Source organism: Myotis daubentonii, chromosome 2 (assembly GCF_963259705.1).
Source record: "Myotis daubentonii chromosome 2, mMyoDau2.1, whole genome shotgun sequence".
Classification (NCBI taxonomy): Eukaryota; Metazoa; Chordata; class Mammalia; order Chiroptera; family Vespertilionidae; genus Myotis; species Myotis daubentonii.
Window position 1 is genome coordinate 10,320,317 of NC_081841.1, and position 576,716 is coordinate 10,897,032.

Genomic DNA, 576,716 nt, shown 5'->3' on the forward strand with positions numbered 1-576,716 from the left:
TGTCCTCTTCCACCAGCCTATACCACTACCCATGGGTGCCACCCACAGGGACAGTCCTGGCTGATGCACACAGTGCAGACCCACCGTGGGCCAAACAAATTGTTTCCTCCTCCGTTATTGGAAAATTCTATGATGTCATAGATGTGGAATGAGAGCAGAGCAGCAAAGTAAAAGGAGGAAGTACATTTGGATTTTGGGCAAGTGTTAATGTAATTTATCTGTGCCTTTAAGACCATCTGGGGGTCTATCCATCTATCTATCTATCTCTCCCCCTCTCTCTCCATTTCAGTCGACCAACCAAGCCATCGTTAGAACTAATCCCAGTTGTCTGAGTTAATTCCGAGTTTCCAGCACAAAAACCCATATAAAATAATTATTTTGTGACCAATCCTTTTCCACCAAGCCTTCGGTTTTTAATTGGACTCGCAGCTCAAGGAATACTGGGGGACGAGTCTATTTATAGGAATGGAATCCGTGCATAGAACTAGCTTCTCCTTCAAAGACAATGCTTTTAGACAAGAACATTACCTTCAGGCGTCAACCATGGGGCGGGAGGGTTGCTTTCCTGGGGATCCGTAGGAGAATTACTGAGCCTTGGGAGTCCCCAGTGCTCCAAATCTTCCCACATATCCTCGTCGCAACTCCTGAAGGCCCACTGTTTCCTTAACAGTAACCTAGCTTATACAAAAGATATTTGGTGACGCTGTAAATTCAACAAACATTGCGTTGGCCATCCACAGGATCAAGATTTGCTTTGGGTTTTCAGCTGCAATAGAAAACAGCAGACGCTGAAAGTCCCTGGTTTCTTAGCTTTGAGCCAAAATCTTAGAGAGCCGAGGATGTCATTCTATTTCTTTACAACACCACCCATAGTCCATGAATTCCTCATATGACATGTTGATACAGTAATTGTGTAAAAAATTTTTCTGGCCCTTTTCTTTTCCATATTGTAAGCTTTAAGCTTCTCGGTCTATTTTTCCTCCCTTGCTACTAACTGATGTGATTTCGCTGCTTCGCTCAAATGCAGACCCTTCTAACCTCTGATGAAAGACGTCGCAAGAAAGAAAAGATATGGTTTTGTGTAACGATGCTGTACATGCAAATATATTGTCTTAACAAGAGCCAAAAATACTGACTGGAGATGGTTTCAGCCACCTGGGTAACTCACTTTTCACTTCTAAAGGAGCTGTAATTGTCTTTGTTATTTTAATTAGTTGCGGCCTTTGTACAATATATACAGTAACGTCCTCACTTTTGTAAAGGCTACCAACACTTGCAGGTTCTTTGACAAACCAGGTTTTTATGGGCACTTCCCTCTTTATCCTACATGCATGGAAGTTAAAACAAACAAACAAATGAAACTTCTGACTCTGTTGCTTTCATTTAAACAAAGTCTCTCCGCGGACTTCAATAGCAGCCTGTTACTCACTGTTCTGTGGCAGCGAACCCCCACTCTGCCTTCAATGGGCACTGCATTTGACGTGACCTAGTACATTAACTGTATGACTACCTGTGTCATTGTGACTTATAATAAGAGATTCTTATTTGCTCTTTGTCCTTGTTTCTGGCACAGAGATTAAAAAACCCTTGGAATTAGGATGTCAGACAGTAAGCTCTCTCCTGCTATGTTAATGAAGTGACCTTTGGACCTCACCTGAGGATGGGGGCTGGTTGCCAAAAGACTGAACCCTCTGATTAGGCTGGAATTTTCAATTCCTCTTTGACCTCACAGGAGGGGAGAGAGGCTGGAGATTTGAGTTTAATCACTTATGGTCAGTGATTTAATCAGACATGCCCGTTTAATTGTTAGGGGCAAAAATAGAATATTGGGGACTCGCTATAGTTATCCTATATAATAAAAGCCTAATATGCTAAGTGTCCGACCATTCGTTCCACCATTCGACCAGTCGCTATGATGCGCACTGACCACCAGGGGGCAGACGTTCCAACTGGTAGGTTAGCTTGCTGCTGGGGTCCGGCCAATCAGGACTGGGCGAGACAAACCTGAAAGCCTGATTGGCCCGATCAAGACTGGGATTGAGACTGGGTGAGATGGCTAGACATGCCCTGGACGAATCTGTGTACTGGGCTGGTTTTGGCCCAATCCCCGCAGGCCAGGCCAAGGTACTGGTATCTAGTAAGAAATATTAGTCATGCTCTATTAACCATGATTGCCTTGATCTGATTTTAAAAAAGGACATTCTAACCAAGCTGGGAGTTGTATGACCCCAGGACCTGGGAGTCAACCTTAGGAATTCGGTTCCATTCTCATTCAAGAACTGCCTATTATCATGGAAAGATTAATATCCTTGTTGCCCAAACAATGGTGTCCCACCCCAGCCCACATAGCCTACTTCCCCCATACCTGTAATTCCTACTTCCCCAAGTAATCCTTGTCCTACCCAATATAAGCAACTGGTTTACGGTGGGGTGCAGAGCAGATTTTTGTGGATGACCTGCTGCTCTCTCATACTGCTGGCATCAATGGAAATAAATTCTCATATATGATTCAACCCTGTCTCTGCTTAATTGGGTCAAGTAGTGACAAGCAGCCCTGGCCCATTGGGTGTTCGGTTTCATATTGAATCCTCCATGAAAACCTGAAAGGGCAGGGTTCAGAGGGCTTCCGGGTTGGTGAGCTCGTGGAGGTGCTGGGAGGGTGGTGCCCTGGAGAGGACTGGGAGCTCTGGACCCTTCCCCACACCTTGCCCTGTGCATCTCCTCCATCTGGGTGTTCCTGAGTCACATCCTTTAGAACAAACTGGTCTTCTAGTGAGTACAGTGCGAGAGAGAGAGAGAGAGAGAGAGAGAGAGAGAGAGAGAGAAATAAGAAGAAGAAGAAGAAGAAGAAGAAGAAGAAGAAGAAGAAGAAGAAGAAGAAGAAAAAGAAGAAGAAGAAGAACAAGAACAAGAAGAACAAGAAGAAAAAGAGCAATAACAACAAGAAGAAGAAATAGTATGGCAGTACTCACAATGATCTCCAAGTTTGCTATTACTACCCCCATTTTAGAAATGCAATTAACAAAGGCTCAAAGAGGTAAAGCAACTTGTGTGAAGTCACACAAGCAAGTCCCTGGCAGAGCTGCAACTAAACCTGACGAGTCTGACTCCCAGCCGGCATTCTAAACCAGAACTTTCTAATCCTTAACTCTGTTATTTTCCACCATGACACACCTTTGCATTAACAGAAAGTGAAAACGCACCACCACCCCAAGTACAAAAGCCAAAGACACAAACCCTCCCCTCCAGAGAAGCACATTTTTCCTAGCAGTACATTTTGAGAGAATTTTCTGAAAGGGCCATTCTATAGAACGATTCTGTAGGGTGACAGACAGTATCCTCACCAAGAGTTCAGCAGGAAACCCAGAGGTGGAATTCATTCGGCTTATGCTTGTGGCAGAACACTGTCATATATCATATTTTTCCGTTTATAAGATGCCCCCTTGTATAAGATGCCCCTATTTTTCCAACCCAAAATTAAGAAATCAATATTTTAAACATCAAACAGAACACATTTTTATTTAGTAATTACCGCAGGTAATGTTTACATACCAGGACTATGAGACTATGCAGCATATCACTTTATTCAGCCTCTTTTGCATCACTGCTCTCTTCTTCATCACTATTACTTCCAGACATATCAATTTCTTCAACTTCTGTTGTATCACTGCTGTCTTCTGAGTCACTGTCTATATATGTGAGATCTTCCTCATAAATGGGTGGCATTTTCTGAGCTAACTTTGTGTTCTCATGGCCAATCCTTCTCTCCTCATGAAAGTGAAGCACCATCTTGCCTTTCCTGTAAAATCAACAATGTTCATTTTGCTTGCAAACATTCTTGCCTGACATTGAGTAAACTTTGTTGACACACATAAGCCACTCTGGCGCTGCTCCATAATCCAAGTCTTATGCCTCTGCTCCAAGTTTGCCCATTTTGCTGGTTTTCCTCTTAAGGACTTCTTCTTTTTGGCATCTTAAGGAGTTGTTCTTCCTGTTTTCTCCACTGTCTGATCACACACTCAGTGGGAGGAGGTCCAAATTGTCTCTCTGCAGCTCTATTTCCATGCTCTTTTTGCATAGCTGATTCAGTTTGAATTTTGCAGAGTAAGACAATCGCTTACGGGTATTTATTTTTTGACATTTTTCTGGGCTCAGCATGCTCTGGTCCCTGTGGCACCTGCACACTCTCCACCTCCACCTCCACCTCCAATTACATCATCAGCTGACGTCAGTAACAATAAGGCCCATGATTGGAGGAAGCCTGTTTGACAAGGTATGGGCAGCTGCTGACTTCTGTGTATAAGATGCCCCTCAATTTTAGAAAAAAATAGCGTCTTGTATACAGAAAAATATGGTATATTTAAACACACAGGGTCGAAAGCCATACACACCTGGCTTTGAACTCTGCCTCTGACACTCGAGCTGTGGCCTCCTGGGTGCGCCCCTTAACCTTCCTGAGCTCCATGGTAGTTGTTGGAGTCAGCAGGATAAGACTAGGACATCCTCGCTGTCATGAGTGTTGGAGGATAAAGTGCAGCTAAAGCCCTTAGGAAGCACAGTGTCTGACACATTAAACGCTCAACAAAGATTGGCCGTTGTTATCCTTGGGGGACCTTTGATAAAAGGCCCGGGTATTCCATGGAGAAGCAGGTCAGCTAAGGATTCAGAGAGCAATTTCAGTGACGTGGCGAAGCCTCCTGTTGGTCCAACTTGCTCCTGAACTTCCACCAGAGTGAATCGAGGCAGAGTTTTGTTTACTTTTTCCCCCAGGGAGATAATACATCCACCCTCCCTAATTCAAAGTCATTAAGCAGACAAAATAAGATAGTGTGTGTGCAGAAAAAGCACTGGGAAGAAAGTTAAGTGCTATATAGTTGCAAGCTATCGTCCTGGTGGCTGTTATTGTTTCTGGAAAGCTTTTACCCAGGTAAATAATAAGACTTGCCCTGGAAAGACCTTTTAGTAAGTGAAGTCTAAACATGTGGCCACACACAAAAAAAGTTTAAGGGATTTAAATTAGTTTGGCAAAAGAAAGGCTGAACAGGGCGATTTAATTATTTGCTGTAACTTGAATATTGCCTCCGCAGGCAGGGTTGTGACCAAATCGTCTAGCTTCTACCAAGTTCTAAACAATAGGAAATGAGTTTCGAGTGCAACTGGGAGAGATCAGGTTCGCCCTAAGAAACACATCCAGAGGTCCTATTGGAAGGACCATATGTACGTTCTGTTTGTGTAACAGCTGGGGCTTTCCAGAACGAGGAGTTCAAGAGGATGTTTTGGACCCAAAAGGGCCAGTTTTTCATAAAATAAGATTGATTCTAAAGGGAAGCTGGGATGGGGCATGAGTTCCTTAAAAGGGAAGCCCATGATGAACAAGAATAGATCCAGATTGGGGGGGGGGGGTGCGGGGGAGGTTGTTAGAGAGCAACCAAAGGACTTGTATGCATGCGTATTAGCATAACCAATGGACACAGACACTGGGGCAGTGGGGGCTTGCCCAGGGTGGGAATGGCTGGGTGGGGAGGGGTCAATTGGGGGAAAAAGAAGAATATGTAAAACTTTAGACAATGATAAAAAATTTTTTTAGAAAAGGGAAGCTCAGAGTCAAGGGTCTTATTAGAAGCACAACTACTGCAAGTCCATCCCATTTGGAAGGGAGGTGGGAGGAGATGGGATTAGAGAGAATATCACAAACCAACTCAATTCAGAGTCAAAGGCGCATTGATGGTTTTCAAATAATTTCTCTGCTAGGCAAGATAGTCTCTTCAATAAATGGTGTTGGGAAAATTGGACAGATATATGCAAGAAAATGAAACTAGACCACCAACTTACACCATACACAAAAATAAACTCAAAATGGATAAAGGACTTAAATGTACGACAGGAAACCATAAAAATTCTAGAAGAATCCAAAGGCAAGAAAATCTCAGACATATGCCGAAGCAATTTCTTCACTGATACAGCTCCTAGGGCACTTGAAACTAAAGAAAAAATGAACAAATGGGACTACATCAAAATAAAAAGCTTCTGCACAGCAAAAGAAACCATCAACAAAACAACGAGAAAACCCACTGTGTGGGAAAACATATTTGCCAATGACATATCTGATAAGGGCCTAATCTCCAAAATTTATAGGGAACTCATACAACTTAACAAAAGAAAGATAAACAATCCAATCAAAAAATGGGCAAAGGACCTAAATAGACACCTTTCAAAAGAGGACATTCAGAAAGCCAAGAGACATATGAAAACATGCTCAAAGTCACTAATCATCCGAGAGATGCAAATCAAAACAGCAATGAGGTACCATCTCACACCTGTCAGACTGGCTATCATCAACAAATCAACAAACGACAAGTGCTGGAGAGGATGTGGAGAAAAAGGAACACTTGTGCACTGCTGGTGGGAATGCAGACTGGTGCAGCCACTATGGAAGACAGTATGGAGTTTCCTTAAAAAACTGAAAATGGAACTCCCATTTGACCCTGTGATCCCACTTCTAGGAATATATCCCAAGAAACCAGAAACACCAATCAGAAAGGATATATGCACCCCTATGTTCATAGCAGCACAATTCACCATAGCTAAGATCTGGAAACAGCCTAAGTGCCCATCAGTAGATGAATGGATTAGAAAACTGTGGTACATCTACACGATGGAATACTATGCTGCTGTAAAAAGGAAGGAACTCTTACCATTTGCAACGTCATGGATGGAACTGGAGAGCATTATGCTAAGTGAAATAAGCCAGTCAATAAAGGAAAAATACCACATGATCTCACTCATTCATGGACAATAGAGACCATTATAAACTTTTGAACAATAATAGATACAGAGGCAGAGCTGCCTCAAACAGATTGTCAAACTGCAGTGGGAAGGCCGGGGAGGGTTGGGGGGCAGGAGGTAGGGGGGTAAGAGATCAACTAAAGGACTTGTATGCATGCATATAAGCATAACCAATGGACATAAGACACTGGGTGATAGGGGAGGCTAGGGGACTGTCTAGGGCGGGGGGATAAAATGGATACATATGTAATACCCTTTGTAATACTTTAAGCAATAAAAAAAAAAAAAAATTCTCTGCTAGGATAGGGCCTTCCCAGAATATGGTTTAAGAATAGGCTACCTAAGGGAGCTACGTAGGTCTTCCCCATGCAGTGGTTCTCAACCTTCCTAATGCCGCGACCCTTTAATACAGTTCCTCATGTTGTGGTGACCCCCAACCATAAAATTATTTTTGTTGCTACTTCATAACTGTAATTTTGCTACTGTTATGAATCGTAATGTAAATATCTGATATGCAGGATGTATTTTCATTGTTCGCGACCCACAGGTTGAGAACCGCTGGTAGAGAGATGCAGGGATAAGGGTTTCAGGCAGACCATCATGAAGGGGAAAGCGGGGTTTCTCTAAATCTCATTAACAGATACCCAACTTAAAGACAGAGTGATGGAATTTTGTTGGAGAAAGTCCCAGAACTGTGCTGACTTGGATCAGCATTAATTCATGCTGAGTTCAAGCGACCACACTGCCATTTGGCAGCCCATTGATTCATCTCTTGTTGATTCCCCTAAATGCCTTCAACAGCTGTTCCTGTCCTATTCTTCTCTTTAAGACTTTCTCTTCTACTTACTAAGCTCCAGCTACACGGGCCTTCTTTGCATCCCTCACACATGCTACATCCTCCTGCCTCATCAATTATTCCCCCTTCAGATCTCAGCCTAAACATCCCTTGGAAAGATCGTCCTAAACTCTAACTATGGTCCTTTTTCCATGTAGCTCCTTCTTTTCCTCAGTAGCATTTCCCCAATTAAAAATTTTGCATATACTAGAGGCCTGGTGCACAAAATTTGTACACTGGAAGTGGAGTCCCTCAGCCCGGCCTGCACCCTGTCACGGTCTGGGACCCCTCAGGGGATGTCCACCTGCTGGCTTAGGCCCAATCTCCTGGGCCAGCAGTCAGACATCCCTCTCACAGTCTGGGGCTCTCACAGTCTGGGACCCCTCGCTCCTTACCACCCACCTGCAGCTAAGGCGGGAGAGGCTCCCGCCACCACCACTGTGCTCGCCAGCCATGAGCTCTGCTTCTGGCTGAGCAGCACTCCCCCTATGAGAGTGCACTGACCACCAGGGGGCAGCTCCTGTGTTTAGCGTCTGCCTCCTGGTGGTCAGTGGGTGTCATAGCAACCAGTTGTAACACCCGTTTTGCCGTGCTGTTGATTTGCATCTGAAATTGTTATTATATAGGATTTGTGTTTGTTTGTTTCATGTTTATCTCTCCAATTAGATTATACCCTCCATGGGAGAAAGAACAGGTCTGTTCTATTCACTTTTGGCATCAGGCTAGAAGAGGAAGCCTTCAAAAAATCCCCATTGAGCTACGTCAGTGTGGTTCAGTGGTTGAGCTTTGACCCGTGAACCAGGAGGTCATCTATTCTATTCCCAGTCAGGGCATATGCCTGGGTTGTGGACTTGATCCCCAGTAGGGGGTGTGCATGAGGCAGCTGATTGATGTTTCTCTCTCATCGATGTTTCTAACTCTCTATCCCTCTCCCTTCGTCTCTCTAAAATCAATAAAGATATATTTTTAATAAATCCTGGTTGAAAGCATGAATGTTAAAACAAACCCCAATGTCTCCATTAGAGACATTTCCCACCACTTTCGGCATGTACTCTATCCATGATGGGCAGCAAAGGGTTAACCCAATACCACATTAGTCTCAATGGGAGGGTGAATCCAGTGCAACAACTTGGTCCTGCTAATCTGACCACCGACTGTGTCTTCTTAATGCGCGGTTGGAGTGGACGATTGTTCCCAAGGGAAGGAGCAGTGCCTGGATGGCCCCCTCTCATGGAGCCACAGCCTGCCTCCCTTGGGAAGCGGGAGTATACCCTTTTCATTGAAATTATAGCACTGAGTGAGTCCTTCAGCGGCGGTATCACACACAAAGGCCTCATAACCAGGCACAAGAACGTCATAAGCTGTGACCCTCTCCCTCATGGGCATGAAATAGCTGGTTGATCGCACACTGCGTTTCGCTACTTCTTACAACATTAACACACGGAAAAGTGGGCCTGTTGATTGAGTTGTTATTTCTACCAACTACACGGCTGCTGGTGGGGATGGAGACGCTCACAATCACGGGCCATGTTTATTAAGCCAAAGGAAGCAGCAAAAGCTTGAAATCCATAGACAGACTTTTTTGGGGGAGGGGCGGGGGGTGCGTGTGTAAGAATGAGTCTTTATTACAGGCGAAGTGGCCATGGCTAACAAGGAGCCATCAGACAAAACAGCTCTTCACAACAGTCCCATACAGGCAGCCGCACCCTGGCTGGTTAACAAATACATCTTTCCCACAAAGCCGCAGCCGCCTCTGTACCTACCGTTGTTATCTGAGCAGCCGCCTGCTGCTTCTGGACCCATTGCCTCACACAGCAGCAGCACCTGTGCTCTCTAACCTCAGCGACAGACTTTCCAATGGAACTCCCACCACCTTCCTCCTGGAGAAACTCTAGGCCTCCACTAGCCGGAGTCTGAAAGGTGTAGTCCTCGCAGGTAAAGTGACATATGGAAGCACAGGGAGAGGAAGACCTGGAATTGTAGCTTTTACACACTCCTCTGGTTCAGAGTATCAGAGAGCCACGTGGCAGGAAAAGAAAAGATTCATTCTCAACCCAGCGAGCCACACACGATGCAAGTTGGCCACGAAGGGGACACTGGGCCGGAGCTATTTGTGCGGATCAATCTCTGTCCAATTCTATGGATCCGGAAAATGGTGCGAAGCGACCGCTGTGAGGACTGAGCTAAGGGAAACCCATCACAATATATTGGTAAATGCTGAGTGCAGATGGATTTGCTCCTATTTGAGGATGAGTGAGCCAGAAACAACCACCAGATGAAGCCAGTGAAAAACACTGCCCAACAAGGGAAAGGGAAGGACATCCTAAAGACGTAAGGAGGGAGGAGTTCTCTCCAAATGACTTACTATGGGAAATCAAGTCATACTTTAGACTCCGCTTGACATCAATAAAACTGGAGCAGAAAGGCTAAGATGTCAAGACAAAGAAAATGAAATTAAAAGGGAGACAGGTGCCGAAACCGGTTTGGCTCAGTGGATAGAGCATCGGCTTGTGGACTGAAGGGTCCCAGGTTCGATTCCGGTCAAGGGCATGCACCTGGGTTGCGGGCACATCCCCAGTAGGGGGTGTGCAGGAGGCAGCTGATCGATGTTCCTCTCTCATCGATGTTTCTAACTCTCTATCTCTCTCCCTTCCTCTCTGTAAAAAATCAATAAAATATATTTTTTTAAAAAAAGGGGGAGACAGGTGGCATAAGTAAGAATTGTAAGGAGAACAAAAAGTGAAATATAAATAGAAATTTAAACCCAATGAAGCAGTGAAGAGCAGAACTGAAGATATGGGAATGATGTGGATAAGGGTTAGGTAGTAATCAGGGTAGTCCTCTCAGACGGTACATGTAAATGTTAGGGGTTAAGGCAATGGGGTGGTGAATGACATCTACAGTAGATGGTACACATGGACAGTGGAGGGCACGGACCTGCATCTCTATCCACTCCCTCCCCGGCCATCAGCCAGGGTTGTGAACAGCCTTTAAAAAGCTCCTGCAGCTTTGTCCTGGCAGCTCAGAGAGGTACCTCCAAATTCATCTCCAAGTCTTTGTTATGAGCCCCATAACGTGGTCTCGTGCTCACATTTTACGGAGGCAATATCACGTAGCGGCTAAGGGCGCAGACCCTTGAAATACACTTCCTGTTTGGGATCCAGTCCTGTTACTAGCAGTGTGGTTTTGGGTAAGTTATCTGATGTCTTTATTTTTATTTTATTGCATTTTTTATCCTTACCCAAGGATGTTTGATTGGTTTTAGAGAGACAAAGAAGAGAGAGAGAGAGAGAGAGAGAGAGAGAGAGAGAGACATGGATGAATTTCCACCCATACATGCCCAGACCAGGAATTGAACCTGCAACCTTTTGGTACATGGGATGATGCTCCAACCAACCGAGCCACCTGTGCAGGGCAACTTGTTTTATTTTAAAATTACTGAGCTATACTTGACATCTAACATTAGATGAGTTTCAGGTATACACATCATGATTGGATATTGTGAAATTGATCAGCACAATAAGCCTAATAAATCCATCACCTCAGAGAATCGCAACATATGACTTCTTTATGTCCTAGTTATCACATCTGTAAACTGGCCGTGATGTAATAGTAACTGCCTCATAGGGTTTCATCTGGCTAAATGAGCTCATGCGTGAAAGTGTTCTTACAGTGCCTAGCAGATTGCAAAGCCATGGAAAATCATTATTCAAATTTTTTTTTGTGTTGTTGTCACTTTTATTTTTCCTTTCTACTCAAACCCAATCAATACTTCAGGATTTCTACTTCCTGTGAGGCTTTCAACAGAAGCCCTGTACTCATTTTGAGAGCCCCTGCAGAAAACCTGTCCTTACCTCTTGGATACTCCCAACCCCAGCCCGGGGCTGGTATCCTAGATCTGCACAAAGGGGAGTCAAGCTAGCATTATAGATATTTTTGGAAAGGAACTGGAATAAATAAGACAGAAGTAAAACATAAATTAGAAAAGCATATGCTGAGATTTACTTTGTGGAGGCTATTTGATTGGCATGTAGGAATGAAAACAGGCTTAAAGATAGTCACGTGGGTTTTTGCTGATGAGAAATAAAGTTCTGAGCTAAGGCAGTAACCACTGGAATGAAGCAGAGAGAATTGCTCTGGAGGATATTTTGAGGGTCAGATAAACAGGGATTGGTGACTGAGGAAAACCAATGGATGAAGTCAGTGGCAAGTTAAGAATTCAATCTATCACCTTATAATGCTCCCCCCTGTCTCCTTCATCCACTGGCTGTCAGTCAACAAAAGAACAAGAACTGTCTTTATTTATTTTTTTAAATTGAATTTAGAAAGAGAAGAAGGGAGATGGAGAGAGAGAAACATCCATTGGCTGCCTCTGACATGCTCCATACTGGTGATTAAGCCTGCAACCCAGGCATGTGCCCTGACCAGGAATGGAACAGGTAACCTCTTGTTGCTTGGGACAACACCCAACCAATAAGTCACACCAGCCAGGGCAGAACTGTCTTTATTTTTAGTAAAACTCTCAAGGGTAAACTGACACATAGTAGGGATTCAGATACTCTTTATCAAGTAACTCTAGACCCAAATTAGCTTTCTAGTCCTTAAATGAATGTGTCACCTTAACCAATCACACCTTCTGTTTATATCTTTGTTGTTTCTCAAAGCTTGAATCCCCTTCTCTTTACATATGGCCAGATCTTGCCAAATCGTCAAAGCCCAACACGAACCTCCTGCTTTTAGAAGTCTTTCAAAGACTAGATGGACCATGGGAAACACTCTCCGCCAGATTCATGCTTGTTCTTACTGCATCTTTCAAGAATACTCAAGGACAACTCTTCATAGTTATCTAATTTTTGCAGTCATTTAACTCCTCCAAGTAAATGCTTTGTGTCCTAATTTGGGTTCTATTCTCAAGTATAGAAACCACAGATACATTTCTTTCACTCCACCCTCCCCAAAACTTCCATCCCACAGGCTATACTAGTATAGCACAGTAGTTATGTATGAATGGTAGCTATCCAATGAACCATGGGCCACATGATTCTAAACACTCAGGTTACATTTTTTATCTTCTCAAGCATAAATTTAAAAAATACATATTGTTTAAGATGATCAATTTCTGGCTTTCTAGCAGGACTGGGTAAAACACAGAAACAGCCCGTCAGTGGCTTGTAGGCATGCCATAATCTCCCATTGGAGAGGATGCCAGTTTGAAGCTTGGGTTTGGGAATTTAACTGGGACACAGTGATTTGCCCCCTCCACACAGAGGTCATCAACCCAAATCCCCACATTCTGAGACCACAGCACACTTAAGTTCAGACACACAGAAATACAAGCCTAAGGTCCAATTGCCCTGGAGGAGAAAGGAGCTGTTACAGGAATGCTGAGTTACCAACAGTTCTCCTTTTGGAATGTAGATCAGCAAAGGTCAAAACAAAGGTTCTGGAGGTAGGCTCCAGCTCCTATGGTAGAAATACTGGCAGAAACTATAGGGTTAAAGAACCAACCAAGCATATGGGGTGTCTCAGGACTTGATTTCAGGACTCTGATGATTTTAACAGTGCTGAATATCACCCCTGTCCCCCGCCCCCCTCAATTTTGTCTTGAGGTGCTTGTGGTCCACTAATCTTGAGGTCCCCTGTTCTTCATGGGGTCCAGGACCCCATGCTCTGTTGTTTAAATTGACCTCTTTGGCACTGATTTTTCCTTCTGTCTTCAGAAGGCCTTGGGTCCCCAGTTAAGCATTTTATCACAGCTGATCAGAGAGCTAGCTACCTGACAAGGTTGTACTCTGATGGACTTGCACAGTGAGTGAGTGAGTGAATAAACCCTCTCTCCTAAGGACAAAGGGATTCTCCATCTACAGCCAAATTTGCTCTAATTAGCTGGCGCTGAGGTTTGCAGTGGCAAGTCTTCTGAAGGCTAATGATGCTATTTTGAGGAACACCTGTATCTTGCCTGCTTACTGAATATGACAATGGAAACATAAACCACTTTTCATTCCACTAAGAAAGACTTTATCCCCATCCCTTCTCTCATGTCTGAATCTAGACTTGCTTTGTTTTTAGTTAAATTACGCTCAAAGCGCACTTCTATTAGCGTTAATTTGGTAGCATTTGCAATGTTCTCTAATTCTCCAGCTAGCAAGCAGCTTCTTCCCGCTAAGCCCTGATGGCGGCTTTTTGTTTTGCTCAGGAATGTCTTGATTATTGGCCTGAATGACAGAGGACTGTTTCAGGCTTGAATTTCCACTCGAAATGTGTCTGCACGGCCCATGTTTTGCAGATATTCCTCCAGCATTGGTTGAAGGATAATTAGGCTTCTATCTGTGTAACCTGAGAGCTTTTTGATTCTTGACCCTCATATAAAGGACATCTTAACCTTATTTATGGGTAAAATGTGGGAGAGATAAGTGACTGCAAAGGATTTGGAAGCCCTGGAACTTTGATTGCTAGATATTAAAGTCTACAAAATGTGTTGGGCAGCTTGATATGTGCTCAGGCCTGATATTCAGATTTTTGACAAATATAACATTATTTATTAAAATACTAGAGGCCCAGTGCACAAAATGTGTGCATGGGGGGGGGTGTCCCTCAGCTGGGCCTGCACCCTCTCGGAGGCTGGGACCCCTTGCTCCTTACCACCCACCTGCTCACTGCTCCTTACAGCTGCCATAGAGGTGGGAGAGGCTCCCACCACAGCAGCTGTGCTCGCCAGCCGTGAGCCCAGCTTGTGGCTGAGCCTCACTCCCTCTGTGGGAGCGCACTGACCACCAGGGGGCAGCTCCTGCATTGAGCATCTGCTCCTTGGTGGTCAGTGTGCATCACAGCGACCAGTGGTTCTGGTTGTTCTGCTCTAATAGTCGCTTAGGCTTTTATTATATAGATTGAAGTCCTTCATACTGGCTGGCTAAGTATCCCCTGCACTAAGCTCCCCTGCCCCCACCACTACTCCAGCTACACCTGCCACCCCCCCAGGAACCACCCTGTCCTCACACCGCCATTTCACCAGAGCGCAGCACTAAAGAATTTAATACCTGGCCTACCAGCTGTGCTAGTGTCCCATGGCTGGCTTGAATTCCCATAACGTAGTTGGTGGGTGCCCTGCTGTATAGGTTGCTATATATTTTCATATCATCCCGAAAGGTTCATCTTGCTACCCAGGACTTGAAGAATGTTCAAAACATCCAGGAAAAAAAAAGCCCTAGAATCTTAGAAAGAGCCTGGCCAACATGGCTCAGTGGTTGAGCGTCGACCTATGAACCAGGAGTTCAGGGTTCGATTCCTGGTCAGGGCACATGCCTGGGTTGTGGGCTCAATCCCCAGTGGGGGGTGTGCAGGGGGCAGCCGATCAAGTAGTCTTCCTCTCCCTTCCTCTCTCTGAAGTCAATAAAAACATATTTTAAAAAAATCTTAGAAAGAGGCTCTATCTGCAATAGTGAAAATACTTGGATTGACTTTAAGATGGTAAAAGTATCAGGCCACCTTCATCTCAATGAGTGCAGTATTCCTTTTTTGTTGTGGGTGTTTTTTTTTTTTTTTTTGTATTTTTTCAGAGACAAGAAAAGAAATGGGAAACCACATTCTTGACTCATGAGTCATGAGTCAAAATGGGGCTCTGGTCTTTTTCAAACCGCAAAGCCCCACTTGCCTCCAAACTTTGCACCACACTCTTAACTGTCTTTAGATTCCAGTTCCATGAGGTGCGCGGAAAATGAGACCGAAAAGCGAGGTGAGCACGTTTTTTCGGGCTCCCTCTTTGAGATGCCTTTAGGGCCCCCTAGTGGCTACTTTAAGACAGGTTTCTTAGACTAGTCTCCTTGACCCGGATTAAAGAGACCTTTCTGAATGTGTCCTGTGACAGGTACAGTAACTGTGTAGAGATAAATGGAGAACAGTTCGCTGAGGGGGCTCAGTATTTTTTCACTTCTCGGTTCTTAGCAAAAGCAATTCAGGTTCTTTAGAAGTAACAGATATATCACCTCACATATTTTATTCTGCATCCCTCATACTATATTATGTCGCAGCTTAAATCCTTTCTAAGACATTTATACCCTGGCTTGCGTCAAAGGGCTCTAATTCATAGGCAAGTACATCCTACATGAGGTTTGGTGGGACAAATGAATTCTTTAAGTGCGGGGCATGGGTGGGGCTTGACATATTAACATTGCAACATTCCTCTCACTTAGAACATTAGATTTTTCCAATGACTATAATACTGCAACACTGAATTGATAGAAAAAAGCTTTTACAAATTTAAGGTGCTTATTAACTGGTACAAGTAATTATTTGAAATGCTCAAATAATGAAATAAATGTTTTGACGTACTTTACTGACCAGAATGAACATTGCTCCCTCCTCCACGATGCCTCTATTTTTCTTCCTAAAATCCGGTCCAGAGATGCACTACACTTAGTTAAAACGGGGATATCTCTTTTTCCATATGCTTATCTTTTAGTTTGTGATGTTATTGCATTCTCTCTCTTTGCTTGTAAATTTCAGGTCTCCCTCTTCTTCCTCAGTCACCTTACCCTTATTCATATGCTAATATATTGTAATAATGCCATTTTGCACCATTAATGAAGCGTCTAGCAAAGCAATGAATAAAAAGAAAGCCCCAATTCCTGCTTTAACTTTACCCTGTTCTGAGGCCGGGGGCTGGAATAGGGGAGGAGGAAGTGAGTAGGCAGGCAGGGGCAGTCCGTCTGCAAAAAAAAAATAAAAATAAAAATGACCCCCTTGTTTTCAGCGCGTTCCAGAGCCCGGCTGCACGTCAGAGGAGGAACGGAGCAGCGTTCCGGCTAAAGGGCTCGGCATTAAACTTTGACACTCTAATGGTCTCTCGGATATTAGATAATATTTTATCGTATAATGTTCTTCTTCGACACGGTAATGGCATCAGAACCAGATACCATCTCCTATCCCTGCAAACGTGCAGGGTAAGACTTACTCCCGCAGAGATAAGAGAGCAGGACCCCAGCTTCGCAGTTAACTTATCCCAAAGCTTCAAAGCAAACGTGTGTGTCTGTGTGTTTTTTTATACTTCTTCGCCGGAGACGCTGCTGTGCAACCGCAACCTTCTTTTCGCAGTCTCCTCGGTTCGTCGGCCGCTGAGATTAGGTAAACTGCGCCCCAGAGCTGGGGGGCAGCGGGGGCTGCTGGTGGTGGAAGGGGCGGGGGTCGTGGATTGAAGAGCTGGAGGGAGGGCAGGGGACCGGGGAAGGGTCCCGGCTGGGTCCAGCTAAGGGCTGGGTCCAGCTAGCTAGGAACAAGGTCCGGAGCGAACCAAGCGGCCGAAGCCCGAGGTCTCTCCGCCTGACCTCTGGGGCCTGGGGTCCGCGCGGCAGCCCCAGCGGGGCGCCCTTTTCTTACGCACCCCTCCCCCTCCCCACCCTGGCACTTTATCTCAGCTTTTGCTTCCTTCCCCTGCCTCTTCCTAAAACTGGGGTGGGTTCCTCTGAGTCCCAGGGCTAAGAGAGGGGTGCATGGAGGGAGGCGAGGCTGAGACCCGGCGGGCCCCGCCCGGCTGGGGAGAGGTGGGGACCCCGGGGGTAGGGGACCCCCAGAAGCCTTGGGACCGAGCAGAGGAAAAACACGGGAGCTGGATCGCACGCCGGAGCTCCGGTCTCCCGGGCGGAGTTGTCCATCCCTCCGCGTCCTTTCTTTCGTTCCCTGCCTCTCTGCTTTCTCTTCCGCGGGGTTTTCTCTCCAGGCCTCCCCCACTCTCATGCCCCCGCCCCTTCGCCCAGCCAATGGCACCCACTCCTTCCATGGCCCGAAAGGACTCTCGGCGCCCCACTCTCGGCTTTCGGAATGGGAGACTGGCAGTTCATTCAGCGGGACAATACGCGCGGGGCTCTCATGCCCGGAGGGAAAGAGCTGGAATGAAATCTAAATGGGGAGGGGGTGCGCCGCGCGCGCATGGGGGTATGTGAATGGGGGGGGGGGAGAGCGGAGGGCGGCAAAAAAGTGCAGTTTCCCCGAAAGAATAGGGAACCTTGGGCCGGATTCTTGGATACCGAGTCCAAAATGACGCTGTCAAAGCCCTTCAACGTGGCTCCCCGCAGTCTCAGGCTGCCCCATACAAGAGGAGGGGAGACCCGAGTGGAAGGTGGAGGCGGGGAAACTTCCTACTTCCCAGGACCGCCGTTTTGTACCAGGGAGCGCGGACAGACAGCACGGCCCTTCGAGCCCGCTAGCGTCTCTACGGCGGCAGCTGCGGACCCGCCCCGCTCCCCTTCCCCCTCGATCCGCGAGCCTCGCCAAGCCCGGAGCGGCCCCGAGTGGCCCGGAGCAGTCGGGCTGGGGGAAGAAGGAAGGGGAGCTCCTGGCTGGCACCCTTTTCTCTTAACCCGGGCCGGGATCCCGGATCCGGGTGTTGCTTCCGTCTGCTGGTGAGCAGGCTGAAGAACTAGGGGGCGGAGCCTCGGCGGGGGGCGGAGCTTCGGCGGGGGCGGCCTCTCCGTTCGCGGGGCTGCGGCACCTGCCATTGGCCAGCCGCGCCGTCACGGGGTGGGGGCGGGACCGAGGCGGGCGCAGGCCCCGCCCCCGCTCGGAGCGCGGCCCAGGTTCGCGGTACCCCCCCAGCCGCACAGACATGACACAGACACACAGTCACTGCAGCTGCTGAGCGAGCCCAGCGCTCTGGGCACGCGGCGGCGGAGCCAGCCCGGAGCCCGGACCCCAGCGCCCGCCCGCCCGCCCCGCCAGCACCCGCGCGGCGGCCCCGCCTGGCCCGAGCGCGGAAGGCGGGGATCGCGCGCCGGCTCCGGCTAGTGGCGCCCGGCTGCCGGAGGCGGCTGCAGCGGCCGCCCAGCTTCGAGCGCCGGGCGCTCGGAGAAGCCGGCGCGTCTCGGAAACGGCGGCGGCCGAGGCCGGCGAGCGCTCCCGGCGGCAGCGCGGGGCCGCCTTCTTCGGTTCCCTGCACCCACCGCGCTGCGCCCCGCCTCCGCTCCGGTGACCTTCCCGGGGCGCCTCCCCCGGCCCCGCGCCCCCAGCCCCGCGCCCCAGGCCAGGGCGAGGCCCTCTCCAGCGCCTCCTTCCCGCGGAGCCGCGGGCGGGCGGCGCAGGCCCGGGGGGAGGGGGCGCCGCGGCCGTCTGCAGCACCCCCCTACTCGCCGCCGCGCCCGGCCGACTGGACTGTCGCTGCCCCGCCGCCGCCGCGCGGGACCCCGGGCGCCTGAAGCTGGGGGCGCGGCTGCACTCGCCTCGCCCGGCCGGGAGTGAACAGGCCCTGCCCTGAAGGGGCGAAGCGGCTGGGAGCGCGGGAGGTGGAGCCAGCCCTGGCGGCCACCCCGCGTTTCAACCCAGCGCCCCCTCCCCGGACCCAGCCCGAGGCGCACCCAGGCCTCTGCCCGTGCGGGGCGCCCCCGGCTCGGAAGAGTCCCCGCGGCCGGGAGCAACTCCAGACAGCGGCGCCGGAGGCAGAGGAAGAAGGGAGAGTGCTTGGCTCGGGCGGCCCGGACCCTGCCCGCAGCGTTCGGAGCTCGGGACCTCCCCGAAGGGTGCGCTCGGCACCGCCGTTCGGACCCGGGCAGCGCCTGCTGGAACCCCGACCCGGACCCCCTGCGCCTCCTAGGCGGCGCCGCCGCGCCACACAGCTCTTTCGCGGTCTCTCTCTGCCTGGCAGCGGGCACGGCCAAGGTAAGTGCCCGGGGTGCCAGAGAGCCGCCACGGGGCGCCCGGTGAGCGGCGCTGGACAAGTTCTCCGAACCTGTAGCTGGTATCCCTTGTACTGGCGCAGAGAGAGGGCGTGTGGTCACACCCTCCGCTGCCTGGGCCCAGAGCCCAGCGGAGGTTGCAAGTGCAAGTCCCAGACTCTTAGACTCTTGTCCCCAGGACCCGTCCCAGGGCCTGCCAGTCTTCTAGGCACACGGTCTGTTAACAGGGAGCCAGCAAGAAAATTCCCGTTAGCAACAGGAGGGGATGTGTCTGCACCCCTCACTCGTAACCCCCTGTGCTTTTGGGGGGGGGGGGCCTTCTGTGTTTGGAGCGATCCCTCCTGGACGATCCCCACCTGCATTTTCCTGAGGCTGGGAAGAACTTTTCGTTGTTCCTTGTTGCAGAGTGGAGGCGGATTTGGGGTGAGCAGCCACAGCTAGCGAGTCCCTCTATAGGACAGAGTGGTTGGGTGGCAGCGATGTCTGTGGAGAGGAAACCCAACCAGAGTGTCACCAGGCTGCTTGTGATGAGGATCAGTCTGTATTGACCCAGGCAGTCTGGGGAATGTCACTGCTTCTGAAGGTGGAGTGCCTGGCTCCAAAGTTTGCACCCTTAAGATATTTTCTTCATCGCCTTCTTACCTTCTTTTCACGCTCTCTTTAGGAGCCTCAGTTCTGCAAAGCCTGTCTTGCCTGTTTGAAATTTGTTACACCGACGAGCTTCCCCTTGGAACAGTCTGATTGTAAATGGGTCACCTCGGAGGAACAGATTGTTTCTCTGACATTGAGTCTACCCCCCCCCCCCCATTCCCCCAGTGACCCTGTTTAGTGGGGATGGATTTTTTTCTGTCCCTGAGCTGATGATGTACCTCAGTGGTCTGCTGAATTCCAAATCTGTGAATTTTGTCACTCGGCCCATTAAAATGATCTCCGGGGGGAGCAAAATAGCCGCTCACATTTTCTGTGAATGTCACAGGAAGTTTCACAGGTCTTATGTAAGTGCCCCAAGAGAGAGGCAGGCTCTGGCTTCCTTTATGGGGACTGGGGGGGGGGGGGGGGGGGGCGGGGCGGCAGGGGGGCGGCGCAGGCAGGTGGGGCTTCCACCTCACCTACTGCTGATGCTGCTCTGTGACACGGTGGGAACCCAAAGTGCTCATTCACTGGTAGAGGCTGTCACCTCGGGCTAATGTTCCTCAGCTCTCCTGTCTTCCCACCTCAGGAGCCAGCTTTCATAGGCTTAAGGGTAAGGGCAGGTTCTAAATTAGGAAAGGGACAAGGGGTGGTTTTCTTTTCTGGTCTCGCACAGGTGGGTGACATGAATGAATGACTCACAGGCATGCGGAGCCCTCCACCTGGCTGTGAGGTTTCACACGTCTCTTAGTGTACCTTTATGCTTCGAGAGCACTTCACTTCAGTGAAAACTGCTTTGAGGAGAACACACCTTTCTCCAGCCTGGCGCTCTTCATTCCTTACCAGGAAGAAAGCGAACTGGGTTAGCGAGGCAAAAGCCGCCAAGATTGAGATCTTAGTGGGTGTTCAAGAGTGGCGGGGAAAGGACCCCCCCCCCCCCCCAAGTAGGATAGAGAGGTTTTTGAAGATCGATCTCTCTCCAGCGGCGGAAATCATCACTAACAAAGTGTGGGCTGCCTTCACTTAGTGGAGCAGGCCGGGCTGTGGGTTAACTTTTTGATATGAGAGGATGCAGATTCCTTTGCCTTTTCAACCATAACTAGAAGGGCCTCCACAATGAAATAAAAGGTTTTCGACTCACCATAGGTCCTGGGGTCGGTGGAGGCGGAGGTTTGGTTCCGGGTTCCTGAGCTTGTGCTGTCAACTGGATGCAGCGTGAGGAGTGTCTCCCATCGGAAGCCACCTCCAGTGGCAGGACACTAGGGGGACCAGCTTTCTATTCCGCCACCAGGGAAGGAAACCCAAGGGCCCCCGTAGCAAAGAGCTGTGCTTTACCTGTAGGGCTCGTGCAGCCAGTGTTTTGGTACCCAGTGCATGCTCACACTGATGAGTGGCTTCCCAGTGCTTGGCCATGGGCCTGCTCACATCGAAAGTGTCCTCTGGACAACTCAGAACAGGGGATCTGCCAAGGGTTACTGTGCTGGGTGAGACTGAAAAACTTAAGATATCATCTGCAAGTATATGAGCACTATACAATTAAAAATGTGTATTTTTATTGATTTCAGAGAGGAAGGGAGAGGAAGAGAGAGAGATAGAAACATCAGTGATGAGAATCATTGATCGGCTGCCTCCTGCACACCCATCAAACCACCACTTCCTGGTTCATAGGTTGACACTCAACCACTGAGTCACACCGGCCAGGCAGTGAGCACTATGCATTTTTGGGAGACAGACCCTCCGGCCAACTCTATTCTTTGGGCCTTAGACCGTGCTGACTTGAAGTTCCCTAAGAGTTGGTAATCAAAAGTCTCCTTTTTGGATTTTGTACTGCACATCTCAGCAGGTTTCATAAAACCAGATTTTCTCCGTTCTAGATGGTGTCCAGATGCGACCCCACTAGACATGCAGTTTCTCACTAGCATCCTCTTAGAAGGACGTTCCTTATATTTACAGCTGACCCTTGGACAACGGGGTTTGGACTGTGTGGGTGCCCCTATGCGCACGTTTTTTTCTTCTTCAGGAAATACAATCGGCATTTCCTATCCCGATGAATTCCGGGGGTTCATCAAACCCTGATGGGAAACAGTATCTTCACATTCCCAAACACAGATTCCCCAACAGCGGATCAGAAATAACTGTTTCCCATCTGCCATTGGTTGAATCTGCGGATGTGAACCGCCCACTGTCCAGTCAAAAGTCATGTGTCGATTTTCCACTGTGTGTGGGTGGGTTTCGCTAAACCCGGCGTGGTTTCCAAGTGTCAGCTGTCTACAGATGTACCATGACATTTGATAATGCAGTTACACTGCTAACAGTATGAAGTGGTTAGTGTCCAGGTTTGCATGGTCAACAGTATTGCATCATTCATGTCTAGCGTTCCTCCTGCAGAACTGGAAGATAATTCTATTTTGCTGAAGAACAAAGCCCCATTGCCCAGGCTCACCTTATCCACAGTGGCCAGGGCTCATCAAAGCTGACTCCAGAGGTGGGCAGACAGGACAGGTAAGAGGTAGAGTCCAAGAAGAGACGACCCAGTTTAGAATACTGGCACGAAAAAGGGCAGATGTTGCCAAGATTTAGGTCTTCGTGGAGTTTGAAGACCCATCCCAGCTGGTGGACATGTGGAATTAGACTCTGCGTTTGGAACCTGTGAACCTGCATGAGTTAGTCTGTCCCCCTGAACTCTGGGGCCTGCTCGACGGTGGTTTTGATCATTTACCCCTGTGTTTAGTGCTTATTTAGGTGGTTTGAGGGGAGCGATGGTCGTGGTCTAGGGAAAATGGTCAGCATAAAGCTTTATTTCGGCTATTAAGGCTTTATAGATTGATTCTCACAGGTGCAGTCTAGCCGAGGGGTAAGAGATTGGAACAGGAAAACACTATTAAATTTGCCATTGAGCATCGACTAGTGAAAACTGGTCTTGGAGAGGAGATATACTGTGGTCCTAAGGCATGATGAAGTCTTGTGAATTTCAGAGCCAGATGGCAGAGGTACAGATAGAGGGAGACATTGAGGCAGGAGGCTGGCCTTGAGGACCCACCTCTGAATTACAGCCACCACACAGGACCCACTAGTGTTGACCAGGCTTGGCTGGCTGCTCCGCCCGGAGCATTCCACATTGGGAGGCCTCGGTTTCCCTCTGACCATTCTGATATTCGGAGAGCCGAAGGCCGCAGCCAGTAAAGTTAAGGTGTACTGAACTGTATTTTAAAAGCCTTTTTCTCTTTGAACTCAACAAATAATCACAGATCCCACGCTCTGTGTGGACGCTTCAGAGGTTGCACGTTTAGTTTACAGTCTTTCCGGGGAGGCAGGCATTGAACCGTTACTATGAGCCGAGTCCTATTGTGCAGGTTTGTTCAAAGGGTGGGTTTGATATCGCCAGGATGGCAGAGAGGAAAAGGCATCCCGGGCAGGAGGGACCGCATGGAAACCTTCAGGTGTGTCGTGCGAATGCAGGATAGGAGTAGTTCGTGTGGCTGGAAGACGGGATGTTTGGGAGGGAAGCAAGCTTGATGTTCAAGGGAAATCGTTTCAAAGGATTCCATGCTGAGTGCTGTACCTCAGCCGCATGCTCTGTGTATGCAAATGGTGGCGAGAACAGTGGATGGATAAGATCGAAGAGTACTTGTTGACCATCCCACATTGTTATTAAAAACAGAGAAAGAAAATTTCTTTTTCTTGTCATTTATTTGTCTACGTGTAACATTTTGCCCGTTCTTTAACAAACTGTTAGCAATGCAATAAAGAAAAGGTCCCTCAAGCACCATCAGTCTGCCCTCTTGTGTACATGGGTTTCATTTGGGGCATTCATTATGAGATTATGCAGCAGTGGGAGAAATGACAATGTTACTGGCGAGTGATATATCGTCGGGGAAGAATCCTCTGTGAGAACAAATTCCAGCTTGTCAGATGTTCTTCTGGGTAGAGTTATGGTCATATTTAACGCTCGAACAAGGTTCCTGTATTTGAATCACTTCAGTTCTGGCCTCACCTTTTTTTTTTTTTTTTTGCTTTTGAAAAAGGAGGAGTTTTATGATTTTGAGGATGGGTATGTGCGTGCATGTGTCTTGTGGAATGAGGAAACTGTGTAGCCAGGAAGAAAATCAACAGCGTAACCGCCAGAGGGTATTAGAGAGAATGGAAAATCACCGTTGCAGTAGCAATCTCCTGGGCCAAGTATATTTAGGTTTTCAGAAACAGGAGCCAGGACTGGGGGGTAAAAGAAGCCCATGTGTGTGTGTGTGTGTGTGTGTGTGTGTGTGTGTGTGGTCTTTACCATCCTTCCTTGTGTTGAGTGGGAGGCAAAGGAGTGCTGCCTCATTCTTTGCTAACTTACTGTGTGGCCTTAGAATACTTCTTGACCTTTCTGGGCTTAAGCCTGTCTGTATGCATAAGTGAGTTTTTTTGTTTTTCTTTTTTTGTCTGGTAACTAGGACTTTAGAGGCCCCGAGAGGGAAAGGTCTTGCTTAAGCTATTGAGTGGCAAAGCTTGGACTAGTCCTAGCTTTCTAGCTGTGTAATGGGAAGCTGTCTGGCCAGTTCAAAGGCGTTGTGTACCTTGAAACATAAAGCATTGTAAGGATGCGATGCTGAAGAAAAGAATCTCCAAGTCAGCCGTGTCTGGGGGAAGAGTCTGTGTAATGCAGACAGCGTTAGAGCCTCTCTGATGTATAAGGTCATTCACATATAAAAGCAGCTAGACTTTGTGTATTGTGCAAACCTGTTGGTTCTGGAATGTTACATTGTTCTTTGAGAACCACTTGAGAGTTAAATGCTTTGTGATAAAAAGCATGCTAACAATTGTAATTTTTCCCCCCCAAATTAAGTTGATGAAAGCTGACTTGACCTTTTGTGATTTTGCAAAGCCTGGACTCTACCAGGGGTAGGGGGAACCCTTCCATGTGTCCTGGGAGCTTAGCTTAGTAGGGGAGCTATTGGGCGAGGATGTCGGGAAGGATGTTTGGAAGAAGCATAGACACAGAAAAGCAATCGTGTAGAAGCACAGGCAGGAAGAATGCAAATGGATGTAATTTTATGCCTCCCAATATACCTGAGTTGCTAAAAGAAACTCACCACTCTGGCACGGGCCTCCTGGAAAGAGGAGATTCGAAGTAAGCACAATGTAAATTTAAGGTTTGTTACATTATTATTTCACGATTGAAGCTAAGTACAAGGAGTGCCCTATTTTAGGAGAACTTGGCATATAAAATCTGATCTTAAAAGCAAAGCAAATCATTTAAAGTTAAGTAGTTGTTGGGGGTACAAGAGGTTTTTATTTAACAAAAGGGATTTAGAGCCAGCCTTTTCAAAAGGGCTAGTTGCATTTCAAGTTATTCGATGAACACAATCATGATGGATGCTTTTGGGAGCCTCGCTTATTGCATTAAAATCAAGTAGAAACTTTTTCAAATGTTTTAGCAAATCACTCACCAGGTCCACGTGCCAAGGAGCCTACTATCTAAAACACAGGAACAAGTACAGTAGTTCCAGATCCTTGGTGACCACTGACCTACCACATCATGTCACTTACTTGGGTTCACATTGCTCACTTAACTACCATTCTTCCCGGAGACAGCACTCATAACCACCCTCCTAGGCGAGTTCCCTAACCACCCTCACATTCTTCTAAGAATATATCAAGGCCAAGGGTGGTTTATACAGTAAGTTAGGTACGTTCCCAAGATTCTGAGTCTTCGCAATTGCAGAGACATGGAATTAATTTTGCTCTTCCTAAAGATACAGTAGAGGCGATACGCATGAGACATTAAAAACCCCCCACAAAAACCCTCAAAATCAAGCTTGCCTACTGGCTCTTCCCTGCAGCTGAAATATCTAGGGCTTTTTGGTGTTTTGTTCCTTTATCTCTTAGGAAAGTTTCCAAAAAAGAATTTGTTCTAGGAATGAAATAAAATGTAAGGCATTTAAGGCTGCAGAGGTAATTTTGGGCAACCTGGAGTTGTAGATAATCACAGGCCGCGGCCAGAATGGAAAGTGCAGTCTCACCCATAATTTTAGCCTCTCTTGTCACATTAAGGGGCCGCGATTTGGACCGGCAGATGGAGATGGAGCCCTGACTGCGGGGGGAGGTTTTGCTCTTAGCATAGCTTTTTCTTCCTGAAGGACCAAGGCCAATTGGGAAGAAAGAGCGTGCTGATCTTTCTAGCTCTCCATGGTCGCATTCAGATTTAGGAGGACTGACAGCAGAACATGGGTGTGTGGGGATTTCATCCTTCCTTTTTTCCTTTTTTTAATTTAAATTCGGCAGGGAATCGGGGGCTCTTCAGAGTTATTCTGTGGTTGGGATTGCCTTGGCTGCATTGAACACGTTTGCTACGATTGAGTCAGGTTCACATTTCTGTGGCTAACTGGGAGCCTTCCCTCCCCATGATGTAGGTCCTTCATAGGCCAACACTATTTGTGGACCAGCCTCCTTGACTGATGTCAGCTCTCATCTGGGAATGGCATCTCGTGGTCGCTCCAGAAGCCAGCGGAGGAGGCACAGGCAGAGTGAGAAGCAGGTGGCCCTTGTCCCGCCTCCAGGCTCGGTGCCTGTGCTTAGTGGGTCCACTCTTCCTCAGTACTTGTGTCCACGCGGGATGTCTTGTTTCATGAATGAATACTGAGTGGTCGTGTTTTCAGGGCGATGGGGGAGGGAGAGGTGAGTGAATTCCTGTGGGTGTACAGCCTTGGATGCCTTGAGGCCTCTGCAGGAAGCTGTCACTTTACAAATGTGAAGGACATTTCAGATCAGCAAATGAGTTCTCTTAGGGACCATTGTTGTGTTTCAGACACCGAAGGCTTTGTAAAAAGGCGAGGGAAGTACAATACCAGAATGTCTTGTGTGCTTCTTTCCTCTCCATTTGTAGGGACTTGGACCTCTCTGGCTTGAGGGGAGGGCTCATGGTCCAAACCATGTTCAAATGCATGTGCCAGATTGTTTTGAAAGTGACTTGAGCCAGGCCCCTGTGGCTCAGCAGCTGAGTGGCGACCCAGGAACCAAGAGATCTTGGTTTGATTTCAGGTTAGGGGGCACATTGCTGAGTTGTGGGCTTGATCCCCAGAAGGGGGCGTGCAGAAGGCAGCCAATTGATGGTTCTCTCTCATCATTGATGTTTCTCTCTCTCTAATCCTCTCTCTTCTTCACTCTCTAAAATTCAATAAAAAGAAATAAAAAAAAGAAGAAAGTGACTTGAAAAGCATTTGAAATGCAACAAGGCTTAGGATGGATGGTTAATGATGGTGTTTCAGAGCTGGTGATGACAGTTCCCAGACGATGTGGATGTAGATGTAGGCGAGAGGCGTGGCTCGTGTGTCAGGAGGATGAAGTGCACTTGAGTCGAGGGAGGGAAGGTCGTGGTGCCCTGACCCCAGTAGGATGAGCTGCCCTCTGCCATCTGGGTATCTTCTCCCCTTTTGCTCTTGGTGTGAATCCTTCCCATCCGGGCTTTCCAGTATTGTAAATGCTCACGGATGCCTTCCCTGGGTAACGCAGAGCTGAGATGCCACCAGGGCAGGGAGGGAGCGTGGAGCCCCACTAGACCAATAGCTTCGGTTCACAGCTGTGGAGACTAAGGCCGGGGAGGTCAAGAGAATGACCCAGGTGGGAGGAGGGCCGGAACCCAGGCTTCCTGGGCACCTGGGGCAGCCTGACTGTGCCTTCTCACACCCCATCACTTTCAGGGGTCCATCCTCTGCCCCCTTCCCTTGCCTCCCACACACCCTGCTTCCCTCTGTTCCACCCCGAAGTCACAATTCTCAACCGGGTCCATGGTGCCAGGCGCTCTTCCATCTGAGCATTTTGTGCGTTTCGTGTTCACAGCGGCCCCTGGAGGTGGCTGGTCTCACATGCCCACTCTGCAGACGTGGCAGCCGAGGCTTGCCCGGGTCACACAGCCGTGAAGCATGGAGCTGGGACTCACCACGTAGCCTGCTGTCTGGGCGCTGACCTCACCCCTGCTTCCCCACGTCTCTGCTTCACTGTATGTACGTCCTGCGACCCTCTGAAGGTCTTCTCTGCCTCTAGCCTCCTGGCTGTTTCCCCAGTGGGGCTTGTTACTGCTGTTCCTTTGCTGGATCAGACTCCCCATCCTCTCACCTGTCCTGCCGGTCGAAACCTCTCCTTCCTGCCAAGGGCTCTGTCCACTCTGTCCCTTTGATGGAGCCACTTTTCACTAAATTGCTCTATGCAGGTTCCTGCTTGACATCAGGAACACACAGGTGAGGAGAGCACCTGGCACCCATCTGGCAGCCCTGTCTGGGCGAGCGAATGAAACGCTAACAGAGAGCAGTGGGCACCCGGTGGGGGGTAGCATCACGTTTGAGGGGGTCAGAGGAGCGAGATCTGCGCCTTGGTGACTAGGTGGTGGAAGAACAGGGTGAGAGGAGGAATTACCCCAAGTACCCCAAGGGCTGTGCCTGTCACCTTGTGCGTGGGATTGCCAATATCTGCATCCTTATTCCCTCACTCACGTGCCAGCTGCTTAAGAACCGTGACTGGGTGACGCCCATCCTTGTATCTATGGGAGCATCCTGCCACGTTCGCTTCTAACACAGAGGAATCCTTTAATAAACATTTATTAAATTGCACTGAAAGCCTTCTGTCCTTGCCCACATAGTTGCAGAGATTGTAGAAAATTGTGTGATAAGTTAAGCAACAATAGAAGACTCAAATGAACAGCTCAGAGCAACAATGGAAACGATGAGGCAGTGCAATTAATGGTTGTGGACTGTCGGAGCCGAAATTTGATGGGGAATCAGGGGTGGGAGCTTATTTTAGCTGTTTAAACTCCAGGGAGGTAGGCTTTGCGTTGAGGCTTTGGACATGGGATAATTAAAATTTGAATGGGGAAATTACAGAGAGGTAGCGCGGCCAGGTTTGATCGACAGTGCACAAGTGTGTATTTTGGGGTTGCAGAATAAGCCGGCTTGGGTTTCTGTTAGCGAGGAATTGGAAGTGCAGTTGGCTCGCTAGGTTGGGGCTGTGGGCTTTGAAGGCAGGGTGACTTGATCAGGAGGATGGTGTGTGAACTGGAAGCTGTTTCAAGAAGATGGGCCTCGTAACGGTATCGGGGGCACATTGGGGTGAGGAGAGATGGAAGCTGGGAGGTCACTGAACAGGCTTTTGTGTGAGTCCATATGTGAAGTTTCGAAGGCCCCTGGGCTAGAGCTGTCGCATAAGTGGAAGCTGAGGGAGGCTCCCGAATTTTCCTCCCATCAGTCTCTGGTATGGAAGGCCCACTGAACATCCACCTCCTTAGAATAAAGTCCGTGTGACACTAGCAGCCATTCTTAAAATAGCACTTTCTCCCTTGGCTTGGCAGGGCCCGGGGATGGTGCTTGGGTGGAAATAGACTCTCTGGAGCCTCTCTTATTGGGAGTGTATTCAAATACACCCAGGGTTATAGAACAACTGTTTGCCTGGCCTTGGATGACACCAATGAGGGACGTAGTAGAGAAAATTCTTCTTTTCTTCCCGAGTGGTTCCCAAAGCAGTAGTGGGGGCCCCAGAGCAAACTGGCTGGGGCTCTGACGCCTGGGCTCCGAGTCACCTTCAAAGCGCAGCCTGTGCGGGCATCCGTGGCAGGTGTATTTCTCTGCCCTCAGACGGCCTTGCCGAGAGATTACAGGGCACACTTTTTAGAATCGGAGAGTAAGCCATTCTGGGTAACAAAATTTTTCAAATTGGATGGCCCAATCCCTTACAGATAGAGAGGCTTTATGTTTTTTAATCTTTCAAGAACGAGGGCTTTTCTAGAATGTTCTGTGTGTTTCCCCTCACCGGCTTACTATCTATCGGCCACTGGAAAATATCCAGCCTCCTTATCAGGACACTCGAAGCATGTGATGAGCTGGGCCCTGCCTTTGTCTGCAGCTTCTTCTTCTCTCACCCCCCTCTCCCCTGTTTCATGCGTCACCAATCGCTAACTCATTATTTTTCTTCCTTCCTGGTTATTTCTCCCCAAGCCTGCCAAGCTGTGCACCTGGTCTCTCCTGCCTGATAAGCTCTTTTCCTCTTTATCTGCCTGGGACACTTCTGTTTTTCCTTCAGAACCCAGCTCAGGTGGCCCTTCGTCCAAGCTTTTCCTGATGCTGGCTGCCGGATCGCATCGGTACCTCGTCCTGGCTCTGCTGCTGCCCGCTCTGCACCGGATTCCCGGTTCTCCCAGGCGGCTGTCGTGCCAGAGTGTGGGAGCCTTTCCGCAAAGACCGCATCTGGTGACTCTGGGGAATCTTCAGTGTTTCACCATGTGCTTGGAACATGCTCTCTACCCAGTGCATGGTGGAGGTGATCTGGAGGTGGAGGTGGTGATGGGGATGGAGATGGTGGTGATGGTGATGGTGATGGTGCTGATGGTGGAGGTGATTTTAGATTTCATTGAATTTGTTGTCTAGGCATAATATAACCCTTTCCTGCTGAACCTAAGTACTACACTGTGCTGCAGGGGTACATGGTGGGATGTGAGTGAGCTTCTGAAGGTATTCCGGAACCTAAGAATGTATGCCCCTTTGCCAAAGACCAGAATGGTGGTGGGCCTTCCCTGGGGCACAGTGATGCCTTCAAGGAATGTGGTGGTGGTGATGGTGGAGATGGAGATGGTCTGGTGGTGGAGGTGGTGGTGGAGGTGGTGGTGGAGATGGAGGTGGAGGTGGTGGTGGAGATGGAGGTGGAGGTGGTGGTGGAGATGGAGGTGGAGGTGGTGGTGGAGATGGAGGTGATCTGGAGGTGGAGGTGGTGGTGGAGATGGTCTGGAGGGAGAGGTGGTGATGATGGTGGAGATGGAGGTGACCTGGAGGTGGAGGTGGTGGTGGAGATGGAGGTGACCTGGAGGTGGAGGTGGTGGAAATGGAGGAGGAGGTGGGGGAGGTGCGCTCGCCTTCTTTCAAGACCAAGAGATACGTCTTTATGCAAATCCTTAAGGCTGAATATTGAAGGGGGAGGAGAAACTTGAAGACCCTTTGTACCCCTGTCACTACCCCTTCTCTTGGTCAGTGCAATCTCAACTTCTCTGTTGCCACCACCCTCCCATCTCCCTCTTCTTCCTTCTCCTCTTAGACTTTTAAAAGCCCGATGAAGAAAATCAGTCCTTGGCAGTCATCATCTGACAACCCAAAGCATACCTCTCTCTCAGGCCTTATCCTCAAGTGTTTGATTCATTCTGGCTGCACTGCGGAGCCCTAGGTGCTGCTGGAAACTTTGGGCATGGTTTCTGTTCACTAGGCTTAATACCATTCCCCATTCTTTAGGGAACCTGGTGTAGAATGGCAGTTCTAATTGATTGAGAAATTATCAGACAGGATGAGGAGTGGCTAGGGAGAACTGGATAAATTTGTGCAGAAGCTCAGCAGCAGTGCCCAGAGACTCGGCTCTGGATAGCCGTGTGTTTATGTTGGAATATTTCGTCCTGTCTCTAGTGTTTGTGAGGTCCATTTGGGTTTTTATTACACTGCCCTTGCACGCCAGGCATTGATGCTGCATGACTAGGTTTGCTTAATGAATCACGGAGGAGTGACAGATGAACCCTGGGCAGAGTTTGTGTGATTCAGGCACTGGCAAAACTTTATGAACTTGCACTTGGCGTGGGCCTTGGTTACATGGTTCAGGAAGCCCTGCTGCTTTTCCAGTGGTGGTCCAGCTTCATACGTACGGAGGAATCTGCTTTCTGGGTCTTAGTTTTTGACATTTTCCTTTTTTCTTCTGCTTGGGTTTGTCCATAACTCTTACTGAAACAGCATTTTTGAGCTCATTAAATCTGTTAATGTGTGTGTAATGCTTAGAACAGTGCTGGCACTCAGAAAACACTCAGTATGTGTTAGCTATTGTAATTGTTGTTATTATTTAGAGTTTCTCCATTTTTTTTTCCTCCGCTCTCCCCCCCCACCTGCTCTTCATCCCTGAGGATAGTGGTGGTGTTTGCTAAAGTAAGAACACAGATGACCTCCTGGGACAAGAGGGGGCCACCGTCTTTCACTTTTCAGCACTGTCTAGAGATCGCAGGAAGTTTGCAGAAGCTCTGAAGTAAAGGCAAATGCTTGCTCACTCATCCCCTGAGGCCATGAGCTTTCTGTCTCCTTTGCTCCTTTTTCTCATTGGAAATTTGGGCTCTGATAGGTAAGGGAGATGAGAGCCAGTGAATGACATAGGAAAGGACTCTTTCTTGGCCAGTTCTGATTAGCAGTATTTAAAATAACAGGTCACAGTAATGATGGTGGTAACAGTGACGGCTCCCATGGATTGGATGTCTCTGTGGGATTCTGAGTTGTGCTCTACATGAACGATGCTTTCAGTCACAGCAGCCCTGAGCTGAGCAGTTTCGTTTTATAGGCGAGGAAACCAGTTCAGAGACATGGCTATTTGCCCAAGCGACAAAGCCAGTGAGTGGAACCCAGTTCTGTGTCCAGACTATTTTCTCTTAATCTCTGTCCCATAATCTGCTCACCCCAGGTCACTGGACACTGGAATAGACAAACCCCTGGGAAGACATGAAGACTTTCCATGGAGTATGCTGGTACAGAAAGTTTTAAGGGAATCGATTTCCAGATTTCCAGCCTCACATAGGGACCTGTCCCTGAAATTGATTGGCCTGAGACCACCCCCACCAGGTCCACGGTTCTTCCTTCCACCTCCCTTTTCACAGTCATCCCTTCCCCATCTTATAAAGTCACATGTCTTCCCCGACACTGAAGTTACTCTCTGGTACATTGCTCTGGGTATAAAAACCTCAAGGAACACCAGTCAAAGGAACTGTTTGAAATTGGGGTGTGGGAACCTTCTGAAGAAGGCACCGCAGGGCTGCCCCGTCCACACTCTCTTTTCCCTGGTTAAACTTGGTGCTAGAATCTGGGCATTTGGGCCCCTTTCTCTGGGTAAGGGACAATCCAACATTTCCAGAGTTTAAAAAAATAACTTGCTCTTGGATTTTTAAAATTAATGATGGGTATCAGAGTGCTAGATCCCATTTAAAAATGTGATGTGAAATTTTATTTTAAAATGTTAATGTTTACGATATGCTGAAAATTACATCTGTAGGAATGATTTCGTTTATGATGAAAACGTTAGATGTCAGCCTAAAAATAGGCAAGGTAAAAAAAAAATTGTACAAGTTCTTCAAATTTCAGAATTCAAAGAAAGCTTCAGGATCGTTGTACTGTACTTCCCCCTGAGATCCTGAAGTTTGGAGCGAGTAATTCCTAAGTGGTTTTCTGCCCAGACCCTTGTGCACCTAAATATGTATAACTTTTTTTTCATAGAATTCAGGAGCATCAATGTCTCCTCAAGCTCCTACATTACACTTTAGATTAAGCACTCTTCTTCTTTTAAGGACACAGTCAGATTGGATTGGAGCACACCATAATAACCTCATTTTACCTTGATCACCTCTTTAAAAACCCTGTCTCTAAATACAGTCACACTCTGGGGTACTGGGTGTTATGGCTTCAACAGCTTAGCCCACAGTAACACTATGTTGTTTTAATGCTGTGAATGGGTTATATTTTGAAAAGTGATATTAAAGTACAAACCTCATTTGTAATACAGATTACTAATGGATTCACTCTGACCACTTCAGGGATGGTAAGTTTACTATCTGGGTACTCTTTCCCCTTTAATAGGAGCAGAGAGGAGACAATGTGTAGAGATATAAACAGGCTGTGAATTTACCGAAAATGCTTGGGAATTGATAGTGGAAACCTGGGCCTTTTGCCTCCCTAAGCTCTGTGCTGCTCCCATGGTGGCAGTAACAACTTCCCTGAAATACCCTGACTTAGGTTGTGAAATGGGTTTCATGACTTTCTGGGGGTGAGGTAGGGGGCTGTTGGTCAGACCAGCAGCTTGTCTTAGAGATCTGGTCTCTCTCCTTGTCCCAGGGCTGGTGTGTGGGAGAGACATTTCTTGCCATTCTATGTTTTGTGTCTTGGGACCAGGTTTGCCAGTGTTGGTTTTTGTGAGTCAGTTTGACCCAAGTCCCTCAAAGACCGCTGTGATGTCAGAAATCCCTTTCCGTTCACACCCAGCCCTCATCTTCTTTAAGCAGATGACAAGCCCGCCTGTTATTCTGCTCTGCTAAGCAGTTGTCATTGTTCTCCTGGTTTGTCATTGTTTTAATCTGGCTGTGTGCTCATTGTCTGGCCTGCTGATGCTTGTAGTGGAGTCACATCACAGCTGAAAAGAGCTGGGGAGGAGTTGATCAAATTGTAGTCTTTTCATGTCAAAAATGACCAACGACCCCCCCCCCCCCCCCAATTGTGCTTACCTGCAATTCAGAAATGTTAATCACCTAATGTTTTGGAGAGTTTTTTGCTGTAGGACCTGTGGGTACACATATGTTACCTGGGACGAGAATGAGGTTTTAAATATCCACCCACCACCTCTTCATGTGCCAGTGTGGATTGTGTTACATGACTAAGAGCTTGTCCTTACTGAAATCAGGCCACACAGTCTCTGAGCAAACAGGGCCCTGGAGGTAGCAGTTTTGACAGAGCATGGTTAATTGCTATTTGCATGTTCCTGCCAGCCCACCTTGGGTAAGACTCTTACCTTCTCTTACTAGTTTCCTGTGGCCGCTGTAACCAAACACCACAGAGCCAGCGGCTTAAACAACAGAAGTGTATGGTTTCCCAGTTCTGAGGCTAGAAGTCCTCATCAGGCATCTGGAGGTGTCAGCAGGGCTGCGCTCTCTGATGGAGCTTGGGGAGCATCCTTCCTTGCCCCTTCTAGCTTCTGGTGTCGGCTGGCAATCCTCGGCCACCCTTGGTTTAGGGGGGCCTCACTCCAGCCACCTGGCCACCTTCTCACTGTGTACCCTCCCATTGTCTCCCCTGTACACCAGTCTCCTTGCCCAAATTTCCCCTTTTTTATAAGTGTACCATCATATTGGATTGGGGCCCAGACGACTGACCTCACTTTACCTTGAATCCTCTGAAAAGACCTTATTTCCATAGATAGCACATTCTGAGGTCCTGGGGGATAGGATTTCAACATGTCTTTCTTGGGGGGACACAATTCAATCCATCACTCACTCCCTGAGCTGTACTTTTCCACCTCCAAGGCCCATCACCTGTTCCCACCCTCAACCTAGGGGTCAAACCCACTCACACTGAGAAAGCACTTCAGGGACATACTCCCGGGTGATGTCCGAATGCCCCGGGGTGACAGATGTCTCTTATTCCCAGTACATGGTTTGGAATGAGCATGTGGCCCTGACACATGACATGTCCTGTGTGATTTTTCAATTAGAAGCCCTTGGGGAAGTGTGCGTGTTTGACCTGAGCTCCGGGTTCGCTGGAAACAAGGACCAAGCTGCCCGCAGAGGTGCACGGGGGAGCGCCACCCCGAGGGTGTCTGACACGGCCGGCCGGTCACCTGCCTCGCCCTGACTTGCTGACCACTCACTCTGCCCTGCGGATACCGCGTGGATGCAAATCCTGAGAAATCTTTCCCAGCTCTTGAATCTTTCATGGAGACCGTGGGGCTTTGCGGTCGTTTTATTGGTTTGTTTTCATGAATTGTATTTTGATATTCAAAAGAGGTTCCCCGGGGCAGAGGTTAAGGATGTTTTCAGAATGCCTTCTCCCAACAACTTGCAGTAGAAAGAAAGCTACAAAACAAACCGAAACAACCCTCTTTGAAAGGATGTGGGGGGGTCTCCAGCTTCCTTTTGCACAAAGCATAGCATATGTCGCTGTCAGAATGTGCGCGTAGCTGCATGTTTTCTTTGAGAAGCTCCGAGCTCTGCAGAAGTCTCACTTTGTTATATAGATCTTAGCATTATCCCCATCAGCCATGTCACTCTGCTCTGTTCCATTCCTACTTTTACCTGTTTAACAATCACCCAGCTGTTGCTTGTTTGGTACCGGGTACCGAGCTGGGCACTGGAGCTCCCAGCAGGATGGCCTGGCTTATTGCAACCTGGTTGGGTTGTCTCCCAGCTCTCTCTCTATCCTGTTTGCAGGCAAAACTACCTTCTTTGCCACTACCTCTTGCAACAACAACAATAATATTGTTATTATTGCAACAACAGTTGTTTCAGCCACCGGCTCTGTGGTGTTTGGTTACAGCAGCCACGGGTAACTGGTAAGAGAAGGTAAGCATCTTCCCCCAAGGTGAGCTGGCAGAAACATGCAAGTAGCAAGAAACCGTGGTACAACCCCGGCTGTCTCCCTGACGTCTCGACGCCTCTTGCTGTCTCCCTGAGAGCAACCCTGTTCTAACTCCGCTGGTGTTTATTGGGTTGTTACACCAAGTTTCGCACAGCCAGCGGAACCGCGTGGCGAGAAGGAATCCTCTTTATGCCGCTCCCTGGGGCTGCGCCACGCGAGGGCTTTGATGATCTGTAAAACCCAGCTTCATTTTTAACACGGGAGATCTTGCCACTTTTTTTGCCTTTTGGAATTTGAGTCCTTTAATAGAGTGTTTTGAGAGTTGGGCGGTTTTATGTCAGTGCCTCTCCGATGGGTGATGAAGTTCTGGGATCAGCGCTGCTCTGTGGCTGCCGCACGCAGTGCCGCACTGGAAACGCGGCATCGCCGGGAGTGAGGTTTAGATGTGGTAATTGGACGGGCTGCGCTGCGGAAAGGAAGGTTGATGTCCCCGTGCTGCAGGCATCAGTCTGCATCTGAGACTTGCATCCCAGCGAAGGGGATTCGTGGCTTGTTCGCTTCCGATGGGGACGCTGTGGCGTGGTGGCCCGGCACTTTCTGTCCTTCCGTCCCCATCTTTCCTCCACTTCCTGACGGATGGAATCGGAGCGGACTTGTTCACAACATTTTCAATGAGCTGCCCTGGAGAACAACTTCTCAGGGAATGAGGGGCCCGAGGGAAGGGTCTCTGTGATCAGGAGAAGACGCCTGCTGGTGGGAGATATCTTGGACAGTTGCCTGGTGGGTTGGTGTTACTTTATGATGAATTTTGTAACGATCTTATTGAGAAAGAGGAGGAAATATAAGTATCATCTGGGTGTAAGGTTCTTCACTGTCCCTCTGCATCTCATAGAAGTGCAGAATCATGAGGCCTTCGAAAAGGGAAGTGGAGATACTTCTGCCCTGGAGGTCAGAGGACCTGACCAAGGTCAGACCAACGTCATGGTGAAACCCAGGTCCCTGCCTTCCAGCCTCTTGCTGTCTCCCTCCAGCCCAGTCTGCCTTCTACATGATTCAGTGGCTCTTCAACCAGGACTAAAGCTGTTACTGGGCATCTGCCGCCCTCCCCCCTCTGCACCCCAAGAAGCAGTCTGGCTCTCCTGGTAAATGGGTGGGTACTTTCTGGGTAGCTACGGCCGTGGCCACATGGATGCTGCCTGCGATGACAGGGCCGGGTCCTGTTTTTGAAGCAGGGCCTCCTGGCTACGATTACTGAATGTATCTCTTAAAGATGAATATAAAACAGCTACCCTCCCAAGCAAATCATAAAACAAATTATGCCCTTGCCACCCAGAACTACAGAGAAACAGCAGGCTCTTGGAGGCACCGAGAGTAATGGCTGCAATATTAAAACAATGGTGGGGAGACCAGGCTGCAATCGCTGAAAGGCAGGGAGGCAGGCAGTAGTCCCGTAATCCCCCGGGGATAATGGGTCTCTGAGACAGGGCCCCGTGATTTATTGTGCTTAATGTACTTATTTTTATTTGTTCCTTTCAACACGGCGCTTTGTCACTGAAGAGATTTGATAATGGCCCGTTTGCAGTCACTTAGACTCCGTAATAAAGCGCCACATCCTCGGCTGTCTGGGGAGCCACGGCTTCATTGGCATTCCCCCTCCGATGGCACCTTCGCTGGTAGATGGCATGGATCGCGATAAGGGCTTCTTTGCCGCCCTTGAGAATTCCCATCGTGCCACCCGTCCTGACTCCTGCCACGGAGCCAGGCTCACGGGGTGGGTGGGTGGCTGGCTGTCCAGACCGGGCCAGCCCCCCTCTCTCAGCTCCTGCTACTTGGGGACAGCAGGAAGGAACCCCCTATTCTGCCGGGGAGTATTCTCTCTGTAATAATAGCTCCCCGGGACTTTGTTTTCACAAACCACCCAGGAGCGTGTACCGCTCGCAGCTTTCCGGGTCAGCAAAAATTACAGCCGAGGATGCGGGTGTGGGAGGGTTTCTGAAGAATGGGCTTGATTTACAGGCTGCGGCGGGGTGGGGGTGTGTGTGTGGGGGGGTGTGCTGATGCCGGAGACCAGCTGCGTCGAGAAGCAGGGTGTGTCTCATTCAACAGTTGCGAGTGAGTCAACCTGAGTTCTTCAGTTCAGCTTCTTGGTGGGTTTTTGGGGGGGCAGGGAGCTCTTCCACAGACGGGCCTCCTTCCTGCAACACGGTCCCGGACCTGCTCAGTGAGGCGGGGGGCCATGGCTGGGAGAGAGGATCTGAGTCTCTTCTGACGCCCGGTTTCCCGTCTCTGAGGACCTGGTCCGCCGTCGGGTGTGGTCGGAGGGGATGGTGCTCAGCTCTGTGGCATCCACAGCGGCCCCCAAGGCAGTGCTGGGGACACTGTCGCTTTCTCTAGGGCTCGTCTGATCACCAAGAGAGAACAGGTGAGGGTCTACTTGCGGGAAACTCCCACAGCCACCAGGAAAAGACTCCTGGAAGGTGCAGAAGGAGCAGGAAAGTGAGGGGCAAACTCAGGGTGGGGATGGGGCGCGGTCGGCATCCCTGGACCTGGAACGAGGGGCTGCAAACACTGTCATCTATGTATTCTAGCGAGGTGACCGTATCCTTGAGGGCGGGGCGTGATGCCAATGTCACTGTGGCCGGCTACTCGGCACCCTTGGCTCCTCCTCCGCCCCTTAAAAGTCTTAACAGGCTCCCGAGCCACTCTGCCCCAGGACAGGTGCCCGTCGGCCTCACAGTGTCCGTGGTGCCTTGCCATCCAGCAGTGCCGCTTCTGGGTGTGTACCCAAGGGAACACAAGCAGGGCCTGGAAGGGTATTTGTCTGCCTGTGCTCACAGCAGCACTGTCCACAGTAGCCAAGGTGAAAGCAGCCCCATGCCCATCACTGGAGGAACGGGATCACAGACTCCCCAGGAGATGGGCCTTCGCAGCCAAGAGTCGGAACACTGGAGGGAGGATGTCGGTAGGGCAGGAGGTTGTGCCGGAAGGAGAGAAGACAGAGGCCAAGGATGGGGGCGTGGTCCCTAGCAGCACCATAACGCCCACCCCATTTAGAGGCGCACGCTGTTTGCTTCTTAGACAGGTAGCGACCAGGCCCGTGGCACTGGCCGCCAGCAGCCCAGTTTGGCGTGTCCATGCTTTCCTCTGGGTTCGGTGGACCTCTGCATCTGCAGGGTGCCCACGACCCACTTCCTCCTCAACACACAGCCGAGGGGTGGAGGGTTGGGGTCCACACCCAAAGGACTAGAGTGAATGACATGATAATTTTCCTGTTGTAGGTGCTTCGAATAAACTCCTCACGGCGATATGTTTTCAAAGCTTGTGGAAGTTGAAGCATAGAGAACCTAAGGTGGTCACATAGGGATGTGAAAACCCTGGCGATGTTCGCTCTGTCTAAATCTGTGATTTAACGTCCCCCCCCCCCCCCGCCGCCTTCTTTACCCCCCTGCTCTATATTTTCCTGCAGCATCACCGTGTGCTCATACATTGTGTGATTTACTGGAAGGTATGCTGATGACAGAAGGGATTTCTGCCTTGTACGTTGGAGGCTCTCGATCGATACTTGTGGAGCGAATGGACTGCGGCCTGTGGCCGGTGTCAGTGGGGTCTGGAGGGGAAAATGGAAGAATCTAAGACCTTTGTCTTTGATGAGCTCTGGGAGGAGCCGCAGGTTTTCCTGAGCGGGAGGAACGAGAGCTAGGAGTTAATTTTATTTTATCTACCCTCTTGGAGCGGTGTCTTCTTTGGCAATTAAAATGTATTTTTTTTTTTTTTTGAGCAGTTGCCTTGTAATGGAAAAGACACTTCTGCAGGCTTTTAGTCTTTTATGTCTTCCAAACCGAGCCCTTTCCCCTGCTGTGGCTTCAATAATGCATCATTTCATAAGTTCACGGTCTTTAATGTGTTTCTGCCGAACCTCTGGTCTCAGCTAGGTAGTTAAATGAAAATTAACCACCGGGATGAATTCAGAGTTACCTCTTCACCTTCTCCCCTTCCACCCCCGCCCTCACCCCCTGTGTGCAAAATAGGGTCTCATTTGTCTTCTTCTAGTGAGAGGTTGTGGTGCGCGTGTGCACGTGGGCGCCAGGTGTGGATGGGGGTACTGATTTATTTCACCATCAGAGATCCTTGGAAAAATAACGGTGTGTACATACAAGTTTAGGGACCTGAAGCAAACTGATGTTTCATGTTACTGTTGTGTCAGATTCGGGATTTGCAATGGCTGCTGGTCAGTGGTCATGTGTTCTGACAAAGCTCTGGAATTTACCCAACATTCATTCATTCATTCATTCATTCATTCAGTGCCTGAGGATTACTTTATGTGCATGAGGCACCCGGAAGGTGGGTGTGAAAGGCTTTTTGCATTAACGGCCCCAGTTCTCCGCACCTCTCTGACTTCCTACACAATAATCAAAGTGTGTTTCTGCACCTTGTGAGTTTGAGCTCCACCGCATGACTGACTTTGATGTGACGGATGAGTCAGAGGGGTTGGCGTGCCAGTTTGAGGCCTTAGGAGCGGCACGTGTTGCTGCTGCTTTTCCCTGCCTGTTGGCCTTTGCTGCCAGAACAGCGTGGCCTTTAGCCTGTTAGACGGTTGTGGGAGGGGGAGTAGGATGAGAGACGCTTGGAGCAGAGCCGCCCAGCCCACCCAGAAGAAGTGAGAGGCCAGGCCCACCCTCGATCAGCCCCGCCTACCTGAGGATACCTGAGTGAAAACGGATAACCCTGCCCCGCGGCCCGCGTTTGATGGCTTGTTATGCAGCACTGTTGTGCAACAGCTGGCGGGGCCAGTGGGATGCTGGTATCAGATGTGGATCCTGTTTGACCGAAGTCTTGGAGTTTGGTGATGCTGGTGGGAGGGCCAGGCCAAGATCATTAGCTCATACAGCGCAGAGAGAATGCGGGTGCCCTGAGAAAGGACTCAGAGGGGGAGCTGAGGGAGGATGTCATCAGGGCAAACCTCCTGGAGGGGGTGGCCTTGGGAACAGGTGTTTTGAGACTCTGCTGTCAAAGTTCAGGATAGAGGAGCATTGACTAGGTTTCTGAGCTTAAAATATGTGATGTTTCAAAATGGATTTCTCACCAAAGCCAACTGTATAGATGCCCATTTCCCATTGAATTGCTGGTGACTTTGCTTCCACTGGACCAGAGGAAGGGTCTCGAGACATAAAGCTGTGTTGGTGTCGGTGAGCAGCACCGCTGTTTGCTAAGCAGCCAGTATGGACAATGCTTATCACAAAGAATTACCCCAATACATGAGGGGCCCACCTACTAGAGCCAGGGGTGTGGCTGCCCAGCATGTCATAGGCATGACCTCGGGTGACCTCATCACCTTAGGAAATAGTCATAGCTACTAGTGGTGACCTGTGTTTGCCTGCAGTTCATCCCCTGAGGCTGCTCGCTTCACCAGGAGTGGGTCGTGTCTCTTCTCCTGGACACACTGTATTTCCGGCCCAGAGCTTGGTACCTTTCCCACACGGAGCGCCCAGTGAATATGGAATGAATGAATAGGTGCCTGCTCACTTCTCTCCTCCCGTCTTCCCGCCACTGGAGTCTGGTCTTCACGGGAGACCCCGTTCCAGAGCCACTGACTCAGCCAGCAGCTTGTCCCGTCTGTCCCGCTGGCGTTTTACGCAGGTGCCTCTGTGAGGTCTCCTTCCTGCGGCCCGGCCCTGGGGGACCCCAGCAAACACCACGACCCAGAGCCCACCTCCCTCCCTGGATCGAACGGAGACCCCGTTTGAGAAGAGTCTGGCTTCCCCTAGAACTTCAGAGGGCGCCGAGGAAAAAAGGTTGAAGGAAGCCATTTTGCAGAGTTTCCAAATAGGGGTTATTCGAGCTCCCAAAATCTCCAGCTTGTGGAGCGGATGGGCTCCAGAGGACATGCTTTCTTTTCTCTCGTTGAACAAGATGTCACGCGTGGTCTGGAGGCCTGCTAGTCGCTTGCAAAAGTCGGCCGGGCCCAGGAGGAAGCGAGATGCCTGGGCCTTCGCCACGCCATTGTCAGACAGCTACCCTGGCAAACTTGACAATTAGAATGGGAAGACGATACAATTGAATAAGAGTCTTTTTCATTTCTATTGAATGAGGAGGCTTGAGGGGAAAGCTCGTTTAATTAAAAGGGAACCGAGGCGCTTCAGAAGGGAGCCGTGTAGGAATTTCAGAGGCAGATGGCCCCTGCGGTTCACCGTGCCAAGTTCTACTCCGCGTCCAGGGTTTCCTTTGGGGGGATGAGGCGGGTGCTGGACGAAGCTCAGGGACAGGGTCAGGCAGACCTCCATTTAAATTGGGCACCTGACTCAGTGTGCGACTGACGCCTAAGTCAGCGGCCGAAAACACCGCCGGTGTTCTCATCCCTCCCGTGCGCGAAATGACTGTTGTGCGCCATGTGTGAGGTTGTATTTGATGGAGCCTTGTAGGTAGGAGGGGCTCAGCGAGTGTCAGTCCCTTCATCCCATCTGTGACCCGGGTACTCTGTCGAACAGTGACTTCCTGACTCATAGGTCAAATGCTCAACCACTGAGCTGAGCCGGTCGGGCTCATTAAAATTTCTTTAACGTCATTTTGATGTCATCTCAGATTAACATGACTCTCTTCTGGGTCATTGCATGACCCCTCATAACCAGGTCTGGCTGGCCCTGCATTAGCACCAGGGAGTCACGGCTTTGGCACCAAATGGCACCTCTTCAATTGAGGAGAGCTCAGGAAGGAGGGGGCAGGTGGCCTCCTGTGTGTAGAAGGCCTGGGTGGGGGCACCACCCTCAGAGCAGCCTGGCTGACCAAGCAGAGTGAGCCTCTCTCCCCGGACAGTGGGGGTTTAGGTTCCACGTCGACTGTCCTGTGACGTTTATCTCAACTTGTACTGATGTTGAATTTTTTAAAAAAGGAAACTTGTGGGTTTGTTTTGCTCTCAAGGCTGTTGTTGGGCCAGGAGTCTGGGTCATGTGCCCTCAGGTGATGCTCATGGGCTCTTTGCCAGGAATTCGGTCCCCCCCCCCCCCCCCCCAAACCCTGCTCTCCCTTCACTCAATGTATTTACCCCTTCCTCAGCCTTCTCTCAACACCTTGCCCAGGTGAAAGTTGACCTGTGTTTTTAAAGATTTTTTAAGGCACTTTTCCCAGCTGACTTGGACAGCTTTTGTGGGATGTTTTGGTTAATTTCTTTGGTTAATCGCTGGACCTGAAGCTTCTCTCTCCCTTCATCTGAGGTGATTAGCCCTGTGCCTGGCACTTACAACACAATCAATATTTGTTATTTATTTATTTTTTAGAAAGCATTTTTTCTTTTTATTATATTTTTGTCCTCACCCGAGGACATTTTTCCATTGATTTTTAGAGAGAGTGGAAGGGAGAAGGAGAGACAGAGAAACATCGATGTGAAAGAATTGGTTGCCTCACAACCAAGGCAACATGCCCTTGACCGGAATCAAACCCGGGACCCTTCAGTCCGAGGGCCCGACGCTTAATCCACTGAGCCAAACCGGCTGGGGCTAAATATTTGTTATTTAAATATTTTTTTATTTTAATGTTTACATAACATTGGAATAAATACTAAGCTAAAACTCAGGTTCTTGCCAACTTCTTTTCTACAGTGGGGCCTTGACTTACGAGTGTCCCGACTAACGAGTTTTTTGAGATACCAGCTGTCTCTCCGCGGATTTTTTGCATTGAGTTGACAGAGTAATTTGAGTTAACGAGCTCCTTAATGAGCTCGGTCTCCGAACGAATTAAACTGGTAAGTCAAGGCCCCACTGTATACCTGTGGCCCTGGTTACTCAAGTTCAAGTTGTGTAAGAGGAATTGACAAAGGGGGAGGGGAAGCAGGAAGTAGGAATGTATTGGTTTGGGGTATCCTCGCCGAGCACCTGGGGGCAGGGCCGCCCTGGGTCAGGATCCCAGCCTACAACTCACCTTGGCCATTTACTTACCTGAGATGCCCATGGGAGGACCATGTGAGGTAGGGCCACCGTTTCTGGGTTTGGTATCTCCTGAGAGATCCTTGTGTAGGCGGCATTCCTGTCTTTGTAAGATTTGGAGAGACTGTGGCTGGAGGGGAAGGTGAGCAGGAGGTTGTAGCTCAGGTGCCACCACACCCAGCCCTGGGGGAAGCTGAGCTGCTTACAGCTAAAGCTCAGGCTCCTAATGGGCATTGCTCACTAGATTTTATCATACTTTGTCTTCAGAGGCATTCACAGGCCACAGAGCACGGATAACAGGCCCTTTATTGCTCTGTCAATATCACAAGGCCCTTCCTGCAGCCCTGTGATGTCAATGTGAGTAAAACAATCCCATTTCTCAGATGAATAACAGACCAAGGCTTAGAGGCCATTGATTTGGACTTGGGGCTTAGGACTTCTGTCCTGACCTTGACCATCTACAGAAAGGGTGTCTGCCTTCCGCTGGGCTCCTGGGCGCAAGTCTCAGAGGGGTCGCTGAGGGTACCAGCTTGCAATCCAGTGGCTCAGTAGCAACTTAATTGTATTTCCAGCAACTTAAAAAGAGGGAGATTCTGGCCTGACTGGTGAGGCTCAGTAGTTGAGCATCGACCTTACAAACCAAGAGGTCGAGGTTCGATTCCCGGTCAGGCTCGATCCCTGGGGGAGGGTGTGCAGGAGGCAGCTGATCAATGATTAATGATTCTCTCTCATCTCTTAGGTTTCTATCTTTCCCCTTCCTCTCTGAAATCAATAAAAATATATTTTTAAAAAAGGGGAGGAGGGATGGTTCTGCCGGGTCTGTGGAAGGCACCGTTGCCTGTGGAATACTACCCTGGTGCCAAACAGAACTGGGTTTGAGAGCAAATTCTGTCCCTTTCCAGCTGGAGTGAATTACTTCTTACCGTCCGAGCCTCGGTTTCCACCTGGGTAAAGGGCTTACTAGGCATTAGGATAAAAGGAGGTATCACGTGAACCTCGCTCGGCCTCACACCCGTTCCGGTGAATATTCTTCGTCCCCAGGTCCTCACTGCCCTTCTATTAACCGGATTCTTTTCGGTGGGAAGCTTCACGAAGGCGCGAGCTGTAGGTACCGCCACGGGCTCGTGTTTGGGGGGTGAGGAGGGCTGCCTTCCTGCTTGGCAGGCGCTGGAGAAGCCGCAGGGAGCTCAGGCTTCGGAGGAGAGCAGGGGGTGGGCCTGAGCAGCCGGGAAGCCTAGAGGTGCTCCTGTCATTGTCCCCTGGAGATGAGCGGCCGGTTTTCGAGTCACTGTGTGTGCTTCGCTAAGACGGTGATTGGCGGGAGGCGGGAGGCCTCCCTTCCCCCGGCGGGCGGATGAAAGGCTGGGTTGCCAGCCCTCGGCCGGCCGTGTGAGTGGTGACCTCCAGAATCTGGCGGCTCTGCGGGGTGGTGGCATCTAGCCTTTCAGGGCCTCCCCCATATGGCCCGGCCTGGTCTCCCACGGATTTATTCCTTGCTTAATCGTGACACTCCAGCCAAACTCAACAGTTGCTCGGATGTGGCAGGTGCTTTCCCACGTCGGGCCCTTCGCTTGGGCTGGCACCGTGTTGGTGCTGCCAAAGAAATGCGGGGTGTGATAAGTTGGCAGCTTCCCCCGGCTGACTCACCCTGAACCGAGGCTGTGTCGGGGGACCACTCTCATCAGTGCCATCCGAGGAAGGTGGTCCCACGTACATGACCCGGGATGATCTTTGCAAATAGACAAGTGCTTTACCCTAAGGCAACGGTTCTCAACCTGTGGGTCGCGACCCCTTTGGGGGTCGAATGACCTTTTCACAGGGGTCGCCTAAGACCATTGGAAAACACATAATATAATTACATATTGTTTTTGTGATTAATCACTATGCTTTAATTATGTTCAATTTGTAACAGTGAAATTGGGGGGTCACCACAACATGAGGAACTGTATGTAGTAAAGGGTCGCGGCATTAGGGAGGTTGAGAACCACTGCCCTAAGGTGTTCCCAGCAGCCTGGAGGGCCGGCTCAGAAGGACCAGCAAACGGAGGGAAGCAGGGCTGTGAGGCCCGCTGTGCGGCTCCGCTCTGCCCTCATGGAGCTCACGCTATAGTTGAGGTTGAGCTGGTGTTTGGTGTGGTGAGCAGAGACCGCCCTATGTTGAACCTGCATTCAGATCTTCATTGTTTTGATCATCATGCAAATATTTATTGAGCGTGACTACATATGAGGCTCTGCTCTGAGGGCAGGGGGTCTGTTAATAATCCCAGAGATAAAAGTCTCTGGCCTCAGGGACCTTGTATTCTAGTTGAGGGGGACAGACTAAGAAATAAAGAAACTAACACATACGGAGTCTCTTGTGGAATCATAAGCACCGTGGAGTGCAAGAAAGCACAGGTGGGAGGGAGGAAGGGGTGTTGGGGGTGAGTGGGGAGGTAGAGTTTGCAGGTTTAGCTTGGTCAGGGAGGGTTTCTCAGAAGAGGTAGTTTGTGCAAACACTTGAAAACATGAGTCATGGGTATATCTGGGGAAAGAGCAGGCTGAGGTCAGTGCAAAGGCCCTGGGGTCATTTCTCAGTTGCTAATTGAGAGACCTCAAGGTGGGTCAGTGGCTAGAAGGGAGGTGGGTATGGAGGAAAATAGAATGGGGATGGGGTCAGAGAAAAATGGAGGTCCCGTTGTTCAGGGTCTGGTGGGCGGGCTGGGGGCCATTGGAGGAGGGGCATGAGCCTACTCATTTATCAGGGTCACAGGGCCATTGCCAGGTAGTTGCCAAGTACCTGGCTCGGAGTGGCATCTTCCTCCCTCAGCCTGGCCCTGGAGGCTTATGCATGCCCCTTCAATCATCTCACAGGAAAGGGTCTTAAGCTGCTAAGACTGAAACATTAAGATAACAGCCACCTCCCGGCACCCGCCCCTCCCTCGGCACCCGCCTCTCCCGTGCTGGCTGCCAAGGAGATCTTTAGAGATGCTCTGACCCAACCTTCTTGTGTTAATGATTCAGAAACGGGGGCCCAAAGTAACGAGTTTTCCCATTTGCAACATAACTCATCCAGCCTTCGTGTCATGCCTCATGGCCCCTGTGGATTTGTGAAGAGGCCGGGGTGATTTGTGGTCCAACGTGAGGAAAATTGGATTATGGAGCGATAAATTAAAAGAGTGCTCCATCAGCCTGCTGAAATCTCCATAATTTTGGACCCTTGGAGTTCAAGGTAATATTAACAAAGAAAGTAGAAGACCAAGGGGAGAAAATTAACATTTCTGCTCAGTTACACGCACCTGTTGTTGCAAGATGGGATCCTGGGACTCACTAGACAGGCTTAGCGAGGTAATTAAGTGCATTTTATTGCTCTGTGGGATGTATGGAACTTTTACTTGCAAAGCGCATTAGTTACCATCTTTAGTTATTTTCTGTGACAAAGGTCAGCCTTGCTGTTCTGGCATCTCTTGCTTGTCTGGGTGAATGTCATCTCTGGTGTTTTTCCTAAGCTTTAACAGCACCCCCTGCTGGAGGGCCTCGGTGGGCTGTGCTTCCCTCACCAGCCCCCTTTATGACTGCTGGGCGCGGAGTTGGTAGCCACTTGGCAAGTCATGGATGGAAGTTAGATGGGCTTTAGCCACAGGCGTTTCGTTTGCACTAGGTCACTGTCCTCCCTCATGAAGCAGAAGGACAGGCAGACCTGCTGGTGCGGGAGGGTGTGAGCAGCCACGCCGCACGTGCTGTGGGGGGTGTTTCTTCCATGTCAGCCCTCAGTCTTTGCCGCTGCTGCTGCCCCCTGTGGGGGAGAGGGGAGCGGGGGTGGGGTGGGGAGGGGGCTTGTCCTGCCCCAGCCTGGTGTCCTGGAAAAGGAGCCTGGATGTCCGTGTTGACACGGTCACACACGGGAAGGGAAGGGGCCACCCGCTTCAGGGTTGCTACTTCCTGAACTGCTCCCTGTAAGCTCATTCCCCCGACCCTCACGCTTACCCTCGGCAAATTAGATGGGTCTTTCCCAAATTGGGATCTGCGGGTCGGTATGCTGATTCGACAGCACTTTAAAAATTGGGGATTTATACCTTGATGATACACTAAAAACAAACCAACAAAAAGAACTTCGCCATGTTTCTTTGCTGTGATCTTTTGCAGTTCAAACGTGTGTTCATACGCTAAGACCCGTGCTTTGTAACCAGCGTCCCGTGTCCCCCTTCCCTGTGGAGGGGCTCAGTTTATTACCCACTTGCTTATAGTCCTAATTGTTTTGCCTTTCATGTCTCAAACTCCTGTCTGGGTGGTGAGGCTTGGATCAGCCTTCCCACACAGATGCTCGCCTTCCCTTTGCATTTCCCACCTGCTCATTCTGGGAGCTGCAGGTGACCTCGCCTGGCAGCTCAGCATGGGGACCTGGGCGGGGGATGGCGGGATGGCTCCTGGGCCCCAGGCCGGCTGCGAGCAGTTCTGCTCATTCAGCAGGACAGTAAGCCGTGCAACGTGTCTGGTGCCCGGAACTCCTTTCCCAGCCCCAGGGGGCTCGTCACTGTGCCTTTGGAGGCCTGGTACTTGCACGGGGAGGCATCTGGAAAGCTACAGGCTCTCCATATGGGAGCCTGTCCGGGAATGTCATTGAGAACCGGCCTGGCAGCCTCCATGGCATCTTTATTGAACCTGTAAACAAACAAACAAACCTGCTTATAAAGTAGAAGGGGACAATTTGGAAGGATAATACTTATTCTTTGCAATCAGGAGCCTGAAAAATATATCAACATATAAAATAAAACCTTTCTCTTTTCTCCTGTCCCTTTGCTTCTGTGCTTACTGCCTGTGTTGTAAGTAGAATGGGTAGTGGGGAAAAAGTTTTTCTAGAATTTGAAAGCAAGATCTACCCGAGGGTTCAGAGGAAAACATCTTCACCGGCTCTGACTGGAAGGTTTGCGAAAGCTTTTGCAGAGGAAAGGAAACCTCAATCGCCCAGGGCAGCTCCATCTTGCTGGAGAGGCCAGACTGAGGCCGGCAGGTGTGGGAGGGTGAGCCAGGCTACCAGGAAGAGGCGGGAGTGTGATCTTCAGGTCCTGGGTAGCGGGGACCAGGCGTGATGTGGGCAGTGAGAAGAGGCAGGCCTGCATCTGAGCTCTGTTGTCTGGCTCGCTGACCCTGGGCAAGGCTGTAGGCTGTTTCTCACCTGAGCCTCCGTTTCCTTATCTGAAAGCTGGCCTAGTACAGTCATCGCAGGAGGGGCTCCAAGGAGAAATACAGCAAAGTTCACTCGCACACCCATCTGCTGCGCAGACGCCGTGCGTGGCTCAGATTTCGGTCAAGACTCCTCTTCCATCTGCTCTGACTTAGGCTCAGATATTCCGAGGAACATGGCAGTCGTTCAGGGTCCAAAAAGGCTGTGAGGTTCTGTCTTTCGCTTCCGCTTGAACCTGCTTTTCTGGCCCTCGAGAAATGCTCTCCTGTTAGCGGGTTTGGCACAATTTGGAGTGCTTGATTAACCCAGCAATTAATAAAAGTGGAGAGGTGACAATTGGTGTTACCAAGCTGCAGTCGAAAGAATGCACTTGGCTTCTCTCCATGCAAACAGATTGGCGGAGAAGCCACCGTGGGGAGGACACATCGGGACACAGAGAAGGGAAGCTGGTTGGGAAAAGGTACTCAGAACAAAAGCCAGGCTGTCAAGAAGGGTTGGTTGGTTGGTTGATTATTTCATTCAACCAACAGATATTTTTTTGAGTGCTTCCTATGTGCCGGATACTGGGCCAGGAACTGAAGATACATATATGGACAAGTCATAGTACTCCTGTGAAGAGGCCAGACTGGGGGTGGAGGTAACAGATGCATAAGCAGTGCATTGAATGTTTTGTGGTGGGTGCAGGAGAGATGGTGTTTAAAGTTCATGGGTGATGAGAAGAGAGCGAGCAGTAATGACTTTACAGAAAGGGTGGTGCGAGCCAGACCTTGCAGGTGGGCAAGGGTATTTCAGCACAGGGGATACCGTAACAAAGGCAGGGGCCACTTACTCCTGAGTGATGGGGCAAATCACAGAGCCTTCCTGGGAGTTGGTTTTCTCATCTGTGAAATGGGTATTAAAACAATCCATGTTCCAATGGGTAGCGGGAAGATTCCTTCTTAGATTATGTGAGGCACAGTGTGCTTGGCTTATGGTGACCCCTCCTGTAGCAATTAGATGTCATACATCATGATTTCATCTGTGCAAAAGGTCACCCACACCCTGTGTATGCCGTGTCTCCCCTCAAGGTATCAAACAGCCTTACCCTTTAACACGCAGCCACCCATTGGTGATCCTGGTGGCAAGTAATTGAATGTCTGTTCTTCATTCTTTGCTGGGGTGATGGCATGGAGAGGCCACTGCTTTAAGGAATAGATTCAGCAATATGGGTGAGTTAGTGTTTCCAGTACTGGAGAGAACTCAGCCTCTCTTTAGAGCTGGAGTCAGATTCTGGCTCTACCTTTTGTTGGTCACATAACTTTAGGCAAGTCACTTCCATCACTCCCAGATCCTGGATCCGTGGAATTTTGTCCAAAGTGTATTATGTGTCAAGGTGAAACATTTATCTTAAGAACTGGGATGACGATGCCTTGGAAGGGGAGGGAGCTACCTTTGTAGGAAAAGACCTCGATAAGCTGCTCTCCTGACTTCCGACCTGTAGACTGACCGCCTTCGTGTGCCTTCATTTTCCAGCAAGTCCCAATGATTGGGGCTTTGGGGGCCCAGTTGTTTCAGTCCTGCATCCCTGATGGTCTCCGGGGTTGGGGTTCTGTCTACCCTGGTTCTTGTGTCCATGGCACCGATGAGAAACAGGCTCATGGGAGTCGTGCAACTTGCCCAGGTCTCATGGCTTGAGAATGGATGAGTGGTTCACACCAGAGCTGTGGTGCTCCTTGGCAGCCCACATATTTTCTTCTGTGACCTTTTGTTTAAAATCCCAAGGTTGAGTTTGACTGCTGGACTGAGCAGTATCTGGGGGTGCTGCTATGATGCTGTGGAGGAGGGACCAGCCATCCACCTCAGAGCCCAGGTGCGGGATGTATCCTGAGGCACCTCCCAAGCCCAGGGGGACGGACGGCCACACCCGAGCTGTTGGTGATGTGGCTGGCAGAGCCCATCCAGATGGAGCTGCAGGAGGCTCAGCACTCGCGGCAGGCAGGGTCCTCATTGCCCTCTGACCCCACCTCTGCTTGCTGTTGACAAGTAGGCTCGGGCTCTGGCGAAGGACGCTCTCAATTAAATAGAGTCACCAGCTCACTTCCAGCAGAGTGAGAACCCGGATGCTGCCAGGTGTGAGCTGCCAGGTGTGACCTACCTTCACCGTCTCCTGCTCTGGGGCCTGGCTGGGCCACTGCCTGGGAGCACCTCAGATGTTGGCACAGTCATCGCTCAGTGGATGAAGCTGGAGTGGCAGGCGGGCGTCCCTGCCCAGCCTGGGGCCGCTTGGTGTGAACCACTCATCCATTCTCAACCATGAGACCTGGGCAAGTTGCACGACTTCTATGAGCCTGTTTTTCATCGGTGCCATGGACACAAGAACCAGTGTAGACAGAACCCCAACCCTGGAGACTGTCAGGGATGCAGGACTGAAACAACTGGGCCCCCCAAACCCCAATCGTTGGGACTTGCTGGAAAGCAAAGGCACATGAAGGCGGTCAGTCTACAGGTCGGAAGTGTCCCTGCCCAGCCTGGGGCCACTTGGAAGTGGGTGGAGGTGGGCATGTGGATCTCAGACTTTGCTCTCTGGCATGGCCCTCTGCCCCCACCATTTCTCAGTCAAGTGGGGCAGGTGGTGGCTGTCATTCTGCAGCTGGCCCTGGCCACAGAGAGATTAGCCAACTGTGCTGGAAGGGAGATACCCCCAGCCTCCTTGGCTCAGAGAATGCCGCTTGACCCATAAAGCCCCACGCAGGCCGGGCCTCAGCCTGGCTCTCTCCAGGATGAGGGGAGTAGACAGCAGGCAGAGAGAGAAGCTATTACACTGGGTTCAGGGCCCCTACCCTGGACTGAAATTTAATTCGAAAAGGCAAAAGAAAATTGCCCTTCTGGGCAGTGGTTCTTACAAAAGTAAAGCCAACATTATGATGATAGTGCTGGCAAATGCATTGCTGAACAGTTTACTCTTTGCTGGCCACCGGGCCTGGCATCAGAGACCAGAAGGTGTAACTCCGGAGCGAGGGTGCTGAGGGGTGAATCCAGCAGTCTCTGCTCAGCTGTGTGACCTTGGACCAGTTACTCAACGTCTCTGTGCATCTGTAAAACAAACAGCTCACAACAGCCACTACCTCTTAGGGTTGCGTTAATGTAAAGCACTCAGATGGCTGACTGGCGTGTTGACGTCCTGGTAAACATTCATATGATGATGATGATGATGATGATGATGATGATGATGATGATGGACATGGAGCTCTGAGCAATCTGGTGTGTGCGAGATAGGTTAGTATTCCTAGTTTACAAACAAAGAAACAGAGGCACGCCCAGGGTCAGTTCCTGGCCCCCCGTTTCACAGCCAATAAGTAGCTGAGGTGGCATTTGAACCCAGAGCTGCCCTACTGTTGGATTACCCAGGATGTCTCCCCTAAGGATTAGACTTATTTCAGAAAAAGCACCCCCTCACACACACACAGTCATTCCAGTGCAAACAGGACAGACTTATTTGATTTTCTGTTTAAAGCAGGGGTCCTCAAACTACGGCCCGCGGGCCACATGCAAATACAAATATTGTATTTGTTCCCGTTTTGTTTTTTTACTTCAAAATAAGATATGTGCAGTGTGCATAGGAATTTGTTCATAGTTTTTTTTTAAACTATAGTCGGCCCTCCAACGGTCTGAGGGACAGTGAACTGGCCCCCTGTTTAAAAAGTTTGAGGACCCCTGGTTTAAAGTAATGAACATAGCTAGTGTTTGCTGAGTGAACTGCCCCGCATCTGTTGCTGTGTTTCCTTTGTCTGGGCCGTGTCCCGAGACCTTCGTGGAAGAATGTTGAGGTGGGATCACAGGGGAGGGGTGTCCCCTCGAGTCACGGCTGACATGCTCCTGAAGGACCCATGGGTGAGGGAGGACGGTGGCAGCGGAGACCCGCTCTGACCTCTGCTCCTGCGTCCTTAACGGGACGTGTGCCCGCAGCTCCCGCTGCTGCGCCCTTCTGACCTTTAGCCCCTTTTCTGGCTCATCCTCAGGATCCTTACAAAGGTTTCTGCTTTGACAAAGGTAGCACAGTCTGAGGGACCAATGTACCACTTTTTCATTTAAGCTCCCTGAGTGGAGGCAGGAAGATGCAGGACCAGTGAGGCCTAAAGGAGGAGGGAGAGATAAGAAAGGAGGGTGGGGAGGACAAATGACAGGGTGGGGGTGAGAGGGCAGGAGATGGGGCAGCGGCGGAGGAGGGAGAGGTGAAACTGGGGACTTGCACTTGGATATTTGTGCCTTGAGAAGGGCAGGCAGGCCTGAAGTGGGAGGCAGATCCCAGCCTGGTGGGAGGGTTGGAGGAAGAATGCGAGATGCAGACAGCGGGAGGGTAAAGAATGGCACGCGGGTCTGAACGGGTCCTGCAGGCCTTAGCGCCAGGATTGGTTACGGGCACCTGAGTGCCCCAGCCTGGCCAGCTGAGGCCTGGCAGAGCTTGCAGCTTCCTGGTCCAATGCTTCTGGGCTGAACTGTCACCTCTCAAGATGTTGGTGGCGGCTGGGGGACTGAGGGAGACCGCTCGCTGACCCGATCGGCTCAGTGGTTTGCCTGGGGCGACTGTGGTCAGGCCCCAGAGCTTCCCGGGGATACCCGGCTTCCAGTGCTGAGCAGGGAGGGCGAGGTCCCCACTGGACACCATTCAGAAGAGTCCATACCAACTCCTTGGTGTGGCTCATCAGCCCGGGTGCAGCTCAAGCTAATCAAGGCGTCCTCTGTCGGGCACTGCTCATGCCAAGGGGGTTAAAAAAAGAACTACGTACTCACACCCGATCCAAGGGCTGTTTGTGGGCAGTGCAGAAGTAATAAACCCAAACACAGGCTGGCCTTTTCAGCAGTGAGGTGGGGCGCCCAGCGGGGCCAGATCCCGCCAGCTCCAAGTCAGCCTGACGGTGGGGGGTGGTGGCCGCTTCCACCCCGCCCTCCAGGGCCATCCTCTTACCAGGCAGAGGTGAGTGGGCATGTTTTGTAGTCAACAGATCCGGTTTTCATGTAAAAGGCTTGCATGTCTGTGTTCTCAGCTGGGTCAGTCCTGTGAGTCTTTACCAGGGCCCCACGCTCTCCCCAGGAGGACCAGTGCCCACTGAGAGCCCGGCTGGCCTCATGCTGCCCGGCACTCAGCGTCTGTCCCATCGTCGCACGAGAACTTGTTTCACAGGCGTGGCAATCAGGTCCAGGGGCTGAATGACTCGCTCAGAGGGTGTACGACAGCTTTGGTGACGGTGATGGTGACGGAGAAGGCCAGCTGCTCTCTGCCCAGGCCCCGTGATACATCCTGGGATGGTGAAGATGGTGTTAGTAGCACACGGCTAACATTTATCGGGTGTCTTCTCTGTGACACACAGGGTTGCACTTGATCTGGGAGGACTCTGTAGGCAGGCCTGTCGTCCCTTTTGCAGGGTGAGTGACAGAGGAAGGGTCACGTCAGAGCCTGCATTCTTTCCACTGGGCCACACGCCGCCCAATGACCGTGCCATTGGAATGACCCTGTGGGGGGTGAATGGCTGGTGGGAAGGTGGGTGCCAGGACACCTCTGTTCTAGATCCTTCTTCCTTGGCGCCCAGCCCTCCTTGCCCTGTCTATCCCTGCCCCCATCCCTTTCCCAGTGTTGTTTTCTCCTCATTCGTTGACATTAGAAATAGTCTATTTCTGTATCAACAAATGAGGGAGACTTTAGCTGAGTTAACACTCATACCCAATGACTAGTTACCTATTAATTTTAGCATTGCAAGGCCCTGGCCCTGAAAACATTTTTGCTTCAGGTGAATATTGAGCTCCATTCCCTTCATGCTGAGTGATTAATTATGCAAACTGAATATGGTTGACGATCCTATACGTCACCAGTGTGGTTCATTTTATGAAAAACCTAGTATTTCAGGGAAAAGTTGCAGAGAGAAAAACAAGGGAGGAAAGACGGAGCTGTGTGAGTGTGTGTGTGTGTGTGTGTGTGTGTGTGCAGGGGTGGGGTTTGGCTTAGCCTTAAAGTAAGAATGGACTTGAACTTGAAGATGCAGTTCAGATGTCCCCTGCTCTGGGTAGACCTGGGTACCTGTCCTCTCCTCCAACGGCCCCTCCTCTTTGACCTCAGTGGTAGAACGTAATGGCCAGGATATATGGCAGCTTGGCCATGTCCATGCTCTTCCTGGTCTGGGGCTTTCTCTTTTGTACTCCTGTTCCCTGACAGAGTGCTGGCACATAGTAGGTGCTCATTCAGTGTTTACTGAGATGACTTAATACACGAAAGCTTTGGGAGAGAGGGAGCTTGATGTCACTCTGCCTGCTGATCGCTCTAAGTAGCCCAGTCACTCCTGTCCTGATTTCTGTTGCCCATATGGACCTGGGTCCGTTTTAACTGCTAAAATGAACTAATTTGAATTTAGTTTGAACTAATGGGATGTATGCAAGTCACTGCCCATTTAGTTAATTGGTTTGTGTCATCAAATAAGCGTTTTAAGGGCCACTAAGCATTCTATTTGGCAGTTGGAGTACAAAGTTGAGAGAGAAGCGAAGGATGTGGGCTTTGAAACCAGACCACTGGAGTGCAAGTCGCTTCTGGCTTTAGCTGGTTGTAGCCGGTGAAAGCACAGAGTCCTGACCTGGGTTTGGATCCTGGCTCCATCACAAGCTTTGTGACTTGAGGTAAATTACTTAACCATTCTGTGCCTCCCTTTCTTCTTCTTTAAAATGGGATGGCTTCATGGGGTTGTTGTGGGGTTAGAGCAGGGGTGGGCAAACTTTTTGACTCGAGGGCCACAATGGGTTCTTAAACTGGACCGGAGGGCCGGAACAAAAGCATGGATGGAGTGTTTGTGTGAACTAATATAAATTCAAAGTAAACATCATTACATAAAAGGGTACGGTCTTTTTTTTCAATAGTTTTATTCATTTCAAAGGGGCCGGATCCGGCCCGCGGGCCATAGTTTGCCCACGGCTGGGTTAGAGTCTTCGTAGGATTAAACAGGTTAATATACGGAAAGCACTGAGTAGCATGTTGATATTTGTTATTGTTTTTGTTTGCTGTTAATTAAACTTGATGCCCTCCTGTGTCAAACCCGATGGATTTAGTACCTAAGTCTTCATAGAATTGTGGTTCAGATTATATTAGTTTCTGGTGACTGCCATAAGGAAATACCATAGATTGGATGGCTCAAAAGAATAGGAATTTGTTGTCTCACAGTTCTGAAGTCCAGAAGTCTGAAATCAAGGTGTATCAGCAGGGCTATGTTCCCTTGTGACCTGTGGGGGAATCCTTCTTGCCTCTTCTTAGCCTCGTGTTTGCCGGCAGTCTTTGGTGTCCCTTGGCTTATAGACACATCACGCCAATCCTCTGTCACCATATGGTATTGTCTCTGCGTATCTGTCTTCACATGGCCATCTTCTTTTTTTAAATCCTCATCTGAGCTTATTTTTTCCATTGATTTTACGTTTTTTTAAGAGAGAGTAGAAGGGAGGGAGGTGGAGAGAGAATGGGAGAGAGAGAGAGGGAGAGAGAGAGAGAGATAAACATCAATGTGCGAGAGACACGTTGATCTGTTGCCTCCTGCATGTGCCCCAACTGGGGTCCGGAATCAAACCTGCAACCCAGGTATATGCCCTTGACAGGGAATCAAACCTGTGACCCTTCTGTGTGCAGACTGACACTCTAACCACTGAAATACACAGGCCAGAGGGACATGGCCATCTTCTTGTAAGGACACCAGTCATACTGGATCAAGGGCCCAACCTCCTCCAGTATGACCTCATCTTAATTATATTTGCAGTGACTCTTTCCAAATATGGTCACATTCTGAGTAATTAGGGGTTGGGACTTCATCATGTCTTTTTTTAGGAGGATGGAATGAGAGATTCCATGAGAAGCAAGGAGTGTGGAACCAAGGACAAACAGTAAACATTAGCTGTGCCTGTTGGTATTGTTACCTGTCATCTCAATCACCGTGATCGCGATCGCCCTTTGCTGGGTGGCCCAGGTGGTTCTCTGGACATCTTTGAACCTCATGTTTTTGTTTGTTTGTTTTTGTAATTTTTTTATTGTCTAAAGTTTTACATATGTCTCCTTTTTCCCCAACTGACACCCCCCCCCCCCGCCCCCTCTCCCCCAGCCATCCCTACCCCGGGCAAGCCCCCACTGCCCCAGTGTCTTTGTCCATTAGTTATGCTAATATGCATGCATACAAGTCCTTTGATTGCTCTCTAACCCCCTCTCCCCCCTTGCCATTTGTCTCTGGATCCATTCTTGTTCATCAAATTATGTTGATCATTATAGCCCACATATGAGTGAGATCATGTGATATTTATCTTTCTCCGACTGGCTTATTTTGCTTAGCATTATGCTCTCCAGCTTCATCCATGCTGTTGCAAATGGTAAAAGTTCCTTCTTTTTTATAGGGGCTCATGTTTTAATTGTGTATTAAAATGGGAGGTTCCCCCGTATCAGCTGTGAATGGTGTGGCCCATCTCACAGCTTCTTAACCTCCCTGATCTGCAGTCTCTGAAATGGGAGGAAGCAGGACCCCCTCCCAGAGGGACCCCCTCCCAGGACAAAGTGAGGATGAGTGTGGACTGCAGGCTCAGTGCTTCTCCTGCTGGTGCTTCATAGCTCAGCGGGACACGCCCCCACACTGCCCCTGCACCGACCCGACATGGGGTCAGCAGGCTCAGAGGCGCATCCAGACCTGAGCCAGCTTGGATTTTCCAGGCTCCCGTTGCTTTACAGTCAGAATGGAAAAAAAATAACAACAACCCCCCCCCCCTTTTTTTTTTATTCCACTTGGGAGCTGAGCAGATTTGCCTCGGAGACGTGTAGATATCTATGGAAACAGTCCTAATTTTAGCCTTGCCACACTTAATGCCAACTTGGAGAGTGCAATACTGGGTCAAGGCCCAGGGAGTGGGGAAGGTGAGCCGGCCCTCGGGGTCAGAACAAGCATGGGTAGCCAGTGGGAGAGAGTCATCCAAATCTAAGCAGTTGACGTAACTCTGAAGGGGCTGGAGAGAGGAGCACGTGTCAGCAGCCAGCTAGTGTTTTGAACGAGGGGATCTCCCTCACCTCCCCCTTCTCACTCTCTCTGTCTGAATTATGTTCATTTGCCAGCCCGGTTCTAGACCTTCATTTCCACTTCCTCACCTGTGGTATCAGCCACTCCCGCCCTGACTTTCCATCATCTTTACAATTCTGTTGAAGCATTTAAGCAGCTCATTTAGTTTTGAGGTTAATCCATGTCCCCCATTTGTTTCTGAGTCCCTCAAGGTCAGCCACAGCCACTGTTGAGTCTGTAAGCTGAGCTGCCATGGAGCAGCCATGCAGAAAATGAGCAACCAGTGGCATTGGACATGATTGGTAATGTTCGGTGGACCAGACCAGGGCCTGGGCAGCTACTAGAAAGGGATATTAAACGACTATCAGAAAGTCTACGGAAACACTTTTGATGGGAAGAATCTACTTGGATGGGTATGGAAATTGCCTTAATTTGAATAAGGACGTGCTGGGGAGGCCACAGGCAAGAGGTGGCCGTGGCTAGTACAGTGGGTGTTGGGAAGAAACGGATGGAGGTCATTTCACGTAACGTGGGAGCATCATTTCCATCATGACAACCCCGCCCTGCTGGCTAGGTCAGCTCCTAGCAGAAATCCTTGTAGAATATCAAACACAGGACGAACCTTAGATGTTATCCAGTCCTCTGTGTTTTTAAGCCCAATATTTAAGACAAGCATTTTTGCATGTATACTTGCTGATTTATTTTAATGTGCATATGTAAACCATATGGCACTAGCCTCCCAGACCTGCCATTTCTCAGGTATTACCACTTAGGGTGTGGCAGGTCATGGTAGGCCCTTCTTGTGATTGCAGGGTGGTGTTCCCATTGACTGACTGCCTCCTGCACGCTCCCTACTGGGGATCGAGCCCGCAACCCAGGCAAGTGCCCTGACTGAGAATGGAACGGTCACCTCTTGGTTCCTGGGTCATGCTCAGCTACTGAGCCACACTGGCCAGGCTCTGGTATGAATTTTTATACTGAATTTCCCCTATGCCTTGTATTCTTTCAGCAGGGTGCAAAGCAACACGGTTTGGTAAAATCGGGAAGGTTGTGTGCAAGGGATTGCAAAGTGATAGGTAGGGACCCATTTCAGCCCCCTTCTGTGAATGATGCAAAGGTCGACCAGATGGCTGTTTTAATGAGAGCATTTGGGGCTGAACCCCATCTCTTCCTCCTGTCGGCCCATCTTGACATTCTAGATGGAATGCAAACTTGTTCCTACCGAACAGTTGGGCACGTGAAGTTATCGCGTTTGATTCCACTACCATCATTGTGCAGCCAACACGCTCTTCTTTACTACACAGCAAGGGGAGCCCGACACTGAAGGACTGAAATAACCCGCTGAGGCCTTTCCTGCTGGTGAGAGGAGGTCCGGGGATTCCACATTGCTCCTCCCACGACACTGAACTCTGCCAGGAGCTGCAAACCCACCACCATGAGATTTAGATTTTGGAAACAACCACACTTAGAAACGTGGTGTCATTTGCCTCCTCCTGGGAAGGTTGTGCCCTGTGACCAGTAGAACCAGGGCCAGAGTGCAGGTTGCTCAGGCCAGCGAGCGGGTCTGAGGGCTGGGGCAGGGGTGCCCTGGACCGGCTGGCTCTCTTCGTCCAGGACCAGCGAAAGGCTGTTTGCCAGGTGGGAGAGGTGAGTGCTGGCCTCCCCGTGGGCTCGGTTCTCTCTGGGTGCCGCAGAGGGAGTGAGCGGCCCCAGCTGACAGGGTGAGTCAGAGCGGAGCCCAGAATAGAAGCCGGAGGGCATGTATGTGAATGCCGTCTCTATCCCAGTCCTTCTGGTTGGAGATGATGAAGCGTTTATGCATAACACTGTGTGCAGACTGCTTTAGGATCATTTATTAATGTCGCCAGGCAACTGCTTTCTGAGTTAGCCACACCCACCATAGAGTAATTAACTGGATCATCCTGGGTCCAGTTCACTGTGCATTATCAAGTGTCCTCTCAACTTTCATTTGATCATTTGTTTATTCGAGCACTTTTATTAGGCACCTGTTTGGACATAGCTTCATCTTTAGCAGCATTTCCTTTTCATTGCTGGGCGTGCTAAATATGTGGCAAAAATGGAAATGGCGGTGTTGCTGTTTGCATCAGAATAGCCCCCATTTATCGAGACTGTGAGCTTGTGAGCTCCATGAGGGCAGGGTCTCTGTGCATTTCTACCTCTCTCATGTCTAGGATCATGCCTAGCACACAGTAGGTGCTCAGTGAACATTTGCTGAACAAAAAGAGTGAATGAACTGAATGTGAGCTATGTGTTTGGCCCTCTGGGAGGTGCTTTGCATAAAAATCTTCGATTCTCCTGACGGTACATCCTGCAACTTACCTGTCTGTCCCCCAGGCTAGGTAAGCATTTGCCAGTTGCCATTATTGTAGGCCTTGCATAGCAGAAAATCCTCATCTGGACTGAATAATGTGGCTACTGTTTCCCCACTTTATAGAAGAGGAAGTGAGGCACAGAGAGGCTAGGTAACTTGTCTAAGGTTGCACAGACCCTCTAGCTTCAAGCCATTTCTGTGGGCCTCTGCACCAGCACTGCCTGGTAGAACTCTGTGCATGCCAGAAGTGCCCTGTGTTACACTGTCCAGCACAGTAACCGCTAGCCACAGCTAGCTACTGCTGAGCACTTGCAGGGTGGCTAGTGCAACTGAGGAACTGAATTTTTAATTCATTTAATTTTAATTAATTTAAAGTTGAATAGCCACCTGTGGCTTGCGGCTACCATTGGATAGCACAGCTCCCTACTATGCTCTCTCTAAATAATAACATCTCACATTAATTGAGTGCTTACTGTATGCTGAGATTTTTCAAATGCTTTATATACAGTAAGCGATTTACGTTAATCCTGATAATCATTAATGGGGGTCAGAGGTTAAGTACCTCTTCCCATCCCCAAGATTTTACTTCAAGAAAGCGATCCAACCAGTGTGACTTAGTGGTTGATCATTTATCCATGAACCAGGAGGTCACGGTTCAATTCCCGGTCAGGGCACATGCCCTGGTTGCAGGATCCGTCCTCAGTGTGGGGCGCACAGGAGGCAGCAGATCAATGACTTTCTCTCTTTTTTTAAAAAATATGTTATTGATTTTTTATAGAGAGGAAGGGAGAAAGATAGAGAGTTATAAACATCGATGAGAGAGAAACATCGATCAGCTGCCTCCTGCACACCTCCTACTGGGGATGTGCCCGCAACCAGGGTACATGCCCTTGACTGGAATCGAACCTGGGACCTTTCAGTCCGCAGGCTGACGCTCTATCCACTGAGCCAAACCGGTTAGGGCGATGACTTTCTCTTAATATTGATGTTTCTATCCCCCTATCCCTCTCCCTTCTTCTCTCTGAAATCAATAAGAATATATTTTAAAAAAGTGGTGTAGGGTGATGAGCACACAATAGAGTGTGCAGATGATGTGTTGTGGAATCGTGCTCCTGAGTCCTGTATAGTTTTGCTAACCAGTGTCACCCACAACTTACTGCCCTGAAAAGTCCAGAAGCCCCTTTTGTTTGTCTTGTCAGTTCTCTACAAGTGTATCCTTTGTCAGAATGCTAGAATAGCCTTTCCCTTAGCTGCTTCTGTGGGGATCTTCTCCTTTCTATGAAGCCCCTGCACCGTGCCCTCAGGTCACGTAAAACTTAACATCTAATTAAATGTGTGCACTTTCCGCCTGTTAATCTGTCTTCTGTCCCTTCATTTCACAGGCCCGGCCTCTGAATCTAAGAGAGTAGAGGAAGCTGTCCCTCCCGTTACAGTGCCACCTACTAAGTGCTTTCCCTGTGCAGTCAGTCCATCTCCGAAGCACTTCCCTTGTTCAGTGACCCTGAGGGGCAGGTCCAGCCATTAGTCTCACTCAGCAAAGGCATGAGGCTCTAAGCACTGAAGTCCCTTGTTCAATGTCACAGGGTTGGCAGGAGGCAGTTTATTTTCAAACCTGGATGCATGTTTCTTTAGCTGTAACTGTTTTTCCAAAACACCACACACCAGTGTAATGTTTACAGGTGTGTGTGTGTGTGTGTGTGTGTGTGTGTGTGTGTGTATACAATCCCTAATAAGATCTGTGAGGCCTAGGTCAGTATGTATAAGGTAGCAAGGATGCCTCCCACCCCACATAAAAGGAGCTGAAACAAGCTTAGTGTCAGAAGCATGTCCACAGGGGCGGGACTTTGTTTTGTCTTCTGCATCCTCAGAGCCCGCCTTGGGGTAGGAAGTAAGTAATCACTGGATGGACGGACGGATGGATGGAAGCGAACTTCCTTCTGCTCTTTGCTCTTAACACTTGGCAAATAACTCTTGGCTCAGCTGAGAACGTAAGTGTGAAAATGAACCTGCTCTCAGCAGGTCCCCAGCTGAGTCCCCATCCACCAGGCAGGAAGGGGCCAGCTGGGTGCCGGGGCCAGCTGGGTGCCCGACCCAGCCTCTACCGAACACGCATTTAGTTACTGAGTTTGCCTCTTGGGGATTAGTCTGCCAAGATGCTCTAAAATTGACTATGAAATCCATTTGTATCAAATAAACAAAATAAACATCGCATTAAGATAAATAGGTAACAACATACAGTCACAGTTACCATTATTAATGTCATTAAAAAGTTAAAAGAAACTTGCCCTGGGCGTAGATGACAAGCCACAAGGAATTAGTCAGGAAGCTTTGTCAAATATAAAACAAATTCAAAAACAGAAGTGATTATTAATTACTTTAGCAGTTGCTGGCAACAGCAGCAGCAAAACTCTTGTCACGGGAGCATCGGTTTCGGTTTCTCAGCGTGAAGGCCCCTGTTTGTCGCTCAAGGGCTGACCTTTCACCCATCTGCTCACATCAGCCCTCTCCCCCATCCTCCTTAGTTTTGAAAAAAAACCACAGTAAACTCCCCAGTGCTCTAATCAAGCAGCCTTCCTCATGTGAAGGGTGACCTTCACCGAAAAGAGGCCACTTGGTAAATTCCAGGAAAGTAAAAATAAAACGTAATGGAAAAGATAGTCTAATCATCAAGGCTAATTATAAAGAAAGTAAACTGCTTTTTCCTCCCTAAGTGTCTCTGGTTGATTAAAAAAAAAAAAAAAAGATCAATCTAACAAAGTTGGCCTTTGTTACTGGTCTGAAAAAAAACAGCAGGAATCTCAGGGGAGACAGTTGTGACTTGTACTACATATAAAACCAAAGACGTTAGCTTTTTTTTTTAGTGTTATAATGCACATATTTATTAGCTTTTTAAAAAAATAAATCTTTACTGTTGAAAGTATTACATATGTCCCCCCTTTTCCCCATTGACCCCCTCCAGCCTGCTCCCACCCCCACCCCAGGTCTTCAGCACCTTATCGTCTGTGTCCATGGGTTATGCATACAAGGCCCTTGGTTGATTAGCTCCCACCAACCACCCACCCTCCCCTGCTTTCCCTCCAAGATTCCGCACTCTGCTTGATGCTCCCATGTCTCCAGATCCACTCTGTTCATCAGTTTATTTTGTTACTTAGATTCAACATGTGAGTGAGATTATGTGATAGTTGTCTTTCTCTGACTGACTTATTTCACTTAGCATGATACTCTCCAGGTCCCTCTATGCTGTCTCATAGGAATGTTACAGCTGCATAGTATTCCATGGTATAAATGTACCACAGCTTTTTTATCCACTCATCTACTGATGGGCACTTGGGCTGTTTCCAGATCTTAGCTATTGTAAATTGTGCTGCTATGAATGTAGGGGTGCATACATTCTTTCTGATTGGTGCTTCGGGTTTCTTAGGATATATTCCTAGAAGTAGGATCACTGGGTCAAATGTCAGTTCCATATTTAATTTTTTGAGGAAACTCCAGACTCTTTTCCACAGTGGCTGCACCAGTCTGCATTCCCACCAGCAGTGCATGAGGGCTTCCTTTTCTCTACATCCTCACCAGCACTTGTCCTTTGTTGATTTGTTGATGGTAGCCATCTTACAGGTTGAGGTGATACCTCATTGTCGTTTTAATTTGCATCTCTGTGATGATCTGTAACTTTGAGCATTTTTTCAAGAGACCATGCAGATGGTCTCTTGGCCATCTGTATGTCCTTTTTGGAGAAGTGTCTATTTAGGTCCTTTCCCCATTTTTTAATTGGATTGTTTGTCTTCCTTTAGTTAAGTTGTATGATTTCCTTATATATTTTGAATATTAACCCTTTATCAGATGTATCATTGCCAAATATATTCTTTCATACAGTTGGCTCCCTTTTCAGTTTGTTGATGGTTTCTTCTGCTGTGCAGAAGTTTTTTATCCTGATGTAATTCCATTTATTTTCTCCTTAGTTTCCTTTGCCCTAGGAGATGTATCTGTAAACATATTGCTATGAGATGTCTGAGATTTTGCTGCCTATGGCTTCTAGGATTTTTATGGTTTCATGACTTACATTTAAGTTTTTTTTTCTTCCCATTTTGAGTTTATTCTTGTGTATGGTGTAAGGTGGTGGTCTAGTTTCATTTTTTTTTTTTTTTTGGCATATATCTGTCTAATGTTCCCAACATCATTTATTATAGAGACTGTCTTGATCCCATTGTATGCTCTTGCCTCCTTTGTCAAATATTAATTGAGCATAATGGCTTGGGTCTATATCTGGGTCTCTCTTCTGTTCCATTGGTCTATATGCCTGTTCTTGTGCCAGTACCAGGATGTTTTGATTATAGTGGCTTTGTACTATAACTTGAAATCTGGTATTGTGTTTCCTCCAACTTTGTTTTTCTTTCTGAAGATTGCTGCAGCTATTCGGGGTCTTTGTTGATTCCATATAAATTTGTGGAGTATTTGTTCTAGCTCTGTGAAGTATGCTGTTGGTATTTTAATAGGGATTGCATTGAATCTGTAGATTGCTTTGGGTAGTATGGACATTTTAATGATGTTGATTCTACCAATTCATGAACACAGTATATTCTTCCACTTGTTTATATCTTCTTCTATCTCAGGACTGCTTTAGCTGTGTCCCAGAGATTTTGGATTGTTGTGTGTTTGTTTTCATTTGTTTCCAGGAAGTTTTTTATTTCTCTCTTGATCTCGCTGGTAACCCATTCATTGTTTAATAACATGCTATTTAGCCTCCATATGTTTGAATGTTTTGGGGTGTTTTTTTCTTCTTTCTGTAGTTGATGTCTAATTTCATTCCACTGTGATCTGAGAAGACGCTTGATATGATTTCAATCTTCTTGAATTTGTTTTGTGTCCTAACATGTAGTCTTTGTGAATGACCTGTGTGCACTTGAGAAGAATGTATATTCTGCAGCTTTGGGGTGAAATGTTCTATAAATATCAATTAAATCAATTTGATCCAGTGTGTCCTTTAGAGTCACTGTTTCCTTGTTAATTTTTTGTCTGGAAGATCTATCCAGTGAAGTCAGTGGAGTGTTAAGATCCCTTACTATGATTGTATTGTTGTCGATCTCTCCTTTAAAGTCCTCTAGGATTTTTAAAAAATATATTTAGGTGCTCCTATATTGGGTGCATTTATGTTTACCAGGGTTATATCCTCTTGTTGGATTGATCCCTTTAGTATTATGTGACCTTTGTTGTCTTTTGTGATGGCCTTCATTTTGAAGTCTATTTTGTTGGATATGAGTATTGCTACTCCAGCTTTTTTTTTTTCTTTTCATTTGCATGGAAATTTTTTTCCCATCCCTTCACTCATTCTGTGTGTGTCTTTTGTTCTGAGATGGGTCTCTTGCAGATAGCATGTAGTTGCGTCATGTTTTTGTATCCATTAAGCTACCCTGTGCCTTTTGATTGGATCAGTTAGTCCATTTACATTTAAGGTTATTATTGGTAGGTATTTGTTTATTGCCATTTTAATTCTCTATGGCTAGGTTTCTCTCTCTGTTTCTTCTTCTCTTTATAGCAGTCCCTTTAGCATCTCTTATAATGCTTCGTTGGTGGTGATGTCCTTCTTAACCTTTTTTTTTTTTTTTTTTTTTTGTCTGGGAAGCTTTTTATTTGACCATCTAGTTTGAATGATAGCCTTACTGGATATAGTAGTCTTGGTTTCAGATCCTTGAGTACTTCATGCCATTCCCTTCTGGCCTGTAGAGTTTCTGATGAGATATCAGGTGTTAGCCTTATGAGAACACCTTTGTAGTTAACAGTGTGCTTTTCTCTTGCTGCCTTAAAGATTCTCTCTTTGTCTTTAATTTTTGGCATTTTAATTATGATGTATCTGTTCGTGGGCCTATTTGGGCTTGTCTTGCTTGGGGTTCTCTGTGCCTCCTGGACTTGTGTGACTTTTTCCTTTACCAGGTTAGGGAAGTTTTCTGCCATTATTTCTTCAAACACCTTCTCTATCCCTTTCTTCCTTTCTGGCTATTTTGGCACACCTGATATTCGAATATTGTTTCATTTCATGTTGTCCTACAGTTCCCTTAAGCTGTCCTCCTGTTTTTTAATTGTTTTTTCTTTTTGGTTCTGTGATTGAGTGATTTTTTTCAACCTTGTCTTCTACTTCACTGATTTGGTCCTCAACTTCCCCCAATCTGCTGTGTATTCCTTTCAATGTGTTTTTTATTTGTGCTATATCATTATTTATTTCCAACTGTTCTTTTTTCATAGTTACTATATCTTTTCTCCTGCTGTTGAGCATCTTTTTTTTTAAATATATTTTTTGATTTTTTTACAGAGAGAAAGGAAGAGGGATAGAGAGTTAGAAACATCAATGAGAGAGAAACATCGATCAGCTGCCTCCTGCACACCTACTACTTGGGATGTGCCTGCAACCAAGGTACATGCCCTTGACCGGAATCGAACCTGGGACCTTTCAGTCTGCAGGCCGACGCTCTATCCACTGAGCATCTTTACCATCATTATTCTGAAGTTTGTTTCAGATAAGTTTCTTATCTCCGTTTCATTTATATCTTCTTCTGGAGAATTCTCTTGTTCTTTCATTTGTGGGTTGTTTCTTTGTTTCCTCATTTTTAGTTGCTTGTTTGGATTTGGTATATCTGCTATGCCTCTCAATCTCTAGTGTAGAACAGTGTCAAAGGCTGTTTCTGACTAATTAGATCAGGTAAAGACTCAAAGCCTCCAGAGACTACCTCTGGCTGCAGACTGATAGGATTCCTCTTGATCTGCCCTCAGGCCATCATCGACAGGTATGGCAAATGCTTTTTTCCACAGGGTTGGGTCATTGTTTCTGCCTGGAGGCTGATTGTTATTCTCAGTCTCCTAAGGATCAAGGTGTTTTCCAATAGGGTGGGTCAACTTTCTTCCCCCAGGCAATGGCACCTGTATAGCAATTGTCTGCATAAGAAAGATTACCTCCACAGCATGAGGGAATGGCTCAGCACTGGAAACTGGGGTGTCTGCCTTCTGAGCTCTAACCCCAGAGCCCTCGATCCTGGCTTCTGCTCACCCAGCTCCAGTCCACTCTGCTGTTCCTCTGTCAGAGCACAAGATGTGTAGCTCCACAGGGAATTTTGTGCGTTGGCCCTTTAGGAGGGGGCCTGATTTTCCAGGTGTCTCTCCCTGGCAGACAGCAACCCTGCTGCTTTTCACAGCCAGATGTTATGTGGGTTCCCTTCTCAGTTCTGGTGCTCTCTGCTGCGGGGTCCAGCTTGGGGATTAGACCCCAGAGTTCTCAGTGGCAACCCCCACAGCTGAGCGATCTCTGTGGAACTTCAGCTGCTGTCTGTGGGGGCCCGGCCAGCCCTTTCACGCCTCCGCCTCACCTACCAGTCTCCACTGTGCTGTCTCCACTTTCGGTCCTCAGTTATCAGGGTTCTCTCCAGCGAGTCTTCTGTTGATAACTAAGCGAGTTTTTTTTGTTTTTGTTTTTTTTTTGTATTTTAGTTGTAATTCCAGTTTGGACCTGGGAGCATGTCCCTGCAGCATTCACTTATTCTGCTGCCATTTTTAATCTCCATGACTCACTTATTAAGAATTGTGAAATCCAGCTTCCAATGGCTTTACTGTGAAAGTACTATTTTCTTTTTCTTTACAAAAATGTGAGTGGCCTCCCACTGCTATTTCTGCAGCCTGCTAAAGGGAACTTCTGTAGATCTGGTCCTCCCCAGAGGAGTCTCTTGCTTATATCCCTTCCTGGTCGCCAGAATATATAACTGGACAATCAATGGGTCCCTGCGCCTGTCACTTCCGAGCCAATTAAGCAGAGACAGGGTTGAATCATATATGAGCATTTATTCCAGTACTGTCGGCAGCATGGGAGAGCAGCAGGTCATCCACCAAAATCTGCTCTGTTAGCTTTTGAAGAAGTCATTCATATATTTACTGGTGACATATTTAAATATATATGATGTACCAGCTAAATACAAAAAACTGGGGAAGGTGCTGGGAGGTGGTGCGCACCATGCTGAATCACACGAGACTCTGCCCTCGGCCAGCCCTCGGCCTGATAAAGAAGACACACCTGCCCTGCTGGCATGGCTCAGTGGTTGAGTGTTGACCTATGAACTAGGAGGTCACGGTTCAATTCCTGGTCAGGGCACATGCCCGGGTTGTGGGCTTGATCCCCAGTAGCGGCTTGCAGCAGGCACCAATTGATGTTTCTATCTCTCTTTCCCTCTCCCTTCCTCTCTAATATATATATATATATATATATGACACCTTATACCGGCTGATGATGCCATTACGGAAACCGAGGAGCAGGACCATGGGGCAGTCAACAGAGAGGGGGTGCTTTCCACCCGAGCAGGAGAGGGGCATCTCTCTAGAGGTGACATGTAAGCTGGTTCTTGGAGGATGAAAGGGAGGTGGAAGGGTGGAGTGAGCACTGACACCCTGGATGATTTGCTGTCACTCCATCTGTCCCCGACCTGTCCAACACATAATCAGGCAACAGGTGGCCTGCGTTCCCCTCATTACTAACCAGGGCTACAGGGGAGAATCACCTGGAACCCTTGTTTCCAGAATGCATTCACCATGCCCAGGTAAGACTTAAGGAGTCAGTTTAAGGAGCAGTGTTTGGTCTTGTGCTTATGGGAAAGGCCCCAAGGAATTTCTGATCAGCAGCCCCCTTAAGAACCAGTGATCAGCACCACTAACTCCTTCCCTAAAGTGGAACAGACCAGGCTTAGAGAAGGGATTCCTTCTTCATTCAGTCATTCAATGAATAGTTATCTAGTTGGCACATCCACCTGGCAGTACTATAGTGAATAAAACAAAAATTCCTGCCCTTACTCAACATTTGGGCTCACTCTTTGCAGCAATACCATGTGGTATTACTTTCACCGTCCCCCCTTTGTTTAAAGCCAAGGCAACTGAGGCATAAAAGGTTAAGGGGACACAAACAGTAAATGCTGGAGCCAGGATTCAGCCGTGGACTCTGAGAGGCACCTTCTATCTCGGGGCTGCTTACTGAGAATCTCTTGGGGACCCAGCCCCAGGTGATACGTATGCATAAGGGATGGCCTCTGGTTTTATAAGTAGAGACAGAGTCACAGTACTGGAGCAGTGGAAGGGATTCCAGAATGTTCCTCGTGCAGTACCACTACAGTGTATGCTGCATCGTGGCTGTAGCCACTCTCGGTGGCAGAGCCCCTCTGCCCAGAGCTCCCCAGCTTGCAAACACCTGGCTTAGAGCCTGCCTTTACTTGCTTCACAAACACATGCACACATACATGTCTCTGGACAAAACTGTGAGCTCCCTGAGGTTAGGGATGGTGCTTCGCTTATCACTTTATCCCCAGTACCACAAAGAGAGAGAAGACACAAATGATGGATGGATGGGCGGATGGATGGGTGGATGGATGGGCGGATGGATGGATAGGTGGGTGAGTGGGTAGATGAATGGATGGATTGGTAGATGGGTGAATGGGTGGATGGGTGGATGGATGGATAGGTGGGCGTGTGGATGGGTGGGTGGATGGATGGATGGATGGATGGGTGGACTAACAGAGAGATGGGGCTGGTTTGGGAAGATGATGACTGCCTTGAGATAGTAACAGGAAGGTGAATGTGGAATTAACAGGCTAATCAAAACCCTCAGAATAATGCTTTCCCCAGAGGCTAATGGCCACATTTTTTTTCTGTTCCCATTCTCAGAACCCAAAGCAACCCTGGCTTGGCCTGCGGTCCCCGGATTTCACAATCACTCCCTGTAGCTGGACTTTGCTCCTGATATAGTCCCTTCCATCAGGCCCGTCTCTCTCACTCTTCCCATGTGTGTCTCCCGATCACCTTTACCCCCGCTGCTCTGCTCATCACCTCGATTCCCAGCCCTGCCTCCAGGTTGGTTCATAGTTTTTAGATGAGACATAGATGACAGCCCCAGCCTCAAATGCAGAACACATTCTGACAAATTTTAATCACAAACTACAGCTGACCTCCACTGTGGAACAACATTTAGTGCCCTCTGCTTTCTTTACTATCACCCACCCTGACACAGAGCCCATTTTCCTGCACGGATCTTTGAGGAGGGTGGGGACAGCTGGGAGCAGTCGCATCTGGTCACTGTGTCCATCTGCGGTCGCCACATGCCCCGCCCAGCGCAAGAAGGCTGCCTGTCATTGCAACTTGTTTTCTTTCCCAGCCAGACCTTGAGATATGATCACAAGCCACTAAGAAGGGGGTTTGTTGGGGTTGTGTGTCTTCATTAAAGAATACCCTGGTTCTTTAGGAAGCAGGAATGTTTTCATCCTTTTCAGAGTGACACTGACACACTCCACTTCAAACAAATAAATGTTTCCAACCTAAACAAGTAATTTGGTGGGAACGGTGAGTGCACACGCCGGCATATGGGGTGAGAAGAAGTGAGTGGGCAGGACTGCATTTGAGGCTAAGAAACGTAAAATAATGAGATCTTGTTATCATGGCTATAATAGCCGCTGCTGTACACATGGAAAACAGAGAGGAAAGCAGAGAAATTGTTTAAATTGCTGGGGTCAGGCAGAGTCCTCTCTCGGGTAGAATCCAGTTACAGCACTTTCTTTTTCCCCTCTTTATTGTATTTATTAGAGAAGGTAAATATATGGTGGTTTTTTTTGTTGTTGTTCTTTGTTTTTTATCAAGGTGTGTTTATGCAGATTCTTCTCTGTGCGATCTCCATCTCTGATGATTAGGTTGCTCCCCCTCATCGCCACCCCCATCCCCAGTGTGGCAGGAGGGTGCCTTCACAGGGGAATCTCCCTGCCCTGCTTTTAGGGGGGTAGGGGGTGCGCATGGTGCAGAGTCCGCCTGTGTCTGCTTTTTCTCAATGCTTCTACTCCAGATAGACCCTCTGCTGAGTGGGTCATTTTGGGGTGGCATATTCTGCTCCCCTAGTAGGGGACACAGCGGGCTGCAAACCTGGGTGGGTGGGAGAGAGCAGAAGTTCTCTGGAGCTTCAGAGCTCACAAGTCGCATGTAAGTCTGGGGTCCAACCTGCACCAGGGTGCCCTTTGGTCCAGGTTGTGTTGGAAAGGCAGCTGGTGGAGGAGAATCTGAAGACCCCCGGGCTCCCTGCTGCCACCATGTGATCGCTAGGCAGTCACGTGACCTCTCCAAGTTGCACTTTTCTCATTTCCAAACTGGGACAAGGATGCTGATTTCTCTTCGGATGCATGGTCCTGTGAGGGCCACCTCCTTCGCTTCCTGTAGGTCTGTGCTCACATTTGCAATGTCACTGCTGTTCCCAATCCCCTTTGCTCTGCATTTTCTCTATTTTCACAGCCCTTACCACTTTCTAACATAGGATAGGATGGATATTTGCAGTGTATTATGTTTATTTTTAATGAACTCTTTTCCCACATTGGAATGCAACCTCATTAAGGGTTGGGATCTTTATTTACTTTGCTTCTAGTCCTCCCTGAAATTCCCCGACACAGGCAGGTGTTGTGAAGAGTTGACCACGTCCCCGAGCAAAGAAAGCAAAACCCACCCCCTTCCGGCTGCTGTGGGCTTGGCGCCGGCCGGGCTCTGAGAGCTGGACGTGAAGAATTTCACAGCACACTGACCTGTGGCAGGGTCACGGTGTGATGGTGATAAAACAAGACAAAAACAAGGCGGCTCCGTAATCAAGAGTGAGCCCAGAGGAAAGCCAGAACACTGCCGTCCACAGACATTGCAATCATGCCCTCTCAGCCCCACAGACGCCGGCTGTTTCTTTACCGATTACAGCTCAGGTCTGCCCTGTGCCTCCTGCCCGCTGGATAAACATCGTAAGGAACCTGGCCACAGAATTCCTGCTTTATGGCAGCACCCACCTCCTGGAACCCTCCCCCAAATCACTGAAAAGCCCAGACTATATAATGAGCATCCCCTGACATCCTCTTACCGAGAACCCTGTGAGTCTCTGTGGCGTGATAACCTCAACTTTGTTTGACTTCGATTGTGTTGCTGGGGTCTTCACCGGGAGGCTTCAGCGTCACATGTCATGGTGAATAAAATGGCGTAATTAGGCATCATTACACAAATGTGTAGGTTATTATTACTAGCTGAACGGTATTGAACAGATGTGTTATCTGCTGGGCCTGAATTTTCTAATCTGCCAAATGAGAGGGTTGACCAGATGACTCACTGAGTTTCCATACAGTTGACACGTTCAGTAATTTCTGCGTATTACTAAGCACTTGCTGTGGGATAGACATTGCGGAGACTGTAACGGAAGTAGAAGTGGGAGGTGGCATCTTGGAATTCCCTCCTGGGCTGTAGCGCTGGCTTGCTGTGTGATGCTGGGCAAGATATTGGGCCCCACACTTGATTTTATTAACTATAAAAATGCAATGATGTTGATGAACAATAAGGGATCCCAATATTAACGACAGCAATAGGATTGAGTTTTCTAGAGTTTACAGTGTTACCTGAATCAAGCTCTCATTCATTTTCATAGTAACCTGATGAGATACCTGCCGTTACTCCATGAAACACGAGGAAGTGCAGTCATCACAGAGAAGTTAAGTAACTTTCCTAAGACCACACAGCTAAGCAGCATGGGAACTGGGATTCAAACTTAGTTCTTTGTCATATTAAGTCACCCGGGATTATATTGTGACTTCCAAGCTCAGACTTGTAATCATGACACTTCTGTGAACTAATTGTGCACTGAGGCGATTGCTACTTCAGAGATGTCCCGTCGTGTTCAGCATGAGTCCTGCTTTAAAGCATGCAGTTTCATCGGGGGCTTAGTCACACACACACACACACACACACACACACACACACACACACACACTCACACACTCCATGGTTGAAACAAACCCAGATGTGGTAGAATAAAAATGCAGGGGTTGAGTGCACATGCTTGAAGGCATGGATGTTGAGAGAAGGGAGAGCCTGGTGGGCTGGGTGGATAGAGATCAGGTCCGACTCCAAGACGCAGGTCAGGGGTCCCAAGGTGTTATCCTGGCTTTTTTACAGAGGAGCACTTAACTCTGATTGTTAGAGTCTTCATTTGTTAAAAAAAAAAAAAAAAAAATGGAGTCTGATCTCTCCTCCTTATTTACACAGTAGGTCCCACCTGGGGAAGCCCTTGGTGGATGGTCATGGTCAGGTGCTGTGGAAGTGTGAGGCCTCCCTGTAACTAGGAGAAAGTCACGGGCAGTCTTAAGGCATCTCACCACACATAAGCCAGGTGCTCAGGGACCCCTCAGCCTTCCCTACCCAAACTTTAGAAAGGAGGGCTGCCATAGGAACCTTGACGTGATCATCCAGCAGATGTAGACTTGTTGGGGGGAATGTTTTTTTAAAGACCTTTTAGGTTCCATGCAGGGTCTTGGGAGCAGCAGTGTGGTGAGAGGGGCTCGCTGGGCTGGGGCTTTCACAGCAGATACTATCAGAGGACTTAAAAAATGTGCGGAGGACTTAAAAAAAAATCTGTGTTGCCTGATTTCGTTTTGATTGCTCACGTTTCTGGCTTCTCTCATGGGACGACTAACTGACCGTAGGGAGTGGTTGCTTTTCAGCACAGGAAGTTCCTAGTATGAGGCAGAACACCGGCATTGGTCATTCTGGGGCATGAAGACTCTGCCACATAGAAGCAGGCTGTTAATTTTGTGACCACCAGTGAGCATTAGCAGGGGCAGCAGGAATTGCTGGTTTGATTATTGATCAGGGGCAGTGGCTTATACTTAGACGATTTAGGGGAGGAGAAGACTGATGAATTGGGAATTTTTAGATGACTGTCGCACAGTATATCAGACGGAACCCGTGTGCAGGTCAGTTGATGGTATACACACAGGTATTTCTTAGACAACAACAGGACTTAGCAGTATTGCTGATTTATTCAGCAACTAGTTATCATCGCCTACATGTGGTAAAAGCCCTATTCTGGACAAATCCCAGAATTTAAACTGTGAATTGTTGGAATTTAAACTATACTCAATATTGTTCACGTGTTAAATGTATCTTATTGGATTCTAATTTAAAAAGTACTAATAATTTCATGTTGAATGAAAAGTTGTAGAATAGTAGGGTTGGATGTAATTTGGGTAAAATGAAAAAGATATAACTAAGTATATGTGTATGTGTGATGCATTTTTGAATATATGTAAGAAACTGAACAATAATCAGTCCAATATGGAAAGTTGTCATCCATGGCTGCGGCAGTTTTCACAGAGAAACAACCAGGCGTTATGTGCCCCCTGATGTAACCTTGATCTAGTGATGGGATCACTGGGAACGTGGAGGGCAGAGGTACATGTTAAGTGACAGTGATACCCATGAAAATCCAGGCAGTGGGAAACTATAGAAAAGCGACTCAGTTTTTCATCAAATTAATTATAAGGAGGAGCCTTAACCGGTTTGGCTCAGTGGATAGAGCGATGGCCTGCGGACTGAAGGGTCCCAGGTTCCAATCCGGTCAAGGGCATGTACCTTGGTTGCAGGCACATCCTCAGTAGGGAGTGTGCAGGAGGCAGCCGATCGATGTTTCTCTCTCATCGATGTTTCTAACTCTCTATCCCTCTCCCTTCCTCTCTGTAAAAAATCAATAAAATATATATTTTTAATTATAAGGAGGTAAAAAAGGATGGAGCAGGCACTTTAGATGTCAGATGATGTTCAGGAATTAATATGTGTGGTTTTTTTTAACCTTTACTCTTTTTAATTATAGTATAGTTGACATACAATATTAGTTTCAGGTGTACAACATAGTGGTTTGACATTTACATACCTTATGAAGTGATCCCCATAGAAGTGCATGTGGAATCTAAAAAATTAAACAAATGAGCAAACACAACACAACAAAACAGACTCAGAGATACAACGAACAGATAGTGGCCGGAGGATTGGGCAGTGGGGGATGGGCAAAACGTGGACAAACTTACAGTGATAACATAAATCAGTCAGAGGGGTATAAAGCACAGCCAATAATGTCGGGATTAATGTTGCTTTTCTTAGTGTAGTAATGACACTGACTGGATAGTATTATATTGGGGATTTGCTTCAAAATAATCCCAGGGATATGGGGATGGGCAGGGTAGAGATGAACCATGGCTGGCCACGACTTGATAATTGTTGAGGCTGGAACATAGGTGTGATGAATATGTTTGACATTTTTCATGTTACAAATTTCAAATAATCAATCTGGTCTGTGCCTATCCATTCCATAGAGGTAGGCATCAGAAGGTCTGTTATAGGCAACGCCCTGAAATACTGCCGCCTGCTGTGATCTTAGAGAGTTGATCTGGTTTGTAACCCTGCTCCCTGAGTTCCCAGGGTTCTGGGTTTCCTAGCATCTGGGATAGGGGGAGGCAGGCTCACGTAGGTGGGGCTTCACGCACCCCACAAATGTACTCCCGTCACGGCTGTTCCGCTCTCCTGTTTTATATTTTGGAGTCTCCTCATAGACTTCTTTTGGGGCAGACAGGTGCTTTTGCCTCTGGGGGAAAGAAGTTAGGAAACCACCCCTTAATTTTATAAACAAGGAAACTGAAGCCCCCAGAGGGAAGGTGATACGCCCAAGTTCACACAGTAGGCAAATTTCAGGGACCCAGCCCTTTATTAGACGGGCCTTGGACCTCTCAGTCATGCTACTACTTAACTGTTTGACCCTCCTGCACAGGCCCCCAGAAGATAGGCCCCTGGAGTTCCCGTTTCCAGAGCTTCTTTCCCGGAAGCGGAAGCTGGGCTGAGCTCATTCTCTTGCATGCAAAGCGCCTGCTGTGTGCTCCAGGCTCCAAGGCATGCAAAGCGCCTGCTGTGTGCTCCAGGCTCCAAGGCATGCAAAGCGCCTGCTGTGTGCTCCAGGCTCCAAGGCATGCAAAGCACCTGCTGTGTGCTCCAGGCTCCAAGGCATGCAAAGTGCCTGCTGTGTGCTCCAGGCTCCCCGCTTGCTCTCTGTCACCTCCTGGCTGAGTGCCTGGGCCAGGGAGCCTTGTAGCAGGAGGATAACATTGAATTTGGGAAACGAACAGTCTCATTGGGACTCTGCACGGACTGGGAAGCCTGTGTACTGAACACTTAATCATTTTTAATGCTGTTTTCACCTGCTGCTCATCTTTATTTGCCTTCAGTGAAACCCAGGGGCCTCTGAGGGCCTCCAGAGGTGCCCTCCCCCCTCCCCTGTTTCAGAGAAGGTGCACAGGTGCAGCACACCTAGGATGCAGGCTCGTAGCACTAGTTCTGTCTATTGAAGGGTGCCCTCCCCCCCCCCCCCACTTATCCAGGTACCCACCTATGACAAGAGGGCAGCGGGTAAACTAGAAGGATGCGGGAGAGAGGCAGGAACAGATGGTTGGGGCTTAGTGTTGCTCAAATGTATCTCTCACGCTGATGTTAGACCAGTGGCCCTTAAACGTTTGTTACTGTCCCCCAAACTGGCAGGATGGGGCTTATTTCCATCAGGAACATTTTGGTAGAGTTTTGGCTAGCTTGGGGTTGTCTGGGGTAGTAATGGGACGTACAGGGTGCGTGGTAGTGACAGTGAGTTTGGGTGGAGTTTGAATAAGCCCCATACAAATCTCGCATCCTGTTTCTGTTGGGACACTGTTTTTTTAGTGTCTTGGTTGAACATTTAGAACAAGGCTGGTTAGCCTCATGGCGTATACTCAGAACTGAGCTCAGGACCGGCATCCGTCCCCGGGAGGCATCAGTAATCATTTCATCTTTAACGAGTGCCTACTGTGTGCTCTGACTCTGAGTTACAGGGATGGCTAAGACCTAGAGCACACTCAGAGGTGTGCAGTCTAATAATTTAATGAAAAATAAAGCACAGGAGCTCAATGTTATTGTCTTTGCCCCTTGCCAGGCACTAGGCTAATATTTTACCTGCATTGGGTCACCGAGTCCTTGCAACAACCGTAACACATTAGTGCCCAGTCAGTCACTGGTGACTGACACTATACTTTCTTTCCGGAAGACAAAACAGGCTGGGCGCTTAACGTGTTAAAGGAGAGTTACCGTCAATCATCCCATTTTACAGATGGGTCATCCGGCCCAGAGCCGTCCTGGAGTTTGCCTGTGGTGATGGAGCTGGGAGTAAGTGCTAGAGGCGGGATTTGACACTAGGTGGCTAGCTATCTCCAGAACACCCACTCTCCCCAGAGTTGACCCCAAGCTCATGTGCTGTCTGCTGTGCAGGACACAGGCTCCCCACCCTTTGCAGGGTGGTGAGCACATCCACAGAAGTAGCCCTACGCACAGAGGTGCTGGAGGAGCAGGGTTGCCCCACTCTCATGAGTGGGGAGGAGCGAAGGGAAAGTCCAGGAAGGCTTCCCAGAGGAGGTGAAACCAGGGCTGGGCTTTGTGCATGAAAAGGAGTCTCCCAGGCAGGCTGGGAGCCCAGGGGCACAAACAGGTGCCCTGTCTGGAGAACGGCAGGTGGCTGGTTTGTGCTGGGGTGGAAAACACACGACCTGCTAGAGAAATTCTCTGAGGGTGACCTCTGCGCTGCCCTCCAATTCAGTAACCACTGGCCACCTGTGGCTACTTTAATTAAAATAAAATAAAAAATCCCGTTTCTCATCTCAGGAGCCCCATGCAGCGAGGCTGCCACATCGGATAGCACAAACGTAGGACATTCACGTCATCCCAGAAAATGCTGTTGGACACAGTGCTGGGCTCCATCATTTTTCTCCCTTGGCACACACCTGTCGAGTTGCACCTGATGTTCCATGTCACCTGCATGTGTCGGTTTCAGAGGGTTTGTGTTGCGTTGGTGGGAGGGCTGTGTGGGCAGCCCAGGTGCGCAGTGGAGGAGTGGGCGGGGGTTGGGGGGGTGGGGGCGGTAGGAAGGCTAGGGGAGAAGCAGTGTACAATTTCCCAGGAGGTGAATATTATTGGTAACTTTTTTGTTGGCACCGCTCAAATCAATATATTAAAAACCCCAAGAAATATGTCATTTCCCCTCTAAGCCGGCAGAGCTACTCGTTTCATTAAAAAGGCAATGGCGAATCTATTTTTAATTTTATTTTTTATTAAAAAACACCCTACTGCTTGAGATTCTAATCTCCAGTTGAATAATAGGTGTCATTTCGGAGTTGCAAATAGGCAGAGCAATAGCATTCATCGTGGGGACTTAATAAATAGCATTCGACGCTTTACATTAGAGCCGGGACAGAACTGGGTCAAAAGCTTTTCCCTTTCACGCTGGAGTACAGCGTCCTGGCTTTCCAGATGGTGAGGAGCCATTTAGAGCCGTAAAGGGATTTTGATTTAGATAATGGTAAACCTTGTTTAATTTTATACAGTTTCTATGTTGTGAGAGGAACTTGGCTTCCTTTGAAGTTCTGGAGGCAGTGGATCAATGTTTCAGAATGTCGGGACCAAGAGATTCGATGTGGAGGGCTTTCTGTGACTTTTCAAAAGGTTTGTCACTGTTGTTGGAGTTCTTGGTTTCGGAAGCTTGGACATGGGTCCTAATTTTGTCCTTTAGTCTCTGTGGGACTCTAGGTGAGTCCCAGAGCCTGTGGCGGGCGCCTCTTGGTTTTCCAACGCAGCCTTCATTCATCCCACGCGGTTTTTCTCTGGAAGTCCACCCTTCCGCCCGTGAACTTCGGGGGACATCATGTGGTTGACTTCAGGGGGAGACTTTTGGCTCAGGTTACCCCTGGCCATCGTGATTTGGGTGGGCACATGACCTAGGCAGGGCCAGTAAGGTGCGATGAGACTTCTGCAGGGATGGCTGAGAAAGGTGTGTGTGTTCTCTTCCACTGGCCTTGAACTTGAAGGATGGAGCCGTGCACAGTCTAGCTCCACCCTGCCGAACAGCTGTCTCTCCACAGCTTGGCACCTGGGAATATGGATCAGAGCAGAGAGCTGAGAAATGGAGAGAGTCCGGGCATCCCTTGCACCTAGATCCAACCTTGCCTGTCTACCCGCGGACTTTGTAGAGTAGAAGCCATTAAACTCCCTGCTTCATTTAGAATAGTTTTCCATCACTTGCAACTGGAAAAGGCCCTTTACAATGTCTGTGAGTCTTACCTATTTATTTTTTTACATATTTGTAAAAGGGGACAAAAATGAAGGAAAGTGACATATCCAAAGCATTCATTTAACATTTTTTAAAAGTTGATTTGAGAGAGAGGAAGAGTGAAAGAGAGAGAGAGAAATATTGATGTGAGCGAATCATCGATTGGTTGCCTCCACCATGTGCCCTGACAGCGATCGAACCCACAACCTGGGTATGTGCCCTTGGTGTACTATGGGTCGATGCTCCCACCAACTAAGCCACATTGGCCAGGGCTGCAAAAGCATTTTGAAAGTGCTGAAAACCGTGCCAGATATTAGATATTTGCAAAGGAAAATATGCTAGAACCTTTCGAACCACATTTTGACTTTGTTCCTATCAGACAAGGAGCAGTAACTTCATTTCAGCGGTCAAAGCTGGAGTAAGAGATTAGACCACATTCTAACATGCTCAGCACTGCCCCAAAGTGAGCTGGCTTCCAGAAATTGTTTTAACGGAATATATATAAAAGCAGTTCTTAGGGACTGTGGGTAAAACTTCAAAAGCTGTCTTTATTTTTAGGACCATGCTTGCTTTTCTGAACTACATCCATTTTCAGTGTATGCAGCCTCTATTACTTTTCCCAGATTTTTAAGTAAGGACTGTCCATTTTGGGGGGGCACCTATTAAGTTGAATATTTTTATATTTAGGTGTGAAGTAGGGTAGAATCCTAAACCTCATGTGATGTGTGTTCCTCACATTATAGTTTCCTCTATTGGTTTGTATTGTTTCTTACCTTCTGCAATTCAGAGGCAGTGTACAGGCGTATTCTCTAGTGATCTGGCCCGTGGGTCATTTTATAATGATTTTGTAATCCTTCAGTGACTGGAATGACATTTTTATGTCAGAGGCAGCAGAGAAGGAATGGGATTTAAGGTTGGAAGGATCTGAGTTTAAAGCCCATAGCCCCACTCCCTCGGTCTGGGTGACCTCATCTGAAGAAATGAAGGATCTTGGTTCTCTATAGTGTGTTTGTGTGAGGATTAAACGAGGTGATGTGGCCCAGCCAGTGTGGCTCAGTGGTTCAGTGTCAACCCATGATCCAAGAGGCCACTGGTTTGATTCCTGGTCAGGGCACGTGCCGGGCTACGGGCCCGATCCCCAGTAGGGGGTGGGTCGGAAGCAGCCAAACAATGTCTCTCTCATCTGTGTTTCTAGCTCTGTATTCCTCTCCCTTCCTCTTTTTCTAAAACCAGTAAAATAATAATAATAATAATAATAATAATAACACATTTTAAAAAATTGTGTGTGTGTGTGTGTGTGTGTGTGTGTGTGTGTGTGTGAAGGTGCCTCCCACCTGGTGGGTAGTCAGTAATAACTTCTTTATTCATGTAAATGAGACATTTTAAAGATGACGGACTAGACCTGGGGAATTAAGGATTTCATTAAGAATCAATGGGTCCCTGTAGCATTCATCTTTTAATTCTGTAGGCGACCAAATCTTATTCTCACCGCATGGTCTGTTTTTGTGATCGGGACAAGTTTTGGTAGAATGATGAGAATGTTTCCGTTCCTGCACGCTAAAAAGATGTTTATTGGTTCATCATTTATTTGTTCGTTCAACAAATGCACAGTGGGGACTGTCTCTCCCAGGTTTTCAGGAAACATCTTTCTCTCCTAGAGGAGCGCGCTGGACGCCACATTGGTCTTTGGCAACCTTGCCTGGGTGTGGGTCCCTTCAGGGGGCTGTTACAGTGCAGCCTCTTCCCCAGAAGTGCTCCTTTATGCGCGCGCACACACACACACTCACACACACCACAAACACTGAAGGGCTTTACGGAATCCCTCCTAGGGGTCTGGAACCCTGCTCCTGACCTGCCAGGTCCGCTGGATCAGCGCTCACATAGGTGGGAGGATGAGAGTGATGGAGTGATCCCTGACTGCTGGCCTTGCCTGCATCTTCCTTCCCGATCAGCAGTGACCTTGTTCATCTAAACAGCATCACTTGAGTGCCTAGCAGGTGTCAGGTCTAGGCAGTAAGAGCTCACATGCTTGATCCCACTTCCCTGTCCTCTAATCCTCTGTTGTGGACATTGTCATTTCCTGTATGTTCAGGTGGTAGCACAAAGCTTAGAGCGGGAGGGATTCATCCATGCTGATGAGCTGCTGGGCCTGGATTCTAACTTATTAGAATCTCAGAATTATAGTCTTAGTTGCACTGACTCTCCTGTAGTCCAGCCGCAGTGAGAGCCAGCGTGTCTTCGCGTGAATAAATGAGTCCCTGTAGCTTTGCCGGGCCCTCAAATGTCATTCCTCACCTGCCTCTGGTAGCAGCTCAGACCCGTGAGCCTGGGGAGCACTATTGGATTTCTGGTTCTGCCTCGAATGCCATCTGATGCATTAATTAATGTGACTGTGAATGCACCCCTCTCCCTCCCGTGGAGGGTCACAGGTGTGAAGTCCTTGCAGCCTCGCAGGCAGCAGAGCAGGTCAGTCCATGCCGAATCAGACCCAGGTGCCCCGGGGGTTGACAGTCAGAGGGGTTTGCACAGTCGTGCCTGCCGTTCTTGACTCCAAAATGCAGAACTGAAAATGAAGAAAATGCTTAAAAGATGACACATATAGTGTAAATACTTCTCTAGCAATTCAGTGTTATATCAACATGAAACCTTTGTAAACATGTTATAATTTAAGCTTAGCAGTGAGAGAGTGAGATGGAGCTCATCCAGCTTTGCTAGAATTCTCTCTGGTGGTGAGTGGACCAGTGTAACTGAGGTGGACCTGGTGTGAATTCTCATCTGGGTGAAGAGCAAAACACACCTCCCTGAGCTTGGTTATTTTTTGAAAGAGCTTTGGCCTCAGCCTTTAGAGGGAAATTTTGATGCTGACCTGCCGCAACCTTTTGCAGCGAGGATTCAGGATCTGGAGAAGGGGCCGCGCACAAATGAATGCACTAGACAAGAAATATGAATTTAGAAGGCATGGGGGGCCAGGAAACCTTTCTCTAGTGGAGAGACTCCCTGACTTCTGGGTCCCGTTAGCTTTCATTCACTTGAATATACATTTGCCCTTTAGGAATGCATACAGGCATATCAAAGGTAAAGTTTGGTGAACAGTGAAAGGATTATCAGGTTAGGGCAGTGGTCGGCAAACTGCGGCTCGCGAGCCACGTGCGGCTCTTTGGCCCCTTGAGTGTGGCTTTTCCACAAAATACCACGTGCGGGTGCACATGTACAGTGCGAAGTTGACTTAAAACTTTCAAGTTTATTAAGTTAATTTTAGGGAACGTTGTGGAGTGGAAGAAGATGTAGTGTCGAGGATTGAGAAAGGTATGTTGAGATGGTTTGGACATATAGAGAGGATGAATGAAAGGAGATCGACGAAACAAGTATACAAGACGAGTGTGGATGGGAGAGTTGGAAGGGGTCGACCTCAGCGAACGTACCTCAATCAGATTGAGGACCCTTTTAGCAAAGGCCAGTTTAGGAGTACCCTAATTAAGTTAATAACAATGTACCTACCTATATAGTTGAAGTTGAAAAAATTTGGCTCTCAAAAGAAATTTCAATCATTGTACTGTTGATATTTGGCTCTGTTGACTAATGACTTTGCCGACCACTGGGTTAGGGGATTGCCTTGAGCCATTTGGCCAACAGCAGGGCAATATTATGCTGATTTTCAGCCCTGCTGAATATCGAATTAATATGCTAACTACGGTTGGTCTTTGCCTCCTGCACTGACCCTTATTAACATGGTAGGAACTTATACTCAGGGCTTGTGACTCTCTCCTGCCTGATTTTTATCATTTTCTTAATGAAGAGTGAAATGAATGAATAATACTCTCCCCTCTTCCCTGGAACTTTCCTTTTGAATATTCACTTTTAGGGTTTAGTATTTTTTTTAAAGAAATCTTTCATTGTTTGGCTGAAATGTTTGTACTAAAAATTATAGGCTAGAATGAGAAAAAAATGTGCTTATATTCCTGACACTCTCCAGTTGTTTCTAAAGGTAGATACTTTATATTTATTTGATGATGGTTATTGTTTATCTTCACGACAAAAGAGACTTCTTGATCACTGTAGTATCCTTAGTGCCTTAAAAAGATCTGAGTGCATAATAGATGCTCAATAAATATTGCTGAGTAAGTGTCACATCCTTGGGCAGTGGTGGGAGGAGCCAAGCTTCATGCTCTGGAATCCCAGCTTGACCACTTGCTGGCTGAATGGCTCAGGCAGGTCTGAGACTCCTGCTGTTCTCATGTTAAAATGACATTAATCATGCATCTGGACTGCCCTCACGGGGTGTCCTGGTTAGTTAGGGCTGCCGTTACCAGGTACCACAGCCTGGGTGGCTTCACAAGCAGAAATTCATTTTCTCAAAGAGCCTGGGAGTAGATCAGGGTGTCTGCAGGCCTCTCCCGGCTTGTAGACGGCCACTTTCTCCCCGTGTCTTCACATGGTCCCCTCTGCATGTGTCTCTGTCCTAGTCTCCTCTTTGCATAACGACACAGTCATATTGGAGCAGCCTGGTGACGTCATTTTACCGTAATTACTTCTTTAAAGACCCTGTCTCCAAATACAGCAGCATTCTGAGCTACTGGCAGTTAGGGCTTCAACATATGAATTTTTTAAGGGGTGGGGAGGGAAGGGGGGAAGGGGAGACACAAATGAGCCTATTACATGGGGTTCCTGATTTGATTATACTTTGTAATTGGTGAAGTGCTGTTCAGATGTTTAGCTGTTACTGAGGAACTTGGAATTAATTGAGGAGATAACGTAATTAACAACATAGAAGTCAGCTCTGTGGGCTGATACTGTCTAAGCTCCTTGGGGAGCAGGTGCTTTGGGGTTCTGGAGGAGACCTCATCCCACCCCTGCAGCAGGACCCAGTGGGGAGTTCTCCGGGTTGTGTTTCCAGTTGAGGGGTCATGTGCCCTGGGGCTTGTTGAATCACTGTGGCCCGAGTTATCTAACTGTGGACAGGGCCACACCTTGGACACTGGTGCCTGCCTGGGCCTGGGCTGCTCCAACAACTGTGGTCTAATGCAGCACTTTCTGAGCACTTACTGTCTGCTGGGCAGTTCCTAGCGGACCCCCATCCAGGGTTTCTGTCAACTCCCCCAGGAATCACGCGGCATGTACTAGACTCTGGATTGGAGCCCAGGAGTCTATTATAGGCTCTGTGCTCATTATCACCATCACCACCCCACCCCATCACCATCACCATCACCATCACCATCACCACCATCACTCTAATTCACCATATCATCATGATCACTATCACCATCAATCATAATTCACCATCATTATTATCATCACCACCATCATTATAATTCACAACCATCACTGTCACCATCACCACCATTCTAATTCATCATCATTATCACTATCACCACTGTCATTATAATTCACCATCACTATCATTACCACCATCACCACCAACATCATCACCAGCATCATCACTATCACCATCATTATCACCATCACCACCATCATTATCACTGTCACCATCATCATTATAATTCACCATCATATCACCATCACCTCACCATCATCATCTCATCATCTCTGGCCTCTAGAATGCTTGTTTTTCTGCTTGACATAAGTGAACACATGTAATTCTCTGGTAGTTCCTTGTTGCAGACTTCATTTTATCTTAACTGAGGCGTGGAGGTGTTAAATAAGTCGTTCAAGAGGCAGGGATGGAATTCAAAACTAGACCATGTGGCACTAGTTCAGACCGTCCTTGCCTCTCACCCAGGAAATGTGTCCTTGACAGTTTCTTCACTCGAAGGCTGGAAAGAAGGAGGTCATGCCCAGCACCCAGCTCCCTTGCCTGGCAACTGCATGGCGGTGGTTTCCTCTTCTCCCTGGAACTCCCCTAAGTTTTATTTTCTAATCAAGGGTGGCCAGCACTCGCTCATGGAAACTGCTTACGCTGGACACTTCTTTCTGTAAACTTCAGCGATGGAATGTCCCTAGAAGACCAAGTGGCCGTTGTTCTCAGGCCTTGAGTCTCAGGCCTTGAGGGCAGAAGCACACACCAGCGCGTTAACAAATGAGCTGAAAGCATCGTTGGCTCCCAGCCCGAAGGACCTTGTTGACTGATGGGCAGATGGTGTGCTCCGTCCGTCATCGCCATAGCCGCCCTCCCCTCCCCGCCGCCAGCTTCTTGCCAAGGCTCTTTTGCTCAGAGTTTCTCCATCTCAGCCCTTCCCAGGACAGGTCCTCTGCTCTCTCTCAAGCAGGGACCTTGTCCGCTGCCTGCCTCCAGCCTCGGGAAGGGCGGCTCCTTCTCAGGGCTGGAAAGAGTTAAGTCCAGCCAGGCTGCCTCCTGGGAACCTGTCCCCCTGGATCACTGTTGGTTTTCATCTTCATTATCTTGAATGACAATGCTGTCAGCACCCGGGAGGGGTCCTTGAACAGCCAGATGGTGGCTGGATTTTTCTGCCAGTCATCAGTTTTCATCTGATTGCAGCGCCGGTGCAAGCTTCCACTGTTCCCGCAGATTTCTCCAGGAGCCCTCACAGGGACCATTAAGGCTGGGAGAATTCCATGGAGGTACGGTAGTGGATTTATTCACCTAATAAACATTTACTGAGCACCTACTATGGACCAGGAACTTCAGTAGGTCCTGGGAATACAGAAACGGGCAAGGAACGCTTCTGCTCCTGTGGATCTCATATTCCAGTAAACAAACAAATAAGCTTGAAATAAGTCAAGTGCAGGAGGTGCTGAGATGCGAACGTAAGGCAGGTTAGCAGTGCGAGGGGCAGATGGCAGCTGGGCTATGTGTGAGGGGTGGATGTTGCTTTAGAAAGATGATTAACAGCTTCTTGGAGGAGGTAGCAAGTGATCACAGCGCTGAATGAAGTGAGGAAGCACGCTGCCTAGATAAGCAGGAAGAGCATTGCAGAAAGAGGGAACGTCAAGTGCAAGGGCCCCGCGTGAAAAGTGTGATTAGCAAGGAGGCTCTGGTGTTGGAGTGAAGGGTGGGGAGGGTCACACCGATTTTATGTGCAAAGAATTCTTCTCTTCCTCCCCCCCTCCATGAATTCTCATACTTTTAAGTGGGGGCAAATGAGTATTTTGAGCTTTATCACTCTGGTTAGCAATTCCTCTGTCATTGGGGAGAAGAAGAAAGTGTTGGCATAAGGTGGGTAGAGTGGCATATGTGTTTTCTATGTTTGGATTAAGTTTTAAAAGAGTTGTTTTTCAAGTAGAAATGCTAGAATTTGCTTAGTGTAAGCAACAGAAGTCTGCAGATAGGGGATGTTTTGAACCTACCTTGGTGTTTGATCCTCTTCCTTTTGCCTTTCTGTATTGATTTCATAAAATTTTTATATTCGTTATATAATTCATTATATAATGGATGGGAATTCTTTCTCTCATTCTAGCATTATTCCATTCCATGCATGCATGCATTCATTCATCCATTCACTCATTCACCCCGTGATCCTGCACTAAGGATGCTGTTGGTGTCAGGCGTTACTTGAGGGGCTGGGAATTTAGAAGCAAGTTTGCTCCTCTTGGGGGAGCCCCTGGGATACTGGGTGCTGGCGTTGAAGGCACCTCGGAGTTCTTACCAATTTGATTTACTGATTTCTGGCATCGTGGGCCATACCACGTCACTTCTCTTTCCTAGCTCATCCATCTCTGTCTTTAGTCGGCTCTTTTACCTCCAGAGAGACTGATCCCTCACTGCAGAGATATAAAACCCATTCTTTCTCAGCCTGGCTTCCTTTCACATCCTCCATCCTCAGGCCTCAAACAGCCTGTGGGCAGGGCTTCCACTTTTCCAGCTTGACCATCAGAATCTGGCCTTTGTCCCACAGGCTGCCGTATGTCTTGTTGGTGACCTGGTGGTCAGGTCTGAACACCTCTGTTCCATCCTCACCCTTCCTGAACTCGGCAGCGGATTCCAGCCATGGCCCACCTTCTGCAGAACCCCCCCCCCCCCCCCCCCCCCCCCGCATACTTTCTGGAAGACAACCCTCAGGACCTGGCGCTTGAGCACACCCATCCAGTCCCCTGCACGGACACCTCCTGTCCTTCAGAGGCAGGTCCCCTTCGGGTTCTGTGGCTTCTCAGGTGTGCACTCCCCTGCTTTGTGTGTATCTCTTCCCACCTGTCCTGTGGCAACTTGAAACTTAGTATGTCCCATGCAGAATTCTTCATCTTTCCTCCTCCTGAAGGTTCCCCCGTCACACCCTTTTTTTCGGTGGGTACCACCTTGTCCCTTTCTGCCACCCCCTTTCCTTTCATCTACCAAAATGTTAGGAATTTTCTTGAGTACTCTCTGCTACCCATCCCTTTTGTTTCACTTCTACGGCTTCTCCTCCCCCCTCCTCACCCTACTGCGTCCAGGTCCTCCAGAGAACAGTGGCTTTCCAAGTGTCGCTCCCAGACCAGCAGCTCCCCAGCACCTGGGAACTTGTTAGAAATGCGCTTTCTTGGGCCCACCCCTCCCTGCAGAATCTGAACCTCCCGGGCTGGGCCCAGAGTCTATGCTTTTACAGTAGCTTCCCGGTGATTCCGAGGCTCCCTGTGGTAGGAGAGCCATGGAGGTGGGCCCCTGAATTCGCTTCCCTCCGGTTTCTATGACTCATCCATCTCTGCTCCTCTTCACTGTGCACCGGGATGCCAGCTTTATCTTCCTCGAGAGCAGCCCGGATCCCATCCCTCCGCCTCCCACACCTCCCGTGGCTCCTGGGAGGGCCACCTGGGGACACGTCTGGGTTCCCACTGACCGGGCGTGAACCCAGGCCAGAATTCTTGCACTTTTTATTTTTAGTCTGCTGGGCTGACTCAGATGTTGCTTTTTATGTCAGTTCTATCTCTTTGGAGAGATACGGCTCACTGTATGCAGGAGATGTGGCAAATTTTTATTTTGGGGGGTGTGGGAGGGTCACGGAATATTCTTCTCAGTGACCTCATTGAAAAAGTCCCGGAAAAAGTCAAGGGTTGAAGGAGCGTTTGTTTGCTAGGCTGGGCCTTCCGGGTCATCCCTGGCACACCACGCTCAGCCCTGGTCTCCGCTATTTTAGAAGAGGCTGGAATGAGCTTGTTTCCAAGGCTGCCCCCAGCCTGGGTAGTCTAGATCTGTGACGCTTCGTCATGCTTTGAAAGGTTAAATATTTCTCAATTTTCTTTAAAAATGTGGTAAAAAAAGAAAAAGTGGAAAAACATTTTCCAAAGATACCAGGTCTTCACGAACCCTGGAACCTGTGCCGCTGGATTTGAAAGATCCACTGCAGGTGGGATCAAGTGGATGATTTTGGGACGAGGAGAGAAATCTGGTGCAGCAGGGTGTACCCCAAACGAAATCAGGGGTGTCCTTAGAAGAGGGAGGCACAGGGGGAGTCTCCACTCACAGAAGAGAAGGTGCTGGCCCTGTGGAGGCAGAGATGGGAGTCAGGAGGCCACCCGTCCAGGACTGTGGGCAGCCCCAGGAACTGGAGGAGACAAGGGAAGGATTCTGCCCTGGAGCCCCGCGAGGGAGCACAGCCCCGCGGCGCCTGGGTTTTGGGCCGTCTGGCCTCCTAAGCTCTGAGAGAATAAGTTTAAGTTGCTTTAATCCAAGAAGTTTGTGTTACAGCTCTCAGGGAATTTTACCACAATCTAAAGCAAACCACTGTGGCTCATGGACACAGACATCAGGGTGATGAAGGCCTGGGGTGGGGGACGGGGTGGTTTGGGAGAGGTCAATGCGGGAAAAGGGGGACATATATAGTACTTTCAACAATAAAGAGTAAAAAAAAAAAGTAAAAGAAAATCACTGCCATAAAACACACACAAAAAAACAGAGATTTAAAAGTCTGGGTCTGAGATGTATCCTGGATGGCGGGTGTGCCTGGCCTGGGCACCAGGCTCGTGGGTGCGGGCTGGTGGGGTTCTCGCCCTCAGCATTGTGCCTCCCCAGCTCTGTTCCGATGGGTTCCGAGCCTCCCCGCTCCGCAGTTTCTGTCCTGCGTTCCCACATTCCCAGCCGCTTCCTCCCATCGTGACGCCCGCCCACATCTGCACCTGCTGTTTTGTTCTCGCTAATTGTGCAGTATTCAGTCACGGGTGGCGTCCGGATTGAGGGGTGGTGGGAAAAACCAGGTGGGCTCGGTTGCCCTGTGTCTGTCACCGTCCCCTATTGGAGGACTGATAAAGATCTGTATTCTGAGATGAAGACACTCCTCTGGAACAGTCCTTTATGAAACTTTTCCTTTGAGGAGGCCAGGTTGTGTGGGATCCTGCACATTTTCTGTAGTGGAGTCCCGTGTGCTCTGTAGAATGGACCTGGGGAATCGCCAGGATGCTTAGTCATGAAAGCTGCTCTTTATTGGTCAGCCACTGGAATCACACATCAGAACATATTAAGGCTGGTTCCTGGAGGTGACCTCATCCATTTGTTCTCCTCTTGTGTTCAAGAAAACACAGGCCCACCGTGTTGTATCTGTGGTGAGTGGTAGTAGAATGTGATGTTAAACTTAGTCCTTCTGGCCACCTGCCTTCATTCTCCCCACCCCAAAAACTGCGCTAAATGTATTAGTGGACAATAGCTCTCATTTCATTTAATTTTATAAACCGAACATTTATTGAGGTCATACTATGTGTCAGGAACTGCCATTAGCTCTTGCTATATTAACGCATTCAACTCCCATTACAACCTACAAGATAAGTTCTATTATCTATAGGAAGTGTTTAGACTTGGTAACTGGTCACATGATTCACTTCTGAAAATATCATTTGCTACTTAAATCTAAACCTTGTATAAGATGGGCAAAGTAGTGCCTCAGACCCCAATACCTGTTTGTAGGTAAAGGGAATAAGTGGATGAACAGGTAAATCATGGACTCAGAGAAATACATGTAATTAAGAAATACCCATCAGTAAAGGATGAACAAAATCCAGGGGCCTATGTATTGAACTTGGGCACGTGACCTGAACCTTGTGGTTCTGTCATTCTCTCATCTGTAAGATGAAGGTAATGATATCTACCGTATAGGATTGGTCACAGGGTTGGAGGGGGTAACTTAAGTGAAATGCCTAACCCCGTGCATAGCATAATGGGTGAAGTTAGTGAGCCCTCACTGCATGGCTGCAGTGTTTGTTAGCTGTTGTGTATGTTACAGGGCAAATGAGGAACGCATTGTCCTTGGGTGATGGGGTGTTTTGGGGTAACATGAGGTTCTGTACCAAGATCTGCCCTTTAAACATGATAGGCAGCATGAAGTACAGCTGACTCAGTTGGATCAGGGATATCTTGTCCCTGAAGGTTTAGCACAGGGGTCCTCAAACTTTTTAAACAGGGGGTCAGTTCACTGTCCCTCAGACCGTTGGAGGGCCGGACTATAGTTAAAAAAAAAAACTATGAACAAATTCCTATGTGCACTGCACATATCTTATTTTGAAGTAAAAAACCAAAATGGGAACAAATACAATATTTGTATTTGCATGTGGCCCACAGGCCGTAGTTTGAGGACCCTTGGTTCAGCAGAACAGGCTTTATTCACCAATAGACCTGGTTGGAAAATTCCTCACATTCCAAGGGGGAGACACAGTGTGCAGAAGGAGCTGTTGGCTGTGTGCTCATGCATCTGTCCACAGTAATTCTGTCCATGGCCTGAGGCTTGGCACCGTCCTCAGGTGTGGGGGCAAGGGCAGGGAACCCACCTAGTCATTGGACCTGATAGGTTGGGTGGAGCTATCTGACAGGGTGGGTGGAGCTCTGCTTTACAAGGATGGCTGGGCCTGATTCCTTTGCCAGTTACAAGTTCCGTGTGAATTGTAGGTATTTTTTCCTTACTGATATCTAGCAAGCTGGTTAGCATAGATGAATATGCATTGACCTCTACTCTGTACCAGGCACTCTGTATTAGGTTCTGGAAAAACGGGAGGAAAAGACTTGGTGTCTATCCTTGGGCAGCTTACAGATCCTGTGGACTCCACTGCCCCATGTTACTCCGACTCGGACCCAGTCATGTCCCACTGCCTGGAATGCCATAGAGCACCGTGGCCAGAGGAAGCTGGAACCTCGGGAATTGTGTTCTGGCTTTTAAGGGCTTTTGCTCACAGTTCATTGGCCAGAGGTCATCACAGGGTCACGTTCACTTCCAGGATCTGGGCAAGAGAGATCTACCTGTGATGGGGAGAAGAGGAGCCAGAGGATTCCCAACTGTCTTAAGAACCCCCACGTTATCGTGACCAGCTACACGTGTGAATTCCTAAGCTAGAGGATATCACACAACAGAGCATTTAAAAGAGGAGTGTGTAAAACTGCCCAGAACTGTGAGTTGGAAGAGACAGTTCGACCTCTAGGAGAAACTAGGAGAGCCGTGTCTACCCCACAGGCTGCCATAGATCACTGTGTGCGGCTGGTTGCCTGGACACCTGGGAAGCTCCCCAGGGCACACATAATGCTGTTGCAGCCCAGGATAATTTAGTGCTACATGGTGCCTTTGCCAGGCGCCGTGCCAAGATTGGGGACACATAATTAACCAGGACCATTAAGAAAAATTTAGAATGTATTTATGATAAGGATTAAAAGACCAGGGACGACGTGTCTTTTCACTTAGTTAAAACTAAACGCTTTAGCAATAAAAACAGTAGGATTTCCATTACTTAAAAAAGTCACTTAAATGAAACCTGGGCAGTTGAGGCCTTGCTGTGTATAGCTTTTCATCTGCTGCCTGTGTGGTGTGTAAGCGCTTGGTCATTTCAGCAGACTCCAGTCTAGTCCCCTTGTGCTTGTTTTTTTTTCTTCTTCTCATTCCTCATGCTCATGATTGTTCAGCATTTCCAGTGATGTGTTGAAAATTGAGCTACTTTGATGTTTGCATATATGTGTATGTACACACACATGTGCGTATGCACACATCTGTCTGTCTGCTACAAGAGATACGGGCTTCAACAAGCTGGGCATTGGCTGGGGTCAGGAGGGGGCATGTCAGATTTGGGAATGGCTTTGCCTGTTACCCGTGCTCTGTGCGCCTCAGCATGGCCTTAGACATCTATGATGCAGGTGGCTGGAAAGAAAGGTTCTTTCACTTTCCTGGAGATCTTTACCACCTAATCAATCAAATAAGCATGTATCAGACCTGGTTCATGTCCCCCAGGCGGGGCGGGGAGAGAAAGAAGGGTAAGATAGGACCTCCCACACTCTTGGTGTTTGCAACTTTGAGATGGGGGAATAAACTGGTATTTGCCTACTGTGTGCCAGGCACCACTCCAAGCCTTTTTTGGTTATATCATCTCAGTTAACCCTGTGATAGCCCTTCATAGTTGCCCGTTTTACCTACTCTACCATGAAGAGTTGAGACTCGGAGAAGATAGCTAACTTTGTCAGGCTTTAATAAGTAAGTGGCAGATTTTGTATACGAAGCTGGGATTCTCTTTTTTTAAAAATATATTTTATTGATTTTTTACAGAGAGGAAAGGAGGGAGAGAGTTAGAAACATCGATGAGAGAGAAACATCGATCAGCTGCCTCCTGCACATCCCCCACTGGGGAAGTGCCCGCAACCCAGGTACATGCCCTTGACCGGAATAGAACCCGGGACCTTTCAGTCCGCAGGCCAACGCTCTATCCACTGAGCCAAACCGGTTTCGGCTGGGATTCTCTTTTAACTCCAGTCTGTGCTCTCGCTACAACAAACACGAAGCAACCAGAGACCCTAACCCAGAGGAGCATCTCAGGAGGGCAGCGGGTTTTGTTCCCTTCACCGCTGTGTTCTTGGTGACTGAAGGAGAGCCTGGCACACATGCAGCCATCATTGAGAAAGACTGCTGCCTCAGGTGGTGTACGCTTCAGAGCAGGGGAATTGTCCATAATGTTTTCATGTCCCTGCTGGGCGTCAGGTACCATGGACAGCAACACAGAGGCGGGGCATCCCATGCCATTCAGGAAGAGCCAGGGCAGGTTTTCATCAAGGGTGGACTTTGTCGGGTTTCAGACAGAATGCATATCTCTCTCTCTCTCTCTCTCTCTCTCTCTCTCTCTCTCTCTCTCTCTCTCTTTTTAAATATTTGTATTTCAGAGAGGAAGGGAGAGAGAGATAGAAACATCAATGATGAAAGAGAATCATTGATCGGCTGCCTCCTGCACACCCCACACTGGGGATCGAGCCTGCAACCCAGGCATGTACCCTGACCGGGAATTGAACCGTGACTTCCTGGTTCATAGGTCGACACTCAGCCACTGAGCCACGATGGCCGGGCCAGAATGCATCTCTTCCGCAGCGGCGTGGGGAAGAGCTGGCAGGGACAGGTGTGGAGGTCGCAAGTCCGTCAAGATGCCGTAGGAACGAGAAGTGGTTGAGTTCAGACAGTAGCAGCGGGATGGAGAGACGTGCTTGGCGTTAGGGGTGTTAGGCATGGGGAGTAAAGGAGAGGGAGGGGTCTGGTAGGAACTGCAGACCCCTGCAACTTGTGGCTTGGCAACCAGTGGTGGCCCAGGAGGAGGGCCAGGTTTGGGCAGGAGCATCCTGTTTTGGAAGGGGCGAGAACATTACCTTTGGAGTCAAGTCCTGGTTCTGTGCCAGCTTTTCCACCTTGGGCAGCATACTTAACCCACCCCGAGTCTTAGATTCCTGTGATAGGGGAATCCTAATTGTACCTCCCTGATAGGGTGATTGTAAGGATGAAATGATATCGTGCACAGGGAGCACTTAATATTTGACATGTAAATACTGTCTGATGATAACTATTATATCTAATGATGAATATGGATAAAGTGCAGCTTAGTGCAGTGGGGGAGTTAATGGCTGGTAACCCTCTATTTTCTTGTTAATGAATTGGGGCAAAATGCTATCGGAGAAAATAACGGGAGGAGGAAAAGTTAATTAAATGACTTATATTGCCAGGTCCTATGCCTGGTCCTATACTAGGTATTTTGCAAATTTTCATTATTTAATTATGGTAACCCCCCAAGTGGGCTGAAAAAATGGTATATTAGTTAGAGCAGGCTGAATAGACCAAGAATGTATCTGTGGTTCTCAACCTGTGGGTTGCGACCCCTGAACATACATCCTGCATATCAGATATTTACATGACGATTTATAACAGTAGCAAAATTACAGTTATGAAATAGCAACAAAAATAATTTTATGGTTGGGGGTCACCACAACATGAGGAGCTGTATTAAAGGGTCGCGGCATTAGGAAGGTTGAGAACCACTGGGATACTTATTTCTCAAATAACCTCAAGAATGAACAGGTATGTTTGTGAGAATAAGGGGGTGGTAAGGTGTCTGCTCCACACAGTGACTCAGGCTGAGGGGAGCTGTGTCCGTGACTACATGTGGTTTCTAAGCTCCCCACACTGATGTCCAGCCAGCAGAGGGCAGGAGGGTGGGACCATATCACTGCTGCTTGTGTCCCACTGGTTAGAGCTCAGTCACATGGTCACACCTCACTGCCCGGAGGCTGGGCAGTCTCTCACCTTGTGGCCAGGGTTGGTTGAACAGCTGCCACTCTCTATAAATGGCCCGATTTATAGGTGAAAAAACAGAGGTTCTGAGAAACTAATAAAGTTTCTTAAGGGCATGTAACTTTTTCATAGGGAAGGCAAGATTCACATTCAGACCAGACTTTCCCCTGTATGGGAAATGTGCTTCGGCTAGTGCTGCTCAGTGGTTGAGTGTTGACCCATGAACCAAGAGTTCACTGGTTTGGTTCCTGGTCGGGGCACATGTCTGGGTTGTGGGCTCAGGAGCCAGCTAATTGATGTTTCTATCTCTCTATCCCTCTCCTTTCCCACTCTCTAAAATCAATAAAAGACATTTAAAAAAAAATGACAGTATTGATTAAAATAAAGAAATGTGGAAGGGTGATTGGGGGAGTTTGTGGGTCAAACAAAGTAGATTTAGTAGGGTTAAGTAATAAAGTTAATTGAGTAAGTCATTAATAAAGGAGGACTATTTGAGGTTGGGATCGGTGAGTCAGCTCTTAGATGATGCCCAGGCTGGCAGTTGGCTCTGAGGACATGTGGTGGTGGAGGTCGTTGGCATCAGGAAAATTAAGGACTTGGTGAACCAGTGTTGGGGACGAATAGCTAGCGGCTCCTGCTAGTGCTTCCTGTGTAATCGGAAAGGAGGAAACCTGAGGTTTGTGTGAGGACAGCAGAGGGATGATCCCGAGTGTGTGGCCAGGGGGCCTGAACTTTGGAAAATGTCACCCAGAGCATTTATACAGGGGGCATAACTCATTTATTAGCCCCGCCCTTCCCGTTGTAGGATATTAGACTGATGGGGAGCTTTGAGCTCACATACCCCTGGGGGAAGATAAAATGAGATGTGATGATGAAACGGACAGGAATTGGCTGTTGGGATCGATCCTTTCGGATTACAAAGGCCACGGAAGGCCGTGTGAACTCTGAAGTTGTTTGACATCTAGGATCAGGCGGTGAAATCAATGAGTCCAGTTCTCTTCACACTGGTGGTGTCTGGAGTTGCTTTTTAGCATGCGGGTTAATCAGTCAATCAACATGTGTTTATTGAACACATACCATGTGCCCAAATATTTATGGCACCGGTTCCCAGGATGGCAGTGGGAAATGGGGAGGCGGTGTAACCTGCAGCCTCAGCCGGAATCTGGACATGCAGAAGGGACACGCCTGGGGGTGGTTCAACCACCCCAGGGAGATGGTGGTCACAGTGCACCAAGCCCTGGAAGCTGGGGACAACCTGGATTCTCACCTGCTGATTTGCACAAGCTTTAAACGAGTCCCTGGGCTCAATGGTCCTTGCATGTCTCATGTGTTTAGAAACAAACCAAAAAGCATGGGCAAGCCTTCTTTGTCATCATTATTCAATAAATATTTGCTACATACCATCTGGTCAGGTCCATGGGCAGGGTAGGACACAGAGCTGCTGCCCTCAGGATGCGGAAGGAACAAGATGAATATATGCTGAGGGAAGCCAGGCTCCTACAGGCTGTGGACAGATACTTACCAGAACCTCCCTGTTCCAGGTTCCCCTCTTGGCCATGGCAGCGGGCACCTGCCCACCTCCTGCCTGCTCTCAAGTCAGTTACGGTCTAGTGCAGCCATCCCGAGCTCCCGCCCCCATCTTACCTCTCCCTCTCTTCTCCCCTTCCCCGCTTTACTCATTCAGAAACATTGAACACCTGCTGTTCTGGAGAGACAGCCATGGGTGAGTTGATGGGGTCCCTATCCCCTGGAATGAACATTCCCTTTGGAGCGACAGACAGTTATCAACAAGCAGACAAATAGGAAGATTTGAGACCTTCATATTCACGCCCTAAATAAATTGAAGACAGCGCTGTGGTGGAGAGTGGCTTGCAGGGTCCAGCTGGATGAGAAGGTGTGTGCAGGAACTCTGAGGGATGGTGGTGAGCCGAGTCCCCAGGAGGCCACCCTGGGACTCTGGGGACCAGCGTCTGACACGAGGGTGGAGGCTGAGCCAGCCTGTGGTGGATGTCTCCACACCCAGGGAGATGCCGTGGGCAGAGTGCTGGGACACTGAGAAGCGTGTGAGAAGGTCAGACCCTTCTTTACTGGCACCTGGCACATCATAGGTGCTCAGCAAATATCTGGGAGCCAGTGAGTGTGTCCAAATACACCACCCGTTTCAACCTCCTAATTCCGCTGACTCCTCCAACCTTTTTTCTGGATCCCTCAACGGCAAAACATTTTACTGGAAGTCCTTCATTCACTTTTTGCATTAAAATGCCCTGGTTCTATAGGGAATGTTGGTCCATACACAAGAAGAAATCCTATAACTGGCCCTCTGACCCTGCACGCTGCATTGGCTGAGCCTCAGGGTCTCCAGGTTAGAACCCTGAACGCCCCCGCCCCCCCCCCCCCCCACCTCCTGCCCCATCTCCTGGTCCACCTCCAGCAGGGAGGAAATGCCATCTATTCACCTGTTAGGAACTGGCCCCTGGGTCGGGTGATTTTCATGTTTGTGCTACTGTGAGGAAGTGCAGTATTGTCAGCCCCATTTTCATTGGTGAGACACACAGGCTTGTCCACGCTGGGTCCTCTGCCGGAGGAGGCTTCTCTTGCACCCACCACGCCGCGCTGTCCTGTCCTGCCCGCCCCCCACCCCCCCATCTGTCTCAGGAGGGGAATGCCTTTGTCCGACCTTCCCGCCAACCCCTGGATAATGCTGACCTGGCGGGAGGTTGGAAGGCATAACTGATAGAAATGACCACGGAGCACTTTGCCAGTGGAAGGTGTGCTCCTGGATGCTACTCCTCCCAGGGGCCTGCTGGTGGTGGGAAGTCTGATTTATTCGGCAGCTGATTAGCAGCCGGTTCTTTCTGCCCCCAACTCGACTAGGAAGCCGTGTCTGGCTTCAGCGGCTCCGTCCTCTGGACTTGCGCTCTGTTACCTTCTCGTGGTCTCTCCGCATGTGGACGTGGTGACCCAACGTAAAAGCTCCTTTGTGCTGCGAATTGGGTTTGACAGTCCACAGAATGGTGTATGCTGTGCTAGGTGTCTGGGGTCCGCCTCAAGGATGCTTTTTTTTTAATCCTCGTTCCATGAAATTTTTTCCAATGACTTTTAAAGAGAGTAGGAGGTAGGGAGAAGGGGGCGGGGGCGGGGGAGAGAGAGGGGAGAAACATTGACATGAGAGAGACCTATATATTGGTTGCTTCCTGCACACACTCTGATGGGGTGGGGTGGGGAGCGGGTGGGATGAACCTGCAGCCGAGGTGCCTGCCCTTGACTGGGAATTGAACCCTCAACTCTTTGGTCCGTTGGCTGGTGCTCTAACCATTGAGCGACCGGCCAGGGCCAAGGATGTTTTCGTCGGGAGAGAAGGGAGAGAGGAGTAACAGAGCAAGTGTGGCAAGCAGCGGGGCAGCCTGGGAAGGGCACCCGGACACGCAGGGCTGGGGGGCTCCTTGCCTCTGAACTGAAGCAGGCACAGGCATCCAGGTGGCGGCCTCGGCGATTTCCACTCCTCACTTCTTTCCTACACAAGCCACGGGGTGTGCTCGCTGAGTCGGGTCTCGAGTTTCCTTTCTACTTGTGAAAGCAGTGCAGGCCTCCATACGCCAGGCCACGTCTTTGTGGACTCATTTAATGAGAAAATTGAATGCAAACGAGGACAAGTTTGGCGATAATTGGACTCAAGAGGGTTGCCTGTTTTTTGTGGGTATTTTTGGAGGTGATGAGCAATTGATAGTCTCATAAGAAGTGATTATGAGGATCTACCAATGGTTCAGAAGCCGAGTTCCTGGCTTCTAAAGAGCCTTTCCCCGAGGCTTTCCTCCCAGGGAGAACCGCTGCGCCCTGCCCGTGTGTGAGGCTGAGCCTCGCAGGGCATCCTGCGGATGTGCCGAGAAGGTGTTCGGATCCTCGCTGCAGATCCATCTCCCTCCTGAGCTGCAGGCCCACCTGTGTGAGTCCCTGGGCTCTGTCGACAGACAGGTCCCTGCACTTTGCGCTCTGCTGAGTTCCCAAGGATGGGTCTCGGATGCAAAGAGCTCTCTTTTTTGGTTGCAGAAGCCACTGTCGAAAGTGATCGATCACTCATCCACTTGTCGTAGAACAGAGGAAGGCAGCTCAGTGCTTTTTCTCCAGTGGCCGATTCTCCCGGCATGAGGACAGCAACATAATTGGGAAATGGGCAATATTCACAGAGCAATTACTGTGTCCGTTAATGAGGTTTGCACGAAGGCTTCCAGTGAATTAATGAAGAACAACGATGTTGGCATTCGTGTCGAACAGCTGGACAGCTTGATAAGGGAGCAGACGAGGCTGGCCGGGGGCCCAGCCAAGGTGATAGGGACCCAGGCAAATTCTGGCCTCGGCCCGCCCCCTCCTCAGTGCCGTCCTGGCCTCATTATGTCCTGCGAGGAACTGAACATATGAGACTCAGGGCTGCCGGACTGTGCCTCCCCCGCGGAGAGGGAGCGGAACCCATTTGGCTAGGCCGTGGGCGTCCACCTTCCTAGGGCTGTGCTCAGAATGTAGCCAGAGGCAAATCGTTAAGTCTCCTTTCCTCGCGTATTCTCATTAGGGATGGCCGTGACTTTGGGGAACAGTGTGTCCTGGGAAGGCAGCATACCATTTGAATTAGGCCCGAGTCTAAGTCGTGGCCCTATCGCTTAGTGTCTGCGTGTTCCTTATGTAGCTGCGGGGACCGGCAGTTTCCTCATCTGTTGAAAACAAGTCCTACCTCAGTGAACTGATGTGAGGATCCAGTGAAATAGTTCACACAAAATAGGTTATGCATGTGCGTCGCCCTATCAGTCAGCATTCTCCAGGGAAAGGGAACCAATAGGACATGTAGATACACAGCAGGTCCTCAAATAACGTCATTTTATTTCTTTTTTTTAAAAAAAATATATGTTTCCTTGATTATAGAGAGCAAGGGAGAGGGAGAGAGAAACATCAATGATGAGAGAGGATCATTGCTAGGCTGCCTCCTGCACAACCCCCACTGAGGATCGAGCCCGCAACCCAGGCGTGAGCCCTGACCCGGAATCAAACTGTGACCTCCTGGTTTGATGCTCAACTACTGAGCCACGCCGCTGGCTGGGCCATCGTATTTTAATGTCATTTTGTGATAATGTTGATGAGATACCAGAGGAACTTAACTCTTGTTTATATCAGTGAGCCTATGATACAATTGATTTCATTATGTCATTTCTCTTAAAATTAAGTCACAGAACCTATGGACGATGTTAAGTGAGGACTTCCTACACAGATGTGGATGGCCCTATGCCTGGAAGCTCTGTTTTAAGGGATTGGCTCACGTGATTATTGGGGCTGCAAGTTTGAAATCTGTAGGGTAAGCCGGCAGGCTGCAACCTCAGGCAGGAGCTGATGACGCTGCAGTCTAGAGGCAGGACTTGCTCAACTGACTGGACGAGGCCCACTCACATGACTGAGGGTCATCTTGACTGAGTCAGCTTGTCATAGATGGTAACCACATCTACCGATTACTTCACAGCACGGAAACCGGCATTTGATTAAATAAGTGGGAACAGTTGGCGAGCCAAGTTGACACATAAAACTCACCATCACAGTCATTATCGTGGCAATTGATTTGCCAAGAACCGAATACCCTGACCCTCGAACAATGCAGATTTGAACTGCGTGGGCCCACGCCTACTCGGGTTTTTTTCATCTTATAAACAGACCACGTAAACTTACAGTATCAATGAACACAGCACTGTAAATGTGTTTTTACTTCCTTATGATTCTTTTAATAATATCTTCTTTTCTATAGTTTAGTTTATTGTAAGCATATACAGTATATAATACACATAACATTCAAAACGTGTTAACTGTTATCGATGAGGCTTCTGGGCAACAGGAGACTATTAACAGTTTAGTTTGGGGGGAGTCAAAGTTATATGCTGATTTTTGACAGCATGGCGGTTGGCATTCTAACCTCCACATAGTTCAAGGGTCAGCTCTACTGCATTTGACACCCTTGGGGGCGATTGGAAAAGCATCATTTGCTGGCCCGACCCCCCCCTACCCCCCCCCCCCCCCCCCCCCGCCCATCCTCACAGTCCTAGCTGTAGGACAGATTGTGGTGGGAGGTCAAGTTGAGGAGCGTGACATGAGTGATAGAGGTGCTTCCAGGAAGGTGACAGTCCATCAGAATGGCCTGTCCATGGGAGCATTCCGGAATCAGATGATTGAGTGACAGCGAGCACCATGTCCTGGAGAGGGTATTAATTTTGGAGGTCAGGTAGACCTGGCTGAGAATCGTGGCCTCCACGTAGCTGCCTCCCTACCCCACACTGTAATAAATCACTTCACTTCAGCGATCTTTCTTTTTCATTTTTTCTTTTCAAATGGGGAAAATAATACATATCTTTTAGGCTTATTGCAAGAGTGTGGAGTATATCTCCTGAGATTTAAACACTCAGGAAGGAATTGTTTCTCTCCCTGTCTATCTGTCCAGTGTCCATGGCGTTGTTTTAATGCCACGTTTGTTTTAATCTAAATATTTTCCTGTAAGGAGTGTAACACTGGTAGCACTGAAGAATGCAAGCCAGTTAGCTATGCTGAAACTCTCCGGCAAGATGGGAAAGAGTATGGTGTCCGAGGTGCCTGGGTTGACAGTAACAATGCATTTCGCCGGGAGATTGTTGATGAGAAATGGCGGAGCGCCGGATTCAGTGCTGTGTCATCCGAGCTGAGAGCTGAGGTCGGGCCGGGCACAGGCAGAGGGTCGATTCCCAGTGGTCATGTCCCAATGGGACTGTCACACATCATTCTTTCTCATGACGAGCGGTCACCATTCTCAGCTCTGTCTCCTGTGTCTCCTGGTCTGTTGGGCAGAAGGCATCCTACATGCTGGACACACCTGTCTTGCCCCGAGATATTTGTGTGGGACAGTGTCAGACCCTGTTTTCTTTCTGGTCTTGGGTTGCCTGACTCTCAGAAGATGAACAAAAGGACCTGTGTGATTCTGGTGTATTTCCACAAGTGTGGCATCCTTGTCTGGGAGGGCTTGTTGCTTTTGCTTCTCGAATGAAACAGCTCATGCTGTGTCCCCTTCACTTCATGTTCAAATCCTAACCCCAATGTTATGGTATCAGGAGAGGGGGCCTCTGGGAGGTCATTGTAGTTACATGTGGTTATGAGGGTGGAGCCCACATGAATGGGATTAGTGCCCTCACAAGAGTTACCTCTACTGCTCCCCCATGTGAGGGTACCAGGAGGTCACAGTCCAAAACCCAGAAGAAGGGCGTCACCAGACCCTGACCATGCTGGCACCCTGACCTCAGATTCCAGCCTCCAGAACTGTGGGAAATAAATTTCTGTTGCTTATCACCTCATCTACGGTACTTAGTTTTAGCAGCTGGAAGTGACTAAGATAACCCTTAAACCAATGCTAAAATACCACTTTGTATTTATGTTCTAATTACATGCCACCTAATGGGAAAAAACCAGAAGCAGGTAGAACCAGTCGCATTAACTATACCTGCATTTTGTTTGCCTCCTTTTTTCTTTGCCTGCCTGAGGAGTCAGTGAACTCCTTGAAGGACAGATAGTTTTCTTTTTGTCTGAGCTTCATTGGCGGGCGCAGGGCCAGATGTGTAGTCGGGGTGCCGTACCTATCTGGATGAGTGAAGGGACGGTGTTGTGCTGTTGGCCTGGGCAGCTGTTGAGGCTTGACTGTGCTTATGCAGTGGTTCTCAACCTTCTGGCCCTTTCAATACAGTTCCTCATGTTGTGACCCAACCGTAAAATTATTTTCGTTGCTACTTCATAACTGTCATGTTACTACTGTTATGAATCGTAATGTAAATATCTGATATGCAGGATGGTCTTAGGCAACCCCTGTGAAAGGGTTGTTCGACCGCCAAAGGCGTCGTGACCCACAGGTTGAGAACCACTGGCTTATGGCATGAAGCACTCTACAGAGAGGGAAGCTCAGTGTGGACCACCGTCCTGAGGGGAACATCCCAGAGGGCCCAATAGATGGAAGGGACAGCCCGAGAGGCCTGCGCCATCTGTGTCTCCGACCCGATGGATCAGAGATGAGCGTGGGAGTGAGGGAGGCCTCACCAAGGCCCACTCACCCTGGCTGGACAGTGCACCCTGGGAGTCTCTGGTTGGAACCCAAGTTTACCGGGGAGATTGGAGCGGATAGAAATGGTAGAGCTGTCGCTGTGTGCACATCTGGGGCAAGTCCCGACGAGGAGTAGATGACACATGCCAAAAAGGGCCTTGTCCCAAAGCAGAACTGCCTGTCCCTTGTTATGGGCAGGCGAGTTTCTCTGCTGGAATCCTAGGAAGGCAGAGTGGGGCAGGCACAATTCTCAGCCCATTTCAGAACATGGTGGAGCCTAGCTTAGCCTTGACCGCATGGCCCAGCCTCTGCTTCTGGAGCTGCAGACATTGAGTGCCCTGGAGTGGGAAACGAAAGGAGCGTTCAGCGTCTCTGTTCCAGGTGTTCCTTGTTTCCTGCATTTTCCTGCCCCGATTAAATCCATCACGTCATTTCTAAATGTCTCCTAATGACATTATGCTCCCCAGGTCGACATCTCAGTCTTCCTTAGGCGCTCTCTCTGTCTGATTTCCCCTCCGCTGGTTCCTCTTTCTTCCGCCATCCAGTGAGCACTGAGCTCAGTCCATTTCCTCCTGATGTCTTCAGGGGGTGTTTTCATCTCCATCTGTCACGTCCTGGGCGGGGTTCCCATCATCCCTGGCCTGGCGCGTGGCACCAGCTGCGGCCTGGTCTCCTCCCTCCAGCGTCTCCGAGGCCATCATTCTCACCCTGTCAGAGTGTTTTTTTAAATCTCAGAGCAGCTCATGGCGGTCTCTGCTTAGGCCTCTTTGATGACTCCTCATTGCCTCTGGAAAACGTCTGAACAATTTAATACGATGTATAAAGCTGTTCCTAGTCGGACCCCAGCCTTCCTGGCCGTGGGCTCTACCTCTATATACCAAGTCTCCACTTGACCACGCTCTGAATCTAGCACAGCCTTCCATGTTTCCAAGATTTGGGAGGCTTTTTTTGGTGTGTGTGTGTGTGTGTGTGTGTGTGTGTGTGTGTGTGTGTGTTTTCCTTAGGAAGCCTATTAACTTTTTCTGCCTGTCATACTCCTACTTATCCTTCAAGACTCAGGTTTTGATGGCTGAACGGAATCGCATGCCAGCGATGACTAAGGAGGTGCCGCGGCTGGCAGCCTAGATTTCTCCGGAACGCGGGGCTTCAGTTTCGTGGAAATTCTCCTCCGCGCCAGCCGCCAGAGCCCCACAAGGGAGCCTCATTTGTTCATGTCTCTACTCGCTCGGCTAAATAGTGTTTTATTAATGCGTGTGATTGTCCTGATGCTCGGGCTACTGTGCTAATGACTGATAATTGCCTTAATGAGCTATTTGTAAGAAATACAGTAATACCAGGAGGAATGAAACCAGACCCCACCACAGCGGGGTGGGCGGTGTAATAGTCCTTACACTGACTTCAAGGAGGAGCGAGCAGCCTGCAGGATTCAGGCAGTCAGAGTAAGGAGGAGCTCTGAGTTACCTGCTGTTTCTTAAACACCAGATTTACACAGCTCCCTCCGACAGGGTGACCATGCACATGTCAGTCAGGAGGCCCGGGTATGCTGGGTAACAAATTTCATATGATAATAGTAGCTCCCCCCCCGCCCCCAACTGTACGCTCACCAGAGGCCAGTCACCTGGGCTCTCCTCAACTCCATGCTGTCTTTTTTTTTTTTTTAAGCATATTTTTATTGATTTCAGAGAGGAAGGAAGAAGGAGAGAGAGATAGAAACTTCAGTGATGAGAGAGAATCATTGATCAGCTGCCTCCTGCACACCCCCCACTGGGGATTGAACCTACAACTCAGGAATTGAACTGTGATCTCCTGGTTCATAGGTCGATGCTCAACCACTGAGCCACACTGGCTGGGCTTGCTGCTGTCTTCACTCTGGGGCCCCGGGAGGTGAGGCAGCCTCTAGCACAGTGGTTCTCAACCTTGGCTGCACATTAGAATCACCCGGGAATCTTTTTAAAATCCTGATGTCTGGGCCTCATCCTCCAGAAATTCTGTTTCTTTGTTACTCATGTTGTGGCCCCACCCCATAACAAAGAAACAGAATTTCCGGAGGATGAGGCCCAGAAATCAGGATTTTAAATAGATTCCAAGGTCGGGAACCGCTGCCCGAGCAGGACCATTGCTGGTCTTCTTGGCAGAGAGCCCAAGACACACAACTGCTTCGTAAAGCCCCCTGTCAATCGCTCCTGTTCTTACTTCATTGGCCCGGGTAAGACGCGTGGCCGTGCCTAGTAGAGAAATCCTGTCCTGATGTGCTCAGAGCTGGAGGACTGACACTTGTGGGCAGCCCGGGGTCCACCACGCCATTCAGTGCCACATGCATCTGCCATCGACATGCTTAAACTGTCTCACCCTGTTTCTTCATCTGTGACATGAACACGGCAAAGCCTATTGCATAGGATTGTTTGCGAGTCACTGAGATCATGGGCTGGACAGCAGCTATAATTTTGTCACCGTGAATGTGAGCTCTTGCTCCCCCTTCCCTCCTGCTGGCTCTCACTCAGAGTGCAGGGTCCGTGTCTGCTGTGTGCAGACCGTTGTGTGCAGACGACTGAGGTTATGTCTGTGCCCCCGCCCCCCCAGCCCCGCCCCCCCCCCCCCCCCCACGGAAGCCACTGCCCCCTGTGACAGAGGCGCTCTGCAAATGTGGCCAGCATGACGGAGGACTGGGTCTTCAGATTTTAGTTAATGTTAATAGTTTGAATTTTAAAACGGAAGCCATGTGGAATATTTTACCTTTAAATATAAGTTTAGTGTTTTGGAAGGACTCCATTTCACTTGAATCATTGAAAATTAAACATCTGAATTGAGATGCACTTTAAGTGGAAAATACGCATCTGATTTTGCATTTGGTATGAAAAAGTAACGTATCTCATTTTCATATATATACATACACACACACACACACACACACACACTATATGTATATGTGTATATTTTAATCCTCACCTGAGGATATTTTTCCATTGGTTTTTAGAGAGAGTGGAAGGGAGAGGGAGAGACAGAGAGACACATCGATTGGTTGCCTGCAACTGAGGTACGTGCCCTTGACCGGAATCCAACCCGGAACCCTTCAATCCACAGGCTGATGCTCTATCTACTGAGCCAAACCATATAGGGCTCTTTTCATATTGATGACACGTTGAAATGATAATATTTTGGATCTATTGGGCTTAATAAGCTAGATTATTAATATTAACTTTACCTGTTAGTTTTTAGTTTTTTTTTCATGTGGCTGCTAGAAAGTTCAAAATTGCCTGTGTGGCTAGCATTTTTTTCTATTGGGCAGCGCTAGTTTAGAGACACAGAGAAGACAGGGAGGTCCCTGCTTCACTAGGATTTCAGTTGGACCATCCATCTGCCCATCCGTCTGTCCATTCAGTCAATATCTACTTCCTGACAGCCTCCTGTGGGTCAGGTGCTGTGTCCTGCTCTTCTGGATCAGCGCTGATCAAAGCAGACATGTTCTCTGCGCTCACTGCTTAGTGAGGGGCGGGGACTATCATATGCTTGAACATGGCCATGAGGATAGGCTGTTGTGTGCTAGGTTGGGCCAGGCAAGGGCTAGGGAAGCATATGACACACCGATTTTTAACCCTCTTAGTGCCTGGGCGTGCGATTGCGCTCCTCCTGTCTTTCGCCAAAAGTGCCAGGAGCGCTATCGGCAATTTTTTTTCTACTGGTATTTTATAATACCATCAGCAAACAATATATGTCAAAGATGAAAACAAATGTAGTAAAGGTTTCCTTAAGTTTTTGAATATGTAACTTCATTTACTTGCGATTCATAATTTTTTTCCTAAACTGCTGTAAAATCAGCAAAAATGCCTGGCAATTTTAGCATAGTTCCTAGGATATTGGTTGGCATTCAAATGGTTAAATACCTTGGGTGGCTGGGTGAGGCTGAGGGAGGAGTAGCTGAGAGGCTGGGAGTGGATGACAGCAGGTCTGGGGGTTTGGAGGGGAGTCTCCTGGACAGAATGAAGAGTGTGCACCCTGGTCCTGGGGCCAGGGGTCAGCCCCGCAGTCACCGTTGAACCTCTCTCCATCTCATTCTCATTTTCATGGGAAAATACAGAAAGGCTGGTCTCCTGCAAATGTGAACCGCCGACTGATTTGCTGCCTCCAGGGCACGCCTCGCTTTGCGGACCTGGTCCACCGCCCACAGCAGGTCCTCACTTTGGGGACCTGGTCCACCCCGCAGCAGGGCCTCACTTTGGGGACCTGGTCCACCCCGCAGCAGGGCCTCACTTTGCGGACCTGGTCCACCCCGCAGCAGGTCCTCACTTTGGGGACCTGGTCCACCCCGCAGCAGGTCCTCACTTTGCGGACCTGGTCCACCGCCCACAGCAGGTCCCGAGCATCTCAGGATGGGGGATTCTGCGTCTTCTTTATGTTTGTGATCCCAGAGCTGTGCAAGTGCCTCACCATTCGTAAAGCTCAGCCAGTGTTGGTTGATTAAATTTATGCATCACCGAGGAAGGCTCGTTACCTGGGTTACCCCACTTATTTGTGTAAGTACCCCTGTGATGGGGGTGGGTGGGGCGGGAGTTGCTGACTCCGCCCAGCACTCTGAGGAGGCTTCATCCTTCTCTTTCCAGATTAGGCGGTGGAGGAACTTAAAAGGTAAAGACCTGGTTATGCTGGCCCTTGCTTATTAAGCACTAATTAGGTGCTGGTCCCTATTCTAAGCACTTCATATGAACTAACTCATTTCATCTCCAACAGTCCTACGGATCAGGTACCATGGCTGGCATCCTGAGTTTGCAGATGTTGACACTTAGCACAGAGGGGTTGAGAAATTTGCCCAGGGTCACACAGCTTGCAAGTGGCCGAGCTGGGATTTTTGTCCAGGCCGCCTCCAAGGCTTGACTCTTAAGGACTCACTATAGTCTTAAACCCTACCCCAAACTGCCTCCCAAGCTATGTTTCTGGAGGTCACATGGTTTGAACGTGCAAGGAAGAGGATTTGAAATCAGGGCTCAGACGCGTTGTCTCCCTCCAAGCTGGGGAGCTCACTGAGGACCCTCAGAGGCCTGAACCCGGTGGTGGGGCTGGAACTCAGAGGTGAAGAAGCTATGTTCCCTTTGCAAGGAGCTAATGGTTAGGGAGGGATGTCGCATTACAGATGATTTCAATATAATAACCTAGCCAGTTCCTGGAAAGTGTTCAGTACCTATTTGTCCTCCCCAAGTACATGATTATGTAAAGAGGTGTTTCTGCCGAAGGTCCCGCAAGCCCTGCGTCTTGGAAATGCGCCAGTTCATTTATAAGGCTCTGGGCTGTGCTGGGACCAGACTCGCGGACTGCGCCGTCCTATCGCGTGTCTAGCTGGTTTCACAGTCCTGTCTCATCCAAGAGACCTTACAGGAATATGCATTAGCTTCCTCTTTCCTTCTTCTCCTGATGGATAGGGTCCATTTACTCATCCCGTTACTTGTCTGCTGGTCCACTCATTCCTTCACTTAACAAATGCTTATTTTCAAGCAAATGTTTTTTTAAAAAATTTTCTTGTTAGTTAGGCAATGTTCCCAGGCACAGGAAACACAGTGGTGAATAAAACAAAGACAGTGGCTATGAACTTACATTCTAGTGAGGGGCAGGCAAAGAAGTCAGACACTCTAAAGGCCACGTATTGTATGATTCTGTTTCCATGAGCCATCCATAGAGGCAGAAAACGGATCGCTCATTCCCAGGGCCTGGGGGGAGCGAGGATGGGGAGAAACCACCCAGGGGGCAGGGTCTTTTATTGTGGAGGGGTGGAGGTGATTTGGAACTAGATAGAACGGGGTGGTTGCACATCGTTGCAGACACAGTAAAGGACATGGATGGGTTGTTCACACTCAAAATAGTCAAGTTGATGGTGCGTTGCATTTCACTTTAAAAATTTTTTAAAAAGGGTAAAAAACATTCTGGTGAGGGGAGATAGGCATTAAATATAGTTCATAGTGAAAATTTCAGAAAGGGAAGAAAAGGAAGGGAAGTGGGCATGCCCGGTGGAATGACGGTTGTTATTTCAGACAGAGGTGGGTAAGGAGATGACGGAGGGGCTGAGGCAGAGAGGGAGGGCCAGCAGGGCCCAGGCAATGGGCACGGTAAGGCAGAGGGTGGAGGAGAGCCTGCCCGTTGTGCTCCAGGAACAGTCGAGCGAGGGCAAGGCTGAGACAGGGCTGCTGGCCCTACGTGCCGTCGTGCAGGGCTCATGCAAGGGACGGACTGGATGTCAGCCCTCTCTGTCCGGCCACCTGGGTCAGACACGACATACAGGTGTCACGTGGGGCCCTGCTAGGAGCTGAGGTCCAGCAGGGAGAATCACATTTGGGGTGTTCACTCCAAATGACATACGGAGCCCTCGGAGGGGTCCCAGCTCCGGAGGGAGACAGCCTGACTTGCTTTTCAAAGGGAACCCTCGGGCTCAGCCGAGGTGGTTCTGTGGTTGAGCATCGACCCATGAACCAGGAGGTCACGGTTCAATTCCCAGTCAGGGCACATGCCCGGGTTGGGAGCACGCTCCCCAATAAGGGGGTGTGCAGGAGGCAGCCGGTCAATGATTCTCTTTCATCATTGATGTTTCTGTCTTTTGCTCTCCCTCTCCCTTCTTCTCTGAAATCAATAGTAATATATTTTTTAAAAAGGAGCCCTCCTGCGACTGTGTCCAGGAGAGACGGAGGAGAAGAATAAAAGTGGGGAGACCCAGGCAGTCAGGAGACCAGGGCAGTAATTCAGGCAAGAGATGTGGCCTGGACCAGAGTTGAAGAAGTGACAGAGGTGGGCAGTCATAGAATCTGGTTGTGTTTCCAACGTAAGCTCGATGGGCATTTCTGATGTGGAGATTAACAGAAAGAGAGGAGTCCTCGGTCAGTCTTGTTTCTTATGTGAGCAGCTGAGGGAAGGGGCACCTCCCTTTGCTCTGATGGAGGAGCTCCTGGCAGTCACCAGTGGGGGAGAGGGTAGTGTCCTTTCGTTTCAGTCTCACCGAGTAAGTGGTGCTCTGTAGATATCCAAGCAAAGATACCGGCCGGGCCGTTGGATATGAGCCCGGGGTTCTAGAGCAGGTGGGCATCAGATGTCGGTTGGGAGTTGCCAGCGTTTAGGTGGCATCTACGGCCGAGGGTCGGGCTGAGGTCAGCTGGGTAATGAGTGCAGTTGGAGGAGAAGGTGGAACTTGGCTGCACTCTCTAAGCTCTGGGCTGCACTGCACGGGGGACATTCCGGATCGTTTAGCCATTTTAAAAAACAGATGGTTTTCTTTCTTTCCTTTTTTTTTTTTAAGCCAAGAGGTGCAGTCTCACTCCCAGAGGGATATAGAAGTAGGTTGCTCAAGGTAGCAAACCACACAGATAAACAGCTGGCGCTCTGCAGCGTGTTCCGTGGGAAGCGGTACCAGGTGTGTGCATGTAAATGTTTACTGTGCCGAGCAGCAGTGAGCTCGGCCGCGGGCCCCTTGCAGCCTTCTTGTTCATATGTGTGTCCCCAGCAGCTATGAAGCCACCCAGCATTCAGAAGGTGCCAAATACATGTCTGTGTGATGAGTGGTTGGGTGGTCCTTGTCCTCTGTGCTTGAAGACCCAGGGAGAAAGATCCAGTTTCATATTCTATTGTTAACTCATGGTTTGAAGCTAAGAGGCTTGTATGTACATTGATGATGGGAGATAAAGTCCACTTTTGTGGGTTGAAGATTCACCATAATTTGCAGGTAGGGCTCCAAGGTAATTTCCGGGAAGAAATTCCAAACTGCTGTGAACACAGGCCGCGTTCCTGGAATCAGCGAATGAGTTCCCACCAACACTACTCTGGCCAAAATCCCTTTCGGTGTATCCCCCTGTGCACGAGAGAGTTAATGTAGCAGACCCACGTCTGTCCACAGAACGGCTGTGTGCAAGGTTGGCACTTGGCTCATGTCTGAGAACTTGAATTTAAGGAGGGTTCCCGCCATTCCCAGCGCTGATATGGGTGGCTCATTGGGCCTTAACGTTGTGCAAACAGTATAGTTCATGCCAAACCCTGCTCTCCTTCTGGGCGTGTAGAATTTTGGTACATGTTAGGCTAAGGATTCCTAGCTGACCAGTCCCTAGGAAAAACCCAGGTCGAGTCTTTAAGAAGCTTCCCTGGTAGACTGCATGTTACTGTGTTGTCACAGTTCATCGCTGGGAGCATTAGATGCATCCTGGGAGCTCCACTGGGAGAGGACTCTCGAAACTGGTGCTGGATTTACCCCAGACTTCGTCCCTAGGTGCCTTTACCCATTGCAGAGTTTGCTTGGCGTCCTTCTGCTGTAAGAGTCATAGCCATGAGTACGTGTGAATGTATGCCATGGAACCTGGGCCTGGTCGTAGGGACCTTTGACACCCCCGCCCTTTTTTGTTGTTTGCCTTATTGAAAAATCAGTCCTGCCCTAACCGGTTTGGCTCAGTGGATAGAGTGTCAGCTTGCGGACTGAAGGGTACCAGGTTCAATTCCGGTCAAGGGCATGTACCTTGGTTGCGGGCACATCCCCAGTAGGGAGTGTGCAGGAGGCAGCTGATCGATGTTTCTCTCTCATCGATGTTTCTAACTCTCTATCCCTCTCCCTTTCACTCTGTAAAAAAAATCAATAAAATATATTAAAAAAAAAATCAGTCTTATCACCTTGCTGACCCTTGAATCCCATTCGCTTTTGCTGGGTCCCAGATATGTACCTGTCACATCCATAAACTGCCCTGCTCTCCAGGCTACTTTGTCTACAGAAACCAACTCACCCCAGCAAAAGCCCCCTCGAGGGACTTGGTCCCCAGACATTTCCACACACAGGGCGCTGTGTAAGGTACAGAGGTGACTGAGGCGTGGACAGAAGTCTCCATTTCAGAGAGAAAATGTAACTGCTATAAAAGCAGGACCCCTAGAACTTTGGGGAAATAAATGCTCTGACACTTCCAGGGTGTAAGGGTGACTTTTAATAAGGAGAGGGTTGCCTGGCTAGTGTTGTTCAGTGGTTTGAGCCAGAGGTTGAGGTTTGATTCCTGGTCGGGGCACATGCCTGGGTTGTGAGCTTGATCCCCAGTGGGGAGTGTGCAGGAGGCAGCCGATCAATGATTCGTTCTCATCGTTGATGTTTCTATCTCTCCCTTCCTCTCAGAAATCAATACAGATATACTTTACAGAATAAGGGGAGGGTTATGACTGCTGTCTTGGGGAATTAAGGATGTGGCTGTAAGGCATTGGTAGAGTTTAGTGGTTTGGAGAAAGAATAGTTTGCTCTTCACTGATATCCCTTACTCTTTTAGTTTTCATCAGTTCGTCCATCCATCCATCCATCCATCCGCCCTCTTGTCCATCCAATTATTTGCCTGTCTACCACTCACCCACCCATGCATCCAGTGTTGCCAGGCAACATGCTACCTTATTGAGTGTACGTGTCAGGGGTACAGGAAGGAACTGAGGGGGGGTCTGGTCTAGGGAGAGAGCCAGGGAAACAAACACTTTCAGGTGGAAAGTGATACACCTCCGTCTGAGGCAGTGGTTCTCGACCTTGGCTGCACATTAGAATCACCTGGAAATCTTTTTAAAATCCTGGTTTCTGGGCCTCATCCTCCGGAAATTCTGTTTCTTTGTTATGGGGTGGGGCCACAACATTAGTAACAAAGAAACAGAATTCCTGGAGGATGAGGCCCAGAAATCAGGATTTTAAAAAGATTCCCAGGTGATTCTAATGTGCAGCCAAGGTTGAGAACCACTGCTCTAAGGCCACACAGGAGCGTGTGCCTGACTCATCGTGGTGGGTGATGAGTGAGGTCCAAGGAGATTATCCAAAGGGAAGGACCAGTGCCCCCTGTCCCTGCCTTCACGGCCGTTTAAGGAAAAGAGGGAAGAAAACCACCTCTCGCCGAGTCCCCAGGGGTAGCTGGTAACTGAAAACATTCCTTTTCATTTGGTGGTGAGATGAGTCAGAGCCACTTTCAGTGCAAACTGGGGACCTGGCCATTCCCCACGGCCCGAGGCAGGAACCCTCCGTCCCCTGCCAGTGGGAATCGAAGGGAGACACCCAGACGGGCGGGCTGGGCCGGGCACCCTGGGTCGTGCAGCAGGGTCTCGGAACTCTTCTCTAAGTGATGATGGGTCCGAACCCGCTCCCTGGGGCCTTCTCTGCTATTCGAGCCATTTGCAGTGGGACCAAGTGGCAACAGAGTCGGCAGTTGTGCCTTGAAAAAGCCAAATTATTGCTTTTATTTTTGGCTTTGCCTGGTGTCAGAATTCCTTTTGTTTCTGATTTACCTTTTGTTGGAGAAACGTGGCCTGATTTCTGTGCTCAGAGCGTTCTCCAGGCATCTCATCTCACAGATCTTCCCTGACACAGACACGTTCAGCCTGCATTTTCAGAGCTAATTATCAGGCGTTTCTGCTCAGGACTTCATAAGGTGGTCCCAGGGAAGGAAGGAATTCTTTTCATGAGTGAGCAAAAATGATAGTCACAGCAAACATTGTGTTCTTAAGTGCTGTGTATAGTTTAACTCTTAATTCTCAAAATAACTCAGGAAGTAGGTGCTATAACTACCCTCCCCATTTTACATATGAGGAAACTGAGTCACAGGGGGGTTAAGGAATTTGCTCAAGTGCCCCCACTAATCCTGGGTTTTTAAATAATTGGGCCATGAGACGTACAATCCATCAAACCAACGTTCCCTCTACCTGAGTCTCTCTGGCTTCGCTGGTGAGCAGGGCGGGAAGCCCTCCCGGAGAACTGCCTCTGGTGAAGGGTTCAGGGCGGGCGTCACAGTGCCTGCGCTTGTCACCGTGTCCTGGACCCGATGAAGCTGGCCTGATGCCAGCGTCCCTTTGTGCACATCTCTCCCGGGTACAGGAGCTTGGAGGGGCAGGGACCTGCGTGGCTATGTCATCCCTTTCAGGTCAGACCTTTGAAAAGTGCGTCAGGATCCTGCATCCAGCGTTTGGAGCAACAGTTATCCATGTGGAAATGTTCCTGAAGCAAAAGAGCCGTGGTTGTGTGTGTGTGTGTGTGTGAGAGAGAGAGAGGGGGGGGGGGGGGGGATGGAGAAAGGAAGGGGATTGCCATGTGTTGGCACTTTCAGTGATTAATCCTTCCTCCCGCCCCCTTTTCGTTGGTGTGTGTTTATCACAAGAGGCTATTTTTTCCATTGCTTTTCAGAGAGATGGAAAGGGGGGGGGGCGTGGAGAGGGAGAGAGAAACAGTGATGTGAGAGAGATGCACCGACTGGTTGGTTGCCTCCCTTATATGCCTCAACCGTAGCTGGGGATCCAATCTTCAACCCAGGTACATGTGCTTGACCAGAATCGAACCTGCGGCTCTTGGGTGCTCATGCTGATGCTCTAACCACTGGAACACACTGGCCAGGGTCATACCCCCACCCCCTCCACTTTTTTTACTTCTCCCTTTTTAAACCTGAGGAATACCATGGGCTTCACTTATGCCTTTCCTAAGCCTTCACTGCATTCCTTTCCTCTGATATATTTTTTTAAATATATTTTATTGATTTTTTACAGAGAGGAAGGGAGAGAGATAGAGAAACATCGATCAGCTGCCTCCTGCACATCTCCTACTGGGGATGTGCCCGCAACCCAGGTACATGCCCTTGACCGGAATCGAACCTGGGACCTTTCAGTCCGCAGGCCGACGCTCTATCCACTGAGCCAAACCGGTTTCGGTACCTCTGATATTTTTTATTATACATGTTCATTTGGAAAGATAAATGTGTGTGTGTGTATATGTATGTGTGTGTGTACATGTAGGTAAAACATTTATAGTCACCATATGTCCGACCACTGGGTATGTACTTTACATTTGTTACTTTTTATAATTCATACAACTCCTCCCCCCTCCCCCCCCCCCCCACACTAACATGTTAGGATTACTATTCCCATTTTTCGGATGGGCAACATACATTGGGGACGGGGGGGGGGGGGGTGTTCAGGGACCGTTCCCATGGTTACAGCTGTAAATGACCTCAGGCCAGTTGCTGTTCAGAACTGGTGTTTTCAGGGCACAGTTCCTCCTCAGAACTGTTTCAGACACGAAGGAGGAGCCCGGAACTGCAAGTCCACGTATCAGTTAGGGTGGCTTTGGTTGTGAGACCAGATCTGCAAACTGGCTCGGGCAGTTCAGGGAGTACACTGGAAGTTCCCATAAGTGACCGTCCTGGACGGAAGGCTGACTCCCGGTGTGTCCTCTCCTCTTGGCTCCCCTCTCCCCCAGCCACTGCGGGCTCTAGACGTGTGCCCGCCCTGAGGGAATCCCTCCGACCTGGGGGCTTTGATGAGACTGACTGTAAAGGCTCCTTGGAACCAACCCTGAGACTAGAAGTGGTGGGACCCTTCCCCAGACTCGACCAGCTGGCTCATCCGGGTCCTTTTGGGGAAAGAAGAGGAGAAGATGCCTGTGAGCAAGCAGACGAGGAGGTCCAAAGGCCTCCGACGTCACTTAGAGCCCGCAAAGGTGGAGCTGGGGGACTAGATCAGGACGAGGGGAGGAGCCGAGAAGGCCAGAGACCCCGGCTGGGGAAGGTGAAGGCCTGGCCGGAGGGGCCTCCTTCCCCCCCTTTGTCATCCTCCTGCTTCTGGGTTTACGTGAAACCCACCCACCCCGGGAACCACCCACTGTTTCTGACACTCTTCCTGGGGTCCCGCTTTAGTTATCAGCTTTCCGGACACGGTTAGAAGCGCCCAGTCTAAGGACACATCACCTTTAAGGTAGAAATTTCCCCTCCTCTTCCACCGTCTCTGTTCCTTTGCATTTTCCCAGGATCTTCGACAGGAACTGTTTTGCTATATTCATTTTTCTAGTTTCTTTGGTCGTCTTTGTGTGCCTGATAATTTTATAAGGAAAATGATGTTCCTGACACCTCCCCCCCGCCTTGATTTATGATTTATGTTGTGTTTCTTATTCAAGTTTTGAGTTATTTTGGATGTTTCTCCCCCTCATCCCTAGAGATGGCGCCAAAGATGGTGGTCTCTTCAACCCCTCTGCCTGGTGTCCCCACCATCCAACGGCATCAGAATGTGTTGGAGGTCTCGCTTCCTCCTGGCTTCTCCCTTTCTGATGTTTCAGAGTCTTAGCTGTTTGTTCTTTATTCCGCAATGAAATGGGCTCTTAGAAAGGTTCCAATCGCAGGTTAAATTGAATTAGATATTGTGTGCATTTATTTATGTATTACCTGCATAATAGTTGAGTACTTACTGTGTTTTAAGCATCATATACATACTGACTTATTTACACATCACAGAACCTCCATGAAGTAGGTGCAGTTTTTTAAATCACATTTTATATCTAAAGAAACTGGCCCAGAGACATGAGTTGACATCCAGTGCCTGTCCTAGCACATAGTAGGCACTTAATAAGCCACACAAAGATTTCCTTTTTCCCTTAGCCACAAATAAGACTTCTAGTATTTTTCCTAGGAAGAAGGTGGACGTCGGTAATAATGGCAGTAGTGCTTAGTACTCGCAGTACTAGTACTGTGGTAATAGTAGCAGTAAGCCAAAGGCTTCCATATGAGAGCCATAAACCTGTCATATTACTACATAGAAAAATAATATGCTACTAATACAAACAATATATTAATAACATTAATATTATTTTTTAAGTTTTTATTGCTTTTGGAGAGAAGAAGGGAGAGGGAAAGAGGGCTAGAAACATCAGTGATGAGAGAGATTCATTGGTGGGCTGCCTCCTGCACACCCCCTACCCCCACCCCACTGGGAATCGAGCCTGCAACCCGGGCATGTGCCCTAACCAGTAATTGAACCTCAATCTCTTAGTTCATAGGTTGACGATCAACCACTGAGCCACATCGACCGGGCTTTTATTATTTATTGATTATATTGTCAATATATTCATATTAGTAGCATATTTTGCTCATAAGAAGATGCTAGTAACTGCTCCTTTAGCAGAATTATTCCTACAGAAATGTATCCACACAGTGCCCTGTAGCCTAATTATAAGGCGCTGTGAGCAATCCATGTGCCTTCCAGGTGAATTTCCAGGTGAAAGAACGCTTTCCCCTTTAAGCAGCAAAATTTCCACAACCAAAATAAAATCAAAAATGCAGGATGATGTTATGGCAAATGGTCCAAACTTGTGTGTCTCTTTTTCTCAGACAGAAAGACTTACTTACTTAAACGTATTTTCTTAATGTGACTCCACCCACCAGCCTGTCACCCGCGGGCTGCAGAGGCGGGAAGAACGCTTGCCCTGCTGCCACCGGCCGGCCCCACCGCCGTGCTTGTCCCTCTGCCGGCTTGGTGCTCCTCCTCTTTCTCCACCTCGCAGCGAGCTGTCAGCCCGTCCTCGCCACACCTCAGCTGCTCGGTCAAGTTTGAAGGTGGCTGCAGCTGTTCAGTACAGAGCAGGTCAACTTTTTTTGTTTATTTTAAATATAATTTTATTGATTTTAGAGAGGAAGGAAGAGGGAGAGAGAGATACAAACATCATTGATGAGAGAGACTCATTGATCATCTGCCTTCTGCATGAGCCCGCAATCTGGGCATGTGGCCTGACTGGGAATCTAACTGTGACCTCCTGGTTCATAGGTTGACGCTCAACTACTGAGCCAGGCTGGTTAAGTGACCTTATTTTTTTCAATCGTCACCCAAGATCATTTTTTCCATTCTTTTTGTTTGTTTTTGAGAGAATGGAATGGGTTGGGGGGAGAGGAGAGAGAGAAACATTGATGTGAGAGACACATTGATTGGTTGCCTCCTGCACAGACCATGCCTGTGCCGGGGATTGAGCCTGCACCTGAGCTATATGCCCTTGGCTGGAATCGAACCGGAGACCCTTCGGTCTGAGGACCGACACTCTAACCCCTGAGCAAACCGGCCCGGGTAGAGTGCGCCAACTTCTTAATTTGACCTCTATCCCATCACTCAGTAGCTTCTCTCATTTACTTCTAAAAAAGTGGTTTATTTCTTCCTTTTAAAATCTTGTCTTTCTAGCTAATATAAGTAAGCTACAGAGTCCTTTCCTTCAGGGTCTCCTGAGGACAGTTTGTGGTGTTTGGAAAGAAAAGTCCCTGCTGTTGTTTTTGGTAGAGTTTGCATCTGATATTCACCTTGAAGGCGATGTGCCCGTGGAAGTTTGAAAGCAAAACAAGAAAAAAAGAAGATGGAAACTTCTGAAGTGATCCAAATAAATATTCTGCTTAGGTATTGCTGCACAAAAAAGCTCAGAACAGCTTTTGGAAATACCTGTCAATTATATCTCACATCTCACTGAACTCTGGGAGCTGGCGTGTCAGAATGGTGGATTGCCTCTCAGGATGTGGAGTTTTTCGGCCTTTGTGATGGGCAGGCGGGGTGAATTTAAACCTCCAGCTTCCAGCGTGGCATCACTTGGTCTTTCATCATAACGTTGAAGCTGTAAAGATAGCTGGAAATCTCCGGGTGGTGATCATTTTAAGTATTTCTGTTGAGTGGCAAAAACCTCAAGAGAAATAACCATCTTTTTTTTATTGTTTTGTTTTTATTCCCTTAACAAATATTAATTGGCATGGGGGCAGTTTGGTATACGGCAGTGATGGCGAACCTATGACACGCGTGTCAGAGGTGACATGCGAACTCATTTTTTTGGTTGATTTTTCTTAAATGGCATTTAAATATATAAAATAAATATCAAAAATATAAGTCTTTGTTTTACTATGGTTGCAAATATCAAAAAATTTCTATATGTGACACGTCACCAGAGTTAAGTTAGGGTTTTTCAAAATGCTGGCACGCCGAGCTCAAAAGGTTCGCCATCACTGGTGTAGAGCAAGCCTGTCAAACTCTCAGCTGAAATAAGCAAGGCATGTGGCCCTCTGGCTGCGAGTTTGACATGCTTGGTGTAGAGTGTCCAGGCTGAAAATATTTTGGACTTAGAGTAGGGAGATGTGGAATTTAAACCACTCCCTGCTGTGCCATTTCAGGGTTCAGTTTAAGTCCCTGCCTCTCGGTTCTCCTCCACAAGTAGTTATGGAGGCCGAGTTCCAGGTGCCACGCTAAGTGCAGGGGCTGGGCACTGGGTCACTGCCCTCGTGGAGTTTCCAACTGGGCTGGGCTTCTTAGACTCTGTCATTCCCATCTTCCTGTCCCGTGTCTGTCTCCTCTTCCTAAGTCCTAGTTACCTACGTGAACACATTTATGGAATTGAGAAACCGATACCACTCCCAAGTGGCCAGGGGCCAGAGGAACCAAACTATGCTGACCTCCGGCTCCTGCAAGAATCAGGGTTCCCCGTTCCCTCTGCCAGGTGTCCGAGGGCTGAAAGCACGTGTTAGTGCCCTAGTGAGGGTGAAAGGGAGGATGTAACCTTCTCACCGAGTCCTTCTGGACTCAGATGTGAAGATTTTCAAACACTGATTTTCTTTTCTTTTTTAAATATATTTTTATTGATTTTTAGAGAGACAGGAAGGAGAGGGAGAGAGAGCTAGAAACATCGATGAGAGAGAAAGATTTATCAGCTGCCTCTTGCACGCCCCTTACTGGGGATCGAGCCCACAACTTGGGCATGTGCCCCGACCTAGAATAGAACCAGTCACCTCTGGGTTCATGGGGTGACACTCAGCCACTGAGCCACAACACTGAATTTCTCAGTGTGATGGAGCTGAGCTCTGCCTGCTGGGGAAGGCTTCCTGGAGGAGGTGACCAATGAGTGTGGTCTGGAAGGACAATGAGGCGTTAATGGGAGGAAGGGCATTCCAAAAGGCCAGTCATAAAATGGCTTTTGTTTGGTTTTGAAATGTGCATCGTTTTATATCTGGTCTCGAATTCTAGAAATGAAAAGACATTTCAGAAGAATATTGAGACTTCACCATGAAGACCTGCCTTTCAGAAGAGCATTAAACGCGCGCGCGCACACACACACACACACACACACACACACACATATTCTGCACCCTCCCTTCTTGCTGACGGTGAACAATGTCACCTCTTGGATTAAGGTCACCAGCCTCCCTCTTGCCCCTTATCCAGAACCTAGCCTCTCCGGTGCCTCCCCAGAGGTTTGGATTAACCCGTGAGTCAGGTGTCAGAAGTCTTTTCTAGTCCTTGTTTAAAATGGGGTAAAAAATACTCTCATCCACTAGTTGACAGCCAATGTGCCATTCACTTCACTTAGGAAGAAGCAGGCCCCTGCCTGCAGGGGGTGCACCCTCCCCGGGGAAGAAAGACGCTAATAAAATCACCTTGCACCTTAGCTTAGCGGGAGGAAGGGAGGGTCTTCCTGAGGACCTGAGAAGTGAGGCCTGAAGGGAATGTTCGGGCACAAAGGAGAGAAGGATCTAGAAAGAGGAGAATGCTCAGAGGCCCTCTGGAGGGCGTGGAGAGAGTTATTCTCCCAACGCCCCTCCCTGGTGCCTCTTTGTAAGGTCAGAATATTTCATACCGTCTTCTGGAAGGAACCCACCTCTCCCCCCCGCAGGCGACCTCTCCCAGCTCTAGCGTCTGAAATGGAATTCCAGAGGCTGCGACTGTGACCGAACGTGACCAATTCCTCAACAGAGAATGCCCTTTGGCTGCAGAGTAGCAATATTGAACCTCGCCTTGATAGCTCATGGTGGAGCAATTTGGAGAGAAATGCATTGGGGATGCTTCATTATTCCAGTTAACACACTTGAATGGGGAGCGCGGTGTTCCTTTGCATTATGTAATAAATGTGATGGTAAAAAACTAGAGTCTCCCTCCTAATGAGGGCCTTATTAGAAGACACCTTCCTCATTTCCCCCTGGCATCTGAACAGTGCGCCCTGCTTATGCCCAGGAATTCCTCATTTCCTAATGACTCCGAGTTTTAATTTAAAAGTGTGTCTGTGCTACCTACTGGATTAAAAGCAATAAACACAAAAAGAGGCTGTGAGAGTTGTTCTCCAGGCGATTTAAAGCCGCCGTGGCGTCCAGCCCTGTGCACGTTCCTGTTCCCTGCCACCCTGCCCTGGCTGTGGCGACTTAATCCAGCGTGTCCGAGGTACCTGCTCCGTGCAGGCACGGACATAGTGCACAGATGAGATCGGATAGCACCTTCTTTCTCTCCTGGCAGCTTGTTTTTCAAGGGGCTTTGACGAGCGTCAGGGCCAGATTATTAAATCACCAGGGCGACCCTTTCTGTTCGCCAGCCGCTAATGAACTTAAGAAATTGGGATCTCATCTGGCAGATAAGCTCGTTTTGTTTGACAAACAGCTTAAAACTAGTTGTAAAGAAGAACAAATTGCGGTGATTTATTTTTCCTCCAACTGGTCCTGTGGTTGGCATGTATGGGTTTTAGAGGGTTGTGTGTTCTTTGTTTTTTTATCCTTAAACATCTCATGTTTGTGGCCACGAGGCCATGGATTTCTTCATGTTTTGTTACTTCCATTTGTGTTGTTGTCAGCCTGGGGGTGACCTTGCACACAGCAGCCGTTCTGGAAATAAGTGGTGCTGTGCATTAGAAAGGACGCTGCAAGGTGTGTCTGTGAGATACATGTTGACCAGTGACTCATCAGGTGACTTTATTAACATCTTTGTTCCCCACTTTCCAAATGGACAGGAAACTTCAAGTAATGAATGTATATAGTATATATACTGTATATAGCATATATATAATTTTTATAACTAGAAACTGTATATAAAAGCCTAAGCAACAGTTATGACTGGACAACCGGATGGATGACCAGCCCATCGCTATGATGCACACTGACCACCAGGGGGCAGATTCTCAACACAGGAGCTGCCCCCTGGTGGTCGGTGTGCTTCCACAGCCAACCTCCCATGGCTGGCCAACCTCCCCCCAGCCGGCCAACCTCCCGTGGTTCCTCCCCCTGGCCGGCAGGCCCCATCGTCCCCGATCACCGGCCAGGCCAAGAACCCCACCCGTGCATGTATTTGTGCACCGGGCCTCTAGTATATTTATATATATACTGGTGTCGCTCGGTTGGAGCATTGTCCCATGCATGGAAAGGTGGTGGGTTCAATTCCCAGTCAGGGCACATACCCAGGTTGTGGGTTCAATCCCTAGTCTAGGTGCATACAGAAGGCAACTGATCGATGTTTCTCTCACACATCAGTGCTGCTCTCTCTCCCTTCCTCTCTCTCTTAAAATAAATGATTTTGATAGCAGCTAATCTGCATTATTAAGCCCTGACTGTTCTGATGTCACCAATTATTTTTTTAATTGAGGTATAATTCACATACTATAAATTTCACCCTTTTTAAGTATACAATTCAATGGTTTTTATAATCACTGGCTTTATGTATTTAGCATATTCATAAGGCTGTATTAATTTACTGTCACTACTGTTTAATTCTAGCACATATGTTTTCATTACCCCCAAAGAAATTAGCAGTCACTTCCCATCCTCCTCATCCTTGAGTCCCAGGTAAACACCTCTCTTTTCCTAGATTTGGATTGGGAGGTTCTTCAAGGGTTTCTCTCCTCCCATCTTTTATGCTTCCAAACCATGAATCGTTCCATGTTTAGATCCGTTAAACATCTTATAAAATATGTGTTGATTTGATGATGATAAAGAAGAAAATAAAACTGAAGCAGCAGAGCAAGAAGACAGGAACTCAGAGTATAGATTTAACTTTGTTCTTTGCTTTCTGGATGACTTTGGACATGTCATTCCTTTGTCTCAGCCTCAGTTTCCTCAATCGGATCCTTTGTGTTGGATTAGAGACCTGTTCCCTCCCAAACCTTTCTTTTGAGTCTGTATGTGTATATTTGCTTCCAGTGGGCTTGTTCTGTAAGTTCCTTGCTTCCTCTTCTCCACAAAACCAGAATGGCTTTCTTTGATCAGTGTCCGTGGTCGACATGAAATAAATGAAATGTGTCTATTTATTTGTGTGTGCGTATAAAGCAGTGGCATTTTTTTTTCAGGCAGCTGTCTGTGAGGACGAATGAGATAGTTCCTGTAAATTACCCAGCACAGGCTTTGGCACTTAGTGTTGGATAAAAATTCTTTGGTAGGTGAATGATGGATCATCCCAGGTAGACCAGTTGACATGTGCCATGTGAAACCCATTACATTGGCCGTCCCCAGAGACCCCAGCTGGAGACTTTCTCAGTGTTGGGAATAGGGCCTCTGCTCTCTGCTTTCTTTCCCGCGTCGCCTTCACTGGGTGTGGAACCTGTCAGTGTGAAATTACAGATTTGGAAAAACAAATGCTTTGAGAGGAGCAATTCACCTTACCCGGCTCTCGACAAGTGGCATGGGAAATGAAAAACGTCCGGACGAAGACAAATTTATTGGATACCAAAACCACCAGGCTATTGATTCTCAAAGCCAGACAGCCAGGTTATGAATTGGGTGATAAAAATGGAAAGCATTTAGCTTGACTTCTAAGACGGGGACGGCTTTGTGTGTGATCACAGCTATTGGGCTCCTGACAGCCCCGCAACTAATGAACTCGCACTTATTAACTAGGCTGTTTACTTGATGCGCTGCCGCTGTCTAATGTGTTGTGCGGGGGGGATAGCGCTGAACTATTTGATGTTTCTTATACAGGCCTGGATGCTGGAAATTTAATCTCCAGCGTTGCAGGTGGCAGGCCCGTGAGCGGACAGTTCCGACCTGGAGATTGTTAGAAGCGGGGAAGAGTCCGCATCCCTGCAGGGGCTGGGCTTGTATCTCCTGGTGAGTTTGGAACTGATAAGCTGGCGCCCTGTTCTGGGTGTTAGAGATCCATCAGGGAGCCCACAGTTACTTTGATTGGACGCTGAGGCCCAGAGAAGGTGAGCGTCCGCTCAGGTCGCACAGTGAGCTGCTGGCTGAGCGGGACCTGAACTAGACTTCCCGCAGCCCAGTTTCATGCTCCTTCTCTCACTCCGGTGGGATGTGGAGACCGGTGCCAGCTCCCAGGCCATCCTGTCCATCCTCCAGGGACCCCGTCAGTCCTGCTGACCTTTGACAGGTGGCCTCTTGGGACTGGGCATCCCTGACCCCATAGAACTGAAATGCCCCCTCCTCACTCTGCCTCATGCTGCTTTCCTGTCTCAACTTTTGCAGGATGATGAAGGTCACTGTGACGAGATGAGTCGTGTCCGCCCCCAAATTCATAAGCTGAACTTTTATTTTTTTTTAAATCCTCACAGGGAAAGACAGAGAGAAACATTGATGTGAAAGAAACACATCGATTGGGTGCCTCCTGCACAAGTCCCGACTAGGGCCCAGGCCGGGGAGGAGCCTGCAACCGAGGTACATGCCCTTGATGGGAATCAAACCCGGAACCCTTCGGTCTGCAGGCCGACGCTCTCCCCACTGAGCCAAATGAGCTAGGGCCATAAGCTGAAGTTCTAGCCCCCAGCACCTTAGAACATGTTCATATTGGAAATCAAGTTGTAACAGATGCAATTAGCTAACATGAGATCATCCTAGATTAGGTTGGGCCCTAACCCAGTATGACCAGTGCCCTTATAGAAGGGGAGATCTGGACTCCCATGCGAACATAAGGAGAGTGCCCAGTGGGGACTGGAGTTGTACCACCACCGCTGAGGGGCCATCCAAAGCTCAGAGATGGGCTTGGAGCAGGTCCTCCCCTGGCACCTGCGGACAGAGCGAGCCTTGCTCACACCCTGATCTCACACTATGGGGCAACCTGTGTTTTGTTGAAGCTGCCCTGTGTGTGGCCTTTGTTGCAGCAGCCCCAGGAAGCCAGTGAAACATCCCACTAGGCATTCTGTGCCAGGAAGTACAGTCGGCATTAGACAGGTGAAGTAAAGGGCCGACTACCTTCTTACCCCCTACCAGGATTTCGGTGTTTTAATTCTCAAACGGTCATTGCATACTTGATTAATTAATTAATATTCATTGTATAGCTGCTCTGTGCCAGATAACATGCCGGGCACCTTTCCACTGTGTTTAATTTTTTTTTTAAGTCCTCATCCGAGGATATGTTCATTGATTTGAGAGAGGAAAAGATGGAGAGAAGGAGGAACATCGATGTGAGAAAGAAACATCAATTGGTTGCCTCCCATATGCACCTCAACAGGGGATTGAACCCACAACTTTTTTGGTATACGGGACGACGCTCCAACCAGCTGAGCTTATTGACAACAGGTTTATTCCCCACAGCTCTGAGCCTGCAGGTCGGAGACCAGGGCTGGGTTCTGGTGAGGACCCTATTCTGGCTTGTGAAGTGCCAGCTTCTCCTTTGTCCCCACACGGCAGAAAGAGTCCCTTTCATAAGGGCACTAATCCCATTCCTGGGGGCTCCACCCTCATGCCCCACCCTACATCTCAAAGACCCCACCTCCTAACACCATCAAATTGGGGATTAGGATTTCAACATATGAATTTGGGGGACACGCAAACATTCAGCCCATTGCACCCACCTATGGACCAAAACCAGCATTGTGGCAACAAGAAATATACCCCCCAAAACAAGGACCAATATTGCGCCTAGGATGGCTCCCAGCTGTGTCTGCCACCAGAATCATTCAGGTTGGCTCTGGGCTGTGCTCTCCCTCCAGCTTCACTCCCTTGCAGAGTTGTTAGTTTTCTTAAGCACAGGTGCTGTGATTCCTGCTCAGAAATCTTCAGGAGTTGCCCAGGTCCTGTGGAATGAAGTTCAAGTTCTCCTTCACTTGGCATTCAAGGTCATCCTAGTCTTGTGCCCCTCTCTATCCGTCAATCTCCTACTCTGACTCTGGAAGGAGTGGCCTGTGGCTGCTCCCTGGGGCCAGGCCTGCCCTTGCATTTTTCCTAGTGGTTCCCTCCGCCAGGGACGACCTCGCTTGCCTTCCCAGCTCTGGACATTGTGCCACCCTCGTTGGCTCAGCTCAGATGTTTTCTCCTGAGAACCATCTCTTCCCCAGTCCCACCTTGTGTGCATGGTCACAGCGCCGGGTCTGGCTGTCCGTGCCTGCATTCTCACAAGGTTCTGCAAGGGCAGGTGGCACCTATCCCTGTGTCCCCCGCCCCAAGCTCCACGCCTGGAATAGCGTATGCGCCTGGGGAGCACGTGCCGTGTGGGAAGGGATGAACGGCAAGGAGGAGAGAAAAGGGAAAGACGTAGCTGCCTTCTCTTTACTGTGTGCTACCACAGGCCTTGGACTGTGGAGGAAGAACAGACTCAGCGAGTTCGACACGTGGGGAGGATAGGAGTGTGGGGAGGACAGGAGTGTGGGGAGGACGGGGGTGTGGGGAAGACTGGAGTGCCTCTTGCTGCAGCCGCCCTGGTTAAGTGCTTACTGAGTGTTTGCTTAAGCAGAATGGAAATGTGCGGCACGCCTGCTTAAGTCATCCTTTTCCAGAATGAAAATCCAAAGATCGGGGACCAAAACACTCCCCACGGGCGGCTGCCCGGGCAGCCGCGTGGCTGTGATTAGGAGCTGATTTAGCATTCGGAAGGAAACTGACAATCAGCCTTCCGGAGCCGTCGTCCGACCAGGGAAAAGGGCACATCCTCAGGAAAGATCCATTTGCATTAAAGATCTGTGTGGCGAGTAGTCAGAGGTTAATGCTGTAAGTGGGAATTTTTGATTGCTCGGCGATCTCTTCTCCCTTTTTGCTCCTGCACCTGTGTTAGCCCCCAAAGAGAGCTCCGCGCTGCAAGTGACATTCACGCTGCCCGCATGTTGACATCTCTATTAAACTGATGCTCCTGCCCTTCAAAAGCAGGACCTGGGCCCGGCTGGCTTGGCTCAGTGGTTGAGCATCGACCTGTGAATCCAGGAGGTGACAGTTCGATTCCCGGTCAGGGCACATGCTGGGGTTGTGGGCTCAGTTCCTAGTGTGGGGTGTGCAGGAGGTAGCCCATCAATGATTCTGTCATCATTGATGTTTCTATCTCTCTCTCCTTCTCCTTTTCTCTCTGAAATCAATATCCTATCTAATAAAAGAGAAAAATGGTAATTGGCGTACGACGATACCCTTTTCATTGGCTAATCAGGGCTATATGCAAATTAACTGCCAACTATGATTGACAGTTAACTGCCAACAAGATGGCGGTTAATTTGCATATGTAGGCACAATGCAGGAAGGTGAAAGGGAAAGCAGGAAGAAGCCCCCTGCCACTGACAGTGATCGGAAACCCAGGGGGGAGCTAAGAGCTGGGGGGCAGGGCAAAGGCGGCCCCGGGGCCGCCTTTCCCCTGCCCCCCAGCCATGATCGGAGAATCAGGCGCCTTTGCCGCCCTGGCCAGTGATAGCAGGAAGTAGGGGTGGAGCCAGCGATGGGAGCTGGACACGGTCGAAGCTGGCAGTCCCGGGAGCTAGGGGTCCCTTGCCTGGGCCTAAAGCGAAGCCCACGATTGCGGGGCCGCTGCAGCTGCGGGTCCCCGCTGCCCGGGCCGGACGCCTAGGCCAGAGGCCTCAGGCCTGGTCAAGGGGCCGATCCGGTGATTGGTGATCGGAGGGTGATGAGGGTCAACCCTCTGGCCGAGGCATCAGGCCTGGGTGGGGGGCGGAGCCGGGGATTGGGGGGATATGATGGTCCCCTTGCCCAGGCCTGAAGCCTGGGTCAGAGGCGTCAGGCTTGGGCGGGGGGTGGAGCAAGCGATCAGAGGGAGATGGGGGTCCCCTGCCCAGGCATGATTCCTGGGCCAGAGGCCTCAGGCCTGAGCGGGGGCCAGAGCCAGTGATCGGGGGGAGATAGGGGTCCCCTGTCCAAGCTTGACACCTCTGGCGGAGGCGTCAGGCCTGGGCAAGGGGCCGATCAGGCGATCGGAGGGTGATGGGGGTCTACGCCTCTGGCCGAGGCATCAGGCCTGGGCAAGGGGCTGATCCTGCGATTGGAGGGTGATGGGGGTCAATGCCTGAGGGCTCCCAGTATGTGAGAGGGGGCAGGCTGGGCTGAGGGACACTCCCCCCCCCACACACACACCCAGTGCACGAATTTCGTGCACCGGGCCCCTAGTATATATATATTTAAAAAAGCAGGACCTGGGTTGTATGGTGGAATATAAGGGATGGGAACTAAGGGAAGTACCTGGGATGTAGGTCCGTGCCTTCCACTTCTCCAGGCCAAGGGCAGCGGCTTTGGAGGAGAGGCCTCCCAGCGAAGCTGCAGTTCTTTTGGGCATGTGTCCCCGTGGAAACATGCTGGCGCCTTTCATGAGGGCTGGTGGTGCCTTAACCTGGTTTCGCAGCCTGAGCTCTATTAGCATTCTGAACTAGATAATTATTTGTGGTGGGGGGCTGTCCTGGGCTGTCCTTGGAAGATGTTTATCAGCATCCCTGACCTTTACCTACTGATGTTCATAGCACCCCATTCTCCCCACTCTTGATCATCAAAATTTGCTAGACTTCGCCACATGGCCCTGGGGCAGGAGGCAACATTCCCCCCACCTGAGGACCACTCTCTAGAGCAGTGGTTCTCAACCTTGGCTGCACATTAGAATCACCTGGGAATCTTTTTAAAATCCTGATTTCTGGGCCTCATCCTTCGGAAATTCTGTTTCTTTGTTATGGGGTGGGGCCACAACATTAGTAACAAGGAAACAGAATTTCCGGAGCATGAGGCCCAGAAATCAGGATTTTAAAAAGATTCCCAGGTGATTCTAATGTGCAGCCAAGGTTGAGAACCACTGCTCTAGAAGCTCACTGCTTTAGATAAGTAGAAGCGAGTCCAGTAGGAAGTGGAGGCAGGGGGTGGGAAGTCAGGGAGGTGTGGGCATGGCGTCCTTTATTTAGGGAGCGGTCCAGCTTTGGAACGGGTAGGGATGAGGTCCTCGGGAGGCAGTTGTCAGAGGTCTGTGATGCCACACCGAGGAGAGCACATTGGATTTGAGGTCAGAAGTCTGGGGTTGACCCCGGGGTCCTGCTTCCCAGCTGTGTGACCCGAGTCATTTGGCCCTTGGCGCCTAGGTGCCCCTGTCTGTCAAGTGGAGTCGCACAGACTGGTTGTAGAGCCCGAGGGAATGAAGATCTCCTGGGAGTGCCAGTGTGGTACCTGGTACCCTATTGCCCGATGAATGTGGTCTGCCTTCCTGAGTGCTCTCGCATCCACCTACATCCACGTCTCTGGGCCCCACCAGCTCAGGTGCTGTTCATCCAGCCACCCAGGTTCTCCGCTCCAATTCCATGCTCATGCCCAAGGCCAAACTGAGGCTCAGAAGATACTGGAACGTGCACTCTTCATCGCTGTGGCCCTTGAGCACTTGAAAGCCGTCAAGTTCACATTGAGATGGACGGGGCTCTCTCCCTATATTCCCCCCGCCCCGCACCCCACTCGAATCTTCTTTCCGAGTGTACTTTCCTAAGCTCTAAGGGCCCTTCTTTTGCCTCTAGCGTGTTTCCTGAGCCCATTTCCTTTACTGCTCACATGTACTGTCTCTAGCTTTCTAAATAAACTTTCCCTTATAATTTGAAAAAATAAAAGGCGCTCTCCTTCTCAGGAGCATGTCCGTGCCTTTCCAGTCCCCCTCTTCTTCCCCGGGCACTTTACCTTCGCCTTTCCCTCTCCTAAGTTCCAAGGGCCCTTCCCCTGCCTTTGTAACTTGTACACAGACAGCCCAGCCCACTCACTTCTAACTACCTCTGTAAATAAATAAACTTTCTCTTATAATTAAAAAGCACACACTGAGATCGGTTGTTAATATAAGGTGCAGTCTGGATTTCAAAGACAGTGTGAGAAAAAGACCATTAAAATATCTCATTAATAATTTATATGGATTACATGTTACAGTGCCAATATTTTAGCTCTGCTCGGTTAGACAGAATATATTGTTAAAATTAATTTTGCTTATTTCTTCTTAACTTGTTTAAAGGTGGCAGTGGAAAACAGGGTGAGTTCTGCAAGAGTAGGCTTTGTCTTGTTCAAGGAAGCACATTGGATCTTCATGAGAGAATTATCTCCTGGTTGTATTAACTTGTGAAATACAATTTGTTTCCAGGGGCAGTCCCTTTTTAAAGAATGAAATGGTGCTTTCATAAAGAGTAGTAACATATTGAAAATGCACCATTTACTATAATAATAAACGATAAAGCACAGTTTATGTTTTCCCTGGTCGATGTTAGCATGTTCTTTCCTTTTTAATAGTTCTGTCTTTACAAATATATACCACCTTGTGTCAGGACCAGGGTAAGCCCACATGTTAGTTCTTTTCCCCACGTTGTTATGGATTGAATGTTTGTGTCCCCCTAAAAATCCATATATTGAATCCTACCCCCCAGTGAGATGGTATTGGGAGTGGGGCCTTTGGCAGGTGATTATGTCATAAGGATGGGGCCCTCATGAGTGGGATTAGTGCCCTTACAGAAAAGAGGCCTAAAAGAGTTCCCTCACCTTTTTTGCCATGTGAGGAGACAACAAAAAGATTGAACCAGGAAGCAGAGTCCTTGCCAGCCATGGAATGTGCTGGTATCTTTTTTTTCCTTTTTCCTCAGGGCTTTCCCCCAGTGTCCTGGAAACCTTGGGTTCCAAGATGGGCAGCTGTAGGTCAGTGCCAGGCCCCTGGGGCTCACTTCTGCTGGGTCCCTGGGGAACCACAGTCTCAAGCAGTCTGTCTGAAGTGCCTGCAGGCCTGGACACTTTCTTTCCTTCAGTAACTGTGGCATGAGGTTTTGTTCTGGATTCTTTCAGAAGTTAGGTCTCCCCTCACCCGTTGGTATTTCGTTGCCGAACAGCTCCCATCGGCTTGTCACCGCGGGTAACAGAATTGGGATTCTAAATGTCTTCTAAACCCTGCCCTGCCATTCCCTCTGCTCTGCCATGTCAGCCCCTGTCTTCTCTTCTGATTGGTCTCCTTGCCTCCACCCCTTTGCACCCCACCTTCCACAGTGCCAGCAGAGTCACCTGCACAAAATGCACACCTGACCTCAGGGTTCCCAGATAAACTCTCCAGCACTCCTGATAGAAGTCCCAACATTCTAAACAAAGAGACCTGGGGCATCCAGGGGGGAACTGACTTGCCTGGCATCAGGGTGAGAATTGGAGGGGCAGCTTTCTCCTAGACCAGTGGTTCTCAGCCTTCCTAATGCCACAGCCCTTTAATACAGTTCCTCATGTTGTGGTGACCCCCAACCATAAAATTATTTTCGTTGCTACTTTATAGCTGTAATTTTGCTACTGTTATGAATCGTAATGTAAATATCTGATATGCAAGATGTATTTTCATTGTTACACATTGAACATAATTAAAGCATAGTGATTAATCACAAAAATAATATGCAATTATATATGTGTTTTCCGATGGTCTTAGGCAACCCCTGTGAATGGGTCGTTCGACCCCCAAAGGTTCTAGACAGAAGTGCTGTCAAAGTATGCCAGTATCTTTATATTTGGGTTCCCCAGCCTCCAGAATTGTGAGGCATAAATATTTGTTGTGTAAACCACCCAGTGTATGGTGTTTTTGCTAGAGAAGCCCAAATGGAGTGAGGTGCCCTTCTAGCCGCCTTGTGGATGTCGCAGCAAGGGGGCAGTCGTGTCTGTGCTACCCATACAGTTTGATTGGTCAAGCAGCTAAAATTCACCTGATTTATTTTAATGTTATTTTGGCTAGTACAGCATCTTATGTTGCTGTGCCATCAGATACTGGATTTCATTGGATCTCCCTCAACTCTTACAATAGCCCTTAGTGCTTGATATTGCCATGAGCTTTCACGAAAAAGATGACTTGCGTAGATGCTCCCACCGATGTGCAGAGCCCAGATCCTGACGCCCAGTCCTCTGTATGCTGAGAGGCCCATGTGCAATGCAGCCGTGCCTGGGAGTTTGTTTTTAGCATAACAGAAACCAGGTGGGCAAAACCTCAGGCTTCAGGTAGCATGTCCTAATTGTGGAGTTGTATGACATGGGTGGTTGAAGGCTAGACTGGAGACCCTAGTGAGGCCTCTGCCCCTTGATCTGGGACATCCCAGCGGTTCCAAGGACAGAAGGACACGTTTCCCTGCAGCCAGAGGATCTGATGTCGTGGTGGGATGAAGACAAACTAAGGTGGCAGGAATGGACCCTTAGAGTCCTTAAAATACAATGAATTCCATGTTTGCAATGTTTGTTCCAAAGCATGTGGCTTTTACTCTTGTAGTTCATGTGATGATTTTTTTAAAAAATTTAAAATATATCTTTATTGATTTCAGAGAGGTGTGTGTGTGTGTGTGTATGTGTGTGTGTGAGAGAGAGAGAGAGAGAGAGAGAGAGAGAGAATCATTGATCAGCTGCCTCCTGCACACCCCCTATTGGGGATCGAGCCAGCAATCTGGGCATGTGCCCTGTCTGGGAATCGAACTATGACCCTCCTGGTTCATAGGTCAATGTTCAACTACTGAGAGACTGCTGCCAGGCATGTGATGAATTTGTAAACGGTGCCTCCAAAGCCAGGTGCCATCCACCCAAAGGGTCACTTGCAGGAGGCAGGTGCTGTGGGGCCTGCTGTACAGAGAAAAGAGGTAGGAGGGATGTGACTGGGCTCGGCCTCAGGACGGACGCTCCAGGCCCAGAGAGAGAGGCCCAGTGCCTCTTGCGTGTTTCTCCTTGTGGAGCAGAGAAAGGAGGGGAAGGTAACACAGTGACGTGGCACGTGACCTCACATGTAACAGAGTGTGTCTCGGGGCACATCCTTGCCGCAGGGACCTACTTAAGGTGATGTGAGGAATGTGTTTCTATATTACACATGTCATACAGTCAGACGGCTGGCTGGCAGGTTTCTGTTTAAAAGGGGCTTATTGAAGCCATACAGTGAAGAAGTTGTATAGTGGCAGCCGGGGAGGCTCACAGATGGGACTGGGCAGGGGTTGGGATGATGTTTGAAATTGTAAGGCTGTGTTGTTTTCGATGACACCAGGTGCTAAAATGTGAACCTGGTCCCCGGTCCACGTGAAGGGGCAAACGCTTTGAATTGGCCATTTTTGGTCATGGAATTTCGGTGGAGAGACAGAGGAGTGTGCGGTGGGAGCTCAAGTCTTCAGGGAATGAGAGGAGTTGCCAAACGACATTGGCAAGGACAGAGAGAGGAAGGGAGCCACGGGAGCACGAGGGTCTTCCTGTGCGAGGGGCAGCCAGATTCCCTAGAGACAGCTGGAAGCCGGGCACAGAGGCCGCATCCTGGGCCTCAGGGGCAGGCCGTGAGGAGTGGGAGGTAGGAAAAGCAGGATCCTGGCAGCAGCTAGCCTTCCACACAAGCGCAGGAGGTAGGATGAAGTGCGAGGAAGTTGAGGATCAAGGGGGATTTGCTGATCACACAGGGGAAGTTCCACAGTTGGGCTGGGGAGGAAGGAGTGGGCTGGAGCTGGTGTGACAAGGTAGTGTGTACAGTAATGAATATCCAAGGAGCCTCAGATAGTCATAGAGCCACTCAATACACACTTAATGGTCATCTCTTATGTACCAGGTCCTGTGCCAGCCACACACACAACTGCGATGGCCACAGCAGGCAGGGCGCCTGCCCTGGAGTCATCGGGCTCTGATTGGGCAGATACAGGCTGTGTGTGTGTGTGTGTGTGTGTGTGTTTGTCTGTGTGTGTGTGTTTTCAGGAAACATTAGCATTTGAGTCCCAGCGTTTCCAACAACTAAATCGATGTTGTTAGCCTCTCTTGGTCTCAGTTTTCCTTTTTACAAGAGGGACAGAGTGATGCCTCCGTGGGTGGTAGTGTTGGTGCGGTTCAGTCATTCTTCAAACCTGGGAGGGGGTGCTTTGATGGGAAGGGGGCGGTCATCAGAGCCACCTCTAGTCCAGAAGGTGCTTTTGTGTAATTAGAAAAAGGCACTTTTCCTTCTAGAAACTCTGCTTCCATCTGTTAAGAGAACTGTTATAGTAAACAAGCCATCCCCGAAGTCCTGGAGGCGAATGGCTCTCCAGGGGCACTGGCCAGTGCCTGCAGGGGGAGGGGAGGAGGGCGGGGAGGGGTGCTTTCGTACAATCATGTGCCACTTAGTGACGGCGACAGTGAGAAGTGTGTTCTTAGGCAATCAGCACAACAACCATGGAATAGCCTGTTACACACGCAGGCTATGTGGAATGCCACGGGCGTGTGTTCCCTGGTTGACGGGAATGCCCTTATGCAGCACATGACTGGACAGCCCTCTCACACGGTCATGTGCACTGAATCACCTGGGAGTTTGTTCAGATGCAGAGTGTGATGGAGTGGGGCCAGGGCGGGGCCTAGGAGTTTGCTTTTCGGCTGCCGATGCCACTGGGTCCCGGACCACACACTGGACAGAGATGGTTGAGCATAAACCTTTGTCTTAGATGCTGGGCTCATGGGGAATTTAAAATCCTGATCCTCTGCCCTTCGAGGGTTTTAGTCTCATGAAGAGAGATTAATGCTCAGAACACGGTGAGACCACAGCTAAGTGTCAGGAATGTGTGACCGTGGGAGTTTAGACAGGAGGGGAAGGAGGCTTTGCGTCTGGACTTGAAGCTGTGAGACTTGAAATTCCTCCCTAGTCCCAGCGGAGGATATAGGGCGTTGTAGGCATGTGTGTGAGCAGACGGCTTGGTAAAGGTGCGAGCTGGCCATCTATACTAGCCATGGCACCTGTAACAATGACAGCAAAGTGAGCATGAGGGTCTGTCTGCTATAGGACCTGATTTGTGAGCTCAATCCAGTGCTCTGCGCTTTCAGGAACCGGGAGAGCTCCTTGCAAGAATGGGTCAAGGAAGACTGGGGTGACAATGGGTGACTGACAGGAGTCAGCTGATCTAGTTAAAATCCATGGCCCAGATCTGTTCAGTGCCCATAGGATCTGTTTGGGATCCTAAGTGATTCTGAAGGATTTCTTAAACTTTTTTTTTTTTTTAGAAGGTTACATAGATTTTTAGCCCTTTTTCATGTGCAGTGTTTCTAGACAACCCACACATCTTGAACACTCTTGAAAAATCCTTCCGAACATCCATGATGCTAATTAAAAGGCAGCCTCGGGTGTCGGTCGGGGAGGTGCGGAGCTTAGTATTTGGAGTGTAGGCTTCTGACTAGAGTCTTTCAAGTGGTAACCAGCTGTGCCTGCAGGGTATGTATTCCCAATTAGGGTCCCGCTGATGCTAACTCACTGCACCTAGCAAGGCGAGTAAAACTAACACGTGTGTACTACACGTCTGCACTGGGGAATTTCGAATCACACACAGTATAACAGGAAGGCGTGATGATTTCAAGCTTTTACATGTTCTTAAATTATACAAGCAATGCACACTCCTTGTATAAAATATAGGAAAAAATATAATCACAGGATTGAAATGACTCATATTCTACCCAGAGAGAGAACTCTCAGTTCTTATACCTTTTCCATATCTGTGGTTATGGAGATACTTATACATGTACTAGAGGCCCGGTGCATGAAATTCGTGCACTGAAGGGCCCCCTCAGCCTGGCCTGCATCCTCTCGCAGTCTGGGACCCCTTGGGGGATGTCCAACTGACGGCTTAGGCCTGCTGGCTGCGGGGAGTGGGCCTAAGTTGGCAGTCGGACATCCTTAGTGCTGCCGCGGAGGCAGGAGAGGCTCCCGCCACTGCTGCTGCGCTTGCCAACCGTGAGCCCAGCTCAGGGCTTCTGGCTGAGCGGTGTGAGTGCGCTGACCACCAGGGGGCAGCTACTGCGTTGAGTGTCTTCCCCCTGGTGGTTAGTGTGCATCATAGTGACCTGTCATTCTGCCATTCAGTTGATTTGCATATTAGCCTTTTATGATATAGGACAGGGGTCCTCAAACTTTTTAAACTGGGGGCCAGTTCACTCTCCCTCAGACCGTTGGAAGGCCGGACTATAGTTTTAAAAAATAAAACTATGAACAAATTCCTATGCACACTGCACATATCTTATTTTGAAGTAAAAAAACAAAATGGGAACAAATACAGTATTTGTATTTGCATGTGGCCCGTGGGCCGTAGTTTAAGGACCCCTGATATAGGATGTACAGTTTTTCACCCTGGGCTGAACGATACTTGCAGCCATAGTTTGTGTTCAGCTCTGAATCTTCCTTTTGTGGCTTAAGAGAGGTCATGATCATTTTTCTGGCTCATGCAGTGTTCTCTATAAATGTGGCATTTGTTGGTTCAGACATGGGAGGAGACAGGTGGAGTAGATGTTTAGGAGGAGAAATCGACCAGCTTGGTCAAGAAGTTGTATGTTGGATTTGAGGGGGGCTTGGTTAGCGATGACTTTGAAACCCCTGGGTTAATGGCCAGGTGGGCAGTCTCCCTTCCACCGGGTAAGGCAGGTTAGAGACGGGTGCTCCTAGGCCATTTGCACACGTGTGGGATGCAGTTTCTTTCCTCTCTTCTTCTTGTGTTGATGCCTGTATTGACTTCCTGGAGAAACTTCTGATAAATATGGAGGTTTTTCTTTAAAATGTGTCTTTAGAGCACAGAGGTGCCATTTAAAAGTCAAATCCATGAAGGACTATTTTTTCACCTGCTGAGTTTAATTTCAGGTGCCAGTGTTATCATAAAATGCAAGCCAACCTTGACTCTGTTTTAAAACTTTACATAAATTGTGCGAGTTGAAACGAACGTGTGCAGATGGAGAGAGGAAAGGGAGGAAAATAAGTGTTTTAAGGAGTCTTTAAAAATATTATTTAAATATCAGTGCCACTTGAGTTCCGTTTTAAGTATATCCCTACTTTCCCCTGAGGTGTAAATTCATCTATAGCTTTCTGATTGGATTTCTAGCTAATCTACTTTACTGTCCCTTGGAACAGGAGCAGACATCGGTGATATATCTGACTCTGGGGAAGGAAATACTCATAAGATGCATATAAAGGATTGAGGTTAGATCAAAAGCAAGATGCCCCTGGAAGGAGTCTATTTCTTAGGGAGAACAGAGCCGCCCCCCTGCCCCCCATCCCTGCCTTAGGTGTGTATAACCTTTGGCCCATTAATTAATCTTTTTGGCCTTAGTTTTCCTATCCATAAAATGGGGATAAAAATAAGTTATTTTGAGAATTAAACAAATAAAAAAAAACTAGAAAAATGCTTTATACATAATAAGTGCTACTACTGCTCGTTGTCTTTATTCTTATAAGTGAACTGTTTAAAAAAAAACCCCACACAAACCATGTGATTTTAATGGGTGGTAACTCCTGAAGGAGAATTGCGTAGATAGGTTTTTCAGGTTAAGTCAGCCGCTTGGCTGGTCAGTCAGTACCTACTTGCTGCGATCTGTTTTCTACCAAACCCGGTGTGGGGAGCATGGCGGGTGGGGGAGAGAGAGAAAAGCATAAGGAAGACTGCTCTTGGGTTCTTAGGAAGATGGGGTTACCCTGCCAAGTGCTTGGTGGGGCTTTGCCAGTCGCTCAAGGGATTTCTTATTTCAGCCTCGTAACCACCCGCCCAGACTGAGGGTGTCCCTTCGCTGTATATGAATGAATGAAACCAAGCTTACCCGGGGGCCAGGTCATAGTGTGGTGCTGGGTTTGAGTCCAGATGCCTCACTCACAGCCTTCTGCCCCCAACACGCCCTCTCCTGAGCTCACCAGCCTTTCCCGATGAGGCTCCTTCTTAGCAGAGATGCTCATTCTTAGTGACCAGCGAGGTTTGTTTGTGGGGTTTGTTTCTCCTTCTCCCCTGGGGGCACTTTTCTGCAGTCAGCATCTTGGTTTAAAGGGATTTTCTTCTATTGGCTTTCCTTTCTTGTGCTCCCCCTCCAGCCCTGTGGCCTTTCATCTGTTGCAAACATTTAGAAAAGGGTCAGGGAGGTTGCAGAAGACAGCCTGGCCTCTGACGGGGAGATGGGCCCCATGAGGTGTTTATGGCCGGCGACTTGCTGAACACAAAGTCCTGAAGCTCGGGAGGGTCGCCTTTGGTGAGAATCGGATTCCATTTATTCGTTCAGCAGACAGTTATCAGGCACCTGAAAGTGACGGACAGGACGCTACGTCTTAGAGATGCTGGTGAATCCGATGGGCTGCCTGTCTTCTGGAAACACCACGGCTGGTGGGGAAGGGAGACGGTTCACCCAGACCCTTGTCACATGGGGTTTGAGGGTCCTGGCAGAGGGAAGGACCGTGTGGGAGAACCTAAGGGACACCGTTCCTTGGGAATCTGAAGCCTTATATGGGAGCTGCCTGCAGCCATGGGCTCTGCTCTGTCAGGGAGTTTCCCCGTGGACCTCGCTCTCCACCTACAGCCCATGTGACATCTATCTGTGTTAGGAGGTGATGGAGATGGGATCTCATAGTCTGTTGGGTTTTTAATTCCTCTTTAAGGTCACATGAGTTTCTGGTTGTATACTCAGGTGAGAGGTCGTGTCCTCTACTCCATCAGTGCCGGCCTTTTCCCTTCTCTGTTCCTTGCATTTCACCAGTCTTCGGCGTGGTCTGGGGATTGTCCCTCTGCAGACGGCTGTAGGTCATCTCCATGCTCCTCCCCATTCTCTGCACATCTGCATTGTCGTCCCTGCTTTTCTGGGTTCTTCTTCCATTTAAAGATGAGTGCGTGTGGGCTTTCCACGCTGATGGAGATCTCGTGGCCTTGCCAGCCTCCTTTCCTGTGTGTGTGTGTGTGCATGTGTGGTCAGCCTTGTGTGCCTTCCACTGGGCTCTCTGCTGGGAACACGGGACCTGTTTCACCCTCCTGGCCACACATGGAAGCGGTCAGCAGCTGCCTCATCCTCCCTGGAGGTGCCTGCCCCCCCAGCCGTCACATTCTCGGGGTGTCTGGGTGTTTTATGCTGGCCTCTCCTGTTAGACGGTGCTCTTTGACGCCAACCCTCATTCTACTTTTTCAAAACACAGCACCTGGCTAGTGCGTGGTATCTTCAAGGTGCTCACTGAATGCTCGTGTAATGAGTGTGTTAGTTCAGGCTTCCGAAGTAACCCATAGTTGAAATGCATGTGTGTGTAAGGGTGCACGAGAGAGAGAGAGAGAGAGAGAGAGAGGAGAGAGAGAGAGAGAGAGAGAGCGCCCTTATCCTTTATTCGTTTATTTTCTAAAGAACTGTCTCCGCTTTGATAGATGGCAGGGGTGCAGCAGCGTCCCTCGGGAATACGGGTTAGCAGGAAGCCGTAGCCCAGTCAGCCTCCTCCCGGGATCTACAGCATGTTCTCTCTGCAATCTGCATCCATTTACAGCCCTTCCCCTCTGCTCTTCCTTCACAGGGAGTATTATGAGGGAGGCCGAGGACTCCACGCTCCGGGCAGAGAAACGGCTCTGGGATTAGGGATTGCCACTTCCGAGAGGATGCTGGGAATCTGCAGGGGGAGACGGAAATTCCTGGCTGCCTCGTTGACTCTTCTCTGCATCCCAGCCATCACCTGGCTTTACCTGTTTGCCGGGAGCTTCGAAGGTAAGAAGGAAGCTGTCGCAGAGGGAGGGGCTGGGCGGGGGCAGAAGAACGCTGGCTGTCCCAGCGTCCCAGGGAGAGCCGCCAAGCCGTCTGATCCCAGCAGGTCATTTTATAGAAGCAAATACCCGTACCCCGTCACGGGAAGGCTTGTCTAGGTCGATGGAGGGAGTCAGGAATGTGAGGAGAAACAGACACAACAGCAAGATCAGGTGCACCTGGGCGCAGTGGCATGGAGGAGGTGACACAAATGTCAAAGACCGGCTTTGCGAGTGGATCGCTGTGCTGGTGACAGGCAAGGCTGGGCCCTGGAGCGATGACTTAGCTGTTCATGGTGCCAGATGTTTTGTCCTTTCTTCCGTCTCTTCATTCACGTATTCACATGTTCAACATTTGTTATTCCTGTCGCTGCTGCTGTGGTTTACATCTTGCTAGACCAGGTGCTGGACGTGTGGTGCTAACACATCTGGACCTTCACAGCTCAGTGGGGGAGACAGGCAGGTGGACACACACATGATTGCTGCACAGGCTGTGCGTGGTGGGAGGAGGCAAGCCCAGCTCAGGGGGCTGCGGGAGGCGGGTGTCGGAGCTGTAGGCCGGGCTTGGGGGAGGGATGATCAGTCATCTGATGGCCCAGTACAGGAACGCAGCAGGGGCTGGACCCTCCCCAAACAAACAGAAACGAACGCAAATCCCTGCCACTTTTCGGAAATCATTAGCGAAGGCAAGACTTGCCATTCTCCCAGCCAGCAGTTTCAAAGGCTGTGCGTTGTGTATCAGAGGTGGTTTTCTAAGCTTGGGGAGGAAAGGCGTGGCAGTGTTGGCGAGCTCAGCTTTTTTCTGTTTACCCCCACACTTGAGTTAAAAGGGAAAAATTAACTCAAAGGAAAATCTGACTCGAGGAAGTCAAGTACTGTGTTTTTAAACATGTTCTTTATGCATAATTTTATTGACAGCTCAAGGCTACCTTTTAATTAGGAATTGCACTTCACTTTCCAAGATGTGCCCCGAGTGAGCCAGACTGAATATAAAGGAGGTGGGCGGGACTGAGTGCCGGCATGGCAGGGAGGGGCCCCGAGCCACACCCTGCCCCTTGCCTGCCCCTCCCTGCCCCTGCGTCCCTGCAGGTGGTGGAGCTTTCATCTAAGGGGCTGGAGAGAAGGAATTACGCCAGGGCCTGTGGATAGATAATTTTCCTTGAAGGGATCGGAGGGAGGAAGGTGAGCTGGTGATAAGCCTAGGAGAGATATAAGGAAGCCTTTTTTCTAGGAGTGATGGAGGAGCCCTGATAAAACAGGGCTATGAAGGGCTGGCACATGACTCTGTTTAATACATTAAAACATTGACTTTCATAACTAGATTGCTAATAATTCTATATAATAAAAGGCTAATATGCAAGTTGTCCCCTCGACCAGAGTTCAACCAGGGAGTGAGGCCAACCACCCTCTGCCCCTCCTCCCTGCCAGCCCGGCCCGAGCGGTCCCAGTTGGGGCTGGCTGGCTGGATCCCACCCATGCACGAATTCATGCACCGGGCCTCTAGTAATACTGTAACAATAACGAGGATCATGGCAACAATATAAGCTATTAGTTTTCTGAGCATTTCTACCTGCCAGGCATTGTTGTTAGGACTTGATGTGTTAGGATTTTTTCACAAGAATCCTGTGTAATAGGTAGGGATGAGGAGGCGGGGCAGGTAAACTTCAGGGATCTGCCCGAGGCCCCAAAGCCAGTCAAGATGGGGCCTGGATTATTGGACTCGAGAGCTGGAGTTTTTAACTCTAAAACCATGTTATTGTTGGGGCCTCAGTGAGGTAGCAGACTTTGGCAAGGGGTTTGACAGGGTGTCACATGACGTTTCTGGGTGCTGTGAGGGAAATTGCAGAATTTTTATTTGCATTCATTGATAGAAACTCAACCCTAAAAGGTTTGGGCAAACAGGGAATTTGGGGGCTAACAAAAGTTGTAAGTTCAGAGGTAGAGCAGGCTTCAGGTAGGGTTGGATCCAGGGGCTCAAGTGATATCTGTGTAGCTCAGTCTCTCTTCATCCCTTTGCTCTGCTTTTCTCTTCTGTGGTTTATTTCAGGGTAGTTTTTCCTACGTGAAGAAAGCTTTATTTATGACTTACCCTCTGCAGACCCTATAGAAGGATGAGTTCTCCCTCCCCCAACTATCCAGGCTTGCCCCTGATTGGATTGCCTCTAGTTGCTTGTCCAGAGACCAGTCACTGACTGGCGAGGCTGGGGATGGCAGCCCCGAGCCCTGTGCCTGTTTCTGGTCATGGGGTAGCGAGGAGTTCCCCTGAGGGAGGGGTGGCCCCAAAGGCGAACGGTACGTTTTCTCGGAGGAGAGAATAGAAGCTGATCTGCGTTAGGAGCTTTCAGGACTGGCTGTGCTTCTCAGTGTGTTGATGTCCACCTGAAGACTCTTCCCAGCATCACACTGTCTTTCCCACGCCGGCTGGTGGGGGACTGTGATCCTTGACGCTGAGTGATTTTATTAGCCTGGCAGATAGGTTACAGGGAGGATTGGGGAGATACTCTGCAACCACACGCACTGACTGGGGTAGGCACTGTACCTATAACCGTGAAGCTTAAGAAGTCCTACCTTGGGACCAAATCAGAAGCTGCTGTAAGTCGGGGGTGGGTGATTGAGTACATTAACAGACATATTCCAGCTAGAATAGTACAGGTGACAGATTTCTTTACAGGTAGCAGTCCACAGCGCGGCCACGGCATTTGTTCCCTGATGCTGTACTGTCAGAACGGTCTAGGTATGGCCGCACACTTAGGCGAATCGAGGTGAATGATTGTGCCGATTCAAGCCTGGCTCCACTAGGCACAGTGGGAAGAATTGAGGCTGTTTACCTTGGAGAAGCGGAGGCTCCGGGCGTGTGTGTCAGCTTCAGCAAACAGTCAAAGAGCTGTCACCTGCCAGAGGTCAGGATGACTCTGATGGCCCTGAACCCGTGGAGGGGTGTGGCAGGGAGCCCGGAGTCCAGCTTATCATAATGAGGATCATTCTGTCCCCTGCTGGCCTCAGCTGCCCTGGGAGGAGTGAAATGCATGCCATGAGGCCTGTGCAAACACGAGGCAGTACAGGGGAGGGAGTGAGCATGGGGGACAGCTGGGCAGGATGACCTGGGGGAGGGAGTGAGCATGGGGGACAGTCGGACAGGATGACCTGGGGGTAGGAGTGAGCATGGGGGTCAGTAGGACAGGGTGACCTGGGGGGAGGGAGTGAGCATGGGGGACAGTAGGACAGGAGGACCTGGGGGGAGGGAGTGAGCATGAGGGACAGTAGGACAGGGTGACCTGCTGACCTCCTGACCCGGACATCCTGAGACTAGTAAAGGCTGAGTGTGGGGTCATGGAGGCTACGTGGAGCCCCAGCCGTTGCTCCAGACATAGGTGCACTCCCAGCTGGTCCTGCAGAGACATTCTTGTCTAGGAAAACACAACTTTGCAATCTATTTATTGACACCCTTGAGTTTTCTGTATCAAGGCTGGTGGGGCCATAAATAAGGTACAGAGTTGCTGTCTGCGTTCATGGCAGTGCTATTCATTCTTAATGGGGGTTTATTTATTTTCCAACCCTGTTTAATTTCAGTGGGTCTCCTGAGAGCAGAGCCTAGAACGCTCCCTGAGCTGGGGACTCTGAGCATAAGATGGATAAGATGGGGACAAGCAGCTGTGGGATGAATTGAGGGAGCGCGGGGTGGGGTCGTGCGCCGCAGGCCCTGGAATCAGCCAGATCTGCTGGGGGTAGGGACCCAACCACTCCCCTTTCTAGAGCTGCATCTCCCCTGATGTGAAATGATGTAAAAATGAGGCACTCCTCGTGGGGCATTAACATTCTATGAGGTTATGCTTCTAAGTATTTAACGTGAGTTAGAAAGGGCCAGTCTTGCCCAGGCTGGTGTGGCTCAATGGTCGGGTGTCGACATGTGAATGAGGAGGTCAGGGTTCAGTTCCTGGTCAGGGCACATGCCCGGGTTGTGGGCTCGGTCCTCAGTAGTGGGGGTGCAGGAGGCAGCCCATCAATGGTTCTCTCTCGTTATTGATGCTTCTGTCTCCCTCTCCTTCTCCCTTTCTCTCTGAAATAAGTAAAAATACCTTTTAAAATATTATTTAAAAGTTAAATAACTAGTGGTATATTTATCTAGTGACATACTATGGAGCCATGAACATGAATATACTCACAGAAAGTGTTGAGCAAAAGAAGACAGACACAGCCCCAGCGGGTTTGGCTCGGTGGATAGAGCATTGGACTGCGGACTGAAGGGTCCCAGGTTCGATTCCAGTCAAGGGCACATGCCGGGGTTGCGGGCTCTGTCCCCAGGGGGGGCATGCAGGAGGCAGCCGATCAATGATTCTCTCTCATCATTGATGTTTCTATCCCTCCCTCACCCTTCCCCTCTGAAATCAATAAAACATAAAAAATAAAAAAGACAAATACAAAAGAGAACATACGGTAGGACTCCAATTATATAAATACAAAAATAGGCAAAAATTAATCTGGGTGTAGAGGCCAGGGCAGGGCATAAGGAAGACTTTGGGGTGCTGGTAATAATTTATTTTTTAACCTGTGTGATAATTATATGGGTGTGTTCATTTTGTGACAGTTTACAACATTCTTCATTTATGATTTGTTCACTTTTCTGCATGTTATGCTATTTTTTAAAAAATCTATGCCAGTCTTGATAGTTCAATAAGTATCTGAATTTGAAGAGATTTTTGTGGGTTTTGCATTCTGTTCGGATGAGAGGAATTTTCTGAGCCTTTGGGTATTTTGAATCTATGCTACTGCTGAACTTTGAAATTCAAATGCTTTCTAAACATGAAACTTTCCTTTTGGGATAGATGTTGACCATTTTTATTTAACCACACTTCCTTTCTGCCTTCCCGATGGGCCTCACCATTTGGACACAGGTTCCCCCCAGGAGGGTCTGATCACAGCACTGACTTCAAGGTCTGACATTCGCTCAGAGAACCCTAATTCTGAAAGGGTGTTTCCATCAGTTTGAAACAAGACCAGGACAGGCACGCCTTGGGATAGTGCGGGTTCTGTTGCAGACCACCCCAGTGAAGTGAGTGTTAAATACAGGGAGTCATGATCTTCTTGTTGGTGGAGGATCTTGCCTTTGTTTGTTTAAAAGAACAAAAAAATGCAACCTTCATGAGACACAATAAAATGAGGTATATGGGGTATGCCTGTATTCCTACCAGAACTCTAGCAATGATGTAGCTCTGATTAATATTAAAGCAATATGCCCTAGATCAGCGGTTCTCAACCTGGGGGTCGCAACCCCTTTGGGGGTCGAACGACCCTTTCACAGGGGTCGCCTAAGACCATCCGAAAACACATATATAATTACATATTGTTTTTGTGATTAATCACTATGCTTTAATTATGTTCAATTTGTAACAATGAAATTGGGGGTCACCACAACATGAGGAACTGTATTAAAGGGTCGCTGCATTAGGAAGGTTGAGGACCACTGCCCTAGATGGTTTGGCTCAGTAGATAGAGCGTTGGCCTGCAGACTGAAGGGTCCCAGGTTCGATTTCGGTCCAGGGCACATGCCCAGGTTGCGAGCTCGGTCCCCAGTAGGGGGCGTGTAAGAGGCAGCCAATCAGTGATTCTCTCATCATCGATGTTTCTTCTATCTCTCTCTCTCTCTCTCCCTTTCCCTTCCTCTCTGAAATCAATAAAAATATGTTTTAAAAAAATTAAAGCGATATTATTTCTTGACCTGGACGTCAAGCCACATTAGACAAATGTTCCTGTCTGCATTCATCAACAAATTTGCATCTTCGTAAACTCCAGGAGCCTGGAACAGACAGCGTTTGGTAATGTCACTGTAGGCGATGTGGGAGCACAGAGAGGAAATGCAGGTGGGGCAGAAGTAGGTTTATAGTTGTTCATATGGAAAATAATACAACAATTAATAAACAAAATACAAGAATAAACTCTGTGCTTCGAATACTCGCAACTGTTAACCTAGGTTCACCTCTCCTGTATATTATTCAGCAATAGCTTCCATTTATAGCTTGTTAAACAGAAATGGGCTGCAACTAGCATGCATTTGTATTGGGTTAGGCCTGCCCACTGCTTTTACCATTTTTAAATTTATATGAATAGTTAAAAAATGAGAGATGGCACATAAAAATCAAGATTTCTGGCTTTCCACACAAAAATGGAAAGGTCTAGCAAACCCCGCCCTCCCTCCATCCCAGCAGCAATTGGCTGAGCCTCTGAGCAGTCACTGTCCCTTTGCAGGGGCGTGGCCATTCTCTCTGGCTTGTCACAGTCCCAGCTTTCCTGGTTGGTCCCCATGTCATCTATACAGGGCTGAATTGAGAAGAAAGAACTGGCATTTGCTTATATTGCTTATTGATCCTGTCTCACTCAGTTAGACTTTGGTTTTGGACCTTTTAACTTACTCCCTGCCATGGGCCAGGCCAGGGATTTTATTTTATTTTATTAAAAATACTAGGGGCCCGGTGCACGAAATTCGTGCACTGGGTGGGGGGGGGGGAAGTGTCCCTCAGCCAAGCCTGCCCCCTCTCACATACTGGGAGCCCTCAGGCATTGACCCCCATCACCCTCCAATCGCAGGATCGGCCCCTTGCCCAGGCCTGACGCCTCTGACAGAGGCGTAGACCCCCATCACCCTCTGATCGCCTGATCGGCCCCTTACCCAGGCCTGACGCCTCCGCCAGAGGTGTCAGGCTTGGACAGGGGACCCCCATCTCTCCCCGATCACTGGCTCTAATCCCCGCCCAGGCCTGAGGCATCGGCCAGAGGAGTTGACCCTCATCACCCTCTGATCACCAATCACCGGATCGGCCCTTTGACCAGGCCTGAGGCCTCCGGCAGTGGTGTCAGGCCTGGGCAGGGTACCTCCAGCTCCCCGCGGTTGCAGGCTCCGCCCCTGCCCAGGCCTAACGCCTCTGGCCTAGGCATCCGGCCTGGGCAGCGGGGACCTGCAGCTGCAGCAGCCCCGTGATCGTGGGCTTCGCTTTAGGCCCAGGCAAGGGACCCCTAGCTCCCGGGACTGCCAGCTTCGACCGTGCCCAGCTCCCATCGCTGGCTCCACCCCTACTTCCTGCTATCACTGGCCAGGGCAGAAAAGGCACCTGATTCTCCGATCATGGCTGGGGGACAGCTCTTAGCTCCCCCATGGGTTTCTGATCACTGTCAGTGGCAGGGGGCTTCTTCCTGCTTTCCCTTTCGCCTCCCTGCATTGTGCCTACGTATGCAAATTAACCGCCATCTTGTTGGCAGTTAACTGCCAATCATAGTTGGCAGTTAATTTGCATATAGCCCTGATTAGCCAATGAAAAGGGTATCGTCGTACGCCAATTACCATTTTTCTCTTTTATTAGTGTAGACTAGAGGCCCGGTGCATGAAATTTGTGCATGGGGGGAGGGGAGTCCCTCAGCCTGGCCTGAACCCTCTCCAATCCGGGACCCCTCGGGGGATGTGCGGATGCCAGCAGTTGGACATCCCTCTTGCAATCTGGGACCGCTGGCTCCTAACCACTCGCCTGCCTGCCTGATCACCCTTACCCACTCTGCCTGCCTGCCTGATTGCCCCTAACCACCTCTGCCTGCCTGACTGATTGCTCCTAACTGCCTCTGCCTGATTGCCCTAAATGCTCCCCTGCCAGCCTGATCACCCCTAACTACTCCCCTGCCTGCCTGATGGCCCCTAACCACCTCTGCCTTGGCCCCCACCACTGCAGCTTTGTCCGGAAGGACATCCAGAATGACGTCCGGAAGGTTTTTTGGCTGTCCAGTCTAATTAGCATATTACGCTTTTATTAGTATAGATGTTTTTATTGATTTCAGAGAGGAAGAGAGAGGGCGAGGGAGAGGGAGAGGAAGAGAGAGACATCAATGATGAGAATCATTGATCAGCTGTCTCCTGCACGTCCCCTACTAGGGATCAAATCCGAAACCCGGGCATGTGTCATTGACTGGGATCGAACCTGGGACCCTTCAGTCCGCAGTCCGATGCTCTATCCACTGAGCCAAACCAGCTAGGGCTGGGCTGGGGATTTTACACACATTATCTCATTTATTCCTCCAGGTAGCTTCACGCTCGGCCTGTTTTGGAGATAAGGACACCGAGGCTCAGGCCTGTTGAGGTCTTTGCCAAGGTCACCCAGCCTGTACATAAGGGAGCCGGTGTGCAAACCAGGCCCTGCCTGCCTGGGCCCGGCGCACAACTTGTTTATATAGAAACAACTGGTGGATGACATTTCAAAGTCAACATGCTCAGGCTTCAGATAAGGACCCGACACATCCCCAGACAAGGGAACGAGGCCATCTTGGACGAGAAGGCACACCATGTTTCGTGGCTTGGGGATTATTATAAGCCAATAGAAGCAGAAAATTCGATTAGGCCTTTAATGCAATTTGCATTTTGTTTCTGCCAGAGACTCATGCAATTAAGAGCAGGCATGGACCTTCGGAATCATCTAGGCAGGCTGAAGCCTAAGCAGATGAAACCTTTGAAAACGACACAAGGACTTTATCTGGGCCAGGGGCTGATGGTGGGCGGACGTGTCCCTCAGTGATGGGTGGCACTATTTAAATCCCAGAGTGACAGGAGACAAGTTACCTAGCAGCCCTGCAGGTCTGTGTCTTTTCCTGAAAAGGGGACAATAATACGCAGCTCAGGCACTTGTTAGAAGGGCTATGAAGTCCCGATTAGAGTAGCCGTCATTCAGCTAAATGTTCGCTTTCTTTTCCTGATTCTGAGAGTGTTGGAAGGTCTTCCTGGGAGGGATGCAAAAGGTCACCCACCTGGTCCACGTAAGGAAACCAAGGCCTGGAGAACTGGCCAAACTAGGCGCAGAGCCCCAGACAGTGATGTCATTGGAACCGCCACCCAGATAGTCTGTGTCACCAACCTGGTTCGCTGCTTGTCACCGACTTCTTCATCACTACTTTTTGTAAAGACAAAAGAGGTCACATTTGTTCATTTCTGCCATCTCTTTTCCAGACACCGCAGTCTCCCTTTAGGTGTGCAGGAGACAGGGTGGGAGGAGGGGGCTCTGAGATATACTGTAGCCCCAGTCACAGTGCACCTGCAGCTCACTGTGGGCCCAGTGGCCGTGTTTGGAAAAAGTTAAATTCCACCTGGAGGACCTGTTGTGAGGACTTTAAAGAGGAACGAAGAGGAGAGGACCACCCTCTGACGCAGAGTTCAGTCGCTTCTCTAACAGAAGCTTTGTCTGATGGGGCTGTAGCTGAGTCAGCACACATGGCTCTTATTCCCCAACCTCCCCTTAAACGCTGTGTGTCCTTAGCTGATAACTTAACCTCTCTGAGCCCACATTGCTCCTCGAGAGTGGGGATGCTGTTCCCTATTGGACAGGGTCTTTGTGCAGATGAGGAGGAGTCCATTGTGCCTAGCATAGAGTAGGTCCACGAACTTTTTTTAAAAAAAATGTTTTATTGATTTTAGAGAGAGGAAGGGAGAGGGAGAAAGGGATAGAAACATCGATGAGATTCATTGATCGACTGCCTCCTGCACGCCCCCTACAGGGCATCAAGCCTGAAACCAGGGCACGTGCCCAGACCACAAATCCAACCGTGACCTCCTGGTTCATGGGTCGACGCTCAGCCACTGAGCTACACTGGCCGGGCAGGCTTCAGCTGTGTTTGACATGCTGCCTGAGCTCTGAAGCACCAAGTCGCTCACACAGGGACTCCCTGGGGGAGACCTGAGGATGCAGGGTCCTGGGTGGGTATTTGTCATCCGCGCTCCAGCAGAGGGCACTCCATGCCCCTTGTCCTGCATCCCGAGTTCTCCTGATGGAGCAGAGCCCAGGCGGGTGCCTGCAGGGACACCCCGGGCAGGGAGCCTCTCCGTGGCACCCCTGGGTAGCAGCTCTGATTAGGTAGCCGGCGCTATTGAGCACAAGCTTTCTCATGCGCATGGAATCCTCCCACAGCCCCTGGAGGGACGGAGGGTATGCCATTTGCATGTCCCCCTTCTCATGCAGCTCACTTCCCGGTGGACAGAGAAGATTAACCAGTTAAAGTGAGCGTGGTGATACGTGCCACAGAGAAATAAAGCCGCCTGAGATGACTGTGCAAGTGGCAGGGGTGAGGCTTGGTGAGGGGTGGGGAGGACACTGGCTGGACCGGCCTCTCTGAGCTGGGCGGGGGTCAGGAGGAAGGGCGTTTCAGGCAGGAAGTGGAGAGCGCTTGGTGCCTTTGCAGAACAGCAAGGGGAAGTTGGGCTGGAGAGAAGCAGGAGAGGGGGTGGCAGATGGAGGCCGGGAAGGTGGGCAGGGCTCCTCTCTCAGGACCCGGGCATGGTCTGGACCCTGCTCTCAGACTTCATCTCTGCGGCTGGACTTGCCTCTGGCTGCTAAGCTAAGAGGCACCTGAGGGAGGATTTTCTCCTCCAGCCTGTAAAGACGTCACCTAGATCTCTGGCTTAAGAATCACCTGGGGTTGCCCTGGCCAGTTTGGCTCAGTGGATGGAGTGTCAGCCTGAGGACTGAAGGGTCCCAGGTTCGATTCCGGTCAATGGCACAGGCCTGGGTTGCAGGCTTGATCCCATTGTGGGATGTGCAGGAGGCAGCTGATCGATGATTCTCTCTCATCGTTGATGCCTCTCTCTCTCTTTCCCTTCCTGTCTGAAATCAATAAAAATACATTTTTTTAAAATAAAGAATCACCTGAGGCAGTTAACAGACTCCCAGCCCACCCTGGGGCCCTTAGGAAAAATACAGTTCCAGGGCCTGGCCCAGGTGTGCAGAGGAGATTGTGCAGGCGAGGTGTGCAGGGAGGGGTCTGTATTTTAACACGCATCTCAGGTGACCCTTTATCTTCTGGCAAATGTGGGAAGTTTGATGGGATCAAGTGAAGCTTCTGGGGGGCGGGACTTAGACTCGGTAATAACCAGGTTGGTGAGGACTGCACTTATTGAGCGCCTACAGTTTGTCTCACAGGGCAGCCTGCCTTCGGACTTCATCTCCTTTGACCCTTAAATGTTCTGGAGATACCACCCTCCCTCCTGTGAATCACTTCTCGTGTTAACTGCACCTCATTACGTAACTTCCCTCTTTTTCAGAGTTGCCGCATAGACTGAAATAATGATGTGCTCTGCTTAGAGAAGTGCTAGATAAATTATTAATATTTACTGTTTTCCACACCCTTCCCATGGTACGGTCTCACCTTTTTGTAGTCACCTCTGAATCTTTATTCTTTAAAAATTGTTTATTATAGTGGACTACAGTATTCTCTTAGTATTGGGTATATAGCACAGCGATTCAACATTTACATACTTTACGACGTGATCATCAGGGTCAGTTCGTACCTATATGTCACCGTGCAAGTCATTGCAGTATTCTTGATTATATTCCCTAAGCTGTACATTACATCCCCATGGCTTATATATCTTATAACTGGAAGTTTGTACCTTTTATTCTCCTTTACTTTTTCTGCCTATGTGAGATATATATCACACCTTTATTCATCTATTGATGGACACTTAGGTTGTTTCCAGATTTGGGTGATTGTAAATAATGCTGCAGTGAGCATAGGCATGTGCGGATCTGTTCAAATTAGTGTCTTCGTCAGCTTCATTAGCTACTGTTCATGGAGCATTAAATCCCTGACTTGTATTAGCTCCTTTGTTCCTCACGACTGCCTTGTAAGGTGCTTCCTGATAGTCCCATTCTGCAGATGAGGAAACTGAGGCACAGGCAAGTTCCAGACTGTGCTCAAGGTGTCAGAGCCAGCAAGTGGTGGAGCTGAGATGTAGCTCAGGCAGTCGAGTTCTCCTGACCTCTCCAGGGTTTGGTCCACCTGTTCAGCTGACTTGATTCTAGGTCTTTCTCTTTTCTATGGAAGGCCCTGTCAACATAAGAAACATTCCACACCTGGGGCAAATGTTTGTGAGTTTATTTGAGCCAACTAATGCCAGTTGCTGACCTCAGATGCTCGGAGAGTAACAGTTTTGCAGTTTCTTTTATGCGTGTGAACTTAAGGAGGGAAAGGAAGGAAGATTACATGGAGGTGGGAGAAAGCGAGGTGGGGATTGGATTACAGATGGTTTACAAAATGATGTGTTCTCTGGAGGGTGCTTACGCCTTCCTGGGGCACCTCCTCTGGCCTTTCAAAGGTGTGTTAACCCGATGCACAAGAACAATGGACAGGGCTGGCTTAAAAGCCGCCAGGAAAGAGGTTACAGGCCTGGGGTGTGGCTACACACCATGACCTGCCAGTTCGGCGTCTATGATTTCTCACAGCACCCTTTTTTGTCCACAGTGCCTTCACTGTCCCTGGCGATTGGGGAAAAGCTGGGCATTATCATGTATGAACAACCCTTCCCTATCCCTGGAAAATGTACTAGATCAACCCTTCTCCAGACCCACATGTGCTCATCTTTCTTTCTTTTCACACCCGGGGTCTCCCTTGCTTGCCCCTGGGCTTACCTGCGGTTGCCCCTGCTGCAGGTTGGGTCCAGCCTTCAGGAGTGGACAGGGTCAACCTGTTCCGAGAAGTAGAGGTGCCTGCCCCTCCCTGCCTGTCCTTTCCCAGAAGCCGTCCCTGTGATGGATGTTTCCCAGCAGGCCCTGCCTGCCTCGCTCCAGCGAGACGCGGGGCACTTTGGGTCCTGAACTCCCTAAAGCAGCGCTCCAGAAACGAACCCAGTGCCCCATGGCAGGCCCTCCTCCGTGCCCAGACAGCGGGGCCACGAGGGAGTCCGTCCCGGGAGTGAGAAGGCTCAGGGGGAGGAAAGCACCTCCCCCGCCTGCCGCTTAATTTCACGTTGTGAGTGAACACTCCGAGGTGAGTGGCATGAAGGGCCGGACCGGTAAGGATCTCCGGGAGTATTTTTACAAAGTTTATCTTTTGCTCTCAGCAGCCTCTGTTAGTGGCGTCCTGTTCAGATGTCTTTTTTGCCCGTGGTCTCCACCTTGGCCCCAGGTGAGCTCTGCAGTGCTTCCCAGAGGCTCCCGGGGCAGGTAGGAGCAGCGAGGCCCTGGCAGGGCGGGGTGTGTCTGCTCCGGCACTGTGCGGTGCCAGGTGAGAGAAGCAGGCTCCTGCGTCCAGTCTTTCCGCAGGGTGAGGAGGGTGATCGCGGGGAGCATTCGCCTCCTGCCCTGTTCTAAGTGTTCGCATTTGCCTCTCAGGACAGGTAGGTCCCGTCATCATCCCCCCTTTCATCATTCAGGGGCACGAGGCTGAGAACTCGTCCTAGGTCCCAGCCCCGAGTGCAGACCTGGCCTGTCTGGCTTAGAGCCTAACCACAGCTCCTCCCCCCCCCCCCCCCCCCGTCATTATAATCAGTAGCATGTATGTAGTGAACAGAGATGAGTAGGGCATTTCCCTGCATGTAGGGATGACACAGGACTACAGACGTCCCAGCGTGTTGCGGGCACCGTGATGACATAGCGCATGAGGCCATGGGGCCCTGCACGGGCCAGAGGTCGGAGACGGGCTTCATGGGGAAGGAGGGCCTGAGGTTTGGCAGGGCGGTGAGAGTGTTCTGAGCCCATGAGGGGGCATTTCGTCATTTGGGAAGGCACAGAGGAGTGTGAGAAAGCCTGGGCTGGAGGGAGCTAGGAAGGCTTCCCGCGTGTGCTGAGCATTGCCACGCTTATCTGAGAGGGGCGTCCCTCGCCTGAGAGGGAGGACAGCGAGCCAGGGCTCTGCAGGAAGCTCTGGCTGGACACCTGTCTGTGCCCCTCGGCCTGTGTGACCACGGGCACACCTCTTACTTTTTCTGAGCCTCAGTCTTCTCGTGTAGAAATGGGATCCACTGTACCTTCCGTATCGGTTTATCCCGAGGCCCAAGTGTGATTTATGCAGGCAGCTGACGCATATCGGGCTCTCAGCAAGTCGCAGCTAGCTGTTTATTGGTTTTATTTTTGATGAGTCATTTATCGATACGCTTCAGGTCTGTAACTGTGGATGAAATGTGGGATAAAGAATCCCTTCTGGCACATAGTTGTTGCCCAATAAATATAAAGCAGAGGCCTCACTTGGCCTGTGGCTGGACGGGACTGGACTGGCTGCCAGCAGGGCGCCATGGAAAGAGGCACAAAATGAGATGGAGAGTGCTCTTCCCCCCTCCCAGCTGCATGTCCAGGTGCCCTGGCTGTGCCACCTCAGCACACCTGGCCCTCCGCACCCCCTCCTGCAGGGTCTGCCTGGCCCCTGGCTTAATGAGGAAGCTCAGTCCTGGGTGTGTGTGTGTGTGGGGGGGGGTACTGGTGCATCAGCGAGAATCTTAAAGCTTGAAGACAGCCCAGTGGGGTTGGTGTGATGCTGGCTCAGCACTTCTGCACTTGGCTCAAGCACACCTGTGCCATCAGGAAAGCCTCCATTCCACTGGAGACGTTTGCCCCTAACCCCAGGCGACTCACACGGGATCTTTCATCTGATAGTTTAGATGTTTCCATTCCTGTGAGCATGAAAGCACCTCGATGGTTCAGAGTGACTCTGGGGCCTCTTTAAATCCCCTACTGTGCATCACACACAGTGGGGATGATAGCGTCACTTTGTAAATGTGTCTTCTTTAACCCACCTGGGAGGCATGTTATTACATGATGTGTCGCCTTTTTTTCTCTAAGTGTTGGTGAGCTCTAGTGTTGTCAAGACTGCAATCTAGTGAAGAGCCAGGCACAGAGGCCTCCGTAGGGCCGCAGCATTTATGACACACGTGTGTGCTCTGTGTCGCAGTGTGCTGGTGGTCATACACACAGCAGGTGTATTGGTTCATCAGACACAATTTCATGATGATTTGTCTTCTTGAATGAATGCCAAGTGAGTCCCCTTCACATTGGGAAGTTTTCTTCCACCTAATGAGATGGTTCTGGTTCTTGCTATGAAACATGGGGGTAACTGACCACCATCCCTGTGCAATCCCATGATTCCAAGCATGACAGCTGTCCAGGGCTGCCCTCCTGGGATTCTCCAGGCCAGTTCCCCATTTCCCCAACCCTCCAGCCCAGAGGTCAGATGGTGTGGGATCAGGGGAGTCATGAACCTGAGCTTATCTCAGATGAAAAGTCACCCAGAGTTGGGGTGAGTGAGGATTCGTAGGGAGTGGGGTGCAGGGGTTCCCCTTTTGCTGCCTTTTCTTATATGACCTCCCCCTTGAGAAAGGTCCCGATACTTGGAGCAGGTAGGACCTGTGTCACCCGTGATGTGTTTGCATATTTCCCCATGGGTGCTGAGGCCCCCTCTGGGCAACGATCTTGAGCCTCCATTTCCTGTTCCCGGTTTTCCTGTGAGATGTGGAAGCAGCTATCGAGTAAGTGCCCAGTATGTGCTTGGTACTGGACTAGAGTCCGAGAAAGACTCCCATAGGGTTAAGCCATGGTCCCTGCCCTCAAGACCAATCGTTCTCTTCTTGGTCTTGGGTGATACTGACCTTCCCCCATGTGGTCATTCGCTGGGAATGATGGGTCTTCGGAGGAAACATATTAAGTGACGGAGACATTGCCTAATGGGTAAGGGAGGCTGCAGGATGATGATAAGCAAGAATTTAAGTCTAAGAGTAGCAGGCTCTTCTTGGGGCGATGACTCCAATTGCAATCCAAGATAACGACTGTACTAGAAGTGGGCGTGCCTGTCTTTGGAGTCGAAAAGGAAGGATGGGTAACTACCTGGGGATGTCAGGAAAGCTTCCTGAAGAAGGGCCTCCTGGGCTGGGTCTTGAAGGTCATGGGGAGCAGGGTTGGAAGCCCACACCTGAGCTGTCGTGCTTGGAATCATGGGATTGCACGGTGGGGGGTGGGGGGGGGTCAGTCTGTCCAGCCGTGGTCTCTGAGTGCCGGGAGCCGGTCCATCCTTGCTGTTTCAAGGGACCTGGCATATATGGCATACGGTTCTTAATATGTTTGCTCACCTTCTTGGCGCTGTGTTTTAACCAAAGTCACCTCTCCGAGAAAGGTTGAATCCCCAGGTATGGATTTTCCCCTGAAGTTAGGGAGGGAATAAAACCCCTCAACTAAGTGCCAGGCGGGTAATTAATCCCTTTAACTACGAACAATCATGCTTAAACTACATAATCTTTTCTCCCTGGAATGGAGATAAGAAACGCCCTAACCTTTGTAATAGAGATTGATAGGATTGAATCAACTGGTATAAATACAGTTGTAACAAGACAGAAAGACACAGAACTCAGAACACAGAACTCAGAACACAGGGCTTGGAAGACAGGACCAAGAGAGACAGAGCCTAGGCACAGAACCTACACAGAACATTCTCTAGAGACAGAAGAACTTCGCTGGAGAGAGCATGCCGGAGGATCCTGGACAGGGACTTGCCTCGGAGCCAGGAGACAGAGCCTAGCAGGAGAGCATGGCAAGGGAACCTGGACTGAACCTGACTACAGAGATTGGCAGGAGAACCTGACTGGAACCTGGACACTGAACCTGACTGGAGAGCCTGGACAGAACCTGGCTGGAGAACCTAGTGAGGGAACATGGCTACAGAACCTCGCTGGAAATCCGGAGCAGAACCTCTCTGGAGATCCGGGCTAGAGATCCTGGCTAGGCTGCTGATCAACTGAACGCTGTCTCCGTGTCATTCCTTCTTCGCCGACTCCGTCCACACCTTTGGGGACCCCTGGACCTGCTGGGGTTGGACCCCGGCATATGGCGCCCGAACAGGGTTCCCCTAGGTAAGCGCCCCGCACTTGGGACGGATAGGACTCCACCGTAGGAAGAAGGTGGATAGTCTTCGCCGACTCCGTCCACACCTTTGGGAACTCCTGGAACAGGATTCCCCTAGGTAAGCTCCCCTCCCCCATTGAGAACCCCCACACTCGGGACGGATCAGACTCCACCGTAGGAAGAGGGTGGATAGTCTTCGCCGAATCCGTCCACACCTTTGGGAACCCCTGGAACAGGATTCCCTTAGGTAAGCCCCCCCCCATTGAGAACCCCCACATTCGGGACGGATAGGACTCCACCAGGGTGCTACAGACCCCCCTATAGAGGATAAGTAGGGTAAGAAGGTGGATAGTACAGAACTTAGATTGAGAAGATGTGCCATACTGAGTCCAAAGAAAGAAGACTCTGTATTGATTCTTAGATTGAGAAGATGTGCCATACTGAGTCCAAAGAAAGAAGACTCTGTATTGATCTTTAGATTAAGAAGATGTGCCATACTGAGTCTAAAGAAAAAAGACTCCGTATTGATCTTTTAACATATATGCTTGTTAGCAGAGGAATTAAGGTTACTCCCAGTCAGACAGAACATTTTATACAAGAAATACGTCCATGCTTTTCTGAGGAAGGAAAGGTGCCGGAAAGGTAAATGTAGAGGCATGGGAGAAGGTAGGCCCAAGGAGCCTTATCCTTAACCCCACTGCAGCCTTTCCACCCCGGGAAAGTGCAGGATTGGCAAGCTCTCCCTGGGGTGATAGATCAGGACTCAGGTAATAGCAGAAAGCGCCAATCCTACTCTTAAAATGGATACAAGAGAGCGTTTCAGGTTTTTCTTTTTAATGCCTGCTTTTAAAAAATAAAAAAGGGGGAATTTGCCGGGAGCCGGTCCATCCTTGCTGTTTCAAGGGACCTGGCATATATGGCATACGGTTCTTAATATGTTTGCTCACCTTCTTGGCGCTGTGTTTTAACCAAAGTCACCTCTCCGAGAAAGGTTGAATCCCCAGGTAGGGATTTTCCCCTGAAGTTAGGGAGGGAATAAAACCCCTCAACTAAGTGCCAGGCGGGTAATTAATCCCTTTAACTACGAACAATCATGCTTAAACTACATAATCTTTTCTCCCTGGAATGGAGATAAGAAACGCCCTAACCTTTGTAATAGAGATTGATAGGATTGAATCAACTGGTATAAATACAGTTGTAACAAGACAGAAAGACACAGAACTCAGAACTCAGAACACAGAACTCAGAACACAGGGCTTGGAAGACAGGACCAAGAGAGACAGAGCCTAGGCACAGAACCTACACAGAACATTCTCTAGAGACAGAAGAACTTCGCTGGAGAGAGCATGCCGGAGGATCCTGGACAGGGACTTGCCTCGGAGCCAGGAGACAGAGCCTAGCAGGAGAGCATGGCAAGGGAACCTGGACTGAACCTGACTACAGAGATTGGCAGGAGAACCTGACTGGAACCTGGACACTGAACCTGACTGGAGAGCCTGGACAGAACCTGGCTGGAGAACCTAGTGAGGGAACATGGCTACAGAACCTCGCTGGAAATCCGGAGCAGAACCTCTCTGGAGATCCGGGCTAGAGATCCTGGCTAGGCTGCTGATCAACTGAACGCTGTCTCCGTGTCATTCCTTCTTCGCCGACTCCGTCCACACCTTTGGGGACCCCTGGACCTGCTGGGGTTGGACCCCGGCATCTGAGATCAGCCTGCTCAACCAAGTAGGTCAAAGGGTCCTAGTGGGAAAAGCAGGAAGGACTTCTGAACGAGGCCAGCAGGTGCCCGTGCTAACTCTCCAGTCTTCAGAACTCCCGTCTTTGTGCGTCCGATGTTTGCGCATCCTTGTAGCTTCGGCCCGGTATTCTCATCCCGTCCCCCACCTCCCTCCACGCCCCCATCTTTGGCCCTCGGTGATTTTGTATTAATAGCAGCGATTAAGCCGCCTCATCTAGTCAGGGAGGAGATATTAATCTTCATCAGGCCCAGGGAGGGGCTGGATGTTTCTCTGCTCTTCTCCCCCACCCCCACCTCCACTCCCCTCCCCCCTGTGAGCCAGGAGCTGCTCCAGCGTCTGTGGGAAGCTCCTTCATCTGCTTCTACGGGCGCATTTTTGAGGGTCACTTCTCTGCTCGCCTCCCTTAGCTTCTCTGCGTCCGCGCACCACAGGCTGTCATTGAAGACCACTGCCAGGAGACGGAGAAGGGGGAATGAATGGCTCCGTCAGATGAAAGCTCCCAGCTTCATTGTCCTGCTGCTGCTGAGAACACCAGAGCAGGGCGGCTGTGGGCTCTTGGGTTTATGAAATCCTGTTCAGACCTTGAAGAGGTGCACCCATTCCCAGGTGCCTTCTTCATGCTATGTCTCCGATGCCAGGGGCAGGAGGCGGAGACGCCGAGGATCAGGCCGAGAATTAGGATGGGAAGGAGGCTTACCTCAGAGCTCGGCACCCCAGGCTGTTCTGCCGTGTGAACTGACTGCCAATAATAGCTTATCATGCATGCGCCTCGAGACTCTACTATGCACTGGACTGGAGTGCTGTAGAGAATGGAGGAGGATGCTGTTGGAGATTGTGCTGGGGCAGCGGGCGTCAGTGGGGATGGTCCATGGTACCCGAGAAGCCTGACTCCAGCCGGAGGAGAGGAATGCTCCTTTTGGAAGCAGAGATGCCAGGACGGACATGGTCCCCTCTTCCCATTTCCGCCCCTCTCCTCCCCCCAGGGGTCAGCTGAGGCCCTGGGAGCCCTGCTGGCTGCCATATGCCAGCTGTGGGAGGGCATGATTACTTTCTCTCCAAATGAAGAATCTCAGATAACCCTACCCCTCTTGACTATCACACAGCCCTCACACCCACACCACCGCTCAGGTCCTCTTACCGCCCTGTGCTCGGTGGGAGTGGCCTTTTCTCAGCCTTCCAGCACACCTGGGTTGGGGAAATGGTTGGCATCTCACCAACAGCCTTCTCACTCTGAGGGACTCCCAGGACATTAAGTTAGCAGAAGCCTTGTCTGGTTTGGCTCAGTGGATAGTGCACTGGCCCTCGGACAGGTTCACTTCCAGTCAAGGGCATGTACCTTGGCTGTAGGCTCCATCCCCAGCCCTGGTCAGGGCGCGTGTGTGGGGCAGCTGATCGATGTATCTCTCCCACATCATCTCTCTGTCTCTCCCCCGCCTTCCACTCTCTAAAAATCAATGGAAAAATATCCACATGTAAGGATGAACAACAGAAAAACAATAATAAAGGAAATTAGCAGAAAACGACAGCACTAAGAACCAAACTGGATTACCTGACATACAAGTATGTACTGTAAGGAATCAAGTAACATCGTCTCTGCCTCCCCACCCGGAATTGAGTCCGTCATGCCTGGAACCCGCCGTGTGGCCGTGGGCAAACTGCCCCTCCTTTCTCGAATCTGTAAAATAAGGTGGGTTGGTGTTGGGAGAGTTCAGCAGATTTTATGTGGATTGCCATCACCTCAAAAGGTTAAAACTGAAAATCAACTCAAATGGATCGGAAAGGTTAAAGTCGGCGGTGCACGGGCCGGCTAAACAGCCATCTCAGATGGTGATTAAAGAAAATTGAATTTATTGAAGGAAAAGGGGAAAGGAGACGGGGCTATCCAAAGGGAAGGGCTACACAGAGAAAAGGGGCCATGGAGACAGGTTCAGGGGGTGCGCTGCTGCCCGTGGCTCCCCTGGTTGCAAGTCTCGTGGGGTCCCTTAGAGGTGGGGGGGATACGTGCCTGTGGGAGTATGGCCTGGGCGTGCTCCTTGGAGGGAGAGCGCTCACTGGGTCCTTGGTTCTGGGCTTGTTTATCTCTTTTCCGCAGGTGGAAGTCTTAGGGGAGGTCTGGGGAGGGTCTCAATAGACTACCCATCAGCTTTCCAGGTGTGCTCATTCAGGGTCGTGGTCTCCACGGATTGGTGCATGGGTCATTAGTCAATGTAGCTGGTCACGGTAGCTGTTGTATGTCTGGTTTTGCTATTTTTGGGGGCCTGGAGCTGAAATACCACTGAGGCCTAGATGTTGTCTTTAGGAGGAAAAGGTCAGGGAATCTAAACTGCATGGCCAGCTATATGGAAGATCTGGGGTCCAAACCCCGTGACCAGTGATATGCCAGGGGAGGGAGGTTACCCCGGGGGTGACAGTCTTGTTTGCCCAGTTCTGCCCCTTGCCAGGCATCGGGGCTTCCTGCTCTGGTGAGTTTCTGTACTTGGCCCATCGTCCTTGCTCTGGGGTCTAACAGGATCCCAGACCTCAAATAAACAAAAGAGCCAACACTATAAGACTCTTCGTTGGAAAAAAATAAGAGTACATTTTTGTAACTTTGGATTAGGTGACGATTTCTTAGATATGATGCCAAAAGTGATAGGGGGCAGAAATAGAATATTGGGGATCAGCTATAATGACAAGAAATATTAATCATGCTCTATTAACCGTGATTGTTTTGTTCTGATTAAAGAAGGCACATTCTAACCTGGCTGGGAGTTGCACGTGGGACCTGGGAACTCACCTGGAAATACAGTCCATCCTCCTCATCAGGGAGCCTGTTATGGAAAGATTAACAACCTTGTTGCAGAAACCAGAGCCACCAGCCCTTTGAAGAGCCCCAGTCCTTTGCATATCACTGGCCCTTTGAAGACCTACCCACTGCCTGTTTGCCTTACCCTTTTGCCTACTTTCCCATGTAATTTTTGCCCCCCTACCCAGCTGGCTTATGGTGGGGGGCAGAGCAGACTTTTGTGGATGACCTGCTGCTCTCCCATCCTGCCCGCAGTATTGGAATAAACACTCATATGATTCAACCCTGTCTCTGCTTAATTGGCTCACGTAGTGACAGGCAGCCCGGACCCATGGATTGTCTGGTTACAAAAGCACAATCGAAAACTGAAAAAAGTCAGGATACCAGCAAGCAGGTGAAAGGACAGCCTAAAACATAGGAGAAAATATTTGCAATCATACCTCTGATAAGGGACTTGTATCCCGAGTAGATAAAGCATTGTTACAGCTCCTTGATGACAAGCCAACTTCTCTGTATGAAAGCTCAAAGTTTGAAATGCAAATTAACATTTAAAAGATAGATGTGCCATCCCCAGTTGAGTCTAGGCACGGAGTCCTTAGCTATGCATTTCTCAGTGTAAATAACTCTGAATGTGCTAAAAAGTTCACCAGTGTTTCAGTTCATTACATTAATGTTGTTTTGAGTGTGTTGCAGGCTATAAACTGTCGCATTTCTGAAATTCTGTAGTCTTGTCATCTTCAGGAACTCGGGCTATGTGAGAAATCGAAGACTTGCTTTATACCGACGAGTCCTCGATGGGAATGCAGTGGCTGTGGCCTGCAGTGGGTACCGTGTGGAGTTTACTTTTTCCTCCGTTCAGGCACTCCACCTCAACTTGAGTGCAGACTCTCTGGGTGGTGCTGTGCTACTCAATGGCAGCCCTTCCCTTCTCGACCTGCAGATAATTCAGGCCTGGTTATGAGCCCACCTGGGCCTACAGATGAGGCCATGAAGGGCGAGCTTGTGGGGTCCTGGCCCACAACCCTGGGTCACATTTGACCCCACAGCATCGCCGGCCTCATCGGGAAAGGCCTGTTATGTTCGGGTTCAATGCCCTTCGTCCTGGGACTCTGCCTCTGTCTCTGCTTTGCTCGGTGCTCTTTCTTCTCACCCTTCCCACCTCTGTGTGCAGACTTCTTAGGGGAGAAAGCATGCATCCTGTCATTGTCGCTCCTCTGATTGCTTCGTTTCCACCTGGCATCGTCACTGCGGCATGCTCCGCTGCCCACGCACCTCTTGCTCCCCAGGCTGTGTCCCCGCCTTCGTCACTGTCCCAGTATTTCTCCTGTTTTCCTGTCCCCCTCACCCCGTCCCACCACGCTGTCCCTGGGGGCTCCTCCCTGGTTCACACTCTCTCCATTGAGCCTCCTTTGCCCTGCCTCGCGGATCGCACAGCTGACGGGTTGGCTTCATTCCATTTTGAAGCAGAGAACCGGATTGCTCAGCCCTCGCCCCCTAGGTTTCCTGCTGGTATGTCCAGACTCCCTCATTCTCTTCCCACCAGGGGGCAGGCTCCGTGATGAATCCCAGTTGCATTGTTGTCCAGGGCCAGGCCCTCCTCAGGCTGAAGGTGGTGTTGGGAGCTGTGGGTATGAGTGGGGTGCCCCAAAGACACCCTAATGCATGGGCATGGGAGAAGACGAGGGGCTCCGAATGGCTGTAGGGATGGCAAGGTATTTCCTTCTAAGCCCAGCACACGTACCTTCTTCCAGCACTGCCTTTGTCCTTCTCCAAATTCCACACCCCCTTTCCCCTTTATCAGGGTTCCTTGGTTACACCTTGCACACTACTCTTTACCCAAATCTGCCTGGCATCATAGCTGTGTCTGCGTATAAGATTCTTGGAATCAACACTGCCTATTTCATTCTTATTTTAACCTCCACACCTTACAGAACATTGCACATAGTAGGACTTCCAAAAATGCCTGTAGAAATGAACCGGTTGGTAGAAGAAAGGTAGAATGGGGGTGGTAGTCTCTAGAATTCCATTGGACGTAACCCAGGTCCTGAAGTGATTACATGAGAGATTCAGGGATGGCAGGCCTCCCTCTCTCCCTGGGCCCTGGGGGCTGTTCTTTCTCCAGGGTGTGCACTGCTCTAGCAACTCCTAGAAAAGAATAAAAAAGGCCCTGGTAGGCAGTATCTGCCCATTTCTGTGGTGTAAATTCCCCCACCAGGAGGAGCCACCAGCACTCCAATGGAGCCCGGCTGCCTGGAATGCCCTGCTCTCCTCGCTTCCCCCAGCTGATTCTTGGTTGTTGCTGGGATTTCGTTTAGACGTTGCTTCTCCCAGGATGGCGTTCTTGACCAGCGCCCACCTGTCCCCTGCTGGCAGAAGCTCCGTTTCACGTGCCTCCTTGTTAACGTTGGTTATAAATAGCACTTCCCAGACCGCATCATAATTGTGTGGCCTTGGACGGCTCCCTTCTGCCCTGCACCCTGTGGGTGGGCACCAGCTGGGCTTCGATTCGTCCCTTGAACCCGGCGCTAAGTACAAGGTCAGAGACGTAGAAGATGTTCAGCATGTGTGTGTTGGATGCAGGCCTGTTTTTGACTTGAAAGGGCAGTGACCTCTGTGCTTAGCTCAGGAGGAGTGATGCATGGTGGTGCCTGTTCTATTCCTGCCCATTTTAGTTGCCACCCATACAGCTCTGCTCAGGTTTGAAAAGGGGGATGGTTCGGTTAGTGATGAGACATGCACATGCCCCAAACCCAGGAGCAGGAAGTCATGCTCAGTGTTTCCCTGGAATGTTGGAAATCAGGGCTTTTTCCTCAGGGATGTAGGAAGCCATGAGGGTCTATCTAGCTCTCTGTTCTTGTCTCTGTCTCTCCATCTTTTCCCTCTGACTTTCTCCCAGTCTTTCTCTCTTGTTTCCCAATACCATATGCTGTCCTTCTCCGCCTTTCTTTATTCATCAGCTGAGTTCTCCTTCCCCTCCTCCTCTTGTGCAGCTCCCTGTGTTCTTTCTTCCTTTGCACAACCCAGTATGGTCCACCAGCCCAGCTCTGTATGTCGCCAGCTTAGACACCTCCTGTCACTAATAGCATCTCTTTGTGTGTGTCTTATTTAAAACTATAGGCCGGTGCACGAAATTCATGTACTTGGGTTGGGGGTCCCTCAGCCCAGATTTCCAGAGGGCACAGGCCAGGCTGAGGGACCCCACTGGTGCATGATCAGGGCCGGGGAGGGACGCGGGAGATTGGCCAGCTGGGGAGGGATGCGGGAGATTGGCCAGCTGGGGAGGGACCGTGGGAGGGCTCCAGGATGTGTCCGGCCCATCTCACTCAGTCCTGATAGGCTGGATCCCAGCAGCAAGCTAACCTGGTTGGTGCATCTGCCCCCTGGTGGTCAGTGCATGTCACAGTGAGCGGTTGAGCACCCTTAGCATATCATTAGCATATTATGCTTTGGTTGGTTGAAGGGCCTACTGGACGACCAGACATTTAGCATATTAGGCTTTTATTATATAGGGCTAGAGGCCCGGTGCACAAAATTTGCACTCGGGAGAAGGGGGGCGTCCCTCAGACTGGCCTGTGCCCTCTCACAGTCTGGGACCCCTCGGGAGATAACGACCTGCTGGCTTAGGCCTGCTCCCGGGTGGCAGAGGGCAGGCCCAATCCCTAGGTGCAGCCCCTGGTCGGGCTCAGAGCAGGGCCGATTGGGGGGTTGGGGCACCGCCCCCTGTCACACTCAAGGCAGGGTCGATGGGGAGGTTGCGGTGCGACCCCCTGTCACACACAGAGCAGGGCCAATCCGGGCGTTGGGGCACTGCCCCCTGTCACACACAGAGCAGGGCCCATCAGCGGGGTTGGGGCTCCGTACCCTGTCACGCACAGAGCAGGGCCCATCAGGGGGTTGGGGAGCTCCCTCCTGTCACTCACAGAGCAGGGCGGATCAGTGGGTTGGGGCGCCGCCCTCTATCACCCACAGAGCAGGGCCAATCAGGGGATTGGGGCGCCGCCACTGTCACACTCAGGGCAGGGCTGATGGGGAGGTTATGGCTCTACCCCATCACACACAGAGCAGGGCCCGTGGGGGGGCGGGGGGGGGGGTGTTGGGGCACTGCCCTCTATCACCCACAGAGCAGGGCCCATGGCGGGGGGGGTTTGGGGTGTCGCACCCTGTCACACACAGAGCAGGGCCGATCAGGGTATTTGGGCACTGCCCCCTGTCATGCTGATCCCGGTGCCGGGAGGCCTCTCAGCTCCGCTGATCCCAGTGCTGGGAGGCATATTACCCTTTTACTATATGGGGTAGAGGCCTGGTGCATGGGTGGGTGCCAGCTCGTTTGCCCTGAAGGGTGTCCTGGATCAGGATGGGGGTCCCCACTGGGGTGCCTGACCAGCCTGGGTGAGGGGATGATGGCTGTTTGCAGCTGGTCACACACCCTTCAGGGTGGGGGTCCCCACTGGGGTGCCTGGCCAGTCTGGGTGAGGGGCTGAGGGCTGTTTTCAGGCTGGGAGTGACTGAAGTTCCCAACCGCTCCTTTTTTTCTTTTTTCTTTTTTATTCTGGGCCAGCTTTACCTTGAGGCTTGGCTCCAGCTCTTAGGCCTCCACGGCTGAAAGTAGGTTTCTGGCCTTTACAATGTTGCGAATCTGCTGGCTGAATACCGGCGGTATTTGTTACAATGTTTCTTAAACTGCCCGCTCAGAGGCCTGCAGCCGCAGGCGGGGAACGTTGGTTTCCTCCAATGATCCTCCGTCACTGAGGCAAGCAAGCCTCATGTTAGTTTCAAGCTCCCTGGCTGCCGGCCACCATCTTGGCTGACAGTTAATTTGCATATCTCGCTGATTAGCCAATAGAAAGGGTAGTGGTCGTACGCCAATTACCATGTTTCTCTTTTATTAGTGTAGATTCCCCTGAGAATACATATGATGGGCTCAGTACTGCTGGGTGAAGCTCCCAGGTGCCATTGTGGATCAGGGACCCCTGGCTGATAGAACCTGTGGAGGGGAGGACAGTGTCAGGGTGGGACACAGCTATGGACTTGGGGTTGGGGTGGGATAGCCACTTCGTCCTCTGGAAAATAATGGCAGGTCAGGATGGAAGAAGTCCAGGCGGTTGGCCATGCGTCCAGCCGGCTCTTTGTGGCGTATGTTGGTTCCACCCAATAGGAACCACAGTCTATTAAAAGTACTGAGGCTTCAGCTTCTGGGACCGCCTCTGGGAGTCCAGTCAACACATTAATTAATTATCCTCCATGTGAGCAGTTTTCCTCTAAGAAGCCTCCTGTCTGTTTATTTTTTTAGCCTCATCCCGAGCCTTCCAGTGTGTCCAACCCCCATGCCCGCATCAATTGGTCACTGTCTTGGCTTTCTCCCCAGCATCTGGTTAGTCTCTGCTAAGTGTGGTGGTGTGCTGGGCAGGCTGTGGTTCGGATGGACCACACTTAGCAGGGGTCCTCAGAGGGGGGGGTGGGTCTCGGCTGTGGTCTGTCTCTTTGATTGATACCTGAAGGTACTGACATGTTTGGGCATTTGCTCTCTGGACATAGTTAGTCAATATCTTAATAGGGGCTGTGAGCTGACAGTAAATCATAGCACATTTGGCTTGATGCAGGGAAAGTATAGCGAGTACCTAGGATTGTCCGCAGTGAGTCGGAAAAGGTTGCCCACACTGCAGTATTGTGACTGAGCCTCTATATTTTTTATTTTTGAGCCTCTTCTTAAATGGTGTATATCACGAGGTAGTGCAGGAACCCAGCAGTGACAAAGAGCAAGGCTTGAGAGCTGAGGCGGCAGGAATAAAAGCAGAGTGATGACAAAGAAGAGGCTCTCTCGGGTGTAAATGAATGGCGAATGCTGTGGGTGGGGTGGGGATGGGGTCGGGCAGCCTGGCTCTTGAGGACATGCCTTTGGAGGAGCATGTTGGGGAAAATGTTAGGACGTGATCGGTTCCGTGGTGCCAGGTGAGGTTTTGGTAATCTTCGCCCTTCAGGCGTTGTTTCCTTTTCTATTTGTTGCATCAGAGAGAGAATTAAATGCCAGTGAAGTGTGTGTTGGGTAAACAGCTCTCAGAGAACCTGTTCCTAAGAGCACTCCTGTCCCATTGTGGGAACTTGCGTGTCCGGGAGTGGATTTATGGGCCCTCAAGGGCTCCTGTGGCTTTTTGGGGATTTCTACAGTGTTGTCACCTGACCTTCAGCTAGTACGGAGGAGGTGAGGAGAACTGGGCCAGCAGAGGGTCTGGGGCCTTCTCGGACTGGGAAGGAACGAAGCCCGTACTCTGGTGGCAGCTGAGAGACTTACAAAGCGCCTTCCAGAAGAGGCCCTGGTGGGAAGCAGTGGTGACTGGCTCCCCGAGAGCCAGAGGCACTAATTGGGACGCCTCCCTGCAGGTCCAGAGTATTGCACCATCGAATAGGGGGCATACGTAAATGGTGCACCGTGGTGGTGGGTGAGCGGTTAGATCAGGGGTGGGCAAACTTTTTGACTCGAGGGCCACAATGGGTGCTTAAACTGGACCGGAGGGCCGGAACAAAAGCATGGATGGAGTGTTTGTGTGAACTAATATAAATTCAAAGTAAACATCATTACATAAAAGGGTACGGTCTTTTTTTTTAATAGTTTTATTCATTGCAAACGGGCCGTATCTGGCCCACGGCTGGGTTAGATGGACGGTTGGATGAATGAGAGGGAAGGTGGGACTTAGGGATGGAGGGAGGGAGAGAGGGAGGGAGGGAGGGAGGAAAGGAGGGAGGGAGGGGCATAATGTAAGACCAATGGCTAAGAGCAGTTTGTGCTGTGTATCAGTTGGGATTCACTTGGGTACTAGTAACAGAGAGACCAGCTAACAGTGGCTTCAATAGGCATATGTTTGTCTCATGTACGAGACCTTGGAGGTAGGTGGTGCAGCCATCGGTTCTGTGGCTCAGTAACGCTGCTCTGGATGGGCATCTCGGCCAGTCTTCTGGCCCCTCATATTTGCAAGACGGTTGCAGGAACTCCACGCATAAGCAAACATTAAAAGGCATCTTCTCCCCAGCGGCCAGTTTTTACACATTTCCCGCCTACCCCTGCTTATCTGGCTTGCATTCCTAGCAAGGAATACCTAGTAGAGACTCTATATTTTTGAATGAGTACACAGGTGCAGCAGTGTTACCAGATAAAATACAAGGTTCTGCTCATTACAATTTCAGATACGCATCTAACAATTTTCACTATAAGTGTATCTCAGGTATTGCATGGGGCATCCTTGTACTAACATAAAGCTATTAGTTTCATCTGAGATTCCAATCTGACTGCTGTAATGTATTTTATTTCCTAAATGTGGAAGCCCTCGGACATAGGAGTGACCCTACGGGCATTGACGTGAAGGGTTGGCCCTGTTTCCCAAAGCGAAGGCTGCCTGTATCCACGCTCTGGAAGCCTGCGTGGTGAGGTGGAAATTTGAGTGTTGATTGTGCAAAGAGTTGAAACGGCGTATCTAGAGGGAAACATGAACTTGGAATTAGGAGTTAGTGATGGAGAATTAACTCAAAATTAAATAAATTGTGGATGCTTTGTAGCTCCTTGGAGAGGTTTCCTAGGAGAGCCCGCTGTCAGCTGGGATTCACAGCCTGTGAGCACAGTCCTTGGCTCGGCGCCATCTGTCTGTGGTCACAGGGGAGATCTGAGCTGTGTGTCCAAGAGTAGCAACCTCAGCCCGGCGCAGGCGCAGGCGTGATGCCGCCCGAGTGGTCCATAGGCTCTGATTCACCATCCTTCCACCTGTCACTGGATTGGAACATTTGGGAGAGAGAATTTCTGACCCGGAACTTGTTTGAAATGCGCATTCCCGGGCTCTGCTCCAGGTTCACGCCGCAGGTGCCTCGGGGATGTGCAGCCCAGGGTGCTTACGCTTCAGCCAGCCCTCAAGGTGGCTCTGAGGCCCGCGTAAGTCTGGGAGCCACCGCTCTAGGCAGTGGAGGAGCCGGGGAGAATGTCTGCCGTGCAGGTCAGAAGAAGGGCTGCCTGCAGGGTGGGCAGCGTGAGCACAAGAGGCTGGCTACTGGCCCAGGTGTTACCCCAATACCCAGTTAGCATCCTGCCCCGAGGGACAGTCACTCAGAGAAGCAGGGTGGCAGGGACCTGCTGTGCCTCCATGGCGGGCCCAGTGGGCCTGGAGGAAGGGGACCTGTTGGTGGTGAGCTGTCGCGTGTTGATGTGAAGACCTGGGAAAAGTCCTGAGTTCTGTCCTGAGCTGGCCAGGAAGGGGCTGAGTGACCCCATCCAACTGCTTATTCTGTTCTCTGGGCCTCAGCTTCTGGCTGTGTGAGATGGGGGTCTGGGGGGAACAGCCCTCATTGTGTGACGTAAAAGATGAACAGGGTGGAAGTGCAGGGATCCCCCCAGGTGAGCGAGCTCAGGTCTGCCTGCTTCCCGACCACTTCTTGCTCCTGTTTTGTTACTTTCCTCGTTTCTCTCCACGGCTTGCATCAAGGCCTCCGGGCAGCTGCCTGCTGAGGAGTGAGAGAGGCTCCTGTGACTTGAATTTCGGAGGACAGCCTGGAGGGAGCCAGGGGGGCCTCGGAGGCCCTCAGAGCTGAGTTCACATTTCTCAAGTGGGGTGCAGACAAGGCGAAGCTGCATGAGCTAATGAGTCTGTGGGAGCCGCAGTCTCTCAGTCTGAGTAAAGGGCTGATGAGCCCAAACTCCGCTGGGGGCAGTGGTGATGAGATAACGGTGCTCAGAAAGAATTCCCGCCCGTTCTTCCCTCCTCCCGCTCCTCAGTCACATGGAATAGCCACCCCGCATCCTGCCAGAACCTGAGTTCAGGGGTTGCAAGTCGGGGTGCCGAGGAGGCCAGAGTGCGGTTTGGATGGGTTAGAGGTCCATGTGTGGTTGGTTGTTCTTGGAGAAGTAGCGGGGTGAGCGAAGCCACAGGACAGCAGTCCCATGTGAGGACGGGTTGGGTAGCCACAGGAGATGCTATCACAGTCCCTTTTACCTGGACGTTGCAGATTATCCTGCCATTTTGTTTTTACCTCTTTGATTGGTTTGTGACTCGGGTCAATGTATATGACCGTTCTTAGTTTAGTTTTTATAGGATCAAACCAGTCATTGCTGGTCTTTGTCTCCAGTGTACTGTGTGGTGTCTTTTGTCTCAATGTTGACTGTGGCCATTCAGTCCTAGGAAGTGGCTAACATTCTTTCCCACAGTTGACAGACGAGGGAAGGGAAGGGACGTGCCCAGTGGTGCCCATACAAACCAGTCAGGATTCGAACCAGTTTTGTCGGACTCCAGAGCTGGCCGTTCCATGTTTCCAGAGGAAGACGGGCTTTTCCATTTATTTGCAGTTATGTGATCATGTGACGGAGGAGGGAGACGGTTTCTGGCCTCGGGTGTCCGAGGTAGGACAGAGCCGACTTCCTCTGCGGTAGCCACCTCCGTGGGGCGGCAGGAGCTGGTCCCCCATTGCTTGGACCACCAGTGCTGACTGGTGGGGGCTCCTTGCTAAATGCTGATTGTCAAAGGAGAAGAGGAAGCAGATAGATGGACTGGCTGTTTATGACTCAAGAAAAAAAAAAAGCCTGTAACGCAACCACCAACTAGACAATGAAGGAATTGTGAGGGTAATTAGACTGTCAGCCTGGGTCCAGCAGGGTGTGCTGGCCGGTGCATTTAAACATAAGCCGCCGGTAACTGCAATGATGAGCGGCCCCAAAATGTTCATTCATTGCTTCTGGCAGCCAGAGATGAGCTCTGCATTGATATCCTAGAGGCAGCAGAGGTGGGAGGGGCTGAGTGAGGGGCTGTTTGGGATACACTAGAACGTGGGTCCAGAAGTGGAAATAGCCCTTCTCGTTTCGTTGTGTCTGATTTGGTGGATGCAGGGGGAGCTGGAACCTTTTTAAAAACCAACCCCATTCATTTCTTTAATGATCATCCGAACAGCTAAACCTTCTGGGGCTATTATGTATAATCGTTCTCTAAGCTGTATCCATTTCCCCTGGTCTGCAGCTATATCTCCCCCCTCCTCCTTTTTAAATAAAACTGATTGATTATAAGAAAATAGATATGAAATGAAGCTCTGAGCATCTTGGCCATTCTCATCCCTCAAGCAATGGGATTGCGCTCTCACGATGGAGGGGTCCCTCATGGGGAGCCTTTGTGGACTAGCACAAAACCGATCAGCCACCAGGGCAGGCGGTTTAGGGGGCTGTGAGTGAGCAGCTGTCATTGTCGCCGTGGACCCATATCTGACACACCTGTGAGTACAGCTCCACGCCAGGCGGATTTCTGCAGGCCGTGGGCTCTAGGCAGCAGGACCACAATTTAAACCTGACTCCCCGTGCAGCTGCTGAGTGCGGGGGCCAAGGCCACTGGCTCTCATTCCCCCTGTGCTGCCTCTACTTTCTCTTTTGAAAGACTGCTATGTTAGTAACTTTTCACGTTGGCCAAGTAGAATGCATGGTACCAACATGTACCTGTCCTCATTGACTCCCTCCCCCCGTCCCGCTTCCCTCCCTCTCTCTATCCCTTCACCCTCCTCACCCTTCATCCCTCTCTCCATCCCTCCATCCCTTTCTCAATTGCTGTGACTCTAACCTCTTGCATTCCTCCATTGTTCTGCCTGTTCTTTTCTATGTCTTGACCCCACTTGGAGCCAAGACGAGACTTCCTGATGGTTTTCCACGGATGATGGAGTAGCGTGTGTGGCTCCCTCGCCGCCCAGTTCCTGGGCTGTCCTTCTGTCCCACCTCGCAGCCAGTCCCTGGCCTCAGCCAACATTCTCCTCTTGAGCGTTTATCCTCCTGAAGGCCTCTGTCCCATGACCCGTGGCCCTGCCTGCCTCAAGGCTGCCTGTGCTCAGGGAAGGCCTGTCCTCCGAGGAGCCTGTCATCTTCCTGGCCCAAGGCCATTCGGGTCAGTGTTGGGCCTGGCATCCAGGTTTCCTGGCTTCCCTACCAGGTGTCTCCACCGTCTTGTTCTCCGCCTCACGGGGTTGTTGAATAGGGTCATGGCCCAGCGTAAAGCTCTCTATTGTCAAACCCCTGGGGTCGAGTCTTGGCATTAGCTTCCACCAGTTGTGTAATTTGGGACAAATTAACTCCACTTTCCTGGCCCTCAATGTCCTCATCCATCAAATGGTGCACCTCGAAATGGACAGCAACCATGAGCTCTCATGTTTTTTTTTGTTGTTGTTTTCGGAAAGCTGGAAGAAGCAACTTCTATTTAAAACGGACATTTCTACGTTCTCATCCCTGCTCCCTGCTCTTTTCTCTCTGTCCAGTCTCGGGTGTTTCTGCTCATGTCACTGGCTGCGTAGCCAGTACTTGCTTTTCCTGAACAGCTGTGTGTGAATTCCTTTGCTGTGGGCAACTCACCTCACTTTTCTTTTTTTAAAAAAAATATATTTTTATTGATTTCAGAGAGGAAGAGAGATAGAAACATCAGTGATGAGAGAGAATCACTGATCGGCTGCCTCCTGCACGCCCCACACTGGGAATTGAGTCCGTACCCTGGGCATGTGGCCTGACCTCCTGGTTCATAGGTCAATGCTCAACCACTGAGCCATGCCAGCTGGGCCCACCTCACTTTTTTACAGGAAAATGATCAACCCCTATTTCTGGTTTCCAGAGCATACTTTCATTCCATTCAGTATTTTTGGACACATTTCAATGAGAGTAGGAAGAGTTCTGGATTGGGGCTGGGTGTAGCAGAGGATTGTAGTCCATAGGTTAGAGCCCTTGAAAGAGGATGAATCCAGTCTGTTCTCAGAGTCCTGGGTTCTGCCCTGCCACCTCTCTTCTTAAAGCCCTGTCTGGAACTGGTCCATCCCTCCATCCCTCATCCTTCCATCTCCCCATCCCTCCATCCCTCCACCTCCATCCCCCCATCCTTCCAGCCCCCAATCTCCCCATCCCTCCATCTCTTGGCTCCCACAGTTTACAAAACACAAGAGCCGCAGGGTCACGCCTTGTCCTGGCACAGCCCCTGCTTTAGCACAGACTCCTCTCCCTCTTCTGCCTCGGTTCCCCTTGGTCACCGGGTGAAACTGCTGCACCTGTGAGGAATCCAGTTGGAGCCCAGCGGTTCTCACCCCTTTGCCTCTCTGACAATCCCTGCCACGGCACCTCATACGCAGGGGGGCCGAATACATGAAGAATGAGTGATTTTCTAACACGAGGGTTTGGCACAGTTTGTTGTCGAAAGTCTTTTCCAGTTCTGTGATTTGTTGCTTTGGAAATGTTTGAAAATTTTAACTGGCCTCCTGAGAAAAATGTTACACAACATTTATATTCCGCACTGATAGCCCTTTGCTGAGACAGCGACCTCCTGTCCAAACGCACTCCGCTTTTCAAGGACATTGCTGTCCCCTCTGGAGTACAGGATCCCGGGGCCTGGTACTGGGGCCCCTCCTTTGGTTCATTCGACTCCAATGAAAGCCGTGCTATTAATTCCCCAGAAACCTCTCGCATCGTCGTATTCCTCGGCTCAGGATGTTGAGTGGGTTTCTGGTGCACGTTGTATCCAGGCTGAACGCCTCGGTGTGAAGGGCCACTGTGTTCCTCCAGGACCCCCTGCGCCTGCCGGGCTCAGCCCCGCTTCCTCCCCAGCCAGCCAGCTCCTCACTATCCCTTTCCCATCACATGTGGCACAGCTTCCAGCCTTTCCTCGACGCCATCGCTCTTCCTAACCTGCTCAGCACCCTGGCTGATCCCCGTCCACGGTCATGTCCGAGCCCCGCAGACCTCGCTGTTTTCCAGGGCCAAGGCCAAGGTTTTCGCTTTCGTCTCTCCTTTGGTTCACCACATCTCTTCTGAGAAGCCTTTATTCTGTAACATCCTAGCCCTACCCTGGTGATGGGTATTCTGCAAAGGCTTACACATGTTGATATACTCTGTATTAATGACATTATTCTGCAATCTTGAATTTTCTCTATCTCCTTGAATTTCTGGCAAATGCCATGCTGTCATGAGCTGTGATCGTCTGCTTCTTTAGAACCTGCTTGTGGTAGTTTTGCTCATGGAGGAGCCACTCACAGACATTTGTTGAATGACAATGGTATTTTCCCAATAGGAGTCCACATAGCAGGGTCAGTGGAGTTCAATAATGACGGCGAACTTTTCCTTTATTTTTTTTTTCTTTCCAGCTAGCAAGGATCTGTGAGAGAGGAAAGTACATCACAGATTAATTCTACGGGAAAAGTGTAATGGGTCCCAGGACTTTCCATCTTTCTGTACCTGGGCAAAGGCCGTTACTCTCGATGGCCATTTCTTAGCACTACATTGTGTCACTGGGTGATGCTGCTTGACACACTGCCTGCCTGGGAGGAAGGTGCTCAATAGAGAAAAAAGTTCTGCTTTGGGTCTGATACAGCCATCAGTCTTTCTGGAGCAGAATCATGGAGCTTAAAACTGGGAAGGTCTTTCGAGGTTACCTTGACCACTTCATTCATCCATCCGTTCATGCATTCAGCAAATACTTATCAGGAAACTGCTGTGCGCGAGGTTTTTCACAAGGCATCAACATGAGGGTCCTAGGAAGCATGGAATCCAATTTGGAGAGCGGGCATCCATCAAACGGGAGCTCATTGGGGGGGGTGGGGGTGGTTGTTGTGACCCCACAGTGGAGTGGCCTGTGTGGAAGTCTTATTAAAATTGGTGCATTGCGATGAGAGCAGGTAGCTCGGCACAGCCAGGTGCCTGGACAACCTTGAATAGACAAGAATGAGTTATGCTGATAGGAAGTTACTGGCGCAACAAAAAGCAGTTTGAATCCTAGAGCGGTCTTGGCATTCTCAATGCCAGTGACTCCATGGGATAAAGTTAGATGGGCCCTGGGTCCCAGTCCCTGTGTCACTCTTTTAAGATCTCCTTCCTCTAGCAAACCACTGAGACTTCCTGTGTTCCCCATGCTCATCGGTGGTATGAAGATGGCAATGACTGTTACATGTGTCCCCCTCAAAATGCGTAGGTTGAAATCCTAGCACTCAGCATCTCAGAAGGCGTCTGTATGTGGAGATAGAGCCTTGAAAGAGACAGTTGAGTAAAATTAGATCATGTGAGTGGGTCCTAATCCAGTGTGACTGGTGTCCCTATAAGAAGAGGACATTAGGACACGCGTGCACACACACACACACACACGATGGCCATCTTTACACCAAGGACAAAGGGTTCAGAAGAAACAAACCCACCCAGCCGGTGTGGCCCAGTGGTTGAGCACCTACCTATGAACCAGGAGGTCACAGTTTGATTCCGTTCAGGGCACATGCCTGGGTTGTGGGCTCAATCCCCAGTGTGGGATGTGCAGGAGGCAGCTGATCAATGATTCTCTCATCATTGATGTTTCTCTCTCTCTCTCTCCCTCTCCCTTCTTCTCTGAAATCAATAAAAATCTATATATATAAAAGCCCAGTGACCGGAACAGTGGGATGACCAGTTCGACCCATGGCTATGACACGCACTGTGGCAGCCAACCAGCCTGATCCGGGCCGGATTGGGGTTAGGGCCAGCCAACTGCCCGAGGCCCCTCCCCCTGCCCACCCAGCCCCATAGGCCCCTATTGGGGCGGGCAGGCCAGACCCCACCCATGCATGAATTCGTGCACCGGCCTCTAGTATATTTAAAAAAAGAAGAGACAATCCCTACTAATACCTTGGTCTTGAACTTTCAGCCTGTAGCACCATGAGAACATACATTTCCATTGCTCAAGCCATGCAAACTGTGGAACTTTATGGCAGCCCTAGCAGCCTCATACCATGACTTTCACCTGAAGAAAGCAGTTCACCGGAAGGCAGGTGATGTCATGTTGAGGTGACAGTGTGTGGCACATGGTGGGGAGTCCTGGCGAGGCCAGGTAAGGCAGGTTCAGGCTGGAGCCTCTGTCCGGTCTCTGCACACACATTAACCAGCACCACCACCATCCGTGGCGCTACTTCTGGTAGACAGACTCACTGCCAGGAGATGGACTCACTGCCGGGCGCACAGTAATAACAATTAGATTCCCTTGCCAATGGCAGGTCCACTGGGGTCAGCATCTTCTCTTCGACCTGTGCAAGATGTTCACGAGACGGCGCCAGGCTCAGCTGAAAGCATTTTTCCTCCTGCAGACCATGTGCTTGGTTCATCCTAGCAAATGACCACAGTTTGTGCTGAGGGTCCTAGTAGGGCCCCATGTGGGGCTCCGTCCTTCTGAGCACCTCAGGTTTCATGAGCCTGGTCCAGCGTCTGTGCCCCTCTCAGACCCGCTCAGTCCCTCTAGAGCAGCGGTTCTCAACCTGTGGGTCGCAACCCCTTTGGCGGTCGAACGACCCTTTCACAGGGGTCACCTAAGACCATCCTGCATATCAGATATTTACATTACGATTCATAACAGTAGCAACATTACAGTGATGAAGTAGCAACGAAAATAATTTTATGGTTGGGTCACAACATGAGGAACTGTATTTAAAGGGCCAGAAGGTTGAGAACCACTGCTCTAGGACCTGCTCTGCCCTGCTAAGACCTGCTTCAGCCTCTCTGAGGCCCACTCAGGCCCGCTGGCAGGTGTGCACACCTGTGCATTTGATTGGTCTCTGCTTGGTGGTTCTGCAGACCGTCCCGAGCCAAGTACATGCTGGTTTCCTGATTTCCATCTGTCTTTCTCCGATGCCCTCTGTGCTGTGGGGGCGCTGGTCCCCAGGTCTGCAGGTACTACTCAAGTCACGGTAGTGACATCAGCCCCTTGGGTGTGTGGGTGGCCAGTGGGCAGCAGCCCCATCTGGAAACTAAAAAGAGAAACAGAATCCTCTTCTTTCACTTCCCCAGACTCTTCTGTGTGTTTGCAGGTAGACAAGGCCAAGTGGGGAATTTATGAATCGACACTTTTATTCCCAAAACAGCTTGATTTTTTTAAGAGACGTTCTTTTGATTCCAAAGAACTGGGGGCAGGGAGTGAGTTTGGCTGGGAAGCCAGAGCAGTTGGAGAAAGGAAGGGGGGTGATGCACGGGTGCCTGGCCTCCCGTGCGCCTGGAAAACCTCCGCTGTGCACTGTGAACGTGGCCCTGGACCCCAGTAGGAGGAACCCTGGAACCGTTTCCAGCGGGAACACTGGGAGATGTGCTTTCTGAGTGACAGTGAAACAAGTCTCCGGCAGCCCCACTCGGCTGCCTGAATTCCGGATAAGGTGATGGGTGCTCTTCCTCCTCACCTGGGCACGCCTGTATTTCCCTGGTGGTCATGCAGCAAAGCGGTTGGGCGCTTGTGCAGAGGGCAGGGGTGCTCCCAGGAGGACCCTCTTTAGCACTTGGCAGAAGGATGGCCCGGAGCAGGCACAGCAGCCGGTGTCAGGACATTGAGGAAGGGAAGTGGCACATGGGGTGGCCTCTCCCCCTTTTCCCTCCCGTTGCTTTTTTTTGTTAACCCTCGCCCAAGGGTATCTTTCCATTGATTTTTAGAGAGTGGAAGGGATGGAAGAGACAGACAGAGGAGGGAAACCTCGATGTGAGAGAGACACATCGATCAGTTGCCTCCCGCATGCGCCCAGACTGGGGCCAGGGATCATTCTTGCAACCGAGGTACGTGCCCTTGACCGGAATCGAACCCGCAGCCCTTCAGTTCACAGGCCGATGCTCTATCTACTGAGCCAAGCTAGCCAGGGCCCCATTTCTCTGTTTGGCATGACATCATTCAGCTGTACGGGCTGGTGAGCCTGTTCGGGATTCTGGGAGATGACAGCGTTCTTATGGGTGGTGGAGGTCCTGCTTGCTCTCTCAGGCCTCTGTGAGTCTGCAGGAGTCCCGGCAGGCGGGCTGGTGTGGGGGCCGGAGGCATCTGAGGTGGTAGCTGCCTTGGGCCAGGGAAGGCAGTCCAGTCCCAGGAGCATGGCCAGGAAGAGGACAAGGTGGTAGGTTAGTTGTGCAAAAACCTGGGACCTGGCTATCTCGACTTGTTTGGCTGAATCATTTCCTCCCTTTAAAGCTACGCAGTCTTTACTAGGCTCTCCCTTGCCTCCTCCAGGCGGGGGTCTGAAGTCACATCAAGTTATTTGTTTAGTAATGTATCCGCCATGGCGAGGCCGGGACTGGCTTTCCCAGGTCACACACTGAGCTGTTGGCAGGGCTGGGACTTGAACCTGAGGCTCCTTTCTCCTTATCTGGACCGACTTCTGCTTTCTAGTTGGCTCGCCTCTTTGCACTGCGCAGGGTGCCCCTGAGAGGGAGCCGTCCCTTCCTTCCCAGGCTGCGATGAGAGGGCCCCTCTGAGCCATCCACCAGGAGGGATCGCGCTGGGGTGCGGCTGATCCTGTGATCCACATTTGCTGTGATGGGAAGCAGCCCTCAGAAGAGAAAGGCGTGCATTTGTATGCAGCCCGTCCAACGGCGCGGAGATAAACGCAGCACCGTTCCAGCTGCACCCCGCCAGCACAGCGCCGGGAAGGCGGACCCACGGCGAATGCTGATTTCCTCACTGTCTTCTTTAGAAAGCCCCTCCCCTCCGCCCACTGGGCTTTGTTAGAATCAGGGGCAGCCTAGTGCTGCAGTGAGATGCTTAGGTTCTGGAGGCAGCCCTGTGTTCAAATCCATTTATTGATGGGTGCATTTTCCATTTGTGATCCTTGGAGCTCTTGGAGGAAGTCACTTTTATGAGCTTCATTCCTTTCATCTATGAACTGGGCGTCTTGATGCCCTCTGCATAGACTTCTAGAGTTAATACGGCAATGTAAAGCACTTTGCTCAGTGGCTGGCGCGTGTGAGGATTCAGGGGCAGGTGGCACTGGCTTTGTCAGCGGCAGCATCCTCGCTGTGGGTGTCTCGCTGACTTGGATGGATGTGGGATAAAATGCCCGGTCCAGAACCTGGCCTATAATCATCTTTATTTATTTTTTGTTAATCCTCACCCAAGGATATTTCTCCATTGATTTTTAGAGAGAGTGGAAGGGAGGAGGAGAGACAGAGAGAAAGAAACATTGATGTGAGAGAGACACATCGGGGGTAGGGATTGAGCCTGCAATGAGGTACACACCCTTGACCAGAATTGAACCCGGGACCCTTCAGCCCGCAGGCCTATGCTCTATCCACTGGGCAAAAACCAGCTAGGGCATTTTCATTTACCTATGTATATAAAAGCCTAAGCAACCATCAGACTGTCCGACTGGTAGCTATGACGTGCAATGACCACCAGGGGTCAGACACTCAACGTAGGAGCTGCCGAGCTGTGGTGACTTGGCAGCTTCAGCTCTCGGGTGACACACCGGAAACCAGAGAGGAGGGAGTCTGATTCCGGGGGGGGGGGGGCGGGGGGGGGTGTCACCCGAGAACCGCCCTCCCACAATCCGTGACTCCTTGGGGGATGTTGGAGAGCCGGTTTCGGCCTGATCCCTGCAGGGCAGGCTGAGGGACCCCACTGGTGTATGAATCTGGGCACCGGACCTCTAGTATTTAATAAAAAAAGCTGTTTCTGTGGATGGGGTGACTCAAAGATCAGAGCAATCCAGCAGATACACCAGAACTGGGAGAGACGGGGTCTTAGATTCTTTTTCCTGCCCTGTCTCAAAGTCACCGTCTTGCCTTGGCCGAGTCGCTGTGGTTGACATGACATCACTCTTCTCATCTGTGCAGTGGGGCTGACTGAACATTGTGTGATGCTGAAGAGAAACTACAGAAAGCCTCTGTTCAGTTAAAGGCGGTTGGCTCTGTGTTGCGGGAGTAAGCTGCCTGTTGTACATCTTACCCTTTAACTCCGTGATTCTAGTTTTAGGAATGTGCTGTCCCCGAATACAGACTCCCAAAGAAAAGGGGAGAGTGAGACCTGTGGGAGTGGTTCATTAGCAGTGCCGTTTAAAATAGCCCTAAATTTAATGGAAAAATATCCTTGGGTGAGGATTAACCAAAAAAAATAAAAATATAGCCCCAAATTGACAACTCCACATGCATCCCAGGTCTTCAGGCAGTTTGGTGTTTCAGTACCACAGCGCCCCCTGTGGCCGTGGGGAGTGTCAGGTGCATGATGCCAACCTGTGGGAGGTCCCATTTGGGAGGGAGCGGAGTGATGATGGGAAGGCAGCAATCTGCTGTTTTCCTTGAGGCCCAGAGAGGCCTAGTGGTTTCTGAAACCAGTTCTTCAGGCCACTGAGCACCCCTTCCTGCAGGTCCCCTGCTTTGGCACAGCCAAGGCACTGCCCTGGAACCTCTGCAGTGCCTGGCTAGTGGCCTCAGGGGCCTGGTGGCTGTGCCAGAGCGAACCGGACTTGCTCAGATCCAGGACTGCTTAAATGCCACTAAGCGGTTCCTTTGGCAGCAAGTGACAGTGGGCAAAGGGCAGAGCTGGCGGGAGAGGAGGCATGGGGTGGGGGGGCGGGGGGCACGGGATGTGATGTGTGTGGCGGGTAGGAAGGGCAGGGACCTGGAGGCTGGGGCAATTCGATATTTAAAGGCCTTTCTGTGTGGACAGAGACTGGGCAGCCGTCTGGGCACATAGGTGGTAGCTTATCTCCTCTGCCGGGTTTCCCTGATGGGCCCCTGTGCCTTAAGGCAGCTGTGATCAGGGAATGGGGTTGGGTCCCTCCAGACTCGGAGTCCCCCTAGGACCTAGAGTTCTGTCTGGAAGGGTTCTTCCTTTGAGGACCGTTAGGGGTCTCAACAAGGGACTGTTCAGAGCTTTTGGCTCGGAGTGAGCGCTCAGTGAGTGTAGGTTGCCTGACCCTTCTTGGAGGTGAGGTGGGGTGGGGATGAGCGTTCATTTGAGTGTGACCTTTTAGGAATACAGCAATCATCTGGCCAGGATTTGGGGGGGTGGGCGTAAACTCCCAATTTCTAGCACAGTACAGCTTTCCACACAGGCATACTTGTGCCTGCTAACAGCTCTGCAAATACAGGTGATGCATCTTGGAAAACATTAGCCTGGAGTGTGGAGGGCTGGAAACAGAGTTAACCTACCCCAGTAGGTTTATCCTTCTTTTCATAAAGTCATTATAGCCTGTGATAAAAGAAATGAGAGTCCATAAAATGGGAAATTAGACATGTGGTAAGTCCTTGGATTTAAGATCTAAGGATCTGATCATTCAGGGCTTTATAGAGACAGTCTTATTCCACCATCCCTCTGCCTAATGTCCCACAGCAGCTGCCCATGTTGAGGATAAAATGGGAACTCGGCCTGGTGCACACACTCTTTCACGATTCCACTGCCCCCTCAGTCAGTTTCATTTTTCTGGCATTCGTATCCAACATTCTTGAAGGTGCACCTCAAACAACCAATGTGTATTAGTTTCTTGTTGCTGTTATAACCAATTACCACGAACTTAGCTGCTTAAACAAAGGCAGAAGTATTTGTTTGCACTTGTCGAGGTCAGAAGTCCACTGTCAGTCTCTCTGAGCTGGGATCAGGGTGTCCGCAGGGCTGGCTCCTTCCTGAGGCTCTGCGAGCAGAATTCATTTCCTTGCTTTTTTTCCAGCTTCATCTGGTTGCCTATATTCCTTGGCTTCTGGCCTCTTCCTTTATGTGCAAAGGGCATCGCTTCAATCTCTGCTTCCTTCATCACACTGACTCTTCCTCTGATGTTAACTCGTCCTGCGTCTCTCTTAGAAGGGTCTTGTGATTACATTGGGCTCAGCCAGATCATCGTCCAAGATAATCTCCCTGTCTCAGCGCCTTTAGTCATACCTACCACGTCTCGTTTGCCATTAATAAAACATTCACAAATTGGAGGAATTAGCATATGGGCATCTTTGGGGGACCATTACTCAGCCTACCCCAGTGTAGTTCTCTGCTCTTCGTACCTAACATTCTTATGGCCTGCACCTCGGAGAACTGGCTGATGGGTGCCCAGGAAAGCGGGGGCCAGGGCAGTAACCATGGAGACATCCCAGGGGGAAACCCTGTGTGCTGATTTCCATGCAGCCTTGTGGGCGTGGAATTGCATTTCCTCCTGGGAACAGAGGCGCCCCTGGGCTTCAGCCTGTCAGGTCCCATGTTTTCCCGTCCCTTCAGCTGTCTTCATTACCTCTTTGCTGTGCTGTACCAGATTGGCCTAAGTGAAAGCCAATAGGCAATTTCCCATTAACATTTATATTGCTTTTCCTTTGTTTCTTGGCGAGGCTCTGAAGACCAGAACGGCTGCGGAAAATCTTCTTCCATCTAAATAATGTCCCTGTTGGGGACTGGATCCCGGCTTTTTGCTGGGCTGTGGAGAAGAGTGGGTGTGGCAGACTCATGAGCTCAGAAAAAGTTAAGGCACAGAATTCAATCCCAAAACTGCAGTTTGGATTCGGTAAACGCAGACTGAATTCCGTGTCTGCTATGCTGGGTCTTCTCTATGACCTAGTGTTTACTAAGTGGTTATTACGTGCCAAGCATTCCTCCAAATGCTTTGATTTTATCACCTCTTTGACTTCTTGGAACTGCCCTGTGAAATGTAGTTCCCATTATTATTATTTTTTAAAATATATTTTACTAATTTTTTTTTTTAACAGAGAGGAAGGAAGAGGGATAGAGAGTTAGAAACATAGATGAGAGTGAAACATTGATCAGCTGCCTCCTGCACACCCCCCACTGGGGATGTGCCCACAACCGAGGTACATGCCCTTGACCAGAATCGAACCTGGGACCCTTCAGTCCGCAGGCCGACGCTCTATCCACTGAGCCAAACCGGTTAGGGCTGCAGTTCCCATTATTTTTTTTTTAATATATTTTATTGACTTTTTACAAGTAGGGAGGGAGAGAGATAGAGAGTCAGAAACATCCATCAGCTGCCTCCTGCACATCCCCCACTGGGGATGTGCCCGCAACCCAGGTATATGCCCTTGACCGGAATCGAACCCGGGACCCTTCAGTCCGCAGGCCAATGCTCTATCCACTGAGCCAAACCGGTTTTGGCTGCAGCTCCCATTATTACTCAAGTTTTACAGAAAGAGAAACTGAGGCAGGGAGGGGTTGCTTAGCACATCCAAGGTAGTGAGTGGCATGGGCCCCAGAGCGGGCTGCTGTACCACCTTGCTGATGGGGAAGACCCAGTGTCGGCCCCCAGATGTGCATGGTCCAGCGGTGGCGCCTGAACTGGCCTGCACTGCAGGGTGAGTGGAAGAGCCACAGGGAGTCAGAGGGTGTGGAGGGCATCCCAGGCAGAGGGAATGACAAAGAAATGCAAACATTTTGTTCTCACGCATGTTCTTAAAGTAGAACATGGACTTGCAGCTCCTCCTTTGAAGAACTTGGTGCAGAGGGAGGCTTGGTGTGGAAGAAAGAGTGGATCTGGGTTTTGATCCCAGCTCTGTGATAATTAGCCGTGGGACTCTACTGGAGTTCTTGTACACCTGCGAGAACGCGTGAATATAACCAGGAAAGGACGTGGCCCGTATTAGGTGCCTTACCAAATCCTAGGAGCAGCTGGAGGTGCGGGCTGTAGGCTGAGCTGCAAGGAGCAGTTCTCCGGGCCACATTGAACCTGCCCACCCAGGAACTGGGTGGGAAGCCACCGGGTCACCTCCTCCGGGGAGGAACACATGTGTCCGCGGGAGCCAAGGCAGCGGAATGGGCACCTTATTTGATGCTCATGAAGTTCAGGACTAGACTTGGGGATCGGACGACAGATGCCTTGGGAGGAAACACACCCCTCGCCATGTTTGCCAGGCCATGTTTGCCAGAAAAGCGTAGAAACAGCAGAGAGGTGTTTCACCCCCTGCTGTTCATTTCTGCCTCTCTTCTCACACAGGAGTGTGGGCCCGGAGGGAATCGCTTTCCCAGCAGGTGTCCTGCATGTGGAGGCATTTCGGAAATGTCTCCGTGGCTCTCCACGTACGCAGAGGAAAGATAAAACAATCCTGTTGTAAATGGGAAGGGATCGGGGGATGCAACGATTTCTGCATTTCACCCAAATTGTTCAGACATCGCCCCGGTAGATTTTGATAAGTTGTGCGTGTATATTGCCATATTCAGAGCAGCCACGCAAAAAGCCGCAGACAGAGCTACACTAAAAAGCACTCTCCGGGAATCAAAGTGGAATTCTGAAAATGGTCAAGGACCCTGCAGGAAGGCAGGGACCCCCAGTGAGAGGCCCCCCCGCAAGCCCGCCTGCAGGGCTGAAGTGAAAAGGACTGACAGCGACAGATGTTGGTGAGGTTGGGCGCAGCTGGAACGCTCACGCGACGTTTGTATGAAAGGGATTGTCCACCTCGCAAAGAAGCCCGACAGTTTCTTATAGAACTAAACAGACACCTATTCCCTGACCCTTCAGTTCCAATTGTAGTCATTGTCCGGTGTTCCTCAGTGAGAGAGTGGGTATGCACATTGTGATATATTCATATCAAAGACTGTCACTCCCTGAGCAATAAAGAGAAAGAGACAGCTGATACCAGCTACAACACGGACGGGGCCCAGAAGTGATATGCTGTGTGAAAGTCTTCTCCAAAGATTATATTCTTGTGATTCCTAATAGATGAAGTTTGGGCACAGGAAGAACCAGTTTATAATGGGGATAAATCAGAAGAATGGGAGCCTGTGGAGCGGGCAGGTGGAGAGTGACTGGGAAGGTGTTGGAGTGAATTACATCTTCACCCCAGAACGTTCCTTATCTTGAAAGGGGTTATACAGAAGGTCCTCAAATAATGTCGTTTTGTTAAAATGTTGATGAGATTAAAAAAAACAAAAAAGATCGCGTCCTGGTCAGGGCTACTGTCTGGATAGAGTTTGCATGTTTTTCACATGGCTGCATGGTCTGGGGACTCTGTTTCCTCCCGTATCCCAAAGAGGCACATGCCGGGTGAGTCGATGTGTCTAAGTTTCCCTGTCTGGGTGAGTGTGTGTGTGTGTGACCCTGACATGGAAGGGCACCCTGTCCAAGGATGGGTTCCACCTGGTGTCCTGAGCCTCCAGGAGAGGCCCTGGCCACCGGTGACCCTGAACTGGGGTGAGCAGGTTGGGAAATAATTGTCTTATGTGTTTTCATGACCTTTTCTTAAATGTATGTGTCGCTCACATTTATTTCAGTGCTTAATATTGAAAATTATTTTTATCTTTATTTAGAAATTTGGGGATATTTTTGTGACCAGAAATAGGTTGTAGGAACTTAACTCTCGTTTATTATATTAATGAGCCGAGGGTCAAACTGGTATCATTATACAACGTTTCCTTTAAAGTCCCAGTTTCCAAGGCCGTGGGGACCATGGTAAGTGAGGACTTGCTGCCAGGCGTATGTACATGTCAGAACTCCTGCAACGGTCTGTGTATTTTATCGCATGTACCTTTTACCTCAAGATAAAGAAAAAGGTAAACTTCATTGAACCCCAGTTCACGTTAAACATACTGAAGTGCCCGGAGACTAATGTGCCAATGACAGATGACAAACTTACTGTTTTGAAATGCATTAAAAAAAAAAAAAGGGTCATTGGATGGATAGAAGGAGAGGTAGCTATGAGAAAGCAAGTAAGGTAAGATATTAATGTAGGAAGTAGGTATGGGAATATGTGTTCCCTGTACAATTCTCTCATCTTTGTGGTATGTTTGAAAATTTTCTTAAGAAAATATAAGGGCAAAAAATTTTTCATTTTATATTATGGGATGTATGGTCCTTTCCCCTTAGCCGCTGGTTGCTAAGAAAGTTGCTCTAGTTATCCCGGGTCACTGCTATATTGGGACAAGGTGATTTCTGCTGAACCCGAGGGAGAGCACAGAGAAGTCGGGTAACTGGACTAGCTGGGTTTGGGGTACAGCCTGGAGAGAGCACCCATCCCCAGTCCATGGCAGGTGCTCAATCCATCTATTTCTCTTACTCTCTCAGGATAACCCCACCCTCTGATTTCTTGAATGTCCCCATCCTGTCCCTTCGCCCAGAGCCAGTGCCAGCCATGCAAAGGCGAGGACACAAAGCGTGGTTGATTTTGTAGGTAACAGCAGCGGCCGCACGGTTTGACGGGGAAGAGGTAGCTCCCCACTAGCACCTCACCACATCCCTGGGTCAGTAGGTACCAGGTGAGTAAACATCCTTCCCAGTATGTCAGCGATGGCTCTGTCTCCTGCCCTTTCTGGTGCTCTGGCCACCGTCTCGCAGGCTCACGAGAGGTGCACATGGCCTGTCACAGGGACCCTCGCTGGCACCGAGGTGCTCGTGCCGGGCAAACAGAGGTCTTTTCAGCGTTTGGAAGGTGGACTGCTTTGGGGTCACCCCTCACTCGGACATCACTGCCTAAGACGGAGGTTCCAGTCTCCCCAGGTTTTCAGTCTGTTTATAAAACGGTGGACAGTATCTAAAATATGTCAGCCCGTCCACATGGCTTGAAAATATGACCTCATCAGTGAGAGCTCTTTTCGAACATTCCCCGTGCCATTGAACAAGCCGCCATGTCCTTGAGAAAACCCCATTCCTAAATCCTCTGGATTGCCGGGGTCCAACCCCAGCAGGTCCAGGGGTCCCCAAAGGTGTGGACGGAGTCGGCGAAGAAGGAATGACACGGAGACAGCGTTCAGTTGATCAGCAGCCTAGCCAGGATCTCCAGCCCGGATCTCCAGAGAGGTTCTGCTTCGGATCTCCAGCGAGGTTCTGCAGCCATGTTCCCTAGCTAGGTTCTCCAGCCAGGTTCTGTCCAGGCTCTCCAGTCAGGTTCAGTGTCCAGGTTTCAGTCAGGTTCTCCTGCCAATCTCTGTAGTCAGGCTCAGTCCAGGATCCCTTGCCATGTTCTCCCGCTAGGCTCTGTCTCTAGGCTCCGAGGCCAGTCCCTCTCCAGGATCCTCCGGCATGCTCTCGCCAGCGAAGTTCTTCTGTCTCTAGAGAACGCTCTGTGTAGGTTGTGTGCCTAGGCTCTGTCTCTCTTGGTCCTGTCTTCCAAGCCCTGTGTTCTCAGTTCTGTGTTCTGAGTTCTGTCTGTTTCTGTCTTGTTACAACTGTATTTATACCAGTTGATTCAATCCTATCAATCTCTATTACAAAGGTTAGGGCGTTTCTTATCTCCATTCCAGGGAGAAAAGATTATGTAGTTTAAGCATGATTGTTCATAGTTAAAGGGATTAATTACCCGCCTGGCACTTAGTTGAGGGGTTTTATTCCCTCCCCAACTTCAGGGGAAAATCCCTACCTGGGGATTCAACCTTTCTAGGAGAGGTGACCTTGGTTAAAACACAGCCCCAAGAAGGTGAGCAAACATATTAAGAACCGTATGCCATATATGCCAGGTCCCTTGAAACAGCAAGGATGGACCGGCTCCCGGCACTGGATGAAGACATTGAGCACACACCCCCAACGGCAGGCTTCTGCTTTGACCTTTTCCTAGTAGAACACCCATTTGTTTAATTGTCACAAAATATGCATAACATAAAATTCACCCCCTTAATCATGTATAACCGCACGCTTCTGTGGCCATAAGTACATTCACGGTGTGTGTCATCCTCACACCCATTTCCGGGACTGTTTCATCGCCTTCAACAGAAGCTCTTTTCTGTGAACCAGGAACTCCCTGCCCCCTCCCAGCTTCTGGTAACCTCTCTTCTCTTTCTGTTTCTAGGAACTTGCCCTTTCTCGGCACCTCACAGATGTGGGATCATATGATATTTGTTCTTTGGTATCCTGTTTATTTACCTGGCATAATATCTTTACAGTTCATCCATGTTGCAGCCTGTGTCCAAAATTTCCTTCTTAAGCCTGAATAATACTCCGTTGTATGTACCACATTTTGTTCATCTATTCATCTGTGGATGAACATTTGGGTTTTTCCACCTTTTAGTGATTGTGGATAAATGTCGCTGCCTCTTGTGTGTGTGTGTGTGTGTGTGTGTGTTTTGGTTTTGTTTTGTTTTTAATGCCAAACTTCATAGATTGTACATATCTCAACAGCACATTTAGGAGGTGATATTTATATAGGGAGAATTTATACTTACATTGCAAAAATCAGTATAATACTTTTAACAAAGTAATGTATTGTGATAAGTATTAAGTTACCGACCATATACAATAGGTAGAAAATCAGAATTAGGCCATAGCTGGTTTGGCTCAGTGGATAGAGAGCGTTAGCCTGACGACTGAAAGGTCCCAGGTTCAATTCTGGTTAAGGGCACGTACCTCGGTTGCAGGATCGATCACCGGTCCTGGTCAGGACACATGCGGGAGGCAACCAATCTCACTCTCTCTCATATAGATGTTTTTTTCTTTCTCTCTCTTTCTGTCTCTCCCCCTCCCTTCCACTCTTTCTAAAAAAGCAATGGGAAAAATACCCTCAGGTGAGGATTAACAACAACAACAACAAGTTGGAATTAGGACTAGAGATGTTGAGAATCCCGCAGGCCGCAACAAGACGGGGCGTGGTCCTGGGGTGCTGCGGGCACTGGGAAAGGCAGGCTGTTGCGTGCACAACTGTTTGCCAGCAGCCATTTGTCTAGTTTTCTGATCAAGAAGCGGCGCTTTAAGCATTTTACATCCTAACAAGAGCCCTTGTCACTCCTGTGCAGGTGTTTTATGTTTATGATGTCTTTGTTTCCTTTTCGGAAATTGATTGGGAGGAGGGAGTTGGCTTAACATGCAGTGCATTATAAGTTTTAATTATAATGTAATTATAAATTTTCCTGTTTAAAAATAATGAGAAATGGGTTCTGGGCTAGCTTTTTGGCATCAAGCATTTTATTTTTATGAGTGAATTGTTGAAATAACACAGGTGTGTTGAGAAGATGAAATGTGGGTATCGAGGGAAGAAGCGACTTTCTTGCCCCCCCTGCCCTGCCCCCATCTTCTCCCTTGGCCCTCCCTCCCACCCCCTGTTCTTGGAGCTGCCTACAGAAGAGTAAGCATCACTCCCCACCCCCACCTCAGGCCATGGCTCCTCCTGGTCCTTAGGGGTCTCCCCATGTCTCCGTGTCAGAACCATGGAAGGGATGGGCCCTGAGAGTAAGATGTGGCTAATTGTTGACGAAGGTCTTGCCTTTGCAAATGCTTGATAGACATCAGCGGGGATGGGCCAGGCATGCTGGGAAATCAGGAGAGAGGAATGGGCTTAGCCCATGTTCTTGTCCATGTCTGTATGGAGACATATGGAAGTGAGCTGAGAGGCATGTCTGTTGCTCACTGCTGACTGGCCTCCTCTGGGCCCGTGAAGAGCCATATTCCAGTCTTGGGCTCATAAGCCTTCTTACTGCGCCCTCAGCTATCGCTGGTGAGAAATGAGTCTCCCGGCACCACCTCGTCCCAGACTCAGCCATGGGATTCCCTCTGCGATCATGTCATGTGCATGGCTTGTAGTTTTTGGGTGACAACATATCTATTTTCAATCCCCTACTTCCTCCCACCTTTTATTTTAAAATACATTTTTTATTGATTTCAGAGAGGAAGGGAGAAGGAGAGAGATAGAAACATCAGTGATGAGAAAGAATCATTGATCGGCTGCCTCTTGCATGCCCATCCTCACTGGGGATCGAGCCCGCAATCCGGACATGTGCCTTGACCGGGAATTGAACCGTGACCTCCTGGTTCATAGGTTGACATTCCAGCACTGAGCCACACTGGTTGGCCCTCCTCCCATCTTTTAGAAAAGGGTGAAACCAGTCCTCCTGGCCAGCACCCTCTCCTCCGCCTCCTCCCTCGTATGTCCATTGGATTCACACTGTGCAGGGCAGCTGCCTCCACATCGGTTCAGCCTGGACTCTGGAAAGCCATAGCTCAGGACCTCCATGTTGGTGATGGGGGGTGAGGGCAAGGCGGGGGGGAGGGGTTGAACCATCTCCATAGCGAATTTCCTCTGCTTTCAAGCCAAAGGAGGAATGTTCATGCAACTGCCGGGGCTGCACTCTCAACCTGGGCGTTCCGGAGCCTGGGGCAGGGGGCCTAGGCCTCACCCACGCCCCTGCAGCTTCTGGAACTTAGAAGGAACCCTCATGCTTCTTGAGGAGCCTTCCAGGCAGGGTCCACGGGAGCTCTTGTTTCTGCAGCAGCCGTGGCTCTGTGGTCAGGACAAGCCCAGGAGAGGGAGGGAGGGAGGGAGGGAGGACGGATGGATGGGTGGGTGGGCACCATGTGGGAGGACCAGCCAGATGGACTGGGGGGAGGTGGGCGTGTGGGACCCCGCCTAGTCCTGGCCTCACTGGCCAGATGGAGGTGTTCCAGAGGCTGACCTCCAACTCCACTGCCTTTGTCAAGAAGGTCTCAGGCCGGGCTGGGGTGGCTCAGTGGTTGAGCATCAACCTATGAACCAGGAGGTTACGATTCTGTTCCCAGTCCAGGCACCTGTCCAGGTTGCAAGCTTGATCCCCAGTGTGGGGCGTGCAGGAGGCAGCTGATCAGTGATTCTCTCTCATCATTGATGTTTCTATCTCTCTTTTCCTCTCCCTTGCTCTCTGATATAATAATAATAATTATTATATATATACTTAATTTTTTTTTTTTTTTTTTAGAGAAGGGCTCAGGATTTCTCTTTCCAGTCCTCCTGTGTCTTCTCTGTTTCTCTTCTCTGGCCTCTGCCTTTTCACGGCCTCCCCCTGCCCTCCTGCCCACCTGTCTCTCCCAGTGGTCTCCAGTAAAAGGGACATGGAGTGTGTGAATCGCCCCCTGTGGGTTGCTGGGTGTGTGCACTTGGGTGCCAGTGTCTTCCAGGTGCACTGGGGATGTGACACCTAAATCTAGGATTGGCGGGAGGGTGGATACTAACAGCCATCACTGCACTGTTTATAGCTCTCACATTTCTATGGCACTTCCTGGTTCTGTGAGGGTGCCCTCAGTCCCCAGGGCCACCCACGAGGCAAGACTATTATCCTCAGTTTACAGATGAGGAAACCGAGGCCTAGAGAGACCAACCAACTTGCCGAAGGGCACGGCTATTTGTTATGCTGTGACCCCGGGGTTCGCACCCAGCCTGCCGGCTCCCCGTGTCAAGGTTCCCCGTGGAAGCATCCGGTGCATGTGGACGTGGGGGACTAACATTCATTGAACATCTGTGGTCAGGTTCTTTAACACGCACTGTGAAATATTTGCATTATACGTATTTAAAAGATCATTAATCACATGATTTCCTCCATTTTAATTGTCCTATTTTTTTTTTTCTCTTTACACTAATACTTACTCCCTCTCTCTGGGATTCGGCCCAGCTTCCTTTCTCTTTTTTTGGTCTTTTCTTCTTTTTGGACCACCCATGATGTACCCCCTTCTTCACACCTATTTCCTTTTTGTCTCCCTACATCTCCCCAGCCCTCTGCTCCTGCCTGTTTTTTTTCTCTCCTCCCCTGTCTTTCTCTCATCTCTCTTTGCTTTTATCTGTCTTGATACTCACCAAACCAAAACCCAAACTCTGACAGGGATTCGAGTCTCTTCCCCTCCTCCCCCCATACACACCCCGTGGCCTGAGCACCAAGCACCCTGCTAGGCTGGGCCCCTGCCATAGGCTGTGCCCTCCCCCCGCCCCAAGGATGGAGTGTGGTTCCTGAGGGCTCTTCATTTCTGCCCAGGAAACTCACCGTGGCGGGGCCACGCTGCCTCAGGACCAGGGCTGAGATTTAATCTCCCTGACATCTGGAAAGTTCAGAGATGGGGTTTTTGCATTCCTCATAACTTAGACACACACACACACACACACACACTCACACACACACACACACACTCACACACACACTCACACACACTCACACACACACTCTCTCACACACACACACTCACACACACACACACACACACACACACACACACACCGAGGCAGTACATTTGTCAGCCTGTACAGTAACACACGGCTCTAACTACGGATGTGGTAGGAAGAGAGATGGTTACTGTGGGAACCATAACTTTTAATTTACTGGCTTAGAGCTCTCAACCAGGGCTTGGTGCTTAATGTAGTGTTTTTACATTTGGATATGTGATCAGGAAAGACATAAAACATTGCAAAGCCGGGGCCCGTATGGGGGGAAATCACTGGAGGAGGAGGCTGGAGGGAGCGTTGAAAAATGAGGGAGGTGGAATGAGGCCATTAATATGCCCTTAACAATGAGCAGGGACGGAGACAAGGCCTGGGCGCCCAGCTGCTCAGCACGGGAGGCGCACTGACCAGCAAGGCCGCTTCCATCAGCTTGCAGAGGAGAACAAGGTCCAGAGGGGAAGGAGGGAAGGAGGCTGAGGGAGCAGCGCTGTGGGGGCTAGAGGTCTGGGTTCAAAGCCATGCAGCACGCCAGGGATTTGGACTCCAGAAGTCTGAGCTGAAAGCAGTGGGTGCCTCTTCCTAGTGCCAGGTCCTGCTCTCGGCACTCCGGGCCCGGCTCACTCACTGAAGCCGCAGCACATCGCCTTGAGGCAGGCACACGTGTCGCTGCTTTGCAGAGGGACCTCGGGGCAGAGAGGGGCCAGGCTAGGACTTCATCCCTACACTTAATTTGCTGTATTTTGCTACAAGTCATCCTGACTTTGTTACTTACTAGCCGTGTTACCTTGGGTGAGTTGCCTGACCTTTCTGAGCATGGATTTCCTGCCCAGTTAAATGAAGACGGAAATACCTGGCCTGTCACAGTGTTGTCCCAGTGCACCAAAGCTGTGGGTTCCGTCCCACTGGTATATGCAGGGCAGATACAAGAATCAACCCGTGAATGATTGAACAACAAATAAATGAGTGGGACAACAAACCGATGTTTCTCTCCCTCTCCCAAGTCAACAAATTTAAAAAATTACAAAAAAAGATAATAATTCCTTCCCTGTGTGGTTGTGGTGAATCTTGGGGGAGAAGAAGCATATGGCCACTCTGTGTAGGCGTGTTTTACTGTTTACCATCGAGAGAGAAGCTGCGTGAGGGCCCTTGATCAAGGAGGAATAGGACAAGAATTCATATTGGGATATTTTTACTATTTAGGTGGGCAGCCCCCATGCTAGCTTCGGGCCTGCCTGAATGGAGCCAGGGCATGGAGCCAGGCCGAGGTCGGCGGGAAGAGTATTCCAGGTGGACCAGTGCCGCTCTCCTAAGGCCAGACGCCATTGATGTTCTCCAGGGACAGCAAGGAGGAAGCGACTAGAACAGAGCTAGCTCCCAGATGTTAGTAAAAAGATTGGGTTTTATCCTAAGTACAGTAGAAGGTTGCTGGATAAAAGCGCAGGATGGCCAGTTACATTTGAATGGCAGATAAACCACAGGTAATGTTTTAGTTTGGACGTAAGTGGCATTCTCTATTTTAATTTGTTAAGCCTGGCGGCTCTGCCTCGCTGGGCTCAGAGCAGATACTGCTGTGTGGAGAGTGTTGGCTGGGAAGAATGTTGCAGTCGGGGGACCAGGAAGGAGGCCATGGGGGTGCAGGTGGAGGTGCTGAGAAGTGTGCGGACTCAGGCTACAGGGTGGCGCCTGCGGGACTTGGTAAGGGACCGGATATGCCGGGGGAAGCGGGGAGTCCGGCAGGGCTGGCCCTGAGCTCTAGTTCATGAGAGGAGCCTCGGTTCGGGGCCAGCTGCACTGTATTCCTGAGCTCCGACGGGTGAGGATTCGGGTGCCGGCAGGAGAGCCATGCGCACATTTTGCCGCATTTGTTCTTACTCTCGGATTTTGTATGCGCTCTGGATCACAGAGGGGTCGCTGGATGCTGTCACAGAGGAGCGCGTCATCCTTCGAGCACTTACCTGTGCTGGACCCTCTGTTAACCGCTCCCCGCATCTGTCTCCTCTCACCACGTGGGGTCGTGCTGGGCTCACCCACTTCTCAGCTGAGGCTTGCGATGCGGAGTGCATCCTGTCTGCGTGCATGGCGTCAGGGTTTCCTCTGTCCCCTACAGCGCTGGGCACTGCGGCCCAGACCCACATCCCGCCCCCAGCAGGGACACGTCTAGACGAGGGACATCTCCCAAAGCTGTCCTGTTCCTAAGGGACAGAATGAGAACACAGTTCCGGTTCCCCAACTTTATGTGGAAATGAACCCCGCCTTGGGGTTTGTTACACACACGCATTCCTGAGACCACGCCCGGGATTCCGGTTCACTCGGACCCGCGTGCGGCCCAGGAACGTGCCTTTGGACCGTCCTCACAGCCATGATTCCGGTATTTGCCTTGAGAAGAGAAAAGCCATGTGACTTTGCCTTAATTGTGCCAAACAGGAAACCCCCATCACCGAAGTCCCCTCACGGGCGGGCTTGCATCCCACACTCGGGGTAATAGGGTGCGATTTGAATGCCCTTTGGTGGCCTGTGGTCCTCCTGTTTCCATGAATGTTCACGTGTTTTCCTGGATGCCTCCGGGGAGACCTGCTCCCAGGGTTTCAGGCACAATCCCTTTGGGTTTCTTTTGCACAGTAGCCCCTCCTATTGGCTCAGCGCCTCCCCTGGGACCCGGGGTTTCCGGGGCCCCATCACTCTGCCTCCGCCCTTCTCATCTCTAGGACAGGCCCCCCCCCCACTTCCCTGACCCAGGGCTCAGCCCTCTCCCTGTGTGCACCCCTGAAGGAAGGACTTGGCTGGGCTATGTTTGGTCACATGCTCAAGCCCAGGGGAGTGTGAGCCATTCGTCAGGAGCGTGGAGAAGCGGCGGTTCCCTCACAGGCACCTGGTGTCCACAAATGCAGGTGACCTGGAGCCTCGACAGGGTCTTCTGGCAGCTCGAGGCTGGGAAGGGACAAGTTCAGGGACTCGCTGGGAAATGGAGAGGTGGGGAAAAAGGGAAGAACAGGGATATGGGAAGGCTGATGGGTTGAGTGGCATCTCAGGAGTTGAGGGGGTGCAGGGAGGAGAGAGCCGCTTTATGTAAGGCCTCCTTGCCTCCGAGCTACACTTCAGCTGGCTTGGCCCCACTTTTCACCATCCCTGGTGTACCGATGAGGAACTCACTATACACACAGCACCCCTGTCCCCGCCCCACCCCCACCCCCACGAGCCAGGTCCTGAGGGTCCACAGTTGCTCATGGGGTTCCGTGTAGCCCTGACCTGTCCCTGAATGGACCCCACGCCTTTGCTTATGGGCAGCACGACTCAGGGAGTCAATTAAAACCCAGATTGATCTGCAAAGAAAAACGTTACTGAGGGTCCCTCCGTGGGTGTTTCTCCTATAATCAGTCTTGTTTATTTGTTTTAGGGTTTTTGGGTTTTTTTTTAGGTTTTTACAATATATTTTTATTGATTTCAGAGAGGAAGGGAGGGAGCGGGGGAGAGAGAGAAACATCAATGATGAGAGAGAATCATTGATCAGCTGGCTCCTACACACCCCACACAGGCTATTGAGCCTGCAACCCAGGCATATGCCCTGACTGGGAATCAAACCGTGACCTCCTGGTTCAGAGGTCGACCACTGAGCCATGCCAGCCGGGCTCAGTCTTGTTTCTTGAGGGTCGGTTGCCCCCTGTGGGCGCCAGGGACCTGAGGGATGTAAAACATGTGGACAGCCTGGGGCCCGTCTCTAGATCTCTGTGTTCGTGTTAGCTCAATAACTGTGTCATGGTCCTCGTATGTTCCCTGCACATTTGCTGTCCAGGGGTCGGTGGGGAGCTTGGGCAGAGAAGGGGACAGGCCGGAGGGAAGGAATCTGGAGACAGCACATTCCACACTCACCGGGTGTGCTTACCCGCCCACGGCGATGTCTGATGCTGCCGACTTCAGGGCAAGGGCATATGGTACTAAATCTTGAGTCGTGTTTATTAAAGAGCTTCTCACTGTAAAACTTATGCTAGTATCTGGGAATGGCCTGCCCGCCTGCTGGCGTCCAGGAACGCAGCCTTGGGCTGCAGGGTCTCACTGCTGTTGGGACTGTGACTATGGCTCCACCACCAGTGATGCCAGACGGCTGCCCCTTCCGAGGTGCTGTCGGGCTTTCCCTGCAGCAAACCCTCAGTTCTGTCTGGTACTTCGGACTCATGCTTGCCTCTCAGCAAGGGCTGAGGGAGGGTGTCCACTACTTGTGCCGTCAGCCTGCAGGGGACAGAGGCAGCATGGAAGGCGGTTCAGGCGTCTTCTCCACCAAAGAACATGTCTTACGGTGTTAGAGGGGCAAAGTGAATTAAAAGTGCGAAGAGTGCCCGCTGGGTGTGGCGGTTGATCATCAACCCAGGAACCGAGAGGTCATAGTTTGATTCGGGTCAAGGGCACATGCCTGGGTTGCAGACTGGATCTCCAGTGTGGGGTGTGCAGGAGACAGCCAATCACTGATTCTCTCTCTTCATTGATGTTTCTGTCTCTCTCTCCCTCTCCTTTTTTCTCTGAAATCAATAAAAATATATTTATTTTTAAAAAGTGCAAAGTGCCTAGCACTTGTTCGACAGGAGGTTATACTCTGCTATCTTTTTATTTCTGTCATCATCAAAAGTCATGTCACTTACATAGTGGCTGGGAGCTGCGAAGCCTGGCTTTGAACTTCTGGCTCCACTTCCTGCCATTGGCATCCTTGGGGGCTCAGGGCTGGCCTCCTGAGTCCCAGTGAACTCAGACCCCTGGCGTTCCGTTCCGCTGTGCTTGCTTGTTCTGTAGCGAGCCCAGTGGTGCCTGGCACACAGCAGGGGGTACCCTCGCTGGCATGATGTCACCGAGCTTCAGCTGTATGCCACCCGGTGCCGCAGAGGCTGGGATCCAGCCCTTCCCACGTGCAAGGGCTCTGGTCTGAAACAGCCTCCTGTCTCCTGCCCACACAGATGTGGCCAGGGAGGATTTCATTCAGAGATAGTTAGTTGCGAAATGGAAGCCTGCGTGAGGGGTGGCCGAACCAGCCAGAGAAGAGCGCGCTCTGCATGGGTGCTGAGGGGAGGCCTGGGTGTCAGGGAGCACGTGGGGTGCTCTGATGAAGGATGGGGTGGAAATGGGGAGCGGAGAGAGGCCAGGGCCAGATCACAGCCCATTTGTTCTATGGATTTTTAGAAGGAGTGGAAGGGAGTAGGTAGAGACAGAGAGACATCAATGTGAGAGAGACACAGCGATTGGTTGCCTCCCACATGCCCCCCCCCCCACCCTTCTGGGCTGGGGAACCTGCAACCCAGGTATGTGCCCTTGACCGGAAATCGACCCCAGGACACTCTAGGAAAACCCGGCCAGGGCAGATATTGTTATTATTCCTATTTAACAGAGGAGGAGGAGGAGGAGGCACAGAAAGGCTAAGTCCTGGGCCTGGGACAGAAGGATGTGACCCTGGGCAGTCTGGCCCTGCACCCCTGGCTCCTAATAACCACAGGTATGAATTGACTTTTCAACTCCTCTTTTCATAGCTCCCTACTCACGTAACTAATGACCCACTCCCGGTGTTCTCCGCCCGTGTTCAGGGGTGGACAGCTTGTTAAAATGGAATATTCAGAGCCGCACTGGCCCAGCTCCGTGACACTTCCAGATATAAATCTACCTTAAAGATGTACAAGGACAGATTATGCAATCTGATTTTTAAGTGCTTTTCCAGCAAAATAAATAATGAAGTGTGTTGGAACTGGCAGGTATAGTACATTAAATCGGGTGCAATTAAAACACGGTGATATTTTTAAATTAACAAGCAAAGAACACGTGGCGAGATGAAGAAATCTGAGTCTGTCTTTGCAGTCTCCTCCAGCTGACGACTGGGTGGGGGTTGGGGGGGGCTGGGGGTCTTGGTAACATTTATGCTCTGGTTTCCAGCGCGGCGAGCGTCACATTTAACACAAAGAGCACTTTGATTTTGCTGCTGCCTAACAGGCAGATGACATTTCTAACAACATCATCTCTTCAGCTCTTTGGAAAGCAGATGACAAGGGGGTATTCTGAGGAGCCATCAGAGTTGAAATAATGCTGTGCCTTCTGGGTAGTGTGTCAGCGAGACATTCGAGAGGCAGGATTCTCTCTGCGAGGCACGAGACGAAGCCGTGGCTTTCACACTCAGGCGTGGGCTCTGCCCTTTCCGGAAGCCATGAGTCTGTGCAGTGGGAACCGGGCAGCTGGCACGGCTGTTCAGATTTTTCTCGTCCCTCCCAGAGCCTCGATGTGGACGGGCTAGAGCCACTCTCCGCGGTAAATTCCCGGAAAGCCGGATCAATACGTGTTGGTTTATCAGAGATCACCTTTGGCCTCCCTCCCGGTTCCGGAGTTGGCAAGGTCCAGGCAGGTCACCACGAGCTGATTTTGTTGCAAACACACCTGTAGCTCTGGATTCACCCGGACGTGTTTCCCTGGAAGTGGCCATTGCACTTACCTGTCTGCTTCCAGAGCTTAGCACTCTGTCAGTGTGCAGAGACCCCGTGGAGATCCCAGTTTTTGAAACTGGCTGCATGGGGCACCTAATGCGAAGTGAGCCTCCTCCTCCCACATCTCCAGCGGGCTCTGCATTCAGCCCTCTGCTGAGCCTCCTCCTGGGCGTGTGGCTTCGTGGCTGTGGGACTTCGTGGCTGTGTGGCTCCATGGCTGTGGGACTCCGTGGCTGTGGGACTCTGTGGCTGTGGGACTCCGTGGCTGTGGGACTCTGTGGCTGTGGGACTCCGTGGCTGTGTGGCTCCGTGGCTGTGTGGCTCCGTGGCTGTGTGGCTCCATGGCTGTGTAAGACATCCTTCTCCATGGCTGGAGAAGTAACTACAAACCCAGCTCACTGGGCAGGGAGGCCCTTCACTCCTCTGCTTTGTCCCCTTCCCCCGAGTGCCTCTGGGTCCTTGTTTGACTTTTGATGCCCTAAACCAGTGGCTCTCAAGCCTGACTATGTGGCAGAGCTGTCTGGAGGGTCCTGCAGGAGGCCGAGTTCCAGATCCGGACCTACACGTGGAGTTTGTGGGTGAAGGCCTAGCAGATACTTTCTTCACGAAGCTCTCAGGTACTTCTGCTGTTCACAGCCATTGCCCTACAACACTGGCACTGTTCCCCCAGGAGTCAGCTCTGTCATGCGGAGAACAGGCAGGACAGGGATTTGATGGGATGTCACCTCTATTCCCATCACGGTGTCTCGGCCATCACCAGGCAGAGTTGTCTTCAGGCGCCGCCTCCTCGGGGTGATTAGGAGGGTTCTGTTGCGTGGCGCGCTCTGCTCGGGTTTGTGGGGGTGGCACCTAATAACCGCGCTCCCCTCGGATCTGAGCGTGTCATTAAGCAGCGCTGAGCGATCTGGGTCAGCTCGGGGAAGCAGGCGAGAGAACGAGTAGGCCTGGTGCTGCTGCTAAAAACGGAACTTGAGCAGAGATTTATCTTCTCGTTCCTTAAGGACCCTTTGGACAGACAAATCAGGGGAAGTAATGAGCTTTCCCAGCCTCGCCTCCTGGCACCGAAATCTTATATAAAGTGAAGAATTCTTTGCAATGTCAGGGATTTCTCCTCCCCTAAATGTCCCCTGTCCACATGCAGGTGATTAGTTATACGGAGTTTTTTCTGAGTTGGCTCAGAGGGTTTGTTGTATCTGTTGGCATCCCTGGTGAGAATTCGCTGGCAGCTTAAGCCAACCAGGAAGCCCAGCCTCAGTGCCCTGCCCTCCCACTCCGCCCTGGATGGGGATGCAGAGCAGCTGCCACACCCTGTCCACAGCATCCCTTACACAGAAGGAGGACAGCCTTCTCACGATGGTATTTTTATAGGTTCACATATTGGATTCTTCACCTATAAAATTATTTTTATCGCTCTCATTTGGTCTCTCCCCAAGTCCTCCAGCTTCTCCCTGGCCTGAGTAAACACCTCCCCTCCTTTGAAGCACTCGGTGGCTCTGTGCTCCTCCAGTCCATCTGCTGTTTCCCTTGGGTTGCGGAGCCCAATCCTTTCTCTTTGTTCAGATGTTAGACATGTTGGCTTGTGTGTCTGAAAGAACTGGCTTTTCCTGGGGCTCAGGCATTCCTAACCCTGTGGCACCACAGACCTGCCTGTCCTTGACCGAGGCTCAGGGGATGGAGGCTGCACCCTGGCCACACCCAGCTCATCCCTGTGCTTGCTGTGAAGGGCTCCCTGCTCCATCCCCACAATTTGCAGAGACTATGAGGCTAAGCTGGAGGGAGAGGGAGATGGAGGGGAGGGAGGGAGAGGGTGGGAAGGATAGGAGAGGGATATGGAGGGAAGGGGAGAAGGAGAGGGAGGGGAGGGAGGAAGAGGGAAATGGAGATGGAGGGAAGAGAGGAAGAGGGAGAGGAAGATAGAGGGGAGGGAGGAAGAGGGAGAGGGAGATGGAGGGGAGAGAGGAAGAGGGAGAGGGAGATGGAGGGGAGAGAGGGAGAGGGAGAGGGAGATGGAGGGGAGGGAGGGAGAGGGAGAGGGAGATAGCTATGGAGAGATTGCTGCCTTGATTTCGATGGGTTTCCAGTTCCTACCAGCCTCAGAGTACTGTGTTCCTTTGCACTTTCCCTGTGTTAAGGGTACACTGTCTTTCTCCTGTTGGGCCAAATTGAGTGTTTCTCTTGCCCCCTGCCTCCCCCGTGGAGATTGCAGACTGAATGCCATTTGGAGCTGTGGCGTCTTGAGGACCATTTCCTGATCTTCTCCTGTCCTTTTCCCAAAGGGATCCTTTGTCCATCCCTAAGCAGTTAGCCCCATGGCAGGGCGAGGAGCCCCTGAGCGCTGAAAGCCAGCACACCTGGGTTCTCCTGGCTCTGCCGCATACAAGCTGGGTAGTCACCTTGCAGATGTTCAAGGTCTCAGCCTCAGCTCCTCCTTTTATAAAATGGGGATAAATGATGTTTGCTTCACTGAGTTAGATTATGAAAATGAAAAGGAAAAAAAAAGCAACAAAACCCAACTTTAGGAAACAATTTAATGCCCTTCTTGTGTGATATCCAAGGTTATTTACCATAACCTTGAGGGACTTGAGAAGACTTGTTCTTGACCTTCAGGGATACGGGTTGGCAAGTTATAGCCTGCAGGTCAACTCTGGCTCCCCGTATGTTTCTGTGAATAAAGCAGATTGGAAATCAGCTTCATTTATGTGCTGTCTGTGGCTTCTTCTGAGCTACAATGGCACACATGAGTAGTGTCAACCGTAGCCCAGGAAGCCTAAAATACTTGGGATATGGACCTCTATAGGATGTATTTTCAAGCCCTCTTTAAAGATATTAGAGTCTTCATGGGAATAAAATATTCTTCTAACCCTGGCCGGTGTGGCTCTGTTGGTTGGGTGTCATCCCGTGCACCAAAAGGTTGCTGGTTTGATTCCTGGTCAGGGCACATGCCCTGAGTTCAGCTTGAACCCCAGGAGGGGGGCATGCAGGAGGCAGCCGATTGATGTTTCTCTCTCTCCCTCTCCCTTTCTCTCTAAAAATCAATAAGCTATTCTTTAAAAAATTAAAACATTAAAAAACATCCTTCTGCTATGCAGAAGCTTTTTATTTTGATGTAGTCCCATTTGTTTATTTTCTCTTTATTTTCCAATGCCCTAGGAGCTATATCAGTGAAGACATTGCTTCGGCATATGTCTGAGATTTTGTTGCCTTTGGATTCCTCTAGTATTTTTATGGTTTCCTGTCTTACATTTAAGTCCTTTATCCATTTTGAGTTTATTTTTGTATATTGTGTAAGTTGGTGGGCAAGTTTCATTTTTTTGCATGTATCTGTCCAATTTTCCCAACACCATTTAACAATAAGAAAGCCCACTGCATGGGAGAATATATTTGCCAATGTTATCACTGATAAGGATTTAATCTCCAACATTTAAAGGGAACTCATACAATTTAACAAAAGGAAGATAAACAATCCAATCAAAAAATGGGTAAAGGACCTAAATAGACACTTTTCAAAAGAGGACATTCAGAAAGGCAAAGAGACATATGAAAACATGCTCAAAGTCACTAATTATCCGAGAGATGCAAATCAAAAAAACAATGAGATACCATCTCACACCTGTCAGAATGGCTATCATCAACAAATCAACAAACGACAAGTGCTGGAGAGGATGTGGAGAAAAAGGAACCCTCGTGCACTGCTGGTGGAAATGCAGACTGGTGCAGCCACTATGGAAGACAGTATGGAGTTTCCTCAAAAAACTAAAAATGGAACTTCCATTTGACCCATTGATCCCACTGCTAGGAATATATCCCAAGAAACCAGAAACACCAATCAGAAGGGATATATGCATCCCTATGTTCATAGCAGCACAATTTACCATAGCTGGGATTTGGAGACAGCCTAAGTTCCCATCAACAGAAGAATGGATTAGAATATTGTGGTACACAATGGAATACTATGCTGCTGTAAAAAAAGAAGGAATTCTTACCATTTGCAACAGCATGGATGCAACTGGAGAGCATCATGCTAAGTGAAATAAGCCAGTCAGTGAAAGAAAAATACCACAGGATCTCACTCATTTATGGGTAATAAAGACCATGATAAACTAATAAACAAAAATAGATACAGAGGCAGAGCAGCATTGAACAGACTGTCAAACTACAGCAGGAAGACCGGGGAGGGTTGGGTGTATGGGGGGGTAAGAGATCAACCAAAGGACTTGTATGCATGCATATAAGCATAACCAATGGACACAAGACACTGGGGGGTAGGGGAGGCCGGGGGAAGGTCAAGGGGGGAAAAAAAGGAGACATATGTACTACTCTTTGTAATATTTTAAGCAATAAAACAAAATTTAAAAAAAATCCTTCTTTTATTCATGGTTTCTTTTTATTGATTTTAACATGTCTTTTGGCTTTTCACTTACGGGCCTAGTATCTTTTGTGTGCCCTCAGCTCTCCCTCACTGTCTTATAAACGGTTTTTAGCTGGCTGTCTGTTTTCTTGGGCCTTTGCCTCTGCAGCCATCCGCCGGGTAGGTGGAGCCCACTCTCTCCCATGCCAGGAACTGCGTGTGGGCAGTGACATTTCCCCGAGGACTCTCCACCTGTGCCCGACTGGCTCCTCTCCCTGGTTCCATCCCCACAATCTGGCCTCTTCGGGGGAAGCTGCGAGCGATGGCCCGATTCTCTCAAGCAAGCAGAGTGAGCAGCGAATCTGCAGGAGCCACTTTTTGATGTTTTATGCAAAAACTATTTTTTGTTACCAAAATATCACCCTACAACTTATACTGCTGGTGTCTGTAATGCATGCAAACCACAGAACTGTCTTTTGGAACAAGAACTGAAATAAGCATTCAGAAAAACAAAGCCGAATACCCCCAGGCTTCGCAGGAGCCATGGTTTGGTGATCACGGCCTGGTTATTGACCACAGATCTTTGTCCAAGCCTCGGTCCTTATCAGGTACCTGCCCGGTGACCTTGGGCCAATTGCTTGCCTTGCCTTAGCTTCGATTTCCTGTCCTCGCCATTGGAGAGAATGCCTACTTCAGAGAGCTGTGGGGGACGATTTGAGATAATGCATATGAGAATTAGTCATCGTCCTGCGTAGAGTTCTTGTTGGTTGCGGGGAGTGGTCTTGGATGGTTAGGGACACTCTGGCAAGTCCCTCAAAAGTAATGTCCTGTTTACACTACAGTTTCCAGGGATTGGAGAGCATCCGTGTGCCAAGGCCTTTTGGTCCTGCACATCCAGCAGCCCTTCCCCTGGGCCCCACGTGTCCGCCTCTCCTCCCGCTCTGGCCTTTGTGCTGGGTTGTTCGCTTCTTTTCTAGTTTCCTGAGTACACCGACCTCTTTGTCACCTCGGGCTTCCTTCCTCTCCTGTCTCGGATCTTCTACCTCTTCCCTTTTCCCCTGGAGCCATCTTTCTCGTTCGTCAGTTATTGGGTGAAATCTCACTTTTTTGGACATGCCCTTTCTGAACTCGCCTAAATCAGGTCCTACTCTTGTGTTAACTTGTGAAACGATACAAAGGAACAAAAATCCTTTGCTGCCCTACCAGATGCTAGCAGACATGCTGAGAATGGGAATTAAAACCGTCCAAGTCGAGGACGGTATGCCAAGGGAAATAAGCCAGTCGGAAAAAGTCAATGTGTATGACTCCACTTATAAGCGGTTCCTAGAATAGTTAAAGTCACAGGGACAGAAAGTGGAAGGTGGTGTCCAGGGGCTAAAGGGTAGGTGGGGACGGGAGTCAGTGGTGAATGGTAGAGAGTTTCAGTTTTGCAAGATGAAAAGAATTCTGGAGATGGATGTGTTGATCATTGGCATCAGTGTGTGTGAATGTACTTCATGTCCCCAAACTGTACATTTAAACATGGCTAAGGTGTAATTTTTTTATGTTATGTGTATTTTAATGCAAAAATAATTTTTATGCTAGAGTGGGTCCACGTGGATCAACTGGAAGGCTACTGCAGCAGCCAGGGGAGTTTGGGATGTGGACTTGCGGGTGGGGATGGAGAGAATCTGATTGACAGGAGGTGATGGGGCAGTGAAGTGGCTGGGGCGTGAGCCTGATGAGGGGGTGGCGGTGGCGCATCTGGGAATGAGGGAGAGCGCCTGGGGTTGAAAATGGTGCCTGGGTCTCAGGCCGGCCTACTGGTGGGGCCGTTTACCAGGTCTGAGGATCTTATTGCAACTCTCACAGCACTTCATCCTTATCACACTTAGAACTAAGTCATTGATTGGAGGGGTCGAATGTCCTCCCGATGAGCTAGAAATAGCACCGAGGAGACTCTATCTGCCTTTCTCACCAGGTGTCCCCAGCACAGCACAGGGGCTCCATAGGCGTTTGTGAAATGCAGAGGATTCGTGGTCTGTCAGGTCCACCTTCTACTAACCGACTTGATTCTCTGGGTGTCTTGCTAGTGCTGAGGTTTTAGGGATTGATAACTAATACCGCTCTCTTCCGTGTCTGAGATGAGAACAGAGACGCAGGACCAGGCAGAGAGAGGTAAAGCTGTTTCTTTTTCGTTAAAACCATTTAGAGAATGTGTCTCAACCAGGTAGACAGAGGTATCTCCCCCCCCCAAATTAGACCATCTTAGCAGCAGAGCTGACTCATTAGCTCCCTCCCTGGGGAGTGTGGCAGGCCTCTCCCCAGGCCAACAGCCCCTGGAAGGACAGGGGCGGGGCCAGGCTGAGCATGCCCAGGTTCTGACCAATCAGATATATCCACCCCTCTTCCCTGGGCAGGAGTGAGTGACAGCTGGGGTGAGAGGCCAGGCGGGTTGCTGTGGAACATAGAGTTCCCTCCTCCTGGACCCCTGAGTAGTGAGGTGGGAAGGCTAATACACATAAGATCACTTTTCTGGCTGCAATTTTCAGAGCTGGAAGGCTTTCCTGTGGAGATCTGGGGACTGGCCCAAGCCCCTGGTCCCCTGACAATTTCAGTCCTATCTGTGAAAGGTAGGCTCCTGGCGCCTGTGCTGTGTGCTCTGTCCAGGCCCGCCTTCCCAACAGCTCTCTTCATTCTCCTCCGAAGCCTGGAGGGGGCATGCCTGTTTCCGAGTACCCAGCCCCCCCAGCTTTCTAACTTTGGGAACTGCCAGAGACATGGGGATGCAGCCAGTTTAGATGGATAAAAAGCTTTCATAAGCCCGATAAGAAATTTTTCTTCAACATCACATTTTAAAGAACAATCCTTCCTCATATATAAAATGCGCCAGGAGCTATGTCTTCAGTATTCTTTATTTGATTGTTAAATATATCACACATGCAGACAAGCATTCGTAAAAAGTCAGCATTCTTGAAAACCTCAGATGGCTCTTCAGAGAAATGATAAGAAAGGTTGCGTCGGCGTGCCGAACCCATCAGATGTTCTTGAAGTGAAACAGTCAGATTTCCCAGGAAGCTCTTTCTCTTTGTGTCCGGACGCGGTTTGGGGATTAGAGGAATAAAGGAGCATTAGCTCAGGCAATAACATAGGAAGAGGAAGGGCCGTGTTAACAGCCTGCCCGGTGAGGGGTTGAGGCAGGACTTAAAGTCCCTGTAGGTGGACTAAGTTTATTTAGAATATGAAATGCATGTCTAAATGCCAGATGATGATGACTTTTGTTTGTAAAGCCTTTCACATTTTGCAGCGAGCTTTCACTTCGGTTCAGCGGATGAAGGGAAACAGCGAGCCATTCTGCAGAGACCTCAGAAGGGCTTTCATGAGCACGGGCCTGGCTCGGCCCTCACTTCTCAGCGTGGACTCGGGGTGCAGCAGCCACACAAGGTTGTGCCAGGCAGGCATTCTGAGAGTCCAGTGAAGCTCCCGGGGTGGTGCATTTGGTGCAGCAGGGCAGTTTACAACTCTTGTGTGGCTGCCACTGGCCTCGCACGGAGGCCAAGTTCTTCCATGTGCTTACGAGACCCTAGGGGATCCACCCATCTGTCTTCCCAGCAGCTTCTCTGGCTGGGTCTCCCCTGGCCCTCGGCAAAGTGACTTCGTCGTGTGAGTGTATTGTATGTCCGCTGTGAGCGCTAGGCCCTCTGGCCTCTACACCACACATGCCCCCATTTTCTCATTTCTTGGGGCCCTTGGTGTCTTAGAAATTGTTTTCACCTGGCCCACAGGCCAATGAAATACCTAATTAGTCCATTGATTAATGTCCTAACAGTGTTTATGTCGTAAGAATTTAGTAGCTGTTTGGAAAAAGGTAAAGGACATTTTCATTTCACTCTTAAATAACCACAGTGATTTGTTTATGGGATATGTTTACCTGTTGGGCACTGCACAACTTCTCAAATCTTGGAATCAGACTGGACACGGAGGCACATTGATTTCCATATGGGGATTGCTTTTTATTTTAGCAAGTTCTGAAAACCCAGTTTTGCACACACACAAAGATGATGAAACTGTGGGCTGCCTTGAGCAGGCAGTTTGGGCAGGGTCTAGCAGATGCTGAGAATCACTGTACTTCTCTGAGAATTGGAAAATATCTGGTGGTACCCAGTGGGTTTACTGGTACCTGGGGGCACCTTGGCACACAGTTTGGGAACCGTGGTGCTAAGCCTTTGCCTCTGCTATTTCTTCTGCTTGAACGTTCCTCCTCTCAATCCTGCTTCTTGCTGCTCATGCTCCAGCTCTCGGCGGGGATGTGATGACTCCTGGGAGTTTTCCCTGAACCTTCCAGGCTGGGCTTAGGAGGTGCTGTCCTAACCCTTTTACTTCAGCTCTTTGCACAGTAATTTCATCTTTCCTTACCTGTCTCCGGACAGGGCTTTAGGCTGCTCCATGGAAAGGGACTCTCGTATCGCAGATGCTTTGTAAATGTGGGAATGGAGGGGATGAATGAACACCTGACTTATTGGCGCTTGGCCAGCATGAGCTTGTAGACGGGAGGAAATCAAAATCCCAATTCCAAACAGGCAGGTTGACAGGGCAGGGCTCTTGTCATTTGTAGGAGGATGTCTTTTGTGAAAGCCTGACCTGGGGGACCGGCCTTGTCTCTTGTTCCCCGTGACCTCCTCTGCTCCCGGGCGGCAGGCTGCCGACCTCCTGCATCTGAGCACATGGCCTCGTGAATTATAATACAAATCACAACGGAGGTCATTTTGGTCCTTTTGCATTTATTCATGTTGTGAGACATTGACCCATATACACGTTCCTTTGGTTCAGAAATTGTAGGTATGACTTGTTTCCGATGTGTTTGTTCTTCCCTTCAGAGAGGGATATATTACGTTGCCCGATGGCTCCGACTCCCGGCGCACAGAATATACAGTTGTGCTGCAGTCATTCAATCTCGGGGTGATAGGGGCTTGGGGACCTGGCAGGCGTTCATCAGAGGGCGCAGGACGTGGGTTTCATGCAAGAGCAGGTGGGGAAGGGCTCTCCAGGCCTCGGCCAGCAGATGGTGGGTGTCCAGGTGCCTGCACAGGGGACCTGTCTGTCCACAGTGTCTGCTCCCAGAACTAATGCCATATCCAAGTGCCTTCTGATGTGATGCTCTCCGGGAGGAAGGCTGGGCCCCTCCTCCACCGGGTGGAAATACCCCCAGTGACTTCTTAGAGCTCCGTGGACGCTGTTGTTGTTTAGTTTTGCCTGAGCTGCATAATATGAAGATGATAAGGCTATACTCTGCCATAGACGTCTGTTTTTTTAAAAAATATATTTTTATTGATTTCAGGAAGAGAGAGGGTGAGAGAGAGAGAAATACCAATGACGAGAAAGAATAACTGATCGGTTGCCTCCTGCACACTCCATACTGGGGTTCGAGCCTGCAAACCAGGCATGTGTCCTGACTGGGAATCGAACTGTGACTCATAGATCGATGCTCAACCACTGAGCCACACTGGCCGGACCAGATGTCTGTTTTTACTACTAAATTAAAGAGTGTGGTGCATGAACGTTTGCTAGTAACAGTAATACTCACCCCAAGGAAGCCCCGAGTACCTTCCCTTACGAAGAACATCATGTTTCATGCCTAGAAGGTTCCCTGCCTTACCTCGGCCTTTCCCATAGACTTTTAAAAGATGCTAATTTCACAACAGCCCTGTGAGATACGCAGAACAGTGTTCCCTGTTGACTGAGGCTCAGCTGTGTGAAATGACTTGTGTGTGCCCCTCCCGCTGCCTCCTCTGTGATGGCTCAGTGGCTGCAAAAAGAGACTCGCCCGCCTCACGCCTGGAAGGCCTCAGAAGCACGGCCTGAGGCTTCGGGACTGGAGGTTTGCTGCAGTGTTTCCTGTGGAAGGACACGGTCAGCGGAGAGGTCTGCGTGGATCCATCAAGGCGCCTCTCTCGTGACCGTGCTTTATTTCAGCGGAAGCTCTGTGTCCGTGCCCTCACACCTCACTGAGTACTTGCACTGCTTCCAGAGTCATACATGTGATGAGCAGCAAGATAGGCACTAGCACCAATGCCAGGGGCTGTGAACTCGTGAGAGGGAATTCTGTCCTCCTGGCCCTGCTCCCTCTATTCCTGGAGACCGGGGGGGAGGGGGGGGGCCTGGAATTCACCTGCCTCGTGTGGAGTGGGCACCATGACAGTCCCTTCTCTGCTTTTGTCAACTCACAGGAAAGATTAATGGTAGCGCAGCCCAGCTGGTTGAGTGTTGACCTATGAAATAGGAGGTCAAGGGTCAATTTAGGTCAGGGCACATGCCCGCGTTTCTGGCTTGATCTCCAGTAGGGGACATGCAGAAAGCAGCTGATCAAGATTCTCTGTCGTCATTTATGTTTCTCTCCCTCTCTGAAATCAACAAAAACTTAAAAAAGCAAAAACGATCAATGGTAGCCCATCCACAGATGCTCCACATGGATCTCTAGTGGTCTAGCGATGTAAAGGAATATTCTTTCTGTCATGAGAGGTGCCCGGCGGAACCTTTCTCCCATTTTACAGATGTGGACACTGAGGCCCCAAAAGGACCACAGATGTCAGCAAGAATGAAGAGACCCTGAGTTGATACTCTATATTGTTTTTTATCCTGTTGTCTGGTTCTGTCTGTAGAATGTCACGGGTATGGTTTTATTTATTTTTATTTTTTTAAATATATTTTTTATTAATTTCATTGAGGAAGGGAGAAGGAGAGAGAGAGAAACATCAATGATGAGAGGGAATCATTGATTGGCTGCCTCCTGCACGCCCCCTACTGGGGATCGAGCCTGCAACCCAGGCATGTGCCCTTGACCAGAATCGAACCCGTGACCCTTCGGTCTGCAGGCCAACGCTCTATCCACTGAGCCAAACTAGCTGGGGCCTGGGTATGATTTTAGATAGCCTATGCATGTAGACAGCCCTGGCAGCTTCCTCATTACAGTCGGGTTGCAGTGTCTACAGGCGACATTGGTATTTGGAAGGCCCCGGTTCTCAGCCATGCTGAGGACAGCACCCTCGCTATACTCCTGCGAGGGGTGACTTTCCCGTTTGCCATTCCTACCTGTGAAAGGAGAGACACGCTAAGTAACTCCTTCCTTCCTCCCAGGCCAAGAGAAATGTTAAGACAGAGAAGCCTTGGGACACTTGGGATTGGATGCTGTTTGCATCTCCCTCTAGCTCAGCGGTTCTCAACCTGTGGGTCGCGACCCCTTTGGCGGTCGAATGACCCTTTCCCAGGGGTCGCCTAAGACCATCCTGCATATCAGATATTTACATTATGATTTATAACAGTAGCAACATGACAGTTATGAAGAAGCAACGAAAATAACTTTATGGTTGGGTCACAACATGAGGAACTGTATTTAAAGGGCCAGAAGGTTGAGAACCACTGTTAGCTTCTTCAGGGCTTAGATCATCTTCATGGACAGGGGCAAAGATCGAAACATGTCAGGAACATGTGAGGAGCATAGAAGCCTTTTATTCAGAGAAACCAATAACAGTTCCATCATCCAATAAAACCACCCAGGTGTGTGCGCCTGCCTGGGAATCACATTCCTTGGCCACAGGTAGCTGGGTGGAACATGTCCCTCTCAGATCTGGGGAGAGCAGTCTCCTGTTTGAGCTCTGGATTTTGACAACCACCCTATTTTGGGTTGTGGGTTTATTTCGACTGAATGCCTGGCTTGATTGGTGTGGAAATGTGCACAGGCTGAGCAGGCTGGAGCCCAAGCCTCCCTGAGCTGCTCCATCAGGAAGTGCTCCCTCCCTCCCATTGTGGCTGAAGCGGGAAGTGCGCTTTACATATGCAAATGAAGCCTGAGTTTCACTTAATAATTATCAGCTGGAGATTCTATTGATGAGCAGCTGAAGGGACTCATCCCTCATCCCTAGAGAAACTGAGTTAACCATTTCTAGCCGCACCCCTCCCTCCCTGCCCCCCCCCCCCCCATACACTGCGGCTTCTGAACCACCTCTGAATGCTTGGCAATTGCAGACAGAGGTCTCTGATTCCCCCACTTCCCCTTCTCCACTTCTCAGGGGCCGCCCCCCAGCAGCTGAGTCCTCCTGCCCCTGACAGTATCATGGGTGCCTCTTTCTCCTGCCCTCCCCTCCTTCCTGTGCTGCAGGCTACAGAAGGCAGGACAGATCCGCCTGTATGTAATGGAGGCAGCAATACCAGCTTCAGGCAACAAAATGGGTGTCTAGAAGCGCATCTTAAGATCATACAGTCAGCCGAGCCAGTATGGCTCAGTGGTTGAGTGTCGACCTATGAACCAGTTTGTTTCCTGGTCAGGGCACATGCATGGGTTGCGGGCTCGATCCCCAGTCGGGGGCGTGTAGGAGGCAGCTGATCAGTGATGTTTCTATCTCTTCTTTTCATTGCCTCTCTGAAGTCAATAAAATAAAACGTAAAAATATATTCAATAAAAAAAGAACGAGCCTTATGTTTTTGTGCAATGGGGACACTAGGGACCCCATTTGCCGAAAGAGGGAGCAGAGGTTTTGGAGGTAGGAGTCCAGGGCTCTTCTTCGGATGTGGGGACAGCACGTGACCCCTGAGTCGTCCTCTCTTTCCACAGTGTGGTGGGCACCGTCCCGTGTTCTTGACACTGTGTGAGACGCTTGGGAAGCAAAGGGAATGCCCCATGGCCCCTGCCTTCACTGGTAGAGTGTCGGCCATGAACAGGTGTGGAGGGAATGGTAGGCACAGCGTGAAGCTGGATGCACAGTCAGCTGCTACCACCCCCAAGCCCATGTGGTAGGAGGTTGCAGGGGACCAGGGGACAGCCAGAGGAATGGAGGGGCACTCACCCCCTGCCCAGTAGAGGAGGGTTCCTAGAAGGAATGTTCAGGGAGATAGTCATGAGTCCATGGGAATTCAGCAGGTGACAACGCCTGCAAAGGAAACAATACAGACACCGCTTATTCCAACTGCCAGTCATGCACCCAGGAATTGAGTACAGGGCTTGCCCCCTGTGAGGAAATGCTGATGGGTGAGGCTCATTGGTTCTGTGGGCTACTCTCCAGGGCCAGAAGGCGGACTTGGGAAGGCCCGCGAGATTTCCACAGCAATTCCAGAAAGTCCAGCAAGGCTCCGACCCGCCTTCCTCTGGACTGAGCAGCTTCATCACCCCCTCCCGACCCAGCCTCTGAGGCCAGTCCCATGAGAAAGGTCTCCCATGGGCCTTCGTCCTGTGAGGGGCTCTTCTCTTCGGGGCCAGGAGTTGGGATCTGGTCCTGGGCCGCTTCCCCTCCCCCCGCTATCAAGGCATCTCTGGCATCCTCTGTGTGGGTCTGTGCTCCCTACACCCTCTCATGTCGCCCAGAAAAACCCTGGCTTTGCCTCAGTGTAGTCCAGCTGTGAAAGGTCCTTCATTTTATTCTTCTTGCTTTGCTGATACTGTTGGAAGCACCTTATAAAAAATTGCCATCCTCCCACGAGTAGGACTTGGAAGAAAATAACCATCTGTCAAAAGTAGAGATGGTAGGTTTTGCGTAATAGGTATCAGCACAATATTTTACCCAAACATCTATCTTGCTCGTGGTAAGGTCTTATCTTTGCCAAGTGCCCATCCCGATAACGCGTGATTGCTGTCAAGCTGCGCTCCCGATAAAATCTCTCCCCTCCCTATTCCCTCCCAAATCGCTTCCGCTAAAACTTCATTCTTCATTTCTGATTGTCCCCTAAGGAATAGTTTGGATTTGTCAGGAAAGGGTGAAAAGAGGATTGATAAGGGTTTTTACTTTGTGTGTGTGTGTGTGTATGTGTGTGTGTGTGTGTATTCTTTGTTTCAATATAGATAGTGATGGGAATTGGAATATAATTTAAGTCAGTCACACTGACAAAGAGGGGTTGGAGGCTGTGAAGAAGGGACAAGAAGGGAGAGAAAAGGGGGGCAAGTCATTTCTGGGCAGGGAGGATGCTCAGGCAGGCTTCTGCCCGTTCCCTCTTGTCTTTAATTCACAGTTGAGCTGAGGTTGATAACGCTGATTTAGGTGACTCGGCAGTTTGCAAGAAAGGGATGCTATTGAAGGCATCACCCACATTGACAAAAATACTTCCTCTTCTTTGTGAAATGTGCTAGAATATTCTTTCTCGCAGCGGCTCATGCTTCTGGTTGGCTCCTTAGCCATTGCTCACTTCAACGGATGCAAATCACCAGCCCTCCTTGCCTTGGGTAACTGTGTCTTTCTACTGATCTCTCTTCCAGCTCCTTCCGTTCAGCAGCTCACCAGGTTCTACCTGCGGCGTGAGCCCTGCAGGCCAGGGTCCGGTGCTCCTGCTGAAGTGATATCCCTGAGGGTCAGAGGAGGAGTGGGAGGTTGGGTGAAGGTCCGTGGCTGGTCTCAAAGCCTGGACTGGAGTGGAGAAAGGAATATCAGGGGGCCCAGGAAATGCCATGCACCTTAAGCCAGTTCTCCTTGGCACCAGACCCCCTGAAACAGCAGAGGTGGGAGGAAGGGGTTTCCTCTGTATTGATCCTCACTCCCATGCAGCCTGGAGACCTCTGCTCAGATTTGGCACATGTGGGGTTTCAGGTGCAGGGGCGGATAAGCAGAACGATCGCTGTCGCAGACAGACATGCCCTGTGAAGACCACTCTCTAGGCTTCTAGTCATGTTCTGCGTCCAGCTTTGCTCTGCAGTCCCAGGGCTTCCTCTAGCAGAGAAGGGCATCACCGTCAGAGTGTGCTATATGGTAGCCCCTCCCTCTTGGGAGAGCAAAGCACCATGGGTCGTTGCCGGGGTCCAACCCCAGCAGGTCCAGGGGTTCCCAAAGGCGTAGACGGAGTCGGCGAAGAAGGAAGGGCACGGAGACAGCGTTCAGTTGATCAGCAGCCTAGCCAGGATCTCTAGCCCGGATCTCCAGAGAGGTTCTGCTTCGGATCTCCAGCGAGGTTCTGTAGCCATGTTCCCTCGCTAGGTTCTCCAGCCAGGTTCTGTCCAGACTCTCCAGTCAGGTTCAGTGTCCAGGTTCCAGTCAGGTTCTCCTGCCAATCTCTGTAGTCAGGTTCAGTCCAGGATCCCTTGCCATGTTCTCCCGCTAGGCTCTGTCTCTAGGCTCTGAGGCCAGTCCCTCTCCAGGATCCTCCGGCATGCTCTCTCCAGCGAAGTTCTTCTGTCTCTAGGCTCCGTGTAGGTTCTGTCTTCTTGATTCTGTTCTAAGTTCTGAGTCTTTCTGTCTTGTTACAACTGTATTTATACAAGTTGATTTAATCCTATCAATCTCTATTACAAAGGTTAGGGCGTTTCTTATCTCCATTCCAGGGAGAAAAGATTATGTAGTTTAAGCATGATTGTTCGTAGTTAAAGGGATTAATTACCCGCCTGGCACTTAGTTGAGGGGTTTTATTCCCTCCCTAACTTCAGGGGAAAATCCCTACCTGGGGATTCAACCTTTCTCGGAGAGGTGACCTTGGTTAAAACACAGCGCCAAGAAGGTGAGCAAACATATTAAGAACAGTATGCCATATATGCCAGGTCCCTTGAAACAGCAAGGATGGACCGGCTCCCGGCAGGTCGTGTCCTTTGCGGTCCAGGGAAAGGCCCACGTATAGTGTGAGGCATTCATTGTTTCAGGTCTTCTTCTTTTTAAAATATATTTCTATTGATTTCAGAGAGGAAGGGAGAGGTAGAGAGAGATAGAAACATCAGTGATGACAGAGAATCATGGATCAGCTGCCTCTTGCATGCCCCACCCTGGAGATCAAGCCCACAACAGAGGCATGTGCCCTTGACCGGAATCAAACCTGGGACCCTTCAGTCCAGTGATGGCGAACCTATGACACGCGTGTCAGAGGTGATACACGAACTCATTTTTTTGGTTGATTTTTCTTTGTTAAATGGCATTTAAATATATAAAATAAATATCAAAAATATAAGTCTTTGTTTTACTATGGTTGCAAATATCAAAAAATTTCTATATGTGACACGGCACCAGAGTTAAGTTAGGGTTTTTCAAAATGCTGACACGCCGAGCTCAAAAGGTTCACCATCACTGCTTTAGTCCATGGGCCGATGCTCTATCCTCTGAGCCAAACCGGCCAGGGCTTGGGTCCTTTTTATGAGTCCCTTCCTCTCTTCCTTGGGCCAGCATTTCATTCTGATATTCCACCTCTGAAATAAGACAGTCTAGCCCAGGGGTAGGCAAACTTTTTGACTCGAGGGCCACAATGGGTTCTTAAACTGGACCGGAGGGCCGGAACAAAAGCATGGATGGAGTGTTTGTGTGAACTAATATAAATTCAAAGTAAACATCATTACATAAAAGGGTACGGTCTTTTTTTTTTTTTTTTTTTAGTTTTATTCATTTTAAACGCAGACTGCGGGCCGTAGTTTGCCCACGGCTGGTCTAGCCAGTAGTTCTCAACCCTTTGGCCCTTTAAATACAGTTCCTCATGTTGTGACCCAACCATAAAATTATTTTCGTTGCTACTTCATAACTGTCATGTTGCTACTGTTATGAATCGTAATATCTGATATGCAGGATGGTCTTAGGCGACCCCTGGGAAAGGGTCATTGGACCGCCAAAGGGGTCATGACCCACAGGTTGAGAACCGCTGGTAGACCAAGCATGTCAAACTTGTGGCCGGTGGGCCGCACGAGTTTGACATGCTTGGTCTAGACCAGTGGTTGGCAAACTCATTAGTCAACAGAGCCAAATATCAACAGCACAATGATTGAAATTTCTTTTGAGAGCCAAATTTTTTTTTAATATATTTTATTGACTTTTTTTTACAGAGAGGAAGGGAGAGGGATAGAGAGTTAGAAACATCGATGAGAGAAAAACATTGATCAGCTGCCTCCTGTACACCACCCCCTTCCGGGTATGTGCATGCAACCAAGGTACATGCCCTTGACCAGAATCGAACCCGGGACCCTTTAGTCCGCAGGCCAACACTCTATCCACTGGGCCAAACTGGTCAGGGCAAGAGCCAAATTGTTTAAACTTAAACTGTATAGGTAGGTACATTGTTATTAACTTAGTTAGGGTACTCCTAAGGCTTAGGAAGAGCCACACTCAAGGGGCCAAAGAGCCGCATGTAGCTCGCGAGCCGCAGTTTGTCGACCACGGGTCTCGACCAGTGGTTCTCAACCTTCCTAATGACGTGACCCTTTAATACAGTTCCTCATGTTGTGGTGACTCCCAATTTCATTGTTACAAATTGAACATAACTAAAGCATAGTGATTAATCACAAAAACAATATGTAATTATATATGTGTTTTCCGATGGTCTTAGGCGACCCCTGTGAAAGGGTCGTTTGACCCCCCCCCCAAAGGGGTCGCGACCCACAGGTGACAATTTATGGTTTATTGATTCACATATTTAGAATAGGATAGTTTTCAATACCCTCTGTGTGACAAATGTAAAATAAAACCTTAAAACCTTGCTAAAGAATCGTCTCTTTTGACTCTCTTGATTTGAATAAGATTTTTAGTTTTAAAAAATCAGACCTTATTAAAATTTTTTACTGCAAAATATGATTCTTCCTAGCACATATGATTTGCCACTTTGGGTCATATTAGTGGGATTTTATAAGGGGTATAAATATTTTATACAAAATTACACAGTTATTGCTAACATTAAAAAAAAATGGTCAGTGGAAACATACTTACAAAATCTTCCATCTTGAGTGCTACCAGAGAGACAATTAAGGAGAAATTCTGGAATATTTCTGTCGGATTCTGCTAACAAGGGCCATGTTGAGGGCCCGGGTGAGCATGCCCAGTTCATGCTTTGCAAAGGATAAAATCTTCGTTTTTGTTTCGCTTTTCGTTTTGATGACTCTATCAGTGAAGGGTGTTGGGTCCAACCGTTGCGTGTGTATAGAATACGGTGCAAGATGGTGTGCCAGGAAAATGCTGCCTTCTCAAGCTCAGCCAGCGGAGACCAACCTGAGAGCTGGTGGCCATGGAAAAAGTGATGGTAGTTAAGGGGCTAAAGGGGCAGAGGGTGGTCAGACACGATTGGAATGTGAATTGAGTGTGCCCTCACACACTGGTTGATTCTCCAGATTTGGAGGGAATATCTACTCACATTTTCTGGGATGCATTGTGTTGTTATGCACCCATTATGTTTACTAAACGGCCTAGTGATCTAAGATAAGAATTTGGCTTCACTGTCCAGTTGTTCAATTTATATTATAAAAAAAAAAAAAAATAGAGCACTGCCTGGCCAGTGTGGCTCAGTGATTGAGCTTCGACCCATGAACCAGGAGGTTGTGGTTCAATTCCTGGTCAGGGCACATGCCCAGGATGTAGGCTCGATCCCCAGTGTGGGTCATGCAGGAGGCAGCCGATCAGTGATTTTCTCTCATCATTGATGTTTCTATCTCGCTCTCCCTCTCCCTTCCTCTCTCTGAAATCAATAAAAACATCTTAAAAATATAAAGCACTAAATACATTATCTTCTGCTGAGTTTGGTGATGATTTGAATGCTGCTAACCAAAGTCCTTCTGCCCATGCTTAGACTTCTTGGATATCCAACAGGAATAGGATTGGTGGCTTTAGAAGCAGAAAGACTCAGTTACTGTATTGTGAGAACAGTAGTTCAAAGACTGACTGTTTCCAACTTTCAGAACTTAGGATATTTGGCAAAAAAAGAAAAATAGTAATTTGAAGCTTTGAAATCACTGAGTCTCAAATTTCAAGGAGCAAAACACTGACATCAGTGCTCATCAGGGTACATTTCAGCACTTACAGCCAAAACCCAGCTAGCACACCACACACTGGCACTACGAGTGTCTTCATCTACTTGACTTACTGAAGCTCTTTAAGACAAGGCTCCGGAAAACAATTTCATGGAGGAAAAAATCAAATCGCAGTTCGCATGTTAGGAGGAAACAAACCTCGGAGTCCTCCCCGGCCTTACGATTGCAGATCCTCTCTCGGAGCTGGTGAGGAACCAACCCTCTTCTCACTGTTGTTCTGTCTTTGCCAGAAGATCTCCGAGGCCTTTGCTGGAACGCTGGGTTGCTTCGGATGCCAGAGACAACTTCCAGAAAATCCCGTTGGAGGCTTTTGGGAGAAAGCATTCCCTGTTTTCCCCCACAGTGAGCAGCTCTTCTGTGGCATCCCTGTCGCTTCCTCCCAGCAAGGCTGGCTCCAACCTCTGGGACGTAGGACAATGGCTCTGCCTGGACCCTGGGCACAGCACGGGGACTGCCTTTCCAACACGACTTCCCCTCTTCGAGGCCTGGCGTTGATTATTCCGTGTGTCTTCATTGGTGATGAATGTACAGACTTGGAGAGCAAAGTTTGGTTCAAGCCATTTGGGGTCGAAGAAGGGTCCATAGAAATGGGCACAGGATGTTGAGAGCATTTCCCCTCCAGTATCCCTGGAATTGTAGTTGCCAGGGACTTGCATAATTAGCCTTTATTTGTGGCTAATTATCAAAGAACTAGAGGACCAGTGCACCATGGGGTCCCTCAGCTTGGCCTGTGGGGATTGGGCCAAAACCAGCTCTCCAACAGCCCCCAAAGGGTCCCAGATTGGGAGAGGGCGGTTCTTGGGTGAAGCACCCTGGAATCAGGCTCCCTCCTCTCTGGTTTTGGGTGCATCACCTGAGAACCACAGCTGCTAAGTCACTGCAGCTCCGCAGCTCCTGCGTTGAGCGTCTGCCTCCTGGTGGTCATTGCGTGTCAGAGCTACCAGCCAGCTAGCTGCTTAGGCTTTTATATATATACTAGAGGCCCGTTGCAGGAAGATTCCTGCAAGAATAGGACTTCCTCGGGCCCTTTCCTGCAAGAATAGGGCTTCCTGAGGCTGGAGCAAAGCAGAGAAGGGATGTTGATATTCGCTCCCTTCTCTGCTGCCTCACTCCCTCCTGTCTCTGCTGCCTCAACCCCGCTCCCGTGTCCTCTGCCTCGCTCCCTTCTGTAGCGCTTGGCTTCCTTCTACCCTGTCTTCAGTCTTCCCTCCACGCCTGCATATGCAAATTTTACCACCATCTTTGTTGGATTAATTTGCATACTCATCCTGATTGGCTGGTGGGTGTAGTGGAGTGACAGCAATTTGCATGTTTCTCTTTTATTAGTGTAGATACTAGGAGCCCAGTGCACAAATTTGTGCACCTTGAACTGTTGGCCGCGAGGCTGTGGTAGGCACGGGGCAGGTCTCGGCCCATCCTCTGCACCCCCACCCAGCCCTCCCGCCGCAGCCCCCAGTCCTCGTGTCTGCCGGCAGCCCGGCTCCCACTGCCACCACTCTCACGTGCTGATGGCACTGACCCCACTCACACCCGCTGATGGCACGCAGTGATTTGGGCTGGCGCCAGCAGCGGGTGTGAGTGGCAGCTGCTGTCCCAATCACCCCTCAGGAGCAGGGGGAGGTGGAGAAGCCCTCAGGGGCAATCAGGGCCTACAGCCCCCGCTCACACCTGCTGATGGCGCCGAGTGATTGGGACCAGTGCCGGGCACCGGTACGAGCAGGGTCTGGCACTGGCAGCAGGTGCAAGTGCTGGGCAGGACCGTGGCACGCAGAAGCAAAGAATTTTCAGTAACCACTAGAGGCTTGCCCTGATGACAGTGACTAGCACCCTGCCTTGGTCTGGTGCCCCTGCTCACCTGCTCCACCATCCCATTGCAGCCAACACCTGCCATGTTCCGCACACGCCTCCTCATGGGTAACACACATAGCGACCGGTCGTTCGTTTGTTCCGTACAGTCTATTTGCATATTAGCCTTTTATTATATAGGATAACCCAAGAATTGAAATGTACTTCCCATAAACATGTCAAATGGGCTTTCTGGAGAGGAGCAGGGGAGGCAATGAGGCCCCATGGGAAACCTGCCTGAGCTTCCTTGTCGCCCTGGGTGAACTCGGACTCACCTCAGGCTGAAGGCAGGACAGTGTCAGAGGCAGCCCTGGTTTGCTGGCTGCTCCTCCCATAGACCACTCAGAACAGCGCGGTATTCAGAAAATTTACTACCTTTATCATTATCAGCTCATCTTACCTGTGATACCACAACCAGCACCGGGAAGGAGTTGGAGGAATTACTTTATACCGAGCGACTCCCTGGGACAGGGCTTGGTGCTTGCATATTGGGATCTTACTTAAGCCTTCCGTCCCCCTTGTAAGGTTAGCATTTCTGCTCCCATTTCACAGAAGGTAACACTGACACTGGGAGCATTTAAGTAACCCCTGCAAAGAACCCACTCACAGTTCCCATTTGTCGTGCATTTTGTGGGCTCCCAGAGATTCTTGGGCTCCTGCCCAAAATGTTCCCCAAGACCTTGTGCCCGAGGGCTCCTGTACCTCTCACTCACCTCTAATCACGCTGCACCACTGTGGGAACACGGCTTACGCTTTTAGGGTCTCAGTGTCCTCATCCGTAATGAGGTCACCAATTGCCACCTGCCTGGGCCGTGATGACCTCAGACATCCTCAGCGTGAACTGCCCGGCTGGGTGCAGACACCCAGCCGGCGCCACACAACGCGCCACACTGCCCCTGCCCGGCTCGATGCCCCTCTCCCACCCCTGCCCCAAGGGTGGATGTCGGCTGCTTATTCTTTTTCATTCTCGGCGGAACTGATTTGATTTGACCAAACGGGGACTGGTTTCAAAAGCCTGGGCCACAGCTCATAATTGGCCAGCTCAGCGACAGTGTAACCCTCATTGACCCCTGGCTTCACGTCCCCACACACTCGCCCTGGCCTTCGATTGTGGTCCCGGGCAGTGTCACTCCGCGAGTCCTATTTGCTGCCGGGATGGGAGAAGAGCGGGTGCCCAGGAGTTGAACCCCGAGGTGGTTAAGAGGGAAAAGGGAGCCCTGTTTGTGAAGGCCCACGGCACATCAAAAGGCCCTGGGCACAGGCGATGCCGAAGGCAGCACGGGCAACTGCAGGGTGTGCTTTGCCTCTGCCTTTGATCCTCAAGTTTCCTGAGTCACACTGACTTCCCGGGACAGTTTGGAAGCTCAGTGGGGCGTGGACAGGGAGAGGAAGCACTCGAAGGATGAAAAAGGAGGAGTGTTTTTCTGGCAGGCGGCCGAGGGAGGGTGATTGCTGGACACGTGGTGGTTGCTGGGGAGTCTCTGAGGCAGCCGTGGTGGAGCTGTGTCCAGGATTCCAGGGGCGTGGGCACAGCGGAGCGACGCCGTTCCCTGTGCCTTGTGTTGCTGGGGCTCCTGGGTGGTAGGCATGCACTGAGCCTACTGTGCGCAGGGTGTTTGCTAAGTATCCTTGGGAGATGGGGTTTTACATTAATAATGTGTTTTTTTAATGTTTTTTATTGGTTTTGTTTGTTTTTAGAGATAGAGATAGGGAGAGGGAGATAGAAACATCAACATCCTTGAGAGAGAAAAACAGTGATTGGCTGCCTCCTGCAAGCCCCCTATTGGGGATCAAGCCCCCACAACCTGAGCATGGGCCCTGACTGGGAATCGAACTGGTGACCTCTTGGTTCATGGGTCAATGCTCAACCACGGAGCCATACCAGCCAGGCGTAATGTTACTTTTAATTCGTGGCTCTCTAGCCTATTATGAAACTTCACTTAAGTGGAGAGTGTACAGGCTCGGGCATCAGGAAGACCTGGTTACGCATTCTGACATCACTGCGCCCCGGTTGTGTGGCTTTGAAAGCCTTACTTATCGTCTCTGGGTATGATTGTTAAATGGAGTGTTGCTGGCACTCCGTGGAATGGTAACTGCTTTTCTGGGAAAATTTGAGATTGATTACAGTCCTACTTTCTGCTTCCTTGCTGACCTTAATTATTTTACTCATGGCACGGACTCATGCACCCACCCTTCCAGCATTTATTGGATATTATGGTAATGTTACCACAAAGATAAATAGTATAGTAAGGCCCAGTCTTTGTCCTTACTGAATTCCTAATCTTCACAGAAAATATTTGATGAAATAATTGACCAAATACAATATGACAGGTATATTTTTATAGTGCTTATGTACAAAATACTTTTGGGACATGTTGAAGGATATTTTGCCTGCAGTTTGAAAGTTTCCCCTGGGAAGTGATGCTTCTGAAATAGGGTTTTGAAGGATGAATAGGAGTTTACCCAGGAAGAACGAAATAAACTTAATCATTATTAATATTTCTTCTCTCCCCCCCTTCCTTTTTTTGCCTACTTCCACGTCCTTCTACTCCTCACCTCCCTTTTTCTTCCCATTCTCCTCCTTCTCCAGTCTTCCTCCTCCTTCATAGTCATAATGCTTTATTGATGACAACAGTGTCGAGCTAGTAACGTGTCAAGTCAGGAAAAGAAGACAGTGCATTTAATTAGGAAAAATTATATTATGATTGTCTTCTTGAAACAGCATGTTAGTTTTTATCACCGTAATAAGTCATTCTGTTCTCAACTTTGTTCCCAGCTCCGTCTGGATGCATTTATTTGTAACCCACTTTCCATCTGTTTTCTCTTGTAAATGGGGTTGTGAGCAGAACTTCGCGATGTAGTAATGCATGTCTGGGGTACGTGGGGGGGCTGGGGTGTGATTCACTCTGGGTTAACTCTTCCCTGGTCTTTCTGCACCCACAGATGGGAAGCCCGTGTCGCTGTCTCCGCTGGAGTCCCAGCCCCACAGTCCCCGGTACTCGGCCCCTGGCCAGCGGGAGCGCGAGAGCCTGGAGGTGCGGGTGCGTGAGGTGGAGGAGGAGAACCGAGCCCTCCGCAGGCAGCTCAGCCTGGCCCAGGGCAGGGCCCCGGCCCATCGCCGTGGCAACCACTCCAAGACCTACTCCATGGAAGAGGGTACTGGGGACAGCGAGAACCTTCGAGCTGGCATCGTGGCGGGCAACAGCTCCGAGTGTGGGCAGCAGCCAGTCGTGGAGAAGTGTGAGGTAAAGAGCACCTAGAACCATCCAAGGCCCAACTGCCCCCAGCCCTTGCAAATGCTGGCCTAGAAGCACCGCCAGATGCCTGGACAGGGCTGGCGCTCTTGACTCAGGCCTGGGTATGAATTTGACATGGCCACTAACTCTGCTGTTGGCCTGGCAAACCGTTAGCCTCTGAGCCTCAGTTTTGCCACCTGAAAAATGGGGATAAGAAAGCCTACACTACAAAGATATCAAAAGGCAAACTGATGGAAGCTAGCTCCCCTTTCTTCGCAGTTCATTTGGACCTGCTCAAGGTTTATACACCTGGTTGTCACCCGGGGGACCCCTGTTACTTAGACCAGGGGTCGCCAACCTTTCAGACCTCACGGACCACCAGTGGTCCGCAAACCACCGGTTGTTAACCACTGACTTAGACTACGGTGTGAGTGGTGTACCTGGGGTGGTGGCCCTGTTGGGCAGCTCCCTCAGGTCTCATTCTCACTTCAGGAACAGCTTCTACAATTCAGAACCAGAGACTTACTGCTCATCGAAGGCAGTGGTTTGAACTTTCATAGCTTCATATCACTTTGCCCCTTTTAGGGTATGCTTTATTTCTTAGTAACTCTCTAGACATTTGGAAAACTTACCCTCTTCCTATCACCATCACCCCCCTCATTCATACAGCCATGCTTACTGTGTACTGAATACACACACACACTTTCACTCTCGTTCACTCATTTCCGGCTGCTTCTGGTTCCCAATGGACAAGAATTAGAGCTTCCCTGTTAAGAGCAAGAGCTTTGGAGACACACAGAAGCCCGAGTTCATATCCCGGCTCTGCTGGTTTCTGCTGAGAGTACTTGAGCAAGTGACCTAACCTCTCTGACCTTCAGGTGTCTCCCCACTAAATCTGAAAAGTAATACCTGCCTGTACTACATATAAGTAGAGAAATTTCTATGAAAGAGCAAAATGACAAAAGTAGTGGCAAACCAAATTTAAGTCATATTTTTAATTTAAATTCTTTAATGTTTAAAGTTCTGCATACGTCTCCAGACGCAGAATCATTGTTCCTTGGGGGTAGGTCCCAAAAATCTGAGTATTAAAAGAATCTATTCAGGTGATTCTGAGATAGTGGACACTGTTCGGGAGCCACTGCTTGAAGGCACACATGCCTGATGTGATTCTCTGTATCCCTGGGCTCTCTGAAAGGTGATATAGGAATCTAGGAATTGAACCTTGAGGTTGCTGATTGTTACTATAACTTATGTTTTAGTTTTTTGACTTGCACCTGAGAATTAGATTATATTTGTTTTCCTCTTTCTTTGTGTTAATCAGTAATATTACTTCTTACACACTTAAAAAGTGATTTTTGGTAGGATTTGTCTGTGATGAGCCCCCCTGGTCCTGTTCAGATCTTCCATAGATGAGTTTGAAAGTCTTGATCTCCTGGCATCTTATTCCAAAGCAATCTCCTCTGGGTACACATTTACCTTGAGATGCTGGCTTCATACCCATCAGCAGTGTACGTCCTCTGTCTCCATGGCTTGGTGTCTATAAATTTTAGTGAAAAAGCCATAGAGGCAAACAAGAATGTCAGTCAATGGAGTCAAAATAGAAGCCTCCCTTCATCTACCCTGTGGTGGTGACAAGTGCTGAAGCTAGTCTTTTTTCTTTTTCTTTTTTTAATATATTTTTATTGATTTCAGAGAGGAAAGGAGAGGGAGAGAGGGATAGAAACATCAATGATGAGAGAGAACCATTGATTGGTTGCCTCCTGCACTCCCTCTACTGGGAATTGAGCCCGCCACCCAGGCATGTGCCCTTGGCCAGAATCGAACCTGGGACCCTTCACTCCACAGGCCAACGCTCTATCCACTGAGCCAGACTGGCTAGGGCTGAAGCTAGTCTTGACACCCTGTCAGATGCAGGCCCCTGTATCCAGGCACGCCACCCTCATCTCCTGTTGGTCTGAAACTTCTTTAGAGAATGACAAGTGTTTCTGAAAACTCCTCTGTAATGATGCCCAGGCTGTCAGCTGAGATTATCTGATGATAGAAACAGGGGCCCTCACCGGCCCTGGGACTCTCATCGTTTCCTAATCATGTGGTTCGCAGCTAGCTGCCTGGGTGATCCCTGCATTTCTGCTGTCAGGGCAGGGCTGCCCCCGCGAGGGGCTAGTTCCTTGTGCCTTGAGACTTGGAGCAGAATGATTCTCTTTGATCTTCCCTTGTGCCTATGTGTGTACAGATATGTATATTTTTCTTGCATTTCTGGTCTCCTTCGGGCATCAGCTATGGAGCAGCAGAACAGTCACTGGACCTGGAGTCAGAGTTCCTGACCAGGAATCTTTGCTTTGCCACTCACTAGTCATGTGACTTCGAACAATCCGGGTGCTCTGTAGAGTCTGCGTCATCACTACAAAATGAGAATATGTTTTCCAAGTGCAGTTGTGAGGACAAAATGAGGTAGCGGGTGGGAAACTGACTCTTTAGGAGTATCATATATACCTATGGCAGATATTGATATTCCAGTTTCCTAGCAAATCCCCTAAAATGTAGTGGCTTCAGACACCTGTGGTTTTATTACCTCTTGTATTTTGTGTGGGTCTAGGGCTTGGGACTTTTGCTTAGCTGAGAGGCTCTGGTTGGGCGCCCTTATATCAATGTCCTTATTTTGTGGCTGGAGCTGGAACAGTGCAGGCCTGGAGCAGTGGGGGCTGGCTGGCTGGCCTGGCATCGCTGCTTTTTCCTGGTGGAGTCTCTGGCCTCGCCCTGTGGTCTTTCTGCAGGGGCTAGTTGGGCTTCCTCACAACATGGCAGCTACAGGGCAGCCGGCTGCTTTCCTGGCAGCTGAAGTACAAGTGCTCCAGTGAGCAAACCAGGGTGACGCATTTTGTGACCTGGCTCAGAAGTTGCATAGTGTCTGCTCTGCTGGTCGTGTTGAAACATGCGCAAAAGCCCACCCATTTTCCAGGGGGTAGAAACACACACCCCATCTCTCAATGGGAGGGATGTCTAGACATATGTGGATATACTTTCAGCAGCAACAATTGACGTGGTCGTTATGGAAGGTCAGGCAAACGGTACTGTCTGATGTCAGACCACCTTTAAGGAGGGATCTCTCTTTCCTGTTCTCTGTGCTTTGAACTTTATTTCTTGGTAGCAGTGTACTAGTAGTACACACTAACGTCTATCAGACACTGCTAAATGTTACCAGACACTACACTTGCATAACACCTCTCATTTCGTCCCCACAACATACTTCCTAACTTTTAAAGATTAGAAAGCTAAAGGTGAAATAATTATTTCAAGTCACACTGCCAGGAAGAGGTGGAGCTGGCATTATATCTAAGCTGTGTGCTTCCAGAATCCGTGCTGTGAACCACAGTATTGAATGCTCTGTGCCTGATCGCTCCTGGGGCCCACCCTTACCTCAGCCTCAGAGCCCGGTTCTTGTTCTGGCAGGTGCCTCGTCTCAGAAGGCTTCCTTCTGGGTGACCAGTTAACGATATGGGGGTCCGCTTTCACATTGGGGGTCATAGCCACCTCACGAGGGTTCTCATTTCTCAGTGGGTCTAAGCAAGGATGTGTCTGTTCCTTTGAAAGAAGTTGGGTGGTTTTAAATTGCCTTCCAGATTGTGGCTGCATTTGTTAGCTACCATTTGGCTTTAGGCATTACACTTATAACACTTGTCACCTCTCACCTGCATTTACTGGGCCCCTAACAAACCCACAGTATTTTGAGCTGTTTGATCTATTGCCTATTTTTACCCTGTCTTCCAGGATTTTTATATAATACTAGAGGCCCGGTGCATGAAATTCGTGCACGGGGGATGGGGGGTGGGGATCCCCTCAACCAAGCCTGCACCCTCTCCAATCTGGGACCCCTCGGGGGATGTCCAACTGCCGGTTTATGCCCAATCCCGGGGAGTAGGATGGTTTCAGACCTAAACTGGAAGTTGGACATCCATCTCACAATCCGAGACCACTGGCTCCTAATTATTCACCTGCCTGCCTGCCTGATCACCCCTAACTGCTCCCCCTGCCAGCCTGGTTGCCCCTTACTGCCCCCCCACCCCCCCGCCCCCCGCCGGCCTTGTCACCCCATGCAGCCTGCTGTTCAGGTGTTTGGTCATCCCTCACTAACCCCCCTGCCGGCCTGGTTGCCCCATGCAGCCTGCAGTTAAGGCATTTGGTCATCCCTCACTAACCCTCCTGCCGGCCTTGTCACCCCACACAGTCTGCTGTTTGGTCGTTACTGTGAGGGCGTCCTGACCAATTTGCATATTACCTTTTATTAGTATAGATCCCAGCAGTGGAGGGGTGTGTGCCTCCAATCTTCTCGTGTACCACGTGACTGTTGGAAGACACTGGCATAGCCCGTGGACTCGCATTTTATTCGCTTCATGCGTTGCCTCTGGGGCTCCTTCGAGGATGTAGATCCACTAAAATATCTTCCCTAAATGTCAGCCCTGGCATTAGGGACTGTTGTAGATGGAGGAGCCCTCGTAAGATTTCTTAGGCAGCAATTTTCAGGGAGTCCTGGCTCCCGTCACCTCTGAGGTGCCTTCCCAGAGTCTAATAGTTATTTATTGCTTCATAGCGTGTTATCTCCAACACCTAACGGCTTAAACAATAAGCGTTTATTATCATGTGCAGCTTCTGAAAATGAGCAATCTGGGAGCAGTGTACAGGGTTGGGACTTGAAATCTCACAGGAGGTGGCAGTGAAGACACCCGCTGGGGCTGCGGTCACCTGTGGGCTTGCTTGGGCCTGGAGGCTGCACCTCCAGGATGGCACACGGGCCTGGCTGGGGCTGCAGGTCCGTGGGACTCCTCGAGGGTCCTCCACTGAACTGCCTGAGTGTTCTCTCAACACGGCAGCTAGTTTTCCCGGTAAGCGATTCCGCGGAGCAAGGCAGGAGCCACAGTCTCTTTGCTGACCTAGCCTTGGGCGGTATGTACCTCTGCTCCTGCCCAGTTCTGCTGGCCCCACCCATCAGCCCTGAGAGTGCAGGAGAGTTCCCACAGGCCGTGGGTACCAGCTGGCCAGGAGCCGTGAGGACAGCCTGGGAGGCTGGCTGGCACATCATGGCCGTAGCAAGGGCCCGTCTCCAGCAGCCTCCTGTCTGAGCCTTCTGAACAGGCCTGCCTTGATCTGCTCCAGATAGTGCGTTCTCTTAGAAAATTAATTTTTGAGGATGTGCCGACAACAAGAACAAAGAAGCCAAAGCTGAAGTGAAGAACAAGAAGAGTTCTCTCCTCGTTTTCCCTAGTTGTCATCGTGGCCCTGATGATGAGAGATTTGGTGGCTCATCTCTTCCTTCCGTGCTTCCTGCTCCCTCATATGTGAAGCCGGTAAAGGCAGCACGCGCATTGGACAGAGCAGAGGGAACTCGGCAAATTTTAATGCCTTCCTTTCAACAGTGTGGGAGAGACTGTCCCAGTTCTCCCTTGAAGGGGGTGGGAGTGAGGCCAAAAGAGAGAAACTGAGGCCTGACTTTTGAGAACATTTAAGGCTCCATGCCTTGAATGTAGAGCCTTCTCATACTATAAACTCGTTTATAATAATAATCCTATATAATAAAAGCCTAATATGTCTGGTTGTCCATTCAACCGATCAAAGCATAATATGCTAATGATATGCTAAGGCTGCTCAGTTGCTTGCTATGATGTGCACTGACCACCAGGGGACAGACACTCTGACAGGTAGATTAGCTTGCTGCTCGGGTCTGGCCAATCAGGACTGAGTGAAACGGGCTGGACATGCCCCGAGCTCTCCCGAGTCACTCCCAGCCCTGATCATGCACTGGTGGGGTCCCTTGGTCTGGCCTACCCCCTCTCGCAATCAGGATGAGAGACTCCGCCCACCCCCAGGGCACGAATTTTGTGCACCGAGCCTCTAGTTCAGTGGTTCTCAACCTTCCTAATGCCGCGACCCTTTAATACAGTTCCTCATGTTGTGGTGACCCCCAATTTCATTGTTACAAATTGAACATAATTAAAGCATAATGATTAATCACAAAAACAATACGTAATTATATATGTGTTTTCCGATGGTCTTAGGCAACCCCTGTGAAAGGGTCGTTCGACCTCCAAAGGGGTCGCGACCCACAGATTGAGAACTGCTACTCTAGAGGCTCACCGTGTAGATAAGTAGGGGCGAGTCCTTTATTTAGGGGGTGGTCCAGCGTTGGAACAGGGAGGGATGAGGTCCATGGGAGGCAGGTGTTGGAGGTCTGTGATGCTACACCGAGGAGAACACATTGGATTTGAGGTCAGAAGTCTGGGGTTGACCCAAAGGGGTCGCTACCCACAGGGTGAGAACTGCTGCTCTAGTTAATAACAATAATGGCAGCTGATACATATCTACTACTTACAGGGTGCCCGGCTCTAAGCCCTCTACATGAATCATCTCTCTCTGCCCAACAGCCCTGGACGTTGGCATATTATTACCCCTTGTTTATAGGTGAGGAAGCTGAGGTTCCACCAGGTGGTATTACATCTTCCAAGACAGGGAGGAGTTTGACAGGTGAGGCGACGCACCAGGGCATCCTCACCTGAGGGCACATTCCAGAAATAAGGAGGCTCAGCTAGTCCTCCAGCTGGCTCAGAGCAGGAGTGCCATGGGAGGTGGGGCGGGCTGTGGGTGGTAATGATCCCAACCACGTCTGCTTTCATGCGCTGTGGGTTAGGTGTTAGACATTGCACTTTACATATGTTAGCTCATGGAAGCATTTTCACCTCCCTAATTTCATCAATGGGAAGGTTTAGGCTTGCCGAGGCCACATAGCTAAAAAGCACAGGTCCACATTGGGAATCGTTTTTGGTTTTTGATTGTGGAACAATGAAACAGTGAAACCACGTAACATGAAGTGTACCCTCTTAATCATTTTTAAGTGCACGGCTCAAGCCGTGCTGATTGTGTGCATGTTGTTGTAGGACAGACCTTCAGAACTTTTTCTTCTTGCAAAACAGAAAGTCTGCACCCACTAAACAACGCTTTCCCTCTCCCCAGTCCCTGGAAACCACCATCTGCTGTCTGTGAATTTGTGAACTTTAGGTACCTCGTATAAGTGGGATGGATCACTCAGCATTTGTCCTTTTGTGGCTGGCTTATTTTACTTCGTGTAATGTCCTCAATGTTCATACATGCTTTAGGCTGCTATGAACCTGGGTGTGCAAATATCTATTTGAGATCCTGCTTTCAGTTCTTTTGTATGTATTTTTATTGATTCCAGAGAGGAAGGGAGAGGGAGAGAGAGAAACATCAATGATGAGAGAGAATCATTGATCAGCTGCCTTCTGTTTGCCCCACACTGGGGATCAAGCCCACAACCTGGGCACATGCCCTGACCGGGAATTGAACTATGACCTCTTGATTCATAGGTTGATGCTCAACCACTGAGCTACACTGGCTGGGCTGCTTTCAGTTCTTTTGGAGACATATCTCTCTCTCTCCAGATGTGGGATTTCTCGATTATATGGTAATTCTATCTTTAATTTTTCTGGGAACCACCATACCCTTTTCCATCGCGGCTGCACCATTTTATACTCTTAGCTGCAGTGCACGGGGATCCAATTTCTCCACATCCTCGCCACCGGCTGTAAATCTTAATCTATGAGAGCTTCTTTCACTGCAGAAGCGGACTACATACCGATCACAGAGGATTTTGAAAGAATATGTTACCTGGCCCTGTCTCCCCTCCTCCACTGCCTCCCTGACCCGCCCACCTCCTGCTTGCTGTGCTGTGAGGCACCCAAGGTGGAGTTTCCCGTGTGGACTGTCCATGGAGGCGTGTCCATGGGGCCTGCACCAAGGATGCTGTGAGATTTATAGGATGTGGTCACCCCAGGAAGGGGCTGACCTCCTGGCAATTCCTGGAGGTGTGACAGCTCGCAGCTGCGTGGGGACAGCACTCGGAGCAACCCGCGCAGCACGTACCTATTGAAGGGGCATTTGGGCAGCGCCCACCACACCTGGCTCATTGCAGTAGCTTCTGGACTGTTCGCTCTGCTTCCTCGCTTGCTCCCCTGCCCCCACCCATGCACACACACACACAGAAAACCTGCTCTCCACTGGCACCTTGAGAGAGCCTTTGGAAAGAAAAGTCAGGTCAGGCCATTTCTCAGCTCTGAGCCCTCCTGTGGCTTCTCTCCTCACACACTGGGAAAGGCAAGTTCTTACAAATGACAGTGAGCACAAAGGGTCAGCCCCATGTGCCCCCTCTGGTCTCAGCTCACCATCCTCCTCACTGCCTCTCTCCCAGGCAGCTCGGCTCCCCCGTGGTCCTGACGCACGCCGGCTCCCTTGCTCTGTCCGCTGCCTGGAGCGTGCAGCCTGGATACCTACAGGCTCATTTCCTCATTTACTTTACATGTTTGTTCCAGTGTCCCCTTAAAGTGATAGCTGCCCAGGCAACCCCACTTTAACATCAGGCCCTCCTCGCCACCCACACACGTCCTTTATCCCTTGCTTCATTTTCATCCAGCATTCTATATATTTTAATTATTTATACAGGGCATCCCAAAAATGTATACATACTCTGAATAATTATTAATACCAGCAGGTTAACTCTGGAAAGAAAGGAACATTGTTGGAGCTATCAGCTTTAAAGTGTGTATACATTTTGGGGGACACCCTGCCTATTGTCTGTTTTCTGTGTCCCCCAGTGAGAATGCCAGCTCCTGTGGTGGTGGCAGGATGGAGTTGTTTGCTCACTACTGTGCCCTCAGCTCCCACCATTGAGCCTGGCGCACAGTAGGTGCTCAGTCCTCATTTGCAGACCTAGCGAATGTTTGGCGAATGGGTATCAAATTTTGGGGCCAGGCCAGCCATAGATTCTAGAGGCCCTGTAGGTAGGAGCGTAGCATGCGGCTACCGCGGTGGATCAGTATCCGGGGGTATTTGGACAACACATTTGCCTGAACATGGGTCTGCCCTACCCATTAAACTTCTGTTGACCCCAGATCGTCTCACCCATTCACGTGCTTTCTCAGAAACGCTTGGGTTTCCACTTCCCCAGGTCATGCTATTCTTCCCGACACAGCAGATCCATCCTAAAGCAGGCAGGAATGTGCAGGATGGAGGAGGCCGGATGGGCATTCACTTCTGGCTCATTTATTGGACCTTGACTCCGGAAGAGGCACTCAGGGTCACCCCTGGAGGTTTGGCCCATCTTGTCCCCACACTGGGCCCTGTTGCCCCTGCCATTCGCCTGTCCCTTGCCAAGTCCTGGCATGGCTTCCCCTGCAGTTAACAGGTGTCTCCTGATTTCTACGAGGTTGAAATAATTGTGTCTTTTGGGTCCATAATCCAGTATTTTGAGCAAATAAAATTCTGTCGGTAGTTTCCCAAGGGAGGAAAGGTGCCCTGGAAGTTTGTAAGGTGATATTAAGTGCCTCATTAGTGATACTTTTTATTTTAATCGTTACATGTGTGCTTTACTGAAGCAGGGTAGTGTGGGATTCTGAACTCTACCCATTTGTCACCAACCGGCTGAGCCATGGGACCTCGGACAAGGTACTTAACTGCTCTGGGTCCCTCTTTCTTCACCTTGAATTTTGGAAAACCTTAGGTATTAGGAAAACTCTGCCAGAAGTTCTAAAGCCTCCTTTTATAGAGAAGGCACTGAGGATCAGAGAGGTTAAGTAACTTGCCCAGGGTAACCCAGCTGGCCAGAGGCAGAGCTGGGGTGCCTTCCGGCTCTCCTGACTTCCGGGGCTTTGTTCTTTGCACTGTGGAAGCTGCATCGCTTTGCCTGTCCCTCACCCTGGAAGGCCTGGGAGTGCCACCCTTACTGGTTTTATACAAGTGAAGGAGGAAAGGTATTCGGAATGGGTTCTGTGAACGCCCCTCATACCCTCTCAACATAACCACAGCTAACGTCTCTTGAGTTTTTACCAGACATTTCTCGGTGCTTTATTTATTTATTTATTTATTTTTATTGATTTTTTAGAGAGAAGGGTAGGAAAAGGGGGAGGGAGGGAGGGAGGGGGAGAGAGAGAGAGAGAGAGAGAGAGAGAGAGAGAGAGAGAGAGAGAGAGAGAGAAGAGATAAACATCGATCACCTGCCTCCTGCACACCCCCTGCTGGGGATCTGGCCCACAACTCAGGCATGTGCACTGACCAGGAATTGAATAGGCCACCTTGTGGTGCACTGGACGATGCCCAACCAACTGATCCACACTGGCCAGGGCACCTCAAAATGCTTTAGACAGAGCAGTGGTTTCCAGAGTGTGGTCCCTGGGCCATCAGCATCACCTGGATGCAGCTAACCCTCAGGCCCCCTGGCCAAGCCCTGAATCGGGAGCTCCGGGGGAGGGCCCAGCTCTCTGTGCTAAGAAGCCTCACAGGGGTCTGGTGCAGGCTCAGGTTAGAGGACCACGGGCTCCAGGTCCTCAACAGCCCCTTGAGGGTCAGCAGTGGGATGTCCCTGAAATACAGGACAAGTGGCAGCAGGGAGATGGAGACCAAGGTCCCCTTCTGCTGCGTGTGCACCCAGTAAGCATGAGTAAGCAGCTCACCACCCGCACCTTCTTACACCCAAGCGTCTGGTCCTCGCAGCAACCCAACAGGGCGCCCATTTTTACATGCATTTTACAGATGAGCCCGTGAGGCTCAGAGACCTTAAGTGCCTGCTTCAAGGTCACACGGCGACGCAGCGTTGAAGATGCAGCTCAAACCCAGGCCTCCTGACTCTCGTTGGTTTCATCACTCCCTCCTCTGGGCCTCTGTCCCCAGCTGTGTGCTTCTCCGGCTGCCATGTGACAGCAGCTGCCTCCCCACCTGGCCCCCGCCCAGGCGGCTGCAGCTGTGGCCCGGCATCACACTGAGCCTAACTTTTCGCCATTTTTAAATCGGTTTCCCCTCTCACTCCCACTCCTGCTGTTCCCCTGATAGGAGACGGTTCTCCCTAAATTGTGCCCCCAGGCAGAATGCCCTGCAGGGTGTACCAGGCCTTCTGGGTCACTGCGGATGGTGTTGCTAGGGCAACAGGGCTGGGCAGAGTGTTGATGACTTTTGCCAGGGCCACCGTTCCTTTGCCTCCATCCTGTAGTTTGGTCTGAATTTCTTTTGGGACAATGCTTATCTTCCCCAGCTGGTGTATATGTGAAAACAGCCCTAGGGGATTTTTTCTGTCACATTGGAAACGCCAAGAAATGCTCTTGTCCTACCTGAGTTCTCCCCGCGGGTCCTAACAGTGACAGCGGCTGAGCCCAGCAGCATCGGAGCGAGCCTGGTTCACAGCGACGGCTCTCCTACCTACACATCCAGGTGCACATTCACAGCGTACACGGTGGGCAGGGAACCCTGTGCAGGATGAAGGGGGTGAGCGGGAGCCTCCATGGGCCTCCTTAGAGAGAGCCTTGTGGTCCATGTGTCTGCGGAGTTTGCTAAGCTCCGTAAACTTTCTCCGTGCAATTACACATCCCCATGTGTGTCACCGGGGTGCGCTCCTGCTTCGTTTCACTTTAGGGGTAAGCACTGTGTCTGTGAAGGTTTCAGTCTTCCCCTCCAGCCTCCAGGACAGAGGGGATGTGAGGAAAGGGCATCACAATTTGTCAGGAAACTTGGCTCATTCAAAAGGTGTGGAAGCCAGTTGGTCTGGCTCAGTGGTTGAGCGTCGACCTATGAACCAGGAGGTCACAGTTCGATTCCCGGTCAGGGCACATAACCGGGTTGTAGGCTTTATATCCCCAGTGTGGGGAGTGCAGGAGGCAGCTGATTAATGATTCTCTCTTCATTGATGTGTCTAGGGCCAAAGGCCTGGGCAGGGCGGAGGGAAACCGGGGAGGGGTGCCAAGCTCCCTGGAGGGAGTCACTGCAACCCCTGGGGAGGGGTGGGAGGTGGGGGCCTTGTGAAACCAGCAGGAACTGGAGGTGTAGGAGGGCCCCTGGCAGGAGCGGGAAATCTGACCTGTCCTTGCCGCCCTCTTTGACCAAACTCCTCCAGAACCCAGCAGTTACAGGAGCCTGTAATTCTGTCTATAAAGGCCGGGCTCCCCGGCACAGAGGAAGCTGGGAAGGGTAGAGAGAGGGGCTCTGGAGGGGCAGATAAGAACAACACCCCCCACCTATCCAGGCCTTGTCACCAGTAAAGGCCGGTGTGACATCTCTCAGGTGCAGGGAGGAGGGCTCCTGACTTCCTTCCTCTACTTACAGAGGGTTTCTCACGGCAGCTCTTTTGACCGCTTGGGCAGGATCGTTCATTCACATCTGGGGCCCACGCTCTTGACTACTTAGATCAGGGGTCCTCAAACTTTTTAAACAGGGGGCCAGTTCACTGTCCCTCAGACCGTTGGAGGGCCGGACTATAGTTTAAAAAAAACACTATGAACAAATTCCTATGCACACTGCACATATCTTATTTTGAAGTAAAAAAACAAAACGGGAACAAATACAATATTTGTATTTGCATGTGGCCCGCAGGCAGTAGATTGAGGACCCCTGACTGAGATGATAAGATCCATCAGGCTCCCTTCAATCTGCCAGTCTTGGATTCTTTGAATGATACCGGGCTGTGGCCCATATTGACCCCTCTGCCGCTCTGCCATGTTATCAAGTTGACCCGAACCTGAGACAGTTCATGGGAATATTTCACAAGCTCTCGGAGCCACCTCTTCTTGGTCTGAGATCCCCGATGGCCAGCTCATCCTTTGGGGGCATATTTTCTTTCCTCTCTCTGGTTGCCATCTGTCATCGTCTCCAGCTTGGGGGCAGGGAGCTCACTGTTTGTCTGTTTGAGCCAATTGCCATGTCTCTCATCCCCAAAATGTAATTGAAAAGAGCCTTAATGGTTTCCAAATGATGATAGCTCCATAAACCGATTAAAAAGGCTTAATAAAACTGTCTCGAGTTATTTTCCAGAGCTGCAGCCTGTGTTCTTTGTTTTCTGATGATCCCAACAAGAAGTAAAGGCCATTTTTCTTTGTCATGCGGTCAGAAGCCCTGGGAAGGCCCTTCTCCATGGGTCTAACTGCTCGCCCTGTTTTTGTTTGCTTCCCAGACGATCCACGTTGCTATCGTCTGCGCAGGATACAACGCCAGCCGGGATGTCGTCACCTTGGTCAAGTCTGTCCTGTTTCACAGGTGAGCGTGAGGGCTACTTTCTGCAGGTGTGGCGATCTGCCTATGTGTGTTTCCAGGGGGAAGGGTTAAATCCAAGCACCCTTTCATCAGACATTCAAGCTGACATGAAGATTTAACTTTTGCCTGAGACCTTGGGGAGACTATCTGTGTATGTAAAAGGCTAATATGCGAAGTGTCCATCTGACCAGTAGCTATGATATGCACTGACCACCAGGGGGCAGACACTTAACACAGGAGCTGCCGAGCTGCAGTGACTTGGCAGCAGCAGTTCTTGGATGACACACCCCGCCGGAAACCAGAGAGGAGGGAGCCCAATTCCTTGCAGGGCTGCGCAATTCCACCTTTTGCCATGGGTTTTGTTGTTGCTGGGGCACTGCCGGCCCTGAATCTGGCTTACTGCACACTTGCGTTTATATTCCACACCCTGTATGACAGCAACTTTGAAGTGTGCCCTCTCGCACTCTGGGACTCCTTGGGGCATGTCGAAGAACCGGTTTTGGCCTGATCCTCACAGGCCAGGCCGAGGGACCTCACCTGCCAGAAGGTCCCTGCTCACTCTGCAGATGCGCTTCGAGCCACAGCACCACTATAGGTGCAGCTGGCCTGGGAGTGTCTGCGGGAGATTGGCCCCAGGATGTGTCCAGCCTGTCTCGCTCAGTCCCACCCCACCGGCCACCTTCTAATTAATTTCCTTTCAGTGTGCACGAATCCATGCACGGGGTCACTAGTTGTGTTAATAATGTTTAATAGTAGTGATTAGCTGCTGTCTCAGTGTTTAGAATTGCAGCTTTTAGACCTGAAGGGACCTTCAAGGACACCCCAAATTTAATCCTCCAGTTCTTCATCAGCTTCCCTTGCCTGACAGTCACCAGACCTCTCTGTGTACACGTCCCTGTTGCCAGGTTGTGGCTGAATTCTGTGTGTCGCCCCAAAATACTTTATCTGTTGGAGCTCTAATCCCCAGCAGCTCAGAATGTGACTGAATCTGGAGATAGGATCTTTAAGGAGGTGATTCAATTAAAATGAGGTCAGTAGAGTTGGCCCTAATCTGGTATGACTGGTGCCCTTATGGGAAGAGATTAGGACACAGACTCACACAGTATGAAGACCATGTGAGGACATGGAGAAGACAGCATCTACGAGCATCTACAGCTAAGACAGGAGGCCTGGGAAGAAACCAACCCTGCCTACACCTCAGTCTTGAACTTCCAGCCTCTAGACCAGCCGTGGGCAAACTACGGCCCGTGGGCCGGATCGGCCCCTTTGAAATGAATAAAACTAAAAAAAAAAAAAAAAGACCGTACCCTTTTATGTAATGATGTTTACTTTGAATTTATATTAGTTCACACAAACACTCCATCCATGCTTTTGTTCCGGCCCTCCGGTCCAGTTTAAGAACCCATTGTGGCCCTCGAGTCAAAAAGTTTGCCCACCCCTGCTCTAGACTGTGGGAAATTCTTTCTATTGGTTAAGCCACTCAGTCTGTGGCATTTTGTATCATTCTGTGGAAATTTGCTAGGCAGCCCTAGCAAACTAAAATAGGTTGCATTGTCTTTTCCATTGTAGCCTGGCCCACCTCTGGCCATTTCTGATCGTTAGAGACTCCCTGCCTTACGTGAAAGTGCAAATTCCAACCTACAGATGATATCCATGGCCCCAGGGGGTCCACATGGAACCAGCCCCACGAAGGACAGATGCCTCTTCCTCCTGGAGATGCCTGCCTTCCTGAGTCATCGCTTCTTCCCCTCAAATTCCAGGCGTTGGCCTCTAATTTCCCCCGGGACTTTCCTTCTCTGTGTTGAGTGATACCTCGGCATCCTTAGGGTCTATCCAGATTGAACCCCCAGTTTCCAGCCAGTGTCCTTGGCTCGGTTCAAAGAAACTTTCCAAGGTTTGGATGAAGCTTACCCAGAGCTTTAGCCAACAGCATACAAATGTATCAGGTGACGGGGTCAGGATCTGGAAGGTTCTCAGCAGTAGGAATAGTCATAAAAATCTCCGCGTTCAGTTGAACAGAGATGAATGGAAAGTTTGATGCTAGAATCCAATTGTCAGAGGCATCAGCAGAGACAGGAGAAATGGGCACCCAAGCGCTGCCAACCGGCACGAAACAGGGTTCATCTTGAGTTCAGTCCCCCATCCAGCCCATCTATTAGAAGTGCCTCAGGGTTCTCCCTTGAACATCTTTTTCCACTCTACCCTTTCCTCTCCTCCACTGTGCCTGGCAGAGTTCGGGTATGCTTAGTTTCTCTGGCACTAGACCTTCCCGTCTCCCCACAGCCAGGCTCCTAAAAGGCCAGGATGGTATTTCAGACACGCAAATCTGGCTTCTCAAAGCCCTTCATTGGCTTTTCCTTGGCCAGGGGAGAGAACTGAATCTCTTTACAGTGTCACACAGACCATCCGGGTGGGATGTCATTCCCCACGGTGTTCTCCCTCTCCTCCCCTTGCTGATACTTCACGCTCAGGCAACACTGACCTGGTCGCACCCCCACCTGCTGCAGGCGTGCCCGGGTGTGCCCTGCCTGCTGTTTGTCCTCATTCAGCACTGTCTGCCCATTTCTGCCCTCTTCCGTCCTCTCTTCCCACCCTAACTTGCAGAGTTGCCGTGCTCTTTAATACTCAGCGTCGGCATCATTTCTATTAGACAGCCCCCCTGGAGGTGTAGGTCTAGGTTGGGGCTTGCCTCCTATAGCCCATAATGCCCTGTGCATCTTTCTGTTATTGTTTTTATTACATTGTATTTATTTACCTATTTCTGTTGTGTCTTTTATAGTAGAACATGGGACGTGTGCCTTATTTTTTCTGTCTTTCTAGTATCTTAGCCAAGTACTTAACACACATTATATGCTCCCTCAGTGTTTACTTGGTTGACAACTGAACCTAGGGGACTTCATTCATAAATAATCTGAAGATATATTTATTCAACCAGTTAACACCTAATTCAACCTGGCTCACACCTAGTTCAGTTTCACATTTATGCCACTATCTTGCTGACTGATTTTTAGCAGGTCATTTGAACTCTTTAGACCAAGCATGTCAAACTCAAAGGCTAACACGGGCCAAATAAATGAGGCATGCGGTCCATGGGCCGTGAGTTTGACATGCTTGCTTTAGACATTAGCTCTTGTATCAGTTTGCTTTTGCTGCCGACCAACTCACCCTAAAACTTATTTGGTTGAAAAGAACATTTCTTTATTAGCTTGGCTCTTTGTACTGACCTCACCTGGATGCTTCTTTAGCTGCGTGCCGCCGCCCGCCCCCCCCCCCCCACTTGCCCCCTTATGTGCTTGCAGTCAGTGGGGTAGCAAAACATCCATCACTGCCTCCTGGAGGGGCAGGGGGTTGGGAGAAGCTAGCAACATGATCCTTACACCCTCAGGGGTGGGGCTCTCAGCTCCTCCTCATCGCCCTGTCCAGTTGGCATGGTGACTTCGGAGGAAGGAAATGGGAAGGGCCAAGTGGGGCTCTACCCCACATCTTCCGAGGTGTGGCAGAACCCCCCTCCCACACCGCCCCTGCTCCTGGGTGCTTTCTAAGACTCCGCGTGGTTCTTCACCTTCATCACCTTCATCGGCCACTTGAAAGCAGGCGTTTGGGGACTGAGCATTGAATTCAATGAGTGGTAATCAGCCTTTGATGTAATTATTCCTTCTCTCCGCTAAAGAACTCAAATCCCTCCCTGATCGGGAAAAAAAAACGAAAAACCACTCTTTAGAGAAGCCTATTTCTATGACCACAGACCGTCAATTATGTTATTTCTCAAATTTATGGCCAGTTTTCAGGTCACAGAACCTTCTGGTGGTCGTGTTTGGTGTAAATACTATTGCTGTTGCTTTAGCTACAGATCCGATAATCCCGATAGTTGCCGAAATGGTGAGAATTCTATTGCGCGCAAACTCTTACTCCTATGGTAACGACACAGCAGCCTGTAAAAATGTAATGTAACAATAGCAGTTGTTGCTCCATCACGGGGCATGGAGATCTGAGAAGAAAGCACCTACTTCTGAGGTGTTATGAAAATTCTGCACCCCATGTCAGTGACCAAATAACCACTTCCGCCCTCCCACCCAAGAAATTCGACCAATGAGAATGGTCCTGTGAATTGATAGGCAGGGGCTTTTGAGTTTAGATATCGAGATAGCAGAACTTTTGAGAGGGTTTTCAGCTCAGAAAGTCCAGCTATAAATAGTTTCCTTGCTTCTAGCACATGTTATGGGGATTAACACACACATGATGATAAAGCACTTTGACAAATGAGGTTCCTCCTAATGGAAAGAATAATATAATAATAGTAGGGCAGGATGGCTCTTTCGGCTTTCACTGTGAATTACAGTAATTAGATTTGTTTTCCAGACAAGGTTTGCGGCAGATTTTCATTGAAGGCTTGCTTTGTTACTCGAAATCAATGTTACTTCTGCAGTCTGCCCGCTGACGGTAGGCACACTGTATTATGAAAGGTAGGAAAAGAGTGATACGGACACTCATACACACAGACGCCGGCACTGAAAATGGCTAGGGCAACTTTTTGGAAAGAAATGTCATAGTAGTATGCCCAAGACCATGATCCGACATGACTGCGTTAGGGGCTCTGTCTTAAAAGGCTAATCCTAACGCACAAAGGCTTTTGTGAAATATTACTTATAGTTAGAAAAATTTGAGTAGCACTTATAAACAGTAAGGTTAAATAAATGGAACATCCTCTGACACTAAACCACGTTCTTGGTTTTAAGAAGGACGTCATAACATAGACATAAATGATATTTTATGATATAAAATAAGTGACAGCAGAATTCAAAAACGTATGCATGCCCTAGTCAGTTTTGCTCAGTGGTTAGAGCGTCAGCCTGTGGACCAAAGGGTCCGGAGTTCGATTCCAGTCAATGGCACATACCTCAGTTGCAGGCTCCTCCCTGGCCCAGGCCCTGGTCGGAGGCAACCAATGGATGTGTTTTCTCTCACGTTGATATTTCTCTCTGTCTCTCCCTCTCTTTTCCACTCTCTCTAAAAGTCAATGGAAAAATATCCTCAGTGAGGATTTTAAAACAACGACAAAAAACAACATATGCATAGTATCATTCCACTATATAAACATGTCACATGCACACAGATTCACATCTACCTAGTGTGAATACAGGGGACAGAAGACTAGCAGAAAATAAATTTAAAATGGAATTTTTTGCATGTTGTGGTTGGGGGTGATCTTGCTTTTGTTTTCTCTTTACATATATTTTGGTGATCTCAGTATGCAGCCTCTATGGTGAAGAAAAAGCTGGTGAGAATATAATAAATTCAAAATATAGGTGAACAAAGGCTTATCTAATAGAAAGTAGCACAATGTAAATAAAGTCTTTGTCACTTGGCTGGAAAGATGAGAAAAATGTGGGGAAGCCTGTAACTCCAATTCCAATTGCAAATAAACTGGGAAATATAGCTGCTCTTCAAGGAAACGGAGCTTTTAGTGAGCCGAGAAAGAAAATATTTATTTAGTAACTTACATGTTTACCTCCTGGGCAGGAAAGTTGGCCAGCTTGTAAAAATTTAATATTTGCTTGCTGGGATGATCTACTTACTCTCACACTCAGTAGTCCTGTTCGCAGGAGGGAGCGTGGTGATTCCCTCACTGTGCATATCAAGCAGCTGGGTTGTTGTTTTGGGTGTTTTGTTTGTTTGTTTATATTATTTTCATATGTGCCCCTGAAGACCATGGAGGATAAAATAGCATATTCGTGACCAGTATCTGCCTCTAACTGTCTTACTGCTTATTCAGGCTTAAACTTATTATAGAAGCAGTTTCCAGACTGTGAAGGGAGGAACTAGGATTTGAATAAAACCAAGAACCAGAGCTAGATGGGGATTCTGGTCTTGCCATCCATGAGCTGGGAGCCACTAGGCAAGTCACTGTACTTGGAGCTCTGGCTTGTCCCCAAGCTGTCACTGAGCCTGACTACCAGAGGAGATGATCTGTGTGAAGCATCTCTGCATTTTATTTATTTAACAAATATGAATGCATCAGGCTCTATTCCTCGTGTTTTTCAGAAATGAGTGCATAGGTTTCTTTGAGGTGGATACTGCTATTGTCCCCATTTTACAGATGATGAAACTGAGGATCAAGATGTTAAGTCAATGCAGAGAGGATGGGCAGGGCCAGGTTTGATCCCTGTCAACCTAGCTTCAAAGTCTGAGCTTTCATTCAGAAAAAAAAAAAATGTTACCATTTTGAGTTATTTATTATTTTATTATTATTATTATTATTATTATTATTATTTTATTTTTAATTATCATTTTGGAGGACCATGTAGACATTGCTATCACTATTGTGACTCTTCATAGTTCTCTTCATCCTCTCAGGTGGGTATTTTTAGGATACTGAGTATGAAATAAATGGAAGTTTTAAAGGCCTGGATGACTTAAGACAATACCATGGAATAAAGAAAAGAAAAAAATGATAACTATAGGAGAGGAAGACTATGTTAATTGACTTGATTGTCATGATTATTTCATAATGTATAAATGTGAAACCATCACCTTAAATGTTTATGGTACTTCATGTTTACCTTAAAATATATACAACTTTTATTTGTCAATTATCTATCTATATAAAACCCTAATATGCAAATCAACCGAATGGCAGAACAACCAGCAGAACGACTGGTCACTATGACATGCACTGACCACCAGGGGGCAGACGCTCAACACGAGCTGCCCCAAGCCCGCAGGCCCCTGCCAGTGGCAGGTGGCGGGGCCAGCAAGTGGGTGGTGCCAGGCCAGCCAAGGTGGGTGTGAGCAGGGATCCCCGAATCACCCTGCCAGTTGCCCCGCAGATCAGCCCTGATCACCGGCCAGGCCTAGGGACCCTGCCCATGCACGAATTTCTGGACCAGGCCTCTACTATCTCAATAAAGTTAAGAATAAAAAATATAGACAGGGTAATATCTTTAAACGGGCGAGAGAGCTTATGCTCTTTGGTTATGCACATACACATGAAATCAGAGAACGAACTTATATAGGTCAGATGCCAAGCATCACATATTTTTACTCCACCTTCATCCCAGCCCAGTCAATCAATGCCATTATCCCTACACGTGAATGAGGAAACTGAGACATGGAGAGGTTAAAGAGCTCATCCAAGGTCACGGGTAAGGGCTGCTCCTGGGATTCCAACCTCCCCTCTGCAAACCCCAGAGTCCATGCTGCTCTTACTACACCAGGAGGCCTTTTGATTTTCTGGAAAGTGGCTCTGTTCTTCTCCCATGGAGAGCTTTTCTGACCTGGAACTGACTTGTCCTTGAATCATCCCGCATTATCAAGGCCACCTGTCCTCCCGCACCCCAAGACCTCTCACTGGAAACCTCATTCTGGCCGCCGCGTTTTCCCGCAGTGAGTTCTGTTACATCTCTAAGTGCAACAGAATCACTGAGCGTTCAGGTTGCCATCACCGGCTCCTTCTTTTTCTCAAAATTGCAGTTCCATTCCCAACTTAATAATTAAGGATTATTCAGCTCGGATGTCCCTGTGTAGTTTAATAAAAACAGACCCTGGGTTGCCTTGCAGGGGCCGTGGCACATTCCCGACAGGCTAAGGAAGGAAACGCGAGGAGAAAGCTGAGGTTTAATCATCTCTGCCTCTTTGTGTGACCATATTTATTGCATCGCACCCTGGGACAGGGGAGCAGTGGAGGCGGCCAGAGCATCGCTCATTACCAGCCGAGTTGCAGGCCCTGCTGAAGATGAGGCACGCGCTCGCTCTCTTTTTTGTTGTAAAAGCTGGGTCTTGTTTGAAGTCTGCGGCAACGTCTGTGTGTTTGAACCCAGGGAGGCTGTCTGGGACCCACACTGGTCCGTCTGTACAGGCACGCACCTCTTCACATGGGTTTAAAGCAATGCTCCCCACAATGTACATATAACCAGCGACAGGTATAAAAGGCTAGGTCAGATGTTGTGTAGATATAAAATTAGGTAGCATTGAATAAAAAATGGAGAGAATTAATCCCTTTGGGATTCTTCTGAATGAGTTCTGATTATCATTAGTAGATGAAATTCACTTCAGTGTAACTGTGTCCTTAGCATCTGTTGTCGGATCTCCCTCGGAACAAAAGAGAACAGGATGGAGACGTGGCCTTGGACTGATCTTGGAATTTGCAGGGCCCTGTTGTGAAAACCGGTGCTTACCTTGTGAGGTAGGAACCGAATGTGAGACTCAGAAGTGACACCGGGAAAATGAAATAGCACCTTTGTTGTCTTGAATTCTGGGATATCCTTTCCAATGTGTGAATTGGGTTGACCTGGTCTGAGGCCACCTGGTCAGTTACAGGCCTTCCTCACCTGGGCAAGCCACTTAGCACACAACAGCACAGCCCCCCGAGGAAGAAGTCCAGGAAGAGCCCAGCCCACCAGGCCTGACTCCCTCATCCAAACTTACCATTCAGACCATCACTCCCCCTCATAGGCAAAGGAGTAAGTATTGGGGTGTAATTCACGTTCTCTAAAATTCACTTTTTAGACGTGGACACTTGGTGGGTCTTCAGTGTATTCACAGTTGTGCAACCATCACTACACTACTATCTAACAGTAGGCCATTTTCATCATCTCAAAAGCAAACCCTAATACCCAATAGCAGTCACTTCCACCTCCACCCCCTGATGCCACAGATCGACGTTATCATGGATTTGTTTATTCTGGACATTTCATAGCAATGGAATCCTATGATATCATTTAGACTTTTGTGCCTGGCTTTTTCCACCTAGCATAGTATTTTTAAGGTCCATCCATGTCATAGCACCTGTCAGTACTTCATTCCTTTTTCATTGCTCAATAATGTTCCATTGTATGGAATAGACCAAGTTTTGTTTATCTGTTCACCAGTTGGTGGCCATTTGGGTTGTTTCCACTTCTTGCCTTTTGAATGATGCCACCATGAAGATTTGTATACAAGCTTTTGACTTATGTTTTTGTTTGTTTTAGGGCAAAGAGAGTTTATTTTCTTTATTAAATTTACTAGAGGCCCGGTGCACGGATTCATGCACATTGAAAGAAAATTAATTAGAAGGTGGTGGCGGGGCAGGACTGGGTGAGATAGGATGGACAGGTCCTGGAGCCAACCTCTTGCGGTCCCGCCCCAGCCACTGCACCTGGGGTGGTGCCGTGGCTCTAAGGGTGTCTGTGGAGCGAGTGAGGTCCCTCCGGCAGGTGGGGTCCTTCAGCCTGGCCTGCGGGGATCGGGCCGAAACCAGCAGTCCAACATCCCCCGAGGGGTCCCGGAGTTCCAGATGGCACTGTACAAAGTTGCTGTTGCTCAGCAGCTCCTGCATTGAGCGTCTGCCCCCTGGTGGTCAGTGTGTGTCATAGCTTCTGGTCGGCCGATCACTTAGGCTTTTATATATATAGATTGGCGTGACATTGGTTAATAAGAATATATAGGTTTCAAGTGTACATTACTATGATATATGATCTCTATATTGCATTGTGTGCCTACCACCCAAAGTCAGATCATCTTCTGTCACCATATATTTGGCCCCCTTTACCTTTAACATGTTTTCATATACTTTTTGTATATAACTAGGAATGGATTTGCTTAGTAACTCAGCAATAGCACCCCTATGCTTGTGAGAGGGGACAAGAGAGGACAAAATGAGCCCCCACGTAACATGCTGGACATTTTTCTGGGGGCTGGGCTATACCCATGAGTGACAGACCCCAGTCTGTCCCCACGGACAGAGATGGAACCTAACAAGCACCCCACAGTTAGTAACCTGGCGGGGCAGGGGGGTTGTGATTGGGCTGTCTTGATTCCAAGGGGCCTGTGGAATATGAAGGGGAGACCATCTGGTTGGCAGTGGATTCGCAAGGTAAAGCTCAAGGGGAACTTGGTTTCCATGGAGACTCCAGGAAAAGTGGTCTGGGCAATGTTCTCAGGTGCTTTCTCCGTGGCCACCGAGAGGTGTGGCGGACAGGACCAAGTTCCCACGATGAGTCAGTGTCAGCACACGTCACCTGCGCTGGGAGCCCCCCATGTCCCCTGGTTGAGCATTTTCACAGTCTTCTGAGGGAAGTGCATGAGGCACACTGGTCCCTGGGGCCGTGCAAACACTAGTTTTGCCCTAACGATGAGCTAAGTGTCTGTGGATTTACTCTCCCTTCTGGGAAGGCACTTGGGACCAGAGGAAGGTCATGGAGGGGACACCTCATAGGAATGCTTTCAGCAGCCTCCTCTACCAGCGCTGGTGTGTCTCCTCTATAGCCAGGTTAACGTCCCGAATTCCAGGGGTGATCGCTGCCCGTGGAGTCCCCCAAGCCTGCCTGGCTCTCTTTCTCTTAGAGACTGCAAGTCACACATCCTAGGAGGCCCCGTACTCTGTCCCAGCCTGCCAGGAAGTCTGTCACTCTCTTTTTATCCTGCCCACGCCTGGCATGCAATAGGTGTTCATCACATGTCCTTGTATGAGCCACCCAAACAAGACTCGCTGTTCCACAGACATGCCGTGTCCATCCCTCCCGACCGCCCTTTCCTTACTCTCTTCTATCCTGCAGGATGCCTACCTCCATCCTCCACCTCTTCCCACCCAGAGGCCCATGCCAATGCATGTCTCTGGGAACTTCCTGTCTTCTCTACCAGCGAGGAGGGGTCCCATCGCTCCGTGCTCCTCCCCGCAGAGCCCCCTGATTGCATGCATAAGGGGTTCCCACCCAACCCCAGGGGTGCCCTTCACTGTTTGTGTCAGCCTCTTCATGTGTGCCATTCCCCAACTTGGCAGTCGCATGGGGCAGCCCAGCCCCATGCAACTGCAAAGTGTGTGTTGAGCACTGTGGATGCCAGCCCCTCTGCGGGGCCCTGGGGATGGAGATGAAAAGATGGCTCCTGTCCTCGGTGTCACAGTCTGGACCGGAGCCTGGGGTCTGAATGTGCATCACAGCGCCGTGCTATAGATGGTTCACTTGCCTTTCCTCTGCGGTGCTGAGTTAGCAGGAAAGGGACATGGATGTGCTCTGAGACAGTTGCTAGGAGGAGACGACTTTCAGACGGAATTTTGAAGGATGAGCAGAAACCCCTGTTCAAGGAGGGGAGGGAATAGCACGAACCAGGATACAGACATTTGGTACCATCGCCCCATGTCTGAAATGACGCCATCCCTCCATTCTGGATAAAAATGCAAGCTGGCAATTATGCAGGCTTAACTTGCTCCAGCTTCCTCCATCCATCCATAAGGCTCTACCGGGGCTCTGGGGGAGAGGGGAGTGGCTGTGCCAACGGTGAGGGCTAAGTGGACCATCTGTCTTCCCAGGGGCTTTGACCGGCTGCCCCTGACGTAGCCATCAGCTAAGCCTCTGGCCAGTGAGCAGACATGACTCCTCAGGCCACCGGTCCTCATCAGGCTCCTGGCAGCCCTGCTGCAGGGAAACTGAGGGCCGGCCCCCTCCCCCCCCCAACCCCCCTTGAATGGATGGTTCCACGGAGGAATCTGCCACTTTCAGACAGTGGTCCCACGGAGGAACTCTGTCGTGCTAATGGTTTCTGCCATTCATTTCCTTCAGGTTATTGCCCTCGTGCACCTGTCATGTGTATGGCAGGTTGACCTTGGGTAAGAGCTTTCTTCAGGCCCAGGCTCGCTCGTCCAGCCCCACCCGGCTTGGCTGCCGGGAGCCGGTCCATCCTTGCTGTTTCAAGGGACCTGGCATATATGGCATACGGTTCTTAATATGTTTGCTCACCTTCTTGGTGCTGTGTTTTAACCAAAGTCAACTCTCCGAGAAAGGTTGAATCCCCAGGTAGGGATTTTCCCCTGAAGTTAGGGAGGGAATAAAACCCCTCAACTAAGTGCCAGGCGGGTAATTAATCCCTTTAACTACGAACAATCATGCTTAAACTACATAATCTTTTCTCCCTGGAATGGAGATAAGAAACGCCCTAACCTTTGTAATAGAGATTGATAGGATTGAATCAACTGGTATAAATACAGTTGTAACAAGACAGAAACACTCAGAACTTAGAACAGAATCAAGAAGACAGAACCTACACGGAGCCTAGAGACAGAAGAACTTTGCTGGAGAGAGCATGCCGGAGGATCCTGGAGAAGGACTGGCCTCAGAGCCTAGAGACAGAGCCTAGCGGGAGAACATGGCAAGGGATCCTGGACTGAACCTGACTGCAGAGATTGGCAGGAGAACCTGACTGGAACCTGGACACTGAACCTGACTGGAGAACCTGGACAGAACCTGGCTGGAGAACCTATCAAGGGAACATGGCTACAGAACTTCCCTGGAGATCCAAAGCAGAACCTCTCTGGAGATCGAGACCAGAACTTGGCTGGAGATCCTGGCTAGGCTGCTGATCAACTGAACGCTGCTTCTGTGTCCTTCCTTCTTCGCCTACTCCGTCCACGCCTTTGGGGACCCCTGGACCCGCTGGGGTTGGACCCCGGCATCTGGCGCCCGAACAGGGACCCCTAGGTAAGCGCCCCGCACTCGGGACGGATCGGACTTCACCGTAGGAAGAAGGTGGATAGTCTTCGCCGACTCCGTCCACACCTTTGGGAACCCCTGGAACAGGATTCCCCTAGGTAAGCCCCCCTCCCCCATTGAGAACCCCCACACTCGGGACGGATCAGACTCCACCATAGGAAGAGGGTGGATAGTCTTCGCCGAATCCGTCCACACCTTTGGGAACCCCTGGAACAGGATTCCCTTAGGTAAGCCCCCCCCATTGAGAACCCCACACTCGGGACGGATAGGACTCCACCAGGGTGCTACAGACCCCCCTATAGAGGATAAGTAGGGTAAGAAGGTGGATAGTACAGAACTTAGATTGAGAAGATGTGCCATACTGAGTCCAAAGAAAGAAGACTCTGTATTGATTCTTAGATTGAGAAGATGTGCCATACTGAGTCCAAAGAAAGAAGACTCTGTATTGATCTTTAGATTAAGAAGATGTGCCATACTGAGTCTAAAGAAAAAAGACTCCGTATTGATCTTTTAACATATATGCTTGTTAGCAGAGGAATTAAGGTTACTCCCAGTCAGACAGAACATTTTATACAAGAAATACGTCCATGCTTTTCTGAGGAAGGAAAGGTGCCGGAAAGGTAAATGTAGAGGCATGGGAGAAGGTAGGCCCAAGGAGCCTTATCCTTAACCCCACTGCAGCCTTTCCACCCCGGGAAAGTGCAGGATTGGCAAGCTCTCCCTGGGGTGATAGATCAGGACTCAGGTAATAGCAGAAAGCACCAATCCTACTCTTAAAATGGATACAAGAGAGCGTTTCAGGTTTTTCTTTTTAATGCTTGCTTTTAAAAAATAAAAAAGGGGGAATTTGCCGGGAGCCGGTCCATCCTTGCTGTTTCAAGGGACCTGGCATATATGGCATACGGTTCTTAATATGTTTGCTCACCTTCTTGGTGCTGTGTTTTAACCAAAGTCAACTCTCCGAGAAAGGTTGAATCCCCAGGTAGGGATTTTCCCCTGAAGTTAGGGTGGGAATAAAACCCCTCAACTAAGTGCCAGGCGGGTAATTAATCCCTTTAACTACGAACAATCATGCTTAAACTACATAATCTTTTCTCCCTGGAATGGAGATAAGAAAAGCCCTAACCTTTGTAATAGAGATTGATAGGATTGAATCAACTGGTATAAATACAGTTGTAACAAGACAGAAACACTCAGAACTTAGAACAGAATCAAGAAGACAGAACCTACACGGAGCCTAGAGACAGAAGAACTTTGCTGGAGAGAGCATGCCGGAGGGTCCTGGAGAAGGACTGGCCTCAGAGCCTAGAGACAGAGCCTAGCGGGAGAACATGGCAAGGGATCCTGGACTGAACCTGACTGCGGAGATTGGCAGGAGAACCTGACTGGAACCTGGTGACTGAGCCTGGCTGGAGAACCTGGAGAACCTGGCTGGAGAACCTAGCAAGAGGACATGGACACAGAACTTGGCTGGAGATCCTGGCTAGAGATCCTGGCTAGGCTGCTGATCAACTGAACGCTGTCTCCATGTCCTTCCTTCTTCGCCGACTCCGTCCACACCTTTGGGGACCCCTGGACCCGCTGGGGTTGGACCCCGGCACTTGGCCACCTCACCTCACAGTTGGTGCACCCAACCCCCAAATCACCACCTTCCTCCAGCGTCTTTCCTCGTCCAGCCCTGTCCTGGAGACATCAGCGCCCACCAGGAATCTCAGCGTCACCTTCGGCTGCTTCCTCTCCATTTTCCCTCCAGATTCAGCCTCCTGGCCGGCCGCTGTCCTCTCACCATCTTCATCAGATCCTCAGTCCACATCCGTCTTGTCTAATCTCTTCTATGATGTGTCCACCTGTTACCCCTTATCTGTCTACCGTCCACCACCCATCCACCCAGTCAGATCCTTTGTGAATCCTACCACATCCCAGGCACCGGACGCTACCATGGGGCAATCCACTCAAACACACCTGGCACGATCCTTGACCTCCCTGAGCTCAGTCAGGTGGGATGTAGACCAGCAAACAGGTGATCCCTACCTGCGGAGAGGCACGTGGTGCTGAGCTGCCTGCCTGTGAGGAAGGGCCTGACTTAGTCAGGGTAGGATTCAAAGAGCAAAAGGCCGCCCTCAGAGCTGAAGACTGGGTGATGGGCCATCCAGTGCTGAATGGGGAGGGGGGGGAGGAGGAGCAGAGGCCAGACCGGGACCATGGTGAGGGCAGGGATGGCGTGTCTTTACTCACCCCATGTCCCCCGCATCCTGCTCGTTGCCTGGCAGATCGTGTGTGCTCAGTAAGTATTGACGGAATGAGCCAGGGCGAGAGGGTTTCCTGCAGAGCAAACCGCATCTGAGAAGGCCTGGGTAGAAAGAGAGCATGGGGACGGGAGGCTGGGAGCCGGGCCCTGTGTCTGGCACTTAGCACAGGGCTGCCCGGAGGCCGGGAGCTCAGGGGCAGGCCACGCTGCTCCCCACGCCTCGCTGATGGAGTCCAGGCTGCTTAACGATGGTCATTGCTTCCCGTGGCCTTTCATCTCTCCCCTTCTCTGCTCTAACCGTAGAGTCCTGCTCACCACCCCCTGTCCCAGCACCCCTGTGCGCGGCCACACTCCCTTTATTCTCCTCTCTCCCTTCACCTCCTGTCAGCCGTCTGTCTGTTAAGGCGCTGCGTCTCCCACTCACACACGTCCTTCCGACCCGGTCAGAACTGGCCCTTCCGGTTCTTTGCTCCCATAGCACGTGTGCTGTGCGGTCATTGCCCCATGATCACACTCCACGCCACGGTTACAGCGTTTCACTGTGGGCTGCCCGTCTCTGCAGACAGGATGAGCTCCTTGAGGTCAGAGGGACCAGGTGGTTCTCATCCGTAGGTGCTCCGGCATCATATTAAAACTGCTGTTGTTGTTTTCACCAGCACAATAGTATTTATGATAGTTTCTGCTGCATCGAACTATTGCGTTGTGCCCAGTAGTCCCTCAAGAAGGCATATCTGCTGTTTATGAATATTCTATGTTTGCTTGATATGCATTATAGATGGCACTTATTTCATTTAATCGGCACAGTGGCCTGATGAAGAGGTGTTTCCAACATTTAACAGAGGAAGCATCAGGTGTGTGGAGATATACATGACTCAGCTGTGGGGAGGTATACCTGACTCAGGTGTGGGGAGGTATACCTGACTTAGGTGTGAGGAGGTTTACCTGACACAGGTGTGCGGAGGTATACGTGACACTGGGAAGTCCGCACTCCTGAACGCCAGCTCTGGGAGTGAACCCAGCTTTGCCCTGTGTAATGTTGGGTTGTACTCGAGTGTCGCCTCTGTAAGGGCTGGTTGACGGAGGTGGGATGAGGAAAAGCTGTAGAAGCATGAACAGTGAGGTACACTGATATCCAGTGACAGCCCCAGGGACTCCTTCTGGGTGCCTGGTTTTCTTTGGAAGAGAAACAAGCAGGAAACAGACCTCAGGACAGTGCTGGCTGCACCCAGCGGGCGAAGGAAGCCAGAACTGAGTGTTACACATGCTCGCTTACGGCACCCGGGAACACAGGTGTCTAACTCACAGGTGCGGTGATTGGCTTGGATGGCGTGTCACCAGCCATTTCACCCTCCTGGTCCTTGTTGTCACCTGAAAGCTGAGGTTGGTGGCATGTCCTCGCTCCTTGCCGGCCCCGCCAGCCTCGCCAGTGGGCACTGATTTGGTCACATGCCTGATTTGCTTTTCTGGTTGCTTTTGAAAACCGGCCGTCGGTGAGGGTCGGTGAGGGGTGAGGGTGTGTTTTGGGGCTCAGTGCTCCATGCTGACCCACTTCCTGCCATTCCCACAGGCGGAACCCTCTGCACTTCCACCTCATTGCTGACTCCATCGCCGAGCAGATCCTGGCCACGCTCTTCCAGACCTGGATGGTGCCCGCGGTGCGCGTGGACTTCTACAACGCGGACGAGCTCAAGGTACGGTGTGGGGGAGGGGTGGTGGCTGCCTCCCGGTCTCCTCGACTGGGAGCTTTTCTTGTTTATGGTTTAGGGGACCTCAGCCATGGCAGAAGTCTCAGCTCCCCACTGGAAATGCCCAGGGATCACTGAGGGTGCTGCCACCCGAGTCTGCTTTTATCCTCCAAAGCCTTAAAGCAGCGGTTCTCAACCTGTGGGTCGCGACCCCTTTGGCGGTCGAACGACCCTTTCACAGGGGTCGCCTAAGACCATCTTGCATATCAGATATTTACATTATGATTCATAACAGTAGCAACATTACAGTGATGAAGTAGCAATGAAAGTAATTTTATGGTTGGGTCACAACATGAGGAACTATATTTAAAGGGCCAGAAGGTTGAGAACCACTGCCTTAAAGCAACCACTTCCTTAGCTCACAGTGTCTGTGGGTCTGAGCAGTTCTGGCCAGCCAGGCTTTCTGTGGAGGCTGCAGGCCATGGGCCTGGTACGTAACTGAAAGAGATCTATATTATGATCTGTTCCCCTATGAGGTAAATAAATGCTGAACCTGGGCTTGGATTCATGGATTGTATTCGCTGGTCATAGGACCCAAAGTGGATGGCCTGTACCTTTGGTGGGTATGTTTTCTCACCTGAAGAAAGGTGCTGCGATGCCAACCCCATGAGGGATTAAGAGGCTCAAACGAGAGGATGTATGTGAGTGTGTTTTAAAAGACAGCTGAAGAAATGTTAAGGGTCATGTTGGGCCGGAGGGTTTCAGCCAAATGAGACCCATTCGATCCCATCACTCCCTCCTCGCTTAAAATCCTCCTGTTGTGCCACTGTGCTGATGTCAACATCTGGTTAAGAAGCCCTGCATAGTCTGGCTCTGGACGCTCTTGTCATTCCTGCAAATTCACTCTGTTACTGGTTCTCTCTGCCTTCTCTGCTGTGTTGGAGGCTTTGCTTGTGCTATTCCTTCTGACTGACATGCCCTTCCACTCGCCTTGTCCCCCCTCCCTTCGGAACGCAGACGCATTGCCACTTCGCCTGAGAACCTTTCCCGGTTTCCCCAGAGAAAAGGACACGTTTTCTCCTCGCTGGTCCGTCCGCCGCTTCAATCTTGAACCTTCTTCGTGGGGGAGGGGAAGGGGCCCATCTGGTCCTTTTCCGTCTTGTGGTGCAGAGTTGGAACCCCGTCGTGCTTGTGGGTTTAACAAATTGCCGTTGTTAGAGGAAGGTGTAACTTTGCAGAAATACATGATGCTCTGTCTCCAGTCACCTTGGGGAGGACTAAACACCTAGGCATGAGGCTGATTCCAGCAAATTGCTTGTTCCAAACCTCATAAAGCCATTATATTTTCATCTCCGAGCCATAACATTTTAAATAGATCGCAGAGATGCCGGCCAGAGCTGCTGATTTTCCCGCATTTCGGGCTCTGAGGTTGATGGAGACGCTCAGAAGTCAGCGTTTGGGGATTGTCGTGGTAATGTGTGTGCCGTTCCAATCTATTCTGAGCTAAAATTGATTAACACTCTCAAAAAGGGAAAAACAGAATTTAGCAAATTGCTGCACTAATTAAGGTAAAAGCAAGCCACTCTGTCTCCTGGGTGTGCGGGCCAACACCGAGGGGAAAGCAGCGGGAGGGGCGGCGGCCTCTGGCGAGGAAGTCTGCGCCCGCCTCCTCCTCCTGCGTTCTCCTGTCTCCGGGCATCCTGGGCCGGGCCGTGTCCCTTGCAAGCCTGTACCCTCTACTGTTTAAACAAATATCTATTTTTATTGATTTCAGAGAGGAAGGGGGAGGAAGAGAGAAATAGAAACATCAATGATGAGAGAGAATTATGGATCATCTGCCTCCCACATGGCCCACACTGTGGGGATGGAGCCAGCCACCTGGGCATGTGCCCTGACCGGGAATCGAACCGTGACCTCCTGGTTCATAGATCGACGCCCAGCCACTGAGCCATGCTAGCTGGGCCTGTACCCTCTACTTTTTAAGAAAAGACAAAGTAGCAGAAAACAAAAAGCCCACGTTCATCTCCTGGCCTGCCACGGAATAACTCTGATTTGGGTTCTGATCCCGGCTCCATCACCTGTTGGATGGGCTGCGAAGGGAGGGATCAAATAAGATGGCTCCTGTGAAGGCCGGGCAGTGCCCGAAGTGCAGCAGGTCCTTAAAAATGCCCCGCTCTCCTTTGCAGCCGAGGCAGCATGGGATGAAAAGGCTCTGATGGTGTGGCCTGTTGTGGAATCGGGGGAGAGCTGGGAGGCCGAGGAGTAAGGTGCCGAGTGCTGTCATCTGTGGGAACTTCCAGGAGCTCTTGGAGGCGAGGGGCGTGGGAGGGAGCAGATGGGTCTTCTCACTCTCTCCTGCCCCCTGGAGGGCAGGTAGACCTGCTGTTCATTATTTTACTTACTGGACTGTTAGCCACGTGAATTGAGGGCTTAAAAAAAAAAAAAAAGAATTGAAAAGTATAAACTTGGTGAGTTCTAAAGGACATCGTCTCCCGTGGCCTGTCCTCCGGCATGTACAGGCAGACCTTGTGTTGTTGCACTTCACAGACATTACGCCTTTTACAAATGCAAGACCCTCCCTCGGCAATAAGATTGCAGCTGGCTTCCCTTCAACACTCGCTGTACTGTGCTGGCCTGGAACGTGACCCAGCTCTCTCCTAGGTCTGCCTGCCCTCGGGGAGCCCCCCCTGCCTCTGTCATCACATGGGTTCCTTTGTCACGTGTTGTCATAGGGTCACCAGCATTTCTCAGTAAACTCATGGCGCAGTGTAACCTTTCACGCCTTTGTGTGATGAGCAGGTAAAAGTCTCTCTCTCCCCAGGACAGAAAGCGCCAGCAGTGTCCTGTTCGCTCCTCATCACCTACGTATCCTTGTGCTGGTGTGAGGCTTGGCTCATAAAAAGAGATTTGCTGCCCCCCAACACGCTTCCTGAAGGCACTGAAGGTCCCAGCACCACCCACCTCTCCCCTGCTCTTCCTCCCCTAGCGTCAGCTCAGGGATGGGGTTCGCTGTGCTCCTGAAATCCCCTGGGACAGCTGTTGGGAATGGCGTTTCTCAGAAATACCCCTGTGGGCCCCTGATTGTGTCTGTGGTGCAGGAGAAGGGAGTGGCAGGGAAAGGAGATTTCTGAAGGATCGGTGCATGATTAAAGATGAGCCGCGGGAAATCCGCAGTGGACCGGTACGTCTGCTAGTCTCTGTGGCCTGTGAGTGCTGGCCCGTCTTCCTCCTGTTTACATGGCCTGGTCATTCCCAGCCTCCAAGGCTCCGTACCCACAGGCTGGCAGGACTGCGGGCGTCTTTGTGCTGGGAACCACAGCAGAAGGGGCTGCTGTCCCAGGGGGCGGGCCAGGACGAGAAGGGGGCTGGCTTTCCTGCCTAGCTTTGTGGATGGCGGCATCCAGGACAACCCTGTGGGGCGGAGCGAGAATTTTATGACCTCCCTCCCGGGTGATTTATAACTTGAAACACAGAGTTGAAGAGCATTCGCCTAAGATCAGGCAGGCGGGTAATAAATGCCAAGGCTGATGGTTGATACTTCGCTTTCCAAGCGAAGCGATGTGGGACTGGGATTGTATACTTCAGGTCTTGCAGCCATTCGGCCCAGAAAGTCCCCCCACGCCACCCTGGGGCGAGGACGATCCCCAGCTGGTGAAGGGAAGCGGGGGGGGGGGGGGGGGAGGTGGGGGGGGGCTGTTTCGTGATTCACTGTCTAGCGGGGGGCCCTCCTTTTCCCCCCTTCCTCTTAGACCCGATGCCTGCTCGTTCCCAGCAGCAGAGAGCTTGTGAAGTGGAAGGCAGGACTATTTACAGAAAATATTGGTGTTTGACTCTGAAAATTGGCTTCCTGCTCACACTGGTGCCTTTGTGCTGGTCCCCAGGGGGGACTGCAGAGGCCTCCGCGGGTAACTGCGACCTCTCAGCACCCTGCAGGCTGGGGGGACCAGCTCCTGTTGTTCGTCTCACCAGGGAAGGTGGGCAGACCACCCCCCATCCTGTCTCCTAGGAAGGTGTGCTTTCTGAATGATGGGCATGTCCAGCCAGCAGGGACTCGTGATACCACGGAATCACAGGGTCTCGGGTGGGAAGCAGGCACAATGCCCACAGCTCCTTTTGGACAAATGAAACCCAGAGGGTTAAGCAAGCCCCCTGAGATCTCACAGTGACTCTCCAACACCGTCGTCTTCCAACAATTGGGTTTGGGTTTTAGGATTGCCAGGTCCAGGCCACCGTTCAAACGGACAGCACATACCCTGGGGGTGGGGGTGGGGTGGCGGTGGGGGAAGGCTGGATCCGTGGGAGGTAGACTTGGCTTGCAGAGAAGCACAGAGGACATGGGACTGGCTCATGGAGGACACGATCAGCTCCGCCCTGCAGAGAAGTGAAGTAAGATATGTGTGACCTTTGGGGATTGCCTTGCGCATTTTAATAATATTGTAAGACAGATAGTAACGCATGGAGTTTGTCTTTTAAGAGCTGGTCTCTCCTTTGTTGCAGATGAATGCAGTAAGTGAGGTCTTGTGATGAAAAGCACAGTGCTTGGCACATGGCAGGCACTCAGCGAATTCTATTTCCTCCCCTTCCCCGCTCATGTGTTTGAAGATGGCTGTGATTAACCTCTTAGGTCTCTTCCTAAACCCATCATGTCCATGCACCTTGCCTTCCCCTTCTACAAAGGAGCAAGTGACTCCTGAACTCTCGCCAGAGACTATACATTCGGGGTTGTTTTTCTAGAATAGCTTATAGACTTGGGCTCTTGCTCCTTCTCTCCTGTTGGGTCTCATGTTATGCCGGAGGGCTGGCTGAGGTGAAATGCCAGGTTCAAATCTGGAAAAAGTTAGCATCCTCCCGTTTTCTGAGTTGCTGTACTGGTTCCTGGATTATCCTGGTGGTGTGTGACTATGCGGGCTGGTTCTTTCAGGGCAGCAACCTTAGCTTCGTATTAGGCTTCTCTCTCTGGGACAGCAAAGGGGAGGTCAGGGCACAGACATGGAGAGTGAAAGGCATTCAGAAGCATACCTTTCTGTATGTAGAAGAGTGGTCTTGGGCTTTTAAATAGTAGACATGGAAAATTGTAGGCAACCATCAGAAATGGTCATCTGCATTAGAAAAGACTGTGTCGTTGGTACAGTTCTCTCTATCCACTGGCAAATGTTTCTTTATGTAACGGGGTGTCCTAGTGAATGGGCCCTATCTCCTTCTGAGTCATGGACTCTTAATTAGGAAGGAACTTGGCATTCACCAGGTAAAACCTTTCCCTTTCTTCTGTGATGTTCTACATGAATGGTCATCACTCTTCTGCTTTTGAATACTTCCAGAGATAAGAGATCATTGCCTCCCAGAGGACCCTGTTGCACATTGAGAGACTCAACCAGAAATACCCACCTGGCGCTGTACTGAAGTCTTAGCGCTCTGAGTCTCTCCATTGGTCCTGAGCGTTAATAAAGACCAAACGTCAGTGTATGGATCGTTGTGTGTTAACTCACCTCCTGTCCCGACTGGATGAGAGAACCAGGAGGTCAGCAACCAGGATACATTTTATCTCTATGCCCAGCTTTTAGGATGAAACCTGGCCAGTTGTGGCCCCCAACAAATGCCTGGGTTCTATGTTTGGGGCTGCAGAGTGAGTGAACGGGTGTCTGAAAACTTGGCATATTCCCTGTGTCATCTCCTCATACCCCAGAATTCTCTACCTGAATCCTGAGTGGCAGTGCTCAGTACTTACTTTGACACTTACATGTGTCTTCTGGCATGTTTGTGTGACACATGGTTTCCAAGGTGTTGCCTGCCTGGAATGTGCTCACCCTTGTCTCCGTTTCATACATCCGCCGTTCTCTGTGGTTTCCTACAATACAGCAGTTTTCCCAGATCTACACAGTGACATGTCCCACCAGGAGCTATAATTGGTCTGAGCTCAGAGACTTCAACTCTGTTACAGCAGTGTAAGCGGCCCCCGACCCTTCTCTCCCGTCATGAGCATTGATCCCTTCTCAGTTGCATGGCTGTGATCTCATTGGTGGTCATTCACCTGGATAAGAAGGAAATGCCTTCAGGTACCTCATTGCATTGTGCCCTCTCAGGAGTCCCATGCTATCGAAACAGTGCACATGCCCTTTTGTTACTAAAGAGTTTACCAGAGAAATTAGCAGAATGCTGCTGATCGGGGCGGAGGTGATGTTGGAGCCTGGCTCTTCTGGCCTTCAGTGCAGTGCTGTTCTCTTGTGCCACAAGTCTCCCCCTTCCAGAACTTTAGTTAAAAAACAACTTCAGTGCCTACTTGGTGTGGCTCAGTGGTTGAGCGCTGACCCACAAGGTCAGGGCACATGTCCGGGTTGACTCCATCCCCAGTAGGGCGCGTGCAGGAGGCAGCCGATCAGTGATTCTCTATCATCATTGATGTTTCTATCCCTCTCTTCCTCTCCCTTCTTCTCTCTGAAATAAATAAAAAATTTTTTTTAAAGAACTTCAGTGGCTCATGTACTAGTATTTGGTTATGATGATGGATTTTGGAACATAAGCTGGACCAGAAAATGAAAAAAAGAAATGAAAGACCAGAGGTATTTGATGGGTAATGAGAAAGTAATGGGTGGAGTGAACTGGGAATTATGGTGTGATAAGGAACTTTTTTCAGTGAGAACGGGAGTCATTATCTAAATGTTTTGAAAGGGATAAAAGGCTGGATTTGGGGAGCAGAGTTTTAGATGAGGCACACTTTTTGGCACGTCACCCTGGGATGGAGTAGCTGAGGTGGTGTGGTGAAAAGTTAATAAATAAATACGAGGGGCCCCAGGCACTTGAAGGCCAAGGTGTTAGAGGGTCCATCCAAAGGATGATATAATCTAAGAAAAGTTGTCAGGAGCTGAACAGAATTCTATTCATGGAGCTCAAAAGGGGGCAGGCACCTCCAATCCAAATAAGTCAGCTATAAGTTCACATCAGGGTACACGCTAAAAAATATTTGAATTATAAGGATTAAAAAAATCCTTCCATTAAGAATAATAATAACTCTCATTAATAAGAATTGATTATGTGCCAGCATTATAGCCTTACATGCATAATCTTATTTTATCCCCACCATAAGCCTTGAGGTGAGTATAATGATTTTCACTCATTTCCACATGAGGAAATGGAAGGTCATAAAAGAGACTGGAAATTACTCAGCCTTGTGGAACCAAAATAGCAATGAATCCGAGCAGTCCAGCTCTTGAGCAGGGCTGTCCAACAGGAATATCGAGATGTAATCCTGAAGCCCTGGCTGGTGTGGCTTAGTTAACGAGCGTTAGGTCCCATGCACCTGGAGGTCCCAGGTCCATTCCTGGTCAGGGCACATGCCCAGGTTGCGGGCTCCATCCCCAGTAGGGGGTGTGCAGGAGGCAGTCAATCAATGTTCCTCTCTCGTTTATCTCTCTCTCTCTCTCTCTCTCTCTCTCTCTCTCTCTCTCTCTCTCTCTCCCCCCTTCCTTTCTTTCTGAAAATCAATAAAAATATATTTTTTAAAAGATGTAATTTTAAATTTTTAATAGCCACATTTACAGAAGCAAAATGAAACAAGTGAATTGCATTTTAATAATATTTGCTTAATCCTGTATGTCAAAATTATTATCATTTCAGCATGGGACCAGTATTCTAAAAATTCCTTATATATTTTATGTACTTTTTAAATTTATTTCTGGAATCAAGTGCATATTTTAAGCATCTCAGTTTGGACTTGCTGCCTGTCAGGTGCTCATAGCCATGTGTGGCTGGCAGCGCCGGGGTAGAATTTGATGTTTAAGGCTACACTGTATGCAAGGGCAACCAGTGGACAGAATCATATCATCTTTGAAGAGTAGAAATTCTACCTCAGTTTTTCTACTACAATAATACATGTCCTAATAAAATGTCTGCTTAGTTTTGAGGGGGGGGGGGGGGGGGAAAGGACAGAGACCCAAGAATACCAGCCAAGTTCTCTCATGTATAAACACAATAGGAAAAGGACACGCTATGCATGAGCCCACACCGTGTACACCCATGTATACTTCCTGAAGAAAGCATCCAAAGGCAGCCAGCCAGCCACAAAAGTAATCAAAATGAATATTCACCAGCAAAGAGGTCTTGTTATAAAGGGGCAGGAGGTTTGCACTGAAAGGAGTTGCACATGGAATGATCTGTAAATAATTGCTCTTAGTCATTTGCAAAGTCGAATGCAGATGCCAAAAGTCGCTCTTGAAAACATACAGAAAGCCAGCTGCTCGAATTGTAAAACAGCCTAGAGCGGTGTGCATTGCGATCCCAAGTGAAGTTTTTGTGTGTTTTGTTGTGTAACTCAGGTGCGATTGTTAACCCTTCACTCTGATCATTAGTGAAAAAAAAGGTCAGATGTTTCTTCAGAGCTCCAGTGTGACCACTGGTCACGCTATAAGTAGAATGAAAACTAAGTTAGAGGAGAGGATTGTTGCAAATGAAACACAGTCTGTGGCAATTAGGAAGGAAGCAAATCAAAGGAGAAAGAGATAAATGGTTTTAGAACGTTAGGTATCCATACGGGGTATCCACTTTATACCATTTCCAAAAATTAGCTTGAAATGAATCTTACACCTAAATGTGAGAGGTAAAACTATAGAACAGACAGGAAGAAAGCAGAGGAAAAAAATCTTAGTGACTTTAACTTCGACAAAGATTTCTCAAATAATATGCAAAAAGCACAAACTAGAAAAGAAAGAAGTTGATAAGTTGAACTTCATCTAAACTGATAGTTTTGTTCTTCCAAAGATATTAGTAAGAAAATAAAACGACAAGCCACAAACTGGGAGAATATATTTGCAAAGCACAGGTCTGATGAAAGATTTGTATCTGGAATATATGAAGAACTCTTACAACAGTAACAAGAAGACAGATGACCCATACTTTAAGAGAGACATCACCAAAGAGGATGTAGGGATAGCTAGCAAATCCGTGAAAAATGCTCACCATCGTTAGTCATCAGAGGAAGTCAAATTAAGATGATCATGAGGTCAGTAGATGAATGGATTAGAAAACTGTGGTACATCTACACGATGGAATACTATGCTGCTGTAAAAAGGAAGGAACTCTTACCATTTGCAATGTCATGGATGGAACTGGAGAGCATTATGCTAAGTGAAATAAGCCAGTCAATAAAGGAAAAATACCACATGATCTCACTCATTCATGGACAATAGAGACCATTCTAAACTTTTGAACAATAATAGATACAGAGGCAGAGCTGCCTCAAACAGATTGTCAAACTGCAGCAGGAAGGCCGGGGAGGGTTGGGGGGCAGGAGGTAGGGGGGTAAGAGATCAACTAAAGGACTTGTATGCATGCATATAAGCATAACCAATGGACATAAGACACTGGGGGATAGGGGAGGCTAGGGGACTGTCTAGGGCGGGGGGATAAAATGGATACATATGTAATACCCTTTGTAATACTTTAAGCAATAAAAAAAAAATAAATAAATAAAAAAAAAGATGATCATGAGGTACAACTACACACCCAGTATAATGACAATGAACAGCCAGAACTCTCCGACATTGCTGATGGAAGTGTAAAATGAAACTATCATGTAGGAAACTAGTTTGTTAATTTCTTGAAAACTTAAACATACATACAAAGTATGGCCCACAATTCTAGTAAGAATTGCAATTGCACAGCTGCAGTTCTGCAGTTCTACTAGGTATTCATCCAACAGAAATGAAGTAGGTTTACAGTTGTTCTTATGGAAAATAATACAACAATTAATAAGTAGTAATATAAGAATAAACTGTGTTTTGCGTACTCACAGCTGTAAACCTACTTTTGCCCTGCCCAGTATGTGCACATAAACATTTATTCTTGAATATTCATAGAACTCAAATGTCCATCAAGTGGAGATTTGGTGAACAGTGTTAGTATATCCATTCAATGGACTGTTTAGTAGTGAAAAAGAATGAACTGATGATACATGCAAAGTATGAATAAAAGTCATTTTTTTGACATGTATCTGTCCAATTTTCCCAGCACTATTTATTAAAGACTAGAGGCCCGGTGCATGAAATTCATCCACGGGTAGGGTCCCTAGGCCTGGCCGGCAATCAGGGCCAATCTGCGGGGCGACCGGCAGGGTGATGGGGCGGGGGGAGCTGCTGGCACCCACCTTGGCCGGCCTGGCACCACCCACTTGCTGGCCCCGCCCCCCGCCACTGCTGCAGGTCGCCTCCCTCTGCGGGGAGATTGGGGATCCCCCTGCTGGCACCTGCCTTGGCTGGCCTGGGGCGTCCAGGCTGGGGGCAGCTCCTGCACTGAGCGTCTACCCCCTGGTGGTAAGTGGATGTCATAGCAACCAGTTGTTCTGCTGGTCATTCAACTGTTTTGTCAATTTGCATATTAGCCTTTTATTATATAGGATGCTGTCTTTACCCCATTGTGTGTTCTTGACTCCTTTGTCATGTATTAACTGACCATCTGGGTGTGGGTTTATTTCTGTGCTTTCTGTTCTGTTCCATTGATCTATGTGTCTGGGTTTATGCCAGTACCATGCTGTTTTGATTACTATGGTCTTGTAGCATAGTTTGAGATCAGGTAGCATGATTCCTGTAACTTTGTTCTTCTTTATCAAGATTGCTGTGGCTATTCAGGGTCTTTTGTGGTTCCATATACATTTTTGGATTATTTGTTCTAGTTCTGTGAAAAACACTATTGGTATTTTGATAGCAATTGCATTGAATCTATAGATTGCTTTGGGTATTATGGACATTTTAATGATGTTAAATCTTCTATCCATGAGTATGGCATATGCTTCCACTTATGTGTATCTTCTATAATTTCTTTCTTCAGTATCTTATAATTTTCCAAGTACAGGTCTTTTACCTCCCTGCTTAAATTTATTCCTAAGGTGTGTGTGTTTTTTTAATGCAATTGTAAAATAGCAGTATCTTAACTGTGCTTATTATCTTTAAGAAACACAACTATAATAAATTATAAATTTTAAAAATAAAATTTATATTAGGATGTCTCGACATATGAAGACATATGCCGTGGATATATTAATTTCAAATGTTATAAATACAACAAAATATATTAATATACTTATACAATGTTATATGTTATACACTATAAATATTGTATAATATAAAAAACTTTATTTTAATATGTAACAAATATATTAAATATAAAATATATTTAATTAGATTTATAATTTTGAATTGGTGCCACACATGTGATATACAAAGCAAAAACTGATAAAAATATAGAATATATTAGGAGAGTTTCAATCAATGAAAAGGCAAAACACATTGTTAATGTAATGGCAAAGGCAGTTTTTAAAATATAATTGATATCAATAGATATCAAGTTTCATGTCCAGAAAATGGAATAAAAGTGGATTTCCAAGTAGATCATGAAAAAAATTTCATAAACTGAGGGTACAATAAAACCTCATTAAATTTCAAACCGTAAAAATTATGTAGGCCCCACTCCTGACCACAATGCAATAAAACTACACATCAGAAGCAAACTTTTTAATGGCGGTTCTAAATACCTGGGTGTTAGGGGGTTATGAAGAATGCTCCTAAATGTTTACTTAAGCCAAAAGGAAATAAAAGCTAAAATCATTACCCATTTTGCAAACAGCAGAGGTGGAACGTTTCACACTACGGTTGATGGAACGTCCCAAAGCTGTCACTGGAGATGTCTTAATAGCCTTCAGTGCCTTCATTATTCAGAAATGAGACCATGATAAATGAGTCTCACACTCCGCTTGGAAACGCAAATAGGAACAACGGTGTGGACCTGGGGAAAGCTCGAGGAAAATCAAGTGAAGGGCACGAATTCATGAGGCAAGGAAAGGACAAAACAGAAAACCAAAATTAACCCTTCGTACGCCATAAGCGTCTAGAGATGCTTTTAAAAAATCATTTTTCGTGAGAATTTTCCACTGAAAATATTCAAGAACACCCGAATTGTGAGTCATATATTTATTTGTATAATATTAATTGCAAACTGATTTTTTTTAATTCAAAATATCGTGGCGTGTGGGGATGGTTTCCGTTTTGGACGCGTGGCAGTTAACTGGTTAAAATTTTCAAAGCTGATTCTACCTATAAGAAACTGCAGGCCTTTGGAAAATTGAGTAACGAACAATGGAGAAAATATTAATAAGCTAACCAATGAATAAGATGGCTGACACTAATATGCCTAAAATGGTAACAAAAGAGCAACCACCACCACCATTTATTGCTACTTATATACCGGGTACAGTCCTAAGCATTTCATGTGGGTTATCTCATTTCACTCTCACAACAGCCCTTTAAAATCAGTGCTATGATGACCCCAATTTGCAGACGAGGCACCTGAGACCAAAGACAATTTGGCCATGACATCTCTGATAGATAGAAGCGGAAACAGGAATGAAGACCTTCAGCTGGCCCTGGGTTTCATCCCTATAACAGAATACTATGTACCATCCATGCTGATTTAGGGAAGCATTGAAGTGTTTGCCTGAAATCATGTTGGCATACAGGCACAACTGGGTGATTTTGCGGGTTTGGTGCCAGACCACCCCAACAAAGCAAGTCATAATCTCTTTGCTGGTGGATGGCCTTGCCTACAGTTTATTAAATAATAATAATAAAAAAGCTCCATGACTGCGAAGCGAGATAAAGTGAGGTATGCCTGTGTATTACTGCCAATCGCCTGAGGCACTGCCAGCCCTCATTATTTTGAATTAACTCTCCTTTTGAGGTTTGTCAGCTCTCACAGGTAGCTTGCATTCAGACCACACACCCTTGCATGGTTCAGCTTCCAGGAGCAGCTTCTCAAGCTCCCCTCCCCCAAACGAGCCACCTTTCCCCATCAAGCTAAGTGTGTCTCCTGGCATTTTTCTGCTGTGTGGTGGAGTTTATTTCCAGGTCACCTTATGCAGAGCGTCCAGAGTTTGAGGTCCTAACTTTATGCAGTGTCTTCTCTCTAACTCCTAATTAGCCAGGCCCTGGGCCTCCCCTTCTCTCTCCTGCACCCCCAGCCTCAGCAATGGAAGCTGCTTCCCTTAGGGCAGGGAAGGTTCTGAAATTACTTGTAGTCTCATTTTTGAACTCTGACTTTTATTTGTAATTTTGCTTTTATGACAGCTTAAATTTTATATATGTAATATATATAAAGTATACAATATATAATTATCCTATAGAATAAAAACCTAATATGCTAAGTGTCCGGTCGTTCGGTCAGCCGTTCAACCAATCAAAGTGTAATATGCTAATGACTAGAGGCCCAGTGCATGAAATCCTAAGTGCTGCTGCAGAGGTGGAGAGGCTTCTGGCTGAGCGGTGCTCCCCCTGTGGGCGTGCACTGACCACCAGGAGGCAGCTCCTGCATTGAGCGTCTACCCCCTGGGGTCAGTGCACATCATAGCAACCAGTCGTTCCGCCATTCAGTAGATTTGCATATTAGCCTTTTATATATAGGATATGCTAAAGCCGCTCAACCGCTTGTTATGACATGCACTGACCACCAGGGGGCAGACAGTAGACTGGTTGACCAGTTGCTCTGATGTGCACTGACCACCAGGGGGAAGACGCTCCAACCAGTAAGTGAGGTTGCTGCTGGAGTCCAGCCAATCGGGACTGAGTAAGACGGGCCGGACACGACCTGAAGCCCTCCCACAGTCCCTTCCCGGCTGGCCAACATCCCACGTCCCTCCCTGGCCCTGGTGATGCACTGGTGGGGTCCCTCAGCCTGGTCTGTGCCCTCTTATAATCTGGGACCACTTGGGGGATGTTGGAGAGCCAGTTTCTGCCTGATCCCACAGGCCAGGCCAAGGGAACCCCACTGGTGCACAAATTTGTGCACTGGGCCTCTAGTATTTACATAAGTATATGTATTATATGTACATATAAATGTATGATACACATTTTAATGTATCTCAATATATGATATATAATATACATATCTAATACTTATCTATTATATACTTATGTAAACATATCTATACTAATAAAAGAGAAACATGCAAATTGGTGTCACTCTGCTACACCCACCAGCCAATCAGGATGAGCATGCAAATTAACCCAACAAAGATGGTGGTTAATTTGCATATGCAGACGCAGAGTGAAGACTGAATACGACTGAAGGCAACTGAAGACTGAAGAGGCTTGGCTTCTCCGCTGCAGCTGGAGTGAAGGCCTGGGTCCCGGGTGCCGGAGGAAAACCGGTGCTGGCAACCAGGGGATGGAAGGCTTATTGCACGAATCTCTTCATGCAATGGGCCTCTAGTATATCTATACTAATAAAAGGGTAATAATCTAATTAGGGTAGACGCCTTCTGGACAACCGTCCGGACATACTTCCGAACAAAGCTGCAGCGACTGCCTGAGGCTCAGGCAAGCTGCAGATGGCAGCAGCTGCTGCCCAGGGCTGGCCCGAGGTTCTGGCAGCAGCAGTGGGGGGTCGGGGGCAGTGCCTTCCCCTGATCAGCCAGATCGCCCCCAAAAGGAGGGAGGCCAGGCTGCGGCTTAGACTGGGGGCCGAGGCAGAGGTGGTTAGGGGCGATTGGGCCAGCAGGGGGGCAAGGTAGAGGCAATCAGGCAGGCAGGCAGGCAGAGGGGTTAGGGGCAATCAGGCAGGCAGGCAGGTGAGTGGTTAGGAGCCAGCAGTCCCAGATTGCAAGAGGGATGTCTGTCTACCGGCAGTCAGACATCCCCCGAGGGGTCCCAGATTGGAGAGGGTGCAGGCCAGGCTGAGGGACCCCCCACACACACACACACACCATGCACGAATTTCGTGCACTGGGTCTCTAGTGTATAATAAATTATATAATGTGTATTCTATAATATAAATTACATACTGTATAATAGATTACATATGAATATATTACATAGGTGTACATATGTTGTATATAATATATAATGTATATACATGTTGTTATGTAGAACTATTATATGCATAATACATCTATGTTTTTATTTATTTTGCTGGGAGGGCTTTTGGGCTATCTAGTTCATCATGTTACCTAAAATAGAAGCCTTCTCTCCCCCTTCCCTCCCTGTCTGCTGTTTAGAGCTTAGTATAACTCTTAAGGAAACTGCTCTTAGCCCCCCCCTCCCCCCCGCCCCGTTCTATTAATATTTGGATTCCCTGCTATAAGTTGTCATGCTGCTCTGTGCTTCCTTCTTTATGGTAATTGTCATTCTATAGTTATTTGTTAAACACTTTCCTTGTATAGTTATTTTTTAAATTCTTTTGACACCTAAATATTGGTGATGCTAGTAAGTCTAACTCATCCACTACAATGTGACGTTCATGCGGGTGGACACCCTCTGCTCTTGACCATCTCATCCCTATTGTTGACATAGAGCTTACACGTAATTGACTCTGAGGGTAGGGAAAATTTGTATGTGCCCAAGAGAAGTGGAAAAAATTGTCAAAGAAAAACTTCAGTAGGTTTGAATAATTGAAATGTGAAAACAAAAACAACCCAAGGGGAACATTCTGAATGTCAGGAAGCAACTGACACAAAACTAAATGGCAAATGAAAACTGGGAAATTTATACTTGAATCAGACACAGCGTGTCACATATAATGAACTCTTACAAATCAATAGGAAAAATAGGCCAATGGAAAAATGGGTATAAGAAAAGAATGAAGGATTTACAAAAGAAGAAAAGCAACTGGTTAAAAAAAAAAAAGAAAAGGAAAATAGTATCCACTTGGGAACAACTCCTGAAAGTGTCTGTTGTAAATGAACGCCATGATAGCCTTCCTTTTTTAATAGCTTTGCAATGTGTATCAAGATTGTTGATAAACATATACAAGCTACTGGAGGCAGACATCCTTTGCCTATGGAAATTGAGTCAATGGATTTAATCATGGTATAGTTTGTTTGCAGTACTAAAAATCAGACACAACCTGCCCAGCCAGCATGGCTCAGTGGTTGAGCATCAACCTGTGAACCTGGAGGTCATGGTTCGATTACTGGTTGGGACACATGCCCGGATTGTGGGCTCAATCCCTAGTAGGAGGCGTGCAGGAGGCAGCCCATCAATGATTCTCTCTCATCATTGATGTTTCTATCTCTCTCTCCCTCTCTCTTCCTCTCTGAACTCAATAAAAAAATAAATATATATAAAATATCAGACACAACCTAAATCCTAACAGTGGGGAAAAGGTAGTGAGAATATGTTACAGCCTCACAAATGGATAAACCTTTTCAAAATCACTTTTTAAAATAAGATTTTTATTGATCTAATAATGAAAGTTGAATGTTGCTTGAATAAATGAATAGGGAAACTACTTTTGATTTAAGATTAGGTTAAAAAAGATACAAAGCTACTTCCTCCAAATTTCAAGGTATCTATGTTAGTTATATAACTAGAGGCCTGATGCACAAAATTCATGCAAGGGGCTCAGCCCTCGCAGCCGTGGCAGCTTGCCTCGACCCTCACAACAGTCATCTGGAAGGTCGTTCGGCTGTCCGGTCTAATTAGCATATTACACTGCCGGGAGCCGGTCCATCCTTGCTGTTTCAAGAGACCTGGCATATATGGCATACGGTTCTTAATATGTTTGCTCACCTTCTTGGCGCTGTGTTTTAACCAAGGTCACCTCTCCGAGAAAGGTTGTTTCCCCACGTAGGAATTTTTCCCTGAAGTCAGGGAGGGGATGAAACTCCTTAACTAAGTGCCAGGCGGGTAGTTAATCACTACAAACAATCATGCTTAAGCTACATAATCTTTACTCCCTGGAATGGAGATAAGAAACGCCCTAACCTTTGTAATAGAGATTGATAGGATTGAATCAACTGGTATAAATACAGATGTAACCAGACAGAGAGACAGAACTTCAGACACAGAAAGATGCCGGGGTCCAGCCCCAGCAGGTCCAGGGGTTCCCGAAGGTGTGGACGGAGTCGGCGAAGAAGGAATGACACGGAGACAGCGTTCAGTTGATCAGCAGCCTAGCCAGGATCTCCAGCCAAGTTCTGGTCTCGATCTCCAGAGAGGTTCTGCTTTGGATCTCCAGCCAGGTTCTGTAGCCATGTTCCCTCGCTAGGTTCTCCAGCCAGGCTCAGTCACCAGGTTCCAGTCAGGCTCTCCTGCCAATCTCCGCAGTCAGGTTCAGTCCAGGATCCCCTGCCATGCTCTCTCACCAGGCTCCGCCTCCAGGCTCCCAGGCCAGTCCCTCTCCAGGATCCTCCGGCATGCTCTCTCCAGCAAAGTTCTTCTGTCTCTAGAGAACGTTCTGTGTAGGTTCTGCGCCTAGGCTCTGTCTCTCTTGGTCCTGTCTTCCAAGCCCTGTCTCCTAAGTTCTGTGTCTGAAGTTCTGTCTCTCTGTCTGGTTACATCTGTATTTATACCAGTTGATTCAATCCTATCAATCTCTATTACAAAGGTTAGGGCGTTTCTTGTCTCCATTCCAGGGAGTAAAGATTATGTAGCTTAAGCATGATTGTTTGTAGTGATTAACTACCCGCCTGGCACTTAGTTAAGGAGTTTCATCCCCTCCCTGACTTCAGGGAAAAATTCCTACGTGGGGAAACAACCTTTCTCGGAGAGGTGACCTTGGTTAAAACACAGCGCCAAGAAGGTGAGCAAACATATTAAGAACCGTATGCCATATATGCCAGGTCTCTTGAAACAGCAAGGATGGACCGGCTCCCGGCATTACACTTTTATTATTATAGATTATTATAAAAGGAAGAATGTGTGGCAGTGGTTCTCTCTGGATATAGGGATTCTACTGGAATTTTGTTTTTACTACATTTTACAAAATATCCACAGTAGTGCAGTTTTTAAAAAAATATGTTTTTTTCTTCCGAAGGAAGGGGGGAAGGAGGAGAAGAAAGAAAACAGGAAGAGAAACCTTGCTCTTCCAGTGGTGGGCAGCATTGTTCATGGGCGTGAGAGCAGATGCCCACCGTGGGGTCCAGCCCGCCTGCCTGCGAGTCCTGTTTGTCCACACCCATGGTGATGCCCTTTCTGTGATGGCGCTTGTGGGGGAGAATCTGAGTGAAAACCCATGCACTCCTTGGGGGCTTCGTGTGCATTAGCGAGCCCACTCTTTTTACCTAGATCTTACCTGGGGTGTCTTTGTAGGGCAGGTGCAGGAGCAGAGCCTGATGGGGACCTCAGTCACTAAGGACTCGCTCCGCGCCCTTTCACACTCACTGCCTCTGACTGCATTCCTCGTGCTCAGAACAGGGTCGCTCATCTGTTTCAGACTTGCCATCTTGGTGTCTGACAGTTCGCAAGGAGAAGCTGAGAAATGTTTGCTTCGCTGCAAGTAAAATTAACAAACAAAGAACCAGTAGAGGTGGCTCATACCAGCTGTTCATCTTCTCACATAGCAAGCAGCCCCGGAGGTTGGCAGTTCCCCTCCTTGGGGATTCCCTGGGGTTCCTCATGGTCACAGTGGTCAAAGCAAGTTCGGTCATCTCCTCACAAGACAGTGGAGAGGAAAGTCAAAGTCTCCTCTCTCTCTCTCTCTCCCTCTCTCTCTCTCTCTCGCTCGCTCTCTCGCTCAATCTCTCTCTCTCTCTCTCTCTCTCTCTCTCGCTCGCTCTCTCGCTCAATCTCTCTCTCTCTCTCTCTCTCTCGCTCTCGCTCTCTCGCTCAATCTCTCTCTCTCTCTCTCTCCTCTCTCTCTCTCTCTCTCTCTCTCTCTCTCTCTCTCTCTCTCTCCCTCTCTCTCTCTCTCTTTCTCTCTCTCTCTCTCGCTCAATCTCTCTCTCTCTCTCTCTCGCTCAATCTCTATCTCTCTCTCTCTCGCAATCTCTATCTCTCTCAATCTCTCTCTCTCGCTCAATCTCTCTCAATCTCTCTCTCTCGCTCAATCTATCTCTCTCTCTCTCTCTCTCTCTCTCTCTCTCTCTCTCTCTCTCTCTCTCTCTCTCTCTCTCTCTCTCTCTCTCTCTCTCTCTGAGTCTTTTCTCCCCAATCCCCCAGCTGACTTTGCTTCATTGTCACCGGCCAGGAGTGACTGTCAGGTCTTGTCTGCAGGGGAGACGGGGAAGCGAGGGTTCTGTGCCTGCATGTGTCTTTCCGCTTGCAGTCTGCACAGCTGAGAAGTGGAAGAGCAGCTCTGGGTAGACAAGCGGACTCTCTCTCCCTCTGAGGGTCTGTGATGAGAAGAGATTGCATACTGAGGAAGCAGGGTCCTCAGGATGCCTGTAAGGGTGTCTCTCCCTGGTCTTCTCTTTGGAATCTGACGTCTGAGTTAACTAGCTTGGGGTTGGACTTGGATAATGTTGTTGGGATTTTCCAAAGCACTTCATCCAGACAGGGGGAAGTTCCCAGACCCTCCCGGATCCGTTTTCTCAGTAGCCCAGGGAAACTGGCTGGCTTGGCAAACCTCACTCTAATGCATAGATAGCGGAATTCTCCCCTAATTAAGAGGCAGCAGCTCAGGTCTGTGCCTTGGTGACATCAATCAATAGATAAGTGTTTGCGGCATGCCTGCTATTCTGGGAGAATTCAGAGGCGGGGAAGCTCGTGTCTTCTCCAAGGATTCAGTGAGAACGAATGAACTGGACCAGTGCAGCCTCAGTCCGTTACCAGCTGGACCGTCACGGCGGCTTCCCCTGGAAATGGTGCTGAGTCTCGGGCGTCCTTGTGATTTCCAGAAGTGCCGGGGGCCAGGGGCCCACTCCCCGGGGCAGGTGCATCGTTGTGAGGAGCAGAGGGTTTGAGGCGGGGTGCGGAGAGAGGGCGGGAGCCTTCCTCTCTGCCTGTGAATTAATGGCAGGCTGTTGTTGCCTGAAGAAGAGAACGCCTCTTCCCCACCACAGCTCCTGCGCCGACTCACTCTCTGCTGAGCTGAGCTGGGAAACTTAATGCCCTTATCATTGCGCTTTTTCTGTCAGAAAAGAAAGAAATGCATTTCTTCTATCCGCCTGGCACTTCCTTTCGTTTTTCACTTATAAGGCTACACCTTTTGATAGCAGAAGGAGCTAATAAACCGGATCGCTAACACTATCACCCAGGACCGCTCCGGAGGCCCCGGGGAAAGAACAAATGGGATTATTTTTACCTCCTGGCCTTCGGTATCTATGTAGTCAGTATGTTCGCATTTGGCTGAAAAACAAGCAAATTGAATGTCTGCTCTATGCATAGTATCTTGAAAAGCTCTAGATGCTATGAAATTGTAGCCAAGAAATGTCTGCTTCGCTGCAAGTAAAACAAACAGAACCAGTAGAGGTGGCTTAAACCTTTCTCATCTTCTCACATAGCAAGCAGCCCGAAGGTTGGCAGTTCCCATCCTTGGGGATTCCCTGGGGTTCCTCATGGTCACAGCGGCCAGAGCAAGTTCGGTCATCTCATCACAAGACAGTGGAGATGTTATCTGAATTGGGAGACACTGAGGAAGGAGCAGGCTTTAGTGAGTGTTATCTGTCATCTAGACATCCACTGAGAGATGGTGGCCAGGGAGTCAAACGTAGGTGGCTGGAAGCTGTCCAAAGTGGATCTCCCCCAAATGAGGCTCCGACAGGGAGACCCACATGTGCCGGAGCGAGTTGCCCTCTGGGTAGGCAAGGCGGGGAAAGACATGCTTCCTGGCACGTGAGTGTGGATCTAACTGTCCTGATGTTTGGAAAATTGGACTCTGGTTGGACAGTGCGCAGAATCCATTTTAAAGTCCATGTCCCTGGCCTATTCGATGGGTTCCAGGGTGGAAGAGGGAGCTGCGTGGCATAGGCATTATTCAGTTCCTCTCTGAGGTCCTGCTTCTCTTATTTATTGGATAATTTGCAGCTGGAGCTAACGCTGGGCCCTCTGGGGCATCGCAGAAATGAACAGATCCGTCCAAGACCCTGCTCTCAGGGTTCTCAGTGCCAGAGACCCAGTGCCGTATGGACCCTGGGGGCAGGATGTCTTGGTGGATGAGCAGAACATCAAGAAAGAATGGAATCAGTTCACCTCCCCTCAGTTGACCTTTTACACTCTGACCGTTTCCCAAAGAGAAGTGCAGTGTTCGGGGTGAATGGCTTCCCTGTAGACTGCCTTCATCCTGCCCAGGGGACTACCTGGGAAGGCAGATTGACCTCAGCAGCCAGTGTGGCAGGGTTTGCACCTGGTGGACGTGGCAGGCGAGGGAGAGAGGAATCGAGTCCTACACTAGAATGCTGGTCCAAGCTGGTGGGTGCGTGGTGCTGTCATCTGAATTGGGGGAAACTGAGGAAGGAGCAGGCTTTAGTGAGTTTCATCTGTCATCTAGACATCCACTGAGAGATGGTGGCCAGGGAGTCAAACAGGTGGCTGGAAGCTGTCCAAATGGAGAAGTGCTCATACTTAGGGTGATTGTTTTCCCTTCAATAATGACGGCGTGCGGGATCAGCAGGGGCCCAGGTGTGCCATTCTCCAGGCATCCGGAGAAGAGGTGAGCCCAGGTTGGGGCACAGCTAGGCCTATCCTGGGCTGGGACCCAGCGGAAAGGACCGACTTGTCTCTCCTGGTGGAGGACAAGCATGAGAGTGCTCTTGACCTGGTGACATTCATATGTGGGGCGGAGACACCGGGGAGCTGAGGTGGACCTGTTTGGAGAATGAACGCTAAGCAACAACAGCATCTGTCACTGGAGCTTGAAGCCCCTGGGTCAGTGTGAGGTGGAGCATAGATGAGGTTTACCTGCTGGGCAGAGGGCGCTCAGTCTGCTGGGAAGGCGGGTCCCTCCTTCGGGGAGAGGGGCAGCCATGGGCCTGGCTAGCTCATTACTGCTAACCAACAGAGACCCCTGGACAGCCAGCCCCTGGACAACTTTGCTTGTTTAAACTTTATATTATTTCATGTATGAGCCCCATTTAATTCTCTCTCTTGTTTGTGGGGGTGTGGAGTTGTCTCTTTAAGTCAGGACGCAGAGGATTGTAACCCCGCCTCCTCCCTGCTCCAAGGGGCTTCCCTAACTCTGGCTAATGCAGAATTTCCCAGTAGGTCCGCACGGAGGCAAATTGTCCTCTAGTACCAGGAGCAAGTAAAAGTTCTGCGTGTTCATCCACACACCCTTTTCTGAGTTGCCACTGGCACTTTCAGACAAGGTGCCTCCACTGGCGATGTTCTGGGCTAATCCTTTGCTGTGGGGCTGTCCTGTCTGAGGACGTGAGGCCTCTCCCACTGGACGCCAGCAGTACCCCTCAGCCTGTGAGGACCAAACACTATGTATCGCCACGTGCCCCTTAGGGGGCAGAATCACCCCTGGATGAGAACGTGCATTAGGATCTAACAAAATTAGGGCAGCTCCCCTGTTCAAGCCCTGGCTGTGATGAGGGAGAGAGGATGGGATGGGAAATTCAGGCCACTCAGACAGAGACCGGCCATATGGACTTGGGTCTTTTATTCCCAGCCACGCAGAAGGTGAGCCTGTCCAGATGCTGCCAGCACTGGCCGCGTTCCCTGTGGACCCCACGGTGGTAGCCATTCACAGCTCTCCAACCTCCTTTGAGGCACCGAGGAGCCAGATTCTCTTTGTTCTCTAATTGAAACATGGAAAGCAAATCAGAATTATTTCGACGCACAGATAACTTTGAATAGGGAACCTGGAAACGTGTCAAGTCCTGGTCCCTCGTTGCGCCACGTCACCAAATTGATTTGGGGAAGAGGGTGTCCCAGTGTGAGTTTTCTTGCTAAAGCACAATACGCAGTTCCTCACAGTCCGTTAGTTCCATCTGCTTCCCATGATAAAGTCAGAGCATTACATGGGCCTCGTGAGTGGTTTTCCTGACGGTCAGAAGAAGCGAGTTGCACCCTGCCATTCACTGGCTGTGTAACTCCGGACAGTGATATTTCAAAAGTCTTACTTGTCCAGATGTAAAGTGGAGATGTGCGTTCCTTCCTTCCTTCCTTCACAGAATTATTTGACAAATCAAATGAGATCATGGATTTGAAACTATTGTAAACTAGAACATGCTATATACACAGGACTGTTGGTATCATCACTCCTGTTACCTTTTTAAAAGATGGATGCTTCACATACTGACCTGTTAAATATCCATTTGTTGCCGAGCAGGCGTGGCTTAGTGGTTGAGCGTCAACCTATGAACCAGGAAGTCGCAGTTTGATTCCCAGTCAGGGCACATGCCCGGGTTACAGGCTCGACCCCCAATAGGGGCGTGCAGGAGGCAGCCGATCAATGATTCCCTCTTATTTGATGTTTCTATCTCTCCCTCTCCCTTCCTTTCTGAAATCAAAACGAATATATTAAAAAAGAAACAAAAATCTTGAAAAAAGAAAAAAAATCTCCGTTTGTTTACTCAAATTTGTCAGCTAAAAAACTGCTCTAACTAGGATATTTTCATTGGCTTTAACCACTTACCCAGGCGGAATTCAAGAACCCCCAGTGGGTTTTAAATCTCACTCCCAGCTAAGTAATAGGTTTGAAGAGAAAATGGGAAGTGACGATCAGCATCTTATTCACAGGCATAATAGCGATGCTGAAACTCCCCTTTCCCATCCCCTGTTGTCATTAATGTGGGGTTATTACTTAACGTGCATCCTTCCCGGGTGGGCTGGCTGCCTGTGCAGTGTGCGCTAAGGCGCCCGTGTGTGGCTCGCGCACTGTGTTCAGGCCTTTCTTCCACTTGGCATGTAAGGAAACAGTCCTGACTTCTGGGCTCGGAGCTAGCAGCACATGGGCACGGCTTCATCAGGATTCTCAGGTACTCCCACATCCATCACTCATCTCAGTCCTCAGAACAAGGGTCTTTGTCTCTGGTTTCCACTGACTAGACTCCAACTTGTGATTTTTTCAAACACTGAGTCCAGTGCTCATTCCATTATCTTTTGTTGCTTCCAGGTCAAGGATGCTTACATATCCCCACACCAGGGAATTTTCTTAAAATATATATATGTATATGTATATGTATATGTATATGTATATGTATATGTATATGTATATGTATATTAGAGGCCCAGTGCAAGAATCTGTGCACGAGTGGGGTTCCTCGGCCTGGCTGGCGATTGGGGGCCATCGGGGCCTTGGGAGGTTGGGCGGGGGTGGGGGGGGTGTCACGGGAGGTTGGCCGGCCGGGGGAAGGGACTCTCCTGCATGGAGCATCTGCCCCCTGGTGGTCAGTGCGCATCATAGCGACCAGTTGACGGGTCATTCGGTCGCTTAGGCTTTTATATATAGAGATATGAACTTGAAGATGTCTGTGCAAACAACCAAAAAGAACTAAAGTTGCAGAGTGGTGCCATTGATTTGTGTCTTGATTTTCCCGCTAGAAGTTAGGATTGACTGGTTGGCTCATTTCCCCAACTGTTGTGTACCTCAGGCTTGATCCTGCAGAGAGTGTTTGATGGGCTTTAGTAACACAACACAACACAACACAACACAACACAGCACAACACAACACGGAAAACGATGCCAGGCCCACTCCTGATTGCACATTAGCTTCACATGTGATATTTTCTCTTTATTTGTTAAATGTATTTCATATTACGGTAACAGTGGTTTATAACATAAATCAACATCTCTATGTACTACAGTGTGCTCACTATCAAAGTCTAGTTTTCACAGCCATACCTTGAGGCCCTTTACCCTTTTCGACCCCTCCTCGCCCCTTCCCCCTGATAACCACCAATCTGTTGTTTGCCTCTGCAAGTTTGCTTTTCTTTTGTTTGTTCATTTGTTTTGCATTCATTGTTCTGTTTATTTTTATATTCCACCTATGAGGAAAATCATACGGTGTTTGTCTTTTTCTGTCTGATTTAATTTACTTACCTGATATCCTCAAGCTCCCTCTGTGTTGTTGCAAATGGCAGGATTTCACCTTTTTTCTTTTTTATGGCTGTGCTGCATTCCATTCTGTATGCACATGTGCACATCAAGCCTTCTCTGTCCATTCACCAGTCAGTGGACACTTTGGTTGTTTCCAACTCTTGGCTATTGCAATAAACATAGGGGTGCAGGTATCTTTTTGAATTAGTGTTTTCTTCTTCTTCCAATAAATACCCAGAAGAGGGATTGCTGGATCATATATTTGCTCTAGTCTTAATTTTCTGAGGCCTCTCCATACTGTTTTCCACAGTGGCTGTAACTTCTGACCATTATCAAGCCAGAGCCAGCACCAATGCCAGGCCCAGATTAGACATTCCGGGCTGGTCCCGGGGGTGGCCCAGGTGATTCTCTTGTGCAGCCTGTGCTGGACTGTGGCTCCAGGTGCTCTCCTCAGTGTCTCGGGGGAGGGCACCCAGACTCCAGGTGGCCTTCGGCCTGGCCCCGCGACGGCATTGTTCATACAAAGGCTGGGCATCGGAGGCTAAGCTTTCTCTGGCATCTTAAGATGGTCAGGAACAGAAATTACGAATCCATTCTAACAGTCCTTTGGGATCTAGACGTATTTTTTTAAGCTTTCCTGTCTGCTTTTTATCTTGGTGGCTCTTCACTGGTTGCATTGACTCTCTCTAGCTCCATGGAATAGCCACCTTCACCTCTTCTGACTTTACTCCTAATTCCAGGTGTCATTAGTGGCTCCATCCCAAGAATTCTAGTAAGGCTTTGTGTGTAGCTCTCACTGCCTCGTGATCATTTGAATATCTTATTTTGAGTCCATTTGCAAAATGATTAAGATTTTTGGAATGTGCCAAATCCGATTTTCAGCCCCAGCTCCTATAATCCTTTAAGATTGTGTGATTTCCTTGATGTGTACTTTATGGGGTCATTGTCTGACTGAAATGATAATTTTTGTAAATGGCTTATAGTGTCTGTTACATAGTGAGCACTCAACAGATGCAATACCAGTATTGTTATTTTCATAAATATAATAATACCCTTTCCCTTTTAACTACTGTCTCCTAAGACATAGGAACATCAACATTTGCTAATACAGATTTTGGCACACAGAGTGAGTATTTAGATAAATGAGTCACTTTCAGAATTAGGTGATTTTTTTTTTTTTGAAGGGGGATTTAGAGCATTAGGAATTCCTTTGATCAGTAACCAAATCCCCAAATGGAAGTAAGGCTTAATGGGATTATCTTGTACCACTCCCCATCTTCTACAGCTCTTTCCAGGGGTGACTTTCCTCTCCCGTCTGCATCTCCTCTCCATGCCCGATAAATTCTAAATCTAGACAAGTCAGACAGCTCTCCTCACACCTGGTCTCCTTGGCAACCCTTCATATAAATAGTAAGGGCCTGTTTGGGGGCGGGGGGTGGGGGGGGAGGGAGGTGAATGTCCATAAATCCACAGTCTAAGTCAGGGGTCCTCAAACTACGGCCCGCGGGCCACATGCAAATACAAATATTGTATTTGTTCCCGTTTTGTTTTTTTACTTCAAAATAAGATATGTGCAGTGTGCATAGGAATTTGTTCATAGTTTTTTTTTAAACTATAGTCCGGCCCTCCAGCGGTCTGAGGGACAGTGAACTGGCCCCCTATTTAAAAAGTTTGAGGACCCCTGGTCTAAGTCATCTGAAACAGGGCAAGGTTCGAATATTTGAAATCACAATTAAGACCTTCGGCGAATGTTGGTTAGAGCTGAGTCAAGGCATCATCTTTCCAAGGGTGACCTGCGAAGAGGGTCCTTTTGGCTGGTAGCCAGGGGAGATTCGGTCATTGACAAGGCTTTCCTTTGGATCTCTTTATGACCCCACAAGAGTTTTATGAAAGAAAACAGTTTTCACACCAACCAGAAATTAACTAAGTGGCACCTCTGGCTCATCCACCTTCACTCTCCTTATCGGCTTGGTGTTGCCACCCATGCATTTATAGCAACATTGGCCTGAAGCTGGGAACAGGAGCATCACAGGCAGGCACTTGTCTCCAAGAGGTGGCCACGCCCTCTGGGAAGGAAAGCACCTCCGTCATGCAGAGCAGCGGGGGGCCTCTAATTGCAGCCTCTGTGGGTGCCCTTCAGAGGGTTCCCTGCAAAGGAGGTGGGGAGGATGGAAAAGGAGGAATGGGGGTGAGAGGAGGAGATGGGCACTGTGCTCCCCAAATCTCCAGATGAACCTGAGAACGGATAGCCGTAATGTTTCCTGGTTAAACTGCCTTCTGATTAAATTCAGGAAGAAGGGAAGAGCGGCTGGATTCTGCAGGTGCTAGGTTTTGATTTACTCGCCTGTTTTGTGGCTAGTGGGGTGTCCTACAATCCTGCAGAGCGCAGTTTCTCAACCTTTTGAAGAATGTTCTATCACCTTACCCCCAGGAGCCTTTTTAGATAGATCTTTTTCTAATAGCGCTCTCTAATTGCATCTCGCATGAGATTTTCATAACAAATCATAGTAATATCCAGGGCGCTTTTTTTTTTTTGCCCTTCAGGAAGCAGTTTTTGCCCAAGAAAGAATGAATGCATGCTGAGGAGCACATGTATGGCGACAGGGGAATAGGAGTGCGCTTCTTTCCTTCCATTTACTAACAAAATTATTATCTCCATTTTTTTCCCCCCGGCATTTTGACAGAGTTGAGAGAGAGAGTGAGTGTGTTACTTTTAGCTGGTTAAGCTGGGTCCCCCAATTCTCCACGTACTGTGTTGTGTGTAGGTCACATTCTTGCTCCTGGGCCACCCGTGATGTCTTTCTGCAAACACATATGAAGACTGCAGATAAATACATTATAGGACACACATTGATAAAAACCATTCCAGCTAACTTAGAACTAGAACAATGTCACCAGTGCCACCTAGATGTCTTTTCCATTTCATCATCCGCCTCCTCCAGTCGCCACCAAGATAAACCACTATCCTGATTGCTGTAATAATGCTTTTTGAAATTATTTGTCTTTTTGTCTCCCTAAACTGTGCTACAGTATAATGCCCTCAGAGCAGTCATCTGGTGTTTGGATGAATGAATGATGAATGAAGCAGGTTCATCAGTATATCCCCATCACAAGGAATGGTTCTCAGTGCGCATTGTCTGTATACCTACAGTATTTTACTTTTTCAAAATGATTGATTGAGCCCTGGCCAGTGTTGCTCAGTGGTCAGAACATCATCCCAGGCACTGACGGGTCACAGGATCAATTCCTGGTCAGAGCACATGCCCAGGTTGCGGGTTTGATCCCTGGTCACGGTGTGTGTGTCAGGCAACCGATTGATGTTTCTCTCTCCCTCTCCCTCCCTCCATCTCTAGAATCAATGAAAAACATATCCTCCGGTGAGGATTATAAAAGAAAAACACGATTCATTGGACGCCTTCTGTATGTCAAACACTGTGCTAAGTGTACACACAAATACATACTGTGCTCTATAATATGAGGAATTGCAGCTTCTAAAAATATTAAGTTCAGGCTACACAGGAGCTAATGCAATTTTCTCCTCGGCGCATTGAAAAATCTATTAGTTACGAAGGCCGCTACATTTCAGGAAATTAAACCACTGTAACAGCCCAGTTCACAAATCAGGACTCCCAGTGCTTTGAGACGCTCCATTTCATAACATAAAGTCCTGAGGGGTGTTCCGGCAATTTGTAAATGCTCCAGCGACCAGTCCCCCCAAGCGGCACCAAGCTAAACAGAGGATGCTCCATGCCAGGCAAGAGAGAGGAAGGGGTTCCATTGTCACTCATCTGAGGAGGGATGTGTGTCTAGAATCCCGGTCACGTTCCTCTTGATTCACTGCCTTTGTCATCATTCCAGGATGAATTTTGTGTGTGGAAGATGGTTTCTCGGTAGATTTCAGGTAGAAGCCAGCAGCCTTATTTTAGACATGGCTTATACGTTCTAAATAAATGCTCATTGCTACTCTGTGTAGTTTGCTGTCACCTGTAAACACTGGCGTGGGGCCTCTTATGGGGTTTCCTTCCAAGTTTGCATTGTGGGAAGATGTGAAATACGGGGTGGGGCAAAAGTAGATTTACAGTCATTTATTTGGAGAATAACACAACAATGCAAGAATAGGCTCTGTGTTTTGCGATAACCCACTTTTGTGCCACCCCGTATGTAACTCAGCTCTCCTGTTGGTACTGGTTCTGTAGAAGTTCACAGTTGCTGGCCTGGAGCAGCTTTTACTGAAATGAGATATCTGAGTTTAAAAAGAGGGATCGCCTGACCAGCATGGCTCAGTGGTTGAGTGTCAACCTATTGACCAGGAAGTCATGGTTGAATTTCTGGTTCAGGCACACTCCCGGGTTGCGGGCTTGATCCCCAGTGTGGGGCATGCAGGAGGCAGCTGATCAATGATTGTCTCTCATCATTGATTTTTCTCTCTCTCCTTCTCCCTTTCTCACCAAAATCAATATATCCTATATAATAAAAGGCTAATAGGCAAATTGACCAAACGCTGGAACGACCGGTCACTATGACACATAATGACCACCAGGGGGCAGACACTCAACACAGGAGCTGCCTCCTGGTGTTCGTGTGCTCCTGGAGCTCCACTCAGCCAGAAGCCAGGCTCACGTGGCAGCACTAAGAATGTCCCACTGCTGGCTTAGGCCCGCTCCCTGCCATCAGTCCTAAGCCATCAGTTGGACATCCCCCGAGGGCTCCCAGAGTGCAAGAAGGCGCAGGCCTGGCTGAGGGACCTCCCTCCCCCCTTGAGTGCATGATTTTTGTGCACTGGGCCTCTAGTATATATATAAAGAGAAACAGCCAGGAAAACCTTAATGGCTCCAGTCACCCACCCACCCCAGGGCATAGGGTTACCTGCAGAATTCCTGGTCTTCCATGGGCACCTTCTTTTACTAATCTCTGAGAAAAGTCTCTCCCCATGCACCAACCATTTCAAGTTCAGAGGGGCCACTTCAGTTTAGGGCTGTCTTCTATCTTGTTTCTGAACAGGAAGCTGGTTGGTGACCCAGTGTAAATGGTTCAGTCACCAAGACCTTGAGAAATACAGCACTTCCCATGTCTCCTACTTTGGTGTATCTTAATGTGTAGTCTGGGGGCATCTACCTTGGGATCACATGGCATGCTGATTAACAGTACAGATTTCTGGGTCCTGCCCAGACCAGGTGAGTCATCCCCTCTGGGTGCATGACCCTGTAATCTGCATTTTTGCCCACATTCTCCAAGGTCTTGATGCCTCTCAGCTGCCTTCTGTTAATCCTTTTCCTTCACGGGTCACTAGGACTCATTCCAGAAGTGAGATCACGGCTCTTTGCTAATGGAAACCTCTTTGTTTCTTCCCATGATCTCTCCAGGATATTGTTCTCCGCTCTTTAGAATGGCATACAGGCTCCAGCATCTGACCCTTCCCCAACTTTCCGTAGCCTCGCCATCACTTCCACCTCTAAGCTGTACCTGAGTCTATCAGATTGTTGCTATTTTACACACACACACAAGCTCAGTTCTCTATATCCCTGTGTCTTAAATGGTGTTACGTATATCTCTCCTTTCCTCCTAATATTCGAGAAACTCAGTTTTTGATAACCAAATGTCCAGTGGGCATCTCTAAGTGAGCACTCCCCCCGCCTTCCTCACATTCACGGTCAGTTGTCCTCCTAGTGACTGCTGCTCTGCACATACTTGGAACTGATCGCAATCCAGCTCGGATCATGTAATTGCAGATGCGGTCACTGGTTTCCATGACGGCTCAGTATTCCTCATCCCCTCGTGTTCACACTCGGGCCAGTCCCTTCCCACGTTGCCTAGGGCTGACCTCTCTCGCCAATAAGATGCTGATGAAATAGCACTGTGTGCCTTCTGAGGCCACGTCATAAAAGACACCCCAGCTTCTGTCTTGCGCTATCTCCGTCGCTCACTCTGGGAGAAGTGAGCTTCCGTGTTGTGAAGACATTGAAGTAGCCCTGTGGGGTGGTCTGTGTGGCAAGGAACTGGGCTTCCTAGTAGCCGGCCTCACTGCCAGGCACGCAGAGGAGCCATCTTAGCTGCAGATCCCACACATTACGGGGTCTTCAGGCCGCACAGATGTCTTGACTGCAGCCTCATGGGAAATCCCAAGCCACACCCCCAGCCAAGAGGCTCCCAAATTCCCAGCACAGAAGCTGTGCGATAAGAAGTCATTTTCGCTGTTTGAAGCTGCTGTGTTTTGAGGTCCCTTGTTATGCAGCCATGAATAATGAATATTGCAAGACTATAGACTCCTAGCGCCTCCATTCATCACGGACGCTGGTCCCCACCTCAGCACCTGGCCCGTATTGCATGTTCCATAAATGCTTAGTTAAATGATTCCAACTGAGCTACACCGGAGCTTTTCTTTGCTGGTGAGGGTAAGTGCAAACACAGATGGTTTTAGCTAGTAGATATGACCCTTAGATTTTCTGTCGTTCTAAAGACCATTAGTAATAACATTAAAAATTAACAATAGCCAATACTAACATACAGGGGTGGGCAAACTTAAGTTTACAGTTGTGAGTACTCAGAAACACAGAGTTAATTCTTGTATGTTATTTATTAAGTATTGTATTATTTATTTGTATTATTTTTCATTTTCTTATTGTCACTAGAGGCCCGGTGCATGAAATTCGTGCATGGGGGGCAGGGGGTTTCCTCAGCCCAGCCTGCACCCTCTTCAATTCAGGACCCCTCAGAGGATGTCCAACTGCCCGATCCTGGTGACCGGGCATAAACCAGCAGTCAGACATCCCTCTCACAATCCGGGACTGCTGGCTCCTAAATGCTCACCTGCCTGCCTGCCTGATCGCCCCCAACAGCCCCCACCCCCCCCGCCCCCGCCGGCCTCATTGCACCACGTGGTGCTGTTCAGTCGTTTGGTCGTCCCTCACTAACCCCCCTGCCAGCCTAGTCGCCTCACACAGCCTGCTGTTTGATCATCCCTCTGGTCGTTTAGGTCGTGACGGCCCCTGGTTTTTTATATATTAGGATCATTATATATCCTTATGATTTATCTTTCAGGTTATGACAACTAGTAACTTAACCTACTTTTGCCCACCCATATATAGCCCCGGAATTCTCACAGTCCTGTGGAATATGTGCTCTATGTGTGCCCATTGTACAGATGAAAATGACTAAGATCCATAGAGGTTTGATCACTTGCCCAAAGCGTGCCAGCCTAGTGAGCAGTGGATCCAGGATTCAAATGCAGGCAGACTCCAGAGTGCATGCTCTTAACCAATTTAAAAGCTAATATTGAGCCCTTACCATATGTCAAGCACCGTGCTGGGTGCCTTAGTTCTCCTGCCTCACTTAGTGCTTTTCCAAACCTCATGGACTACGTATTGTTCTATTTTCTCTCTTTTATGGGTGAGGACATTGAGGCTTAGGGAGATGAGCTTGACCGGGCAGAGGTGGTGAAGTCGGGGTTTGGAATCCAGCCAGTCGGACTCCCCAAGCCCTGCTCCTTCCATGATCCTCTCTCTATGGCATCTCCCAGAGTTCTCCCACCCCAGCCCCTCACCCTCCATTTCTCAACAGTGCTGTTCTGAACACACAGGTCGGTTGTCAAGACGACCACTCAGAAACAACATGAAAGGCCAATGACGTTTCAAACATTTCTGCAGCTAGGATGAGTTCTTTTTTTAATTTTTAAAAATGTGTCAAGGTGATTTGTAATCCACAGGAAAATGTTGATATGGCTCAGAAGCCTATTTTGAGCAATAAATATTTCCAGATGACGGAGGAGAGCTTCCAGGCTCCAGATAAAAGGACTCCCTGGGAAGGGAGCAGCACCTGCTGCTATTACCCCTATTTTACAGAGGAGAAATCGAAGGCCCAGAGAGACTCAGGAGCCAGGAATGGCCAGCTCCAGGGCCTTTGTACCTACCTGCATTCAGTACAGATTCTTGCCGAAGGAAGATTTGGTGGGATGGAGGAGGAGGTTCGGTTACAACTGTAGGTAACCCGGAGCAGTGGAAGGCAGAAGAAGAGAGAAACGCCATTTCTGGGGAGAAAGTCTAGGGCTGGGAAGTTGGGGTGAGTTGAAGGACCTGGCACTCATCTCCCAAACTTCGGGTACTGGGATAGTAACACCGGACCCTTAGACTAGTTGGGAAGGTTTAAGAGACCCCAGAAAGCTCCTACCATAATACCTGACACCCAGTTAGCACTCCGTCAATGCAAGATGGTATTGTCTAGTGTTACCATTACTGGGCAACCCAGTGCCTCTGGAAAATAACATCTTCAAGTAGAAACGGGCACCATTCCCCAATAAAACCAGCCTTTTCCCCAGTTTTCCCTTGTCTGTCAACTGTCAAAAACCTGCTTCACCATCGGGAAATCAGCTTCCCTCCTGCCCGAGGTTCTAAACAGTCACCTGTGGGTTCGTGTCCTCTGTCCAACCCTGAGCCATGCTCATGTCACTACCCTGGTCAGATCTCCTGAGGAACTGTTCTCTGGACCCCCCAGCATCAGATGAACGCTGGAATCTCTTGCAGAACTTTATAGAACCTACCCTCAGGGTTCACCCACCAGAAACCTGCAGCCGTGGCAAGGCGAATTTCCCTCAACCCCCCACTTTAAGCAGAAACCCTCAAAACCTGGCATGCATACTCTCCTTTATATAAGTGCATTAGGCGGTATTCTTGAGCCCGGTTGCACTTTGGCTAATTAAATCTGAGAACTTGCTGCTTAGGATTATTAACAGCCATTGCCAGGGTAAGAATATGTCCATTAAAATAAGCCTAACTTTCAGTTTTGTAGCGTTTTAATTACACGGACCCTTTGGTGTGTTTATAACAATAAAGAACATAACGAGGATCTTGCCCTGCCAGGGCTGGCATCTCTGTAGGATCCTGGGTCGGTCTGCATGGTGCCCTCCAGGTTGTCTCAACCCTCCCTAAGGGGATGCTCTTCTGTCCACTGACCCCAAACTTATGTCCCTGGTTGGATTGAAGTTTACTGCAGGGTGGGAGTAAGAGACTGCCCCATAGGTTGCCTGGGTGACCAGTCCCACCCACATGTCCTCCTAATTCACATGGGTTATCTCCCATTTGGAGATCGTACCAGAGGATGTTTCCAGTTTCCTGGTAGATCTCAGCTTGTGATCTTGTTCATCTTTATGTAGAAATACCAGAACGGGTGATAGGTGACTTACTTCCCCCACCAAAACCACCTCCATTCCCAGCCTCCCCTGTACTGTCAGAGGTACCCCTAATTCATTGCTTTTACCAAACTCACAATCCAGAATCGTCTGAGCCTTGGTAGTGTGGACAGAAGTTCACTGGAGAAGAGAAATGGGCTTTACAGAGGCCCACGTCCCCGTCCAGCGTTGCAGTCCTCCTAACAATTCGGTGAAGTGAGTGTTCTAAGCTCCCATTTTGCAGGTGAGGAAACTAAGGCTCCCAGGGGTAGAGTGACTTGCCTGAGGCCACACAGCTTATTCGCAGTGGAACTGGTACTAAAGCCCAGGCAGTGGGGCTCACCCAGCCGTGCCCCTGCCATTGTACCATCCGGACCCTGGACTTGAGCAGTTATGGCTGCTTCTGCTCCTAGTGGCGGCGAAGGTCGGAGGTAGCATTTAAACCCAGGCCTGGCTAACTCGGCAGCCATGCACATTCATCAAACATTTTTTGAGTAATGACTTGTTACCACAGTAAAAATGACATCATCCCTGCCTCAAGGAGTTCCAGCCCAGAGCCAGAGAGAGACATGGGCAATTAAACAAGGCGTGGCAGCCTGCTGTGCAGAAGGCAGGCAGACAGCTGGGTCTGGAGCCCGCACCCAGCCCGGGGCAGCGGGGAGGTGGTGGCCAGAGAGGTGGTACCAACCAGAGCCGGGGGGCGGGGGGGGGGTGCCTTCTAAGTTGAGATTTGAAGGAAACATGGAATTTGGATGAAGTGGGGGAATGGGAGGGATGTTATTTATATGCTACTTCTAAGAGAATGAACGGTTTATAATAAATATATCTGCTTCTTAGCACACATTCTTTCCTCCCATAGATTCCTTGGTTTTCTTTCCCAATACAAACTCATTGAATGCTTCTGTTACCTTTAATTGTACACTCTGACTTAATGGATTATGTGTTAAGTTGGGGGACTTGGGGCGACATTCAGGCCTGGGCTCCTGTTGAGACTTACTTATTCCCATAGTCCCGCTGTTCTGCGATGCATCCGAGCGCCTCACACGGGTTAAAGTCAATCCAGAGTCGGGGCAACCCAATCAGGTGGCGTCACCACTGCGCTGGTGCTCAGTCCGCACCGAGCTCTCCTGCGCTGAGGGTGACCACACGGATGAATAAGCTAATGAGAGGCCTGGCGAAGTAGCTCGGCTCTGCAGCGTGGACCGAGGATTGCCGTGCTCCGGGGAGGGCAGATTCCCAGGGGAGAGAGAAACTCAGCTGAGTTCTGGAGGCCGGGCTCCCAGGAGGAGGAGTTTTCTAAAGTCTGCTGCAGGGACGTGCTCGCAGCATCCCCAGGCCTTGGGCAGCGAGTCATGAAGCTAACTCCAGAGGAAGGATAACGTGGTTACGGGAGAGACTGCAAACCTAATGACAGATCCCCACTATAGCTCTGCATCTTGCTTGCTGTGGAATTGCAGACAGATCACTCACCTTCTTGTGCTGTTCGACCATCTGTTCGTCTGTTGGTCCATCCATCCACCCATCCTACAGACATGCATTTTGCATCTATTCTGTATGAGGCATTATGCTTTGATCTTGCCAAGATTTGGTTAATTCAATGGCCGTGTTAGTTGTGTTCGGTGAGTCCCTCAGGTCCTCCCTCTCCCTCCTCCACCCGGCTTTGTGCCCCATGAGGGTCGAATCTCTGAGCTCAGGGGGCTTCTCCAGTAGACCAGTGGGAAGGAGGAGAGGGGCTGGGGTCTCTCTCCCTGCCCCATCCTGGGGGATTGTCACAGCAGCCCATGTTCCTCTGCGGAAGGTCACTGCACCTGCTGGGTGGCTTAGTCACCTGGCATTCTCTCTGATTCCAGCAGCTGCCGGCACTGCCCTGCAGGCCTGGGTGGTAACAGCCCCCACTCTTCCTCTCTGTGCTGCCCAGTCCTTGTCCCCACCCCACATAAGTTCTGCATATGCTTCTGTTCTTTATCATTGCATTCCTTCTCCCGCCCTCTCAATGATCCACGTTGACTGTGCTGCTTCCGCCCACACTGTGTCTGGTACAGAGCAAGCATTTAGACGTAACTGCCTTTTATAACTGGCAGGCGCTCAGAAAGGCCAAGCAATCGTGTCCCAGTTGACCTTGCGGTTAAGTGACAAGGCCAGAATCTGAGTCCAGGTGTGCCTGACTCCAGAACCCACGGTTTTCTGCTGGACTATCTTCCAGAGCCCCTCCCCCCCTCCCGTGGGAGCAGGTAAAGAGGCGTGGCCACCTGAATACCTGCAGTGAGGGCCATCAGGAAGGAGTTAGGGCTTATTCGCTGGGCGACTTTGTGTCCCAGCACTCCCATCTGCTGCAGATTGTATGGTATGCTGTCCGTTTCTCGTTGTTCAACTCGGCTCTGTTTTTTAGAACAGTGCCCACACAGTGGAATGGGAAGGACAAAAGGGATGAGTATTTTGTGGACTCTTGCAAAGGTGGCCCCGTTTATCACTGAAGAGTTGCATTACAAGCCTTACCTTCATGGAAATAAGAAGTGTGCTTTGGCTTCTAAGCAGACTCCTCCCGGCAGCAAGTCGGGGAGGGGCCCCCACCCACAGTGACCTCCCTAGCGGACCTGTTCCTTTGAGAGCTGTCATCACACTGGAATTAATGTACTGTTTTTAGCCTTGACTTTGGGTTCCAGGTGGTACCAAGCTGTGTGTCTTGCGTTCGACTCTACCCACCTATAGGGCATGAGTTGTTACAGCAGGTGAGGATTTCAGGGATGGCCCTCCATGAGCTCATTTGGCGTGTGTGTGTGTGTGTGTGTGTGTGTGTATGTGCCCGCGCGCGCGCATGCGCGCACACATGCTTACATCTTGTTACCCAGTGAAGAGTTGCATCAATGATGACCAGTTTTTCTTCCTGTGTTTGTGTGGAAACCAGGAGAAGGCAGCAACATTAATTGGTTTAAGTATTGCTTCAAAAAAGAGATAAGCATAAGCTGTAATAATACCACTAAGTAGTAATCTTTAGTGATTGAAAGAAATACATCTACCTCGAAAAAAATTAGCTACTGTTTGCTAGTATATATATGATTCAATTTTTGTAATTTTATTTCTTCTTTTGTGCATATTCTTATTTTCTCCCCTGAGCCTAATTTCTGTAATAGCAAAAATGTTATTTTTAAAATATGAGCATAGTGTTTCCACCTAATAGTTATTTTATAAATACTGCTTTTCCACTCCCTTGATTCAGATACATTTTCTTCCCCCAAAAATTCCACATGCCACACTGCACATTACATGAACAAATCTTGAAGAAAAGAGCCATTCATTTATTCCACAAATTTGTATTGGGTGCTTTTTATGTACCAGGCACTATTTATAACGTTTATGCAAAACAAATTAATGTAGTGATTTCTTTCTTTTCTTTCTCCTTCTCCCTCGCTTCGCCGCCACCTGGTGTAGTCTGAGGTTTCCTGGATCCCCAACAAACATTACTCGGGGATTTACGGCCTGATGAAGCTGGTCCTGACCAAGACTCTCCCCCCCAACCTGGAGAGGGTCATCGTCCTTGACACAGACATCACCTTCGCCACGGACATCGCAGAGCTGTGGGCCGTGTTCCACAAGTTCAAAGGTAATGAACTGCGGCCCGTTTCTCTCTTCTGTCTTTGAAGGTGTCGGCATGCCAGGAATAGTAATTGCCGTTTTAAACAATGCGAGGTGCACTCTTAATGAGGTCATGTTCGTGAAATGGATAAGGAATCACAGATTCGGTTGAGGAGCAGGTCTCTTGGCCTTTGCAAAACCTCGAACTGGAATTTGCATTTCTTTAGTGAATGAAGGGAACAGGCCTGTGTTCGTGGGAAGAACCCTGTGGAGGTGCTTTGTGTGAGATCGGTATCCACTGTGTGTATTTGTATGCGGGTAGTGGAGTGCTGGCTTACCTGTGCGGAGACGCGCATTTCTCAGGTTTCATTTTTGTCAGACGAGCCTTTGATTGCAGAGAAAGCCTGGGAGGTGGAGGAGGTGCGTATTGATTAGGGAGGGTTTGGAAATATTCTTATGGCTTGTGCTTTCATTCCTGTTGGGGTTTGTTATTTTAAAGGGGTATGTACGTTTACAAGATGTTTCTTCAAGCTGTTCATTTCTTATTATCGATGGTTGTAGCTCTTGCCCCTGCCTCAGTGTATGTGAGGGTATCCGGTGGGAAATCGTGAGCCCAGTAGGTCTGCGTAACTAAGAGCAGTGACAGGTTAGCACGAATCCCAGGATGTTACGTTAACATTCTTCTCCCAGATGTCCTTAAATTGCGGTATTTAAAAATTCTTCTATGTATTAGACGAATACCACGAGAGGGCAATTTGACAATGAGATCTTTTTCTTTCTTCATTATTATTATTATTATTATTTTTTTTACTTGCACTCTGGCTTCTGGGCTTAACATTCCTCTTCCCGCTTCTATAATTCCGTATCCTGTGAAGGTGAGATGCCACTTAGTGATTTTAATGACAGCATTTTCATAAATCACAGGATATTCCAGTTGGTTTCTGTTTCCACTCACGGAACAGAGAGTACAATTCCTCACCTACTCTGGCCTCTGCTTGCTTTCTTCCTGGGGTCTCTTAGCTCTGGGCTCATTGAAAAAAAGTCCTTAGTGTGTCACCTGGGAGACACTCTGACCCTCACACTCTTTCCCTTGCCAGGATCAAACGTACTTTCCCACCCATGTCAATAAGGACACTAATAAAGACATCATTTAGCAACAGTGCTGACACTGAGTGTGCCTCAGCTTCCTAATGGCCTCATAGAATGCGTGGGTCTCTCCGATTTCACAAGTCAGCCGAAGCCTGGCGGAGGCCGGGTTCTGCCCAGAGCTGAGACCAGAAAGCACCTGGGTGTTGGCTTCCGAATGCAAGTTCCCCAATAATTTCTGCTTGTTTTTCTGATCTAATTGAACTCCTTGGGGGCAGGTTTTCAGATAATGAGATGATATTTTATTCATACTTTTATGCTGATGTTCCATATTCAGTGATGTGTTATTCAACAGGCACTTCCTTCCTCCCCGCTGGGTGTGAGGCGGTGCGTGGACAGTGACGGGAGTGAGAACTACCCCTTCTCCTGAAGGGGTCAGAGAAGGCAGCTGGGAGGGCATCACAGAGGAGGCGATGGGCATTGGGCACCATCCTGCCGGATAGGAGTAGTGATGGTGTTCAGTAGATGCCCACATTCCCCTTTGAGCTGGGAGTGCTGCCTGCAGATGGGCCCCAGCCATCAACCTTGTTTGGGGGTGGCCTCAGGCGAGGAGAGGCGCCTGCCTGTGGCCACGCCCCCTTCCTGGAGCACCCCATGTCTAGCAGTGACTGATGAGTATACACTCTTGCAGGAGCAGCTGTCACCCTCCCTTGGGACTGCCCTGCAGCCAGATTTCTCCCTCTGCCCAGCCCTGCTTTCTTCCCTTGGCGCTCACAGCGCTGCTCCCAAAGGCTCTTCCTAAATTAACCTCCCGCAAGCGAACCCCCGTGTCAGAGTCAGCTCCCGAGAAATTGAACCCAAGTCTGCAGTCACGGCTGCAAGTCTCCCTGGCATAATAGGGGTAACTGAGTCCGGCTAGGAAGGCACATTTCTTCTGGCTGGGCTGGGACCTGCCGGAGAGCAGGTGGGTTCTACAGCCACAACCAGCCTCCTGTACCCGTGGCACTAAGTCCTGGTATCATCCGTGGAAGGCAAGTCTCTCAAGGCCCCTGCTGCCCCCAGAGCTGGTCCGGGGTTCGGGCTCCGCGATCCAAGGCCGTTTCCGGGCAGAGCAGAGTATGTGGGCCAAGGTCAGGACGGGGCAGGGCTGCATTGTGTTTGTTCATTTTTTCTCGGGTTTATTTCCAGCATTTGTTAGGCCCCCACTGCACAGAGGAGCGTATTAGATGGCGTTCTTGCCTAAAACTGTGCGCCGCGGCACGCGCCTTCCCGGAGCTCACAGATGAGGCCGCCTTTGTTACATTTGTGTCTGTCGGCAGCCACGGAGGATAGAAACATCTGGGGTTTTCCCAGGCTCACCCTAACTTCTGGGAAAACACGGAGGTGAAAAGAAGACAAGTGAGCTCTTTTTTCCTCCGTATGGCAGTCTTTTGTACAAGTTTTGGGTTTTTGTCTTTTGTTTTGTTCTTGTTTTTCTAAACTGGACCAATTAGAAGCAAGGTCATGTCCTGGAAGATTCCCTTAGGACAGACCCGCAAACACAGAACGTTCCGATCCAAGACGGAGACTTGCCCTCTCGTCAAGGCGATGGCCCTTGTCATCCTTCACTGTAAACACGCTGAGTGGCATTGATGCAATTAGGCCGTGTCAATTCATCTCGGCTGTGGAACAGCTTGCTGTCTGGGCTGCCGCGCTGCTATGTGCAGGTCACGGACGCCCTTGACGCCTTACCGGTGCCGTGAAACCCCCTTACCTAGGTCATTCTGTGGAGAGTCCAGTAAGAAGCCATTTATAGGGGCTTACTCCCATTCTCAGCCTCTACCACAGCAGCTTTGGGGGTGCCTCCTGGGGGTGACCGCATGCTCCCTGACCCTCTGCTTCACGCAAGTGGCAAACGCCTCCTTCCCCCCATCAGCAGCCTGCATCCTTAGGGAGCCGGCTCCAACCCATGGAGGAATTTTCAGAGCCACTAATTCTTAGCAGAAAGACTTAGGCATGCCATGGAATTAGGAGTTGCCCGTTCAGTCCTATTGACCGAGCTTACTGGTTTTCTGACTACTGGGGATGGTGCAAGAATAAAACAAGCCCGAAATCAGGCAGTCGGAGAAAAACAAGTATCACGTGGTCTCACTCATATGTGGAATCTAATGAACAAAATAAACAAAAATGGATCCAGAGACATGGAAGCATCGGACAGACTGTCGAACCTCAGAGGAAGGCAGGGAGGATGGGTGCGGGGGAAGATGTTCACCAATGCGCTTGTATGTATGTATGCATCGCCCGTGGTTACAGACAATAGGGGGGTGAAGGCCTGGGGCAGGGAGTGGGGTGGGCTGGAAGAGGTCAGTGGGGGGAAAGGAAACATATATAATACTTTCAACAATAAAGATTAAAAAAATAATTTATGAAAAAACAATAAAACAAGCCCAATCCCCACCCCATGTGAGTGTATATATGAGTGGGGAAGATACACAACAGAACAAAGTGAAATAGTACAGTAGACAGTGACTGGTTCTCTTGAGGAAATTAGAGGAAGGAGATAAGGGTGCCTGTGTGCCCGTGAGTGCAGACGTGTGCGTTGTTTTAACACTCAGATAGGGTGGGAATGGAAGGTTTTACAAGAGAGGGGGCATTTAAGCAAAAACCTTAAGAAAGCGAGTACGCCAGGGTATGAAGGAAGAGTGGAATCGTGGGCTGGGCACATGGAAGAGCAGGCTGAAGTTCCAGAAGTTGTGTGACCTGCTTGTTTGGGGAATAGAATGGAGGTCAGAAGAGAGCAGAGGGAGCCCAGGAACGGGTGGGATTGACCAGGTCCGATAACGGGTCTCCTTTGTAGGGCCTGCAAGGATTTTGCCTTTCCCTTGGGTGATATGAGGAGTCAAGGTCCGGCTTTGAACAGGGCCCCATGATCTGTGTTTTTAGTGGATCATCCTGGCTGCCCTTCTGAGAGGAAGAGGAAACAAGGAAGCAAGGAGAAGACTCTGATCATCCAGGAGACGCGTTGTTGGCTCAGACCGGGTGGGTCAGCAGAGGTGGAAGAGGCCATCCTATCAGGGATACGTTTTGAAGGTTGAGTCATCAGAGGTCTGGTGATAGGATGCCTCCCGTCCAGGCTTCCTGGTGTGTGGGGAGGGGGTGCCCACTGGCCTGGGAGACAGGGTCTGCATCTGGTTCCGGTGTGGCTGCCACTGACCCTGTTCACCCACGACCCCTTAGTGCAGTGGCTCTCAACCTTCTGGCCCTGTAAATACAGTTCCTCATGTTGTGGTGACCCCCAACCATAAAATTATTTTCGTTGCTACTTCATAACTGTAATGTTGCTACTGTTATGAATCGTAATGTAAATATCTGATATGCAGGATGGTCTTAGGCGACCCCTGTGAAAGGGCCATTCGACCGCCAATGGGGTCGCGGCCCACAGGTTGAGAACTGCTGGCTTAGTGCCTCCAAACTTGAAAATTATATCTGATTTTAGCCATCTGGGGAAGCTGCTGGGGAGGCATAAATAATACATGTGCACCCATAACTTGAAGCTTTTAGAGGAAAGCCATCCTACGTATTCAAGACAGTATTGTTAGGTTGAGAGACAAAGGCCTTCCCTGTAGGAAGAGCATGTTGCCATCGTGGAAAGTTCTGGCCCCCAAACAGGTACAGGCTGTCGTCGAGCATGGGCAGGCCTTCCCTTCCTCGCCCTCACAGAACCACGGAGGGGAGGGGTGTCACACAGGGTATTTGTCAGGACCTAACAGACTCACTGTGGACTAATTGCAGCCAACATTTTTAAGGCCTTCACTGGGTGCCAGCTGCTCTGTTAAGCGCTTTATGGGTAAACTCATTTAATCCTCACAACACTGCCGTGAAGTAATTACTGGTAATGTTCCTGTTTGCAGGTTTGCGAGCCCATGCTTAGGGAGGCAGGGTCGCTGGCCCTATGTCTCAGCTCTTAAGTGGCACAGCTGGGATTTGAACTCGGGTCGTCCAAATCCAATGCTCTTTCCGACACGGCAGCCTACACTCCTCAGAAGAAGAGGTGGTGGAGCTTGGAGCCTCTTGGGAGAGACCAAAGTTAGATAGATGGAAGGACTCCAGTGACCATGGAAACCGGGGTGGAGAGGGCGGAGCTAAGCTGACACAAGCATTCAGAAAACAGAGGCAAGATCCCAGGCAGAGAGAAGCATGGCTCTCCCAGGGTCTGAGAGATAAAACCTTGGTTTCCAGAATTGGAACATCGCTGAATTTTATTCCTGGCCAACTGGGTGGGAGAGGTTTCAGTTATTTTCAGATTAATTTGGAAGTAGATCTGCCTTCTCTTACTATATTAGAAACTTCATTCAACTTCCCTGAGCCTCTGTTTTTGTTGTTATTCTATAAAAATGGGGGAATAATACATGAATAACTCCCCTATAAGCTTCACTCGAGCGGTAAGCCAGGAAACAGCTCTGCCTCTGCTGAATAAATAATCCCCCCTCTTTCCTCCCCCCTTTCTTCTTTTCCAGCCTGAAACTCCTGAAAGTCAGGGGGACAGAAACCGGCCTGCTTCCTTTTCTTCCCCTTCCTGTCCTCTTCACCCTCCCCTCCCTCCTGGCCTGCCTCCCTCCCTCATCCATTCACTCATCCCTTCTTTCATTAATTCAGTCTCTTTTGAGCCCCTGGATCTACCCTGGGGATAAAATGGTAATAACGCTGATTTCTGTGACCTGCTCTCTGTGTGTCAGTCAAAGGGCCTATCTCATTTAGTCTTTAACTACCTTGCTCAAGGTCAGACAGCAAGTTAGTGGATTGAAGCCGGGCCGACCCCAGGCTGACCCCAGAGCCCATTTTGTTAACCTCTAGATCTTAGGCCCTGCTGAGCACACAGTTACTTTACAGCAAGCATGTCAAACTCACGGCCCACAGGCCGCATGCAGCCCATAATGAATATTTTTGCGGCCCAGCCAATATAATGGTGTGAGCAGTTATTTACAACTAGAGGCCCAGTGTACGAAATCTGTGCACTAGTAGGGTCCCTAATGGCTGCCGGCTGCCAGCCAGGGCCTGCCTTCGTTCCGCGCCACCCCCTGGTGGTCAGCACACGTCATAGCAAGCGATCGAACTCCTGGTTGATTGAACTCCTGCGGGGACACTTTGCATATTAGGCTTTATATATTATAGAATATGAAGTAAGTCTCCTGTCAGATCCAGAATTACTGACATTCACCTTGGGTCAGTTTTGAAAGTAATCACTGCGAACAAGATTTCCCCAAAGTAGGAAAGATAGTAGCAGAGAAGAGATGCCAAGTGTCAGGAAGAAAACATTAATTTTATCATTGCTCTTGTTCTTTTTTTTTAGACTATACTTTTTGAAATAAACCTATGTTTCTGTGAAAATTAAAGCTTTTATTTTTTTGTGGCCCACATAAACTTAAACCTTGTTTATTTGGCCTGTGTTAGCCTTTGAATTTGACATGCTTGCATTACAGTGAGGAAGCGACTTGAAGGGGAGAACTCAGGGTGAGGTACAATCACGTTTTAGGTGAAGCAGTCCTGGTCAGGTGGGCGGGGGAGGAGGGGCATCGGGAAGGTTTCTGGAGGGGCGGGGGGGGGGGGAGCAGCCTCCACGGCCCCACCTGGAGGGGATGCCTTATGCAGCGGCCTGGGTCCAGAGAGAGGAGAGTACAGATAAAAACTGAAAAACAAACAAACATGAAATCTGCTCCTCAGATGGGCCAGGCGGCTCCTGCCCTTGGTCCTTTGCCCCCATGTCCCATCTGCCCATCCCCAGATCTCTCCCCCTCTCGCTGCTGTAACTCCCTCCAAGTCTTTGCTCAGATCTCAGCTTCTCGGTGGGTTTTTCTTCCCCCCTTTCATCCTGCAGCACCGACATCATCTCGTCCTGCTCACCCTGCATTCATGTTTTTAACATCGCTCATCACCGGCTAACCTCGATTATAAATACTTATCAAGCCGGCTTGCTCTGCCAGACTCAGTAAGCAGGGTGGACCCAGGTACCCGGGCATGGCTGCTTTCCCTGGTTATTGTGTGTCTTTCTTGCTGATGCCTGAACTCTGAGAGGGTGGAGATATTCGCCCCCTTGTTCCTGATGTATTCCTGGCAGCTAGAACAGTGTCTGGCAGAGATCGGGCGCTCAGTAACTATTTGCTGAATAAACAAACAAGGAAAGTATGTGATTCCAGGTGATTTGAGCAGTGGGGGGTCTTGCAAGAGAAGTATGAAGGGTTTTCTGAGCTCTGGCTTGAGTTTTGCCCTCAAGTAATTGAAAGGGAGTTCGGAGTTTCAGGTACAGAGGAGAAGGCTCAGATTTTCAGATGTGGGCAGAGCCCTCGGCTGCAGCGTGGGGGATGATCCGAGAGCTGAGGCCGGGAACCAGCACCTTGAAAGAAAGTGTTGGCAACCGGTAGGAGGTTATCTACTGTAGAAGTCCAAACAAGATCCGACAGTGTCCCATAGATAGCCGGACACTGCCCTTGGGGTCCAGCAAAGAACAGGGATTAGGACAAACTGGAAATAGAGTGGATAGATGGCGCTGGGTGACAAGTCCCATTTGGACATGCAGTGACAGGACAGGAAGGTCTGGATCTTAAAGCAAGTCTGGGCTGGAGGTATCTTTAGGTGCTGCCATTTTTGGAACTAAAGTAGAGCTTTGGGTATTAAAATAGATGTTCTCGCCGGGTTATTACCGTTTCCGTTTCTGGACTTTTAGGTGTGGCGCATGGTGGAGCCAGAGGTGGTAACCCTCTGCTCCTGGTCCCGAAGGAAGGGCGGCTGGGCTTGCTGTCTCCAGTAGATCGCTAAGTGGGTGGTGCAGAAGGTCACAAGCAGGTGCACAGGCTGGGCAAGGCCTGATTGGGAGCTGGTATGGGTGAGCTGTGATTGGCTGGGCCAAGCACGAAGGCTGGGCGAGGCGTGATTGGCGAGCTGTGATTGGCTGGGAGGCAGTGCCGGGCGAATGCTGAGCAGGTTCATCAGAGGAAGGATCACTGCACTCACTCCCATGGTGTCAGGAGCCCCGATTGTGCAGCCCATATCCAGGGAGTGATGTTGGCTCCTGCCTCAAAGTGCCAGGGCACCATCAAGCCAGCCGTGTCCTGGGTGCCTGCGTCTGCGGTGCTCTGGGTGTGGGCAGAGCGGCCTCACTGATGCTTCTCCGGACCCCCTGGACCTCTGTCAATTGTGTGGCTTCCCTAAACGCACAGGGAGCCACCCTCTCTGCCAAGTGAGCTGGAGGGCACGTGGAGGCTCATCGGGAAGAGGAGGAAAGACAAACTTCTGAGAGTGGCTGGGAAGTATTTCCTTCCCAACTCGTGTCCACTTCCGGGTGGGGAGACAGGCGTTCAGGCCTTTCCTTTGGGTGTATCCCCACCTCTTACCATCTTCTTAACCTTGGCACCACTCAAATCTCTGCACTTCTGTTTCTTAACGGCAAAATGGGAACCATAGTATTCCCAGGGCACTGCTGTGATCCCAGAGGGAGAGGATACAGCACCTGGCACAGAGGACACCCCCTCCTCCCCACCGTGTGAGCTGCAGTTGTTCCTAATTTTAGAGTCATTTTGTTGTCGTCACAATAAGGCATCTGTCTACCTACCGAAAAGATTCTGGATGGGTTGACCTTGAGAGTAACGGAGACAATGCTAGTCCTCCATAGGTCAGGAAAGCTCCCCAACTACACTCCATCCAGATGGAGGTGGAGGAGGGCCTGGGAGGGGGGCCATGTGAGAATAAGAGTCAGGATTCTGTCCGCATTGGAAAGAGCCGGCCGCACATCTCAGTCAGGGAGAGCACAGGCGTGGAGTCTGACAGTCCCAGGAGCTGTCTGTCCCATGCACCTTCCACGGGAGCTTCTCAGTCTCAATGGGAATAATATTTTGGAAGCAAAATATGCAGTTCACCTAATACTTTGCAGGTATTTTTATATTATCTCAGCTCTCCGAGGCAGGGCTTTCACATCGTACGGTTTCTGAAATGGATGTGATTTACAGCAGCAACCTGACAGATGTTCTTTTTCTCCTCGGTCTAGCCAACCATCAGTGGCCTCACGGAATCCAGAGGAGGCACGAAGTTATTTGTATTCGTATTGTTTCCCTGTTGATCCTTTTATCTTGCAATCGTGGAGGAAGCTGGAGAGCGGGCAGGGCTCTAGGCTGAGGAAGGAAGATCTGAATTGGGAGGCTGATTAGGTCAGTAAAGAAGAATTTTAGGGCGCCCCTCGATTACCTTTCATTGTATGACCACAGGGTCCTCAGACATTGGTGCTGTTGCTACTTTTGGTAACTACATCACTTGTTGGGATGGTGACCACCTCCTGATGGGCCCTCCTGCTGTGGAGACCAATTTCTTGTTTTCTGAAAGTGAACCTTTACTTATATTGTGGACACGGAGAGAGGGGAGGTCGAGGCACGTGGAACAGAAACATTTTCGGTTTTTAAATTTCAGGAAGAGATTTTGGAAAGCTTAGGCATTAAACCCAGAACTTCAGGACACTGCTCTGCCCAGATGTCTTCTCGCTCTCATTCAGACATTTGATAAATACTTGTTGAACATCTACTTGACACCAGGTATGCAAGTGATGTTCTCTGATACTCAGTCCATTAGAAATTCATGTGACTAACTCATCCTTCTTTGAGAAAACCAGAGACTTCTGGGAACATGTCAGGGTTGCTTGCCATTGGTGTGAATTATTTAGCTAGATTGCTTTGCCAACATTTGCTGATATCAGCTCCCTGAATCGTGTAGCGCTGTGGATGCATAGAGGGGTGGAGCTATCCTAGTTAATTATGAGGGAAGGGAGGGTGTGAGAGCAGGCTGGGACCAAATAAAGGCACAGGGACTCAGCAGGAGTGACAGTGAGAGACAAGTGCAGAACAGGTAGTGGGGGCAGGGAAGAAGCAAACACCTGTTGAATGAATTTAGGGATTTAGGGGGACAAGGATAAAGCCCATCTTTAGAATCATGTGCTCAGAAGAGATTTTTTTTTTTATTTTCTTGTTTGCTCTCCAAGTGTCTTGGCCAAACGGGCCTTACAACGCAGGTTAGTTCTACTCGTGGTCTCTGTTAGCAACATGTCTAATTGGGTTGACGGGCATGTGAGAGCCAAGCAGTCACCTGATGGTCACGTACCCCTGTGTTCTTCGAGCGGTGATTCTGAGTTGCAAGTTGGAGGTTGGCGATCAGCCTTAGAACCCCCTGTTGGGTCTTTCCAAGTTGCAAGGATCCACAGCCCACCCCCTCTCCCAGCCACAGCCTGGACACCCCCGATGACTCAAGCATCGAGGTTTTTCCTGCAGGTCTCTCCACCTTGGCACTATTGACATTTGGGGCTGCATCCTGTATGTGGTGGGATGGTTAGCCTTGTCCCTGGCCTCTGCTCACTACCCCAGTTGTGATAACCAAAACTATGTCAGGGCATCACCATGTGACCCCTGCAGGCACAGTCCTTCCCTGTTGAGACCCCTTGTTGCCCCTGGTTAATCCATTGTGATCAGGCATTAGGGGTGGCGTGATGTTGGTCTTAAGTGGTTGATGATGAAATTAAACAGGAACTTTCTACAGCTCGTGTGTCGTTTCATAACTTGGAGCGCCCTGGCCACGTGCTGTCTGCGTGACTTTCTGAACCAGCCCTGGGTTCAGGCTCCTATGGGGCGAGCTTCTGACATTCTTACTCCTCTCGACTCTACTCCCCATTAGCCTCACAGACTGGGGATTTTTTCTCCTGGGGCCACAGACATTTGACCGGTAGTGAAGAGCCTCTTTCAGATGATAAATAAACGCATTCATTTCCCTGTACCCGGAAGCGTCCATGGTACCAAGGGAAAGCCATGATTAAGTTAACCAGGCTCAAAAGCATCCGCATCCATAGAAGGCCCCGGATTCGGTGAGAACCCACTGGAACTTACGAGCTTTCCTCAGAATGACGGGCGGGACCGACTTGCTGCTCATCTGTCCTCTCCCAATGGGAGGAGATCCGTTCCTGTCATTCTGTGACCAGCACACAGACACTGTTGTTTTCCCTCCTAAGTGCATATACATAGATTATTAGCAGCTTCTAATGTATGACAAGGACGGACGTGGCCTGTCTGGGAAGACAAATAGCTGTTCTCTCCTCCGTGCCGTGCGCTGGGCTCGCCCGCCTGGAAGAGTGCAGTGGGCAGGGTGTGTGCGGGCTCCTCATTGAGATGGATGGGGCGGCATCGGAGGGACGCTGTCAGCCAGCCGAGGACTGGGTGGAGCACCACTTTCCTAGAAGCAGGAGGATGTTCTGTTCATTCACAGGCATCTCCCTTAGAGACGGAAGCTCTGGTGTCCTGTTTCCTTGTTTGCCATTTGATGAGTCTTAGGGGCAGAGAAAGCATGGCAATTTGGGGCCTCTCTTCTTTACTGCCCAGGTCACATGCCATGATAGCGGGAACATTTATAAGATTAAAAAGAAGATTCCTCAAACCTGGCCAATAATCCTCTTTAAAAAACAATGTGATACTAGCCCAGCCGTGGGCAAACTACGGCCCTCGGGCCGGATCCGGCCCGTTTGAAATGAATAAAACTAAAAAAAAAAGACCGTACCCTTTTCTGTAATGATGTTTACTTTGAATTTATATTAGTTCACACAAACACTCCATCCATGCTTTTGTTCCGGCCCTCCGGTCCAGTTTAAGAACCCATTGTGGCCCTCGAGTCAAAAAGTTTGCCCACCCCTGGCCTAGCCTGTAACAAAAGGAGCATCCATGAAGGGCTTGGGGAGTGGAGGCGGGGGAGGGATGGGAGGGTTGATTGGCAGGGATGGTACTTAATTTTTTTTTAAATGAACGTTGAAATTCTGGAACAGTTTTTGGTTTACAGAAAAAATATAAAAATAACACAAAGTTCCCATATACTTTGTACCCTGTTTTCCTTATTATTATCTTTACTAGAGGTCTGGTGCACAAAATTCATGCACAGGTGCAGTCCCTAGGCCTGGTCGGCGATGGAAGCGTGAGCATCTGGCTTAGAAGGGCAGGTCCCAGCTGACCTCTGGGCCCTGGGCAGCACCCGGGCCCCCGCGTGCTCCCCTCCGCCTGTGTCACGGTGCCCAAGTCCCCATGTGGAGATGTGGTGAGCGTGGCCGGACGCCACGGGTCAGGGCGCAGCGTGGGCCTCTGGGCTGCCCAGCAGCGTCGCACAGAAGCCAGGCAGGCAGTGCACTCTCTCCCAACTGGCCTCACAGACCGGCTTCTATGCTGGTATATTGGCGGGGGAGCAGGGGGAAAGGCTTGCTTTTACGAGATGCCTGGTACGGTCCAGACTGCATATACAGGGTGTCCCAAAAAAAGGAAACACGTTTTTATAAAGGCCGTGTTTATTTTTTTTTTTAATATTCTTTTATTGATTTCAGAGAGGAAAGGAGAGGGAAAGAGAGAAACATCAATGATGAGAGAGAATCATTGATCAGCTGCTTCCTGCACACCTCACACTGGGGATCGAGCCTGCAACCCAGGCATGTGCCCTGACCGGGGAATTGAACTGTGACTTCCTGGTTTATAGATAAATGCTCAATCACTGAGCCACGCCGGCTGGGCAAGGCAGTGTGTTTTAACATACATTTCATTTTCAAAATGTAATAGAATCTACAGATGATTGTGTTACATTTTGGGGGACACCCTATGTTAGCTCCTTGCATTCTCACAATAGTCTCCAGGCCCCAAAACAAAACTTTACCAGACCTTTCAAGCAGAGACTGCCCTGTCTCGGGCATCGCTAAGGCCCAGGAGACCCGTGCTACGTTGATGTGTGTGTGTGTGTGTGTGTGTGTGTGTGTGTGTGTGTGTGTGTGTGTGTCATGAATAAAACAACGCGTGTTCATCACAAAGGAGAAACAAACTCCTGTATCTCTACGACTGGAGTTGAGCGTTGTTAATATTTCAGTGTATTTCCTCTCAGGTGCTTCTTCGTGCATAGAAAATGGCTTTTTTTTAAATGTGAAGTTGCGATCATATTATAATACTGTTTGTACACTAGGGTTTTTCTTCCTAACTACAGATTGCAACCGTTTTTCCAGTGTTCGGCACTGAGTCGTTTTTATGCTTCTCGGTATTCATGGCATTGGCTGCGTTACTATTTGTCTCTTCAGGCCCCTGTTTCACAGTCTTGGGCTATTTCCAACCGTTTTCGGGATTCTAAGGAATCGCAAAATGCTAGTCCTCTCTTTTGCACGGCTGTGGCCCTGAGGCTGCACACAGATGTCTGTAGATGCCCTGAGCTCAGCAGTGCAGTGTCTTGGCTACAAAAAAGAGTCAAATGGCCTGGCCGGTGTTGCTCAGTGGTTGAGCAACAGGTCACCAATTAGATTCCCGGTCAGGACACATGCCCGCGTCGCAGCCTCGATCCCCAGTAGGGGGCCGTACAGGAGGCAGCCTGTCAATGATGTTTCTCTCTTATCCATGTTTCTATGTCTCTATTCCTCTCACTTCCTCTCTCTCTAAAGATCAATAAAAACATATTTTTTAAAAAAGAGATGGCCCCGTGTTCAAGTCCGAGCCCTGGCTGTGTGACCTTGGATGGGCCAGTTAACCTCTCCCTCTGTACATCCCTCATATGAAGACCAGGCACCTTCTCTCCCAGGCCCCAGGGGCTGGCCTAAGGACTGGTCCAGATTACCCACCTCCCTGTTCCCTTCACTTCTCCCAAATGCAGCTGTCTTCCAGGTAGAACCATCTGGGAGCTCTTTAAGAAGAATGATGCCCAGGCCTACCTCTTACCAACCAAGTCAGAATCTCTAGGCAGGGCCCTGGACACCCACATGTTTACAGGCTCCTTATATAATGAATGCCAAGCGCAGCCAGCGTCCAGACTCACTCCCCGAACATCACCAACCTGGGATCCGCAGGCGGCCTTGAGCCTCGGCTGCTTTCTTCACGCGCCGGTGGGGTGGGGTAGCATTTGGGAAGACGTGTTTGCGGACAGGATTAAAGTACTGGCACTTGTGCCTCCCAAGGAAAAGTACCAACCTCTTTATTTTGTGTCAAGAGCTCAAACGATCAAAATCCAACCCGACATCACAAATACCAGGAAAGGTCAGGACTGGGCTGGTCACAGAGCAGAGCACAGGCTGCCCAGCTGGGGTTGGTACTTGGTCAACTCCAACTTGGAGCTGGCAGAGGGGGACTTGGCAAGGCCCTGGCACACGGTGCCCGCCACAGAACGGTGGCTCGTGTGGCTCTGTTGCCATTTTCTCAGCGGTTCTTCTCTGGACTCATTAGTGTAGCTGGCATGTGGTTATTCTGTAACTGCTCCGCAAATATTCATAGAAAGGGAAGGGGTGGGAGGGGGAAACGTTAAAGTTTGCTGAGCTCCTGTAGTGTGGGCTTTCCCAGGCTGGAAGGACTGGCCCCGGCACACCTGTCCCAGGGCCCATTGGTACAGCTGACAGCCCTGAGGTCACAGGGCCAGCCAGTGGCAGAGATGGAAATGTTGTCCCAATCAGCAAAACTTCAAAGCCTGTATTTTTTCCTCAGGACTGCACATCTTAAGAGGGCTGGGGGTTTCATTTCCGGATAATCGGCTGTCGATTGTGACAATCAGAAGGAAATCTCCTCGCAGGTTATTTAAAGGAACTTTCCACATGAGTTTGTCAGGTCAGCCCAGGTAAAAGGAGACAGATCTGAGCAGGTCACTTTCCCCGGTGGGGCCGCCTGGGAACCCCACTGGCTCCTTTAATAAAAGAGCATCCCGCTCCTCAGGGGTGGCAGTGGAGAGCGTGAGATGTAGACGCCCATGGACTTGGGAATGTCACATGCTAGGCCTCATAGTAAAAGAGCTGCAGGAGCCCATTGCCAGGCCCTGTTTGTATCTAAGTGTGGATGTAGGACCATCGGTTCCTTCCACACCTTTTAACTGCATCCCACAGAAAGAACTACCTTTACGTCACAGTCCAAAAAATAGATGCCTGTGTCTTTCTGCGTGTACATACATCTGTACACATATATACACACACATACATGCATATATACATATACACATGCATCTATACACACATTTATACACATACATACATCTATACATATATGCACACATATATACACACATCTATACACATATACATACATACAAACATCTATACATATATACACACACATACATACATTTATACATATATATACTGTAGCTATACAGACACGTTGTGTCAATGTGCTACTAAATATCTTCATAAAACAATACTTAACCTTACTATGTTCATTGAATTTTTATATCTCTTCTAATCTAATTTGCGGATTTTAATTTTTAAAATGCTTATCGAAACCCACTAAATTATTTTCACAGCCCTCTTAGGTATTGCAAACTCTAGTTTAAAAAACGTTGGCCTGGCAGGTCTCTCTCATAAGACATCTTTTGACTCTGCATTAGCATGCTGAAAATTCAGCAAAGCTGTGGGTAATCAGAGAGATCATAAACTCATCTTCTAGATCCATGTGCTGGGAGGGGCCGGCTGCCCTCTCGCCTGGCAGACCTCCACGTAAATGAGGTGTGTGCCAGTGCCAGGCACCGTGGCTGGCACATAGTGGGGACTTCATACATCTCCTTTTCCTGTCTTCCCACGTGGGCATCCTGTTTTGTTCATTTCTGTTTTCCCAGCTGCTGGTAGAATGCTCAGCATGGAGCTCAGTAAATGGATAGGGGAGAGAAAATGGAAAAAATGTGGCTTTATTCTCACCTTTTTTTCACCTTTGAAGAAGATTGCAGTCTGCCTTGATGATGCAACGCATTTATTGATTAACTAGCTTCTACTCAGGAACATGTATCGGCCTATGTGTGCCAGGTGAGGTTGGACGTGGCAGACATGAAACAGTGCTCATGGGAAGAAAGGGAATCCTGACGGAATTCCTCTGTAAATGGAGAAAGGGAAGGAGGAAGCAGAAATGGCCGCACAGCTCTCTGGCCATTGCTGGTGAAGAGAATTTAATGTGCCGAAGTGCGGTGGAGGCCTTGAGATCGGAGACCCAGTTCTGCTCAGGAGGGACAGGGAGATATTTCAGAGGGGAAGCACATGACGGGGTGTTGAAGGTTAAGTAGGAGTTTCTGAGGAGGCCAAGTAGAAGGGAATTCCAAGCAAAAGGAGCACCTTGGAGGAATGGTCCTGCAGGGTGGGTTTGAGGCACATGATCACGGCTGTGGCCAAAGCCCCATTCCTGGGGGGGTGGGGGAGGGGGCTGCATAAATCTGTTTTTGCCTTGGGGCCCAAGACTCAGGTCTGAATCCCAGGCCTCCTCTTTCTACCTTTGGGAGGCTGACTCATGCCCCCCCGAAGACATCTTCATCCTAAATCCAGAATATGTCTTTGCTCCTAGCTAAGTTCTAAGCATGAAGGGAAGGGACTGTACCTGCCAGGTTCTTCACAGTCTCCCCAGTGCATAGCACAGTCCCCCACAGGCTTAGCATCCCATAGTTAATTGACAGTTGGTTGGACGTTGTTTTTAGAGATTCTAAATCAGGGAGGGAAAGTGAGCACCACAGAAGACCACGTGGAGGGAGAGATTACAGGTAGGGAGACCGGTGTGGCCACCGCAGCAATCCAGGGGAAAGATGATTTGGGGTGAGATCCCTCCTGTTGCACTTCCCTGCTCGTGCCCTTTAATTCTGTTCTCAGAGAGAGGGAACAGCTGCACACTGATCTCTTTTCCACCATTAATTTGTTCCTCAGCCTTCTCTTTCCAAGCAAAAGGACCCAGATTACCCCGGCGTTCCGAGGGCGGTGCTTAGCGCCTTGCAGATGTTGCAGGCGATGATGGCCCGAGGATGGACTTGGCTTGCACATGTGTTTTTGAGTGACCCACACATCCTCGTTCTTAAAATAAAACATAAACGTGTGATTTATAAAGCAGGCGGATTGAACACACTGCCTTACTTCCGTGCCTTCCCAAGGTCCCCTAAAAGGGAAGGGAAGGAATAATAATACACACTCACGAACCCTAACCGGTTTGGCTCAGTGGATAGAGCGTTGGTCTGCGGACTCAAGGGTCCCAGGTTCGATTCTGGTCAAGGGCATGTACCTTGGTTGCGGGCACATCCCCAGTAGGGGGTGTGCAGGAGGCAGCTGATCGATGTTTCTCTCTCATCGATGTTTCTCTCTATTCCTCTCCCTTCCTCTCTGTAAAAAATCAATAAAATATATTAAAAAGAAAAAGATACACTCACGAGGACGGAGATAAGGGGGAGCAGAACAGCGGACAGAGCAGCTAGGATGCAGAGGGAGGTACAGCAAATGGGCTGCGTGACCTGCTGAGCACAGACTCGGCCCATTCAGGAGAGGCTCCAGGTCCCCCCACGGACGGAATGGGAGCAGGTCTGAGTATGGGCCCAGTGGTCGGGAGTCTCTATAAGAAACACCTGGAGCCCTGCCCCTTCCTGCAGCCACCCTCCCCCACCTCCCCCGCCTGCACAGTGCCAGGGCCTCCCCTTGCGACACTGCACCCACGTGGTTTTGGATGCCCCCCATCATGCACACGTGGGGTTGGGCATCCAGAGTGAAAAAGGGGAGGTGGCCTCAGGGCTCAGAAGATGTGAGGCTGTTTCATATCTTCCAGACCAGACATTGCTCAGTGTCTCTGGGGAAACAGCCCAGACGAAGCGTCTGGTACTGAGGCTGAGGCACCAGCTGTGCTCCTGTTAGATAACTCGAAGTTGTTACTCGCAGCCTCCCACCACTCCCCCCCCCCCCCCCCCCCCGGGCTCTGAGTGACTGGGGCTGGGACTTGGCTCACATTTCAGTATTGCCAGTGGCGCCTGAGAGGTTCCACCAGTAGGGCATTGGAGGGAAACTGAGGCTGCATCTCACTTCATTGCAGAATTGTGCTCAAACGGCTTTCTGGATCCTCTTGGTACCCATAAGGCTTCAGGCCCTTCCATAGAGCCTCTGCCTCACAGGTGTGCAGCCTTTGCATCCTTTGGAAGGACACTCCCCTGACCAGATAGTCCTCTCTCTTCTGGGCACATTGAGCAGACCTTGTCTAAGTCTAATCCCGTGTCTGTCTAACTTCCTCTCCCCGGGTTGAATTCTGTGTCCTCGAGACCCCACCGCGGAGCCCACTGATTCCCGACGAGCACCTTCAGTAACTGAAGTTCCTTCCACAGCTGCCTGCGCGTCTGCCCTCCTCCAGGCCAGACGGTCAGGAGCCCTCTAGGGGAAGGGCCCCAAGGCCACCAGATGAAGTTCTTTGTTCAAGTCCAGAAATACATTGACACCAAAGCTGCTGTCTGTTTGGCTGTTCCCTACAGCAAGCCCAGCTCTGCCTGCGAGGTGGCCAAGACCTGCCCTGGGGAGGGGGTGTGTCATTTAGAAACAGTCCGTTCTCCCCCTCTTCCTCCTGGGCCTTCTCTCTCCCTGTGTTGTTTTGTGTGTGTGTGTGTGTGTGTGTGTGTGTGTGTGTGTGTGTGTGTGTGTGTATGTTTCCTGCTATAATAGTTTCTTTTGGCCAATGGGCCGGACAGTCCCTTTCTCTTTGTGGTGTTGCCTTCCTTTAAGGGACCAGCATCTGGGCAGATGGTGGCTCCTTCCCAGAAGGAGCTGGGGGACCTGAGACTCCATGGCGTTCAGGGTCAGGGTCAGGAGGTGGCGCAGGTGGTACAGGGGCATGCTCAGGCACCTTGATGGAGAAAAACAAGACTCTTGGTTCCAGTTGGCACTTATCTCGGAAGGGGGTCTCTGAACTGATCTCCATCCCAATACCACCCACCAAGAAAGAGTCACCTGAGAATATACTCCCCCTGGGAAGATGCTTCCGTCGGCCCTGGGTCTGTGCTCCCACGGCCTCACCTGCCTGGCCCTGGGGAGCCCCCTCCCCGTGATGGTGTCATGGTCACTAGGCCAGTGTTTTTCAAGGTGGGTTCCTAGGAACCCGGGCATCCTCAGGACAGCAAATTCCAGGTACAGCTCCCTGGCCTTTCCTGAGTTTGTGTTTGGGGTCCATATCCTTTAGCAGCTTCTTTGGCGACAGGGGTGCTGCCTGGGGGCAAGCCTGGCATCATCAGCTCCTCGCCTGGGTATTTTTTAAATGAAGCGGTAGATTACTTGAGTATTTGATTAGTTATATACAAAGAGAACAGGAGGAAGTCCAAGAAACTAAAAGGTCTCGTTTCCGAAGAGTTAAGGAAAACAGAGTCAATCAGAGTGGCCCTGCGAGGTCAGAATGGTCTGGGGTTTAAGGGCTCGTATTCAGGGTTCCCTGTGCTCTCCTGGGCCAGGCACGCTGCAGAATTTTCATCTCAATCCAGACCCTTCGTCAGGGCACCTACCTGAATGGGAACTGATGCCCCTGCTCGATTTCTTCCTGGACAAACACCTCCAAAGGCCGGAGTCCTCTCTGAAGTCCGTCCTCCTTTCCGCCAGGCGAGGAGGGTCCGCCTCTCCCCTGCTTGCGCGTCATCCTTCCCTTCAGCAGAGCTCTCCAAAGGCTGTAGGTTGCACTCATTGAAAATGCTCACACACACATTGGAATAGAAGCTCGAAGACAGCGACCGTCAGGTGCTGGGTACACAAGAGGCCCAGGAGTCTTTCTGGCGTAAATGATTGATGGAGTGACCGGATTGTGATGTCAGCTCTGCTTCCTGGAAACCAGCTTTGTCTCCCTGCCTCTGATTTTCTTGAATATTAAGAAGTGACTGTTAAGCGGTGGATCATGCTGTGAATGAAGGAGATGCTAAAAGGTGGGCGGGAGGGCCTTCGTGATCAGTGTGTAGCATACAGACAATTACTTTAGCTCATCCTGCAAAGGTGTGAAGATTTTAGTTAACTTTGCTTTGATTCCCACTCCCCCCCCACTCCCCCCCACACCCCGCCCAATACTAATTTTTTTAGCAGGTGTTCATTTACTGGGCCTTTCTTCAAGTATTTTACTAGGTAAACCCATATCACTTTTTTTATAGCAGCTTTCTTAAGAATTAATTCAGCTATCATAAAATTTACCCTTTTAAAGTGTGCAATGCAGTGATTTTCAGTGTATTCAAAAATTCAGAGTTGAGCAGCCATCTCCACTTTCTAATTTTAGGACATTTAATCACCCCGAAATAGATACCTCTTCCTCCTTAGCAGTCACTCTCCCCCGTCCCTGCGCCCATCAGCTTGGGTCAACCACTAATCCTTTCTGTCTCTAGAATTTGCCTATTCTGGATATTTCCTATAAATAAAACCATGCAGTTTGTGATCTTTCGTGGCTTCTTTCGCCAGCCGTAAAGTTCAAGTTTCATCCACGTTGGACCGTGTACCTTAATTCCTCTTTATGGCCAAGTCATATCCCGTTGTGTGGATACCCCGTATTTTAAATGCATTCATCGGCTGCTAGGCATTTGGCTTGTTCCCACTTGGTTGACTCTCGCGAATGGTGCTGCCGTGAATGTTTGCATACGTGGTTTCAGTCCCCCTTGGAAGTAGAACTGAGAAGTCAAAGGGTGAGGCCATGCTTCACATTTGGAGGAACTGCCAGACTGTTTTCCAAAATGACTGTACCATTGGCAAGCCTGTGTCTTGACTTAGTCGTCCGTGCCAAGAATACCAATACCACGTGACTTCGCTGAAAGCCAGCTAACAGGGCAGGTGACGCCAGGTGAGGGATGTGGAGCAGAGAACTGCTGGGTCTTCCCACCACAGCAGCCACTCTGGGCACAGTTCAGACCCAGCGAGTGGGCCCGGTGTGCTGGGCACCGACACGGAGCAGCCGGCTCTAGGGAGTCCCTTAGGAACGGGATATATATATATATTTTTAATCCTCACCCGAGGATATTTTTTCCGTTGATTTCTACAGAGTGGAAGGGAAGGAGGAGGGAGAGAGAGAGGGAAACATTGACCTGAGAGAGACACATAGATTGGTTGCCTCCCGCAGGCTTCCCTACCAGGGCTGGGGAACCTGCAACTGAGGTCCCTGCCCTTGACTGGGAATCGAACCCGCGATCTTTGGTCCTCAAGACGACACTCTAATCACTGAGCCAAACCGGCCAGGACAGGATGGTATTTAATAGACACATTTTCATGTCTGGGCCAGCACCCTAATCACATATTATATGTCCCTTGCATTTGTTTCTCTTTATTTTCAGTGACAGGTAACATTTTCTTTGAGAGGCTCTCCCCGGCCGCTTGCAGCCTGCTTCTGTTGTTTTGTTTTGTTTTGCTTTTTTACTTTGCATAATAGTCACAATCAAGCTTCTTAACACCGCCAATCTCTTTCCGGAGGTCACACCTTCCGTGCTGCACGTTGTGCTTGTGTGGGTGCCATGGCTCCGCGGCGGCAGTAGCATTTGTATAGGAGGCAGTTTCATTGCAGACATGTCTCCGTGGACCTCGCTCTTCAAGAATCAGGCCCAGCATATTATTGCCGGAAGGTCAAGGGCCCCTCCATTCTTGAAGGCAGAGGATGTAGAGACCTTCTGCAGAATGGGGTCAGATTTGATTCTCCTCTTCTTTCCTCCCCATCCTAATTATTATTTAGGACAACACAGTGCCTAATGGAAAGGTTCTAAACAAAAGATTACACATTTAGACCCGTGCAAACCCAGGAGATCTGTGTACTAAATGAATACATGCTCAACCGTCTCAGTGGTAGCCAGCTTGGTGCATTTTAGACAGAATTCTCAGGAGTCTCTTTTGCCTGGTTTGTTTCTTTATCACAACAAATGACCTCTACCAACCAGTGATAAAACAGTAGCTATTTCTGGAGAGAAAGCCCCTCCCCGCCTTTCCCCGCCCCCCACCCCCCACCCTCTGCACATGCCTTGTCCCAGAAAACTGAGCTTCAGTCCTGGCTTCTGTTTGACTTGAGGTGTTTCTTTTTTGTTTGTATTTTGGGAGGGGGTTAATTTTTTAAAAATATTTTTATTGATTTCAGAGAGGAAGGGAGAGGGAGAGAGAGAGAGATAAAAAACATCAATAATGAGAGAGAATCATTGGCTGCACTCCCCACACTGGGGATCGAGCCCACAACCGGGGCATGTGCCCTGACCAAAAATCGAACTGTGACTTCCTGGTTCATAGGTCGACACTCAACCACTGAACCACCTTGGCCGGGCAGACTTGAGGTATTTTGAGCTCTGCCTTGCAAGTGTGAGTAGATCAGTGACTCCAGCCAACCAGGGAGAGGGAAGGAGCTTTCTCTGACCTCCAGGGGTCACACCATCTCCATTCCCTCACACTTTATTGGAATGAGAAAGGTATGAGTTGGCTTGAAAGACCTCTGCGGTGGAAGACAGTGTGGCACCCCAGGTAATTTGGAAAGGAGGGGTTGGGGGAAAGTGCTGATGGGCCTCAGGATTGAGTCAGTTCTCCCTGCTCAAGTAAGCGAAGGCTGCATCTGATGCATCCTGGGAGCATTCGAGGAAATTCCATAAGATGACAAGAGTATGAAGAATCAACAAATGGATTAGAAAGGATAGTATTAGCAGTTGCCAGGAGTTGGAGATGATGGGGTGTGGGGGGCACAGAGCTGCTCTGTTTATTAAGTGGGTAGCACTAGGGAGATTATTGCTGTGATGGAACAGGTCTGTATCTTTATTTAATTTAAATTCTTTATTCCTTAAAGTATTACATATGTCTCCTTTTACCCCCATTGACCTCTCCCTGGCTGCTCCCACCCCCCAGCACATGCCCTCACCCCCATACAGTCCTAATTATTGGTTATGCTTATATGCATACATACAAGTCTTTTAGTTGCTCTCTTTCCCCCACCCACACCTCCCACCCTCCCCTGCCTTCCCTCTGAGGTTTGATGATCTATTCAATGCTTCTGTGTCTCTGGATCTATTTTTGTTCATCAGTTTATGTTATTCATTATATTCCACAAATGAGTGAGATCATGTGATATTTATCTTTCACCAACTGGCTTATTTCACTTAGCACAATGCTCTCCAGGTCCATCCCTGCTGTTGCGAGAGGTCTGTATCTTGATTGCTGTGGTCTTTACATGGATCTACATACATGATGACATGGTGCAGAACTGTCCACACAGTGTACCCATGTCCAGTTCCTGGCTTGGCTATTGTACCGTCGTTCCCGATGGTGACACCGTTGGGGGAAACTGGGTGACGCGTACACAGGGCTCCTCTGCTCTGTTTGGCAGCTTCACGTGCATCTACAATTATCAGAAAAGTAAAAGTGTTTTTTTAACCTGGGAGGGACAAAAGGAAATAGTAATAATGCACACAGAAAAAAGCAATGACAAGGCAGACAGTGCAAACAATGGCATAGCATCTACGGAGGCGTAACCGCTAATAGGCTTCTGGCAAATGGTGACATGAAACCAGGAGGGCGGCCCCTGGCTGGTGCAGTGCACTCATCAAGATTTCCCCAGAGGAAATGGGTGGGACTCACGTCACAGACAACGGGCTGAGCTCAAAGTTCTATACAACAGCCCCTAGAAATTAATATGAGAAAGCCCAGTAGCCATGGTCAGAGAGTATGAATACATAGTTCACGGAGGAGGGAATACAGATAGTTGCTAAACATCAAAAGAGACTTTCCCCTCTCAAAAAGAAAAGAAAACAAAAACAGGGTGTGCATATAAAAAATACTTCGAGAGACCATTTTTAAACTGTCAGCTCAGTGGACATCTGTAAGTTTGGCAACACATTCTGTTGGTGATGCTGTGGGGAGGGGCCCTCCCAGCTGGCTGTTCACAAAATGCATGTCCCCCTTTCACGCTACGATGGTTATAGCTGTCATGTGGCTACGCTTCCCAGCCCCTCTGGCAGGCATGTGAGTACTCTCCAGTGGGATGTGAGTAGATAAAAGTGCATGCATGCACATGTGTGCGTGAGCGTGCACGTGTGTGCGTGAGTGTGCACGTGTGTGCGTGAGCGTGCATATGTGTATTTGCAAAAATGCCCACAAGTTTTCTATGCCCATGACCTGCACCATGACTTTGTAGCCCCTTCCAAGTGGAGGAGTCTGTCTTGGCTTCCGGGATCTGGACTGCCCTTGTCACTTCTTGTGGCCAGTGGGACAGACAGTAGCAGACATGCCACAGACAGAGACTTGAAAGTGCCTGTGCATCAGGGCTCACCCTCCTGCTGTTCTTGGAAGCCTCATGCCATGATGTGAGCAAGCGCGGGCCAGCCTGCCAGAGGATGACAGACTGGGGTGTAAAAATAGCCATGATTTAGAGGAAATACGGGAAGGAATTTGTTTTTTTTTTGTTTGTTTTTTTAAATTTTATTTTAGGAAGCAAAGCCCCCAGGGGAGGGCGGTGTGGAAGCCCTGAGTCTAAAGTAGCACCTGGGTGGGTCTGTCTCTCGTCTGTTGGCTCAGGTAACCAGCCTCAGGACCTGTAGCGGGAGGTGGGTTTTAGAGGGAACAGTGCCCCCTGCTGGGCAAGAGGTGTTGCAAGTATCACCTGCAGATCCTGAGCTGAAGGGAGCTCTTCCCTCTCTCTGGGCAGAACCATGCCTCACAGGGTCTCCTCCCGGGTAGCCCTCCCCCGCAGCCACCTCCACCCCACAGTCTCACTTGGGATGCGCTCCTCTCAGGCATATGTATTCTCTGACACGGGCAGCTCAGTGGCCCGTGAGCTGTTCCCTGGTCACTGTGCTGAGGAGTTCTCCGTCTTGGGTTTTGCTCACTCGTGGAATTTCTTCCTGCAGAACAGAGTATCCTTTGGGCGTGGCGTTCGGTTGTAGCAAGTGAACCCTTTTGCTTTTCCCTTTCCTAAAGCGTTACAACTCGCTGGCTAAGTGGAATTTTCCGTCCCCATGTCTGTGTGCTGTGCTAGGTGTCTCAGAATGTGATGCAAACCTCTATCAGTGATCACGACACCCCCCCTTGTCTGCACCGGCCCCCAGCAGGTCCCGCCAGGATAGATCTGGGCTCTTTTCTACGGCTATGAGCCTCATTTCTCACACATCACCTCCCAGCCTACGGACCATCTGTGCGTCTGTGGCCTGCTGACCCGGGCGGGCCCCTTGGGCAGACAGTGTGGGGGTCTGTGACGGTCAACACTGTGGTGAAGGGTCTGAACGGCCCAGCCGGTCTGCCTGGGCTCCGTTCCTGGGGGTGCCACTTCCTGGCTGTGTGACCTTGGGCAGGTGATTTCTCTGTGGGGGCCACAGTCTCCTCCTGTGTACAATGAGGAGGAGAATAACTATCTAGCACTCACATGGGTAATATATGTGATGTGACTAGAACAGCCAGCAGAATGCATTGCTCTGTATGCCTACCATTCCTCTAGCTCCTTAGTTTAAACGTTAAAGTTGTTATTGGCTGTATTTCCTCAAGTCTCATCCTGGATCCCATCTCCTTGGGAAGAGGGAGCCAGGCCACAGAAAAATCTGTAGGGGTTGGACTTAATCTAAAGACAGTGAGAAAAACTCCGACCGCATGGCTCAGTGGTTGAGCGACAACCTATGAACCAGGAGGTCACGGTTCAATTCTGGTCAGGGCACAGGCCCAGGTTGCAGGCTCAATCCCCAGTGGGGCGTGTGCAGGAGGCAGCCAATCAATGATTCTCTCTCATCATTGATATTGCTATCTCTCTCTTTCTCTCCCTTCCTCTCTGAAATCAACAAAAAGAAATTTAATTTTTTTAAAAAGAAAGTGAGGAAAGAAAACGTGTGGTCTTATTTCATGTCACTGAATGACCCTGATTGCTGGGGTCCAAGGGTATGGCCTCATTTCTCCAAAAGAAGCCACTAGGATTGACCCAAATCTGCCCCTTCCTCCTTAGGGTGCACTCATAGGGAAGGGCTGGTTGGGGTCCTCGCCATGCACCGCCCATTCCTAAGCCAGGCATTGCACTTGGGGGCCGTGGGTTATGGCGGTTCTCGGGCCCCCTCCAAAGTTGTGTACAAAGCTCTTTGTGCATCCGGTGCCTTTGTTGAGTGGAACTGCTCCACAGAAGCCATAATCTTCTTAGCGGGAAACTGCCCTAGAGGTCAGAGGTTGCCCCTCATCATTGATGGTGGGGTTGGCGGAGGGGAAGTTGTGGCTTTTCTGAGGAGTCCAGGGTTCACCTTCCCAGGGCTCAGGTTGTAGGACCTCAGGGTTATCTGTCGATAATTCTTTGCAGTTCGGGGGAACGTGCAGGAATTAAAAGCCACAGGCTGCCTCCCAGAGTGGGGGTTTCCCTCAGTGCTTGTGAATAATTCACACTCCCAGCTCCCTTTGTAATGTAGATAATGAAGGGTTGGTCGCACTTTGAGGCCCGGATCCAGCACAGGCAGGTTTGTTTTCTCTTCAAAGCTTCAGTAAACATTTAGAAAGGCCCGATGGCGCCCCTGGGGCCCTCCTGTGAGATTCTCCTTATCACTCTAGTCAACGGGGTCAGAGGCCCTTAAATAGGAGGAAGTGGGGTGCTTCCCAGTTACACAGGCACGTTCTTGGGGATCTCAGCCAGGTCTCCCTGAATGGCGACTGTGCCAGTTGTGGGCCCAAGGCAACAGGACGTCGGGAGCCCCTCTTACAAAAACGGTGATGAGTTTCCAAATGGCGACCACAGAGCATTAAACCCAGAGGAGGGTCCTTCTCAGCAAGGGGCCCCCTGTGACGGCCCAGCTCACAGGCCCATGAAGCCGGCCAGGGCAAGAATGCTGGGACAGGGGCCTGTCCCCATCCTCACTCCCTTCCGTCCACAGGATGCCTGGCTGGGCCTTTCTCACCCCAGGCGCACGCCTGCCTCACGGCCGCGCACCTGCTGTTCTCTGCCTGCAAGCCTGTCCCAGACCCTGCAGCTCACCGGCTTTCCTTTAGGTTTCTGCTCAGAGGTCAGCTTAGCCATCCTCTTTCAGATAGCACTCCCTTCATACTCTCCCTGCACCCTTTGCAGCAAAGACAGGATTCTCACTCTGTATTTTATTTCATATATTTTTATTGATTTCAGAGAGGAAGGGAGAGGGAGAGAGAGATAGAAACAGCAATGATGGGAGCAAATCACTGATCATCTGCCTCCTGCATGCCCCACACTGGGGATTGAACCCACAACCCGGGCATGTGCCCTGACCAGGAATCGAACTGTGACCTCCTGGTTCATAGGTCGACACTCAACCACTGAGCCATGCTGGCTGGGACTCACTCCGTGTTTTTTTTATCATTTACTGCCATACTGGCCCCAATGACATGTCTGCTCAGAGAGGCTGGGACTCAGGTGGCCTGGCTCACCCCTGCACTCCAGGCCAGCCCAGCACCGGGCGCAGTCATTGCCCAGTGTTTGTGGCGCACATGGGTGTGCGTTCGCACTGCCACAAAGGCAGGTGGGAGTTCAGGGATGCTGTGGGTGGGCTCCTGGTGCCGCCTGCTTATCGAGCTCTTCTCAGGCGAAGCATTTTCTTCCTCCTGGTTGCCTCGGAACCCAAAGTGCTTGACTTGCTCTGTCCTCAGTAAGACTCTGATTTCACAAAGGTTAACCCACTTAGCATACAAAGGAGTCTCAGCCCAAATTCAGGCAGGGTAGCTTTTCCTATGACCTTGGAATTAGTCTCGATTACCCTTAAACCACTGCGGATTGACCACCATGCAAAGTGGCTTCTCCTTTCATTAATCTTACTAACTGGCTGCATTTGGTACAAATCTTTTTCCCTCGCCAACATGTGATTTTTTTTTTTTTTCTGCAGAAACGTTCTTCTCCTGCAGTGCCTTTTTCTTTTTAATGCATTCTTTACTTTTATCTGAGCGTTTGGTTCCCGGTCACCTCGGAGCACGTCCTGACAGCCGTGCCTCCACCCCAGTCTCGCCAGCAAAGCCATCTGGGTGCAATGTCTGCATCTGCTGGGATGCTCAGGTGTGAGGCACCTCTTTTTTGCAAGATCCTTGTTCAGAGCGATATAACACATCTGGCTCAGGCATATAAAAATGATATAAAAAGATAACAGCAAATGTGTTTCCTCGTTATAGAACAAAGCACGCGCATCATAGAACTTGTGGGAGAGTAGAGAAAAGTAGGAGGAGACAGAAAGCGTACATCTCCTGCTACCCAGAGATCATCGCAGTTCGATTAGTTAATTCCAGTTTCTGTTTCTCTACCTTTTTAAAGTCAGCCGTCTTCCTTCCGAATGCACTTTGGATTTTAATTTTCACATAACATCAGTCTTCAGAACTATCACTTTCACTGGATGGGTAACGTTCCACCAAGTAACATATCATCATCATGTTGTTAAAACAGTCTCCTATTTTTGGCCACTCAGGATGTTTCTGATTTTTTTTTGAAGGATTAATTAAGACAGTTGCATTTCTTTGGCATATAGCATTCCTTCACCCAGGTTCATTTTTTAATATAAAAGAATTTCTGGGTCAAAGAATTTGAATTTTCTTAAGAGGGTCGATCTCCATTGTCAGTTTTCTTCTTAAAAGGCATGTGCCACTCTAGAGCGCAACCCACAGCGTCAGAGGAGCCCTGGTGGAGGAAGGTGACATGTTTTAGCTCATAATGAAGTTCCGCCCGTGACCTTGATTTCCCTTTCACGGGATGTTTTTGATTAAAAAGAGAGAACAGTGTCTTCTAAAAATATATTTTAATTGCATGACCTGCCCACCCAGCCACAAGGAAACGGTTCCCTTTCCTGGGCCTCGGTGTGCCTGCCTGTGAACTAGAGGGCAGGCGAGATGGCGCCCTGTGGTTCGCCCACCTCTGCAGGTGGCCATTACAGTTGGACGGTTTGACCAATGACATCTTACCAGGTGGGGTCGAAGGAGGAAAAGCTAGCCACCAAGGAAAAAAAATGGCATTTGGTTTCAAGGGGGAACACTGCATTACTCCAGTTTGTCTTACCAGATGAGGTGAGCAAAAACTGCCAGCTGGGGGATGCAGGGGGCCATCGAGGCAATTGGAGGTGAGAAGACACACTCATGGCAAACGCCATTTCTTCCCCCAAGTCCTCCTCCAGAGTGAAGCCTCCCAGCCGCGTCCTGGGGGCCTGCTGAGTCCTGGCTCCGGGACATTCCTTAGCTTAGGCTGCAGTCGTCCTGTCTATGGGATTAATCTCGGTGGTGAAGCTGCTTAGGTCATCTAAATCCTCAGAGCCTTGGGGAACCGTGATCTCGGAGTCAGCAATGCTCTGGGCTTCCTAATGCACAGCTGAGGCCTGATTTGCGCTCTGCAGTGGCCACATGGATAACATGCAGAAAACCTCTTTCCCGGCCAGGGAAACACCACCTGTGTCGTCTGAGTCACACCCTCCAGGTCTCCTTCGTAGTTTAAAGGATGCTCAATAGATGTCACCACCCAGGGTACCAAGCCTCCAGATCCCGCCACATAAAGGCATCGGGAAGTGCATACCCAGGTACGACTCGTGCAGCAGAGACGTGGCACTAAAAGCCACGAGGGAAGATACTGGAGTACAGCTGCCACATGTAGCAACATCTGTCCCATGGGAGCCAACTCTGGCTGCCCCAGATTGGACTCATTAGTCACTTCCTAGCCAGTCAGTGGAACAGAGGAAATTCCGCTTGCGTGTGATGGATTGCTTGACATTACGGCACGATCGTGGCACCCACCACCCTGAGCTGTGTTCGTTGGTTTTGTTCCTGCCTCCTCTTGATTGATGCCAGTCATCAGAGAGCCCAGGGCGTGGAGCACAGACTTCCCAATCAAAAGCTCAGGCAGTCTCTACTTTGCTCTGATGGAACAGACTGACAGCTGTCACGGGAGCGGGAGGGGGCTGGATAAAAGAAGGGATTTTTTAAAATCTTATATACCTAACACGTAGACGCAGACAGCAGTGTGGTAATAGCCAGGGGGAAAGGGGGTGGGGGTAGGTGGAGGTGCACAAGGGGGGACGGGGGCGGAAAGAGACGTTGCTTCTTCGGGCGATGGGCTCACGATGCGGGGTGTGCAGGTGCTGTTTGATTGAGTTGTATGCTTGAAACCTGTATAGTTTTATGAACCAAGGCCACAGCAATAAATTCAACTTAGAAACAAAAAGCTAAGTCATTTTGCCCTGCCAGTGTGGCTCAGTGGTTGAGCATTGACCTGTGAACCGGGAGGTCATGGTTCAATTCCCGGTGAGGGCACATGCTCAGGTTTTAGGCTCGATACCCAGTGTGGGGTGTGCAGGAGTCACCCCATCAATGTTTCTCTCTCATCATTGATGTTTCTCTATCTCTCTCTCCCTTCCTCTCTCTGAAATCTACTATATATATTTTTTTCTTTTTTTAAGGAAAGCTAAGTCATTTTGTAACCTCTGTGGCTTTTATTTTCTTCCCTGTTGGAACCTGGGGGGCGCCACTCACCAGCAGAGGCATGGGGAACTCACAGTCATTGTGCCTTCTCTGGAGGTGGGTGACGTGGGTGCAGATTTTACCTCCACCTTCTCCAGGCATGGGCAAAAGTAGGTTCACAGTTTTGATACAAATAAATAATACAATATTAATAAATGAGAATACAAGAATAAATTGCTTCATGTACTCACAACTGTACCCCTACATTTGCCCACCCCTGTATTAGCAGAGTGTCGTCGGCCAAGCCGTTTCATCTCTGTGGCTTAGTTCCCGCATCTGTAAAGTTGCTGATTCACAGGTTGTGTGGTGACTCCATGGGTGAATGTGTGCAAAGTGCTTTGAGCAGACACTGCTCATTGGCTGACGTCACCACCACGGCCACTCCCTTCCAAGGACTGTGGGGTTTGGGACCAATACCTTGATGCTGCTTGGTGTAAGGTGGGCTTTCATGAGTGGTAGTTATCACTGTCATGCTTATATTCTTTTTCAAAATATATTTTTATTGATTTCAGAGAGGGAGAGAGAGATAGACATCAGTGATGAGAGAGAATCATTGATTGGCTGCCTCCTGCATGCCCCACACTGGCGATCAAGCCCACAACCCGGGCATGTTCCCTGACCGGGAATCAAGCCATGTCCTCCTGGTTCATAGGTCGACGCTCAACCACTGAGCCACACCAAACAGGCCTCATGCTTATATTCTGTACTCCCAGTACATTGTCTGCTCATGGTGGTTTCCTGAATGGAATTAGCTCCTTCTCCTGGTTCATTCTCTAATCTGTTAGGTGCCGGCTGCAATCTTTATTTTATTTATTTTTATTGTATTCACTCACAATAATTAGGTTGAGAACATTCATGATGACCATGGTCGGGTGAGTCCCAGCACAAGACGTTTTGAATTGCCAGGGCATCGTAGCTAGTGGCAGCCTAGGTGTCCTTCACTCTCTGTGATTCCTTCTGAAAAGCAGAATAGAGAGTTAGGTGTTGTTGGTTTCTGTTTTGTTTTGTGTGGGGTTTTTTTGGGGGGGGGGGCGGGGGGGGGGGACAAAGAATTAATTTGTAAAATCTCCATCTTTCAGTAGATGCCCTCCTGTTAAACATGGCACCTGTGCAGTGTGATGCTCGCTGAGACCCAGGTGGCACGTGGCTCCCTGCGCTGCGTCCATTTGGCAGATGAGACACCTAAGGCAGCAGAGGCCGAACCGCCTTGGCGGAGGTCAGTGAGGCCAGTGGTTCTCAGCAGGTGGCCCAGGACCAGCAGCATCAGCACCCCTTGGGAACTTGTTAGGTACTCAGATTCTTGGACTCCATCCCAGACCAACTGAATCAGACTGTCTGGGGGCAGCGCCCAGCAGTCCGTGCTGTAATAACCCTCCAGGTAATTCGCATGCATGGGGTCGTCTGCCAGCCACTGGGCGAGGCTGAGCCTCTCAGGCAGGTGACGCCTTTGGAAGGACAGCTTAAGGCCTGATGTCCCTGCTCCCTTTCCTCACTCCCCAGGCAAATATATACCTGTGACCACACAATCAGAGCGGTAAATTGAAGCCAATTAGCGGCTAAGTAACTGCCAGCACTTGTCAACAGGGTAGTTGTTAGTAATTAGCACTAATGACTCTAGAGAGGAAAACGGTTGTGGTTCAAAGACATCCCCACCATTTGAATTCACTCTCAGTTTCTTCAGCGTTTTCCTGCCCGTTTGTCTTTTGCATGCAAACGGCAGTGCAGTTGGATAGATGCCTCTCGGGGACAAGATGGCCTGAAGTCATAATGTGCGGTGTGTTTTACAATGCCTGCCGGGGCGAGCCCCTCCATCGGGGGTGGGAGACGCTGTGAATCAACCTTTGGGATGCACCTGCCCAGTTCCCATAGCAGATGTCAGGGTGTACATGGTGACTTCTCCAGGAAGCAGAAAGTGATTTATAGGCAGGACAGGGATTGTTCGATGAGCTCCCCAGATGACAGTTCTCTCTGAATTTTGAGAGAATAGAACCACAGAGAACAGAGAACGGGCAGAAATCAAGAAAGGATTGGGGCTCAGTGGTTGAGTGGCAATGCATGAACTAGGGCAGTGATGGCGAACCTTTTGAGCTCGGCGTGCCAGCATTTTGAAAAACCCTAACTTAACTCTGGTGCCGTGTCACATATAGAAATTTTTTTATATTTGCAACCATGGTAAAACAAAGTCTTGTATTTTTTATATTTATTTTATATATTTAAATGCCATTTAACAAAGAAAAATCAACCAAAAAAATGAGTTCGCGTGTCACCTCTGACACGCGTGTCACAGGTTCGCCATCACTGAACTAGGAGGTCACAGTTTGCTTCCTGGTCAGGGCACATGCCCGGGGTTGCAGGCTCTATCCCCAGTGTGGGGCATGCAGAAGGCAGCTGATCAATGATTCTCTCTCATCATTGATGTTTCTATCTCTCTCTCCCTTCTCTCTGTGAAATCAATAAAAACATTTAAAAAAAAAGGCTGTAAAAAAAAAAGATCATTTTCAAATAGAAATTCAAATAGGTTAACTTTGGTGTTGAGCTACCAAAGGTAAATTTCAGAAAACTCTTTTGAGAAATGGTGACGGTTAGAATGAACACGCCCCTCCCATCCACTTGTCATGGATACGGTGTGTGTGGGAAGTGGGGAAAGGCCACTTTGGCAAACAGTGCTCCTGCAGGTTGGCAACGATTGTATCTTATTCCCAGTCTGTGCCAGGTGCCGTGCCTGCCTAGGGTTGACTCCCCAAACGGTGGTCAGATGGCTGGATCGAGTTGAGCGGGTTGCACTGAACGGTGTCTGATCCGGCTGTGGAATTCTCCTGTTCTGCACGGATACTGTGCCCCACCGCGATCAAAGCTCATCACTGTGAACGTTTCTGAAGCTGGCAGATGTTTGGTTGTGTGGGGTCTTGTTAATTAGGCGAGGGAGCAAGTTATCAGAGGGAAGACTGGCTGTTTCTGCTCTGTCTTCTTTCTCCCCTCAACCCAAAGGGATAAAATTAGAGAAGTTTATTAAAAACTTGGGGAGGCGGGGGAGATGGGGTGATGTACAGGGTCACCTCTTTCAGAAGATGACAGCTGCGTGGAGCTACGGGGCTGTCTGTAGAGGGTTCGTCTGGGACGGTTTCCACGGAGGGCACGCTGGGGGCGGGCAGGCGGATGATTCCTGACCACATCCACGCAGAACATCTGAGGCTCCCAGACTGTCATGCATTAGAGTAGGGTGGTCCTGCACTGTGTCCCCCGGAACACCATGCTTCCTGCTCACTTTCTTTGCTCTCTTTTTTAAATGTAATATGGTGAGATATACCAGCACTTCAACCATAGTTAGGTGCACATTTCAGTGGCAGTAAGTACATTCACACTGTTGTGCGACCATCACCACCCTCCATCCCCAGAACTTCTTCATCTTCCCAAACCAAAACTCTGTACCCACTAAATCAGTGGTGGGCAAACTTTTTGACTCGAGGGCCACAATGGGTTCTTAAACTGGACCGGAGGGCCGGAACAAAAGCATGGATGGAGTGTTTGTGTGAACTAATATAAATTCAAAGTAAACATCATTACATAAAAGGGTACGGTCTTTTTTTTTTTTTTTTTTTAGTTTTATTCATTTCAAACGGGCTGGATTCAGCCCGCGGGCCGTAGTTTGCCCACGGCTGCACTAAACAGTATCTCCCCATCACCTGGTACCCAGCATGCTGCTTTCGATCTCTATGAATTTGACTCTTCCAGGTACATCATATAAGTGGAGTCATACCATATTGGTCCTTCTGTGTCTGGGTTATGACACGTAGCATAATGTCTTCAGGATTCATCCATGTTGTAGCATGTGCCACAGTGGCGTCATGCCCCCAGGTGTGTGCCTAAGGACCGTCAGCATCCTTAGCCCTGTATCCCAGGCTCCTCTAGGATCCGCTCCCAAACCCAGGTGCCCACGGACCCTGTGCTTCATCCCCCCTGAATGAGTCGCCGTTTCCTAAACCACACAGCTCACAGCTCTCAGGTCTCTGTGCCTTTGCGAACGCTGGGCCCTGTGCCTGGGACGTCCATTCCATCAGTCCTGTGTCACCCTGGGCTAGGGACTCCCCGCCCTCTGTGCTCCATGGATACTGGCCTGGGGCACTGTCATCATCCTGGATTCCCATGCCTTTTCCTGACTTCTCATTCTTCCTCCCTTCAGCCTGCGAGCATCCTGAGAGCAGACTCTTGCTCTAGCACAGTGGTTCTCAACCTTCTGGCCCTTTAAATATAGTTCCTCATGTTGTGACCCAACCATAAAATTATTTTCGTTGCTACTTCATCACTGTAATGTTGCTACTGTTTTGAATCGTAATGTAAATATCTGATATGCAGGATGGTCTTAGGCGACCCCTGTGAAAGGGTCGTTCAACCGCCAAAAGGCGACCCACAGGTTGAGAACTGCTGCTCTAGCATCTCCGGATCTGGTGTGGATCCCGGGCGACCGGCCTGTGCTCAGTATCCCTCAGAGAGACCGTTCTGAGCAGCTTGCTAAACAGAGACCAGAAACCCAGAAATCCTACCGGAATTTTTACTAAAGGAGGAGATCCCTTTGGGGGATTCTTTATCCAGCTCTGTTACTACCTCAGCTCCTCCCCAGTGGGATTTTGCAAGGTGCGTCCAGCATTGGCAGTGAGGAGCAGGGGTCTCTGTAGCACATGCCAGCAGTTGTAGGCTTACCCATAAATTATGGAGCTGACAACGTCATCCCCAGAGCAAAGCACTCTGCTTTACCAAGCACCGGCCACTCCCCATTGGAAATAACTGTCAGGTCATCCTCCTTGCCAGGGCTGCCCTCATCTCTCTCCCAGGCACTGGGCCCTGAGGCATCGAGAAAGAGCCTTGCTCTGGGGGGTCTTGATCTCTGGCCCCAGGAGCCGAGCGGTTTCTATGCCTGATACAGAATTGTCATTTATCGCTGGATTTAAGTGGGAAAATGGTTCCAGAAGCATTTGCAACTCCGAGTGAGAAGAATATGTCTTTCTCTGATTAAAAAATATATGTGTTTAAGGCATCCTGTGAGGCAATGTGGTTTGCCGTGAGACACCCCCCCACTCCCCCTCCTCCCCCCCTGCCTCTGGGAGAGTCTAATCTCCGAGGGAGCCAGGCTAGTGCCCAGGAGATTGCATTGCAGTGAGTCTTGTGATTGAGTGGGAACAGGTGGTAATTGCAAAGCACAGGGCCTGCTGCTGCCTTGACCTGCACATCAGCCCCTTCTATGCCTCGGGGCCCTGTGCCTGGGAGGGAGACAAGGGCAGCCCAGGCAAGGAGTTTGGCCTGACAGTTATTTCAAATGTGGAATGGCTGGTGCCTGGTAAAGCAGTGTGCTTAGCTCTGGGGGTGACACTGTCAGCTCCATAATTTATTGGTGAGGGAAGAGCTGAGAAATTGATTCCAAATGACTAGATCCAAGAGGTGATGCCTAAAAACCAACACAATCTCAGTATGACAAGAAATCCTGAAGGCCTAGGGTACCTGCTCACCTTACCCAAGTCATCAGTCAGCCTGGGCACCCCCCTCCCCGCCCCCAATGCCGGGGAACTCATTACCTGTCACAGCAGCCCAGTGTGCCCCCCAAGAGCTCTGCCCTTTGAACGTTCTTCCTATCCAGCCCCAAATCTGCTCCTATAACGTCCCCCCTTGTTCTGGGTTTTATCCCTCACCATGCAGCATACATCCCTCTTCCCAGCATTGCCCTTCCAATGTCTGAGGAATGTTTCATGGACCTGGTGAGCCTGTTCTTCCTGGAAAACCATGCCCAGTTCCTGCAGGCCTCCTCGGGGCAGGGCTGACCTTGCACTGGCAAGGGCTTAGTAAAGCTCACTGGATCCTCACGTCTCTATGGTAATGATGTTAGCAACAGGTCCAGGTGGAAGCCGGGGATGCTTCTGAACACCCACAGCCCACAGCGTGGCTCAGCCCCGCCCCCGGATGGCCACCTGCTGCCTGGCAGGCTGCTTGTTCCCTCCTGACAGACCCTGCCCCAAACCCAGGCTCCTCTGTGCCTCGCAGGACACACGAGAGGACACGGACGGGCTCTTAAAGCCCTGCACATGTCTGTTCAGTCCCGACAAGACTGACAGACAAAGGCTCTTTAGGAATACCCCGTGTTCCAGCATGTTGAACGGTTCCTCTTGAGCTGTTGGAAACGGAGCGGCCCTGTCTGGGTCGGGCAGTCAGCCATTCATGGCTCCTCACACCTGACGCCTTCTCACCTGGGGCAGCCACCTGAGCTCTTGTCTTTGCATCCAAACCAGGCTAGATGGCAACCGTGGGGGTACCGCAGCACCTGCCTGGAAACGTGATTGATGGTGCTTTGGAACACCATTGGCCGTTTCCGTAATCACAGCATCCACGCGAGGCGTTGAGGTCTGTTGATGGCAGACGGGATGCGAACACGCTGCGTGAAGAAGGGCTTCGTTTTGTAGTCGCAGCATCCCTGCGAGCCGCGGCGATGCATCTTGTGCAGATGTGGAAACTAGAGCTTGGAGAGCGCACTTCACCCGCCCTGTTTCACACGGCTCAGCGGTTAGCAGAGCCCGGATTCGGGCCGCAGCTGTTGGACTCTAATATTTGAATCCTTAGTCACAATTCTTTTTTCTCTCACATACCATAAAATTCACCCATTTGCGGTGTACAGTTCAGTGGTTTTTAGTGTATTAAGAGCTGTGTGACCTTCACCAGAATATCAGCTTAGAACTTGTTCCGCGCTCCGCGAGGAAAGCCGTGCCCATTAGCAGCCTCGCTCCACGCCTCCACTCTTCCAGCCCCAAGGAACTGCGGCCTGCCTCTGCCTCTGTGGACCTGCCTGTCCTGAACAGGGCCTGTCCGTGGAATTGGGCGATGCATTGCTTTTCGTGACCGGCTGCTTGACTTAGCACCATGTTTCCACGGTCCTCCCGTGTTCTAGCATGTATCAGCGTGCCGGTCCTTTTCATGGCTACAGAGCGTCCCATTGCATGGCCGTGCCCCATTTGATGGATTCAGCTGTCAGTTGATGGACACTTAGGTCAGTGGTCGGCAAACTGCGGCTCGCAGGCCACATGCGGCTCTTTGGCCCCTTCAGTGTGGCTCTTCCACAAAATACCACGTGCAGGCACACACGTACAGTGCGATTGAAACTTCGTGGCCCATACGCAGAAGTCGGTATTTTGTGGAAGAGCCATGCTCAAGGGGCCAAAGAGCCGCATGTGGCTCGCGAGCCACAGTTTGCCGACCACTGACTTAGGTGGGTACCACTCTGACTGTTGTCAGCACTGCTGCTATGTACTGTCTGCATGCACAGCCGCTTTCACTGCTCCTGGTAAACGCCTCGCAGTGGGATCGCATGTGGCAGCTCCGCGCGTGGCGTTCTGAGGAACTGCCGAGCCCTTTTCCTCAGTCCGTGGCCTTGAGTGCTTTTTCGAGTGCAGAGTCATGTGTTAGGTATTCTGGGTCCACCCGCGCACCGCATTATTCCGGCTCAGTAACTCGCCCGTGAATCTTACTGCACTGCACAGAGCAGCCTGGCTGTAAAGTCCCTGAAGCGTTCCTGATTGTGATCTCAACTTCGGGGCGCCCGCCTCTGTGACCTTCAGTTTATTTTCTAGTCTTTCTCCATCAGCAAAACGAGTTGAGTCAGTGAGAATCGGCCAATGGCAGGATTCCGTGAGAGAGAGTGTAACAGCCTGGCACGGGCCCAGAGCGTTGCAGGAGTTCAGCACGCACATGGACTCGGGCCGCGCAGGACAGAAGCTCGGAGCAGGAGCTAAGTGGGACGCTGTTAGCAGGACAGACATCGTCCCTGCCTGCCTGTCTGCTCAGCTGCACGCCCCACACCTCCCTCTCCCTGGCTCACTCTGGGAAGCCCCGTGTTCCGTGTTTCTGGACAGGCCATTCTCTCAAACTGTTCCCAGGCCAGCCTCCCGCACTCTGCGGGGTGGATCCTACATGTTCCTCCAGCCTCGGCCCTGCCATCGCTGCTGCGGGAGAGCCTCGCCTGCTCAGACTCACCTGCGCAGGTTGATTGCTCCGGTTTTATACCTGCCCAGGCCCCAGGCACCACCCTGCATGCCACTCACCAGGGCCGTTTTACATTGGTTTGGATTGCATGATTCTCTCATTAATGTTCATATTCCCACGCTAGACTATAAGCCCCAGGAGGGCGGGGCCCGGGCCGCCTTGTTCATGGACGTGCCCCCCTGTGCCTGCCACACAGCAGGAAGCACTGACTATGTCACGATGGCATGACCATCGCTTCTTTCCCTGAAATTACAAACTGTCCAAAGCCATGTGCTCCAGCTGAAGGCCGGCGTCACCCACGCCACGCCTGGCTGAGCGAAGAGCGCCATTCAGAACGCCTGCCATGCTGTCGGGACCCCCGTGTTCACACGCTGAGGGACAGCCAGGTACAAGGACACTGAGATTAAGAGGGGCTGAGCACGTCCTACTAGTTGTAGGAAAGAAACGCAGAGCGAGAGATCAGAAGCCGAGGGGGTTGGGAAACCAGCCCATCTCCCAGTCGGTAATAAAGTTAATTAATCCTCCCTGTAATCGGCTTCCTCAGGCCCCAGGCTGAGGTCGGCTTCTGATCCTCCCAGGTGCAGGCATCCAGATGAATGCCCCCTGAGGCCCGGGCGCCCTCCCACCTTCTCCCGGTTCAGCATCTCCTGTTTCCTGCGCTCCTCTCCCAGGCCTCCGCTGCTTGCCGCCTTTGAAGCCCGAGTAATAAACTGGCACAGATGGTGACAAGAAAAGCCTCATTAGCCTGGTCCCTGGCGTGAGGGGCGGCTCTAACCCACCTGTCTTCCGAGTCCGGCTCTTTGATGTATCATTTCCCATCTTGTACCTCTCAAGTACACCCCTCGCTTCTTTGACTTGTCACAGCTCCCCCAGGCCTCCCCCTCTCTGGGTTCCCCTTCTGTTCCCCTTCTAGTCACTGGGGGGTCCCGGGCAGGGCCAGAGCCCTCGGGGGCTCCCCCAGAGGCCGCCATCTTTTCCCTGGTCCAGCAATGATGGTCCGTCCCTCTGCACTGAGCTCACCTGGGCTCGGGGCAGATATTCCGCCCCCGTGACTCCTGGGAATGGCAACGCTGCCTTTCACTTACCTGTGAATTTCTATTAAGCCACTTGCTTGGATCCGCTTCTGTGTTAGCAAGAGCTAAAGGAATCATTATAATAGTATTAACATGAGGAACAGTTATCCGTCCCACTTATTGATAATGCCAGTCATCAGACTAAGGGCTTCGTGCATCTTGCCTTATTTAACCTCCCACAATCCTATAAGAAAAGATACACGATTTTATATCCCCATTTGGGGGGGTGAGAACACAAACTCCCAGGGTGGCAGTAACTTGCCGAAAGGTGCAGCCAAGAGAGGTGCAGCCTCAGCCACCCAGAGGCCCTCAGCCACCCTTCAACCAGGAGGCTTATTTTTAACAAAAACACGACGGGATGTTTATATCCACACGGTGTCCCCTGGGGGTTACTGCGCTTTAACGATTTTTTTTTAACGATGTTTTCCCCTTCTTTAATTGTCAGCATCATGGGCCTCGAAGGGTGTTGGTACCTGTAATTGGACAGCTCAGATTCAGGGTTTGGGGAGATTGAGATGAAGAAAGCGTCTTGCTCCTTCCTTTGCTGCCTCGAGATGTTTCAAAGCCTCCATGTAATGGTCTTTTGGGAGACACATCTCCCGCTCAGCACCTCGCCGTTGGCAAAGCTGTGTGCTGAGCACCGGGGGCCGACTCAAAGGTGACCGAGACCTGCTTTCTACTGCGAGAAGCGTATGTGCAGAAGAGAGAAGCATCAGCGGATTTACATATTCTCCTACCTGTATGCATTGTATGTGTATTTTAATGTACAGGCAGTATACTCATGATATAAAATTATGTATTACATGTTTCTATATCTAATATTGTCGGTAGGCACTGCTGGTACTTAAACATTAACCAATGCGCAAACTCGGTTTCTGGGCCGAGGAGCTGAGTAAGCAAATCCCACTTGGGCCTTTACTCTGTACCTGCGTTAAACCGAGGGTGGGCGTCACCAGGCTTGGCCTTTTAGATGAGCACCTGAGCGATTTCTGATCCCTTTGCAAAGAGAAAGTGGCTCATCATCCCCCTCCCCCATTCAGAAGATAGGGCACCCTCGTTAGCAAATGGGTTAGGAGAGCTTCCTAATTATGTCAAGAGAATGGGCACACTGACAGTCATTAGCTTTGTACTGCCCGCATGTGGACCAAGGAGCCCAGCTACCTGGGGCCACTGGTTAAAATGAAGACTCTGGAGTCCAATGAGGTGGACATGAATCCCAGCCCCAGAACGTCCCAGCTTGGGTCACCTTGGGCAGGTGGCTTAATCTCTCTGTCCTCGGTTTCTGCATCTGCATAATGGGTGTGGTGGCACTGCCCACTCCAAAAGATTGATGAGAGGAATTAATTGGGGGCAGCCATGTAAAGCCCTGCGGCCAGGACTTGGAGCTGCGCTCAGAGCCAGCGGGCATCGCCACGAGGGTGAGCAGACGCGTCCCCTCCACGACGGACACTGGCAGATGCGGGCGTGTGAGGAAACACGCGGCCCACAGGGGGTCCACGTGGAAGGAGACTGCTTTTACCAGGAATGCAGCACAGTTAGGTTGTTTCCCAGTTTGCGGGTACACGCAAGTTATCTGCCTGCGTGCCAGCAGTCTCCTCCCACACCCAGCCAGCAAACACACGCTGGCCTTTAACGGGGCCCTCTGCTGCTTCCTGTGTAGCCCTGAAAATGGGGTGTCGCGGAGCAGCACGGTAGAACGTGTTGCCTTTCAAGACAGGTGCACGCCACCCTCCCCATGCCTGCCCCTCGCCCCTTGGGTACTTGCTGCTGTGCCGGGCACGGTTCCAAGCGCCAGGACAAGGACAGGACATCCTTTCATGTGGGAAGCAATTTAACACAGCACACATTACTTCCCAGTTAAAACACCAGCCAGTGTATGATGAGGTAACATTCTTAAATGGGCACCAATGATTCAGATAAACATGGAGACTTCAGAGACATCACTGGCTTCCTGCCAGGCTCATTGGGGCCGCGTAGTCACTCTCCCGGGCCGTTAGGAGTTCTGCGAGGGAAGTGATGTCTGTGCAGAGCTCTGGGGGTGCAGACCCTGCGCCTCAGACAGCCCGGCCCTGAAGTCCCCGCCTCTGCGTCCTGCCTGCTGGGTGACCAGAGTAGGTTACTGAGACTCTGACTTCTCTGCTGTCCAATCAAGGTGAGGCTGTTTTCTACGTCAAGGATCAGGGGGACTCAAAGGAGATCACCTATGTAAGGTAGGGCGCTGCTTCCCCCCAGTATTATCTGCCGCACCCCTGGGGCTGACCCTGGCACTCAGGGATCCAGGCGGGCCCACTCCGTCCCCCGGCCTGGGAAGCTGCAGCCGACTCCTGGGCTCTCTGTGCCTCTCAGCTAAAGAGGCTCCATCTCGGAGCCTGGAGTATGTCGATGCCTTTCCATCTCGTCTCCCTGGGTGTGATGCATGGGCTCATCTGTCACCTGCCAGCGGCCGCCCGCTCCTCATCAGTCTTGCTGTTCCCTATTCATCTGCCGGCTTTTTCTCTTTTCTGTCATCACCCTTGTAGTCATTCAGCACTTTCCCGGCTCCCGCACTATGCAGAACACAGCATCTTCTGCCTCTTTTCAGTTTCCACATAGTCCGTGAACCGCTTCTTATCCTTTCTGAAGACCGACAGCCCCACCCGGGGGTCGGCCCACATCTCTGCAGAAAGGCGCCTGACACCTGGCTCTGCCCTTGACCTGGACCCTGTCTGCGTCTCACGGTGATGCAGCCACATCTCAAATGCCTCCTCTTCTCCCTGTCGGTTTCAGCGATGCGGGCAGCATCAGCCAAAGAGACTGATGGGTACACACTATTCCGATGTTTTTCAACTCTACCCAATGCTGGGCACAAACACGGGGCTATAAAAACCTATGATGGAGTCCAGCTGGTGTTGCTCAGTGGTTGAGCATCGATCTATGAACCAGGAGGTCACAGTTCAGTTCCCAGTCAGGGCGTATGCCTGGGTTGTGGGCTGAATCCCCAGTGTGGGGCATGGAAGAGGCAGCCGATCAATGATTCTCTCTCATCATTGATGTCTCTATCTCTCTCTCCCATTCCCTTCCTCTCTGAAGTCAATAAAAATATATTTTTAAAAACAAACTTGTGATGGAGTTGCAATTTCAGATCCAGTAGTTTATTGCCTCAACAAAGCCCCTGTGATTTCCCTTCCCAGACACAGAGCTAAGCTCAGGGGACACGCAGCCAACCGACACTTTAATTAAAAGGACGTTTTGAGAAGACTCTTTCATCTTCAGAATCTGCTCTCACCTTGAAATGAGCGCCCAGCATTGTCTGTTACGTGACCGAGTCCTGGCTGCTGGGGAGAGCTCCCCTGAGAGAATGCATTCATCTCTTTAACTGCCTTGACCAGAGGCCCTGTCCGCCCTCTACGGATCTACTGGCATCCGTCTCTTCCTACCGCGTGAGGCTACGTATGAACGTGCGGTTTCTGCTGGCGCCTAACTGATGTTTCCTGAGCTGGCCTACATACCCACTCGTAGTAGGAGACCAACTCTTTAGAAAAGAGCAGTGTCATGCCCTCAAGCTCCCGGGACATCTCCAAACGTAGAAGTAGACCTAGAACAGCGTCAGCTCTGGTAACGACGCCGGAGACTGTGTGCATGGTATTGAGATATGTGCATCCTCAGCTGCCCTGAAGGCCGGCGGGGCCCGCTCTGTGCAAGAGAACATCCTGAGACCCGAGACATACCTGCCCGAGGTGGGCTCACCGCCGTGTATGTGGGACCTGAGGGGACAAGGCTCAGTTTTGTCTGGCTGAGTTGCTGTGGTTTTCCATGTCCCCGTAGACAATGTATAGGCAACCTAAGAGAAGAAGCGTGTACATAGGATGGAAGAGCATCCTGGGAGTTGGGGGCAGTGGTTTAAAGAGGTGGGCAGCCCAGGAGGGGGGCTCTGCAGCTCAGGGTGGGGCCAAAGCCACCGAAAGGTCGGTACGATGGGCTCTGAAACAGAGTATCTCCCCCATAGTTGAGTATTGAGAGTGTTGGCCATTGTGTAGAGGGTCAGTAACCAGCTCTGAGTCAGTGCAATGCCTTGAAATAGGAATTGTCCCTTTAAAAAAAAAAATGTTTATTGATTTCAGAGAGGAAGGGAGAGGGAGAGATAGACATCAATGGTGAGAGAGAATCATCAATTGGCTGCCTCCTGCATGCCCCGCCCCTCTTCCCCCGCCCCCCCCCCCCCCCACACACACACACACTGAGGATCAAGCCCGTAACCCAGGCATGTGTCCTGACCGGGAATCAAACTGTGACCTCCTGGTTCATAGGAGGTCATAGTGGTCGACCATCAACCACGGAGCCACACCAGCCTGCCAGAAGCTGTCCCTTGAGTAAAAAGATAAGCTGGACAGGAGTCTCAGGTGGCAAAACAGCCACCTCAGGTTTGTAGGTAGGACATGCTAAGGTTCCTCCTCACTTCAGGCAGACTGAGTCAGAAGCACTTCAGTAACCTGCCGGATAACATACAAAGTTAATTTAGGAATAATTATAGCAACGGCAGACATTCCTGAGCAGTGTGTATGTTTTCTCTACATACTTTTGCACACATTATTTTATTTAAATGGCACATCAGTCCTTTGTTGTTGACATGTGAGCGGGAAAGAAGAGCAGGTATTTTAAATAAGGGTGAAATAGCAGGGGCTCTTCTTTTATTCTGTAAGGCAGGAAAGCTGGGCAAGTGTCATAGCTGGTGTTCCATGGAAGCTTCTAGAATGAATACATGAAGACGAAGAAGACACAGTCCCTGCCCTTTACCAGTTTGACCCCAGTGGGACTCACATATGCCTACAGGGGTCAGTGTGGCACCATTCACCACTTGGCACCCTGTATCTCTCCATGCATTTACCTGTCCTCTGTCTTCTCCTACGACAAGGGAAGCTCCACAAGCAGAGGGATCTCCTCCTGTTTTCCTTTTTCTTCGCTGCTCTGTATCTCTAGGACCTCGCATAGTATTTGGCACAAAGCAGAGTTTGATAAATATGTGGTGAACGGATGGATGAATGGATGAATGAGGCTGCTGGGGGATTGAGTGAGAGGGGCAGTCAGGGCACTGGGCGGAGGAGTAAAGGCTGTGGGTTTGGCAAACTCTAGTTGGTTGTGAAGGGGAGTCCATCCCACCCTGGGGCTTTGGTGGGTACCCCAGAGAATGGAGCCCCTGGACGGTTGTGGAGCTAGGCCATGTGATTACCTCAGCATTTTACAGGGTCAGGGGTGTGGCCCAGGAGGCTGGGGGCGTGTTGAAGCACCAGCAGGGACTAGCCGACACCTAGACTGAGGGCGCCCCTGCGACTGGGAACGTGCAGAGCATTTCCCCCGGTTACGATGAGTAGCACACGGTTTATTTTTGGAAACGCTCCTTACGGCTGGGTTATGAGAATTAACATTGTCAGGGCAAATGGTAGGGGAGCCACTTGGCTTGTAGATGTAGATTCTTTATGACTTTTTACAAATGTCTTTGTTTTATCTGTGCTAGTCAGTGAAGGATCTGAAGGTGCATTGCCTTTGCATGGCGCTGACCTGCTAGTAACCACAGCTACAAACGCTGCCCCGTGAACCATCCAGATGCCCCTATAAGGATATGGCCAGGACTGTGTCACCCTCAGCCCTGACAGATTATGGAAAGGGTGCCCAAATTCCACGAACCTCTGTGGAATTGACCCTCGTGCCCTGGTGTTGGCTTTTTATTTTTATTTTTATTTTTATTTCTCCTTCTATAACTTATTTTCCATCTCCTAGCTCTTCCGATGGAGCTTCTGGCATGGATGAAAATATTTCTTACTGGCCCTGTCCCACACTGCAGTCACCAGGCACACTGGTCAGTAAGCCTTTAGGATGTGGCTGGTGTCACTAAGGGACTGAACTTTAATATAATCTGGTTGTGATTATTTTAAATTGAAGGAGCCAGGTGTGGCTGGTGGCTACCATAGCAGACACCACGACTCTAGACCTCGGAATCAACTCAGTCTGAAATTTCACCAAATCTTTTGGGCACCTTTGAAGCAATTAAGCCTAGTTACTCCAAGGGGGTGCAGGGGGAGAGGGGGAGGAAGAAAAAAAAAAACTCTTCCTAGGAAACAGAAATCTCAAAATCCCTCACCAGGACCTTGATCTGAGGCTAACAGGACTTAGAGTGAATGGACTTAAGAGATCCTGTTTTTAAAGTGCTTGTACGTGCTGCCTGACTCATAGTAGATGCTCAGCAAAGGTGGTATTTATTTCAGCCTCACACTAACCCTAAGGGAGCAATACCGTAGGGGAACGGAAACGCAGAATTTTAAATCCAGTGCCCAGGATGTTTTTGCCGCCGGTGAATAACAGAGCAGTTTGCTCGCTCAGGCCTGGCCGTGCTCTCCTGGGCACTGGGCCAAAAAGCCAACTTACTTTCCAGGTTTCAGTGGGGTTTACCCCTTACTCTGCTGACTGGAGCCCCCTCTTAGCAGCAGCAGAACTCTGCCCCCTCTGCAGCATGTTCTCCTGCCTCCTCCTTGGGTACACGTGTGTGTGTGTGTGTGTGTGCGCGCGCGCGCGCACGTGCGTGCCCTGCGAGATGGGCAGGCATTTCCTCTGATTGGCAGCTGGAAAGAAAGGCCTTTACCACCGACATGCGCTCCCAAGGTCCTGAGTTGAAGAACTCATGAGCCAGAGAAGCAGCCAGGAGGGGCGGGGGGGTGTCCTGGAGGAAAGGGAGGGAGAAGGAGAGAGATGTGGCTGCAGCAGAGGAGCCCGTTGGCGTGATGTAAACCAGAGGCAGAGGAGTCGATGGTGTCCGGGCACAGCGGGGAAGGGGTCAGGGAATGCAGCAGACCTGTGATGAGGAAGGAGGCAGCCTCCCTCCTGGAGCCAGCGCATTGCCTCTCTCCTCCAGTTTGAATGAGATTCGTTATCCCCATTGCCTGAAGCAATGTCTGGTGGCCAGGAGATGCTCGGTGATGATCTGTCGGGTGGATGCACGGGTGAGTGAATGAATAATTGAAAGAGCATCCGTTTACTGTTGCCCTAAAGCGCTCCTCCTAAAATAAAATAGGTGTTTGCTCCTGCAAGCTCCCAGCCATCTAGAGAGACTGGAGAATAAACTCGGCTGCAGTCACTCATCCGGAGAGGATGTAAAAAGGAATCCTTGCGTCTGCAATTCAGATCTAGCCTTTTGATAAAAGCCTCAGAACTACAATAAGAGCACAGTGCTATTACCCAGTCAACAGAGTCGGTAGGACTCGAGATACACTGTCCTAAAGGAGTCCCGGGGGTTCCTGCGGCAGCTTTTTCAGAGGATCCTGCGGCCCTCAGGACATGTTGGGAGTGGGCGCTGGAGAAACCCACCAGCTCCCCGCTCTCCCCCAGAGGGTGGAGGAGGGCTCGCCCGGGATGAACGAGCAGGGCTCGGTGGGCACCGGTTGGGTAATCACATTGCGTTGGTGGAGTGTGGCTGTTGCCTAAGGAGACGTCAATACGATTTGGATGAATTATGTGGAAATTAGCCCCTCGCCTTTGATGCTCTTTTCCTCGCTGTCTCTGGAGTTACATCTAATCGCACAGATGGAGGTTCCCCGTCTCTCTGGCCGCCTCTCCCCGTCTCTTCTGTGTGGCCCTGCCGCCTTTGCCTGGGCGTCTCGGGCGTGCCCCATGCTTGATTGTGATGTTCTGTTTGAGGTGCTCGCGCTGATCAGCCAATAGATGAGCCGAATGAGCTCCTCTAAAGCAGTGGTTCTCAACCTTCTGGCCCCTTAAATATAGTTCCTCATGTTGTGACCCCCAACCATAAAATTATTTTCGTTGCTACTTCATCACTGTCATGTTGCTACTGTTATGAACCGTCATGTAAATATCTGATACGCAGGATGGTCTTAGGCGACCCCTGTGAAAGGGTCGTTCAACCGCCAAAGGGGTCGCGACCCACAGGTTGAGAACCGCTGCTCTAAAGGAAGGCACTTTGTAAACTGTCAAGTGCTGTGCCCGGGGAGGGGGAGTTGCGTGGGGTGGCAGTGGCAGTAGGTAGACCTGCACCTGCTTTCTTTGCTTCTGTGGGCACCACATGCATGCAGGCCTCTCCCTCACATAAATGAGGACACTGAGGCTCGGGGTGGGCACGCCAATGAGCAGCAGAGCCAACGACAGCCAGGTACCACGTCCTCCTCCTCCTCACCCTCTCGTTCCCTCTGCTCGCAAACCCACGGAGGCCATGGTCTGCCGCGTGCTCCCTGCTCCCAACAGTTCTTCTCGGAGAAGAGAGGCATTTGCTCTTCTTGAGATAATCCAAACTTATTCCCGCAGCCTTCCTTGTCCCTGGCACCCAGGGATATGGCGGCGAACAGCACAGATAATCATCCCTGTCCTTAGAGCTGGTTCTCCCCCTGAAGCACATGCCCATGTCAGATGTTAGGCGGCGGTCAGTGCCCTGGTGAGAAAAGAAGCAGCGCCAGGCGTCGCATTGCTGGGAGGGGTGGGGCAGAGGCCTTGCTGGCAATGGGGCGTTTGAGCTGATGCTTGAATTTGGGTGGTGGTCTAATTTAAAACCCAAAGTCAAAGCAATAATTTGGTGGAAATAGGCACAAGGTTTAAGAAACAACACAGAGCATCTAATTGGCAGAAACTCATTGAATGTCCACTAAAATGTGGACTGTGCCAGTCTCTAATTCATGGGGTCCCAATGATTTCTATTTTCTCTATTTTCATTTCCTGAGTTTCCAATGGGAAATGTGTGTTACTTTGCTAATAATGATAATAAAAGATTCATCGATTGCTGTGGGTGCAGGGATCTCACTGTTACGAGGTAATCATAAGCCAGCACAGCCTGAGAGGGGTGGGTGTAGAGGGAACCAGAGAGACTGGACAGGAATAACCTTATGGGGGGGGGGGGGGCTTTCCCTCCTGACCGCAATTATTGACAAGTTTGACTAAAATAATGTGGGCGAAGGAAAGCAACCATTACAATTGACTCTTTTTGCTGTTGTTAATCCTTACCCAGGGCTATTTTTTCCATTGATTTTTAGAGTTGAAAGGAGGGAGGGAAGGGGAAAGACAGACACAGAGAGAGAAAAACATCAACATGAGAGAGACACATCAATTGGTTGCCTCCATCATGCATCCCAACTGGGACCAGGGATCAAATCTGCAACCCAAGTCCATGCCCTTGACTGAGAATCACACCCTCAACCTTTTGGTGCTCGGGCTGACGCTCCAACCACAGAGCCACACCGACCAGGGCATGACAGACACTCAAAGTCAGCGGGAGAGTAAGGCCAAGTCCTTCCTGCTTTCCTGGCCCCGGTTTGAAGCTTCCCACAGCCTCTCCGTGTCCTCTCCCCGCCGCAGCTAAGCGTGTGAGGGTCCGCGGGCTCTTTAACATTGCTACCACCTTTAGCGCAGAAGCTCACAGAACAGGGGAAAAGAGGAATTTAAAACCTGTTAGCATTTCTTTTTCAGAACCGTCGTCCCCTTTCCAAGTGTGATTCACAATAAGATTTATCGAGTAAGTCCTGTTCCTGCATTCAAATCATGGCATTGGTTTTAGGGGAAAACAATGACTCTTAAATAGCCCTTAAGTTGAAACTCCTTAGGGTTAGGGACCATGGCTCATTTTTTTTTTATATCACCCATAGTCCTTAGCGCCATAAATGTTTATTGATTTTATCAGAAAAGACCGTTTGATAAAGTGAGAAGAACATTGGAAAAGTAGCTAACTAATTTTTAAACATTAGGGACAGCAAAATCTCCCCAAGTTGCCCAGACCCCAGCTTCTTTGTGTATTTGGGGAGGAGCACCTTTGGAAGATGTCACATTTTTAGCCTAGAGCAAGACATGTGTTTGCAGGAATGAGGCAGTGGTCGTCAGCCCAGATCATGGTCTCCTCTGCGTGCTCAAAGGCCCTGCCAGTGTGGCTCCGTGGTTGAGCGTCGACCTAAGAACCAGGAGGTCACAGTTTGATTCCTGGTCAAGGCACAGGCCTGGCTTGCGGGCTCAGTCTCCAGAGGCAGGCATGCAGCATGCCAGTCAATGACTCTCTCTCATCATTGATGTTCCTATCTCTCTTCCTCTCTGAAATAAATATATATATATATATATATATATATATATATTTTAAAAAACGTAGTCAAGGATCACCAGAAAATCTCAGCTTATAGCCATCTTAGCTGTGGCTCTCGCTTTGCCAAACCATGTGATGACCACACCCACACCCACGGCCAGGCCACGCCCAGCAGCAGACTGCAGTTTGCAAGGCATGGGGTTTGCAGGATAACAGGGTTTTTCTCTCCTGGCTTGTTCCCCCTTACAGATCTCTAACCCCATAGTGTGCTGTCCCTGTTTCTGAAGAGGATTCTAAGAGCCAGGGGCTCACCATCCTGCCTCCATCCGTTTAACAGAGTGAAGATAATGTAATCGTTCTTTAACGAGGGGGGATCTGCAGTGCCTCCTGGTTATAATTTGGAGCATCGGTGATCATGATAAGCATCCATTATCCCTGGTGCGGCCTCCCTCTTCAGTTCCCCTGGCTACCTCTCCTCCCCCGCCCTCTCTCACCTATCTCTGTCGTTTGAATTTCTAACCCGCCTCTTCACTGTCCTTATCCTCCTGTCGTCCATCCTTTCCTCCCCATCTCTTCATCACAGTCCTCTGGGCTTGGGAACTCCGTAGCTGGTTTTATATGACCTCTCACCCCCTGTATCAATGTCCCCATGCTTTGCTGGACCGCTGCTGGTGCAGGGAGTCACTTCCATTCCTCAGTGAGATCTTGGGTCTCCACGGTGGCTCTGGAAGTAAAAAGTGCCGTCTTTTTCTAAGAAGAGAAAGAGGGCCAATGAATGTGACCTTCCGCAGTGGGGCCTTTCTCTCCATTCTCACCGGCCGTGTCCTTGACCCTCAGAGGATCCTGCTTCACCCTAATGCTCTGCGCCAGTGTTAACCAAATCTTACGTGGACTGGCAAAGACTTGCCGAAAGATTGAAATTTTACAATGAGGAAGGTAGGGTGGAAATGAGGCATAACCACAACCTAAAGAAGATAAATGGCTCTAGCCCGTGTTGTTCAGTGGAAAGAGCATCGGCCCACAGACTGAAGGGTCCTGGGTTCTAATCCAGTCCAGGGCATGCACCTTGGTTACAGGCTCGATCCTCCGCCCTAGTTGGGGTGCGTGCAGGAGGCAACCAATCGATGTGTCACATTGATGTTTCTCTCTCTGAGTCTCTCCCCCTCCCTTTCAGTCTCTCTAAAAATCAGTGGGAACATATCCTAAAATTAGGACTAACAACAAATAAAGAAGAGACATAGCGGAGGTTTTGGGTGTGCATTGGTGGCTTGCTGTCACAGCTCCCATGGAATCTCTGCTTTGCTCATTTCTCAGCCCCTTGGGGAAAAGGCAACATCCGTACCCCCACCCCAGTCTAGGGACTGCTCTAGCGCTTAACCCAGGGGTGGGCAAACTTTTTGACTCGAGGGCCACAATGGGTTCTTAAACTGGACCGGAGGCCGGAACAAAAGCATGGATGGAGTGTTTGTGTGAACTAATGTAAATTCAAAGTAAACATCATTACATAAAAGGGGACGGTCTTTTTTTTCAATAGTTTTATTCATTTCAAAGGGGTCGGATCCGCTGGCCGTAGTTTGCCCATGGCTGGCTTAACCTCCAGGCAGGATCCTTGCCAGACAATGGAGCCAGCTTTCCTATTCGCCTCCCCACCCCCAAACAGAGACAGGGCCTTTTAGTCTGGTATCTCTTCTAGAAGTTTTCCTTTGGGTGAAGTGACCCACTGATTGACATCTCACTACCGGAGAGAGCCTCCTTGAACATACAGGCAATGGCCTTAATGACCTCGAAACATTGAGTCCTTACCCTCCAGATTCTTGACCCTGTCTGTGACCTCAGTGTCACTTAAACTTTATTGTCCTGAATGAGGCTCCTGCTGCTAAGAGACTGGTCTGGTTTCTCTGGGACCAATTGCTACATGACCTGCCAGCATCCGCCTGGGTCGGTGGTTGCTCTAGGGCAGTGATGGTGAACCTATGACACGCATGTCAGAGGTGACACGCGAACTCATTTTTTTGGTTGATTTTTCTTTGTTAAATGGCATTTAAATATATAAAATAAATATCAAAAATATAAATATTTGTTTTACTATGGTTGCAAATATCAAAAAATTTCTATATGTGACATGGCACCAGAGGTAAGTTAGGGTTTTTCAAAATACTGACACACCGAGCTCAAAAGGTTCGCCATCACTGCTCTAGGGCAAGGTCACCACCTTGAAGAGCATCCCCTTGGCCATCCCCATCAGTGATATGGCTGGAGTGAATGGCGGTGTTTTCCCTTCTGCCCAGTGCTGCTTTTCCAATGACTATTTAACAAGTAAGGAGAGCTGCAAGTGAGAAATCGGGAAGGTGGATGAGGAGAGGAAACAAAATGTTTAAAAAACACACACCATTGAAACAAACTAAGGAAACTGTACATCACGGATGAAAAATAGTGGATCAGTATTTGTTTGTTTGTTTGTTTATTGATTTGAGAGAGAGAGGAAGGGAGGGAGAGAGAGTCATCAATGTGAGAGAAAAACATCAATCAGCTGCCTCCTGCATAGGATGGAGCCAGAAACCCAGGCATGTGCCCTGACCGGGAATTGAACTGGCAACCTTTTGGTGAATGGGATGATGCGCAACCAACTGAGCCACACGGGCCAGGCTGGATCAGTATTTCAATATGTAATTACACATGTAAAAAATCCTACTTACAAGTAAACTCACAGTGACATAGGAATTAAACACTGGCAGTGATTCATGTCCATGGTACCAGTGATAATAAAGATGAGGAAAAGGTGACCACTTCTTGCTGGAGGGAGTATGAATCACAGCCGCATTTTTGCAGGACAATCTGATAAAATATATCTAATTTTTAAAATACACACATATGCGATGTAGCGGTTTCATTTCTAGGAAGTTAGAAGATGAGAACAAGGAGCTTTTATCATTCTACATGTAAGAAAAAATTTTAAAACAAGCCCAACTTCCAAATCTAGGAACTTGTTAAATTTTGCTTCATCCATGTAATAGAACAATATGGAGCTAGCAAATCAAAGATGGACAATTGACCTGAATAAATGTTGACGATCTATTTATAGATCAGCTGGAAAAGTAGGATACATAGCAATTCTACCATCATCCTATTTCTGTCAAAACATAGATCTGTACATCTAAACATGGAATAAAAGCCTCAGATTACTTTCTAACAGTACCTCTAGGTGATAAGATTTGCAACGAATTTTTATTTTCTTGTCTGTGCTTTTTTTTTTTTTTTTGCTTGCACATTTCGTGCAAGGAACACTTTTTTGTTTTGTCGTCGGAAATAAAGATAGCACCCATCTCAAGTTATTGGAAACAAGAGAGCTGATTTCCTGAGATTCTGTTTACACGCGGCCCTCCGAGAATGTGTCTGTGGTTGCAGGCAAGTCCCCGCGCTCCGCGGCTGGAATCAGATTTCTTTCTCGAACATACACCCGGGAAGACGGCACTGCTACAAAGTCTGCTGTGAGCACAGCATGCTCACTGCTCCTCCATGGGCAGAGAACCAGAAAAATGAGCAGGAGATTTATATCCACTTGACTTCGTGTTCTTATCCTTTTTGATTAAAAAATACACCAAGACATGAGACGGATGGAATAAAACCCATAAAAATTGTTTTACTGCGTCATAAAAGGCTTACATTTCTGACTCTGGGATCACAGAGGGATTAATTGGTGCTGTCACTCTGCCTCTCTGCAGGTCAGCTAGGATGGCTCTGCAGCTGGAGGAGCCATGGAGAGTGCCTATTCCATCCCCCCCTCCATACTGTCACCCCACTGCCTTCAGTTAGGCTGCTTTCTAGGTATTTGTAGTTTCTGAGAGCAGGGACGGTGTCTTCTTGTATCCCCTGGACCTTGAACGTGGCCTGGCCCCTAGGAGGCATTCAGTGTTGTTCCTCTCCCTCACCACTCATTGTGAATTGCATGCATATTGAAAGGTCCCCATTATTTGGGGGAATAAACACGTCAGGCAGTAATCTGAGAGCAGTGCGATTTGTCTGTGAGTGGTAAGTTTTCTACATGGTAGCATGGCTTAGTTTATTCAACCATTCCTCTCTCCATTCAACAAATACTTGTTGAGTCTCTATTAGAGCCAGGCACTGTGCTGGGCCCGTTGGATGTAGCAGTATCTAACAAGGGACAGAGGTGTTGTTTTTAATGGTGTTCATCTTGCAGAAGAATTGTGATTCTTTTCTTCCTCCCTTTCCTCTTCCCTCTTTCCCGTCTTTCCTTCTTTTGTCTGTCCAGCCATCCATCCCTCTATCCATCCACCCACCTACCCACCTATCATGTCTGGAGTCCTCCTCAGGTGCCAGGCCAGGCATTGGAGGGTACCCAAAAACAAGCCCTGTTCCTCTCCTGAAAGAGCATAGGGAGCGGTGAGGAAATGAGGCACAGTCAGAACCACCCAGTAGGTGCTGTGCCAGGCAGCACCTCCTCCTCAGCTGCAGGTCACCTCTTTTCCGGCCACAGGGACACCTGTTATCTATTCCAGCTTTTGCAGCTCCCCTGCTGTGGGCGGGGCCTGGGCATCAGAAATCGGGCATCAGGAAATCCCGGGATGTCCCTTTGCTGCCAGGAATGTGCTGGCGAACAGTACGCTTCCTCGAGGACCACGCCACTGTCTTGGTAAAAACCTTGCTGTCTACCCTATGCTGAGCCCCGGGCTCTGTTCTTGAGGTTCAAGGGAAGGCTGGAGTCTCAGAAGGCCCAAGGTCCAGGCCCTAAGGAGACCCCCAGGGAAGCTAACTGGTGGTTCTTAGGAGCACCTCGAAGTGCTGAGTCAGTGACGTGGACTGTCCCTATTAAGGAATTCCATGACATAAGAGACATCGGAAACGAACTCTTAGTGAGCAGCTATTATATATATCCCCCCTCTTTCAGGCATTGTGCCCGCTGCCTCCATTGGCTGTTTCATTTAACCCTTTGCGGTCGTATTAAATTTGGACATGGGTGTCGTACTAGTCGGAATTAATTCCCATTGAAAGAACAGTGATATATAACATGCAATATTATGAAGGATAAACAAGATTTATTAATTCGTTTTTGGAACTACGTCACTACTAGTAGAATCACTACAAATGTTATCACTTTCTACGTCAGAGTCAGTATTCAAGGTGCCAAAATAAAACTCTTCATCGTTACTTTCAGATTCGCAGTACACTTCTTTCGGTAACTTTCTTTTTGCCATTTTGGAGTATTATTTTGAAATATCTTAACAAGCGAGAATGCCTAATTACAGTTAAACGTAATTTGTAAAGCTTTATTTGAAATTCTGTGAAGTATCTCCGAAGCTTGTCGATTTCTTCACTCTCAAAAGGCGGCTGACTCGCCACGGTGTTTTGCATGGCGAGTGTGGAACGACCACGTTTGTTTATATTGAGTTTCGATATCTCCGATTTGTCGGGGCAATGTTTTGGTTCGTGACAAGGTCACTTAGACACTTAAGAGCTTTCAGAGAAATTATGAACTGATACATGAATGAATAGAGTTAAGATTCGTACGGTTCCTTGCTGTGGTGGCTGAGAGTAGACAAACGACGCAAAGGGTTAATTTTCACAGAAATCCTGTGACACCCTGTTATGTTTTCACCCATGTAGACATGGTGGTTCCGAGAGGGTGATTGGCTGGGCCAAGGTCACAGGAAGTGAACAGCCAGGCTGAGCTCCTGGGCAGGATACCTGTCCTGCTCCTCCTCCTGCAATTAGGCGCACAGGGTGCAGGAGGGCTTGCCCTTTGGCGCTTTTTGAAGTTCTCTCCTGGCACTTACCTCAGCCGACTTTGCAGTGCAGAGCTGTTTCCCAGCCTCCGTTGTAGAACACAAGATGTTCATAGGTGTTCAGGCCAGAAAAGGCCTCCCTGGACAAGTGCATGGGGAACCCGCAGGGTCCACAGGTTTACGTAGGGAACATACTCGCTATACTTCCTTGTGTGTGCAGCCCAAAGCGCAGGTTGTGGCACAGGCACTGGCACACACGCCACGTCTCACGGCATGCGTGTCCCGTGGAAGCACTTTGCAAAGTGCTGTTTATACAACAAGCATTTGGTGAGCTTTTCCTCTGGGAATGGCTCCTTGGGTCCGTGCTCTGATCTCCTGCTGGGCTATGAGCTAAGATGTGGCCTACTTCTCCCCCTTCCCCAGTGCCTGCTAAGCGTGTCATCATGACAGCTTGCCCCACTTCTGAGGGGGTGGTGGAAGTGGACCTTGACCTTGACCCCGAAGAAGGTAGAAGACACGGTTGTGGATGTAGGTGAGGTCCTCTAGGAAAAAGAAGTCATAGGACCTGTGCCTCTGCGGAGGGAGCAGGGACGCCACATGGTGGGGAACTGTGTAAAGAGGTGGGGAGGCAGAGGGGGCGGGTGTTAGATGCTGTGGTCATCTGAGATCCTCTCTCTGGGCATTTGGACCATTTTTATTGCAATGAAATGGACTTTGCAAGACATCGAAAGACAAATAGCAAGGCTTTCCTTCTCCATTTATTTCCAATTCATTGAAATTCTTAGTATTTCCCAGGCCTGTTGCTAGCCTACTGCCTGGAGGCTGAGCCCTGGATGGGGGGAGCTCCCTGGCATCTTGGGGTCCATGACTAGAGGGACTTTTGCAAAACCACAGACAAGCTTCTGGGGGTATCTTCTGAATCCTTTTTATGCTTTTCCTTAGTCAAAAAAATTAAGACAAGCTGCTTTTTCTTTCACCTTATTCAGACTATGGATAGACAAAGATTTCCCTAATCTTTTGTTAAACCCCGAAGAGCAAGCCTACATGGCTTCTGAACAAAGAGGGACTTTTGATAGAGACTCTTTAGATGGCATAATTAAACAGGAACTTTCAACAAAGAGCCCTTTAGAGGTTGCAAAGTGCCCCTTTCCTTACGGCTGACAAGCCACTGCTTTCTTGGGGAAGGACGTGTGCGCCTTGCCTACTTTCTGCTGAGGTATCCGTCCTAATTACTGGCTGTTGGCCTCCTCCGATCCCTGCTAGAAGGAAGACAATACCCTCCAGGGATCTCTCACAACCCAGGTGGCGGGCTTTCTAGAATATTCCTTACAGAATCGCCTTGTCACCGTGGCACTTGGAAAACTCTATGATTCAGCACAGCTCTCGACTCCTCTCTTTTATCTCTTTGGACACTTTTTCCAGGAAAGTTATTCCTACGCGACCTGAGAGAAGAAAGCCTTTGACGGGCTCAGAAGGCAGCCTCCACAAGAAATCGTTTCTCTGTGTCTGGGGCAGCCCTGAGTCGTCACTCTGAGCGAGCTACGCTGAGCAAGAGCAGGTGTCTTAGTCCGCTCAGGCTGCCATCACAAAATGCCATGAGCCGGGTGGTTTGAACAGCATTCCGTTCTGACCCAGTCCTGGAGGCTGAGAAACCCAAGGTCAAGGTAGTTGTATGTGGAGGCCTCTTCTCTTGGCTCTTGGGGGGCCTCCATCTCACTGTGCACTGGTGTGACCTCTTCCTTGCCTGCAGGTCGGGAAGGTGGGGGCACACAAGCTCTCTAGTGTGCCTTGATATCAGCCACACGTTTCTAGAAAGGAACGTGAATATGGAGAATTCATATTTTGCAACCCTGAGAAAACGACCAGTTCGTTTTTCTCTCTCTGTCTTTTCCTAGTCATTCAAGAGTATTTTCTCAGCGGTTCCCATGGGCCAGGCATATAAAGAATAGGTGGTGGTTTTTGTTGATATATATACACTTTTTTTTACTGATTTCAGAGAGGAAGGAAGAAGGAGAGAGAGAGAGAGAGAGAGAGAGAGAGAGAGAGAGAGAGAGAGAGAGAGAGATAAACATCAGTGATAAAGAGAATCATTGATTGGCTGCCTCCTGCATGCTCCCCATTGGGGATCAAGCCCACAACCCAGGCATGTGCCCTTGATCGGAATCGAACCTGGGACCCTTCAGTCCACAGGCCAATGCTCTATCCACTGAGCCAAACCTACTAGGGCTAGGTGGTGTTTTTGAAGGCACGGTGTATTTTAACATGTTCATGTTCAATAGGGTATCCAACCAATCTATTTGGCTAGAACTTTTCCAGAGTTAGCATTAAAAGGTCCTTCCTCCAAGCTAGGCCAGCATGGCTCAGTGGTTGAGCATCAGCCTATGAACCAGGAGGTCAAGGTTCAATTCCTGGTCAGGGCACATGCCCGGGTTGAGTGCTCGATCCCCAGTGTGGGGCGTGAAGGAAGCCACCATTCAGTGATCCTCTCTCATCATTGATTTTTTTATCTCTCCCTCTCCCTTCCTCTCTGAAATCAATAAAAATATATTTTTGGGGGGAAAAATCCTTTATCCAAAAACCCCCTCACGACAGTCACCATAGTGCCCCAGCAGTGAGCACTCTAGTCTAGAAGGCACCACTAGGTACAATTCCTGAGCACATGACAGTCGGAAACGAGCAAGGATACAGGTGTGTTGTACTGGTGACTCATGTACTCCAAGCAGCACTGCTGTTGGTATCATTATTTTACAAAGTAATGAAGAACTCTTGGTAAAATTCCAAACAAAACAGAGCACATTCTTTCCTAAATGTACCCAGCAGTTGCACTGCTAGAAAACTCAGCATATATTAACACGTGCAGAAACACCTGGAGTTTAAATGTAAAATATGCTTTAGATTTTATGCACAGATGATGATTGATATCTTTTTCACTGAAAGGACTAGCCGGTGAGATATTTGGGGCAGTTTTTTGGGGTGCGGGGTTGCCCTGTATGCTGCAGAACATTCATTACCCATTGGCCTCACCTCCTGGATTTGACCAATGGCATCCTCCAATCACAGCAACAACAAAACCGCTCACAGATTTTTCACACACCCCTCGGAGGCAGCCCTGCCCTTGCTGGAAACCACTGCACTGGCTATGTGAGAAGAAATCAATGTGTCGAGAAGAGATAAGCTACAGCTGGATGCTTCTCTTATCCTCCCTTTTCTCTTTTTTTCTCCTTAACTCACTAAAACTGTGGAAATGTTCTCTGCAGGATGAACCTTTCATCCGAGAAAGTGCTTGGGAAAGTCTGGAGATACAGACCATCTTTTTCTCCAAACAGCTTAAGGTCTGCTTGCTCAGGCTAAACCAGCCAATGGGTCAGCTCTACCATGACCCCTGGCGGGAATCGGAGTGCCTGCTCTCCTCCACTTCAGCTGAATGGACTGGGGGTCTTGCTGTCACTTCCCCAGCTCTCAGCCAAGGCTCTACTTCTCTTCTGTTCATCCTACAATCAGCCCCATGTTGTTGGTCTCTGTGTGTCCCCTGGCCTGGCAGTGAGAGAGACGGACGCAGCCAAGGCCCACAGCTCTCGGTGTGTAGAAGGTTTTTCCCAACAGTCTTGTTTTTGATCCTGACCTATTACTCAACATGGTACATACTAGCATTCTTTCCAGTGAGGCACAGTGGTGGGAAAGGAGGTGGATACGACCCAAGAAATTGGTGATTGGAGAGAGAAGAGGCCACTAAGAAATTATCAAAGAAACACATTGAGAACGTGAGCACATGCTTTATACATAGAAGCGCTAACATCATCATTATTATTATTATACTAGAGGCCCAGGGCATGAAAATTCATGTACTGGAGCGGGGGTTCCTCAGCCCAGCCTGCCTCCTCTTCACAGTCTGGGAGCCCTCAGGGACAGGAGGCGACCCAGCGATCGGAGGAAGATGACACCCCATCACACCTCTGCTGCTGCCACTGCCGGCAGCAAAATCCTCGGCCGACCCTGGTTACCTGAACCTCAGGCCGGCCCTGGGTGGCTGGGCAGCCGCCATCCAAGGCTTGCCTGCGCCTCAGGCCAGCCCTAGGTGGCTGAGGTCAGGTCCATCTTCCCCACGTGCCTGCCCCCCTCCCCACTTCCCCACCCCTGGCGGGGCTGAAAGGGCTGGGGGCCTCCAGTGGGGCTGAGGGGACTGGGCATCACCATCTTGTGGCTATGGGTGCTGCCATCTTTGTGATGATGTGATGGTCAATTTGCATATTCCCTCTTTATTAGATAGGATAATGATAATAGTATCATTGTTGTTTTTATACTTTATGGGTTTGTTGTGTACTTTCCAGAATCAGTGTGTCATGGATGGAAGAAGGTCACTTCCATGTTGGCTCTCACAGTTTTAAGTCACTGTCATATACAGGCACAGCAACCCACTTAAGATCTCTGTTTCCCAAGTTTAACTTGAGGCTCAGTGGGATGCGTTGATTTGGCCAAGGTCCCCCAACCAGAAAATAGCTGACTTGGATGTGCCGGTACCGTTTCTGAGACACTGCGTGGCCTTTTACTCAGATGGAGTTTGTGGACCTGAATCTGAGTTAAGCGTTAGGTGGGTGGGCTGGGCCAGAAGAGCCGTGGGAGGGCGTTCCGAGAAGGGAGGGCTCACACTACGGAGAAGCGGAGCTCTGAGGACACTGGAAGTGTGGGAAGGTTTGTGGAGGGAGAGGGGGCTCTTCCTGGGAGGTTGGGAGTGTGTGTCCACAGGGAGCTAGGGGGCTTAATAACAAGACCAGGCTTATTGGGCCGTAATCACTTGTGTGTGTGCTTTGACCAAGAGGGGAACATGGAACAGATTCTGGAGTCTTTAAGGGCAACGACTGTCTATTCGTGTGTATGTTCTGAGGACCTGGATCAGAGGGGTCGGAGACAAAGTAGGTGCCTCATAAGGGTTTACTGGAAGGTTGTGTGGGCAGGTCGAAGCCACGCCAAGGAGTTTAGGCTTGAAGCTGCCAGCAAAGAGGGCCTGTCTTCCTTTTAGGTCCCATTGATAATACTGTGGTTTCTAATTAATGAGACTAGCAGCTCCCAGTGAGTGGTGAACATGGCATCACGGGAAGAGTGATTGGCAGTGGTCTAAATTGGAAAAGTGTAAAAGTCAGAGACAGGTTCCAATGGAAGTCTGAGTCTACAAGGAGTCAGCTGGAGAAGAGGAGAAGAGATGAGATTCCCTGAGACATTTCAGGAGACGCGTGGGGAATGGGAGGAGCTGGTATACCCCTGGGTTTGAACCCCAGCTCTGCCACTTTCCAGCTGTGCACCCCTAGACAAGCAGCTTCACTCTGGACTTCAGTGTCTCATCTGCAATGTGAACCCTGAGAAAGAAGACTCCTACTAAGAAGGGCTCCTGGTGGCTAACTGGGCTCAACTTTAAGAGGAGCTTAGCAGCCGGTTTCCTCTCATACAAACTGCACTTCCTGGAGAAGCCTGCACTGAACTACCTGCCTCTGCACTGAACCGCCTGCCTCTGCACTGAACCGCCAGCAAGCACTGTGTTTCTGCCATGGAGCCAGCCCTTGTAAATGAGTTCCTGGAATCCTATTTCATTCAATAGGACTGAGGCTCTTTCTATCCAATTGGAGCTGTGCAGCTCTGACCAACCAGAGCAGCACTATTCTGAGCAATCAGGACAGATCAGGACAGTGCCTTTTGGACCAATCAAACTGTGGGGATTTGGAGTCCTCATTTGCATGAGAATAGACCAATCAGGGACCAGGGGCGGGGACTTCTGTTCAGTAAGCCAGCTCCCCTCTGACCCTGAGTGCACTTTCCCTTTCCACCCAAGACGGAAGACTGCATCTCCCTGGCTGAGCTGAGACATCTAAGATGTCTCACTAGAGCACAGCAGAGAGGCAGAGGGGCCATGGCCCCGGGGCTGCCTCAGAGCCCAGCTGTATCACAGCTGAGCTTTTTGCACTGAATAAGGTTTCCTTCTTTGCCACACCCCAAAATGGGGATCCCTGTTGTGATTGAATTGGCACCAGCTACCATTGGTTGACAGTAATTATGGGGATTAAGCCACATCCCTCAGAGAGCTACTGGGCAAAAGAAAATAGATGATATGCGCAGAACGCCTGTCCCCAGGAAATATTTGATAAATGTTAAGCTTTTGTCCTTTTTTCCTGAAGGAATTATTGATCAGAATTTGATAATTAATTGAAGTCAAGGCCCCAGATGTGTTTCCTGGACATGGTGACCATGTTAGAAACATTCGGTTTTGATGTGTTGAATTTGAGCGAGCGCCTAGCTGAAACGCCTGCTACAGAGTTGGTGCGAAGGCCCTGAGACTCGGGTGGCACTTGATAGGAGTGAGTAGCGCTGGGGACGTCGATGTGAACAGTCCTCCGCATAAAACGATCTTTCTGCCGAGTGACAAGATCAAGGGAGAGACCGGGCTCTTGGTGGTCAGGGCACCCATCAGCAGTGGCAACGGACTGTTTAATTCCACTCGACACGACACTTCCCAGCTGTTACTGTCAAGTTCTGAGCTCCTTCCGATGCCTCATCGTCTGTCACAGCTGGTGAGATTGGCCACGTGAGGGTCACCCCTCAGAGCCTCCTAGGGAAAGGAGAGAGGGGGAGCCAGGCCCCCCACTGCATCCAGGGGAGGCTGAGCTGGGCTGATTCCATGGGCAGCTGGAATTGAAGAGCCAGGCTCTGGGTGGCTCGGATTCCAGATGTTGGACTCTGAGCGCCCTGCTCTTCGGTTGCTCTCCACCCGTGTAGCATAGAAATTACCCAGAGAGCAAGCACCGAGCAATGAGGTCCAGGTCACTCCCCGTCTGTCTGACTAAATGCCACTTGGAACCAGTGCCTTTTCACTTGACAATAAAATCAATGAGTGAAATGTCACGGCGTTTTAAGCGGCGCTGTACAGAATTCATTACGTTCCCGGGGAGGGAGCGACTTGGCCCCCTGTACTTTACTTTCCGGAACATCAACACGTCTACTTAATGAAACCTGAACCTTCTGTTAATCCTTCACCTGTTTGCTTTTAAACTTGAATCCTTTGAACACAACTCAAAAGGCCTTCCCTTTGGATTCTGCCTCCTTATAAGTGAGCTATGATGACAACAAAAAAAAAGAAATTGGAATAGGCATCAGTGAAGGGGAGAGGTGACTAGTTAATTAGGAAAACGGTTCATGAGATGAAAGGACTTTTTCTGATAACCGCCGGGTCCCCTGTGAGCCAGCACCATTCCCTTTGAATTGTTCTTTCCTTTGGAGAATCATCTCGGTACTGAGCGCACTGAGCCCAGTGTCCGACTCCTACCGCGTGGGTGAGCACAGGAAGGTGGCCGAGGGGAGGGAGGGCGTCTGTAGCCTTTTCCTCCGAGAACATAATAGACCAATGAAAGAATCATGTCATTCCTTTAGAAGTGAAGAAAATAGGATCAGCGTGAGAGAAGTACCTCTTAAGGTGTGTGTTTGTGACAGAGTCAGCAGAGCGGAGAAGAATTAGGCGAGAACGAGGCGAGGACTGGTTATTCTGCTGCCCTTTGCTTCAAGGAAGTGTCCTTTCTTTGGAAAAAAGAGTGTTTGATTTAAGCAAGGGGTTCAGGAAAGAAGGGGAAACATCTGGAATCACAGTTAAGGTTCACGGCTCATTTAAGGCCTATCTTCATTTTTCATACAGGCTTTTTTTCTTTCTTTCTTTCCATAGGTATGTATTGAGCACTTATATTCCAGATACCACTGGCCTTGATACTTATGGCCCTCCCTCCAAAGCTTATGTCCAATATAGAAGAGAGAGGCAAGAAACAAGCAAGAAAAACAAACATGATAGGTGCATGAAGAAAACCAAAGTGATAGGAATATTGGAAGATTTGGAGGGGGTTACTTTGGAGAGAGGGATATAAAGGAAGGCTTCTCAGAGGAAGAGAAATTTAAGCTGAATGAAGGCAAATGCGCTGACATTAAGAAGCGGGGAGGGGAGCAGGGGAGGGGGCGCACGTATGCATCCTGAGGTGGGAAGGAGCAAATGGCCTTGGAGGAACTGGAAATCCCATGTAGCTGGAGAATGGTGAGTGACAGGTGGTGTTGGGAGGGGAAGAGAGAGATGGGCAGGAGCCTGCTCATGTAGGGACTCTAGACACCACAGTGAGTTTGATTTTCGTGTTTAACTAATGGTGTTGTAGGGGGCGGATGCTGTCTGATTTGCATTCCAAACACATACCTTGTTTGCAATGTGGAGAGTGGATTGGAGGAGGCGAGCTTGCAGGTATAGGGCGGCCTGTTAGGAGAAGTCGGGGCCAGTTCATGGAACAGCATATGCACGAACTGCATCTCAAATGCATCTTGGATGCTAGGAAGCGGCTGGTGTGGGAAAGGAGGGAGTCAGCGCGACTTCCAGCTCCCTAGCTTCAGTAACATGAAGAGGATGCGGTCACCCTCAGTCCTCCTCTCAGCAGATGCCTGTGGCAGGCCCACAGCACACTGTGCACTGTGCAAGGGTGTGGAGGTGGACCTGCCCTCTGTGCGCTCACCGCTGAAACAGGAGGACAGACGTGTAAATAAGCACTTAATAAAACAGCAGCACCTACTGACACACAGCCAGAGGTGTTCCGCAGAAGCCCCTGGGAAATTTATTCTCCCTCTTCCCCCACCACCAACCACCCCTTTTATTGTCTTGTAGCGGTTGTTGTTATTTTTGCTTTTGCTGTGTATTTAAAATATAGGACACATACTCTTCGTGGAAAGGAAGTATAGATAATATTTATGTCGTCTTTAAAGAATTATAAATCCAACATTCGTGTATCCACCATCTTGGTAGAGAAATAAATCTTCGTCAGTCCCTTGGAAGCCTTATGGATCTTGTCCCGTAGTTCAGCATTATTCTGGATTTTTGATTTATCACTTTCATACTCTTCTTTGTAGGTTTAACACCCACGTTCCCAAGCAATATGTTATTTATTTTGCCTCTTTTAACTTTATATAAACGGAAGCATTCCATATCCGTACTTCTGAGACTTCCTTTTGCGCTCACACTCTGTTAGGGGGATGTATCCATGTTGCAGCGTATAAATCAAGTTCATTTATTTTCACTGCTATGTGTGAGTGGCTCACAATAAATCAGTTCTTTTGACACAGATCACTTGACTGTTTAGCATTTTGGGTTATTCCCAATATTTCTATGAATAGCATTCATATATTCCCTAGGGCACATATCTCCCAGGGTGTTTGTGGAGAGATTGCACAGGGGAGTGGGTTATAAAGTATATATGCTCAACTTTCTTAGTGATTGCCAGTAGTTGTGCAAAGTGGTAGTTAGAATTTACACTCCCATCCTAGTGATTAACAGTCCCCAGGACTACCCGTCTTCACCAGCATTTACTCATTGTTGTTTTCCCCTTTAAAATCTTTGCCAATCTAGTGGGTTGAAGAATGATATGTCACTGGTGTATTCATTTGCAGTTTTATTACTAACCAGAGGCCCGGTGCATGAATTCGTGCATGGGTGGGGTCTGTGGCCCACCCCAATGGAGATCCATCGGGCCAGGCTGGTGGGGTGGAGGGGCCGTGGGCAGTTGGCTGGCCAGCCCCACCCCCAATCGGGGTGAGGGGGTGGCGATCGAGGCCCAGATCAGGATGGTTGGCTTCTACAGTGCACGTCATAGCTACCAGTCATTCCTGTCGTTCTGCCATTCCAGTCGCTGGGCGGTTATATATATAGATGAGGTTGCTCATGTTCAATGTGTTTATTGGTTGGTTGAATTTTCTATTCTAGAAATATTTTTTCATATCTTTTGCCCATTTTCTGTTGAGTTGCTCATGGTTTTTTTTATTGATTCATAACCACTCTTTATATGTTCTGGATACTAAGCCTTTGCCAATTTTATGTGCTGCAAATATTATCTCTCAGTTTGTAGCATGTCTTTTCATTTTTTTATGGTGTCAATTGATTTCCTGAAGTTCTTTATTGTGGTGTAAATTTGCCAGGCTTTTTTCTTTAGGGCTTGCATGTTTTATGTTTGCTTAAAAAAAGATAACCCAGACCCTGGGGTCATAAAAATAGTCTCTATATTTTATTCTAAATGTTTCAGAGTTTTGCCTTTCACATTTAACTTCTTTATTCATATGGGATTGAGTCATATGTGAAGTATGAGTAAAGTTTATTTTTTTGTATAGTAATTATTTCTTCCAATACAATTTTTTAGATTACCTATTCCTCACTTACCTGTCATAGGTCAGTTTCCTATATATGTATGACTGTGTTCCATTGGTCTATTTGTGTATCTCTTTATGTTACTGTATCTTTATAATAAGTTGTGGTAGCTACTAGTTCCCTCACCTGTTCTCCCTTTTTAAACACTTTTTAAAATTAAACTGTAAAAAGCTACAGTACATACAGTGTATACTCAATGAATTATCACAGCCTTAGAAGTTTGTCACATTTCATGCATGTACACACACACAGGGATTTTGATTGGAATTGTACATATCCATAAATCAGTTTGATGAGAATTGTTATCTTTATGATAATGAGTCTTCCTATCTATAAATATGATTTGTTATTCTTTTGGGGTTTGTCTTCTTTCATATCTTCCAATAACATTTACAATGTTCCCCATAAAAGTCTTACACATCTTTTGTTAGATGTATTCCTGGGTATCTAGTATATTTTGTTGCCATTGCAAATGATATTTTAGTGTACTTTTTACCTACTGCTGGTATATGAAAAGGCAATTAACTTTTATATATTGATTTATATGCAGAGGCCTACTAAAATCTCTATTGATTCTAGTCATTTATCCTAAACCTCAATTAGACATATTACATGTTTGCCTTTGTATCTTTTTTCCATTATTTTCAGACTTTTTTCTTTTAAATGACATATCTCTGGAATTTTTCAAAGTTTCTGAATAAAAATCTATCTTTCACCCCAAAAGTATAGCCTACTTATCTAGATTGCTGTTACCAATATGATGTTATTTCTGCCTATTGATTTTGTGCTTTCTTAACCCACTTTTTTAGGTTTATTCATTTCTTTTTTTTTTTTTTTCATTCTTTGGATTGATTATAGGTTTGATTTCCCATTTCAATTTTAACCTCCACTAGATTGAAAGTTACATACCAGAAATCTTAACATGAATAAAGTCTGAAATTAGTATTTTCCTTCTCCTAAACAGTGTGGGAACTTCAGAATGCTTTATCTAGAATCACCTCCTCTTGCACTATATGCCTGCTGTTTAAAGTGTGCTTGCTGGTTTTGTTTTTGGTCTAATTTCATTAATGAGATAGCATTGTTGACTTTTCAGTTGCTATGTTTTGAAAATGTTATCTGTACCTTTGCTGTTTTCTCACTTTTCATTTTTACATTTCAGACTTTCCTTCAGGGACCGTTTTCTTTCTTTCTGAAATATATCTTCCAGAATTTCCTTTAGTGAGTGTCTGCCACTAGTAAACTCTGCTTTTCATTCCTGAAAAATGTCATTATGTACCAACCTAAAGGATGTTTTCACTGGATCTGGAACTCCAGGTTGACAATTTATTTCCCCCTTGGCACCCTGAAGAGTCTATTCCACTTCCTTAAGGCTTACATTGTTTCTGTGGAGAAGTCAGCTGTCTATCGCTTTTCATTTCTGCCTCTTCTGCTTGGTTCCTTTTCAAATATGCCTGGTCACTTTTGACAGTTTGTGTGTTCTTTTGTTATATTGTTTATAGTCTTTATCATTATCTCTTCATGCACAACAAATTACAGTACAATTTAGTGACTTAAAACAAGTCACTCACCATGACTCATAATTTCTGTTAGACATCGAGGAAGGGCTCAGCTCGGCAGTCCTCACTTGGGAACTCTCATGCAGTTGAGTCCTATGGCAGCTTGGGCTGGAGAACTGACAATTGTTTTATATACAAGAGGATATTTTATTGTGTTGTAGTGTCGGTATGTTAGTTGTTGTGTATTTTGTTTTTTTCGAGTTTATTGAGAAAGAATTGACTTACAACATTGTGTAAGTTTAAGGTGTCCACCATGTTGATTTGATACACGGGTATGATTGCACAGTAATTACCATTGTACTGTTACCTAACATCTACATCATGTCACATTCTTATCATGTCTTTTTTTTGTGATGAGAACATGTAAGATAGGCTCTCTTAGCAACTTTTCAGTATATAAGACAGTATTATTAACTATATAATCACTGTGTTATACATTAGATCCCCAGAACGTATTCATCTTATTACTGAAAGTTTATACCCTTCTACCAACATCTTCCATTACCCCACTCCCCACCCCTGATAACAACCATGCCACTCTCTGTTTCCCTGAGTTCATCTTTTTCAAATAACACGTACGAGTGGTATCATACAGTATTGGTCCTTTTGTCTAACTTATTTCATTTAGCCTAGTACTGTCGAGGTCAGTTTATGTCGTTGCAAATGGCAAGATTTTCCTCTTTTTGTGGCTGAATAATCTTCCGTTGTATATATACCACAAGTTTTCCTACCTCTTGGACAGGGGTGGCTTTTTACTATTTCACTCATCAAGGGAGAGACTTTTGGGGGATCCTGGCTTTATGCTTTGTCCCCTGGCTGTTTTTGCATAGTCCTGGTCTGTCTCCTTTTCCCTGTGTTTGGCTCATTAAATCCAGTGCTTAATGGTGTTAGCAATAGGCAGGTTCCTCAATTCAGGTACTGTCTGCCGCGTGCTTACCTCTCTGTATTTGTGCTTTTTTATCAATTTTCTTCACTGACTTTGAGGATTTGCTTTATATTCTTGTTTACTCACCTCTTTTCTTAAGTGCGTGCACTCACACACATGTGCATATATACACACTTTTTTATTTGGATTCAGCCTTTGTAGGTGTTTTTACCAGGGTGTTGCTGTTTGCTTGTCGGGTACATTATCCCACATAGTGTCAGAGACTGATGTCCTTAGGGAGCTCTTTAAAAACACAATTCCCTGGTCTAACCCACACTTAGCAAATTAGACTCTCCTGAGAGGTGGCCACGTACTTGAATTTTCTTAAACCCTCCCCAAGGATCCTGATGCCTGCCACTGCTAAGAGGAAATTATGATAATGAAGATATGGCCCAAGACATTGGGGAAGGCTTTATAGAGAAGGAAATTGCTTTTCCCCCTTTTAAAAAATTTATTCTCATGCTCTAACTGCCACAGTTGGTTTTATGGTATGTAAGCACCCAACATCAGCACTAATCCATGTATCCGAAGGCCCCTGGGAAATATCCAAAGGCAGCCTTCTCGCTGAGTGTGTAGCAAGATCATGTGACTTGGACTTGTTAATGCCTCCCCACTCATCTGCCCATCACATGGGCTCAGAGCCACCACTAGTCCAGCTCACTGAGCAAGAACCCACCTGCATCGTCCTACCGAGGGCATGGCTGAGCTGGCACCTGTGGCCTAGAAGTCAGAAAATGTCAGCTTTATTGGCTAGGCAAGGGGGGATTCTGTGCAGGAGACAACTGTGAGAAGGTAGGATCCCATTTTTGCCTGACCCTGAGCTGTACCAAATCCTGTAATGTCAAAAGAGTTCTGTTTGACCCTACCTTCACCAGCTTCTAAAGGACGTTCACAGCCCTGGCAGGTGTGGCTCAGTTGGTTGGAGGGTCGTCACATGCACCAAAGGGCTGCAGGTTCGATTCCCAGTCAGGGTACATACCCCGGTTGCAGAGACAAATGGAGATGGCCTATCAATGTTTCTCTCTCTCTCTCTCTCCCTCCCTTCCTCCTTCCCTAAAAAAGAATCAATGGAAATTTATCATCTGGTAAGGAATAAAAAAATTTTTTATTAATTTTTATTAAGCCTTTTACAGTGGGCCACATTTCTAGATCCATTTGAGGGGAGATGCTGAACAGTTCAGGAAGACCTAGGTTTGAATCCCAACCCCACAACTTGTTAGCAGCATGATCACAGGCAAGAGACTTCCATTTCTCTGAGCCTCGGTTTCCGTTTCTGCTACACGGAACGAAATAATGTCTGTCTTCTAAGATACTGGAAAACTTAAGTGAAGCGATGTATTGTAAACATCCTGTACAGTCTCTCGGGCACTTCTCTTTGTTATTTTTGCTGTTGCTGTTCTGGTTCTTAAAAACCCTCAGAGATAAATAGGACAAGGAGCTTTTTTCGTGTTCTTTTTTCTGTGTAGCAAACTTGATGCCTACTCACCTTGGCAACCAAGTCAGGATCAGACTTCTGTGTAAACACACTGACCTCAGTGTAGCGTCTCACAACTAGTTTCTAACAATCACAGTAAAAATCACAGTGTATTTATTCAACAGCTCCAAGTACCAGGCACCAAGCTCGATATTTTATATATGTTATCCCTGGTCCTTACAGTAACCTGCAAGCAGGTTTGACAAGGAGCCAACAGGAGCTCGGAGGATGAAGGATTCTGCAAGGGCACGTGGTAGCCATTGGCTCCAATGCAGAACAGGATTGTGTTGTTTGAAATGTGCGGCCAGCCTGCCCTTCTCCAGGCAGGTTCTGATTGGGATTGCTCTGCTCCAAATCTTTTCTCACCCTGAATAGCCTTCCACCTCCTACGCTGCCCACCAATATCTCATCCACCCTTAAGACCCAGTACAGATGCTGCCTTCACCGTGGGCCTGCCCCTGGGCCCCTGAGTCACAGAGAATCGCTCTTTTTGCTGTATTTTCATGGGATCTTCCTTCGGCTCTATTTCTGATACATTTGTTTTCATCTTGTGTCTCTTGTGCATATAAATGTCCCCTGCGCTCATTTGGAATGTGTTTGAAGTCAGCAATTATATCTTAACTCATTTTTTATTTAATAAGAACCATTCATTACACTTCATAGATGTCCATTAAATGTTTATTGAATTTGAGAATGGAAATTGCATCCCGAAAGGTTGTTAGGAGGTACTTGCTTAGGTATGTGCGTCTTTAAATCCTTCGTGATGCTAGACAAGGGACTGTTCGTGAAGGACAAAGGGGACGCCCTTTGGCACCAGTGCCTGCAAAGCTTCCCAGATTACAATTATGCCAGTAAAGGCTCTGCTGTCTACCCATGTGTTATAAGTAGGGGACATTTATTTGACTTGATCAGCTCTCCTCTACCCAGTCTTTCTTTCCAGCCCCTTTTGGCTTCTTGATTCTCACCTGTAAATTATTCCAAATCTACAGAAGGTAGCTGGACAGCTTGTTGAGTTCTGGTGGCTCTGAGCGGCAGCTGCCCCCACGTAGCGGCTCCTTAAAATGATTCATCACGAGGAGCCTTGTACCTGGGTTACAGGTCACCGCCAGTCAGAGATTGCATAAGCGGAATGGAATTAGAATCTCTCGTGGGCTCAAAGGTTGCATTTACAGCAGGTTCTTCTGTTTCTCTGATGCCTTTCATCCAATGACACTTCACTAGAAAGTTAATTGAAGTGGAAAACATCAGCACAAAACCCAAAAGCAAAACAAAGGGCTTTAGTAAACGTTTAGGAGTATTCCACACTTGGAGTGAGCATTGATTTAGAAATCACAGGCAACCCGAAAACATTGTGTTTGAAAACTCTGAAGACAACGGATAAGTCCAAAGAAATATGAAAAGTACCCGCACAACTGGGGAGTCTTGATTCAGCAAATGAGGTAGGTCAGAGTCCTTAGATCCCATGGGAGACTTGGGTACAGATGGGTCGGGGTCCAGGTCTTACGCAGCCGTGAGGTGATTGACAGCCATGGAATCCTCGGCTGTTGGGACTCGGTGTGGCCTTTGGGGTTGGCTGGTGGAGATGTCTCACGAAGGGGGAGGTCCCGGACCACTGGGCCAGGCCTAGAGCTCAGGTGCCTTGCTGCTTATTCCTAATACCGTCAGTAGTAATTGCTCAGACTGTCACAGCGCTGGCCATAACCTAGGGGGACATGCATACGCAAATCATTGCCAGGTGACAGGAGAATGGCCGTAAACGAAGGTGTGACAGAGCCGCAGCCTCTGCTTTGAGTTAGAGCCCGCCGATTAGAGCTGTGTCTCATTTTTCTCTCAGCGCCTGCACCAGCATGCTGTTTCCAGTTTTCGTTATTTAAAGCAGAGTTCGCATTTTAAAGATGTTGTTCAAGCACAGAGATGCAGAATGATACTGGATTTTTACTACCTTTCAGCGTTGTCTTTTTCATTTTTTCTTTTCACAACTTACCGTTATCAAATCTTTCTCAAGAATTCCATTCAGTTTTCAGAGGAGTAACTCTCTTTTCCCACTCATCATGAGTCAACTTACATAATATTTACTTAGCATGCTTCATTGCAACAACAGGACATGGCATCAACAGGCCTGGGCACAGATGGGTGGAAACGGGTGTGTAGATTCCCTACTAGAGACCGTTTCCTACTGAGCTTTGTCCTGTGTGCCGATGGGTCCTTCAATGTAAAAACATTCCTGGGAAGGAAGCAAGGATTGCCAGCAGGCCCTCCCTGTACTGCACTCTATTCCCTTCCTTTTCGGACCCAGGAAAGAAAGAGAGGTGAGCTGGCCCGGTGTTACAGTGGTGACAGGCCTCTGTCCAGCACGCTGCTAGTGTTTACTATGCCGAGTTCTTACTGCTCTGTCTAGGGCTGGTACGCTGTCTCAGTCCATTGGGGCTGCTCTAACAGAACACCATAGACCCGTGGCTTACAGACAGTACATTTATGTATCACAGTTATGGCAGCTGGGAAGTCCAAGGTCAAGGTACCAACAGATTTGATACCTGCTGGGCACCTGCTTCCTGGTCCAAGATGGCCGTCTTCTCGCTGCAACCTCACCTGGCAGAAGGGGCACAGGGGCTCTCTGGACTTGAGTTAACTGAGATGGTAATCATGTTGGGTAAGACATGAGAATGGGAAAGCTGTAGCCATCTTCGAGGGCTTCTCACTTGAACTTCCAAACCCGAGCTGAGGGAGTGCATCATTTTTATGCAGGTCTGCTTCTCCACCTAAGATGGGCTTTCTGTCCCGCCTTTGACGGCTCCAAAATGTGATTCTGACATATCCACCACGTGACCAGACGCCCTCTACCCGGTTCATTCTCAGGCAGCCTTGAGCCCTAAAGAGGAACAAAGGTCATCCCAGGGTGACTTCCCCTGCCAGTCAATACTAAACCAGTGACCTTCTCCAGATCAAGCCTGCGGCAACAGCTTTTTCATGCAGCCAGTTCACCTGGGACAGGCGTGCAGGAGCCACCCAGTCCCCCTCCTGAAGGCCTTAGCATCACAGCCCCCTCTTCATCTGCCGCTTTTTCTTCTTTCCCTGGTATTCCTCGGAGCAAGGGACAATGTCCTTCCTCCTCAAATGTCACCTCAACTCTGCTTTTCCTTCCCCCCTTCATCTTCTCTCGTAGCCCCCATCCCATCACCCGCTCTCTCTCCATGAACTTCACTGCTCATGGCCTCTCTCAGCACCACTTGGCAACTCCTCTCTTCGTGGTCTAGCTCCCCTAGAATGAACGCACCAATGAGACAGAGACTCGGTTTCTTGACTTTGTTGTTGGTGCTTATGACTCAGAGCCTAGAACAGAGCCTGGCACATACTCGTTTCTCAATAAATAACTGTTGGAAGAATGAGTGAGTGGATGAATGAACAAATGGATGGATGAGCACATTTAGATTGCAATGCAATCTCTGGCTCCCTGTTAAAAATAACTGCTTACACACATGCCTCCTGCTCCCCCCCCCCCACACCCCCGCCTCTCGCTATCTCCCACCACTGCCCAGCCATCTCTGTGGCTTTGCCAGACCAAATTAGTTTCTGCCTTGAACTTGGAAGCCTCCATGTAGTCTCCATCAGAAAGGAAATCAACACTATTAAACGGCAAGGTCTTGTTCATTGTCGTTGGTGATTTAGTGCCCTGCCAAGAGCAGACCATTAGCTGCCCTTTATGGTTGTGTTGCCCTTGGCTTGCCAAGAGAGGACCTAGCCTAGGACAGCGGCGAGCTGGCTTGGAGAGAGTGGCTTCGCCAGCAGAACCCAGCAGCTTTCCCCCTGTGGTGTGTGTGGCGCGTTTGCTGTTCAGCCTTTGGGGGTGGAGGTGAGAAAAGCCTTCAGGAAGCCAGGGTCCTTCCTTATGCCCCAGTCCAGTTCTCATTTCAGCGGCCTTTACTTTTAGGTTGATACTGAGTGGTGAGAAGAACAGTTTTGTTAAGAACTGAGGTTCTGGTCTCCACTCAGCTGTGTGACCTCCCCTCACTGTAGCTCACTTCCAACAGTTGTACCATGGAGAGTTTTCACTAAATGATTTCTAAGATGTTTTCTGGTGTAATATATATATATATATATCCTCATCTGAGGACGTGTATTTGTTTTTGTTTTGTGTGTGTGTGTTTTTTTAGAGAGAGAGGACAAGAAAGAAAGAAAGAGAGAGAGAGAGAGAAACATTGATGTGGGAGTGAAACATTGATCAGTTGGCTCCTGCATGAGCCTCGACCAGGGATTAAACCCACAACCTGGGTATGTGCCCTGACCAGGAATGGAACCGGCAACCTTTTGATGTATAGGACAATAAGCCACCCTGCGAGGGCGTCCAGATGTAGTATTTTAAGACCTTGTATTTTTTATGGTGTTCTGACGTCTTGAATTCTGCTCTTTCTTAGCACGCCCCCATTATACCACAGGTTTCAGTCTATCTGTTTGGTCATGTGCTTTGTCTCTTGATGAAACCACAGTCTTCCTGAGAGGGTGGACCTGTCTTACCTATAGGTGTGTCACCCAGAGTCCAACACAGTGCCCAGTACTTGTATATTTAGTGAACAATACGACCTCCCTTTTTTCCTGCACTTGGTTATCTGTTGATTGATTGTAAATGTGCAGTGAAATTCCCCAGAAGACAGGTAATTTGTCTAAATTCATAAGCCAGTCATGCATAAGTTCTCAGAATCGGATCACTTCTCTGTGCCATCTCTAACACCTCTTAGGTATATAAAACTTCTTTGAGCCCTGGCCAGTTTGGTCAGTGGTTAGAGAGTTGGCCTGTGGACCAAAGGGTCACGGGTTCCATTCCTGGTCAAGGGCATCTACCTTGTCTGCAGGTTCCCCAGCCCTGATAGTCAACCAATTGATGTGTCTCTCTCGTGTCCATGTTTCTCTTTCTCTCTCTCCTTCCACTCTCTCTAGAAATCAATGAAAAACATATCTTCCAGTGACGATTTAAAAAATAACAACAGCCTTAACCGGTTTGGCTCAGTGGATAGAGCGTCAGCCTGAGGACTGAAGGGTCCCAGGGTCGATTACGGTCAAGGGCATGTACCTTGGTTGCGGGCACATTCCCAGTAGTGGGTGTGCAGGAGGCGGCTGATGGGTGTTTCTCTCTCGTCGATGTTTCTGACTCTCTATCCCTCTCCCTTCCTCTCTGTAAAAAAATCAATAAAATATATATTTTTTAAAAAAATAACAATAGTAAACTTCTTTTAATCCCCCTCTTCTCCTAGTATCTTCACTCCCAGAAAAACAACCCTGCGCTTTGGGGTGAGACTCGAATCCCAGCTCCATCGTTTCATTACGTAGCTGTGCAGAGCGGGGCTGTTACATTGCATCTCTGGGCCTCAGGTTTCTTACCTGTTAGGGCAGTGGTCGGCAAACTGGCCTCTTGAGTATGGCTTTTCCACCAAATACCACGTGCGGGCACGCACGTACAGTGCGATTGAAACTTTGTGGCCCATGCCACGGGGCCAAAGAGCCGCATGTGGCTCGCGAGCCGCTGTTTGCCGGCCACTGTGTTAGGGGAATAAGTATACTAACCTTCAAGGTTGATCACAGAATTAAGTGGCCTCCAGCACGGTGCCTGGCAGGGACTAAGTTGATGTAAGTTGAGAACCCCTCACTCTGGGCCCTGACCCACAAGGCTCCAGTCTGCCAGGGTCAGCCTCGTCTGCCCCCCATCCTCTCCTTGGTCTGTGTCCGTCCCACTGGCCTTTAGTTCCTTGAGAGGTTTGGGTTGTTGTTTTTTTTCCTCCTGATACTAAGCAATTCTCCAGTCCTCTGAGGACACCAAGTGGGTGTCCTATAATTCATTTCAGCTCGGACGCTGCTGCCTGGAGTTGGTACAGGCAACACAGGCTTAAGGGCTCAATCCCACAAGACTTCCAGGTTACCCACAATTCTGTTCTACTTGGCTATAAAGTTGGGGGTTTCCTCAGCATTCCTCCTGAGGCAGGTAATTTGCTAGACCAACTCATAGAACTGGGGAAAGCACTTTTACTTGCGGTTAGTGGTTTCTTTATCTTTATAAAGGATACAACACAGGGACCAAATGGAAGAGATGCATTCTAGTAGGTATGGGGGTGAGGGGATGTATGGAGCTTTCGTACCCTCTGTGGGCCCCCCACCCTCCCAGAACCTTCATGTGTTCACAGCAGGGGCCCTCCGAGCCCCGTTGTTTAGTTGTCTTAGTTGTTTAGATGAAACCTGCAGACAGGTTGGCCAGTGCTGATGAACTCAGTCTCCAGCCCCTCCAGCTTCTCATCCAGGCTTGGCTTTCCTGGCCACCAGCCCCGTCTGAAGCTGCCTGGACTCCTGCCCAGAGCTGCCTCGTTAGGACAGAAGGTGCTCTTACACGTCAGAAAATTCAGTGACTTTAAGAACTCTGCACTAGGGATAAATACTGAACGTCTTCCTGTGACACCACGGGCCTCGTCCCCCTTTCGCTTCCCACTGTAAGGTTAGCACACGCTGTTCCCCCTGCCCTGACGCTCTTCCCGTCTTCTGTCAGATCTCAGTTTATACTCACGTCCTCAGACCGCCTCCTTGGCGGGTCCCCCTTTCCTGGACCCTGCTGTCATGCTGGACCTCTCCCTCCCAGCCCTTTCAGGGTCACATCCCACACCCGTGAGTGTCACTGTCACTGACCTCGCCCTGTGTCATGGGCTGAATCACATCCCCAAAGTTCATCGATTGAAGTCCAAACCCCAGCACTTCAGAATGCTTAATTGGTAATGGGATCTTTAGAAAGATTAAGATAAATTGAGGTCATTAGGATGGTGATATGACTGGTGGACTTGGAAGAAGAGGAGGTTAGGACACAGATAGAGACAGACACGGGGGGCGGGGGGAGGAGACGGCATCTACAAGCCGAGGAAAGAGGCCTCAGCAGAAGCAACCCAGCCAGCACCTTGATCTCAGACTCGTCAGAACAGGAAGGTGTATTTCTGATGTTTCGGGGCCTCTCACCCCCCACCCCGACCCCAGTCTGTGATACTTGTTACAGCAGCCCTAGCTGCCTAATTTCTATGAGGCCACAAGCTCCACCAAGGGCAGGGACCACCTCAGGGTTCATCCTCATTGCATCCCTGCAGCCCAACGTGGAGCTTGGCTCTCATCTATATTCAGTGCGTGCGTTGAGTGGAGGATGACAGGGAATCTTGACGAATGGAAGTTTCGTGGACCCCGTGCTGAGTAGTCCCAGGCCGATAATTCTTTATCCCTTAGCATCTCTGGTTTGAACTTCCTCCCTGCCCTTCCTCACTGAATGAGTACTACCATGTCCCTAATCTGCCCAGCGACCAGACTTAAGAGTATAAAGAGACTTTGTGATTAAGCTTTCTGACTCCTCCCTGGTCACCTCCACCTTCCAGGCTGTGTTTCAGAGAATGAAGTTTGTTCAGCGTCTGGCCTCTGCATAAGCAGAGCATCGATGCGCAATAATGGTGTGATCTAACAAATGCTATAAGGAAGGAAAGTGAAGCAATGGCTACATAAGACCCAGAAATGCTTGGCACTGATGATTACACTTAACGTTGACCCTTAGTTTACAGCTTACAGCATTGCATGTCACTCTTCAAACAACCTTCTCATGAAAATAGGGTGTATTTTGTCATCATCTGTTTTAAAGAAAGAAAAGCTAGAGCTCCAAACTCCAGTCGTGTCGGCCTACACGGCATGGGTAGAGACTGGGAAGTGGGAACGTGAATGTGGACCTTGGAGTCCTGCACACGCGCGCTGTGTCTGCGACCCCCAGTAGCAGGATTAGACCATTGCTCCAGGGCGCTGCTATTACAGGTTCAAAGGGGTGTCTGTGATCGAAGTCACTGAAAGATGCCAACAAATTGTTTTTTAAGAAGAGGCAGATCCGAGAAGTCCCGGGAGGAAGGTTGGGGCTGGATGCAGGCCAGCTCTGCGCACCCCAGCGGAGGTGTCCTCCGGGAGGTGACAGCAGCCGCCTAGCCCAGAAGTCGCGTGGTAGCAGCAACTTTGAAAGAGCCTTGCGGCTGCCTCCGCCCACATTCCTTTTTCCTTTTTCCTTTTTTCTGTTTCCAAAGGCAAAGATCACGGGGGAAGAAAGAGAAAAATCCTTGTTTGAGATTGAGCGGGAGTTTTTATGCCATCAATTAAGTTAACATGGGTCCACTCGGGGCTGACTTGGGGGGGGTGACAGGTGGCAGGGGACCTGTTCATACATCTTGGCAGTTGGAATCGTTATCTGGACTCGGATTGCAGTCTTTTCTGAGCCTCAGGCCTCCCTTTCCTGTTCTCCCTGGACGCCCTGGGCGGGACGTGTTCTCAGCGCAGTGCCCTGGGATTACCTGAAGGGAATTAGACTCAGAGGACCCGGTGGGAGCAAGGGCTCTGCAGTGTCCTGGGCCCCTGCCTATAGCCCAGGTGGAGTGCAGACAGGGACAGATACATCGAATACTCAGATATGTTGGAACCAGCCTTTCTACCAGCCTCTAGTGCCCTTCAGAGCCTGGCCCACAGTGGTACCCACCTTCCCCTGGGGAGAGAAATGAGATTGCAGATTATTCCTGACCTTGAGTGTCACGGTGAACACGGGCTTTTGCAACAGAGAGAGCTGAACACAAGCCCCAGCTCGGTGGTTCCCAGCCGCCTGTCCTTGACAGAGGCCTGTCCCTCCCTCACCTACTCTCCTTCCGAAAGATGGAGGTAAGCAGGGTGCCCACCTCGTGGGGGTGGTGGCAGACCCTCTGAGACAGCGCCTGAGACCATGCATCCCCATGCCAGGGCAGAGTGCTCGCAAAGAGAGGGCTGGGCTGGGAAAACCAGGCTCCTGTCCCAGGACCAGAGTGTGCACACACACACCGTCCAAGTGAGGAATCGCGTGTGCGTACGGTCTGTGAGGAGGACGGTGAAAAAACTCGTCGTTGGCCTCAATGAAGAGATCTCAGTCCTTTTGGAAGGAGCTCTCAGGTCATCAGATCTCCTCCCCTGCCCCGAGCAGAATGCCCTCCCACAGCCTGCCTGCTGGTGACCTCCACTCCCCAGGTCCCAACCCCGCTGTGCATCGGAATTAATGGGGATTCCTTGGCAAAAAAGAATCCCAGGCCTGACCCTGGGAGGATCTGCTTCAGTTTGGGGCGCTGCCTGGAAGACGGCGGCCAAACCATTTGAGAAGCTCCCCGTAGAGATCATGAAATCCAGGAGGTGGGGCCTGGGTCAGTTCCCTACGCTGCTGTATCTCCAGCAGTTGGCACTGAGCCTGGTGCACGGCAGGGCCTCGGTGAACACCTGCTGATATGTGCAGCCTCTTCCAGAACAATCCCAGCACTTAGAAGCTTCCCCAGAAAGGCGGCTCATTTCTGTGTCGGTGAACTCTAATGGCGACTTAAGATCTGGCTCTTAATAAGCCCAAATTTATCTTCCTTTCATCTTCACTCATTCGACCTAATTCCGCCTTCTTGAGTGTCGTGGGTTCTAATTCCTCTCCGAAGGGAAGGGATTGACCCTCAGCTATGGAGGTTGGTAAGGGTGGGTATTTATCTCCAGATGAAATCTGGGCTGGCTGAGCAATGGATGCACTTACCTCATCACATAACTGAAACCCAGGAAACAAAACGATGGGCGAAGGGACCTGCTTAGCCAGGGCGCCTGGATTCCATCTCAAGGGCATGCCAGGTGAACTTGGGGCACACAAACCTGGTTACGAGTCCCAGGTCTGAAACAGCTGCCTTTACCCCTCTGCAGAGGAGGGATGGAGGGACTAATGTTGACCCGGGATTGCATCCACTGTAAAACTAGGTGAGAATCATCCTCAAGTCCAAGGGGAGAAGAGGCCACGTGGGAGACGCTCACGTGTGGGAGAAACGCGAGCAGCGGTGGCGGGGTCCAGCGCTTCGCTGGTGGTGTGTGTTCCTAAACCCCTGCTCCCCTCCCGGGGCGTCCCCTGTTGAAGGGGGGCAGCTCCAGAATAATTACTAAGACCTTCACAGCTCCTAGGAACTTCCGTGACCTCAGAGGACATTTGCTGGAGCTGTGAGAAGTGCAAGTTCAGGAACAGTCTCTTTCAACCCATTCAGGGCTTTGGAAATTTACCCTTTTGTGTTGCATCTTCTCCGGAGATGTTTTATTATCCGGCACCCACTAGCCTGGGGCACCAGGGGAGCGATTCTTTCAGGATGTTTAGTAAATGGCTGTGTGATACTACATGGTTTCCTTATTATAGTCGCCCTGCACTCAGACATGCGTTGAATGATACCGTTAAAGCTTTTCTGTGTTAAAGCAGCTGATTACAATAAACATGAGGTTGGAAGGGCATCGTTGCTTTCGTTGCTGATGGTCAGGACAGCCCCTGGGTATAACACTTTAATACCCACCTGCCGGTGTAAGCACAGCTCATTTGATGGGCAGTCGTGATTGGCAGTCTCTCTCTCTGCACCTGGGGCCTGGGGATGGGAGAAAGGAGACAGCTCTGGAAGCATCCGATGGGAGCTACAACTACCTGCTCCTGGTGTTTACCTGGACAAGTTACCTAGGGTGCATCCACCGCCACCCCATTTCGACAGCTCCACCAGTTCAGTGGGCTGGGATGGTGACTTTTAGATGATATTTATTTTTCATTAAACAGTCCATTCATCTGTCTATCCATCCATCCATCCATCCATCTATTATCCATCCATCCACACTGTACTGGGTCCCAAGAGCATTAAGCTTTTTAACCAAGGAATAAAATCATCAACTTTCCCTTGGAAAGTATTTCTCCGGCTGGGTAAGCTGAGTGGAGTGACAAGGAGCTCCCCCGAGGGAAAGGTGGCCAAGTACGAACCTTCTGAGGTAACCTAGGGAAGAGGGATGGGGAGGGCATGGGTGAGCGAGGGAGGAGGTGATGAAGATAGTAGGTGAAATCTTTAGGATTTGTTCCTGGCGAGGATGTGGAGGTCGAGGAGAGCGCGGTGTTGAGGTGGATTACCAGTTCCCAGCTTCGGTGACAAGATCCACCTGGATGCTGCCAACCACACAATAAGCAGGGTCACCATTATTTAGGGGGAGATGGTTATGGGTTTGTTTTTGGTCGGTGTGAGTTGAAGGTCACTGTGAAACAGCCTAGTGATGATGGTGAGCGGATAGTTGGATTTAAGGGTGAGAAGGTCTGGAAAGTAGCCTGAGCTGGGGATGGAGATGGGTGATTACCTCCCGCTGAGGGGTGTTTGAAGCCACTGGGGTAGCTCCCATCATCCAGGGATCTAGGGATAAAATGTAGAGCAGGAAGAGGGGGCCAGGGACAGAAGTTGGGGAGCACCAACATTGAAGGGAGGTGTCCTGGGAGAAGTAAAGCAATGCCCAGAGCAGGGGTGTGCAAACTTTTTGACTCGAGGGCCGGAACAAAAGCATGGATGGAGTGTTTGTGTGAACTAATATAAATTCAAAGTAAACATCATTACATAAAAGGGTACGGTCTTTCGTGTTTTTTTTTTTTTTTAGTTTTATTCATTTCAAACGGGCCGGATCCGGCCCGCGGGCCGTAGTTTGCCCAGGGCTGGCCCAGAGGCAAGAAAGCAAGCAAGAAAGCTGGCATCACAGAAGCTAAAGGCCTCAGGAAGGTCCGAGGGAGGTGGGGGAGCAGCTCCAGCAGGGGTGTTGGGGATAATGTGGCCACATTTTGCAGATTCGGTCTGTGCGGTGTCACAGAAGAGAGAGCTTGCCCACTCGGCTCTCGCAGAGCCAAGCACTGGACACTGAGCATCGCAGTGGAGAAATGTCGGTTATGTGACTGATGGATGGCACCACCCAGGAGAACGGGAAGCTAACGCTCAAAGGCTAGAACTCCCCGAGGCATGTAGGTTACAGATTCTACAGGGCAAAACTACAAGACGTCAAGAGTTAGGGGCTTGCGCCCTAACCAGTTTGGCTCAGTGGATAGAGAGTCAGCCAGCAGACTAAAGGATCCCAGGTTTGATTCTGGTCAAGGGCATGTACCTTGGTTGCAGGTACCTCCCCAGTAGGGGGTGTGCAGGAAGCAGGTGATTGCAGTTTCTCTCCCATCGATATTACTAACTCTCTATCCCTCTCCCTTCTTCTCTGTAAAAAAAACAAAACAACAATTATATATACACATACATACATACATACTAGGGGCCCGGTGCACGAAATTCGTGCACTGGGTGTGTGTGGGGGGGGAGTGTCCCTCAGCCCAGCCTGCCCCCTCTCACATACTGGGAGCCCTCAGGCGTTGACCCCCATCACCCTCCAATCGCAGGATCGGCCCCTTGCCCAGGCCTGATGCCTCGGCCAGAGGTGTAGACCCCCATCACCCTCCGACCGCCTGATCGGCCCCTTGCCCAGGCCTGACGCCTCTGACAGAGGTGTCAGGCTTGGACAGGGGACCCCCATCTCCCCCCGATCACTGGCTCTGGCCCCCGCCCAGGCCTGAGGCCTCTGGCCCAGGAATCATGCCTGGGCAGGGGACCTCCATCTCCCTCTGATCGATTGCTCCACCCCCCACCGAAGCCTGACGCCTCTGACCCAGGCTTCAGGCCTGGGCAAGGGGACCATCATATCCCCCCAATCCCCGGCTCCGCCCCCCACCCAGGCCTGATGCCTTGGCCAGAGGAGTTGACCCTCATCACCCTCCGATCACCAATTACCGGATCGGCCCCTTGACCAGGCCTGAGGCCTCTGGCCTAGGTGTCTGGCCCGGGCAGCGGGGACCCGCAGCTGCAGCGGCCCCGCGATCGTGGGCTCCACTTTAGGCCCAGGCAAGGGACCCCTAGCTCCCGGGACTGCCAGCTTTGACCGTGTCCAGCTCCCATCGCTGGCTCCACCCCTACTTCCTGCTATCACTGGCCAGGGCGGCAAAGGCGCCTGATTCTCCGATCGTGACTGGGGGGCAGGGCAAAGGCGGCCCCAGGGCCGCCTTTGCCCTGCCCCCCAGCTCTTAGCTCCCCCCTGGGTTTCCGATCACTGTCAGTGGCAGGGGGCTTCTTCCTGCTTTCCCTTTTGCCTCCCTGCATTGTGCCTACATATGCAAATTAACCACCATCTTGTTGGCAGTTAACTGCCAATCTAGTTGGCAGTTAACTGTCAATCATAGTTGGCAGTTAACTGCCAATCATAGTTGGCAGTTAATTTGCATATAGCCCTGATTAGCCAATGAAAAGGGTATCGTCGTACGCCAATTACCATTTTTCTCTTTTATTAGATAGGATATATATATATATATATATGTATATACTAATAAAAGAGAAACATGGTAATTGGCGTACAACCGCTACCCTTCCCATTGGCTAATCAGGGAGATATGCAAATTAACTGTCAGCCAAGATGGGGGCGGGCAGCCAGGCAGCTTGAAACTAACATGAGGCTTGCTTGCTTCAGTGACAGAGGAAACCAACGTTCCCCACCTGCCTTGCAGGCCTCTGAGCCTGCAGTTTGAAACATTTTAAAAAATATAGAAGCTAAAAAAAAAACCAAAAACCCAGAAACCAGCTTTCAGCGAGCTGGGATCTCAGAGCTGGAGTTATACATTGTTTCGATTACCTACTTTCAGCAGCGGAGGCCTAAGAGCTGGAGCCTCAGAGCTAAAGCTGGCCCAGAATTTAAAAAAGAAAAAGAACAAAAGGAGCGGTTGGGAGCTTCCATCACCCGCCAGCCTGAAAACAGCCCTCAGCCCCTCACCCAGACTGGCCAGGCACCCCAGTGGGGACCCCCACCCTGAAGGGTGTGTGACCAGCTGCAAACAGCCATCATCCCCTCACCCAGGCTGGCCAAGCACCCCAGTGGGGACCCCCACCCTGATCCAGGACACCCTTCAGGGCAAACCAGCCAGCCCCACCCATGCACCAGGCCTCTATCCTATATAGTAAAAGGGTAATATGCCTCCCAGTACCGGGATCAGTGGAGCCGAGAGGCCTCCCGGCACCGGGATCAGCGTGACAGGGGGCAGCGCCCAAACCCCCTGATCGCTGTGCGGCTCAGTGTGTGACAGGGGGCAGGGCCACAACCTCCCTATGGGCCCTGCTCTGTGCCTGATACGGGGGAGCTCCCCAACCTCTGATCTCCCTGCAGCTCTGTGTGTGACAGGGTGCGGCGCCCCAACCCCCCCCCCCACGGGCCCTGCTCTGTGTGTGACAGGGTAGAGCCATAACCTCCCCATTGGCCCTGCCCTGAGTGTGAGAGTGGCGGCGCCCCAAATCCCTGATTGGCCCTGCTCTGTGTGTGACAGGGGGCGGTGCCCCAACTCCCCTATCGGCCCTACTCTCTGAGTGACAGGGGGGAGCTCCTCAACCCCCTGATGGGCCCTGCTCTGTGCATGACAGGGGGCAGCGCCCCAACTCCCGGATTGGCCCTGCTCTGTGCGTGACAGGGGGTGGCGCCACAACCTCCCCATCAACCCTGCCTTGAGTGTGATGGAGGGCGGTGCCCCAATCCCCCAATCGGCCCTACCCTGAGCGTGACTGGGGGTGGCATCGCAACCTCCCGATCCACCCTGCTCTGCGCATGACAGGGGGCGACGCCCCAACTCCCCAATTGGCCCTGCTCTGAGCCCGACCAGGGGCTGCACCTAGGGATTGGGCCTGCCCTCTGCCACCTGGGAGCAGGCCTAAGCCAGCAGGTCGTTATCTCCCGAGGGGTCCCAGACTGTGAGAGGGCACAAGCCAGGCTGAGGGACCCCTCTTCCCCCCGAGTGCACAAATTTTTGTGCACCGGGCCTCTAGTGTGTATGTGTATGTATATATATTTTTTTTGTTTGTTTGTTTGTTTGTTTGTTTGTTTTTGTTTTTTTAAAGAGTTAGGGGCTTGGGTCATGCATGGAGCTGATTGATCAGAGGAGAGGTGAGGGTAAAGAATCATTTCTTAAAGTCTTGAGGACAGTTTGGAGGTCTGTTCCCATGTCCCTGTGTCTGGTCCCATGGGAAGGGAGCCAGGGGGTCGTTCCACCTTGGGGCTCAGGAGCTGAAACATAACTTAGGCCTTAGATCGGGATGTGATCTTTAGCCTGCCAGAGTTTTGGACTATGTGACCATGTGACCAACGTATGTCTGAGTGCAGGATGGCTATGACAAGGAAAACCTATAGCTTCACCCTACCATTTACTAAGCATCCTGTCTTCTGCTGCCTCGGGAGTTGCTGATTGTCTGGGGTAGGGGAGAGGCTAGATCTTGGGGTGGAGAGGGAAAGTGGGATGATTTCTAGAGCTGGGATTGAAAACTAAATTTAACCTGTCATAAGGACTCCCCATTTCACCTGAATGGGAAGACATTAGAACAATGACTAACAAAGAAAGAAGAGAAAGGCCTTTAGTGGGACGTCTACCGTGAGCCAGGCACCGCATATGTTATCTCATTTGATCCCTGCCATCTGTAGTGGGGGGCAGGAGATAATTTCTGTTCTTGCCTCTATAATAAGGACATTGAGGCTCAGGGCGGTGATACCTTGGACAAGCCATACAGAACTGGGTCCAGGACCCTCTTTGTCTGGATTAAACACCCTTTTTCTGATGGACGATGCTGCCTTGCTCCTACCTGGCCGATGAATGCGCAGCCTGCCCTTTCCACGCCTCGTGTGCCACATGGAAGCGTCACCAATCCCTCCTCCTGGGCCTCACCTCCGACCAGCAGGAGCCCTGCCTGGAGCCAGAGCTGAGGGAGGAGGAGGAGGAGGGGAGTCCCCAGCCTGGAGCCATCCGTCTGCTGGCTGGTGACACGACACCAGGGCCCAGCAGAATAGCAAGCTTGTTCGCTCTTGTCTGGCTGTTAGTGGTGATGTATGAATAAGCAAAGAAGACAGCTTCATTTTCATAAGTTAACTTGTGCCTGGAGGAAGGAATACGGGGAGCAGTACACTTCATCATCACCGCAGGGCCGCACAGAGAACAATGACAGAGCCTTTCCTGTTAGTCACGGTGCTTTGTTGTAATGACTCCTGAGAAGACGAGATGATGGTGAGGATGCTGAGAGGCAGAGGGCGGGAGGCGGCTCACAGGAACCCGGGTCCGCTCCCCAGGAGGAACCCCTGGGAGGCTGGCTCTGGGTGGCTGCCAGGCCCAGGGTGAGGTGTAGACACGGACATCTGCAGACCGGGGTGTGGATGCCACGTGGCTGATGAGCTGGGGGAGAGGACCTGTCCCATCTGCGCTGTAACTGGCGGGGGACTGAGGGACTCTCCGCCTAGACAGGTGTTGTGAGGCAGCACCGTTATCAGAAAAGTTTTAAGGGAAACTTGGGAGTTAGGAAGTCTGGGGGAAGGCAGGGGGGCCGGCAATGTGGGACGGCAGGTGGTACATGACTGCGGCCAAGATGTGGAACGGGTATCGCCCACCTTCCCCCACAGTCAGTCATCCAGGCCCTCCCCTCCTGCAGCCTGTCCGTATCTCTGTCACCGCAGGTACTGCACAGCTTCATAACAGTTCATCTGTCTCCTCTTCCAGCTGCCTGTAGAGCAAGGGCTATATTTTGTTTGTCTGGATTCCTTAGTGTTTTGTGCCGTGTCTGACACACAGCAAACTCTCAATCAATAGCCAACTGAACCAACGTTGTGGTAGAGTAGGGATCATGTCAGCTAAGGGAGGGAGGAGACGGCTGAGACTGCCCAAGCCTGAAGCCAAGCAGACGGGTCGGTATATAGACCCAGGAATTCTGGGTGTGATAAGAGTAAAGGCGTACTGAACATTTTACTACTTTCCAGGCATTGTCAGTGGTGATGTGTGTCCATTCTGAGCATATGGCACCTTCATCATGTCCCTGTAGCATCAACCCAGGGACCCCAGGAATTATGAGCCCGCTCCCCAAGGACCCCACATTGCCTGTGTCACAGCCTCTGGGCTCTCTGATAAGGGCGCAGCTTGAGGACTGGGTGCCCAGCTCTCTGGGCTGAGGGCGCCGTGCCCTTCAGATCTGAGTGCTCTGCACCGGCATCCCGGGCTTGTTGCGTGTGGAATAGAGAGCTCTCGGCTTCCTGAATCGGTGCTGTGTGTTTCTGGGGGATCCTACAAGTTTTGAATGTGATCATGCGGAATGACAAAGTGGGTGATAGTATTTTCCCTGCCTCTAATTTATGAATCTGTGCTGGGGTGTTGATTTAGATAGGAGCTCAATAAATTGATCAAATAAATTACAGCAAATCCACACGGCGTCGTTTGAGGGAGCTGTCACCACACTGAGGAGGCTCTATATCACCCGGCGCCGAGTTCCCAGGGAGCCGCTGCTCTCCTATCAGCGGGGGCTTCCATGCGGTCAGGAAGGTCTTCATTCCTCGGTTCGGCCAACAGCGTAAGGATGTTAATTCCAGAAGGCAGTGGTTAGCTATAGAAGACAGTGGTTTTTAGTCATGAGACCTTTAGCACCTTATTTAGACTTTCTAAGCCTCAGTTTCTCTTTGTATAAGATGTGGATTTATGCCCTAGCCCAGGGGTCCTCATACTTTTTAAACAGGGAGCCAGTTCACTGTCCCTCAGACCGTTGGAGGGCCGGAATATAGTTTAAAAAAAAACTATGAACAAATTCCTATGCACACTGCACATATCTTATTTTGAAGTAAAAAAACAAAACGGGAACAAATACAATATTTGTATTTGCATGTGGCCTGCGGGCCGTAGTTTGAGGACCCCTGCCCTAGCCAGTTTGGCTCACTGGATAGAACATCTGCCTACAGGCTGAAGGGTCCCAGATTCAATTCCAGTCAAAGTCACATACCTCGTTTGCAGGCTCGATCCCCAGCCCTGGTCAGGCCTTTTCAGGGGGACAACCAACCCATATGTCTCTCTCATATCGATGTTTCTCTCTCTGTCTCTCTCCCTCTCTTCCATTCTCTCTAAAAATCAATGGAAAAATACCCTCAGGTGAAGATTAACAACAACAACAAAAAAGATGTGGATTTATAATTTCCGTTATAAACCTTGGGTGTCAGGCAAATAGAGAAGAATATGCTGGTTCCATCGCTAGCTGTGCAAACCTCAGCCCTGTGTGAGCCTCAGTTTCCTAGTCTGTAAAATGGTATTGATTCTAAGAAAACACCTTGGCGTGCACGATTAGGTTTTCCAGTGGAAGGCAGTTGGGTCTAATGCCTGACTAACCCTCCTTACAAGGCTCAGGGATTTGCTCTGGGGACAGAGAAGCAGTTGTTCCTGCATAAAGCACTCCTGAGTTGATGTCACATTGGCATGAGGCTGGCGGACACTGAGAGTAAAATCACGGCGAGAAGGTGGCCAGGAGGTGGCTCTTCTCTGTAGGTCCCGTCTCATTAAACAAGGCTCGCTTCTTCCTCTGATGTGAGGAAATGATCTCTACTCATGCCCAGGCCAGCGAGTTAGTATATAATGGGAAACATTAGGACCGGAACACTGGAAGCATAGTATGTCAATAACTGTGTGTTGCAAGTGGTTAGGGAGGGAGAGAGAGAGGGAGGGAAGGAGGATGGATGGATGGATGGATGGATGGATGGATGGATGGATGGATGGATGGATGGATGGTATTCTGTCTTTTTTGCATATTAACTGTGTGGCCTTGGGCCACTTAACTAGGAATTCTGGGCAGCCTCCATTTTTCCTCCATAAAATGGGGATACGAAAAATAGATGGGCTGCCTACGTGTGAGAATTAAACAGATTAACACAAGTCAAGCACTTAGATCAGAGTCTGGCAGCCGATAAAAACTCTGAATAATGAAAGCTCCTGCCACGATTTGCTCTGCCTCCTGTTCCGCACTCGCTGACCCACGGCCTGGCCTCTTTGAAGACCTTTGTATTCTCTGTCCCTCACAGGCCAGCAGGTCCTGGGCTTGGTGGAGAACCAGAGCGACTGGTACCTGGGGAACCTGTGGAAGAATCACCGCCCTTGGCCCGCCCTTGGAAGGGGCTACAATACAGGTAGGTCATGAGGGGCGGGGAGGGCGGGTTACAAAGGGCGATGTGAGGACTCCTGCTCCCTCCCTGGGGAGAGGAGGTGAGCCACAGCACAGGTGAAGCCACCTGGTGGCCTGGGAGCCTTCCAGCCCTTTCTCGGTGCTGCCCCTACAGGCCAAGTAGCGGTGGGACCGTGGTGTCTGCGGGAGTCTCACCACAAAGCCCCTGACCTTCAGGGCAGACCCTGGGTCTCTATGAGTGTGGCCTGTGGGTGCCTTGGCTCCGTTACTATAGACTAGAGATCACTTCGCAGTGACAAGCCCAGCGTCTCAGTTTCTTTACAAAACAGAAACCTACCTTCCTCGCTCACATGCCATGTCGTTAGATGGGTGGGACTGGTGCCACCGCCAGCATTCGGGGTTCCCCTGGATGGGGACTAACTGGCACAGGGAGCAAAGTAGCAGGTGACCCATTGGCTCGGAAGGCGTCTGGTCCGATGTGACGTGCTTTCTGCTAATATGTCGCTGGCTACAGCATGTCATATGGCCATGCCCACCTTCACAGGGTGTAACCTGGCCACGTGCCCGGAGGAGGAAAGGCAGAAATGTTAGGTAACTGGTGCTCAGGAATGCCACAGCCGTTAAACACCGTGTGTCTGAAATCAAGTCCATTCTTCTCCCCTGTTGCTAGTCCCCAACTTGTGTCCCCTCTTTTCTTTCTGTCTGTTAATAGTAGCATTCATGCTCATTCATTCTTAGTTCACCTCTGTCTGTTGAATGCTTCCTGTGCACTAGGCTCAGCGCTGCGGGGGCCAGACACAGCCTGGGACCTCATGGAGCATGTAATCCAGGAAGCCAGGGCAGCCCCTCCCCTTAGACTCAGGTCCTGCCAGTGCCTGTCTTTAAAACACGCTGGATCCTTCTGCCTTCTCCCCTCCGTCCTCTTTGCCGCTGCTTTGGGCCCCTGTTCTCAGAGGATGCAGACCCGGGACCTGTGCCAGGACTAGAACTTGGAGCTCAGGGAGCAGTCGGGTGGGGCACGGCCAGCTGGAGCCTGACCAGCTGTCCTGGGTTGCCGGGAGCCGGTCCATCCTTGCTGTTTCAAGGGACCTGGCATATATGGCATACTTTTCTTAATATGTTTGCTCACCTTCTTGGCACTATGTGTTTTAACCAAGGTCACCTCTGAGAAAGGTTGTTTCCCCAGGTAGGGATTTTCCCCTGAAGTTAGGGAGGGAATAAAACCCCTTAACTAAGTGCCAGGTGGGTAATTAATCACTTTAACTACGAACAATCATGCTTAAGCTACATAATCTTTACTCCCTGGAATGGAGATAAGAAACGCCCTAACCTTTGGAATAGAGATTGATGGGATTGAATCAACTGGTATAAATACAGATGTAACAAGACAGAAAGACTCAGAACTTAGAACAGAATCAAGAAGACAGAACCTACACGGAGCCTAGAGACAGAAGAACTTTGCTGGAGAGAGCATGCCGGAGGATCCTGGAGAGGGACTGGCCTCGGAGCCTAGAGACAGAGCCTAGCGGGAGAACATGGCAAGGGATCCTGGACTGAACCTGACTACAGAGATTGGCAGGAGAACCTGACTGGAACCTGGACACTGAACCTGACTGGAGAGCCTGGACAGAACCTGGCTGGAGAACCTAGCGAGGGAACATGGCTACAGAACCTCGCTGGAGATCCGAAGCAGAACCTCTCTGGAGATCCAGACCAGAACTTGGCTGGAGATCCTGGCTAGAGATCCTGGCTAGGCTGCTGATCAACTGAATGCTGCCTCTGTGCCATTCCTTCTTCGCCAACTCTGTCCACGCCTTTGGGGACCCCTGGACCCGCTGGGGCAGGACCCCAGCACTGGGTGGGGACCAGTGTCCTCGGGGATGGCGCCACCTGGAGGTGATGGGTGAAACTGTCCTGCAGTTCACTCTGGGAGCCCAGGGTTCAACTCTAGAGAGGTCCAACACAGGATCCCAGAGGCCAAAGGAAAAAGGAGAATCAAGCTTCCAGAGGTGAGAATTCAGAGATGGGGTCAGAGTCAGAGTCAAAGCGGGACTAGGGCGAGGAAAGAAAGGTCCAGCGTCCATGTCCTGAGCAGCAGAGGTGGCAGGTAGGGGGCCCTGTTTGAAGGCCATCCTTCCACATGGGACGTCCCTTTGCTGACATTTGCCACAGTAACCACGCACGCCCCCTGTCTCATATCCCCTAACACCTACCAAGCGTTAGTTATAACCTGAAGAGGTTACAAGTGAAGAACTTTCCCCACCTGCCCCTTCCTCTACCTCCTGGAGGCCCCCCTGGCTGTGCCGGGCGTTAACCCTCGAGTTGCAGGATGGTGGGGAATTCTGGGGAGTCCCTGAGAGGAGCGGAGGTGGGAGGGGCCCCACGGGGCTCAGAGCAGCGGCTCTCTGTAGCCGGTGTGGGAGTATTGCCGTACTTTGTTAATGGTGAGGGCAGGGCCCTGCACACCAGCTGGGCCCTGGCCAGGCACGGTGCCAGGTGCTTCGTAGGTGTTAATCTCATTTGATCCGCACACTAACCCCAGGAGCAGGTGCTATTCTTATCTCTATTTTATAAGCTGCAAACTGAAGCTTAGACAGTTGACGGATAAGTAAGGGGCCTGCAGTGTTAACGACGAGCTAAAACTCCCCAGCATGAACTTGCCTGAGTTGCGTGGTTTCGGGATCAAAAATCCTTTTAGAAAATGCAGAATCCTCCACTCTGAAGGATTACTTCAAGGGTCTCGCCGGGGCTTGGCAAGGAACCTACCTTGGAAGAAACATCCAGGAAGTTTCCTAGCAGAAGGTCCAGGTCTGCTCTGTCTTGCCTTCCAGCCAGTCCTCCCAGGGCCTCTCTGCTCGGTGCACGAAGCCGGACCTTTTAGGAACCACAGTGGGCACGTTGCCAAACTCCCGTTTCTCTTTTTGAGGGTGAGGCTCTGACCTGGGCCTTATCAAACTGTCAGAGGGCCGAGCCTCCTCCTGGACACTTGTGCCCCTTTTCTGAATCAGAGCGCCTGTTCATAACATCAGCTTTCAGGCCCTCACCCAGAGAGAGTGGATCTGAATCTGTAGCGATGAGGCCAGGCAGCTGTTATGTTAAACACACCCCCTCCCTGGCTCTGATGCATGCGAACGTTTGAGAACCTCGTGCAGGCTTTCATTGCCGTTTGCACATCAAGCTCAAATTGGACTGGAGTTCAACTGAAAAGCCCCATGAATGACGATTCGGCCAAAGGGTCCCCATTCTGGACGTCGGTAGGAGATTTATTGCGCCTGAAGCACAGGCATTATATTTATCTCTGGTGAGTTGTCTCTGATTTAGGCCAATCTTTGCATCATTTTATTTGACCCCATTTTAGTTCTCTGCTCAGGGTCATGCACAAAAATAACGAAAATGCCTTGTTTATCCCGTGGCCATGTCCCATTTTTGTAACATGCTTTGAACGCCTCTTTTACAATCCTGGGATAAAATACATAGATTACCTATATTATTATACTGTCTACATATATAATTTTCAAAAAATCAATCTAGTGCCCTGACTATAATACACAGAAGAAATGAAAGAAAGTTAATCTATATATATAAAAGGCTGATATGCAAAGTGTCCTCGGGAGTTGGACCAGGAGACCGGGAGTTCGATCGCTCGCTATGATGTGCGCTGACCACCAGGGGGCGGCATGGAATGAAGGAAGGCCCTGATCGGCCCTGATCGCTGGCCAGGCATAGGGACCCTACCCATGCACTAATTTCATGCACTGGGCCTCTAGTTTACTATAAAATAATATTGACTTCAGTGTGTAATTGCTCAGGCTTGGCAACTGTAGAAGACGTAGTGAAGTGGTCAGAGGCTACCATGCTGGTGTTCAGGATAGACTACATTAAATATTTTTTTACAACAATCCATATTCATATGTTTTCATAAAAGGATAAATAGTCAAGAAATGCAGTGATGTGCAGGAGCCATGGTTTGTGAGAGCCCATTTTTAAATTCTCAGGAAATGTGAGGTCTGATTATTAAACACAGTGATTATTAAAAGTCAAATGATATAAACTTACCAGTAAATGATTTTAAAAACAAAGGTAATAAATACTCAACACTCATTACTTCCTAGTCATATTCCTGTTATCTGTGCTTTTAAGGTTATTACATCTGCTGTATCTGTATGGTGGGAATACTGTGGAGTGATGAACTACTGCACATCTCTTCCTGCTCCCTTCAGTGACATTGCATTAGTAGCTTGAAATTTGCCATGGTGGGAGTGTTTACACCACGGAAATTGGCAGACACTACAAATCAGGGATTACTTTCTTTCTTTTCAGAAATCTAATTGTTAAACTTTTACCAGCGTACCACTGAAATATAGTAATGTATGAGATTGCCTCCCCCCATCACTTTCCCCTAACTTAAATACTGTAGCAGTTTGCAGTATATTCTTGACTTTCCTCTTTTCACATATGCAATTATCTATTTCTCTCTATATATGCATCTCTGTTTTCATTGTCACATGTGCTTTTTACTTCAAAACAAAATGTTGGGTAACGCTCTGCATTAGTATATAAAGTTGTATTTTCTTCTTTCTTCTTAAGGACTGTGCATAGTTTTTCCATTTGCTGAATGTACTATAATTTCTTTTATTTCCTATTAATCAGTGTTTTAGTTTCTAGGTTCTCCCCCTACCTATTATAAACCACATCGCACATAAACATCCTTTATATTCATATTTGTTGGCTTATGCAAGTATTTATACACAGTGGAGCCTAAGAAGTGGTACTGATCTGACAAATATTATAGATATTAAAATTTTTCATAGGCTAGAAAATAGCAAATGTGTCATGGGTCAGGTAGATAAAATTTTTAAGCAATATTTATTTATTAAATACTAATTACATTTTAATTAATTACATTTTGATTAAAATTTAATATTTATTTAAAATAACTAATATTTTAAAAAGTAAGCCACTTCATAACTAAACAGGGTTGTGTGGATATGTGTGTGTATTACGTGTTTGTTTTCTGTACTGGAAATAGTCTAAATTGCAAAGAATCGGTTTGGACCCTGCTATGGATTGAATTATGTTCCTCCAAAGTGCATGTGTGGAAGCCTTACCCCACAGTGTGATGGTATTTGGAGGGGGAGCTATTGGGGGTAATTGGGTTTAGATGAGGTCATGAGGTCGTGGGATGGGATTAGTGTCCTTCAAAGAAGAGACATCAGAGAAATGGCTCTCTCTCTCTCTCTCTCTCTCTCTCTCTCTCTCTCTCTCTCTCTCTCTCTCTCTCTCTCTCCCTCTCCCATATGAGCTGTGGGTATGTGATAACATGGGCCCCTTCCCACCCTCTGGGGATATACTGAAGGCCACCTGTACGAGTGCTGTGGGGCCAACCCTGGGAGCCTGGCCAGCTCCTCGGTCAAGAAATAGCCAAAGAGAAACAGCTTTTACATGTGAGCCCGGACTATAAACAACTGCAGAGACAGCTCAAGTTTTGGTCTCACGCAGCTGTGCACGAGCAAGTGCCCCTGCAGCGCGCCCTGTTTGCATTGTCTCCTGTGCTCCGTGTAGCCCTGTGCTGGGAAAGCCTGTGTTGTGGGAAACTTCACCGGCAGCCACCACCAATGTGCACCGAAGTCCTCGTCAACCCAGGTCTTTTCCAGCCAGGCCTCCAGGTTATTTCTGTGAAATTGGCGATACGCTGAGATTTTTTTCAAGCCTTGGCTCTTTGCATTGCATGAGCACACGGTGAGAGGGTAGTCTTCCAGCCAGGAAGGGAGCCTTCTACTGAGAGCCACCACACCAGCCCCTGGATCTTAGATTGACAGCCTCCAGAACTGTGAGAAAATGATTTCTGTTGCTTGCACTCACCCAGTCTGTCCTTCTATTACTGAACCACCTAACGCAGAAACCTCACTTCAGCTTTTGTTGATGCAGGCAGATGCTCTCTGACTAAAAGGGCCAGCCAGGCCTCCGAAGCCATGAAGCCAGGGCCGGGAGAAGCAGAGCCCTTTCCTTGCGATGGGCCACTCTCCGTGGCTCTCGCACTGCAACACTGGGACTAAACGACTTGCATGGCTACCGTGGGCACAAGGGAAAGCCATTTCCTGAGAATGTCACTGACCGCGCAAGGTCAGGCATTCTGTCCACTCTGGCCTTAGCATAGCAAGAGCTAAGGAGCTAAGGAGCGTTGTTATGCCCAGAATTCAAGATCCCCAGGATACCACGCCAGGGAGCCAGTCCGATGCAAAAGCAGAAGGTCCTTTATTGAGTTAGCTAACCCGACCCGGGCCTCCAGTCGATGCAGCGACCGGCGAACCGAGTGACACTCATGAGAAAATCAGGGCTTTAATAGTCAGGGGGGGGAGCTGGCTGTGGGCCCTGCCGATTGGCCAGGCGCCAAGTCGGGTCTTGTTACACAGGATGTGGTCATCTCTATGGCGCGCACATCCCTTGCTTGTCATTGGCTAGTTCAAAGAAATCCCGGGCGTGGCCAGCAGGGGCCTGGGTTTCCGGGAAGAAGGCACTCTTCTGAGCACATGGCCTCTGCCCCAACATGGAGGATCCAGGGTAAGATGGAGGGCATAGCCCTCGCCCTTTCAGCGTGACCCAGCCATCTGATACCTGTGCAGCTGGTTCCGTCTGCAGTGAAAGGGAAAGAAGGGGGGAGATGATCCTAGATCTTCCTGCCAACAAGAACATAGTCTGGCCTTCAGTCAGTGCACGGATGCTTTGAAGACTTGCGTACGATGAGAAGAGGCATCTGGCTTCGGGAGGTCTCTCAAGGTCACGGTGCCCATCTCTTAGGTGTGACTTGTGCATTCAGTGCATTAGCTCATGTAACCCCCACTGTACAGAGAAGCCCATGGAGGTGCAGAGAGGCTCCTTGATGTCAGGAGTTAGCAGAGCCAGTAAATGACAGAGCCCAGTCCCTTCTTGGGGCCTCAGTGCCTGAGGTTGGGAGCGAGGCTGCTGAGACCTGCCCAGGGGGATCTGTCCAGCCCCCCCCCCCCCCACACACACACACACAGGAATAGATAGCTGTGCGCCATCTTATAACCTGGTGCCCCCCATGTACTGTGTTCATATCACCAGCTCACATTCACTGGGCATCTACTCTATGCCAAGCCCTACGCTAAGTGCTTGTCATGCTTTTATCTTTTTTTTTCCAAGTACGGTGGACACTCAGTATTATTTTATTATATTAGTTTCAGGTATACAGACTAGTGGTTAGACATTTATATAATTTACCAAGTGATCCTGCTGATAAGTCTGGTACCCACCTGGCACCATACCCCAAAACAAATACCATATGATTTCATGTATATATGGAATCTAAAGAACAAATAAGTGAGCAAACAAAACAGAAACAGACGCATAGATACAGAGAACAAACTGAGGGTTGACAGATTTGGGGGGGGTGGATGATGAGATTGAGGCGCAGAGGGTGGCAGAGAAGGGCAGGCAGAGGACCTGGGCACGGCAGAGCCCTTCCCGAAGCATTAGTCTCCGTACATGGGGGGTGGGGATGCAGGGTGAAAGCAGCGTGGAAGGCTGAGCTCTGCGTACCTCAGTGGATGTTAATGCAATGCATGCGTTTCCTTGGAGCGTGTGAACGAGTGAAAGATGAAAAGATGCGTACTGTGCCCTGACTGGTATTGCTCAGTGGTTAGAGTGCTGGCCTGTGTACCAAAGTCCCCGGGTGCCATTCCGGTCAAGTGTACATACCTTGATTTTTCAATCCCAGGCCCCAGTCGCAGCGCGTACAGGAGGCACCCAATCAATGTGTCTCTCTTGTGTATGTTTCTCTTTCCCCTCTCTCTCTACCCCCCTCTCCTCTCTCTCCCCCCCCCTCTCTCCCCTCTCTCTTTCTTTCTCTTCCCCCCTACTTTCTACTCTCTCTGAAAAAAAAATCAATGGAAAACATCCTCAGGTGAAGATTAAAAAAAGGTGCCCTTCTGTGTGGGCTCTCTCTGTTTAAGTGGAAATTGCGAGAAGCTCCTTGCCCTTTCTGCGGTCCATTAGCTCAGCGCTCGGTCAGGCTCCAGCACGCATTCAACTGGTCCGAATTGCTCGGCCAGCCAAGCCACCTCGCCCTTCTTGGTAAGCAAATGAGACATCATCTCGCGCAGTGAAGCATCCAGCCAGACGGAGGGAAAGGCAGACTTGTTATTCATAAAACATTAAACACTCCACGCCAGTGAGCTGGTCAGCAGACCTGACTTCCATTGGGGGAGGAGTTACTTCTCAGCACCTGATGGAAAGTCCTTGGTGCTCCGGGCCCCCAGCCAGGCTGGGGCGTCCTCTATGCTTGCACAGACAGCTGGCTTTTCCCTGCATTGTGACCTGCTCCGTCTTGCTCAGTGGTGATTTAAGACCAAAGTCTTGGACTCTTTGTATTTTTCCCCTGAACAACTGCAGAAAACGCCTTGTTCTTACTGGAAGAGACAGCGGGCGAGGCGCTAATAACTAAGCGCATTGACTGCAGTGGCCGGGCGTGGCCGGGACGTCCTTGTTCCGTGTGTGTGATCTCCCGCTTTCTGACGGACTGACTGCCTGGGAAAGGCTGTCTTGTCTCCGAGCCGGTCCTGGGAGACATTCATCTCCTGGTGGGATTCCTGGGGCTGGGGAGGAGAGCCAGTCCCCAAGCCTTGCTCCTGCCTTAGGTTTGTCTCGCCACCTGCTGTCTAAAAGGCGCAAAATCCCTCACCTTCCAGGATCTAATGATGATCTGAGAATGTGTCCAAATCTGTCAAATGGCAATAGTAGTGTGGCCCCAGACAATAGCCTGCGGTGCTTGGGCATCAAGTTGCTCTTGTGTGTTTCTTTGAGACGGAGCAAGCGGATTTCGGGGCTCGGTGCCGTCAGGTCCTGAGGACCGCCATACGGAGGTACCGCAACTTGGTGGCTCGTTCGGGAATTTATTCTTTCCCAGTTCTGGAGGCTGGAAGTCCACAGTCGAGGTGTTGCCAGACGATGCTCCCTCTGACGTCTCTGAGCCCTGACCCTGCCTGGCCTCTCCCAGCTGCTGGTGGCCCCAGGTGGCCCCTCACTGTGGTCGCATCCCTGCAGCAACCGCCTGCAGCGAGACAAGGCCTTCCTCCCTCCTCCCTCTGCGTCTGTTTCTGTCTCTTCTCCTCTTCTTACAAGGACCCCGCCCTCCTGTAGTATAGCTCATCCTCACGTGATCGCATCTGCAAGAACTCTATTTCCAAATAAGGTCCCGTTCACAGGTATTGGGAGCAGGATTCAAATGGATCTTTTTGTGGTACCCAGCTCAGCCCACACCTGCACCGTTCCTCAACTCGTGATTTGCAAAGCATCGCTGGCTAAGGGGAACTGTTTGTAGAATCTTCTCAGGGCCGCACGGTTGGCCGGGAATTCTCCCCCTCGTTTGGTGAATGAGCCTAGAAAGAGGAAGAAAAGCCCGGATGCGTTTAAGCAGATTGACCGGAGAGAAGTGGGGAGTTGGAGGAGGAAGACAGATAAAGCCTGAGGAAGATGGGGGTCTCAGATCCTGAGCTTTGCTCTCTTTTGTTATGTTCTTTTGCGCCACCCACTTAGCCTTTCTGAGCCTCAGTGTCCTCGGGGTGGCATATGAATTCACTAACCTCTGAGGTTTCTTCCTGCTTAATATTCTTTGATCCCATAAAAAACTAGACAAGTGGGCATCGAGCACCCTCCACCCAGAAAGTCCAGCAGCCTTGAACAGTGGGCTTCTGCCCCATAAACATATAAAGAACTCCCACCAACCGGCAAGAGAAACTGGCAGAAAAATGAGCAAAAGACGTGGACAGACCCTTCCTAAAAGAGGGCGGCTAACATCTGCAGGAGTGCTGAGCTCCATTCATCCTTAAAGATACAAATGCTAATCCATAATGTGATACCACTGCATATCTACCAGAAGGTCTAAAATGCAAAAAGGTAGGCAATGCCGGTTACTCGTGGGAGCGTGGGCTAATTGGAACTCACACAGCACCAGTGGGGGTGTATGTAGGAAGAACCACTGTACACTAGCTGCTGAAGCTGGACGTGTGTACTCCCTGTGGCCCAGACATCCACGTCTAGGTGTGCGCCCAACAGAGGGGCGTACAGATGACACCAGAAGCCATGATCCAGTGTGGTTATAACCAGCTGTCCGTCAGCAATGTCATGGGTAACTAGGGTGAGATACAGTCATGTTACAGGTTATTACTACCCAGCATCAAGTGAAAAAATTTACATCTCCCTGCAATCATGTGAGTGGATTTCCCAGACATGGTGTTGAGCCAAAAGGCCATTCGATTTATGAAAAATGTAGGAACTGATGAAACTGTGGTGTAAGAGTTCGGGATAATAGCAGGATAGTGGGTGCAGGTGTGACTGAGGGGACCTAAATTAGAAGTCTGCCTACAGAAGCACAAAACCAAAAGTGCTCTGCAGACCTTTGTTAAAAAGTGTTTACCAAACCCTTTATGTGCTCAGCCCTGTCACAGTCTTGGCCAAGTACATCCTGTGCAGTGAAAGAAGAGGAGGGGCCAAGTTTTGTTCTCTTAAAGGACCACTCCCCACGACATGAGATCTGACCCCCACCCTCCTTTTGAACCAACCCTGCCTTCCCAGAGCACCCCCAGTCTCCTGAGAGCAGGGACCGCTGTGCTTTCCATCTCTGCATGTCTAGTGCCTGGCACCTAGCAGTCCCATGATAGGTATTGAATGAATGAGTGAGTGAGTGAATGAATGAGGGAGTGAATGACCACCAGCTTTTTATAAGGTTTGAGCAGCCCTTTGTACTCCATCCATCCTCACTTTCAGCAATCCCAGGATTGTCCGGAAAGGCTTCAGATAGAAGGATTTCTGGTCACTCTCTCTGCTAAAGAGCTTTGGGAAGGGAAAAAAAAAGCAAAAAAGTAGAGCGTTTCATTTATGTGATCAAAAGTGATTCGCAAATGAAATCAGCAGGGGACTTTTAAATTAAGTGCTTTTTAATAAACTCGCCTTCTATTGGGTCATGCATGAGAAGAGAACTGTCAAACTTCAAAGCAGAAGGAAGTCGCCATCATGAGGGTCATTCGCATAAACATGTGTGGGCTGAGAGCCCGCGTGTCCCCCAGGGCCTCCTGGACAGCAGCCCGCTCAGTACCCACCTAACGTTGCTCCAGTTCAGACTGGCAGAGCCACAGGAGGCGCTCAAGGACTAATAAACAGTTCATTTTCATGAATCAGCCCTTGCAGTGTCCGGGGAGAGCTGAGAGAAAATGCAGACAACACCAGGGAGGACCCGGAATGAAGGGAGAGGCAATATCCGACCAGGTTCCTGGAGGACAGAGGGCTCCTGCACGCTGATACAGCCAACACTGTAACTCTGTTTAACCGCTGTCTCCTAAACTTCGTTAACCCTGCTCCCCACAACGCCTCTCAGCATCCTGCAGCATGTCCTGCACCACACGTGAGGGGCGCCGAGGTGAGGGATAACAGGGTTCATCGGAAACCTGCGCTGAACTGTTTCCAAGGAGGCTCATAGCTCATGCCCACTTGGCTAGTTTTTTATGGAATCAAACCTCAGTTTCTCCTTCTGAGTTGAAGAAGCTTGTGGTCTGAATAGACCGAGCACATTCAAGCCAAGCTGCTTGGGGAGGGAGGGAGGGGGGGGGGGAGGGGCGGAGGGGGGAGGGGGAGGGAGGGAGGGAGGGAGGGGCAGAAACTCCCCTGAAACAGGCTTTCGTAATGGAAGCTTCAGGTGTTCCCCTTTACTGAAAGTTTTATGGGGTCCTTCTTGCTGGCACGAGGCGGTAGGACACGTGCTGAGAAATTAGTTGCCGGGCTCAGGGCAGACAGAAGAGGCGCTCTGCCCGCAGGAGGGAATGTTGGCAAAGTTACTATGAAACAGTGGCTGACTTAAGTCATTTTTGGCTCCGGACGGTCACCCGGGCTCACCTCTCCCAGCTCGCCACCCCCTCACCACCACCCCCACCCCCTCACCACCACCCCCACCCCCATGGGTGCAGCTTCCACCTCACACAGGACTGCCCCGCCCTTCCTGGCCTTCTATGCTGTTCTCCCGCCAGGTTTTTGCAAGGCCATCTGGTTATGGCCTGTGGTCTTCTGAAGTCCTTTAAACCTTTACTTTTTGTTCTCCGGGAGCTACCTGACTTGCTTGGGCTCTAAGCTGCTGATTCAACTAGGTTTTGCCGTATTTAATAATGAGCTTGTACGCTGGCACACTCACACTCGCACCAGGAGGCAACACACATGGTTGAAAGAGCGCAGGTCAAAGAGCGAGGCCGCTTTGGCCACTCAGGAGCCATGCGTGAGCCTTAGTTTCTTCATCTGTAGAAGGGGAGTAATTCCACGGGCCTTGCAGGTGTGTGGTAAGAACTGAGGCCATCTAAGTAAAGCACCTTATCTCTAGTGCACAGCAGTTGCCTGATAAATGGTAGGTATCGTCAGCATTGTCATCATTCCTGGTCCTTTCTCCCTTTTATAGTTGCCCTGGTAAGAATCAATATTTGGCTCATCCATAAAGCATGATTTCTCTCTCCTCGCCTCCTTTCCCTGCCGTCCTGGCCCCCGCACTCTCCCTACATATTCATTCAGGGAAGAAGAAACGTGGCCCTTTGATCCACAGATGAAGCGCGCTACCCCTGGACCAGATGTTCGCCGGAGAAGCCTCTGATTTTTAATTTATTTATTCATTTATTTATTTAGTGTTGGTCTGTCGCGCTCCCACCACAACAGCTGGAGGTGACGCCCTCCCGGCTGCACGCTTCCCAGCCAGCTCCGCTGGGAGCTGCTGTCAGATTTCAGGTGCACTGCCTCCCTGCAGAGCGCTGGCCTCCAGGGCGAAGGGCGCGCTCCACACTCCCCGCCCCGCCGGCCCGTAGGGAAATGGATGGATCACGCTGGAACAAATGCCAGGCAAAGGCCAAAGTCAAGCTTTTTGGGCACCATCGTCGCCCTGGCAGCGGGCATGAGCAGCGTCAGAGTCTGCCTCGGGGGCGTGCGCTCCAAAGCCAAATCGGTGTTGTTTCAGCTTGAAAGGGCCCGATTTCAGAAGGAGCCGCTTTCATCATGTTAAGCAGCGCGCACTTACAAAGCGTGCTCCCACGTCCCAGCACGCACGTCATTGGTATTAATTCTACCGGGAATTGTGCTAGTGGAGCGAGGGATAATTGGACACCTTAATGAGGAAATGTATGGTTTCGGTGACTGTTATTTATAAGCTTTTATGTACCACTTTATATCTTCAAAGGCCTTGACGATCGTAATTAGGGTACCTGCTCGGCAGCGTAGGAGGGAGGTCACCAAATAGAGTTGTGCTTCTCTTGGAAATGTTGTGTTCTCGTACAATCTGGGTGCAAACTCTTAACCTTTGATGAAACAGGCAGGTTCTGGTATCAGCCCGTATATATCCGTGTGATTATATGTAACAGCCTAACCAGATGCCTCAGCTGCTTAGGAACATAACTTGTGCATATAAGTTTCCTTGTGGTGGATTTTTCTCCCTTGATGATTTTTTTTCTTTCTGTGGATGATATCCCTTAGCGGCCACGGGCGTAACCCCGCGTCGGGACGTCACAGTCACTGGTTGTGACACCCACCCTGACGATGGACAAAAAACTGAGGACTGTGGGCCTGGCAACATCTCCAATGTTTAAGTGTCCAGTGCTTTCCACACACAGGATTTTAAGGTTTTTAAAAAGATGGGTGGCCCGGTGGGTGTGATTCAGTGGTTGACCATCGATCTATGAACCAGGAGGATACAGTTCGATTCCCAGTCAGGGCACATGCCTGGATTGTGGGCTTGATCCCCGGTGTGGGGCGTGCAGGAGGCAGCTGGTCAATGATTCCCTTTCATCATTGATGTTTCTATCTCTCTTTCCTCTCCCTTCCTCTCTGAAATCAATTATATATATATATATATATATATATATATATATATATATATATATATATATATTACATTATATATATACACATATATAAAGATGAGTGAATTCATAATAGTAAATCAATTGCTAGGTATGCACATTGATTGTCAATTAATATTTCTCAGTTTTGCAGTGTTGAGTACTGTTCCTATTGGTGCAGATACTTTATTTAGTATCATGGGATTTTACTTCCAAGCGGGAAGCAGCATATACCGGCTGATTTGAACTTACAGTTTTTTCATCTTCGTAATCATGTTAATGTTACGTTGCGATTGCCCCGTATTACAGAGAAGGCACTGGGGCCCAGGGCTTTATTCAAGAGACAGGCCAGTACGTGCCAACACTAGGACTCACACCGAGGCCTTCGTGTCCACTTGCACTGAGGTTCTCATTCCCAAAGGCGCCCTCTGCTGTGGTGGCTGCAAACAACTGTTTCCAGATTCCACGCCACCGCCTCCACCAGGATCTTTATTGTTCGAATAACCTGTGGTTAATTATAAATTCATGGGCAAAGACAAAGATCTTCACCCATGCTAGACAACTCTGCAGCCTCTTTTTGGAAGGAGAGGGAGAACGGGGTTAATCCCTCGTGAGGTCTGCTCTTCGAATGTGGTGGACAGTCTGCTCCCTGCTGGGCATTCACAGCCCCGGAGGACAGCCTGTCTGGCTTGACCTTCGCGTAGGTCATCCTCTGCTTCCTTTACGTTTCAGTGGAGATAGCGTTTATCTCAGGAGCCTTTCCCTAATGCTTCCCCCGCACTCGAGTCACAGTCAGCCGTTCTTCCTGTACCAGACCCTGTGGTTCCGACCACATCTCGCATCTGTCACTGTGTTTTCCATTTCCTGGGTTACTCATCTCCTTTCCCTAGCAGGGCTTACTCCCCAGGAACAATAAGCCCTACTAGGGAAAGGAGATGAGTAACCCAACAAGGAAAATAAAGAGGCTGCATGAAGTTGTCTGGCATGGCTGAACACATGTGTCTTTGCCCACGAATTTACAATTAACCACAGCTTATTTGTACAATGAAGACCTTCGTGTCCGATGCTGACGCGGGGGAGTGAATTCTGCTTTACACACTGTGAAGTCACCAGTTAACAGTGACTAGAACCCCGGGGGGAGCTCAAAACCTACCTCTACAAGGAATCATAGAAGAAAGAACTTCTGAGTGAGGACATGTGACTAAAGGCCGCAGAGAGTCCCCACTGGTTTGCTCGTCGGGTCAAGGGCAGCTCCCATGAGGCCCGGTGGTGGGTCCTGGGAGCCCTGATTCCCAGGAGCTGGTGCTGGCCACGTACCCATTTGGCATCGGCATTTAGCCTGCATCAGCACCCAAAGGAAATGCCTCCCACAGACTCCGCCGGCAGGGGGTGCACAGTCTTCGTTAGTCCCCACGTTCCAGGATGAAGGCCCTTCTGCAGACAGGGCAGCGAGAAGCACTTGCCAAGCGCTGGCCAGCGCTTGCCACTGGAAAGGTGACCCCCTCCTTAGCACCTCAGTTCCCACATCAACCCAAAGGCCATGAGGATGGCTAGCTTGCCTCCTCCCTGGGGATGCTGTAAGTCCGAAGGGATGAGGAAGCCGAGAGTGAATTGCATGAGCTTTGCGACATGCTTGCTCGTGAATTTTGTTGTTCGTTTGGATTCTGATTCTTGGATGGACCTGGGAATGGATAGACCTGGTCCATGTACTAAACATCCTGGGATGCTGAAGCGGGAACCAGGCTGAGTGTTAGCTTGTCAAATGTGCAGAGAGGTGGCTGAGTGGCAGCGTGCCATGGTGCCAGTTCTGCTGGGAGGAATGGTCTGATGAAAGGCGGGGGGCGGGGGGATGGTGTTAAATGGTGGCAAGACTCTCATGGGCCTGGCAGGTAGTCCAAGATCTGTGGCTTGTTCTCAGAGCACCTGAGCTGCTGGAAGCCTTAGCCTGTGAAGGGACTCGATAAAGCAGCATTTAGGTTGGCTTTTCTAGAACAAATTCAGCCATGGTCACTCCCTTACAATCCTTCACTGGGTCCTAGTTATCCTTGGCAGGATTTTCCAGCTCGTGTGGCACATGTGGGTGACAGATGTGCCAAAGGAGTGATCCCCTCAGCCCGGGGGCACCTGGATGGGACTGAAGGCAGCCGGATCAGCCCTTTCAGCCACAAGCAGCTTCCTCCATCTCCCCCAGCGAGTTACAAGAATATCATTTTCTGTTTAGGAAATGATATGCAAATGGTTGGAAAACACCTCTTTGGCATAGATACAAGGACCTTGCCCATTAACTCCCTGCTGCTTGCTCAGTCTCACACCATGGCATTGGCCCGAAAGCACTCTATTTAAACGGTGCAGCCGTCACACACTGGAGGTCTGGGATAGCCCAGTCTCACCAGGCTGCCTGTGTCCATGTTTCCCATATCCCCACCTTGTCTGCCTGACTAAACGCCAGCCCAGCTCAGCCTAGGGCCCCTCCCCTGTGTTTCCTTCATAAGCGCTGCACATTCTCGTTGTTCACAGTCGCCGCATGGAATCAGAGCGGTTTGTGTGTCTTCCACAAAAGGGCCCGGCAAAGACTGAATGGTACACACCCAGGAAATAGGTGCTAAATGAATAATTTTGTGTGAAACCCATGAGATTAGGAAAAGTATGGAAGAAACCCAAGTACCAGTCGATTTCCATGAGTGTGCACACAGTAGGTGCTCAGTAAATCACTGTTGGATGAACGAGTAAAAGAGGAGATGAGAAAGCCTCTTTAAAGGTAGAATCTCTGAGACTCGAGGATGTCTGGAAAGCAGGGGAGAGGGGCGATGGAGTCATTCCAGATGTTTGAAGACAAGTAGCACCATCAGCACAGCAATCCTCACACGGCTTTCGAGGCGGTCCCCCAGCTAAGCTCTCAGACGTGTTCCCAGCAAAACATGTGTGCAGTGCATTGGGATTAGAATGTTTATTGCAACATTATGTGTAACAGCAGCAACATAGGAAATGGCCAAATGTCCTTCGGTAGGGGAATGCATACATACATTTGGTATATTTATACAGTAAATAGAGTGAGTACAATGTATAAACTACGTATTTGAACTCTTAATGCGGTTAAATCTTAAAGACAGCATTGGGTGAGTAGAAAATATTCAGTATAAAACACTCTAAAAACACCATATGGTGTTAATTAATATATGCATAGGGAATAAAATATAAAAACATGCTTGGCAGTGAAACCCGGCCCTCTCATGATGCTGGTTACCCTGGGGGGAGGGAGTGCGCGAATGAGATGGAGGAGCTCTTGTTCTGTCTGTAATGCTCTATTATTAACAGCCAATGTAGCGATATATTAGCATTCATTAAACTGTGGTCGTGGGTGTTTATTATAGTAGTTTCTGTACTTCTCTGATGGTTTGCAGTAGTTTGTGCTTTTAAAAATTAACTCAAACCGCCCAAAAGGAAAGGCTGGTTAACTGGGAGAATGATCCGAATTTCTGTATTTAGCCTTCTGTCCCAGACACCCTCCCCTCTTCTCAATGAGCCTGGCAAACACGGTGGAATCACATCTGCCACTTAGGACTCGCCAAGTCTTCACGCCATTTAAAAGCATCGATTCTCAGCTCAGGCTGCAGAGAATGATGGATCTACAACATGCATTAAAATCTTTCACCATTGCGTGTAGCTTCTGCCCCAACATTTTCTTCTGTATATTGGAGCATCTATCCAACCTCATTAGAATTCGTTCCTGCAATAACATTTCATGAAATTCTCTTTCACAGGTTTGACTGGAATCTGTTTCCCTGAATCCATCACTATATTCTCTTGGTTTGTAACTTTGCAAATGTTTATTCCTTTTCTCTCCAGAAGAAGCAATCAAATAACACCCTGTGCCGAATTTTACTATTTTACTGAAATTGCTTTTGTGTGGGGGGAATAATTTTAGTGGTGTGCTAGAGCTAGCTCACACCAGCTCACTTGGGCCAATTGGGCACATTTCTTCCCCACTGGTGTTTAATGACATCACATTGGTAGCTTGAAATCAGCCATGATGGGAGTATTTACACCATGGGAGTGGGCAAAAGCTACAAATTGGGTTTTGGTTTTTTTATCTTGAAGGCTGGTGATTAAACATTTAGGAGCTTACCACTGGGGGGAGGGGGGTGTGAAAGTTTTCTGAGTTGTGCAGGGTGAGTAACAGTTTCCTGCTTTTACGCATGGAGAAACCTGTTGGGGTCCAGACCCAGCAGGTCCAGGGGTTCCCAAAGGTGTGGACGGAGTCGGCGAAGAATGAATGACATGGAGACAGCGTTCAGGTGATCATCATAGCCAGATTCTGTAGCCAGATTCTGTCTTTATTCTGTTACATCTGTATTTATACCAGTTGGTTTTAATCCTATCTATTCTATTCCAAAGGTTAGGGCATTTCTTATCTCCATTCCAAGGTTACTCTATTGTTCTATTAAGCTACAAGGAAGTAACTGAAGGAGATTCTTCTAAGTAAAGATTATGTAGCTTAAGCGTGATTGTTCGTAGTTAAAATGATTAATTACCCGCCTGGCACTTAGTTAAGGAGTTTTATTCCCTCCCTAACTCCAGGGAAAAATCCCCACCTGGGGAAACAGGTCCCTTGAAACATATGTTGTGCAGATGTTTCTTCCCTGAAGCGACTGTGGCAAGCAGCAAGGATGGACCGGCTTCCGGCAGAAACCAATAGTCAGAAAAGGAAAAAGTCTTTGGCCTGAGTCCCAGGGCCCCAAGAGGCATTGTGGGGGCTCTGGTCTGTGTGGTGTAGACGAAAAAGCCCTGGTTTGGGGTCAGGCAGATCTGAGTTTGGATCTGGTATAGTCTTGTACTGTCAGTTGTTCAAGTGCCTGTCTCAGCCCCTCAGTTTCCCCACCTATCGCATAAGGATGACAAGATCTAGCTTGTAGCGATCTTGTGAGTGTTAAGTGAAATAATATCCTAAAAAACAAACAAACAAAAAAACCCTAACAAAGCACAAAGGAGATAAGCACTAGGTGTAATTTGCACTTCTGACTTCTAAGTTCAGGCTTCTGCATATATCCCATTCTTTCCATGACTTTGTGTGTATGTCTGTCTGTGTGTGTAGTTTATTTTTAAATTTCGACTCTGAGCAAATTACCTTTAACTAAATGGTGAATATACTTTTTCTCCAAATACGTGCCCCTGGAATAAGTAAAAAGTCTCAGTGTTGACATTTATGTGTGATACGGAGAATTAGTTTCTTTCCAGCAGTCTTAGAAATGTATATACTGGGTCTCCACGAAGATCATTTCTCTGCCTGGCATTTTCCTCCCTGACCCTTCTGCTGAGCTAAGCATCCTGAGGAGGACTGACTTGGGAGCCCATGGGTGCTACAATTCCATCCGCCAAATTAACCGCAGTGCCTCCTGGGAAACTCTCGGCTCTGAGTGCTGTGCTGCATTCTCGCTGCAGGCTCTCACTGACCTGGTGGTAGACGGCCGCTTCTGAGCCACTCAGCTAGGCCAAAACGTATTTTTTTTAGACTTTTATTTTAAGGTTAATTAATTCCTTTTTTGGCTGCGTAATACAGTTAGTTGTTTTAACATTTAAAAAATACAAAAGGGTATATATAATGGCAATTTTCCTGGCTACACTATCACCCATTTACCCCGGTCACTCCCCACAAAAATTAATAGCAGCAACAGTAAAACACAGGAAGGTGGGGAGGAGGAGGAAGCCACCTCCGATGATCAGTTTCTTATGGAACCAAAGGCTTTGGGAGCTCGTCTTAAAGACCCAGCGCCACCACGCCCTTCACCGTAGTTCACATATGTGGGGAATCGAGGCGGGCTTAAGGAGACCAATGAAATCAGAAACACTCATAGGGCCCGTCTCCAAACATAAACTAAATTGCTAAGGCGTACCCAGAATAAAGTCACAGAGGAGCTGCTCTTTGTCTGTAAAGATAAATGGCACATATTGACCAAACACCATCCATCAACTGAAGCGAGGTAGGTTATCATAGCTCTGGGGGGAAACATGGCAGAAACCTAGTATTTATAGGAAGTATATGACGATTGCTGGGCTCTTTTAAAACTATTGTGGTAGCCCTAACTGGTTTGGCTCAGTGGATAGAGCGTCAGCCTGCGGACTCAAGGGTCCCAGGTTCGATTCCGGTCAAGGGCATGTACCTTGGTTGCGGGCACATCCCCAGCGGGGAGATGTGCAGGAGGCAGCTGATCGGTGTTTCTCTCTCATCGATGTTTCTAACTCTCTATCCCTCTCCCTTCCTCTCTGTAAAGAATCAATAAATATATTTAAAAAAAACACAAAATAAAATTATTGTGGTAAACTATGCATAGCATCAATAGGCCATTTCACTGTATTTAAAAGCATATAGTTCAGCAGCATTAAGTGTATTCACATTGTTAAGTACACCCGCCTCCAGGAAGGGCTAGGCCAGTGGTTGGCAAACTCATTAGTCAACAGAGCCAAATATCAACAGTATAACAATTGAAATTTCTTTTCAGAGCCAAATTTTTTAAACTCAAACTATATAGGTAGGTACATTGTTATTAACTTAATTAGGGTACTCCTAAGGCTTAGGAAGAGCCACACTCAAGGGGCCAAAGAGCCGCATGTGGCTCGCGAGCCGCAGTTTGCCAACCACGGGGCTAGGCCTTTGCCTGTCTCAGTGCTCGCAGCAGCCTGAGGCCTGTATTTGTGTTCTCCATTCGATGCGATTGCTTCAGGTCTCACTGAGCAACTGGCGGAGCCTGGGATTGAACCCAGGCGTGTTCAGCTCCAACACAGGTGGGCGGGGGTGCCTGGCTCTCAGCCTCACTGCTGTTTTGCTCACCCTCCATCCTATGCTGTTGCCCAGGGGTGATCCTCCTGCTCCTGGACAAGCTGCGGAAGATGAAATGGGAGCAGATGTGGAGGCTGACCGCCGAGAGGGAGCTGATGGGCATGCTGTCCACGTCCTTAGCGGACCAGGTGAGTGGCCTGGTTAGAAGGAACGGTCGCTCCTGAGGATCCCGGTGCTGTTTCTCAAGCAGACTTGGAAGTAGATGGGTCTGCATTCTCTTTCTGCCAACGGTGTGACTGTGTACCCGTGGGTAGATCTGCCTTCTCCGGCCCGTCTAGGACGACAGCTCAGCCTGTGGGTTTATTTCCTTTGTTCATGCATCTGTTCATGCCGCAGACCTGCACTGCACGCTGGTTATGCCAGGGGCTGTGCTCAGATACAGGATTACAGAGATGAAAGAAGGACGCCGGCCTTGGCCTCGGAGAGCTCAACGTTTATTGAAGCGGACTCATAAGTAAACGATAATTTGGTGTGTGACGGGGAGGTCGCTGCGTGCAGAGCGCCCGGCCTGCCCCCTGAGATTCCAGAGCGCACAGCGCGGTTCTGGACAAGGTCCCATCTGCCTTCCTGGCAGCAGAGTCCGACTTGCAGAGCGAAGCCTTTTTGCCTGGATCCTGTGCTATGACCCTATCCCCCAGGGCAATGCATGTAAAGAAAAGGGACACACTGCTTGGCTGGAGAAACCGGCTTTTAATCCAGGCCGTCTGAAAAAGTCCCGCCTCTCCCCCAAACTATGCATATAAGATCATAAAAACCCCATTTCTCATTTTCTCTGGAAGACGCAGGGCCCCGGGCCTTTGATCTGGGCTCTGCCCGGCTCTCACATTTAGATTTCGAGTTTCCCGTGGCGCTAATGGCCGTCTTGAGATGTGAAGACAATTTCTCTGGCTTCCTGCGTTTTATCCTTCCCCATTCATCCACAAAGCCAGCAAGCTCTGCGGTTTGTTCTGTGTTCAATTGTCTGAGTCGTTGAATGCTTGCAAAGTTTTCTAATACGGAGGAAAGGAGAAAGTCTGTAAGGTTACTTGACTTTTTTCTTTTTTTTTCTTCTTTTTTTTTGGGAGCATGATTATTATGCAGTATTTCCCAAGCAGCCAGAAACCAATTTCCTTTTCAAACATGAGATCCGGTAGAATGAATGAGTTAAAAATTACCCAGGTATCTGATTTAAACCTGCGAGGAAATCTGTTCTCCAGCCGCGTATTTTAAGCCAGGTCACCTTACCTTGCGTGTGTCCCCCAGAGCTGGCAATCGGATGTCCGTGACCAATGGGGATGGTTTACTCAGCCATCTCCAGCCGCGGGGCCGGCGCTCACCTCCCGGCATCTCCTGTCAGCAGCGAGTTAATAAGTATGGCCCGGCCAGGGAGCTTGGAGAAGAGCCGAGAGAGGTGAAGCGTCTTTAGAAGAAGCCCGGGCTGGAAGGGGAAGTGGGGAGTGGGCACCCAGGAGCCATGGCCTGTGGGGAAGCCCAGGCGCATCCATCATCGAGTCCACCAGGAGCCCCAGCAAGAGCTGCCGCCACCGCAGCTCTCGTTTGTCTCAGCCCCTGAATCCGCAGCTTGTCATCCTGCAGGTTCCTCTCCGGGCGGCGGGGGATGGATCACATGGGCCCCTCGATGAGGTGGGAAAAGGGGCGGAAAAGCGACTTCATTTATTGGAGGCCGACTCAATGGCAGAAACGCTCCCCGCCCGCCCGCACGTGCGCCTGCCATATGGTGCGCTCTGAGGCCAGCAGGACCCGTGGGCTGGGGCATCCCCCATCTCTGTCCAGGCGTGAGCTGGGGCATCCCCCATCTCTGTCCAGGCGTGAGCTGGGGCATCCCCCATCTCTGCCCAGGCGTGATTGCGTGGTTCCCAGAGAGAGCAGGCGGGGCAGTGCCCCGCTGTGTGAGCCAGCCCGTTTGGAGTGCCCACAGGTGCCGCGGTGCCTGGAGAGCCAGCAGCGTCTGCGGGACCCACCTGACCGTGTCACTGTGTCTCCGGCTTTTATCCCCAGGACATTTTCAACGCCGTCATCAAACAGAACCCCTTCCTCGTGTATCAGCTCCCCTGCTTCTGGAACGTGCAGCTGTCGGACCACACCCGCTCCGAGCAGTGCTACCGAGACGTGTCTGATCTGAAGGTAGACTCGGGACATGTGGGCGGGGGTTTTGGGGGGAGGGAGTGAGGTGCCCTGCAGTGGCAGAGGGAAGCTGGCTGGGGAGCACCCTTGGGGGGGGGGGGCAGTGGTGAATGGCTCTGAGCTTTGTGTGCCTGTGGTGAGAGAGATAAGGTGAGGGGACCAGAAAGAACGTGCCTTTCTCCTTTGTTGTTGTTGGGTTTCTTTTTTTCTCTTCTTGTTTGGGCTTTCTGGAAAGCAGAAGGTCTCCTGGCATCAGAACCAGCTTGTGCGGTTATTCTTGCCACCTGCTGCCGGTCGTTTTGGTTCATGTGGGCTCCCGAAATTCAGTCAAGTAATTCAAACAAAAACATTCAGTGAGGGCCTGTTCTGTGCCAGGTGCTGTAGATATGGATACAAATAACATACTTCCTACTTTCAAGTCCTTCATGGCTTAGAGGAGAAGTGAGACATGTAAGGAAATAAATGTAAAAGAATATGACAGGTGCTATGATATGTATGTGGGTAGGGGAGTGGGTGCAAACATAAATGTCTCATTCTACCTCCGGGAGAAGGGATGGTGACAGCAAAGCCTTCCTCATGGGTCTCTAGGTACCAAACACAGCAGTAGGGCCTGACAGTAGAAAGATAACGGAGACAGGCTGTGTCAGTTATCGTCTGCTGTAGATAATGCTGCGTAACAAACCATGCTAATAGTGGCTGAAATCAGCAACTGTTTATTTAGTGGGTGAGTGTACAGGTTGGCTGTATGGTTGTCTGACTTTCCCAACTTAACCAAATGCGTATGTCCGAGCGGACGGCTGGTGGCTGTCCTCCAGTGTCCCCCACAGCCCGTCAGCGGGCCTGTCTGGTTTGTTCTGATGGCAAAGCAGAGGTGGAAGAGGAAGCCAGAGTGCACACAAGGAAACCTTGAGTCCTTGTTGCTGGGATTCTGTTGACCAAAGTAGCCATAGGACTGTGGCCAGACGTAAGGGATGTGTCAGAATTCCTGGCCCACAGTTGGAGGAGTGAAGAACTGACCTCAGCTATTAAGTGGTAGATCGAGGATTTGAACCCAGACCTATCTGACACAACTGTGTTTTTCACTTCTCTGGCTGTATCAGAGAGGTAATAGATACATGCATCCATCTGGAGTTTATTTATTTAAAATGTATATCCACCGTCCACATGACACTATAATAATGATAATTGCAAGTTTAAAAAAAGCAAAAGGGGCCCAAACCTTGCTTTTCTTGTTGGTGAATCTTTTTCATTGGCTCCTAGCCCGTGTCCACATGCGCACGTTATATCTTATTTATGGTCAGAATGCTCATAGAATTTTGTACTCTTCTATTCCATAGCATTTCTGTTACCTTAGTTGTTTCCAAACTTTTACTACAAATACAAACTGTGCTGTGAATGAAATCACAGTTAAAAAGAAAGAAGTTTTTTTTTTTTAAATGATCTTGAAATCTATTGCAAAATGTTAGAAACTAAAACGGAAGTGCCTGCATTATTCATTTTCTCAATCAGCATTTATGCCATTCCTTCAATATGTCTTGTTCTTGTTAGTCATAAAGAAAATAGATGATATACACAGGAATATGTCCAAGAATAGTATGAACTAGAAGTTCAGAGGGGAGGAAAATAAAACCAACCCTGTAGAGAACACCTAAACATCAGTCCATGAAGTCTGAAATAAGCAGAGGCCAGGATGAATGACAAAGTGTAAACCCAGAGAATAAGCAAAAAGCAGCTAGATATGGCACTTGTTACCAAGGGCACCTGCTGATCCGTGGTGTTTTAAAAGTAGGTGACTATCCCTGGCAGGGTGGCTCAGTTGGTTAGTGTCACCCTGTGTACCAAAAGGGCTTGAGTTCGATTCCCAGTCAGGGCACATACTACATGCCTAGGTTGTGGGTTCAATGGTCGGGGCATGTAGGGGAAGCAACCAATGGATGTTTCTCTCTCACATCAATGTTTCCCTCTCTCTCTCTCTTCCTTCCTCTCTCTCCCAAATCAATAAAATCATATCCTCTGATAATGATTTAAAAAAAATAGGTGACTATAATTTATTGTTCAAATGAGGGAACGCCATCACGTGTTACACTGGGACAAAAGGCCTAAATCCCAGTCAGACCAACCATATGTACCCCCATCCTAGTCAAAGGCTATGCCTGAGAACTTGGGCCCCCACAGGAAGAGAGACAAGCATGAAGTCAGAGTCCCTGAAGAGTGACATCCTTAGGGTTAAACAGTTTAAAAGTTCCTGGTGAAGAGGAGACAGCTGTTGTCCGTTTTATCCTTGGCTTTAGGTGAAATAGAGAGAAACGTTTCCCCTGAGAATTTCTCACTTCAAGCCTGTGTTCCTGTTATTTGGGGGCACTGAAATTATATGCATTGGGGCAAAAATAGAAAGAAAAAAATGAAAAGTTGCCAGGTACCCGGCAGAAACAAAAATCTGATCTGGAAGAATAACTCTCAAAAACTAGACTTCAGAATTCTTTAGGTAAGTTTTCAAGAGAAATGAGTTCTCAAATATCAATCACCAAACACACAGGAAATAAGCCACCATGAGAGAGGGCAGAAACTGCAGACTGTAGAATTAAATCTCAAAGACTGCAGGTATTAAACATAAGTATTTCTATTGTGTCTGAAATATAAAAGAATATTGATAATAGGATGGAGGAATGAGAGATTCTCAAGTGAATAGGCCTATTTGGCTCAAACAGTACTTTCAGGAGTTAAAAACATAAATTTGGAAATTACAAATTAAATGAACAGTAGATTAGACTCCGCTGAAGAAAAATCAGTGAAAATGGATGAAATATTTGAAGAAGTTATTCAAAACAAGGTGCACTGAGAAAAAAGGATAGAAAACTAAGAGAAGGTAAGACACTGGGATATGTCTGACTAGACTCTCAGCAGGAGGTAATAGAGACAATTGGAAGTGAGGAATCATTGGATGAGATAGTAAGTAGGAATTTTCCAGACTGTTAAAAGGTATTCATAAATACAAGAAGGTTTCATACCAAGCAGTTTAAAGAGAAAGCCATACTTAGACCTACAGTAATGAAATTGCAGCACCCTAAAGAAAAGTGATTTGAGAAAGCCAGGGAGAAAAGACAGATTCTTTGCAAAGAAATTGCACGTGTATGATAAGCATTCTTAGCGGCAGTGGAAGTCGGAAAAGAGTAGAAATAATATCTTCAATGGGCTGATAAACAATAACAACAAATTGTATACCTAGCAAAACAACTCTTCAAACATATAATATTCAGATGAGCCAAACCAAAAATAATTTACTACAAACATATGTAAACAAAGAAATTTCTAAAGGATGTTCTTTAGGAATATTCCAGATTCAAGAAGGAGTGTTGAACAAACAAATTAGAAATATTGTGGGAACTCCAAACAACTTATAAATAATAGTAATCTATATAATAAAAGCCTAAGCAACCCTTACAGTGGAACGACCAGAACAACTGGTCACTATGATGCACACTGGCCACCAGGGGCCAGATGCTCAATGCAGGAGCTGCCCCCTGGTGGTCAGTGAGCTACCATAGGGGGAACGCTGCTCACCCAGAAGCCGGGCTCAAGGAGCAGCGAGCCGAGTGGTAAGGAGCAGCGAGCAGGCGGGTGGTAAGGAGCGAGGGGTCCTGGACTGCAAGAGGGATGTCGCAGGGGAACATCCCCCAAAGGGTTCCAGACTGCAAGAGGGCGCACACTGGACTGAGAGGCACCCCCCCCCCCCCCCCGTGCACAAATTTCATAAACCGGGCCTCTAGTGTGGTAATAATAATGTATAATGTAGGTTTCAAAAGGTTATACCTAAAATATCACACAATGACATCATGTAATCAAGAGAAAAGTATTATTGGTATTAAAGTATTCTCAGATCATTGTTTTGTAGTGGAGGACAAGATATTAACTTTAGCAGGTATACATGCTAATATTTCAAAGTTAAGCTCTAAAAAGATGCACAACTTATAAAATCATGGTTGGTGGGATGGTGAAAGGCATAGGAAAAACTACAACAACCAAAACAGCTCGGTCATTTTTTTTAAATGCAAGAAAAAATGTAGAAAAAGTGGGGGGAAATATAAAGCAGGAAATCAAGTTAATAGAAATAAGTTTAAGTATATCAATCAAATAAACTAATTTGGGGAATGAAAAGATAAATTGTCAGATTGAATAGGAAACAATGTCCAACATATGCTATTTATAGGAGACATACCTAACACATAGCAACCTGGAAAGGTTAACAGTAGAATTATGGGGAAAGATTATCAGGTAAATATTATCCAAAAGAAAACTGGGGTAACTGTCTATAGCAGACAAAGCATTGGTAGGTATACACATAGTCACAACTTAAAAATGAAAAGCTCACCAAGAAGATACAAGAATTCTAAACATGTATAGACTTCATGCTCTAGCATGTATTTCATATATATATATATATATATATATATATATAGAGAGAGAGAGAGAGAGAGAGAGAGAGAGCGAGCTCTCAATAGAACTCCAGGAAGAAATGGACAATTCTATCAGAGTAGAATTTAACATATTTTTTTAAAATATTGAGAGATCAAACAGACAAAAATCAGATTAAACATTATGGAAGATTTGAATTACAAATCTTAGTTTATTCAGTAAATAAAGAACCTTGTACCTAACAGAATATTCATCCTTTTCAAGCTCACATTTATTAAAAATTAACTATACACTAAACCATAACACACATTGCAGTGCATTTCAGAGAATCATATTATTCATATATATAGTTCTCTGAATACAGTATAATTAAATTAGAAGGCAGTAACAATATTTTTTAATTCATTTGATTACAATTGAAAACAACACTTCTAAATTACTCATGATTCTAACCAAATCAAAACTGATACTGAAAACTACTTAGAACTGAATGAAAGAAAATATGTCAGAATTAGTGGAATGAAACAAACGTGTAAGAAAATGTGTAGCTTTAAATGTTTATATTCATAAGAAAGGCTGAAAATTGAGAGGCCAAGTTTACAACTTTATCTAATAAAAAACATTAGGATAAATTCAAAGAAAATAAAAGGCAGGACATAAAGAAGATAGGAGAAAATGATGAACAAATTGTTCAACAAAGTCAAGATTTGGTTCTTGGAAAGGGACCAGTAAAATAAAGCTATGGCAGGACTCGGGGAGAAACAGAGAGAACTCAGCAAGAAATGAACAGAGAGGCAGACATGCAGTTATGTGTTCGTTCCCAAGTGTTTTTGAGGCAGCCATTCTTCCAAGTTCTAGGAGTACAGCGAAGGTGAAAGCAAACAGCAGCCTCCCATTTGTGGAGCTTCTGAGCCAATAGATAAAGCAGAATTGTGGAAGATAAGAGACGACCATGAACAACATTATGTCAAATTTAAAACTTATGTGAAATGAACAAATTTCTAGAAATGTATACTTTACAAAAATTGACTTAAGGAAAAAATATGAGGTCGATTATCTTCTAGCTATTAAACCTTCTTACAAAGAAAACACATCCTTAGATGGTAAGTAGAGACAAGCTCTACCAATTTTTTTTTTAAATCAAAAGATATTATCAATTTTAAGTAAACTCCAGAGAATAAGAAAAGAGGCACACTCTCTAACCCATTCAATGAGGCCAGGATATACTTGAAACCAAACTTAGACAAGGTGGGCATAAGAAATCTGTGGGCCCATTTCATGCATGACTATAGATGCAAATACCTTAGGCAAAGTATTAGCAGGCCTTTTCCGCCATGTATAAAATAGATAATACATCATGGCCAAGTGGGTGTATTTCAGGGAATAGGAGGGTGATCGAGCACTGAAAAATGCACGTGTCATTCACACTGTAGATTAAAGGAGAAACACCATATAATGATCTAAATAGATGTAGGTAAATTATTTCATAAAATTAGATATTCCATTCATGACCAAAAATATTTGCATAAATAGTATCTATTAAAAAAATAGAGCAAAATTTTGCTGAGCATTTGCTTAGGGATATGCTAATCTATAATAATAAAAGCATAATACACTAATTAGACCAGACAGCCAAATGACCTTTCGGACGAAGCTGCAGCAGCAGGGGCTGAGGCATAGTGGTTAGGGACAATCAGGCAGGCATAGTGGTTAGGGGCAATCAGGCAGGCAGATGAGCCGTTAGGGGCGATGAGGCAAGCAGGCAGAGATGGTTGGGGTTAATCAGACAGGCAGGTGAGCAATTAGGTGCAATCAGGCAGGCAGGCAAATGGTTAGGGGTGATCAGGCAGGCAGGTGAGCGGCTAGGGGCGATCAGGCAGGCAAGCAGAGCGGTTAGGGGTGATCAGTCAGGCAAGCGGAGTGGTTAGGGGTGATCAGGCAGGCAGGCCAGTGGTTAGGAGCCAGTGGTCCGGATTGCGAGAGGGATGTCCGACTGCCAGTTTAGGCCCGATCCCACAGGTATGCAGTCAGACATCCCCCAAAGGGTCCCAGATTGCAAGAGGGTGCAGGGCCGGGCTGAGGGCCCCCCCCCCCCCCGTGCATGAATTTAGGGCACCGGGCCTCTAGTTAAATAATAGAAAGGAATAGGGACCCCAGGACACCACCACACATTTATGAAACTTTGACCTACGAGTAGGTGGCATTACTGGCCATTGGAGAAAGGATGTGCTTTTCCATAATTGGTGCTGAGACACCTGATTACCGACGTGGGAAAAAATGAAAATGGAACCCTATGTCACACAGGCACCAATTTGATTCCAATGGGTTAGAGACCTAAAAGTGAAAGACCAAATTAAACTCTTAATTTTAAACCATTTGGAAACTAGCCTATGACCTCAGAATAGGGAAAGATGTATTCAACAAGACACCCAAAGCGTATGTTATAAAAAAAGGATCGATATATTCAACCACATTGAAATTAATAATTTTTATCTAAGTGGCATCAAAAAGAAAAAAAAAGATGTTTTCAAAACATAACTGGCAAAGGGACTAGTAAACAAAATACAGGATAGTGCAAAAGTAGGTTTTCCGTTGTTCGTGTGGAAAATAATGCAATAAATAATAAATAATAATATAAGAGGAAACTCTGTTTCATATACTCACAACTGTAACGCTACTTTTGCCCCACCCGGCACACAGAGAACTCTTAATAACTAATAAGAAAGCAATGTGTACTAGTAAGGGGTGTATAAAAAGTCATTTCACTGCATTGCAAAGAAAGTGGCCAATAAACAGTTTGAAAGATGTGCAACCTCTTTGTTAATCAGGGAGTGAAAATTAAGACCACAAGTCATTTCCCCTCCACCCCCTTGGAAGAGCAGTGCTCTCGAGTCTCATTGGATCAGCAGGGACTCTCGGTCCTGTTGGCAGGAGTGTAATGGATACAACCAAACCGGAAAAGCACTGCAGCTCTATGTTAAGGAATTAAAGTAGTATAGATTTTACAGTCTAGGGCTTGGATGGAATTGGTCAAAACTTGAGAAATGGGCCCAGCCAGTGTGGTTCAGTGGTTCGATTTCCAGTCAGGGCACATGCCCGGGTTGTGGGCTCGATCCCCAGTAGGTGGCATGCAAGAGGCAGTCAATCAGTGATTCTCACCATTGATGTTTCTATTTTTTTCTCTTTCCCTTTCTCTCTGAAATCAATAAAAAAATAAGTTTTTAAAAATTGAGAAGTGGATGCTTTCAGGAGAAAGTGCTCCAGGGCATGGACAGATGACAACAGATTGAAACAGTGCCCGTGTCCTCGTGAAGAGTGACATTTCTTGGCCAGGCAGGGGCACGGGAGACTTCTTCAACTCTCAAGTCTTCTTTCCATATCAAAAAATAAATAAAAACAAAACTCCCACACAAAAAACAGTGCAACTCAAAGCATTGGCAGGCTGATAAAAGAAGGAAATTCAGGCACGTGCTACAGTGTGGATGAGCCTTGAAGACATGCTAAACGAAAAAAAGCCAGACAGAAAGACACAGATACCGTGTGATTTTACTCATATGAGGCACCTAAAATAGTCAAATTCATAAAGACGGAGAATAGAACAGCAATTGCCAGGGGCTGGGGTGGGGGCGAATGTGGGGTCAATGGGGTCAGTTTCAGTAGAGGATGGAAAAGGTCTGGTGGTGACGGTTGCGTAGCAATGCGAATGTACAGAGCGGCACTGAACTATCCTTACACATGGTTAAGATGGTAAAGTTTTGTATGTGTTACCACAATAAAAACCATCCCGGGTGGGGAAGGGGGCCTTGGCAAGTGCCCTGGGAAGGTGATTGTTGGGAGGAGTAGTGTGAGTTGCATTAGCCAAGCAGGTCTTCGTGAGCCACGACACCGGGCGGGTTACCTAAGAGCCTCCAGATTGGCAGCCACAAAAAGGAAGAAAGAGGCACCATTGGCTAGAGGGAACTTTCATTGGTGAACTTCACACTTCGACATCTTACAGATGCAGAGCTCGGTCTCCAAGTGAAAGTGTGTCATGCCTACCCACCGCAGACCTACCTCTGTGTGCATGTGCCTGTATTTATTGAGTGGCACTCTATGCCAGGCACTGTTAGGTCTTAGGGATGCTGTGGGAGACAAAACCATCGGTCAGGAGAGCTTACCTGTTGGTGCTTACCAGCGGAGCTTACCAGCGGATGGCTGCCCCACTTGGGCATTGCTTAGTGGTTGCTTAATTATTGTCCTGTTGAACCTATCAAAATAATCTATGCACTCTTTTTACCAACCTATCTATATATATAAAAGCCCAAGCGACTGGAACGACCAGTAGCTATGACGCACACTGACCACCAGGGCGCAGATGCTCAATGCAAGTGCTGCCCCCTGGTGTTCAGTGTGCTGCCACAGCCAACCTCCCCCGGCTGGCCAACCACCCGTGGTCCCTCTCCCCCAGCCAACCAACTCCTGTGGTCCCTCCCCCCGGCTCCTGGGCTGGGACTGGGAACCAGGGTTGGGTGGCAGAAAATGCAGTGCCTTTCCCAGGGGGGCCAAGGGCCGGCTTTCTCCTCAGGGAGGTGGCCAAACTCCCATGCCCTGTCCCTTCCCCTGGCCAGCAGGTCCTGATCAGCCCGCCGCCTGTCTGCCACAGTGGCTGCGTGGAGGCAAGGGGAGGAGGAGGGGAGGAGGCGGGGAACCGTGCAGTGGTGGGGCGCCCACAATGGCAGCGTCTCTGTCCAGTGTCTGTTCCTTCCGCACCCAGCCCCAAACCATAGCTTCCTCTCTGGCCTGGCCTGATCAACCAAGCCCTGATCAGCCCTGATTGCCGGCCAGGCCTAGGGGCTTCACCCATGCACGAATTTCGTGCACCGGGCCTCTAGTATTATGTATAAATAGAGGAATTTCTATGAAATAGCAAAATGACAAAAATAGAAGCAAACCAAATTTAAGTCGTATTTTTTAGATTAGCTTTAAAAATAATCCAGAAGTCATTTAACCCACTCATATCTTATTTTAAAAGTCTGCCCTGGCCAGTGTGGCTCAGTTGGTTTAAGCATTGTTCTCTCCATCAAAAGATCATGGGTTCTATTCCCAGTCCGGGCACATACCAGGTAGCAGGTTTGATCCCTGGTGCGGGAGGCAACCGAGCAATGTTTCAGTCTCACATTTCTCTCCCTCTCTCTCTCCCTTTCTCCCTTCTCTCTCTCCCGCTCTCCCTCTAAAGGCAATAAGAGCAAGTCCTTGGGAGAGGATTTAAAATGTTACACAGAACCCTAAAATATTGCCGATATCTGAAAGAGAAGCTGCCCTGGAGGTGGGGAAAGGGTTGAGGGATGAGGGAGAGAGGTCGGCAGGCCCGAGCCCCACCCTGGTCATAGCAGGACCTGGACATTGCCCTGGAGCCAGAGGCCTGGGCTAAGAACTCAGCATATCCGTAGGTTTCTTCAGACCAGCCAGGGCCTAGGGCTCCAGGCCCCGGTGCATCTTTGTCATTTTCTTCATCTTCCTTCTGTTTTTTCCTGCCCTCATTCATTTTATTCTGTGCATCGAGTTCAGCATGTCTGAAGGAAGCCTTCCTGTTTGCTGGTTATGATGGTCCTCCCTGAAGAGGAGGGAGATCCACCCTGAACCCTGCTCTTCATCCACTCGCAACCCCTGCTCCACAGGGCAGCCAACCTGAGACCCACCTGTGGGACACACATGTGCCAGGGCAGCTGAGCGAGCATGTCAGTTCGGGCGGGCGAGAATCATAAAACTGTGTTAATGTCGATCTGCCTGCCTCTCCCTCTCCCTCTCCCTCCAGGGCCAGGACTTTTTCTCTGGTGGCCAGGCTGTGTTGTTGCATCAACAACTCCTGATGCCTTTTCTGTGGTTCTCAGTGTCCCTTCTTTTAAGTGGAGCAAGACCTTAAAGACGGGAACAAAGCCAATCGAAGGAGAGTCCTGGATTCTTGCGATTTTCCCCTCACTGTTTTCAGCCCTCTCACCCAAACCTCCTCCAACGGCAGCCAAATGTTGCAGGAACTTCCTTTGATCCTATTGTTCCCCAGTGTTTGACTGCCTTTCATGGAATAGCAACTCTCTTTTTGCATTCATCTAATTAAAAGAATATTTAATTACATTTCCAAATACAAGTGGCCTAAAAACATAGTAGTTGGTAATAAACACAGCTCACTCCTGGTGAGCATGGTGTGCAATGTGGAGGGGCAGGCACCCTCCCACTTCCCGCGAGAGAGTAGCTTACGGCCTTGGGCGTCGAGCCTGAGATCAGCAGAGAAATGTGTGCGAAGTAGAGGGTGGTTATGAGAACTTCTAAGGGGAGAGATAGTTTCATGGAGGTGTCATTTCTCCCGCCCCTTTTGGAGCCAAGCAACCCTGTAACTTCTCACGACAGCCCACCTCTTACCGGATGAAGGACTCGCGTAAATCACTGTACCTCTCCCGGCTCATGACATTCTCCACCCATTGGGGGCCGTCATCCTGGTCCCATGCTCAGGCCCCTGAAGTGCTCCACAGAAATGCACTTGACTTTGCTTCCATCCTCTGTGTTTCGAAGACCTTCCCTGTCATCTCTTCAGTCCTAAAGCATGAGGACTCGGCCCTCCCTGGGTGAGTCTTACAAAAGGGGAGGACACTCAGAGGAGTGTGGCTTAATCGTCTTCACCAGGAGCAGCGAGGGGCCGGTGGCTGGTTTAGGGAAGGGAGAACGGGAGGTAGCCTAGAAATTGTGTTGGAGCCCTCGAGTGCTCAGTAGACTGTTAGAGAAGGAAGCTCTGGCCAGAAACAGTGGGTAATGGCCAGGAAGTGACAACCAGGGCGTCCATGAGTTACTGGAGCCCACAGTTGAATGAGCCATGGTTCCTGCCCCCAGGAAGGTCATGGTCTAGGGAGAAGTAACCAGGTGAGCAAATAGAAAATTCCAGCACAGTCTGCAAAGTGCAGCGATGCCAGGAAGTAAAGGGGCTCGGAGCGCAGGAGGAGGACCCCTGTCTAGGAGGGAGCACGGCGCAGTCTTTCTTGGAGGGATTTCTGCAGGAGGTCTGAGCCGAATCTTGATGTCCAAACTCTGCCCCTTCCTCGTCTTCTGCCCTCATGTCACTCCTCAGCCCCCAAGCACGCGTGCTCACCTCTCCCCAGGCCTGTGGAAACCTGGGAGAAAGGAAGGATGGAAACCCACACACAAGTGGGGATCAGTGAGCTGGGTGCTGGCAGGCAAGCAGCAGGGGCCACACCACGGCTTCAGAAACATCTGCCCAGATGCACGGCGCCTTTGTGGGGTTGGCGGGAAACGCATCTCGGGGCACGCAAGCTGTGACTCAGCCTCAGAGGACGAAATGGGGTGCTCCGGGAAGATTGGGTGGGAGTCCAGCTCCCACCGTGACCTCACTTCATCTTGACAAAAGTCTCACAAGGGGACGTTTATTTGGTCTCCTCTGTGCATCAGAAAATGAGGAATCACGCACATGAAGTCACTTACTCGCCCGGAGTCGCTCAGCTAAGTACAACGGGGCTGAGGTCCAGACTCACATCTGTCTGACTCCAGGTGCAGAGCTCCTGGCTCTCCCTGGGCCCGGGCTCCTGCCTGAATGTACTTTCCCCCGGGAAGCATTTTACAGGAGATACTGAGTCCATAGGACTGACTGGTCTATGGGAGCCCTCTTGGGGTTCAGTGGGTCTTTGAGGGCTAACCAGAGCAGAGACCCTGGGAATGGCACTGTCTCCTGGAAAGAGCATTTGAATGTTAAGCGACGGGCTCTGAGGCTGGATTTTTGACTGCCATCCACTCATGAATGGGGAACTGAGCGCACTTAAAACTCCTTCAGGGGAAGAGAAAAAGCAAGGGGAGACATGCCATCCATGTGGGGAAGTGGCGTGTATTCCTAGAAGCATCTGCAGCATTTGCATAAGAGGAGCAGCAGGTAACTCAAGTTTGCAAACATTTTACAACACTTGGAGAGGGGTCGGGCTTCCCCTCTTTTGAGGAAGGTGGGCGGCCACCATACATGTTGAGCATGTTCCAGCCAAGCAGACTCCAGTGAAAAATGAGGCAGGGGAAACCCGAGAAAGAGTAATAAAGATGATGAATGGGCAGGTTGATGTTGGAGGATTAGGATGGAACGAGGAAGGGAAAACGGTTGCCTGTGGGAAGAAGAGCTGAAGTCTAGAATTACCACTTCCCAGCCAGACCTCTCTGTACTGCAGGCCCGTGCCGGTTTAATTGCATTGCACAGCCCACATCCAAGGGCTCTCGGCGTGTTACTGTCTACACACCACTGCGGTCGGGAAATCTAGGGATCCCAGGATTAAATATCAGGCAGCTGGCCTGTGCAAGGAGCCTGGCTTTGGGCGCTGCGGTTCTGTGGCTCCTGCTGCGGAATGCTCATTCCCCCAGCAAGCACCGCGGAGTACTTACCCACTGTGGACGGGCTGTAGGGCTGATGTTGGGTTCCTTACCCTCTCTTGACCAAGTGTCCTCATCAGAGAAAGCTGGGAAGTAATCACCACTTCAGACGTAAAGATTAAAAGGGTGATAACGTGCCCAGCCGTCATGGTTGAGCGTCGGTCTATGAACCAGGAGGTCACGGTTTGACTCCTGGTCAGGGCACATGCCCAGGTTGCAGGCTGGATCCCCAGTGGGAGGCATGCAAGAGGCAGCTGATCGATGATTCTCTCTCATTATTGATGCTGCTATCTCTCTCTCCCTCTCACTTCCTTTCTGACCTCAATAAAAATACATATATTTTTAAAAGGTCAGGATAAAGTGAAGCGGTTAGTATCAGGCTATGAGACATGTAGTGAGCCTAGCATTCGTACTGATTATCCCATTCTCTAAGAATAGTTGGCAGTTGGCTGGTGGGCAAAACGTGTAGTAAGGGCTTTTCTTCTTCATTCGTCCCACTGCTCCCATTTCAGAGGCAGGAAGTGGGGGCTCAAACGGGGAAGGGGCTTACTAGAGGTTATGTGTTGGTTGGTTGTCCATCATCGTGTACCCCAATACTGTCTTGGAAAATAACCTGCTCAGCAAAGGGGACTTTGGGTCATTTAAGTCTTAGTGTTTTGGCCTTCCTCAACACTCATCCATTCTTTGCTCATTTGGTAATTGTCAGAGCTTAACTCCTTTGGGGCTTTCTGATTGAAGGGACCCCTCGCTGGCTCTGTTCATGTGGCTGACCAAGTTCAGATGCCATGATTCCTGGAAACATCAGCAAGACCCCTGGGAGGAGCATGATGGCTCTGGAGAGTTGACCTTACAGTAGCAGTGTTGGGTCTATGTATTCAAATAGTTTTAAGGTAACTGCTCATGGGGTTTGTTTAAAACAGAAGCGAGCTGGGGAGGGGGGAGGAGCAGGGAGTCCTGTGTACTATGCTATCTTATTTATACCAAATACCATATTAGGAAGCCTGCAGCGTGCATACCTGATGGGTTTTGTGGATCCCCAGCATTTCCCACACGCATTCTATCTCAACACACAGCACAGGGATACCTGTGGGACAGGCTCTTCCGAAGTCACTGTACGAAGCATGTGCCTGGACAGCCTGGGCTCTGTTCAGAAGAAAAGGATTTGAGAGAGGGAGGCACCAGTTAAGCAGCGTTTGGTGGTTGGACGCCAAACCACTGCCGTTTCTGAGTATGTAGAAAGGAGGGCTTTGGTAGGTATCAATCCTTTTCTGCCACAAAATCCCAAAGCGACGGAAACCATTTCATGCGTTTCTTTTCTAAAAGCTCTACCTATATCACAGGCTCTTTCTAAAAATAGTTACTATCCCACCCACCACTTTTATGTGGAAAGAGCAGATTAAAGGTGTGTATTTTTTCCCCAAAAAGTGTGAGACGCATACCACTGAGAACCATTTTTTTTCCTAAAAGCATTGATGAGTAGATCATCTTCCCCAACGCCATCGACTAAGTCCTTGGCCGTGAGTTAATGAGGGGAGCTCTGTGCTGCAGAGGCTCAAGGTCATTCCTCGTGTCCTTGGGAAGTATTGTCAGAATTCTGTGATGCTTCCAGTCTTGCCTTTATAAGTGTTCTGGGGCAATCCAGTAAAGAAATTCAATCCGGGGTGCTCGCTCGGTAACCTTACTTGGCATCCTTTCGTTACACCAATTAAAGCAAAGGCGCCTTTGCCAATGACACATACACACTTTCCATAAAACATTGCCATCATTCACAGGGGAATTAACTGTTTGGGCTATAACTTCCCCAGGACACCCCACCTGTAGTGCTCACTGAAACATCATTCGTTGCATATTTCATTATCCACACAGAACCCTGTAAACAGGATAAGCTGACACATGTCAAAGCCCTGGGCACTTCGATTGAATTCCGTGGTACTTTGTTCTAATACCAACCAGAGACCTCGGGCATTCCACATTTTTTACCTAAGACTCTTCCCATAATATTTGCTGACCAAGGAATTTGCTTTGATTCATTATCGTAGTATCTCTTGTGCGTTTTCCAGCCCTCTTTTTTGCCAAGGCAGGCAAGACAAGCATTTCCTTTATTGCATTTTATTATCTTTCATTTTTATGTATGAAATCTCCAAAGAGACTGCTAACCTCTCCTCGTGGGGTTTAGTGAACCGTCAAGTCCGGGATTATCACAAGACTTGAAACATCACCCAGAAGATGGGAGGCTTGGCTTCATATTGCGGCTGCTCTGGTTTTAAACGGCTTGCTAACCGTTCATCTTTGCATCACATTAAGTGCTATCGGAAGGCACAGCACACACACGGGCGAGGTTCTTCCTTGACGATGGAGGTTGTAAATCCATATTTGAAATAGTCTTGAGAGCCTAAATTCTTTGGCCAGCTTCTTGTAAGATCTAATTAGGTGGGCATTTCTGGACTTGGTGAAGAGCTCATGGGAGCAGAGCTAGCTCAGCTATTTGCTCACTCGTTACGTGAGCTGGTCTCACTGGTATTCACAATCTGTCATTGCTTCGTAGGATGCCTTTTTTGTAAATGTAAAGTTGCATTTGGACAAATGTAGACTTACAGAAAAGTTGTAAAAGTGATATTGAGAGTCCCGTGACCCCCTCAACCAATTTTAGTTTCCCCTAATGTTAACATCACATGTACCAACGCTGAACACGTACTAACAAATCAAACAAAATAGAAACAGACTCATAGACACAGAGAACAGACTGACAGCTGTCAGAGGGGAGGGGGTGGGGGGCTGGGTGAAAAAGGTGAAGGGATTGACCACAAACTGCAAGGCTGCTGCTGCTACGTCCCCTTTCCCGATGAGGGATGGTCTCCGTGATTTAGGCAGCTTCATGCAGGCCACCCAGCTGGTCAGAGCTGGGCCTGGTGCAAAGGCCTGTCTGCTCGTCCCTCTCTACCACGCATCGTGATCCTGAAGATGACAAGGAAAGGGACTTGTGAGATGTGTCCTCTTGAAATACTCAGCGAGGGGAGAACAGAGGGAGCTGAAACTCCTTCGAGAGAAAAGGACACGCTGGCCCTTAGACAAAAAGAAGGGGATCTGTTTCTCCTCCCTGCAGCCCCCATCGCAGGGCTGTGATAACTGATTTGCTGTAGACAGGCAGGATGTGAGGGTTATTGAGAAAGGCATCAGCGTGATTTTCGCTCTTGAACCAAAGGGCAGCTGTAGAATACTAAGGACCTGCCGGGCACAGCAGCACGTGGGATGAATAGTAAGCCATGCTCCCTGCCTGCCCAGAGGCTCACGTTCCAGTGACACCAGGTGTGAGCCTGTAAATAAATCATTACAACAGCGTGCAACGGGCTCTCTAATAAGGTTAAATGCAAGTGTCCAGGGCACTGAGGAAGGACCCAGCAGCTGCCTTGGGATGCTGACAGTGAGAATCTGATGACCCGATTTGTAGAGGCTGAAAAAGAAATAGAGGGTTTGCCTTTCTTAGTCTAGCACAGAGGTGGGCAAACTTTTTGACTCGAGGGCCACAATGGGTTCTTAAACTGGACTGGAGGGCCGGAACAAAAGCATGGATGGAGTGTTTGTGTGAACTAATATAAATTCAAAGTAAACATCATTACATAAAAGGGTACGGTCTTTTTTTTTTTTTTTTTTTTAGTTTTATTCATTTCAAATGGGCCAGATCCAGCCCGCGGGCCGTAGTTTGCCCACGGCTGGTCTAGAACTCTGGAGAAGGCAGCTGTAGACATTGGTTAGTAAACAGCAATGTGTTGACCTCTCTCCCTCGTAGCCACATGATGGCTGCCATGATTCCAGCCATCACATCTCTGTGTACCACAGAAAGGTGAATGGGGTGGGAGGAGGATGGCACCTTAGTCATTATTAAGAAATCCAATATATGCGTCTCCATGTATCTTTTTGGGCAGTCTTAGGTCATCACATTGCCAGCACTAGCTGCAAGGGAGTCTGGGAAATCAGCAAGTAGGATCATCATCATTAGCTTAGATCATAAATGGATCATGAGCCATTCCTGGGGTTGGGGTCATTGCAACTACCAATGAAATTAATGTTCTATTGGAAATGAAGGATGGGGTGGAAAGAGAGAGACATACTAGCAGGCAACCTTTGGCCACTTGTCCTGGAAACAAGAAGTGTGTTTGAGCTCAGCTGTGAAGGGTGAGCAGGCATTCAGGTGGCAGAGAAGAAATAAAGATATTCTAAGAGGGAGAACATGTGCAGAGGCACTGAGTCATGAAAGACAGGTTCCGGAAACACCAGGAAGTTTGTTAGCCTGGAGTTAGAGCTGGAATGAACGTAAACTTCCCGTCTAAGGAGAATAGATGTTCTTCTGTGGATCCTAGAAAGCCCATGGGGTCTTGAGACAGAGACCCATCCTCCAGATACTCTGTAGCTCAGTAATTGGAAGACATAAAGCTGTGTTCTTACTCACCTGGCATTTGCACACAGACTCTGGGTCCTAAGTACTGTAGAAGCTGACGTTCTGGCTGAACTCTTCCCATAGCCTGTCCTTGTACCTCGATCTTGTTTCTATCTTTGAATTCTTTTTCTTGAGCTTTTGATGGGTGATAGAATCTCTCATTTCTCCTTTAATCTTGTGGACTTCCGCTGTCTTCCCAGGTGATGTTTAAGTTTCCTGGATGGTAATCAATTTCCGACCATTTCTCTGGCTCACTGCAGGTGGACTCCGAGTCCGCACATGCACTCATCCGTCACCGATAGTTCAGATCCAACTAGGTCACAGCCGTGGGGCCCCTGGTGTCGGACAGCATCTGTAGCCCACCTGGCATGCAACCTGGGTGCCTCCCTCTCTGCTTCCTGCCAAGCTGGGGGTTCAGCCTGTGTTACCTGCAGCTTCAGTGTCCCAGGGATGCCTGGGCTCCCTAAGTTGGGCAGGGAAAAGTGGGGTTTAGTTCTGATCCCGTAATCTTCTGTACATCTTAGGTTCCTTTATATAAACAGAGCCTCTCAATGGTTGCAGACATGGGAGAAATAAGAGGAATAGACTCCTAATTTCTATCTCCTGGGGTTCAAATGCTGGCGATCCCACCTTCCAGCTGTGTGACTGGGGGACATGTGCTGAACTTGCTTCCCCTGTAAGATGGCGTAAGGAGCATACATACCACTTAGTGGTTCTCAACCTTCCTAATGCCTCGACCCTTTAATACAGTTCCTCATGTTGTGGTGACCCCCAACCATAAAATTATTTCCGTTGCTACTTCATAACTGTAATTTTGCTACTGTTATGAATCGTCATGTAAATATCTGATATGCAGGATGTATTTTCAGGGGTCGCGACCCAGGGGTTGAGAACCGCTGAGAGTGTTGCATAAAGAACCAGTGAGCTATGACAAGTGTTCAGACCCCTGCTTGGCACATAGCAAGCCTCCAATATATATATTAGCTGCTAATAATAATGATTATTATTACTGTGCTGATGGGCCTCAGCCAGAGGAATAAGTTATGATAGGTTTTCACCACCACCCGTTTGGGAGACTCACTTGTCTTTGCCAGTTCCTTGCAAAAATCTATTTTGGGCACATTCTCCCGTGTCATTCCATCTCACGTGTGAAAGCTTGTCAGTAAAGGTCACCTGCCACCAGCTCGCTGCCCCCAGGTCAGCAGTGATGGGTGACTCTGTCCCTCCAGGGGCCAGGAAATGACATTTCTCAGTAGTCAGACCAGCGCTGATCTAAATCATCAGCAGTGGTGATTCTGAGTCGGACTTTCAGAGGCAGGCCTGCGGCTTCGCGGAAAGAAACATGGCCTGGGGGACGGACACTGGGGCAGGCTGCTCCCCCTGCTGTGTGACCTTAGGCAAGTCACTGTCCCCCTCTGGGCCGTGGCTTCTTCATGCTTGAATTGGCCCAGCCCAGAAACAGTCGGGAACAGCCTCTCTCTGACATCTCTTTAAAAGCACGTGTCATACTTGTATTTTCATACGGACAGTTACTTCATGATCTCCGTGTTCCTCTCTGCGTTCATAGCCCCTGTCAGTGTGTGGCACAGAGTCCGTGCTCATTTTAATATTTGTTGAATGAATAAATGATGTGGTAGAAAGAGAAAGATTTGAAAAAAAAAACCAGACCTGATTTTGTTTTAGAAATGGCTACTTACGCCTGGCTGGCATGGCTCAGTGGTTGAACCTCATGTCAACCTATGAACCAGAAGGTCACGGTTCAATTCCGGGTCAGAGCACATGCCTAGGTCTCAGGCTCCATTCCCAGTGGGGGCGTGCAGGAGGCAGCCAATCAGTGATTCCCTCTCATCATTGATGTTTCTATCTCTCTTTCCCTCTCCCTTCCTCTCTGAAATCAATAAAAATATATATTTTTTAAAAATAGAATTGGCTACTTACTAGCTGAGTGACCCTGTGTTCGTCTGAGCTTCAGGATTATCATCTGTAAAAGGGATAATAATAGAAACAGCCTTGCCGCGTTGTTTGAGGATTGAATGTGAAACCATATGTACACACACACACACACACACACACCACCACCACCACCACCACCACCAAGGAGAACCCTGGCCCACCATCTAGCATAGAATGGGTATGGGATAAACAATAGCGGTTATTTGCTTCTCTAGACTAGCACAGGGGGATGGAGTATTCTGTGTTCTGATGATAGAAAACTAGTTGAAAAGGCAAATCTGAATATGCAGCCATAGACTCTGAGTGGGCTCACTGGTCCCAGAGCCACTGGGTTGCAAATAGTTCCGCAAAACCCCCTTGGCCTGCCAACGACCCCACCACCTTCTCGCCCCCCTTCCTTTAACCTTCACTGCTTTTTCTGTATATTTGCCTGTAGGTGATACCCAAACCCAGCTCCCTGGGTAGACACAGAACAGAACGAGGGGTGATGGGGTGAGGGATGGCCTGATGTGGGTGGGGAGACGAGGAGGCGGGCGTCCCTGTCCTAGCTCCGACCTGGTCCATGTGACCGTGGGCAACCCGTCTCTCTAAGCCTCACTCTCTCACCTGGGAAGTGCTCAGCCCATTGACACAGGACTCGATAGTGGTTAGGAACCTGGGTCTCAGGTTTGGCTCAGGCTTACTGTCTCAGCTCTGCAACTCACCAACGGGGAGAGGCAGGCCAGTCAAGTACCATTCCCAAAAAAACAGACAGTGGGATTCGAGTGGGCTTATTTGGAGGGATGAATGACAGTCTCCTCAGTGTGCCTCGCAGACTTGTGCATGGTAAGTTAAGACTGTTGACCGGTGGGCCAGCCCTTATTCTCACTTAGTGTCCATTTCTCCCTATTGATGCAGCCCACATCTCCTGAGCCAGACGGGCATCCGTCAGCCGCCCTGCTGGCTCAGCACTTGGCGAGCACAGACTCTTGCGCAGCAAAGACGTGATCCCATTGGGTGTGAGGGACACGGCTCGCGTGCCGTTATTTTCATGCCTGGCCAGGCCCTCCTAGTGTCTGGTGGGTGTCTTCTTAGAGGAGCATCCCCTCTCTCCTCTCTCGACCCTTCAAAAGGCACAGGAAGGAAACTTCGATTTCATGTTCCTCCTTCCCAGCCAGTGCCTCTTCCAGGGAGGCCTGCTGGCCCTCCCTGCTCTCTCCTGCAGGCTACGTGCCGCTTCCTTCCTTACTGCTCAGCCACTTCACGCTGGGAAGGTAGGGGGAAGCTCAGATAGCACAGGCTGCTGGCCCCGTCTTGGAGGGGAGAAGAGCCTACGCATATGGGGCCACCCAGGCACACAGGTGCAGTGCTGGGCCACGCTCTGAGTACTTTGTGAAGTCGGGAAGGCTGATCCCCACGTGGCACATGGGGAAACCGGGGTCCCAAGATATGAAACCAGTTGCCCCAGGACACACACAGCTGCGAGCCTAGCTGGGATTCGGACCTGGGCTACTCTGACGTCCCCGCTTCTTGCTCTGCTGTCGCACCGTTGCTGGGGACAGGCGGGCAGGGGTGTGGTTTGGGTGCTGTTATTCACTGTCCCATGAGAGAGAGACCTGGGCTTGCACTCAGTATTTATCCGGCCAGTGTCAAGGGCTGCCGCTGCTGCACATCCATGGGGACCCGAGAGAGGCAGAGTGAGACGGGCCTCAGACCTCTCTTTAGGCAGCAGCCCCGGGCCCTGCTGCAGGCGACTGTGGCTGAAGGGTAGTGGGAGTCCGGAGGCCCAGTGCCTGTCCTCAGGATCACCGCCGTGGGAGGAGTGAGCGAGGACATCGGATCATAGAGAGGAAAAGGTGGGGGTTATTTTAGTTCCTCTGGAATGTGACCAAGCGTGCGGTTTTCTAGCCTGTTCTTTGTGGCATAGAGGAAAGAACACGGGCTCTAGAGTCAGACTTATTCACACTGATATTAGAATTCCAGCTCCGGCACCTACTGGCTCAGTGGTCCTGGCCAAGTAACTTCTCCACAGTTTATTCTTTAAAATTGCATTCCTGTTCTGGTCATCACAAGGGTTTTAGAAAGACAAAGAGTGTAAAACCGATGGTGAGGTGTTCTGCCCTAGACACGCTCCCCAGCGGAGGGGTGAGCAGTGCCTCTCCAGGTGCCACCCCCTCTTCCCAGGCCCTGTCGCCCCAGGAAACTCCCACTTGTCCTTCAAGCCCCAGTCCCGGCATCTCCCTCTATGATGCTGCTCTGAGCAGAATACAGCTGTACTTCCCCCTGACCCTCCCTCCGTGATTACATCCTGTTACCTTCTGGGGACCCGTCCCCCAGCCGACCTTGAGTGAGCTGTGGGTGGCACTGCCAACAAGGGCCTCTGCTCATCTCCCAACCAGGCCAGTCCACTGTGGGCACTTCACCGTCAGACCCAGCATTTCCTGGGCTCTGGCCTGTGCCAGGCACCACTTACTTCACTTACATAGCAGTGATTTTCCCAGCAAATCGGCTGGAGGCGGAGACCACACCAATTATTTGAATAGGGAATTGGATCTTTAAAAATGATAACTAGATACAGTGTTCGCTTAGTAACTAAAAAAGCAAAAATAGGGTGTTGCAGGGAACAGTTACCACCTGCAGGAGGAATAGAGGTGGCAATTATTGGAATATTGTCACCTGGGGCTGGACCCCAGCTCTGGGGTGGAGTCAGCAGCCAACGCCAGAGGCAGCGACAGGGCAGAGACGGGAGGAGGGGGCGGCTGGTTCTGAGTGTTGGAAAAACTGCAAACATGGATTTCCCTGCTGCGGAAGGAAGGAAGCGCTGCTGCTGGTGTGAAAAGGGGGTGGCGTGTCGCTCACAGGAACAGGGAGCCCCAGGAAGGAGTGAGTTCTTCCTTCTCCTCCTGACTCGTCTCCCTCCCTTGGCCCCTGTTGGCAGCGCCTAACAGAGCAGCTGGCAAAGCAGTGACAGGGTTTGCAGGGTCCCAGCTTCATCGCCCCAAAGCAGGTTGGGGCGGAGAGGTGAAATCGTATGCACTGCCACACGCAGGAGCTGTTGCGATTCCCATTTCACAGGTGGGGAAACTGAGGCACAGCGAGATGGAGTAACTTGTCCAAGATTAAAGAGTCCCTAGAGCAGAGCCAGGATTTGAACCCAGCAATCTGGCCTCAACTGCTCTTCCATAAACATTGAATGAATGAGTGAATGGATGGATGAATGAATGAGTGAATGGATGAGTGAATGAGTGGATGAATAAATGAATGGGCAAGCCCAGAAATAATGCGTCCCCAGTGCCCCGCGGCGGCTCCTGCAAGCGTGAGGTCCGCCCAGCCTGACTGCCTCCTCGTGCCCTGCCAGGTCATCCACTGGAACTCCCCCAAGAAGCTCCGGGTGAAGAACAAGCACGTGGAGTTCTTCCGCAACCTCTACCTGACCTTCCTGGAGTACGACGGCAACCTCCTGAGGCGGGAGCTGTTCGGCTGCCCCAGCGAAGCCGACGTCAACAGTGAGAACGTAAGTGGCTCCGAGGTGGGCAGCGTGGGGCGGCCTCTCTGCTGGCCTGCGAGGACCTCCGGCGTGCCAGGCTGTGCGCCAGGCTCAGGGCACGCCCGAGATGAACGAGACGCCATCGCTGCCCTGGGGGTCCCCCGTCTGGTGGGGGCGACGGGCAGGCAGGCAGATCACTTCCATGCTCATTGCCATGGATGCAGAGGGGGTTCGCTTGGCCCAGACTAGGCACAGTCTGAAGGGAGCTGCCAAGCAGAGGAGTGAGAATAGGCTAAGACACTTTGGAAACAGTAGACCAGCAGTTCTCAACCTGTGGTTCGCGACCCCTTTGGCGGTCGAACGACCCTTTCACAGGGGTCGCCTAAGACCATCCTGCATATCAGATATTTACATTATGATTCATAACAGTAGCAACGTTACAGTTATGATGTAGCAACGAAAATAATTTTATGGTTGGTCACAGCATGAGGAACTGTATTTAAAGGTACAGAAGGGTGAGAACCACTGCAGTAGACAGAGGCTTTCTCCACAGCCAGGATTCAGTGTGTGGCACCAGAGATCTTCACCACTCACTGGCTCCTTTAGGGGTTAGCATGGGTGAAGGAAGTGTTAGGTAGGTGGTCACAGGCATAGCTAGCATCAATATTTTCTTATTTCTTCATCGTTTATAATTATTTTCATGTTCTGTCTCATATGGTGCTCATAGACACCCCTTTCGCCCTTCCCCCCAGTTAGAGCTGAAGAAATTTAGGCACAGAGAGGTTAAGCAGGTTGTTCATGGTCACACAGCAAGCAAGGAGCAAAGGTGAGACCCATTGGAAGTTCTGAGGAGCAGGATGTGGGGAAGCAGCTCCTGTAGAGGAAAAGCAGAGAATGTAGGGCCAAGCTGACCTGGTTTGGGCCTTTTTTTTTTAATTGTTTAAAGTATTACATATGCCTCCTTTTTCCCCGATTGACACCCCCCCGGCCACTCCCGCACCCAGGACAAGCCCCCACCGCCCCAGTGTCTGTGTCCATTGGTTATGCTAATGTGCATGCATACAAGTCCTTTGGTTGATCTGGCCCCTGTTGGCAGCACTTAACAGAGCAGCTGGCAAAGCAGTGACAGAGTTTGTAGAGTCCCTGCTTCGGCATCCTCTCCCCGCCCCCCGCCCTCCTCTGCCTTCTCTCTGAGGTTGGATGGTCTGTTCAGTGTTACCTTGTCTCTGGATCTATTTTTGTTCAATCAGTTTATGTTGATCATTATATCCCACAAATGAGTGAGATCACGTGATATTTATCTTTCTCTGATTGGCTTATTTCACTTAGCATAATGCTCTCCAGTTCCATCCATGCTGTTGCAAATGGTAAAAGTTCCTTCTTTTTTATAGCGATGTAGTATTACATTGTGTAGATGTACCACAGTTTTCTAATCCACTCATATGCTAATGGGCACTTAGGCTGTTTCCAGATCTTAGCTGTTGTAAATTGTGCTGCTATGAACATATGGGTGCATATATCCTTTCTGATTGGTGTTTCTGGTTTCTTGAGATATATTCCTAGAAGTGGGATTACTGGGTCAAATGGGAGTTCCATTTTTAACTTTTCGAGGAAACTCCATTCTGTTTTCCACAGGCTGCACCAGTCTGCATTCCCACCAGCAGTGCACGAGGGTTCCTTTTTCTCCGCATCCTCGCCAGCACTTGTCATTTGTTGATTTGTTGATGATAGCCATTCTGACAGGTGTGAGATGGCACCTCATTGTTTTTTTGATTTGCATCTCTCGGATAATTAGTGACTTTGAGCATATTTTCATTTGTCTCTCAGTCTTCTGAATGTCCTCTTTCAAAAAGTGTCTATTTAGGTCCTTTGCCCATTTTTTTATTGGATTGTTTATCTTCTTTTTGTTAAGTTGTATGAGTTCCCTGTAAATGTTGGAGATTAAGCCCTTATCTAAGATAGCATTGGCAAATATGTAGTGGTTTTCTTGTTGTTTTGTTGATGGTTTCTTTTGCCGTGCAGAAGCTTTTTATTTTGATGTAGTCCCATTTGATTATTTTCTCCTTAGTTTCCATTGCCCTAGGAGCTGTATCGGTAAAGATATTGCTACGACATATGTCTGATATTTTGCTGCCTATGGAGTCTTCTAAGATTTTTATGGTTTCCCGTCTTACATTCAAGTCCTTTAGCCATTTTGAGTTTATTTTTGTGTATGGCGTAAGTTGGTGATCTAGTTTCTTTTCTTTTCTTTTTTTTTTTTTGCATGTATCTGACCAATTTTCCCAACACCATTTATTGAAGAGACTGTCTTGACTCCATTGTATGCTCTTGCCTCCTTTGTCAAATATTAATTGAGCATAGTGGTTTGGATCGATTTCTGGGTTCTCTGTTCTGTTCCATTGGTCTATATGTCTGTTCTTGTGCCAGTACCAGGCAGTTTTGAGAACTGTGGCTTCGTAATAACAGCTTGATATCTGGTAATGTGATCCCTCCTACTTTGTTCTTCTTTCTCAGGATTGATGCAGCTATCCAGGGTCTTTTTTTATTCCAGATGAATTTTTGGAGAGTTCGTTCTAGGTCTGTGAAATATGCCGTTGGTATTTTAATGGGGATTGCATTGAATCTATAAATTGCTTTGGGTAATATGGACATTTTAAATGATGTTGATTCTACCAATCCATGAACACGGTATGTTCTTCCTGGGTTTGGCCTTTTGGTTCTTCCTCCAGTTCTCTACTCAAGTCAGTATTTGCCATCCTCGCCAACATTTGAGTGCCCATTCGGCACTGTATTCCAAACGCTAAATAAAAATGTTCTCCTGCCTCTTTTTTTTTTCCCTCCACGGAAGAGACTCAAATACAAAGCCTTGCAGCATAAAGCCATCGGTTAATCATGTCATCATGGGCTCCCCTGTCGGCCAGTGTCTTAGGAAGCGGGACTTTCTTTATAAATGACTCACTAGCTTTTCCTACCATCAGCCTCCCCTGGGGTCACGGGGTCGGAGGGGTTGGGGGAGAGTACCCCGTGGTCCTCAATAAGCACCTGTGAATGCCGCCATCTGCCAGGCACCCGGCAAGGCCCTGGGTTGAAATTAGAGGCTCGCCCAGTCCTGGTACATGTATCAAGTGCTAGAGACGCCTAGAGCATCGTCCCCCAGCACTCTGGCCCTTGACGCTGTGGGAGCCACACTCACCACCTTTGCGGTTCCTTCTGCATCCACCCCAGGCTCACTCCACCCGCCCGGGCCTCTGTGCTGGCTGTCCCACTGCCCGGACCCCCCTGCCCCTCGGTGTAGGAGCATCTCCGATGGGGCACCCTCCTCAGCCTCCAGGACCCCATGGTCACTCCGTGATGCGCCCTGTCTCCTTTACATCCGAGTATATGCACCGTCCACCAGGATTCGCTTCATGTGCTTGTTTCCTAGTTTTTTTCCCAAACCTAAGACCAGAATCGGGGGCCATGAGATGAGAGACTTTGCCTCTGTGGTGCCCTCCCCGAAGGGAAGCAGCACGTGGTCACCACTCAGTAAATACTTGTTGGATGAATCGAGTACATACGGGGAAGCATGACGCGCCAGGTAAAGGCAGAGCAGACGAAGAAGTGGAGAGTTCAGGGAGAACATGCCGGGCGTTGGTGTGAGGGCGTGGGCACGTGGGAGAGGGGCGAAGGACGGAGCTGACAGAAGGGCCTTGGCTGGGCTCAGCCGTGTAGACTCCACCGAACGGCTTTCATCTTGGTCAGATTACAGTTGAGAAAAATGACTCCGTGTGGAGAATGGAATGAAAAGGCCAGGACTGGAGGCGGGGAGACCACTTAGAGACAATTGCCGCATCCCAGGCAAAACGATGACGGTGGGGCTGAGACCGAGGCCGGCAGCGTGGGGACAGAGAGCACAGACGAGTTGCTTTGTGGGCACTGAGGACAGGGGAGCAGGCGCCTCTGGCACTCACAGCAGGTCCCTGCGCCCTGCTGCATCCAGGCTCCTCCGAGAGCGGCCTTCGGGGCAGGGCGGGGCAGGAGAGGGTCTGCGGCCTCGCACCCTGGAAGCGCATCTGTAGGGCGCCCACCTCCTGGTCCTTAGCAGCATGTCAAGTGTTCTGTGCAAACACAACCGGAGGGAAAGGGCACGATCTTGGATCCGGCCCAAAGCGGATGCTCCCAGCTCCGGGGAAAGAGGTCGTTAGCGCCCTGACAAGTGCGCAGATGGTGGTAGTCGCAGTGAATGAAGTCTGAACCTCCTGGGCCTACAGATCGCAGATGAGAAAGGGCTCCAGCGCATTATCTCAAGGCTCAGTCAGCCACTGGACATAGAGCCGTTCAGACAATCCCAACCTCCGGGCTAGGGATGCAGGGGAGCATCGCAGACCAAGCCCGGCTCTCCCAGTGCGGGTCCAAAGCCTTAAAATATATAGGTTTGAGCCACTTTTGGTGGGAATCTTGCTAAAGTACATGCCCTTCCTTTGGCCACCAGATTATACAGAACTCCATGTGCAGTGGCCTCGCCGGTGGCGCTGAGCAGGCTGAGGGGGCGGGAGTCGGCCTGAGGGGGAAAGATGCGGCTTTTCCTGGCAGGAAATGGCCTCGCACTGCGTGCTGCTGGTTCTGCACATTCCTTCCTGACAGCTGTCATTTTCACTCTGTCAGCCCCGGAGCAGCCCTTCTGCGCGCCCCTCTCTCCCCCGGCAGCCAAGAAAAGAGAAGCCGGGGGTATTGAAGTCAGAAAGGCCAACGGGAAAGAATTAGCCACTATTGCATTCAAAGTTAAGTGATCAAACAGCAAATATCCATCCAAAAAGTGCAAAAAAGAAGAAGAAAAAACCACAGAAGATTGGGCACCAGTGAGTGCCTGCATTTATATGGGATTGCAAGTCCATCGGCAGTGAACGCAGACTTCCAGCTCCCTCATCCCGTGTCCGCAGCAGACGTCACTAATGAATGGCCCCACGCGTTCTCTGTCCAAACCCCAGTGTCCTAGCCAAGCAGCACTCCAGGGACCCAGTGCCAGTCTCCAAACAGTAACACGGGGCATGCGGGAGCCTGTGGGCAGCCCTGCCCCCAGCGTGAGCCCCTCTGGTCCCCGTGCACTGGGACGCTGCTCTGTGCCCTGCCCAGACCTGCCTCCTGCACGCCCCCCACTGGGGATCAAACCCTCATGTGCCCTTGACCAGAATCAAACCCAGGACCCTTCAGTCCGCAGGCCAACGCTCTATCCACTGAGCCAAACCAGCTAAGGCTTCTCTGCATCTGCTGGCCTTTGACAGTGGAGATTTCCTGCAGAGCAAGAGAGAGGGAAACGCAACTCTAATCGCCACCTTCCAGGGAGGTGGGCGTGAGTCACACTTGACAGATGAGGAAACCAGCGCTCACTGGAGAGGAGCTACTTGCCCAGGGTCACGCAACGCCTCCGTGGTGGCGCCACGATTCGAAACCAGGCCCACCTAACTCTAAGCGGCAAGCCAGGGCCTTGCTTCGTAAGTGGGTGTCGCTCCACGTTTACAGCGAACAGAATCACTACAACTCATTCCCTCATTCTCCTCGTCGTGTTTACTTATATAACCACGCTGACTCCCACAAGTTGCTGTTGTCTCCATTTTATGGAGGAGGACATGGGCGCTCGGAGAATTGAAATCGTGGGACGGGTTGGTGGTGGTCCCGGGACTGGTATTAACCTTGACCCACAGCCGCGTGGCCTTTCTGTAAGTAAACAAAACACTCCCAGACCTAAAATTGCCATTCCCGCCCCTCCCCCAGCGCTCCCGGCCCCCAGAACTGCTTTATTGTTCTCCGTGGCCCTCGTCCCCTATCAGGGTGTCATATTCTTGACGAATTTGTTTTGTTGATCACATCTCCCCCCACGTGAATGAAAGCTCTGTGACTATGTGGATTTCTATCCGCTTCTATTCATCAGTATGTTTTCATGCCTCCAAAAGCCTGCCTGGCTCCTGGTGTGTGCTCAGCAGATCTTGTTCAACAAATGAACTATTACAAGTCCTTTTCTCGAAGCATCTGGGGTGCGAGAGGAAGTTCCCTACACCCACAATCAGAAAACCCGGCCCCGGGACTAGATCTGTGGCACTGGGCATCACTTTCACCTTCTACAAGCCTCAGTTTCTCTGCCTATAAAATGGTCACAAATAAACCCAGGCCAGGCGGTTGGAGGGTTGACGGGGTTAAGGCAGTGGTCGGCAAACTGCGGCTCGTGAGCCACATGCGGCTCTTTGGCCCCTTGAGTGTGTCTCTTCCACAAAATACCACGTGCGGGCATGCATGTACAGTGCTATTGAAACTTCGTGGCCCATGCGCAGAAGTCGGTATTTTGTGGAAGAGCCACATTCAAGAGGCCAAAGAGCTGCATGTGGCTCCCAAGCTGCAGTTTGCCGACCACTGGTAAGGTATGCAAAGTGCTACCAGCCATAGGCGGTAGGTTGGCCAGGAAGCTTGTCCCAGACCTGCCCTTCCACCTGCTCTGAGGTCCCTGCTCATCTCTGAGAGGAGGGCTCTGACTCACCTCCCTCAGCCGCCAGGGTGCCGGGCTACCTGCGGGGCCATTCCCCAACACCAAGCCCACTAAGGAAAAAAGACAACGGCCTCACCATGGCTCAATTAGGAGTTAAAAATAAGACACATACAAACAGATTCCATAAACATTTCCCGACACCACCGCGCGAGGCCGTGCCAGGAAACAGATGGCTCTGTGGAAACAGCTGTATCCCAGAGAAACCCCAGGGAAAAGCCAGAATGCATTATCGCGCTCACGGGTGAGCCGCACGGCGCCAGCTCTTTCATCACGCCATGGGCATCAGAGCCCGGTGGACAGCGCCCAGAGCCCTATGACAGCTGCTGCCCAGGCCGGCCTCCAGTGACCTTCCGGGCTTGTTCATTCCAGAGCCTGAAGGACCCCAGCGCTTGCCGGGTGGCTATAGGCTGGGGTGCAGGAGGAGCCGTGGGGGCAAGCTTCTCAGTGGATATGCCTGCGCCCCTGCACGCCATCGTGGCCTGTCTGCTTTGTTCTGTCCAGCTCCAGCTTGCACACCTCTCTCTTCCACACCCCAAGGCTCCAGTTGTAATAGTCCTCGGGTGCAGGGCTCCCTCCTGGGCCTTTCCGGCAGCCTCCTGCCCTCCCTCCCTTTGGCCGGGTCTCCCTTCTCTTACCAGCTCCTTATGCAGAATGCAGGGGGCAGCTCTGGAGCAAAACCCGCATAAAATCTTAGGAACAGTAACTGTGGGATTTCAGGCCATTTACTTAAACTCTCTGTGCTTTGGTTTTCCCATCTGTAAAATGGGAATCATAGTCTACCCAGTAGGCTTCATGAGGACCCAAGAAGCTAAGTCAGGAGCTAGATCAGTGGCACATAACACAGGCCCCTCCCCCACCCCCGCTCCCAAATTGAGTTTTGTTTGTGTTATAAACGCCCAGTATTATAATTACCAACTTGCTTATTTGTTCCCCCTCCCAGACATTATGAACAACTTAAGTACAGAAACTGGGGTTCCTTCCGCATTCTTAGCACAGGGCTTGGCATGTAAGCGCCTATGAATTGTGTGTGAGGTTCACATTAATACTGATACTTGGGACCGATGGAGACCAGGCCTTGTCCTTTATTTCCTCAGAGCCTAGGTCAGAGCTGGGCGGAATCTCTCTGAGCCTTGGCTGAACAGACCTGAACCCGTGCCTCTCCTCTGCACAAAAGCATAAATCTGGCCCCTGGTGAAAAATGTTTGGGTTCCTGGAACTTGGTTGATTAATGCACACAGCAGGCAGTCAGCGAGCCTGTAATCTTTCTCTACCTGCATGGCTCCATAAAACGTACCCGCTTCGTGGAAATCACAGGTCAGAGCCTGAAGCAGGCTTCAGAGGAAGAGAGTCAGAGCCCCAGCCGCTCTGAGCAAACCCCTGGTGCTCCGGTTTCCTTCTCCGCCAACTGAGGACACGAGGGCAGCCCTGCCTGCCTCCTGCAGATCCAGGGAAGAGCAGATGACGTCACAGGTGTCCAGGCCACTGAAAAGGGAAAGTCGGTGGAACTTATAAAACAGCATTATTGAGGGTTGTTTTGCCCACCAGATGTTTCCAGCCATTGTTCTCAGGCATCAGGAGAGGCGTCAACAAGAAATGGGTGGCTTCAGGGGGCTCCTTACTTGGTCCGTTGTGTTCTGCCCCCAACGCTTACTGTCTAGAAGAGTTCAGCTGGGAGTTTTAGTTAAGGTAACATGAACAATTCTAAAATGGGCTCAGCATGCGAGAGATCTTTGACTCACAGAAAGTCTGCATGGATGTTCCTGATTGGCAGATGGTTTTTCTCCAGCATCCCAGACTCCTTCCATCTTGTAGCTCTGACTTCCATGGAGCCTTGGACGTTCTTGCTCTGGCTGACAGTGAGGGCTGTGCATGAGACAGCCCTGAATGTGGTGCCTGTGGCAACCAGAACCTGCCCACATACTACTGACCAGAGCTTGGCCCAAAACTGCAGGAAGGTCAGAAACACAGCCTGGCCGTGCCCCCCTGAAGAGAGGAGAATGTGAATATTGATGAGCATGGCAGGTCCCTGCTTCTGCAGGGGATACATGCATTCATTCCTCTCCAGTCATAGAACCATCTAGCTGGCGTTAAAACTAGAAAAGCCCCAGAGATTACGAAGGCGCTATAGTGAATTGTAACGTTCAAGAACTCGGATACCTGGAGGAAATATCTCAGCCACTCCGTTCACCCATCATTTGACCTTGAACAAGTGGCTAAACCTTTCAGGTGATGAATGTCTTCATATATAAGGCAGGACTGACCGTGGTCCCTCATGCATAGAGGCTGTGTGAGTATTAAATGAGAATGTGCCTGCAAAGTTGTCAGCACCGTCCCTGACGTAGTGAGCGCATGACCTCTGAGAGTTCTTTCATGAAGCCCAAACTCCTCGTCTCGTTAGGAAGTGGGAAAACGACTCGCTCAAGGTGCATAGCCAATGAGTGTCAGAGGGATGGGTCTCAGTTCCCAGTTATCCCCATAATCTCTCTCTGTGGTTTTTCCGACTTGGAACAAAGTCCTTTTGGCCTGAGCCCAGGACACACTTCCAACTCCTCGTGAGCCCTGGCAGCTCAGAGGTCAGTCTAGGCCACTGTCCTTCAGGATGGGAAGGAATAAAGGCAAACTGCTTAAAGGGCATTTTCCCTGGAGCCAAATCTCCTTTTTGCCTCAGCTGACTGCTCAAAGAAGCAATTTAGCAAATGCATTTTATCTCAGGAGAATCTGTCTTTTGTTTCTGTGACTGGCTTGTCAGGAGCCCCGGCCTCCCGCTCCCTCCTGGAGCGGCTGAGTGGAGTGTGGAGTGTGGAAGCATTCAGGTCCTGCTAATGAAAGCCCGCCCCCCGGCTCAGCATCCCCCTGGAGAAATGACTAGACGAACCCTGGCTGAAAAGGAGCCCGTTTTTAAGCGTCTTCGTCTTCCCCTTGGATAACATCAGCCATGCAGTCGGCAATAAGCAGCCCTAGATTAGAATTTGAAAAGGTACATAATGGAATCACGATAGCGTTGCTCAGGCCTGTGCAGCACTCTACAGTTTGCAAAGCACTTCTACATGCGTCTGCTCATTTGAGAAAATTGCAGGGAATTAGTTAAATCCTGAAAAGTAGGAAGAGGCCAATAAAGTTCACCTGCGAATCCACCCCTCAAAGGAAAGCTTTGCTAACACGGTGATGGATTCCATTCCCTTTGGTCTGTTTGTGTGTGTGTGTGTGTGTGTGTGTGTGTGTGTGTGTGTGTGTGTGTGTGTGTGTATGGCGGTTGTCTGTCTCTTTGCTGCATGGGGACATCCCCGAGTGTGCATTGCCATGACCTGCTTTGTTCCCCGAGCACTGAATCTTCCACCGGCTCATTCGGCCCTCGCGTCCATCCCCCAGAGCTAAGTCATCGTGTTGTGAAAAGGCCCACAGTTTTCGAAGACCGGATTCTGGAGGCAGACGGCCTCTCTCTAGCTGTGTCACTGGCCGATGACCGAAACCTTCTGAGCCCGATTGCTCCTGCTGTAACACAGAGACGTGTGCTGACGGGGCCCATTAATAAAGCCAGGCACCTGGAAACACTTGGCACTGCACCTGGCGCACAGTAGGTGCTTAGTCCATATTAGCTAATTAGAGCTGCCATTCGCCACGTTGGTAATATGTACAGTAGAGCTCAGGGGAGGTGTCTGGGGGTCCAGAGTCCTGGAGAGTATGACATTGTAGGTATGACTACACCCCTGCTGGGCTTCCCACAGACCCAGTATGGTTGGTAGACAAGAGTATCAACTAGACCAGTGATGGCGAACCTATGACACTCATTTTTTTTGGTTGATTTTTCTTTGTTAAATGGCATTTAAATATATAAAATAAATATCAAAAATATAAGTCTTTGTTTTACTATGGTTGCAAATATGAAAAAATTTCCCTATGTGATACGGCACCAGAGTTAAGTTAGGGTTTTTCAAAATGTTGACACGCCGAGCTCAAAAGGTTCGCCATCACTGACCTAGACCCTACCCCTTAAGCATGGGGGTGGCCACAAGGGCCCTGGGGCTATAGATGCCACCGAACCGCGTTATTGATCCTGTGAAGTTCATAGATACGGGCTTCTTAGCCCCTGGGATTATGGATAGACCTCCGCCACCCAGGGCAGGCCGTACTTCAGGTTCCGGGAGCACTTTCGTTGGCCACTGTTTCCTTTATTAACATGAGGCGGCCGAGTGTGTCCAATACAGGCTGATTGAGCACACAAGGCACCTAGAGGTCCTAGGCTCAGGGATTCAGAGGTGAGTGGGGCAGCTGCTGCCTTGAGGAGTCCACTGTCTGGGTGCTTTTCAGAAAAGAACTCTTGGAGCCATGTTCCTAGGCATGGCGTGCCCGCTGACTCGGGGGTGTGCCCATGCGTGCACAGAGGGGAGGAGAACGCCCATACACACATGCATTCCTCGTGTCCTGGCCCCTCGTGTTTCTTTCTCATGTGGTGAGTCTTCTTTTGATCTTCATCAGGAAAGTTGTCAGCAAGGATGTGGGTCTAATCCTGCAGCTCAGAACGGGTCCCTCGGCTCATGGGGTCATAGCTGGAGCAGGAATTCCCGTGTCCTGGTTGCATGCCTTTGGTAGAGCTGCAGCCTTCAGGTAGGCCAGGGCATGGGATGGAACTCGAAGAGCTAAAGAGCATCCCGATTGCATCCTCCGCGCCATTAGGAAGTCCGATAGCTGAGACTGTCATAGGTCCCTGGACCTCAGTGAGCCCCAGACTTTGGAGGACCTATGGGCGCCCTGGCATTGGACACGGCCTTCTGGAGAATGCTACACGCACTGACTGGGCTGAGGCCCGAGAGGCCACCGTCCCCTGCTACGCGGGACGGCTCACATAACGAAAGGCACCTCACTAAGTGCCGGTGCCCCCCCTGGCAGTTGTCTGTTGCTCCGACCTGTAAAACCTCGGTGGTGTATGGGAGGTGTTTACTGAGGCAGCTCTGCTGATCCGGGCTGGGCTCGCTCCCTCGTCTGGGGCTGTTGGGGAGACTGTGGCTCACCCTCGGGCTGATGGCCCAGCACCTCCTCACGGCAGGAGTGGAGGTGCATAACCGTGGACTCCCCTTGAGGGCCCCCCTCAGGACTGGGCAGCATGGCTTCCCCGCCATTCGATCATCCGCCAAAGCAAGTCACAAGTGCAGCCCAGGTCCAGGTGTGAGGGAAGTGGTGATGCTGGGAGTCACGTGACAGTGGGGAGGGTGTGAAGAGGAGAACTGCGCAGTGAGCGGAATCCTCCGCATAGTGTCATCCATCAAGCGATGGTCTCAACCGGCGCTAGGTTTTACAGGAGCGAGTTAGCATATTTTCTTGTTGACAGCTACACTATGTATTGGTTTGGAGATTTTATGTTTCTTCTTGGAAAAGTGCTCCGTTACTTTCAGCCGGGTTAGTCCCTCTAGCCAGGCACATCTTAGTCCGTGTTCAACTACATGTCCTCATGTGATGGACAAGGCTGGTGCAACAGAAATAATGTTGGAACCAGCTGTGTGACTTTCACCAAAATCGTTCACGTTTAAACATCAGTTTTCAAATACAATGTGCATGTGACAAATCTGTGCATTCTACATGCACGGTGTGTCGTATCCTCACCAACGTGTACACGCGTGTAATCTTGACACATACGTTTCCCTCAGCTGATGAGCCTCTCTCCCACCTGTCCCCAGTCCGCTCACTCCGCGCCCACACCCACTGGTCCCACGCTGGTCACTGCCAGCACTCTTTCACTTCCCCCTGCACTTCTTCACCTACATGACGGGCACAGTGACGCCTGCCTGGGAGGGTCGAGGTGGGGTTTGCAGGCAACCGGGGGTATATCAGCATCTGAGCCAGCAGGTCGGGGCGTCCGTGGATCTGCGTCTGCTATGTCTGAGGCTGAGCCCTCAGTCCCTGTTGGCGGGTCAGCTTCCTCTCTTGCTAGTTGGGAAGGAAGGAGCCGAGTGGAGCTGGGCGGAGAAGGCCTACAGGCAGGTTCATGAGCGAGAGGTTCTGAGGGGGAAAGAGAGGCTGGCGCTGAGGCTCGGACTCAACCTGGATGACTTTGAGGGAAAGGCTTTGGTGTGGTTTTGCTCTTCTGGTGCAAAGACTGGAGTCTGTGGCTCTGGGAGAGAAAGGCATCAGCTCACACGAAGGCACTGCTCGCTCGGTTCCTCACTCTTTTCTGTGACAATTTCCCCCCTCATGTTTGAAAATGTTGCGCTAGGTCATCCAGGCAGAGTGTTTGCTTATAGGGCGTTTGTGGATGGTTATCCATTCATCCCTGATCACCACTGTCCTGCTGAGCTCAGAGCGGTCTCCCTTCTCAGAGGCTGAGCTGCCCTTCGTGGTCCCCGTTTTGAAATCGGAGTGACTTGCACGGGGGGATGGAAACAGCGATCTTGTCCTGTGTTCGACCGTCAGCGATGTTCAATGTGACAGACTCGGGGGGAGGGCAGGGCCGAGGGGCGGGCTCCCGGCCCCCTGGGGTTTTCCTTCTCGTTGCCACGCCTCTCCCCTGCCTCGCAGCTCCAGAAGCAGCTCTCGGAGCTGGATGAGGACGACCTGTGTTACGAGTTCCGGCGAGAGCGCTTCACCGTCCACCGGACCCACCTGTACTTCCTGCACTACGAGTATGAGCCCGCCGCGGACAACACGGACGTCACCCTGGTCGCGCAGCTCTCCATGGACAGGTAGGGCAGACCGGCCCCCTCCGCACAGCCCTCACCCGGTCACCTGGAGAAGGGAGGGAGGGCCTGGGAGCTGAGGCTATTGGGGCCTGGTATGGTAGGGCTTGCGTCCCACCCCCTCTCGGCACAGAAAACCAAGGGCTCTTGTCTTTCCGTGACGGTGGTGGCTTTGAGGATGGAGGGAAGGGAAATGCGTAGACTGGACCCACAGTCACCGCTGGAAAGCAGTTGATGTTTCGTCTCCTTCCGCATGGATCGACCCACTGAGCCTTTCGCAGGCAGGACCGACGTGGCTTCTGCTCTTAGTGGCCCACAGTCTGATGCCCTGGTTCTCAGCCTTGGCTGGGGACAGTCTGCATCATCCGGGGAGCTTTTAAGACAAATTCATGCCCAAGCTCCATTGCAGGCCAGTGAAGTAGGACTGTGGGGTGGAGACCTGGCCTTGTTCTAAGTTTGTGATGTGCAGCCAGAGTCGAGAACAGGGGGCTAGTATATAAGCAACAATGAACAGCTACGTGAAGCTGTGGTGAGTGCTTTGAAGGACCCGGGAGAGAGAATAACAGTGTCAGGTGAGGGCCTTCTGCAGGTGGTATGGTCAGGGGGAGCCTTTCTAAGGGAGGACATTTCTGCAGAGACCTGGAGGATGAGAAAAGAAGGCAGGCGTAGGAGTTGCTGAGAAAGCGGATGGAATAGCAGGTGCGAAAGCCCTGTGGTGGGAAGGGCCTTGCACGTTCCACAGCCTGATAGAGAATGAGTGCAGCTGCCGTAGAGCAGGCCCCTGGGAGGGAAGGGCCTGAGATGGAGGCGATAGAACTTGGAAACTCATAAAACACTGGGACTTTATTCTAAATGTGTTGAGAAGTTATTTAAGATTTATGCACAAAGTTGTTAGATCTAACTTGAGTTTTTTTTGAGACCATCTCTCTGGCTGCCAGGAGGTGAGTGGTTTCAAGGCCCCGAGGCCACTCCCTCAGGGCCCCACTTTTCTATTCCTGGCTGTCCTGGGGGCCCCCTCCCAGCACTGCTCACCAGCTTCCTTGTTGATTTACTCATGGCCCATAGTGGCTGCCCTTGCCCCACCTTCCTGCATGTCATCCCTCCTCAGCTCCCACAATCAGGAAAGCAGTTTGGCTCATTCTGTCCCCACGCTGCCGGGAGCCAGTCCATGCTTGCTGTTTCAAGGGACCTGGCATATATGGCATACTGTTCTTAAAATGTTTGCTCACCTTCTTGGCGCTATGTGTTTTAACCAAGGTCTCCTCTCTGAGAAAGGTTGTTTCCCCAAGTAGGGATTTTCCCCTGAAGTTAGGGAGGGAATAAAACCCCTCAACTAAGTGCCAGGCGGGTAATTAATCACTTTAACTACAAACAATCATGCTTAAGCTACATAATCTTTACTCCCTGGAATGGAGATAAGAAACACCCTAACCTTTGTAATAGAGATTGATAGGATTGAATGAACTGGTATAAATACAGATGTAACAAGACAGCAAGACACAGGGCTTGGAAGACAGGACCAAGAGAGACAGAGCCTAGGCACAGAACCTACACAGAACGTTCTCTAGAGACAGAAGAACTTCGCTGGAGAGAGCATGCCGGAGGATCCTGGACAGGGACTGGCCTCGGAGCCTGGAGGCGGAGCCTGGCGAGAGAGCATGGCAGGGGATCCTGGACTGAACCTGACTGCGGAGATTGGCAGGAGAGCCTGACTAGAACCTGGTGACTGAACCTGACTGGAGAACCTGGACAGAACCTCTCTGGAGATCCTAAGCAGAACCTCTCTGGAGATCCAGATCAGAACTTGGCTGGAGATCCTGGCTGGAGATCCTGGCTAGGCTGCTGATCAACTGAACGCTGTCTCCGTGTCATTCCTTCTTTGCTGACTCCGTCCACGCCTTTGGGGACCCCTGGACCTGCTGGGGTTGGACCCCAGCATCTGGCACCCGAACAGGGACCCCTAGGTAAGCGCCCCGCACTCGGGACGGATAGGACTCCACCGTAGGAAGAGGGTGGATAGTCTTCGCCGACTCAGTCCACACCTTTGGGAAGCCCTGGAACAGGATTCCCCTAGGTAAGCCCCACCCCCCATTGAGAACCCCACACTCGGGATGGATAGGACTCCACCAGGGTACTGCAGACCCCTCTATAGAAGATAAGTAGGGTAAGAAGGTGGATAGTACAGAACTTAGATTGAGAAGATGTGCCATACTGAGTCCAAAGAAAGAAGACTCTGTATTCATCCTTAGATTGAGAAGATGTGCCATACTGAGTCCAAAGAAAGAAGACTCTGTATTGATCTTTAGATTAAGAAGATGTGCCATACTGAGTCTAAAGGAAAAAGACTCTGTATTGATCTTTAGATTAAGAAGATGTGCCATACTGAGTCTAAAGAAAAAAGACTCTGTATTGATCTTTTAACATATATGCTTGCTAGCAGAGGAATTAAGGTTACTCCCAGTCAGACAGAACGTTTTGTACAAGAAGTATGTCCATGCTTTTCTGAGGAAGGAAAGGTAAATGTAACGGCATGGGAGAAGGTAGGCCCAAGGAGCCTTATCCTTAACCCCACTGCAGCCTTTCTACCCTGGGAAAGTGCAGGATTGCCAAGCTTTCCCTGGGATGATAGATCAGGACTCAGGTAATAGCGGAAAGCGCCAATCCTACTCTTAAAATGGATATAAGAGAGCATTTGAGGTTTTTCTTTTTAATGCTTGCTTTTAAAAAATAAAAAAGGGGGAATTTGCCGGGAGCCGGTCCATGCTTGCTGTTTCAAGGGACCTGGCATATATGGCATATGGTTCTTAATATGTTTGCTCACCTTCTTGGCACTATGTGTTTTAACCAAGGTCACCTCTCCGAGAAAGGTTGAATCCCCAGGTAGGAATTTTCCCCTGAAGTTAGGGAGGGAATAAAACCCCTCAACTAAGTGCCAGGTGGGTAATTAATCACTTTAACTATGAATAATCATGCTTAAGCTACATAATCTGTACTCCCTGGAATGGAGATAAGAAACGCCCTAACCTTTGTAATAGAGATTGATAGGATTGAATGAACTGGTATAAATACAGATGTAACAAGACAGCAAGACACAGAACTTAGAAGTCAGAACTCAGAAGACAGAACCTACAGACAGAAGAACTTCGCTGGAGAGAACATGGCAAAAGATCCTGGACTGAACCTGACTACAGAAATATGGCAAGAGAACCTGACTAGAACCTGGTGACCGAACCTGGCTGGAGATCTCAGACAGAACCTGGCTGGAGAACCTAGCGAGGGAACATGGACACAGAACCTGGCTGGAGATCCTAACCAGAACTTTGCTGGAGATCCAGACCAGAACTTGGCTGGAGATCCTGGCTAGAGGTCCTGGCTAGGCTGCTGATCAACTGAACACTGTCTCCCTGTCCTTCCTTCTTCGCTGACTCCGTCCACACCTTTGGGGACCCCTGGACCTGCTGGGGTTGGACCCCGGCACCACGCCACCTCAGCGATGCCTGTCTGGCCTCTGGGTGCAATTCCATGGGCCCTTCTCAGGAGTCAATGAGTTCATTCCTGTAAAGTGCTGAGAACAGGGCCTGGCACGCTTACCTGTTCGATAAATGTCAGCTGTTATTAGTCACGAGTGATGGAAGAACGCGCAAAGGGAAGAGCCAGCGCTCGGGCAGGAAAGGTACCCAAAGTCGTCTGAGGGTTCTGGGGAGTGGGCGGGCCTTGCATCTGTGCATCTGAGAGTGAGTCGTGCAGAATGAGGGGGAAAGATCCAGGAGGAAGCCGATTCCTTGCTTTCTGATTCCTACTGCGTGTTAGCAATGACTACTCGAAGCACTAAACAGCTTCTTTGGCTCGTGGATCTGTGGCTCGTGGTTTCCTGGAGCTTCACCGGCCTCCAGGACCCCATGCACAAGCACAGAGGACTTGCGACCTTAACAGGCAACAGGCAAAGACAACATGAGACAAAGGGGAACGTGAAAAGCACAGAGACTCTAGCACCAGATCAACCAGCCTTTACCACTGTGTGATCTCAAACACTGACCCAGAGGCCTTCCCTTCAGACCCCACGCATCCCCCCACCCCCACGTGGAGGACCCACAATTCCCCTAATGCGTTGTGACAAGTACTGCCATCCTGAGACACCTCAGAGACCCCGGGAACCCCACACCCCAAGGAGAGACACTTAGCAGGACATAAGCAAAAGTTACCACGCGGTGCCACAGCCGATGAGGATGTACAATTCCCCTTTCCCTCCATGCTGCACAGCGGTTATGATGCAGCCGCTGGCTGGTGCCCATTGGATCGATTTTTAATTTAGGAAGCATTTCAGATGTGTCTATAAACCTTCGAGTCAGAAGTAGGCCCTGCGTGAGTGCCACAGGGAGCTGGGGGCTGCAGGCTCCAGCGCCCGCTCCCTCCAGCAGTCCCTTCAGGAAGAGTGAAGGCCCTATGGTGCTGGCAGGTCTGCTCCGGGACCTCCCTCCCATCCTGGAGGCCCACAGGACTGCTGAGGACAGAGAGATCCCATTCTGATCATAGCATCCTGGCCACCAGGAGGCACCTTCTCTTTCCTGTCCCTTTGACAACGTTGATGAAGAACTGATGTTCTCTCTCCTCCTCTGATTTCGGTCTCTGGAGAGAGGCCTCTGGAGGAGAGAGAACATCAGCTGAGCTAACAGAGCTGTGTGGCTCCGAAGGGCCAGGCGACACAGCATCACGCGGGAGCTTGTTGGACATAGATTCTGGGGGCCCGGGAATGTGCTGTAAGAAGCCTCCTCCCACGTGATCCTAAGCAGCTGACAGATGAAAAGCACCAGTTGGAGAGCACGAGGTAATTCTTCAGTACCAGCCAGAGTGAGCTGCTCCTGGGTGGGGCTTCCTCGCGTGGAAAACCCAGACACAGAGTCAAAAACCGAGCCAGTGGGCGAATCCACTGCAGAAGCTGGTGGGCCCCTTCATGCCCAGGCGTGCCTCCCACCTCCACCTCCTTCCAGTAGCTCTTCTGTCCTCAGATTAGAAGTGACCCTTGCCCTTGACTCCCCAAATTTCAAAGGGTGTGCAGAGTCCTCCCTTTTGCAGAAGATGACACAGGGGTGCAGGTGGGGTCATGCAAACCCCCAGATTGGCAGAGTGCAGCAGGGGCCAAATGCACCCGTCGGAGATCAGGCTTCGTGGAGAATGTCATGCCTCCCATACCCGGCTCCGGCCAATTCGATTAGCAAGTGTCACCACGTATGAGAAACGGAGGGCATCTTACCCTGTGAATATCTTAATCCTCCAAAGCGCAAGCGGAAGCAAATCCTGCAGAAAGAGAGGACGCTCAGAAAACCGTGGGCACAGGATAGGGGTGCCTATTTCTTTTGTTTAGAAGCATAGAAATGCAAATGCATGGAATCTATTTCCTGGTAATTGTCCAACTGAAGTGGGCATTCTGACCGGGAGACCGCTGATTAGGTGCCTCTTGCTGGGTAGGGAAAAAAGTAGAATAGGTTTTGCTTTTTCCTAACCATGGATTTTGTGTAGCAGGCACTTCTACTGCCTTGAAGAAAAAAAAAGACACAAAAAACTATCTTTATAGATTTCTCTTCGTTTTCACAGAGCTTTCTCTCTGGGCTCTGTTCTTCCCCAATTCTCCTTGGCTGGTGCCTCTCGGGGAGCCTTGCAAATGGCTGTGGCCCTGGCACAATAAGGGCTCTGAAAAGTAAAGAAGGAAGGCATCCCCCCAGGCGCATTTTTTTAAAAAATATAGTTTTACTAGAGGCCCAGTGCACGAAATTTGCACACTGGGGGAGCAGGGGATCCCTCAGCTTGGCCTGCACCCTTTCACAGTCTGGGACCCTCTGGGGATGTCCGCCTGCTGGCTTAGGGAAGCAGGCCTAAGACGGCAGTCAGACATCCCTCTCGCAGTACGGGACCCCTCGCTCCGTACTGCTCGCTCCTGCTTACCTCTCAGCTCGCTGCTTCTTAGCACTGCTGCGGAGGTGGGAAAGGCTCCCACCACTACTGCTGTGCTTGCCAGCCATGAACCCGGCTTCTGGCTGAGCAGTGCTTCCCCTGTAGAAGTTCACTGACCACCAGGGGACAGCTCCTGAGTTGAACGTCTGCCCCCTGGTGATCAGTGCACATCATAGCGACTGGTCATTCTGCAGTTCGGTCGATTTGTATATTAGGCTTTTATTATATAGGATTGATTTCAGAGCAGAAGGGAAAGGGAGATAGAAACATCAGTGATGAGAGAGAATCATGGATCGGCTGCCTCCAGCACGCCCCCTACTAGGGATCAAGTCCACAACCTGGGCATGTGCCCTTGACCAGAATCAAACCCAGGACCCTTCAGTCCACAGGCTGATGCTCTATCCACTGAACCAGGCACACTTTTGTCCCCCACATTCACGTGGTTTTCCATTCACTTTACCAAACACCCAGTATTATTTTCTTCTCACCGTCCCCAAGGCCCTGTCCCTGTACCTGTCTACACATGTCTGCTCCAAGCCCAAGAATCAAAGTTGACTTTGTTATTGGTGGAGTGGGGTTCTTGGGGTGCCGCTGGAATAAGAATTTCAGGAGGCCCCCACGGGAGGATGAGATATTGTAGAAAGCTTTATTTCTGTGGAATTGCACCCCTGAGTTCCCCCTCGTCCTGCCGTGGAAGGAGTGTAGCTGTGGTTTCAGCGGGGCTAAGGTCAGAGTCAGTGTCCAGAACGTCTGCTCCATGTTGGAGCAGTGTCCAGTCCAGCATCAGCCTGACTGTTTGTGTCCCTGCTGTAGCCCATTCGTCCATTGCATGTGGTGTCCCCATGGCCACATGGTTATGGAGGGAACACGACAAGTGCAAGGAAACCAGAGCAAAGCCAAAGGAACCAGAGAGCCAAGAGCGAGAAAGTTCCTTTGTGTAGGGGATTATGTGTTCCCGAGCTTTCCCAGACTTGCATCAGCCCCACCCCTTCCAGCCAGTGATTTCTGTTCTCAGGTTTGACTGACAGGCACCTTTTCTATGTCACCCCAGCTTCACTGTGATCTGTGGGGAATGGGCCGGTGTTCCCCGGGGAGTGTGAAATTGCATCTTCCTGGTGAAGCTGCCCAGATGGCCGTGCTGTAATGTCTGGCCTCCCTCTGCTCCTTTTCTGTTGTCGATAACTAGCTAGTTACAGTGTATCAGCTGGACCTCTGGAGCCTCCGTTCCTTCAGAAGAATGGGGAGAAGGTGCACAGGGCTGTTGGAGAATGCTGGAGCGTGTCTGGGGCATGGCAATGAGTCAGATAATTGCAGTTATTATGACTCTTGCGTTTACTGCTTGTTTTAACGCTCCTTGTAACTCACGGCCTAGGTTTGGCTCCATCTTCTGTGGCTGGTCACTGCCTCAGGAGCTCAGCAGCGCTCTTTATCTTTCCTGAGAGGAGGAGAGGGATAGCAGTTTTGAGCTGGAAGGGAATCCTTAAATCATTTAACATCATCTTCACCACCCTGTTGAAAATAAAGGTGTATTTTGGGACGTGACTTTCTCAGTGTCACTCACTCTATTAAAAGCAGACAGAGACCAGAGCCAGCCAGGCAAGTGGTTTTATGCCCATCTGGTCAGTAAAGGAGCTGAGGTTTGGTGATTTGCCCCCCGTAGCACCGTGATTTGGGCTCAGGCTGGTTGACCAAGTGCCCGTGGGGGAGGCAGAGCCCCCCTGGAGGGCGGGTGGAGGATGCGCAGATGGGGCCGGGTCCCCGTGGCTCACCTTCCTGTCTCTCACAGGCTCCAGATGCTGGAGGCCATCTGCAAGCACTGGGAGGGGCCCATCAGCCTGGCCCTCTACCTGTCGGACGCCGAGGCCCAGCAGTTCCTCCGCTACGCGCAGGGCTCCGAGGTGCTCATGAGCCGCCACAACGTGGCCTACCACATCGTGTACAAGGAGGGCCAGTTCTACCCCGTGAACCTGCTGCGCAACGTGGCCATGAAGCACGTGGGCACGCCCTACATGTTCCTGTCCGACATCGACTTCCTGCCCATGTACGGGCTCTATGAGTACCTCAGGTGAGGGCCCGCGGGCACAGGCGCGTCTGCCAGGACCACACCCACCCCTGGGCTGCCCCCAGGTCTCCTTTTTCCTGGTGAACAGATTGGAAGGAAGCCCAGTTTGCCTCCTGGGATGTTAGGGGCAGAGCGTGGTCTCGAAAGCATCTCTTTTGCCCCCAGTTTGACGTTCTTTTTTTAGCTCCTGTGAAAACCCCATTCCTCGCCCGGTTTGGGGGTCAGACTTCCTTCATCCAGTCATTCTAGAAAGGTCACGGCCTCGTCTGTGGAACAAATCAAAGTGATGCTGGTGGCTAACCCCCGTGGGGTCCTTGCTGAGAGGCAGGCACTGTTCTGAGTGAGTGACACGCAGGGTTTCGTCCCCTCCCCCTTCGGTGCCTGCCATGGGTTCTAACTATTATCTTCATCTTCCCAATGGGAGACTGCGGGGGTGAGATGCAGGCTGTTCATACGGGGTTCCACACCAGGCAATGCAGGGGCCGGGGCTCAGTGCGGGGTGGGGGGTTGGGGTGGGGAGACATCTGACTCCGGGCACTGAGCTCACTCACCTCCACAGCTGCCTCTCTGCCTCTCCGGTGAGTCTTCCCCCCTTGCCCCGCATGGGGTGGGGGGGGTGAGGGGAGGTCAGGCATCGGGGGCTGGAGATACTGAGCTCGTGAAAGGCATAGATGGCCGTGTAGGGAGTGACATTTATTAGGAATAGCAATCTGAACTGAAGGGACTGTAGAATCCATTCCGCCCTGAAGTCCCCCCATGAGAAAGCTAAACTCACAAGGTGTAGATGGTCAAACATTTGAGTCCTTTATCACTGTCATTTGTCAACGTGAATTATCTCCGCTACCGAGTGAGTGCTTGCCTGGGCCCAGGCTCCATGAGAGGTGTTTGCACATATTAATTACCCGCTGGATCACACCTCAAGTCCAAAAGGCAGGCGTGGTGAGACCCCTCCCCGCCCTTTACCACTGGAACAGTGAGGCTCGGGGAAGCTAGTCATCCACCCAAGTCCACACAGCGGCTCTAGGACTTGAGCCTGCATCCGTTGGCTTCCAGGTCTGCAGGCTTCCCTGTGTCGGTACCTGTCTGATGCACTGGGGTCCCCGGCCGTCCCAGGTGCAGCCAGAGCTGCGCTCTCACCCTCCCTTCCTCTGTGTGTGTATGTGAGTGTCTGTCTGTCTGTCTCTCTCTCTGCGTCTCTCAGTCTCTCTGCCTTCCTGTCTCTGTCACTCTTAAAAAAGCTTCCAAAAGAGTTGAAACCGTTTGCAGTGAGGCTGGCGTGTGGGTGATGCGGGCGCCGTCCTGCCCTGCTCTCTGGAAGGCAGCGTGTGCTCTGTCCACTCTGCAGCGGGTTTGCATCAGGGCTGTCTTGGGGTTCAGAGCTTCAGCCCCTCCCCTTGAGCAGGAGGAGCCCCCTTCCAGCCTCTCCGTTAAGAATGGCAGCGTGAGCGACCTCGGGGCAGCATGACCCTCCTTCCGGGAGGACGGGCGGCATCTTCCCGAAGAGCATGCGCCCTGGTCCAGAGCCCTGTGAACCCCAACTCCTGACTCCAGGGGACACTGGGAATGGGGCTGTGCTGCTGCAGCTGGGCCTGGAATCCCAGTGTGTGGAGTGAGGGCGCCCCCGTGTGGCCAGACAGAGCTGCAGCCCCTGGTTTCTGTGGATTCTGCTGCTGGGCAGTTTGCAGGAGGACCGCTCTCCGGGGCAGGCAGGGCTCCCAAAGGACCAGACGGTGGGAACTAAGAAAAGAGAGGCTTCAGGACCACAGCCCATCCTCCACCCTCTGGGGCTCCACGGGAAGGGGGACCCCACCTTAAAAGCCTGCGTTCTCTGCTCTCCCCGTCCAAGCACTATTTTATTACTTTGCCTCATGGCATCATGTTTTGAAAGACATCGCACGTGCACTGTGTGTTTGTATGCTTCCTTCCTGTGTTGTGCTGATCAAAGACATTGCTAACACTAATCGAGGCCGTGCTCAATGCGAGGCGCCCAGTGTGCCCACTCAGTAACACTTACTTCACCCAGAGTCGCCAGGCGTTGTCATTGGCCGTGGCCACCGGGTCACGGTGTGTGTGGTTCAGGGGTTCTGAAGTATTGCCCAGTGCTCCTAAAACTCCACTCCTGTCTTCATGGGCCCCCTCTCAGACAGCTGGTGTCTCTCCACTTTCATTGTGGAGTTATTGTCGGGGGGCAGGGGGGATGGGGGCAGGGGACGGGGCAGGGGAGGAGAGCAGGGCCAAGGGCTTCATAGTTTTTGAGAGGAGCTAGAAATGTGGATTTTCATGTTTTAGTTTTTAATGTTGACAACTAAGTCTTTAAAAAGGCATCTTGTTGAGCGAGACCAACCTATCTCCAGGCTGAATGGCACCTCCCACCCCCACTCCAGACTACCCGGGTGTGACCTCTGACCTAGAGAATTCCTTGGCAACAGACTTTTGAGAATCGGGAAGGAATGTGATTCTATCGGAGGCCCCACAGAAGCACGCAGTGCCCTTCTCAGAGGAAGATAAACGTATTGACTTGCCGCTGGTTTAAGGAAAAAGATTCCCATTGAGTGGGATGGATTCGTTTCTGGTGCAAACACTGAAAGTGGATGTGCTTCACAACCGGCCTGGGAGCGTTGGTTTGGGATGAGATTGGGGATACTGTTAGCTGAGGAGGGTGTGGACGCCAGTGAGGCCAGGGGACGCCCCTAGAGACTGACTTCCCCCGTGTGGGTTTGCAACAAGATGCTCTGCCCAATCACTGTGAGAATATTAATATTAAAACGATAGTTACAATGTATCGAGCCCTGATCATGTGCCAGCAACCCTGCCAGCTGCTTCGTGTGTATTCTCTCTATTCCTCACCCCTGCTTGTGAGGTCAGTGCTATCACAGGTGACCAGACGGAGGCCCGGAGAGGTAGACCTGTGTCCAGGAGGCAGCTGGCCTGCCCTCTGTGATAGCTGCCCATGATGGAAGGGGCCAGGTCACTCTGAAACCCCAGGATACAGGGCAAGCTGATATGCAGCCCTCTGATTGGACCCCCAGACACTTACATCACCCTTTTGGGGAGCCTACTTGGGCACCAAAGAAAGTTCAGCATCATAGCTCCCTAAGCCGTTGCTTGGCAACCAGCTAATATTACAACAAAAACAAACAAACAGATCCATTGGAAAATAATGAAGGCAGTCAGATGCAGGGACATAGCCACAGAGTTTCACTAAAATCTCTCTCCTGCCCTTTCACCTTGTCTTCTGGAGAAAGACGTGCCGCTGTTAGTCTTGGTTTCGGAAATGTCGCATGGAATCCGGCGGGGCCGCGGCAGCCCTGCTTTGAGTTCAGGTTCGGGCACCGGTACCCAGGGTGTGACTTGAGGCGGCTTCGTCTCCCCAACCCTCTGTTTACTGGAGTAATAAAGGGGCGAGTAATAGCCCCTGGGCGGTGTAGCAGGTGCCCACGGAGTGAGTTTTCTGTCCTTGGGCCTCTCACAGCACTCGGCATCGAACGTCTTTGCCAGGCACCCACCCCCAAACCGGCCACTGTGAGTGCAGCCCGGCTCACTCCATATCACCATCTCCATTTTCTTTCTTACAAAATGAGAAACTGTATGCTCATGTTTGTTCAAGGAAATATTTAGTAAGCACTTACTGTGCGCCCGCAGCAACAGTGCTGCGCCACTCAGACCTGCATTTAATGCTGCGGACTCCTTACTCAGCACCTGCTTGACCTGGACCAGGGCCCCTAGCCTCTCCAGCTGTCTCCCTCTGTGAAACGGGGATCACATCACTCCTTCCCTCTGGGGATTCTGGGGAGAGGAAGTGAAATAGCACGTGGAGAGCACCTACCACAGGCCTGGGCGTTCCTCCTTCCAGGAACATGCATCGCAGGTGTGTCTGCGTGGCCGGCTCTATTCTAGGCCCTGGGGGTTCCAGCACTCAGGGTTCACGTTCTGGGGGGCGCTCCAGCTGGAAGCCCTGGGCTATTCTTGTCATCAGTACGGACACAGAGAAAGGATCCAGGGGCTCAGGTGACCCAGCGCCGTGGGCTGTGGGCAGGGAAGGCCCTGAGGACAGGTGATGGGGCTCCGGCTTGAAGCACCGACAGGCGTAAAGGCAGAAGTACCCAGGCACGTTTGAGGAATAATCCGGAACAGCAAAGGGATCGCCAGTGGGAAGCCCACGCTGCCCTCCGCGGGGCACCGGGCAGGCTTCTCGCCGCCTGCACTCCCCGTGCGGAACCCTCACCCTTGTTCGGGGCCTGACGCTGAACCGTCTGCTGTGCCCCACGGACGGTGCCCGGCTTTCCAGGGGCAGAGGCTGGGCAGAGTCTGTTCCGAGCTGTACGGGAGCTACAGTCAGCGTTCCTCTGCTCCCGGGATGACGCCTCGCCGCCCTCCCGACCCGGGTCCCCGCTCGGCACGGCGCTCTGTGAGTCCTTGAGGAATGAGCACAGGAGTCTGAGCGAGGCCGGCAGGGACGGCACAGAGCACGGCCAGCTGGCTGCCTGCCATCGCAGGTGGCGTTTCCTTAGGTTAGTTCAGCGTTTCAATCCTCCCGTACGTAACTCCCAGTGTTGATTTCGCACTTACGGTGTGCCAGGCACTGTTGCCACCCCTTTCGCAGTATGTGGTCATCGAACCTCACAATTCACTTTACAGATGAGGAGGATTAGCTACGTCCCCTGCCCACAGGCACAGCGTCACCAAGCGGACACCTAGCTTACCCGGGTCTACCCAGAGGGTCCCGTGCTTGCCGTTTACCGACCCAGCTGCCTGGTGGGCCCGTCTCCATCCTCCCCATGACGGCCATGTCGTCATCACAGATGGTCTCTATCAAGTGTGTTCTGTGCGTTAGAGCACAGCCTCAGCCCCTCCGTGAGACAATCCATTTAATCCTCACACATCCCGCAGTCCAGGCACAAACCCTGCTCCCGGCCCTGGAGAGGACCGTGGCACGGAGGGGTCACCTGCCTAGCGTGCCGCTGGGGAGTGTCCAGGAGGACATGACTCTGGGCCGTCGGCCCCCGAGCCGCCTTCCTCACTGAGGAGCTCTGGCTGCCCGGGACCCGAGGCCGCACAACACGCGGCGCCCACGAAGAGGCGGCTCCCCGAAGCGCTGCCCCAGCCGCTGGCCGTGAACACGGGGCAGCGGGGTAATGGAATGGGGGCGATGTTGGTAATACAGAGGCAATGGAGAGAGTCCCTGGCCCAGAGCGTGGCACCGTGCACTACGGCTCTTTTCTCCTGTGATGACCCCAGAGCTCCTGCCCACCGTCTCTTTCCTTCCCGCCCTCCTGACGGGCAGGCTCTGCCTGGAGGTGTTCACGCCATCGAGGCCGGAGCAGGACCCCGCGGGGCTCTGCCCCTCTCCGACCTCACCCGTTCTGCGTGTGTTTCCAGCGGGCAGCCTTGGCCCCCTCATTTGCAAGGCCTGGCTGATGTCCCCACACCTCCTGGAGGCCTGTCCGCCAGGACTCCTTTCTTGGCAACTGGAATGGAATCTGAGTAAACCCTGTTCCCTGGCCTCCGTTCAGGGATGTGTCTGAGAAAGGACTCAGCTGGGCTCCGCCTCCCTCTGCCGCCGCCTTCCCCTCTGCCCGAGGAGGTGGCTGAGTGCTCAGAGGCCTTGTTCAGGTGACCTCCCCCGGCTCTAGGTGAAAGCCTGCTTACGTCTATACTGCTGAAGCGAGGCGGTTTAGGGGGTGGGGAGACAGCTGGGGGAATGAGGCTTCTCACAGCCTCCCTAAGTCTCACACACACGCATGTGCACACATACAGGCATATGCATGCACATGCATACAGGTACACACATGCATACATATAGGCACATTTTCTTGCAGTTGGCCCACCAATAAGCTGAGCTGGGAAAGGGGTGGGGACTCACTTGTTAATGAGTTATTCCAAGCCAGGCACTGTGTCAGGCTCTCGAGGGATTGTCATTTGTCTTCCAGCAGCCCTGATTGACAAGAGATAAGTGTTATCATATCATACCCCCTTCACAGACCAGGGACCTGTGACCAGGAGAAGTCGAGCCTGGTGCCCACGGTCATCACAGAGGGACGGGCATCATTTGAACCTGTGCTGGCTGCTCCCAATCACTTGTATTTGCCCTGCTGTCCATTATTCCAGCAGGTTCTGAATTACTTCAGTAGATGCCGAAGGTTTCTTTTAAGAGTATTCAGTCCAAAATTGTTATAGTGAATATATGACTACTTGGACAAGAAGCAGGGTAGTGTATCAATCCAGATTCTTCAGAAAAACAGACCAATAGGATGGATGGATGCTTGGATGGATGGAGAGAGAGAGATATATTTTAAGGAATTCTGAGGATGGGCAGGTCTGAAGTCCATACGACAGGCTGGAAACTCAGGCAGGATTCGTATGTTACCTTCTTGAGACAAAATGGAAAGCTCAGTTTTTGCTCTTAAGGCGTGCAACTGATTGAATGAGGCCCACCCACATTATTGAGGGTAAGGGCCATTCCTTAAAGTCAACTAACTAAAAATGTTAATTCACCCACAAAATACCTCACAGCAATGTCTGGGCGAATGTTGACCAAACAGCTGGCCGCCATAGCCTAGCCCAGCTGACACATACAGTTAACCTCGGTAGGCATCAATCACTGTGTGGTCAGAGATTACAAGCAGACAGCCATGCCGGCCTGGAGACCCAGGGGCCAGTGGTCTGAGCGGGAAGGCAGAATAAAGTACCACGGTCATGGCCCAAAGAGACGCTGAGAGAGAGCCAGGGACTGGTGGCAGCACTGCAGTACAGCAGTGACCACAGCGGGTGACCCAGTCTGCCATGCGCCAGGTGTGCCAGGCCGTACATACGTACGTGACGCTGACCATGTTCAGTCCCCACAGCAGCGCCGGGAGGGAGGTGGGATCGCCCCGTTTTGGGGAAAAGGAACCTGAGGTTGTGAGAAGCTAAGTTACTTGGCCATAAAGCGACAGACCAGGATTCAGGTTCTGTCCGTTTTTATAGCAAGCCTCGTGCTCTGAGGCCCTCTCCCTAGACCTTTCTCCCTTTCCAAGTGACAGCCACAGAGCTGGGAACTGGCAGACACATCCAGGAGAGAGAGGAGGGGACTCGAAGCAGCAGAGCAGGCCAGGCTTGGCCAGGAGTGGATGAGAGGATGGAAACGTCCCACCCTCCAGCACGTGGGTACCAGTAGCCCTGGGTGCAGGCTGCAAGGGGAGGGTCACTCTAGATTAAAGGCTCAGGGTCTGGAGGAGGCAAGGGATTGAGGAGTCACAGAGATGGGACTCAAATGCCCACATTGGTCATTGTGTCATCAGCTTATGTCCAGCTGCTCCTGCGTGGCCAGCCCAGTGGACCCAGCTGCTGGGCTCGAGCCCTGAGCAGCCTTGGAGACCTGCCTACCCTACTTGGCTCTGCCAGGCCATGCGCCGTGAAGTGGGAGAGGGTCCCCAGCCCTGCCCTCCCTTCAGTCTCCAGGGAGAGTCCGCTTTCCGGCTCAGAGACCAGTTCTCGTCTGGACTCCAGGGAGGATCGGCAAGCTGCCTGGCCTCCCTGGGCCTCGGTTTCTCCAAACGTGAACCCAGAGGCTGACTTGGGCTTTCCCTCCGGCACCTCCCTTTGCCGACCACCTCCCCGCCCTCACGTGGAGACAGCCATCGCTGGGCATCACCGGGCCCCTGACTCTCCCGCCCTGTCTTGGCAGGAAGTCTGTCATCCAGCTGGACCTCGCCAATTCCAAGAAGGCGATGATCGTCCCCGCGTTCGAGACGCTGCGCTACCGGCTCTCCTTCCCCAAGTCCAAGGCGGAGCTGCTGTCGATGCTGGACATGGGGACTCTCTTCACCTTCAGGTGAGTGGCCCCCACGCTGGCCCCTGGGGTGCCCAGAGCTCTCCTCGATTCCGGAGACCCACACGCCAGAGCCGTTGGTCAGAAGTCTGTGGCTGACCTCGGACCATATTAAGGCCAAAGAAAGCACCACTGGCCCCAGGCGGGGTCCTTGGAATATGCTCTCTCTTCCCCGTGCCCGGTGCTTTGTTTCGGACGTGGGTGATGGGCATTATGTGTCCAGATGGGAGGGTGGGAAGGCTGTAGGGAGTTCAGCTGATTCTTGCTGACTCAGTTTAGCCACCTGCCTCCTGGCCTTGAATTCGCTCTTTTATTTGTGTGTGCATGCATTCACCTGGTAAGTGGGTTTTATCCTGTCAGCACCATGGGCGCTGCCTCCCTCATCCTTTTTTGGCGAGTGCATAATAAATACTACCTTACACCATTGTTGGTGCGTGCAATGTCTATTGCTGAATAACAAATCATCACGCACTTAAAAGCTTGAAACAATAGAAACGTATTGTAGCACCGTCTCTAGGAGTGAGAAGTCCAGACACAGAAAAGCTGAATGCTCTGCTCAGGTGCCACCTGGCTCAGGTGTGGGCGAGGCTGCACGTGGTCCTCCTCCAGGCTCCCTGGTTGTCGGCGGAATTCTGTGTCCTGAGATTGTAGGACTGAGGTCCCCATTTCCCGGCTGGTTCTCTGCCACGTGGCCCCCAGAGGCAGCTGACACATGGTTCTTTGCTTTCTCTGGAGCCAGATCTAAAGCCTCACAGGATTCGGGCTGGCTCACCCCAGGAACCTCCCTTTCAATTAATTCAAGGTTAACTGATTAGTAACCTTAATCACACCTACAAAGATCCCTCTTGCCGTAGGAAGTAACACCATCGCAGGGGTGATATATCCACTGGATCTACCTCGAGGGGGAGAACATTTTAGAAAGGTAATGTCGCGAGGGTCACCTTAGCCCTCAGCCTTCCACCGTGGAGTAACTTGGGTAGAGGCTAACCCGCAGTTCGTGGCTTATCAAGTCTACGGAGCCCCCGTAGGGCCTCATCTACCCTTCCACAGGGAGGGTCTCCTTGCAAGGAAAGGATGTAGATCAGTTTCCTAGGACTGTCGTAACAAAATACTACACACTGGGCGGCTCGAAACAACGGAAATTTACTCTCAGATCTGGAAGCCAGATGTGCCCGATCCAGGTGTTGGCAGGTTCCTGCTCCCACGAAAGAAGCCTTCCCTGCCTCTGTCTGGCTCATGGTGGCTGCCGCCATCCTTGCTGTTCCTTGACGTGTGGGTGCCTCGCTTCAGTCCTGCCTTGTCTTCCTGCGGCCGCCTTCCCCGTGGATCCCTGTAGTCAGGTCACCTTTTCTTACAAGGACACCACCCTGATCCAGGGTGGCCTCATCCTAATGTGGTCACACCTGCAGAGACCCTCTTTCCAAAGAGGCCGCATCCACAGGTCCTGGGTGGGCACTGAGCCTACCTCCTGGGGCAGACACAGTTCAGCCCCCGGCAAGGACTGTCTCAGCACCCACCTCTTCCTCCTCTCAGTCGCAGCCCTGGAGAGCTCAGCGTCCTTCCTCCCACTCAGCGGCTCTTCTCCCTGTGTCCCAGGTACCACGTGTGGACAAAAGGCCACGCGCCCACCAACTTCGCCAAGTGGCGGACCGCCACCACGCCTTACCGGGTCGAGTGGGAGGCCGATTTCGAGCCGTACGTGGTCGTGAGACGGGACTGCCCCGAGTACGACCGGAGGTTTGTGGGCTTTGGCTGGAACAAGGTGGCTCACATCATGGAACTGGACGCACAGGTGAGAGGAGTGGAATGGTGTGGACCAGAGGCGGGGGTGGGAAGGGGGGAGCCTCGGTCTTCTAGCTGAGAGGGGCCTTGGAGATAAGAGAGCGGAGACCTGAGAGGGAAGGAGATGGGCTCAGGGACCTGGAGTGAGAATGTGGCCGTGCTAATCCTCGGGCTGTCGTTTCCCAAACTATTCCTCTCTGTCCTTGGATGAGAGTTGGGTTCAGACCAAGACCCAGGCAAATATGGGTGTCTCGTGACAAGCCGTCTCACCCCCTCCTCCTCACTCAAGCCGGTGGTAAAGACAAGCAAACGATGACCTTTCCCACTCAGCCTGTGAGTCATAAATGCCACACAGCGTGCAGCTAAGATCCAGCTGATTATTCCGCCCCATAACCAAGGGTGATATTTTTAGGCTGTAGTTACCCATGAAACCCTTCCATTCATTCTGCCAGTGCTTACCGAGCACCTACTTCAGCAGCAGTCTCCTGCAGGCTTCTAATAGGTTAGACCAAGCCAGGGTCTGCCGATTTTTCTGCCACGGAACAGATAGTCAATTTTGGGGGGGGGGGGAGGGCTTTGTGGGTCCTAGGGTCTCAACTCTGCTCCTGTCGTTCAGTCATAGACAGTATCTGAAGAAATGTGTATGGCCATGTTCAATAAATCTTTATTTTTAAAAACACCACGCAGGGAAGCCCTGGCTGGTGTGGCCCAGGTGACTGAGCGTCATCCCGTTCACCAAAAGGTCACTGGTTTGAATCCCAGTCAGGGCACATCCCCAGGCTGCCAGTTGGACCCCCGGTTGGGCATGTATAGGAGGCAACCGATCCATGGTTCTTTCTCACACAGATGTTTCTCTTACTCTCCCATTCCCTTTCCCCTCTCTCTAAAATCAATAAAAACATATTTTTTAAAAAAACACACAATATAGTGGGCCAGACACACTGCCATCAGTCAACCCCCTGTTAAACAAACAAAAGCAAAACTAATCTGGTTAAGTCAGGAGGATGCCTGGGCCCCTCCACCCCATCCTTTGCCTCTTCGTATGCTGTTCTCCAAGGCGCCTCCTCATGGAGCACAGTGGAAGTGTTTCTCAACAAGAGCGCCCCAGATTCAAGGGAAAGGATGGATGCGGGGTGCCGGCTGCCCCGGAGTCACCCCAAACGCTCTCCAGCAGGTCCAATGCGTTTGGGGGCAGTCCCAGGCGTTGTCCATCAACATCTGGGTCTGAGAGGCCTTGGTAGAGACAGAAGGCTGTAGAACAGTGTCCGTACTTAACAACGGAAAGCATGACCTGTAGTCTCCACACGTCCCATCAGCCTTGGAAGGGGCCCAGCGCTGCTCCCAGACAGAAGTGTGTAGTCTGCCTGGGCTTCTGCTTGGAGGAGAAGAAATGTGGCATTCACACAGCCAGCAGCGTGTGGGGGGGGGGGAGGTTGCGGGGGGAGAGCTGGCTCAAATAAAGCCTATTTTCCAGCACTGAAACCTGGGCTACGTTTGTTTTAGGCGATTTAGACAGAACCCTTGAAAAGTCCTCGCTTCTTTTCCTCTCTTTGCCAATAGCACACACCAAACATGATTTTGCCCTTTCCAGCGATTTCATGAAATAATGGGGACACACCTGATGGGTAATCCAGCCACACCTGTAGGGGCAGGTGGATTGGTAGGTCTCTTTGTCTCCACATGAAATGTCTCAGGCAACTAAACCTTTTCTTTTCCCTCCTTTTTTTTAAAAAAAAATGTATTTTTTATTGACTTCTGAGAGGCAAGGAGAGGGAGAGAAACGTCAATGATGAGAGAATCATTGATCGGCTGCCTCCTGCACACCCCCTACTGGGGATCGAGCCTGCAACCCGGGCATGTGCTCTTGACCAGAATTGAATCTGGGACCCTTCAGTCCACAGGCCAACGCTCTATCCACTGAGCCAAACCAGCTAGAGCTCTTTTCCCTCCTTTCTCACCATCAGCTGTCATTTCTTGCTGCCATCAGAATTCCTCCATCTGGATTTTCCCTTTCCCAGTTTATTCTGCCCTGGGCCGGGCAACTAGATGACCAAGATTGATTAGACATTATGTCCCAAACCAGCGTACATAGATGCTGAGTGAAGGTGTGCCGGACTCTCCTTTGAGTGACATGTCCTAGATGTTTGTCACCTGTTTTGCTGTTCAGAGACATTTTTGTCTTTTGGTCTGAGTTCCTATCTGTATCCTGTCACATAGAGGACACCATATGGGGGTGTGACTTGTAATAAGATGTGTAGGCGAGAGTTTTATTCTTGACGAACTTCTGTCCATCAAGACGGAACTTTTTCTTTGTCCCTTCTCTGCCCCCTCCTTTGTGCTGATCTGTTGAGGCTATCGGGTCAGATCACACATCGAGTCCTGTGAGAAATCACCTAAACAGACCTCGTTTCATTGAGCAGGATAATCTCTCTTTCCAGAGCAGCTACACGGGCACGTGCTTACATTTATCAAGCACCTTTTATGGGCCCTGAACTCTGCCCAGCACCATGTCAACATCATTCCTCATCTTCCAAGGTCGGCATGATCACTTTCACTTTATAGCTGAGAAAGCTAAGGCTCAGAGAAGCCAACCACTTTGTCCTAAGCCAGGGGAACGCTGCGTTGGTGCTGTCCGTGGTGCTGCCCTCCTTGTTCATGTCCGGCCTCACTTCATTCATTCCTTTAGTCATTAAAGCATCCGGGTGGATTCATCGCCCGTTACCCAGGGTTCTTGCAGGTGCTCAAGCTGCTCTTGTCTCCTTCCAGGAATACGAATTCACCGTGCTTCCCAACGCCTACATGATCCACATGCCTCACGCCCCCAGCTTCGACATCACCAAGTTCCGTTCCAACAAGCAATACCGCGTCTGTCTCAAAACCCTGAAGGAAGAGTTCCAGCAGGACATGTCCCGCCGCTATGGCTTTGCCGCCCTCAAATATCTCACGGCCGAGAACAACAGCTAGCACCGCCAGGGAGAGACAGACATTCTGCCGGGGGGAGAGCCACTTGCTGTGTGGGGCCCAGCCTTGGAACTCACAAGGAAGCAATGCTTTTTTTGGTTTGTTTTTATTTGTCTCTTTGGCCCAACGAGGCTGCCTACACCACAGAGATCTGGGACAAGGATCCGTCCAGGCCCGCTCTGCCCCACAACCCAGCATTCCCAGAAGGTGGGAAAACGAGCTCGTCCCCAGGGTCTCTTCCAGAATGGGACACGCAGGGGTGAGAGGGAGCCCTGGGGTTATCCTACCACAAAGCCACACAACCAGGCAGGTCTGTGGAATGTTCTCGTCACTGTTTAAGAAAAAGGAAGTGAGGGTACTGGGCGTCAGCCATCCCAGGAAATAAAGGCAAAAGGGTCTTTTCGTTCGTCAAACCTTCGTCTTTGCCCTGCCATCTAGCTGAGTACCCAAGATGAGGGCAAGCCAATGATTGGAACCAACCATCTAAAAACGAATAAATAAATACCCCGATGGGGACACTGTGCGTGGCGGGACCTGGAGGCGGGGGTGTTTGGATCTTTGTCCTCAACGTCACTCTTGTTTTGATTTGTTTTTGTTGGGGGTGGGGGAGTGAGGCGGATTTTGTTGGTTTGTTTTGGTATGGGGATCCAAGATAGAAAATCTGACCTTTTAAGGCTCTGACGGAAAAATCAGCTGCCTCAACCCACACCCTCTATCCACAGTGGCCCAGCAGGGAGGAGGCGAATTCAGCCAGGGGTTGAACATGGGCAGCCTTCTCCGGGGTCATCACCGAGGCCCCCGTGACCTTGAACTCCCCCCTCCCCAGGGCTAAGGTGGACATAGGAAAACCAACTGTTTTACAAGCGGTCACATTTTCTATGGGCAACGACTGATTCCTGGGGGAAGGGCTTCGAAGGGACTGGTTCGGTGCACGTGAAAGGTGCGAGCCTCTCAGGCCTGTGGAAGGACTTCCGTAATCCGTGCGAGCGGATGCTGAAGGTGCACGTGCCCATTCGGAGATGTTCGAGACGAGTACGTGGGCTCCTCTGTCTTTGTTCCCACCTCACTGCGGTGGGGACGAGGTCACGACCTCAGGCTCCCGTGGGACCTGCCCAGAGGGTAGGCAGGCACCTTCACTGTTACACAGATTGAGGAGACACTGGACTTTTTACCCATTTTCTTGAATCTTCAATATTAATGTTGTGTTTACAATGATGAGAATGAGAGTCGATGCCCTCCCCTGCGGGGCGGTCTGTATTGAGTTGCGATGTGCCCAGCGAACGCTGCATTCAATAAACGGAAGTATGGACTGTTTCCTCCCGCCCCCTCCCACTCCTGTAAGAAGCTGCGGGGACACACTCAGTGTAGCCAGCAAACTTGAGAAACAGCAACTTTCCACTTCTGTTGCTGTTTTATTTCTCTCGTCATCTGAACCTTAACCTTTTCCTCCTTCCCTGAGGTTAGATTTCACTCTATCCTCTTAACCAGAGGTCCTCAAACTTTTTAAACAGGGGGCCAGTTCACTCTCCCTCAGACCGTTGGAGGGCCGGACTATAGTTTAAAAAAAAACTATGAACAAATTTCTATGCACACCGCACATATCTTATTTTGAAGTAAAAAGACAAAATGGGAACAAATACAATATTTGTATTTGCATGTGGCCCACAGGCCGTAGTTTGAGGACCCCTGCTCTTAACACTCACAGCATTTTCCATTTCCCACTTAGTTTCTGTCTGAACACAGATGTTTTAGATACCAGATGGGGGCAGCAAGGTAATCATGGGCATCAGTAGGAAAGTGAGCCCCCACCCCTTCGACCTGGTGGTCCTAGGACACCCATAGCAACCTGGTTTAGGAGACGGTGGGCGTGTTATATGGTCAGATGGATATTTCACTCCGATTTATTTTTTAAAAATTAGGAAAACAACTCCTAAGGCTAATCCTGAAACCAATGTAAATAAGTTTATGTGTGTGCACATATCTATCATCTACATATAGTACATATAACCTATATGCAGTATGTACATTACAAAGTCAATCCATGAATAGAGTAAAAAGTAAAACATTCCAAAAGTTCAGATTACATGGTAAACCCCCTTTCTCCATTGGTGTGTGGGAACCAGCTCACAGGCACTCACTGCATGCATCCCTTTTCTTCGATGTTCAAGTGACATCACATCTGTAGCTCAATATTGGCCATCACAGGAGTAATTATACCACCAATTAGGGCACCAGTACCTGCGAGCTGGTTGTTAAACATTGACCAGCACGCCAATGCCTTCTCTTCCCTGTGTATACACACACGGGCCCTCAGACATTCTCTCCTTTCTAGAGAAGGCCACTGTTAACAGATGTATTGATACAGTGTTTGGATTAATGACTGCCAGCTACTTGAGCTAAGTAGCACTGGTTCCTCAGTGTTACAGATCTATTTTTAATTCCTTAAAGCTTTTTATGTTTTACATTTCTTTTCCATGGCCCCTGAATCGTACCCAGCCACCTCGCTCTCACTGGCAGTCCTATGGGTTTTGTCGTGACCATATTATTCATCATCCAAACTGGGTTACCTCCGAGGATGAAGGGAGGTGCTAATTGCTTTGAGACAATAGGTACAAACGGAAGAATGGTGTAGCTTCATGGACACCAGGTTTACAAGTGCCAGAACCTGACACTACACACCAACAGGAGAGAATTCCATTTCCCCAAAGACAGGTGCCTGACACATGGAGGTTGATCTCACTTAAGGCCGGAGCTCGGATGTTGGCTGATGTCCAGGTTCCATGTGGAGGCTGAGGTCTGCAGAGCCAGCAGCGTGGATTCCCAGAACTTGCCTTGGGAACAGCCGTTCATGGCCAGCCCATGTGGGGAGCTGCAGCCATTTGGACAGAGGCAATGGCTGTGGGTGCCGATTCCTTCCTATCCGTTCCCTAGGGGAGAACAAGCGTGTATACGGGTGACACTGGTGTTTTTCCATGGGTGTGTGTTTAAATAGCCGACGCCATCTTGGCATTCAGCTGAAAGAAAAGGTTTCTCCGTAATATTCAGAATCTAACAGAGCTAAGATGTATTGAGTAACACCACTATGTGGAAGGACCTTTTGCATGCATTAGCTCACTGAGTCATTGTAGCCAAACAACAAAGTGGATATTACTGTTTATAGATGAGGAAACTGAGTGAGTGCTGGGAAATTAAGTAACTTCCCCAAATTCACATAGTCCCTATGTGGCAGAACCAGAATTTAAACTTAGGCCTATTTGTTTGAATCCAAAGCCACAAAGCAAGCAATGTTCCTTCCTTCCCCCAACTAAGAAAGAAACGGGTTAAATATCGGCAGACAGAAGGATAGCAAGGTTATTAGATTTCCAGACTTTTTCCTTCAACATCCATCTAATTACACACACAGTCTAGACAGCAACCTCTCCTGTTTGCTCCAAATCTTGCTATGCTCCTGGACTTTCTGAAAATTCATTTGAAATAGACCCGGGCAATCTCTAATCCCATCTCGACAGCGAGATCGACTCTGGGGGGCAGTAATTGATTCCCTGAAGGCTCCGGGTTACGTCCCAGATGACAGGGCCCAGGTAGAGACACTGTTTTCAGCTCCCCCTTGGACCTCAACTCAGCATCTGCCTCCAGGGACCTCCGAGTCTGTAGGGCTGGTTCAGAGAGCACATATGTGCTGAGCTGACTAATGGCTTCTTTGTGCCCCATCGTGAAAGGACAGACCCTACTCTAATTCTCTTCCTTTCAAAGACTCCACTGTCTTTGAGTTAAGACTGCATTTGTGATCACCAGGCCTCTAGGGAGCTCTGTGTCGGTGGGAGAAACGTGAGGAAAATCCACTCTCTAATGTGGCGTCTGCACGCCATTGGTGGAGGTGATTGCAGCCTCCATTTAGTGAACCAAGGCTTCAAGGTAGTTGGCACGTACTAATATAAAGAAGGTATTATTATTAAGTGAATGGAACCAGCACTCAGAGAAATTATGTGACTCGTCCAAAATCACACAGGTTGTCCATGGAGGTGTCCGAATTTGAACCCAAATCTGGCTGACTTCAAAAACCTCTATCTTTCCACTCTATGCTGTTGTCTCCTCAGATGATACTGAAATCAGCTTGGCTACTGGACTTGTGCAGTCATCTTCATGTAGGTCCTGGTTATATCTTTTTTCCCCTCCTTGCTTTTTTAATCCTCAGGTTAATTTCCCAATGCCATGCCATTGAAGTTTATGAAATGTCAGTTATCTGCTAAATGCATTCTAAGAAGTCTCAGACCCATGGAATCTAATGTCAGAGAGCCGCCATGGTCTTTGTCTTCATTCATTTAACATAAATGTTCTTATTTATGTTCCAATTTCAAGGGATGATTGGTGACAACTAACAAAAAGATCATGGGGGCACCACAAAAATGTAGGGTTTCTCATTATGAATTTGGATGGAGTTGGTCATTGGTTTGTTCCAACACATACAGATAGTCTTGAGACACAACGTCTTCTGGAATGAAGTTCTAGGAAGTGCTCCCAAGGCGTGGTACCAAGACCACCTGATCGGTGAGGCTGGGATGATGTCATGAAATGATTGACAAACTTGCTCAGAGCAAAACTCTTCATCGGATTCCTGGGTAAGTTGTGCTGCTGTGCTTCCGAAGGAAGAAAGGAAGGGCGGTATCAGAACAGTTTCCTTGCAGTCATCATTATTTCTTTCTGCATGCCACAAATAGTAATGTGCATCCGCTCTGCGATGAGCACTGCGGAGATGACAGTGAACCAGGCCTTATCAGCTCTCATGTGATGGACAGTACCTAGATAGCTGAAAAGTGAAGAGGCAATGCTAAGGTAGGTTTCGCCTTATTACATTCATGCAAACAATTTCAGTTTATTGTTAAAGTTATAGTTTCAAACAGAAGAGTCACAAATAGCACCAATAACTTAGATGCCCATCATTCAGATTCACCAGGTGTTACATTTAGTCACATATGCCTTATATCTCTCTGTCTACAGTATTTTTTCTAAAGCATTTGAGAGTGAATTGTAGGTGTCATGCCCCTTTAAATCTGAATATGTATTTTAAAAAAAAAAAAATAGGGACATTATCTTATAGAGCTACAATGCAAGGGTCCAATGCAAGAAAGTTAACGTTGATACCAGACTATAGTCTAACACACAGTCTACTTTCAAAGTTTGCCAAATGTTCTAATAATGTCTTCATAGCAGGAATGACCTCCATCCCATTCTGCACCTCGATTCCAGGGTCCAATTCAAGTTCAAATATTATGTTTAGTTGTCTGTAGTCTCTAATCAGGAACAATGCCTTGGTCTTTCTTTACACTTCCTGACAGGGACATTTTTGAAGAGTATGGACAGTTTTTTTGCTAGTTTAGTGTTCCGACTGAGAAATGGGTTACATAAGCAGGCCAATTCATAGACTAGGTACTAGTATATATGTGTATGTAACCTTTCGAGTGCATTATATTATACAATACATTATATAAAGTTTGATGGCAGATAGTGTTAAAGCCAGGACTCAGAAGGTTCCCCATCGATGTGTATGCAATGCATTGGTGGGCTAGTCCCACAGGTGGGGCCCTGGGGCAGTACCTGGTATCATAGGACACATCACTAGCCCCATGTGGTTGCCTTATCACCAGAAAATGAAAGGGATCATTTTCTATCTGCTTAAACATCTTCTAACAACTTTTAAGATGTATTCATTCATTGAAATGCTTTGTAGATTAGAATGGATGTAGCTTATTTATAGATATAAGTATGAGCCTTTTCAGTTGTTTTTAGTTACCCAGATGTAAAAGATAAAACAACAATGCGAAGTCTTACCTTCTTCTCTCTGAGTTCATTATATATGGACCCACATTAGCTAGTTCATTAGCCTGTCCACCCTCCCCACAGATTATTGAACACTTGGGTGGAACTGGCTACAGAGCGCGCTAGCCCTGTTGGGAGTGGGGGATGGAAAATTACTAGGAGGAGACATCAAGGGTAAGGGGATCCTTGCGAACCTGATTTAAGTGCTCAGCCCGATTCTTGCTAAACCAGCATGGAGAGGCCTGACACTGACCCTGGTTTCCCCAGGAATGGGTTAGAGATTCTATCCCGTGGGCTTCTCAGAGCCTTTAGCTTCAGGATTAAATACCGTTTCTGAATGTAGAGCTCTCCCTCTGGCCTGAACAAGACCTTTCTCTCTGGAGCTCAGTGTCTATGTCTCTGAGACTGTTGATGTTGTGCCCAGATTTCAAAGTTCCCAAGACCTCCAGGGAGCCAGTCAGTCCGATGCAAAAGCAAAGAGTCATTTATTTTCAAACCTAGGTTTGGCTCCCCTGCCACACTCACCGATGCAACGGTAAGCTCCAGTGGCCGAGAGAGAGAGGCCTGATGGGACCGGGGGTTTTATAGGGGGGTGGAGTGAGGGCAGGAGAGGGGACTGTGGGCCCCGCCGATTGGCCAGGCGCGAGTCGGGTCATCTCTATGGTGCGCACATCCCTTGATTGTCATTGGTTAGTTTAAAGAAATTCTGGGCGTGGCCAGCAGGGGCCTGGGCTTCCGGGAAGAAGGCACTCTCCTGAGCACATGGCGGCCGCCCCAAAAATGGAGGACCCAGGGCAAGATGGAGGGCGCAGTCCTAGCCCCCCCCAGGGCGAGCTGAGCCCGGGCTCCAGGGGCCAGTCCGGTTGCTGGGGGTCCAGTAGATCGACCAGTTCCAGCCCAGGCAGGAAGTCCACGTCCTCCGTCTCATTCCCGGGGGCGTCGGCGATCGCCTCCTCGGGCGAGGGCACGAGCCCCGCCCCACCGCCGCTGCTGCCGCGTGGGTCCAGTCCGGGGGCGGCGGGCGGGTGGCAGCCTGCGCCGGGCTCCCGCCGTGGGCTGGGGAGTCAGTGCCCGAGGCCGCCAGCAGCGTGGTCAGGCCCCGAGACGACTCGCCCTTTCATTGATCTTCTGTGATTCTAAACACAGCTTCGTTTTGTTTTTGATTTGGTAACAATGTCAGGAAGCACTTGAGTAGTACTGGCTGTGCATCAGTGACAGTGTTAAGTGTTTTACATCTAGTAAGTTAGTTAAGTAGTAAATATCACCAGAGCCATTTACAAAGGAGAAAATTGAGGCACCGAGAGGTTAAGTACTTTGCATAAAGTCACACAGTCCGTAGGAGTGCCAGATTTAACCTAGGCAGTTTGGCCCCAGAGTTCACCTTAACCACTGTGCTCTCCTGCCTCCCCGACGGGGGAGGAGACGGCATGGCTTATAACAGGCCCTTCACTGTGCCTCTCATGTCTCTAGAGGGGATGTCAGTTTCTGAAAGCAGTGTAACAAACTGTGGGTCAGGACTGCAGGTGTGAGTTGGCTGGGAACCCTGACCAGGGTCTCAGCAGCTGCAGTCAAGCCCCCGCCATGCTGTGGTTTGGACCTGGAGCCCAGGATCCTCCTCCAAGGTCACAGTTGGGAGAACTGAGTCCCATGTGCGTGTAGAACCGAGAGCCCGGCTTTCTTGGTGGCTGTAGGCACAGGGCCATTCTCAGCTCCTAGAGGACCCCCGCCATTCCCTGCCACGTGGTCCTCTCCACACCAAGGGTGCACTTCCTCAAAGCCAGCAGGGGAGCCCCTTTCTCCATCTGCTAAGACAGGCTTACTTAAGGTGACATGGTCATGGAGGCGACATCCCATCTTATTCCCCCCATACAAGGGGTGCGGGTGATACAGGGCATGCACACCAGGGCAGGCACCTTCTGCCACCTCAGCATTCTGCCTGCCACACACCACATGATCACCCCTCTCTCCAGGCAGGACTGGGTGCCGCCTGAGAGGGGCGGCCACCACGTCCCATGCCCGGCAGCCTGTCCAGCCCAAAGGGTCACTAAGACATGCTCACTGTACCTTACAAGACATCTCAGAGACTAGCCTGCTCTTATTTGAGGCGATGCCAGGTATGTGCCGAGCCAGCTCAGCCAAGGGTTTGAAAGCCTGAGTGAGGGCAGCAAAAGAATGAAGAAATGACAGACAAAGAGAATAAGCTGGGTCTAGGTGGATCTTCCTTTGCCTGGCTGAGGCCACAGAGAGAGATCCAGAGGCAAGCTGAGCCTTTATTTTATAGCCAGAGGTAAACAAGGTAGTGGTCACCATAGTTACAATGTTCTTGTGAGTTTCACTTGTTTTGGCAGCACTTGCTGCATCTCCCTCAGCCCATTAGCTTCCCAGATAAGATCTAGGGAACGTCATAAGGTCAAGCCTAATTATGCTAAGAGGACTGTGCCCTCTAAGCTGGGACTTGTTTGTGGCTTTGCCAACAGGTCAGTCCGAGGCTTAACCCTATAGCTGCACCCTACAAGGTGTGGTCCCAACATGATTGGAACCACCATTTCATTGGGAAACACAGACATTTCTGAAAGGAGAAACCTCTCCATCTCATGGCACGTCTTTACTCCCAGCTATCCCTCCACCATCTTTCCTCTGGTTCCCTTGTGTTCACTCTCTCCCCAGGGTGAGGCGGGCATGTTCTTTTCCTTTAACCAAATGCAACCAGCATTCAGAGAGAACCTTTGTGTGTGCTGGCTGCGGCCCACAGGCATCGAGAAGGTTCCCTGCGGAAGGCGAACACAGAAACCACCGGGGACTCGGGTGCGAGAATGGAGCATTACCGGCCCCGGGAATGCGTTCCCCTCCTGTGATGGGCTGAACGGGACCGTTTCTATGATGTGACCTGAGGGTGATCCTTTGGAAACTGTTTTTTTTTTTTTTTAAGGAAGAAACTGCATCCCCAGCACATAGCGCTGTGCCCAGCGCACAGTAGATGCTCGATAAACATAAGGTGTCCCAAAAAGTGTATACATTGATGTTTCTTTTCAGATTTAGTCCATTGGAATTAATAATTATTCAAAGTGTATATATATTTTGGGGACACCCTGTATTTATTGCCTGGAGGGCAAGATATAGTAGCCAAGAGCTCAGACTCAGAAAAGTCCTCATTTGGAATCTGGGGTGGGGGTGGGGGCGATTACCAGCAAGTTATTGCATCCTTTTGAGCTTCCGTTTGCTCATCTGTCCAGTGATGACCTGAAGGACAGCTACCTAAGAAGGACTAAGAAATTTACATGAGATAGCCAGCCCATGGGACATAGGAAATGCACACCCTTTAGAGATGTTTCCTCCACGAATCCTCTAGAGAAGGGACAAAGGAAGGTCGGGGTGGGAATGGGAGGGAGAAGGGAATCTGGGCAATGAGAGGCTGGGGTGGGAGGGGCAAGACAAAAGGATACCAGGAACTACAAGATGCACAGAGGAGGAAAGCAGAGGGCCGCCCAGGTGCTCCTGTAGGTGTAATCACAGTCCTCCTACTTGGTAGGGTCGTCACGGGATGAATGCATGAGGCCAAAAGTGGTAAAGAATTATAAATTTACTAGAGGCCCGGTGCACAAATTCATGCACCAGTGGAGTCCCTCTGCCTGGCCTGCAGGGATTGGGCTGAAACCGGCTCTCCGACGTCCCCCAAGGGGTTCTGGATTGCGAGAGGGTGCAGGCCAGGCTGAGGGACCCCACCAGTGCGCGATCGGGGCTGGGAAGGACACAAAAGGTTGGCCAGCCAGGGAGGGACTGCAGAAGGGCTCCAGGGTGTGTCTGGCCTGTCTTGCTCAGTCCCAATCAGCCAGACCCCAGTAGCAAGCTAACCTACCAATCGGAACATCTGCTCCCTGGTGGTCAGTGCACATCAGAGTGACTGGTTGACCGGTCGACTATCTGCCCCCTAGGGGTCAATGCACATCATAGCAAGCGGTTGAGCAGCTTAGCATATCATTAGCATATTATATTTTGATTGGTTGAATGGCTGTCTGGATGACCGGACACTTAGCATATCAGGCTTTTATTTTATAGGATTAGGTCATCTGGAAAACCAGATGGGTGGAGCCCCAAAATGGCACCAGCCCCCAGGGACGGGCAGTCAGAAATTTTAAAGGGCTTTTTCTGCCAGAGAATTCTCTGAGCGGGTCCGGAGTCTGGAAATGTCCGGAGGGGAAGGATAATGGTCATAGCAAATGGAATATGGTCTAAGTGAAAGGGAATGTCCATTGTGAAGTGGGCTAAAGGTCCGTTCCCAAGGGAGGGAGTATTGATTCAGTTATTTGATCAGACTGAACACTCCTGTGCCATCACTTTACATTTCTCATCTACGTCGTCCTGCCGGCCTCACAGGGCAGCCCTGTGATACAGCAGGTTCCACGTTTATTCTAATTTTACAGGTGAGGGTGGAGTGAAAGCTTACAGTGGCCAACCCATCACTGTGCCCCTCCCTGGTCATGAGAGGAAACGGTCAGAGCAGGAGCTCGGGCCCCACTCCCGACTCCCAGGGCTGTGCTCTCTGGGCAGCCGGGAGCCGTCAGCAGGAGAGCGTGGCTAGACCGAGTGCGGGGTCCAAGCAGTTCATCAAAACACACGCAGGAGCTGTCAGCGTCTGCAGGGGTTCATGAAGGGGAAAATAAAAGGCTCTGGTTGGCTGGAGGTGAATAAATAGAGGAAGCAAAGGTTGAAAAGCTTACAATAAATCATCCAGGGATTGTCTTCAAGATTCCTGGGTGACTGAACAATAAACCAGGCAGGCAGAGAGCAGACAGCAAAGGAGGCTCTCAGATTGCTGGAGGGAGGAGGGAACGGGTGGGTGTTAAGCAGCTGCTGGGCCCAAGGTCCTGTGCTGGATGGGTGACCTGCCTTATCTGTTTACCTCTCAGCCAGCCCTGTGAGCTGAATGCTGTGGCCCTCATCTCTGGGCAAGGGGAGGAAGGTCAGGGGGGGGAAGCCAAAGGCCCACAGTCCTGCAGCTGGTAAGGGGTCCGCCAGGCTCTGAAATCCACACCTTTCCATGAACACATGCCCCAGGGGCCGGAGGGATTTCACCTGGGACCTCTCAGGAGTGAATGAAAGAGGAGACTCAGGGCCATGTTTTAAAATGCAGGTGTTATTATTATTCAGGGAGGATGAGGCCAACAGAACAGGAGGTGATGGTCATTGGGAAGACAATTTGTGACAGTTCCGAGAGGAGTGGGCAGCCCCACCAATGAGAGCCAAGTCGGGGAGCGCCAGGGGGGTCCAGAGGCAGAGGGAGGGGGAGGGGGGCTAGGGCCTTTGTTGTGGTTCCCAGGGAAGGCTCGCCTGAGTCAGGCGAGCAGGCTGGGACTGGCTAACAGCCACAGTCTGAGGGCTTGGGGTCGGGCTGTCTCCAGTTGTCTGGTACCTGGCCCTGGGATATTGGAGCGGGGTGTGGCCCAGAGGGTAGGCTGTCCATACAGGAAGTGGTGGCAGGTGAGAGCTTGGATCGGTGGATTTGTATGTGGAAGGCTAGTCTCTGGGAGGGGCAGTCACTCCAGAGTCTACAAACCCCCAGGTGCCAGAAACAGGGTTCTTACAGAAGAGCAGCCTTCAACCAGGCAAACAGGTGGCATCACAACCCTTCCAGAGGGCTGGTGAGTGCGCCTGGGGCTTCTCCATGTTCTGGAGCCAGAGTGGGGCTCCACTCACCACATCAGGAGGGGCCTCTCCGTGGCTTTACCATGTTTTGGCGAAGTCAGGGCGGGCACTGTTTTAAGCATGCTGACAGCAGGTAATTGCAGGTCAAAGGACCCAAGTGGGTAAATGAATCGGAATTAAATGAGATTAATCAGAATACACTCTGTTATTCCCCTATCAGGAATGTCAAGACATTGTGTAAAGTGTGTGTTTGTGTGTGTGTGTGTGTTTGTATCTGCATGTTGTGTGTCTGTTTTGTGTGCATGTGTGTGTCTGTGCGTGTGTCTGTGTGTATGCGTTTGGGTGTTTGTGTGTATCTGTGTGTATTTTGTGCATGTGTGTGTCTGCGTATGTGTGTCTCTGTGTGTGTCTGGGTCTGTGTGTGTGTGTGTGTGTGTCTGTTTTGTGTGCATGTGTGTGTTTCTGTGTGTTTTGTGTGCATGCGTGTGCATGTGTGTGTGAGTGGCCAGTGCAAACCAGGCTCACAGAAAACCAGAGGCGTTTGACTGTGTGGGTGACCAGGAAAGTAAGGGACTGGAAGACTGATTTTCCAAGTTTATTTTTTGCCCTTTGGATGTTTCATGGATATAAATAGAAATTGAATCTGCTCCTCTATTACTTATTCTTAACGTTATTTGTCAGTGCGATTAAGTGTAAGGAATGGAAATAGGAATCAGATAAACCCTTCAGCATTTCTTAGGATAAAGATAAAATTTCTTATCACAGCTTATAGGGTGTGCAGACTCTCTCTTCCACCTCCGTTTCTAACCTCATCTCACACCACACTCTACCCACTGCCTACCATGCCCTTGGCTTCTTCATCCAGGTACTGTCAGTCATTCTTCACTTCTCTTCTTAGCATCATTCCTTCAGGAGAGTGCTCACTGGCCTCTCTGCCCAAAACACCCCCCCTCCCCCAACGATGCTCTCATAGTACCAAGTACTTCTGCTGCGTAACTGCTGTCACAGTTGAACTTCACATCGTTTATGTAATGATTTGTTCAATGGCTACGTCCCTGATAAAGCTAGGGCTCTGGAGGTAGGTAACAACTGAAATGGTTTTTATTCACCAGGGTAGCTCAAGATCCTAACATGGAGTAGGTCCTAAGTAGATATTTGTTAGATGAATAAATAAATGAATGAACGTGACCTCTTTCCCACACCCATCTCTGTAGTAAACTGTCTTTTCAATGACCACCACCTCCTAATCTGTTGTCCTCATCATCCCCAACTGAGCAAGTCACTTCCCTCCCTGAGCCTTCCTTTCTTCATCTATGCAATGGAAGAACTGGTTGTGATCATTGATTTCTAAAGTCTTTCCGGTTTCTGTGCTATTGTGGGCTGTTTAAAGGTTTTCTGTGTCCTACAGGGAGGTCTGTTTCTTCCTGGTGGCAAGGAGAAAGGGGGTTCTTTAAGATATGGGATGGCAGAGGGGAGAGAGGGTACTTGTAATGTTGAAGGATGATCAGAGAAGTCCTCACTGATAAGTGCAGAGACTTGAAGGAAGGAAAAGTGTGAGACATGTGGATATCTGAGAAAGAGCAGTCCAAGTAGAAAAAAGAAACAGCTGATGCAAAGGCCCTGAGGCAGGCTAGAGTAAGATTAGCAAGAAGGCAAGGATGGCTAGAGCATAATGGGTGGTGAAGAATGATAAACAGTGAGGACCAAGAAGTAAGACTTGAGGGGGACAAAATACATAGGGCCTGGTAGACCATTGCAGGACCCTTTTACTCGGAGTGGGACGAGAAATCATTGGAGGGCTTTGAGCAGAGGAGTGACATGAACTTAGGGCCTAATTAGCTTCCTGAATGACAGTGAAAAGATGAGCTATTGTAGATTATGTTTCCAATGTGTAAATTCTCTGGAGTTCCATTTCATAAATTCATGTTATGCCATAAAGATTCTGCAATTACTGAAGAAAACAAATGAATACAAATGTATGCCTTAAACAAATAAGATACTCTTGGAATTCCAACTATGCATCCCCTCACTCTCTTTCCAATGGCCTCTGTGCGTCTACAACATGCACCAGCTTGGAGTGAACCTAGAACTTGAATTTTGTCTCTGAAAGTTATTAACTGTGAGAAATTCCCAGAGCCTGGTCTGCAAAATGAACCTGGAAAAAATATGTTTGTTGATGCCACACTGGGGCAGTGGGAGGGTTACGTGAAAATGTACCTGCGTTATCCTTCGCACAGTACTTGGTGTACCCTTGGTGCTCGGTAGGTGCTAGTTCCCATTCGTCTCCTTCCTTTTCAGACAATAATTAATATGGAAATGGGAGGCTGGGATTTGGGGCACATTGAGGTCATGATAATAACCACACATTGGACAGAACTTATTTACATTTCCAAGCACCGTCCAGACAATTTTATGAGCTGCCAGAAGAGAGAAGACTGTCCTCATTTTCTAGATGGAAAGAATGAAGTTGGAATGGCTTGTACAGCATTAGCAGCCAAGCTGGGGGGTTGAGTTTCAGCTTCTCTTGCCCATTTCTCTCTGTGTTCTTCCCAACTACATCTCTCCAGGGTTTGGCTTCAGCTTGTTTTAACAGTAAACCAATTGCAAAGAAGGCCAGATCTGTGAATGGTTTAAGTAACAAAGGAAGGTCCCCTAGATGCTACCCACACCAGGCCTAAGAATCTCTTCTGATGTCCTGTGTAAAAACCACATTTGAAAGATTCAAGGGGCCACCCAGATTAATTTTGCTGGAAAAATTTCAGCTGCTAAGTTCTTGGTTAGCCTTTCCCACAGTTCCCTACTCAGCAGGTAGAAGAAGCAGTAAGAACTACCCTTCTGGACTTGACTTAGATCAGTAAGAAACAAGGAACTGCTTGTCTGGAAATGATGATAAAGAAAAAAGCAGGTCACATGGACTCAGCAAGGGGTGGAGGGAGAAACCCCCACCCAACCTCCTGAACTCTGAACTTTGATAATGCAGATGTCAAATATGAGGCAAAAAATCAACATGATCCCAGGAACCAACTCGTCAAAAAAGCAAAACAACTAAGACAGGAGAACCCTAAAAATGAAATCTGACAATATAATTTAAAATATTCTTAGCCAGAGAGGAAAGAACGAGACACATTAAGAAGTTAATGTGGCTGCACAGATAGGGTCTGCCTTAGGGACAGTTCTTTTGGGTGCAAGTAGCAAGTTCATTTTAAATTGACTTTAAAATAATCAAGTAAAGAGGGATGTAATAAAAGGGTCCTGGGACCAATCACAAAATCCTAGGGCAGCTCAGCCTCTTTACTGGTTGTGAATCTCAAAACACTCAGATATACAAAAAACACCACATCAACTTGTATCTGGTTTTCATCTTCCCATTTTCCCAGATTGGAGGGATATAAAATTGTGGTTCCTTGGGGGACGTTCTGGCCACCTTTGTTCAAGGGGTTACCAGTCTTTGGCCGGCAGCTGGTTTCCACCCATTTGTCCTGTTGTCCCATCTGCGCTCCAGGTCTGAACGCTCTGCTCCTTTTTTGCTGCGTCAGATCTGATTCAATGGGGCCGCACAAAGCACTTGACACAGCAATGGCCTGATGAAGACAGGCATCTACTTCCCTCTCACATAAAAAGATCCAGCCACTTGTGCATGGCAGCCAGCTAACACGTGGCATTCTTTTACAAAAGAAGAAGGAAAGAATGGAAATTGAGATGCACCAAGCAGTCTGTTGTCCCTGCAATCCTCCAGGCATGGGACTGGGATGAAGGTGGGAGCAGGTCCTTTCTCAGGGTCCAGAGGCAGCCCTCCCTCCGCGGTTCAGCCCCACACTCGGACCCTGCCGAAGGTTGTAGGAGCTGCTGTGCTCCCAGGGCATTCCAATCTCTACTCTACCTGGTCCGCTTCCTCTCAACACGCCCCCTCCACATCCTTAGAGGGCTCCTCTTCCCCATGGGACATGCTGTGCTATTCTTCCATCAGGTTAGGGCTTTGACAAAAACATTAAGACAATAAAAGTCACTTGCACTTAGTTCCTTTATGACGTGATGGTAAATGTTCTAAAGGCTTTACATATTTGATTAAATTGTCATCGTAGCCCTACGAGGTAGACAGCATTGTCCTTCCTTTACCAATGGGACAAGAGAGCCTCACAGCCAGGAAGTGACAAGACCCTCCTAAGCCAGCTGACCTGGCGGGGAACTCTAGCTCTGAACCATAGCCCTGCATGTTCCTCTGCTTGCCGTAAGCAGAGTTGGCTTTCTGCCCTGACTCATCTAGAGTCCAGGGGAGACCAGTGATCTGGCTGCCACCCCCTAATACAAACAGCGAGGAGCAGGGAGCACAAATTGAAATTCAAAGAACTACCTTGCCGTGACCTTCTAGGCCTACAAAGCCATCAGGAGCTCATCTTCTTGGTTCACTGTCTTTGCTTCGCTCTACACATCTGTCTGTTTTCCTCTTACCAAGCCATTGAACGGTTCAGTTATGCTCCATGCCACAACTCCTGAGGTTCTCATCTCTCCACTCCCCGTCAGACTCAGCTCCAGATTGCTAGGTGAGCCCATGTCCCAGGTTCTGTCCCTTGTCCTCTCAGCCATGGTCAAGAAGCATGGTGACTCTGCACAAACCCTGAATCTCAGAGACCTAAGGCCGTGACCATGAAAAGGATCTCCTTGCCTCTGTTTTTCAAATAAAAGCACATGTACAAAATACAGAAGATGAAAATCATAGCCAAACAACCAAGTATTGAACCCAAAAGTATGTGGCCAGGAAGAGCCGAGGCTGGCAGAGCTGTACATAATAGAACAAATGAAGCAAAGAAAGGCACAGACTCACTTCTTTGGGCAGAAATTAGAATGTTAGCACATGAAAGAGAAAAGTTAAATGACTCAATTCCCACTTTGCTTTGCTGCCAGGGGGAACAATTCCCGACAAGAAATGGTAGAAAAGCTATCTTTAAGGGGACACTTCCGGGAAGAAAAATGAGAATGATAATAGAGCATTTAATATGCTTTAAGTGAATTTAAATGCTCAGAACCAGAATAATTACATCTCAGGGCACAGAATGTACTAATAAAACGTGTCTACATTGACAGCATCGGCATCTCTGCTCTTTTAACAAATGGCAGAGAAGGAAAGTTCGGCTGGAAGACTGCGGGAAGGTAGACATTGTTCTGTTTTACCATCAAGGTCCTGGAAATATATTTTAATGAGCTTGAAATTAGAGCAAGACAAAACCTGAAGGAATTATCATTAAAAATGACATGCAAATAGTTATAACCTAAAAAGATCATTGGTAGGAGTTAGCAAAGGGTTATTTGATTAATTTATTCATTTGTCCAAACCCTTATTGAGTATGTTTTAGATGCCAGACACAGAGGTTATAAACATGTATAAGACTGAGCTTTACCATCAACCTGGTAGCATTCAGAAAAATTAACAAAAATACAGAACAAACTAGCCTCACCTTCTTTTTGGTACCTTTGCCAGGCTGGTAGGATAGTTCCTTCTTCAAAGATCACATACCTGATACATGAAGATCCTTAAGGCCAGGTGTGTTCCACTAGCTGAGCTATCCCCCCATAGAAGGCTCCAACAGGGGTGAGGAAGAAGTATGTCTTCATAATGAGCTCCAAAAAGAGCACATGGGCAGCCCATACTCCAGGAAACACAATGTCCATCTAACCACCAAAGTTAGAGCAGTTGGCTCTAAAATATTCGATCTGGTAGGTGGAGTAGGGTACCCAGGGCCCAGTAGTGAACACAGTAAGCAATCAATTGGAGTCATGGGTCAAAAATCAATGATGAGCCCTGGCTGAGTGGCTCCGTAGGTTGGAGCATCGTCCCATACACCAGAAAGGTTATGGGTTTGATTCCTGGGCAGGGCACATACCTAGATTGCAGGTTTGATCTCAGTTGGGGTGCGTGTGGGAGACAATCGATTGACGTTTCTCATATCAATCTCTCTCTCTCTCTCTCTCTCTCTCTCTCTCTCTCTCTCTCTTTCAAATCAATGAACATATCCTTGGGTTAGGATTAATTTTTTTTTAATCAATAATGAGGTTCCAATCTTGGGGAAAACAGAAATGGTAAGAATGAGGACTGATGTTAACTTAGTCAAAAGTCTGTGATCAGGGAAATTCCCCGTCCAGGGATGGGGCTTTCTGAAGAGACAGAAACCTGGTCAGAATTTGCAGTATAGTAGTAAATTCCTCAGTATCTGCAGACCACTTCAAGGGCATTTATTGCACGCAAGGCATCAATTTTAGGTTATCTCTCTCCAGCTTGATAGTGAAGAGCTTAAGACATGTCCAGGTTCCACAATCAGTATATTTCCTTACTATTTATTCCTGCCAAATAGGGATATTTTAATTCATAATTGTAAGGATATCTAGACAATGGTCATAGACAATGGTCATAGGTGGTCGTCCCTAACCACCTCTGCCTGCCTGCCTGATCGCCTCTAAGTGCTCCCCTGCTGGCGTAATCACCCCTAACCACCTCTGCCTCACCCCACACCCGGGACCCAGGATTCTCTCCTCCGGGCCGGCCGCAGCCGCAGGTGACCGTGTGCGGGCGGCTTCGCCTGGGCCACAGCCACAGGCGCCTGGTACCATGGGGGGGGGGGGCGGGGGGCTTGTCCCTCTCCCAGGCCACAGCCTGGCTGGTCCCCCATTCCTCTCTCACAAGTTCATTTGTGCCTGGCTGGTCCCCATTCCTCTCTCCCCAGTGTTGAGTGTCTGAGCTGTTACAGCATGATGGTGTGAGGGCGTGATGACCATTTGCATATTAGCTCTTTACTGTATAGGATGATTGAAGTATGGTCTTAAGAAATTCTGAGATCTTGTCCTGAACATTAGAAATGATCGTCCTTGAGCTCTGAATGACAAATTCCATTTAATTCAAGAGGCTGACTCTAATTTTGAAATAGATCCAGCCATTCTAAGTAACTAAAGTAATCAAGTCACACAAAATATGTTTATCCCACCTTCAAAAAATGTTTTCTTTTTATCAACCATTCTATGTCAGTATAAAAAAATAGAGGTTTGTTGTTATTGTTGTTAATCCTCAGCTGAGGATATTTTTCCATTGATTTTTAGAGAGAGTGGAAGGGAGAGGGACAGAGAGAAACATCCATGTGAGGGAAACACATCGATTGATTGCCTCCTGTGCACACCCCAACCAGGGCCAGGGAACTTGCACACACCCCAACCAGGGCCAGGTACGTGCTCTTGACCGGGACCCTTCAGTCTGCAAGCCGACGCTCTACCCACTGAGCCAAACTGGCTAGGGCAAAAAGTAGAATTTTGTATTCACTTATGGCTTCTCAGCACATCACACTGAAAAGATGTACGTATACTGGCTATGATCCCATCATAGTCAACATTCTAGTTTCTTTCAGCCTTCAATCAAGAGGAGGTATATTGTTGGCTACTGGTTAGTGTCTGCGAATAAAATAGTTGAGAAAGTCTGTGTGACTGTTGGCATGGGTCCCAATGCCGTTGTACAGTCCTCCCCATGGCTCACAAATCATTTCAGTTTAAATGAAAAAAAGGCTTCTAATGGCACAAGCTTTCAATGATAAAGCCTGTTGACGCTTCTCTGTCCTACATGCATTACACACATCCAAGGAGTCAATTCACACTCTGCACAGCAGTGGTCTGCAAAATATAGGCTGGGAATTCATACCTCGTCATTTCTCTTCTTATTTTCTTTACCATGAATAGTATGTAATATCCAAAAGCGTTATTGAATCAAGGAATTTTGAAAAATTTTCATTCACTTTTTGACTGGTTCAATGATGTGGTTCATACATATTTTGAATTATGCCTCTGGAGTTTTGGATTCTTTTCTACAGTTGGATATAAAAGTAACTTACTTCATACCAACAACAATTATTTTGTAGAAGGACTGGGGTGGGGGGTGGGATTGGGGGTGGGGAGACTTGACTGGATTACCAAAGAGGCTTCTCACTGTTTTATGTGAAAATGGTGCATTTCTATGGCTACCTGCCAGTTTTGCAAGGATTCATAACTGACAGTTCCCTGGGCAGAAGCTAATGGATTGCAAGTTCAATAAGACACATTTTCAGATACTTACTATCTTTCACATTTTATTTTTACATCTATTTACGGTTTTCATTTTTCAGCTGAAGATTTTCTCTTCACTTTATATTGTGTGGAGACCTTGCCATATTTCATATGTACCATATTATTTTTAACTTCCCTCATTTTATATTGCATGTGGCTCTGTCCACAATTTACATTTATAATGTCATTAATATTTTCAGTACTTTTATGGCTCAAAGAACTACTTTGAGTCAGTGGTATATATTTTTAAAGAACAGTTGGGGGCATGATATAACACAGTTGAGTAACATTGAAAAATATGAGAAATGAGTAAATGAAACCAATCACCCTAATGATGTAAAATACAGGGTATCCCCCCCAAAATGTATACACACACTTTGAATAATTATAAAGGCAGTGCTTATTAAAATACATTTCAATTTCAAAATGTAATAGACTCACCTTTTAAAATGTGTGTGCATTTCCTTGGAATACCCTGTATTATATCATGGCCACATGGCAGGCTTCAAACTTTTTAAGAATGCAATGATTTTGAGAAACAATGTGATTTCTATAAAAAGCATCATTAACTTGAAACATGTGAACAAAATCGTCTCCTTGCTTTTTACCTCTGACACTGTCAAACCAGCTGCAAACCATGGACTGGTCTGGGCAGGGCCTGTCCGCTCAGCACATGGACAGTGAGGGTGTGGAAGTAGGAGGTCGGGACATGGGATGGGAGGTGCTAGGACAGCAGCGGGTCAGCGGGTCCTCTTAAGGGTTCCCTCACAATCAGGGGCAGAAGGAAAGCCCCCAAAGGCATGACTGGGCCACCAAGTCCCCGAATCTGAGCGCAGGATTCATAACAAGCCCCACCGAGGGAGGAGAAGGGGTGAAAGAAGATTATTGAATCTTGCTTCAGGCTGTATCTCCTCAGGAGCTGGAGACAGGTGCCAACTGGCAGGGGCTCTGGTTTCCTGAACCTGGAGTTGGCAGAAGCAAAGGAAATAAACTAGAGCTGTGATCCTGTCTGCAGAATCTCAGTCGTAGTCACAGAAGGGGAGCTCAGCACACGGACTGGGCAAGAGCTGATGTGAATGACAAGGGCAGGACTCAGGTCACCCTGACCGCCTGGAACGCAGTGCCCTAATCAACTCAATGCATTTTTGTGAGGCTGCATGAAATGTGTGCATTGAGCTCCTAAAAATCAGCTGTGTTCGTGCAGGCCCAAATGGACAGAATTCCTGTAAGAACGAAGGGAGGCTCCTTGTAGGACCACAAATTCAGCGGCACCACCTCAGCATCTCCAATAGTAATGACGCTGCAGGCTGCATTCATCACCGTGTCCAGGCATAAATATGTAATAAAGGAATGATAATGGCTTATAAAGTCACAATATGCTATTAGAAAAGATTTTCACCCTCTTTGCATTGCACTTGCATAATTGAGTCCAAGTAGGGTAGTTCTTCTTGTTACTTTTTAGACGATGCTAGTACTTAAAGAATCGTCACCAAGCCCTCACCTGTTTGGCTCTGCGGATAGAGCGTCGGCCTGTGGAGGGCATCGATCTAGGTACCTACCATTTGTAAATTAAGAGATTTTTAGCCAAATCTCCAAGGTCCCGAGTTCGATTCCGGTCAAGGACACTTACCTGGGTTGCAGGCTCCTCCCCGGCTTGGGCCCTGTTTGGGTTGTATGCAGGAGGCAACCAATAGACATCGATGGTTCTCTCTGTCTTTCCCTCTCTTTTCCACTCTCTCTAAAATTCAATGGAAAAATATCCTCGGGTGAGGATTAAAAAAGAGTTGTCATCAAAAAGTAGATAAGCTCTGGGAAGCCAGCACAGAGCCGGGCACACATGAGCGGCTTCATACCACAGCAGAGTCTAAAAGAGTTGAATTCATAGGAGCAAGTGGGAGCAAGAGGATAACATTTATCTGAATTATTTTATCCAATTTAATCTTCCTGTTAGCCCCAAAGGCTTGGCTCTGCATCTCCTTACCCAACTAACTGCGACATGTCCTTCAGCGCGCACTTTAATGTCGCTTCTCAGGGGAGGACGCCCAGCTCTCTACCCCAGTCCCCAAACAAGGTGCGGCGATTCTGTCCTGTGCTCCTGGTTGAGTCTGTAATTTCCACCTCGCGGCACTCGACTCGATTTCTTGTTAAGGCGTGTTTCCTTACCTTTACTCCCCACGGGAGCACAGGCTGTCTGTAGGTAGTGATTGTGTCTGTCTGGTTCAATGTCATAGCCCTAGTGTCTTAGACAGCACTTGGTTTTAAAAAACAGAGCTTAGTAAAGGTTGGCTAGGTGAATGAATGAATAAAATGGGGTTCGGAGTATTGGAGATTTGGCTAAAAATCTCTTAATTTACAAATGGTAGGTACCTAGATCGATGCCCTCCACCCCCCAATTCATATAGTATTAAAGTTCTAACTTCTGGCTCCTCAGCATGTCACTAATTAGAAATGAGGTTATTTCTAAATAGTGTCGTTAGATGAGTTAAGATGAAGCAGGACTGGAGTAGGGCGGGGCCCTAGGCCAATATGACTGGTGTCCTTATAAAAAGGGGAGATTTGGCCACAGAGAAATACACAGATGAACAGCACGCAGAGATGAAGGCAGAAGTGAGGGCGATGCTATCACAAGCCAAGGAACGCCCAAGCTGGCCAGCAAACCACCAGGAGCGAGGAGAGGCGGCTGGATCGGGGTCCTCCTCTCAGCCCTCAGAAACCAACCCTGCGGCCCTCGCAGACTTCCAGCCTCCAGAGCCGCGAGGCAATATATTTCGGTTGATAAGCCACGCAGTTGCCGTACTTTGTGAGAACAGCCCTCACGAACCAATCGGTGTCCCTGGAGCTCAGCCCTCAGCCTTGCTAATTGTTACTTTCATTGAGCGCAATCAAGGTAGTCTATACTATGGGAGGCCCTGTGGCGGGGGGGGGGGGGGGGGGGGGGAGGACACGTAAGACATAAGAACTGCCCTCCTTGGGGAACACATATGGAAAAAAAGGAGCGGGGGGGGGGGGGGGAGAAAAAAACTTATTTCTTTCAGTTCCCGGCAAGAGGTCTGAGATTGTATCCATGTTGACTAAAATGATACAAGATCGCTTTGAAAAGTAGAGGGCCAAAATACTCATTCAGCGAGTGTAATCTATCTACCAATAGGCTAAGAATGCGTCAGCCAGCCAGCACATTTCTGCTCCCGTTTAGGAAAAATCCACTGGGAAAGTGCATTAAGATTAGGAGATAGATCGGCGCCGGTAAATTGGATTTGGATAAGGGTATTTTTATCAAGTGCTGGGAACAGAATGAGTCATCCAACTTTACCACGATACACAGCGGCCGTGAGGTCTTTTGTGAATCTGTTCCCGTCCCCTAGGAATACACCAGGGACATGGGGAACGTGTCCACTCCGTCTTCGTTCTTTGTGTGTGCCGGGCACTGTGCAAAATGCTGGGAACTCATCAGTGAGAAGGACTGGCCTTCACGGGGTTCAGTGTGGAAAGCGGGGCCATGAGGACATGCGTGTTACTCTGAGAGCTCAGCGAAGGAACAGCTAAGCCAGCCTTGCAGAAGCGGGAAAGGTCCCGAAGCTAACGGGATGGGGAGTGTGTGTGTCTCTTGCCTCTGGGAGTATTCTGTTGTTTCTCTTTCCGCTTCTTGATTGTAACGGCTTCCTAAATTCTTTTCAGTCTTCCTTGTTTCTCAAAATATGAATCTAAAGTTTTAAATTCCCCGCAAAGGACTACATGAGCAGTGTCATAAAGGCTTCTGTATGTGCCGGTTTTGTGGTTATAGAATTCTAAACGTTTTCTAATTCCCATTGTCATTTCTTCATCAAATCATGACTCATAAAGATGTATTTTCAGTTACCAAGTGTGGCTTTAGCAAACTGCATTTTTGTTATTGATTTCAGACTTCGTGGTACTGCAAAATATTGATTCTTTGGTATTTGCTAAGTTTCTTACGTGAGGGCTATTTTGTGGTCACTTTTTCCAATGGTTTCACATGAGCTACATAACAAGTAAGTTCTCTTTGGTGGTGAATGTCTCCATTTGTCCTTTTGCACAAGTTAGCTTATTCGATTGTTTAAATGTTCTAAATCCCGGAATTGGTCTGCGCAATCTATCAGTTTCTAAGAGAGATTTCTTAAAATCTTTCTCTGTGATTATGGTCTATCACTTTTTTCTTTGTAATTATGTCAATTTTTTGCCTTATTTTGAGGTTCTTCGGTTAGCCTCTTAAAGACTCAAGATATACTTTGTACCATCTCATTTTATCCTCAATGTCTCTAACTGCTATATCATTTTTTCTCTATCTCCTTTTGTTACATTCTGAATAACTTTTCCAATTTATCCATTCTCTCTTTAGCTGAGTCTAAACTGGATTTTAACCAACTACTGAGTTTTTCATTCCAATGACTATGTTTACATTTCTTGAAGCTCTACTTATTGGTATTTTTAAACTCAAAATAGCCTTTTATTTTTTTATTCATTTTAAGTACACATAGAGCTCTTTTAGATCTATTGTGTTAGTCCAAGCTTTGAAAAGGAGGTGGATAATTTTCCTATTATCATCATAGTTCATTTGCTCATGCATTTGGTAATTTTTTCCCTAGTAAATGCCACTTCATCAGATTTATTCACATTGCCTTTTGCTTTCGGTTGGAAGGAGAATGATAATCATCATACTCAGGGTGGTTTTACATTCATTTCTACTTGAATCCTGCAATTTCAGTCATCTTAGACTAATGTTATTCTTGGATTCTCAACTTGGACTTCTCATCACAGAGGTAGTATATTTAGTTCTTGCATCCATGCATGACAAAGACTTGGGATTTTTTTTTTTACCTGGTGGATGATTTTCTCCCCACCCCCTCTGCCTACCACTAAATTACTTGGACAGATAGCAAGCTTCCTCAGCCCTGGTGGCTGCATCTGTAACATGTTTATTTGGCAGTGAGCTTCCTGTTGGTGGAGGGATGTCTTGGATTTGTTGAGCGTTGGACGAGAAGATCACCATGGTCTCATTCTAACCATCCATGGTGATCTCTACTGTCTTGTATGTGTTACATTTTTTAAAGTTTGTCCACATCCACTGTCTCACTTGATAATGGGATGTCCATGACTCAGTGGTCTTTAAGCTTCAAGCCTCACATCTCAGATTCCTGGTAAAGAGCTGGCGAACAGCAGCTTCCTGAGGTGCGTTCAGCAGGCACAGAGACTTGTCTGAGGGTCTCTCTTTCCAGTGCTCAGGATACACCCCAACCTCTCAGATCCATGGGTGGCTGTCACATATGCCCAGTTCCTGTGGCCTCCTTGCAGCTCTGGGATGGACTGGCTCTGGAGGCCTGTGGGTAGGAGTGGCAGCAGCATAACCAAAAACCTTGCTGATTAGTTATGGTTCCTTGATCTAGCCACAGTGGGAGCTCAGAAATGGTCAAAGCTTTAGTTCAATCTTTAACTCCTGCTGAGAAAAAATGTTTGAAATTTAGTTTCACAGAAAGAACAGTGAAACTTGCAAGTTGAGGTGTAAGCTTAACCCAGAGGAACATGTTGGTGCATTGTTCATACCCTAACACTTTCCAAAGAGGATACTGGGAGACTCACAGCAAGGAGCACACACACACACACACACACACACACACACACACACACACACAGTCATAAATAGAAACAGAGCATATGAATTGCTAATGCAGGAGAAACCAAGCTGATAACTACTGAGGCTATTCTGTTTGGGGATATGAACAGTAGTAATAGAACGTTTTTTTCTAATGATGGGCTGACACTTTTTCCCATCACTGCTCTGTTCTGCAATGTAAACTTAACACACTCTCATCCGGGGCTGGGGTTTACTTCTCCACCCATGTATTAGTTTTCTAGGGCGACTGTAACAAATTACCACAGATTGGGAGGAATAGACCAACAGAAATCTATTTCCTCACAGTTCTGAGACCAGAAATCAAGGTGTCTGCAGGGTTGGTTCCTTCTGGGGACTCTGAGGGTGGAGGTGGCCTGCCTCTCTCACCCATTCTGGCCGTTGCTGAATACAAAGGATGTGGGATGGGTCCCAGAGGGAGGACCAGAGGGAGGAGAAAACATGACACCCATAGAGATATAATACCTGTCACATACAGAGGCTCTTAGCAGAAGTAGAGTAAATGCCCAGTGGTAGCTGCTATTATTGTATTGTTATCATCATCATACTATCATCACCATCACCACCATCATCACCACCACCATCATCATCACCACCACCATCACCATCACCATTAGCATCATTCCCATCACCATCACCACCACCATCACCATCACTACCGTCACCACCATCACCTTCACCATAACTATCACCATTACCACCACCATCATCACCATCACCATTACAATCACCATCATCATCACCATCACCACCATAATCACCACCACCACCACCACCATCACCATCATCCTCACCACCACCATATAGGCTGCTAACAACCTGACTGAGGCAACTCCCTCTACTTGGAGTTTTACTACTCCTACCCCCTCATTATGTTCTCTCTCCTAATAGCCTCTCAGAATTCTTCCTTGCTCCTTTGCCTGCTCAGGTGTCTGGACCTGCTTTAGAAAACCAACTCCTAATAAGGTTTAGCAACCTCTGGGAAAATGAGAATGTAAATTAATTGCAATAACTCAGAATTCAAAGCACTCCCTCCCTTTGGAGCTCAGCAGAGGTTTTCCAGGCCTGTGAATCCCCCAGCCAGGTGATGGTTGGTGCATAGAAGCACCACATTGAGGCATGAGCCTGGGCTCCTGCTTTCTACTCTCAGAAAACTGGCTTTTATTTGGTGAGCTACCACTTTCTCATTTTTCTCCACCTTCTGAAGCACGCTCACCAGGTTCTAGGAGACGTATGAGCCCACAAGTCAAGCACCTTGAAAACGGCTCCCACCGTGCTCCCATTTTTCACCCGTGTTGGGGATCGGCCCCATTTATCTGCAGCTTCCACCCGGCACAGCTTTCTTCTCCCCTTGATTGCTTTGCGTTTCTGTCAATTAGACTCCAGTGAGGCTGTCATCGAGGGATACACTTTATAAAAATAATCATGCCAAGCGCTGCAACGGGGGAGCCTAGTGGGAAAGCTGGAGTGTCAAGGCTTCCCGAACACAGGAAGGAAGACGGGCCTTATCTTCAACCCATCTTCAACCCACGCATGCCGGATTTCAGGCCCCCTGGTGGTTTGATCTGGTCATTTTTTTTATTCCTTTCCTCCCTGCAGATGAGTATGACAGAGTTTATTCCTGTCCTTGGTCCCCAGATGACATCCACAAACCTGTCATTCGCGCGAAACCTCACAAGTCAGTAGGTGTGCTCCACGTCGCTGCTGTTACAGCTCCTGGGACAGATGTATCTGCTGGGTATAGAACAAGCCATCGGCCTGTGCTTTTTCTAAGTCATTACAATGCCACTGGCATTTTGACAAGCTGGCACCAACTGACAGGCTGAGCACCTGGGAGCGATCTGTTTTGCAGGCTGCAAGAAACAGCTGTATAACTCTGGTAGAAACTGGCTCGGTTGTGGTCCAATACATTTTAGGTAGAGAGGCAGACTGCTGAGGTGGAACAGACCCTGTCTTGGGAGCAAGAGGGACCTAGGTTTGAATCCTGACCCTTTTGCTCACTGGTTTTGAGTAGTAAGTGATTTAACAGTCTCCTCATCTGTGAAATGGGGAGATACACACAATTCTTGAAGAGATAAAGTGCTATTATGAGAGACTAGAGGCCCAGTGCATGAATTTGTGCATGGGTGGGGTTCCTCAGCCTGCCCAGAGATTGGAGCTGATTGGGGCGGGCCGGCCGGCCGGGGGAGGAACTGCAGGAGGTTGGCCGGCTGCAGGAGGTTGGCTGTGGACGCTCACTGGCCACCAGGGGGCAGACCCTCAACACAGGAGCTGCCCCCTGGTGGTCAGTGCACTCCCACAGCCAACCTCCTACAGCTGGCCAACCTCCTACAGTCGTCCGGTTGACTGGTTGTAATGGTCGCTTAGGCTTTTATATATAGAGAGAGATAATTACTTAAGTGTCTGGCATTGGGTTGGTGCAAACATGGTTTCTGGTAGTAAGGCAGTGAGGATAGCCCAGCAGCAGCAGCAGCTACAGTTGTAGTGTAAGTATTAACAGTAGCATTTGTTGTCATAATAATGGTAGAGTGATGAAAGTGCTGGTTTTGAGCCAGGAGACTTGGATTGTACCAATGACAGAATTAATAGAATGAGTGGTGGGTAGAGAGTAAAGACACCTGATGTCTAGTCTCGGGAGTTCCTCAGTATTTTGTGTCTCTAGAATTTAACTTGTATAGCAGATGTTCTTTCCTTGTTCTGTGTGATTTAAATGTTAATGAAAATAATAGCAATCCGTGCTAACTTACACTGAGTGTGCCCCACGTATCAGGCACATTTCCATTTTACACAGATGGCTTCATTAAATTCTCACAAGTATTCCATGAGCTATGTCTTAGTTTACTTCTATAGTTCAGCATCAAGGCACAGAGAAATGAAATCTCTTCCCCAAGGTCACAGAGCTAGTGGTAGAATCAGAATCAGAAACCAGGAAACCTGGCTCCAAAGCTTGCATCTAAGCTCCTGTAGCCAACTGTACCGCTTTAATGAGAGTTGTTACGACCTGGAGGTCATGGTACAGGCTTGTATGATAGAGGAGATTTCTCCTTCCGTGTACAGTCTGGTGTTATAACACATCAACAATGGATTACCTCAGTAAGGATGCCAAGACATAAGGGCACAGGCATTGTTTCTGTTTTGTCAACCAGTCAACTAATCAACAAAGAACTGATCTTTATTAAATACTAGAGGCCCAGCGCACAAAATCATACACGAGTAGCTCGCCACCACTTGCCTATGCTCGCTGCCCTGCCCACCGCCACTCATGGGCTGGGGGCAGGAGGGGGGAGGGACTGAGAGGTGATCAATGCACCTCATGGCGACTGGTCAAGCAGATGTTCCAGTTGTTACGATTATGATCCCTGGCCTTTTATTATATAGGATGTAGTTATTAAAATGTGGCATATTTTCAAATGTTCATCAACAGTCAACCATTTTGAAGGGAAGGTTTGTTTGAGGAGTAGTGAAAGAGTATCTTGGAGACATTATGACAAGACATGTACGTGAAAGACCTAGAATATCAAGCTAAGTCTGAACTATGGACAATGAGGAGTTGGATGCCTCCTCTCTGGGGAGCCACAGCACCCACTTCCCTCCTTTAGAGCACATTTACTTTTTATAATGATCACGAACTGAATTCAGGATCCTGTATGATCTTTGAGAACCGTGACAATGTCAACGTTCTCCTGACCCATCCCAACAACTAAGTGTATCTTTCTTCAGGGCCTTTCAGGCCAGTTCAATCCCTTGCCCATAATATGAGCCCAGCCTATCTCTGAGAAGGAATGTGTTGAAATAGATTCAGAGCCTAAACTCAGCCCAAACTTATCTGCCATGGATTTCTTCCCTTTTTCTGGAAAGAAAAAGATGCTTTTATTTTCTTTTGGGAAATTCTAGGCCCATAAATATAGGCTTACAATCTGATTTCCAGGGTCCATTCAATCTGCTGCCCCATGCGGGCGAGGCTTGGACCTAATTCTTGGACCTACTCGCTCCAGGATGCTGACCAATGCAGTGCTTCACCACGGTTCTTGACTATCAGAGAGCTGGCATTGAATGCTATGACGGCTGTTACTTTACTTAAGAACTTTGAAGATGTCACTCCACAGTCGTCTGGTCTCTATTGTTCTTATAAGAACACTGCTGTCAATCTAATTGTAACTCTTGTAGGATAACCCTTTCCTCTCTCTGGTTGCTTGTACAGCTTTCTCTTTGTCTTTGATGTTCAGAACTTTGCCATGTGCCTCTGTTGGGAGGCTGAGCAGAAGCCTCCTCAATGAGCCATTTGACAGCCCTGACGGCTGACACCGCGGGGACTTCGTTGGGAAGTGTGGGGCATGGAATTACCCAGGTGTCTAGGCAGTGGCCTGCTCAGCAGGGCCTGTGTTCACCTAAGCGTTTCCTGCAAAAGGAAACAATAAATCTCTTCCCCCTTCTCCTCTGGACGAATGACTGAGTGATGATTCTGATTTGTTTCCTCTGGTGGGCAGTCTGGCTCTGTCTTCTTCTGTCAGGGTTGACAGCAGGGAGCCTGTGGCCTACCTTTCCCGGTCTTCCAGACAGCAGCTCTCCTGTCCTGTTGCTAACAAGTGTCCCCAGGCCTGCAGGTAGGGGTCACATGCCTTGTTCAGCTGGCACCAGGGAGCTGGTGGGATCTCGATCCAGGGCATGGTGGGCCCCAGGACCTAGGGCCATGCGCCCTGAAATGTGATATTTGCACCACAGTTAACACATGACATGGTTTTCAGTGGGGTGAGGTTTAAACATTTAACTATAGTACAAAGATAGTGAGATACTGTTTTTTACTTAGAATATGAAGCATCCCTTTAAACTAGGATTTTTACTCAAAACATTTAAGGGGGAAAAAAAGGAGTCAATTTAAAGAAGACCAAGAATTACAGTCCTGACAGAACATGGGTATAGAACAAGCCACAAAGGTAATATAAGAGTAAATAAATTAGGCAAATTTATTTAGGGCGGAAGCCGTCCTGTGTGCCCACAGAGGGAAGTTATTCGCTTATCCATTCATTCAAGAGCTTTTTGAGCACCCACGAGGCTGTTGCAGAGTGGGAGGTGATGATAAAGGATGCTGACCCAGGGCTGGGTTGCATGCGCTTTTGTGAGTCGTTTGGGGGCTGGGTGATTGGCACTTAGCAATAACCAATTGCAGGGTCGGGTGGTTGGTAGTCCTGAGAAAGGTCTGGTAGCAGAGACCTACAGTTGGGAAATGTTAGAGGCTGGTCGGTGAAGAACTTGGACATCTTCAGGTCGATATCACCAGTGTAGTTCCTTGAGCCCAAACTGAGTTGCCGACAGGGCAAGACCAATCCAATCAGTAGCTTTTGAGGGGCTGATTCTTACATGACGGCTGCTTCTACGGAACGAGGGAAGAGTGCCGGGAGCCGGTCCATCCTTGCTGTTTCAAGGGACCTGGCATATATGGCATACGGTTCTTAATATGTTTGCTCACCTTCTTGGCGCTGTGTTTTAACCAAGGTCACCTCTCCGAGAAAGGTTGAATCCCCAGGTAGGGATTTTCCCCTGAAGTTAGGGAGGGAATAAAACTCCTTAACTAAGTGCCAGGCGGGTAGTTAATCAATTTAACTACAAACAATCATGCTTAAGCTACATAATCTTTACTCCCTGGAATGGAGATAAGAAATGCCCTAACCTTTGTAATAGAAATTGACAGGATTAGAATCAACTGGTATAAATACAGATGCAACAAGACAACAACAGACAGAATTCAGAAGACAGAAGCAGACAGAACTCAGAACACAGAACTAAGGACACAGGGCTTGGAAGACAGGACCAAGAGAGACAGAGCCTAGGCACAGAACCTACACAGAACGTTCTCTAGAGACAGAAGAACTTCACTGGCGAGAGCATGCCGGAGGATCCTGGACAGGGACTGGCCTCAGAGCCTGGAGGCGGAGCCTGGCGAGAGAACATGGCAAAAGATCCTGGACTGAACCTGACTACAGAAATTGGCAAGAGAACCTGACTAGAATCTGGTGACCAAACCTGGCTGGAGAAGTCCCTGTGTCATTCCTTCTTCGCCAACTCCGTCCACACCTTTGGGGACCCCTGGACCTGCTGGGGTTGGACCCCGGCAGAAGAGGAAATTGGTGCGTGGGTGATCCCCTTTCCTTTAATGGTGCAGGCCACCAGCACTTACTGGCTCTGACGATAAGACAGACTGCTACTGCTCAACCCTAGGAGGCATCATTTTCATCTTAGACATTGGCTATTTGCACCTGAATCGTGGCAATTTCCAGGCAGATGATAGCAAACTGTCTTGTTCCATCTGAATCAACACATTATGACCACTTCCCAGTAGACAGAAGTGAACTGTCTTGGGCCAGGAGTGTCTTTGGCAAATGCCCAAGCAGATTCACAACTGGGCATCTTGTTTCTTTTCACCTGGATTTGACCTACTGTCAACAGTCTTGGCCCATTTTCTGCTCGTGGCTCCATCTTGCTCATCGGCATTAATGATTTTGAGTTCTTAGGAAGTGAATAAGGAACAGTCTACATTCTCCACCTGAGAGGTTGGCCAATACGTCAGGTAGAGAGAGATGGAAGCACCATCCTTCTTATGAAGAAACTGGAGTGAAGTGGATCGGGCCTGTTGTAAAGGGGCCTTGCTAGCCAACCCTGAGTCAGGCAGGCTTCCTCGTCTGACACTTGCACAGTCCTCCCTAATGGAGGCAGGCCCTTTACAACACAGCAGAGAGGAATGCAGGCATGCAGGGAGGCAGAGGCCATTTAGAGGAGAGAGGGAAGGTATGGAAATTCTAGAAGTCATTTTGCCTCCTGTTACTCAGATGTCCCTGCTATCCCAAGTGATCTACAGATTCAAAACAATCTCTGCCAAAATTCCAATGGCATTCTGCACAGAAATAGAAAATACAATCCTAAAATGTGTATAATGTCACAAAAGACCCTGGAGAGCTGAAGCAACCTTGAGAAAGAAGAACGAAGCTGGAGTCATTGCACTTCCCGATTTCAAACTATATTACAAAGCTACAGTAATCAAAACAGTGTGGTCCTGGCATACAAAAGACATAGATCCATGGATCAGACTAAAGAACCCAGAAATAAACCCATGCACACATATATGGTCAATTAATTTATGTGAAAAGCACCAAGAATATCTAACGGGGAAAGCATAGCCTCTTCAATAAATGGTGTTGGGGAAACTGGATATCAACATGCAAAAGACTGAACCTGGACCCTATCTGACACCACACACAAACATCAACTCAGAATGGATTAAAGACTTGACAGTAAGACCTGAATCTGTAAAACTCCTAGAAGAAAGTATAAGGGGTAGTAAGCTCCTTGACAGTGGTCTTGGCAATGAGTTTTTTGTTTCAACACCAAAACCTAAGGCAATAAAAAGCAGAAATAAATAGGTGGGACCACATCAACTACCCTTGTTGTTTTTCTATAACTATCGTTTTTAAATACACAAAAGAAGCACCATTTGACTTCAAAGCTATGTCCTGAACTTCATTGGGCAGGTAACTCCTTGCAGAATATCAAGACTGGCGGGGGAGCGCGAGTGAAGGTGTAGGAAGAGATGGTGCAGCCATTTCCCCTGGGTGTCTGTAACTGACTTTGCTGAAGATGTAAACAACGTAATATGTGCAACCAGAATTGCCTATGGAAAGAGCCCTTCCGATGAATTCCTTTTTGTTCTTCCCTCTTTTTTAACAAGGGCCACGTCTTGAGGAGAAGATAAATGCACCTTATAATTTTAATGTTTCTCGGTGGTAGGAAGATGCCGGGTACTTCCGCTTCCAAGTGTGTGTGGTGAGGAAGGTGCGGTGGGAGTGGAAGCCTGGCATCCCCGGGGAAGTCCTCCCTGACCTTCCAGGGTTTCAAGGTCCTTCCCGTGGGAGTGAGAGAGCATGGGCGGGTCAGAGCCCAGCACCCACGCGAGGCTGAATCTCTGGTGGGCGAGGGCAGAGAGCAGCCAGCGTGGGCCGGTAAACAGAACAGGATCCAGCGATTGAGTCTTTGGTGGCTGCACCCTCGGCTGAGCAGCACCAGGCTCACGGGTCCATGCAGGGCCTCAGCGCCCAGGGTTAGGGTTAGGCTTAGGGTTAGGGTTAGGCTTAGGCTTAGGCTTAGGCTTAGGCTTAGGCTTAGGGTTAGGGTGCAGGCGATTTCAAACTTTCTAAGATCATCCCTCAATACAGGTTTCAGGCTCAGAAGAAAGAAAAAGCAGGGTCACTGACAATTTGCAGGTGTGTGTGGGGGGGAAGGGCCATAGGAAGGCCCATGCTCTTACATGGGGCATGGGGAGTCAGGCCCGCCTTTCTTTCCCTTCCCTGTACCCAGCCCTTTGACCCATCTCTGTATTCCCTTGGCGCTTTCTCTGTGCGGACTCTGCATTGACCTCCCCGCCCAGTTCTTTCCTTCGTCTTTCTTTATTTGTTCTGGTTTCTTTCTTCCTTGATTTTTCCATCTTTTAAACAACCGTTAGAACAAAGCAAAAACTCCGTTGACAAGATAACAGACAAATATCATTGTAGAACCTAACCTCTGAGCTTCTAACAACATTAGCACAATATCTCTCCCTAGACAGACGGTCGTTTTGAGAAAATGGCCCGAGCCGGCAGCCAATTCAGTGAATTCCACGCTGTCTGAGCCGAATGTGACCGCACAGACCCCAAGGTGGCCTTTCTGCGTCTCCTCCCATCACCAGAGGTCAGCCGCTCTCCCCGGGGCCCAGGGCAGGGGGGTCCAGGATTGAATGGGATTCGCCATCATGTGGATGATCCCCACAGGGGCCAGCCCTTGTAGCGTGTACAGCAAACATGCAGGTCGCCGTGGGCTTTCATTAGCAAGTAATCTCCCCGTTTTTCTTCTCCTCTCGGGACTCAGGCGGTGTGAGGGGCAGGGTTCCAGGTCCTTCGTGAAAAATGTGATGGGAACACGCCGCCCCTGGGGACCGTGGGGGAGTCTGGCTTTGACTGCTGCTCTGTGGGCGCACTGGGCGGTGAGCTGGGCAGGCGTAGGGCTGCGTCCTGGCAGCTGGAAAGGGAGCCTTTGGAACCAAGAGCAGCAGGGGGCCATTTCTGACGATGACGGAGCGCCTTCCTACCCGAAGGAGGAGCCCTAACGGGTGCTGTGTAATGGGGTTTGGGGCCACATCTATGGATTTGGGGCCCAGAAGACATGGAAGGGTAGCTTCCCTTTCCAAATGAATGTCCTGTTGGCGATGGGCTCTTCTCTCTCTTTTTTTTAAATATATTTTTTTATTGATTTCAGAGATGGAGAGGGCAAGAGGGATAGAAACATCAATGATGAGAGAGAATCATTGATCAGCTGCCCTCCTACTCACCCCTCACTGGGGATCAAGCCAGCAACCTAGACATGTGCCCTGACCAGGAATCGAACCTGGAACCCTTCAGTCCACAGGCTGACGCTCTGTCCATTGAGCCAAACCGGCCAGGGCTGGGCTCTTCTTTAAGCTGTACCGTCGCCTTCCGAATACTTAGAACAGTACGGTCCTCAGAGTGGGGACCCCAAAGCATTGCATTTTTTTTTTTTTTTTTTTAGGATCCACTCTGCGGAAAGTGCCGTTCTGCGGAAAGCAGCAGTCCGGTTTAAAGAAGGGTTTCTCGCAGGGAGCACACAGCGGCTTCTCCTGGGGAGGTGGTTGATGATGCGGGCTTCTGGCATAGCACAGATACTGGAGATTTTCATTCTGAAACTCTGGGGTGGGGGGTGTTATGTCTGCCTCTGGTACAGGTACATTGGGGGTCCTTGTAAAGGTGGGTCTTTGCCAACCTTACGGGACAATGCTGGCTTTTAGTGATTAAAAGTGCAGGCCTAGGTCTTCTAAGCATGGGTTCCTGTCTTCCCATTATTCCCTCAAGCAAGGCGATACCCTCTAAGCAGCGGTTCTCAACCTGTGGGTCTCGACCCCATTGGCGGTCAAACGACCCTTTCACAGGGGTCGCCTAAGACCATCCTGCATATCAGATATTTATTTACATTACGATTCATAACAGTAGCGACATTACAGTGATGAAGTAGCAACGAAAATAATTGTATGGTTGGGTCACAACATGAGGAACTGTATTTAAAGGGCCAGAAGGTTGAGAACCACTGCTGTAGTCACCTTTCCTGGGGCTGAACGTGAGCTCCGCTCCTCCTTCGCTGTTAGAATGAGTTACAATAATGCCAGCTGCCGTATCACCTCCCATGTTCCGGTGGCTCCCTACATGCCTTTGCCTAGAAGCAGTACCCATCACTCCCACTGCGATTCTCGTGGTGCCACTTAGATGCAAGGGATGCTGGGAAACAGTCACAGGCTGGGTCCCTGCTTCCAAGCAACCGCTATATCATGTGGGTGGAAACATGAAGTTGGGCAGACAGAAGCTGTCTCTGCCTTGTCGTGTCACCTTGGCCACGTTTCTTCATCTTTCTAAGCCTCACTGTCCGCATCTATGAGATGCTGCCGATAGAACTTACCGCGTTGGGCTGGTAAGAGGATGGTGTGAGCAAATGCATGCCATTGTACACGCACCGTATGTACCGTGCCGGGCTCCCAGTGAGCACCCAGGACACGGGAGCCACTTTGTATTATGGGCGCCGTGGTCATTATGATCCCTGTTCCCATGGCGCCCATGGCACGTGTCCTGAGTGGACAAGCTGGAGGGGGAGGGGGACTTGGAAGAGGGGAGAAATCTCTTGCAAACGCTGGGATCAGGGAGGACTTGACGTTGACCTGTGAACTGGGTCACGGAGGACGGACAGGATTTGCGCAGGCAGCGGGCTGAGGAAGGGCTGTCCGGGGAGGAAGAATAGCTGCTGTGGAGTCACGGCCGAGAAAAAGGGCAGAGAATGGGCCTGGACAGGCTTCATGCCACTGGCGTGTAGGTGAGTGGCCGTGCCTTGAATTTCAGGCAGATGAAGAAATGCATATCCAAGACTTAATTAAGAAGTGTTGCTTGAAGGAGGGCTGCCAGGAATGCTTTGGGTCAGGAACGTGAACCCCGCACGAGATGCACTGGGAAGAGGACCTGCAGAGGGGGTTTAGGGGGAGGCTCCCGCAATGGGCCAGGCTGGAGGCAATGAGGTCTCAGAATGCCCCCCCCCCCTGCCCGCAGGTGTGGACTGAGGTTCTCCCGCACATCTGGGAGGGCTCTGGAAGGCTCAGCTTCCTGGAGGGTGAGCCGAGGAGAGGGCGGGGCTGTGGGGAAAGCCCTGGGTGTGCAGGATTTGAATCTTGGATGCACCTCATTGGAAACGTGCTGAACTCTTTGAGCTACATCGTTTAATCTCTCCGATCTGAACTCCTCTACCTCGTTATATGCTGTGAGGAACAAGTGAAATAACAAATGCAAATTCATTTGCAGGTAAGTAATTAGAAACTAATTTAAACCTCTAAAGACATGGGATGCAGCAAAAGCAGGGCTGAGAGGAGAGCTTATCACTGTAAATGCTTGAATTTTTTTAAAAAAAAGAATCTCAAATTTACAACCTCACTTCATATCTAGACACTAGCCAAAGAAGAACAAATCATACCGAAATCTAGCACAAGGAAGGGAATAAAAAAGGTAAGGGGAGAGGACAATGAAATAGAAAAGCAGAAAAAAAATCGATGAAACTAAGAATTGGTCTTTTGAAAAGAGTAACAAAAATTGACGAATCCTTAGCTAGGTCCCTCTCCTGGGGGGTGTCGCGGTAACATCTGTGCTTCAGCAGGGTCATTCCGGCAGGGCGATCTGAGATGGATGCTGGATTGGAAGGGGACATTGTGGCCAGAATCGAAGGGAGCTGTCAGTCATCTGAATGGGAAACGATGAGGCATGGACCAGCGTGCTGGCTGTGTGGGTGGACAGGAGCCGCTGGGTTTAAGCGACATTTCTGGGGTAACAGCACTTGACCCTGATAATGAGTGAGGTGTTGCGAGTGAGGGGAAGGGGGGGATCAAAGGTGTCTTGAAGGTTTCTAGCTCCGAGGGGTGATTCGATGAGACGTTCCCAAGCAAGAAACCTTACGTTTTCATGACGTGCAGAGTTAGCGCCCTCTCTAAGGTGTGAGTGATCTCAATCACAGCCCTTTGGCCCCAGCACACGCTGTTCCGTGGCTATCGCGTGCGGCTGAGATAATGAGGATAATGATCACTATTACATTCATGTCAGTGTCACACAAATAGCTCTTTCCCTGGCAGTGAAATGAGTCACCCTCCTACAGTTCACTGTCACTCCCCGCTCGCTTTCAGCTCTCTCCAGCCTCACAGTTGCAGCACTTCTTCCCTCTTCCCTCATGACTTTGGCTTTTCTGACCTCGGGGCTTTTAATCTCATTTTTCAAAAGGAAATGTGCATACTTTTCATTTGCTCGCTTATTCTTTCATTCGTTCATGGACCCAGGAATATTCATTGTAAGATCCCCTGTTAGAAAAGTTCATTCAAGATAAGTTTTTAAAAGGTGCGAGTGTACATATTATCAAATAGTGCTGTTTTCCCCATGGAAAAGGCAAAGCACGCTGTGAGAGGAAGCCCCGGGCTGTTTTATGGTAGCGGGCACAATTCTCTGTGGGTGCGGCTGTTTCGTTTTTTAAATCTAAGAAAAGGAGAAGGGGGTAATAAATACCACTTGTCTAGAAATGATTATGCAGGAAAAAATAAGGTCTCTGTTGCACAGCATGCATACATATCAATAAAAAATTACAAATATAGGATATTGGATCATACAAAAAAAAAAAAGATCCCCTGCTAAAGGTTGGGGAAACATTGCGGACATAAAGGATAATGAAACATGGTCTGTCACACTCCAAGACCTAGTGTCTACATGCAAGACAAATATATAAACACTAGTGACCCAGCACATGAAATCACGCGAGATCCAGACCCATGGGAAATCGCGAGAGACCTGGGACCCCAGACCCCCCCACCACAGGACCCAGAGTCAAGTCCCCTCCCACCCACCCACGAGAACCTTGCCATGCATGCAGCCCCACCCACGCGCCCGCTCCTCCAAGCGCATGCAGCCCCGTGCATCCCCACACACCTCGCTGTGCAGGCAGCCTCCTGGTGACCAGTCTTTGGTCGTTAAGGTGTGACGGCGTCACAACCAAGGGCTTTTTATTATAGAGATTGAGACCATATTCAAGTGTTAAAGGTTAGAGGGCATGATAGGGGCAGAAAGAAACAGTCAATTCTATTGAGGAAGAGCAGGGAGTGGTGATCTGGGAGGGCTTCATGGAGAAGGTGACTCTCCAGCTGAATCTCCCAAGAGGAGTCGGCATGGGCAAGGCAGAGTGGACAGGGAACGCATTATGGAAAAGGAAACCGTGTGGACTAAGTCACAGAAACCCCAAATGCTTGAGATGCTGGGGAAACAATGAGCCGTTCCATGTGGGTCCTACGTTGGCCTGATTTCACCACCTCAGCTCACCTTCCCAGCTTCATCTCATGCTGCTCTGTCCTCGCCATAAACAGCTTCTCCATCCGCCCAGTAAAAGCACTGGCAGCCGTGGGAGCTTTCACCACCAGAGCCAGTAAGTATAGATGGTGTTGGCACCCCTGGGAACTGATTGCGCAATGGAGACATGAGGAATCGGGGGATCAGTGCTCGGCGGTCCCCTTTGGAACACTAGGTGGCGCTGTCCACCCATCAAGGGGAGCGGCTCCTTTTGATGGTAGATGTTTTCAGGTCATCCTCCTGGGAGACAGACCCTCTAATCATCCCCCCTGGGGAACACACGGGACAGTGTGTAGCCCGCTCAGAATGTTAGCGAGGGGGTGGGAAAGGAGATGTGCCTGACCTGGGACAAATACACAATCTTAGAGAGAAGAAAGAGGGAACCTCGCTCCCCAAACCCCCTCCCGGCCACAGTATGGAGCCCGTTTTACTAAGCTCTGTTTGGCCTGCTAAATTCTCTAGCATGACTTCACTATGTGGCCCAGGTGCGCTGTGTAATTTCCAGGTCCTCTAAGTAATAAATCTGTATTTTCCCAAAGTTTCCTGGTGGTTATTGCTGCGGGGCGTTGTAAAATCCATCACAAGAACCACAAGGGCCATTCCAGCCACCACATGGCTATCCACAGGCTGACGCCGGGACAACGCGGGGAGGAAGTGTTTCCTAAGCCGATAACTTACTGCGCTCTTGCAAAGTGGCTTCAGGCTCGAGAGAGTCGCTCTCTGTGTGGCTCACCTCTAGTCCTAGCGTGTAAACATATAAAGCCTGGATTCTCCCCCTTGTGGTCACCAGATCCCAATTTCTGTCCCTTCACCCCCGTGATGCTGGGGATGCGGCTGCTCAGCCACTCAGCCCCTCAGCCACCCCACTGAAATCAGCCAGTGCCTTAAAAAGTTAAATTATATTGAATATTGATCTCACCTCCCTGCCTGTCCTTTTTTCCCCCCTGATCTTGACTCACTGAGTCCTCACTACCTTATCTCTCTGATGCCTTCAGGCAAATTTTATGTATCATAAACAAACGAACAAACACATATGTCATGTGTGTATCTTGGGGAAGGCCAGGCTTTTTATTCTCAGCGGATGAACTATTCTAATGATTCGAATGGCCCAGGCTTTCCAGTCTCCCAGATCCACTGCTCTCAGCAGCTTTGAAACAAGTTGGTCCATCTTTCATGCTCTCATCATGGGCATTTTTAAACGTGAGAAATAATCGGCAAATACCACTGTTTAAGATGTCCAATGTGTTGCTTCGATACATTTATATAGTGCGATATGGTTTCCACCATAGCATTAGCAATATGGTTACAACCGTAGCATAGATTAGTTCCCATCACATCACATAACTTTATCATTTCATTTGTGGTGGGAACACTTGAGACCTCATCTCTTAACGTTGAAGTGTTTAACACAGTGTGGTTGACTGTTAGCTGCAGGTCTGTGTCAGGTCACCAGGCCTCATGCATCTTCTGACTGTGAGTTTGTATCCTTTGATCAGCTCCCTCCCAACTCCTCCACCCCCTGCCCAGCCCCTGGTCACCACCTTTCCACTCTCTAAGCCCAGCTGGTGAAGATGCCACATGTAAGTGAGGTCATACAGCATGTGTCTTTCTCTGCCTGACTTATCTCACTGAGCATAAGGCCCTCCAAGTCCATTCTTGCTGTTGCAAATGGCGGGGTTTCCTTCCTTTCACGGCTCAGGAACACTGTTAGTAGCCTTATCTCTTGCCCTCTCCCCTTGTTCTTTCTCTACAGAAACTGCCGACTCAGCGGCAGAAACGAACCTCCCTCCTCAAGATATTGAGACCTCTCGGTTACCGTCTCTCACGATGGCCGGGAATGCCTCATACAGCAGATGTTCAGTGCATCCCAGTGATGAAAGGGGAGTGATAAGGACCGGAAAGATATCAGTTCAAATCCTGGCCATGCCTCTTACCAGTGGTGAGCCCTGTGCCTCAGTTTTCTCGTCTATAAAGTGGAGATCATAAAATAGACCTTTCAAAACTACTGTGACGCTCTGGCGAGGATTTTAAGGAAGGCATGCTCATCCCAGATCCCAGCAAATTCTGATCGCTCAGTGAGTCCACGGGAACTAGAGACCTATCTGAGCGGAAGCGGAAGCTCACAGGATGACACAAACACTGAGATCTTCAGCGTGACAAGTCCTAATTCCGTCTCCCAGTATCGCGCTCTGTGACTTTAAGAAATCTATGTCATCATTTTCTCTCAGAAAGGGATATACTAGTAAGTGTTCTGATTGTTCAGTTAGTCTGTCAGTAACTCTTGCTAGTTGCTTGAGGACTAGCACTCCTGAAGTGGGGTATACCCTCCTCGTTAGACCCACCCCCTCCCCTTCCTCCCATGTTCTCTCCGCTTCTGTGTCTGTAAGAGGAAAGTTTTTTGTGTATTTTTTTGTTAATCCTCACCCAAGGATATTTTTCCATTGATTTTTTAGGGAGAGTGGAAGAGAGAGGGAAAGACAGAGAGAAACATCGATGTGAGAGAAACACATTGATGGGTTGCCCCTGCATGCACTTTGACCAGGTCCCTGGCCGGGGAGGAGCCTGCAACCAAGGCCCGTGCCCTTGATGGGAATTGAACCCGGGACCCGTTGGTTCACAGACCAACGCTCTATCCACTCAGCCAAACCGGCCAGGGTGAGGAAAGTTGTTCTTTATTTAGGGACAGGAGTGAGGTGGTGCTTTAAGAGAATTGGGTATGAAAAAGAACTGGAGATGGAATATTTGAAGATACACTTTATAATTACAACCTTTTTCTGGGTGAACTGTGCTTGAATAAGAGCTGGCCTCCTTTCTGAAGATCGAGCAGGACGTGGTCAGAGGAGGTCATTCAGGCATCATGTCTGGTCAGTGTAACACCAGCCCTGAGCAACTAGAGATCCACTTACGGTCTCATTGGACAAACTCTCAACTAACTCCCTGTGCTCAGGGATAGAGGGGAGTCCTTTTTCTGAACCCCAGGTGGCTCACTGGATTCAGATCCACCTGGGGATTGGATATCAGAGAAGGCAGCCAGCCAGGAGCATTGCTGGGGGAAGCAGGGGGATCCACCTGGTGATTGGATATCAGAGAAGGCAGCCACCCAGGAGCATTGCCAGGGGGGGGGGTCCACCTGGGGATTCGATATCAGAGAAGGCAGCTACCCAGGAGCATTATGGGGGTGGGGGGGCAATGGGGTAAGGAAAGCCGAGCCTCCCTTGCTTGTTCCCTTTCTCCACATCTCACTTGCTCCTGGCATCTCATCTCCTCTCAAGCAGGACAAATCCCTCTGTGGTCACTGGAGGGCGCTCAGAACCCACACACCAGGAGCTTCAGACACTTCAGAGCAGAAGGAATAACACAAAGAAGGAGCAGTCAGGCCTACAAACAAATAAACCAGAACGCAGAGCAAGGCCCTCCTCCCTTTGGGGAAAGTGTCAGCGACCACTGGTTCTCGGACTCGCTGGGCCGCCGTATTTCAATGAGCATTCGGCCTTCACCCAGCAAGGACCCCTGGAGACAGAAATGAACTGTGCGTCCCTCAGCGCCAAGTGCAAAGGGATAGCAGTGCATGAGGGCGGGAGAGATACAGCCACCGTGAAACGTACATCCGTTCTGGGGCTTTTACTCACACGGTGGACCTCATCCTTTCGGCAGCACGACAGGATACGTGTTGTTACAGGTATCCGTGGACGTGGAAATGGCATTGCAGAGACGGTGACTAGCTTGCCCACAGCCAGCACGGCTTGTTGGTATTGGAACAGATTTCAAACCCATGACTTTTCTGCTACGCCACCCAGCCCTTTTTTCCGGCTCTCGGCGAGTCCACAGTTAAGTAAAGAATGATTTACACACAAAAAGTAAACCAGCAATGCATGCTAAAAACAAATTTTAAATGCAGTCTGTGGGAGTTTATAAAAAAGGAGAATTTCAGGGCTAAGCCTGACCTCAGAGGCCATTCGGTCTAGAACACAGACCACTGGTCAGTCTTCCCCGCACGCTGAAAGGGGCCCCCCAGCTTCTGCACACATGCCTCCAAGGAGAAGGAGCCCCCACTTCACAAACGCATCCTCCCACTGACAACTGCTCGTCAGAAAGACCTTCCTCGTGTGACCTCGAGTCTGCTGTCCCAACACGGCCAGCTGTGTCCTACAGCCATCTGTGTAGCCACCCGTCCAAGCCCCTTCTCCATCCTATCAAATGCACTTCCCCTATTCCCTACCCACTAAGGCCCACCCCTAGGATTTATCATCGTCAGGTGAAAAAAATCCAAGTTCCCTCTCTATTACCTTATATGGTACAGGCTTCAGGTTTACCCTCAATCCTAGTTGCCTCACTCAGGACACATTCGTAAAGGTGGGAACCAAGAATGAGCAAATACCTGTTCATCACACATATACGCAGAACAACCCACCTATGTCCCATCAACTGTCCGTCTATCTCAGACCCCCCTCTATGATGAGGGGACTGTGCCCTCCTCAAAACCACTCCTCCTTCTAAAGCTATAACGACATGTGACATTTCCGGGTTGCGATTATATGTCCACATCTGCTTCTTTAACAAATCTTTGAAGGAAGGAGCTATAATCATCTTTACAGCTTCAACACGGAGTCTGGTACACACTGGATGCTTTTTAGATGTTTCCATGCCCCTGATGGCAGAGATGTTGTTTACTTGGTTGGCTGATGAGTACTCAGCACTGAGCCAGGGCCCAGCTCTAGTTCTCCAAAACTTCTCACTGAATGAATGCATGCATAACCCAGCACAGTGTTCCAGGAGAAAACACTAAATCGTGCGTTAGTTCACACAGTATCTGCCTGAGCATATTCTATGTGCCTGGCATTATGCTATTAAAGATGATACAAATGCAACCAATGTGCTGACAGTTGGATATGATCCAACAGTCTAAGCTTGTTTACAATAAAGATAAGACCTCAGTCTTCTTTCCAAGAGAACTGCTATTTTTAAAAATTCATTTTTATTGATTTCAGAGAGGAAAGGAGAGGGAGAGGGAGGTAGAAACATCAGTGATGGGAGAGAATCATTGATCATCTGCCTCCTGCATACACCCCCTGGGGAACCAACCCGCAACCCAGGCATATGCCTGACGGGGAATCAAACCGTGACCTCCTGGTTCATAGGTCGAGGCTCAATCACTGAGCCACGCCGGCCAGGCCAAGAGCCTGCTATTAAGCCATGCCTCTCGCTTACCCTCACTATAGTGATTGGAGCTCTAGAGGCAATGTTTTCTATTTCTTTTGAGCACAATTCCACTTGTCATTTCCCCCTTCATGCCAGGCTATTGCTAGTTTTGTGAATCTCGATCCTATTATGCAATCCACGGGTTCTTCCTCTCAGCCTTGGTGCATCCTCGGATTCGATTAGCGGCCACCGATGATCTCGTATGAAACATTGATAACGGCGCTGGACCGGGTGAGACCGCAGCCAGAACGCCTCCGCAGAGGCTGTGTTCCCAGGCGGACGTTGATCCAGCACTCAGCCTTCCCAGGACGCAGCCCTTCGGTTACCATTCCGCACAGCAATAATGCTTCAATATTTTCTCATCTGTTCACAGACACATTGAGATTCCGGTCAATACCACGTGGCAACCCACCATCTAGCAAGCCTGCCAGTGATTCACTGATAAACAAACCAACACATAAGGTGAGTCAGGCATGACTGGATCTCTGCAGCCCCCTCGTGCCTCTCTGTAATCTCGGTTTTGTCTTCGCGTCCTGATGTACCATCTCCTTGGTGTTCTTTTCTAGAAACGCCCCCAGAATTTCCATCAAGCTCACCGACTATAGTTCATGATACCACTTACATCCTCTATTTGCAAATAAAAACATTTTCCTGTGTCTCCAGGAATCCAGATTCAATACCTCCAAGATCCCCAAAGCTATTCGAACAATTTAAGGTCCCTTTGAGCCCTTACATGTTAAAAGGGGGGGGGGGCGAAAACCTGAGAGAAAAGTATGTAAATGTCTATGACCAAGGGTACGATATGTGTCATTTGTCCAGCATCCCTTAGCCTGAGGGTCTAAGCCAGACTGTGTGTTGTCCTCGTCACCAGCATGTGAGACACACAGTGTTATCCCCATTTTGCAGATGAGAAAACTAAGGTTGGGCTAGTTATGCAGCCTCCCTAAAGTCATGCACTCACTCTATGCCAAAGCCAGAATTCACACCCGCTGTATTTAACCCACAGTGAAAAGTGAACATCACACAGAACCAAGTGTATGTGGTAGTTTCAAAGGGCTGGAAGAACACGCGTGAAACTGTGAGCTGTACCTCCAAATGACAAGATTTCGGCCCAGTGATGTAGGGTGAGGAGGTGGCACACAGCAGCGAGGAGCCTCTGCTCAGCGATGTGTACCTAACCACAGCTGCCCGCGGAGGACTGGCTTTTCCAGGCACGTGGCGTGTGCGTCACAGCCGTGAGCTCCTGCCTCCTCACACAGACCTGCCTGCCCTGGGAAGCCCTTTTCCCTGTGACGAGCTTGCCAGGATGAGTGACACTGTCCGAGCCAAACAGCACAGGGACACGGCTCCTGCCAAGAGATACCATTCTGAGCCTTTGACATATAGTAGCCAATTGTGTCCTCACAACCTCTGCGGGTGCTATTAATATGCCCATTTTTGCAAGAAGAGGCACTGAGGCACATGGCCATGCAATTTCCCCAAAGGCATGAGGGTAGTCGCTGGGAGAAGCAGGTTTTGGACCAGAGTAGGGCTCTGGCGCCTGAGTGCACAGTCTGGCTATTATCCTTCCTGAAGAAAAATGGAGAAAAATGAGGCTTGGGGAGGTTAAGGAGCTTCCCTGAACCCGAAAAGTCATAGAACCAGCTGTGTGACTCTGGGCAGGGCACCTCTCCTCTCTTGGCCTCAGTTTCACCAGCTGTAAAATGGGTAAATAATACTACCTACACAAGACGTTTGGGGTGAAAATTAAATGGCATAAAGACATATACAGCCCGGCCAGGGTGGCTCAGTGGTTGAGTGTTGACTGATGAACCATGGGGTTACTGGTCAGGGCACTTGCCCAGCTGTGGGCTCCACCCCCAGGAGGGGGTGTGCAGGAGGCAGCCAGGCTCTCTCTAAAATCAATAAAAACATATTTTTAAGAAAGACATACACAGCTCTATGCCAACTTCTTGCCACAAAGTTGGTGCTCAAAATAGGCCCTTCAGGCAGTTTGGGGGATTTATAACGAGCACACATTCCTTCCGAAGCAGCAAAAACAATAGAAAGACTGCCATTTTGAGAGGGATCCGCACATGCCATTTGTCTGAGCAAAGAGGCTTGAGTGTCTTTCACAGAGCGAGACGCTCTCTCAGCATCTTTGCATCTGCTGGATTTTTCTCTCCACGCGGTGTGAGCCCTTGCCCTCCTGACACAGTGATTAATGACCCTGGCAGGGAGGAGGGAAGCCGGGGGCCTTGGTTACAGGTTGTACTCTCTGGGCTTCAGATACCAAACTAAAAATAGCCCTGCTGCCAACCCGGGTGGCGTCCGAGGCTTTGTTTCCCGGCCCTCCTCGCGAGGGCTCCAGCCTGCCCGCCCACCTGCACCCCGGGACACATGCTCTGCCTCCTGATGCCCAGGGGAGCTCAGCACGCCGACCCAGGGGCCTCTTCAGACAGCAGCTCTGCCGCCTGTCTGCTTTCTCCCTCCCTGGGACCATCGTACCTGCCAGCCAGGATCTCATTCGTGAAAGGAGCCTTTTCTTGGGCTCACTGTCCCTTCAGGCCTCCTGTTAGCAGGCTGGGTGTGAGAAAAAACCAGAGTTCTGTTTCCTCTGCTGCAGCAGACTCCCCGAGCGCCTCTGTAGAGCTCCCAGAGCCACGATGCCCATCAGTAACGATGGTAACGACGGCGTCCAGCTCGCCAGTGCTCAGCAGGGGGCAACTCAGGGATGAGGATGCTAACATTACCCTCCATACGTGATAGAAAGACCATGAGGCTTAGGGAGGGTGAGCTGCCTACTGAAGGCACGGAACAAACAAATGGCCCAGCCGCCCACCTTTCTCTGTGCCCACCTCCAGCTCCCTAGGCAAGCCTGTCACCCCCTCAGGTAGACTGGGCACCAGCCTCCTCACAGGGCTGTCCGTCTCCTGCCTTGACCCTCTACAAGATGCCCTTTACCCCGGCAAAGTGACATCATAGGAACATAAAGGAATCATGTTACTGCCTTGTTTAGAACCCTTCAGGAGCTCCCCATTTCTCTTACGTGAATGCACTAAGTTTGAACTATCTGATCAGCCTGAGCTCTTCCTCCTCCTCAATTTACCTCCTCCTAATCCCTTCCCCACGGTCTGTGATCCAGCTCCCTTGGACTGCATGTGTCCTTAGGGCTTGCACTGTCTGTTCCCTCAGTTTGAACACACTGTTCCTTGCCTTCCACTCTCATCCGGGGGAGAGAAAAAAGGCACCGCTCTTGTTTCTCCGCCACATACTTCCTCCCAAAGCACATGATGCCCAGGTAAGGTAATGGGTTTGTCAGTCTTCTGTTGCATCATGTAATTCATCCCCAATCATCCCTTCACGGAGGAGGACGCTAGCCTCAGCAGACCTGCTCAGAGTCAGAGTTCTAGCAAACAGCAGAGCTGGGATGCGAGCTGGTGTCTGTCTGGTTCCTGACCCTGTGACCTTTCCCCTGAGCTTCATTGCCATGACCTTTTGGGAGGTTAAAATCAGCAGCAGGAGAACGAGGCTGGAGGGAGGGGCTGAAATGCATCCAGGAAATGGAAGGAAAGAAATGTCAGCCTATGCCCTTGGGGGTGGGAAGGTCAGGAGCCAGGCTGCGGCTGGAGAGTGGTTTCTGCTTTTTGCATCCGGGTAATGTCCTCGTCCAGCTCTGTGCAGCTACAGTCACAGGGGCTGTTTTATGAATGTCCTTAGCCAAGCCCAGCAAGATGATCCGCCCTTAGCAACAGAGCGGGAGCCGAGATCAGGGGTGGGAGCCAGCAGCTGGGCAGGGCACGTGCATGGGAGCGCCCAGCCTGTTTTGTCTTCCTTTCCAGAAAGTATAGTGTCAGTCGCCGGTGACTGACATGGCGCTTAACGTGTTAAACAGTTTCCAGTGGATGGCAGGTCTCTTCTCTGGCTTCCTGTAGGACCTCTCTTAGTCAAGTTCTAGAACCTCTTAGCTGGACCCATTGCCCTCAGAGGCTGTCTTGATCGGGCTGTTTCTGTTGCTGTGGCGGGGGGCTGGGGGGGGGGGGCGGGGGGGGGGAGTCAGGGATGTTGGGTAATAGCTACAACCAGCACCTAATTAATAATCAGGCCTCAAAGGGAACTGTGATGAAAGGCTCGGAGCTTTGCTTTGTCTCCGGCCTGATCCAGTTTAGCATTTTTAAAATATGCCAAACGCACGTCCTGCAGCTTCGTCTTTATATAAGCCTTCTTTTTTAGCAGCGTGTTCGGTTTATCTCTGCCTCATGTGGAATTTTCCCCTTTATTGTTCCTGTTCTCTCACCAATGCACAGTCACTGTGGAAGAACCAGACCATCAGATAAACAATGACTCAGACCACAGTGACTGCTGATCAGATCGGCCCTGAAGGCAGAATGCCGAGAGCCTCCCACCAGATGCTAAACAACCTGGGTAGGAGAGCTGTGCCTGCAGCCAGGCACCATGGGAGGGCATGGATTGGGAGTCACTCTGTCTGAACTTGGACTGGGAGCCCAGCACTCGCCTTGCTGGAGGTGCAGACATCCTTGCTCAGACTGGTTGGAACAATAGGACATCCTAGCCCACCAGCCGGAAGCTTCAGGGCTGGCTTCATCCCCTGGTCTCTGCGATTCTCCTTGTCATGCCCGCCCCCTGCACCAGTGTCACGGTGAGATGGTGACAGCACCCCCAAACCTGCAATCCACATATGGCAGTGTCAACAGACGGACGGGATGGTCTCCTGCTGAGGCTTTCTCTAAGGAGGAGGACGATGTTTGCAGAAGCCACACAAAACTTACCCTTGCACCTTTTTGATTCAAACGGATGCTCATTTCTGAGCCAAGCCCTTGGCCAGTAGAATGCGCTGCACTCATTGGCTTAGGCCCGGGTTCTCCCACTGGAGACTGGCATACGGTTCCCATGATTAGCTCAGACTAGTCAAGCCCTGCCCTGCGATGGTGTGGAGTGGACATTGGGGCGTCAGCAGCAATCGCTTGGTCTTGGGCAAGTTACTCACTCCTCTGGGCATCAGAACTTGCATTTACGAAGTGAGAATAGTCCCAGACATTTTGTGTGGAGCGGCCCTGAGATAATTCATGTGAAATGACAAAACACTGTGCTTGATACTTAGTAGGAGCTCAATAAGTGAATACATGTTTGATGAAGCCATTAATTAATTGGTCAGGTTCCCAAAGGTGGCAAGGACCAAGTAGATAACACCCCTTAGCCCTCTCTTGCTGGACACTTTCGGGCAGGTGAATTAAGAAAGCCCTTGAAACAGAGTGAAACGGGTCAAAATTGACCTACGCTTGAGCAAGCAAACCTGGCCTGGTTGACGATGAAGACCTTGGGCTCTGTGGTTAGTCTTCCTGGGTTTGAATCCAGAATTTGCAACTTCCCGGCTGTGTGACCTTGGGAATGTGACCTTCTCTCCTCAAGCTTCAATTTCCTGCTCCGGGAAATGGGTCCATAAGAGGCAACACTCACTAACCACTACGGACAGGATATGAATTGTTCTGAGCAACGTACAGGTAGAACTTTATTTACTCCTTTCCACCACCCCATCATCCTGGCACCTTTATTACTCCACTATGAAGATAGAAAACAAAAACCGAGGCATGGGAAGTTAAGTTACTTGCCTAAAAGTCCGTATTTAGTAAATGTCAAGCCAGGATTTTAACACAAATAGTTTAGCGTCAAGGCACAGCTTTGTAATAATTAAATTCTACTGTCTCTCAGTATGTGCCTCAGGGGAGTTTTATGTTTACTAAATGATATAATGTATGTACAGTGCTCAGCAGGCTCTATAAATATTATGAAATACTAGAGGCCCGGTGCACCCTCTCCAATCCGGGACCCCTAGGGGAATGTCCAGCCTGCACCCTCTCCAATCCTAGACCCCTAGGGAGAACCCGGACATCCCTCTCACAATCCAGTATCACTGGCTCCTAACTGCTTATCTGCCTGCCTGCCTGATCACCCCTAACTGCCCCCACTGCTGGCCTGGTCACCCCCAACTGTCCTCCTGCTGGCCTGGTTGCCCCCAACTACCCCCCCCTGCCAGCCTGGTCACCCCCAACTGCCCCCCCTGCCAGCTGGGTCGCCCCACGCGGCCTGCTGCTCAGTCCTTTGGTCGGCCCTCACTGCCCCCCCTGCCAGCCTTATCGCCCCATGCAGCCTGCTGCTCAGTTGTTTGGTCAGCCCTCACTAACACCCCTGCCGTCCTGGTCACCCCACGCAGCCTGTTCGGTTGTTTTGGTTGCAACGGTCACTTAGGCTTTAATATATATAGATTATTTGTCACATGTGGTGATGAAAGGTATTTTTACTTAAGCCCCAAACTTCCACTCTACTGTGAGCGAAATCTTTCTCTAAGTCTGATGTGCTTATGTGTCTGCTGGGTCTCCTTGTCCCCCAGAGGAAAAGTCCAGTTCCTTCCTCAATTCTCCACCCCGCCTCCCATCCCACCCTCCCCACAGTGCACAGGGACACGCCTGATCACCAGGCCTCCATGCTCTGCCCAGGGTGTTCCCTGTGGTGGGACAACCATCACTCCTTCCTCTGTGCACCGGAGCCCTGGGCAGAGCTCTCCATTGGCACGGATTGTAACCCGCTCTAGTGTCATCTGCTCACACCCACGACACCAGGTCCCAGCCATCGTTCCTTCTCCGGTGCTTCATGCAGAGCTGGCACGGGATAGGGACTCAGCAGATGAGTGAATCAGCGAACCACAGTTAGGATGAGTACCTATTGGGCGCCAGCTGGGTACCAGCTACCCCCCTACGTGCTTCATGTGCTGTATGATGGCTCTGGTTACAGGTGAAAAACATGTGATTCAGACAAGCTTAAATAGAAAAGACAGAAATACATATGGGATCATATCGCCCGATTAGTGTTTGCTTTATAATCACATATTGCTTTATTCAGCCTTCTGTATGTATACATTCACCTTCTGTATGTATAATATCTTTTATCTTATTTTTAACTTTATTTTTATTGTTGACACTATTACAGATGTCCCCATTCCCCAACCTCTTTTCCCACCCCCCTCACACACACGTATTTTACTTTTAAAGTTTCAAAACAAAGTTGAAGGTCAAAAAGAACTTTCATGAATGAGAAAATCATAAAATTAAATGACGCCTCATTATATTTGATGGGTTGTTGTTGTTCATCCTCACCCGAGGATATTTTTCCATTGACTTTTAGAGAGAGTGGAAGGGAGAGGAAGAGACAGAGAGAAACATTGATGTGAGAGAGACACATCGATGGGTTGTCTCCCGCACACACCCAGACTGGGGCGAGGATTGAGCCTGCAACCGTAGTACATGCCCTTGACTGGAATCGAACCCAAGACCCTTCAGTCTGCCGGCCAACATTCTATCCACTGAGTCAAACTGGCTAGGGCCCCCATGATATTTGAGAATATTAAAATTTGTAATTACATTTTAATATTTTAAAAATGTGATTTAAAATACAATGTCATAAATAAATGTTTTAAAATAATTGAAAGACACATTGGAAGGGCCGGCTGTGGAAAGTATTTGAGGTGAAGATCCTGAGAGAACTGGAATCGTAGTTCTCAGGAATTATTCAGACCCTCACTCTTGGAATTGGAAGTTTACTCAGCTGATCAACCCCATCCCTGTGCATGAATTATTTTTCTCTCAATTATGGGAAGTTTCAGAGACGATAAGCAATACTGAATTGTTCTTTCTGTCTGGAGAAAACGACATGAATATTAAAGTGTTGTATCACTGGAAGAAGTCGCTGGTCATTCCTTACTGACCTCTTTCTCCATCAAACTTGTGATCGAGGTGGAGAACATCTGGTCCCAGAACTGAATTCCCAGCGCATCCACTTCCACTTGCACTGTGTGGACTAGACCTCGCCCTGAGCTGCCGGCGTGTGTCATCCCATCAGGGCTGAGAGGAGGAGCTTGTGCGGCTGGTCTCTTGTTGTTCACATCTTCTGGCCCCACCCTCGTCTGCTGGGCAGTGACTTCTAGAAGGGACCCTGTCTCCTTCACATCTGTACCCCCGCCATTTCCCGGATGCCTGGCACAGTGGAGGTGCCCAGCCCGTGGGTGACAATGGACCTTGGTTCATTTGAGCAACAGCGAGACCACGGGCCATGTCAGCATTCCTTTCTCCACATTTACTATCCAACACTGCCCAGCGGGGACCCAAGAATGAACCTGGAGACCTAGCACTTGGGGAGCGCTCAGAGAAACCGAAAGGATGCCAGGGCCAGAGGCAAACTTACACATCATCTGGAAAAGGGAGAGCCAGAGGGGTGAAGAGTGTTACCTGATCTGACACATGGGGGAAGCAGGGAAGCTGGGACGGAACCTCGGCCACCTGGCTCCCAGCTAAAAGCTCCCCCTCCTTTGTCACCAGGCTCAGAGGGATGTGTGCCCCTCCTTTTACACCGGCACAGAAAGTTTCCAGGCTGGGAGCACCATGCCATCTCCAGGAAGGGAGCCCGCTGCCAACCTGTCTTCTGAGAGCTCATTTTCAGGCTTCCAGCTTTTGGCATCAACAACTCAGCTCCATGGGGGATGCTCCTTACAAGAAGCTGCCATGCAGGATTGCTCCACTCGAGCTGTGACTCACGCCTTCCTCAGCCTCCGGGTTTATTTTAGCCCCATGTTTCTGGAGGAGGAAACCAGAACACGATCAGGGATCCTGTGGGAAGAGCCTGGGGCCCCCCGGTTCTCACTGGGGGCCCAGGCAGCAGCTCACAGCTCCGGCTGCTTTTAGAAAGCCACAGCCAAGGGCTGCCAACTGGCTGGGTTACGGGTGTGCCCGCTTTGAGAAAACCCGCTATCTGGAAATGAGAATTATGCAAAAGGATTGAATTCGAGGTTGATTATTGACCTAATGAAGAGTTCCTTTGCTTTCTTCTCTGAATGCGGAATAGTAGAGCAAGCACGGCTGTAGGAGTCCCTGCTTCCACTGAGGAGCTATAAGGCCTTGGACTTGGGATCAACTTTTCTGAGATTGGGAAGCTGGGGAAGGGGGTGTGCAGGGAGGGAGCTTTGGTCTTGACAGACAAGTGGAGAACAGAGAGGGAGTTACAGGTAGGGGAAGGGGCACATGAAAATTTGGGGGGGGGGCGAAAATGCATGAGCTGTTCCCCTTGGAAGGGGCTGCAGCGCAGGAAGGGGGAGATAGGCAGGGTCCCCGCAGCCTCCTCCATCTTCCTGTAACACTCACTCACATTCCTGCCCACACACTTTTCCTTCAACCAACCCCTCTACAGGCTTCCCCATCCTCTCCACCTACCAGATCCTACCGTCCGTCACCCACACACGCTCCACCTCTCCTGTGAGCATTTCTGAGGGCCCAGGCCACAGGTCCCCTCGCCAGGCCTCTGTCAGCACTTACCGCAGAGCTTCATTCAGCCCTGAGCCTGTGCACTGTGTGACCAGTGGTATTTTTATCCAGGACAGAAACAAAATTAATCATTTATGAGTTTGCATATCTTATCTGACATCACCCAGGTATTAGCTCACCGTTCTCTAGGTCAGATGTCCAGCTCCAGAGGGCATGGCTGGGTCTCTTCTCGGAGTCCTGCCAGGCTGAAATCAAGGTGGCCACAGGCTTTGTTTCTTTTTGGATGCTCTGGGGAAAGAATCTGCTTCCAAACTCATTGAAGTTGTTCAAAATCAGTTCCTTATGGTTGTAGGACTGAGGTCCCATTTCCTTGTCAAGGACTCCTCTTAGCTCCCAGAATTCTCCCACATTCCTTGCCACATGACAACCACCCTCTCCCACTCACCCCGCAAAAGGCTCACAACATGGTTTTTGCTTCTTCACATCTCCCTCAATGACCAGCAGAAGAAACCCCTCTACTTTGGTCTGCTTTGTTTTGTTTGCTTTGCCATGTGGTTATTATTATTTTTTTCAATGATGTACATCCATATATATAAAAGCCCAGTGACTGGAACAACAGATTGACCAGAACAACCGCTGACTATGACCCACACTGTGGTGGCCAACCGGCCTATTCGGGGCTCTGATCAGCCCCCCCAACTGCCTGTGGCCCCTCCCCCCAGCCAGCCCCTCCCCCAATCGGCAGCCCCCCTACCCCAATTAGGGGCAGGGCTGGCCACTAACCTCCCTCATCCTCTCCCCCATCAGGGCGGGCCAGACGGACCCCACCCATGCACGAATTCATGCACTGGGCCTCTAGTTATATATAAATAAAAACAAATCTACATTATACATTATATAAAAGGTTACAACTTGAAAATTACAAATTATGTATATATAGGTATACCTTGTTTTATTGAGTTTTACAGATATTGCTTATTTTTTTTTTTTAGAAATTGAAGGTAAGACACTCCACCAGCAAAAAGATTACAACTCGCTAAAGACCCAGATGATGGTTAGCATTTTTCAGCAATAACGTCTTTTTTAATCAAGGTATGTGTGTGTACATTGTTTTTTAGACATATGCTATTGCACACTTAAGAGGCTACAGTATAATGCCAACATAACTTTTATATTCACTGGGAAATCAAAAATCCATGTGACTCGCTATATTGTGACATGAGCTCTATTGCCGTGGTCTGGACCAGAACCTGCAGCATTTCCAAGGTATGTCCACATACTAATCCTAATAGTCACTCAATGTCTCTTTTTTAAAAAGGTTCTAGCAATTACCATTACCAGCAATGTTTGAGAGTATGCATCTCCTGGAATCCATAAAAAAAGTTAAATATAAGGGTTTTAAATTTTGTTCCAGACTGTATGGAGAAAAGTAATTGTATGATTATTTTAATATGCATTTTCATATTACTGTGAATTTTATCATTTTCACATGTTTCTTGGTTATTTTCACTTCTTTAAATTGCCTATTCATATTTTTTACTCATTTCCTCTTTGGGTTACTTATCTTTTCTTATCTACTGGTTAGAGCTTAATTTTTAATTATAGATATTAATCACTGAAGTATCATTATGTAACCATTTTTTTCAACTTATCCTTGGTTTTATTGCCATAAAATTTTAATATTTAAGGCTTCAATATATCTACATATTTTTAATAACTTCTGGGTTTCCAATCTTGATGAAGATCTCCCCTGCCTTTGGTTTTACAGGCAATTTTTAGATTTCACTGTAAAACAATAATTGATGTGTGATAATTTAGAAGGTTTCTTTTAATGGTTTAGAAACAGGATCCAGTTTTATTTTCTTCCATTTGGACAATGGTAGTGTCAGCACGGTGTGTTATATTACCCACCCTTTTTTATTTGGTGAAGCAACTTTAGTAAAAACAGTAAATGATCACACATAATAGGACCTACCTCTGGAGTCTACATTTTATCCCACTAATAAGTCAGTTTATAGCTATGTCAATGTTGTACCTGTGAACACCCCCTGCTTTTAAAGTGCTTGCTTGATTAGGTCAAGCTCCCCTTGGATGATCTCTCTTCCCCTCAATTAGCAATAATTGCGCCTCCGGTAAGCCTCATTGGCTACGATACTGCCAGCAGGCGAAGCTGTGATCTCCCTGTCTTCAAGTCAACATGCATGTAGCATCACCTAATACCAAGAGTACACTCCGGCATGCTCACTGTCCCTGGCATTTTTGCAGGGGCAGGGCATGCACCTCAGGCGGTGGGCATGCTGGGCGGGGGGTGGGGGCGGGAGGTGGACATCTCAGAACTCTGCCAACCCACCTTTCAAGCTCTTTTCTATTTTTGCGTTTGGGGTCAGTTTCTGAACTCTCCTTTGCAATCTGAGAAGTGGACAGATTTCTAAGGAGAGGCATAGATTGTCATAGAAATGTGCCATCTAACATCACAAGACATTGGTTTTATTTAATAAACAAAGGACATAATACCTTATTCCCAAAGATCTATACCAATGCCAGACTTCTGCAATTCCACCCGGGAGCCTTTGTAGGTCAGGGGCTGTGTCTTGATTATACTTAGGTTTCCTAGTTCCCAGCTCAGAGTGATATTTGAGAAAACATGCCTTGCAACCAAACCTATTAGACTAATAAATATAGCAGTTGGCATTTATAAAACAATTCCAAAGTTTCAGACAATATTATAGGATACTAGAGGCCCGGTGCATGAAAATTCATGCACTGTGGGGGGGGGGGCAGTCCCTCGACCTGGCCTGCTCCCTCTCACAGTCTGGGAGCCCTCAGGGGTGGGAGGCGACCCAGCGATCAAGGGAAGGCGACGCCCCCATCACACCTCTGCTTCTGCCATTGCTGGCAGCGCAAGCCTTGTCTGGCCCTGGTTACCTGAGGCTCGGGTGGCCCTGGGAGACTGGGCAGCTGCCATCTGAGGCTTGCCTGCACCTTGGGCCAGCCCTGGGTGGCTGGGGGCCTGAGGGGACTGGGGGACTCTGGAGGCAGGTGCACGGCAAGGCCGGGCACACCTGGGGGAGGGCCCAGCCTTGCTGCATGCCTGCCACCCTGACGGGGCTGAGGGGACTGGGTATCGCTATATTGAGACTGTGGGCACCTCCATCTTTAAGGGTGGGGCAGTCAAATAGCATATTCCCTCCTTATTGGCTGTGGGCGCCACCATCTTTGCGACAACATGAGGATCAATTAGCATATTCCCTCTTTATTAGATAGGATTATTATTTTCCCTATTTTGATGGTAGAAACTGAGGCACAGAGAGGTTAAGTGACTTATTCAAGTTCACACCGATATTGATCCTAAAGCCAGGAATTTAACAAAGGTATTCTGAGTCTTTAGCCAATGCACTTGTCCATAGGCTGTAACCCTCTAGGAAGGGAGGATGGGGTTAATATACTCTCTGACTTCTACCTCAAAAGGAGAAATAAGACCCAGGAGAGGAAGGGGCTGCTGTAGGTGCTCCCTGGCACCATCTTGTTCCTACAGGCACTGGAGATAGTCCCTGGCTTCCAAGTCCTTGCTTCTAAAGAGTGGCTGGTGAATCAGCATTGGTACTACCAGGAGGCTTATTAGAAATGCAGAATCTTAGCCAGCACCTCCAGACCTAATGAATCAAAGTCTGTGTTTTAGAAAGGTCCCTAGGTGAGTCATATGCACATTCAAGTTCAAGTAGCATCGCTTGAGTCATGCCACCTAGGCCAGCGCAGCCCAATAAAGCTTGCTGCAGCGATGGAAAAGCCTGTATCCCACTGTCCACACAGTAACCACCAGCCACATGTGGCTATTAAGCACATGTGCTTGGTGCGACTGAGGAATTGAATTTTCATTTTATGTCATTTTGATTAATTTAGATTCAAATAGCCACCTGTGGCTTTTGGTTGTCTTATTGGACAGCACAGATTCCAGACTTATTCATCTCCTGTGTTTGTTCCCCTATGATCTAATAACCCTTTGTAATGTCTCATTGAGTGTCTTGTCTTGAAACAGCCGCATTAGGGAATATAGTGGTGGGCTTGTGTCTCCTCTTGGCTCGGGTCAGAGCACGAAAGGAGTTGAGGAATCATAGTACAGAGGCACTCCATAATCTGACTGATCTTGTGGCCTTCCTGGCATGCCTATGTGCTTCTGCAGCAGTCTGTGCATTTTCCTATGCTCACATGGGATCATGTTCTGGTTACTCAATTGTATCCAGTGCCAAATGCAAGCCCTCCAAAGACAACAACCAAGCCTCATTGGGCAACTTCCATGGCCCTCAACTATCAGTAAAAGGAAAAGATGTTTAGTGGAAACACCCCTTACCTACCTTCCTACTTTAAATTACTACCCTCCTCCTCCACACTTTCATCCACCTTCCCTGCCTTATTTTTCTCTGTATCATTTGACACCTATATGGGAGAGAACAAACAACCTTTTCCTCTACCTTTCTAGTTTTCTAGGAGGGCCTCCTGAGGCCTTTCAAATTAAACTGACATTAATAAGAGAAAATAAACAGATTTTATTAACATTAATGTGCAACGTACATACACACAGAAGAAACCAGTGAGAGTAACTCAAAGGGTTGGTTAGAACTTGGGCGTATATAGCATCTTAACAAAGAACAATGAATGGGTAGAGAAGTAGCAAGACAAAGAGAAAAGGTTGTAGGCTGCCAAGGACAGCAAACTGTGGGAAGGTAAATATATGTGGGAACTAGTGGAGGAGGGTTTGTCTGCGCAGGCACATCTCATTGACTTCCTACCTTGATGGCCACGAGACTTCCCTGGGAGTGGCCTCATTTCTCAGAAGTTTCTGCTGTCGGTCAGATAAGGGAAGCTCCTGAAAGTATCTTTCTGCATCTGTTGATTCTCAATTTTCTCCAGCTCAAAAAAATCCTTGTATGCCCAAAGTAGCTTATTTTGATCCTCATTTAATTTTTATAGGAACCTGAGAGAGCAATGGTATTCTACCCATTATTTTAGATGAAGAAACGGACAGTCAGAATACATGCACCCACCCACCTTCCTCTTCCCTTACTTGACCTAAACTCTTCATTCTTGGTCTAGCTATAGACATATCTATACTAATAAAAGGGCAATATGCTAATTAGGCCAGGAGACCTTCCGGACATCCTTCCAGACAAAGCCATGGTGGTGGGGCCAAGGCAGAGGCAGTTAGGAGTGATCAGGCCAGTAGGGGGGGCAGTAGGGGGCGACCAGGCTGGTGGGGGAAGGGGGCAGTTGGGGGTGATCAGGCCGGCGGGTAGGGGCCATTGGGGGTGATCAGGCTGGAAGGGGGGAAGTTGGGGGCCATCAGGCCAGCAGGCAGAGTGATTAGGGGTGATCAGGCAGGCAGGCAGGTGAGCACTTAGGAGCCAGCGGTCCCAGATTGTGAGAGGGATGTCTGACTGCCCATGTAGACCAGCAGTCAGACATCCCCTGAGGGGTCCCAGATTGAAGAGGGTGCAGACGGGCTGAGGGACACCCCCCTCCCATGCATGAATTTCGTGCACCAGGCCACTAGTCTATATATATAAAAGCCTAAGTGACTGAACAACCAGAACGACTGCAGGAGCTGCCCCTGGTGGTCAATACACTCCCACAGTGGGAGCACCGCTCAGCTGACTAACCTGTTCCGTGGCCCAACAGCCCGGTGACAGCCACTCACTCCCTTAGTAGTCCTGCAGATCCAGTCTCCGGAGAACAGGCCAGGCACTGGTGGATCAGTGCCGCCTGCACAATCCTGACAGCGCTGCCAGCCTCCTGGAAGTCAGCCTCAGGCACCATGGCTGCTTCTCCTCCCTAGGTACCCTGCAAGGAAGAAACAATATAAAAGCGGCCGCCAGGTGGCTTCCGATAACTGGTGCGAATGTCAGTGGGACAGATCCGGATGCTGGGCCAGCAAGGGCATCCTACCACCTGTCCAGAGGGCTGATCACATCCTGGCCCCGCTCCACCCCCCTTGGGATCCCACCTGTGCACGAATTCATGCACCAAGCCTCTAGTTAGAAATAATTGGGTAACAAAAGATCTCCTTGTAGGAGGAACTGGAGTTCATAATGCTAAGATCTGGAGAAAATGAGCTAATTCTCTTGGAAAGAGGTGCCCTCAGAGGCTATTAAGATACAGCACTCCTTACTGACTTGTGCTTTTCTTGGGGGGGAAATCATATTAAACTTGATTATCTCTTCTGCTGCTCCCTTCCTCCATATTAATAGTTTAATCGGCATGATAGGTGCTGGATGTGAGGCTTGGGGCTGTTTACAGCAACTGGTGAAGTACTTCACATTCTAAAGCAATTAACTGTCTGGTGGAGAGGACTCCGGAGAGCAGGAAAGTGAGAGATAGATGGGATGTCTGATCGTGCTGGTGTTCTGGAAGGAGGATCAATGAAGTAGCTTTCTGCTGGTTCTCCTCCAAACTCGCTGACCTCTCACACATATTTTTACTGTTATTTCTTTCTTTGCCGACCCCTTAAATGTGGATGCTCCTGAGTTTGATCTTTGGCCATCTCTTCCTCGAGTGCCATATTCCCTCCATGCAAGGTAACAAGACCCAGAGGAGGAGCATAAGGACTCAAACCACCCAGGAGTGATATTTAAACACACACTTTCTCTTTCTTTCTGTTTACTAGTATGTGGGAAATCCTGGAATTCCAGCACCATTAACCTCAGGAGGATTCTTTGGGGTTCCAGCCTTGCCCAGAGTAGAACTAGAGCCAATTAACTCCAGAAAAGGAACTGTGATTTGAATATGGCTAGTCATCCCACTGAATGGGCCCAGATACTTTCAAATGCGTGCAGATGTTCCAGTGGCTCCAAACCCAATAGGTCCAGAAGCCTTATGAGAGTCCCTTGGGGATGCCCTGGCCTTGCCCAGCCCAGGTCCTGAAACCATATCCTCTGAGTCTGAGGGAACTGATAAAATATCATGAATGAGTGATGGATTGAGAGCATGCTGCAACCATGGGAAAAATAAAAGCAAAAAAAAAAACATGCCTGGCATAAAGCCACATACAGAGGGAAGCTAAGCAAAGAGAAAGAGCAAGTCAAGCCTTGGTTACATCATTGGGACCCTTGGATCCAGCAGACATTGAAGAAAGACTCCCTTAGGGCTTTGCAGTGAGAGTGTTAATGGAATTCACAGCTCTGTCTTTGTTATTGTTTTGCTTTAAGGTAGCTTGAATTGGACTTCCCATCAGTTTGCCATCAAATGAACCACAGCAAATTCTCTGTGTGTAGATGAGCTTCCGTTTGGCACTCCAGTCTTTCCTGAGCTTCAGACCAGACATTCAATGACCTACTGCTCTGGATTCTTCTCTGAAGATCCCCACAGGTCCTTTAACTGAACATGACACCCATTGAATCTGCCATCCACTCTCTCCGGCCCTTTCCCCTCCTCTGTCTCTCACTCCCCATGACCTGCTCCCTTGTGAGTCTTCATTGTTCCAGCCCCTGCTGACCTAGTTGCCAAACCAGGAACCTTGGAGTCTCTATCCCTCTTTTTCATCTCTCTTTCCCAATGACTCATTAAGCTCCCCTCCAAAATAGCTGTAGAATTCATTGTCTCTTCTCCAATCCTGCTTGTAGTTCCTTGGGCCCATCTACCATCACCTCTTACTTGGCAATAGCTTCTTACGTGGTCTCCCATTCTGGTCTTACCTTACTAAATGTAGCCTGCAACCATTCTACTCTACAGAAATAAAGTTATAGCTCTCTTTCCCCATCCTATCACTTCAGAAGGCTCCTGTGTCACCCCTAACTCCCAGGAAGAAACTGAATAATCTTTAGTTTCTGTACCAAATGTACCACTTACTAGCTATGGTAGATTATAAAAATAGACAAAAATCTTTCTATCCCTGTTAATTTTCCCCTTTGTAAGGTGACCTTGCAGCTCCTCCCATCAAAAGGTAGAGGCAATTTCCTTATTCCTTGAATATAACCTTGACCTTGTGATTTGCATTGACCAATAAGGGAGCGGAAAATATGATGCAGGCATAGGTTGAAAACATTTGAACACTAGTATTTGCCTTGTGGCTCTTGGAAATTCTGTGACAACTGCTATTTGAATAAGCCCAGGGTTAGTCTCCTGGAGGCATATGGCCCAATCATCTCCACCAACCCAGCTAACAGCCAGCACTGTTGAACCTGTGAGTGAGGCCATCATAAGGCAACTAGTCCTTAGCTGACTAGTCAGCTGACTGCCGCTGCATGAGTGAGCCCAAGCAAGAACAGCAACGATCTGCAAGTCAAATTGCCAACCTGCAGGAACAGCTAATAAATGATGGCTGTTTTAAAGCACTAAGTTTTGGGATGGTTGTTATGCAGCAAAAACCAACTGATACATTACCTGTGTGACCTTGAGGAAGTCATGTCACCTCTCAAGACCTCAGATTCCTTATAAATAAAAGCGCATAGCATTTCTATCCTGGATCACAGGCCTAAGGTGAAGGCCAGTTGAAATATAATTTTAAAATCCATTTCCAAGTCAGGATCAATTTATACGCATGGCATGTATTTTGATATATTTAATGAATGCACATATTCAGCAGTGTTTCAGGCTGTCTTTGTAGACTATCTGTGTAAAGGGTCCCTGGTCTTAGGTCAAGTGTTCCCAGAACCCATGGCCAGTTTTTTACTTATTCAATAATGCACATAGTCTGAAGAATTAAGACTAAGACCCATTAGCCCTAGCTGGTTTGGCTCAGTGGATAGAGCATCAGCCTGCAGACTGAAGGTTTGATTCCAGTCAAGGGTACATGCCTAGGTAACGGCTCAGTCCCCAGTGACATGTAGGAGGCAGCCAATCAATGATTCTCTCTTATCATTGATGTTTCCGTCTCTCCCTTCCTCTCTGAAATCAATGAAAATATATATATTTTTTAAAAGACTAAGACCCATTAGTAAGTGAACATGGCACTAATGATGAGGTTCAGCTCTCAGAGGTTACTGACTCCAAGGGTATGTCTGAACTCTGGGGACTGTCAAGAGGAAACTGAGGTCCAGCATGTTTCAAAGTCCCAAGGACCTTTTTGAAGGATTACCTAGAGCCACAAGAGTAAATAACAATATTCAAGTGCTTTTTCAACCTATGCTTCCATCATCTTGCTACTGTCTCATGGATCCCTGCAAATCACGTGGTCAAGGTTATTTTCAAGGACTAAATGAATAGTCTCCGCTTCTTCTTTTAAAAAATATATTTTATTGATTTTTTACAGAGTGGAAGGGAGAGGGATAGAGAGTTAGAAACATCAATGAGAGAGAAACATTGATCAGCTGCCTCCTGCACACCCCCTACTGGGGATGTGCCCACAACCAAGGTACATGCCCTTGACTGGAATCGAACCTGGGACCTTTCAGTCCGCAGGCTGACGCTCTATCCACTGAGCCAAACCGGTTAGGGTTAGTCTCAGCTTCTTAATGGGAGGAGCTGCAAGGTCACCTTGCAGAGTGGTGAGAATACCGGGATAGTAGGGATGTGTGTGGAAATACATTTTCAATACGAAGTAACTAATAAATAACTTATGTTACTTACACATCTACTATCTCAGCAACCTTGAGAAATTGGATATCATCCCTATTTTACAAGCGAGGAAATAAAACTCAGAGCAGAACAGGGTGGGGAAGTGGGGGGCTTTCTTCTAAAGCCTACAGATTTATTCAGTGTCTAGATGCAGACAGTAACCCCCTCCTCCCAAGCTGCTGAGTGGGAGCAGGACCCAGTGATCCTAGGGCAACGGGGGTCCCAGCTGGAGGCTGGAAAGGCCCTTGAACTCACTGCCAGGAAGGCCCTGAATTAGTCATGAGCCCTCTGGCATCAGGCATACTGGTAGGTCTATTTAAAGCTAAAGATCTCTGGGTGAGCTGAGGACTGCAAAAGATCCATGACTGGGAAGCCCGGGCACTTTACGGGGAGGAAGTGGTGGCTGAGACCACATCCTATTTTTCTCTGTAACCTCAGCACCTAGCAGGGGCCCTGGCATAGTGGAGACACACAGTGCATGAGTGTGTATTGGGGTAGTTTATTCTTCCTTTCACTCATCATTTACTCCTACGCCATTCAATGAGCATTTTCATGCACCCCTTATATCCCAAGCATTGACAACTCATAAACACATTAAACCTAGTGCTAAGGTTGAAGTATGTCCCCCAAAAAAGATATTTTGAAGTCCTAACTCTCCCCTCACCTGTACATGTGACTGTTTGGAAATAGGGTCTTTGGAGATAGAATCAAGTTAAAACGAGATTATACTGAAGTAGGGTAAGCCCTAATCCAGAGACTGATGTCTTCGTAAAAGAGAGGGGAGGTCTGGAGACAGAGACACAAGGAAGAAGGTCATGTGACCACAGACGCGGAGGCTGGAGTGATGCACTTGCAAGCCAAGGGTGACCAGCAACGACCAGAAGCTGGAAGAGGCAGGAAGGAGCCTGGCCTAGAGCCTTCAGAGGGAGCATGGCCCTGCAGACACCTCGATTTCAGGCTTCTAGCCTCCAGGACTGTGAGAGAATATATTTCTGTTGTTTTAAACCACTTTGTGGTACTTTGTTATGGCAGCCCTAGGAAAGTAATATACTGACTCCTTCCATTCATGATCTAGGGGAGGAGACATGCTGAACAGTTTATGGTAATACAATACACGGCTTATTTATTGCAAGTGTTGTAAGAGCAAAGGGGAAGCAGTAGCGAACTAACTCTTCCTGAATCATAAATGAAGTGGAGAAGGGCGTTGCAGGCAGAGTTGACTGCACAGGCAAAGGATGGGAGCCTTGGACCTGAATGGTGTTGTTAGGGGATAGCAAATAATTTCCGAAGACCACAGCTAGGAGTGGGCTGGGTGTGAGTTTGGGATGTTCCATGAGAGACTGAGTGTGAAGCATGTAGGAGGCTGATCACCGGGGGGCCATTGAGAGTCATGTCATAATCAGATCATAGAACTGGAGTTGAGACAGGAGGCAAGGGACTGGGTAGGAGACTGCTGAGTACAGGAGTTAAGCAAGAGATTAGGTGCCTCTGGACCAGGCTGATGGCGAGGAGGGTTCTATTTGCCCAACAGCCAGTCTTCAATCATCCAGATATGCCACAGCCTTCCTCCGATTACCATCTCCCACACCACAACCTTCAGGTACAGTGTCTGCCCTCATCCCTCAGATAAGCCTCAGATGACCAGCAAAAGTCACATTCCCGGCAGAGCTATGTCCACTGCAGAGCTCTGAGAGAGGCACAAATTTCTAGTTACATCTTTGTACCACATGACAAAGAAAGAGCCCGAAGCTCTTGGGTGTATTTGTTACAAGGTTAGGCAAGCAGAACATAGGTCGACACTCTCTCCACTCCTCCCTAGGGCACTTGGCCATGACCTGCTAGAATGACTACCAGAACCATCTCTACAGCCTCTGAAGGGCTGGCTGTTGGGCCAGTGACACTTCTCCGCTCTCTTTATTAATTTGTTGAAGAAAATAGAAAAAAACAAAACCTTACAGACTCTACGTATCTCTTATCAAGGACTTAGAAGAACATAAAGACTATTTCTGCCACAGACTCAGGGGGATGGATGTGTGAGATTTGGCTGTGGAACTAAAAGGCTACCAGGGATGCAAGGAGGAAAACATTGTCAAAGGCACAGAAGATGTTTTTATAATCAACTTGGAACCTCACAAGGTACCAAGCAACCATAAATTGATCAAAGCATTAACCTCTCACCCTGGCTGATGTTGCTCAGGGGTTAGAGCAGGGGTGGGCAAACTTTTTGACTCGCGGGCCACAATGGGTTCTTAAACTAGACCGGAGGGCCGGAACAAAAGCATGGATGGAGTGTTTGTGTGAACTAATATAAATTCAAAGTAAACATCATTACATAAAAGGGTATGGTCTTTTTTTTCAATAGTTTTATTCATTTCAAACGGGCCGGATCCGGCCAGCGGGCCATAGTTTGCCCTCGGCTGGGTTAGAGCATCGGCCTGTGCACCTAAGGGTCTAGGGTTCGATTCAGGTCAAGGGCATGTACTTGGGTTGCAGGTGCAATTCCTGGCCCCAGTTGGGGCGTGTTTGGGAGGCAACCAATACATGTGTCTCTGTCACAACAATGTTTCTGCCTCTCCCCTTCCCCCCTCCTTAAAAAAAAAAAAAAGCACTAACCTCTTGCGACACATCCCCAAGGTTGGTGTTACCATCTTCAATTCACAGACACAGGAACAAAGATTCCGAGGGACTAAGCCACTCTCCAGGGTCACCCAGTATTGAAGGGGCAGAGCTGGGATTGGGATCCATACGTAGGGATTCCAAAGTCTTTCCCCTTCACCACACTCCTGCCAGGAACCTGGCCCAGGCCAAGGATGGGATGCCCTGGCCTGGTCTTCTCCAGCCAGGCACCTCTGGGCTTCCTTCTGGCCATCACATAAACGGAGGTGGAGCCGACTGGAGGAGGAAGAGCAGAAGTTGGCTATATTTGTCATATGAGAAATGATAGCAGGAACTGGAGTCTATCGGCTCGGGGAAGAGAGAACTCTGGGGATGTGGCAGCTGTCTCCAAACATTTGAAGGGCTGTCATGAGGAAGAAAGATTAGACTTATTCTGAAAGGCCTCCCAGGGGTAGACGTAAAGGGATGGATGGTAATGCAGGCGATCAGATGTCAGCTCAGTGAGAGAGGGACTCCTCTGCCAGGCAGAATGGGGAAGATGGGCTGCCTCAAGGAGACAAGAGCTCCCTGGCACCGGTGTGTCCAAGAGCAGCCAAGCTGACTCGATGGTGGCAGGGCTGTGGAAGGCTGATGAGCTAGAGAAGGCAATTCCCTTAAGCCAGTGGTTCTCAACCTTGGCTGCACATTAGAATCACCTGGGAGTCTTCTTAAAATCCTGATTTCTGGGCCTCATCTTCCGGAAATTCTGTTTCTTTGTTACTAATGTTGTGGCCCCACCCCATAACAAAGAAACAGAATTTCCGGAGGATGAGGCCCAGAAATCAGGATTTTAAGAAGATTCCCAGGTGATTCTAATGTGCAGCCAAGGTTGAGAACCACTGCCTTAAGGGCTCCGGTAGCTCAGAGAACCCAACTTAGTGGTCTATTATACTCTCAGAGCCCACATCTGACTTGCATGCAAATAACGAGGCAATTAGCTCATCGTCTTTACAATGTCCTACAGGCCTTGCCTGCCCCGGCCCCGCCTGTCACGCCAGTCCAGACCCTGAGTCTCCTGGCTGTGCTTTGAACAGGTGAGGCGCACGCCCAGTGTAGGACCTTCCCATGGCTGTTTCCTCTCGAAGCACACGCTTCCCTGTGGCTGTTTCCCTGGCCTCCCTCAAGCATTTGTCCAAAAGCCCTGTTCTCAACCAGCATTCTGTTTGAAGTTGTTTCCACTCCGACATCCCACACCTCCAATGCCCCTTAGTCTGCTCAATTTTTTATAACGTTCATAATTTCTGACATCCTGAATATGTTGATTATCATGTTGTTATTTATTGCCTGCCTCCCCTCACTAGGATGTGGGTACCAGGAAGGCAGAAATGGTTTTACCATTTTGTTCACAGTTGACCCCCAAGCACAGAAACAGTGTCTGCCATGAAGTAATGAATCGCTAAATATTTCTGGAATGAATAAATGAGCATCATTTTCTCTCTCCTTGGGAGGAGGTTCTTGGGCACGCCCGTGTAAGGAGGCGGAACTAGGTAGCGTGTCAACACATCTAAATCAGCTGTGAAATGTGGTCCAAGTCAGCGCGAAGGGTTGTTTTAACAGATACCCCATTCTGCAGAAAATGAAAGGCGTATCGTCTCCTCCAAGGGGGAGCTGGATCTTACAGACTTGTGACTTCTTAAGTTGGAACCAGGAGACTGTGTGTAGGACAGAGAGAGTAGTGAGGAAGTAGATGGAGAGAAATTATAAAAAGAAAGAAATTCCTAGATGCTCATCCACGGTGCAGGCAACATGGATGGTAACAGTCACTAACTGAGAACTTAACATGAGCCAGGCAGCCCTTCAAACACTCTGTAAGGGTTAGCTCACTCTTTAACCAACCCTAGGACCTAGCACCTGTTATTATCCCCATTTTACAGACGAGAAAAATGAGGCATGCTAGTTAGTGTGCCCAAAGTCATACAGCCACTAAGTCCTAAATCCCAAATCCTAAATCTTAAATCCTCTGGCAGCTGGGGATTCAAAGCCAGGTAGCCTGGACTCCTACGTTCCACAGCCGGAAAAAATCAACGATGAAGCACCAGTCTCTGAAGTCTGTGTGCAACGTGATTGGCTGATAGTAAGACATCTCTCCGGTGTCACTGTGCCTATCCAGACCCTGCCAGGAACATGGGCTCCCCTAGCAACCAAAGGAAGCCATCCCACTCTCTCACACCGATGCTGTCTGAACGGTGTGGCACTCAGCCGGAGACAGTTCTCCTGCTGGCACAGACAAGACAACATTGCTAACATTTGGACAGTGTTTTAAAACTTGTAAATAGAAATATTTTCATTTAATCTTCACGGCATGGGAAGTATTATAAACAGTAGTCTAAAGAGGAAAAATCTAACACACACAGCTAATGAGCTATGGAGTGGAGACTCCAAAATCCTAGTCATTCGATGTCTTTCTCCACTACACAGTGCTGCCTACACTTCACATGGTTGTCAATTCCACTCCGAACTCTAGAAGCTCCACCAGTGTCTCAGAAATTGGATACCGCACCAATTGATCTTAGATTAGAGAGGAGTTGAGTAATGATGCAGCTATGTTAAGTCTTAATTTTCAGGCCTCGAAGGGAGACTGGGGAAATCCTATATAATAAAAGGGTAATATGCAAATTGTCCCCTCGACCAGAGTTCCACCAATTGCCAGGGCCCCTCCCCCTGACCGGCCCCGCCCCCGACCAGCCCCCCCACACCCTGGTCAGTGTGGGGGCCAGCTGTCTGACCTCTCTCATCCCCTCCCCCAGGCCAGTCTGGCCTGATTGCCCAGATTGGGGCGGGCCGGCAGTACCCCATCCATGCACGACTTTGTGCACCAGGCCTCTAGTATGTATATGAGTCTATTTATCCAAAGGATGTTTGTTGATTGTATAAAATGTGATGAGCCTGTGCTGTCCAATACAGTAACCATTGACCACATGTGATTTTTGAGCAGTTGATACAGGACTGGTGTCACCGAGGAACCCAATTTTTAACATCATTTCATTTTTATTACTTTAAATTCACATTTTAAAATGGAAACGATGTAAAAATATGTTTCTTTTAAACACAGCTTTCCTGTTTTGGTACAAGTGCATTTCGCTTCAGCTGTTGCCTTACATGAGATAGCACTGTTGTACAGTAATGCAGCCTGCAGATGCATGTTTCATTTCTACTAACATGCATGAACCTATCACTGATGTAGTTGGAGTCCACAGATCGGTACAGTTTGAATGATTGTTTCCTATTCATGCAACCTTGTAATGTGTTTCTTGGGATATTTTATGCTCACAGCTCGTTACTGTGATAACTATGTCAATCTTAATTGATAGTTCCATTGAAATACTTGCTATTATTTTCATCTTAATACAATTAAATTATTTGAACACCTACTGGCCACATGTAGTATTGCAACGTAACTAATAGAGTCTGTAGATACCTGGGTAAGATGACTGAGGAAGCCAAATTCCATCCACAGGGAGTCATTCCCTCCGAATGATGCTGACTTAACTAGCTCAAAAAAATGTAAAGCAAGTAGAAAGTCAGGAGAGGAAAAGGCCTCTGTAGAAGAATGAGGCAGCCTCGGGAAGCAGAAGAATTCAGGCTTCAGACTCAGGCTCATGTGAGTTTCAATTCCCAGCTCAGACAATTATTTGCAGTGTGAAGTAACTCACATCTCTGAGCCTCAATTTCTTCATCCTTAAAAAGGGGCAATAAAACCACAGGGTTTTGACATCAGAAATAATATATGTAGAATGTGTTCTACAGGAGAGAGCTAGTCTTAGATTCTACATGAGGCGAAAGAGGCAAGATCGTGGAGAGAGAGTGGCGTGCTTGTCTGTTGGCCACCACTCCTCCTCTAGGTCGGTCTGGGAGGAGCCTTCCGATCATTCCCACGCGTGTGGTTTCTCAGAGAAGGTGCTTTCTTTGCTCAGTGCAGTCAAGGCCATTTCCTGGCCTTGTGTGGTGAGTGAATAAGGAAATGCGAAGCTTGCCTGGGCTGCTGAGACCAGAGGCCTCCCTCAGGAGGTTTGCCAGGCACCAGGAAATCAATAGCCAGGACCAAGCAGCGTCAAAGCTGATCACTGTGAAATGAACGGTCACACCTCCCTTTTAAGTCTCCATCCTCCTCTCCTTCAGAGGATGGGCTGCAGTACATTAGGTCCCTAATTAAGAAAAAGGATGCTTAACAAATGACTCATTTGAGCAGAATACGAAGCCCCGGGGGAAGTCCTGGAGCAGGCCTCCTGGCATCCGTGCAGAGGAGAGGGCACGTTCGGACATAAAGCGGTTGCTGCCTTAACCAGCAGCGGTGTGGGGATTGTATTTCACCGCTCTGCGGGGAGTCGTCAAGGCCGACCTTACAATCAGTGCGGCAGTAAAGAGATGGAAACTTGGACTCTGAGCTGCTCTACGATTCCACTGCAGCCGGTGAAAAGGACACAGATAATGTTTCCACCGGTTGAAAATATAGACCCTTCACCTAATCATAAAACCGCCCTCGGCGGGATGAAACTAGACACTACCTCTGACAACAATGGTGCTATCTCTGGAGAGAAGCCAGCCTCGAGTCAAATTCTGCGTCTGTCATTGACTACCTGTTTGGCCTGCCGTGTATGGCTTAGCCTCCCTGGCGCTGGTTTCATCGCTGATCAAGGGGGATTGTGAAAAATATGTGAAATAAATCATTTGTCATTCCTGGCAAAGTTTCCGGCACAGAGAAAGCATGCAAACAATGTCTGTTTCTCTTTCCCTTTGGACTGTTCGAGTGTCTTGACAGCTTTCCGAGGTTCCCAGCCTGAGGTTTGGGTGGACACGAGGGCTAGCAGCTGTAAAACTCCTTATATTACATGCAAAAAGTTGCATGAGTATCTTCTTTTCTCAAGAGCATGTGCATAGTTTCCAGCAGATTCCCAAAAGGAGGTTGAAAAACCACTCGTCTATATCTTTCTTTTATGGTCTGGTCCCTGACTCCCTCTCTACCTTCATTGTGCTCCACTGTCTTCTTCCTTCATTGCAGTTCAGCTACTCTAACCCTCTCTCTGCTCCTCACACATCCAGGCTCATCCCTGTTTCAGAGCCTTTTGCTTGTAGCTGTCTGTGAGACCTTCACATGATAAACTCAGCTCAAATGCCATTGCTTGAGGTGGCCCTTCCCTGAGTCCCGATCTAAAGAGCCTCTTTGGTCACATTCTGTCATGTGTGTAATTAGTCTGCTCAGGCTGTTGTAGAAAGCTGCATAGACTGGGGACTAAACACCGAAATTTATTTCTCACGGTTCTGGAGGTTGGGAAGTCTGAGATCAAGGTGCCAGCTGACTCAGTTTCTGGTGCGAACCCGTGGTTTGCTGGTGGCTGCCTTCTCATGGTGGGGTAGAGTGATCTCATCCTCTCTCTTTCTCTTCTTAGAAGCCACTACTCCCATCACGAAGGCCCCGCCCTCTTGTTATATACTTACTTCATCGGATGCTAACTATTTCCCAAAGGCTCCATCTCCAAATACCATCATCCTGTGGGGTAGGGCTTCCACACATGAATTTTAGGGGGGCACAATCAAGGCCAGAGCAATATTATTATTGTTTTAATGCCCTTGGAGCCTTTATTCTTACCTTGTTCATTGATTCATTACCTTATTTAATTTACTCTCTAGCCAAATGGGGGGAAGAGGAATGAACCTTCCATGAGCACAGAAACTTAGTCTTATTCACTATTGATTCACAGCAGTTAGGATAATAATTGTCCTATTGTAGGTATGCCAATTACTGCAAGAATGGATGGATGGATGGATGAATGGATGGATGGATGGATGGATGGATGACTTCTAACTATATCCTTGTGAGGTATGAAAGAAAGCCTCCCGGTTTTTTGTTGTTGTTATTTTTGTGTGTCTGTGTATGTGTGTGGGGGGGGGGGGGCGGGGGGGGGGGCATTTCTGATAACACACTGAAACTTGGACAGATTCAATGCCAGGAAAGGTTTATGCACAATGATTAAGAACAGTCTCTGGAACTGACCATCTGAGTTCAAATCCCAGCTTTGCCACCTACAAGCTATGTAACGTTGGGCGACTTAACCTCTCTGTTCTTCAGTTTCCTCATCGGCAAAGTGCTGTTCACAATAGTATACTGTGGTAGCCTCAGAGCTGTCCGCCAATATGCTGGGTCCCCTCCTTCAGGCACATAACAAGACATCTCTTCCGTGCCCACGTGAGGTCAGGGATGGCCATGAAATGTGAGCCGAGTGACTGTGTTATTTCCATGTGGAAGCCTTTATGAGTGAACATGTGATTTGTCCCTTCCTGTTCCCTGACATGAAATCTGAGACATTCCAGATGGGAGCTTCTCTCTGAGTCTGCCTCCTGGGGTAAGACAGCATGGGACAGAATTCCTATGGACCTACAATGAACATAGAGCATGAGTGAGAAACATGCCACTGAGACTTGATAGTTAGTTGTTATCACCACATAACTTAGCTTAGCCTGACTAATACATATCCCAAATCACTGAGCTCTTGGGAGAATTAAATGAGCTGATGAAAGTATCATGTGTAGAACAGTGCCTGGCACATAGCAGGTACTATATAAGTGCTTGAAATTATTATTATTACTCAGTTAATATCAAAGCTAGGATTGAAGTCCAGGTTTCCTACCTATAATTATGATGTGATTTTTTTACTGCATTTTGTTATTCCAAAATCTACAAAAGAACACCTGAGAGAGGAAGAAGGGAGAGGATGCGCAGAGGTCTCACCTGCACAGGTGTGCTGCCTCTGATTCTAAGAAACCCAGCCCTGGGAGGGACGATGCTCCTGAAGACAGGCACCTAGCACATGAAAGGGCTGGTCACACTGGCCAATCATTTCATTGCTTAGGGAGAAGGGCTGTGGTCCATTTTCAGGGGGCTCTCCTGCTAGAAGCAAATTCCAGTAGTTAGCATAATAAATGAGAGAAGTTCATCAGAAGGCTGATGGATAGCTTCAGCAGGCCTGAAAATCTGCATATATTATTGCCTGCTGCTGCAACAGCCGAAGGCAGTTCCCCCAACCTGATAATCTTCTTATTGCTTACCAAATTTTACCTTTGATGTGTATATCTGCTTTGCTAGAGGGCAGGATGTGTGAATAAAATGCCCTGTGTTCGGAGATTCGGAGAACTTAGCTTAGAACTAAGCTTCCGTCTGGCTCCCCAAAATGCCTTCCAAATTTATATTTTATGTCTAGTCTCTTTATTAATTTACTCGCAGCCCTTCTCCAGGTTCCTGAACCCTTCTAGATGCTGAGAAACACCCCGGCACTCTCCATCAGCAGAGCATCCCTGCCCATCTCTTCCTCTCCTCGCCTTGGGGCCCAGAATAAAATTGTGCCTTGTGGGAAATTGCCAAGCAGCACCACCTGGCTGGGCTCCTCTCGGCAGAATGGACAGTTCAAGGTTTGAAAGGAACATTTAAGGCCATTTCTTGCCGATCTGTTTGGTAAGGAAACTGGGTTTGGAAATTGTGTTAATGCCTTTGGAAAGCTTGGAGAGGCTTGAAAGAAAATGGCAGTGCATGGTCCAGTCTAGTCTGTTTTAACTCTAATCTAACAATGAGGGATTAATAAGCAACTCTAGGTTGTGGGTAATAAGAGTGACCACTGGCTACCGTGGAGTGCTTTTTTATAAACGTGTCGGGCCCTGCTCTGAGTGACTTGTGTATTTTAACCATTTCAATCCTCACTGCACGACCAGGGGTTACTAGTATCACCTTCCTCCTTCTACAGATGAGCAACAGAGGCACGAAGAAGCTACAAAACTTGTCACTGGTTACCAGGTAGAGCCAGGATTCAAATTCGAACGGTCTGGCTCTAGAGTCTGTGCTTCTAATCTCTGAGCTGTACTGTCTCTCATCTATTTTACGTGTTGTATGGTTTCATACTCCCATGTCCCTGCCTGTGCTGTTTCCTCTGAATGTTTCAGACTTAGAGCTGTCATACGGTGGAGTCTGCCCTGACCTCCCCTCTCATCCTCCCCTTTGAGGCACTCACTTCCCCTTCTGTGACCCTCTCTGCTTTTATTACAACAACTGTGACACTAAGCCAGAGGACTGTAGGGGTGGTGGCTACAACTTAATAATTTTAGCACCGTGGGTGTCTGGCACAGTCCCTGGCACAAGATAAAGGTGAATTCAATGTGACTGAACTGATGTATAAGGGCTTGAAAACCATGTGTACATAGAAGACAGTAGAACATAGTGACAGAGAGTATAGGCTGTAGAGTCAGACTGCCTGGCTTCAAATCCCAGCCATCAATTTCCATAATAAACAGGTAGGACCATGGGTACCTATTGTACCTCAGTTTGTTCATCTATACAATGGGGCAATAATTGTAAATACCTCAGTGAGTCATTGTATGGATTAAATGTGATGACGTAGCAAAGAACATAGGCTGGGTCCTGGCACATAATAAGTACTTAATAAATGTGGGCTCCCACTGCAGGAGCATCCTGGTCCATTTCACAGTGAAGATGCATTGTAGCTATGCCCATCACTGACTGATAACAAAAGAACTCATACAAATATGGGTAAGTGGTGAACAACTTGGCAGACTGGGAGGTATAAACCACCTCATCTGTAAAGCTGCTGTACTCTAGTAATTCAGTCCATGCCCAACAGCAATGACCATGTGCTTAGAATTTTTTCCATTCAGATGGATGGAGGCTGAGTAGTCAAAAATGAGGGAACAAAAAAATGACCCTGAGAAAGTTGATTACACCATTACCAGTTATTTTCTGGGACCATAATAATGTAGCTTTCATTGTTTCTTCAATAAGCCAGTCTCCTAGTGCAAATTAAGAGTAGCACATGCAATTCGGATATCTCTGAAAAGAAGCCCAGGTTTGAAAAGAAATGGGAGCATAAACAATGGTGTTTAAGCACATCCATCCTGCTCGCACATGAACTAGAGTTTATTATGCTCCCTGTACACGTAGGATACCTACTGAGAATGTTTAGTATTCGAGGTTAGAATACTGACCCAATAAACCTAAAATAGGTTATCCAAATTATTTTAGCATCTGGATTAGAGGTGCAGAAGAATAACATGTTCTGATCTCTGTGTCAATATCAACTGATTAAAATATACAGAGCATATGTTTAGCATCTATATGCTAATTGTGCTCCTGGGAAAAGGAATGGAAAAAATATCCCACCCCTCTCCATTCCCCCAAAGAAAAAGATAAAAGTGTTAGAAATCCATCTTGTTTTATGTGAGGCTGTTATGGCCCAATATTTGAAGGCAAATATTTTAACATTAAAATTCCCTTTGAGCCACCACCTTTTCAACAACAGAAAACGCCTCTTCCATATGCAAATTTCCCACGAACAACCAACATTGGGAATAAAAAATACTGAGAAGCAGCAATGTGTTGTGATTAAGGCCCCGATTTTGGATCTAGATAGCCTAGGTTCAAATCTTTATCCTAAAATTGCTCACAGCCCTGGGACTGTTACTTAAGCTTTCTTTGAGGTTCCTCTCCTTATAATGGAAATAATAATAGCACCTAGATCATGGTATTGTTGTAAGGAATTAGTCAATTAATGTCTCATATATAATAAGCTCTCAATAAATTTTCACCATTATTATGTGTCTCAAATACATTATTAATAAATATTTTTAACAGAAGAATTGGAGGGAAGTAATCTATATATATAAAAGACTAAGCGACTGAACGACCGAATGAACGAACAACTGGTCGACCGGTTGCTATGATGCGTACTAACCACCAGGGGGCAGACGCTCAACGCAGGAGCTGTCCCCTGGTGGTCAGTGCGCTCCCACAGCCAACCTCCCATGGTCCCTCCCCCTGGTGGCTGGCCCCAATTGGCCCCATTGGGCCTGCCGGCCAACCTCCCTCGGCCCCTACCCCTGGCTGGCCCCAATCAGCCTGATCCGGACTGGACAAGATGCCCTGATCTGCCCCAATCACCAGCCAGGCCAAGGGACCCCACCCATGCACAAATTTGTGCACCGGGCCTCTAGTAGTAATAATAATCTACAGTACCTTCCATGTTGCAGGTTCAGTCTTGAGCATTTGGGGTATGTTAACTCTTTCGATCCTCATAATGACCATGGTGGTAGTCCTATTGAGTAGAGTTAAAGTGATTTCTCTGGGGTTACACACTAACGGGTAGCATACTGGGATGTGAACCCTGACAGTCTGATTCCAGAGCCCTCACTCTTGAGCACTAAATCTATATTTACTTAATTTAAGCACTGAGATGGAATTTATTCACCACTCACTCAAAAAAATTCCCTCAGAATCTATGCTGGGCCAGGTAACATCCCAGCTCTCGAGATACATTACCACGAAGAGACGCCCAGGGTCTTTCCCTCACAAATGCGTAATACCTTTAATAAATAGGTCTATAGGTGCATTGTTTCCTTTAAGCTTGTCCATGTTCATTTTACTCATGGGCCTATGGATAAATACTGCCTAGCGGTCTTTCTGAAGTCGAAACGTGTGGTTTTGTTTCTTTTACCTTTACCCCTGCGGCAGAAAGCGTCCACATTTGGAACCCTAATATCTTGTACAATTCAGCACCAGGGACAGCAGACAAATTCTATTGCCGCTAGGAACGGTATCTTAAGTTTCCCTTTCAGGATTCATGACGATCTGTTACTTCAGAACTCACACACACACACACACACACACACAGTATTCAAAAATATCTTAGGAAGAATCCTAGAAATAACCCAATACAAGTCCCTGGCACAGAGAGGAAAATTAGCATCTACAAAGCCACACAGCTGAAGCCAAGAACTAATTAAGTTCCTAGAACGAGTCTAATTATAGTGTCAAGCAGAAGGATGTAGTACATTCCGAAATGCTGCCGTGTGTGGTGATTATTCCTTAACTAGGAATCCAGGAAGAAGCCCGCACTCTGGTTTGAGCTCCAGAGACGTCCTTACGTAGCCCATCAGGAAGATTTATGTCCTGCTACTATTATTTACTACTTCCTATTTCTTGTCTATCTCCAAATGTACTTGAAGTCATGGGCGAACAGAAGTCTCAGGGTTTGTGAGAGCAGAAACAGCTCCAGGTTGCTACAGACCCTGCCTGAGACACTGAATTTCTTTGACCTCCTTGAGTACATTAGAATTCTTTCCTGCCTTTCGACGCTTATTGGGTTTGACGCTGCCTAATGCTGACATCCCCAAGGAAGGTGACTCACTGGCAGTGAGCTTGTTATCAAGCTGTAAGCTCATATCTGATCGGGGTGACATCATCTTGTCTGGGAGATGCATTCCAGGTGGAGTCTCCCCAGAGCTCATGAAAGGAAAACTTTCCATTTGCCATGCTTCTCTAATCTCATTCAATTAAAGCAGCTCTGGGAGGCTGCCAGGGGAAGGAAGGGGGTTCTGTGAAGCAATATAGAATTATAGATTTAATCACTACAAGGTTAGATTTATTACAATGGTGCCCGGCTCATTGAGGAAGTCCCTGTTGATATAAATGAGGGTCGCCACCAATCTTTCTCCTCCATGAGTCTTTCAACGGTTATTAAAATCCCACCACCCACCAGCTATGTAATCATGGAAACTTACCCAAGTTCTCTGGGCCTCGGTCACCTCTTCTGTATAATGAGGACTGTTTTACTTATGGCTCCTCGCTGGGGCATTGTGAGGAGTAATGAGGTAATATGCCACTGCATGGTGTAGAATAGCGGCAGGCAGAGGCAGAGGAAGTGGGCACAGGTGACTGACTCATCTGAGGGAGCTGAAATGCATTTCTTGAGAGAAAGAATGAAGAAAATCGCCCTAAGGATTGGCATAAGGATTTTCCTTGTCACTGCCAATGAATTATTTTCAATGATCCAAATTTCCTTTTCTAAAAAGCCATGAGATTCGGAGTGAGAAGTGACTTCAAATTCCATCTCTATCACATATTAGTCACTATTTCTTCCTCCTTCCTGAACTTATACTTCATCAGGCTACAAAAATATAATTCCTTCACTGGAATATGGCTCTCACAATATTTTGGTAAAAAAATCTAACTAGAGCCTGGCCAGTGTGGCTCAGTAGTTGAGAATTCACCCATGAACCAAGAGGTCACTGTTTCAATTCCTGGTCAGGGCACATCCCTTGCTTGCTAGCTCAATCCCCAGTAGGGGGTGTGCATGAGTCAGCCAATCAATGTTTCTCTCTTATCAATATTTCCATTTTTCTATCCTTCTCCCTTCCTCTATCTCTAAAATCAATGAAAACACATAAAAATTATTTTAAAAGAAAAGCATCCAACTAGCTACTTGGATTAAAATGTGCAAAAGCAGTGTACACAGTGGTTAACATGCAGAATCGGGCAGTGGTTTGGTTTGAAATTTTGATTCCACCATTACAACCGAGTGACTGTGGGCAAGTTTATTAATCTCTGTGAGCCTGGATATACTCATCAGTGAAATGGGAATAATATCAATAATTATCTCATGAAGATGCTGTCATAATTAAAAATATTAATAGGTGTAAAGCCCTTAGAATGGTATCTGGCACATAATAAGGACTCGATAAGTGTCAGATATGTAGAGAACATGCCAGACCAGACATAAAGTGGTCTAGGCCCTTGGGGTAGGTACCCCCTTTCCTAACTTCCCAAACAGAATACTAAAGACAGAGGATCCTTTGACATTTGTAGATCTGCTCATTGTGAAACCATGTCTTAAGGCTGCCCTTAAGGATGATGGATCATATTGTGATTGATCGTGACCATGGGAAAATCCCATCAAAAATATTTTACTCTGCATTACAATGATGCATGAAGCAGAGGAATGCTATAGACAGGAAGGAGAAATGAAAGGGGGTCTGGTGAAGGAGCAGGAGGCTATAAAGAAGAAGAGTGAGGCCAGGCCAGTGTGGCTAAGTGGTTGATGCTGACCTTTGAACCAGGAGGTCAAGGTTCAATTCCTGATCAGGGCACATGTTGAGGTTTGGGGCTCGATCTCTGGAAGGGGGCATGCAGGAGGCAGCCAATCAGTGATTCTCTCTCATCATTGATATTTTGATCTCTCTCTCCCTTTCCCTTCTTCTCTGAAATCAATCTGTAATAATAAAAGCATAATATGCTAATTAGACCAGACATCCTTCCGGACGACCTTCTGGATGAAGCCGGGGCTGCAAGGGAAGCCTGGGTCCTGGGTGCCTGCCGGTGGCTGGAGGGAAACCCAGGTTCCAGGTGCCAGAGGGAAGCCGGTGCCAGCAGCCAGGGGAAGGAAGGCCTACTCTTGCATGAATTTCATGCATCGGGCCTTTAATATACATATATATCTCAAAAGTGAGGAAGAAGCCATGAAAGAAAGCTATGTGCTGTCTCCTGACCTTTACAATTGCTAGCCTAGACCTCTGCTGATTGAGCCAGCTCACCCTCCTTTCCTGTTGACATCAGTCCAGAGCATAGAAGCACAGTATGAATCACCAGAATGAGCAGATAATGGACCTGGAAGAGCTTAGGATAAGAAGGGGAGGGAGATGACTCAGGAAGGAAGCTTCTAGTTGGGAGAGACAGGAGGTCTGAATGCCCTAATGTTGCTGTGGGAGGATTAGAAAGATACCATCACAGTGGCTGCCTAGAGGACTCTGACCCATGGTCCAGGTGATGGCCCCAATGCACATGTGGATAAGATTTGTTAGTATGCATATGTTCCCAGCCTCCATATGCTCTACCGCACACACATTAAAACAATTTTTTAAAACATGTTCAGTAAGTAGTAGAGTTTCAGCCTGCTATTTGAGTTTATTAGGGTTTTATGATACAAATTCAGAAGAATATGAAGAATGTGAATGGAGAGAGAGGCCAGGAGATCCAAAGAAAAGGGAAGAAGAAATAAAAATAACAGCTGAAAGGGTTGGGTGTTACCATCTGAAGGATTTCATGAGGGTGAGCTCAGGAGCATAAATGGGGTGAGAAGAATGGAGGGGAAGATGAAAGGGGATTTTAAAAAGTTGCTCTAGGTTATATAATGGACTCCTTTTAGTGGTCTTTAAGAGATCCGGGAACAGTTTAAAATTCCTTTTGATTGCTAGATGGACTTTTTATTTTACTTATTTATTTATTTTTAATATATTTTATTGATTTTTTTCAGAGAGGAAGGGAGAGGGATAGAGAGTTAGAAACATCAATGAGAGAGAAACATTGATCAGCTGCCTCCTGCACACCCCCCACTGGGGATGTACCCGAAACCAAGGTACATGCCCCTGACCAGAATCAAACCTGGGACCCTTCAGTCTGTAGGCTGATGCTCTATCCACTGAGCCAAACCTGTCAGGGCACTAGATAGTCTTTTTAAGATATGACTTCATTGAGAGACAGATCCAGGGTCCAGTCATGAGGGCTGTTTATGTGGCACTGAACTTGAGGTCCTCGGCCCCACTCACTAAAGACATGGACTGGGCTGTGCAAACCCCTTTGTTCTACTAAAGAATTGTTGGTGAAGGCAAATGAGAAAATGTCAGCACCATTTATTTAAACTTTGGGAACACAGTTTTGAGGGAGTAAGACACACTCTCAGTCTTTTCTTGAGCCGAAATAGGAGGCCTTCCCTCCTGTCCGTGTTTCCTGTGGGGAAGAAGCCAGGCACAAGATGACCTGTTCAAGTTGGAGGACGGTTGACAGGAGGTTCGCATCATTGGGGAAATTACCAGCTCTAACGACAGGAAATGTATATCCCAGGAGATGGCTGTAGGAAATTGGTTTTCTTCCTTGCCCAGAAATGTCTGTGCTGAGAAGTCACAGGGGGGTGCAGCTGGAATGGGGGGCAGCCCTGGGACTTTGTGTTTGACAGCCAGGACTGGGAACAGCCTTTGCTGACATCAACAGCCTGCAAGAATTGATGAGAAAGGACCTTGGGGCTATGGACAGTGGCCTGCGGTGGGTGACGCTGGGGAGTTAGAAGTGGGACAGTCAGAGTTGGCTTAATGAGAGGACGAGATTGTGCCGGACTGGGAAGTGTTCCACCTCCCGCTGTACATCAGCCCAGCACCTACCAGGCCAGGCTCCGCATGAGTCTCCAGGAATGCGCATTCCCGTACCTCACCTGCGGGGACCCTGATTCAGGAGAGCTCAGGTGAGGCCTGGGCATGGCTTTTTCATAAGCTTCTCCATGATTTTGGTGAAGTGGATCCACAAACCAGAATGTGAAAGATACCAGTTAAGTCAATCATGACTACGCCCTCTCTGACCAGCCAGTTAAGAAAATGATTCTACTGGCCACACACTATGGAAGAACATTTTTTAATGTGCTCATTTCCACAGTAAACTCTCTCCAGGATAAAATGAAGAAAAACCTCCCAGGCTCTCTTAAATCTTCTCCTCCCCCTCCCTCTCCTCCTTCTCTTCCTTCTCCTCCCCCTTCTTCTTTGAATTTCACATCAAACAAAATACGGAACTTGGATGTGTACCTAGCCCACATTCAAACATGGTGTCTTCATTCCTGTGGACACAGGAAAGCAGTGGGACAGCCATGGCCGTGCGAGAGTCCTGAGGGTTGAGGGCAGGGGGTGTAGAGAGGAGGGGAACCAGAAGCAAACATCTCCCTCAGTGTCAAGTTGACACGGTTTCCATTAGGTCTGGGCTATGCTGGACCTGCAGGGCTCCAAGCTCCTCCATTCAGGGGATCCAAGCAGGATCAGGGGAGGCAGGGTGGTGGCCCAGGGGCAGTGAGTCCAGGAACTTAAAAGCCCCAGTGGCAGGAGTCAGGGACAGCCTGTGTAAGAGGTTTGGGCCCTGATCTCAGCTGTCCAATCAGAGAGCCATGGTCTAGGATCAGCAGCACAATGCTTTCTAAATACCTGGACATTAGAAGGAGCCAAGGAACGAGTTTAAAATACAGATGTGCAGGCCTTGCTCATTTCTGATCCTTGCCACCTTACGTATTTATACTAACCATCCTGTCAGTCCATAAACATGCATAAAGTGCCCACTATGTGCTTGCTAGTCTGCTAACTGCATGAGGACAGGGATGGCACCTGTCTTATTCATCCTCAGTGTTTAGGACAGTGATGGCGAACTTATGACATGTGTGTCAGAGGTGACACGCGAACTCATTTTTTTGTTTGATTTTTCTTTGTTAAATGGCATTTAAATATATAAAATAAATATCAAAAATATAAGTCTTTGTTTTACTATGGCTGGAAATATCAAAAAATTTCTATATGTGGCACGGCACCAGAATTAAGTTAGGGTTTTTCAAAATGCTGACACGCCGAGCTCAAAAGGTTCGCCATCACTGGCCTAGCATAATCCCCACTCATTCAAAAACAATGGAGTGAGTGCTTACTATCCGCCAGGCTGAGCTAGGCACTGGGACACAGTGATTAAGGAAGACATTTCCTGCACTGAGTCCAATGGGAGAGACAGCCCAGGGGTCAATGAATCACAGCAACATGACAAGTGCTTGAACAACAGGTACAAAATTTCTTACCGTTTGAACCCACCTCACGTGGGAGCCAGGGAGATTATCCTGAAACACCAACCCAGACACTGTATCGCTGAAGGCCGTCAATAGTTCTCTTGGGGCTCCTCTTCCTAAAGTGAGGTCTGTAGCCTCCATGTGCTCAATAAATACTTGTTGATGTGTAATAATAGCTAAAATTTATAAAGCACTTACTAAGTGCCCAAAACTGTTCTACTCACTTTATGTATATTCCTAGAGACTCAGTGCATGGAATTCGTGCATGGGTAGGGTCCCTATCGGCTGGGTCTGTTTTTTATACTCATTTTATGTCGGGGTCCAGCCCCGGCGGTCCAGGGGCTCCCAACAGTGTGGACAGAGTCGGCGAAGGATGGTTTACACGGAGGCAGATTCTCCGTGGATCTTAGCTGTGCCTGGCTGAGGCCACAGAGAGAGATGCAGAGGCAAGCTGACCCTTTATTTTATAGTCAGAGGTAAACAAGGTAGTGGTTACCATAGTTACACTGTATTTGTGAGTTTCACTTGTTTTTGTTCTTGTTCTTGCTGCACTTCCCTCAGCCCATTAGCTTCCCAGATAAGATCTAGGGAGGTTATAAGGTCAAGCCTAATTACATTTAAGAGGACTGTGTCCTCTAAGTTGGGACTTGTTTGTGACTTTGCCAACAGGTCAGTCCCAGGCTTAACCCTATAGCTGCTCCCCGCAATTTTACAGATGAGCAAACCAAATCCTAGAACTTGTAAGTAACTTCACAATGGTCATGTAGTGAGTGCAAGACAGAGCCAAGACTTCAACCCAGGCAGCCTGGTTCCAGAGCCCAAGCTCAAGCCAATGTCCCCCGTGTTGTTAGCAAGGACGAACAACATGGGTAGAACAGTGCTCTGTGCTAAGCATAACAACACAATAAGCTGTTTCTTTCATTCTCATCCTTACCATTTTATTTGAGAAAAATCTTCGCACAGAAAGGTTAAGTAACCTGCCTGACGTTTGCTCCCTGTCTGGCTGTGGGGGCCTGTGCCTTTAACAACTATGCAATGCTGCCTCGATTCTGGAAGTGTGATACATGATTGTTAGATAAGTGAATGGGGAATGGTGTCTACATGTTCTCTGCACCTCCCCCATCACCAAGCAGAGAGCCTGATGCATGGAGGGTGCCCCACACGTGAGTTCTGCAGAAATGATGGCAATGAGGTACAAGTGATAGGATATCAGCCCGGGAATCAGATCTGACTTGTCCTCCGGGCTCTGCCTCAGAGTTGCCGTGTGACCTTGGAGGCTTCACTCCTGCCCAACCATCCCCCCACCCACCCACCCCCAATTTAACCATCCAAAAACGGGAGGTTTTTGATTCCCTGACTTCCCACCACTCTCATGCTGATTCCAGCAGCCATGGTCCTGCGTGGGCCCAGAAAGCCCTCTTTCCATCTTGGAGGCCAACTAGGTAACACTCCTCCTCTGAGTGACCTGATTGGTTTGTTCGCCTCTTGATGCAGGTGCTGTTTTGGTTGCCTGGCAACACAGTGATGGAGACTGCCAGGTCCCAGAGGAGCAGTAAGTGAGTGAGCAAATATTCATACGGGATCAGTGGCCACGGCCCCGAGCAGCACATCTCCGAATTCCTAATTCCTCCTGTCCTGGATGTGCTTTTCCCATCAAGCTGATAGAGCTGACTAATGAGGGATGTTTGGAGCAGGCAGAAGAATTTCCATTCTGGTGATGGCAAAAATTCTTATGCACAGTCTCACCTGCCATGAGGAGGTGACCCTATCACAAAAATCACAAGCACTGGTGTGTGCTTTCGTATTGCTAATAAAATATCTCCTTCTGCTCCCTTCTGTGTAAAAAAACCCCCAAACTACTGTGCCCTCTGTTCCACCTGCCTTTAAATGTACATCTCAGGTTTTGAGTTACAAGACAGGTCCTATAAATCGGCCCAACTGACCCCCGTGATCACCCTACACAGCAGGCAGAACTGGACTCAGCAGATGGAGACATCTTGAGAAAGGTGAAGAGCGTGCTTCTGAAATAATGTAGATTGGGATTCAATTCCTGGCTCTGCCACTTATAAAGTGTACAACTTGAGTAGGTTTTTTAGCTTCTCTGAGCATCAGTTTTTCCATCTGTAAAATATTAATAGCTATCACAAAGAGTCATTGAAAGAAAAAAAAAATGACGGTGGTTAAATACTCAGCACAGAGGCTGGGGCCTATGTGCACAGTTGTTGTCATTACTATTATGATTGCTTAGGGTCACACACGCCACCGGAGGAATAACTCAGGATTTGAATCCAAGTCTCTAGGAATGTCAAGGCACGTTTTTGCCATTACTTCATTCCCCCTTTGAAAGTAAAGCATGTAACATTTGATGATACTGATGATTTTCAAGGCAGTACTTTACGTGTTTCTAAGAACTCTATATGTTCTCATATATTTCGTCCTCACCACAACCTCGGAAAGAAGGTAGTACTATCCTCATTTTGTAAATAAGGGAGCCAAAGCAAAGGCTTGCTCAAAGGCATACGACGAGCAAGTAGCAGAGCAGGATTCAAACACAGTCTCACTCCAACTTCCATGTTTTTAACCCCTACAGTTTATCCCTCTCCATGCAGCCCAGGGGGGAACAATCCATTTCAGACTTGCCTGGCGATTCCTCTGGCGATTGAGCTTGGCTGAAATGATGGGGAAATACCCAGAGGCCCACCTAAGCAGAGTCCTAGTTAGTGGGGGTTTGGGGTGAGAGGAAAATGAATGGAAGCTCTGGCTTCTTTGTTGTGTCTCTGTGCTGTCAGACCCGTGAAACTCCAAGTCGTTCAGGTGGAGAGTGAGGAAGATCGGAATCGGAAAGAGAGTAGCTCTTGGTGTTCCAGTCCCATGCTGATTCAAAGCCACGGTGTTTGCCAGGTGCTTTCGGATCGAAGCGTCCCAGCAGGTCAGCAAAGTTCGTTGTATCACCGGTGAAGAACCCAAAGCTGGGACAAGGGAGGAGGCTGACCCAGGGCCACACAGCCGTGGACCTGGGACTCGAACTCCAGTTCAGTGGTTCTCAGCCTTGGCTACACAATGGTGTCACCTGACAAAACATATGCCTATGGATCCCCAGGCCTCATGCCCTGTCAGCTGATACGGTCGGGGCACCCAAGTGTTGGTGCATTTTAGCCCTTAGAGGTGATTCTCTGGTGCAGCCAGGGGTGAGAACCGCGGCCTAGGTTCCCACGGGAGCTGGTCTTTCTGCCTCACTGCAGTAGCTTCCCCGTGAGCTGTGCGGGCAGATGCATGAGAACATGACTTTGAAAGTGACTTGAACAGCTAAAACCTTCAAGCTCCCTTAACTACAAAGGAACACCCACTGACACCTGTCTGTCCTTAAGGGGGACTCCAAGGACTCGGAAACTTCTTTTTCTGGTTGCCATGGCAATCTTGCAATGTCAGCAAAAATAATCTGCGCTACAAACAGGTAAGCACGAAACCACTCAAAATCTGGAGCTCCGAATCCATCTCCCCTCCAGACCACGCCAGGTCACCTCTGGCCTTCACTTAGGAATTCTTGAAAACAACCACAGATGTTAGCACAGTTAACCACTCCCCTCATTTCACTAGGGCTCAGAGATGAAATGAATTGCCTCCTGCCGAGGAATAGATTAACATGGTCAGATTTTCTTTTATTCTATGCTCCACCTCTCCCTCTTCCTAAATGATTTTTTTTTTTAACCCAAAGAGGACATAGAAAAAAATTGAAAAATTCTTCCACTTTTACCTTTATATTTTTTTCACTTTTAATTTTTTAAATATAAAAATTGCACATATGTATGGTGCACAGCATGATTATTTGATGTACTTAGAGAAACCGGAATGGACTCAGAGCCCTTTTATTCCATTTGATAACACTTAGCGTTTAGTCCCTCACAGGCATCCTTGCACTTGTACCCCCTGGATCAATCGACAGACATAGCAACTCATCTTCAGGCAGACTTCGGGCACCATGATAAGAAGAGAGGGGGGAATATGAAAAGATCTTTCCTACGACCTTAAAAATTTTGTCATTGATGGACCACCTAATCGAATCTGCCCTTGTTGGCAAGTACAAAAACTCCTGACTTAGGATCCCAAGGCCAGGTTTGCCAGCCACTAGCTGTGTTACATGACACCCAGCTGAGTGTTAAAAGCTCGCATGGCATTTGCTGTCAGACAGAACTGACGGCTCTGCGAGTTCTCACTTCAACTGCGTATTATGTAGATGAATTGTGTGAGCCTCAGTTTCATCACCTATAAAATGGGGATATCTCCTTAACAGAGTTGGCATATGGGTATGTAAAGCATTTAGCACAGCGCCTGCTCCTCAAAAAGTGCTCAACGAGTCACAGCTATCATCAGCGTAACCTATAAACCATGGATACTATGGAATCTGCCTACCTCACAGGAGTGAGCTGAAATGAGGGGATTCATGGGAAAGGACTTTGCAAACGACCAAATTTACATACAAGAGGGCTTATTTCTACAGTTGTGTTGTTGTTGTTGTGAGAGCTTGCTCACTCTCTTTAGATGCATTGTGAATAGCACACCTGGGCTCTTCTTGTCAAAAATGAATATCATTTTTATTCTGCAGCACAACTGCTGTGTGGAATTGGATTTCTTACCGGGTGGCGAGAGAGCGTGCATGCACTGTGTGTGCATCTGTATGAATGCAAATTCCTGCTCTGAATTGTTCCCAGGGAAACGGTCCTATGATGCAACATGTTCTTTCCTCCCTGGGTCCATCGAAATTATTGGTTAAAAGCAAGAGAAATAGCCTTGGCCAGTGTGGCTTTGTGGTTGAGCATCAGCCTATAAACCAGGAGTTCGAGGTTGGATTCCCAGTCAGGGCACATACCTAGGTTGTGGGCTCCATTCCCAATGGGGGACATGCAGGAGGCAGCTAATCAATGATTCTCTCTCATCATTGATATTTCTATCTCTCTCCCTCTCCCTTCATCTCTGAAATCAATCATATATATATATATATATATTATTTTTTTTAGAGGCCCGGTGCACGAATTCATGCAACAGTGGGGGCCCTCAGCCTGGCCTGCAGGATTGGGCCAAAACTGGCTCTCTGACATTCCTCGAGGGGTCCTGATTGCAAGAGGGCACAGGCCAGGCCGAGGGCCCCCACCAGTGCATGATCAGGGATGGGGAGGGAAGTGGGAGCTTGGCCCGCCGGGGAGGGACAGTGGGAGGGCTCCAGGGTGTGTCTGGCCCATCTTGCTCAGTCACAATTGGCTGGACCCCAGCAGCAAGCTAACCTACTGGTCAGAGCGTCTAATCCCTGGTGGTCAGTGCATGTCATAGCGAGCAGTTGAGCATCCTTAGCATATTACGCTTTGGTTGGTTGAATGAACGACTGGACATTTAGGATATTAGGCTTTTATTATGTTGGAGATATATATATATATACATTTCTTTTTTTAAAGCAAGAGAAATAACTTGGGCTGCTAACACAAGAAGGGAATTTAGTAGAGGTGGGAGATTCACAAAATAATGGGGACAGGGATGGCATGAAGGGCTTGAGAAACTGGCAGAGACCTAGGGCGTTCTGGAGGTTGGCTCACAAGATTCATGGTCAAGCAGCAACCACTGGTCCAGCCTCTTCGGCCTGCGGCTGCTGTGGCCACCCTCAGTCTGACCAACCGCATGGTCAACCTCTCTCTCTCTCCATCCTTGTCACTTTCTGGAGAGACTAAGTCCCAAGAGTGAGCATCTAATTGGCCCAACTTAGGTGACATCCCTGCCTCCAGGACTTGGGGGACTAGGAGGTAAACTGTGGAAAGATCTGACCCTGGGAATTGCCAGGTCTCCAACAATGAAAACTCCCCCACCCATCCCCCGCCAAGAAACGTGGAGGAATACATGCAAACATCTTCCTTGGAGCCACCTTTTGTCCAGCTCTCACTTTACTGATGAAGAATTCTGGACGGTTGTCCAGTGAGTACACGGCAGGTCTCCTGGCTCCCAACCCCACGTTCACTCCTACGCAAAACCCAGAGACTTGTAAAATCATAAGCTGCTTCTCAGCTTTAAACAATATCTCAGGTGGGGAAAAAGGGGACTGACTCTATGGAGGGTGACGATGTGTTTTCAGGCTTATGCTCATTACATAAGCTCGGTACATAAGAATAAATAATGCTAGAATGCAGCTGACCTCCCATGTACATGACAGAGAATCTCGTTACTGCAAACCCCTGGGTGATATATGTGGAGAACTGGCTACCATACATTGCATTTTCAATAGAAAACCGTTAAGCACGCCTGCATCTAATTGCCTTTTTATTCTCATTCATAGTGCAATTAAAACGCCATCATTTGCCTGGTTTCTTATCTAAACCTCTATTTCACTCTGATGCTTTCCTTACTAGCAAGGCTTTTTGAATTGCAGACCCAGACAAGAACACCCTTCCCATTTCCCCCCAAGCAAACTCCCTGTGCGTGTTTGGAAATCAACAGTAAAACAACCCACTATTGTTATAACTCCAAATGTTAGAATTAGGAGGCATGTTGGAGGAGCTCGGCTCTGTTTTTGGTTTTGTGGGAACAGAAACTGAGGCTCACACAATCCAGAAACTGGCCATGCTGGCACCAGCTCACAAAACAGGAGCTCGGCCTCCTGTTTTTACAGGTAGGGAAACTGAGGCTTAGAAAGGCTATACTAGGCGAGTAGAGACAAATGCCCAGAAAGGCTAGGCTGTGTTTTTAAGCTGAGATTTCCTGGATCCTTTTATGTCCCACTATTGTCACCATCTGTGACTGAACAGAAACTGCAAGGACTTTCTTAAAGGGACCTGAAGCACTGTCTAACCCAGAGGTGGAAAGTAACAGCCAACAGAGCCAATCCTGCCCATATATGGATTGGATTCTGCCCAACAGTCTTGACCCATACATTCTCTTTTAAAAATATTTTAAATTAATTGCCAACATTTAAAAATCTAGAGGTTTAACATATTCTGATTTTCTGGCTCTTTAATAAAAAATGAGATTCTCTGGGAACTCAGGGTCCATATTCCCATGTGGCAAAAATCAGTTGTTGCTGAGTCCATTGCCCCCCTTAGGCAGGTGTGCACACCTGGGGGGGGGTGCCGAGGGGGGCAGAGCCCCACCCCGCCCTGTTCTGCCACACCCTGCCAACCTCACTTGCTTCATTATTGCCTGTCCTCGAGTTTTCCATCCATGAGCTAGAGTTATTCCCTCTTAGTTACTGAACTTGGGTTCATTGCCTCTTAGTGACTGAGGTCACTTGGAAAGGTCAGGCAGTAAGTGGAGATGTTGGAAGAGATCTTTCCAAGGGCTCAGCCGTTGCCTCTCCTCCTTCTCCCACTACACGCTTTCTCCAGCCGGTCTTGTACAATCCCAGGTACAATCCCAGGTCAGGGCACTCCCCAATGTGTATCCCTGGCCGCAGACTCTCCCCTGAGCTCTGTGTACCCAGCCACCCACTGTCGGAGGAGGTCATCGAGAGGGCGGGCCAGTAGTTGACCTGAGAGCTGAACTTGGGCAATTGAAAGCTCCTCCCCTCGCCTTGGGATGTATATCGCACCCACTGTTCCCATAGATGGGCAGTTTCAAAGGTGAGACCTCCAGAGAGGAATGTGTTGAGACCATCTGGACTGAAACCATTTAACTGAGGCCTTGACATAAACTGCTAAGATTCTGGCAGGCAGGTGCGGAGGCCTCCTGTCTTCGGCTGCCCAAGACGAGCCTCATATATACTAGTAAGTTCCCTGCTTATTAAACCTGCCACCTACCAACCTGGAGTGGTATGCCTCTCTCCTCCATCTCTCCTTGCGCTGTGGATGGGGCTAGTTTTGACACCCCCACCCCCACCCCCAGGTTGCAAACCAACACCTAGATTGAGCAAGTTGCTTAGACTTTCAGTGTCTTCATTTCCCCATCTGTAATACGGGGATAGTGAGCATATATTTTCGTCATAAGGTTATTAGGAGAATTCTGTATTGACAAACCTACCTGTTGTTGTGGGATGTCAAATAGGGCTCTCAAATGTCTACAATGGAATCTTTCATTTCCCTCTGCCTCCAACCTGCTCCTCTCTGGTCTTCCCCATGTTGGTCATAGCGCCATTATCCCATGGGTGGCTCAAGCTAAACACCTAGGAGTCTCTCTTCATTCATGCCTTCAATCCAATACATCATCAAGCTTTCCATGATGCTCTCAAAATCCATTTCAATTGGCCCACTTTCCCCATCCCTGTTGCCAGCACCTTGGCCTAGGTCACCGTCATCTCTGGACTTCTGGAATGGCCTCCTGCTATGGATTGAGTGATGCTTCCCCAATATGCGCATGTGTGGTGGTATTTGGAGAGCGGGCTTTTGGTGGTAATTAGGTTTAGATGAGGTCAGGAGGGTGTGGACCTACGAAGAGGAGATATCAGGGAGCTTGCTCTCTTTCTTTCTCTGCCAGGGGAGGACACAGGGAAAGGCACTAGCAATCTGCAGGCCAGAAAGAGGGTCCTCACCAGAAACTGGCCATGCTGGCACCTTGATCTTCCAATCACAGCCTCCAGAACTGTGAAAAAATAAATACACAGCTATTGTTTAAGCCACCCAGTCTGTGGTATTTGTTATGGCGGCCTGAGCAGATAAGACAGACTCACAGTGGTCTCCCTGCTTCCATTCTTTCTCTCCCAATCCAGTCTGCATACAACAGCCAAAGGGGTCTTTTACCACCATCCTCGACCTCTTCTAACCTTTCAGTGGCTTATTTGTGTCCTTACAACAGAACTGGAGCTCCTCATGTTGGCCCACAGGGTCCTAGGAGATTTCCCTCCAGTTGCCGCTCCGGCCTAGCGCATTTCCCCTTGGTCACCACACTCATCCATCCCCTTCTCTAGTTCCAGCCTCAGGACCACCTGCATTTAATTTACTGCACCTGTCAGCCATGGGATCGCATTTATCCTTCTAGTGCAAAGGGACCTTGGAGACCATCCTATTTATAGCATCCCTGGCCACCTTTCTTATTTATAATCACCCTCCCACCCCATAATGCTCCTAACAAGCTGATAATAGGTTCTTTGCGTATTTGCATATCATCTGCCCCACCCCCACCCCATGCAAACTCCTTGAGGGCGATAGGTAGACTTTGTCTTGTTCCCTGTTGCATCCCTGGGGCTAAGTGCCCAGCACACTGTCTGAGACTTTTGCGACGGTGGCTCATAGTTTTCTCAGAGGCGCCTCCTGAGGTCCAGGGAGGCCAGGCGACTTGCTCCAAGCCGGCTTCCAAGGACACTGCGCTCTTCGCACTTCCCGGGGGCTCCTAGACGCCCTCCGGATGGAGAATTACTCCCTCACCCGGCTGCCCGAGGCAGGGGAAACTGAGGCTAGAAGCGACTTCCCCTGCGTGGAGAGGGGAGGAGCCCGGGTGCGGAGAGGCGGGGCTATCGGGGGGCGGGGCCTGGATGCCAGGGCCAATGGGGCTACGCGGCGCGGGGGGGCCGGGCCGCCGCGGGGAGACGCTCCCGCGCCGAGGGGTGCGGAGGCTGAGCGCCGGCACCTGGAGAGGACCCGCAGGCGGGCGCGGCGGCCAGGACACCCGCGGGCTCCGCGCTCCAGGCAGCTCCCCGGGTAAGCAGAGCGCTGCAGCGAAGTAGACTTTGGAGGGTGTCTGGCAGCGAGGAGTCCCCCACCCCCCAACCCCACCCCCCAGCCGGGACTACTGGCGGCGTCTGCGCGCGCTCCGGCTCTGAGCCCGCGGGATGCGGACGCGCGGCTGGGCCCGGAGCTAGGCGAGAGCCGCCGCGCCACGCTTCCTCCCCGGCTGCTGCTGCCCGGCCCGGCCCGGCCCGGCCCTAGGATCGACGGGTCCATGTGCGGGGAATGCAGAGCCAGAGCGGCTCTGCGTAGCGGCTCCTCGCATGATCTGCACCCCGCGCCAGGGCCCGGGGAAGAGCTTGCGGGGAGTCGGGGACTGCAGCGACCGGTCCCTCTGCTCCGCGTAGGTCTTTAGAACCTTCTGGCCTGTTGCCCTGGGGTTCGGGGTCAGATTTGCCATGCTATTTCCTGTTCCTAGTCATCCTGGGGCGCAGGAAAATTCTCTCAAAGCGCTTGCTTCCCTGCCAAGCGCCCCGTGTATTTATTCAGCATTTATTTGGCTCCTATTGTGGGCCAGACACTGTGCTAAGTAAGCCTTCGCGGCGCACAGAAGGGCCTTGGAGGAGCTCGTGGGGCCAAGAAGGACGAGAGGAGGAGCAGGTATAAGCGCACTGGAATACCGGGAACTGAGGTGTAGAGGAGGAGCGTGAGCTAGCCAGGAAGGCTTCACGCAGGAGGTGACTATTGCGTGGGCACTAGAGGAGCCGGAGGATTTTCCTGGCTGAAAGCTGTGTGTGTTGGGAGTGGATGGGATGGCAGGGAGTCCAGATAGATTTTCTTGTGCAAAGATAAAGAAAGTGGAAAGCTCAGTGCCCAGATAATCCTGCGTCAGACAACCAAGTAAGATGGGGGCCTATTTGGGATAGGAAATTAGCTGTCAACACCACAGGGGGCAAAAGCATGCACGGACCTTAAAAAGTGGCCTTAGACTATGTAGAATTTTGTTCTGGAATGAGGGAGGGCAGTGGGAAAATTGTGCAGTGACCCAGTCCCTGTGGCAGTTCTGGAAAATCGATGGAGACTGGAGCAGGAGAAAGCTGGTTGGTTGCAGCTACTCTTGGGGATGTGGCTGCAAATACTCTGACCTCTTAAGGAAGCCCCATGTGCCCAGGAGCCCCCCTCCCTGCCTTCTAGCCATGGATTCAATAGGGCGGGGAGATGGGGTCCATGTGATGCCTGCTTCTGCCGGTCATTTTCATGTTGTTTCTGGAAGCTGTGACCTCGCCTCTGTCATCAGGGGTGGCCCCTGGAGGAGCGTGAAGGGCACCCCTGCTTCCGTTTTCCTACCTGCTGGCGTTCCCTTCTCCCTGACCCCTCTCGCTGTCTCACAGAGACGCAGCCTCGGCTACTAGAGGCTGTAGTAACGAGCAAGGTCTGCTGGGGAGTCAGACAGACCAGAAAGTCGCTTTAGCTGGGTGCCCGGGGGACATGATCAACCTTTCTGAACCTCAGATTTCTGATTTCAAAGGAAAGCATCATACCCACCTGCCATAGGTCCAGTTCTCTGAAGAAAAAAAAAAAAGAATAAGAGACTGAGATTCGTGTGTTCGTGTGTAGGGGATTCTTGGGGAGTGGTCTTACTCTGGGGTGGGGGAGGGGGGAGTTGATCTGTGACAGAATCCATTGAGCCCTGGGGCATGGGCCAGGCCTTTGCAGTCCCACGTTGACCAGCCAGTGGGTGCAGGCTATCCCCAGAGAGGGGCGTAACCTCGGGCGCCCCTTCAGCAGGACCGTGCCTGAAGGTGGACTCAGCTGTGAGCTGTGAAACAGCATTGCCTGCAGCTGGGGGAGTAAGGAGCACGTGGTCTCAGGTGGGGCTGAGAGCTCTCCCAGGCAGGCCGTTGGAAGGATGGGCTGGGAAGTAAATGAGATAAGTGACGAAGTGCTTTGCACTGTATCCGGTGCAGAGCAGGCATTTTTTAAAGTGTTCATTTTTCTTACCTTTTAACTTCGCGACTGCGTCTGAAAATGGATTTTGGCGTTTAGTTGACTACATCAGCTTCTGTAAAGAGAACCGTTAGTCATACTGGCCACAGTGACTGCTGCTGCCTGTTACTGCTGCCTGTTATGTCTGTGCATTCTCTCCAGCGATCCAGTAATCCTCCACGTTAGGTCCTTTTATTCTCATTTTACCGGCAACCCCGTTTTCCAAAACCCCAAAGAGGAACAGTCCTTTGGCAATAAATCAGTATCATTAGCAACAAATATCAAAACGATATGATTTATTATGCTTCTTGAAGTGACTTCGTTGGTGGATTTACTAACTCATTCATTTTTATCCGATTATCCATTGAATCCATGAGTATTCAGTGCCTCCTGCATGGTGGGTGCTATCCTAGGTGCTGGAAATACTATGAGGGGAGACGGACATGAAATGCTTTGCTTCTTCAAAAGCAAACCATGAAGGATGCAACATTGCATTGCACAGCCAGGATGAGATAGAGAGTAATAGGACCTCTTCCCAGCTGAGTCCCTCTCACCCCCCAGTTTCAATCTAACCTCCTCAGAAAGGCCTTTTGGACCATCCTGTGTAAAGCAGGTCCCTCCCTTTTACTCTCCCTTTATGGCACTTGTCCATCCCTTTGGTGGTCCTCCCCACTAGTCCGAAGGCTCCAGGAGTTCAGACATTGCTTTATCCCAAGAGCCCAGCACAATGCTTAGCACAGGTTTATTGAATGATTGAAATGGATGAAGGGTGAGTCTGCTTAACAGAGTGGCTGGGGAAGGTCAGTCTGAGGAGTGATATTTACAGAGATCGGAGGGACGAGATTGATGCAGCAATGCAAGACCAAGAGGCAGAGAGAACAGCTTGTTCAAGGACCACGAGGTGGAGGGCTGGAGCTCAGCGTGACTGGGGAGCAGCCTGAGAGCAGTTTGGAGAAGTAGATGGGGCCTTGGAAGGCCGTGCTGAGCTTGGATTTTCCTCAAACTGCAGTGGAAAACCTTTGGAGTATTTTAAGTCTAGTAACGACTGGGTGTTACAGTATTTGTTTGTTGTCTGTCGAGCTTCTGGGAGACAAGCTCCATGGAGGAGAAGTGAATGGATGAACTGGTTTACACAGTTACCAGGCGAAGAGTGGAGTAGAGAGAAGAATGGGATCTTGTCACAGATTTGCAGTTAGGAGAGAGATGCTGGTGTCCTGGCTGCACCATAGCAGTGGTATTGGACAAAAGTAGGATTGGAGCTATAGTTTGGATGTCAAATGTATAGGACTTGGTACATTAGACTTGAGGTACAGAGTAAAGGGAAGGATCAAGGATTGTCTTTTGGTTTAACATTGGGTGTCCATCAACAAATGAATGGATTAAACAGAATGTGGTACAAACTCACAATGGAATATTAGCCATAAAAGGAATGAAGTGCTGATACATGCTACATCTGAACCTCGAAAACATTCTAAATCAGTGGTTCTCAACCTGGGGGTCACGACCCCTTTGGGGGTCGAACGACCCTTTCACAGGGGTCGCCTAAGACCATCGGAAAACACATATATGATTACATATTGTTTTTGTGATTAATCACTATGCTTTAATTATGTTCAATTTGTAACAATGAAAATACATCCTGCATATCAGATATTTACATTATGATTCATAACAGTAGCAACATGACAGTTATGAAGTAGCAACGAAAATAATTTTATGGTTGGGGGTCACCACAACATGAGGAACTGTATTAAAAGGGTCATGGCATTAGGAAGGTTGAGAACCACTGTTCTAAATGAAAGAAGCCAGTCACAAAAGGTCACATAGTGTATGATTCCCTTTATATGAAACTAGAGGCCCAGTGCACGAAATTTGTGCACAAGTAGGGTCCCTAGGCCTGGCCAGTGATCACGGCCAATTGGGGCCTTCCAGCTGCCAGCCGGGGCCTTCCTTCATTCCGTGCCACCCCCTGGTGGTCAGCGCACATCATAGTGAGCAGTTCAACTCCCAGTTGGTCGAACTCCTGTGGGGATAGTTTGCATATTAGCCTTTTATTATATAGGACTAGAGGCCATTTAAACAGATTTGTGCACCGGTGGGGTCCCTCAGCCTGGCCTGTGCCCTCTTGCAATCTTGGACCCCTTGGGGGATGTCAGAGAGCCGGTTTCAGCATGATAACCCCAGGCTCAATCCAGACAGGAGGGAGCCCCACCCTGTGCATTGAGCGTCTGTCCCCTGGTGGTCAGTGACCAGTCAACCGGTCATTTGGTCGTTCGGTCGCTTAGACTTTTATATGTATATACTAGAGGCCCGATGCACGAAATTTGTGCCAGGTGCTCGGTCCTCGCAGCCACGGTGGCTTGCCTTGTCCCCCACAGCCCCAGCTTCATCCAGAAGGTCGTCCAGAAGGACGTCTGGAAGGTCGTTTGGATGTTTGGTCTAATTAGCATATTACACTTTTATTATTATAGATAGAATATCTAGAATAGGTAAATCCGTAGAGACAGAAAATGGATTGGTGTTTCATGGTTTGCCATGGGCTTGGGAGAAAGGATAAAGGGTGCATAACTGCTTAAAGGGTAAGTGGGTTCCCCTTACCCTTGTTGGGGTGATGAAAATGTTTAGAATCAGATAGATGTGGTGTTGCACACATTATGAATGTATTAACTTTAAAATGGTTACTTTTATGTTATATGAATGTCACCTCACTTATTTTTTTTTTAAAAAAAGATTGGGTGGAAGGGAGCACCAGTCAGAGTGGAGGAGACTGGGTTAGGAGAAAGTTGGAGTTAGGGGAGAAAATTCAAATGCTTTCTTGGAGATGCTCAAGATCTGGACATGGAACCCGAGGTGGGCGGAGTCTGGGCTGGAGGGACACATGCGGGAGTTGTCAGCAGTCAGAAGCCAGCCAACAAGATGCATGAGACCGAGGGGGAGAGAATGTAGAGGAGCACATTCCAGCCTGGCTCATTCTTCCATTTAAACACACGAGAAAGATGCTATGGTCCTCATTTTCAGTTGACCCCAAAGTGAACTTGCCCAAGGTCAGTCATGTATTCATATGGGGTCCCTGGCTTCAGGCCTTTACCTTTCCCATCTCAGCATGATGCCTTTTCGAACTTAAGTAAAGACCTTCCCTCCCTCCCTCCCCCTTCTTCTTCCCTCTTCCTTCCACTGTCCACTGTCCCCTCTTCCTTCCTCCTACCTTCCTTCCCTCCCTCCCCCCTCTCCCTCCCCACCTGCCTCCTGTAGTCCTGGTTGAGTCCTCACATGTGGCAGGCACTGTTCTGGGCAGATGCTGGTGGACAAAGTGGAAATGGCTCTCTACCCTTGTGGGGTGTACCAGGTAAACAAGCAGCTGCAGCCAACAGATACAGGGACCGTCGGAGCCTGGAACAGGGGCATCTGTCCTGGGTTTGGGGGTGAGTGGATGCTTCCTAGAGAAAGTGACAGCTAAGTTGAGATTTGCAGCAGAAGGATTGAGTCTGAGAAAGAGAATGATTCTCCGGAGGGTTCGTGATCCCTGACTCCCTCCTGTGGGAATTCATTCTCTTCACCCCCCAGTTCTTCACAGGTCACTGGCGTTTACAATTCGAGAGGGTCTATACTTCCTGTAACCCTGGAGGCAATAGGTAGAACAAATGGCTGGGTTTGATTTCAAGTGGGAGCTTCCAATGGGGTAGCCAGGTCGGGTGCAGACAGCCCGGCTTCCAGAACCATGAACAAGGGACTTTTATTCTCTCTGAACCTTACTTTTCATCCCTGTGTAACGAAGCCAAGAACGTCTGCTGCTCAGTGTAGGAAATAAATGAGATGATACTGTAAAGTACTGGGCTGGAGGTCCTCATATATGCTCAGAAAAACGTTATCTCATTTACCTGTTGGAGAGGAAGAGTTTCATAGACCAGTGGTCCCCCACACTCTGCACACGATTTAAAATACAGGTGTCCTGCTCCCCCTGAAGAATCTGCGTGATCTGTATGTTTAGAAAGCACCCCCAGACAATCCTGATAAAAGCAAGGTCCAGGAACCTTGGCTTAGAGTCCCTGCTATGGCGAATGGGAAAGGGTTAAGCACCTAGAAGCAGACTGGTGTTCTAGGAATTATGAGCCAATGGCGGTGCTGGCTGATGATGTAATGTCTCTGGCTGGCACTCCATTGGTTAAGCGTATTGTTTCTCTGGCTTCAGCTGCCTGAGGAGCAGAGCTGGAGTGCACGGGTTAATAATTCTGTGGCCGCAGATAGAGCTATTTTTCCCCATTCCTCGCCTGCTAGGTGTGAGTGTATGTAACAGGGCAGCAGATTTGTTGCCTCGCTCCTTCCAGTACACAGCTGCACTTCCCTCCCCGCCTCCCCCCAAGCAGAGCACGTGTCTCCATAGTACTACGGAGGAGGACCGGGAGGGGGAGGAGGGGGTGCAGGAGGAGGATCGCTCAGGGAAGAGAGAGCCCTTGCAAAGTTGGGCACTGCAGTCTCCCCTTGCCACTGGGGACAGGCAGGGCCCAGCTGCTCTGGCCTTACAGGGGTCCTCCTGGATGAGTTGCTAATCTGTCACCTGCTTCTGAGCGCTGTTTAACCTGGCGGGACCCTCAGACCTGGAGGTGAGCTCAGGGTTTGGGAAGAGGGAGGGGGCCTGGCAGAGGGGAGCCTGGGGGCAGTTGGAAGGAAATAGCTCCAGAAGGAAGGTCAGGCGCTGGCTGTATGCCCTGGCTGCCCAGGCATGCGGTAGGAGCTTGGGCACCACGGTCTCCCTCTCTGGGTCTGTTTGCTCCACGGCACCAGGTGAGGCTTGGGCTAGGGCTCTCGGAGGTCTGGGAGATGCCTGCTGGGAGTGTGCTGCCAGGAGCTATGAGCAGGCATGCTCTTGTCCTCTCTGTCAAATGCTCCCTGACAGGCGGGCTTTGCTGGAATCGGAGGGAGTGCCTCCCAGGCCCCTCCTTACATTGTCTGGGCTCCCCCTTCAGTGCTCCCGCGCCCGCCCGTGGTAGACTGTGGCCTGAGCTTCCTGCAGAAACACCTGAGTGGTCTCAGGGGCGTTGATCATGTCTTTGCAGGGGCCTTCCGGTCCCTGACCCTGGCATAATCGTGTGCCTTCATGAATGTGAGCACCTTCCTAGTTGTCTCCCGCTGGAGCTGTTAGGGTGTGGAAGAGGAGTTCCTTTGGCATGATGGACAGCGCAGGTGTGACGGTTTGGTTGGTTGTGTTTGACGGGTGGGGGACCAGTTGCTCCGGGCTGAGACTTCTCAGCTCCCCCAGAGAGGATCCTGGTGCAAGCATGTCTGCCTCAGGGTGTAAACTGCAGGAGCAGCCGTGGCCGGTTTGGCTCAGTGGATAGAGCGCCAGCCTGCGGACTGAAAGGTCCCAGGTTCGATTCCGGTCAAGGGCATGTACCTTGGATGCAGGCACATCCCCAGTGGGAAGTGTGCAGGAGGCGGCTGATCGATGTTTCTAACTCTCTATCCCTCTCCCTTCCTCTCTGCAAAAAATCAATAAAATATATTTTAAAAACAACCCTGCAGGAGCAGAGTGGGGAGGGGCACAGGGAGCTGAGGAACTGGGGGAGGCTGCTTGCTAGCAAGAACCTCTGGCCTTTATTTCACGGGTAACTCATAGACAAAGATGATGCTACTTCTCTCTTGCAGCCCTCCAAAAAACAAAGTTCTGTTTCATTGTATTTTTCAGAATTTGGTTGTAAGTGGGGAGTTTCCTCAGGGACAGGTTCTCTCTGTGTCTCGTATGACCGTTGGGGTCTGCCACCCCGTGTTCTGGGTCGGGCTTTGCTGCTGAAGAGCTTGCGGGTCCTGCGGCAAGTCACGGAGCCTCTCCAAGCCTCCTTTGTCAATCACAGAGGGAGGAGGGAGTGGGACTGGCTGGCGTTTAGAGCCCCTGTAGCTCTGTCTGCCTTGTGCTTTGGGCTGCAAGAAGCCTCTGGAAACTGAGTCTGTTGATTAAGTGGGTTGGGTGGGTAAAGAATAAGGGGACAAGCAGCATGTCCTGTGGGTGCTGGGCACTTGTACACATTTTAGTGGACTTCTCCCTCCCAGTAGCCCTGGGATTAGGTGGGATTAGCCTGATCTACAGATGTGCATAACAAGGCTGGCGGAGATTCAGTGACTTGCCCGAGATCATCACTTGGTAAATGTGGAGACCGGTATCTGAACCGGTGCAGGAGCAGGTGCTGGGCTGGCGGTTCCTGGCAGGGTAATGGAAGGGCTGGAGCTGGATTCTCATGCCCCTTTGCTTCCTTTGTGCTCTTCTTTCTGCTGGAAATCACGCACTGATCGGAGGGTTGACGAGTTCAGCCAGATTATTGTGGATTATCCAGTTTCCTGTCTGAGACAAAAGAGGATTAGGGAACCCTGGGTCCGAAAGGGACCTTCCAGACCCCTCAGTGTATCACTGAGAAAAGAGAGGTCCCAGAAAGTTAGGGGACCTGTTCCATGTCACTCAGGGAGCTGAGGGACCACAGGGGATGGGGACCACGACTCCTGGTCATAGGTGTTTGAAGTTGTATTGTTGTTAATGAGTTTTTTTGAAAATCCTCATCTGAGAGCTTTGAGATCATTTGATTTAGTTATTCTCACCTTCAGGCCCCTTCGAAGTGCCAAAGGATGAGAGTAAGACGCGTTGGACAGCTAGCTGCTGGACACCTGGCATTTGGCAGGCGTCTGGGACATGACAGCGGGTGGTAGGCAAGCCGCCTCTGAGACCTGAGTCTCCTTGAAGGGCCTCCGATGTAAGCTGTGTTTCATGAGGTTCAAGCTCACAGGTCAGCAGTCCTTCCCAGTGGGTGGGCTGAGGCCCACCCATCCTCCCTGCGTGTGCCTGGCACCTAACTCATCCCACTGTAAGAGCACTTGCCACAGGACATGTGGTCTCTGTTCTTTGTCTTCCCAACGAAGCTGCACGTTTCCAGGTCACAGCCAGCAAAACGTGGAACTTAACCCAACTGTGGAGCTGCCTCCTAGGGAGGTGGCTGTCACTGTCGTGGATGTGCAGAGATGTCCACCCAGAAAGAAAAAACATCCAGTCATCACCCAAAAGCACAGCGCAGCCCAGCCGGAGTGGGTCAGTGGTTGAGCATTGACCTGCGAACCAGGAGGTCCAGGTTTGATTCCCAGTCAGGGCATATGCCTGGTTTTGGTTTCAGGCTTGATCCCCAGTGGGGAACAGGCAGGAGGCAGCCAATCAATGATTCTCTCTCATCATTGATGTTTCTGTATCATTCTCCCTCTCCCATCCTCTCTGAAATCAATTAAAAATATATATATTTTTAAAAAGCACAGTGCAGGTTCTCCACCTTTTTCTTGACCCCTATAATGATAAGAAAGAGTCATCCTAATACCAGGCTTCAAATATTCAAATGATCGTCATAGGAAAGAGGAGCTATAATTCTTCTGCAGGGTGGGAGAGCAAAGCCAGTGGCAATGGGTAGAGTTGGAGGGGAGCAGATAGCAGGCCATTCGAGGAAGAGTGTGCAGGTGGTGGAGCTGTCTACCTTCTGTGCCCTGTCATCAGACGTGCAGCACTTGGGAGCCCCTAGCATCCTGTCTAGACCTGAGATTTCTTGATTATCTGTCAAGAAGGAGTACATGCCAGGAGGCCTGGGGCCTTGCCAGGTTGTGGCTTATTCCTCCTCTAGGTTCCAAAGCTGTAGTACAATGTGAAAATCATCCATAGCCAAAACACCTGTGAAAATAGTTTAATTGCCCCCAAATGGCATTATACCTGATTTTTGGGTATGCCACCCTGAACGGTGATTTTTAAAAGGGAAAGAGCAAAAGAAAGCCTTTCTGCAGTTGTCTGGGTCTTCATGCTGTTCTGTCTTTAAGGCAGCTGTCGAATTTCTGACTGGCATGGAGTGGGGGGTGGGGGATTCTGAGGTTCCTCGCTTGCTTGCAGGGTCCACCATCCTGCTTGGGTGCCTTCATCCATGTTCACAGGGTTTTTAACGGTGATGAGAATGAAAAGACAGAGTTATGTGGGAGCCCTGAGCTCGGGAACTATCGCAGAGTGGATCCTCAGGACGTGCTTGCTGGAAGGTGGGCAGCATCCTGCTGTAGCCGACGTGTCTGTGCTGGTCTTTGAAAAGTTTTAGAGAAGAGCCGGTCCCCGTGTCCAGGTTGGCATTTCCTGCTTGAGGTTGGTCCCTCTGGTCTCTCTCTCTGGCCAGTGCTCACCCTCGTGCCCCTGAATATTGCTGCTAAGATCCAAAGTGGAGAAGGAATGGGGTTGGAAGCTACACGCACCTGAGTTTAAAAGACCAGACGCTCCTTATCGCTGTGTGACCCTGGACATGCTCCATCACCTCTCTGTGCCTGGCTTTTTCATTGATGAAAATGCGATCAGTAGAACCTGCCTTGAAGGGTGGGTGGGCGCTTACCTGAGGACCGTTGGAGAGTGTCTGGAACATTTAGAGCAGGTGTTCTGTACATGCTAGCGTGTTTGCTCACCTTGGGAAAGTGTTGCAGAGACGTAGAGGTAGGTCCCCTCCCCCCATTTATTTATTTTTTTCCTGTCTTTCGTCTCACCTCAAACTTCCTTGCCCAGGTTAGGGGCACCTCTCCATAGCGTCCCACTCACCCTCAGTAACCCTCCTGTGAGGGTTACCCTAAGAATGCATTTGCTTGCAACCCTGCCCCCTTCCCAGCTCATCCACCTGCCAGGTACCTAGCCCAGCACTGGAAGAAGCAGCACTTAGAAGGGAGCGGTGGAACTGAATCCATTTTCAAAGCACCAATAGCAAATTGAATATTCTGGCCTGGGGCTGCTCTACTCAGGGACCAAGTGGGCAGGTGATCAAAGTATGGCTCTAAGCTCAGAGCCTTGGGAATGTCATCATTGACTGCTCATCCCTGGGGTTTACTCATGAATCCATTTAACAGGTATGTATGGGAGTCTTTACCCTGTGAAAGGCCGTGTCCTGGGAGCAGGGGATGTATCCATGAAGAGTCCCGAGAGGATCCCTGTCCTCGTGGATCTGTGTTCCGGTGGGGAAATGGAAAGTAACCATAAACCAGAGACGTGTGATGTCGGTCGTGAGTGTCATGAAGAAAAATGAAATAGCAAAGGCATAGGAAGATGCCATTATAGAAAAGTCAGTTAAAAAAGGTTTTTCTGAGGAGTCAATATTTCAGCAGAAGCAGGAATGAAGTTTGGGAAGGGGTTTTGGAAATATCTGTGGAAAAGAATTCCAGGCAGAGGGAACAGCGAGTGAGCCTCGGGGTAGGTAAAGAGGCATAAGAAGGAGGATTTTGAAATGTGACTAGAAAGGTACCTGAAACCAGGTCTGGTGGAGATTCCTGGGCTGTGGGGAGAAGTTTGGGTTCTGTTCTCAGTTGGAGGTTTTGAGGAAAGAGCTTACTTGCTTCGGCTTATTCTTTTAATTGATTTGATTTTTTTAAATCGCCACAGGGTAAAATTGACTTTGTCTTGGTGTTCAGGTCTATGACTTTTAACAAATGTATAGATTCATGGGACTACCAACACCACAATGAGGACACAGAATGGTTCCATCACCCAAAAACCTCTCTCTGTTGCCCCTTTATAGTCACAAAGCCCCCACTTCTAACATCTGACACCTAGTCACTTTCATCACTAGTGTGTTGTCTTTTTGAGAGTGCCATATCAATAGAATCATACTTTGGAAACTAGCTTCTTTCCTTAGCCCACTATCTCTCAGATTCATCCATGTTGTTGTGGGTATCAACATTCACATTTGTTGCTGGCTAGTTAGTATTCCATTCCATAGATGTAACGCAATGTGTCTATCCGTTCACCCCTCGAAGGACACTTGAGTTGTTTCCAGCTTTTAATGATTATGAATAGAGCTGCTATAAACATTTGTGAACAGCCAGGAGTTGGATTGCTGGGACCTATGGCAAATTTACACTTAACTTTATAAGAACTGCCAAACTCAGTTCCAGTGTGGCTATGTAATTTTGTGTTCCCATCAACAGTGTGTGAAAATTCCAGTTGCTCTGCTTCCTTGTCAGCACTTGGCAGTTTCAGTATTTTTTATTTTAGCCATTCAAATAGTTCAGTGGTATCTCACCATAGTTTTAAATTTCATTTCCCTAGTGGCTAACAATGTTGAATATCTTGCACAAGTATATTGTCCAACCTTATGTAATTTTTTTGGTGAAGTATCTATTCATATCTCATACCCAATTTTTAAAATTGCTTTTGTGTGTGTGTTTTTAATTGTTGAGTTTTGAGTATTTTTATGTCTTCTGGGTATCAGTGCTTTCTTGAATATGTGATTTGTAAATATGTAATTTATTTTTTTAAGGGAACATTCTGACAGCTGTGGGAAGGGAGCTGCAGTGGTCAGGGTGGAAGCAGAGGGATCGGTGAGTGGACTAGTGCAGGAGTCCATGGGGAGAGATGATGGCAGTTTGGACTAAGGGCATTCATGTGGAAGAGGTGAGAAGTGGTCAACATCAAATCTTTTGAGAGTAGAGCTGTCTGAGCTTGGTGATGGATGGGTGTAGAATGTGAGGGAAAAGAGGAGTCAAGGATGACAAAACTGCTGAGAATCTACAATAATAATGTGTAATATGCTAATTAGACCAGATGTCCTTCCGGACGACCTTCTGGACGAATCCAGGGCTGCGAGGGAAGCCCGGGTCCTGGGTGCCAGAGGGAAGCCGGTGCCGGCAGCCGGGGGAAGGAAGGCCTACTCTTGCACGAATTTCATGCATTGGGCCTCCAGTATAAGTATAATTTAGGCATGCTCTCTGCCCTCAAGTAGCTCACAGTGAAGTGAGAGGAATTTTACTGTAAGCAGTTCACCTGGAATATGACCGGGTATGCTTGCAGAGATCATGTGGAAAGAATTGGGGGAGCGCAGTTGATGGAGAAATTATAAAGTGTAAGGTTTGCAGGGCCTGCTCTCTGGGCGGCCACTCTCACATGTTAGTGTGTATACGAATCAGCTGGTTCTTAAAAATGCAGCTGGCTCGGCTCCCATCCCCGAAGTAGGTGGTCTGTGGTTAGCGAGCACCAACATCATTCGCATTGGTGATTGTTCAACCACGAGAAACCCTTGCAGAAGCTGGGAAGACTTCACCGAAGAGGTGACCTGTGAGGGGTGTCGGTGTGTAGTGGGAATTTCGACTTGGGGGAACCTGGGGAAGGGCAGCCTGGCGGGGGCCCAGGCGTGTCAGGGGAGCAGATGGGGAGGCAGGGACGCCCTAGGAGAGCTTCCGCTTTGGTCCAGGTGAGAGATGACGCTGGTTTGGACCAGCTGTGGGCAAACTACGGCCCGTGGGCCGGATCCGGCCCGTTTGAAATGAATAAAACTAAAAAAAAAAAAGACCGTACCCTTTTATGTAATGATGTTTACTTTGAATTTATATTAGTTCACACAAACACTCCATCCATGCTTTTGTTCCAGCCCTCTGGTCCAGTTTAAGAACCCATTGTGGCCCTCGGGTCAAAAAGTTGGCCCACCCCTGGTTTGGACTCTAGTGGCGACTGTGGGGTTGGAAGAAGTAGCGGGGCTGGAGGCTGTGTTGGAGAGAAGTCGCTGCCCGAGTGTGGGAGGCTGGACAGGAGGAATGGGGTTCCCCACATTTCCTGCTTAACGCCTGAGGCGGGCGTCTGCTGAGGCGGGAGGGTGGGAAGGCGCAGCGTGGGGTGGGGGAGGTGGCGGGAAATCAGGACGTGATACGTTTAAGGTGCCTACGAGCTGTGCTTCGCTGCCCTCCAGGGTGAACTTGCTCAGTTCCTCATTAGGTGGCACCTGGGCACTAGAAGCGCCGCCGGGCGGGCTGCCTGCCGTGGAAGCTCAGGCAGGAGGCCCGGCAATGGAGGTGATAAGATCGATGGCTGCAGTGCTCACAGCCTGGTCTCAGCAGTGGTACCTCCTCACTTCTCTCTATCTCTATCTCTATCTCTATCTCTATCTCTATCTCTGTCTCTGTCTCTGTCTCTGTCTCTGTCTCTATCTCACTCTGTCTCCCTCTCTATCTATCATCTATCTATCTATCTATCTATCTATCCATCCCTCCATCCATCCATCCCTCCATCCATCCATCTATCCCTCTATCTCTGTCTCACTCTGTCTCCCTCTATGCCTCTGTCTCTTTATCTCTCTGTCCTCTCTTTGTGTCTCTGTATCTCTCCATCTCTCTTTTTCTGTGTCTTCCTGTCTCTCTGTCTCTCTCTGTCTTTCTCTGTCTCCCTGCCCTTTTCTATCTCACTCTGTCTCTCTGCTCTTGCCTCTGTGTGTGTCTGTTTTTCTGCCTCTTTCTCTCCCTCTGTTTAATCCCTGTCCACCTCTGTCTCTTTTTGTCTGTCTCCCAGGCCCTATCTCTCTGTGTCTTTTTTTTCTCTTTCTCTGTGTGTCTTCTCTCTCCTCTCTGTCTGTCTCTGTCTCTCTGTATTTCTGTCTCTCTCTACCCCTCTGTCACCTGTCAGCGCTCCGCTCGGGTGTTCCAGGTGGCTGCTGTGTCCCCTCAGTTTGGCCCTTCCTTTGCATCCTCAGGTACGTCCTAGGCCTGTGCGAGCCTCCCAAGGTCTCCTTTGTCTCTAGGGCAGTGGTTCTCAACCTTCTGGCCCTTTAAATACAGTTCCTCATGTTGTGACCCAACCATAAAATTATTTTCGTTGCTACTTTATAACTGTACTGTTGCTACTGTTATGGATCGTCATGTAAATATCTGATATGCAGGATGGTCTTAGGCGACTCCTGTGAAAGGGTCGTTCGACCACCAAAGGCGTCACGACCCACAGGTTGAGAACCGCTGCTCTAGGGGGAAGGTTGCTTAATGGCTCCATGTGTTTTCTGATCCAGGAGAAAGGAACGGCCCCGTCTGGCTCCCAGACCTTGGCAGTGCTGGCATCTCTCCTTGACCCCGGGTGCCCGGCTCTGTCTCCAACTCAATGAGTCTGAAGCCAGACACGGCCCCTCCCCCAAGCCCACAGTGGCAGGTGCACAGGGCTCTGCAGGGACACAGAGCAGCTCTCTTAGTCCCAGTTGGTTGGAGAGCAGTCAGGGAAGCCTGCGGAGGAGAAGGGGGAGCTGAGTCAGAAGGAAGAACCAGCCCTGGAATGTAGGAGAGCAACGGGAAGTCGTGCCAGGCGGACAGAGCCCAGGCTCATGGAGCCCTGAGGCATCGCAGGTGATGGGCGATCCGTAGGCCCTGCCCCATGCAGACCGGGGTGTGCATCCTAGCACCGCGGAGGGGCACGCTGCCTGTGATTAGGGCCATGCTCGCCGGAGCCAGGTTGCCTGGGTTTGAATCGCAGCCCTGCCACTTCTCAGCAGCATGACTTGGGCCTCGGTGCCCACCGCTGTGCAGTGCCGGTGGAACGGCATACACATCTCATGAGGCTGGAGGGAGGATGGCATGAGTGAATATGTATCAGGTGCCTAGAGCAGTGCCTGGAGAAGCTGTGATTACTATGACAGGTCGACCCAGAGCACATTACTTATCCTCTCTGGACCTCAGTTTCCTCCTCTGTGAAGTGGGGGGATAGCACTTCCTGGGCAGGGTTGTTGTGATGGTTGGGGACCATCCACGGGCCGGTCTTGTGCAGCCCCTGGCTCCTCAAGTAGTTTTGGTAAATGGTAACTGACACCACCACCAACACCATCATCCTCATGGTTGTTATCATACTTCCCTGTGGGCTCTCCTGGCTTCTAGTCCTTGCTAGCGTCCTCCCTCCCTCCGTCCAGCAGATGTCATGGAGCATCCAGCCTGGAGACTGGAAGTGAAGGCCACACATCTGGCCATGGTGGTCCTGAGAAGACTGCCTTTCTCTGGGCAGCAGAGTGTCACGTCTGGGCTCCCCACGTGTTATGTCTGGGCTCCCCACGTGTCCTATCCCTGTCTGTTCTGATCTGGTCCATGTCTCGGGAAAGCCACACACTGTAGTTGAAACTGGACCCAGGACCCACTAGGTTTGAGTCCCTTCTCCACCGCTGACCCTGACTTAAGGCCTTGGCAAGTCACTTTACCTGCCTGGCCTCAGTGTCCACATCTGTGAAATGAAGATGGTGTTCGTCATGGTGTGTATCTCATAAGATTGAGAGGTGGGGAAGGGATGGCGGGGTCTGTCCCTTCCCCACCTCCTGTGGGGTCTAGCCCATGCACCTGTGAGATCTGAGGGTGGCCTGGCAAGGAGGGGAGGAGAGTGGTGGCATGGGGTTCTGGAGCCACTTAAGAGATGTAGGGGGGGACAATGAGGGAAATGTTATCTTCAGGGTTTGAGCCTGACTGATGTGAATATGAAGGGGTGACGGAGGCTGAGCTGCTCACCCTCAGAGGATGGTGCTGCCCAGAGTGGCCCATGTTCTACGTGATCACCAAGGTGGGCATCTCTCCAGGCCCCACTTAGAAGAAAATACCTAGGAACCATATTGTGAAATATACTCACAAAGTCACATTTGGTTTATATTACAACTAGAGGCCCGGTGCACGAATTCGTGCATGGGCAGGGCCCCTCAGCCTGGCTGGTGATTGGGGTGATCGGGGCCAATTGGGGCTGGCCGGCCAGGAGGAGGGACCACAGGAGGTTGGCTGTGGGAGCACACTGACCACCAGGGGGTAGCCCCTGCATTAAGCATCTGCCCCCTGGTGGTCAGTGCACATCATAGCAACCGGCCTTTTGGTTGTTTGGTCCCTTAGGCTGTTCTATATATAGTTAACATCACTAAAAAGCTCCTTTTTGTGTTCTGAAGGGCCTGTCATGGACAGCAGTCACAGAGCTCCAGGCCCGAGGTTATCAAGGGCCTCTTTTAGAGTTTTGACATGGACTTTGGTTGAAGGTCTCGATGAACCAGTTTGGCTGGTGTGATTGTCAGATAACACGTGCTGCCTGGGGAGCTCTGTGCATTCTGTTTGTAAATGGGCGATTATTCCATGGCTAACATAGTTTTAGTTGCTTTACCACTGAGGTTAAGAGCTTTAATTTGACCCTGTTTGGGCATTTCTGTTTGGAAGTAGTTTGGATCGGGGAGGTGGTCTCGAATAAATGGAAGAATCCCACCTATCTCCATCTCTCGGAGACTTTCCTACAAAGTTTCCAACAAGGGGGAGGAGCTGTCGGTGCAGAGGGCTCGCTCCACCACAAATCCTCGCTCCCAAGCCCCAGTCCTCCTTGTCTGGGGACCCACAGTGTGGCACCTGTGGGAACCAGTGTTGCCCCTGACAGGAGAGCAAGGCCTGTGTGTGCGGTGAGTGGACTTGACCTCTTCAAAGACAGCACACACTCTGGTGGGAGGCCGGCAGGTCTGTATGTGGGGATGGAGCCACTCCCTGGCCGGGTGCGAGATTGACCTTCATTCAGGAAGGTGAGCATCTCTTAGCTCAGTGATGGCGAACCTATGACACGCGTGTCAGAGGTGACATGCGAACTCATTTGTTTGGTTGACTTTTCTTTGTTAAATGGCATTTAAATATATAAGATAAATATCAAAAATACAAGTCTTTGTTTTACTATGGTTGCAAATATCAAAAAATTTCCATATGTGACACGGCACCAGAGTTAAGTTAGGGTTTTTCAAAATGCTGACACGCTGAACTCAAAAGGTTCGCCATCACTGTACTTAGCTCTTCGACTTTCATGGCCCAGCCTCTGGGTTCTCGGGCACACCCTGGGCTCCCGTGCGGCCTGTGCTCATGAATATAGTGTTGAAGCCTGGCCCATGTTGTCTCCATGAATTTTTTAACTTTTTGGCTTGTGCAGAAGGGGTGTTCGCAGCTGTTAATTAGCCAAACGCTGTTTCCTAATGGGTGAGGGAAAAGAAAACCAACACTCATTGAGCAGAGGATGGAGAGAGCGACAGTTTATGTCTTGGTGTGTTCACGTGGGGAGGAGAGTCACTAGCAGATGAAATTAGATATTCCCTTTGCATGATTTCAGTTTTGGTTCAGCTGAGGCTGAGGTGTCAGGCACTGTGACAGCTGTTTTCTTGTGTGGAATCACACATTTAGTCTTCGCAAACAGAAGGTGAGAGGGCAGGTTGATTTCACTGCTGTTTTTAAACAGGTTCACACGACAAAGATTTATTGAAGCCCTACTATGTGCCAGGCACTGTTTTAAGTGCTTGGGACGCAGTGGTGAACAAAGCCGACAAGGAACTCTGTTCTCGGAAGCTTGCATGTTATCAGAGGGAGCAGAGACTCACCGGCAGCAAAATAAATGCCAGTTATGTGGTTTCCAGGAGGCAGTGCATGCTGTGGAAAACAGAACAAGCAGACCAGAGTAGGAGAGATCCAGAGGACCAGACGGTCTAGCGCTGGGTGGCCAGGGGAGGCCTCGCTGAGAAGGCGACATTGGAGCAAAGATCTGAAGGAGATGAGTGCGGGAACCATGCGGGGTTCCATAGGGAGTGTTTCAGCCGAAGGGGCAGCCGGCGCAAAGGCAGCTGAAGAGCAGGTTCCATCATTGGAGTTGATCTTCTTCTGTTACTGTTCTAAGGAATGTGCCGGGCCCTGAGTATTACCTATCTCATGTACCTTTGTAGGAGATCCAGGTGTTACCCCATGAAACTCCATGCCATAGACATCTACAGAGCACTCTGAAGATAACAGAGCAATTCCATGTGTAGCGATGGGACTGCTCTGTACCCTGGTTACACAAAGGTGTTCAGATTCATAGAACTGTATACCAAAAAGGTCTCTTTTACTCCATTGGCCTAAAACTTAAGTATTTAGATAAGTCACTTCATGCATTTTATTCGGGTCTGCTCAGAGACCTGTGGAGTGGGAAGGTACAGAGATTGCCCCTATTCCCCATGCCCCCTGCACATGCATAGCCTCACCGATTATCAGTACCTCCCACCAGAACGGTACATTCTTTTTAAAAAAAAAAAATATTTTATTGATTTTTTACAGAGAAGAAGGGAGAGGGATAGAGAGTTAGAAACATCAATGAGAGAGAAACATTGATCAGCTGCCTCCTGCACACTCCCTACTGGGTATGTGCCCGCAACCAAGGTACATCCCCTTGACTGGAATCGAACCTGGGACCCTCGAGTCCGCAGGCCAACGCTCTATCACTGAGCCAAACCGGTTAGGGCCAGAACGGTACATTCTTTACAATTGATGATTCTACATTAACATGTCGTAATCACCCGAAGTCCATAATTTATATTCTGGTTCACTCTTGGGGTTGTCCTGTCTGTAGATCTGGACAAATGTATGATGACATATATCTGTCATTATGGTAGCAATCCCTAACTTGTCTGGCTCCTTCCAGTGTTTTCCACACAGTAACCAGATGGACTGGATTATCTCTCTCTTGTTTATAGTCCTCCAGTAGCTTACTTTCACACTTGGATTGACATAAAAATTATTTTCAGCATAATTGCTTCGTGATCTGGCCCGTCTTTACTTTTCTAAACATCCTATATAATAAAGAGCTAATATGCTAATTAGACCAGATGGCAGAACGACCTTACGGAACGACCAGTGGGCAGGACCGAGGGGCCATGGGGCCGCGAGGCAGCCGGGGCTGCGAGGGCTGAGCCCCTTGCATGAATTTCATGCACCGCGCCTCTAGTTTTCTTATAAAAATCTTCTTGTTTCCTGGTTGGGGTGGCCTTCCTTTTACTCTTCAAATTGCCTAGCTCGTTCCTACCTCAGGGCCTTTGCATATGCACTTCTCTTTCCCCTCGTTCTTCAGGTGTCAGAGAGGCCTGCCCTGCCCCTCCCTGTCTTAATCTCTGTGACAGCACTCTGTGTATTTCTGACTCTTATCCTAATTCATAAATACTTACTTGTTCACTTGTTCGTTATCTGCTTCCCTTTACCAGACTGAGCTCCCCTGGGGCCTGAAGTGGGGAGGAATTACAGGAAGAGACTTTGGCATTGGAGTTGTTCAAAGGATAATGAGGTGGTGCTTCTGAGGGTGGGGAATTCCCACCAGTGTAAGGTTGACCAGATTTCCTAAAGAAGGGACTGTTAAATAATCTCTCAGGTCCCTCCAATATTTTTAAAAATATATTTTTATTGATTTCAGAAAGAAAGGGAGAGAGATAGAAACATCAATGTTGAGAGAATCAATGATCAGCTGCCTCCTACATGCTCCACAGTGGGGATCAAGCCCACAACCTGGGCATGTGCCCTGACCAGGAATCAAACCGTAACCCCTTGGTTCAGAGGTTGATGCTCAACCACTGAGCCACACTGGCCGGGCAGGTCCCTCCAATTCTAACATTGTTATATTTTTCTACTTAGTATTTAAAAAATGAAAGAGATTCAATTCTACTAGTGACTCAGTAGCTTCTGTGGCTCTGATTCTCTCCTAAGTGATAATTACAAACTTTGAAAGGGACTATTTGAGGTTCCTGAAGAGAAACAAAACATAGGTAGACTACAGAGGGGAGTTGACCCTTGAAAGAAGGGAACCACTAAGTGAGATCCACAGTTATGTGGCTCTTCCTCAAAAGCACTCCCAGCCCACATGGCACCGAGCAGCGCAACCACAGCAGAAAGGCGCGTTTTTATTGGTCGGACAACCCAGTGGACTGAGCACAGGCTAACAGAGAAGCTGGAAAATGAGGAAATCGGAAAAGACGCCCCAGTCCCGTGCTCCTAATAAGAGTTGGTTAAAATTCTGCGGTGGGTCAAGCCCTCTTTCAGCCCATTTCTGCTTTGCATACTTGCCCACAGTAGTTAATGAAGGGGTTGCTCTCCAGTCGACTTCCTGCTTGCAAATCACCAAGGCGAAGGCGGCTTCCTGGCTCGGGAACCTGACTCACAACAACCTAATTGGTATTTATAGAACATTACACCCAACAACTGCAAAGCACGCATTCTTCTCAAGTGCATATGCCTGTGGCGCATTCATCAAGATAGAGCTTATTGAGCTAGAACATTAGTCTCAATGAGTGTCAAAGAAGCCAAAGGGTTAAAGTCTGATAGACTATGTTCCTTGGTCACCAATGGATCATATCAAAAGTAATAACAATGAAATGCCTGCTAGCACTGGCATTGGAAAATTAAACACATGCTTTGATAACATATGGGTCAAGAAAAAAATAATGAAGGTATTAATAATTTGAATTGAACAATAATGAAAATACGTGTTAGATTTCATAGAGGAAATGCATTGCTTTCAGTGTTCGTATTGGAAAAGATGAAAGGTATAAACTTAATGATCTCCATTTCCATTTCAAGCATCTAGAAAAAAGAACCAGTTAAACCCTTAAACCCAAAGTAAGGAGGAGGAAGGAAGTTATAAAGAGCAGATATAAGTGAAATAGAAAACAAGTTGGTTTTTTAAAAGATTAATACAATTTATAAATTTGTAGCAACACAGATAACTCAAAAAGAGAGAAAAGACAAATTAGCTTTATCAGGAATATCATGGAAAATCACAACATATTCCACAGAAAACGAAAGGATAATAAAGGAACACTATATAACTTTATGCCAATGAAATCCAGCTAAGGTGAAATGGACAAGTTGCTTGAAATCTCATATTGGCAATTGAAATAACAAGAAACAGATAATATAAAGAGATTTATGAAAGGGAATTAGTTTATTATTAAAACCTTTCCAACAAAGAAGAAAATACGCCCTAGTCAGCTTTGCTGTTGATTTCTGCCAATAATTTAAGGGAAAAAAATACCAATATGACATAAACCCTTTTAGGACAGAAAAGGCGGGAACCTTCCCCAATGTACTCTGTAAGGTCAGCGTCACCCTGATACCTGGCAAAGACTTGGCCAGAAAAGAAAATTACAGACCAATATTTCCCATAAACATGGACACAGAAATCCTTAACCAAGTGTTATCAGGTTGAATCTATACAAAGGGGGATTCACAGTGACCGAGTAGAATTTATTCCAGGACTGCAAGCTTGCTTTCACATCTGAAAATCAGCCAACGGAAGTCACCACATTAAGCAAATAAACGATTTTTAAAAACATAATCTTCTCAATCAATTTAGAGAATGACTTGGCAAATCCAGCAGACATTCATGGAAAAAACTCTCACCAGCTGAGACTACCAGGGCCCTGTCTCAATCTGATAATGTGCATTTACAGAGAACGCGCAGCTGACATCCTGTTACTGTAATGTGAGACATGGAGCATGTTCCCCCGAAGTTGGAACAAGGTAAGGTCTCTGCTTTCATTTCTGTTCTGCAGGGGAGGTCCTAGCTACTGTAATAAGAAAAGTGGAAGACATAAAAGGCATTAAGATTGGAAAGGGAGAAATAAAGATGTCTCTGTGTAGATGGCGTGATTGTTTAAATCGAAAATCTTAATCTGTAAACAAGGACTAGAAGCAATAATTGAATTCATCAGGTCAATATATTGACAATAATTGGAAGATATATATGATTAGCAAACGAATGGAAAATGAAATAGAAAATAGTTTTAAAATATCACCCCCCTCCAAAGAAATTATTATGAGTCGACTGAGCAAAACAGGTGCAACACCTCTGTACTGAAAATCATAAAACATCTCTGAGGGAAACTAAAGAAGAGTTCATAAGTAGGGACCTCTACCGTGTTCATGAAGTAGAAAATTCAGTATCCTTGAGAAGTCAGTTCTATCCAAACTGAGCTATAAATCTTATGTAATCTCAATATTTCAATAGACTTTTTCATATAAGTTGATTTTAAAATGTATTAAAAAATAGGAGCTAGGATACCCAAAGCAATCGTAGGAAAGAGAATGTAAGCAGGAGGACTCCCTGTACCTGATTTTAGGACTTTTATAAGCCACAGTAACCAGGGTGCTGTAAAGGTAAACATCAGTGGAGCATAATAAAGAGCCCAGAAAAGACCCATGTATGTACGAACCGTTGGTTCCAGCAGAGCCTCCAAATTCATTGGGGAAAATACTTTCATAAATGGTGGAAAACTGGATAAGTGAACCTTATCTCATCCCACTCAGAAATCAAGTTTGGGTGGATTACAGAAAAGCTAAAACTGTAATGCTTCTATAAGAAATATTAGGACAATATCATCATCCTGGGGTTGGCAAAGATTTTAAAGAGCAGACATAGAAAAGACTAACCATAAAAACAATCTTTTCGTAAGTTGGACTTTATAAGAACTTAAAATTTGCTTATCAAAATACCTGCAGAGCCTGGCCAGCACAGCTCAGTGGCTGAGCATCAACCTATAAATCAGGAGTCATGGTATGATTCCTGGTCAGGGCACATGCCTGGATTGTGTGCTCAATCCCCAGTGTGGGGCGTGCAGGAGGCAGCCAATCAATGGTTCTCTCTCTCATCATTGATGTTTTTATCTCTCTCCCTCTCCCTTCCTCTCTGAAATCAAGAAATATATATTAATAAAATAAAAAAATTTGCAGGTATATGTAACAGATTTTATATATCCTATATAATAAACCCTAATATACAAATCGACTGAGCGGTGGAACGACCAGTTGCTATGACACGCACTGACCACCAGAGGGCAGACACTCAATGCAAGAGCTGCCCCCTGGTGGTCAGTGCGTTCCCACCGGGGGAGCACCGCTTAGTCAGAAGCCTGGCTCACAGCTGGCAAGCACTGCAGCAGTGGCAGAAGCCTCTCCTGCCTCTGTGGCAGTACTAAGGACTCTTTGGGGGATGTCCGACTGCAGGCTTAGGCCCACTCCCCAGCAGGCGGACATCCCCTAGGGGGTCCCGGACTGCGAGAGGGTACAGGCCGGGCTGAGGTACTCCCCCTCCCCCCAGCTCACAAATGTCATGCACCGGGCCTCTAGTGTTCTTATAAATATGTATATCTATACATATATACATATATATGTGTGTGTGTGTGTGTGTGTGTATACTAGAGGCCCGGTGCACAAAAATTTGTGCACTCGGGGGCTAGGGAAGGGGGGTCCCTCAGCCTGGCCTGTGCCCTCTCACAGTCTGGGACCCCTCAGGGGATGACCACCTGCTGGCTTAGGCCCTCTCCCCAGGGATTGGGCCTAAGATGGCAATCAGACATCCCTCTGGCAGCCTGGCAGCCCTCGGGGGATGTCCACTTGCCAGCGGGAAGCAGGCCTAAACTGCAGTCGGACATCCTTAGTGCTGCTGAGGAGGCCGGAGAGGCTCCCACCACCACCTCTGTACTGGCAGCCATCAGCCTGACTTGTGGCTGAGCAGAGCTCCTCCCATGTGAGAGCGCCCTGACCACCAGAGGGCAGCTTCTGCATTGAGTGTCTGCCCCCGGGTGGTCAGTGTGTGTCATAGTGACCAGTCATTCCCAGTCTTTCTGCTGTTAGGGTCAGTTTGCATATTACCCTTTTACTATATAGGATAGAGGCCTGGTGCACGGGTAGGGGCCAGCTGGTTTGCCCTGAAGGGTGTCCCAGATCAGGGTGGGGGTCCCGCTTAGGTGCCTGGCCAGCCTGGATGAGGGGCTGATGGCTGTTTGCAGCTGGTCACACCCCCTTCAGGGTGGGGGTCCCCACTGGGGTGCTTGTCCAGTCTGGGTGAGGGACTGAAGCTCCCAACCTCTCCTTTTTTTTTTTTTTTCTGGTATTTATTTATCTTCTATGGCTGTCACTGGAACTGAGAGCCAGCTTTAGCTCTGAGGCTCGGCTCCAGCTCTGAGACCTCGGCTGCTGAAAGCAGGTATCTGGATTTGTTTAGCTTCTATAATTGCAACATTGTTTCTTAGAGTACAGCTCAGAGGCGGGCAGCAGCAGGTGGGGAACCTTGGCTTCCTCCATCACTGAAGCAAGCAAGCCTCCTGTTCACTTCAGCTGCGTGGCTGCTGGCCACCATCTTGGTTGGCAGTTATTTGGCATATCGCCCTGATTAGCCAATGGGAAGCGTGTCGGAGGTATGGATAATTACCATGTTTGTCTATTATTAGATAGGATATAATATTTTAATAACCAAAATATGGTCTCATCTTTTTTTAAAAAAATTAAATATTTTTTTAATTCTCACCCAAAGACATGCCTTCCTTGATTTTAGTGAATGGGAAAGTGTGTGTGAGAATGAAACATTGATTATATGCGCCCCAACCAAGAATCGAACCCACTACCCTTCAGAGCATGGGACAATGCTCCGACCAACTGAGCCACACTGGCCAGGGCAGTATGGTCTCATCTTATGGTATAATTTATTTTTCTCATTTGGGATGTTTTTATCTCAAGTAACAATTTGCTTTTTGTAAGTTATTTTATTCTGCCAAACTTCTGCTCATGAAGGAAATGGAAGGGTGGCGAGCCAAAGACTGAGAGTAAATATTCAAAATATACATATCTGACAAAAGGCTCATATCCAGAATGTAGGAAGAAATACGGATTTTTATTTATTTAAGTACTTTTGGGTGAAGAGAGACTTTGCTTTGTCAATATTCATACCTAGAAATTAGTTTGTTGGGTCATGGGACAGGCATATGTTTAACTTTATAAAAACTGTCAAAAAATTTCCCCCAGTGGTTGTGCCATTTTGCACACTTCATCATGTTGAGGGAAAGACGCCGTGTACAAAAAAGTAATACATTGATTACATTTATATGAAGTTCAAGAAGAGGTAAAATTAATACATCAGAAGAGTGTTTGACTCTGAGGATGTGTGGACAGACCAGAAAGTGGCCCAGAGACCTTTCTGAGGGGATGTAATAAATCTCATACCAGTGGACACAAAGGGGGGAATAACCATGTAATCACATTACCCTGATATAACCACTGTTAGCATTAATATTCCGATGTATTTTGTTTCCAATGTTTTGGTATTTGAACTTGTATGTGGTTGTAGTCATTCTGTACCTATACTCTTGTATCGTGATCTTTTTATTTCCAGCGTGAATTTGTTTCATTACCAAAAATCCTTTTTTAAGTCCCCTTTCTAATAGCCACACAAGGTTTCACCGAGTGAATGTTCTGTGCTTCCTTTACTCAGTCCCGGGATTGAGCATTGAGATCCTTTCTAGGATATCGCTAATGCAATCCTACTTATATGTAGGAAGAATTCCTACATATAAGTAATAAAAGTATAAACAGCCCACCTGTTCAAAATGGGTCAAAGACTTGAACAGACACTTCACAAAAGAAGATATATCAGTGGCCAGGAAACCCATACAAGTCACTTGACCTCATTAGGTATCAGAGAAAATAAATGAAAAACGCATTCTATTCTACCCCCATTAGAATGGCTAAGATGAAAAAGACGAATAACAACCAAGTGTTGGTAAGGGTGTGGAGCAACTGGAACTCTCAAATGAAGTGTGCAAAATGGCACAACCACTGGGGGAAATTTTTTGACAGTTTTTATAAAGTTAAACATATGCCTGTCCCATGACCCAACAAACTAATTTCTAGGTATGAATGTTGACAAAGCAAAGTCTCTCTTCACCCAAAAGTACTTAAATAAATAAAAATCCGTATAACAATTCTATTCACAATACCCCGAAACGGGAAACATTTCAAATGTGCATCAACAAGAGAATGCAGTAATAATTGGGTTATCCGTCCAGTGGGATGTTACCCTGTGATGAAGAACAGAATGTCTGTGGATACAGACAGCACAGCTGAGTCTCCAAACCATCATGTTGAGGGAAAGACGCCGTGTACAAAAAAGTAATACATTGATTACATTTATATGAAGTTCAAGAAGAGGTAAAATTAATACATCAGAAGGGTGTTTGACTCTGAGGATGTGTGGACAGACCAGAAAGTGGCCCAGAGACCTTTCTGAGGGGATGTAATAAATCTCATACCAGTGGACACAAAGGGGGGAATAACCATGTAATCGCATTACCCTGATATAACCACTGTTAGCATTCATATTCCGATGTATTTTGTTTCCAGTGTTTTGGTATTTGAACTTGTATGTGGTTGTAGTCATTCTGTACCCCTACTCTTGTATCATGATCTTTTTATTTCCAACGTGAATTTGTTTCGTTACCAAAAATCCTTTTTTAAGTCCCCTTTCTAATAGCCGCACAAGGTTTCACCGAGTGAATGTTCTGTGCTTCCTTTACTCAGTCCCGGGATTGAGCATTGAGATCCTTTCTAGGATATCGCTAGTGCAAAGAATGCTGGGGGACATACATTTGTGCAGGAGGCTTTACCTGGAACTCAGATTCCTTTCTTGGGCTAGAATTCTAGAAAGTGGAAATTGTGGGTTGAAAGGGTGTGCTCTCATTACATCTTTTCTAAAGGGTGCCCCACCTGACATTGTCCCAGCATCAGTCAGGAAGGGGCCGTGTCTGTTTGCTCTTAGGGGCGGAGGTCGTTTCCGCTCACGTGTGTGTTGGCTTATTTCCGCAGGTAATCAGAGACCGCTGACGCCGACCTGTGTGGGATTCCCCTGCCCTTCTGGTCCAAGACCCCCTCCTCTGTCTCCTGGCAGCCTGTGCCCCGGCCTCCTTTAGACCCGCGTGCGGAGGAACCAGCCATCTCTCCATCTGCAGCCATGAACTTCCTCCGGCGACGCCTCTCCGACAGCAGCTTCGTGGCCAACCTGCCCAATGGCTACATGGCGGACCTGCACCGCCCCGACAGCTCCACCAGCTCGCCGTCGTCCCCGGCCATGGAGCGCAGGCACCACCAGCCCCTGGCGGCCTCCTTCTCCTCGCCCGGGTCCAGCCTCTTCAGCTCCTTCTCCAGTGCCATGAAGCAGACCTCGCAGGCCCCCGCGGGGCCGGTGGAGCCTCCGGCTCCCTCCACTCCGGTTGTTCAAAGGCCCAGGGTCCTGCTGGTGATCGACGATGCCCACACAGACTGGTAAGCGGAACTGCAGGCCTGCCAGCTGCAGGCGAGAGGAGATGAGGCTTGTCTCGCTCTGGTGGGGCTCGGTGAGGCTGGGTGGTGCAGAGACCGGCTGGAGGGAGGGAGACGAGCGTTTGCCATGTGGTTACAATGTGCCAGGCGTGAGGCACCTACAGGTCCTCAATCCTTTACCTGCAAACCCCAGAAGCTCTAGATGCTAAAACAGATGTTGTAATCCATTTAACAGCCAACCCTGAGCTGAAGGAACAGGAGACTGTAATAGTCTGTTTATACCATTCACTGTGCTTGGCCATATGCTTTGCTGCAAGCATCTCCATGTGTTTCATATGGGGTGCAGCCCAGAGCCAACTGGAAGCATTATATATTATACACCCTCTTAGCTTTCTAAAGACAGAAAACTTCGAAGATCTGAAATAGTTGCTTCACCTTTTTCAGCCTCAGGCATTGTCCCCCCATTAAATGAGGTTTCTATGAGATTAAAGGAAACCAACACAGGCCCACAGTCCTCACTAAAACCCAGGGACCAGAGTGGCTGGGTGTGCAGCCCAGTTCTTACATGTGCTGGTGGCCTGGCCTCTTAACACCAGAGGTGGATAGAAGCGACACTCCTTGCAGCCTCTTTTCATGGTAAGCTCTCTGGGGCAGAGACCAGACAGGTGTGCCCAAGGTCATCGCAGGGGCTGTTCCATAGGTAGTTACTGAGCACCAGGTGAGTGCAAGACACAGCCTTCGGGGCTCAGGTGGGTGGGGAGCAGGCCCTTCTCACTGGAGCTGCAGGTGGAGACTAGGTCTCTTCTCCACATTTTGGGCAGAGACAGGAGACAAGTACTACTAGCCCAGGAAGTGAGTCCACCTGTGAAGACGTGGCAGCTCCCTGTCCAGGGCAGTTCCGACAGGCCACCTGCGCATGGCCATGGGTGCTGCAGAGAAAATTGCATCCCTGAGTGTCCAAAGGAGGCTGTGGAGCAGGCACCCAGGAAATACGTATTAAATGAATGAATTCACGCACCCATTCACTAAGTACCCCAGACGCTCTGTCATCCTAACAGGCAGGCTGCACCCACTTTCATCCCTTGAGAAGGTATCTCAGGCTGGGAATGACTGAGTGGGAGGTGGAGTTTACAATACATATGCAGTATAGTCACCATGGAAGCACCCTGAGCAGGTTCGGTGTCAATCTTCCCTTTCCTGCCGAGACACCACGCCATCTTAACCACAGCGGTCATGTGCGTGGCCCGGTTCTGATCCGGTCTGTGTTGTCTTCCGTGCGGTGCTTGCCCAGTGCTCTTGTCACGAAGCCTGTGCATCTCTGCCGTGTGCTTATCTATGGAGAGCGCTGTCCTTCGGCTCTGAGCTCAGGGGACGCTTTCTGCAGAGGTGTTGTCTCCAGGTCCTCTGGCCTGCGGGGTCTGTCGGCAGTGCACCCGGTGACTGCACGCCCGCATGGTCTCTGCAATCCTGTTTCTCTTTAACCCAGTGTTTGGCCTTGGTTTCGAGTTCTCTGCTGGCTTAGTCAGGGTTGGCCCTGATTTGGTGATGGGTAGGTACTTGAAAACCTATTTGCCAGGAAAGCCACTTCCTGTATGGAGGCTGAGCTGATAAATGGCAGCACGGTGCATGGTTCAGAACACAGCCTTCAGAGCTGGGCTCTCCAGGTTCAAATCCCGTCTCTACGCCATTGTACCTCTATGACAGGTGGTTCTCAACCTTCTGGCCCTTTAAATACAGTTCCTCATGTTGTGACCCAACCATAAAATTATTTTCGTTGCTACTTCATAACTGTAATGTTGCTACTGTTATGAATCGTAATGTAAATATCTGATATGCCGGATGGTCTTAGGCGACCCCTGTGAAAGGGTTGTTCGACCGCCAAAGGGGTCGCGACCCACAGGTTGAGAACCGCTGCTCTATGACCTTTGCAAGTTACTACACCCAAGTGGGAGTGATAATAATACCTACCTTGTAGGGTTAATAAATGTAAGATTAAAATCTGAATTAATAAAAAAGTGCTGATAGACAGTAAATGCTATTTAAGGATATATTGCCTTAGCTGGTGTGGCTCAGTGGATAGAGCGTCAGACTGCAGACTGAGGGGTCTTGGGTTCGATCTGGTCAAGGGCACATGCCCAGGTTGTGGGCTCCATTCCCAGTGTGGGGCATGCAGGAGGCAGCCGATCAATGTGTCTCTCTCCCACTGATTTCTCTCTC

The 576,716-nt window shown here is 49.3% G+C and overlaps 2 protein-coding genes and 1 non-coding gene across 9 annotated transcripts in view; all 3 read left to right on the forward strand.

The window, feature by feature from the left end:
• Window positions 1-16,717: 16,717 nt before the first annotated feature.
• Window positions 16,718-456,866, forward strand: LARGE1 (LARGE xylosyl- and glucuronyltransferase 1). Of its 7 annotated transcripts, XM_059681724.1 has the most exons (16): window positions 18,692-19,264; window positions 22,300-22,413; window positions 138,819-139,006; window positions 221,030-221,331; window positions 234,317-234,399; window positions 250,673-250,796; window positions 288,058-288,229; window positions 376,206-376,310; window positions 397,037-397,149; window positions 399,020-399,145; window positions 421,675-421,830; window positions 434,831-434,994; window positions 442,724-443,002; window positions 450,666-450,812; window positions 452,406-452,601; window positions 455,358-456,866. In XM_059681724.1, the coding sequence occupies exons 3-16, from the start codon at window positions 138,901-138,903 to the stop codon at window positions 455,553-455,555; spliced, it is 2,271 nt and encodes a 756-aa protein (XP_059537707.1). In that variant the 5' UTR covers window positions 18,692-19,264; window positions 22,300-22,413; window positions 138,819-138,900; the 3' UTR covers window positions 455,556-456,866. The 7 variants fall into 7 exon arrangements, with proteins under 7 accessions (XP_059537706.1, XP_059537707.1, XP_059537704.1 ...); XM_059681723.1 differs by lacking the exons at window positions 18,692-19,264; window positions 22,300-22,413 and adding an exon at window positions 16,718-16,741; XM_059681721.1 differs by lacking the exon at window positions 22,300-22,413 and having other exon boundaries at window positions 18,693-19,264.
• On the forward strand, window positions 179,313-179,449 carry LOC132229057 (small nucleolar RNA SNORA76). The gene has a single exon (XR_009451624.1). It is a non-coding gene; the product is annotated as a small nucleolar RNA SNORA76 (small nucleolar RNA).
• Window positions 456,867-546,791: 89,925 nt separating the features above from the next.
• The window catches only part of SYN3 (synapsin III), a 387,944-nt gene continuing 358,019 nt past the window's right edge, over window positions 546,792-576,716 (forward strand). The window contains 2 exon segments of the mRNA XM_059681741.1: window positions 546,792-546,902; window positions 574,047-574,502. Coding sequence (XP_059537724.1) covers window positions 574,192-574,502 — 311 coding nt within the window. The 5' untranslated portion in view covers window positions 546,792-546,902; window positions 574,047-574,191.

Bases quoted from the DNA above. Each gene is read 5' to 3' on its own strand.
- LARGE1 (XM_059681723.1), top strand. From the start codon at position 138,901: ATGCTGGGAATCTGCAGGGGGAGACGGAAATTCCTGGCTGCCTCGTTG. The intron at 250,797-288,057 runs GTACGGTGTGGG...CACCTGGTGTAG, and splicing joins ACAACGCGGACGAGCTCAAG to TCTGAGGTTTCCTGGATCCC. The intron at 397,150-399,019 runs GTGAGTGGCCTG...TTTTATCCCCAG, and splicing joins CCACGTCCTTAGCGGACCAG to GACATTTTCAACGCCGTCAT.